The 547,196-nt window shown below is 39.6% G+C and overlaps 1 protein-coding gene, 1 long non-coding RNA gene and 1 pseudogene across 5 annotated transcripts; 2 read left to right on the top strand and 1 right to left on the bottom strand.

Moving 5' to 3' along the window:
- Positions 1-92,605: 92,605 nt before the first annotated feature.
- On the bottom strand, positions 92,606-535,131 carry SLC35F1 (solute carrier family 35 member F1). 4 transcript variants are annotated; one of them, XM_042987078.1, is made up of 8 exons: positions 534,940-535,131; positions 248,394-248,569; positions 170,831-170,958; positions 142,779-142,938; positions 135,812-135,968; positions 133,417-133,469; positions 125,558-125,712; positions 92,606-95,886 (listed from the first exon to the last, which is right to left on the bottom strand). In XM_042987078.1, exons 2-8 carry the CDS (start codon positions 248,563-248,565, stop codon positions 95,662-95,664), a joined length of 1,050 nt encoding a protein of 349 aa, XP_042843012.1. In that variant the 5' UTR covers positions 248,566-248,569; positions 534,940-535,131; the 3' UTR covers positions 92,606-95,661. The 4 variants fall into 4 exon arrangements, with proteins under 4 accessions (XP_042843012.1, XP_042843010.1, XP_042843011.1 ...); XM_042987076.1 differs by lacking the exon at positions 534,940-535,131 and adding an exon at positions 501,000-501,181; XM_042987077.1 differs by lacking the exon at positions 534,940-535,131 and adding an exon at positions 281,099-281,171.
- On the top strand, positions 169,363-172,783 carry LOC122238722. The gene is made up of 3 exons (XR_006217836.1): positions 169,363-169,423; positions 170,741-170,971; positions 172,607-172,783. It is a non-coding gene; the product is annotated as an uncharacterized LOC122238722 (long non-coding RNA).
- On the top strand, positions 511,548-512,058 carry LOC102955100 (annotated as a pseudogene).
- Positions 535,132-547,196: the final 12,065 nt, after the last annotated feature.

Below are 547,196 nucleotides of genomic sequence, written 5' to 3'. Positions count from 1 at the left end.
CTACTAGTGTATTGCAACACAATTTATCTTCTTACAGTTCTGGAGGTCATACATCCAAAATGGTTCTTACTGAGCTAACATTGAGGTGTTGACAGGGTTGACAGAATCTGTTTCTTTGGAGTGTTGTCTGTGTGTTTGTTTTTGGCTTTTAGAAGTTTACTTTCCTTGGCTTATGGCCCCATTCCTCTCTCTTCAAAGCCAGCAATGGCAGGCTAAACCCATCTCACCCTGCCATCTACTTGGTTCTCTCTGCCACCCTCTAAACCTTTTAAAAAAAAACCCTAAGATTAGATTTGGCCCTCCCAAATAATCCAGGATAATCTCCCGATTTTAGAGTCAGTTGGTTAACAATCTTTATTCTATTTGCGTCTTTAGTTCCTCTTTGCCATGTAATTTGACATGTAATTTCATAGGTTCCAGGGAATATGATATAGACATCTTCATGGAGGCTATTACTATTATATCTTCCACATCATTTCCTAAACAAATCATTAGTTAAATCTTTAAGAGTCTGTTTTTCCATTCTTTCACGTTTGTCTTGGGTACTTCCATATCTATTTCCCTTGCTCTGTTTAACTGAGACCCAAACTACCATAAAATAGATGTCAGATACTTGAGCTTTACAAAAAGTAAATTGAGCTTCCAAAGTCTCCTTTTAAGCTATATCATTAATGATTCAGGTATTTGCTTCACTCAAGAAAACACATGTAAGACCCGTGTTTTAACTTCTCAAAAAAAAAAAAAGAATTTTTATTTATTATTTTTTCAAGTATTCATTTTGGGAGAAACGGAGGGAGAGAGGGGCAGAGAGAGAAGGGCAGAGAGAATCCCAAGCAAGTCTACCCTGCACAGTCAGTGTAGAGCCCGACACAGGGCTCAATCCCACAAAAGCATAAGGTCATGACCTGAGCCGAAATCAAGAGTCTAATGCTTAACTGAATATGCCTCAGTCTGAATTTTTCTGATTCTTCCTCATGATTCGATTGAGGTCAAACATTTTTGTTAAAAATGCTACATGAATGATGTGTATTTTTCATCACATTTGGAGGTTCATGATGTAACATTATTGGCACTGCTAAATTAGATTATTTGGTTGTGCTGGGGCACCTGGGTGGCTCAGTCGGTTAAGCATCCGACTTCAGCTTAGGTCATGATCTCACAGTCCATGAGTTCGAGCTCTGATTCAGGCTCTGTGCTGACAGCTCAGAGCCTGGAGCCATCTTCAGATTCTGTGTCTCCCTTTCTCTCTGTCCCTCCCCTGCTCATGCTCTGTCTCTCTCTGTCTCAAAAATAAATAAAAACATTAAAAAAAATACTTGGTTGTGCTAAATAATCACCCTCAAATGGAGGACAGATGACAAGCTTTAGTCCATATAAGGTAGAGAGTTAGAACTGAGATCTTTACATGAAGCCAAAATCCCCCAAAGATCACATGTTCAATGAAAGAAGAGATGGAGGAAAATCTGACCTCTAGCAAAAGGAGATTAAAAGAAATTTGTTTTTAAGGATTTAGCTCCAGGTAAGGGGATAAAATATGTCTCCTAGAAAGTTTGCAGCCATAATCTTAACATTCATATAGATTGAGGTTTGAACTTTTTCTACATATGTAAGCCAAGTAATCCTAAAGCCAAAAGTTGACTTAAAGAGTTCTGGATTAATAGTTCCTTAGAATCCTGGACAAAATAAATCTTTCCTGTAGGGAAGCATTTTGAATCAGTCCCCACAGAATTCTCATGGATTTGTCTCTTGGAACATAAGCTCAAAATTCAAAATTATAAATGATAAAAACATAAATTCAGAACCAATAAATAACAGAGACCCTAAATGTTTCAGATAATGTAATTATCACATAAATAGAAAATGCTATGTGATTAAGTTTATACAAAGTTTAACCATGCAAAACTCATCTATGAGATAGTAGAAGACACACAATGTATGGAACCTGGATGGCTTAGTTGGTTAAGTGTCAAACTCTTGATTTCGGCTCAGGTCATGATCTCACAGTCATGAGATCAAGCCCCAAGTTGGACTGTGTGCTGGGACTGGAGCCAGCTTAAGATTCTCTCTCTCTCTCTCTCCCTCTCTCTCTCACTCTTGCTCTCGCTCTCGCTCTCTCTCGCTCTGTCTCTCCCTCATACATTCTTTCTCTCTCTCCCTTTCTGTCTCAAAAAGATATATATATATATATATATATATATTATATATATATATATATAATATATATGTAAATATAAATATATATATGTGTGTATATTTATTTATTCATTTATTTATTTATACATATACACACACACATATATAAAAGAACAGGCACAAGGGAACTTCTGGGTTTCTGGGAATTGTTCTATTTCTTGATCTGGATGATGTTTACACAGATGTGTTCACCTTGTGGAAATTCATCAAGAGGTACCCTTATAATTTGTATACTTTTCTGTATGTATAATTAAGTAAAAAATTTACAGTAAAAAAAGTAAGCAACTTTGGGAAAAACCAAATCGAATTTTTAGAAAGGAAAAATATAATTAAAAATTAAATGGAATAATTAAATAGCATATTAGAGACAGACAAAGAGGGAATTTGTAAACTGGAGTATAGTCGAGAAGAAATCATCCAGAAAAGGAAGTTGAAAAACATGAAAGATATAATGAGATGGTCTAATAAATTTAGAGTTTCAAAAAGAAAACATTGAGAAAATGGAGAATATGAAATATTTAAAGATCCTATTTACCTTAATTGGTAAACTTTCAGGATTGTGTATTACATTGATTTTTGTATATTGAACTATCCTTGCCTTTCAGGAACAAATCCTACTTGGTCATGGTGTATAATCCTTTTTTTTTTTTTTTTTTTTTTTTTTTTGTAGTAGTAGTAGTAGTAGTAGTTTTGCTATAATGACCCAGGAGTGGTTTTAGTTATCTATGTTTTCCCTGTTAGGTTTGATAAGGCTCTTTGAATCTGTGAGTTGATGTATTTCATTACATTTGGAAAATTCTCAGCTATTATTCCTTTACATATTATGTCTTTCTTGCTTTCTTCTCTCCATTTATGACTCTCAATTATATGATAAAAAATTATAAGATAAAAAATTATCTTCTTTTTTATCCCCCTGCCTCTTATGTTCTTTACTATTTTGTTTTTCTTCTTTCTGAATGTTCTGATGTACTTTTCAATTCACTATTTCTGCTTTTAACTGTTTTATCTATGAAATCCATCCATTGAGTTCTCAATATCAGGTAGTGTATTTTTCATTTGGTCCTTCCTTAGAATTTTCAGTTTTCTGCTAGCATTTTCTATTTTGCCATTTATTTTTTTGAACATATTGAGTATAAATATTTTAAAGCCCATCTTCAGTTGGTTTATTTATACCATCTATTGTTTGTCTTAATTTTGTAAAGTCTTATTTCTTCATATGTTTGATCATATTTTTATTGAGAGCTGAATATTTTATATAAAAGAATTATAGATGGGGGCGCCTGGGTAACTCAGTCAGTTAAGAGTCTGACTTCAGCTCAGGTCATGATCTGACGGTTTGTGAGTTTGAGCCCCATGTCGGGACCTGCACTGACAGTGCATAGTCTGCTTCAGATCCTCTGTCTCCCACTTTCTCTGCCCTTCCCCTGCTTGCACTCTTACTCTCTCTCAAAAAAAAAAAAAAAAAACATTAAAAAAAATTATAGACATAATTTGAGGCTCTTGAATAGTATTTCTTCAGACAAGATTTAAATTTGCTTCTAGAGGGCTGGGGGCACTAATCACCTTAATCAACTCAAGGATTCAGACGATTTAGAGCAAGAGTTGAGTCCCTGGGAGAGCCACTCTCCATCTGACTCACCTAGCAGAATCCCAACCCAAGGCCAAGGACACTTTACCAGGGCCTTGAAGTCTAAGAGTTTAAGTCTATGGTTTCCAATTTTTACCTCTCACCCAGGAATTGGTGAGTTATGACCCATAGACCAAATTTAGCTTACCAAATTTAGCTGGTTTTGTAAATAAAGTTTTATGGAACACCCTTATGCCTAGTCATTAACATATTGCCTAAGGCTAGCTCCGTGCAATAATGGCAAAGTTGAGTAGTTGTTAGAAACAAGTGGCCCCCAAAGCCAAAATTATTTATGGCTCTCTCTATAGGAAATTTCACTGACCCCTCTCCTAGGTCCATACGTGTGAGGAATGCTTTATCTAGCTTCTCTGCCTCTTAGCAATCTCTTGGAGAAATGGCAGGTAGCCCTGAAGGAAAAATAACCCCAAAAGCTAGGATAACCTCTCTTAGCTTCTTTCTTCTATTGTTTCATGGGCCTATAATTTTTTTTTTTTAATTTTTTTAATGTTCACTTCCGAGAGAGAGGGAGAAATAGAGTGCAAGCAGGGAAGGGGCAGAGAAAGAGGGAAACAAAATCCGAAGCAGGCTCCAGGCTCTGAGCTGTCAGCACAGAGTCCGACATAAGGTTTGAACTCACAAATGGTGAGATCGTGACCTGAGCTGATGTCAGACTCTTAACTGACTGAGCCGCCCAGGTGCCCCCCTACATTTTTTTTTATTTCATCATTAGCTCTCTGATATCTTCAAGTTGTTTGTTTGTTTGTTTTTTCAGCATTTCCTAATTGTTCACTGTGGGAGGGTTGATCTGAATTTCATGGTTTGCCAGGAAGCAGAAATCTTTTTTACTTGTAAGACATTTGTATGACCAGTTTTAAACAAATTCAGCCTGACAGTGGGTATTTCACCACCCCCTTTTGTTGGTTAAAGTATTGTTTTCCAGGAACATTGTCCTTTGTTACCTTTGATCTCTTCTAGTTGTTTGCTATAGTGATGTATGGTACAGTTCTTCTAGAGTTGGTCTTTATACTAATAAGAACTGCTATCACCACACAAAATGAATCCCTTTCTAGACTATTTTATAATATATTTACTTTGCTAAGTTTCTTTCCCCTTCTAATCAAGCCTTCATTTTTGCTTCTGGATAATTTGCAAAATGCCAGCCCTGATGAAGTTCTCAAAAACCTTCAATTATTACTATCTACTAAAGGAATTCTTAACCTGACATTCCGTGTTGTTTTTGTTTTGTTTTTCCTTATCCTATTTTTCAAGCTTTCCCCTCTTGCTGATCTGGTGTACATTTGTTGGTCAAAATAGACACTCAACTCTGCTCAAAAAATACCAAATTCAGTGCACCTGGGTGGCTCAGTCAGTTAAGCATTGGACTCTATTTTGGCTCAGGTCATGATCCCACAGTTGTGAGATCGAGCCCCACATCGGGCTCTGTGCTGAGCGTGGAGCCTGCTTAAGATTCCCAGTCTCTCTCCCTCTGTCCCTCTCCCTCTCTGTCTCTAAAACAATTTTTTTAAACAAATTATTTCCAGCCAACTTAATACTTCTTTTTTCTTGAGAATGAACTTCTTTCCATTTCTACTTTTCAAAATTCAACTCAGATGGAATTATGTCTTACCACATCTTTCTTATTATTGTGTGCCTCACAGTGGCAGGCACCTAGTGCACAATAAACATCAATCAATAAACATGTGTTTTACACTGGAAATAAGAGTTGGGTTCTAGAATATTTGCTTCAGATAATTTCTCTCTTGAAACATTTTGGTTACAGAAGCAAAGATAAACTTTTTTATTGGGAAGTACTGTCAGTATTTTATTTTTTCTACAAGTATTTGAATTATTAAAGTAACTGCAAAATTAATGAAGTTATTTGTAACATTAAAATAGCTAGATGACAATCATTAAATAAGGGCTGTCATCAGTTATGGTATCAACAGGTTTCTTAAAACTTGTAAACAGTTGGTAACAATTAAATAATTTGTATCTAGTATTTCCTATTTTAAATAACAAGGTAAACCATGTAACCAGTATCTAAAAATCCCAATATTTTATTTATTTATTATTATTTTTTAAATGTTTATTTTTGAGAAAGACGGAGCATGAATGGGAGAGGGCAGAAAGAGAGGGAGATACAGAATCCGAAGCAGGATCCAGGCTCTGAGCTGTCAGCACAGAGCCTGATGCATGGCTGGAACTCACAAACTGCAAGATCATGACCTGAGCCGAAGTTGGATGCTCAACCAACGGAGCCACCCAGGAGCACCTGAAAATCCTAATATTTTAAACATTTAGACCCCTTTTTAATTCTGTTCTTCTCAAGTCTCTGGGTAATTTTATGAAAGAATCATCAAGAATACATGTAAGTTAGTTAAGAATTCAGAGGATGATACATGAATAGTCTACTTGAAAGGGTATGGATTTTAAAACTTCCAGAGCTAGGCTAAATGTCCAATTCCCTAATGTGCATAAAATGGGATAATTATCAGTCCTTTCCATAAATGTTACCTTTGTGCAGTATTTAAATCTGTGGTGAAAAATCACTAAATTCTGTTGTATCTTGAATATTACCCTCAGGAGTTAAGTCATGCTGGCAAGGGGCAGACAGTATACAAAACAATAACTAAAAGTCAGGTACTCCTGGGGCAGAGCTGGAAAAGGTGCCTAGAATAAATATTGTAGTGGAGAATGAAGAGAGATGTAATGGAATGCTGACCAAGAAGAAGACACCAAGGATTGGTGAATGTTCAACTGGGATAGAAAGTGTCTTTATCCGACTTTTGAGTTCAGAATGAAAGTGATAGTACCTTTTATGTGCAGGCAGCAAAGAAAGTAGTGAAATGTGTAAGGATTTAAGACTCAGTGCTAGTATTTGCCCACCAGTGAGTCTAGACCAAGAGTAGACAATAAGTGTGCTGGAGAAGAAAGAATGAAATAAAATCCCTCTATAGTATTCAGGAAGGCCAAATTACTGATCGAAAGAATGTTCGCTTTCATTTGATGTGATCGAAGAGATATTGGGGGAATTGCTTACAACAAAACATCTGCCAATATTTCATAACCAGTGATTCACACTTCTGTGTTAGACATTTTATTCGTCAATTATATTTTAATAGGTTATGTTTTTAGAGCACTTACAGGTTTACAGGAAAATTGCACAGAAAACATACCTACTCTCCCTCCACCTGTATGCAGTTTCCCCTATTATTAACATCTTGCATTAGTATGGTACATTTCTTATAGTTGATTAACTAATACTGATACATTATTATTAACTAAAGTCCAGAGTGTACACAGGGCTCATCTTTGAACAGCTTTATGTGTTTTGACAAATACATGATGTCATGTATCTAACATTGTAGTATTTTATAAAATAGTTTGCCCTAAAAATCCTCTGTGCTCTATATATTCTTCCTTCCCTGCAAACCCCTGGCAACCACTGATTTTTTTTTTTTTTACTGTTTTTATTGTGTTGACTTTTCCAAAATGTTGGAATCATACTGTATATAACCTTTTCAGATTGGCTTCTGTCACTTAGCAATATGCATGTATGGTTCCTCTGTATCTTTTCATGGCTTGATAGATTATTTCTTCTTAGCATTGTCTATTCCATTGTATGGTTATATCACATTTTATCCATTCTCTTATTGAAGGACAATTGGTTGTTTCCAGGTTTTGGCAATTATGAATTAAGCTGCTGTAAACATTTCTGTGCAGGTATTTTGTGTGAACAAAAGTTTTCGACTCCATGGGATATATACCTAGGAGTGTAATTGCAGGATCATATGGTAAGACCATGTTTAGCTCTATAAAACACTGCCAATCTGTTTTCCAAAGTGACTTACCATTTTGCATTCCTACCTACTGCTCTACAACCTTGTCAGCATTGGTATTATCAATGTTTTGGATTTTAACCAGTCCAATAGGTATGGCATCTCATTATTTTAATTTGCATTTCCCTAATGATATATGATGTTGAGCATCTTTTCTTATGCTTATTTGCATCTGTATATCTTCTTTGATGGGTTATCTATTACAGATCTTTTGCCTATTTTTTAATTGGGTTGTTTGGTTTCTTATTGTTGAATTTTAAGAGTTCTTTGTATATCTTAGCTATAAGTCTTTTATCAGATGTATGTTTGGCAAACATTTTCTCCCAGTCTATGACTTATCTTTTCATTATCTTGACAGTGTCTTTCTCAAACAGAAGTTTTTAATTATAATGAAGTCTGACTTCTCAATTTTTCTTTGATGGATTATGTTTTTGGTGGGGTTATCTAAGAAGTCATTACCAAACCCAAGGTCATGTAGAGTTTTTTGTTGTCTTCTAGGAATTTTATAGTTTTGTGTTTTACATTTAGGTCTGCAACCCATTTGGGGTTAATTTTTGTGAAAGCTTTAAGGTCTGTATATAGATTCATTTTTTGCATGTGGATATCCCATGGTTCCAGCACCAATTTGCTAAAAGGACTGTCTTTCTCCATTAAAGTGCCTTTGCTGTTTGTCAGATATCAGTTGACTATGTGTGGATTGTGATTCTCCTTTAAAATAAAACTCGTGGGAAATAAAGCATGTTGAAAATTGTTAATATTTTAGCTTGAAAGAGATATTCAAAATCTCCTATTGACAGCAAAGACTGGGTTAGAGAATAATTGGCTGTTGAGGTAGCCATAAAGAGTTGGCAGAAATTGACAGCTAAAATATACCAGAGTCATATTCTCCAATGTATTCTTGATTTTGTTGGGGCCTGAGTGTGTGGGAGTGAGGAGATTACCTGCAGCCAGAATTTTGTTCTCCTTCCCCTATATAAAGGATTGGACTGGAGGGTATATTCCCTTCTCTGCTCCTTTGTTACTTACTCTCTGACATGCAAGTTGTGAAGTTATCATTCAAATATAGTAGCTACTGCATTTTCATCAAACAATTATTTTTAGAATTACATTGCTGTCAATCTTAGCTTTGATGTGGTAATTCACAAAGCAAGCCAAATTAATTCACATTTTCTATGGCTATATCCCAGTTTTTCCTTAGCCCTGGAGCAAAATTGGTAAGAAAACTTCCCAGCCAGAAGTCCTCAAAAATGAGGACACTATGGAAAAACAATGCCTTGAAGTGTCAGTCTATTCAGGAATTAATGCTTTCATACATGAGTATTATTCCAGAAATATGTAACAGGAATATATAAATTCACTTAAGTTTAATCAAATGGCTAGATTCAATTTTCAGTAAAAATTGAAGACTTCTTTTCAGTCTGAAAATGGTGGGGAATTGGTTTCATAAATCTGTTAATGGATAATTTTCAAAAAAAGTAACATAAGTCATACAAATATAAAATGAACATGCATCAAAGATTTTATGTAACTGATTAATGAAATGAGGGAAACAGAAAAGCTATTACAATGAATTCAAAAGAGAATCCAAAGAACAAACATATTTGTAAATCAGGAGTATTGAAATATGTTTGCAAAATGTTATTCCATCATGGGGAAGAGAAGTCAATTGAACCTTTTCTAGTCAGAATTTGTCGCATATTGGTAGACAAGAATTGTCAATAGAAAATTATTTTGCCTTGTTATTAGTTATCTACAACTTATAAGAGTTGTAAAATGGCTCCAACCCAAGAACAGGCTTAAGATAACCTAGAATGTACTCTAAACAATGCACAGTTTTCTGTTGAAGGTACTCAGTAATCGTTTTTGTTTATTCCAAATTTCTTTACAAAGTTTTCTGTGCTTCTTTTTTCTTTCAATTATAGGACATTTGTATCACTTCAAAGATTATTGAGGCTGTGGGTACAATCAACTTTAATAAATTCTTCCTGAACCCAATCTAGACAATGAGATGTTTGTTTCATCACTAGGCTACCTTAGGTAAAACAACAAAGGACTGAAACAGGGATAAATTTGTAAAACGCAGCCAGAAATATATTAAAGTATGTTTATTTAGAAAAAATATATTCACTTGGCTCTCTCTCTTCTCCTTCTCCTCCTTTTTGAGACATGTTTCCCTTATTTCTCTCTCCTGATTATTGCCTGTATAGTTTTTTATCATTTTATATTTTTTCATCATGATACGTGTACTCTTGAGTCCCCATCCCTCTATTAACCACATTCCCCCATGCACCTCCTCTCTGGTGACCATCAGTTTGTTCTCTATAATTAAGAGTCTGTTTCTTAGTTTGCCTCTCTCTCTTTTTCTTTCCTTTGCTCATTTGTTTTGTTTCTTAAGTTCCACTATGAGTGAAATCATGGTATTTGTCTTTCTCTGACTGACTTACTTTGCTTAGCATTATAATCTCAAGTTCCATCCGTGTTGTTGCAAATGGCACGATTTCATTCTTTTTATGGCTGAATAATATTCCACTGTGTGTGTGTGTATGTATGTGTGTGTGTGTGTGTGTGTATCTCACATCTTTTTAATCTATTCATCTATTAATGGGCTGCTTCCATATCTTAGCTATTGTAAATAATCCTGCAATAAACATAGAGGTACATATATCCCTTTGAATTAGTGGTTTTGTATTTTTTAGTAAATACTCAGTAGTGTGATTACTGAGTCATAGGATAGTTCTAGTTTTAATTTTTTAAGGAATCTCCATACTGTTTTCCACGGTGGCTATACCAGTTTGCATTCCCACCAAGAGTGCACAAGTGTTCCTTTTTCTCCACATCCTCACCAACACTTGTTGTTTCTTGTGTTTTTGATTTTAACCATTCTGCCAGAAGTGATGGGTTATCTCATTGTAGTTTTGATTTGTGTTTCCCTGATGATGAATGATGCTGAGCATCTTTTCATGTGTTTGTTGGCCATCTGTGTATCTTCTTTGGAGAAATGTCTGTTCATGTCTTCTGCCCATTCTTTTAATTGGATTATTTGGTTTTTGGGTATTGAGTTGTTATCAGCTTTTTATATATTTTGGATGCTAACCCTTTATTGGATATGTCACTTGCAAATATTTTCTCCCATTCAGTAGGTTGCTTTTAGCTTTGATGTTTATTTATTTTTGAGAGAGAGAGAGAGAGAGCATGAACAGGGGAGGGACAGAGCAGAGGGAGACACAGAATCTGAAACAGGCTCCAGGCTTAGAGTTGTCAGAACAGAACCTGACGCAGGGCCTGACCCATGAACTGTGAGAACATGACCTGAGCAGAAGTTGGACGCTTAATCAACTGAGCCATCCAGGAGCCCCTGCTTTTAGTTTATTGACTGTTTCCTTCACTGTTAAGAAACTTTTATTTTGATGTAGTCCCAATAGTTTATTTTTGCTTTCATTGCCCCTGCCTCATGAGACAAGTCTGGAAAAATACTGCTATGGCCGGTGTTGGAGAAATTACTGCCTGTGCTCTCTTCTAGGATTTTTATGGATTCAGGTCTCACATTTAGGTATTTAATACACTTTGAGTTTATTTTTGTATGTGGTAAAAGAAGATAGTTCAGTTTTATTCTTTTACATTTGGCTGTCCAGTTTTCCCAACATTATTTGTTGAAGAGACCATCTTTTTTCCATTGAATAGTCATTCCTCTTTGTTGAAGATTAATTGACCATATAATTGTGGGTTTATTTCTAGGTTTTCTATTCTATTCCATTGATCTATGTGTCTCTTCTTGACTATATAGTTTTGTAGCTTATAACCCACTTTTTTTCAGCTTATATAACTGATACTTAGGCAATGAGTATGTGAGAACTCTCAATACTTTGATGAGGCAATACTTTCTATTATTAATATATTAATTAGTATTTGTTGTTTCCTCTAGATCCTTTCTTCATACAGGTCTAAATGTTTAGAGAGGAACCTGCAGAAATGGGTCACTGATATCTCTCCCTTTTATTTTGGTTTAGGTACTGGGTTGTTTTTTTTTTTTAATGTTTATTTATTTTTGAGAGAGAGAGACAGAGAGAGACAGAGAACAAGCAGGGAAGGGGCTTAGAAAGAGACAGAATCTGAAGTGGGCTCCAGGCTCCAAGCTGACAGCACAGAGCCCAACGCAGGGCTCAAACTCACAAACCACGAGATCATGGCCTGAGCCAAAGTCGGACGCTTAACCGACTGAGCCACCCAGGTGCCCCTGGTTTAGGTACTGTTTAATGGATTTTTTTGTCCAATGCTTTAAATGGTACTCCGGTGAGTGCGTTTCAAAGGAATGAAGGCTTGTATCATATCAGCACCTATACTAGGAAGTCTCTTAAGGGCAAGTATAATCTTCCTAGAAACCATGGAAGAACTTCTTTTCTCTCTGGAGTAAGGGCTTTCATATAAACAGGAGCTACAGCTCCTGCCTTAGAACGTATCCAAGGAACGGACACCCAAACTTCTGCACAGCCTGCCCTCACTTAAAGAGCTTGCCCAGGCACGGCCTCCTCTTGGATCAGACGATCCATGGCACTCGGAGTCATCCTGACATTTGCACTTACTGTGCTGCCCTTGAGTCTCCTGAGTATTTTTCCTATGTAGCTGGATGTTCCAACTCACAGTCATAATGTTTACTGCAGTCGGCACACAGATAAAGTTTGCTAAGCTCTATTCAGAACATCATCAACAAACATCCATGCTCCTGACTACTGCGTAGAACTTGGCTGAGGGAATACTGCCTCCTCACCTTGCCTACCGTAAACACAAAGAAAAATACAACTAAGTCTATTTCACTAGCTTAGGGTACAAATATGATTATATTTTCCATATCAGTGGCTAAATTTTAGAAGAGTATAGCATCTTCCTTTTGGGCTCTCTTCTCCCTTTGGGTTGGTCTGGAATTGTGGAACGAATCTGAATTAGTTGAGAAAAGGTGAGTTCTGCCTTTGTACTAAGCAGGACACTGGCAGGTTGGCCGGGTGTGGAGGTGTTTGCAGCCACAGGCACGTTCTCTGCTAGGCCTTCAGTGTCACACACACCCACGTGCACAGTGTTGAGGTGGAGCCAAAGGCCATTTTCCCTGGTACTGCAGGTAAACAACTCTCTGGGGTCCGTGGTATCTTCTCTGACCAGCAGGCTCTGGTCTGAGCCATTCTGGCCCTTTCTATTCATGAGAAAATACCTTGGGATTTTAGCAAAGGGGTTTGGACTGGAGCGTTCCTTCTCTTCAGAAGTATACAAATTATCATGGCACTTCCCAGAGCTCCAAGGGGAGAGGGGGGACCTTTATTAAGCCACAAAAAGTAAAATGGTCCAGTTGTACCTTGTTCCCAGGCTGATGGGTATTTATTCAATTTTCTGAAATAAAAAGATGACTTACTGTCTTCCCCTTTAGCTAAAAAGAAGCAAACCTTTTTGAAAATTTCACCTCACTTCATTTCATACAAAGAGTAACCACACTTACTCAGTCGTCATCAAATCATTTATTTTACTTAAAAAAATGATTTTAAGTTCTCAAAAATAGTATGTGCTAATTGTAGAATCTTTGAAGAAAGATCATGTATTTTCAAAGTGAAAAAAGCCAGGTGACACCTGTCAGCCTGACTTCCAAAGCACTAGCAGGACGACATCTCTTAGTTTTCTATTTGGACTGAGCCCAAAGTGGGGGGAACACCCAACATCTTAAAGGTCCAAACTTGGAAGGAACCCCGCTCTAGTCTGCAGAGAGAAAATTAAATCCTTAGCGGCCCCCTGAGGGGAAGGGAGAGAACAGAGCAGCAAAAACTCAGGAAGCGCAAGGCTAATGCAATCATCAAATGGAGAGAAAAGTCATGATGCTTGCATTTAATAAATAACTGTGAAACTCCAGGTGGTAGAAATCTTTGATTGTGGCAAGCATCCTCATAAATTTCAATCTTCAAATGATTCTTCCTGGTAAGACTTCAGTGAACACGCGAAATTACGACCCATTTACCTTACCCATTTCTGTTTTGTGTGAAGAGAGGACTTGGTGATCACAGATAATATCTCTGCTTTCTGGGAACTCCAGGTTAAGACAAGCACTTACTATGTGCAGGGAAAAAAGACTACTGAAGTGTATCACCCAAAAGCTGATTTTATGACCTGCATTGGGAATGCAGAAACACAAACTGTAGCATTTGTTTATGTGCAGATCTTTTATTTTTTATATTTTTCTCCAATGGCATCTGCTGAAGGAAGAATTGAGGAAAAACAGTATTAGAATGGAACATTAAATAAGCTATATAGTATATAATTAGGGCATATGGAGCTATGTAACAAAGGAGAAATGGCAAACAAAGGTAGTGGTTTCATGGGATGGTAATCCTAGGAACTGTGGCCATAAGTTTTTCCCAGAATGTATTTTATTTCTCACCTTTAGTTTCAGTTGTAGATATTTCTTTCTGGATTCCCATGCCAAATCTCAACTCATCTTTCCTTAATAATCAATTAGTTTTTCTCTTAAAATGCCAACTGATACATGTTTGCATAAGGTTGTAACTTTCTTCACAGACATATCATCATCCTATCAGGATGTCTGATCATTGGAAGATGTTTTAGGAAAACTGAACACCCACTCAAAGTTAAATCTCAAAATTGAATGTCATTGTTACATATTTTCTGATACTTGGTGGTTTAGATTTCAGAATTCCTATGCTAATGGCATTATAAATTTTCCTTTAAACTGGGAAATTGACAAAGAAGCAACTGGTTTCATTACTGACGGCTTTGAAAATAGTTCAAGGGGAGATAGTTAACTTTCATTTTATTAGTCATTTCATTTTTTAATTTTTTAGGTTTATTTATTTATTTTGAGAGAGAGAGTGTATGTGCAGGAGGGACAGAGAAAGAGGGAGAGAGAGAGGACCCTAAGCAGGCTCCATGCTGTCATCACAGAGCCTGATGCAGGGATCCAACTTGCAAACCATGAGATCATGAACCTGAACCGAACCCAGTTCAGTGCCTGAACCCAGGCACTCCTATCTTATTTTATTTTATTTTATTTTATTTTATTTTATTTTATTTGAGAGTCAGACAGAGAGAGAGAGAGAGAGAGAGAGAGAGAGAGAGAGGATGAGCAGGGCAGAGGAGCAGAGGGAGAGAGAGAGTCTTAGGCAGGCTCCATGCTCGGCACGGAGCCTGACACGGGGCTCGATCCCACCACCCTGGGATCATCACCTGGACTGAAATAAATAGTCCGACACTTAACCAACTGAGCCACCCCAGCACCCCTTATTAGTCATTTTAAAGCACTCCATAATGAAGAGTAGATACCATTATTTTCGGTATTCCTGAAGAATCTCCCCAGCCTGCATGTCTGTTTTGATCTGAATGTTTTAAAAACACAGCATCCCACCTCCCCTGACTCACCATTTCCACCCCAACTTTGTCTTCTCAGACAAGAACCTCTTCTACATCCTCCTTGGCAAGTTTCTGCCTCAGTATGGTCAGTCATGTGGATCTCCATGTAAGTGCGTCTTTTCCCAGGTGCATCCACCTGGGGTCTATTTGTCACTATGAAAGAAAAGACCATGGAAATGCTTAACTGGGATGCTCTTGGTGGAAGCAGCCCCTGGTGACTACTCCAGATAATCCCCAGTGCCATCTAGTCATGCACTTAGTGAAGCACGTGAAAAGTCACAAGGCACAGCATAGGGAATATGGTCAATGATACAATAATTTTGTATGAAGACAGATGATAGCTACACTTACCGTGGTGAGCATTTTGTGATATATATAACTGCCAAAGCACTGTGTTGTACACCTGAAACTAATATAATATTGTATGGCAACTGTACTTCCATAAAAAATAAAAATAGGGGTGCCTGAGTGGATCAGTCGGTTAAGCGTCTGACTCTTAATTTTCGGCTCAGGTCATGATCTCATGGTTGTGGGATCAAGCCCCATGTGGGGCTCCGCACTGAGTGTGGAGCCTGCTTGGGATTCTCTCTCCTTTCTCTGCCCCTACCTTGCTCTCATGTACATGCTCTCTCTCTCAAATAAAAAATAAATAAATAAATAAATAAATAAATAAATAAATAAAAATAATGACAATTTAAAAAGAAAAAAGAAAAAAGGAAAGTCACAAGACAGGAGATATTTGTGCAACCAGACTTCCTTAATTTGTTCTCAGGCAAACGTGGCATTGATCTATCAAAAATGTGAATGGCTCATGTCTAGATAAAATAACCAGTGTTACTTTCTTTTCCCAGGCTGTACATTGGCTGGGTTTTGATGTGGGTTTTAAATTCTGGCTCTTGTCAAAAAAAAAAAAAAATTTTTTTTTAATCATCTTGCAAACAATGCTTCCACATTTCAGAAAATAGCAGAGGGCTCTACTTGGAAAGGGAATGATTCTAAAAGACTAAATTGTAGTTGCCACCACAATTTAGCAGGATTTCGTACTTAATACAATAAGTTTTGGCAAGAGTTTGGCTAGTTTCTTTCCTGCCCCTGGCTGTTATTTGCTCAGCCTGCTTTATTCTTAGCTGCATTTTCAAAGCAGAATCCCTGCTGGGTTTTGCATCACTCGGAAGGCAGGGGTCCTATTCTTTCAGCTTCTTGAACTGAACTGGAATCTGTGGTCTGGTACCAGGAAATGTGTTTTCTGCATTTTTTTTTCTTTCTGGGCAGTATAACAATGAATTGCAAATTAATGTTAAAGTCTTAGTTGATTTTTAATACCACATGAACAGTTCCTGTGGAAGCACTATAGCTTTGTGTAGAATTACTGGGGACTCATTGTTCCCCAAATGCCAGATTTTTGCACAATGCCAACTTCAGGGCAAACTTGATGAAAGGGACACATTTTTAGGGTTTGGGATGACTGGGGAATAGCTGTCTAATTTTCAACTGATAAGACTTGGAGACCCTTTAGGAAACTTCTGCTTATGGAATAGAGATTGCCTTGAAATTATTTCTGTTGCCCTAAATACTGTAAATTCTGGTGGTAACTTCATGTATCCACGAGTCATTTGAATCTTCTCTTTCAAAATGACCTCCACGTTTGCAGACGTATTACAATCAGACTTGGGTCCTGTCACTTAGTTTCCCCCGGGACAGGAGCTCTAGGAAAGTGCAGATCACTTGGCAGGACTACAACCTGCCTAGGTTTGTCACCCTGTCCTGCCTTTGTGCTCTGGACTATTGTTCTCCCCTGTGAAACACTCAAACCCTGTCTTTGCAGCTAATCCAAATCCTTTTCTGTCGTGAAGTCTTGTTAGGAGTCTTATTTCCACAGAAGAAGAAATCTGTCCCCTTTTCTTAGTAGGATAAGGGCTATGATGGGAAACTTTGCTCCTCTCCATCTTCTCCCCTCCCCCCCTGAGAGAAGGAGGGGGCAGTCTGGCTAGAACTTGACATCTGTTGAGTTTGAGCCAAATTGGCTGGTGGGAGAATAACTGGGCCCCAGAAACAAGATTCAGGCTCTACCCATTCATTTTCTTTCATTCCATCTGTTTGGCATTTCTTCTCTCCCCTTCACTTTGGATCCAGGGACAGGAGATGCTCCTCTGCTTTCTGTCCTCAAGCCATAAGCACATCTGGATGGGGTCAAGTTCCATGGCAGATGGTCCTTCTTTTTGTAGCATTCAGAATCTCTTCAAATGTCCTCCTGTCGCTTCAGGCAGTCCTGAGAGTGTGAGGATTCTTTTAACTGGATTCATAATATCACTAGAAAACCCACTTAAGCCCCAACTGATATGATGTATTCCAACCTAGCTTTTATCAGAGAGTCCTGCCTTGGAGTTTGTACAAGGCTTTCATAGATTCAAAAAAATGATACTTGTTTCCTATACGGCCAGTGATACTTGGGTTGCACAGTCTGTTGGCCAGATACTTAACGTCTTTGGCTTGATCCCTCTTTAGGATATCGTAGCTCCACTGGGCTTTCTTACTACTTTCAAATCAAAAGTCAGTATATACTCATAAAGGGTCCATGCTTCTTTCTTTATTGATAAAATATATTTTTCCTGACCATAGGAAGTACACTGTCATGTTCAGAGCTTGTAATTAATTCAGAGCCAAATTGAAGCAACATGGTAGCAATAATTCTAAATTCCTATGGTTAAGCCATTTCAGCTTACCTCCTTAAAACCTCATCTCCATCCTTGGTTCTGTAGTTCAAAGTAAAGTAAAGGAGGAACAGAATTCGGTCTTAGCACTGAAACTCAAAATTCCCAAATAGCAGCCCCAGCAACTATAACACCACCACTTTGATTATCATTTGCTCACATAAATACCATTTGTTTTATAGCTACACTCCTGGTTAGCCAATGAAATGCAAAAATAATTTTACTAAAACTTATTTTTCATACTTATACCTATCTTCAGAGGTTCTGATGGCCCTGGGACAAGTCTTACCAAGATGCAGTGGGGACCTTGTCCTCTAAGGCCCCTAAAGAAGTCAAGCCATCACTCTGGTCTGAGATCCCAGAAAGACTTTCTCTCAATTACAGGAGTGAATCTCTCTACACACAAGAACGTTTCCTCTAACCTAGTTTTAGGTTCTAGAAAAACCTATCCTGATTCCAAAATGAATCCTCTTCTCTCCAAACAAACTGGACCTGTGCCGTAAGTTACTAGGCAAAGCTGTAATTAATACTCCAGCACTGAAGCTTGTGAGGCTGAACCATTTTGTCACCAAAAACCATAAGGGCACCAGCTGCAGGAGGCACTCTAAAATTTTGGGCTCCCCATATGGATCTTTGCCCTCCAAATACTACTTCCTCTGTTTAGGTATAAGTTTTCCTTGCCCAAATTCCTATGTGGGTATTTAGTGCCTAGAATGCTAATCACACGGAGATGATACTTCTGGGTTCTTAACCGGTGAACACAGGCAAAAAGAAGTCAAATGCACCTTGCAGTAGGGTCAGCCTTGTTGGCTTGGCAGCCTCTGATAAACGATGTTAGATGGTGAAGCTAAGGCTTATGTGAAGGTGAAGGTCAGAATTTCCTCCTTTCTTCCCAGTCTGGGACGTGTTCTTTATCTGTAGGGAGAACTATTTCCACAGAGCACACATTTTCCCCAACCACCCGTACAGAGAATTATGACGTTAATAACCCAGTGGCCAGCAGAACAGAGAGAACCAGCTGAGAGACAGACTGGCATATTGTTGGCATTTCAATGCTATGCCTCATCCCCACCCTGGTCAGCTTTGTAAATACATGTCAGATTACTCTCTGTCTTGCTAAACAAATCTGTTTTTATTCCAATGAGGAAGAATGAATAAAGGGACAGAGAGAAGACCCAGAAGTATTCCCCTCCAGTTCTCCCTTATCTCTACAGAAACGTGAAGGGGAAGCAATGCCTCCCCTCCCACCGACAGCTTCCAACCACAATGAGGACACTGCACTTGTTTTGGACGAAAGCATTCTCGTTGGGTGTTGCTCTGGGAGATACAAGATATATTAGAAAAATGTTTATGAAACTTCAAAAGCTTAGCTTTTAGCTTTAAATTACTTTGTAAACAGCCAATAGATTAACATTTTTTCTTCTTTTTTTTTGCTTGTTATAAAACAGGATTGGGTATATCTCTTGCTTGGTTCCTTTGAGCCCCGAGACCTAGAAATGGGAAATCTGGTTTATACAGAAAGAACTCCAACTCTCAAGGTCAATCAGCATATTGATGAGCTAGAATTTCTTTATTTATTGAATCTGCTTATTCTGCCTCATATCAAACAGCGTTGTCCATATGCTTTTCTCACAAAGAAAGCTGCAGGGTATTGCATAAAACTGCTGAATCATCGCCATGGTCAGGCTGAACACAGTGTTCAGGAGACAGCTCTTCTCTCAACAAAGATTTCCTGAGAAATTTCTTACTATATGCCACCCAAGGCTTGCTGAAGTCCTGGGGATGTGATGAGAGATGTTGCCTTTTCCTTATCTTTCATGAACTTAAAGTATCAAGCAAATACAATATTTAGTCTTTTAAATACAATCTCATAAATTTACACAAAATTCTTGTTGATAGATACAATAAGATCCCTTTTATTTATTTTTTAATATGAAATTTATTGTCAAATTACTTTCCATACAACCTCCAGTGCTCATCCCAAAAGGTGCCCTCTTCAATACCCCTCACCCACCCAACCCTCCCTCCCATCCCCCATCAACCCTCAGTTTATTCTCGGTTTTTAAGAGTCTCTTATGGTTTGGCTCCCTCCCTAACTTTTTTGTTTTCTTTCCCCTCCCCCATGGGTTTCTGTTAAGTTTCTCAGGATCCACATAAGAGTGAAAACATATGGTATCTGTCTTTCCCTGTATGACTTATTTCACTTAGCATAACACTCTCCAGTTCCATCCACATTGCTACAAAAGACCATATTTCATTCTTTCTCATTGCCAAGTAGTATTCCATTGTGTATATAAACCACAATTTCTTTATCCATTCATCAGTTGATGGACATTTAAGCAATAAGACCCCTTTTAAAGAATGTCCTGTTGGTCTACAGATCTGGTCACAAGGTGGATCAAGTTGTAACCCCTTAGTGCATCTCTATCACTGTAACCCAAAAGTACCAACAGTGCTTTCCATACAAATATGTCGTATTTATTATATGGCATTTTACCAATCAGAGTTACTCCAAGATAAAATAAATACTTATTGGTCATACAAGAAGTCCAAAGGGCATCTATCTGGCTTCAAACAAATTCCAAATAGTGTCTGTAAGGCCCTGCTTCTGCCTACATACCATCACCTATGGGAAAGATCACAGCTCCTAATTCCAGCCAGCATCCATCAATTACATTTTAAGGAGAACTTGGTCCCAGCTCACCTCCTGTGTTCATGCCAGAACTAGTCATTCTAGCCAGTGCTCTGGAATATCATGTTTGGTCTGACCTAAGTCATGAGCCCACTGCTGAGGCCAGGGAGGGCTGAGGTCTTTGTACCCCCACCCTTTGGCCCAACTGCATAGAATAAAAAAGAGATAATTCCACAGAGAAAGGAATGATGGTACAAATGAATGGGGAAAGGGTGATAAATAACAAAAAATAAAAAGCATTTACAGCAATCAGGTCTCCAGATTGTCCTTTCAGATCTATTTACTTTTTTTTTTATTAACATTTATTTTTGAGAGACAGAGAGGGATAGAGCATGAGCAGGGGAGGGGCAGAGAGGGAGACACGGATGTGAAGCAGGCTCCAGGCTCTGAGCTGTCAGCACAGAACCCGACATGGGGCTCAAACTCACTGACTGCAAAATCATGACCTGAGCCGAAGTTGGACACTTAACCGAATGAACCATCCAGGCACCCCACAGATCTACTTATGTTTTGCAATAGCAAGACTCTTAGCTGTTAGGTAGTAGTGTGCTATGTAAATGTTTGAAAAAAACTGGAGATCTGGAGAGAAATAAAATGATGATTTGTAGCATATGCCAACCTTTTAGGTATAAATACTCCAACAAGGTCAATTTCAAGCTACCAAGCTCACATCAGCTCACAATGCTGTGTCACTATATAGTATTTCTACCACACAGTTGTGATACATGTCAATTACATGTTGAGAGCATCGATAATAGTTAACTGTAGTAAAACGATTAGGCAATGGTGAAGTTTGAGTGTTATATTTGGTTTTGATATATTTAATTGCAAGTTTATATCATATAATTGTTAATAATGGTCTTAATAACCCAGCTTGTATTGCCCAGCTCTTCTGCTTTCAAATCTATACTCACCAATCACTCCTCACCTTGTGTAATTTGTATATTTACCTGTCTGGACTCAAAAGGTCCCCATCAAGAACTTGATTATCCAAGTTCTACTTTTGGTAGGACAAATTGCCTCCCTCTCTTTTCTATTTTTATTTTATTTTAATTATCATTATCATTATTATTTTTTTAAGTAGACTCCATGCCCAACGTGGGGCTTGGACTCATGACCCTGAGACTTTGAGTCACATGCTCTACCGACTGAGCCAGCCAAGTGCCCCCTTCTTTTCAATTTTTAAATACAAAGTATAGAGTTGTGCTCTGAATTCATAACAACTCACTTTCTTTGGCTACCAGTTTAGCTACACCGAAATAGGAGAGAAAATTTGTTCATAATTTATCTTCTTCTAGATTAACTTAAAAAATCCATACCAAATGTATTCCCATGGTAGATCAAACACAAACCACATCACGTTAAATTAGTAATATATGGTTGTAGAGGAATGAAAAAATAATAAAGTCACATCACCAGTTAAAACCAAGAACTCAAATAGGTATGTCAATTAAATAAAAATCAAAGCACCTTGCTGCAGAATGACTCTTCAAAATTCAAAGAAAGATAATATGAAAGCTCAAAGACTTGTTAATAAGCAAATCCTATTCTACTTCCAGGGAGAAGGCCAGAACGAGGTCAGAAAGATGTCATTTCATGTTTGATCTACCTCCGAGATACTTGCTCTGCAATTATTGTGGCCCAAATGGATACATTGGAAGGACTCAGAGAACAACTGCAAGTAGTCAGGGAAAGAAGAGCTAATGTTGTCAAGTGAGTTGTTTATAACTAATGTGTGTTGGGATGAAGAGTATGCAGGGAAACCAAAGCGAGAATGAGAGTCTGTTCTAGAGAGAATTCTCATCTTTCCATTGCATCTGCACGAGTTGCAAGTTACACCAAATTATTTTTGTAGGCAAATTGGAAGCTTCTCCTTGTCAGTAACCAATTTCCTTAGGGAGAAAATTCATAAATCATCATCTTACTTTGGGAGTCAGTTGCTATTACCTGGAAGAAATGTTCATTAAGCAGCAGAATAACACTAAAGACAATGGAAATATTTCTCTTTAATTTTCACTGTGGTCATTCTTTTGACCGTGATGATAGACCCATGTTGAATCCAATTTCCCTACCAGTTGTGTGGGTTTGACTTTCCGTGATGTTCTGTTTATAGCTGCTGAGTGTGTTACTTGGAAAATGATGATGAAGTTACAAAGATAGCATAGTGACTTCACCCAAGACAGGAGGAAACAGAGGTGGCTCATGAATTACAAAATCCTTTTGAAGTACAGATGCCCTTTTAGAAGTAAAATGGCAACCCCACGAAACAAGTTGGCTCCCTTATCACAAGGGGACAGTTAGCTTGTTCAAATGAATTTGTCTGTTTCAATCTGATGGATTATAAATATTCCTCATCTCTGTACACTCGCTCAGTATGTACATAAAGTCCCCCTGGTTCATTAGGTCTTTATTCTGGGCTGTAAGAAATCAGTGGGAAATTAGGGTACTATGAAAAAGAAAAAAAATGACTTTCTGAGACCTAAAATGTATCCTTGTGCATCCCAGTGCATCCTTATTCAGAAGAATGTGTCTGGATGGAAGTTATTTTTTATTTCACAGTTCTGGGTTGTCTCAGCTATTCTACCAAAGTATGCAAGATGTTACTTCTGAAAACACTATGAGATTGAGGAAAGTGCCTCCTGCAAACTTTAGGTCGGGGCTTTACTCTCTGCTGAACTTGGCACTGGCCTTCATGGTCTCTGGGCATCAATTAGGTGCAGCCTAGACAAAGCAAGGCAAGAAGTGGGGCCATGTGAGAAGAGAGGACAGAGCTGTCATCTGATAGAGGAACTTCATGTCCTATGACTTCAAGGGCAAGGAAAAAGATCTAAAAGAGTGCAGGAAGTAAGGCCACATCAAGCTGTGTAAGAGAGAGCAAGAAGGTAACCCAAGGTGGATCCCTGGATTCAGTTTTGTAATCTTGTTTTCTGTTTTCATAGGTCATAGAGACCAATGGTCTAGTGAGCTTGTTTCCTTCTTTCTCCTTTCTTGCTCAGATTAGCCTGAGGCCAGTCTAGGGAGGAGTGTTATCAGGGACCCCTGGACCTCCAGGTCACAGGAATCAGGCAGTGAGCCCATGCACGTCAGGAGGCCATTTGTATAAGGATACCATCTGACTCTGTCTTAGAAATGACAGGAAGAAGGGGCGCCATATATAGAGGTTTTAGAATGGGTGAGCTTAGATGTGGCAGCTTACCATAGAGAGTAGTGAGCAGCTGTGTGTTGCCACCATGGGACTGGTGGTTTGTCTACAGCCAGGCAATAAATAGGAAACAGAAGTGCATACCTACCCACCAAGATTTTTTCTTCAGTTAATGCTGCAAGAATTTTTCTTCAGTTAATAAGGCAAACCCTTGACTACCGGCAGCAAAAAGGGCCAGGCTCTTGTGACCTAATGAAGTCCTTTCTCCACAGATGCTGAAGTTCACACAGATGTTCAGGTGGGTGTCCATGAGGAATGAGGGACATCAGGAACCACTTCCACTCACATCGGTTCATTAATAGATTCAAAAGAACCTCCTATATGTCAGGCACTGTTCAAGGCACCAGAAATATAGAAGTAAACAAAAAGGTAAAAATCTCTTCCCTTTGAGAGCTTCTATCTGGCAGGGGAAGAGAGACAATAAACAAAATAAATAAACCTAGTGTGAAGATAAGCAATTATAGGGATGCCTGGATGGCTCAGTCAACTGAGCCCCTGACTCTTGATTTCACCTCAGGTCATGATCTCACAGTTCATGAGTTCAAGCCCTGAGTCAGGCTGTGGGCTGACAGTGCAGAACCTGCTTGGGATTCTCTTTTTCCCTCTCTCTCTGCCCCTCTCCCATTCACTCTCTCTCTCTCAAAATAAACATTTAAAAAAAAATTTTTAACGTTTATTTATTTTTGAGACAGAGAGAGAGCATGAACGGGGGAGGGGCAGAGAGAGAGGGAGACACAGAATCCGAAGCAGGCTCCAGGCTCTGAGCCATCAGCCCAGAGTCCCACGCGGGGCTCAAACTCACGGACCGCGAGATGGTGACCTGAGCTGAAGTCGGACGCTCAACCGACTGAGCCACCCAGGCGCCCCAATAAACTTTTTTTTTTTTTAAAGATAAGCAATTATAATCATTTTGTTAAGGGATATGTGTACCTGTGGTAAAACCATAAAGTAGAGCAAGAGAATACTAAAAATCAAATTGCTGGTTTTGTAGTAAACTGAAGTGAAAGTGACCCTCAACCTGTCTGGAGATCACTCTCAGGTTCATCGGTCTGAGACCAGCCCTTTGTGATCTAGCCCAGCTCAGAAGCATTTCCGTTTTGTCTAGTGCTTAGAACATTATCAGCCCAGAGAAGGATTGTGGTTGCATTTTGGTAATTGAAAAATCTTCCTAGTTAGAGAATTTGTATATACAGGAATTGGGAATAGACTGTCTCCAAAATAGTCCAATGGTCCAGCCTCTGCCCTGGGTGCCCTGATAAAGCATCCTATTCCTGTGAACAAGACTCCTGCTTGGGTGCTCAGTGCAGGGGTAGGTGGCACGTCCCGGGCACTTTTGCTTTTGCCACCTGTGCTCTGAATCCTTGCTTGAAGTCTGCCAAGTGCTATATGAGGTCATTAGAACAAGTTTCCCCACAGACCAACAAGGTAAAGCTGACACTTTGATCATGGTACTTGCAGCCTGTCCTTGTTAGGAAAATCCATCAATCTGCTACTAGACTTCTTTTTAATATGATGATTTATTAGCTAGTTTTCTTTATTTTTATTTTGTACTAGACCACAGCTATTCAGAATTGGATTAATCATTTCTGGTTCATGATACTGTTAACATTGCTCCATGAATGGCCTCTTTTATTTACTTCTTTGTTGGTGGTTTCCTTTAATAATGTCATCAGTGAGCAGGACTACATTAAAAGGCTTCTATACGGCAAAAGAAATAATCAACAAAACAAAGTGGAAAGGCAATCTATGGGATGGGAGAAAGTATTTGCAAGCCACATATCTGAGAAGGGGTTACTATCCAAAATATATAAGGAACTCATACAACTCAAGAGCAAATAAAACCAATAATCCAATTTTAAAATGGGAAAGGACCTAAATAGACATTTTTGCAAAGAAGATATTCAAACAGCCAATAGGCACATGAAAAGGTGCTCGACGTCACTAATCATCAGGGAAATGAAGATCAAAACTACAATGAGGTATCACCTCACACCTGTCAGAATGGCGGTTATCAAAAGGACAAGAGATAACAAGTGCTGGCGAGAATGTGGAGAAAGAGGAATCTTTGTGCAGTGTTGGTGGGAATGTAAATTAGTGCAGCTACTATGGAGAACAGTACGGAGTTTCCTTAAAAAATTAAAAAAAGAACTACAGAACTACTATCTATGTATGATCTAGCAGTTCTGCTTCTGGGAATTTATCTGAAGGAAATGAAGACATTAACTTGAAGATGTATCTGCACCTCCATGTTCATTGCAGCAGTATTTACAATAGCCAAGACATGGAAACAGCATGAGTGTCCATTGGTGGATGAACGATAAAGGTGGGGTATATATATAATGGGATATTATTCAGGCATGAGACACAAATGCCATTTGTGACAACACAGATGGAACTTGAGGGCATTATGCTAAGTGAAATAAGCCAGACCGAGGAAGACAAATACTGTGTGATCTCACTTATGTGTGGAGTCAAAAAAAGAAAACAAATTCATAGAAACTGAGAGCAGACAGGTGGTTGCCAGGGGCAGGGAGTAGAGGGTGGGGGAAATGAGTAAAGGTGGTCAAAAGGTACAAACTTCCAGTTATAAAATAAATGAATCCTAGGGATGTAATATACAGCATGGTGACTGTAGTTAGCAATACTGTGTTATATGGAGAAAGGGGAACCCTCGTGCACTGTTGGTGGGAATGCAAACTGGTACAGACACTGTGGAAAACAGTATGGAGTTTCCTCAGAAGGTTAAAAGTAGAACTACCCTATGATCCAGGAATCATACTACTGGGTATTTACCCAAATACAAAAAAAAAAAAAAAAAAGAAAGAAAAAAGAAAAGAAAAGAACAGAAAAGAAAAGAAAGAAAAGAAAAGAACACTAATTCAAAAGGATACATGCACCCTGTGTTTATAGCAGCATTATTTACAATGGCCAAGATATGGAAGCAGCTCAAATGTCCATCTATATATAGATACAAAATAAACACATATGTATGTATATGTATATATGTGTGTTTACACACACACACACACACACACACACACACACAAAACCCCATACGCAATGAAATATTATTTAGCCATAAAAAAGAATAAAACGTTGCCATTTACAATGACTTGGATGGAGCTAGAGAATATAATGCTTAGTGAAATATGTCAGAGAAAAGACAAACACCGTATGATTTCACTCATATGTGGAACATAAGAAACAAAACAAATGAGCAAAGGGGAAAAAAAGAGAGAAAGAGAAACAGATTCTTAACTACAGAGAACAAACTGTGATTACCAGAGGCTTGGAAGGAGGGGATGGATTAAATAGGTGATGGGAATTAAGGAGTGCACTTGTTGTGATGAGCACTGGGTGATGTATGGAAGTGTTGAATCACTGTACTGTGCACCTAAAACTAATACAAACAATGTATTAAACAAAACAAAAACTTAAAACAAAAACTTAACTGGACTTAAAACAAAAACTTAAAAAAAAAAACTAATGCTATGTTGCATATATTTGCTAAGAGATTTGCTCTCTTAGTTGCTAAAAGAGTAAATATTAAAAGTTCTCATTACAAGAAAATAATTGTAACTATATGCAGGGATAGATGTTAACTAAACTTATCATGGTAATCGTTTTACTCTGTGTACATATCAAATCCCAATACTAGATGTTTTCTGAAAATTTTCATGTTAAATCTGGAACAATCCTATGAGTCATCCCTGTATTACAACTGAGAAAGCTGAGGCTCTTTTGCCCAAGATCAAACTAGTTTTTCTGAGAATAAAACCAAGAACTTTTTTTAAATGTTTATTTATTTTTGAGAGAGAGAGAACGTTAGCAGGATAGGGGCAGAGAGAGAGGGAGACACAGAATCTGAAGCAGGCTCCAGAATCTGATGCAGGGCTCGAACCCACAAACCACAAGATCATGACCTGAGCTGAAGTCGGATGCTTAACCAACTGAGTCACCCAGGTACCCCCAAACCAAGAACTTTTAAACTCCAAAATGCACTTCCCTCTGCTGTTCTACATGACACAAAGGTATAAATTACTGTGGGGGAATGCTGAAGAAAATCAAAGAATGTTATAAAGTAGTGTACTCCAATCCAATAATATGTTCATATCATTTAAAAATAAAGTTGTCTATAGGCAACAGGATTTTTTTTCTTTGAACAGTGAAGATTTAATTTTATAGACTGCTGCTGATGGTGATGGTTTGCTTCTGAAATTCTCCACATATCTTTTCACATACAACGCGAAATGTAGATGAACTTAGAGAATGGAAGAAGAGCTAAATTAGTCATTTAAATGTCAATTCTGTGAACGTCATTTTAATCAAAGTATTTGAAATCACCTTATGATTCTTCACAGCATCTTGTATAATTAGGAAGAGCTTTGAGCCATTACTATGGTGTTAGACAAATTTGTAATGTAATTTATAACTGAAATATCATCAATAAAAATACCAGACTATAAAATCATTGAGAAAGGTAACCTTCTAGCAAGTTGGCTTCTACAAGCAAATCTCCATAGAGATTTTATTTTTATCCCAGGCTTTATTTGATCTACTGGCAACCACAGGACTTTGAGTTAGGGCTGAAGACGTCATAAGAATAGGTTTTTTTCATGAGATGATTCTTCTCATCCTTGTACCAAATTCTCACGGACGGTTCTTCATCAGAGGTCTGGTGCTTGAGGTCACCAAGCTTTCAGAAAGAGCCCCAAAATGAAGCCAAATGTGTTGGAATGGAAAGCAAAGTATCTTCTTTCAGCATTCGCCGACTGCATTTCATATCTAAGCGCCAGTGTTTCCATGAGAAGAGCTCCTTTTCAAGGATAGGAGAAAGCAGCCATCCCACATCACCACTGAGTCCCTGCTTCAAGGAGAAATTAACGTTCGTTGGATCATTCGCATTCTATGGGGTGGACACTGTGGTATTTATCTTCTGCATGCTATTTCACTCATCCAGGGTGATTGCTCCTCTCTTAATAGCCAGGAAATCGAGGCTTAAAGCTGTTAAGTAACTTACACAGCTAGTTAGTGGAGCGGTCAAGATAGAACTGATTAAAGACTGGCCCCCCAAATCGAGGTTGCTTTCATAACATTATGCTGCCTCTCAGAGAAATTCACTGGCTAAGCAAGGAAAGATATTATGAACATAAGAATGACCTAATTCTTGTTCTACAATATGGTTCTAAAATGGGAATTTAAAGACGTCTATTCTAAAATTAAAGATATTCCTTCTGTACAGTTTGATAATCCTGATAAAAAATTTGTATTCCTCATTCTTTATTTGTCCAAGAAAAAACTCCTGGTTCTTCTCCCCCGTTTGGTTCTCATTCTCATTCTTGCCCAAGGGAAGAGGATGACCTTTGGGAGGTAGCTGAGAGCATCACATCTGGTGGCCCTCCCCGCAATAGCCTGGCGAATGTGACACAAACATGTCCCCATCTCAGGCCCTTGCCCTGTTGATCCTGTTACCCAGAACATACTTTCTGGAACATACTTTCTCTACACATCTGTTTATACCCAGATCCTTCACCTCCAAACCTTTGCTCAAATACTGCCTTTTCAGTGAGGGCTACCTGGACCATCCTATTCAAAATCACAATCTCTTCAACACCACCCCCAAATCTTACTATCCTCCGCCATTTTCTTTTCCAAAGCACTTGTGGTTTTCTAGCATATACAATTTATTTATTATAACTTTTGTTCATTGTATATCTCACCAACTAGAATATAAGCTCTTTGTGTGTTTAGTTCATTGATATATTCCACGTACCAGGGACATAATTGTGTCATGAATGAACAAATGAACGAATATGAGACTATACATTTCCATACTTTTTCTGTGTCCTTCCATCTCTGCTTGGAAAGCAATCAATTATTTACTGAGTTCTATGTTTTTTTTGTAAAGCCATGCTAAAAACAGCAAGGCCCAGGGAGAACACATAAACCTTCAGTTCTCTCCAAGCACTTTCCTTGGTACTATTGATGAATGGTGTACAAATATCTCCAGCTTTCCAGCCTGTAATACCTCTTTCCTTTCTTCCATACTATAGTGAAATCAGGAAAGATAGACAACTTTATGTGTTTCTGTTAAAAATGTTCAGCTGTGCCTTATATTTGGTGATGCTTGAATAGGCTAATGCCAGAAAAAGAAAAATAGGTCTAGAAAAGGCTTGGAGAAATGATCATCTGGTAGAGTCCTCTTTTTAGTCCTGAAGTTTTTTTCAAACCCACCCCCAAGGAAACAAGAGTTACATCTTCTCTCTCTCTCTCTTAGAGTTTTTGTTTATTTTTGTGTGTGAGAGAGAGAGAGAACGAGAAAGGGAGAGACAGAGACAGAAGATTCAAAGCAGACCCTTCCTGGGAGCAGAGCAGAGAGCCCAATGTAGGGCTCGAACTCATGAACTGTGAGGTCAAGACCTGAGCCAGAGTCAGACGCTTAACTGACTGAGCCACCCATGCACCCTGAGAGTCTCGTCTTCTTTTAAGGTTATCTAGACAAAGAAACTCTATGGTCCTCTTCAATAGCTCATGCCTATCCTCCTTTCACCTCTAATTTCTGACATCCATGTGCAAGTCGTTCTGTTTTCCAATTGAAAATCCTCATGCTGCATTTTAAATCTACTGGATTTGTTATTGTTCACAGACATAGAGGGTGCTGTTGATGCTTACCATTTGTGTATACCTACACTCACGATTCCGACTAAAACAACAACAGCCACCATCACAGAGCTGGCCTAATAACCCCAGTGCTCTCAGACGTATTGATTTTTCCTTTTTGTCTTCACATAGGTAAGATAGATGTTGCTAAAGTTCCTTCTTCCATTTTCCAGATGAAGAAACACAACTTTAGAGAGGTTAAATGATTCACCTCAAGGTACCCCTGCTATTGAAATGATGCACCACAACTCAAACTTTGTTGGCCTGACACCAAGTGCCGCGCTTCTGTTTGCTACAGCAGAGATTTCCAGCTGCCCACCCAAATCCATTCCTCCTCTTATCCACTCACTGTTCGAAGTGCTGAGGCTGTGACTAGCCAGGTATAGGTAGGACGTATGTCCCAGCCCTCCTTACAGTTGGTTATGGCCAATGCTACCAAGATGGTAGGGTATGGGCCACTTCCCCTGTGTGGTTCGTCATGCTCTTTCCCCTTTCCAGGACCCTGAGATGGTGACATCCAGAACAACCCTGGAATGCTAAAATAGTCATCAGCCTGCGTCCCTCAATCCCTGCCTTGGACTGTTACATGAAAAGACAAAAACAGAACAGAAACAAACAAAAAAATCTTGTTCTTCAAGTCACCGAATCTTTTGGGTGTATGTGTTGCTTCCGATTAGCTTTCCCTAATTTATACAACCCATTTGCCAGTTTGCTTAAACATTTCCAGTGCTGGGAAGTTTAGTACTTTTCAAGGTAGTAAAGGCTTTTTTTTAAATGTTGAGTCAAAATATTTATTCTTATTTCTTCTAATTTTTTTCCTTTGGAGTAACCAGAATTTCAGTACACTTCAGAATAAGCCTATAAAAAAAAAAAAAAAAAAAGAATAAGCCTATAAATATTTGACCATAGCTTAAGGGCAACCACATCATCTTTTCTTCAGAACTTGCATATAAGCAGTTGTGTTTTGTAAACACAAAACATCACTAAAACTAGAAGCTACCTTTCTCCTAAAATGTGCTATATTGTATGGCATTTAGGAGCCATGGAAGAAATTCTCCTCAGAGAATTTTGATTTAGTCCTCTCTCCAATTTAACCTTGATGTCCAACAGACTCAGGGAGAACTGATGAAATGGAGGTGTTTGGGGGTCACAGGGTCTAAGCTGACTTTATATTACAGATGCACCTTAAAGAAAAAGAAAGCAAGTAAGGTAAGGTGAGCACATGGCCCTGGGTGTTAATGTAGAAAATGGAAGCTTTAGGAAGATCTGTGAGAAGAGAAGGTGATGGGGGATTGAAAAGACAGCAAATGGTTGGAAAGCTTCCAAGAAAGCATTAAATGCCTTTCCTTGTCCTGTGCCTTCTTCGGTCCCACTAAGGGAGTCGACAGTCAGCAGGACCCTTTCTATAGGTGAGATCACTTTTCCCCTTTCAGTTTGCCAAAGACAACTTCTAGCCAGGACTTATCCACTTCTCGACAGTTAGGATATACCCACCTAAACATATTTGGCTACCTGTTCATTCTCTCCCAATTTTAAATACTTTGGATAAACACCATTTTTTAAAAAGTTTATTTATTTTGAGGGAGAGAGAGCACACAAGTTAGGGAAGGGCAGAGAGAGAGAGAATCCCAAGTAGGCTCCACACTGTCAGCGAGCTCAGTGTAGGGCTCAAACCCACAAACCATGACATCATGACCTGAGCCGAAATCAAGAGTCAGATGCTTAACCCACTGAACCACCCAGGTGCCCCTGGTTAAACACCTTTGATGTGACTGATACAAATGTGTCCCCTGAGTGGCCCAGTCAGGTCAGAGATGTCCTTGCTTGCCTGATTTCTATCACAAAAGGCTTGATGAAGCATAATGATGAGTTGAGTTCTTAAAACACACAATATTAAAATAGAGACTTGTCCTCAGGCATGAATGCTCATCCTAAATTGACAGGCAGGCAAGATCCACTAAAATGGCTCCAAAAAGCAGACATAATTTTTTATGTTGATACAGTGGTGATTTCAGCCAGTAAAAATGCCTGAACTGTCAATGCAAGCCATCTCTTTCTCATGGGAAAAGTTGGTGAGGGAACAGATAAGACAGCAGAGAGGCTGGACTGACAGACCTGCTGACCTCACCCACGACCATCAGCAGAATGTCTGAAGTTGAAACTATGGGACAAGGCTTACGGCTCTGTTGGCTGGGGTGACTGTCCTCTTGCCTGATTTCACCCATCTTCCATCCCCGTGTGCTTGTTTTGTTCATCTTGCCTTGATTCACTTTTCTTCTGACTATGTAGATCCTTGTCCAGATGCTCCAAAAAATCATCAGCAGAAAAGACCTAAGGTCTCTCTGTCCACCAGACCTGTCTCCCTCAAAGCGAGAATGCAGTTTCCTCTAATGGTCTCTCTTGCATTCATTAGTGACAGTAAAAGGGCATTTTGTGCCCTTTGTACTAGAAAGCATGCATGCGAATGCACACCCACCCACCCCCCCCGCCCCCCCCCCCCCACACACACGTGAGAGAAAAGCTAGAATAAGTTTCTCAACAAAAAGCCGGGGCTAAGCTACAACCAACCAGTTCTTTTACTCAAAAGGTCAGTAATCAAAAGCAAAAGGTTATCACTGGCCTCTGCTGTATCTGAAGTCATCTTAAAAGATGGTATCGACTTCCTTCCATGAACAGGGAATCCCACCCCGTCTTTCCCCTGCCCTGCCGCTGTGAGATCTGAAATGACCTATTGGTCTTCATTAGGGCACTAACAAGAGGTCAGGAGGCAGTAGAAGAATGCAGAATTGGATCCTCTTTCAGAAAACCACAGCTTGTCCCAAGTGTACCGGCCCGTTCCTTGTAAGGCACCACCACAGGTGTAGGAAAGCCTTCCCAGGTGTGGGAAACAAACCTCTCAGGATGCAGGTCTCTCTCCTTCGCTCCCTTTATAGTCACTCAGGCAATGGATTAGCATTGACTTCTGCATTCTCCTTCACATTCTCAACAACCAGTCCTCTCCCATTCTTAGTTTCTATTTTCTTTAAGTGTTTCATTTATTTTTGAGACCGAGAAAATGGGGGAGGGGCAGAGAGAGAGGGAGACAGAGAATCCCAAGCAGGCTCCCCACCATCAGCACAGAGCCCCATGTGGGGCTCGAACTCACAAACCGCAAGACCGTGACCTGAGCTGAAATCAAGAGTCAGATGCTTAACCGACTGAGCCACCCAGGCGCCCCTTAGTTTCTATTTTTTAGGCCTATGTAGAAAAGCTCCTTTAATTCACATTTAAACCCACTCTTGCCATCAAAAACTTCCCCCAATAGTACCTATGGCACGTGCTTTGAAAACTTCCTACTGACATCTCTCTATGGTCTCAAAAGAAAGTTCCCACTTGCCTTTTGTCCAATTTTTCCTTTCCTGAAAAAAGGAAGGTATGTAGCTGTGATTAAACGGGGTGGATGCGATAGCCTGAAATGGTGGGCCTTGAGTTTGACTGTCGGTTCTACCTATTCTGTTATTGTTTGAATAACCAAGTAAGTCATTTAACTTCCGAGAGGCTGCAATCTATATTAAAAGATCTTAAGAATGACACCCAGCCTTTAGGCTCAACTGCACATGTCCAGGGAGAAAGCTGTGGTGGTTATTGGGATGTGAAATAAGATGATGTAGGGGCAACTAGCTGACCCACAGAAGCACTCAATACGTTTATGAAATATTAAGGGACAGAAAAGGAAAATATGTCGTAGTGTCCATCCCTAGCTCCCCATAAGATTCTGAGATAATCTCTCATGGAGTCCTAGACTCATGACTCATCGGGTAGAACACCATCATTTACGAGAAGGGACATAAGCTCCTGAGAGGTTAACTGATTTGGTCATCAAATAGTTTGTGCAGAGGCTGGACATGTGCCTTGGGTTCCTGAGACCATGGCCAGCAGTCTTTGCCCCATGCTATCTCCTCGCTGACCAGAGAGGTTTTTTCTCTCCAGATTTATCTTTTCTCGACTCCAACTTTCTTTTTCATTGACTCTAGCACTTGAGTATCCCGATACTTTTTATGTTTCTGTGGCTTTTTGAAAGACCCAAACTTTTTTCTTTCTATACTTTCTGAAAGATATTTTAAAAAGAAACACATGTTTAAAAAGAAACAAAAGAAACGCATCATCTCAGCTTTCCTCTTTTTTAAGTGTTCACTCATGCTCCCACCAAGCACATATACAACTTGATCACCGAGAGATACATTCTCTTCGCGGGGGCTTGCTGTCCATAGCCCATGGGCCAAAAGGGTTTGCCACCTACTTTTGTAAGGAAAGTTTTATTAGGACACAGCTATGTTCATTTTTTGGTGTGCATTGTCTGTGGCTGCTTTCTGGTAACAGTGGAAGAGTCCAGTAGTTATGGCAGAGACCACGTGGCCCACAAAGCTTAAAATACTTTACCCTGTGGCCCTTTATAGAAAAAGTTTCCAAGCCCACACACTTAGCATCAGTTTCTGCTTCTGTCAAATTCCCTTTACAAATATCTTTCAGGAAACTATTTTCCACAAAAGCCTGGATTTATTTTCCCAAAACATTTTAATTAATTATTTATTAATTTTTAATTTTTTTCTTATTTTTGAGAGAGAGAAAGAGAGAGAGAGAGAGAGAGAGAGAGAGAGAGCACGAGTGGGGGAGGGGCAGAGGGAAAGGGAGGCAGAGAATCCGAAGCTGGCTCCAGGCTCCGAGCTGTCAGCACAGAGCCTGACGTGGGGCTCGAACTCACAAACCGTGAGATCATGACCTGAGCCAAAGTCAGATGCTTAACCGACTGAGCCACCCAGGCCCCCCAATTCCCAAAATATTTTTAAAGCATTTGATTACTTTTACTTGAATAAAAAGTATGCTATAAAATTTGAAAACTATGAAAAAGCACAAAGAAGAACACTGCAATCAACTGTAATCTTAGGAGGCAGAGATAGCTACTGCTCGTCCCTTAGTCATTGCCTGTGGCTTGGGGTCACAGCCAAAGGAGGGCCGGGCCATACCTGGGCATCAGAACCTCCTCAGAGTCTCGGGTAAACAATGTAGTTTGAAGCTGTGTTTCAAGGGAGAGGATGGAGATAGTGAATTATTCTGCATAACATGATGTAGAATTCTCAAAATTCTCCATCACATTAATTTTTCTTAATTTTAAGTTTTTTAAGCTCTTGGGAAGAGGATGCAAACGAACAAGAAAAGAGATAAGAAGGATGAGTAAGGAAATGGAGAGGCCCAGGGACTTTTAAGGAGACAGAGAAAGCTCATTTAGCTTTAAAGTTTGTATGAGTTAAATCAAAACCACACTCAGATACCACCTCACGCCAGTCAGAGTGGCCAAAATGAAGAAATCAGGAGACTATAGATGCTGGAGAGGATGTGGAGAAACAGGAACCCTCTTGCACTGTTGGTGGGAATGCAAATTGGTGCAGCCACTCTGGAAAGCAGTGTGGAGGTTCCTCAGAAAATTAAAAATAGACCTACCCTATGACCCAGCAATAGCACTGCTAGGAATTTATCCAAGGGATACAGGAGTACTGATGCATAGGGGCACCTGTACCCCAATGTTTATAGCGGCACTCTCAACAATAGCCAAATTATGGAAAGAGCCTAAATGTCCATCAACTGATGAATGGATAAAGAAATTGTGGTTTATATACACAATGGAATACTACGTGGCAATGAGAAAGAATGAAATATGGCCCTTTGTAGCAACATGGATGGAACTGGAGAGTGTGATGCTAAGTGAAATAAGCCATACAGAGAAAGACAGATACCATATGGTTTCACTCTTATGTGGATCCTGAGAAACATAACAGAAACCCATGGGGGAGGGGAAGGAAAAAAAAAAAAAAAAAAAGAGGTTAGAGTGGGAGAGAGCCAAAGCATAAGAGACTGTTAAAAACTGAGAACAAACTGAGGGTTGATGGGGGGTGGGAGGGAGGGCAGGGTGGGTGATGTGTATTGAGGAGGGCACCTTTTGGGATGAGCACTGGGTGTTGTATGGAAACCAATTTGACAGTAAATTTCATATATTAAAAAAAAAATAAAATAAAATAAAAAAAAAATAATAAAGTTTGTATGAGTTGGTCTGATATAAACTTGCCATCATTTCCTCCAAACTTTTAGTAAAGTTGCCTTCACATTCAAAGATGCTGGGTGAGTGGTTTGGGTGGCAACTCTCTCAAACTAATAGAAATCAGTGGCTAGTTTCACACGGTGTGGAGTAGGTTCCCCACATTCAGGGCAGCGACTCCACAAAACAGTCTAGCCAAGCAAGAGATCAGAAAAGGAGGTAACCATATTAACCTAATACCCTCAGAAATTCAGATCACTCTTGGCAAGGCCACTGGACTTCCCATAATTGTGGAGTCAGGACATTTGATTGGTTCATAAGGCACAGGAAACATCATATGTAGGATGTTTTTATAAATAGATGCTCATCCCCAGAATATATATGTACATGTGCATTCATGTATGTTACATATATGCATACATACACCTCAATATACATGGAGCCTTTGTACATGTACTCTCGTTTCTTTACACCCTCCCCCCAGAATAATGAAATGACTTAGAGTTCTAGCTCGTTATTTCTGGAAACCTGTGCAAGAGGGTAATGTTCCTTAGCTGTTTTCTGAAGGACAGGAAGTGGGAAGGAATCAACAGGACAGACTGATGACAAGCTATATTGATCACCCTCCCTACCCTAAAAGCCAGTAGCAGAAAGCCACCCTGGAAAAGTCTTTTCTTTCCCTGGAAAATCACCACAACATTATCATCATCCTCTGTACCCCTTTTAGGGCCTGCCATGCTCATTTGTGCACAGTGTATCTACATGTCTTGTATATAACGTAAGCCACACCACACACTTATGTCTTAGGGACAAATGCCTCAATCTGTCCATGAAAAATGGTCCCTGAGGAACATGGCTAGGGGAGAATATTCTCTTTTATAACCCTAGATTTTTCCTTTATCCCCTCAGTTCCACACCTACACCCACACCCACAAACACACACACACACACACACACACAGGTCACAAAGAACATAGTTTTAACATGATCCTTTACATTGCATTTGTTTAAATCTTGACCCTGTTCAAATTTGATAAAACATTTGCAGATGCTCCATGTTTCTGAAATATCTTAAGTACGAGCTTTCCTTTTATGACTCTCAAAGGCTGAGACTGGACAGTAATCTCCCATTTCCAGGCTGGTCTTAAATGACAGAGGAGTAGTTAGCCTTTCGTGGGATGGGATCTGAGAGATGTCCGTACCCGAGCTCTTTGCACAGGCTTGTGATCTATCAGTGCATTTCTACCAAATGAGATGAATTTCTTGAAGTTGAAGGATCATTCCCTGTTGAAGTCTCCTGGGAAGGAGAAGCTCAGGAAAAGCTCACTGTGCCCCTTTTTGAATTAAAGCTAGCTAGCGGCTCTCCAGCCTCTCAGGCAGAGGCAGAGTCCTTTCCCAGGGCGGGCCTGGTCTTCCGCTGCCCAGCCCCCGCAGCACCTGTCCCGGGGCTCGGGAACTGGAAAGAACCCACCAAGGGCCCCCTTTCAAGCCTGTGCCAGCTCCTGGCACTTGTCCCTCCCTCCCTGACAGCAGGGCCGTCTCCTCTGCCGCCAGGAGATTAACCACAGCTCAGCAGAGCACGTCGGCCCCCGCTCGGCACACACGTGTGTGTTTTTACTCATCCCGCCCATGTTCGTCCCCTCTTCCTTTATGAAGTAGCTGGGCAGCCCAGCTCATTGCACCTTCCGCACTCCACACCCACGATCTTCTCTTCATCCCAGCTATTAACAGCCACCTTCCCCTCCACAGCCTGGGCCTCAGCCACAGGGCGTTCTGTGGGTCCCAGGATATGCGTCCCTGCCCCCAGGCACATGTGCCTGTTTTCTTTGCCTGGGATGCCCAACCCACCTTTGTCTGTATGTAAACCTCTTACTCGACCCTTCAGGCTCTGCTAAAACACTATCTCTGGACTTCCTGGGCAGAGTTCCTTATTTCTGCTTCTGTGATGATGTTAGCACCTTGAACAAATTCTTGCAGCACTGGAGTATTGCAGTATTGGAGATTTTTGTTGTTGCTTATTTTCTGTCTCCTTCTCCAGACCTAGAAACCTACTACAAGGGCCATAATCATCTTTATGTCCCCCAGAACCTATAATAGCGCCTGGTACCTAATAAATAAGTACTCGTTGAATCGATAAAATATAATGGCTCCTAACACTCTATAATAAAGAAATGCTTTATTATACCCTTTATGGGTGATTACTAGCTATAATTAAGATCTTCACTTCAAAATTGAAGTTAGAAAACATCCAACCCAGAAGTTTCTCTAAACTCCATATTCCTAGGTCTGACTGTGCTAATATCACTCTTGAAGGTCTTCTAGAGTTTTCAAACAATATGCCCCAAACAGGGACATCCCTAAAATGTATCCTTCTCTGACTGTATACATCTCTAAAATGTATCCCTCAATCCTTATCTTTCTGGTTTTTCCTATTTCAATTTCCTAATGGCAATTGAATTCTTTCAGCTCTATATTTTAAGAAGCCGAATATTCTGGGGGGAGTTACCTGAGTCATCCTTTCTCTTACATTCACACACAGTGCATTAGCAAATCCTGTTGGCTCTTCCTTCAAAATGTCATTCATTCCACCGGCACCTTGGTGCAATCCACGGCGCTTGCTTATCTCTGTTGCAAAGCCTCCTGTGTTCCTGCTTCTACCCTTGTCAGCCTCTCACCTCTGCCTCATGGTCTATTTTCAACACCACAACTTGACTGGTCCTTTAAAACTGTAAGTCAGATCAAATCACTTCTCTGTGCAAAACTCTCCAATAGCCATTTGTTCCCAGTTTTCTCCCGGCATCTGAATAGTGCCTGGCAAATAACAGATAATAAACACTTGCTGAATGAATAAATTAATGTTTATATCTTAGTGTTAAAAACCAGAGGATGGGGCACCTGGGTGGCTCAGTCGGTTAAGTGTCTGAGTCTTGATTTTGGCTCAGGTCGTGATCTCACGGTTTGTGAAATGGAGCCCCGAGTGGGGCTCTGCGCTGAATGTGGAGTCTGCTTGGGATGCTCTCTCTCCTCTCTCACCCAAATAAATAAATAAATAAAATTAAAATTAAAAAAAAGATGTCAAGAAATGGCCACTTATAATACTATTGTTACCTAATAAGGCATATACTATGAATTTACTATATTTTTCATATAATCATATTTTCAGTATCACCAAAATGTTCCAGAAATATCTGAGTACTGAAGGTATTTTTTTTCTGTCTAGCAATAAATTGACTACAAAATAACATTCGGTTCTGGCCAGTCACACAGCAGGTCCCAGGGAGCTGGTTTCTTCAGCTTTGAAAGAAGGAAATTGAATTCAAAGATTTTCATAATCCCCTGCAATTTGAAATGTCTACGACCTTTTCATGAACGCACACTCTTTCCCTTTCTCAAAACATGCATGGACTTGTCCTTCCTGAATAGCCCTTCATATGATCTGGTTTTTAAAATGTACTCATTTCACAGAAGAACCCTGCAGAGGTGCTGGGAGATTTCAGGCCCCGCGGATAGGGCACCCCCGCAGACACAGAACGAACTTCCCAGCCAAATGGGGCAGAGGAGAGTGTGCATGAGCGGGGCCCTGAGGACAAAACCTTCTCTACTGCCAATCTGTGCCCTTTTTCTCTCTTGTGATCAGGGCCAGGGGGCTTAGTGAAGTGTCCTTGACTTTGGAAAGTAACGACAGGAACTGAATTTTCAAGTGCAGCTCGTTCACAGTTGTTTGAGAGATTGCGTTTGTTCACAAAGCTGTTTTCACGCTGAGGTTGTCTGCAATAATTTGTTCGGAGGTATATTTAGACAGGAAGCTAATATAAGATGAAGTCATCGGTGTGAACTCTCACAGGTTTTTAAGTGACGGGGTGGAAAGGGTGCTCACCCAGCCTTTGGGTAGAAAATTATGAAAACAAATCAACTATGAAAATCGTTTTTAAAAATCTTCACCTTTCAGGATTTTAAAATTAAATTGAATTCACTTTTCAAAATGTTTGTAGTGTAGGTTTCAGATACAATTCCTCATACTCTGCAATTATTTGTGTGTGACTTTTCAATTCATTATTTAAGAATGGGAAACTTGCCTGCTTATAAAATTTTAGACTTTAATCATTTCACCTCTCACTTATAAAGAGCAGACAGTAAATGGCATACAAAAAGCAAGGCGGTTCAACTTTCTCAGCCTCAGCCCGCCGCCAGCCTTCATCACGAATTGTTCGGAACAATTTTCCAACTCATTGACAACGTTCTCCAGTTTCTGCTGAATGATTTTGCAAATTGCTTCCATCATCCCTGCTCCCATGTTTCCCCAAACAATGTGCTTTCACGGAGTAAACACTCGCTACTTGCTTATGTTATGCCCTAATCCAAAGTGAGTAAAACTTGAGTGTGTACTAGAGTCTGTAAAGACCAGACCTAGATAGAATCACTTATAGGATTATCTTTAATTACTAATGTAATACATGATAACAGTTGTTAAAAATATAAAGAATTACAGAAATGTATAGTGTAAGTAATAAACTCTCTCCCTCTCCTCCTCATTCCCCCTAGGCTCCCACCTGGGGTAACTAAAGCCATCATTTCAGTATCTATTCACCAACACTTAACTAAATACACGTACTCATACACTAAACATAAGTACGAATTTCACTTCCTTCCTTTCCTCCTTTCTTCTGCTTTCCTTCCAAAAATTTGATCTTACTCTAGTCTTTATCTTGCCAATTCCCCCTTTTTTTTAACCCAATAATTACCTTAGAGATATTTCTAGATGCACATTTACAAGTTGGCCCCATCTTATTGCCTCTTGGTATTCCAAAGCACAAATACACTGTAATTTAAGTGTTCTCCTATTGTTGGCATTTAAGTGGTCACCAGTAATGTTGCAGATGTGGAAAGAAGTGGGGAAGAAAGCAGGGATGAGAAAAAAGGGCAATAAGAGCATCAATCTATGCCATTCTGTCATCTGCGACCTAGATGTCACAGCATTGTCAGGATCATGCTCAGTCAGGCCTTTGGTAATTGGGAGCTGACCTCAGGCCACTACACTTCAGATATTATGCTGGCAGGTGCACTTGCTGGCTGAAGGTCCCCACCTTGTGGGTGTTCAGAAGCTATGGCCTACTCAAGTGGGCAAAAGAGGCGATGGTGCCTCCGAACTCATTGTCCCCTGAAGAACATACAAAGCACCCTGTTTCTGACCCTGCCTAAAGTTCCATTTAGAAACTTGGGGTCAGTTTACTCCCCAGCTTCTCATTCTTGTCACTGATACAACCCCAAATGCAAGCCCCTCTGTCACCTAGTCTTTGTATTCTGCCTCTGATTTCATCCTTGCATGGCTGTCCTCCTACCCAGTCTGTCCGTGGCTCTTCTTGCACCCATACAAATTGCAGTCAGAGTCCTCTGCACCCTCCACTTCTTCACAGAGCAGCTCCTCCTGCTTTCTCTTTCCATCCCCATACCTGACTATGTGAAGACAGGAAGTGTCATTAATCTATAGTCCTTTCAGGGTCGCTATCCTTGTTCATCTTCACCGTCTTTGGGCTTGAGTCTGAAGATGGGATGAGGAAGAAGAGATCACAAGTGAGAGGAGAGTTGGCATTCCAAATAACATTTTTTTTTTTTGACAGAGAGATAGAGAGCAAGCAGGGTAGGGGCAGAGAGACAGGGAGACAGAATCCCAAGCAGGCTCCATGCTATCAGCACAGAGCCTAATGCAGGATTCAAACTCATGAACCCCGAGATCATGACCTGAGCTGAAATCAAGAGGCAGATGCTCAACTGACTGAGCCACCCGGGCGCCCCCAAATAACATTCTTATTCTTTTATATATGGGCCCCTATCATTGGGCTGTCCCATTGCCTTCTCTTCTTTGTCATTCTCATCTTCTAAACTCTCGGTCACTCCTCCAAATGTATGGAAAACTTTGGTTCCCGTGTTCATGATAACCGAAAGTCCCACCTTCATCCTGGGAGACTCCAGCCACAATATGGAGTCTCAGCGGAGACCCTGGTCTTATAGGCCCTTGACTTCTTCCACTTCAAAGAATATCATCTCCACTCACTCATTTCTGTCCTCCAAACCCATGCACACACTCCCACCAATCACAATTCCTCTCCTCTAATAGCTCCGTTCCCACATCTTACTCTCTGCCCAGCCCTCACTCCCTCATGCCCACCACACCTGCTCTGCAGCCTCATCCTGATTCTCATATTGAAGTCCTGAGCCCAGAGCCTCTGCTTCCTCATTTTCTTTTTCAGTCTGAAGAGTCTTTGTTCAGTTCATCCTTTACTTTCTATCCTACCTTCCTATCTTCTTCCTCAACCTGTGCTCAATCCATGTCAAAATGCCAGCTGCCTTCCTCCTGAACTGTTGTAGTATTCTTTTGAAGGGCCTCCCCACTTCTGGTTTTTGCTTTGCACGTTAACCTTAACCTAGTTCCCCAGGATGCCTCAAACACTCTCTTCCATGACAGGAAGACCTTTCTCTTTCCCTTTCTCCCATGTGATTGGAGACACTTTCTAGGTCACTGACATCCACCATCCAGTCGTCCTCTGTTTGTCTTCAGCCCAGCCTTTGGCCTTCTCCTCACTTTCATGGAGATTTAGAGCTGTCATCCTGGAACATCTTCATTTCCTAGGTCCGTGGTTACATTAGAGGATATTCCTAAATTCTTCTGTAATATTTTATGTTGAACACTGAAATTAAAATGGGACAAATTGATTTTGGGAGTTACAGTTGTCAAACAAAGTGGTGTTACACAAAAAATAGAAAACCTAGGAATATGAATAATAATTACAATACTCATATACTGCTTTTGTTATTTACAAAGGACTTTTTATCTGTTATCCTATTTGATCCTTTTGCTAGTTCTAGGAAGTAGCATTCTTTCCTTTTTATAGATGAAAAACTGAAGCACAGTGATATAACTGACTTCTGTTTGTTTATATATCTAGTTTAGGAGCAGAAGCTTCCTATTAGAGCACAAGATTCCTAAATATAAATCTTATGTTTTCTTTTATACCTTGTTGGCTTTTTGGAAAAATATATAAGTATACTCCAAAGAGAAAAGAAGACCAGCAAGGCTTGAATTAAAGCCTAAGGCTTTGTGACCCAGAAAACCCCTGTCCTTGGAAGTAATAGTCTAGGGACGTCATGATTTTCCACTATCCTTGAACCATCCTAAAGTTCAAGCAAGGGCATGGCTATCAAAATACCAGCTCTAATTTTAGAAAGGATGAGAAAGGGAACAGGCAGAGATGTGAAGTTTAATCAAAAGTGCTATCATTTAAGGATGTTAATAAGCCAGTTATCATGCTCCCAAGGGGTCTGGCACATTTGACCTCATTATCTGGGAAGCACATGATGTTGGATCCCAACTTCTGGTCACCAGGCAGATGACTCAGAGCCCCGGCTGCTGAAAGCCTGTTGGAAACAGAATTCCAGGATTCAATAAGAGCCAAGGAATTCATCCACACGCTCTCTAAATAGCATGTGATAACTACTTATATCAAACCAGAACAGCACCTGGGTTTTTTTTCCTGGCCCATTAAATTTAGGAGCACAGAGGATGGAGTAAATGACTTATCAAGAAAATATAACATTTATCCTGTTTTCAGAGTCTTTCTAAAGGTAACTTTAGAAAGCAGTCCATCCTGTTTTTAGGCTGAACCTTGTTACAAAAAGTCCAGGGTGGGAGTAAAGACAGTTTAATAGCCTAATTGAACTCTTGGGCCTTGGTCTGAACAATGGGATAGGCAATCATTTCCTTATGTCTGATATCAAAGACCAAGGTGACTCTTGGCCAGAGTGGTAGGAATCAATGCCTTAGGCAGCTTTTGTCAGAGACCTACTCAGTCCGAGGATTCGAGATGGCTTCCATCACAAATTCTTCACTGACAGGAGATTTAAACACAACGGTGCAGGAAAACCTCATTCTCAACAAACATGAACACTCTTTTGGATTGTTTTGGACATATATTACTAGTTCCAGAAATGTGGATCCAGGCTCAGAAAGTCTTGGAGTCTTCTTCAGCTCTGAGAAGGCTGAGAAGCTTCAGTCCAAACTGGAGAATACCATAAGAAAACTGGACTAACTTTTGATCATCCTGGTGGGTGGTTTCTGCATCAGGTTTTAGGTGGTCACTACCTTCTATGTTCCTGAGGATTTCTCTGGCTCTTTGGGAAACTGAGCCATTTCTCCAGAATGACTTCAGGAGTGCTTTAGGGCTGCTGGGGGTTGAGAGAGGCACAAAAGGGCCAGAATAGAATTGGACTCAGTGGATCTGAGGGAAATTGAGATGCTCGTAATGCTGGTACTCCCTTGGCTGTCCACTCTGGGTTGACTTGTGCCTTAGTCATTGAAGACCAAAGTTCTTGGACCCTTCCATCACTTAGCAGAAAGATGAATTCTCCCAAGAATGCTCGAAGCCATCCAAAGGCTTTAGGAGGTCGATTTTAAACAATGTTAGACTTACTTGACTAAACATTGTTGACTGGAGAAGTCTTTGAGCATTAGCCTTACTTCTCCGGGTCTTGACCAAGTAAAACTATTCATCTTGATGGGAAATAAATCCCCAAATGCCATTGCCATCAGCTGTATGTCTAAAAAAAGTGGCTATAGTGGTGAGAAAATCCATCCTCAGATTAGACCTTCCCTCTGAAAGCTCAGATATATGCATGATAAACGATGGGTTGCTTCATTTTCTCTGAGGGACAGCCTCTTGCATCTCTCTGAGAGCCTGAAATAGCCCCAGGCATGTGCCATTCTTTATCTGCTTAAGAGCAGGGGCCAAGAAACTCAATACAAAACAGAATCCAGGCCATCTTGCTTGGAATATTGGCTTCTAGTTTGCACTCGTCAAGAAAGCACATGGTGGAAAAGATTAAAGCAATAGTTGCTAAGGGAAGGGCACAGTGACTTCCCTCTGCCCTGGCAAAGTGGACAGTCAGGTCCTCTTTCTCCAAATGCCAGAGGGACAAAGGAGTAGGGCTTGGATAGGGAGGACTGGGAGATTGGCACTTGCTTCTGAGCTCTCTGGCTTATTGCACTTCACACTGTAACTATTTATTGATGTGTTTACCTATGGATGACCTCTAGGTATGTGACAGCCTAATAGTTTCACAGTGCAGTTTGAGGAGATTAAAAGTGGATTTTAAGGGGCATAATCACTCTGGAAAAGCCATTTGACAGGATTTTTTTCTTTTTTCTTCCTTTTTTTTTTTTTTTTTTTTTTTTTTTTTTTTAGAGACAGAACACAAGTGGGGGAAGGGCAGAGAGAGAGGGAGACACAGAATCCAAAGCAGGCTCCAGGCTCTGAGCTGTCAGCACAGAGCCCGACATGGGGCTCAAACTCATGAACTGTGAGATCATGACCTGGCCAAAGTTGGACACTTAACCGACTGAGCCACCCAGGTGCCCCTGGCAGTTTCTTAAAAATTTACACACACTTCTATCCTGTGACTCCCACATTCCACTCCTAAGTATATATCCAAGAATAAACACATATGTCCACTAAAATCCCTGTATAAGAATGTTTCTAGAAGTGGGGCTCCTGGGTGGCTCAGTCGGTTGAGCATCCGACTTTGGCACAGGTATTGATCTCACGGTTCATGAGTTCAAGCCCTGTGTCAGGATCTGTGCTGACATCTCAGAGCCTGGAACCTACTTCGTATTATGTGTCTCTCTCTCTGCTCCTCCTCTGCTTGCGCTCTTTCTCAAAAATAAATAAATATTAAAAAAAAAAAGAAAAAGAATGTTTCTAGAAGCTTTGTTATAGCCAAACCTAGAAAGAGCCTAGATGTCCTTCAATAGGAGAATGGGTAAGCAAATAGTGACAAATCCATCCCATGGAATACCACTCAGAAGCAGACAGAGATGCATTACTGGTACATGCAACAACATAGAGGAATCCCCAGAATATGTTGAGTAAGAGTTGGACGCAAAAAAGGGTGATTCCTGGGGTTTGTTTTTTGTTTTTGTTTTTTGTTTTTTTTTTTGAGAGAGAGTGAGCACATGAGCAGGGGAGAGAGGCAGAAGGAGAGAGAGAGAGAGAGAGAGAGAGAGAGAGAGAGAGAGAGAGAGAATTCTAAGCAGGCTCCATGCTCAGTGCAGAGCCTGACATAGGGCTCAATCTCACGACTGCGAGATCATGACCCAAGCCTAAATCAAGAATTAGACATTCAACTGACTGAGCCACGCAGGCACCCCAAGGATGATTCCATTTAAGTGAAATTCTAGGCAAAACAAACTGATGGTGATAAAATCAGATCAACACTTGTTTGGGGCAGGGGTGACTGGGAAGGGCAACAGAAGAACTCCCTGGCATGATGGAAATGTTCTTCATCTTCATATGGGGTGCCCAAACTGCTTCAATGGTACATTTAAGATATGAACCTTCCAGATCTTATACTAGTGTATTTCAGATCTACCTAGAGAAAAAGCAAATGTGACTCTAAAGATTGGAGGGAGATTGCTCCCAAAAGTTGCTTAGAATTGGCTGCTGCAAGAGTCAATATTTCTTTGAGAACATCAAAAGTCACACTTTAGATCCCAGAAAGGCACCTTACGATTCCAGGATTAATTCATCCCGCATTCTATAGATATATCCATTAGCTCTTGCTCTGTGTCAGGCACTGTTCCCGGCAAAAGAAGGGTCTTGCTCTAACGGAGCTAACATTCTAGTGGGAGGAGACAGGAAAGAAACAAGTAAACAAAAATAAGCTAAATTGGTTTTAGATAGCAAAAATTGTGACCAAAAAAACATAAGGTAGGGTGATGTGGAGAGTGGCTAGAATGGGGGAGGGCACATTTAGTCAGGGGGTGAAGAATGTCTCCATGAGGAGGTGATACTCTGAAGGATCAGGAGCCCATCACGCAAAGGTGGGGGGCAGAACATGGGGGATGGTGAACAGCAGAGTGACTCTAACGCCCCGTGAACAATTGGCCCGTTTGGTCCCAATTTCTACAAATCCTCGCCAACATTTTTGATCTTTTGTTTTGTTTTCGTTTCCTTTTGTTTTGTTTTCTTAGCCATCCTACCAGGTGTGAGGTCAACGTGTGTAAAGTTTCAGTTGCGCAAAGATAAGTTCTAGGGATCTGCTGTCAGTTCAGTGCCTGTAGTTGACAACACTGTGTTTTTGCACACTGAAAGTTTTGCTGAGGGTCTGTCTCAAATTAAATGTTCTTACCACACACATACACAAAGGGGGGGACAAGAGGAAACTTTTGCAGGTGGGATACGCTTATTACTTTGTGGTGATGGTTTCATAAGTGTGTGCTTATGTTCAAGTCCCTCCAATTGTATATATTAAATGGGTGCCATTTTTTGTATGTAAGTTGACCTCAGTGAAGTTTGTTGTTGTTGTTGTTGTTTTTTAATTCAGAAAGACAAAAAGAGAGAGAAAGGAAAGGAGAGAGAGAGAAAGAAAGAGGGACAGAGAGGGAAAGAAAGATAGTGAGGTGGGGGGGGGGATGAGAGGGAGAGAGAGAAGGAAGGAGGCAGAGAGAGAAAGGAAAGCAGAGGCTTTGAAAAAGGACTAATTTGGGTCCAAATTCAGTCTTTGCCATTTATTCCATTGTAGACCAGTTTGGGAAAATAATTTAAATTTCCTCGGTCCCAGTTTGCAGATCTACAAAATAAGGATAATTAGTACCTCACATAAGGGTATTGTATGGATTGTGATTAATACTTATTGAATTTTTAGAATTCGGTATACTTAATAATTGTTCAAAAGTGATGGTGTTATATATCATCAAACAGTAATAGTTTTATACTTAAAGGTATAGACATTTGGATACATAGTTTTTATATCTTGACTAAGCACAGCAAAATTTATAACTGATTCTTGGAGAAGTTCTCGCCTGAATGGTGAGCTTTCTGGAAGCAAGATGCTCCTTCGAGAGCTGAAGTCATTTTTTGGCACATTCCAATCTGAGGAAGAATGTTAGGTCTGCAAGGATGTTGCAAATGAGACCATTGGAGATTCTCTCTGGTCACCATCTATTTACTCTATCATGAAATGACCAGACTTCTTTTGACTTCTTGAAAGAAGCATCTTGAAAACCATTGCCAACTAATATCTATGTAACTACACGTATAACCAGATCTCACATCTTTGGGAAACATCAGCTGGCCTCAGGACATGATATGATACTTCACATGGGGCATTCAAAGGCTGGGCCAAAATCTCCAGGGATTTCCTGGATAACACTTTTCTAAATTTTTTTGAATGTTTATTTATTTTGAGAGAGAGAGAAAGAGTGAGCAGGGGAGGGGCAGAGAGAGAGGGAGGGGGAGAATCCCCACTAGGCTCTGGGCATCAGTGTGGAGCCCGTCATAGGGTTCAAACTCACAAACCATGAGATCACGACCTGAGCCGAAATCAAGAGTTAGACGTTTAGCTGATGGAGCCACCCAGGCTTCCCTGGGCAGCACTTTTCTGATTTCTCTTGGTTGAATGTGTTCCACTTCATGGAAAGACTGTTGTAGGTTTGATCAGGAAGACTGAGCTTTCATCAATGATTTTTCTGTGTGTTAATTAGAGGATAAGGCAAGGAATTTTGAAACCATTGATAGAATAGTTTCTAATTAAGTGGTGCACCATCTTTGTAAGGGAGTAGCCAGAATCCTGTGAAATAGTGCATTTCAGGAAAAGCTGCCAGAAGCTTTCCTGGACATCGTTTCCTTAACCTTCTCAAACTGTCAGTCTCAACAGTTCCCTCCAGGAGCCACACTCAACCTTGTCTCAAATCTCAATCTTTGCAGAGAGCTGGCTTAACACTTTCCCTTCGATATTCTCTTTATGAGTCACTATATTATGTGCACATCCTATGCTAGGAAAAACAGTGTCTAACCAAATATTTCATTCCATTTGCTTAACTAATACTTATTTTTATAAGTGTACTTTGTATAAATCCCTATAGGTACACTTTTTTTTCACTTTTATTTGTGCTTAAGACAGAGTCTTATCTCTTTTTCTGTGTGTAATGTTTGGGATAAGGAAGAAAAACTGGCACAGTTTCATTACTATTGGTGATGTAGTTATTATTCACTAAAGGCAAAGTGGAATGTAATTTATGAATCAAACCATAACTGACTTTGTGGTCTCAGACATCTGTAATTGTTCCAATGACTAATTTTTCTTCTCCAGCAACTTAGAGCAGGTTCAATGAATGCTAGAGAGGTTTACTAGCTGCTGAATATAAATGTGAGACTGTGGAGTTTAGTATCAGTGTAAAAATGAGTGACTGTATCATACTCCTTGTCTAGACAGAGAAAGGCTTCTGAGAGCAATCTCCTTTTCCTCATATTTCTTTGAGAGATCTGAAGGTAGATCTTTAGGATACAATGTCACATGAGAGGGCTGAGGCTGTGGTTCCCCTGGAAAGGAAATGGAAAAATACTTGCCTCTGAGACTTGAACACATTCCTTCCTTCCTTCCTTCCTTCCTTCCTTCCTTCCTTCCTTCCTCCCTTCACCCCTTCCTTCCTTCCTCCCTCCCTTCTTCCCCTTCCTTGCTTCCTTGCTTCCTTGCTTCCTTCCTCCTTCCCTCCCTTCTTCCCTTTCTTCCCTTCCTTCCTTCCTTCCTTCCTCCCTCCCTTCTTCCCCTTCCTTGCTTCCTTGCTTCCTTGCTTCCTTCCTCCTTCCCTCCCTTCTTCCCTTTCTTCCTTTCTTCCCTTCCTTCCTTCCTTCCTTCCTCCCTCCCTTCTTCCCCTTCCTTGCTTCCTTGCTTCCTTGCCTCCTTCCTCCTTCCCTCCCTTCTTCCCTTTCTTTCTTTCTTCCCTTCCTTCCTTCCTTCCTCCCTCCTTCCTTCTTCCCCTTCCTTCCTTCCTTCCTTCCTTCCTTCCTTCCTTCCTCCTTCCCTCCCTCCCTTTGCCCCTTCCTTCCTTCCTCCCTCCCTTCCTTCTCCTTTCTTCCTTCCTTCCTTCCTTCCTTCCTTCCTTCCTCCCTCCCTCCCTTCACTCCTTCCTTCCTTCCTTCCTTCCTCCCTCCCTTCTTCCCCTTCCTTCCTTCCTTCCTTCCCTCCTTCTTTTCCATCTCTGCCTCTCTCTTTTCTAGATCCTAATCAAAATAACTTTGGGAAAAAGCGCCCAACAAATATTAAGAGTGCAGTGAATAGCTTTTGAGCGATTATAGAGTGACAGTGTGTTCTTAGGCAAATGGAGACCTGGTCAGGAATGACACGCTGGTTTCAACTCGAATGCCAACTTCTTTTGGTTGATACAGTTCTGTGTTAAAAAGGTTTTAACATTGTGTCCAGACTTAGTAAGAAAGAGGACCTAAACCAATCCCCTCTTTCTTTTTTTTAAGTTTCTTTATTTTTGAGAGAGAGAGAGAGAGAGAGAAACAGAGCATGAACAGGGGAGGGGAAGAAAGAGAGGGAGACACAGAACCCGAAGCAGGCTCCAGGCTCTGAGCTGTTAGCACAGAGCCTGACTCTGTGCTTAAACTCACCAACCGCAAGATCTTGACCTGAGCCTAAGTCGGAGGCTTAACCGACTGAGCCACCCAGGCGCCCCCCAATCCCCGTTTTCTGAGAAGGTAAGAGGGAAGTTATGCCAAGGGAGGAGGATGCCATTGTGGAAGGAAGACCCAACACCGCTCTGGGAATTGCAATGAGGTGTAGTGGTTACTGCTGTGACAGCTGGAGCCAGATGCCAGGGCTCACATCCTGAGTAGATAGATCATTTCCTAGTTGTGACTTGGAACAAGTCGAGTTTTCTGTAATTCAGATGGTTAGCCTGTCTAGAGGTCTGTCACCATTTTTTTGATCGTTGCAGAGAAATCGCTTTTGGTTTCATTGATTTTCTCACTTGCTTTCCTCTTTGTAATTTCATTGATTTCTGCTCTAATTTTTATTATTTTTCTTCTCTGCTTGCTTTAGGTTATTTTTGCTCTTTCTTCTCTAGTTTCCTAAGGTGGGAGCTTAGATTATTGGTTTAAGATCTTTCTTCTAATATATGCATCCAATACTATAAATTTTCCTGTTTTTACTGCATCCCATTAACTGATAAGTTGGATTTTTTAGTTAAAAATGTGTTGTTTTTTTTTTTCATTTTGAGAGTTCTTTGACCTGTTTGTTATTTAGAGTTCTGTTGTTTAACATCCAAATACTTAGGAGTTTTCCTGATATCTTTCTGTTTTGATTTCTAGTTTACTTCCATTGTGGACTGAGAGCATACTTCACATGATTTCTATACTTTTAAATTTGTTAAGTATGCTGTGTGGTCCAGAGTGTGATCTATCTTGGTGAAAGTTCCATGTGAGCTTGAGAAGAGTGTGTTAGCTGCTTTGGGTGGATGAAGTAGTCTATAAAAGTCATTTAGATCCAGCTAATTGATGGTGTGGTTCAGTCCAACCATATCTTTACTGATTTTCTGACTGTTGGACCGCAATTATCGATAGAGGGCTGTTGAAGTCTCCGACTATAATAGTGGATTCTTTTATTCTCGTTGTAGTTCTGTCAGCTTCTGTCTCTTTTATTTTGACCCTCTGTTGTTAGGCACATTCACAGTAAGGATTGTTATGTTTTGAGAATTGGCCCCTTTGTCATTATATAATGCTTCTCTCTATCCCTCCTAATTTTTCTGGCTCTGAAATGTGCTTTGTCTGAAATTAATATAGCTACTTTCTTTTGATCAGTGTTAGCATGGCATATCTTTCTCCATCCCTTAACTTTTAATCTCTGTGTTTTCATATGGTAAAGTGGACTTCTTTCAGCATGGGAGCCTGCTTCCGATCCTCTGTCTCCCTCTGTCTCTGCCCCTGCTTGTTCTCTCTCTCTCACTCTCTCTCAAAAACAAATAAGCATTAAAAAAAAAAAAAAATTTGGTGGGGCGTCCGAGTGGCCTAGTTGGTTGAGCGTCCAACTTCAGCTCAGGTCATGATCTCACAGTTTGTGAGTTTGAGCCTCTGTGCTGGCAGCTCAGAGCCGGGAGCCTGCTTCGGATTCTGTCTCTCCCCTCTCTCTCTGCACCTTCCCCACTCACAGTCTGCCCCTCTCTGTCGCAAAAATAAATAAACATTAAAAAAAAAAAAGATTTGGGGCGTGTGGGTGGCTCAGTCAGTTAAGCGTCAGACTTCAGATTTCTGGTTTCTGCTCAGGTCAGGATCTCACAGTCGGGTGAGTTGGATCACTGCATCAGTCTCCACGCTGATAGTGCAAAACCTGCCTGGGATTCTCTCTCTGCACCGCCCCCCCCCCCCCCCGCCCCGCCCCATGCACTCTATCTCTCTCTAAATAAATAAAATCTAAAAAAACAAGAGTAAAAAAAAGATTTTATTTTACCTTCATTTATTCCTTTTCTAATGCTCCTTTTTTTATGTAGATCTGAGTTCTGACCTATATCATTTTCATTCCTCTGAAGAATTTTTACTTTTTTTACATTTCATACTAGGCAGGTCTACTGGCAACAAATTCCCTCAATTTTTGTTTGTCTGAGGCAATCTTTATTTCTTCATTTTTTTTTTAATGTTTATTTTTGAGAGAGAGAGAGAGAGAGAGGCAGAGAATTAGAAGGGGAGGGGCAGAGAGAGAAGGAGACACAGAATCCGAAGCAGGCTCCAGGCTCTGAGCTGTCAGCACAGAGCCCGATGCGGGGCTTGAACCCACGAACCGCGAGATCATGACCTGAGCCAAAGTCGGACGCTTAACTGACTGAGCTGCCCAGGTGCCCCTATTTATTCTTTAAGCATTTTTAATATTCACTCCACATTCTTCTTGCTGCATGGTTTCTCAAGATAAGTATGATACATCTCTTACTCTTATTCCTCTGTAAGTAAGGTGTTTTTATTCTCCGGCTTGTTCCAAAATTTTCTGTGTTGGATTTTTTGCAGTTTTAATTTTATTTTAATGATATTCTTAGGTGAGGTGTTGGGTTTTGTTTTGGGTTTTGTTTTGTTTTTTTTTTAATTCTCCTGCTTGATGTTCTCTGAGCTACCTGGATCTGTTTTGGTGTCAGTCACTAATCTTGGAAAACTCCGAGCCATTATTAATTTAAATAAATCTTCTGTTCTTTTTTCTTTCTTCTTCTGGTATTCCCATTACATGCACGTTATACATCTGTAATCATCCCATGACTCCTCAATATTTTGATCCCTTTTTCCCCCCATTTTTCTTCTTTTTTTTATCTTTGTTTTTCAATCTGGGAAATTTCTATGGACATATCTTCAAACTCACTGATTCATTTCTTTGTTATATGTACTCTACCGATAAGCCTGATGAAAGCATTTTTCATTTCTGTTACATTGGGTTTATTTTCTATTTTGTTTTATTGTGCAAAAAATATACATAACATGAAATTTACCATTTTAACCATTTTTAAGTGGGCACTTCAGTGACATAAGTATTTCACAAGGTTGTGTAATCATCACCACTATCAATTTCCAGAAATTGTTCATCATCCCAACAGAAACTCTGTAACCATTAAATAATAATTTTATTCTCCTTTCCTCTCAACCCCTAGTAGTCTCTATTCCATTTTCTGTCTGTTTGAATCTGAGTTCTAGGTATCTGATATAGTGGAATCATACAATTTTTGTTCTTTTGTGTTCAGACACAAAATCCCAGTAACTTTGGATTCTATCCTGGATACTGTGAATGCTATGTTGCTGAGACTCTGGATTCTATTATAGTCCTCTAAAGGATGTTGACAATTTTGTTCTAGCTGCTAATTTAGCTGATTGGACTTAAACTTCAAACTCAGCCTCTTGGAAGCCACTCCAGTCTTCATTCAGTCCTTTTATCCTTGGCTGGTTTGATTGCAGACCACCCTACCCATGCATCATGGTTCGGGGCTTAGCCAGAGATGTGGACAAAAGTTGGTACATAGAACTTGTGGCTCTTTCCTTCTGGGTCTCTACTTTCTGTCATTCTGTCCTCTCACATTGTAGTGGCTGTAGTTGCCATGAACTCTGTCCTCTATGATTGCTGGATTTGGGGGGGTGGGGGTGGGGGGTAGTTTTAGCTGTCCTGCATAGTGCTAACTTCAGTGTGACTGATCTGAGGCTAAATGCCATAAAATGGAAAAGTAACCCTTAAGTAAATGTCAGCTCTCCTCCAGAATCTATCTGCTTTTGTTATTTTCTAGAATCTTCAAGTAGTTATTTGTTCTATTTTGTCCAGGGGTATAGTTCTATGAGGGAGGGTCAGTCGGATAAGAGCTTACTTAGTGATTCCCTCATTACTTTGAATAGAGACATAATAAGAAATAGTATCTGAATTACTCCTTGGTTTACTGAATCTCCTTGAAGATGATAATCAACTACAGTGCTCATTGTATATGCAGATTACCATCCTCCCTGCATAGACATTTTGATTCAGCAGGTCTGAATTGGGAACTAGTAATCTGTTCTTAGTTCCTTAGGGGCTCCAGGTGATTCTAATCTTCAGGAAACTTTAGGCAAACACTCCATTAGGCTCTTGCTATCTCAACCTTCTCCCAAGGCATAATGAATCTTAATCCACATTTTTACAAGGCTCCTGGTGATTCATATCAACATTGAAGTTTGAGAAGCACTGGTTTAAGGTATTGTGATATTTTAATATAGAATATGAAATGGGTTTCCTTTCTATTATGCATTCAGTCATCAAATACTTTTAGTGATGAATAAAATTGACATTGATCCCGCCTTTATAGCCAAGAGCCAATAAATAAACAAGTGCATTTCACTATTATAGCTGCAAAATGCTATAAAGGAAACAGACATGGTGATGAGATCTAGGCCAGTCGTTCACAATCTTTCATACAAATTAGAATCACCTCAAAGGCTTTTAAAACATCTCAAATGCCAAGGCTACACTCCCAGGCAAATTAAATCAGAATCTTTGGGATGGGGCCCAGGTATCAATAGTTTAAAATGACCACAATGTACACATAGGGTTGGGAACTGATTATTCAGCTAATTGAAGATAGCTTAGAGGTCAAGAAAGGTGTCATTTAGTCTGAGACCTGAAGGATTAATAAGTATCCCAAAACTCCAGAGAATGACATTCCTGGGGGATGGGATCAGCATATACATCAATACTGAGGAAGGAATAATGTTGATGTATTTGGAGAACCAAAAGAGGCTAGTGTGGATCTAGTGTAATGAATAAGAATGAGAAAGATATAAGGCTGAGCGAGAGCCAGGCTGTAGGTCTGCCTCCATGCGATTCCATGGGTGTTTGGTACATTTGGGACTATCAGTTTTAGGTATGTTAAAAATTGTCACAAAGCGTTTTAGGAATCTTAAATTAATATCAATAGTTGCAATGTGTTAACTTTCATCTAAGGTTCCTCTACCTGGCCAAGGGAGACATTGTCTAAGCTGTGGTTTCTATATTTAGCTAGTTTCTTCTCCTATACTCTGTTTTTACTTAGTTAGAAAATCCTGACTTGTCACCGGGAGTGGCAACAAGGGTCTGAATGGTTCAGATAGATGCTTTGGGATATTCTGGTGGAACAGGGATAGAGAAATTATAGGATAATTGCCCAACAAAGATTACTTTTGAAGTTTCGTTAGACTCTACGTCAACAAGCCTTATCTGGGTTGTTTGATGTCCACACCCTATGCTGGTCTGGCAACTAGCCTTTCTCTCTTTGCAGATAACTCCCAGTGGTTAATAAGCAATTAATCAAAGTTCAGATTTTGTTACATCTATTCAAATCTACACAAATATATAACGGGCTGAAACTTTCACAATTTTTACTCTGTGAACTGCCTGCTATGCCTGCAGAGACACAGAATGTGGAATATTAAGAGACAGTGCCCCTCAGCACACAGAGAATCACCAGCACATCTGGGCCTTCAGCAGTCATTCACTTCCCCTTCCAACACCTCCTACATTAGATAGTCTGTGAATTCCGCAGGACTTCTCACTTCTGTTCCTGCAACTGACCATTGTGGCTGCTTCACATTATTCCACATTTTTCTTCTCTCATGCTGTAGTCTACCTTATTATTGTTGGGTCTATTTTTTTTACAAAATTATTTCCTGAGTAAATAGTATTAGTATTAAAACCATTTGGTCAGACAGCATGGATTTTAGTTCAAGATTCAAATCAAATTGCTGAATTTCTTTTGGTGAAGTTTTTGCAAATTTTCACATGCATCAGAGGTGTATGAGGCTCTATGTCATTCATTTGCAAATCGTTTGCCAAGTTAACAGAAGAAAGTGGCATTCATTTTGTTTTATTAATTTTTAATTCCTATGTTTTAGTAAGGTTATTCTTTTTTCATATACTTTTTGTACACCTGTACTTTTTTATTATCTTTGCCAATTTTTTTCTGTGGTATCTTTTAATTTATAAAAACTATTTTCTGCTGAAAATATCAAGGAGATGACACATGAGTTATGAATATTTTCTTTTTTTGCTATTATGTTTAACATTTTTGTGGCATTTTCAGCATATTAAATTTACAACAATTTTATATAGTAAGCTGTGTTACTCTTTCCCTTTATGGTTGCTTTATTTTTGTTTAATTAAAAAGGAAATATTCAGCTTTTCCCCCTAATTTTTTATGTTTTATATTTATCTTTTAATTTTGTCACAGAAGGAATCGATTCGTCTTATAGTGAAATGTTTTATACTTGTCTCCATATAGGACCTGTTCATACATGTAAAGTACATCTCTAGTAACTTATGTATAGTTATTATGAATGGTGTCTTTTTTCTGTGTGTGTGTGTGTGTGTGTGTGTGTGTGTGTGTGTATTTATTTAATTATTTAAATATTTAATTTTTACTGTTATAAAGAAAGGGAAGTTTTTTTTAATTTAGCTGTTTTACTGAACTCTTTAATTCAAATAGTTTTTGATAGACCTCAGATATAATAAGTAGCTACTCGTAATTTACAAACAATTATGATGTCATATCCTTATATCTAATAATTGTACCTCCCAGTGTGGAGCCCAATGTGGAGCTGGAACTCATGACCCTGAGTTCAAGACCTGAGCTGAGACCAAGAGTCAGAGGCTTAACCAACTGAGCCACCCAGGTGCCCCTCACTGTCATTTAAAATGTTGGCTGATGGGGCGCCTGGGTGGCTTGGTCGGTTAAGCGTCCGACTTCGGCTCAGGTCATGATCTCACGGTCCGTGAGTTCGAGCCCCGCATCGGGCTCTGTGCTGACGGCTCAGAGCCTGGAGCCTGCTTCCGATTCTGTGTCTCCCTCTCTCTCTGCCCCTCCCCCATTCATGCTCTGTCTCTCTCTGTCTCAAAAATAAATAAACGTTAAAAAAAAATTTAAAAAAAAATGTTGGCTGTTTATATCTTTTTATGTTGTTAAGATATTTTTATTGCTACTCATTAGGAGTTGTTTATTTATTTATTTATCAGTAATGAGTGTTGGTGTCTTTCTACAGACTTAATTATAATGCTTAAGATAGGGGCACCTGGGTGGCTCAGTCAGTTGAGTGTCCAACTTCAGCTCAGGTCATGATCTCATGGTCCGTGAGTTCAAGCCCCACGTCCAGGTCTGTGTTGACAGCTCAGAGCCTGGAACCTGCTTCAAATTCTGTGTCTCCCTCTCTCTCTGCTCCTTCCCTGCTCATGCTCTGTCTCTCTCTTTCAAAAATAAATAAACATTAAAAAAAGAAAGAAAAAAAAAGATTGCTTAAGATAAATTAATCAAACCAATTCTGCTTTACCTTATTTCACTTGTTGAAGTGATGAATTAATACATTTCTTAAACACTTATCCTCTCCCAGGTAAATACTACTTGATTTTAGGCTATATTTTTCAATATATTTTTGAATTTGTTTTCCTGGTAGTTTATTAAAGATATTCCTACACCTAGTTAAAAAATGTGAAGGATCACACCCTACAAAGAAAATTAGATCAATCCCAGGTTTTAGAATTCAGGATATGCTAATTATGTACTACATGCTGGGTACATTTTCATTGTTTTGTTTGCCTTATATCAGATATGGTGTAGGAATGAGTGAGTCTGTGAAAATTTGGAAGAAATTGTCTGTAAAATAACCATAGCATGGAGCTTTTGAGGCGTTATTCCTTGATTGCCTTTTCTCTCTTTCTTTGTCATTGATGAGTTCAAGTTTCCTATCTCCTGATTCACTATTGGTGGCTTACATATTCCATGAAATACTCACTTCATCAAGATATTAAAATGCGTAGCATTAGATTGTGCATGGTGTGCCCTTATAATTACAAATTGTCCACGCTGATTGTTTTACAGTCATTATCCTTTTTTTTTATGTTTATTTATTTGAGAGAGAGAGGAGAGAGAGAGAGAGAGAGAGAGAGAGAGCTGCACCTGTGCAAGGGAGGGGCAGAGAGAGAGAGGAGAGAGAGAGAGAACCCCAAGCAGGCTCCACACTGTTAATGTGGATTCCGACATGGGGCTAGAATTCACAAACTGTGAGATCATGACCTGAGCCAAAATCATGAGTTAGTCACTTAATCCACTGAGCCACCCAGGCACCCCAATAATCATTATCCTTTTTAGTTTCATTTGGGTGCTTTCTCTTTTGTAAGCAAAAGGAAAAAGATTTATTATATATTTCTCTATCTTGTTCTTAATTCAAGTCATATTTATTTGTCTACTATGTTATTTCTGATTTCAATTTTTATCACTCTCTGCATTTATCTTTATCTTTTTGTCCCAGCAAAGTTAATCACTGCCTTCTCCTGCTCTCTCCTCATTATTCTTCATTTCAGCAATTTTCCAGGATATTGTGGCTTGTGATTTTTTTTCTTAGAATATTTTTTCTAGTTAAAAGGATCCTCTAAGTATTTGCATTGAGATCACTTTAAATATGTAGATACCAAGAGCATGGCATGATTTTCACTTGTCCAAGTTTTCCTTTGTGTTCCTCGGGAATGTTTTTAAATTACCTTCTTAAAGATATTATACATAACCTCTTTACTCCTTTTTATCTTTTTTTAAATTCCCATTATCATGTTTATTACTATTGTAAATGAAGGTTTTTTTCACCCCATGATATCTCCTACTCAGTTCTCTTGTGTTAAAACCACTGATTTATTAGTCTTATCTATTAGTCTCTTAGTGAGTTTCCTTTTTATTTGCAAGTTGATACTTCTTTTAGGTTTTTTGGAGATATACTCACATCATCAGCCAATGTTGATTCTTTCCAACTTTTTTTATAACTATCCTTGATCTGCCCATCCATCTATCCATTTCTCCACCTACTCATCTACCATCTATATTTTTACCTAATTCCAGTATATCTCAACCTCCAGAACAATGTTAAATAACAGTGGTGATGTAGAGGTAACTTTCTCATCATTCCTGATGGTAATGGGAATGCTTCTAGTTTTTTCCCATTTAGCCTAATGATAGCTTGTGGATTGCGGTAGCCATATTTTAATTCGTGGGCATTTTAATGGGATGCTGGGGGGGTGGTGATTCAGTTATATTTCATTCAGTGTCAGTTTAATCCAGGCACCTGATAGACTTAAATGCATACAAGGGCTCTTCCCTTGATTTATAGACTGCCTTCGTTTCTGAGTACGATTTTAAAAAACATTCTTTTCAGGGGGAAGCAAAGGACATACAAGCAAAGTAGATATTCATAAAATACAAAATGTAAACTACTAGGCATAGGAAGAAGCTTTTTGTTTTATCTGTTATAAAGAAGGTCTCTTGGGATGTAGCCAGGTGAAGTTACTCAGGCTGATGGATAAGAAGTTAAATTACTGTTTTCATGTTTACGCTGCTTAATTAATAGCACTATCCAAAGCACATCAATTCTGGTGATCTGACCCATTTTGAGCAGACTATTAGAAAAATGATTGTTAATGACATATGCATTTATTTTAACTTGGAGTTCATGCTGTAGTCTTAAATCAATTCACAACTGGCAGCTACCTTGCTGTCTTTATCCTTGTGAATTTTGATCTTGCTATGGACTAAATGTTTTCCAAGACAGTCGAAGCAGAGGACATATTTTACAGTGTTGTGGAGATACATGTCATATTCTAGCTGGCCACTGCTTAGGAGCAGTCATTTCATATCTGAGAACATTCCCACTTGAGTACTGCCTCCGTAATGTGAGAATCCAGATCCTGTTTTCCTCAGTCTTTCTTGAACTAGGATGGCAGCCTGTGACCCAGCCTCTGCCAATGAACTCATTCACACGAGCCTTCTGTTTAAAGCAGCTAAGGTGTGGAATTGCCTCCCGTCAAGAAAGAGGCAGCAGCTTTTAGAGGCATCAGTGGCAGCGGTCCTACCAGTGGGGCTCTGCACCCAGGACTGTGACTACAATCAGTCTGCAGCTCCCATTCTCTCATCTCTCTAGGAATTCTGGAACATTACCTAATATCCTCTAAGACACTGTGTTTCTGCTCAAGCTCATTATGGTGGACTTTACAACCAAGAACCCTATTCAGCAGCTGGACCAGAAGGAGAAAGATCACTGAGATCACAGTCCATCAAAAGCATAGTGGGAAGCTGAATTTTAAGCACTGAATATTTTTGCCCGTTAGGTAGAAACTCTAGGAGCATGCCTGTCTATGTAATTCCTGAATAAGTAAAAAGAAACCTCAGTTGACTAGCTCTACTTTTGTTGGAACATCGTCTGTGATGTATATGATGTTTAGCTGATTTGTTTATGGTCATTAAATCTGCCCTTTTTTGGGGCACCTAGGCGACACAGCTTACAACTTAGAGCAGACTGTAGATTCCTAATGAGCTTTTAAATCTGGACCAGGATAAATTTTATAAATGCAGATAAACAAAGCTCATTTATTTAGAATTTGCTAAGTAAATACGCCTGCCTGCATGTTCCTGAAGTTTTACATCCTGAATATGCCTTTTATGCTTCTTCATTTTGCATGTGGCTGGGGAGAAGCATGTGACTATATTTATGATACAGCATACAGTTTCCAAAATATAACGCTCTTAGCATCTCCCTGAGGTTAGAACCCTTCCTTTATCTCCTCACTTTAAATAGGTCACACCAGTGATTTTCCAATTTATTTAGTGAGGTTTTGATATGAAAGTAGAGAGTAGATCAACTAGGATTAGAATTCCCAAAGGCTGACTACCTGTTGGAAGATAGAAATCTTCTTTGGTAGAATTTGTTACATAAAATGCTATCTGTAAAATGGTACATCTAACTATACCAAATTGCTTCTAACTTCAACGAGAGTAGACTGTGTATCAGTTTGGGGGGTGGGGGCATGTAGGGAAAAGGGACCAGACCTTTTCTCAGTAAGAAAGTATTAGCTCCATTTTGAGTAAAGAGTAGTTCCATTGAAGCTTAGTAAGGTGGGGTAATATTGCCAAGCTGAAAGGTTAGCCAGTGGCAGAAGCAGGTCTCAAACCCAGGTCTACCTGCCTGCAGTGCCCACACTCTTTTCTGGGGCCACCTTCTACCTCCCACCCCCTTCTAGCCCCCATCCCCAGGTTTCTGCTGCTGGGGCTTGCCATGTTGGTTCTGGGAAGGGCCATGCTGGCCTGGATATGGGCACTGCCTTCCCATGGCTACTGGTGGCTCATTTAAACCCACGGCATGCCAGCTGGGAGCAGGTTCAGCCCTCTGTCCTGCTAAATACAAATTTGGCTCATACATCTTTAGAGATTTCTCTGAATTTCAAGGAAACACATTTCTGTGGGATAGAGGTATCCCCAGAACAAGCGATTTAGAGAAATACATCCTCTGGGTTTTGAATAACCAGAAATGACAAGTTAAATTCTCTAATTCAATTTCTTCCTCAAATTTCTACTACAGGCTACCTCCTCCTAATTTTCTGAGCATTAGGAAAATGAAAAAGTGGTGGCTCAACCAGCATAGAAAGTGAGCTCTTAACACACAGCAAACCTTTTTTTTCCCTCCTTTTTAGTTAAATGAATTATTTCCCCCTTCTTTCCAGTTTTTAATTGTAATTTCTAATTGTAAGCAGGCAGAGATGCTGTAAAATTTTGACAAGAAACAGCACAGTTTCAAATGCATTGGACTCTGAAGTCCTGAGGACTCCAAATTAAATAGACTATCTTTTAAATTACTTAGTCAAATCACAAATCACTTAATCAAATCGCAGCCTAACAAAAAGTGGTTAGTAATGAGAACTGGGACTGTGTATCTGGGCGAATCAAGGCTATTATGTCTTTTTTTCCCCCAGAACTAAGCATTGCCAGACTTTTGAGTTAGTGGCTGAGCTATGCAACTATTTCTTCCATTTTCACCCTGCAGCAGATTTCAGGAGAGGCAGCCACCCTCTCTGAGGTCAGACAGGAGCCCTCTGTCACCCTGACTAAAGGATATTACCAAATCTTCCTTTATGTCTTTACAGCTTTGGACAGAGACCATTTCTGCTCACTTTTCAATCTAACTTTGCCCTTTGATGTCTGCGCTTTGCTATTTACCTTCTGCCTCCCTGGATAACCTGAGCCTCTCACCTCAGAGGTTCTATTTAGCAACCCCTGGATGCAAACAGTCCCAGCCCCTGTAAATTCTGCCTTCATGTGTGTGTAATCCCCTCTTCTCCTCCATCACTGCCTTCGTTCAGGCCTTTGTCATTTCTTACCTGGATGTCATAGAGCCCTCAAAATGCTCCTCTCCTTCCTCCTCTCTCTTTAACCCCTGCTCCTCACTGCTGCTGGGGTGTTCCTTCATGCCAGACCTCTGATGAAATGCCTTTAAAGGCAGTTTATAACTTTAAGGATAAAATGCAAATTCCTTAACGTGCCCCCCACCCAAGAAAAAGATCTTGCCCTGGCTCCTGCGTTCTCATGGGGGGCACCAGCCCTTGCACTTTGCTCACTCTTACCAGCCCCCCAGCCATGTCAGCGTGTTCCCTCTTGTTTCCATCACCTCCCCTCTCCCTGCCACCTGCCCAGCACACCCTTGGCTTGGCGGCCGCTCAGCTCAGCATCAGCTGCTCCGGAGGCCGTCGGGAGCCACATCCTTCTGCCCACCGAGCCCCTCCTCCGCGTCCCAGTCTGCCGTGACGCCACCTCTCCCTTTCGTATGACACACTTATCTCCACCCTCCTGGACCTTGAAGACCTAGGGGCCAGTGTCCTTCTCACCCTCGAACTCCAGAGGAAGCACACGGCCTGGCATGTAGTCAGTGCTGAATATATGTGTGAAGGCACGCTGACCGCAGGATGCTCAAAAGACTCCTTGCATTTGGGACTCTGCTCCCCTGCTCCTTAGCCTACAGATCCCCAGCATGGGCAGAGTTAGCCACTCCCATGGTCTCACTTACCAATGTGAAGAGAGGACTTAAAACTCCTCTCATGGGTCTTTCCCTTTCCTCTTGCTTTTCGTCCCAGGTGACACTGTCATTCAGACATTTCTAGCCTGTTGTCTATTTCAGGGATTTTATCATATCTTATGTTTGTATCTCCAGCGCCTAGCACAAGACTGGCTCATAGAAAATACTCCATCAGAGGTAAAGTACATTTTCATATCCCAGATGAAGAGACTAAGGTCCAGAGAGGCTACTCACTTACCCCCAGGGATAGCAGCAGCTGCTGGTGTGAACCCGTATATTCTGACCTCGGTCCTCTGCTCTGTCCCCTAGAGCACCCTGCACTGTTGGGTGTGTGATGTTTCATAATAGCAACATTCATCTCTGAGAGAAGATCTGGGAATTTTTCATGGTGGACACGAGCTGGATTTGTACAAAGATCAGCCTCCTTTGTCCTCCTTCCTTTCGGTTCTTTCTCCTGAAATTCCATCCTTGCAAACACTTTCCCAGAAAGCAAGCATGTATATTTTAGGTGCCCTCGCCTTATTGTTATGCTAGTTTGTAAAGTCTCTATCACTTCTAACTCAGCTTGGAGGGTGACTGTGTTAGTTGGGAGAGGCCAAGGTACTATGAAAACAGGCCCCACAAGTAATGGGTCAAACATAATAGAATTTCTTTTCACTCATGTGAGGTCGATGATAGATGTTCCAGATCAGTGGGGAGATAGTAAGGTGGCTTCTCCTTGTAGCCTCTTAGGCTGACATTTGGCTCTGCCAGCTTTAAAACACAGCTTCGAAGCTGGCCATCTTTATGATACCTCTTTATCTAAAAAGCTGGAGGGAGAAAAAATACACAAAGGAGATGTACAAGAGGCTTTATGGTCTAGGCCAGGAAGTAAGGTGACCAACTTGACCTGATTTTCCCTGAACTATACTGGTTTTAAAACAGAAAGGCCCATGTCTACAGAAACCCTCCTGTCCTAAACAAACTAGGGCAGCTGGTCACCCTCCACGGAAGTGGCACATCTAACTTCTACTGACATTCCAATGTCATCAGATGGTCATAGCAGACTGACTGCAGGGGATGCTGGAAACACAGTCCACCCATGTGCCCAGGAAGCAGGCTCACGGGTAGCTTTCTGCATTGACATTTAGTGAATGTTTCTTATAAACACTGAACCCAAGGGGCCTAAGAATTAGTTTATAAAAGGAAATAGACACCAGGGGAGTGGGAAAAGGACCCAGAATCTAGAGCAGGAAGTGAAACCTGAATAAAGCCTTTGTTGATGTTTACTAACCACTTGAGGAGCAGCCCCTGCATTTCCTACCACAACCTTACCCGGGGTTTTAGAGCGGGGATGTGTGTAACTCAAAAGAAATACACTCATCTTTCAAAATCTCTCCTCTTTTCACCACTTGTAGGTTATTGAGAATTCATTTGTGGTGGCAAAATAGAACAACCTCCACCGGACTACATCTGCATACAGCTTTCAGGAACACGCTCACTACATCCATTCTTGGAGACCCTTCTCGCGGGCAGGATCTGACTCATCGTATATTTAAATCCACCCCTTAGGAACCATAGCGTCATTTGCCATAAGCTTTCTATATCCTAGAAATCATGCTAAATGCTTTTACTTACATTATCTTATGTTATCATCATAGCAACACTAAGGGACTTTAATTTTTCCTCTATTACAGATGAGGAACCTGAAGCTGATAGAGGTTAATTGACTGCTACGTCACTACTTAGCTCTAGGTTGTAGAATTAGGATTTAAGCCCAGTTTGATCTCCCTCCAATGCCTGATTGCATATACTGCACTAGAGACTTCTAAGAAAGGATTCTATTATTAATTTTGGGATAAGCTAAAATCTGCCCCCAAGAAGACAATCTTTCTCTAGGGTGGGATGAAAGGATTGATTAGAAATGCATACTCCAATAATATGCGAGTTATAGAAGTCCCGTGTTACAATATATTGTCTTATTTCTAGGAATGCACTCATATTATCAAAATGTGCATGTTTAGATGTGTGAGTGGGGGGGGGGGTTGTTGAGGCCAGAATCGATCATTAAGGATTTATCGAGCCCTCATGCATATATTTAGATATATAGGCACTGAGGTGTGATGTCCTGATCCCCACTTTCTAGAACTCAGGTATTCATTTCCTCAGCTTCTGGGAGTGTTGCTCCTGACAGCTCTTTACTGAGTTCCTCTCTTGGACTTTCCTCAGCTAACAAGAGATTCCTTGTCCAAGGTCTTTGCCCCCTTCCTGAGGATACCCCATGCCCAATATGACTACTTGATGCAAGAGTACACATGCCCTGTCTCCTTGCCCTAATTTAAGACAATTCTCCGATGGTTAATTTTGTGTCAGCCTGATTGGGCCAAGGGAAGCCCAGGTCACTGGTTAAACATTATTTTTGGGTATGCCTTTGGGTGTTTCTGGAAGAGATTAGCATTTGAACTGGGGGACCAAGTAAAGCAGGTGGCCCTCCCAATGTGGGAGGGCATCATCCAGTCTGTTGAGGGCCTGAATAGAACAAAAGGGCAGAGAAAGGCTGAATCTGCCCTCTGCCTGCTGCTTGAGCAGAGACATCAGTCTTCTCCTGCCCTTGGTGTTAGTTTTCAGGCCTTCAGATCTGCACGTTGGCTCTCTGGTTCTCAGGCCTTCAAACTCTACCGTGCGCTTTCCTGGGTCTCCAGCTTGGAGGCAGTAGAGTGTGGAACCTCCCAGCTTCATAATTACATGAGCCAATACTTTACCTATATAATATCCTGTTGGTTCTGTTTCTCTAAAAAACCCTAATATACCTTGCAAGCTCCAGACTTCTGTGTAGGATTGGTTGAAGCCCTGTTGCACTGCAGATCAATTTCTCCCTCTGACCAGTTACACTTCCTTCATGCCTCTATAGGGGATGCCTCTTAGCAAACTCTGCCCAAATAAACTTTTCTATGCACCAAGCTCCATCTCAGAGTTATCTTCCTGAGAAACCCATGCGCAGCCTTCATAGTCTTCATAGTCTTTATGATAAAGACTAGCACCCAGAACCTTTCACACACCGTCCGCCACGCCCCCCCACGCAAAAGTATTCCTTACAGAAGCATAGATTATTCACAAAGGCACCGTTTGCTGCACCTCACTTTGCCGCTCCATCTGTAGTGGGACCATGGAGACAGGAAAATCTGGGGTCTGGTGTGTGCCTCCCTGAGAGTGAGTGTGTGAATCTGCATAACAGTGTTCATTTTGAATTTTCTCTTTTTGAAATATTAGTCCTATCTCTTCCCTCCTGCCTCCTTTAACATTTATTATTATGAGGTTAGTATAAACACAGACATAGAGTCAGAGACAGAGTGGAAATAGGCCAGCAAATACATGGTTAGGTAGGAGGAGGGCTGTACTCGAGCAGAGAAAGCCTCCTATAGATTGCATCTTCTGAATGGTTCCTGGTCTCACGCACCTCCCTCCTTCCATGTCATCTTCTCTTGCCTGTCCACCAGGCTTACCATATGAGTAATAAGTAGTCTATTCATTTGGGTGGGCTAACTACCATATCAGTTAGGCCTTAACGTATATATTGGCTTATACTTACTACAGGAGATCTCGGCTTCTTTCCTATCTCCTGTCTTATCCTTTCCAAACAAATGGCCATACTGTGGCCAGTGATCTGAATGTAAATCTGACCTGTTATGCTACGTGTTTAAGTCTCTGAGTGGTTGCCTCTGCTCCACAGATCACGCTTCCTTCCATAGGATGGAGTTTATCATTAGGAAACAGGGGCTGTGTTTGACAGGCCCCCTTGTTTCTGGGTGTGACCATGTGGTTAGCTTTCATCAGTGAAATGTTAGCAAAAATGGTGTAGGTCATCCCCAGGCCATGGATTTTAAGAAGTCAATGTTATGTGGATCCTGAGAAACTTAATAGAAGACCATGGGGGAGGGGAAGGGGAAAAAAAAGTTAGAGAAGGAGAGAGCCAAAACATAAAAGACTCTTAAAAACTGAGAATAAACTGAGGGTTGATGGGGGGGTGGGAGGGAGGGAGGGGAGGGTGGGTGATGGGCATTGAGGAGGGCACCTGTTGGGATGAGCACTGGGTGTCATATGGAAACCAATTTGACAATAAATTTCATATTAAAAAACAAAAAAAGAAGACAGCGGGGTTTGCCATGCTCTCTTCTCATCCCTTTAGGCTGGAAGCAAGCAAATCCCTAAGGTTGATGGAGCCAGAGGACAGAAGGAGCCTTAGTTCCTGAATCAGCATGTACAAGATAGCTGCCTCCTGACCAGAATCTTCCGCTTCAAACAATTATATGAGCAAGGAGTAATTTTCTGTTAAGTATAAGCCAATATATATATTAAGGCCTAACGGATATGGTAGTTAGCCCACCCAAATGAATAGACTACTGATTACTCATATGATAAAATTTAAACTCTGTAACATGGCTTATAGGGTCCTGTGTGATTTAGCTCCTTCTTGCTTCTTCAGCCTCATCATTGTGGTTAAGACTATAGACTCTGGAGTCTATCCACATGGGTGCATATTCTAGCTCCCTTGCTGGGGCCTTGAATAAGGTACTTAACTCCTCTGAGTCTTCATTTCCCCTGTGGAAGAAGGAGATCGCATTTGTCAAGAGTTCTGAAGAACCTGAGATTTCACTCTACTTGCAGGCCAGCTTGCCGCACTTTCATGGATGCGGGCAGAATACACGAGACTCTGTTCAGAGAAAAGGACTTTATCACTCACAGAACAGCAGATGGCATAAGCTTCATGTTGGTATTGCTTCCTCTTGTCCTCCAGGATCCCCCTGAAGATGGGGATGCCAGGCTGAGTAGATGCTGCCCACGCAGAGGGTCTGCATCATGGCCAGCAAATCCTGAGCTTGGGAATTCCAACTCTTTTTAAATGGGCTCTGAACAAATCTTCTTGAACTTGGCTCCAGCAGGAAACATTATCTTTATTAGAACAGACATGCATGATTTAGTGATCCGTCTCTGTCTTCCCAAGGAGAGATGTCTCCCAACCACATTATCTCCTCATTGGATCATGAAAAGGGCTATCAGTTACCGCCTATAATGGCTTATACCCATGCCTGGTATGAAAGAAAACCTCCTTAATGAGCTGTTGTAATCATGTCTCCCTGTTTTGCCTACTTTATGGGAACCATTCCGGGTTGCTAAAATTTGCTCCAACATGCTCTGCTTTCTTTTTCCTATGGGCCTTCAACTTGAACACGGTGTCTAGAATATTTGATCTCACTCCTCCCCCCATTCCTGCTTCTCCCTTACTTTTGGTCCCAGCCCATGAGTTTAGGTGCTCCTGCTCTGTGCTCACACAGTTCACTTGCTCTACAAGAATTCTTTCTCTTAGAACCCTTAGCAACCCTAAATGCTGATGTTGTTGATGTTTCTTAAGACTCGTCTGGAATGTAAGCTCTGGGAAGTTAGAGAAAATATGAAGTAGATGAAAGGAGCTCTGGCTAGCTTAAGGAACAGGGAGAATTTATCGGAAAGGTTTCTGGATTACCTTATGGAATCAAATTTGGAACTGATCAAGAGCATGGAGGGGCACCTGGGGGGCATAGCTGGGTAAGCGTCCAACTCTTGAATCCGGCTCAGGTCATGATCTCATGGTGGTGAGATCCAGTCCTGCACTGGGCTCCATGCTGGTTGTAGAGCTTGCTTGGGATTCTCTCTCTCCCTCTCTCTCTGTCCCTCCCCTACTTGCACACACATGTGTTCTCTCTCTCTCTCTCTCTCAAAAATAAATAAATAAATAAATAAAAAGGTTTAATAAAAAGAGCATGGGAAGGGAAGGAACAGTAAGCTCTGGAAACCTCAGAAGCAGGTGCCTAAAGATCTATTACTGGATTCAGATCTGATGATCCAAGATTTTAGGTGTATCTTTTCCAAATTTCACGGACGAGAAAGAGAATCTGAATTCAGATGGGTTAGGGGATCACCTGTATAAATGAGTTATGGTCAGTGAATGGAGTTATATAATATAGGCAATACTTTTGGGAACTATTCCCAACGTAGGGACAGCAAACTGAGTCAGTCACCGCCAAAGACTGTCTATCAATGTGTACTTTATTCCTGACTCCAGGCTTGCCTCCTCCAGTTTGCCCCCCTTTGCTGTAAGACTACTGTATTATTATCTCTTCCATACTCTGTTGTGTGATACAACAGAGGGACTCTGCAAACCCCATTCCTGCTCAGCTAGATGGATCGCTGTCGGGATCTGGCAACAGGGGCACTAGAAGAAGCATGCAAGGTTGGAGGCGGGAGAAGGGATTTGCTCCTTCCTGGCAGCTTCCTGTTTTTGTTAGTATGACTCCCCCACCTCACTTCTTCACCCAGCAGTGCCAATTCATTCCAGTAGCAACACTTGAGTCCAGTTTGCAGTCTTTCCAACACTCACATGCCCACTCAGAGACACTAGCAACAGCCAAGCAATGCGCCCTCTGGAGTGTGGAGCCCCGGCCACATGCACCCTCTCCTCCGAGCTTGGAGACACCAGCAACAGCTGAACAACACCTCTCCTCAGTGTTGGAGAGTCCAACACCAGAAGTTTCCTCCACAAAACTCAGAGATATCAGCGCTAAGTCAGACAGCGCCCCTGCAAACCTCCCCTCTGAGCCGGTAGACATCAGAACCAGCTGAGTACACTCTTTCCTCAAGGAGAGTTTCAGCTCTCAAGAGAGTTTCTGAGTTTCAGTTCCATGGGGTCCCTTCTCTAGGCTCCTTCTAAGGCTTTTCTTCTTCGCAACCCACTGTGCCCAAGCCTAGGGATAGTAGCTGCTTTCCTCAGCTCCTGCCCCTGTGATAATGTGTTTTTCTCCTCCTGCCTTTTCATTCATCTGGTCAATAATTCTTTACAGTGTATTGTCTTTACTGCATAACCGGTGTGATTTCTGTTTCCCGAGTATGCCCTGACTGATAGAAGGCGTGATTTTCCTAAAATAGGAATCAGATCATGTTACTCCTTTGCTTCAAATGTTTCAGTGGTTACACCAATGTTCATAGCAACACTATTCACAAAAGCCAAAAGGTAAAAACAAACGTCTTCAACTGATGAATTGGATAAACAAAATGTGGTATATCCGTCCATAATGGGATATTATTCAGTCTTAAAAAGGAATGAAATTCTGATACACGCTGCCACATAGATGAACTTGGACCACATTATGCTACGTGAAATAAGCCAGGCACAAAAGGACAAATATTGCATGAATCCACTTATATGAGGTACTTAAGAAGGCAGATTCATAGAGACAGAGTAGAATAGGGGTTCCTAGGGCCTATGGGGCTGGGGGAATAGGGAGGAGTCGTTTAGTGGGTAAAGAGTTTCTGTTTGAAATGATGAAAGAATTATCAAAAGTGGTGGTGGTGATGGTTGTACAACATTGTGAATGTACTCAATGCCACTGAATTCACTGAACTGTAAACTTAAAAATGGTTGAAGTAGTAAACTTTATGTTATGTACATTTTACTACAACGAAAAAAATCACCCCAAAGATGACTTCAGTGGCTCCCATTGACTAAATATTGGGTTAATGAGGAAAAAGATGCACTGAACTTCTCCTGAGCAATCTCCAGTTGTGGTGGCACCCTGGCTTGTGCATTTGGCCCTCATAATGGATGGGATGCCTACTTTCATCCTGGAGGCACTACACCATATTTGGATACCTACTGCTACCATACAGGGCTTTGTTGGTGGGCCTGGTTTTCTCCCTCCATTTGAGCAGTGTTTTTAGGACCTGCTGAGATAACCTTGCTCAATGACTTCCCACCTGGCAGGATATTAATGCAATTGTTTCTTTCTACATTGGCCTCCAACTGGACTTTGGCATAGACATGCTTAGGAACTCACTTTTTGATTCAAGATGGCCATCCACTTAGGGTTTCTCTTTTTGTCACGTTGTTGAAATTCTAAGTTTCTATGATCAAAAATCTCCTCAGCATGATATGCAGAAGCAGGAAACATGAGAACAGTGTAAGTGAAATACCTCCAGCCTAGTGCTTTGCTTGCCTTCTGAGAGTTACGTTTAACATAGAGGGTTTTGCACCACAGTGTAACCTGATACCTTCAATTGACAGAAGATAATAGGGTGATAATAGATAGATTCAGGCCCAGAAGATTTTTCCTCTATTATCAATTCAATTTCAGTGAAGGCAGTTTCAGTGGCAATCGTATTCCTCCCTCTCTTTCTCTATCAAGGAATGAGTATAATTTAGATAGTTTGCCTAAGAGTAAAATAATATCAACAAAGGTGAAACCAGCCTGATACTCTCATTTTCTTGGCAAGGCATATCAAGATACGCTAGTGAGCTGTCAGAGACTGTGAATCTAGCTAATCTCCCTCGTAGCTCCTTCTAATCTCTCTATTCAGCTCACAGTAGACCCATGTTCCCTGCTAATTCTATGTTAGGTTAATTGGATTGGCTGTATAATATTCAATTGAGATTATCTCCATAAAATTTATTTATAAATCTTTTTTCCTAAGTAGTGATGGAGTGAGATAGTACCCTTTTTTTGACTACGGTGGTTAATATCGCCCTAAAGAAGAAAATATGTTTAAGGCATTTGGATTTATTAAGGAAAGGAAAATATAGTCACAAAACAGAAAAAGAAGAGTGAGAGTGAGAGAGAGAGAGACTGAGGGAGGGAGAGGCAACATCTTTTACCTTATTTATTTATTTTAACATCTTTTAACTTCTAAAGTGAGGTTTGGGTTTTGGATGACCTGTGAGGAAACTACTTCCTGAATCTTTTTATCATAGATTCCTAGTCCCTCAAGACATGCTGAGTGGCAAGAATGACACTAAGCAGTGAGGAGTTCCATTTTCAACACCATCTCCATAGCCATTTCCAAACTCCTCTCACATTGCATTAAATGACCTGAAGAAGACAATTAAAGGGGTTCACACAGTGACTCTGGGGAGGAGTTGGCACATTATCCTCCAGCCTGGGGACGCAGTGGCAGGGACTGTGTGACAGTTCTGGTGTGGGAGGGAGCAACACGATTCCATGCAGCAGCCCTGTTGCAATACCTGGTGGAGATGAACCCAGACACTGAAGCCAGACTCCAGCTCCAGTGGGCAGCAAGGTCTTGGGCAAGCTACATAGTCTTCTTGAGTCTCTGTTTTCCTATCTATACAGTGGGGATAAAAAATACCTGCCTCATAGGATTATTTTGAGAATTAAGTGAGATAATACACAATTAGACTAGTGCCTATGATACATTATGCAATCAATAATTGTTAACTATTTTCACTGTCACTCTTCTCTCAAACTCAGAGTCGCAGGGGACTGGTGTTGGAGATGGCTACAAATAGTCTCATGAGAGAGGAAAAGGGAGTGAATGCTGGGGCCTTGAAGAGGAAGAAAGCACCATTGTTGCACCTTGGGATGGGTTTGCACTGGCCGTTTAAACTATGCAGAGCATGCTCACTTGCCAACTAATTTCTATCTCTAAACTCTCAAGGCAATGGAATCTAATGTTTAAAATGTGGTTAGAGCTGGTGTAGTTGGGCAGGGAAAGGCATCATTTTCACCCTATTTGTGTAGGTGTGGTGAGGGCATAGGGTAGAGCCTAATGGAACATACTTTGAAGCCAAAGTGTCTAACTTTATAACCACCTCCACCAAGTTCATTGGCAAGTTATAGAACATCTCTATGCAATAGTTTCCTCTTCTGAAAAACGGGGATAATAATAGTGTCTACCTTGTAGTTACTTGTTATGAGGATTAAGTGAATTAATAATTGAAAGCATTGCAAATATTTTTTGGACCATAGTGCTATATAAACATCTGTAGCTTAAAGATTTTGTAGTAGTTATCATTTCCACGCGAGTTTAACTCTATTATCTACCTGAAACCTCAGATCTTTGGAGGAATTTAGGGTGGAAACATTCACCAATGCAACAGTATTTCTACATTACTTTGAGTTTTGATTTCAGATACTAGAAATACGTACACAGTGCATGTACATGACTCACGGGTAAACATTTGACGTGTTTTGCAAAGAGGGAAATAGAGGAAAGGAAGAAAGAAGAGGCAACCCTGCCTATTGAAAATGAATCAGTTGGTTATAAAAAGCATAAAGCACTTTTAGGAGGCAGAAAAGGAGAAAATTTAGAAGAGGATCAATAGGAGGGAAGATGGGTCCCCTAGCTGGGCAAGGGAGCTATTTGGTAAAATGGCTTAAACCAGTTTTGGATGCTACAAGACAGAGCTGCTAATGAGGTGGTAGAGTACACAGCAAGGCATATGCTCGCCCCTTTCCCACCACTCCCTCCCATGATGCCTTTATATTTTTAGCCTGTGGGCTTGGAATGATGAATGCCCAAGTGGAAATAATGTTGGAAGGAGAATTTTCTTGGCTAAATGGCAGTAAGGGCTGCCAAGTATTTTCTAAGATGTAAACAAATCATCCACCTTCATCAGGGAAAGATTAACACATATTATTCCGGAGTCAGTGTGGGATTTTCACCTTCTGCAGTTTGCAGTTTGAATTCTCCCCCATCGTCATGAATTTTTACAACCTGATGTGCATTAAGCACTCCATTACTCTGGGAAATTATTGGTGTTCTAGCTGCTGGAATCAAATAATCAGGCACAAGTCAGGAAATAAAAATCTCCTACTCAATATAAACCAGTTATGAGTATAGTAGAAGTGCCACCGACTTGGGGTTTGGATTTTCTCTCGATTGTACCACCAACTGCTCTTCTGTGCGTCTCTACTTTTACAGTTATAAGAGTGTGGGATTAAATGATATTTAAGATTCCTTCCAGCTCTGAATGCTATGATCTTGTGCTCTGTGTGATTCTAGGCTTCTTCGGGAGGAAAGTAGCTCTGTCTTTATATTCATGATAAAAACCTTCCAGGGGCGCCTGGGTGGCTCAGTCGGTTAAGCGTCCGACTTCGGCTCAGGTCATGATCTCACGGTCCGTGGGTTCGAGCCCCGCGTCGGGCTCTGTGCTGACAGCTCAGAGCCTGGAGCCTGTTTCAGATTCTGTGTCTCCCTCTCTCTCTGCTCCTCCCCTGTTCATGCTCTGTCTCTCTCTCTCTCAAAAATAAATAAACGTTAAAAAAAAAAAATTAAAAAAAAAAAACCTTCCAGAATTTCAGCACTCTCTCCCACTTTTTGGAATGTCCTTTTCTCCCAGGGTCACACCGTGAGTACTTTTACCATACCTTCTAGAAGCTCATGGCTTTCCACTGGAGTGTATGGATTCTCCCTCCAACCAGACTTCATAAGCTTGTTATGTTCTAGAATGTACCCTCTTTGAAATACTGACTCCATTTCTCTTCTTAACTTCAGCTTCAACATAAATTCACCTTTTTTTGCAGCTCCCTTCCCCAGAGTCACATTCTTAGAGAGTTTTAAAAATTACACATTAAAAAATATTTCTCTTCTTGGATAAGATATCCGCCTTTTAATATGGGCTTACCCCAAAGGAATAGTAGGAAATTCAGTTAGCATGAATGATGGGGGGATACTTACACCAGAACCATTGGGAAGCCCAAAGCACACTTATAAGCAACCACCTACAAGAAAATCTATTTATATCTTCAGGAAGCTCAATTTAAGAAACAATATCAAATACCAGATATGTACATTTTATTATTGTAGGCCGTGGTGGAGAGTAAAGGTTCATCAGAAAGATAAATAAGACAGTTATTTCTTTTAAGAAGCTTAAGATTTAGTAGAACTACAGAGTATTTTTTTATCTTGACAGATAGCTTTAAAAATGTTTTATTGTGGTAAAATATACATAGCATAAAATGTATCATTTTAACCAGTTTCAAGTGCACAACTCTAGTAGCATTAAGCACTGTCACACTGTTGTGGTAATATTTTTATCTACAATAACTTATTTATTTATTGAGAACCATAGGTTTAAGTGTATATATAAGTAAGTTATAGTTTGCACCTTGGAGAACTTACCTTTTAGGTGTGACTTAGCTGAACATATAATTGGTCAAGAATTTTAAGGCAGTCTGCCTACCTTTCTTCTTTCCTTTTTTCCCTTTCTTCTCTTTTTCTCATCCTCTCATTTACACTCACTTCCTAAAATGATCTAAAGTGAATTGTAAAAATACATGCAATAGAACAGGCTGAAATAAATGAAAATTTGTCAGGATGCATAAGGATAGGAAAGTGAAGTCATATAGAGAAAGACAGATACCATACGTTTTCACTCTTATGCGGATCCTGAGAAACTTAACAGAAGACCACGGGGGAGGGGAAGGAAAAAAAAAAAAAGATTAGAGAGGGAGGGAGCCAAAACATAAGAGACTCTTTTTTTTTTTTTTTTTTTTTTTTAATTTTTGGGACAGAGAGAGACAGAGCATGAACGGGGGAGGGGCAGAGAGAGAGGGAGACAGAGAATCGCAAACAGGCTCCAGGCTCCGAGCCATCAGCCCAGAGCCTGACGCGGGGCTCGAACTCACAGACCGCGAGATCGTGACCTGGCTGAAGTCGGACGCTTAACCGACTGCGCCACCCAGGCGCCCCTTAAACTGAGAACTCTTTTTTAAACTCTTAAAAACTGAGAACAAACTGAGGGTTGATAGGGGGTGGGAGGGTGGGGAGGGTGGGTGATGGGTATTGAGGAGGGCACCTGTTGGGATGAGCACTGGGTGTTGTATGGAAACCAATTTGACAATAAATTTCATATTTTTAAAGAGTAAATAAATAAATAAATAAATGTAAAAAAGAAGGATAGGAAAGTGAGGTGGAGTCATGTGTGAGGTTAGTACATATGCCTTGGAATCCTGTAAACATGTTAGAGACAGGCTTCAAATTTTATTCTAACCCTCCCAGAGCCAGTTTAGCAGAGAAATTTGATCTATTACAGGATTTACAGTGTCCGGTCTGTGACATAAAACCAAAAACAGGTGCTCAAGAGCACACAGCTTTTCTTGATACTGAGATCAGAGAGAAAGTTCTGCTGTGAGTGTAATTGAGAGGATATGCATGGTTTAAGGAGCAACAGCCATCTGTACAGTCATACAATAATAAATCTTTACGAACTGTCTTTTATTAACAACCTTCGGTATATCCTAATGGCACTGCCTCAAAGATTAGTTCAGTAAAAATAGTGTAGTTCTAGCGCTCAGGTCTCTGCTAACCAGGCTGAATCCAGGGATAGATATTAGAGGGCGTGGGGTGAACTAAGGTGAACTACGATGTTGATGCGTGCAGTTGCTAAGGTGACTTCAGACAGCTGGGGCACCTGGGCACATCCCCAGATCGAATGCACGTAACCCAACAACTGCATCCGTTTCCTTTAATGTGCCTTACAAATGTTACTGCTGTCTATGTGTGTCTGTGACATGAGAAAAGCAAGGAAGTGTTGTTTAGGACTACTCTAGTTTGCGGTTGTGAAGTCCCATTACCTGCATCTAAGAGACTTCTCAGCTCTGTTTATGTAAGTGGGAAGGCCTCGTGGTGTGATGTGCTCTTCCCAAAGAGATATTAAGCATAAACTAAAAGGATAATCAGATTATATGGCTTTATAGCCGTATGTGTATTGTATAATATATAATATGTAGATAGCTTGATGGAAGTCTTTATCCAATCTATTTGTTCCAATTCTGAGTCTCAATATAGGTGCTATTTAAGTTCGAGATAGACAGAAATGACCAGGATCTCCACAGAACCCATGCAAATTAGCCCATCTGATATGATTTTTGGCTGTTGAGATTTTTGGTGTGGGGAAATCCCTTACTGTACGAGTCTTGGTGGGTGATAGGAACCATCGCAGAAGCCATGAGTTAGGGGAGCTCCATTCTTCCCGGCACATGACCTGGTTAAGCGTACATTCAAACTTTGAATCTAAGTATAATGGTATGCAGATGAATGGACTATGGGATTGGATTCTCAGTAGCTGTGGTCGTGGTGGAGCAGCATTGTCTGTAACTGATGACAGTGTCCAGTGGCAGCTGAGTTGAGTGACCAGAGAAGTGCTCAGCAATGACAGCAACAGCTGCTATTTGACTCTGTCTTTATTTTGGGTTTTTCCTCTTTTACGAGCCTAACTCTCTGCCTTCTTTATTGGGCTTCTGAGTTACCTAATACTTGTTTCCAATAATTCCTTTGTTGCTTAAGGTATCCAGGTTGTAATAAAGAATCTCGATGATACAGGCCACAACAGATTCCTCCTCATGGAACTAAAAACTGTGGAAAATATTACTTTAGTCTGGACCAATTTTTCCAGAAAGTGATACAGAGGTTAGCCACGATCCAGGAGTTTGTACCAAATTACCCATGCCTGTCATGCCTACGCATACTAGACAGGCCAGAGAAATCTAATCTTGTAATAGGGCAAGGAATGTTTGAGATAGAACATTTAGTTAGCCAGTAGGTCTTAAATTTATGGACCTTTAAAAAATTGGGTAGCCTAGGGGCAACTGGGTGGCTCAGTCGGTTGAGTATCTGACTTCGTCTCAGGTCATGATCTCACGGTTTGTGAGTTCGAACCCCACACTGAGCTTGCTGCTGTCAGCCTGTCAGCACAGAGCCTGCTTTGGATCCTCTGCCCCTTTTTTCTGCCCCTCCTCTGCTTGTGCTGTCTCAAAAATAAATAAATATTAAAAAAAAATAATAATAAATGAATAATTGGATAATTTCTACTTGTATGTAATTTGAGAGGCCCACATCTCTAGAGCTGATAGAGGCAGAAAAAAATGACCAAAATCAGAGTCCACATTGACAGTGGTCCTTGAACACTTTTTGGGGGACAGAAACTTGTCCTCCAAAAGATTATAATCAGCTTGGGCTTACTAATCAAGTAGAAAATCTTGGACTAGAGAACAAGCATCCTAATAATCTAATGGTGTTCAGGACATGTTACCCACAAAATATGGCACCTTGGCATAGTGGATATTTCAAGCTGAAGGAATTTGAGAAATGGCTTCTGTAGGAAGTGCTTTCTGATCATCCCCCCGAAGCAAGTCCTAAAACTCTCATGTAAGAGGTACCCTCTACCCATCATCAAATCTAGCATTAAAAAACACTCAGGTTGAAGGGCGCCTGGGTGGCTCAGTTGCTTAAGTGTTTGAGTCTTGATTTCAGCTCAGGTCATGATCTCACGGTTCATGAGTTCAAGCCCCACATCGGGCTCTGTGCTGATAGTGTGGATCCTGCTTGGTCTCTGTCTCCTCTCTCTCTCTCTGTCCCTCCCCTGCTCATGTTTCTCTCTCAAGTTAAATAAATAAACAAATATTAAAAAAACCCACCCAGGGGGTACCTGGGTGGCTCAGTTGGTTACGCACCCGACTTCAGCTCAGGTCATGATCTTGCGGTTCGTGAGCTCGAGCCCTGCATCAGGCTCTGTGCCGACAGCTCAGAGCCTAGAACCTGCTTCTGATTCTGTGTCTCCCTCTCTCTCTGACCTCCCCGCCTTGTGCTCTGTCTCTCTCTCAAAAATAAATAAAAACATTAAAAAAAAAAACCCACTCACGTTGAGCTTTTTTATTTCTTTATGAAGGCTTCTGTGTCATGTAAAATTTATATTAAATAAATTTGTATGTTTTTTCTATTGTTAATCTGTCTTTTGTTACAGAGGTCCCAGTCAAGAACTTAGATGGGTAAAGAAAAATCTATTTTCCCTCCCCTGCAAATCATATCGTCCAGCCAGTTGGCTTTAATTTGTGAAACTGAACAAGCAATCCTACCAAGTATAAACTTACACCTGAACTTCTAGGAACTTACATACCATACTTACAGATACGGCTGTGGCTGTGACTCCAAGTGAAGCCTCCATTTTCACATGGCCCTGTCCTTTGTCTTCTCTTCTGTCTCCTGTGAGGACATTTTTCATTGGATTTAGGGCCTGCCTGGGTAGCCTGGGATGGTCGTATCTCAAGGTCCTTCATTTAATGATGTCTGCAACGGCCCTTTTTACCAAATAGGTTCACATTCAGAGGTCCTGGGTAAATGTATCTTTTGGAGGGGCTCCTATTCTACCTACTATTACACCATCTGGTCCCACAGGCCCAGGCCTCCAAGTGAGCACAGGATGGTCTCTGTTGGCTGCCATGCTGACCTGAGAACAGACTCTCCTGCTGTTGGCTGTTTGGGTGCAATGGTGGCTGCCAGAGGCTGCTCTTTTCCCTCTCTCTACAGCCCTCACTGCTAGAGGGCCAGGCGGAGGCAGAGCCCTGGGAGTGAGTGGGTGGCTGGCTCATCCTGCTTTCATTCCCAGTGGAGGCTTTTGATTCTCAACTCCCTGCGTGGCAAAATAGAAGGGGAAGCTCCCATGTCTTTATTTTCTAAAGGCTCCCGTTCCTGTTTTATTTATAGCATTAAAAATAAACTTCTATTAGCTTTTTATTTGTAGGGTTGTTTATTTTAGAGGTTCTCTGCATTTATACACAGGAAGAAATTCTTTCAGTCACTCCAGCATTTTAGAATTTAATGCCAACCTGCCACTATTATTTTGCTTTTCATTATTTCTGAGACCAATCCCTTTTTGACTTTTAAGCATGGTGTTAGCTGGCTCTGTTTCTCCTCTATCCCCAGGTCGTATTTTTTCTTTATCTTGGAAGTAACTGTTGAAGAATGAGATTGACTGTAATAGACACTGACATTCATTTCTTTTCCAGAGGAAATTGCAGTATCTGTGTCCTAATATGCAACATGAAGTATTCCTTAAAGTATTCTCTCAAGAGGCAGAAGAGGATGAGGAAACGACAGAGAGCTCTTGACTGCATGCAGACCACCTGCCTGCATTTCCTGATATCTAGAAACCTTCAGGGGTAGGTTGAAGAAAGGAAAGGAATCAAAACTCCCATCATCCAACTTTGCTGCTTGCTAGGCTCTCCGGAAAAATATCTTGTGAGGAAAAGCTTAAAGTTCTTGACTAACATGAAATTTTTAGTGTGGTCTGTGAATTTTCACTCTTTCTGTGCCGTTCATATCCCATAGCTCAGATGACAGGAAGTTAAGCATCACTTTGATATTCTAAATTTGAAAATTCCCAAAGGATCCCAACATCAAAACATGGGGACATTATGAAGGGCATTTGAAATTATGAACGGTTTGCCCATTATTTATCTCCATGCATTCCTGGTTTTCATGACATTTATTGCTTTTCCTTTTATTCTGGAAGATGATTATCTCCTGGCCTGATGCCAGCATCTCTGGGGGTAAAACTGATGAGTCACACAGTAATGAAAATGTTTTTTAAAATTTGTATTTTTGAATTTTTATTAAATGTTTTGCAGGATCTTGTTTTCCATGTAAGGATGCGTTTATTTCATGATGAAAGTCAAGCTGACACTCCTCAACTGCTTTCCATCAGAACTGCTAGAGGGAATCATTTGGCTCACAGAACTAGGAAAATTCTGTTTCTTTGAGTTTTTTTTCCCCAGACTTTGTCACTTAGGGAAAAGATTCAGTCCCAGCCTATTGGATCTCAAACCTTCTATAGCAGGACAGTATAATCGATCTTTGGCATGAAAGAATATTTGTGTTTCAGACATTATGGTTTCCAGAAAGTATATTATACTGAATATCAAGAGGATCTGGAAAGAGCTATTAAATAAAGAAATTACATATCATGTTCAGGAGAAACCCTTATTATTTCAATTAAACTTTACATTTTTTATTTGAAAATAACTTGCAAGTTTGGCATTGACAGGATTCGGAACATGTTATCCCCAAATATGACACCTTGATCATTGAATATTTTAAACTGAAGAAGTTTGAGAAAATGTCAGAAGCAATAAGGTCTCTCTGACCTTCCCCTGCCCTTCTCCCTTGAAGCAGTTTGCAAGAACCTCTGGTGAAAAGTGCCCTCCCTGTAGGTGGATGAAAGGAACAACCCTATCTTTAACATGAGGGAGAAGAATCCAAATAAATAGGCCTTATTGAATTTCTCCAGCTTATTACATTTAGCATATACTCCCTTTGTCCTGTATTTCTCCATGATTATTCACTCTTCATCAAACCTGGCATAAAAACACTCAGGTTTAACCATTTTTGTGATTCTTCATTTCTTTAAAAAAAATTTTTTTTAATGTTTATTTATTTTTGAGAAACAGACAGAACACAAGTGGGGGAGGGGCAGAGAGAGAGGGAGACAGAATCCAAAGCAGGTTCCAGGCTCCGAGCTGTCAGCCCAGAACCCAACGCAGGGTTCAAACCCATGAACTGTGAGATCATGACCTGAGCTGAAGTCAGACGCTTAACTGACTGAGCCTTCCAGGTGCCCCATGATTCTTTATTTCTTTATGAAGTCTTCTGTGTCAAATAAAACTTATACTAAGTAAATTTGCATACTTTTCTCCTCTTAACCTGTCTTTGTCAGTTTAATTTTTAGATGCAGCCAGGGTCCCTTCCCTAAGAGAGTCGGGAAAAGGTTTTTCTTCCCCTACAATAGCAAGGGTTACTTCATGTTTTATTAAACCAAAGCTTAGAGTTGATTGCCACCAGGACCAAGATAAATAATTTTCTGATTTTCTCTTATTTTGGAGTCTAATTTTCTGGCTGAATAATTTATTTAAGAGACAGTGTTCATCATCATTGTTGTCTTAACTTCATATTTTTTACAGAAGAATTGTTATCCTTCCCCTAAAGATTGTTCTTTTTTTGCCCAGATTTGGATAAATGGCCATGAGTCTTAAGGTCCAAAGTTACTCACACCCCTCTATATATTTGTGAAAGGACTGAATATTTTCTAAAATGCGATTTCTCACTTAAAAAAAAATGCTTCCTGGTGATTATATGTCATGTTTTGTTTTTCAAAGATAAGTCAGAGGTACTAGGAACATAAATGCTATTCAAATTCTACCTCAAAGGGTCAGAGCCTGCTCAACAAATTCCTTTCTCCTTAATCTGGTCAGAGCCAGTTTCTGTTGCTTCAAGCAAAAACAGCTACCTAATCTTTCCAGCCTTACAGAGTTTATACTCTAACCATATTCTTTTTTTTTTTTAAGTTTATATTTTGAGAGAGGAGACAGAGCATGAGTGGGGGAGGGGCAGAGAGAGAGGGAGACACAGATTCTGAAGCAGGCTTCAGGCTCTGAGCTGTCAGCACAGAACCCGACACGAGGCTCAAACCCACGAACTCCGAGATCATGACCTGAGCTGAAGTTGGATGCTTAACTGACTGAGCCACCGACTGAGTTTATACTCTAGTGGAGAATATGGTAATGAAACAAATACATTAAGGGGTTATTTATTTATTTATTTAACGCTTATTTATTATTGAGAGACAGAGAGAGAGAGAGAGCATGAGCATGGGAGGGGCAGAGAGAGAGGGGGAGACACAGAATCCGAAGCAGGCTCCAGGCTCTGAGCTGTCAGCACAGAGCCTGATGTGGGGCTTGAACTCACAAACTGTGAGATCATGACTTGAGCTGAAGTTGGACGTTTAACTGACTGAGCACCCAGGCGTGCCAAGGGGTTATTTTAAATAGTGGGCAATGCCATGAAGAAACTAAATCAGGGCAATTGAAAAGAGTGAGCCTGGGGTAAGGCTAACCAAAGCAGGCCTTTTGGGGAGGTAGCATCTAAACTGAAACCAAATGAGATATACCAGCGCTGTGCTGCTTGAGGGGGCACACATCCTAGGCTGATGGCCATCTTCTACTCAGTCTGTGAGAAGAAGAGATGATACCTGTGTGGTCAATGAGTGAGGGGAGGGTAGAAAAAACAGTTGTAAATCTCAGTGGGATCCAGGTCCCATGGGTCTTGAGAACTATGATAAGGCATTTGAACTTTATTCTTTTTTTCTAAAGTTTATTTATTTTGAGAGAGAGACAGTGAGAGCAGGGGAGGGGCAGAGAGAGAGGGAGAGAGAGAGAGAATCTCAAGCAGGCTCTGTGTTGCCAGTGCAGAGCCAGACATGGGGCTTGAACTCACAAAACTGTGAGATCATGACCAGAGCTGAAACCAAGAGTTGGACGTTTAAACAACTGAGGCACCCAGGCACCCCAAATTTTATTTTAATATCTATGGAAAGAGACTTGGGTTTGTGCAGGGAAATGGCAGGGTGTAATGTACATTTTTAGATAGACCTCACTGTGCAGAGAATGGATTGTAGGGTGGTAGAAATGGGAGAGCACAAGGTGGCAGTTTCCATAGTTCAGGATAGGAAGGTAGCCTGGACCTGGGTGGCTGAAACACTGCACCAATAGTCAGACTTAGGACACAAGCCATAGGATAAGACTGACTGGTGAATTGGATATGGATGCTGATGGAGAGAACAAAATCGAGCATGAATCATCAGGTAGATGATGGTCCTCTGAAGTGAGATGGGGAGGCCTGGAGGAGAAGCAGATTTGGGGGGAATCACGAACTCTGTCTCAGACAAGTTAGGGTTTGAGAGGTCCAAGCAGTTGTCCAAGTGGAGATGGGCACACAGGGAGAGGTCTGGGCTGGAGACACAAGTGTGCCGACAGCATGAAGCAGTGTTTAAAGCAGCGATATTGAGTGTCGATTAAAGGACAAGCAAAGGAAGAGCAGAGCCATAGGGACCCCCAATGTTTATAGTTGTGGAAGAGAAGGAGGATCCAGTAAATGACACCAAAAAGCAGTGGCCTGCGAAGTTCCATGAACTTCAGGAGAAAGAAGTGTTTCATGAAGGAGAGCATGGTAGGTTGTGCCAAAGGCTGCTGCAAAGTTAAGCAGCATGCAGATAAAGCAATGAATGTAGATGTGACCTGTGTAAGATGTCTGTGTGGGGGAGGGTGCATGGCGGGAGACTCACTCCTTCAGCAGGCAGGACATTGCCCCGACTACATCTCTCTACTTCTGGAGCAAGTCGGTATTTCTTCTGTTGGCTGAGGGAACTGTTTCTTTCCTTCAGACCATCTGTTGCTGTGGGTACTGCACAAAGGAGAATCTGCTTGTCATTGCCCATGAAAAAAAGATGAGCTACGAGTGCAGTTGGCATTGGTTTCTTATGTTAACTCATTTAGTCATTACAATATAGCTGTTTCTCTCTTTGGATGCAAGAGTCACTTCATATCTCTCCCCCATGCTCATCACTCCATTTTTGTGGACAGGTCCTCAAAGCTTTGGTCAACTAAATCCTTTTCTGAGGTTATCATGAGACAGCTTGTCCAATAGTGTATTCTGATGTCTTTGGAGTCAGGCTCACCTGTTGAATCTTGGCCTCATAATCACTGGCGCATCGTATAAACATGGCCATTTTATAAAATCATTGTACAAACTTGGCCATTGTATAAAATCCATCCATGCCTCCATTACCACATTAAAATAATTAAGATACATTTTACACTCCACCCCATAGGATTGTTTTGAGGATTAAATGAGACAATTGCTACAATGCTCAGTGCTCAGCACACAGTACCATGAATGGTAGTGGTCGTAAATGTAGCTATATGGAAATCTGTGACAGATTCAAAGAAGATGCTTTGATTCCTCTAAAAACTTGAACGAGGATGCTCCAAGATAGGCAATGAATAAACAGGTATGTAAAGGGAGAGACTTGGAAGTCTGGCACTCGTTGCCGGGCTTCCTCCTCCCCTTGAAGATTTCACACTCATTACTGCAGCTCTAGGTCACCCTCCAAGGGCGGGGAAAGTCACCGTCCATTGTCAGTTGTCCATATCAGAGGACCGGAGCTTGATTTTATAAAGGGAGCAGCTGAAGATGCAAATGGTAAAGTCAGGTTTGGCTTGTTCCAAGGCTTCATTTGTCCACCGGAAAAGGGCATGCAGTGGAATCAAATCCTAACAATATCCATAGTTGCATTCGGGAAGGAGAAATGTAACTTGACTGTTTTGTTCTCAGCCATTTATCTCATTCTGAGCCACATGTGCCATGGGATGCTGGGCAAAACCAATGTCTTTAGTCTTGGGCCTTGGGCTTCCCAGGAAAATCTTGAAGACCTGAGTTCACAACTTTGCCGGAGATTGACAGGTGGAATAAGATGTTCAAGTGATGAACATGAAGGAAAACAAATCCCTTGAAGGTAAAAATAGACACAGCTACTAGATCAAGTTGCAAAGGAGTAGAGGTGGAAGAGATCTTTAGTTTCCTTCCCTGAAAATTGCCATTTAGTGTATATAACACAAATAGAACTCAATCCGTAAGCAAGTGACTGAGAGATGGTCTCAAATCCTCCTGATGAGGTAGGTTTTAGAACCTCCCACAGTGAGTCTGGATAGGAGCATTATCAGGAGTATCCACGGCGAATACAAGGTGCCCTGGATAATTTCAGCTAACTTGGATTCTCTCCTCACATCTTGACTTTCCCTCCACGTGGGCACATAACTTTGGCAGCACTTGTCTTACCACATTGTTGAGCATGTGAACTGAACAGAGTCTGTTGGAACTCCGGTCTACACCTGTCTATTTGCTGTAAGTGGACCAGTCAAGGGCAGAAGCTGGTTGGTGCAAAACATCTGACTGTAACCAAAACTTGTCTTTAGTTTGGTTTGGGGGCTTAATTTTAATGCCTTGTTTTAGATTTTCATCTCTAAAATTAAACTTTTACTTATTAGTCTGTTCCAAGGATAGAGCATATAAGAAAAAAGAAAAATTTTCGGTTTATTATAATCAGGGTAACAGTGAGTTGATTGCTATATTATCTCCACATTATTCTACCTGGTCAAAACTTCTTTTCAAGAATGTTTCTTTGGATGAATGGTAAAAAGGCGTAAAAAATATTTTTTTTTCAACTTTGGAAATAAAAACACAAGAGAAAGAAAAGGTAAATTAGCTAATAATCCCATTGAAAAAAAATCAATTTATTCTGCAGGATGGATGGCATGAACCAGCCCCACCCGCAGTAAGACATTTCACAGTGTTTAACTAATGTGGGAATCTTGAAGCATAGTGTTGACAGGTAAAGATGTTGGAAAATATAATGATTTTTAATTTTTTTAAAACCATGATTTGATTTTAAAGTAACTGTTATTTAGGACCCAGAGTGTTATAATAAATATGCAGTGTAATGTTAAAAAATCTAATTCTATTCTTTTTTTAAAACAAATGTGCATACAGCCTAGAGGCAATATCTGAGATATGATCATTCATGCTCAGTAAAGTTTTCTCCTCTTCTTTTTTTTTTTTTTTAATTTTTTTTTTTAACATTTATTTATCTTTGAGACAGAGAGAGAGCATGAACGGGGGAGGGGCAGAGAGAGAGGGAGACACAGAATTGGAAGCAGGCTCCAGGCTCTGAGCCATCAGCCCAGAGTCCGACGCGGGGCTCGAACTCATTGACCGTGAGATCGTGACCTGAGCTGAAGTCAGACGCTTAACCGACTGAGCCACCCAGGCGCCCCTCTCCTCTTCTTAAGTGGCTTTAAAAACAAAAGATCAAATATAGTTAAGTTATAAAGAAAAAAAATTTTTTTTCTGAAACACTCCAAGAGGCAGTTATCAAGAATGAACTAATGAAGTAAGGAAACCCCAAGCAGAGAAGATGGCAGCCATGTGGAGTGCTGCAGCTGGGTCAATCATCTCAGGAGGATTAGACAGAAATAATCTGATTCCAAAAAGCAGATGCTAGTATCTTCTCATTAGAAACAGGAATTATGCTATACCCTGTGGAAGATATTCTACTTTATCATGATAATGTAATTAACAACATTGCATACAAGTCTATTTCTTTACATTGCCAAGAATCAAGGGGCACCTGGCTGGCTCAGTCAGCAAAGCATGCAGCTCTTTTTTTTTTTTTTTTAATATAATTTATTGTCAAATTGGTTTCCATACAACACCCAGTGCTCATCCCAACAAATGCCCTCTTCCATGCCCATCACCCACTTTCCCCTCTCCCCCACCCCCCATCAATCCTTAGTTTGTTCTCAGTCCTTAAGAGTCTCTTATGGTTTGCCTCCCTCCCTCTCTGTAACTTCCCCCCCTTCTCCTACCCCATGGTCTTCTGTTAAGTTTCTCAAGATCCACATATGAGTGAAAACATGGTATCTGTCTTTCTATGCCTGACTTATTTCACTTAGCATAATACCCTCCAGTTCCATCCACGTTGCTGCAATTGGCAGGATTTCATTCTTCCTATTGCCAAGTAGTACTCCATTGAATATATAAACCACATCTTCTTTATCCATTTTTCAGTTGATGGACATTTAGGCTCTTTCCATAATTTGGCTATTGTTGAGAGTGCTGCTATAAACAGTGGGGTACAAGTGCTCCTATGCATCAGCACTCTGCATCCCTTGGGTAGATTCCTAGCAGTGCTATTGCTGGGTCATAGGGTAGACCTATTTTTAGTTTTTTGAGGAACCTCCATACTGTTTTCCAGAGCAGCTGTACCAGTTCTTGATCTCAGGGTTGTGAGTTTGGGCCCCATGCTGGGCATAGAAATTACTTAAAAAAAAAAAAAAAGAATCAAGAAAAGAAGACTGCATTACAAACAGAAGCCATACATTCAAGCAACCACAAGAGAAATGGTAGAAGGGTGCTTTCACCAAAAATCCCGGTAACCCAGGAGCTGGTGGCCCTATAGGACTCCCAGGGCTTTAAGAGACTGAGGTCACAGCATGAACATCTGTATGCATTCTTCAGACAAGGCAGGGGCAGCTTTTGCTTTTAAATTTTCAAAGCTCCAATATCATGATCTCTTGTTTGATGACTTATTTCCCCACATCCTTGTCTCACAAGGGTCACTTGACTGAGTGGCTTATGTGGCTCCAGTAGTCAGGAGGAATGGAGAAGCTCCTTCACAAATCTGGCCTTCATTCAAGGGCAGTGACTTGGTTCTCAAGGGCAGCAGCCTCACTAGTGATGCTAACCTGCCACAGGTCATCAAAGAATACAGGACTGACAGCTAGTGAGTGTCCTGAAGCAGTGAGCTCTCAACACTGGGACAGCGCTTGGAAGTAGACCATTGCAACTTTTAGTAGCTTGTCTGGTTTTGGGAGTCTCCTAGGCGATGTTCATCCCCAAAGGTCCTCTTGCACGTGTGTTTTGAGTAGGAGTAGCAGAGGAACTATTTCCCAGCTGCAAATTAACCACAGTTTAATCCATTTACCTTTGACAAATGCTCTTTCCTTTCTCTTCTCTTTGGGATTGCACTTACAGAGTTGGGTGGAAATAGGAATCCTCCTAAGGACGAAGCTGCCTGAGCCCTGAGTGGGAAGGATCGGCATTGGCTCTATGACTCTGGTTTCTGGTGATCTCAGAGCAGCCTCTTTAACTGGGGAATCATTCTGTATGGTGCTCTCCACAGAATTTTGCCCGTGGTGAGCAAAGCTACATGGCTTCTCCAGGCTAAAACATCTTTCTTCCAACTAGTCTATCCCCACACTTAGGTGCCATAAAATGACTTAACATTTTCAACAAGATGACTTTCTGTGTTCCTTCTAGGTCTCTGATTCTGTGTCTAAGCTTTCAACCAAAATGAAAATGAACTCCATTGCTGTTTGGAAGTCATGATTGTGAGTTGAAAAGTAAATGCCAAGTCAAGTCTCAGCCTTCAACTCTGACACCAAACTCCCCCACATTAAGTTGTCCTCTATTCCTGACAATTTTCCTTTTAATTAAAACGCAGCCTGATAGGCAGAATCTTGGGGCACATAAAGCGGTTACGTGATTCACTCAACCATTTGTATGCATGTGTGACCTATTTAGCTTTTAAAATCCTATTTAATGCCAAAAACTACATTAGAGAATTCAAACAAAAGCTCACAGGGAGTCCCATAATGAGACTGTTTTGATTATTCCAGTGATTAGCCCGTTGCCTCTCTCTTTGGTAATTTCATTTAGAAAAGTAGTCATTTTAAGAACAAGTAGATTTGCTTTATTGCTTTTCTAGTTTGCTGTGGAATTGGCAAGTGGCCAACCATCTGTGAAACTGCAATTATTACTATTACTTAAAATTTATCAAACCTCTTCAGGTGCTGAGGAAATAATTCTCCTTGTCTACAAAGGCAAGGCCAAGAAAGGCATGAACAAGACCCAGCCTTGCTAGAACATGACAAAAATAACATCTGTGGACACTGTTGGAGAACATGTTGGTGCCGAATGGCTGAAGCGTTCTGATCCAGTGCCACAAGGCATCTGTTCTTCAGGACCTGGGAATCTCTCTCTTCCTCCCACGAGGAGTGTGCATTCATTCATGCGTGCATTGACTTGTTGTTGAGCACTTCTCGAAACATACGGGTTTGTCAGCTTCCAATGTAATTTGCTTCTGAATAATTCCAGCAGTATAGCCTCCTTTAGCCCTCATGTGTTTCTTTCTTGCTCTTTTACTTTATCTATTTAGCGATAAAGAAGGTGTGAAGATGTTGGAGATGTTACCGTTGAACTCCTAGCCACCTCTCCACCAACCCCGATCCACGGATGTTTCCAAGGAGGAGGCCTGAACAGTCAGCTGGGGGCCTAGGCCAGTGCTGCCCTCCAAAAATGGGAATCCAGGAACAGCCTCACCATCCTGAGTAGGAGGTGGGCTTCACCCTGGTGTTTTACCTCAGACAGTGACATCTAGTGGCAAAAAGACATGGCCATCCACGATGCTGCCAGCTTCCCACAGTGAGGGACCTGCTGGTATTATCTCTTAAAGCCAGGGTGAGCACGCATTCAGGTCCGCCTGGGACACACTGGGTCCAATGCCTATTGTCCAGGCATAATTATTAATAGTGTCTGCTTTCACTCTTGAAAGCGTTAACAGATTGGATAATGAATTACACAGCCTACTTAACGCCTTATTGTAGCTCTCCCGTCTATTAGGTGACTTAACATATCACTTTGAGGTAATGAGTTCAGGAAGATTACTCCCCATTGTGTAAAGTAATATTTATCTTTATGTATCCTGAAATTATCCTTCAAGCATTATCGGATTGTCTCCAGCTCTAATGCTGAGGCCTGGCGAACAAGCTCATTTGATAGATTTTAGTCTTACCCACACCAGGCCTTTGTCTATCCAAATGGAAGCCCCTAATTTTAGTCTATTCCCAGAGACCTGCTCCCTCTGATCATTAGTTTTCCTTGTTAATCAGGCTGTAGTAGTGTTTGGACGCGACTTGTCTGGCTGTCTGAAAAGTGACACACAATGGCTTGTCCTTTCAGGCCCTGATGTAAGGCCATCTGGTAGGTGTGGGATTTCCCAGCTGTATTGTAATTTTTTTGAATTAAACATTTTTGACCACATAGAGAATAAAGGGCAGAGATACTGCCTAGGTGGCCCATAGCGATCCCTTTGTTTATTCTTGCAGAAAGAAAAAAAAAAAAAAAACAGAAAAAAAAAAAAAAAAGAAATCAAAGAAAAAGAAAGAAAGGAAGGAAAAAAGAAAGACCAGCGTGCATAATTAAGAAGCAATGTTATAAATTCAAAAACACTATTTGCAAGTAAAAAAAGAACTTCACTTTGCTGTTTTTTTATCCCGGGGCCAACCTGAAGGGGTACACATTTTAAGAGTTTGTAAAAAACGCCCCAGAATGGTGCATTTAAGTGGACCAGTGGTTTCTTCCTTTCCAAGAACAGGAATTTTACAGAAAAAAGTACTCATGTAGTAGAAAAGGGAACATTTTGTAATAGAAATCTTACTCTTGTATTTTCTATTTTGGGTAAAGAAGTTAGACTCCATTAAAAAAAAAAAAAAGATGTACAAGTACCTTCCCTGTGCAAGATGTTTTGCTAGGCCTGAAAATGGATCTGGTTTCAGATCCTGTTATTTTGATATTACAGTTGGTTTTCCTACGCAACATCGAGACAATATAATCTATTACAGCTCTCCTGCTGAATTGTACTTGTTTCTCTTTTTTCTTCATGCTAAATCATCCAAGTGCTGCCTTATCTTACCTTCGCAAGAACTTCCAAGCATTTAGAAAACCGAGTTCTTTCTCTTAAAAAAATTATAATTCACTGGGGAGACAGAGTATACATGTCGTATGCATTTATTATGTATACTCTTTGGACTCCAATGAATTGCTGGGCATTTGGACATAGGTTGGCTTGAAGTTTAAATGTATTTCATCTTCGGTGAAAAGCCTCCTAAATAAACAACACATTAGAGAAACATTTACATTTTTCAAGGAAAAAACTTTTTTAAAACTAAGTCACAATTTTGAAGCAAATTATTTGTGTTAAGTACAGACTGTTCTATTTATAATGGAAGATCATAATGGATCTCACTCAACAATACTTTACAAAGCAGGCGCCTGGGAGGCTCAGTTGGTTAAGTGTCTGACTTCAGCTCGGGTCATGATCTCACGGTTCGTGGATTTAAGCTCCACGTCGGGCTCTGAGCTGACAGCTCAGAGCCTAGAGCCTGCTTCGGATTCTGTGTCTCCCTCTCTCTCTGCCCCTCCCTGCTCGTGCTTTGTATGTCTGTCTCTCTCTCTCTCAAAAATAAATAAGCATTAAAAAAAAAAGAATACTTTAAAAGGATCAGTGTGCTGCTATTCCTATTCTTCTGAAAAATGGGTGTTTTTCTTTTAAAAATATTTTAAATATATAATTCATGTACACAGTCTTTGCAGCTCTTTAATTTTTGAGGTCTGATTGTGAACACACACAAGAACATGCGAATTTATAGACATCATCCTGAAGTACTTAAGGGGTTGCTGGTGGCTACAGTTAGTGGAGGAGGGACAATCACAGGATACTGTGTCAGCCCAGATCACAGGATACTGTGTCAGCCCAGAGGAGAGACACAAAGAGTTCTGCTTAACAAACGTGGTGTTCGTCTTTTAAGTCTGGCATTGTGCCAAGGGAAGCACACACAGAACTTTGTCCTTTATAAGAAACTGTTTCTTGGGGAAAATTGATATTGTTCTACATGTGTTTTAATGTGTTTAAACGTGGACTTGAAGACTGTAGCCCCCAGCACCTTCTTAAGTACTCAGATAAATAATTAATTTTGCAAATTACAAACGTGCTTACTGCGGCTTTTCAAAGCTCTGGCTCTGACACCAACTGAGCCCTTCCTAATTTGGAAATATTTTCTTTCTGGTGTTTCTTTTGACATGTGCCCTGCTGTCTACTTTCATGGCTATTTCCAGCATCCCAGGGGAGCTCCTTCCACGGTTGTCATAGTGCAGACAAACACTCAAGAAAACCAAGAACTCCGTGCTTTCATAAAGCATTTATTTTTATTTGAAAACATTATACAGGCATTACATTGCCACAGCCAGTCCATAGGGGAGCATGCAAATATCAAAAATGGAAAGTTTGTTCAACTGATCGGTGTAAATTTCCTTTTTGGTTCATATTTTCCATTTGCAGTGTCTGGATTAGTGTGCTTTGTTATGTGGCTTGACAATAGAATCCTACCCATGGGGTAAAATCTGTACTGGGAGCTAGCCGGGGACTACTAACTGGTTATAACTCAAAAACAAACCCAAAACAAACAATACTACACGCTTGTCAAAAGGTTAATAGCACGAGTTAGCAATATCTAAACTAAACATTGAAACATTTTCATGGGACACAGTGGTGCAAATGTTTCCATTGCTTGGTCTACCTGGTTGTGTGGTCCAGACTTTGGAGCTGTGGGAAGGTGTGACCAAGGCAAGCGCTGTCCTCAGTGCAAGTTTCCGGCGAGGAAGTGAGAACCAGCACTCACCACTAGCGCCAGCGGGGTAACGGGGAGCTGTGGTCTGCTTACCCAAGCCAATTCTATACAAGTTGCTAAAGTCTCCCTTGTGGAGGAGAGAGTGGCGGTGGGGTCAGAAAGCTGAGATTTTTGCTGGTGTCTACTGAGGTTATGGTATTTCGGAAACGAAAACAACTAGAGTTAATGTCCTACTCTCGCGTCCCGACGCACTCCGGAAGGACCGACCGGTGTTGTTACATTTGTTCTTGGCTATTTTCTTTTGTTTTCCGAAGGGCCCATCTGGAACTCCTGATCTCGGATGGTTCGACGTGTCATCAGCCTTTCTAAATGGGGACGAACCAACACGGTGAAGGACCCCAGTGACATGAAAGTCTTGTGCACAAGGACACTGGATGATAAAAGGGTATACAGTGAGTCCACCTTAACATTCACACTTGGTTTCCATACAATGGAGTCAATTGAAATATCCTAGAAAATAATCCAGATGGCTACTTTTAGCCATCCATTGGTTGCAAACCTTTCTGAAATTTAAATTTTTAAAAAATTCCCAGTCGACTGAGTTGACTTGGAATGTCTTCATCCACTTATTTCTCATAAGACTTTACTAAGTGTTTATGAATTAGTGTCATAAAAAATGAATAAAAAAGACTAAAACATTTGGCTTTAAAATAAATACTAAAAATGCAATAAGTCAAGCAAATTATGCCAACCAAAGGAATGTAAACACAAAAATCAAACCACAGTCTTCAAAGGTCTTCAGATCTGAATGGACAAAATATTCAGAGAAAGGTATTTAATTGGTTTAGAAGGTAGCAGAGAGCAGATATTGGCAAGTTGTTTTGACTTGATGTAGCTTTAACATTGATATTTTCTTCTCCGAAAATAAAACGTATTTCTGAGGGGGCTGAACAGAGATGGCCATAAAATCTGCATATCCGAGGAGATCATTCTTCTTCCCCATCTCCAAGGGCAGGACTACACCCCCGGGGGTTGAAGGCAGGCAGAGGAGCCGCCTGGCGCTGACTGCCAGCAGGGGGCGCGTTTGCCTGCCTAGTAGTTAGGCCTCGTGCAGGGTGTATTGGAAACCTGACTGCGCTGTAATCCGTCCTCCTTTACAGGGACCCCTCTGGTGTTTTGCTTTGTTTGCCTAAAATGTATTGGTTTGAATTGCCCAGTTTCATAAGCATTTATTTTCCTTTTACAAACCCTGTACCCCATCTTGGATCTTTTTGAATGGTATTGAAGCCAGCCAAACTTAAAGACTGTTTCACATACTGACACATAGGATCTATTCCAAATTGAAGAGGTCTGTAGTGTTTCTTGATTTTTTTGTGTGTTTGAAAAAAAGAGCTACTTTCAGGGCAACAAAATTAGACTAGTGACATATGCTTCAAAGCCTTATCAGGACCTTGCAATATTCTCTGTATCCCTAAGAATATGGCGTTGCTATATTCTGCTATTGAAGGGATGCCAAACACCACCCAATTGCCAAACTTTTTCATTCACGACATCTTTATCACTACTAAATGGTGAAATCAGTCAAGCTATTGTCAGAGACTGTTCCCCATCAGCACCTTGACCTTGTTGGGAGGCTACACAACCAGTGATATGCCACGATGAGGGTAATTTCCACGCTGGTGTATTTTAAAAGGTGTCTCACCCAATGAAGAGGGCAGAGGGCCATGGCTTTTTCCAATGCCTTGAACAATTTCCATATTATCACTCAAGAAATCTAGGAATTAAAGGTAAAATCAATACACTTTTCGAAGAGAGGATATAGGGAGGGACAGAAAGATTTAAAATACATAGATGTATATATATTACCCTAAACACATATGATATTATTTCTGGGGTTTCCTATAAGCCACAGGAATGAAACATTCCTCATCCAGTTATTACAGCGACTTTATCAGCAGAATCACGTGGCACAACAGAAAGGCAATGGCCTGGAGTAGTCAGAGAGTGAAATATAAAAAGGCTAAAGTGTTTGCTTTATATCTATTCCTAGAATAGAGAATTATATGGTCAGTTGCCCCTCCCCACAATGGTCACAGCACAAAATACTTATTGAGCAGGCAATCCAACAGGTAACAGAGGAAACCATTAGCCACCAGGTCCCTAGGATAAGGAAACTTCTCAGGGATGGAGCTCCTGTGGCATGCAGCACTCATATAGACTGTGCAAAAAAATAAAGTATGATTCTTAAAAAGTGACTTGCCATAGAAAAGTGGGATTTATGTTAACTACATGTGGGTCTGGCAATAGTTCTCATCAGGAGTACAAAACAGTCTCCTGAAAGTTAGTGTAATAACAGTAACAATAATAATACAAATAATAATAATACTTGCTTTTAATTCAAAAGTTTTCACAGTAATTAATGCAGGAGGGTTGTGGTCGGGATACACACTAGCTAGGCATCTCTCTAAGTCAGGTGGATGGGAGCCCGTATCTGCGGTGATCTTCAGCTCGTGCCTTTTATAGGCTTTCGGATTTGCTACCTTGCAGTCCACCTGTGTAAACCGCACCTAATAAATACCTTTCTCTATGTACAATACAGAGATGGAGGGCGAACACACGGCCGCTGAGTTGACCGCAGGGGGCAGGGAGGGCCGCATCCTAGGCCACGCGAACGTGGGGCTCCTCTTCGGTCTCCTGGCCCAGGCTGGTGTAGGTGACCGAAGGCTCCACCTGAGCTGTGGTTGGTAAGTCCACAACGGGTCCCGAGGGATTGCGGAACTGCTTGTACACTCGGGGGTCCTGGGCTATGTACGTGGAGGTGGAGGAGTAGAGCACCAGCCCGATGAGGATGGTGAAGAAGGACAGGAGATACAGTCCTGAAAACTAGGTAACACAACAGCAAAGTCACTGAGCAGTCAGAGCAGAACCATTTCCACATTAATGAGGCACAGAGGGAGGAGAGCAGAGCATTTCCTCCCAGAACAGGCAGCTTGATGAGTTGGCCAATGCTCTTGACGGAAAGTGAATGTTCTCGTCCTAAACTGGCTTGGTCTTATTGATTCTCCTTATCTTTTTTCTCGGCTCTGTGGTGAACACAGAGGAACACTTAGCTAATTGTCCTTAAAGTGCCAGTCTGAGTACCTGATGCGGGAGAGCTAGTTAAGCGTGAATTAAAATAAGTCAAGTTAAAAGCAACCCCCCAAACCCCAATAAACCTCAAACTCCAATATCACTCAACAAAGCGGTTGTTTCTGGCTTCATTAAACCCAGAAGAAATAGAGATATTCCATTTAAGGTTGTAATGAAGCCATAAATACCAAACCCCTCCCTGACACAACTGTATTGGGCACTCTTATTGTGCCTTAATCCAATTCAGACACTATTTGTCTTCCCTGTAGGAACTGTTATTAACTTTCGTAACTATCTTTGCAAGAATAGATTATCCTTGGATGGCAAGAAACCCTATAACATTCCATTCTTGCTCTACTAATCTGAAAACAACCAAGCAGAGCTGTTTATGTAGCATGGTGCTTCCTAAAGTATTTGCTTGACAATTCATAGAGATTTGAGAGAGAAAAAAGAAAACACTGGTTTATACAAGTGCCTGAAAATTTATATATGTTTTTGAAAAATTACAACTTCTGGGCCTCCTTGAGTAGTTACACTGGACGTAGTTGCTTGAATAATTACTGGGGAAGAGTAAGGTAACAATACAAGTGCTGCCATTTCTATTTCATTCATTCGTTCATTCATTCATGCGTTCGTTCAGCTAATAGTTTCTTGTATGGCCTTCTCTATCACGCATGGCACTACATGCTGGGGAAAGAGAAATGAAAACATATGGCTCAAGGACTTAATCGTCTCAGTGGAGACACAGAGGTACCGGTAGACAAAATACAATGCAGCTGTGAATGCCCAATCTTATTTTAGTCAAGAGCTATTGTTGCAGTCTTGACCACGGGCTGTATCCATGAGGCAACAGAAGGCCAATTTGACTGGGTTTCCTATTTTATTTTTAATGCTCACAGTCTAAAAGAACTAAAAACTGGTAAAAAGACAAAAATTAACTGGAAGCTCGTAGAAGAACAGGAAGAAGATCCAGAGAGTCTATAAAGTAAGTTGCAAGGCTATAATCCTTGAAAGACAGCTGCAGTGGAAAAGTCAGTCAGGAAAATGGCTCCTGGAAGACAGCCCCGAGGCTAAGAGCCCCTGCCACAGTGGTGGTTTTTCTGTTTTTCTTTTAACTCTTTCTCTTCCCTGCTACTGTTCCTCCTCAACTCTTCCCCTTCTCTGCCTCCTCCTCCTCCTTCTCTCTCCTTCCTTCCCTCTACCCCCCTCCTTCTCTCTCTCTTTAGCAACACCAAGGTAGCTAAGACTACAGACCATTTTCTTTTCCTTTTTAAAAATGTTTATTTATTTATTTTGAGAGAGAGTGCATGTGGGGGAGGGGCAGAGAAAGAGAGGGAGACACAGAATCCAAAGCAGGCTCCAGGCTCCGAGCTGTCAGTGCAGAGGCCGACATGGGGCTTGAACTCATGAACTGAAAGATCATGACCCGAGCCGAAGGCAGATGCTTAACCGACTGAGCCACCCAGGCGCCCTCAGACCATTTTCTGATTGTCTTTCTAGTTCATTCCTCACCCTATCTTTTTTTTTTTTAACAGCATTAATACTTTATTTATTTATGTATTTATTTAAATATATGAAATTTATTGTCAAATTGGTTTCCATACAACACCCAGTGCTCATCCCAACAGGTGCCCTCCTCAATGCCCATCACCCACCCTCCTGTCCCTCCCACCCCCCATCAAACCTCAGTTTATTCTCAGTTTTTAAGAGTCTCTTATAGTTTGGCTCTCTCCCTCTCTAACTTTTTTTTTCCCTTCCCCTCCCCCATGGTCTTCTGTTAAGGTTCTCAGGATCCACATAAGAGTGAAAACGTATGGTATCTGTCTTTCTCTGTATGACTTATCTCACTTAGCATCACACTCTCCAGTTCCATCCACGTTGCTACAAAGGGCCATATTTCATTCTTTCTCATTGCCACGTAGTACTCCATTGTGTATACAAACCACAATTTCTTTATCCATTCATCAGTTGATGGACATTTAGGCTTTTTCCACAATTTGGCTGTTGTTGAGAGTGCTGCTATAAACATTGGGGTACAAGTGCCCCTCTGCATCAGTACTCCTGTATCCCTTGCCTCACCCTGCCTTTTAATTCCTTTATTCTTCATATTCAAACCATATCATAATCCCTCCTCACATGGATTTATAGACTAGACTCAGCCTGTAGTAACAGCTTCACTTAATTAATTAGCTTGAACAATCAATTCCGTTTCTCCCAATGAAAAGAAATTTATTCTTTGATTCACAAATTTGTTGGCAAAATGAAATGGGAGGAAAAGAAGACCACTCAGGACTGTTTTAGGTGATCTCAGAAAACCTATTTACCCCTAAACTTGCTTCCTGAAATTCTACATTTGAGAGCTACAGTCTTTACCCCCAGCTCTGGCAAATGAAATCGGTTTGTTCCCAACTTTATAATCATTTCAAATATTTCGTTAATGACTTCCATTTTCAAGCTCCACTCACATGACCCTAGTCTCAAGTGAAGAGCCTTGCAGGTCTCAGGCCTGAGTCGGCCTCGGCTGTGGCAGACAGAGGCGGAGAGATTATCAAAGGGGCCTCTGAGGTTAGAACTGCTTTCTAATCACAAACTAGATTCCAATCCTAGCTCGGCTACTTTCTAGCTGTCATTTTGGAGAAGTATGTTAGCCTTCTCAGGTCCAAGTTTCCTTATCAGTAAAGTGGGGATAATAATTGTACAGCCATACAGAGTGGCTGTAAAGATTAAACTAGATAAAGCATATAAAGCACTTATCTGACACCTACCTCACAAGCATTCAGTTCCTGTTACCTTTGTTGTCATTATTACTGTTTTGTCATTATTGTTTATAGCATTATGTTATATTCAATGATCATATATGTAACACTCTTATGTAATCGATTAAATTGCCTTTCTCCCTTAACTGTGGGACTGTGTCTTCCTTGACCAGTGTCAAGTGCAGAGCCTGGAACAGGGTAGGCATCCACGAAGTGCTCTTTGCTCTTTGTTTTTATTTTGAGTGAGTGAATGAATTTAATTACGGTGAAGTGTCAGACTAAAGAAACAAACAAGAAAAAGTCAGCCTGTTCCAGTGGTGTACTTCACGTTTTTAACTTTGAATTTGATAATCCAATGTCTTCTTCTTTTTTTTTTTTGAGAGGGAGAGAGACAGCAGCATGAGCTGGGGAGAGGCAGAGAGAGAGAGAGAGACAAAATCCCAAGCAGGCTCTGCACTCTGTCAGCGCATGGAGTCTGACACGGAGCTCTATCTCACAAACTGTGAGATCAGGACCTGAGCCGAAATCAAGAGTCGGATGCTCAACCAGCTGATCCACCCAGGCGCCCCTCGAATGTCATTTCTCCTACATAGAATGGCAAGCAGAAACTTGTTGAAAGGGAAGTCATAGTATTGACTCTTAATCATTAACTCCAAAAGTCATCTTCAAATCTGGGGTCAGTCAGGGGAGAGCGATAAGACAACGATTTGGGAGGACAATGCAAGAGTCTGGGTAGAAGAGGGGGGCTGCTGATCAGTGGATTGGCACAAGAGGTCTCATAGACTCGTGGTGGAGAGGACTTGGCAATGTAGGGGAGGAACAGGAAAGATCTCATGCACGGTATCCTGCAAGAAGGATCTGAATTCCTCTCAACTTCTGGTTTCAGTTTCCCATAGTCTGACTTGATCGATATGGCGAATATTTAAAAATTCATCTTTGTAAAGCTAATGCCTTTGCCTTTGTAGGAATGAACACCCAAATCGTCCCTCTTCTGAACATGGAACCATCAAGTGGAATGATAAATCCATTCCACAGTGTTTTCCTGGGACGTAGCTTTAGAACTACAGCACATATTTTACTTCCAAAGCATTTCCACTTAATTCGTGCAGAATTCATCCTAAAATTGTTCAAAATATAGATAGCATGGGATTTTATATGACAGAGGCACCTTGGAAGTCACCCAAGAGTTTTTATTAATAGATGGTAGAGGAAGTCTTATTTAGCACACAAGCCCAAAATGAGACCAGAAAGACATGCATTATGATTAATCCGGATAAATACTGAATATTAGAGGGGCGCCTGGGTGGCGCAGTCGGTTAAGCGTCCGACTTCAGCCAGGTCACGATCTCGCGGTCTGTGAGTTCGAGCCCCGCGTCAGGCTCTGGGCTGATGGCTCGGAGCCTGGAGCCTGTTTCAGATTCTGTGTCTCCCTCTCTCTCTGCCCCTCCCCCGTTCATGCTCTGTCTCTCTCTGTCCCAAAAATAAATAAAAAACGTTGAAAAAAAAAATTAAAAAAAAAATACTGAATATTAGAAATAATGACAGAAAGGTTAAACGTAAGAAAAAAGTTCATTTTTTCTCTTTATAGATTGACAGAAGAAAGAAAATTGAATCAGGGTACCTAATAGGCCAATTCCCAGTTTTGGATACTGCACTTATCCTGAGAGAGCATTCTTTTAAAGAAACCAATCAGTCAAACAAAAATTCTGTATATTCTAGACTGCTTAACTCGTTTACTACAAAGAAGTACTCATGCCTAATTGCCTAGGCAAAGAGAACTAGGACCTCCCTGGGCACCGGAGGAGGCCCGAAAGCCATCTCCGAGTTACACAGAGGGAAAGTTTCAGGTGGAGGCTTGCTGTCCCCATTGAAGAGCACAGGCTGCTGTCTGAAGTGTCCTTCATGGTCCTCCCCCAGCCAACTGCAGCCCATCAGAAGACGCTTAAATGTTCTGTGCTGCGGACGCACTTCACGTGCATTTTATCCAACTTGGCGCTTTGAGAAGCTGAGAAAGGACAGGCCTGCATCAACATCATTGTGCTGCACACACTGTTTACTTTGCTGCTGTCTTTTTCCCATCCTGCTGGGTCTCTTTGCTAACAAGGGTCAGAAAGCACTCATGGTGCATCATGAGAATGCCTGCGTGTTGCTTAAAGCAATTTGACTGGGACACAAGCCATTGTCCAGAAGGGGTGGCTTGGAAGGCTGCTGGTAAAACTGTACAAAGTTCCTCAACCTCCAGCTAGGGATTAAACCTAGCTCCAGCCAGAAGGCATCTCAGTGTGATTACTATTTAGCTAATGGGACATTCAACACATCAGTTAAGGACAGAACAAATTTTTATTTTGGCCGTGGTATTAAACATCTAAGCAGAGTTTTAACAAACTAATGACTCTAATGAGTCTTAGGCCTCTACAAGTAGAGAACCACATGGTTTGAAAGCCATTTCAAGGCACATTTATAAATATGCCAACTAGAATAGGTGAGGAAGAGGGCAATTTTCAAGAGCATCTTTCCTTTTCTAGATTGACCAAAAAGATGGCCGGGTGAGCAGAGAAGAACATGGGCAATCCTCAGAGAGGCATAAGGTTTCAAGGATGAAGAGACTCTGGATTGAAGCTCTACTTTTACTGAGTTTATGTACCACCCTCTTCTATATGATGGGCCTGCCGCTTCCTTCTTTCCTGGGGAGTGTACTTATGGTGCATGCTTCTGTGTAATGTGGCTTCTCTAAGGTTCCTGATGCGGGGTTCTGGTCATTTTTGCTCAATGACTGCACCTGGACCCATAGATGATCAGAACTAATTTTTATTTAATAGATAATGCAAAGTTAAAAGATTCTTTTAGTTCTTACAGGGAGATGTATGGTGCTTCTAGCTCCAGGAGAAAACAAAGATTGAATGGAAAAAAAAGAAACTGTCACTTGTGATTTGTAGAAGAAAGACCTGGAAAAGAGTAGCTGGGGAGGTTTCCTAGGAAACTGGGGTACATGGAAATGAGATTTGGGTAAAGCTCCTGGAGTTATTTGACAAAAAAGGAGAGATTTAAATGTAGATCTGATTTAGATCTCACTTGGAGAGCTAAGGAACCTCAGAGAAATTCAACTGGAAGGAGGGAGAAAATAAGGTCAAATTAGAAAGAAAAGAGATACAGGTAAAGAAAATTTCTCACTAGCCAGGAGGAAAGGGGAATGCATATAACTGGAAACCCTAAAAAGTAGTAATTCTTTTCTATATTATCCACCCAGTATGTATTCTTTCTCTCTATGTCTCCCATTTTGTGTGTATGTGTGTGCACGCGTGTACACACACACACACACACACAAACACACACCTGTGAGCCATTACTGTTGACCTGATAGGACTTGCCTTCTGAACTTTGCTTGACAGAAGCTGAGTAGGTGAAAGACCACTATCCCTGAAGTCTTCTCATGTATGGTCGGTGAGCAAAGGACAACATTTTCAAACCCTCATGTGTTTCTAAGGCTATCCATAAAGTATGGAAGAAGGAAATACCAATATGTCAGGTCATGTCTTATCTTGAAGGCATTATTGCTAAAATTTAAATAGACCTGTTGTCTTGCCCAGCTGGATGCAAGTCTGCTGTTGAAAGAGGCATTCCATTTGGAAGCATGATAATGGTTAAGAGTTGAAAGTGGTTTCTGAACTGCATAAGGAAGCTGCTTACAAATGAATTCAAGGATATTTCTAAGTGTCCTTACACATGGCTTTTCACATATACAAAGGCTAACAAAAGATATGTGGCTACAATAATGATTTCCTTTCTAGTTCTTATTTAAGTTTATTCTCTTTTTTTTTTTAAAGTATATTTATTTATTTTGAGGGAGAGGGGAGGAGCAGAGAGAGGGAGACAGAGAATCCCAAGCAGGCTCCACACTCAGCATGGAGTCCAGTGCGGGCCTCAATGTCACGACCATGAGATTATGACCTGAGTCAAAATCAAGGGTCAGACACTTAACCGACTGAGCAACACAGGCACCCCCACGTTTATTCTTTTAAACAGATACAGATGTAATTAAACCTTTCCACATTTTTAACTCTTTAACAGAAAATACTTAGGAAGGTAGAGTCTGGGAATGTGCAAACTTAGCAGTTGCTTCAGAAGTCAATGCAACCATAGGTAACTAGAACAATAAAGGCCAGTGACTGGTCATTCCCAAGGTTAGACAGCACAGGCAGGGAAGTGTGAGGTTCCAAAGCTGTCGGGAAGAATTTCCATGCAGGGAGACGGCCTGGCAATTTCAGTGGCAAGTCATGCCTGGGAAAAATGAGACTTTTAGTTAAGTTTGTGAAAACTCTCCTGAATGATCTGCCATGCAGAACAGTATACTTCCCCCTGTAGTTCCATACCCTGTGATAGAAAATGCACATATAAAGTTAGACCAACTGGCACATCTAATCATGATTTCTAGGCTGAGAACAAATAAGCCAATTTTGTTCCCAACAGAAAACCAGATGATGCAGATTGGCGGTTCTAGGTTCCATACTAGTTTAAAGATTCGTCAGTCATAGGGGCACTTGTACCCCAATGTTTATAGCAGCAGTTTCAACAATAGCCAAATTATGGAAAGAGCCTAAAGGTCCATCAACAGATGAATGGATAAAGAAATTGTGGTTTATATACACAATGGAATACTATGTGGCAATGAGAAAGAATGAAATATGGCCTTTTGTAGCAACGTGGATGGAACTGGAGAGTGTGATGCTAAGTGAGATAAGTCATACAGAGAAAGACAGATACCATGTGTTTTCACTCTTAGGTGGATCCTAAGAACCTTAACAGAAGACCATGGGGGAGGGGAAGGGAAAAAAAAAAGTTAGAGAGGGAGAGAGCCAAACTATAAGAGACTCTTAAAAACTGAGAATAAACTGAGGTTTGATGCGGGGTGGGAGGGACAGGAGGGTGGGTGATGGGCATTGAGGAGGGCACCTGTTGGAATGAGCACTGGATGTTGTATGGAAACCAATTTGACAATAAATTTCATATTTTAAAAAAAAGATTCATCAGTGACTAAGCAATGCAAAATGCTAGTTAAGAGTGAATCACAATGAAATACAATGCTGCCATAGTAAAGTTTTTAAATCCAAATATTACGGGTTGAGAAAACTGGCTTTTATAACTAAAAGGGGCATCCAAGGTCTCTTGGTTTCCCACTTGATACGTAAATTGAAGGGTGGACCCTTTGGGCAACAACCAATCCGCTGAGAGTCCTGGGGTGGAGAAGCGAGAGAGGACAGCTCACCAAGGACAACTCATCTCTCAGCAGCTGTGTGTGTCTCAGCGGGTTGGGGATCACACCTGGAGCTTGGGAGTGCCATGGTGGGGAGCAGAAGCAGGGGAGGCTGGTCCTGGCTGGGCAGGCTGTAAGCCGTGGCCTGCTTGGGTTCCTGCAAGGAAAGGCTCTCCCCTGTTCCTGATTTATTGCTGCTGGGTCTGAGCCAGTTGCTATTCAGGGCAAGGCAACTAGACAGACTTGGCTCCACCAAAATGCCCACATAAACAAGTTGATGCTTGACCTCCTAATTTTGGCTCTGCACTGAACTAACAAGATCATTTTTATTAAGAGTATTGAAAAAACAAAAGTTTGTCTTCTGAGTTTACAGAACTGGAAATAAATTGCCTGGAGAGGACAGAGCTTTTTCAAATTCTTCAGACCTGCCTATTGTTGCTCTGTCTCCTGCTCTTGCCTCCTCTTATTCCTCCTCATTCTCTTTTTTCCTCATTCCTTTTCTTTTCTTTTTTCCAAGAAAAAAAAAGGGCTAAATCTCTTGCTAAATATTGCACGATTTCTTTCTTCTAAGTCATAAGTCATAGCATGGGAAAATACCAAATGTGGGCACGGCACACAATCTACTGACAAACGCTAAAATCGGTTGTTTCCAGAGACCAGCAGTACTGACCTCAATCCCTCCTTCCCCATTCTTTCTCCAAAGGAGATAGAAAATAACCCCAAATTCATGCTAATCTAATCAAGATGGAAAATAAATCAATGAGTACCTCAGTCAAAATACCAAATGGTCTCTCTATTTCAACAAACCAAGGAATTGCAAAGATTTACATACTTGGAGAACAACTTATCCTCCAGCCATCATGTTGCTAAGGAGAGAAGCAGCAAACAGGGCCCTGACACCGTCACAGGGCAAGGCTGTGCCCCGCACTGTGATCCCAGTTCAGTTTATGAGGCCTTCTGCTTGATTTGCAAAACCAATTCATCTGGCAGTATAATTTGTGCAGCCAATCACATCCAAGGCCAATAAGGGTTCTTTTACGGGCAAATATCTTCCCCTGTGAGTAATTTCACACATGAGTACAGCAACAGGGAGCTAAAAATGGATTTCTGACATTATCTTTTATATGACAAACAGACATTTTCACTTGGTTTGATGAACTGATAGAAATCCTCATTCATGCAGATTTCTAGTCTCGGCAGTCCAGCAAAAGAAGACCAGAATAGCCAAGCCAGAAGTGGAATAAAAGGGGCCTACTCTGTGGGAGTGTTTAATTATAGGCTCAGTTACAACAAAGGCCATTAGATGCCTCATTTATGTCACCTTTCTGTGCTTCCTTCTTCTTATCACTAGTCAAAAAGGGATTACATTTGTGTGTGAGGGACGCTGAGCAGTGGCCTTCACTCCCGCATTCCTTCGGACTCTTGCATCATCAGACATCTATTTTCCCTCCACACAACACAGGGGTGCACATGGGCTTGGAGTGATTTTACAGGAGACTGAAATTGAAAGCCAGTGAAACATATTGAGTTTATAGAAGTGGTAGTGTTGCAGCTCAACTTATGTCACAGAACTGTTCCGGTACAATGAATCTCGAGGCGGAAATAGGAGTGGCACCCTGTCCTATTTCCCCTAGTGATCCACTAGTAAAATTTTTGCTTCCTGTTACTGCACCGTTCTGCTCTGCTGATCTAAAAGTCTTAGTTCCAAAGGGAGGAATACTGCTACCAGGAGACACAACAATCATTCCACTGAATTGAAAGTGAAGACTGCCACCCAACTGCTTTGGGCTCTTCATGCTTCTCAGTTAACAAAGAAGGGAGTTCTCGTCGCTGTGCTGGCTGGGGTGATTGATCTGGGTTTCCAAGGGAAATTGGGCTGCTACTTCATGACGAAGGTAAGGAATAATATGTCTGGAATACACGAGCTCCCTAGGCATTCCTTAGTATCACCATGGCCTGTGATTACAGTCAATAGGAAACTTCAACCCAATCCAGGCACTAAAGGGCCCAGACCCTTCAGCAATGAAGTTGGATCACCCAACCCCAGCCTGTCCTGGCCCTCTTAGAGATAGAGACAGAGAAAGATACATAAGCACACACATGTCTTATTGGTTCTAGGTCTTTGGAGAACCCTAATGCAATTGACAAAAGGAAAATCTGGTTATACTAAAGGTCTTAATGCTGATGTAAACCTTTCATAACAATTTCTCTCCATGGCAAGTTTTAGAAATGGAATATTTAATGATATTTTCCGGGGAATATCAAGCAGGGCCTCACAGAATGAGCTCTGGTGAGAATGGTGAGGTTCGCATCTCTGTTTGCCACTTTCTTGCTCTGTGGTCTTGGACAAGTTCCTTAACTCTCCAGGCCTCTGATCACTCGTCTGTTAACTAAAGATAATAATACTTCCCACATGGGGCTGTTGTGAGCATTAAATGAAGTGTATGTGTGTGTGTATGAAACTTTTCATAATATGTATATTTCATAAATATATATATATTTTCACATATATGAAATTTTTGGTGCAGTGCTTGGCACATAGTAAATGTTCAATAAATGTCAGCTATTGTTAGCTTTACATCACAAAGAGTAAATGCTAAAGCACAGATAGATTTGAAAATTTCCTCAATAGTTCTTTCTGAAAAGGTCAGCATGAATCAAATTGAATTGCAAATGCATTTATGGAATTGGCAACAGCAATCAATCCATCTGGAGTGGAAGGTTTTTTGTCAATGCAAAGAATAAACCCTTGGTTTATAGGCTCAGTGTTTGAACTTATTTTCATGTTGAGCTCTCCTACAATGATGTGTAATTACATAAGTCACAGGAATCCTCATAAGTTTCTATTCTGCTTTACTGTATTAATTTGGAGCAACTACCCCCTGTCGGCACAAACCATCTTTGAGAATCCACAAGTATATGTAAGTTTAGCAATTCCTTTTGCTTCCTCGGTGTGGTAGGCTGAAAAGTGGCACCCATCCACATCCTAATGCCTGGAATCTTTGAATGTTAATTACTTCAGTTGAAAAAGGGTCGTTGCAGATATGATTAAGTTAAAGATTTTGAGGTGATAGATTATCCTGGGCTCTACAGACTGAATCATGTCCACTCCTCTAAATATGTATTTTGAAGCCATGGCCCCCAATGTGTCTTATATTTAGAAATGGGGCCTCTATGGAAGTATTTAAGGTTAAATGAGGTCATAAAGGTGAATTAGTGAATTAGTGTCCTTATGAGACACCAGAGAGCTCTCTCTCCCACCTCCCCCACCTCTACACATACACATGGAGAAATGGCCAAGTGAGGACATACTGAGAAGGTGGACGTCTACAAGCCAGGAAGAGAGCTTTCATCAGAAATTGAACCCTGCTGGGCCCTGGTCTTGGATTTCGAGGTTCCAGGTATGAGAAATAAATCCCTGCTGTTTAAGCTGCCCAGCTTGTGGTATTTTGTTATGGAGGCCTGAGCACACACTAACATAGCTAGGTTCAGGTGGGGCCTGAGTGCAATCATGTGTATCTTATGAGGGGAGGCAGAGGGAGAGATCAGACACACAGAGAAGAAGGATATGCGAAGACACAGCAGAGGGAGTTTGAAGATGCTCCCCTTAAAGACTGTAGTGATGTGTAGCCATAAGCCCAGGAATGAAGGCCGCCACAGCAGCTGGAAGAGGCAGCGAACAGATTCTCCCCCAAGAGACTCTGGATGGAGCATAACTGCTGAATTTTGGCCAGGTATATGGTACAGGCTGGACGGCCAGTTGGTACGAGCACACCCTGAATGCCCCTGTTAATCACTATCTTGAAAACGTAGAGATCTTGTCCTCCCTCTACATTCCCAGCAAGTGGAATGTAAAGGAGAATGTGTTGTTCAGTGTTCAAGGTCAGGTGCTTTGGAGGTGGCCAACCTGGAGCGTCCCTCCTGTAATGAGGAGTGACCAGGTGGCATACCTTGATGTTTTGGAAATGCTGGCCATGCGAGGAGGGAAAGGGCTACTGATAGTTGCTGGGTTAAGTTGCTGTGATACAAGCACTTGCTGCACGTAGATCCCAACAGCAGATGCTCCCTGGGCATAGGTTCCCCCAACAAACCTACCTCTTGATCACTGTCTCTGGGTCTTTCCTTTGGCCTCACTGGACCATCACCCACCCTAGGCTTAGAGTCTGCTGTGGTGCAGCTGCACACCCCTTGAAACAGATTTTGGTCTTCTGGTCCTCAGAACCGTGAGAGAATAAATTTCTGTTGTCTTAAGCCACCAAGTTTGTGGTAATCTGTTACAGCAGCCATATAGAACTAATAGACTCAGCAATGAATTATTCATTCAGTAACTTGGCTTACCTGTGAGCCGAGACCCTAGCTATCACTTCATTGTCCATCCAAATGGAGTTTCTACCATTTCATGAGCTGAGGATATAATGATAAATATGTTGGATATAACGCCATTCCTAGGTTCCAGTCTTTTGTGGGAGACGAGACTGAAAACATTAGAAGGAATTAATCTGTAATGTGATTTAGGAAACACTATGAAGGAAACCAACAGGTGACAGGTGACGTGAGAGTCTGGTGGAAGCTACTTAGATCATGAGGGAAGTGTTTTCTGCAGATGAGGCACTGAAGTTGAGACAGAAACAGCCATGGGAGGCCCTGGAGAAGAGCAAGTCCAGGCAGGGGGACATCAAGAGCAAGGGTCCCAAGGAGGAAAGGGCACAGTTCTATAACTAGAAGGATAGCCAATGTCGCTGATGTCTAACACTTAGTAGTAATTCATAGTTGAGTGCATTCTGTGTACCAGGTGCTGTTTAATGGGATTTACATTATTTGCCTTCCTAATAACTCATGAGGAAGCTATGATTATTTCCCCCTTTTAAAAATTTTTTCTTGGGGTGCCTGGGTGGCTCAGTCAATTAAGCTCCGACTTCAGCTCAGGTCATGATCTCACGGTTTGTGAGTTCGAGCCCCATGTCAGGCTCTGGGCTGACAGCTCGGAGCCTGGAACCTGCTTCGGAATCTGTGTCTCCTTCTCCCTCTGCCCCTCCCCAACTTGTGCTCTGTCTCTCTAGGTCTCTCAAAAAAGAAATAAATGTAAAAAAATTTTTTTTTCAATTTTTTCTTTAACATTTATTTATTTGAGACAGAGAGAGAGAAAGAACAAGCTCGGGAGAGGCAGAGAGAGAGGGAGACACAATCTGAAGCAGGCTCCAGGCTCTGAGCTGTCAGCACACAGCCCAACGGGGGGGGGGGGCGAACTCTCAAACCACGAGATCATGACCTGAGCCGAAGTCGGACATTTAACCCACTGAGCCACACAGGCGCCGCATTTCCCCCTTTTAAAGGGAAACACAATATGGTGCGCAAGTGCCAAGAGTGGAGGTTGGAGCCATAAAAGCATAGGCTACTCAGGAACAGTGTGTAGGCCCTTAGAGGTCAGCATGGCATTTAAATTTTGCTCAAAATGCAATGAGAAAGAAGGGTGTTCAGCAGAGGAGAGTACTATCTAATTGGTGTTTTAAAAGGATCACTCTGGGGGCGCCTGGGTGGCTTAGTCGGTTAAGTGTCCAACTTTTGATTTGGGCTCAGGTCATGATCTCACGGTTTGTGGGATGGAGCCCAGTGCTCCAGTGCAGCTCAGTGCAGTCCAGACTCTGCACTGACAGCGTGGAGCCTGCTTGGGATTCTCTTTCTCCCTCTCTCTTTGCCCTACCCCTCCGCTCGCATACGTGCACTCTCTCTCAAAATAAATAAATTAACTTAAAAAAAAAAATAAAAGGATCACTCTGGCTGCTGGTGGGTGATTAATTGTAGCGATGAATTAAGTGGAAGCAGGCCGACCAGGAGACTACTGCAACGGTCTGAATGAGAGATGCTGGCGTTTGAACTAAGATGATGGCAGTAGAAATAGAATACATTTTAGAGGAGGAGCAACAAAGAGAAATGAAGACTGAATCTCAGTTACTGAAGCTGACTATTCTGAGGGTATGTGATTGTTTTCTAAGCATTTCTCATGGTGCATTTCTTCCCGTATTTTCACACATCATCTCTTTAAACAGAGAGGAGGTACACTTAACATCTTCTATGGTACTAGCATAAACTATTTGTTGTTGTAGGTATAATTCCTGCCGGTGTTTAATCTATAAAGTTCTCCCATTTCTCCAGCGGTCTCCATTCTTGCAACCTGAGAAGTATTCTATGTGGAGAGAACCATATTTAGGAAAGCCCAATTAATAACAACACTGCTTAAGTATGGTAATCTTAGCAAACAAAGCTGCTGTCAACTTCCTCCAAAGTATTTTCATCTCATATCAGTTTTTAAAAACCAACCTTCAGAGAAGTACGGAGTACTGTGATGAACGTCTTGGAGCTGAGGGAGGTTCAATAGAGTGTTCAGGGCACCATCTTGTAGTGACAGCTGACATAGTGCCCAAGGCCTTGACCCTCCACCCAATTCTCTTCCCATCTCCCAATTGTTTCATTAACTGCATTGCAACATAATTCTTTTTGTTCTTCTATTCCTTACATTCACGCTTCTGAAAGCAATTCATATATTTATGCATGTGGGAAGGACTCAACTTTAATTCAACACATCTTGGAATAACCTTAATGGATTATTGATGAAGTTGGATGCTATTCTTTCTCAATTCACAGAAACAAACAATCACCAAGAAATATTATCACGGCTGTGTAGGGGGGGAACCTTTGACAAAATGAAAAATTAGCTTCTCCTACAACCATATTGGGATTCTTTATTTCTTTGTCTCACATGTACCTGGTAATGGCAGGAAAGACAGAAAAATAAAATAAATGGATGAGTAATTGATTGTAAATAATATCATGATGTGGCAGATGTCAAGAGGGAAATCACATTATGGTTTTAATAGTTAATAATTTTTTTCTAAATAAGTTTGGTACCTGATGAATAGCTTCCACCTTCTCTTAAGTAACCCTCAACACTCACTTTCTAATTCCAAAATATCACTAAGAAGTATTGGCATCACGCCCAGAATATTTGGTTATTCCATAATAAAATCTTACAACATCGTTATCGCTACATTTCCACAGTATGGTATAATCCTCAAAATCCATAATGTGCTATCACAAACGTGATAGACATTCAACAACAGTGTTAGTGTCTTATTCCCCTTTTAAATTAAATTTTGTACTTGTTATAAAAATCATTTCAAACAGAGAGGGAGGCAAACTGTAAGAGACTCTTAAATACAGAGAACAAACTGAGGGTTGATGCAAGGGGTCGGCGGGGCGTCGGGGAATGGGGGATGGGCACTGAGCAGGGCACTTGCTGGGATGAGCACTGGGATTTGTATGTAAGCGATGAATCACGGGAATCTACCCCCGGAGTCAAGAACACACTGTATACACTGTATGTTAGCTAACCTGACAATACATTATATATATATTTTTTTAAAAGACTAAAAAAATAAAATTATCTAATGTCTTAAGGCTTAAAAACATTTTGAACTTTGGGTTTGTTACTATTATATACACACATTTTAAAAAATCAGAATCGAGAGCTGTCTTCTAAATTTGATATCCATGAACTGATAGGACCATAACCATCCATGATGTCTCTGACTATAGTTTTGAGGGAGATGGGCAAAGTGAGATATCACCAAACTGTAAAGAGATTTGTCACTTGGAAATGACCGCCTTTATTGTCTAGCCTGTGTGTATAAGGGCCTCTTTTCTCTGGACATGTGATTCTGGGAAAGTTAACTCAATAATATTATTGTTATCTGATATTGCCGGTTCTTCTGAGGCACATTACATATATGAAACTTTTGGAATGAGCTTCATGTCTACAGATGCCTTTGCTTCATCTTTCTCTGTAAGTGATGACTTTAATATCCCTTCCCTTTCACATCTTCGCTCAGGGCCACAGGTTTGCACTGGCACCCCACTCATGCCTCTGTGCAAAATGCAAATAACAAACCAATAAACTGAAGACATTTCCCTGGACTGAATGCATGCTGTGGGTATCCCTGTAAGAAAACTAACAGATATGGCCTTAGATGCCACCAAGAACTGAAACAGAAGGCGCATGCACCGCTTAATGCTAAAACTAGGGAGAATTATTACAATTAGCCTTACAAGCAAGTCTGTACACTTGAAATGCAAAGAGATTTGTAACATTTTGTGTACAGCTTTCAGTAGCTTTATTAATGACACACCTTTCAGAGGAGATGGCCATTTCCTGGTGCTGAGGATTAGTGAAAAGTTTGCAAGGACAGTCATGGTTTACATCGGGTGTCAGTAAACCAACAAATCTGGCAGCTGCCTGGTTTTGTAAAGTTTTATTGGAAGGTAGCCATGTCCATGGCAGTTGAGTAGCTGTGACAGAGACCGCCTGGCCTCCAGAGCCCGAAATACGTATAATCTGATCTCTTACCACTTTGCTGACCTCTGTGCATGTAAACAACATAAATATAGATATGGCAATATAGTATGTGATAATGACTCAATTCACAATTTCGCTGTGGGATGACTTACGAATGTCTGAATGTTACATAAGATTCTTCCTATACAAAGAATACATTTCTCTGCAAATTTTCAATCCCCGCTGCGAGCTCCATTCTTCCACACCCCCACGATACTGTAATAGTTACTATGACACTGAACCAGTTTTCTAAGCTCCGTGTTACCTGAAGACGTTCTCTAAGCAATCCACCAATTCAATCAAAGAATGAATCAAAATAGTGGCTTGCTATCGTGGGATCTATTTTTTTCTTTATTTTTCGGCTGGTCGCATCCACTGGAGATGTAAGAGTCCATATCGATCAACAGCTTTTTTGCTTCTAATGTGAAAATTCCTAGATAATGTTCAGCCTAGAAAAGTGAGGTTTAACCTTTAATGTTTCTTGTAGAGATAAGCCTTGCACTGAATAAATAATTGCTGAACACATACTGCACCAGGTGCTGTGCTAGATGCTGTACCAAGGATCCAGCAGAAAGGGAACTCTGTCATCAGGAGCTTTGTACTTACTTCTCACTTAAGGTCAGTCCTTTTATCTAAAGGTAGACCTGGTTAGTATACAAAGGAAACACCAGTACAATCAATAACTGCTTTCTCTGTGAGACGGATCTCCACAGAGCAACTACACACAGCTACTCTTCTGCACACTAATGCCTGGGTTCCATGCAGCATCGAGAAGGAACTGGACGTAAAGCCACGCACCAAATTTACATTCAAGCTCAACTGAGTTACCTTCCTGAATATGAAGCTCCACAGAATGGTTTACAATGTATTTATTTTTAAAATAAAACCACAGCCCAAATCGATTTAAATGAGAAAGAGACTCGGCATGTGACTAAGTTAGTCCTTGGCAATGTAATGAGCGAAGAGTTTTGCTACGTGAAAACAATGAGGAAAACAGACACAAAGAAGTACTTCCCCTTTGTGTTCATGCTTGTCTATTAAAGCTGAGAATAAACCCCTTGAAACCTTCCGATCAGTGTCTGGTCGCACTTCTGGCGCATCTTGCAATGGCAGAGATTCGTATTTAGACCTCCTTTTTATTAGAGGGTATTGCTAGCTTTATGTATTTTCGGGATAGAAACAACTTTATCGTTTTATGATTATAAAAATAACGTATGCACATGGTTTCAGCAACTACGTAATTTATGCAACACTTGAAAATGTGCAGAACATAAAATACAAGCCCTCAGAAGTCTACCATCCTTAATAATGGCATTATTTACTGAGTGTTCACTGTGGCAGCCACTGCAGTGAGTGATTTACATTTCTATACTCATTTCTGTACTGGGAACTCTGATGCTGCCAGTTACACAGCATCCACTATTATCACCCCCATTTGCTGAAGGAGGAACTAGAGATGAAAGTATAGTAACTTTTGCACAAGGCTGTATAACTGGCTAGCGTCCGGGGTTCCTGTATAGAATTCAGGGGTGCTGTAAACCTAGACAAAGACCCTGCATGTTTATCTCCATTGACCTCTAACTGTCATTTAACATTTCTCCATTATAAACGTAAGCAATGAGCCGCACTGGTATCGGCAGTACCTTAGAATTTTTGCCAACAGAAATCACATATATTTTCATAGCACATGTCGACTGCTGCAGATCATTCCAGATCTGCACTCATCACTGCTTTGAAATGACAGTAGTTATTAGGCGTGCTTCTAGATCCCGTGATTTGTATATTACTATATCATCACATTTAAAAATATTTTGTTAACTTTATTTTAATATAATCAGCCTGCTTTGTAATGCCAAGTATTTTATTTTAGACATGTGAAAACGTTGTGAAAAGGATCCCTAAGCTTTACCAGACCAACAAAGGGGCCTATAGTATGAAAAAGTTAGGGACCCTTTGGTAGAGAGTGAGCTGAAATTAACACCCAGGTGGTCTGACTCTGGAGCCTGACATGCAACAACTTTGCCATTCTACCTGCCCTTGGCCTTGTGTTCACATTTTGGTGGATATACTTACTTTCAGATCTCTCTAATTTGGAAAGAATAGATTAAATGGCGATTAGGCAAACTCAGGGAAAAGTCAAGGAAACATTCTCAGGAACAGACACCCTTTCCTACTTCCTCATATTCTTAAGGAGGCAGGATGGGGAAGCCTTGGAATCTACCATTATCTGAGGCTCTGAGGAGAACTGGGCAGTGAGGGTGGTGGGGGTGGGGGAGGCAGTTCAAGGCCACCAAGGAACTGTACTCCTGGGAATGGGACAGGTCACTGACCAAGCTGACCTGCAAGTGTAAAGACACCAGAGACATTCTCAAACAAAAAGAACCCAGAGATCTGACACTTGTAGGCCCTTTTTTGAGAAACCCCCAAACTACTGAACAATAAAATCCAGTAACTCAAAAGACTGAAAAGGATTGGATATAGTTCTCAGTTTTTCAACAAAACAAAACAAAACTAAACAAATCTCAATAACTATAAAGTTCTGAGAAAAAGAAAATGTAACCTAGGAAAACTACCCTTTGAATATAAATAAATATAAGAAATGTCTTCAAGGAAGTAAAGACTTGGGAGATAATGTTCAAGTCCCTGTGAACACTTCCTGACAGACGCACTGCCAGCCCAATGGCACTTTTCCAGTGACTGTGAACTTTTTCTTTCTTCAAGGCACTTGACTAGCATCTGTTGTAAAGTATTTCCTAGAAATGGACAAATAGCACTGTGGACAGCCTGTACAACCGTACATAGCAGCCCTGCTTCCTAACAATAGCAGTAGTGATAAAATCTAAGACATAAAGCAAAAAAGAGAATGCAGAAAACAAGAGCCTGCGTTTCAGGGACTGGTGGTATATATAGGAAATGTAGTTAAGTATGGAAATATGGCTTAAAACCCATAAAGATTATGTTGATTAAAATGCACTGTTAAAATCATTGATAATATAAAAACAGTACAACAGAAGTCAGGAAATGAGGGAGGGACAGTATTATCTTTCATAGAAGGGAGTACATAAAAACTCTCAACACTTACAGAGTTGAAAACTAGTCTTGGTAGCTCCTGAAGATGTGTGGAGGGGTGGCTCTGCTTTAGCCTTTAGGTTTGAGCCAAGCTTTGTTCTTTATCTCAGCAAGCTGATGCCTTGCTTCTGTGAGCTTGGCTCGTTTATCTTCTAGACAATGGAAGATGGACACATACAGGTTGGATGACAAAATTAGGTGTCTGCGTATGTAGGAGGGGGCTGGACTGTGCACCTAGTGACAAGCACATCCCGTGCATTCTCCTGGGAGACAACTAGCTGGTTTTTCCTGGCTATGCTCCAGTGCAACCACAAGCCTTTCCATTTGAAACTTCTGCAACCTTTCTAGCTCATTCTGTTTTCCCTACAGCTTGTCCTGATAATGTGAGTTCAAAATATTTGTGATGTGTAGTTTATGAATAGACTTTTGTAAAAGGAATTCAGACTTCTGGCTACAGTTCTGGACCTGCCTCACAATCTATCCCAACTTGTCTAATCCTTCCACTATTTCTAGTAAATGGGAATTGCTAATGTGGCAGAGATTGGCTACTTCACTGAACCTATATTCTTTCCTTCCTGTATGAACAGCTTAGCTACATTTCCTAGCCTCCCTTGCGATTAGGTGTGGCCATGTGACTGAGTTCTGGCCAAAAGAATGAGCAAGAGGTTATGTATACTACTCTAGACACAGCCATAAAAGTCTCCAGGCTGTCTCAAGAGAAACTCTAAGAACCTAGCCCAGGGGCTGGCAAACTTTTTCTTAAAGGGCTAGATAGTAAATATTTTAGGCTTGTGGGTCACACAGTGTCTGTCACAACTACTCAAAGTTGTCATTGTAGGGTAAGAGCAGCCATGGTTAATATATAAAGAAATGGGCACGAGTGTGCTCCAGTAAAACTGTATTTATGAAAACAAGGGGCTGGCTTGCAGATCCTACTTTGTTAATCCCCGCCCTAGAGGATGGCAGAGCCACAACATGGAAGGAGTCTGGGTTTCTGAATGGCTACATGGGGAGCATTGCCTCCTGTCCGCAGAAGCTAGCAGCACTTCCCTAGTTAATCTAGGAAGATGGTGCTCTCAAAAGACTCTGTACTGAGCTTTCAGGCAGGGGGAAACCAAGTTCAAACATTCATTGCTCTATCACCTCCGTATTTCATGTGAAATACTTTGGGGCCTCAATGATGCCAATTTCTCCAATTCTTTACTCACCAGTGAGAGTTTAAAAAATATGAAAAGAGTCATAAAAGGTAAGCATTAATTTAAAACCTCCCATTTAGGGGCACCTGGGTGGCTCAGTCGGTTGAGCACCCCACTCTTAATTCCGGCTCAGGTCATGATCCGTGGGTGGTGGGATCGAGCCCCGTGTCGGGCTCTGTGCTGAGTGTGGTGCCTGCTTAAGGTTCTCTCTCTCTCTCTCTCTCTCTCTCTCTCTCTCTCTCTCCTTCTTCCCCTCTCCCCTGCTCAGACTCTTTCTCTCTAAAATTAAAAAAAATAATAAAAAAATCAAAATCTCCCATTTATAATTAGTATTATGCACTTAAAAATCATAGCCTTTGAAGATGCCGTACTTACCAAAGGAAATACAATAAGCTGCCTCTGAGGGTATTTTTATAAGATTGTGCACTATTGCTGTTATGCTCACTGGCTGCCACAGGCTGAGGCTGCCTGCCTTGGCTGCTCAAGGGCAGTTGCATTACTCAAATTGCTCACCGCCACAGAGGATCAACAGTTGCTTGGCTCTGGATCCTGATCCCCAGCTAATGAAAGATTCCACTGTTAATGCAACCTCTGCAAACTCTCTGGCATTGGCACTCAGATATTAAGGATGCTTGAGATTGTTGGTCTATTCAAGTTTCAGTGGTTTGGAATCTCAGCCTTTGCATTAATCCACTTGGTGATTTTTAGTGTTCTTGTCATCTTTATTTATAAATGAAAAGTTAAGCACCCAAACAGTGCCTGGCACATAGCAGGCATAGAATAAATAAATATTTGCTGAACGAAGTTCTTTGAGATTCAGTGTATAATCACATACTATTAAGTTATACCCACATCCGAGGTTACTAAACTTTTCTTGCCAAGTCTCTTATAACAACAACAACAACAGCAAGAACAACAAAACCAGTTAGAGAAACTGGCACATGTGGGATGAAATTTTTAGTGGCTGACAGAATGGGTCAGGGAGGATCATGGGACTCTACACCTGTCCTCACAGGATGTAATGTGGATTGCTAGAATAGGCAGTTGACAATGTAAGAAACTTTTATGATTACTTGTCAAAAACAACTCACAGCAATTACAAAAATCAGTCAGGTATAAAGATGAGGCTAAACAGGCAGAATGTTTTCTAATGAACACATACAGATGAAATTCTAAAAAATTCACATGAATCACATTACCCAGAATAGTTGAAGTAGCCTTCTTGGACAAGTGATTCTGAAATTACTCTCTCCCTTTTTTTTAGTAGTGTATATTTGGATGATAAAAACATTTTCCCTGATGTGTGAATATAAGTTTTATGGAGCCTTTGCTTTCCTAAAATGTTACTCTTCCAATAAGATCACCTGTGGTTTCAGGCTGCTCAGTGTGGGGAACCATATAGACCAGTGGCCAAGGGGGAGCGTTAAAAGGAATTTAGAGAGAATTTACAATGTTCATTTCTTCTCTATCAGTTTCATGTTTATTTTGATGCAGCTACAAAAAATAATCACTACTTATGCAATTACTCTCAACTTTATTACAGCTATTCTGTGGCAATATTAAACCTTGAAAAGGTAATCGCAAAATGTGTGAAGTAAGCCATTTTCTATTGTAAATGTCAAGCAAAAAGGAATATTCTGCATATTCAACACTGGCTGGTATCTTCCTGAAGAATGTTCAGCATATGATGGCATACTGTAAAAGAATTTATTGGCATTTTATTTTAATAGCACCTGAATGTTTTGTATTTACGGCTATCACCTAAAAATCCTATTGTAAGCAATGAAGGAATCAAGGAATCCAGCGGAAAATGACTGATACAATATTTTCTAAATTTGTATCATGAGACCCAGTTTTGCCTTTTCAAACAAGGAATAAGAGAAAACTCACAAAATGTTGTTAAAAGCTACACCTTGTTACAAAATCTTAAAATAAGTTGTATCCTAAAAGTGGAATGAGATAGGGATTACTAATTCCGAGACATACATTTAATCAGAGAAATGGTTGCCATTTATAAGCCATCTACTCCCTTCAAAAACTCCATAAGGCAGGTATCATCACCCTGAAGTTGGGAAAGGATAAATACCTGGTCCAAAGTAATTAAAGAGTAAAAAGAAGCCACACTTTAAGTCTAGGCTCCTTTGACTTGGCAGTCTGTGGTCTGCGAAACATACCGTGTTTCTGAATTCATTCTTCACCCAGGAGACGTTCAGTAGCCCTCCCGCCCTAATCCATTTTCTCCACACATGCCTGAGTGTTCTCTTTGTTAAAGTCACATAAGAGCAGGTAGCCAGAACGACTTTAAAAATCAGCTGGGAAATTCAACAGAGTGCAGTGTCTATCTAGGTGGAGAACGTGTCTTCTTCGACCAGATGCAGCTTCTAAAAGAGCACAGCCATTATGTCCGAGCAGGTCTGGCTTGGAACCAATGTACCCTCACTTATCTTGGTGTAATTACTAATAGTCCTCTTGTGGCAAGTGAAGTGATGGCCCCCAAATGTGTTTACATCCTGATCCCTGGAAGCTGTATGTTACTTTATGTGGTAAAAGGGACTCCCCAGATGTGATTAAATTAAGGATTATCTGGGCAGGCCCAATATGATCACACCAGGGTCAGATTTGAAGATGCTATACTGCTGCCCTTCCAGATAGAGTTTGGGGCCATGAGCCAAGGACTGCAGACCGCCTCTAGAGGGTGGGAAGGGCAAGGAAACAGATTCTCCCCTAGAGCCTCCAGAAGCCACACACTCTGTTAACAACTTTAGCCCCATGAGACTTCTGACCTCCAATGCTGTAAGATGATAAATCTGTGTTGGTTTAAGTCACTATGTGGTAATTTGTTAGAGCAGCCATAGAAATCTAATCCTTTCCATTTCAAAACTGTCCTGTCTGTACAATAAGTATAAGGGGATAGAATTCATAACTGATCAAGCTCTAACCCTGAAAAGCCAACACACCATCAAATTGTACATCTCTTTCTGGGTTTGGTGATGGGGGTCTCTGAGGCCCAATAAAGGTCATTTTCTGTACTTTCCATGGATTGCTATAGATTTAGTGTTCTGGATTCAATAATGTTGTCAGATAACAAAGAAGAGACACATATAACCACTTCTCAAAAGTCTTGTAAAATTAGGGTTTGCAAGAGCACTATACCATGCAGGTAGTCTAATTCAGAATTAGGTCATTTGCTTCCCTGGGACATGGGGCTTTATTGCCCAGTCAGCATGGCAGTCAGCACAAGAGGGGGAGAAGGTACAGACTGTGTACTGACGGGTGGGGAAGGGAATGAATTTCTTCCAAAGGTGGAAAGCAAGAAAAAGCAAATAATCAATGTTGGGCAGGAGTGGTTCATTTAATCATTTAGTTCTGCCTGGGTAAGCAACGTCTGTGAGCAAATAGCCCCCCGCCCCCTTGCAACTTGTAGATATTTATAACCAGACCAGAAGGTTAGAGTAAAGACATCATGATTAAGTGAGGGAATAAACTGTAAGTGCAGACTATAGTGAAACCAAGTGAGATCTTGGAAGGCACTGGTCAATCGCCAGTACTGAAGTGGGAGGCCCCTCCACATTGTCCCTCTCACAGTCGTGTCTGGCTTCCTCCAGTGAAAGTAACTCCCAAGCCAGTCCCTTCCACTTTCAGATGGCTAATTGCTAACAAGATTCTTTTTATTTAGCTATAATCTTATCATCTTCACCCTTTGGTCCTAGTTCCAATGGCTGCAGCCACATAAAGTCAGTCCGAAGTACTGGGCTCTCGATTCTGGCTGCATCAGAGGATCATCTAGGGAGCCTTCAAAAATCTAATACCCAGGCTGTACTGCAGACTCTATAAATCAGGATCAGTGGGAGGGGGGACCCAAGCATCAGTATTTTTAAAACTCTTTAGATGATTCCAATGTGCAGCCAAGGTTGAGGGTTACTGGCTTAAACTCTCTTCCCCACGACACTCTTTATAGAGTTAGAAGTCACCCTCACCTGAGCTGAATTTTCTCTTCCTTAGGCTGACTTTCATCCATCCCCTCAGAACAGGGGATTTGAGGCAACTGGCAATCATAACTGAGCAGCCCTGGAGAAGAGCACTGTTGGGGACCCTCAGGGAAGACTTGTGGCCTGGGGTCCATGGTGGGATTGACTTGGTTCCTTTCATGTTTTTAAAAGTATAACCAGATCGATAAATTGCACTTCATCAAAACTAAACTTTTTATGATTCTAGGTACACTAACAAGACAATGAAGAGACAACTACAGAGTGGGAGAAAATATTTACAAATCATGTATCTGACAAGTGTATATACTACCCAGCATATATAAAGAAATATTATAATCAATGATAAAAAACCAAATAACTCAATTAAACACACACACACACACACACACACACACAAATATGACCCATCACATGACATCACCATTTTTGAACTTCGCAAAATTTGCCAAGATTTTTGCATTAACCATAAATTGCTTACAATGATAAAAGTACCACCAATAAGCATTATTTAAAAATCAATTTTCTGAGATGGCCCATCCGGCTCTAGTGGGAAACCGACAAGCCATTCAGACCCACCCTTCTCCCTAGCTCTAGAAAGCCTCCCATCTGGGGAAACTCAAGGCGAATTTCAGAGGCAGGCAAGCTGGGCCAGGGGGAAAAAGTCCTGAATTTTCCAAACAATGTCTATTTGACTGCAAATTCAAGCACTGCTTGGGAGATTCTTTTAGAAAAGGGGAGAAGGAAAGGTTTTTATTTCTAGATTTAAATTGAGTATTCAACTTATTTCTTTGCAGATATTAAAGTCCATTCATAAAACAAGGAAAGAACAGTACAAGGCAGTATTTATTCAAGAACTCAGAGGTGTGGAGTCAACTGTAGGTACAATACAAGTGAAGGGAAGGAGGACTAGAGCATTGTCTGTGTTGTAATATTGGTTACCATAATAACAGGGCTTTGCAAATACTGCCTCTTTGCAGGGCTCCTGATTGGTCAATAGGATTCTCAAACTATTTTAAAGATCTCTGTTTCAAAAGAGAAATGAAACGGACCAATTATAAGATTTATTTTAAAATGATTTAAAAAAAGAAGAACACTGAAACATTCAATGTGAGCAAAAATTTAGTATACGCTCAGTCCCCAAATTATTTATATTAGCCCAAAAGAGGTATCACCCGAATTCAATAATTAAGGATTGTTAAATCAATGGTTCTCAATAAACATATGGAGACATTTTTGATTGCCACTATCAGGGGGACGCTATTGACATTGAGTGGGCAAAGACCAGAGACGCCATTAAACATCCTATAATGCACATGACACACCCCCTTAGCCCAGCAAAGAATCTCCTGGTCTAACATGTCAATAGTGCCATGGTCGAGACAACCTGGGTACCTAAAACTGTTACATGGGATACTATATATCCATTAAAAGAATCTTGTGAGTGATTCTCAACTCTGGTTGTGTATTAGGATAAGTGATGAATCCCCTGTAGAGCTTCGAAAAGGCCCCATTCCTGACCAAACAGTATCAGACTCTCTGGAGTGGGACCTGGGCATGACTATGTTTTATATTCTCTCCAAGTGATTGTAATGCATAGACAGAGTTGAGAACCACCCATTCAGACTCACATACATATTATGTATAGATATTGAATGACAAGGGGATATATACATGCTGAGTTTACATAAAGCATGTAACAAAGGAGTTTTTTATTAAATTTTATTTTATTTAATAAATTACATTTAATAAAAATGTAATTTATAAAATATTTTTCATATTAAATAAAAACGTATTTTATTGAAATACAAATGAACTATAAAGTACATATATACTATAAAAACATATATACTATAAAGTTGTATCAATTTGTAATTGCATTTATCTGTATTTTTTGACTTTCTCACAATGAACATGTATTCGTAATAAAAGACAATAGACCACTCTGGAAAACAGTTTGGCAGTATCTTATAAAATTAAACATGTTATGACCATATGCCTTGAACTAGGACTCTTGGCTGTTTATTGCAGAGCAATGAAAACTGTTCACATGAGAATCTGTATATGAATGTTCAGAGCGGCTTTATTTATAATAGCCCTAAATAGAAAAAAACCCAGATGTCCTTCACCGAGGGAATGGTTAAATAAATCATGGTACATCTATCTCATGGAAAAGTGCTCAGAAATAAAAAGGAATGGACTACTGACATATGAAACAATCTGGATGAATCTCTAGAGAATTATGCTGAGTGAAAAAAGTCAAACCCAAAAGGTTACTTACTGGTTAATTCCATTTACATACCATCCTTGAAGTGACAAATTTAGAGAAATGGAGAATAAACACAAAGTTTTGCAGCATTCTGAAGGGTGGGGGAGAAGCAAGTAGGCATGCTTGTGAAGGGTAACATGAGCACCCTTGTGGGGATGAAAATGTTCTGTATGCTGATGCATCAGTGTTAATATTCAGATATTGTGCTACAGCTTTGTAAGATGTTACCAATGGGGAAAACTAGGTGAAGGGGAAATGGGGATCTCTCTGTATTATTTCTAAAACTTCATGTGAATCTATTATTATCGCGAAAGTTTAATTAAAAAATTTTTAATGTTTATTTATTTATTTATTGAAAGAGAGAGAGATTTATTGAAAGAGAGAGAGAGAGAAAGAAAGAAAGAGAGACAGAGCATGAGTAGAGGAAGGGCAGAGAGAGAGGGAGACACAGGATCTGAAGCAGCTCCAGGATCTGAGCTGTCAGCACAGAACCTGACGCGGGGCTTGAACTCATAAACTGTGAGATCATGACCTGAGCTGAAGTTGGATGCTCAACTGACTGAGCCACCCAGGTGCCCTGGAAGCTTAATTTAAAAAAAAAAGACAATAGGGATCAATTTTAACCAGAGAAAACACCTATTGTGTTGAACCAATCGTGGGAAAGAAATGTATCTGTTAAACAGTAACAAAATATATGTACATGGTGAAACATTGCTTTGAGAAATAAAAACATCCACCACACCTCCAAATTGGTGAACACAAGAATTCAATTTTCAGATAACACAGCCTCCCTCTGATGGCATGATGAAGGCTTACTACATGGCTTCCTCTCCAGCAAACTTCCTCATCCCAAGTAAGAAGCAACACACATGCTGGGAGAGGAAGATAGAGTGCACTTGGGAAGGCACTAGCTGTGGATGCCTAACAGCAGAGGAGAGAAGAAGAATGGTGGCCACTGTGCTGAACAGGTAAGACCGTGGCTAGGTGGTCCCCAGGGCTCTGGAAAATAATTGGGTGTGGTGGAGGGGGCATCTCAGGAGAACTGCTCGTCCCAACACTGTGACTGGGAGAAATGGAGGAATATGCTGTGACTTTTACTTTTACCCCCATGAGGACCAGTGTGTGCTCAGGAAACAGAGATTGTACCTTCTAGACAAAACAAATTACAAACAATGTATAAAGGCTGTCATTTTTTTTGCCACCACACTGGGCACAGGGCTCCTTATAAAACAGGGATGCAGCCCTTTCCCTGTCTTCTGCCATGGCCATTTTCTCTACCTCTTGTCTTTCAGATCTGCTTCTGGTCCTCTCGGCTAACCTTGTTTGTAATCTTTTTTCCACCCGCGTCTGCCCTTCTTAGTCTGTTTCTTGGCTATGACTTTGGCTCATCCAGTAATATTTCTGATTATTCACTTCAGCTGCATTGTTAGCCAGTCTCCCTGGTGATAGGAGACTTTCAGGAACATGGCCATATGGGACGCTGGGGACCAGCGTCATCTCAAGATGGTCATCTCATACTCTTTCCAGCTCAGCCTTTCTTAGGGAACCTCCAAACATGGTTTGACCTGGTTGTAGATGCCCTGCCCACCAACATGGCCCATCAGTGGGCCACACCCATGTGCTAGCGATGTTAGCTGTAATATCACTGCTGAGGCGCTTGACTAGAAGCGGCCAGAGTATATTATCTCTTTCTTCTGCCTCTTCTTTTGTCTGCCCTAGTTTGGTCTTGTTTGTCTGGATATTTCATACTGGTCCTTTTGCACCCTGTTCAGAGTCCCCACTGACCCAATCAACTGTTAATGTCTGAAGTGAGTGCAGTGTTTAAAAGATAGAATCTGACTCCACTGAGCCATAATTGATTAGTCCTGTCTGCTGTGGGTGAGCAGGTTGGTCATCTGGGATTTGAAAAGACTGCCATGTTTGGACTGAATACTTTCTTCTTTACTTCGGGCTGATATACTAACTGCAAATGCTTCAAAAGATCTCTTTGCATTCATTTAGTCCAAGCCCTAATCTTTCAGTAAAGAAGCAATATTTCAAGTGCATTAGCATTTTCCACTCAAGCTTGCTATGAAAATATCTGCAAAACAGAAATTGCGGGAACTGTTATCTTTTCTCCAATGAGAACATACCCTGCCAGTGCCTTTGGTAGAATCCACTGTGTGGTTATAGTTTGGGAACTGTACAAATCTTACTAGCTTTAGGCTAGAAGAAGAGTAGCTTCTGGGTTGAACGGTGTCAGAAAAACTGTCCCGCATTTTCCAAAAGCCCTTCCCTCCATGGCAGTTTCTTATCTTTCACCATCAAGTGCCTGTGGTTACTGGTCTCTTGTGACAAAATGGTGCCTCTGGCTCCTGGTAGAAAGGTGAGTATCTGGGGGGTTAGCACACGAAGTTGCACTCCTGCTTCCCTACACAACACCGGGGCGTTCCACAGCAGGGCATTCCCACCTATATGGGTTATGTCCCACCAAGTGTTGTCTTCACAGAGGAGCACTGACTCTACTCACCTTGTAGTGGAAGAGAAACAATCCGCAGAACAGACTGTACAAATCTGCCGTGAGCAGGGAGAGGTTGACGGAAGTGGCACTGGTTTTCTTTATGACGACCGGCATGAAGCTATACAGACCGAACATGCAGGCGCTAAAGCCAACGTAGAGCAGTCCTGCGAGGAGAGGAAAGAGAGGGGATGTGACAGTCTCTTGGGGCCTCTGAGTACCCACAGTGCGTGGACCAAGGGGGCCGGTGCATACTACTGATCACTCACACAGGGTGTTTTTCTTCACCGTACGAACTGACTTTATTACTGGGTAACATATAGCTAAAACATAAAATAAAACGTAAAAAATCGTCGTGTGGAAAATGAACCTGCTGCTTCGCACCCCATAACTGATATTTTGCTTCTTCTGGGAAGGAGTGCCTCTTAGTGGCTAGCGTCGGAATGTGGGGTCAAGGCTTCTGAATTCTGTTTCCGATGGTGCTGTACTTAACGTTTCCTGTCTATGTCTTTTAAAACATTTTTTTTAATCTCTTTTTTGTTTGCAAAATTACTTGGTTCCTGTATCGCTCACAATGATGAAGTATATAGTCCTCAAAATGGAAGGGCTTACGTATCACAGAGAGGGGGACTAAGAGTACTGAACTGGAATCCTGTGTGACCTGGGGCAGACCACTTCATTCTCTGAGCACACCATGATCTGTGAATTTCTTCTAGATCTGTGAATCCTGCTCAGTCCTACTTCCCCATCACCCTTCCTAGCATACGGTGGGTTCTCACATATGGGCTCTGCTATTTTAGAAGTAGTTAGGTAAATGCTTCACTTCATTGTTTTTTAAAACAGAAAGATAAGGGGCGCCTGGTGTGGCTCAGTCAGTTAAACATTCAACTTCGGCTCAGGTCATGGTCTTGCGGTCTGTGAGTTCAAGCCCTGCGTCAGGCTCTGTGTTGACAGCTCAGAGCCTGGAGCCTGCTTTGGATTCTGTGTCTCCCTCTCTCCCTCTCCGCACCTCCCCCACTCACACTCTGTCTCTCTCTCCTTCTTTCTCAAAAATAAAATAAACATTAGAAAAGTTTTTTTAAAAAGAAAAAAAATAAAACAGAAAGATAAAAGAAAGTCCTTAAATGCTATATGGTCAGCCCCCCCCCATTCTCTAAAATTGTCTCTCATTATAACTAGATAAACACTTGTTAGTACTGATTCCATAACTACACGATTTTGTTGAGTCTGAATCAAGAGTTTATGGCTAAATCTAGAATTTGGTTCACCTTTTCCTAGATGGTGATACAATACAAATGTACAAAAATAATGCTCATTTCTCTACCCTGAAAGAATAAAGCATAGAATAAACACAAGTAATATAATTCAGTGGACCTTTGGGCATTTTGCTAAAATAAAAGTATCCGACCTGTCCAAAGGAATTCTTGATGAAGTGTTTGGTGAGGCCATGGGACAAATGCTTCATCTGAATTCTATGAATTCGGGAGGATTTTGTAGGTACTGGGCACCTAGTCCCTTTGCCTATGAAGACTGGTGATTCCTCTGAAGAGAAATTTGGTTTTCTTATATGAAAAGTATTTAAGGGCATAAATCATCATCCTATATATTTCTGATTCTCAGTTTAAAGAAAGCCACATCAAATCTATATAAAAAGATTATTTTGAACATTAAGTAAGCAAACTCAGTACAACAGCCCCCTCTAGTGTGGTGGAAATGCCCTAAGAGGACACTAGAATAACCACTTTCCTAGTTCAACAAAGTACACGTCCTCTTGCAGATATTCAGACATAGTAATACCAGATAGCTTTTGACTCACCATCAGAAGTTTCAATTCCCTAAAAACGGTCACTTTTCCTGTAATTGGGTTTCATGCTACTAATAATTCATCCTGCTTTAAACCAAGTTACTAAAAGTGCAATACGAAATAACCTATGATCAATACATGGAAAGACATAAATTATCTCAGCATTTCTTGAAGGAATCTGAGATTAAAAGACTGGGAACAAGATATATCCTTAAGTTAATCCACTAAAAATCCACTAAAAGTAGTCAAACTTGATCAGAACATAGTCCAGGCACCAGTCTTTTTTTTTTTTTTTTTTTTTTTTTTTTACCATCTCACTGATTTAGATTAAATATGATTGAATTAGAAAGTTCCAGAATCCTACCCTTCCATCACCTTACCTGGCACACTGTAGACTCTCACATGTGGGATCTGATGTTTTATATTCACTCAATTATTCAACCACGTATTCACTGACTACCTACTCTGCCTTTGGCTAGAAAAGTAGTGGAAAACAGAATAGGTGAGAAGTTTAGAGTTGCTTTGGTGCTAAGAAGGAAGAAAATGGTTCCTTATAGGTAATGGCAGGGGGCTTGCTTTAGGAAGGTTGACTGGCTGAGGCTTCTTTGTGCAAGTAACATTTACCTTGAATGCTCAAGGACTAAAAAGAGATGGCCATGGGAAGATCCAGGACAAGAACATTTCAGGTAGGGAGATCTGCAAATGAAGGACCCCAGTGACAGAGCCTGATGTGTTCCAGGAGCTGCCAGGGCCAGAACATTTGTGCAGGATGAACAGAATGGGGCAGAAGGAAGGAATGAGGGTGGAAAATTAGGCAAAGGATGGATTATGCACGGCCTTGTAGGTCTCAGAAAGAAATTGACATCCTATTCTAGTTGTTAATAGGAAGCCATTGAGGAGTTGGTAGCAGGTGGCCAACACCCGATCTACATCTTTAAAAGATAGCTCTGGCTGCTATGTAGAGAAGGGACTGGATGGAGAAAGCATGGCAGACTAGCAAGAAGTGCAGTGTCTTAATCCAGGCAGGAGATACTGGTCGCTTTGCTCAGGATGGCAGTGGAGATGAAGGGATGTGGCTGGGTGTGTAGGGAACTCGACAAGCCCTGGTGACAGACCGGATGTGGGTAGAGAGAAAGGAGGGCATCATGGATACCCACGGGTTCTCATGGGTTCTGGTTAATTTAGAAACTGGGTGAATTATGGCGCCATTTACCGAAATGAAGAGAACTGAGAGAGGGCACGTTTTCAGGGGAAATAAAAAACTCCGTTCTGAACACGTTAGTTTTAGATGCTGATGCATCATCCAAGAGCATCTGTCCAGTCGGGAGCTGGATGTATAATTGGCAGGCTCAGAGAAGAGAGGGCCATACAACTGGCAGAGCCAAGGAAAGTAGGAAAATACATACATACATACATACATACATACATAGCAGAGTTTTGCTCTACTCATCAGGCTGTGTCAGGGCACTTCAAGCTTAAACATTCTAAACCTATTTTTAAAAGCTGCATAAATTAAATTTAGGGATACAGGAATGGAATATATACACCATCACAGTTAACCACTTAGCTAGGTCAACCAATGTTTTCGTGTGCGAACATCCTGTTTTGTGAGCAAAGCATAGTCAGCCGAATGAACACATTATTAAGGTCGGAATGCAGGTGTGTTGTTCTCAGATGGACATTAGCTAGTTATTACGTGCTAGCAGTGCATCTGGAGACCCAACGTGCTGTCCATGCAGGGTTTTCAAACAATCAATCAATGTGATAAAAAAAAAAGATGAACTGATTAATCTTTTGATTGACAGCTACATACCGGCTGCAACAGCTACATTTATAGACAAGGTATGTGTATAACTATTTCTTATTTGAAATGCTTTCTCTCTCAAAAAAGACAGCATTTGGTAGCTCTTGTCCTCATGCATTAGAGATTTAAGTTAAAGAAGTTAGAATACTGCTATCAGCCAATACTGATTGCATGCTTGCTATATGCTACTTTAAATTTTTTTTTTTAACGTTTATTTATTTTTGAGACAGAGAGAGACAGAGCATGAATGGGGGAGGGTCAGAGGGAGGGAGACACAGAATCCGAAACAGGCTCCAGGCTCTGAGCTGTCAGCACAGAGCCCGACGCGGGGCTCGAACTCACGGGCTGTGAGATCATGACCTGAGCCGAAGTTGGCCGCTTAACCGACTGAGCCACCCAGGCGCCCCTCTATGTGCTACTTTATACACATTATTAGTATCTACAACTGTAGAACACCATTTCTATTGTTACCCTCTTTATAGGCAAGGAAATGGGCTAACAGAATGTATCAGTTCAGAAACACAGTCCATACGACTGGTTCAATAAAGGAAATTTAATTGGGGGCACAAGTCACAAAGGTGCTTGAATGGGTAATAGGGCACATAGGGATGATGAGGCACCCCGGAGGTTAGCAATAACAGTAAGTTATCCACACTCCTGGAGTTGGAGAGATCCAGGGAGGAGGCTATGCTGCTAGGGGTCAGAAGGTAGGAAAACCTAGCAAAGATATAATCACAGAGGGCACTCAGCCGTTTCTGGAGACCTGACCCCAAACAGCGAGAAACAGGGAGACACCCCTGGTTTCTTCCTTCCTTCCTTCCACCCTCCAGTCTCCTACTGCTTCCAGTTGGCCAAATCTAGTTGGAAACCACTTAATAAGACAGCCTGGAAAGTACAGTTTGCATGAATCATTATAGAGCAGAGTAAGGGTAAGAAACAGACAGATCTGTGAATAAACAGGAAAAACCAGCATACGGAGGTAGGGTAACTTGGCCTTGGGACACATGCTGTCTGACTTTAAATTCTGAGTACCTACCAGTAATCTATATTCTTTAATTATTATGAAGAGAAAATAGGGCTTTGATGGAGCATCCTATCTGATTCTAATAAGCATCTCAATGTATATACAATACATATATGATATATACATGGTGTACATGATATATGGTTAGATATGGTATGTTTAGATGTGATATACACATGTGTGCATGTGTGTGCGTGTGCTGTATACTTTTATCTCATTACCCGCCTGATGTTCTGATTCACTTTCCTTTGAATATACTAGATTTTTAACACATTATTTTTAATTCTCAAAGATGGCTTCTTAAAACATATGCATCAGGCTAAGTCTGGAAAGGGCATCAGGCAGGGAGGGCTTGCTCAAATAGTGCACATCAGTACCCACCCCTCAACCCCCAGCCCCCACAGGCAGCCATGAGACTTGTCGAGTGGCCTCACCTCCCCAGGCCCCTGACTCAACCTCAGTTAAAAGGGTGCGCTCTTAATTACCTTTAAAGTCCTTCCTGCTCTGTGGTCCCATTACTCCATCTTCAGGAAAAGGTCAAATCTTTGTTTTGGCCTCCAGAAGAAAACCAAAACCCAAACCAAAACAAGCATCACCCACAAGGGCAGTGAAGAAGCCCCCTGCACACCACAGACCTGAGCTGGCTGACCCACAGCACACTTTTTCTTTCCTTTAACGTTCGACTTTCACATCATCTTGTATTTGTTCACACATCCTTTAACACAATATGGCAAATGGGATAAAGGGAATGTTGAAGCCATTTATTAGATTTCTGACGGTGATTTGAACACACCTGCTCCATAGGACATTTGAGCTCTGTTAGGTCGTATATTTTACTGGAATTTACTGATTACATAACCAGACCCAGTCTTTCTGTTGAGTAGAGTGAAACAAAGAAATAAAACAAACAACAACAACTGTGGTCTTCTTGCTTTGAATTACTCTCTGTATCTTGCAAGTGTTATAAGAAAATAACAGAATCTGTTTTTTAAAAATGTTCTGAGTGCAGAAAATATAAAATACATTTATTATCCCACTTGCTCCATAGAAAAAACATGTCTTTACTTTGATAAAATGTCAACCATATGAGGTACCCAAGAGACGGCAAGAGGGAGATTGCTGATGTGGAGACGGGGGAGGAAGAGGAGTGCTTTGATAGATGGTGGGGAACGAAGACGGTCTTGGATTTCGGTCTCTTTAATAAGACGCTGTGAGCTTTCCACCAAACACAGTGATCAGAGCTTGGCACTCTTGGGTGACTTCCCAAGGAGTGCAGGGATGCTCTGGGAGGACCCTGACCCCCTGGCCTGATGTCTCCCTGCCTCTCCAGTCCCCAAGTTTCAGTGGTTGGTATGCCATCTCCTGGTTCCCCAGAAAGAAAGAGCAATGCAAGCCTACACCTCTTGCCATTGTCCCGCCACTTCCTTCTTGTCTATGTTTTGAAAGATGAGAGATGGCGGAACAGGTCCCATCTTCCTTGCTTGTCATTAACTCATTTAGTAAACATTTACACACCGAACCTTATGTGCCTAGAACTGAGCTAAACCAGCCAAACCCTGTAGTTGGTCAGGATGAGGAAATGAGGATTAAGGTAGCCCTCATGTAAAAAACATCTCAAACCCAACGTTATTAATGCTTTGGAAAGAAAAGGATGAATATTTGGTTCTCTTTCTTGACCATTTTAGCCTCATTTCCAATCAGGAATTAAACTGATGGCTGTATAATGTATTCCTTTTATACTGCCTTTCATCATCTTGGACTACAGGGGATTGACATTTTAATGGCAATAAGAGAGTTAAGAATAAAACTACCTTTTGATGACACATTTAACTAACACTGAATTATAACAGAACCTCAGTGGACATGCACATGCCATCCACATAATTAGGGGACAAATTATTTTTTATTATTGCTGTTACTATTAATATAAAATTAATTTATACCACTGCGTGGCAAGTGTTACCAAGCATGGGTCACATCTTGCTTCCTGGCTCTGAGAGTCACAAAAGCAAACGCATCTGTAACCTGCAGCCGGTTTCCTTGCCTGCCCCTCCTCTCCTCCCTGCACCCCCTCCTCTATTGATTTTCATTTAACTGTAGCAATCTAGAGCAAAACTCAAAAAAAAAAAAAAATAAATGGTAGGATTCTGTGACAGACACAAGGGCTGGTCAGCCCTTGAAGTCACTAGCTATAACCCCCAGGGAGGGTCACGCATAATTCTGTAGCTCCAGCGTGCTTTTAGAGGGAATTATGTCAGTAGCAAGCCAGCCTTGGACGCTTCTGGGTCGGGGGTAGGTAAAGTGGTGCAGGGAAGCTTATGGCTTTGTCCTTGTTTGTGGAAGCAGGGTTCCACTGAAGCTGTCAATCTCATCAGAGCTCTCATAAGCTGGAGGTGGCTCAAGCAGCCAGCTTCCATGGGCAATCTGGCTTCCCCTCCCGTTTCCATCCACAGTGCACACATTTTCCAAGCACCCCTGCAAGCCAAGCTCTGTGCTCACTGCGGCACCCCATGAGTCTTGGTATAGACACCGAGGGTTATCTAGGCAGAAGGTTTTAAATGTCATTCCTTTCTAGCGCTTGCTGTGTGATCATTATAGCAATCACCTAGGATGTTAAATCCTTGTCCTAAATTATTTTTAGAGAAAAGTGATTTTCGAAACAGGTGGAATCTGAGATGCCCTGGATGACTATTAATGGGCTCGAAGCTTATCTGGGATTTTCCACCAAGTCCATTTGGAGATCAATTAACCATTTCTTATGTGCAAAATGCTCCCTTCTGAAAAGGCTTTTATGGGCTCAAAATGCCCATTACATTGTTTTCTTTTATGCCTTTTTGTTCATTTTTCTTCCCTTTGCTGAAGTGCCACTTTTTAATGATCACATAAGTTTTGTGTTTCTTGGCTACAGAAAATTGCTACCATTTATGTCCCACCACTGCCTCCAGGCATTTTTTCTTTCTGGTTCGTCTTTAACCTAATAACATACTTGTGTGTCTACACTAATGGCATCTTGACGATGATAATGGGCAGAAGCTCAATTAGGAAACATCATGAATCATATGGTTCAGTCTCTTACTGGGTACAAGAATTCCTAAAATGACAAGGGATTTAACATTTTCTTTCGTTCTCTGCATTTTAAATCCTTTCATGGTTCATGCCCCACTACTGCCCACATCACTCTTCAAATATATCCCTCAGGGTTTACTAAAAACAGCATGTTAGGTGAGCAAACCCCTTACCTATTTGCCAGTCCCAGGGCACCTTTAACAGCTCCTTGTGCTCCATTATAGCTCTGCAGATTTAAAGAAAGTGGACCTGATGAGCAAGATTATAATGCAACTTACTTTTTTTTTTTTCATTTACCAGATTTATACAAGTCATGAAACAACCAACTGAATTTTAAAAATAATTTCGGGTAGGGGCACCTGGGTGGCTCAGTCGGTTAAGTGTCCAACTTCGGCTCAGGTCACGATCTCACGGTTCGTGAGTTCAAGCCCCGCGTCGGGCTCTGTGCTGACTGTTCAGAGCCTGGGGCCTGCTTCAGATTCTGTGTCCCCCCCCACCCCCCATCCCTCTCTGCCCTCCCCTGCTTGTGCTCTGTCTCTCTGTCTCTCAAAAATAAATAAACATTAAAAATAAATAAATAAATAAAAATAACTTCGGGCCAGGGATAGGCAAGTCTAATCTGGCAACCTGAGGTTTACCCGTGAAGGATCTTGCTAGGTACGGCCAGCACCAGAGGTGAGGGTGTGCAGTGGGCAAGGCAGAACTCTAGCCTTCCACTGGCTTTTTCACCAGATTGCCTGCAGCCTTGGTTTCTTCTTGCTTAGATGTTCTAAAACGTCAATGGTGAGGTATGGAAATTTATTGTGCTTGCGGCTATTATTATTATTATTTTTTTAAATCAGTTTTCTGAATGAGGATTCTCCAAGGCAGTGGTTCTCAAACTTAAAGGCACAAAAAAGCTGTCTGGGGAGCATGCTGAAACAGGTGCTCATGCTCCTTCCCTCAAGATTCAGATTCAGTAGGTCTGGGTGGGGCCCAGAGACGTGCATTTCTGACAAGTTCTCATGCGGTGCTGGTGCTGCCGGTCAGAGAAGCACACTTTGAGAACCGCTGCTCTCGAAGAGGACCAGGAGGTGAAGCTGGCATCATTCCACCAGCAGCATTACGTTGGTTTCAGCGTGCCCTCAATTTACTCCATTTGCCAAACACTCCCCTATGCCACTTCTGTTATTTTGGCAGCAGTGGCCCAAAGGGGCTCAGTTAGCTCGAATGGACTATAACTGAAGCAAATGAGTGTTAGGTGTCTGATTATATTTTTTGGCTTCGAGAATAATAATCCATAAAATGAGTCATCGATCTACAAAGTGCTGGTTATGAATAGTTGAACTAGGCAATTTCTTTTCCTCTCACAAAGCTGAAGTACCAAATTTAGGAGCTTTAAAATGCCATCTCACCTTCAAAATGAATCAAAAATAAATCGTTTTCGGAGACTCTCCTCACCTCAGTGCCTTGTTTGCTATGGAGGTTTCCTCCTGTATCTCAGCATACCAAAACTTGGAGGATCCTTGGAAATAGCTTATTTGCAAACCATGGTCAAGGTGATGCCAAAATATTTTCCATAAATAATTTGATACTGAATCAATACAATTACAAAGCACTTGCCTCATAGGAAGCGATTTGGTGAAATTACACTGGAGGCTGTTCCATATCATTCTTTACCCCTTACATGAAACTAAAACATATAGTCCTTATTGATGGAAAATTACACTTTGTTTGACCCTTATTCTCACAATTCTGAGGCACTAGTCAGGGATGACTTATATGCTCCAATGAAGGATTATTGCAAAATTGATGTTTTGGACTTTTTGATGCTTAGTGAATGTTTGTGTTATATCTTTATCTGTTTAAGGAAAGTAGAAACACTAAATTCCTAAGAGATGAATTTGAAATATGGTTCATTCAGGTAAATCCACAGGCAATAAAAGAAAACATTTATGAAAGGGCAAACTTCTACTGTATGTTTTTTTTATTAAAAAAATTTTTTTAATGTTTTATTTATTTTTGAGACAGAGAGACACAGAGCGTGAGCAGGGGAGGGGCAAAGAGAGAGTGAGACACAGAATCCGAAGCAGGCTCCAGGCTATGAGCTGTCAGCACACAGCCCAATGCGGGCCTCGAACTTACCAACCACGAGATCATGACCTGAGCCAAAGTTGGACGCTTAACCGACTGAGCCACCCAGGTGCCCCTATACTGTATGTTTTATAGTCACTAGTAAACAGATGTCCTTTTTGGAAGTACATCATATCATGGCATTTACACTTATTCTATTTCTTTATGTAAAAACCCACTAGCTGGTTTGGAGAAATCAATGTACTTCTAATGTTTTCTTGTAAATTCTGTACAAAGTCCACTAAGCGTTTTTCTAATAACTGACAACAAACTTCTTTAGTTTTGAAGAAGTTCACTAAGAAAGATACTGAATTTTCAGATTTCATGTAGGAGGTTAGTGAAAGGTTTCCAGTCTGGATTTTTATAAAATAAAGTGACCAACCATACCCTAATGAAAAGAATTAGAATAAGCCCTAAGGGTATCTACTATCTGAATTACTCATGATTTTTACTCACAATTGAATTCCACTGAAAAATGCCCCGAAGAGTCCAATCATTCCCAGAAATTCCACTCGGCTCAGGGTTCGGATGATGTATTCTTCCCAGACGTTAGAAATACCGTACAGTGTGGCCCCTCCTAGGACCAGAAGATCCCCTACCAGCTTATTTTCCCCTAGGAACCAAAACCACAAACACAGCTTCATTAACATTTTCTTCATGAGAATCTGGCACCAGCACATTGAGCTTCCTTTGTCTACTCCATTCTGATGTTTTTATCGAAGTCCGGTAACTTGCCAATTATGATTTAGTAAAGTTTGTTTATCTGTGCTGCAGATATGTTCTGTTATTAACAGGTTGCCTATGTCTGCCCAACCAGAAGTCTTCCCTAACCTAAAAAAAGGGACCAGCTGCTTCTAGACTGCAGTGTCTCTACAAAGCCCCATGTCTTCTGACTAGATATATGTCTAGGAATATATGCTAATATGTGCACATGTTATATTTGCTGCAGGGTGCTTTCTAACAGTTTGGCGAACGTGGTGTAGAACAAACAGAATCAGTCTGAATCTCCACTCTTTGCTATCCAGGGAGGGAAGCTATAATAGAAGTACTTCAGACTCTTTATTTTGACCATGGGCAAAATGTGTACTTGCTTAGAAAATGAGAGTGAAAGGGATCATGGGTTGAAATTTGCAACTCCCCTAAAGTAAGTAATGTAAGAATGAAAATACATGTGATTCATTCTTACATTAATTTTTTTTTCATGAAAATCAATTTGGGTTGGTTTGGGTTGGTCCAATTTTTAATAAATGCCTTACCCAGCTCTTTCCTATAATGAAGCAAATTCCACTCTAGGAAGTATGAAGCCAGGGAGGGAGAGTGGAAGTTAGCAGCCTATGTGGGCTTGTACCCAAGTAGTCTCCAGCTCTGTCCTGTACAGGTCCGTACATGGGAGCTTGGCAGGTATGTTGCTCGGGGGCACAAGAAATGCTGGAGGAGAAGGGTGCTCTCTCCAGCATAATTCTAGGGAAGGGGCTCACCTTAGAGTAGCTCTGGACTCCCAGATTAGCTGGAACAATCTAAAACTGGAGAACCAGATTCTCTGTGTTCAGTTGGGAGCACTGAGCATTCTCTAGGAAATGACTTCACATAAAAGAATCTGGGCTGGGCTTGGGGAAAGACCTCCTCCTTCCTGCCCCTGGGGTCACCTTGGGAGATTCTATATTTACAGCTGACCCTTGAACAATGCAGGGGGTTAGCAGTGCTGACCTCCAATGCAGTCAAAACTCTGCATATAAATTTTGACTCCCCAAAGACTTAAACTACTAATAGCCTACTGTTGACCAGAAATCTTACCAATAATACAAACAACACATATTTCGTATATGTATTATATACTATATTCTCTCAATAAAGTAAGCTAGAGAAAATAAAATGTTAAATGTACTGCATTTATTGAAAAAAATCCTTGTATAAGCAGACCCGTGTATTTCAAAAGTCTGCTGTCCAAGGGGCAACTGTACTTTAAAGGTGTCACTCTTTCGAAAGCTATTTCCCACTCCTGGTAAGGATTGGAAGGAGAGGAGGAGAGACCCTGAAAGGCAGGAGACCTTGCTGGCATCACCCTCCAGGGAATGGGCTGAGAATCTGGATCTGTGAGGGTGGGGTGCCCTCCCTGATTCATGGAGAACAGATGAGCCAAGAGTGCAAAGAGGTGTCAATGAACAACCAAAGCTCCAGAGAGGTCCTTGGGTGCATCTCACGGGGGCATTAAGGTTGCTTTGACAGAGAAGGTCATCTTCAGCAACCTGATTCATCTTTTTCATGTGTCGAGTAGAAAATAATGACAAAGCTTTTAATTTTAAGTAGTTCATTTGAGGAACAACCCATAAAATAAAAAAGTATCCATTACTAAAATTGTAAGGTTATAATGAATATAATTCAGTCACTTTTTACTCAGGAGCCATTTCAGAATCTTGTGATGACATGGGGGTCATTATTATGAATATCAATTATTGTTGTATTAGTGAAGTAAAGAAGTGCTGCTTAAACAGAATTTTCAGTTAATGAAATTATATGAATGGATTCAGGAAAGCTAAGTTATAATGAAATATTTTAATAGAAATTAGCAGAACATCAGTCTATCTTTTATAAGTCCTAAAAAGAGGCCATGCTGCATTACTGAATAGTCTCACTAATCTTTTTTAAACTCTACATTTGTACAGTTTTGGCCTATTCTGTTACCTGGCCTTTGACCATATGAAATCTATTCCCCAGTACTTTGAATTTTCACCAGGGCATGATGATTACTGTTAAGAATAATACAGTTTTATGTAAGTGCAAGTTCAGAAGTGCTTTCTAAATTATCAGTGATAAAAATTTAAATGTTATTTATTAAAATTTCATTTGTAAGTGTATTTATCAGTTTTCAAACCTTTGAAAATGGACGCATATACATATAGCATGTATGATAATTTGGCTGGTTAAATATAACTCAATTAACCAGGGCACGATTTTATTCAACTATATTATATAATGAAGTGTTTGATGTAAGTATAAGAAAGTTCTAGGACTAAGAGTATATATCTACAATTTGTATCTCATTCCCTGGAGATTACAACATATTACTCCATGTTTTATGCATTTTCAGTGCAATAGATACCTGATGCAGTGGAATCAATTTTTGTACAATGTTCATGGGGAACTAATACCCAGAAAATCTGTCATTTATGTATGCATGAAACCATGCTCAGTGATAATGTTTTGTACTGGACAAGCTATAGAATCTTTCAGCACATCAGTTTCCTTATTTCAGAATGAGGTTAGTTTGAGATTACAGCAAAGTAATGTACATAAAATAATTTAAAGAAAATGAATTGCTTCGTATATCATTGGGCACTGACTAACAGTTCACTAAATGGTGACTGAAAAGAATCAGTCATTCTCTTTGAAAAGCACCTGTCTCTATGGATTGGCCATTTCTCATTTTGGATCGCTTCTTGATTCTAATCAACACAGTCATAATTGCTTTGCAAGAATTGGTCTTCCTTATTAGATTTTTGTTTAAGCGTTGTTTGGGGGGACATTTGCGTCTGTGTGGCAGTGGAAGAGGAATAGGGAAGATGACTTAAGACTACTACTTACCATTATTTCAAGAAATAAATGGTGAATTACACTATTCTGGAGTGTTGAAAGACTATTAATGTGATTTATGAAAATGAACCCATCCCACTGAATATTTTTGAGTTGTAAATGTGATCAACTGCCTTGTTTTCCTGGGACTCTCTTGGTTTTCACACCAAATTCCTTCATCTCAGGAAACCCTTTCATTCTGGGGAATCTGGGACTGTCATTTATCACAATTAACTACAATAGAACAGCTATATATTTCTTATAAGGGTCACAAGGATAGAAAAATAAGTATTAAGTGGTGTAGCAGAAAGGATACTGGCTAGAATTCACATCTAGGCCGCACCATTTACTATTGGTGTGCACACGCTTCTGATCTCCCTTAGCCTTGATTTCTTCAGCTGCAAAAGGAAGAATAAGAAAGCTTTCTTTGCACAGTTAGGAGGATTAAATGAGATAATGCATGGGAAAGTGGCTGGCACCAAAAAAATTGTCACTGTCCCTTGATTGTGTTTAATTAGCGAGCTCCTTGAAAATATTTTCTCGGGGCGCCTGGGTGGCTCAGTCGGTTAAGCGGCCGACTTCAGCTCAGGTCATGATCTCGCGGTCCGTAAGTTCGAACCCGGCGTCAAGCTCTGTGCTGACAGCTCAGAGCCTGGAGCCTGTTTCAGATTCTGTATCTCCCTCTCTCTGGCCCTCCCCCATTCATGCTCTGTCTCTCTGTGTCAAAAATAAATAAACGTTAAAAAAAAAAAATTAAAAAAAAAAAAGAAAATATTTTCCCTTCCTTGAAATCACTCTAAAATTTGGGGTAATAATAAGAAAACAAAATGGTGTTATATGTATCTAACATCTTTAATAAATGAACTAAAAGATGCAATAAATGTATTATGGTAGAAAGATGATATTTTGAAGAGCAAGACATATATTTTGTAAAAGGGAGCTACTTTAATTGGGTTTTATCTTAATCTTAAGACTTTCTAACCTTCCCTTCCCACTTTGTGCAGTACACTGCCTGCCGCAAGGCCGAGCCTCCAATGCCACGGACTGGGGACACCTTCTCTCCACTTCCGTCTGCCGTGGGCAAACTTGCCGGCAAAGCTTCCTGAGAAGCACGGTTCCTGGCACATCATTGTGCGCCCTGACGGTTACAGTTCACATCTGGAGAGCCTGCTGCCATCTGAGAAGATTCCTTTAGCAAGGCTTAAATCAAAATGAGGGATTCCTGGGTAGCTGATGAAGAAACAGTCTAACAAGGGGATTCGAACAATTATTTTAATTATAATGAAGTGAAGTCAAGGTAACTTTGAACAGGCCATTATCATTGTGCTTGAGGAAAGAATTTTCAAAATCCCAAGCTACGGTGAACCACGGCTTTGGCAATACAAAAAGGATTGAGACAGACATTCTCTTTTCCTATGAAAAGCTCTCGATAGAGTGACGGCAATTTATATTGCGTTGAAGGCCCGATTGAAGTTCTGGTGAGTGACTCAAGTATTTTGGTAAAGTTTTGTCCCTGGCCAAGTAATAACATTGAATCAATTCTACCACAAAGGTGAAAACAAATGGGATACTTTGCATAATGATGCACACCAATTTTAAGATTATATTGTCCTTCAAACTAGTGTGTCTTTCTCTTCTTTCAAAATATTCTATATGGTGGCTTACATTGCTGCCTAATTTATTTTGTAAAATAAACCCTTGGATCCTATATTTGGGCTGCCCTTAGAACATCATATCATCTACTTGGGCACCATTACTTCAGCAGAGAAGGTACTCCAAGATGATAAATCTTAATTCTGTTAACATGAGCACTTCATATGTCACAAAAAGGACGGTGCTGTAAGTCTTCTACAGATGAAACCCACTCTAGTGTGTTTGAGTTACTCTGCACTGTTTTAAAAATCACTACTTTTGGGGCACCTGGATGGTTCAATCAGTTAAGCACCAGACTCTTGGTTTCAGTTCGAGTCATGATCTCACAGTTTTGTGAGTTCGAGCCCCACATTGGGCTCTGCACTGGCAGCATGGAGCCTACTTGGGATTCTCTCTCTCCCTCTCTCTGCCCCTCCCCTACTCATGCTGTCTCTGTCTCTTTCAAAATAAATAAATAACTTAATTTTTTTTTAAATAATAAAAAAATGGCTACTTTTGAAAGACCTTAAATGGACTTACTTTCTTTTCTTTAATACTATTACTCCTTTCCTAACACCTCATCTGGAATCAAGAGAACATTTTTTTTTTCCCCCAGGAGTAGTGAATATCTTCTGGTGAAATCAATTTAATTTAGTTTAACATTCTGGGCTTAAACATCCAGATTTATTAGGGCAATTGTCTTTCTTGACTAGGAAATGCAAGATGATGGCTGGGGGCCAATGGCTAAGGTTCAGCAAAGCAGAATTTTCATAAATAAGGGTACATGCTTCTGCTTAGTCTATGTTTACATCCTACAAGTAAAGCTGAGAAAATGAAATTAAATTATGACTTTGGAACAACTAACCACGTTGTTTCTGACAAACATACTCTGATTGGTTCAAAGAGATTATTCATATCAGGATCATGATGGTTATAGAGCATAAAACTGGTCCTTTCATAAAATATCTATTGATATCCCATGGAACCAGTGTTTCATAGAAGAGATTCTGGGAAAAGCTGGTATACATATTTTTAGCTTACCTGTTGAGATGGGATTGATTATGTTTGTGAGGGCCAAGGCTGTCTCTCTTTTGCTCTGTGTTGTATCTGTAGCTCCCAGAGATGTGGAAAAAGAAAGGAAGCCTGTCCCAGAGGTCAAGAGCCTGGGGTCCTAGACCCTGCTCTCTCAGCTCTGTGACCTTGGGAACTCACTTGGCTTCCCTGTACCTTGGTGTTCTTGTGTGTCATATATAAAGCTGCCGAACAAGGTCTGTTTCAGCTGTAATGTACTATAGTGCAACTTAAAAACATAAACTGTATTTATTTCAGGTACTTCCTACAATCTAGTCTCATTACAAGAAATGCCCCAATTTTGACTATCAATTAATTCCCTAGAAGACAGGGCAATTCCAAGAATTATAGAAACCTAAATACTTTCTATCCCATTCTTGATGTTAAAAAAGGAGGTTATTTTTCATGTCCCCTAAAACCTTATGTAGCATAAGAATTTTTGTACATTTTAAAGAACTGCAATGCTTTAAAAAGGGTTCTCTGGAAACCATCCTGGATCAGGGATCCCCATCAGATTCATAGCAATTTGATGAGTAAATCTTGAAGCTTTACCTTGCAGGTCTATAAGCTGTGATTGATAACCACAAATCCTCCCTCACCCCAAACAAATAAACAAAAAACCATGCACAATGAGACTAAATTTAGCTCTCCCCCATAAAAATATGAAGTATTCCTAATCTAGTCTTCAAACTTCAAATATCCACTCTTAACTTATAGGTCAACCTCCACCCAATGGTTTGAAAGCTCAGTCTTCCTCTGACTTGAGAAAGAAAGAGTTGGAGGGTGAGCTGTGGGGAAGGCTCCAGTGACCCACTGACACTATTTCTAACCAGCTGGTTTGGGCCAGCCAGCAATGGCCTGCAAAATATCCCCCATATAGGTCCTGACTCAACTTTAAATACCATCTGAATGTTTCTGAATACATGTAAAAAGGGCAGAATATCTGTATTTTGCTTCCTTCATTCACTCAAGAAACATGGATTAAGCACCTCCCATGTGTCATTGTTCGAGGTGTCGAGGAACAAACATGGGTAAGACACAGGCACTGAGAAGACCAGGTTCCTAGTTTCTACCCCACCATGAACATTCTGTGTCTTGCTTTGGCCTTACCCACATAAGCATGTAACATGGTGAACACCTAGAAACTCACCTGCTCCCTGATGCCTTCCCACAAGCACATCCGCTCCTGCCATGCAGCCCATTCCCAGGATGCAGACAAAGATGCCGAGGAAATGCACAGCCTTGTACCGGATCAGCAGGAAGAACCAGGAGAGCAAAATCACCACCGGGATCACAAAGCAGTCCAAGAGCTATAGGGAAGGAGGGAGGTAAACAACAAGAGGAGGTTCAGGGGGAAGCTTTCCACATAATAAAGAAAAATCACTTAGCCCTGTAGAAAGGCTATTTCCCCTGAACCTCGGTTTCTGTGTAGACCCAGAACTGCTTCGGTTAAAACAGACTCTGAAACAAGCACAAACTAGCTTTACTTAAACATCCTCCAAGCTTGGATGGAAAGGGGAGAAGGCCAATGGATAAGAAAGGTTGGTGGTGGAGAGTCGCCTGCCCTTACAGGGTCAGGGCAGCTCTGTCTCCCACCTTCCTCAGCGCCTGGACTCCACCAGAACCCCTTACTTGAGGGAGAGGACACTGAGCCATTTTAGATTGTTCCACTATTTTAAGAGTAAATCTGGGAATGGGAGGTAAAGGGGCAGAGGTCTTATCATGTTTTACAAATTAGTAGAATTTAGACAACGGTTGAACTTAATTTCTCCCAAAAACTATCTCCTCGCTACTTGTAAATTTGTTCTAAATACAAATATTACTCTCAAGTTTACAAAGACTTTAAAAAATACCATAGTAAAAAAAAGAGTAAAGAGAGTGAGAGAGGGAAGAGTAAAGAGAGTGAGAGAGGGAACGATAAACAGAGTGTAGAGAAAAAAAATCTTTGATTTCATTTCTTACGTATTTTGTGCTAATAACGAGATTCCATGTGACATGGAAACCTCAGGACTTGGTAGAGAGCTGGCCCCAATCTTGCAGCAAGTTAATGTGGTGCAATGAGAAGACCCTTGTGCCCGGAGTCAGGAGATTTCAGTTTGAGTCCCAGATCCTTACTTACAGTAGTGTGACCGTAGGCAAATCACAAGCTCAGGAAGCCTCAGTGTCCTGCCAGTATAATGAAGATAATAATCCACTGACTTCCCCCAAAGATCCCTGTGAAGCTCTGACATAATACACGAGAAAACATTTTGTTGAGCTACAAGGGCGTCAACGCTGGTCTATCACTGTGCTTCCCAACACGTGCTCTTGGCTCCACGGAACGGGTTGTTTCTCCTACACTCTGGTAAGATACAGTGACCTTTGGATAACCCATGTGAGGCAGGGTCTCCACTAGACAAACTGTATCTCATAGGACTTCAGACTCCATGTACTGAGCGAGAAATTGGTGATTCTGGCCCACTGCCGGGTACTGCTCCTCTGCTAGAATCCTAGACAAGTAACTCTACCACCCAGCAGTCAGACACAGGGCAGTGATCCCTATATGCCTCCGCTCTAACTGCCTGCATCCTGTTGGCCACCAAGTTCTGTCAATTCCATCTTCTAAACATCTCTCAAATCCATTCATGCCACCCTCTCCCATTTTTGCCACCTGGACTAAGCTTGTATCCTTTCTTACTCAGAATAAGCGCCTCCTTCCTGCTTCAGGGTCTTCAATCATGCATTCTCCTCCATCTGGAATGTCCCACTCAATTCCCGAACTCCCGCTTCATTGCCCTTCAGGCCTGCACTTACATACTGCCTTCTCAAGAGAGCGTCTCGGGTCCCCAGGCTAGGTCAGGACCATCGAAGCTTTCCTTATATCCTGTACTTTTCCTTTATAGTGTCAATTGCAATAATACTTAATGAGCACAGAATTATTGGCACAATGTCTAACTTCCCCACGTGTCCAGAGGTCTATGAAAGCAGGACTGCATTCTCATTAGTCAGACCCTGCTGTGTTCATGAGAAGTATCCAATGATAATGACTGCACAAGTGCATACGGTATTTTTAATGATCAATAATACCCAAAACTCATGAAAGGATGAAAAATCTTTGCGTGTTTGCAAAGCATCCCTGACCATCGGCATGACTTTTTGGCTCTGTAAAGCAGCCAGCACTCAGAATCCATTCTATCCCAAAAGATTTTGCGGTCTGGCAGCCCCTCAAGCTTCTCTGTGCAGCAGTTTCCTTTGCAACAAAAGCAATCAGAATTGTAAGCTGTACCTGGGGGTGCTGTGAGATAAGGTGATGGAGGGCCACGTGGATGCGATGGCTGGGGGCTGAGTCTAGAGGTCACCGCACTCCCAGAGGAACTCTGTATCAGGGTGGCGGCTGATAGGATTGCACTACAGCTGGAGTTGCTCAATGCACAGTTAATTAGCAAGTTAATGATCCTACTTGATATGGTAAAATGCTCTGAGGCAGTTTAGTACAACTGGCCTCAAATGCCATTTAAGTATATTAGGACATTTGAGTTTGCCAGTGAAAACTGTTCACTGGGTGTAAAACAGTTGGTGTTTTGTTTTAAAAATTAGAAATGATTGAATCGACAGTTGAAATATTTAGCTACATACTCTATAATTTGGATTTCACTGTCTAGCTGGAAGCCCTTGGTTAGTGGAGCTGAAGACCTCTATTCCTGAATTACTATTTAAAAATTTTTTTAATGTTTATTTACTTATTTTGAGTGAGAAAGGTAGAGAATGAGCAGGAAAGAGGGAGAGGGAGAGGGAGACAGAGAATCCCAAGCAGTCTCTGCAATGTCAGTGCAGAGCCTGATGCAGGGCTCGAACTCACAAACCGTGAGTTCATGACCTGAGTCAAAATCAAGAATCAGGTGCTTAACCAACAGAGCCACCCAGGCGCCTTTCATTCGTGAATTATTAAAGGCAAACCAGACCATCATTCAGTCTTTGGGGAGGACTGAGTGAGCCTTTTTGGTTCTCAATGTCATTAGAAACCCCACAGTACATAAGTCCTGGGGTATTGCCTCAACAGATTTAGTTGAAAAATCCTTATTTGTACATGTCACATGGTCCTATGCATGGAGAAGACATTTAAGAGGAAGGGGAAAAGATAACGAAAGGTACAATTTAAGCCACGGCTTCTAGAACATTCATCTAGGGAAGTTTAGTGCCCAGCATACAGTAGGGATCAACAATGGGTGGCTGAATGAATTAATGAATGGACAGACACTTGTTATCACTGACTGTCAGAAGGGACATTAGGGATAATTCAGGCTGCTGCTAGCATTTTGGGTGGGGCAGCATATTTTGTAGGATTGTCCCTTGCTCTCTGCAGGGCATTTAGTGTCACTGGGCACTGGCCACTAAAAAAATGTTCATGCACATTTACAAGTGCCCCTCAGTTTAGAATCATCTTGACCCCTCCACCCCTTTTATTTAAAAGCTGAAGACTCAGAGGTTTCAAGAGATGAAGTGATGTGCTCAAGGTCACTCAAACTATTGGTACCAGTGAGAGTTCTGTCTTTTTTTTTTTTAAACAGTATTTAAAAACTTTTTTTTAATGTTTATTTATTTTTGAGAGAGAGACACAGACAGATCATGAGCAGGGGAGAGGCAGAGAGAGAGGGAGACACAGAATCTGAAACAGGCTCCAGGCTCTGAGCTGTCAGCACAGAGCCCGACACGGGGCTTGAACTCACAAACTGTGAGATCATGACCTGAAGCCAAAGTCAGCCACTTAACCAACTGAGCCACCCAGGTGCCCCCACAAAACAATATTTTAATAAAGGTCAATGACACAAATTGTTACAGGTAGAGGTCTTATCACTGTGTGTGTAACTACAGAAACAAATAAACATTTGGGAGCTTCTATTAGTAAACAGGCTATTACTTTGCAGTGATTTTTGGCTCCAGCCTTTCCCCTGTGGTCATATAGCATGAACCATACTGACAAAATCATTTTCCAATAGTTTTCGGGTAGCTTAACTCCTCAGCGAAGTGGTTGTTGGAGTAATAAAAGAGAGAAGCATGATAATAGATCCTCGCTGCTAGAGATGGGGACTGTTAAAAAAGACAAAAACCCTTCGATTCTGTCATGAACCTTTAGTAGATTTACTTTCTTTGCATACATTTCTATATCCAAAAAGAAATGATAAAATATCAACACCAAAAAAAATGAACAAATGAATACTATTTCGTAATTATCTTTTCCCCCTTTTCTGTTTATTTTTTTTTTAAGTTTTTATTGAAATTCCAGTTAGTTAAGGTATAGTGTAATGTTAGATTCAGGTATACAATATAGTGATTCAACACTTCCTTACAACACCTGGTGCTCATCACAACAGGTTCACTCCTTAATCCCCATCACCTATTTAACCCATCCTGCAGCCCCCTCCCCTTTGGTCATCATCAGTTTGTTCTCTATAGTTAAGTCTGCTTCCGGGTTGGCCTCTCCCTTCTCTCTCTCTCTTTTGTTTCCCCTTTGCTCATTTGTTTCATTTCTTAAATTTCACGTATGAGTGAAATCATATAGTATTTGTATTTGTCTGATTGACCTCTTTCACTTAGCACTATATTTTCTAGCTCCTTCCGTGTCATTGCAAATGGCAAGATTGCATTCTTCCTATGCTCTGAAAGGTCTCAAAAAAATTAAGAATACGTTGGAAAGAAAAGTGCTCATTACAACCTTAGATTTACCTCTTTTTTCTCCTAAAGACTTAAATTAATTCTTCCATGTCACTAGTCTTTAGATGATATCTGCCAGAGAGGTGTCCAATACCAAATGACCTGATTTTATTGATGGTGGCACTGAGGCACACCATGCTTAATGGCCAGGGCACATTCTCTGAAGCCAAGGTGATGGCTCCAGGATTATTATGTGAACTTGGTAGCTTTTAATAACATTTAGAGTAGGTTGTATTAAGTTTATACTTACAGTTTGCAAAACACATTATTTTTACTTTATCTCTAAAACAGCACTTTAAGGGAGTTACGATTATACCTATTTTATGGGTAAGGACACTGAGCCTCCAATAATAAAGCAAGTTAGTGCCAGACTTGAAGCTAAAATACTAGTCCCTGGACTTCTAGTCTCCACAGAGTTCAAGTGCAGCTTCCAAAAGTTATTTAATAATAAAAGATGTCTGTATTGGTGGTGCTTCAGGATAACAGAAGTCGACATTAAATAACATTACTTTTTTTTTTTTTTAAGTAATTTGGAGAATCGCAGCTTCATTTAACTTTTTGCTCCTCTCTCTCCCTGTCTTTTTTAGCTTCAGCCAATCTCTTACCACTGGATCTTCCTCTGCAGTCTTCAATCGCATTTAGTTATGCTCTTTCCTAAACACACACACACACACACATATCCCAATCCCCTCATCTTACCAATACCCACTCAAGCTTTTCTCTTCCTTTCTGTGCTAACTCCATTTGCCAGCATTCCCCAGACCACCTTGATCTGGATTCAGATACACTCCATCTGGTTTTCATGTTCACTCATAAGTCCCTCCCCTCCTCCAACATGGTCACTCTTCTCTTACCGTATTTTCCTCCACCATCTATCTCACTCAGAACCTGGGATTTAGTAGATGCTGAATAATGTTCGCTGAATGAAACCTACTGAACTTTCTCTGGCCTTACTCTGTCTCTAATTCTACTGCTCCCACGATTTTCTCGCCTGTCATTCCACCGATGTTATTAAATTTATTTCTTGTACAAAATATGAATTTTGCCCCTTCAACTTTACTCAATGTGTACTGATGCCTGTATCTGTGAGTATATTTGGTTGATGTGTGTCTATGTCTCTATAATGTCTTTGTGAGTAAATTTAAGTGGTAGGACTCAGAGCCACTACATAACTGGACTAGTTGAGGCCGACTGGTACTTGGATGATCGTGATAATACATCTCTGACTTACACAGAAATGTACTACATAATCACCAGCATGGAATTATAAGGTTGTGATGGTTAAATGTAACTGTGTTACATGACTCTCAAGATCAATGCAAGGTGATTAAATAATGAAAATAATATAAATCCTCCCCTTGACATATCTCAGAACCATGCAAAGTCCAACAACCTCACTTGTGATATGACATCATAGTAGCCTGCCAATCATGTACCTATCCTTGGATTGCTGCATCCCCTCTCTCTCTCTCTCTCTCTCTCTCTCTCTCTCGTTCTCTCTCACCTTTATGCAGTTGTTACTGCTAATGAAACAACTAGACAAGATGTTTCCTACTGGCTGATGAAGAAATTCAGTTTTATTAGACCGAGTCCAGAAAAATGTGCTCAATTTTAACTTAGCTAATCTTTCTTAGGCAGATATACTGGAGGAAATGGCCATCAAGCCATGGACCCTGTCTCGGGGGTCCTTCTAGCAAGGGACAGTCCTTACCAATCCAGAAAGCAGACAGAAATGAAATACTTGGATGACAGTTTTTCCTCCTTTTCCTTTCCTATTAAGGCATAATAACCCCACCAAGTGGTAAAATCCCCTATTGGATTTTGAATTAGCTATTTCCTCTTTGGGGTGAAGGAAGAAGGAATGGAGAAAAAGGAGAGTTATCTTCCATTCTCTCAATGTTTGGAAGGGAATGGATATCCCCCTTGGCTTGGGTGGTTTCATGGGGAAAACAGGAGTCCCTCTACCTTCCTTCAATACCATGTTTGGTTTTGCAGATACATATACATGTACATGTACATATACATATACATATACATATACATATACATTCATGTAAAAGTTCATTTCTTGATTAAAGATCTACATATCATATTATCAGTCATAAAATCTTTAAATCTCTGGAAGGAGAAAAGCAGAATCTATAAGAATAAGACATTAACAATGGTCATCTTGAATAAGATAACTGAATCATCACAACGCACCACCCAAATTCTCTGTGGTTTCCAAATTTCCTCTCTTGAGCATATACTGCTTTCAAAATATATACAACAACACATGCTATGAGAGTGTAAAAAATCTACAAGAGTCAGATCAGTCTTTTTCAAGGGAAGCAGATGGTTTGTAAAAAAATTAAAACAAAACAAAAAACCGCTACCCAACTGCTCCCATTCCAGTAGAGCATAATGAGGAGGTGATCTCATCCCTCTTTTCTAATTGTCTGCCAAAAACAGACTCCTCCGCCGGCCTTCGGCTCCTCATTAGCGCTCCCCTCCGGCTATTCACAGGGAAAAAGCTCCCCTCACACGGCCCAGCTGTCAGAGGCTAAACCTGAGGCAACTAGTAGGTGATTCCAGGAAAAAGAACATTTCCCTACTTTCCCTTCCTCTGCTTCTAATTGGCAATTCTCCCGAGTTGCTAAAAGTGATATGTATTATAAATTCATCTCCGGTGAGTAAAACTGAAGCATTAACAGGGAAGGATCTTAAAAAAAGACAATCTTCAGTATCACAGACACAACAAAAGTCCTTCTCTGGCAGACAGTCCAGCTGAAGAGAGTGGAATATAATTTGGGAAATGTACATTCACATGCAATCAAGAACCATTGTAATTCAGGGGCCTGGACATGTACCCATGCTAGAGGCATTTGAAAATCCAATTGGAATATCTTTCATCAGGAACAGACTTTTCTGGTAGACACTCGCACTCCCTCTACCTCTCCAGATTTTTTTCCCTCTCAGAGTTATTCTTTCCCTGACACCTCCACCCCCACCAACCCTATACCTTAGGACTTAATGTTTTGATTTTATTGTCTTAAAATATTCATGGTGGATGGAGTCATGCTTCCATCATGTTGCCCAAGAGAGCCCGACTAATAAAATGTGTCATTGTGCTGATTGTATGACAGCCATTTTCCAGGAAATGTCCTATTTCTAGAACTTAAAAAAAAGATTTTCACCATACTTTTTCTTGCGTCTTCTGGTAAGGATTTAAACGTGTGAATTTTTTGTCTTCTTATGCCAGCCCATCAGAACTTCCTAGTTGTTAAAATATATTCACTTAGCTTTTTGGGCTTCAACTCTCAAAATAAAAAAAGAATGAAAGGAAAGAAAAGACACTATCATGCATTGAAAATCTGGGGCAAGTACCTTGAAATCTAGGTGACCACTGGAAGACAGATAATTAGGAGACACATACTCTCCAGCTCGGCTGCAAAGAAATCTGCCTCAGGTGACTGAAGAGCTGTCCCAGAAGACAAATTCCTTCTGGGTGAGCATCACTGGCACTTTCATCAGGTTTAAGAACAAGCTCTGATTATCAGTAAACTGGATTTTAGAAGTAGAAAGAAGGAATTCACACTTACTGAATGTCTACCATACAACAGGCAGAATGCTAGGCTCTTGCTCCTTCCACTTTACAGATGATAAAACAGAGTATTAAAGATAACAGGTAACTTACTTTAGGTCACACAGTGGTAAGTGTCAAAGCCAGAGGTGATCCCAGGTCTGCCGCCCTTCTTGTACAAAGTAAGTGTAAGCAGTCAAGGTCCAGGTGGGGTAGAGACTATATAGGATCCAGTTATAACAACATTGGTCTAGGCTGGGTCACTCTCAACTCAATCTAGCAGGCTTGTGTGCTCTTTCTACCTGTGAGAGCACTCTGGGAGAGTGAGCAGACTGTAAGGGTATTGAAAAAATAATCGCTGGTTGCCTGCATCTTTTATGTTAAATAAAGTGCAGGTTACAAGACAAAGTGTACGAAAATTAGAATTGTACCATCAGAGCGGAAACTGCTGCTTTGCCAATCGTTACAGCATAAAGCATGGTTATATTTTGCTGAAACATCTACTCATCAACATCCGCTCTGTGATATGATACCTCTTCCCAGGAAGACGATCACAGACCTATTAGAATGTTTTTTTTTTTTCTTTACATATCCAACATTTTTGTCAAAGGAAAAAAGGAGTTAGGATAGTTTGGTTTTAGCGATGGGTCTTTGATACTGTGTGACTATCTTGGGTGTTTTTGGAGAAGTGGTTGCCTTAAATCAGCCGAGTGCTACTAACTCGTATTTCTTATTTATCAAATTCATTGAACATAAGAACATTAACAACAACGTTACAGAAAGCACACATTTCAAAGCACATTTTGAAGGAAATGAAAGTTTTCTGATAAAATATTAATTCTACATTAATTTTGCATTACTTTTGATTCCTCTCAGCCTTAAAACAGCAGGGAGAAACAATTTCAAAAGCTACAGGAGAACATCTTATACTTTTTGGACTCTATTTCTAGGTTTAACTCATCTATTCCAGGCTTTATTAAAAAAAAAAAGACAAAATCAGATTTTCATCACCTTCTACTCGTCACTTATTTATTGATTCAACAGATGTTTATTGAATGCCCACTGCATGTTCAGCATTGCTACAGATGCTTGAGATACCACAGTGAACAAAACATTCGACATCTCTGTCCAAGCGGACAGATGCCAAGGGACACGCATTTCTTTCTTGAGGTTCACAGCCAGTGGTACTCTAGAACTTGCCTGGCCCTGAACCTTCTGTCCTCTGTTCTTTGGAACAGGACCTCCTGCTCCTCACAGAACCTTCCTTCCAGCACCTACCCCACGTCTCTCTTGATCCTTCCTCTCTGTTGGCTATTCTCCTTTGCCATATAGTGCTTTGAAATCTGTGCTGATTTCACCCTTGAGGCCCAGTTGCTCTGTAGCTATTTATTTTTCCATCTTCACAGCCAACTTCCTGAAAGATTCATCTACAGCCACTGCCTCTGGTATCTTGGCTCCATTTATTCCTCAAGATGCAGCAATACTGACACCTCTCTTCACCACGATCACCAAAGCTACACGTCACAGCCACTTTTGACTAAACCTTCTGCAGCATTTGGCATTACTGATGATTCTCCCACTGGATTCTCTCCTCTCTTGATTTTATCTGTCCTTTTTTTTTTTTTTTGTTCTCCTGCCTCTCTGGCCCTTCTGAGTTTTTTTTTTTTCTGGACTCATTTTGTTCTTTTTGTCCCTCAGAGTTGTCATGTCTGAGGGCTCAGCCCTTGGCACTCTCCTTTTCACATTCTATATATGCCAGTCTTTGGCTGTCACCCACCTCTTACTTCCTTCCCTGCCAAATGTCTTGCAAACAGTTGCATTCAGCCACTGCTTCCATCTCCCTCAACATCATTCAACCACTCAGTGCAATCTGGGTGCTGTTCCCCAAGCACCATCAAAATCTCTCAAAAATATACTCCCTGTTTTTGAACCCTACACAGACATTTTAGCACATACTTTGCTTAGTGCAGCATCTGACACTTCCTCCTGCTGATGGCCTTACCTGCCAAGCTCCCTGTCCATCACTTCATCTTTCTGAGACTCCTTAATGAGTTCCTGGTCTATGGGTTCCCAGATCGACTCCTGTTTCTCATATGTTGTGCTTTCAGGACTTTGCCATAGTGTGCCTTCTCATCTGACCACACTAACCCTGAGTGATGTCTGTTATGAAGGAGGTCTGCTATGGCTTTAAAAGTCATCTCGATGCTGATAACTTCCAAATCTACATCTCAAATCTGGACCCGTCTCTTAAGCTCCAGAGTCTGCTGATCTGCTGTGGATGTACCAAAAATACCTATAGCTCAGCATGGCTCAAACATAACTCATGTCTTTGTCTCCAAACTGTCCCTCTTCATATGTTCTTTCCTTGGTGAATGGGACCACTCGAGACTTAGTTGCTCAGGTCTCAAACCTGAACCCTGATATCTAGGGGCCACTCTTTCCCTCTTGAAACACTTCCTTGACTTGCTTCCAGGGTCTAACATACTTTTTAGTTCTCCTCTTGCCTCTCCTTAGCCTATTTTCCCTCCAGTCTCTGAGTGTTGGCATGTCCCAGGGCTCGGCTTTCAGTTTCTTTCTCTTCTCCATTTATACTCATCCCATTGGTGATGTAATCAAACCGTAACTTTCAGCACCATCTATGTGCAAATGATTCCAAATTAATAATCCCAGCTCTCACCTCTCCCCTGGACTCCAGATACACATCCCCAGCCACCTATACCAAGGTTTGCCTAGATGTCTAACAGGAAGCTCAAACCTATGTGGCCAAAGCAGAACCTTCATTTTCTGCTCCACATCTGCTCTTCTCCCATTTTCCTCATTTCACCGCATGGCACACCCCAGTGGCTCAGGCCAATAACTAAGGAATCATGCCTGACTTTTCTTTTTCTTTCAACCTTCCCCCACACAAATACTCAGGAAATCCTATTGGCTTTATCTTATAAATGTATCCGACAACCTCAAGCCACCTCCAGTTGGCGCCTGGCTTCAAGTCAACACATCTTTCAGTTAGCGGCCTCCTCACTGTCTAAACAATACCACTCTTGTCCCCATACAGTCAACTCTCCATGAGCAGCCAGAGCCATAGTGATCTAAAAATTCCAATTAGGTTGTATCAATCCCCTGCTCTATACATTTTAATGATTTTCCTTAGGACAAATCCAAGCTGCTTTTCTTGATCTCATGTAATAGCCTTATATAATATAATATATACTAGCCTTATGCTATCTAGCTCCTACCTCCTTCCTCAGTGTCATCTTTTGCTTCCAGTAACTTCATCCACTCTTTATGTGTCTTGAACATGCCATTCTCAGGGCCTTCACCCTTATGCTGTCCCTTTGCTTAGAACTCTCTTCCTCATATCTTTGCACATCTTACTCCCTCATGTTCTGATCGGAGAGAAAGAAACTCAAAACTAACTGTAACTTGGAAGGGAAACTTCATGAGGGTAAAAACATGATCTTCTTCATGCTATATGTCTAGAGCCATATAAAGATATACATAATACATGCTTGATAAACATTTGGTGAGCACATGGGTGAATAAAACATGGATTGATCTTTCCTCACTCACACATCAAATAAGTCACCAAGTTCTGTCTTCTTAGCCACCTAAATTTCTCTGGAACCTCTTTCCTTGCCTTATCCTGTCCGCCCCTTCCTTATCAGGCCATGCAAATAAACTTTCTAAACCACAAATTTTGTCATGTCATTACTACTCTAGAAACTCCCAGGAATAAGCCCAACCCCCTTTGTGACTTATAATGTGGTTTACAAGTCCCTTTGTGGTCTGTCACCAGCTGCCCCTTCATTCTCTTCTTTGACCATTCCCCCTTCAGACTGCATGCAGAAGCATTTGTAGTTCCTTCCTGTCATGGTCCTTCTCGATTCATAGTTCCTTCCCGCTGCTCCATCTGGTTGGAGTTCCTATGTCCACCTGTCTCACTACTTCTTGCCTGGCCTGCTCAGACTTACCTTTCAGAGCTCAGTTGAGACAACACTTCCTTCCGGAAGCCCTCTTTGGCTTCCTAAATCCAAATTAGGTGCCCCTTCAGGGACTCCCATTGATCTCTGTATTATCAAATTGTACTTAATTATGCTAAAGCACAACTACCTTCCATAAGGGAAGGAATTCTTTCTCCCTTGAACTGTTTTACTTCCTGAAGCTAGATGGTGCATGACATACAGAAGGACCCCTTAAATATTTTATTAATTCACTCAAAAGTATTTATGGAGTATCTACTAGGTGCCCGGCACTATTCTAGGAAATAAGAAATCTAAATAATAATAAATTCCCTGCCTTTACGGAGCTTGGAATCTTATGTAGGAAGTGGCAATCAAGTAAAATATATAGTATGCCAATGGTGATAGAAGCTATGGAGAAAACTAAAGCAGGGGAGAGGGGAGGGAGTGCTGAATGGGGCAGGAGATTGTGATTCTAAACATGGTGGTCAGGGAAAGACTCATTGAGAAGGTAACATCTGAGCAAAGTCCAGGGGTGTTTATCTCATTCTCTGGCAGATAGTAAATGCTGAATGATGAAAAACCTCTGCTTCTTTAAACCATCTGGGGAGATATGCTGTCACTGAGGTAACTGGTACTCCCTAAACCTGCATATTGAGATGATTTTGGCCAAAGGAGCTGAAGGTGAGTGCTCTGTGCAGTTGCTAGTTCCTGTCCTCATTCTCTGGCCCAGATGGTGTCACAACTCCTAACTGACCATAGAGCCTCCCTCTTGATGACTCTGAAAAATACTCAACTTTATTCTGTCTTTCTGTTCAAGGGATCTTGAATTGGAAATGGCCCCTGACCCAGAAGATACAAGCAAGAGGGAAGACAGGGAGAAGGGCAGAAATAATTCCTGCTGTTTTCTCAGAGACTGATGTTTTTATTTTTTTTAACGTGTATTTATTTTTGAGAGAGACAGAGAGAGAGAAAGAGAGAGAGACAGAGACAGAGACAGAGCATGAGTGGGGGAGGGGCAGAGAGAGAGAGGGAGGTACATAATCCGAAGCAGGCTGCAGGTCTGAGCTGTCAGCAAAGAGCTCAATGTGGGCTCGAACTCACAAACTGTAAGATCATGACCTGAGCTGAAGTTGGAGACTTAACTGACTGAGCCACCCATGTACCCCGAGGTTGGTGTTTTTAGAATTGTCATGGTCTGAGTCTTAAAAAGTCTCAGCAGCTTTAAGACTGTACCCTTCATTCTTAAAGCACCTCATAGACTTTTACTGATTTATGATTTCTTAACAAACACATCTATTCAAATGCATTGCCAAAGTAAGCAGGCTCTGCACGTTTTTTTTCTTTTTTAAAGCGCAAGTACACTCTTCTACTTGATGTATTTATTACAGGTGAATTTTGTGCAGTGATCAAGTCAAAGTGAGCACTTCTGTAAAGGCACCCAGTCAGTCGTGATGCAGGAGTGTTTTCCTGTGCATCTATCCCTGACAAGACAGCATCAAAATGCTCCTCCAAGGAGACACTGTAGGTGGCATTGGGAACCCTGGTAACTTAGTAACCACAGAGAGGGATTAGGTCCTTGGCAGGATCTCTTCTCAAAAAATGGAAACAATGACACAGACAGGCAAAAAAGCCTGCTCTTGCTCTGTGTGTTTCTGGTTCCTTTTGGAGACAGCCTTTAAAAGGTTAGTACCTTCAAATCTGCCTGGGGGTGGGGAGGAATTCAATACTGTCTCCAATGAATTAGTTTCCTGTTGCTGCTGTAACAAATGAGCACAAACTTAGTGGCTTCAAACAATATACATTCATTACCTTACCCTTCTGGAAGTGGGAAGTCCGAAAATAAAGGTGTTAACAGAGCTGTGTGCCTTCTGGAAGCTCTAGGAGAGAATCCCTTGCCTTGCCTTTCTCAGCTTCTAAGGCTACCTGCATTCCTTGCTTTGTGGCCCCTTCCTCTATCTTCAAAGCCAGGAGTGTAGCATCTTCAGATATCTCTCTCTTTGATCTCTGCTTCCACTGTCATATCTCCTGTCACCTTTGACTCTGGCTCCTCTTTTCAAAGGACTTTGTGGTTATACTGAGGTCACTCAGAAGACCTAGGATAATCTTGTCATTTCAGCTTCATTAATTTAATCACATCTGCAAGAGTCCCTTTGTCTAGTAAAGTACCGTATTACAGGGGTTAGATCTCTGACATCTTTGGAGGACCATTGTCCTGCCTATTACACCAGCTGTGTTCATGCATAATGAAAGGTGTGCCTTGAAAATAATGAGGATTTTTTTTAAGGGGAAAAAAAAAAAAACCCTGCCACTTATTGAACAGGGTGTGCAGGTGTTTACATATCTAATCTTCTTTAACACACTGGAATTCATTCAATCCGGACATGGTTGTCATTCAAGGTAGTCACTCTGGAAGGTCATGGGTGTATTTTAATGAAGTTTTCATTGCTCAAAAACATTCTGAACTTTCTGAAATCACCTCTGGAGCACTCACTGGAATATTCTTAATGGAAGCAGCCACTAATTCTTTGAGAGTAGGTTTTATTTTTTGGATAGAACACAAATGCTGGATTAAGCTAGATAATAGTTTGGGGAACCAAAGGAAGGATAAGTTATAAAGAAATTTGCATGATTTAAAATTGGCTCTGAAGATGTCAAAGAAATTCCACAGAATTTGAACAATGGTAGACACATCTAAGCAAATGTATAATAAAAAGCCCTTTGAGGAATATTAATTTGAAGGTATAAATTTGGTTATGTTTACCAAACCACTCTGTTTATATCTTACATAGTAAAATATCATTATTACCTCAAGGACATTTTTAGTTGAAAAGTAAAGGGAATTCTTATATAGAAAGATGCTTCTAATGATAAACCATTTGGAGTTTGCCTACTTTTAATTCTCATGTTACAGTGTCTAATTAGGGAAGTTATTTGTTACAAACTAGCTCTTTTCAAATCCATTATCCTTTCATATTGTGTTCCCTAATTAAATCCTTTATAGGGTATAGCATTGTGTTTTAAATGAGCCCAAACTAGATCAGTGGTATTACAAAAATCCTCAAATCTTATAACCAACACATAAAATCTCTTACTCTCTCTTTCATCTTATTAATAATCTTAGTGTTTCAATAAACCAGGGAAATAATTACCTGGAGAAAAGTATGAAAAATTATCAGTGACATTACTTATAGAATTTTGTTTGGGGAAAGGCAGGGAGGATGACTGGAAATAAAAACATGACTAAATTTCTATCAAATGATTTCTTATTTATAAAAATCCCTTAAAGGCCAAATGAACACATTGGGACAATGAGCATACTTTAATTGGCAAGATTTTAAAGCATGGCTAATCAGAAAACTCTGGCTTTTTAAAAAATTGAAATATAGCTGATAAACATTGTTATATTAGTTTCAAGTATTTGACCCGGTGATTCAACAATTCTATCCATAAAGCTCCCTCACCACAGTAAGCGTAGTCACCATACAGTGTTATTACACTATTACTTACTATATCCCCATTCTGTAATTTTCATCCTGTGACTTACTTATTTTATAACTGGAATTTTGTAACTCTTCATCCCCTTCACCAGTTTTGCCCGTAAACCAGTCCCCTCCCCTCTGGCAACCACCAGTTTGGTCCCTGTTCTCTGTATTTATGATTCTGGTTTTTTTTTTTTTTCATTTGTTTGTTCACTTATTTTATATTTCAGATTCCACATATAAGTGAAAGCATGTGGTACTTGTCTTTCTGTCCGACTTATTTCACTCAGCATAATACCCTTGAGGTCCATACACGAAACAAATGGCAAGGTCTCATTCTTTTTTACAGGTGAGTAATATTCCAGTGTGTGTGTGTGTGTGTGTGTGTGTGTGTGTGTGTGTACCACATCTCCTTTATCATTCACCTATTGATGGATACTTATATTGTTTCTATACCGTGGCTATTGCAAATAATGCTGCACTAAACAAAAGGGTGCATATATCTTTCAAATTAGTGTTTTTGTGTTCTTTGCGTAAATGCCCAGTAGTGAAATTGCCTACCATACTGGAACAGCCTGACTTTTGAAAATTTAATTAGTTTCTTTTGAGGCTTATAAGTCATAACTTTTGAAAGTACAGAAAAATTTGAGTTTTGAAATTTTATTTACTTGGTCATTAGAAGACCTGCTTTCAATACCATACTTTCTTTCTTTCCATCTTGTTTTCTCCTTGTCCTCTGTATTCCTGTCTTTTTCTCTTACACACACACACACACACACACACACACACAAACAAACACAATTTAGAGGTGCTCACTAAATCTATTTGCAATTCCTTTTTAAATGAGTGAAAACATTGATTAGAAGTGTCCATTTGGGGGCTCCTGGGTTAAGCGCCCGACTTTCGATCTCGGCTCAGGTCATGATCTCACGGTTCGTGGGATGGAGCCCCACATCAGGCTCTGCGTTGACAGCTCTGAGCCTGTTTGGGATTCTCTCTCCCTCTGTCTGTGCCCCTCCACCGCTTGTGCTCTCTCTCTCTCTCTCAAAATTAATAAGTAAAGCATTTTTAAAAAGTGTCCATTTACCCACAATTCCACCAATTCTCTTCTGTGGACAGCTTGCACTTTTGGGAGGTGTAAGGCGGGCAGTGGTTAACAGATTAATCTCTGTGTGTGAATATATTGAAGCCTTGGGGATATCCAAGGCTGAGCTTCCTATGTCTTCCCTTTTGCCCTATTCACTCTTATCCACCAAATAAGATAGGCATTTTGGCCATTAATTCTGAAAAGATGAATCTTGTTTGTGTGGTATAATATTGAACTATAAGAGTGTTTCACTTTTCACAAACTTAGTATATGGAAAGAATACCTATAGAAACAAATACAGTGACTATTCATAGTACAAAATGATTTTTCAATTTACAAGAAATACACTGTACATTTCCCAGTGTGTTAAAAATATAAATCATTTATACAAATTTATTTACAAAGAGTATTTCAGGAACATGTTCATTGCAAAAAAGGTGGTGCATCTGTACCACAGGAGAAAATTCTCTTGATTTTACATGTCAAGCAACGGTATCGCATGGCTTTAAGGTTTGTTTAGCCCCTAGTACTGTGAAAACATGATTCCAAGTAGGATATTACCATATTTGTTTGTACAGTTTCCCCTGAAGTTTTCACTCCCAAACAGAGTGGGTTGGAAGAATTTTGTTTGTACCTAGAAGCGATCTCATTCATCTTTATGAGGTTTCACTTCTATTGACTGGCAAATGGTCTTACATGAGGTAATACAGTAATCAATCAGTGGCAAAGCTAATTGAAATGTTGGTTTCCTAACCTCCTCTTTGTGTCTCAAGCAGTCTTTCACCTGGATCGCTTTGTACACAACTGTACATTTGTCATTGCTTTTCTTCAATTTGCTGCCCAAGAGTGAGAGTGCGGACTGGTTTTCTCAGATGGGGTTAATGGAAAGAATACACGAAGTGGAAACTATGTGAGTAAAAGGAGCTGGTTATTTATTGAGCAACTACCACATGTTGGAGGCATGGCTAAAGTGGTAGGTGTCCTAGCTTGGCGACTAACTGTCACAGGGATCTCAGACAAGTCTAAGAATGTTGGAAGACCAGTGAGAGTTCTGTCTGTGGAAAGGACAGAGGAACTTCACTGAGGAAGGTGTTAGAGGATCAGAAAAATATAATGTTATTGTTTGTTGCATTATTTTTGCCTGGGGCAGTGGGGAAACCAGGACCATTGAATGCAGTGTTATATTTGCATATATAGGACCACATCAGGAGGCAGGTTTTTAAATTCTTGTAAGTGGGAAAACTGATGCTCAGACAGAAAACAAACATATAAGGGCATCTCACTTATAACCTGTCTACCTGAGTCACTGGAGCTGACACTCACCAGGGAACCAAGCGGCCCCATTTTACTGTGGGTTTAGAGACTCTAAACCTGGGTTTAGAGACTCCACTGAATTGTCCCCTCCAGAAAGTCCTCTCTGTCACTGGTGGCTTCAGTCCCTCTCTGTAATCCGGTGGCATTTGTGTGTAGCTCCATTTCACTACTACTGCTCACACTGTAATTTGTCTAAACATCTGTCTTCCAGCAAAATACGATAATTTTTTGGGGGGGGGAAATTTAGTTTTCCCCCTTCAGTCATGCCCCATTTAAAACTGAGCCATGAAGAAAAAAGACAACAAGTCCTTTATTAGAACAGAGAGGTCATTCATCAGGTTTCAAACACCAAGCTGACTTTCCTGACTTCTTTAGCAAAGAAAGGTCTAGAGTCAGGTTCATGGACAGAGAAGAGATTCTAAATTCTGTAATTCTTCCTTGGAAGGAGGATTTGAAACAAAGAGTCCATGCTAAAGAGGAAGAGGATGGGAAGCTTGTGTCTCCCACCATGGACGATGGGAAGAGAAAAGGAAATTAACATAGGAGAAGTGAGTGTTGAGTCACGTGTGTCCAGAGGTGCCTCTCTTGGATTGAAGTCCCAGAGGGAGAAAAAATACTGGATAGTTAGAGAGGACACTGAAAGCAAAGCAATGGTTTCCTTTTGGGACAGCCACACCAACCTGAAGAGGCTGCAGGGAACAGAAGGTGAAGCGTTGTTAGCAGAGAGCACTCTAACTCCCAGAATCCTTTTCGGCTCCTGTTTTGCCAGAAGTCTTAGTGCTCTGCAAAGGGGTGAAGGCTGGCTTCCCTGGGGTTCCATATGGCAGGGACCATCAAGGCTGGAGACCAAATGCATTCACAGCCAGATACCTAGAGGCCCGCAGCGTCAACGGGGATCAGAGGGGCAGTCGGCAAGGAGACTGCTGGGGGACACAGTGAACAGCAGAGGCCAGCAGAATGCCAGGCACAGAGTGCGTATTCAATCCAGCATGTGTACACCCAACAACTGGGGGGCTGCCTTACGGTGGAAAGCAGCCAAAGGACCAACGAGGTCCCAGGTCACCAGGTCACACGACAGACCCACTCACACACCATCTCAGAAGCGAGTAGGGAAGAAGGGACTTCTGAGCGTTTGTCCAAAAGCAATTCAGCTATCCAAAGAAAAACTTTTAACTGCAAGAAATTAGTAGTTTTTATAATGAATCAGACCTTCCCCTGCACCCACTGCTATTTAGCCAGCTTGAGGGCATTGGGGGGGAAGGTTCACTGAAAAGATTAGATTGATTATAGGATATAAAGAAGGTGTAGATGCTTTGAACATCTAAGAATAGCATAAGTGAATCTGTATCGAGGCAATGCCTATAACACTTGAGCTTCTTCCAAAGCACAAGATACTCTTAAAAACTGAGAACAAAGTGAGGGTTGATGGGGGGTGGGAGGGAGGGGAGGGTGGGTGATGGGTATTGAAGAGGGCATCTTTTGGGATGAGCACTGGGTGTTGTATGGAAACCAATTTGACAATAAATTTCATATATTAAGACAAACAAACAAAGAAACAAAGAAACAAACAAACAAACAAAACATTTGAGCTTCTTGAGAGCTGGGACAGTTTTTTCATCCTCGTTATATCCCCAGAGCATAATAGAATAGTTAAGAGGTGTTTAGAGTTCCATATCTGAGAAATGCATGAATAAATAAACTTACTGATAATAAAACTACTAAAGGTCATTTGTGTTGTCTTGCCACATAACTCTCCTTTAGAAATTAATCCTTTCATTCCTTAACTTATGTATTCAAGTATTTCATACATTTTGACATCTATGTGTACATGATCTTATGCAGGAAACAAAGATGAATTGCATCTGCATTTATTCAAGCATCAGAAATGTATTCAGTGCTTATTGTGTACCAGGTACTCAGGTCCCACCTTCAAGATCCTTATAGACATGTGGCAGCGGGGGTGAGGAGAGGGGCGGGGGGAGAAATATGTAAAAAAACACAACTATCATAAAAAGTAGAAAATGGCAGTTACCATAAGAAAAGGGAAGCTGAAGAGACAAAGAGAGTGAAGACAGGATCCAATGTGTGTTTTCCTTTTCTGCAAGCAGGGCTGTTAGAGACTACAGTGGAAGCGAGGGAGACAGGTGCTCTCTTGTTTTCCAATGCCTTTGTGGCATCTGAGGGGCCAGCCCATGGAGCCCAAGTCAATGAAGTATAATATGAAAGCTGTCTTCTGTAGAAGGCAGTTCTACAAAACACGTTTATTTTTTTTTATTTTTTAATGTTTATTTTTGAGAGAGAGAGACACACACAAAGAGACAGAGCATGAGTGGGGAAGGGGCAGAGAGAGAGGGAGACACAGAATGCAAAGCAGGCTGCAGGCTCTGAGCTGTCAGCCCAGAGCCCAATGCAGGGCTCGAACTCACGAACCGCTAGATCTTGACCTGAGCTGAAGTCAGACGCTTAGCCGACTGAGCCACCCAGGAGCCCCTACAGAACACATTTAAAGACAGGTTTAGGGATGGGCATAGTCATGGAACTAAGGAGAGATTGAAGATAGTCCCTCTGGTGATGGGCAAAGGTCTATATTCTCTCTCAGGATAAAAGGCTGACAGGAAACCTGCAGTGCTCAATCAAATATTTAGATTTGAAGTGTTGCAAATTTATTTCTACAATCATGAGAATAAAAAGTCCAGATCTAAGAAACCTGAAAGACATTCAGAATATTGTATTCCCTTTAAGGTAAGAACTTTGTCTGCTTTTAAAGCTTTGCTTTTAAACGCACTTTAAAATATCTCCTGAATAGTCATAAACTGCCACAGTCTTGCACCAGGGACAGGTAAAAACAGCAAGGGGAAAGAAGGAAATACGGTCTTAAAAGCTGAGCTCATAATCGTAAACTCAAGCCCATGAAACTGTTTCTAATGTGCATAGGCGTGCTTTGTCTCTGGGCTCATCCACAGGGCGGAAATTCAAGTTGGCTACAAATAAGAAGTTTAGTGACTTTGTCTCATGTATCATAACTTCTGGACTATGGGACCCCAAGTATGTGACTCCTGGGGATGAGCGGTATCACTCTCCTGTCTCCACACTAAACAAGGCATACTTTCTTCATCGCACTGCCACGTCGTATCCTAACTGTTAACGCAGCTGCCCACTGCCCCACAGCAGGGCTGGAGTCTGGTCTGTAGTTGCACCCGGAACCTCTAGCCACAGCACAGGCATTTTTTAATCAATAAACACGTCGGTAGGGCAAGTCTATTCACACGACTTAAATTTTAGACATAGGGGCGCCTGGGTGGCTCAGTCGGTTAAGCATCCGACTTCGGCTCAGGTCACGATCTCCCGGTCTGCAAGTTCGAGCCCCGCGTCGGGCTCTGGGCTGATGGCTCAGAGCCTGGAGCCTGCTTCCGATTCTGTGTCTTTCTCTCTGCCCCTCCCCCGTTCATGCTGTGTCTCTCTCTGTCTCAAAAATAAATAAACGTTAAAAAAAAAATTAAAAAAAAATTAAAAAAAAAATTTTAGACATAACAAGGTACACACTACCCAGGCTTTCTTTGTATCTGATACAACTTACCTTAAGTCTCACAAAGGCCTGGGAGTGATGTAAAGCGATGAGACAAACTGCTACGTGTGGATGCGGTATCATGTTGTGTATGTTACACATGTGTTGTGGGTGTGCTGTAGCATGATGTGTGTGTTACGTGCCCATGCTGCATGCGTATGCCCTGTAGAATTAGTCTCAGGGTTGGACGTCGCGCTGTGCACGGGGGAGGCTGGCTTGCATTCTGTATCATCCTGTCCTAATGTGCCTGAATCAGAGGAGTGGAACAGAAGGCAGACAACCAGGGCTGGAGGTATTTCTTTCTCGTGCTTTGCTCCCGATGTCAACTGCTTGAAGAATGGAAAGGGCTCTGAAGTATGCACCGTGTGAAGGAGGGGATGTGTTAGAGGATAGACCCCTCAGCATGGCTACCAGCAAGAGTACCGTAAGTCGTTTCCAATGTGAGTTAATTTTAGTTACCAAATACCACATTTGAAGAGACCAGCTTTCTTCTTCTTTCACAGAAGCACTAGTTTCATCTGTTTGCATTTTAGTACTACGTGGCTGAAAAAAGATGAATAATCTTTAGGCGAGAAGTTGTAAAGCTGGTATTTCTACTGGAATGGTTCATATAGCACCGTTATAAAAATAGCATAGCTTTTAGAATTTATCCAAATGTCATTGCTAATCTTTCTCAAAGTCACAAGTACAATCTATTCATTCTCCACAAGTCAAGAGATGCGAACCCACAAATGTGTCTTTAGAATACAATCCTTATAAATCTCTTTCTTTTATAATAAAGGGAACAGCTGGATTTCTTCACTTCAGTGTCTCTCTTCCATCATCTTTTTCCTTAATATGTTATCTCTTTTGCATTGTTAACTTTCTTTAGCTTCCGACTATAAAGGCAAAGTTAAAGTTTTTTTTTTTTCCAAGAGACGTTCAACATTATTAGCCCCTAGGGAATTATAAATGAAAACCATGATGAAGTATCACCATGTACTTTTTGGAATGGCTAAAATGAAAAATCATGATGACACCGAGTGCTCATGAGGGTGCGAAGATGGAGACCGACTGATCTCTCCTACATTGCGGGAGGGGATGTAAAACGGACAACCACACTGCAAAGTTGTTTGCCGGTTTCTAAAACCAAACAGGCACTTTCCATATGATCCAGCAATTGCACTTTTGGGTATTTATCCCAGGGAAATGAAACCTTGTGTTAACACAAAAACTTGCAAGTGAATATTCATAGCACCTTTCTTTGTAAAAGCTCCAAATGGAAACAACCCAAATGGCTTTCAACAGGTGAATGGTTAAACAAACCCTGGTATATCTGGACCATGGAATACTACTCAGCAATAAAAAGGAATAATATATTGATACATGCAACAATCTGGATGCACTTAAAGACATTATGCTTAGTTGAAAAGGAAAACAATTTCAAAAGGTTAAATAGTGCATAATTCCATTTTACATAGCACCCTCCTGCCGACAAAATCATATAGATGGAGAACAGATTAATGGTTGCCTGATGACCAGGATGGCAGTGGTGGGTTGGGTAAAACTTCACAGGGATAGCACAAGGGAGTTCCTTTGTGGTAATTGGGCAGTTCTGTATTCTGTTTGTGGTAGTGTTTACACAAACTTACATGTGGGGCCAAATTGCACAGAACTACACACACACACACACACACACACACACACACACACACATACACACATGAAGGAAAACAGGTTGAAAACTGAACAAGGTCTGTAGTCTAGTTAACCGTATTGTACCAATATCAATATCCTGGTTTTGACATTATACTAAAGTCATATACCATGTCACCGTTAGGGAAAGCTGTGTGAATGGTGCAAAGAACTCTGTACTTTTGCAATTCCCTGTGAGTCTATAATCATTTCAAAAAAACATTTTTCCAGGGTGCCTGGGTGGCTCAGTCGGTTGAGCGTCTGACTTTCAGTTCAGGTCATGATCTCGCCGTTTGTGAGTTTGAGCCCCCATCAGGGTCTGTGCTGACAGCTCAGAGCCTGGAGTCTGCTTTGGATTCTGTGTCTCCCCTTCTCTCTGCCCATGCTCATGCTCTGTCTCTCAATAATAAATAAATGTTAAAAAAAATTGAAAAATGTGTATTTTTCCTCTCAAGTTTCATGTATCAGTTGTTTGTGACATTTAACCCTACGTTTGGTGAATGTACTGAAAGGGCAGGAGGAGAAAGCAAAGAGAGGCTCTTCATGTCTTTTTGCTTTATGTCTCTGTTTTTAAGAGAATCAGGAAACGAAAGTATTTGGTGCTCTGCCAACTATTAATGAAGGCTGTCTTGCTAAAACAGAAGTGCTTTGAAAAAAGGCTACTGGCTCACATCCTATCATTTCTTTCCTCAGAAACTCTCATGGCTCTCTGTTACCTATAAAATGAAGTCACACTCTTTATCCTGCCATTGAAGACCTCTCATAACATGGCCTCAACTTAGAGTTTCAGCTCTACATTCCTCTCATCCTCTATTCTATTTGAGAATCCACTGCTTCAATCTGTTTTCTACGCCAGAGCCCAAGTTTTCTTAAAAACTCACATTTGGATTCCCCTGGCACTTGGCCTAAAGACTCACACCCTTGACATGGACATCACGACTCATAGTCTGGCCCCTGCCTCCTTTTCCAGGCCATCTTGTACCACTCTTCATTCTCCGTGTCCAGCCACATGACCTTGTCCACAACTTCATCCTTGCCACAGCCCTTCCCACACAGGGCATTGAGCACATTGTCTTCTTTGCTTGGACCTCTTTCCACCCCTCCTGTAGATCTCAGCCCCACTATCAATTCTTTAGGAAAATTTTCCCCAACTCCCCAGTTGAGGTCAGGTTGTTTTGACAACCATTCTAATAGAACACTTTCCTTGAGAACATTTATCCCTCGTTATAACTATACATCCATTCCTTTGATTATCTGACCAAAGCCTGCCTTCTCCATCTGAGTGGAAGCTCCATGAGAATACAGAGGGTGTCTGTTTTTGCTCACAACTTTGTTCACCACTTAATACGATGTCTTGAACGTAGAAGTATTCAGTAATTATTTTTTAAGTGACTAGATGAATCAAACTGGAACAGCTGCTCTCCAATCATATTCATTGGGTTTCCTTCTCCCAAACTCTGTCATGCTCTTCACTCCAGGTGCAAAGCTATACCCACATTTTATCCTCTCTACACTTTATCCAATTTTATAGACTCACAGGAATGGATACTTCCTTGCCTTTGGAAATAAACATCATCTCTGACTCCTTTGGAAACTGTAGCACTTAGGCATCTGTTCTCTTGCCATACTTGGTGTTTTCAATAGACTTTGCCTCTTATCCCCTTTATCAATTCATTCGTTTCTGGAGGGCAAGGCTTATTCATTTCTCTTTATAGCACCTTCAATAAATAGCTAATTTCTCAGGTGGTTAATTAATATATTTTCCCTATTGCTTAATATGGGTAAAAGCTAAAGGTTTTATAAGCTTATTATAAGCTGAATTAATTTATGGCAAACTCAAAAAGAAAACGGGAGGTGGCCAATTTAAGCTGAAAGAAAGTTTCAAAACAATATATGTGTACACAGAAAAATCAAACAAATCTAACATTTTCTCATGCTTGGTGTAATTCTCAAGAATGAAGATCCCCCGAGTCATGTTCTGAACCCATCACCAAAGGTAGCAGGAGACAATACTATATATACAATAACATTCAGAAAAGTGGAGAGCTATTCAATGATTGTATATGCCTATGTTTCCTTATCCAATGGAAGAGAAAATTGTCCACAATAGTGATGTTCTTTCTGGGTTCTACATACAAACCCATCCAGTAATAAATGTGTGTGAATTCTGTGAGTGGCTGACAAAAATAAAAATTATAGAATCAAGGGAAAATTATTGATCTTTGTTAGTTCTACCAAGTAAACTAACTTACTAAACAGCAGTACAGACATGGTTCCCAGAACAAATGCCTTCTGTTCTGACCATTTATTGTTATTTAATAAGTTTATTTGTTGTAGGTGGCAAAAATAATTCTAGAATTGTTAGCTTCAACTTGCTTTTTTCTTTCTGCTATCTGTTGCTAACTAAATTACAATGAAGACCAACTGATATTTCAGTAGAATTATTATTTTTCTTTCTCTCTACAGAGTTAAGATAAACTTTTTCATAGAATGGAGCATTGAATAGGTGTTAAACAACTAATTTGAGAGAGGTGGCAGGATGGATTTGGATGGCGGTGTATGACATGGGTTGAACTAAACACCTGAAGACCAGGGAACCTGTTGTTAAGAATAAATTGTCACTGTTCACAAACAAAATGAAAAATTAAAAAGAAAATTTTGAAGGGGGAGCCTGGGTGGCTTAATTGGTTGAACATTCGACTCTTAATTTCATCTCAGGACATGATCTCAGGAGCCCTGCATCAGTCTGTGTGCTGAAAGCTGGGAGCCTGCTTGGGGGTCTCTCTCCTCCCCTCTCTCTGCCCCTACCCAGCTTGTGCACACACACACACACACACACACACACACACACACACACTCTCTCTCTCTCTCTCAAAATAAATAAACTTTAAAAAATTTTGGAAAAAGCTCCATAAGAAACCAGCAATTGGTTGTGACTTTTCAATGCTTGAAAGAAAAAAAAAAACCCAAAAAGTCAACTGTATTTTCAAAGGGTGAATTCTCCTCATACTCCCCGAGGCTCATTTCTAGTTTTTGACTCTGGGCTAATGGGTGCAGTTCTGCCACAAAGCTAACATTTGTCTCTTCGTTGTCCCACCACATCTGTATGGACATTCTGGAGGCCTCTACATTTAAGTAGAGAACTGCTGGGAATCTCTATGCCCCCAAATACTAGAAATAAGTGCAGGTGAATTAACTTCTTTGAACATTTATTGAGTACCTGGCATGTGCTGGGTTTTCTACTAGGTACCAGAAAGTCAAAGGTGAGCAAGAAATCACTCTTGCTGTGAAAAAAACCCTCACAGTTTGGTGGAGTAGGTAGGAATCATTCTTAGGTAAGGCATCATTCTTAGGTAATAAACACCATTCTTAGGTAAGACAGACTACAGACAGAGCTAGAAGACAAAGTGCCATGGGAGCACAAAAGAGAGATACCAGTTGTCGCTGTGGGGCTTGTCGAGGTGAGTGAGAGTTAAGCTGGGCGCAGAGGCTCTACAGCTGATTTCCAGCATCTGTCCACCTCTCCTCTCCCACAGTGGGATTGCTCCCACCCTGACTCCAGGAGTGAGTGCTGATTGATGAGCCAGTGATCCTCAAGTAGACACGGTACCTCTCTGCCAGAGGGCATTTGGAAATCCACAGGGACACTTTTGGTCGTTATAACGACTGAAAAAGATGCTATTGGCATTTGGTGGTCAAGGGTTAGGAATATTAAATGACCAATAAAGTAGGAAAGGGACCCAAATCATGAAAAATTGCCCCCCCTAAAATGCCAGTGGTACTCCTATTGAAAAACATGAGTCTAAGCCAATCAGAAAAATCTCATCCTGTATCGGGTTGGGGAGTCCAAGTTTAAGCCAATTAGGTCCCAGCATCTCCCTGTTATCATTGCGGTCCAATCAGAGCTCTGGACTTTCCTTCAATGTGTCTAGACAAGCATCCTTTCTGTCTCTCACTGGGCATGTGGGAAGAAGCCTGTAGCCCCATCTAAACCCATTCTAGATAGCTTCCCATTCAGTCCATATAATCTCAGTTTGTTTAGGGGGTTGGTTTGCTTGTTTGTGTCTTCATTTTTGTTACTGTTGTTTCTAAGCAAATTATTAGAGTGGCATGAATGTTGTTGTGGCATCAAGTCTAAGTAAACTGTTATGTGAATAATGTTTTGTTTTCATCCTGGAGCTTTGGAAGGACTACAGAATTCATAATATTGCCGTAAAAGGAGAAATGAGGGTGAAACAAAAATAGGCAAACTTATTATTTATGGTGTAATGAAGAATGTAAGTGGTGCCTGGTGCAAGTTGTGAAAACCCAAGTTAAACTTGCAATTGTGTGTATGCATGTGCATAAAAGAAAAAGAGAGGGAGGGAGGAAGGGAGGACACAGTGATTATCTTCATGAATAACGCTATTTAGGAATTTATGTCTTACTCTTTTACAAGAAATTCTGTCCCTTCAGGTTGCAAAACCTCCTCATTAAAGAAAGTTAAAAGAAAAAATTATCAAGCCCTGTGATTACTTAATCAAAGTCCATGGACATGTTCTAAATAGCTTAAAATAGCTCTTTTTATGCTTATTAATAACTCTCCTACTGACATAAGATTAGTTGCTCCTATTCATAGCTAGAAAATATTTTCCTACGTTGTCAATCCTTATGGTCTATTAAGAACAAAGAGGAAAAAGATATCCAATTACATTTGAATTGAGAAAAACTAATAAGACATAGAAATAAAGCTCAAGTTATTTTTTATACACCCAGTTTTCCTCTTGTAACACTTCTAGGGGAGTATTCAGATTCCCAGGTGACTCAGCTGAAAGGAAACTACATCTGGAAACAGAGGCAGCTGCGAAGAACAGAAGAGTCGCCAGTACCTGGATGCTGGTCAGAGTCGTGTACTGGTAGGCCTTGACCACCAGGTAATTTGCTTCCAGGTCGATGAGTCCCAGGATCATATACTTCCACCACCTTCGTCGTAAAATTGCCAGGAGGTTTTCTTCTCCTGTGTTATGAAGGTAAGAAGAAAGGGGTTAGGTTCTGAACACACGTTCTAAAGGTTCTAAACTGCCTATTTAGAAGGATTCTAAAATATTACCGTATGATGTATTTTTTACTGTTCCTTATCAAAAGTTTAATTAGACAAATGAGTTGTGTCCAAGACTGACGTGTTTTTATTGTACATTTTGGCCTTTCGGATTGGTTTCTATGCCAGAGGAAGCCTGGGCAGGATTTTAGATCACCATGCAAAGCATTTTCTCATGAGCGTTTCAAGGAAAACTCATTACATCACGTAAAAATAAAAGGAAAGGTGTGCCAGAAAGGCTGCATACACACACAGAGTCCAAATCATTCCAAACTTCAGTATTGTGGTAAAATAGAAAGAAATGAAATGAGGGCAGCTCAATGACAACGGCCTATGCTTGGCAGCTGATCTGCAGTTAGATTCCAAGACTCCATCCTGAGCGCTTGCTCAGCTTTGAACGTTACATGCTCTGAACATTATATTCTGGTGGGGTGTGGGTGATGGGAAACAAAGGAAGTAGGGGTCATTCTCAGATGGAAAAGAGCCATAGGATCATGGTCTGAATATTGCCCCAAACCCTCACCATCTTGCCTCTTAAGACTATAGCATCAGAACAGATTTGGAATCCCTTAGTTTTTCATCTGTATTTTTACATATTTCAGGCCTGAGATAAGCCTTATTTTTCAAGAGGAAATCATGATTGTTAATAATAATAGCTCTTTGGAGCCAACCTGTGAGGTCTTCCTAGAGGATGGTGAATATGTAGAAACCCTGAGTGAATGGTGACTGTATTCATTATGTATTGCTGCACAACCATTATCCTAAAACATTGATGCTTAAAAAAACAAGAATTTATTATCTGTTTTGTGGGTCAAGAATCTGGACACAGCTTAACTGAGTGCCTCTGATTCAAGATGTCTCAATTGCAGCCAAGTTGTCAGCCATGAATGTAGTCATATCTGAAGGGCTGACTGGAGAGGGATCTGCTTTTTTTTTTTTTTTTAATGTTTTTAATGTTTATTTATTTTTCAGAGAGACAGACAGAGTGAAAGTGGGGGTGGCAGAGAGAGAGAGAGAGAAAGAGAGAGAGAGAGATTGAGAGAGAGAGAGAGAGAGAGAGAGAGAGAGAGAATCGGAAGCAGGCTCTAGGCTCTGAGCTACAAGCACAGACCCTGACGCGGGGCTCAAACTGAGACTGTGAGATCATGACCTGAGCTGAAGTCGGATGGTTAACCAACTGAGCCACCCAGGTGCCCCGAGAGGGATCTGCTTCTAAGCTCAGTGAGAATGGCTGTTGGCAGGCCTCAGTCCTTTCTACAATGCGGGCGGGGGGGGGGGGGGGGGACCTGCAGTCTTTCTTATAGCCTATTACCATAAATGACACTTCTGCCCTATTTGATTCTTTAGAAGAGGGTAAGTTCAAGCCATATTCAAGGGAAAGAATTTTGTAAGGATGTGAATACCAAGAGGCAGAGATCATTGGAGGCCATCTCAGAGGTTGGCTACCCAGTGATACACACCTTCAGTACTATAGCTGTGCTTAAGCTGGTCCTCAAGAACCTCAACAGACCCCTGAGCCACTCTTAGAACTTTGAACTCCTAATTTCTACCATTGGTCTTATTCCAGTCACCACGATAGGAGGTGAAGACCTTTTCAACATTATGAAGACTCGTAAAACAAAGCTTTCCAGCTACATGGATAATGTCAGAGTGTGGGTTGTGTCTGGCTGGCAACAAGGAAGGAGAGGTCCCTGGACCTTTGGGAAGCTAACCCAGTTTTCAAGCCTTATTTCGGATGCTACACTTCTCATATCCTTTGCTCCAAACACACTAAAAATCTCTCTCAGTGAATTGCTAATTCTTGTTCATCCTACAAAGTTTAGTTATTCTCTCCCATTTTGTCTGATACCACTGCCCCCTGGGTAATGTGTACCCAGCTCTGAATAGTCTTTTCACATGATTGCAATTACTTAGAAATTGTCTCTTCACTAAACTAGGAATTTGGGGATGGTAAGACATCAATGTCTTACTCATACATGTATCCACAGCACTTAGCATACTGACATATACTAAGGATTAGCTAAGTGTTTTGGAATGAACAAATAATTGAACTGAAAAAAGTGTGAAGTGCTATCTCTCTGAATATGTCAAGAGCCAGCTCTAGAATATGAGTCACATTTCTTAGTGTTTTGCACTTAGATTCATAGCTGGTAGATGTGATCCCCAAGGTTATTTCCTCCCAGCCAGCTCATTTTGGCAATGCCCTCGCACAGCATTTCTGCCTTTCTTACTTGCCTACACATTTGATAAATCAACACACCTCTCAATTTATTTTGTAAATTAGTGATTCACAACTTCACTGAATATTCCCATCTTCTTGAGAGATTTTTAAAAATTTCAATGTCTGGGACCAGTCCCCCCAAATTCTGATGTAATTATCTTTGGGTGGGGCCAGAGCATTGAGCTGAGGATCAAATCTAAGACTTTCAAATGGTTGGTGTCCAATGGCAATGCTCAGGATGACCTCAGCTAGGAACTCCAAAGAGGTATAACCACAGACGATTGAAGACTCTTCATACCAAAGAAACATCTGAACATCTGGCCTAAAGTATGCTTTCCCTTGTCTTGTCTCTGGGCTTTTCCTTGTGCTGATTCCTCTGTTTGGACTATTCTTCCTCAGTCTCCAAATGAAGGATCAGCATAGACACCACCATCAGGAAGCCTTCCTTGATCTCTTAACTCAATCTTCCTAGGACTGGGTTTCCCTGTGATGTGCTTCTTTAATGTCTTTTGTTTATCCCACATATAATACTTATCTCACTGTAATGACCTGTTTTCTTGACTCTATTACCCATTAGATTATTAACAATTTGGAGAGCATGGCATTGCCTTGTCATCACTTTATTTCTAGGATCCAACAGTATATGGTGAGTGGTCAATAAATAATACAGAATGTATAAATAAATTTCATGTTTAATAATCTTAGCAATGCTAAATAGCATCGAAATTGAGGTACTTAAAATATATCTACTATAAACATTCATGTTCCAGACAATGAAAATTGTTTTTTAGTTAGAATGTAGACAATATCTGACACAATTAATTTGGTGACCATTTTACACATAATATACTATACATAGGACATCAAAAGGTTGATGGCATATTTAACTGCAAAGCTGCAATTCTATAGTCACAGGTCATTGTCCCAGTTAATTTACACAATGAGCAGAGAATTGCCAAACTCGGAGCATACCAGCCACATCTCAATGATGTAAGACTGAAAATCTGGGTCATGGTGCTGTTTGTTCTACCAATCAATAACATATTCAAAGTGTAATTCATTACATAGATTCAAAGGAATGATTAGTTGCCTTGCTGTTCCGCTGAAGAAGTCTGCAAAGCAAAACACTCTAAATAAATGTTCCATATTGTTTCATTTGAAGCACCAGAAAACATACAACACTTTTGCAGAGCAGAATTATCCAGGAAGGCAAGAGAGCACTTTTGCATTTTGGCTGAGCAAAAAATCCAGCCCTTGAAAGGACTGCTTAGGGATTTGTCTACATGGCTCTCATTAACACTGATGTACAATAGGTGATTAAAATTCTTTCTAGAATAATGAAAATGCATTCTTTACAGCCTTTGTGCCAAACCGCTCCCTAAATCTCATGAAATAGGGCCATCCATAAGAAAGAGAAGCACAAGTGGTGGTATGTTAATGTTTTGAAATTTTTCTTCTTCTTTTTTTTTTTTTTTTAATTAACTAGAAACAGTAATAAAATCCATGGGTGGAAACTTTAGAATTACAGTCTAGCATTTAAATGCATTCTGTTAATTATTATTTTTATTATCAATATGTTCAAATATAAATAAAAATATTAGAGGACAATATAATAAGGTAACCTCCAACCTGATTTTGCTACATTCGTTTCAGAAATTTGGGGATTCTTTTTGAGGAAGAAAAAGCTACAGATAAAACTGAAGCTCCTTTTTTGCTCTTGCCAAATTCCCTTCCTTTCCCTCCTTCTTTAAATCATTGCCTTGATATTATTGTGAATCCTTCATGTTTATGTTTTTGTTACACCTTTTCTAGGTATGTTTGTATCCAAAATACTTCATAGTTTAGAGTTTAAAGTTTTTAAACTTTATATGAAAGTTTATTGTATATACTGTACATGTAACATTCTTCTAGGGTTTTTAAATATTTCACATTGCTTTACAAATGTATCCCTGTTGTTTCATGTAGAGCTAATTTATTTTAAGCACTGTATATTATCATATTTTATGAATCTGTCACAGTTTATCTAGTCTCCCACCAATAACCTATCTAGGTTGTTTCCATTTTTTCTCTATTAGGAACAGTGCAACAAAGAGAGTTACTCTAATTTTAAGTAACAGCACTCCAGCAACAATAACTACTTCAATAATTAAGAACAGGGAAAGAAATTACTGGCAATCTTGATCATGTCATTCATATTTAATTTTACTAAGCACCAACAGCATGATCAGTCAAAAGTGTTTTTGAGTTTTTGTAACAAATAACTTCTAGGATACTTACTATGTACCAGGCAGTATCCACATGCCTTACAAATAACTAATTTACCTAATCCTCATAATAACCCCATAGAGTAGAGATGGCTATTAACTTTACGTGCAGATGACAAGATCAAGGCCTAGAGGAATTAAATAACTTGCCCCAAGGGACACACAGATAAGCCAGGATCTGGACTCATGACAATCAGGCACTGGGGTTCAAACTCATTAGCACTGTACAAATTTTGCCTCACTGATTTGTAACGGTGGCGTTGTCCTCAGGAGTCACACATTTCTCATTAAAGACTCTTTCATGACCTACCTGTCCCGACTCACTGCTGGGTGCCCCACTGCTAACTCCAGGAGGTGCCCATCACACTGAAGCCCATGTGCATGGCGCCCCCTGGAGTTGCCAGTACCAGTGATGCAGCTGTGTGTCTACCCCTGAAGCGGCTTAGGGATGAGGATGTGTCCCAATCACCATCAGGTCAGTATCAAGGATATGGTGTCTCCTTGCCTGATCTAAAGTCCATGACCGACTTGCCCTTCTAAAATATAAAATAAGGTCTAAAATAAATCCTGTAGCTTAGAGAAGTTTAATGACGAATTACTGTTTTATGCTGTGCTACTTGCTGAAGCCTCAGGCATAAAAACACTGGTCACACACGGGTGGGGCCAGGGTGGTGGTGGTTATTAATACATGCTGAATGAAGGAAGGGAAAACTTTTGTACAAAAACAGAAACATGGTTAACATTCATGGCAGTGCCTGGAAAACAGATCTCTGATTCATAATATTCATAGTATTCTTGTTCATCCCCAGTGGTAGTCTGAGTAAAGAGTAACAGCACTGTAAGACAGTACCAGAGGGAACAAGACAGCTGCATTATTCTTGGGACATTTTCATTAAGGGCTCTCACAGGTGGTGTGGTCTTTCATGGTGTTCTTATGCAAGAACAGAACCCAGCATGCTTTGCAGAGTCTACAGCAAACGCAAAGCCCCTACACAGGGGGCAAGGCCCTTACTTGAACCGGCACCTCCTTGGCTCACAATCTGAAGCCATAACACCATCTTTCAGGATTCCCAAGGGAAGTGTTTACGTATGGATCAGTGAACCTGAAAAATTTTAAATGACTGATGACGGAGGTTTTAATTACTCACCATTAAAAGCTGAAATTTATTAGAATGGAAAGCTTGAGACAATTTTCTTTAGTCAGGAAAGTGAACCAAATAAATGCACTTAGGAGGAAATAAAAATAGAAGTTGTTCACAAAAAGGATTGCAATCAATCATACCTTATAACATGAACCTGAGTATAGGGATGAAATACAAAAAAAAAAAAATAATGAAGATTAGATTTTGTTTTGTATTCCTTCACTCATGTTTACAATTAGAAACAGTGCGATTAGGACGAGAATAAAAGACAGAGTTGCGTCTTGGTCGGATCGTGTGGCATCTCAGACCTGGGGTTGGGCACAGACTGCCTTCTGCTATGTGGTCCTAAGTAACTTGGTAAATGGCTCTGAACCTTGATCCCTCTACTGCGAAAGGTAGTATGAGTAATGTGTGTAAGCTAACATCTAATGTAAGGTATGTGCACAGGACATAATAGCAAGGGGTAGGGTTCTGAAAGCCTTGTATCCTTCCAGCCACCCACTGCATCCAGCTCACCATGTGTGGTAGAACTGCCTAGAGGAAGCCCAGGAACATGAATCCTCACAATTATCACTTCGGGCCTCAGCCACCTACCCCTCTCTGTCCCTTACCCTAGGTCACATCGCAGCCAGCATACAACATTTATCCAAACTAGAGGCAAGCTGAGGCCTTGTCTTTGATGCCTCTCCCCCGGACCAGCCAGTGTTTTGATCCTTTGGATAGCACCACTTACCCTGAGAGTGGAGGCTGTGTGAACGTACAAGTTTTCTGCCATCTTGTGCCAGGCCCTTCTCTTGTTTACACATCCTCAGCTAAGCCCCACATAGTGATTTAGACAAGTTAGTCAGTGTAAGATCTTGTTATTAAGGCGAGAGCGCTGAATAGCACCTTAAAAATCTGCTCAGTCATCTGGCTGTTTTCCAGAAATGCCTAGTAAAACTTTGAAGAAAATACCTAAAAGCAGCTAAAGATGAATCATAATCCCATCAGGTTGTGGTAGCTGTTACTGTAAGTTGAATAGGAGAGAATAAAAGATAGATGTGTGGAAATGATCGCACACAGGATAGGTTGCTCAACAGTAAGTTTATTTTATTTCTTTCAAAGTTACATTTCTGGCATTGATAATTAAAATACAATATTCTAGCTCTAATTATGAACTCTATTACTTCTTCTGAGATAAAAGCGTTTACACATTGTAATATGAAAATAAAAGTCTCAACTTTTCAACATGTGTATCTCAGTGTATGTTACCATTTCTTACATGAACCAAATCACTCAAATCTTAGAAAACTTCCCTTTATGAATTTTTTAAGCTGTCATCTTTTATGAAGCTAAGATATATAATTTTATGGGGCACATTTATCCAAAGTATCCAAACTTCCTGTTATCTTGATGTGTCTTAGAAAATACAATTACTAATATTTTCTTCTTTGTACCAATATAAAAATCGGTATGAATTGATTGCCTAGCTTTTATCATCCAGATAGTTTAAACACATAGGAAGATAAATAAATAAAGAACTTTTCAGAGGCACCTGGATGGCTCAGTTCGTTGTTGAGCATCCAACTCTTGATTTCGGCTCAGGTCACGATCTCACAGTTCCGGTGTTTGAGCCCCATGTCGGGCTCTGTGCTGACAGTGTGGAGCCTGCTTGGGATTCTTTCTCTCTCCCTCTCTCTCTGCCTCCCCCCGCCCCCCACAAGAAAGAAAGAAAGAAATAAGGGAAGAGAAAGAAAGAAAGAAAGAAAGAAAGAAAGAAAGAAAGAAAGAAAAGAAAGAAAGAAACCTTAAAAGAAAGAACTTTTCAGGGGGCACCTGGGTGGCCCAGTCAGTTAAGCATCTGACTCTTGATTTCAGCTCAGGTCATGATCTTATGGTTCATGAGATCGAGCCCGTGTCAGCCTCCCTACTGACAGCGTGGAGCCTGCTCAAGATTCTGTCTCTCCCTCTCTCTCTGCCCCTCCCCAACTCACATGTGTGTGCTCACTCTCTCTCTCTCTCACGCTCTCTTTCTCAAAATAAGTAAATAAATTAAAAAAAAAAAAGAACTTTTCAAGATATCTAAAAACCCACATACAGGGGCACCCAGGTGGCTTAGTCGGTTGAGTGTCTGACTTCAGCTCAGGTCATGATCTCATGGCTTGTGGGTTTGAACCCCACATCAGGCTTTGCACTGACAGTGCAGAGCCTACCTCAGATCCTCTGTCTCTCTGCCCCTCCCCCGCTCATGCTCACTCTCTCTCAAAAATAAACATTACAAAATTAAAAAAAAATTTTAAAAACCTATAAAACAAATTGCATACCAGCTATTAAACTCTGTTGATCGATACCTGTGTGCTATGGGTTGCTCTACCTCTTAATGAAAACAGTGCATTAGACCTAAACAACTCCCACAGACAAATCCCACCCGGAATTCCTTTAAAACATGTATGCTGTTCAGCATGCATTTTATGTTCTTGGAAAAGAGCATCTTATGAAAGAATAAACCTGCATGAATGACTAAACACTGTCACTGTGAATAACTGAAAGAAGAATCTGAAAATCTGATAAATGTTAAGTGGCTGCATGGTCAAACACAACCAACATCTCTGCCCCATGTTTCTAGTTGTAATAGACACATTTATTCATATATATCATCTAACAATTAAAATTTAACCCATAAAAACCAAGCACATCTTTCTCCCCCAAACTCCTGTCCAGTTTATGCCTTTTCTTGAGCAACCACTCCTTGGCGGGGGGGGGGGGGGGGGGGGGGGGAGGACACATTTTAACTATGTTGTATCTTTAACGGTTGTCTATATGTGCAGGTTCTTGCCCTGAAAAGTCTCAGCAAGAGTTCCTCCCTTTTGATTTAGGTAGTGAGTCTATGAGGCTGGGCTGTTCCCTTAGGGTTGCTCGGCTCTTCAGCTCCAGGAGGCAGATTTATCAGAGAAGTCATCAAGAATGGTGCCCTTGGAAGTCATGTATATGGTGGCCATGCCTTCCCCTTGGTGGGGCAACATAAAGAGGGCACTGGAGTCATTCAGCAGTGGGCTTTAAGCCAGGCTCTTCCAGGCACTGGGCATATGATGTTGTTTTGCAACTTTGTCTCTGTAACCTCCATTTTCCTCATCTACACATTGGACGTACACACTGGACCTGCTTTCTTGAATATTAATTAGAACTAAATGAGATATTTGAAAAATGCTTGACATGCTGCCTGGCAAGTAGCTTTTGTTATTACTATCTTGATTGTTATCATAGCTGGTCTTTCCACATGCCCTACTTCCTACATAATGTAGTTGTATAGTAAAGAATTGAACCTTGCTCCAAAAGTGGTTTTGGGATTTGAAAAATCTGGGATTTGAACTCGGCTAACAATACGATTCAGGGTAGGGGCTGGCCATGCCAGAAAGACCAACAATGTGATTTGTGGGGCAGAATTTGGTCGCCCCCAGACTCTGGAGACTGAGATCAGCCACATGGGCAATCAGTCATGCCTACATAATGGAGCCCCAATAAAAACCCTGGACACAGAGGTTCTAGTGAGTTTCCCTGATTAGCAATAATTTGTCCATGCTGTCACACACTGGAGCTGGGAAAGTAACACATCCTGACTCCATAGAGAGAGGACAATGGAAGCTCTTGACTTGGTACTTCTGGATTCTGCTCTATGTGCTTCTTCCCTTGGTTGATTTTAATCTGTACCCTTTCCTTGCAGTAACTGTAATCATGACTCTAATAGCTTTCATTGAGTTCTGTGAGTCCTAGCAAATTACTGAACCCAGGCATGGTTTTGGGGAATACTTCCTGCCCTATCAACTTGCAGTTGGTGTCAGCAGAGAGGGTAGTCCTATGTGGACTCTAAACTTTCTCACTTGGCTTAAACTCTCACAGTTGATGTGGAGTAATGGTAGTGTTGGGGCTATGGCCCTAAATCTTTGCAGTCCTCAAATACAACTAAATTTGTTCCTCTCTTGCTCAAGAACTTGAGTACATTTTAGGTGTATCTCAGAATAACCAGACTCAGAATCCTCCAGGTCTGAATTCAAATTAAAACAAACAACTAGTCTCCTTTCCAGATGATGCTAAACAATGTATGTGATTATTTGTTATCTTTAAAAGGAGTGTAGGAATTTTGTGCTTTATATCTAAATTTTCTGTCATTATAAAGATATCACTTACAATGGGAAATACTGCTCACTAGCTTAAAATGGTTAATGATAGGTTGTCTGTGTGTGGGGGCAAATGCTTTGATTTGAAATTATTCAAAGCAGTCATAATAAAACTATGTGCTAATATAAATCTTTCTATTTTCCTGGGGGGAGCCTGCTGAGAGGAAAATGTATTTGTCCTTTTTAATGACAAGACTATTTTCCTTTTCTTCATCCCATTTTGTGAAAAGTGACCCTACTTGCCTTTTGGAGGCTTCCTGTAATTGGCTCTGATGCCTCTTGACATTAGCAGATGAATCTGTCAGTTTTATGAATTTTGTTTTGAACAAAGAGCTGTGTAGCAGCTAATGACACATGATGTAAGGGGAAGAGGCCAGCGCGGGCTTGCCTCTGGACTCTTGCTACTTGCCGAGCATATTCAAAAGACAACGTGACAGAAGGTGCCAGCCTGAACTCTTGAGGGCTGACCTTGAGCTCTGACATGAGAACATCTGTCATGATGGACAGATAGGTTAGACCCAACATGGGAAATTAGCAAGAGAAGTGTCCACAGGCCAGAAACGCTGGTAAAGCAGAAATCCGGTCATTCTCCTCTCCCCTGTCCACCCTCCCACCTCCAGCCCAAATGCCAAGCACAGATCTACCAAGGCCATTTCTGTTACCTGACATCTATTTTTCATTAAACACCATTTGTCAGGCACTGACACCATATATTCATTCTCTCATTTACTTGCCACCCTATACTCTAGGTTAAAAGCATGAAGTCAAAAAGACCTGTGTTAAGGTACGGACTCTGCTCCTGAACTGGCTGTGTCACCTTGAGAAAGTTTACTCATTCATAAAATGAGTCAGACACTACTTACTTGAAAATACGCTACATGGATTAAACGAGAAAATATATGTAAAGTGTCTGGCTTCCAGGAAATACTTAGTAAATGATAACTTTGTTATTAATAGCCTTATGAAGAAGGCATTTTTCAGAGCATGAAATTGGATTTAGAGTTAGGTGATTTGTCTAAGGTCTGTCCTGACTTTTTATTGGAAAGTATTCACTATTCTAAGAATGATGCTTTTTGTTTATATGGCACATTTCATAAAATAAACCAGAAATATCTTTATTTATATGATCTTTCTGAAATTAGTTTCAGTAGAAACAAGGCAGTATTTTCTAAGCAATGCAATATATATATATTGTTTATGTTTATGTTTATGTTTATGTTTATATTTATATTTATATATGTAGTCCCATCTTAAAATATTAAAGAATATATTTTGGGGGTTAAAAAGTTTCCACTATACTAACCTAGTGGCAAAGAACACTATGGTGCCCAGATAATCATCTTAAAATACCATTTTCCACCAAAAGAAATAATGGTTTTTGGAGAAGTGGTTAATGGCAGATTTGGGTCGGGAAATGTAATACAAGTCAAGCCTGGAACATCTTGTCATATAGAAGAGCAAGACAGAAATCAAACATTACTAGGGCTGTATCAAAAGGACACAGAGGCCAACTTGAAGGGTCTTTCATATGAAACTAACAACTGAAATGGATTGAAATGTATCAGATATGTTTAGATCCGTAAGTTCATAACAAATATGAAAGCAAGAGCAACAACAATTACCACCAAACACATTGAAAAAAAATCCTAATTGGTCACCATTAGAAGATATTAATAAACCAATTCATTTTGAAAACTGGTAAACAAAGGGAAAAAAATCAAGTTTTTGTCCCCTGGGATTCTTATATGAACTATACCACTAGGTAACTAAATAGTAGATGAGGGAGAGATTGGTCTTTATGGTAATATTCTAACCAATAAATTTAAAAAAATGAGAGAATTAGACTATCATATTTTGTACCCCATGATGAATTAATGGGTATTGGCCTTGAAGGTCAAGCTACTAACATTACAAAGGAAGAGACAATGAAGCATTATGTTTTATGTGCTTCCTGGTGGAAGAACCAAACACTACTTACACACACACACACACACACACACACACACACACACAGAACCTAAATCTGATCAAGTCTCTGGACTTAGCTACTAATTTAGAAAATTCAGAGGTCAGAGAAGTATGTTAAAAGTCACTAGAAAGATTCAATCAGCAAAATCCAGACTGTGAGATCTGCTATAGTCTGGCTACTCAGTTTGGTCTGTTGAATGGCAGCAGGAGTGATTAAGGGTCTTTCAGAAATGCAGACTCTCAGACCTTCCCCCCACCTATGGACTCAGAATCTGCATTTGAGTGCCAGCCAGTTTGTATACCCTATGGCTGGAGAAGCAGTGACTGTAGAAGACACATGCAGTTTCTTCAATAAATAAACTGTAGTAAAAACAAAAGAAGGAAATCTATAGGTTAAAAGAACCTAAGAAAAACATCAGCCATGTGCAATGTGCAGACTTTATTTGCATCCGGACTCAGACAAACTGTAAAAAATATATATCTATGAGACAATTGGAAATTTGAACACTGACAGGAATTAGAATTATTGTTAATTTAATTTTATTTTATTTTATTAAAATATTTTTATTTATTTTTCAGACAGAGAGAGACAGAGCATGAGCAGGGGAGGGGCAGAGAGAGAGGGAGACACAGCATCCGAAGCAGGCTCCAGGCTCTGAGCTGTCAGCACAGAGCCTGATGCGGGGCTCAAACTCACAGACTGTGAGATCATGACCTGAGCTGAAGTCGGACACTTAACTGACTGAGCCACCCAGGCGCCCCATAAATTATTGTTAATTTTAAATGTGATCAATGTTTACTTTTAAGCTCTTATCTTTTAGAAATACACACTGAAATAGCTGCAGATGAATTGACACAATGTCTGAGATTTGATTTAAAATAACACCAGGGAAAGTGGTGAGGATAAGGATAAGGATTTGAAATTTATTGAAGCTGATATTCTAGCACATGGGGGTTCATTATATTATTCTGTCTACTTTTGTGTATGTTTGAAAGTGTTCAGAATAAGAAAGTTACAAAAATAAGAGGTTCGGTTGTGAACAGGAAGTTTAGCTAATGGAGTATCCTTGGCCAGAACATGTGAATATCAAGTTATCTGTGCGTCTGTGGGCTTCTTTAAGTATTTTACTGCTGTAGTCACATTCCTCTGTCGGGTGTCCTTGGCTTGTAGGTGATATTATCCTCTTTAGCAGCCAGAGAATGCAGAAGTTTGAATTCTATTACTTCCGTGTCCTCCTTTCAGTCTTGGAGGTCGGGGAGGAATTCTTGGCAACTCTTCCAGCAGGGGTTTGACAAGCTCTTCAGAGCTAAGAACCTCTCTTACTCATTTCCCTGCATTCTGTTTGAGGAGGTGCCTTGCCCTTGTACGAATGGCCAAGATATTCCCTGCCCTGGAGGCTTCATTTACAGATAAAGCCTGTCTATGTTTGAACTCCAAAAGCCCTCATAGGAATCTTTTGTTGGTGTATACATGTAGCGTCTGTACCAACTCCTGACGCCTCTTAAAGCTGCTGATGGAGAAATCACTCCTCTCAAGGGCTGGTAGTGCTGTGTTCAGTTGAGTAGAAACCATTAAGGCAGAGCCGGCCAAGCGCAGTAAAATCTAACTCAATGATAAGAGATGGTGTGGTTTGAACTGTGACTGCCAAGAACCAGTAGAGGAGAAGATGGCAAATAATAAGCTAACGTCCATCCCAAGTGAGGCTTCCGGTGTTGGGTGGCAAACACATTTGGAGCCAGGGACATCGCACAGTTACTGCAGGCCACGGCGTAGGCATGTTCCAGAGTATGTTACCAGCCTTAACTACATACATAGGCCTAGAATAAGTCATTAAACAATGCTAAAATATTTAGGAAGGAAGAAAACAAAATAGCCAGTGATTCAGTTCTTTATAAGTTTGTATAAATGTTATTTCTTGATGCAATCAGATTTTTGCCATTTCCCCCTACTTTGTCTAGACCGGTTCTTACACTTGAGTATGCATTAGTATGACCTGGGGAGCTTTCCAGACTGCCAATCTCTGGGTTCTACCTCAGACATTGGCACTCAGCAGGTCTGGGCTGGGGCTCGGATCTGTATTTTACAAAGTCTCCCAGAGACTGCGATACTGCTTTGCGGCTGATTCTATTACATTCTGAAAATCCCAATTTAAACTAATAAATAAACTGGAATATTCCTCCATGGGGCATTTGTGACTTATTACTTCCTATCATTACAAAGAAAGAGACAACCAATTAGATGAGGCTGGTGACCTGAACCACCCGATAGGGTTGTCCTTAGTATAGGAATAAATTGATACCTGTTCTAAGTCTGTCAGAACCCAAGGGAAAGGCAGGGCTATTTCTGGATAAATGCACTATTATAAGTCTTGCCCCAAATCCTACCTTCTCAAAGAAACTTCCCCATTTTGACCCACATTGACTTTTCCTCTGAATTCTTATGGTCCTTATACATTTTCTATTGATTTGGGAACATACTCAACCTATCCTGTATTTCTTAAATGTTATGTGTGTTTTTCTTTTGTCCTGAAATAGTAGTAAACTTAGGGAAAGCAAAGCCTCTGTTTTGTAGTCCTTTTCTGCGACACTCTTATGAACATACATCACTGTCTGCTTAACAAATATTTATTTATCACAAACAAATCCTCAAACATACATAATATAGATGTAGTCCCTAGAGCCGAAGGTCTCTATTTTATCATCTTCTAATATATTGGCACATTATATTTTAGGGAGATTTTAACTTTCCTAAATTTTAGTCATTTATTTTTTGTATATCAACTATAGCACTAGTGATTCCGTTCATGTGTACCGCCAGTGTTAACAAAACCTAATGACCCAAGCTAAAACTCATAGAAATGTATACCCCCAAGAAAAAGGTCAATTTTACAATATAGCAGCTTAGGAAAAAAAAAAACACAACAAATACAAACCCTAATGACCCATGCTAAGTGTATTTCTTGAAAAGTGGATATGCATCGTTGGATAGGAGTCCATTGATAGAATACAAACCTCTGAGACACAGCAGATGGCCTGTCCTGTCAAGCAAGAGTTCACCCATACCTTCTCAAGACTAAAGAGAGGTGACTTCTTAGGAAACAAAATTGAACAGGATGTGTTCCAGAAATCAAGGGCTACATGGTAACTTTTATTTATTTATTTATTTATTTATTTATTTATTTATTTATTATTGAGAGAGAGGGGGCACAAGTGAGCAAGGGCGGAGACAAAGGGAGGAAGAGAGAGAATCCCATGGGGGACGAGAAAGAGAGAGAGAGAGAGAGAGAGAGAGAGAGAGAGAGAGAGAAATGGGGCTGACCCAAAGTGGGGCTCGGGCTCACCTGAAGTAAGACTCAAACTCACGAACTGTGAGATCATGACCTGAGCTGAAGTCAGATGCTTAACTAACTGAGCCACCCAGGCACCCTACATGGTAACTTTTAATATGATGTGCCATTTGTCTGTGGATTTCTTAGGAGATAGAGAAAAAGTAAGAGCTTAAAGGTGAATAAAAGAAAACTTTTTAGATTTCCAATTAGTAGTCAAGACAGGAGGTAAGATGTAGGCCTAGGCTAAGATTAGGATTCCTAATGCAAACCTGGAAAACAATTCAAATTATTCTCCAAAGCAGTCCCATCAACCTTTTTGCCCTCTTCTCTTCTTACATCTTAGATCTAATCCAAATACCAAACTTGTAGTACCCACCCACTCCCACCAAATCCAGTCTATTTTTAGATCTGACTTCAACTGAAATGGAGTGATCTTTTGTGAAGGTTATAGCTAAAGTCTGAAGGGTGCCTGAAGGTGGTTTATATTCACCTAGCTGAAATGAAGCTGCTAACCCCTTAATAGGAAATTTGAATGTGAACAGGCATAGCATGAAAGGACATTTAGAGTACTTCTTTTCCCTGGTGTTCTGGGTGCACCAGGCCTGTAAGCACACTCCCTCCATGCTCCTTGTTTACCTGTTTTCCTGAGAGGCCTCGTATCTCTCATTTCTTCCTCAATAACAGAAACTTAGACTCCTCTGATATAACTGAACCCAAATCCCAGGACCTGCATTCTACTTCAGAATAAAGATTGGGCCATCTGTCCCGTCTGTGGACCTGCTGTCTATACCACACCATCTGTCCTACAAGTTCCAACCAGGGCAGGAAAAACTGGACTTCTCTCTTAACATCTCAGTGTTGCCCCCAAGCATGTGGCTGGCCTTAGCAAGTAACCAGACAAATAAACAATGCTTCAAGAAAGAACATAAAGAGACATTTCCAGGAGAGGAAATTACTAAACTGACCTTGTGCTATCACACCAGTTTAAGTTAAGACACATAGTGATGCCAATCTTGTATTTTTGAAACTGAGGTTGGGAGAGAAAGAAGCAAAAGGGTGCAATTTCAGCAAGAAATTGATGAAGTGATTTCCCCCCCCATGATTGTTTGATTGTTAGTGTGTGTGTGTGTGTGTGTGTGTGTGTATGTGAAGTATACACAACATTTACCATTTTAACATTTTTTAAGCCTATAGTTCAGTGGCATCAAGTACATTCATATTGTTTTTTTTTACACTCACGAAATCTAAATACATTTTATTTCCACATTAATCTATATTTGATTAGTGGTAGTAACTTAACTTTCCCTCCCAATGATGGATCAAGGCATTAGAGGTTGGGCATCAGTTTATCCTAAATAACCATTCTAAGAACTTTAATTTTTCACTGAAGCCAGATCAGATTCATATACATAGATAGATAGATAGATAGATAGATAGATAGATGCATACATACATACATACACACACACAATTTAACATTGCGTTTGAGTTTCCAGATGAGTTTTATTTTTTTATTTAAAAAAAATTTTTTTTAAGTTTATTTATTTTTGAGACAGAGACAGAGCATGAACAGGGGAGGGTCAGAGAGAGAGGGAGACACAGAATCGGAAGCAGGCTCCAGGCTCTGAGCCATCAGCCCAGAGCCCGACGCGGGGCTCGAACCCACGGACCACGAGACCGTGACCCGAGCCGAAGTCAGATGCCTAACCGACTGAGCCACCCAGGCGCCCCTCCAGATGAGTTTTAATTCAAAATTCAAGACAAAACTAGGATCAGAAATGTGGGTCATTGGTGAGTAGACAGTGTAAGGAGGAGAGAAAAAAAAACAAAACAAAGGAAGGAAAATCACCCATCCTTGGTCAGAAAATATTACCTAAATCCACTGAAAACAAAGAACAAATTGCATGGTTTCACAAGATCTGAGACATTCAAAACTAGTTAGAGACAAATAAATTTCTACTTCCATATTTCAGAAAGATTTCATTATTTTCCTTCTGCACATTTCTCCCCGTTATTAATGTAGTTTCATTTCCTTTGTTTAAAGTACATTCACATTCTTGTGCAGCCATCACCACTATGCATCTCCAGAACTTTTTCATCATATCCCATTCTGAAATCTGTTAAACAATAACTCCCCATAACCTTCTTCTCCAGCCACCCATAGCCATTGTTCTACTTCTTGCCTCTGTGAATTTACTCTAGGCTCTTCGTATAAGTAGAATCACATGTTTGTCTATTATGTTTTCTTATTTCACCTAGCATAATGTATTCAAAGTTCATCTATGTTGTAGCATGTATTTGAATTTCATTCCTCTTTAAAGCTGAGTAATATGCCACTGTGTATACACCACATTCTGTTTATCCATTCATATGTTGACGGACTGTTGGACTGTTTCCACCTTTTGGCTATTGTGAATAATGCTGCTATGAATGCTGGTGTACAAGTATCTGTTCAGGTTTCTACTTTCAATTATTTGGGGTATATGCACAGAAGTGGAATTGAGGTAAGGATCTTTTATAAATTCCGAGAGCCATAGGTGAGGTTATATAATGAATAAAGTTACTATGGGGAACTTTTCTTTTTTTCCCTTGTTTTAGTCCTTCTTGGGAGTCATCCACATTGGCTCTTTCAAATCACTGGATCTTCAGGTCAGTTAGATGATCACTCAATTGGAATAATTTTGGAATCTAACTCAATTTAAGTCCACTCTGTGGGAATGGGGGTGAGTATGGGGGTGGGACTTAGACATTATTAAGTTCATACTCGCTGGAGAACCCGGCCAGCTTCTGCTTTTTGGACTGAAGTGTTACTTCATATACACACTCATTTCACTCTCTGTAAAATGTGGTACTTTCACAACCCTGTGAACCTCTAAAATCATGACTATAATAAATAGCTACTCTATGTTCAGATTTGGAGCTCTTCAAATAAAGACAATAAGGTAATAATTCCTATGCAATAAATATATTATTGAAAGTTGATGAATAACCTTCATCAATTCTTATGATATGTACTTTATTAGAAATAAATTGCTGTAGAGGTCTCTGGCACAATTAATGTAAACCATTTCCTGACTTTTGCTCTTCTACGTTAAACTAATTAAAAATCCTCTGTTCACTTTCTCCAACTGTTTTTTTTTTTTTTTTTTGCAGGAGAGGGAAGGGGACTAACCTTTTTTGTTAGGTTCAACTTTTTAGTAGTAGGAAAGATAAAATATGAATGCTAAAGACTGTGGGGATCTAGAATAAAAACCTGCATACCAAATAGCCAAAATCTATAGGATTCCTGAAATGAAAAATGTTCATATTTCTATGAAAAAGCCACCATCTATCAAATAAATTTTCACTTTTAAATGATAACGAAATTCCTTTGACAGGTAAGTGAGGAACTGAGTTCTCATTTCTAATTCAGAATATACCATATTCACACTGCTTGTATAATCAAGCTTTGCTTCTACCTCTGATGGTTATATACAATTGTCTGAAATCCTACAGCTGCCTTCACTGGGAGAGTCACCAAATATAAGCTAGAAAGTTGGAAAAATCTCTATTAGGATAAACAGTTTATTTGGCATTTAAAAATATCAACTACATCTCACAAGAATTGTGTATATTAGGCAAACAAATCAAGACGCCTCACCTCTGTCAGTCCATCATATCTTCATTTTTGCCATCTCCATTTTTCCCATTATGGGGGAGGCTTGTCAGCCTAATTCCTACAGTGACAAGAATTCACACTAAAATACTCATGAGTCCCTCTACCTTCCTGGTCCACCATTGTCTCGGTGTCTCTGTTGCCTAGCAACAAGACCATCTTATCTATGCAGGCAAATAACCTTTAATATATATTAGTTGAAAGCACTTCTTGGTCTTTTATTTTGGAAAACTTTCAAAAATACCCTTTTCTCACATGCATTTTAAATTGCGTTTTTTTTTTTTTGAGATATAAGACTGCAAGGGAAAATCCACTGTGCAGTTTTCAGATCTCTTCTGTTTCATCTACCTCAATACCTTACCGTCTGCCAAATATAGAAATCCCCAAGGAACAGAACATGTCTGAATGCCAAGGCACACCGTGGCTGACAGCTTTTTTTCCCCCAGTTTTGCAGTGACTCCTACCCCAAATTCCACTTCGCCTGAGCCAAGGCTAGAGAGCAGACCCCCAAAGGGAGGCTAGGTTTCGCTGCCTCCTGATACCAGGGAGAATAGTATAACCAAGCTCTCTGGAGAAACGTCTTTGGACATACTGTTCACCAGAATAGCGAGGCAGTGCCTGCCAATTATCAGTAGATCACTTTTAAGAAAAGAGAGGGAGAAGAAGCAAAAACTAATGAGCAAAAGTCATACATTCATAAAAAGGACTATGTATATCATTGATTCTGTGTGTTCCCCCCCTTATGTTTCTGTCCCCTTTTCTCTCTCTTTCCCCCTCTCTCTCTCTCTTTCTTACCCACACACACATACACACACACACACACACACACACACACACACAGTGCCTTCTATTTTTTCTCTCTTTGCAGTTACCAGGAGTTTTTCCACACTGAACTTGGCTGTTCAAAAGAGGGCATACAGAGGAGAGAGCGCTAAAGCAGGTCAAGAGCCACCGTATTAGTTGAGAAGAGGAATCCAGTACAATGAATGTTGAACCATTCTTTAAAGGCAATGCTCTTGTAAGCCTCTTGCCTCCACTTTTACCCTTTGAGTTAGTAAGCTGTATACATTGGATTCAAATTCCTTTTCATGGCCTAGAGGATCCATGCACATAGGATACATTTAATATTCAATTCAGAATTTCAATCAACACACATTTACTTAGCTTTTACTAAGGTAGAGAGACCTTACTGGCCAGTCTGCCTTGTAAGTAGTCTTCAAATTCCTAGACTCACCTAGAGCCCATATCGATTCTCTTTTCTTTCACTGATGATTTTGTCTTTTCCAATTCTCTTTGTGAAAAATACAGGGTGTGTTTTGGATTTTTGCCCTTTCTTCCCAAACTGATACACCATTCCTTTCCTAATGGGGGCAGAGGTGTGATCCTTCAACTTCTGACAGACAGCTTTCTGCCTTACCATTCATCCTTCACCTACCTTTCTGGAACACTGCTGGCATCTACAATAATTTGCGTGTTCTACCCATTGTCCGGGTTCTATCAGCCTAAATCTCCTGTGGCAGCTACAACAGAGAGATGCCCCAGTTGATGCTTTTCCATTGGATCACCAGCCCACATCTTGACTTAATTCATCCACTTGGACCACAGAGCTGGGCACTGAGCTACCATGAAGCTCCTCAGCTACATGTCTCCAGGTATGCTTGACCTAACTTCCCGCAGAACAGCACTCTTCAGGTAAAGAAGTCTTTGTCTTATACTGGTATTCCTTGCTTTACCTAATGGATGTGTTGCCCAAAAAACTGGATGTAAAGAAATCTTTCCTAGATAACCATCACATTTCATATGCTTACAGAAGAGGCCTACAAACGAATCATTTTTAAAAATGGGAATGATTCCTTTTTAAAGTGTCAATCACACCCTAATTTAATCTTTTGTACGTGGTGATTTTGTTATGTTTTCATAGACGGGAAGCCCACCCACGTGTCATTTCATGACAACTGGCATAATCTCATGTTACAAGCCTATTGAAGATGTTTCCACACTGAGGCATGCCTGAGCCCACACACACTGTTTTCTAAAAAGGACTTTTAAATTCTAAAGCTACAAGAGCCTTGAGGGTAGGACCATGTTTTATATACCTTTGTTATTTCCTATTGTACCAATCATAGTGTTTTATACAGCAAGCAAGTAATATATATTTGTTGAAAACTAAATGAATAGATCAAGCATCGTGTGTCTTAGTAGTGGACTTGAGAAAATTTTAGGTTTGAAAAACACAGAAAAAATAGTTGGCTACACCAACGCAGCTACAATAGAGAAGTGGTAATTTTTAACATTTTCTGAAATATCTTCAAGCCATTTTTAAGAATAAAGTGAAATAAAAAATAAAACACTCCACATAAAGTTGAAGTCTTTGCTTTGCTTCACACCAAATACTACTTCCCCAATCCTCAGGAGGAATGAAAGACAATTTGTGAATTGCCTCACAATCCATTTTTGCTTTAATACACATGGATACACCTATGTACGCATGTCTATAAATAACATGTTTTTGTAAGAGTTTTATAAAATTGATAATACCAGTGTCATACTCTAGCTACTCTCTCTATTACTTTGCAACTAGCTTTCTCACTCCTCATGGTGTTTGTGAGCCATCCATGTTACACACAAATAAATATGGTCATTAAAAAAAAGTCTGCTGAACAGCATGCAACATTTTATTTATCCATTCCCCCTATTCTTGCACAGATAGGGTATTGCCAGTTTTTGCTATGAAAAACAATGCTGCAATAAACACGTTTCTGTGTCTGGACAGGTCTCCAAACTTACTGGTTTGTAGAATATGTATATTTTTTTACATTCCCTAGACCACAGACAAATATACTCTTCAAAATGTTGGTACCAGTTCACACTCCATTAGCAGCGTCAGTTGTCTTTCTCCCCATCCTTGACAACACAAGCTGCACCTATCCTGCATGCTTACTTCACAACAGACAAGGAGGATACTCTCTCTTCAGTTTTATGTCTTGTGATCAAGACAACAAAATGCAACAGTCCTTAAATCAGTCCTAGTACAGGGCCAACAATTATAACATGCTGTAGACTTGTTGATTTTCATACGGTGGATTCTAATTAAGAGGTAAGGGAGATAAAGGGTTGAGAGCTGAGAAGTGATGCCTTGATCAGAACTGGAGTGCATCCTGATGTGTGGCTGAATTTAAAACATATGTCCAGATGCATTGGACTTGCCTTAACTTGTATTATTATAATAATGTGGTGGAATATCCCACCTTTAAGTGTCTTCTTGACTATTCATGGTTTTAACTTTTTATAAGCAAAATTCAGGTTAGATATGAATTACTTCCTAATATAAATGGTGTTTGAACACGAGATTTCCCAAGGTTACTTATAGTATCTACTTCTATAAGAAAGCTGGATTAATTACTGTCTTCAATGCTTCAGACTAGTGCTGTTGGGAGGGTGTGAATGATTGCTAGCTACATGATGATTTGTGTCAAGATTTTTATAATTGAAAGCAACAGACCCCAGCTGTTGTTGCGAGTAGAAAAGGCGATTGTTGGAAGCCTGGAGAACCAGGTTTTTAAAAAGTCCTTTAAGGAACCAGGACTTCTGGTGCAAACAGTCTTTTTAATATTCCACTGCTGGAGCAAATCAAGATGAACTGGGTTAACAGTTTGCCTCATTCCATTTAAGATTTGAAACCTGGAAGAAGAACAAACACTGGCCTAGGTTGGATCACATGCCCAGCTCTTGATCAGAGGAAGAAGGGGCATTTTGAATCAAGTTACACAGAAAATGGATACAGAGGAAAAAGAACTTATTTCCCTGAAGAAAATAAGGGATAATCTGGCTAACATGGAGGACAGTGGATACTGACTGGCATGGAATGACTATCTACTACATGTGGGTTGAACAAATACATATATTTAATGTCTACCATATGCCAGGAACAGTCAACACCACAAACCTGGCCACCATGCTCCAAAGGGCTTGCACAAAGCTTGAGCCTACAATTTAAGTAGTTTTGTGTGTTTCTAACAAATTGATTACCCACCCTTCCAACATAGTCAACTGCCCCCGAAGTATCCAACAGGGTGTGTTGTAAACAAGTAGACCTATTTTTTTTCAAAATTGAACTCAATTATCCCTTGCCCTGCAAATGCCTTCTTCCTATTACACTCCCAATTCTTGCTAATGGTGCCAGCAAAGTTTCTTTTTTTTTTTTTTTTAATGTTTTATTTATTCTTGAGGGAAAGAGAGACAGAGCATGAGCGGGGATGGGGCACAGAGAGAGGGAGACACAGAATCTGAAGCAGTCTCCAGGCTCTGAGCTGTCAGCACAGAGCCCGATGCGGGGATCGAACTCACCGACCGCAAGATCATGACCTGAGGCAAAGCTGGATGCTCAACCGACTGAGCCACCCAGGCGTCCCACAAAGTTTCAGAACCATCATTGACTCTTCCCTCTTTCATGGTTTGTCAATTTTGAATCCCTGCTCATCCTCTCTCTTTACTTTCTCTTCTCTAACAACTACCTCTACAACCATCCCGTGTTGACTCCAGTCAAGTTTTTCACTGCTTCTCACCTAAACTGTTGTGCTGGTCTCCAGCTAGTCTGATGGCTGATCTCTCCATCTCCCATTCTGAGCCACTTGGCTCCTGTACATTTTCTAGTGCTAGATTACTTTTCCTGAATACATTGTCTGAGAAAGGAGAAGGGTGATGAATTAAGGAAAGAGAGTTATTTGATGTTGGGACTGAATCTCGTATGTCTATTGTCATCTACTTTCTTGGCTGTTCAACATCCATCCATCCTTACGTACTCTCTTTGCTTCTTTATAATTATAGAAATGCTTGCATCTAAACAAAATTCATTCACTCTCCCCTCACAAAGGGAAACCACTAAATGTCTCATCTAGTTATCAGGTTAAAGTTTTCTTTAAAGTCCAATGCTGAAATTCCTGCTGCCAGTGTTAAACTTGGAATATACTTTTAGATCTGGGTCAAATATTCCTGAGTAATGAGTAGTCCTTTCAGTGGAATTGAGATTCATAGCTCTTAAAGGTCTGGCAACCTTTCTGTGAATGATAAGCTTTATCCACTCCCAGCACACTGACTTATGCAATGAGGAAGAGAGAGAAAACTACACTAAAATTCTCATTTGAGAAAGCAGAGAACTTTCTGCCCTGGTAGTAATCTACTTTTGTTCACCAATGTAGTTCACTGCATTTCTGGTTTAAGAAGGTTTCTACTTTCCTTTGTCCTCTGTAGCCCTGCTTCTTCTCCTGGGGAGAATGTTCCTTGTCCATTTTGCCAAGCGGCCACAGTGGGATGGGTGTACTGGGAAGGATTCTTCTGTGGCCTATGCCTCTTGAGTAATCCACTTCTTGGGATTAGTGATTCTTGGATAATTAGACCATTAAGAACTAGGGCAGCATGAAATAGTTGGTCTTTTTGTTAAGGCACTGCAAATGGAATGTGGCACTTCCAATTTTTTCTGTTAGGTTTTGTCTTGTGTCCTCTCATGACATAGCTCAAGGCTCAAAGTCCCAGGAGAGAATGTCCCATGGGCTTCATTTTGGTCAAGGATCCACCTCTTGAATGAGAACTGGGGCCCCCTGAGGGCCACCTGGCCTGGATAGTGGATGGTGTAGGTTCCCTGACGAAATCTGGGCTTCTGTTGGAAATAGGGTGAATGGATGCTGGCTGACTAAAAACCATGTCCACCCCAAAAAGTTTTGCTATATATACAGTTCTGTTTCCTTTCTATAATCTGTGGATGGCTCCATATTAAACTTATTGTGAGAAAATAAACAGTTAATGCCTTTACCCGAGAAATCTAATTATTTAGTTAATGCATCAACTACGTTCTCAAACTTCTTTTCACTTAGCTGCACACAATTCTGGCTAAGGTCAGACAAGGAATTTATTATAACAATGACCTGTTAACACCACTTACTCTCCTCGTCCTGCAGGGAGAAGCAACATGAAAATCCTAAAATACTGCAGTCAGCATGACATGATCCTGGCATTACTTCAAAAGGCTCCATATGTTCCTCATTGTTGTTCTTCGACTGATCATGCATTCTTTAAGAACTGACATTTAGTAATGATTTATAGTATCACCTGCCTTTTGGGGATCACATTTATTCATTTAGCAAATGTTTATTGAGTGCCTAGTAAGACTGTGCTACACTCAGGGTTTATAGTAGGCACACAATAATTATTTGATAAATTAATGAGTACACTGTGGGCAGTGTGAAATGAATTAGACTTAGGTTTTGCACACCAAGACCTTATGTACTGGGAAGAAATATATGAAATACCAACATGCCTAGATGTAATATAAGGTAGAGAGTAAGAAAGACCAAAAAAGGCAACAGAAGTTCAGAAGAAAAAGGGTGTGAGTGGGTGTGTGTTCGTTTCTACCATAACAAAATTTCTGAGTGGGGTGTGTGTTTGCTACCATAACAAAGTACCACTGCCTGGGTGGCTTAACTAACAGGGATTCATTTTCTCACAGTTCTGGAGGCCAAAGTCCGAGATCAAGGTATCAGCAGGGATGTTTTCTCCCAAGGCCTCTCTAATTGGCTTGTAATGGCTGTATTCTCCTTGTGTTTTCACGTGGTCTTTTCCCCGTGTCCTAATCTCTTCTTATCATAGGGACACCAGTAAAGTTGAATTAGCACCCATCCATATGACCTTATTTTACCTTAAATTGGGTCTTTAAAGGCTCTCCTTCAAATACAGTCACTTTCTGGGGTATTGGAGATTAGGATTTCAACATATGAAAGGGAAGGGTGTCAAATTCAATCCATAGCAGGGGGATAGGGATGGATTCATGAAAGACGGCAGCACTTGGCGCTCTACTCAGAAGCAGGAATGGAATAATAAGCATGTAACTTTATACTTGCCAAAATGTTTGAGTTAGGATTGGACACATAACCTAAACAGAACCAAAGAGATGCACTTGGTCACTTGAGTGACCAGGAGGAAGCATTGTTCTTCCACTAAATGCCTGACCCTGAAAGTTTGAAGGCTGGAATCTGAAACAGAGGTAGATTTCTTATAATCACAAGTAGAGAAAAAAAAAATCTCTTTAGAGCATGGGTCATACTCTGGGGAAGCCAGAGTGAAGAAATGTAGAAATGGAAAATTGGATCTTGATGCCTAATTTGAACCAGGTCAAGCTTTGAGAAACCAGCACTACCCTTCAGCTTCTCCAGTCTCTCTCTCTTTCTTTCTTTTATAGATGTCATTTTGTATTTGTTGTTTTGTTTTGCTTAAAGGCAACTTAGAATTTGATTTTTTTTGGTCACTTGTCACCATGAGAGTTTCTACTGCTAAGTACTCCAAACAAGACTTTCCACAAATCAGGTGGAAACATCTTAACAGGAAAAAATGTCTTCAAAAGGCATTAGAAAATGAGGGCTATGAGCATTTGAATATATCCATGGATGATTTTTAATTGTTGAAAATTGTTGAAGGATAATAGTAATAATCATAATTACGTCTGATTTTAATTATAAGGAGAACTAATAACTCAGGCAGGAAACTATAAGCCTGCCATTTTCTCCCATTTTCAGCCAACCTCTTCGAGGTGCAAGAGCACATATTTGCATAATTGGGTTCCTTTTGTTCTTTTACTTGTTCCAGCCAAGTGTCTTAGAATATAGCTGTTCCTGTTTCCACTGATATGTAAAATAAACTTAAGTTAGTACTACAGCAGTTTATTGAAATTGTCATTGCTATTGCATAGTTTAGCAAAGGGAAGACAGAACCTCTGAAAAGGCAGAATCAGAAATCACTTCTGTTCCTTTTTGTCATATGGATTACACTGGAGGGTATAATCGAAAAGTCTGGGAAAGTTAGCAAAATGTTTAATATCATAAAATATTTGTGAAATCTAGAATAGTACATTGCTGGATATTCACGGGACCAGGGACACTATGCGTTTATAAATCTATAAGATTATTTAAGGTAATTTTATTACTCTGTTGGCCAGGGGTCAGTGTTTTGTTTTGTTTTGCTTCGTTTTGTTTTATATCAAGACTTCTAAAATGCCCTGGTTTCCAAAGGGAAGGGGGATGGGTTCTGGTTCCTAAAATAATATTATTATTTAATACACTTGGTTTTCAAAATTCTGAGCATATAAACACTTCATTGCCCAGAGGTAAATTTCAATACATCTACTTGTTAGAATATTTAATAGCTTTTCTTTATTTTTTAAAAAAATCTTTAATGTTTATTTTTGAGAAAGAGAGACAGTGTGGGCAGGGGTGGAGGCAAAGAGAGAGGGAGACACAGAATCCAAAGCCCTGAGCAGTCCAGGCCCTGAGCTGTCAGCACAGAGCCCGCCCCACATGGGGCTCGAATCCATGAACCCTGAGATCACGACCTGAGCCCAATTCTGACGCTTAACTGACTGAGCCATCCAGGCACACCTAGAATATTTATTTATTTATTTATTTATTTGTTTCTAGTGTTTATTTATTTTTGAGACAGAGAGAGGCAGAGCATGAGCAGGGAAGAGGCAGAGAGAGAGGGAGACACAGAATGTGAAGCAGGCTCCAGGCTCTGAGCTGTCAGCACAGAGCCCGACGTGGGGCTTGAACTCACAAACTGTGAGATCATGACCTGAGCTGAAGTCGGAAGCCCAACCGACTGAGTCACCCAGGCGCCCCACACCTAGAATATTTAATAGGTTTTAAAAAGTACTTGTAGAAAAATTTTGTAAAACAACGTAAAAATACCTATGATGGAATATTAAGTGTGCAAAAATCAGGTGCGAAAATTGTAAACACACTACGACTTCAATTATCTAAAATAAAAGCACAAACACTTAGGTATTGAAAGCCTCTAAAAATGACATCAAAATATTAACAGAGGTGCTTGAGACTGAGAGATGGCACAATGGGTATTTTTTCCTTCTTGTTACATGTATTTTCCAATTTTTCTTTAATAAGCATAAATTGCTTTCATAATTAAAAAGCATTTATAATTACATAAAAGTCAATGCAGGCTAAATATTAAAAGGGTTATTTTAAAATAAATTTTTCTTCACAAGTTTGAACTCCCAGAATCTAACAAAGATTTATAAAGAAATCAGAGAATGATTTAATCCACAACACCAAACAATAAATGTCTTGGTCAAAGGAAATTGCAAAGTCATTTGTCGTTATTTTATGAGCATTGCTCACATTCTGTGGTAGGATCTCATTTCATTACCAGGTGCTTCTGAATTAGAGAGATAAAATTACTTCCCAGGGTCACATATGAGTGGAACATAAAGCACTGGAGATCTCATCACAGCCCAGCTAAGCGGAAGATACTGGCAGGTCATATAGGATGTGATTTATCGTGTGTGTGAAACTCCCTCTCTTGATGCTTTCATTTTTTTCGTCTACAAAATCCGCTGCACTGGGCCTTCCAGCTTTTTACTCAGGACAGAAATCATCACGATGACTCCAAAAGGGATGATTTGCTCTCATCCTTTAAACTTAGTAGAGTCTATTCGTGCTGGGTGGCTAACTCTATTAAATATTTAAATGTTAATGGTATTTGTGCCTAACAATGGGGAAAATTTTTTTATTTCCAATCAAGGGAATTCCTGGTGGTGATAAGCAGGTAGTTTAGATGCAAGGGACAAGGAAGGTTTGTCAGGAGAAATACCTCCCTGTCCCTGAAATCAAATTAGGTCTCCAATTTGGAAAAACAAAGCAGCTTCAGTTTTTCCTGGGTGCCTAGGAAGATCTTCTGGCATTGTCTCTCAGTTTTCATTACTCTTACGCTGACCCTCACAAGTTTCTCCCCATCCAGGGACCAACATCCAAGCCCAAGTTTCTTCCACACTTATGCCCACTGCTTTGTTCTGTGTAGCCTTTGAGTAATAATCTGTGTCCAGAGAAACATAGCCTTTGTGGTTTGTTGGTCATGTATCACAGCTGCTCAGAATGCCAGGAAAGGACTCTAAGTTATATTCTATAGATCATACCTCCTTGTAACTTATTACATAGAAATATTTTAAAGGAATTGTTTCTTAAAATCAATCAACTAACCAGTCAAGCAAACTCTGACTCATACACTAATCCTAAGCAACTGACTTATTGTAAATGTGCCTTTTTACTCTAACATATAATTTAGGAATTTTTATTTTGGTTAATCGATCCAATCATTCCTTTCTTATAAAAGGGAGCAAATGCTTCCTAAGTTCCCTTCTGAGGTCTGGACTTAAATTTTATGCTCACATGTTCCTCCTTACTTTAACAACACACTTTTGCCTAGGTTTATCCTTAATGCAAACATAGAGTCAAGTATTTTTCTCAATTTACCTGTTGGTTTTACTTAAATAAAAAGCAAAAATGGAAGAAGGCCAGGAAAATAAATGCGTGCAAATGCTGTGTGATCCTGCCAGTTCACAGTACAGTTAGTTTAATTTGGCTCCTGGTCCCCTGTGAAGAACAGAGGATATCTGGTTTGTTCATAAGACAGTCTCTTGTGACGCAAAAGGTACCATGTCCCCCTCTCAAGCGGCACAATTGCATAGCTGATCACGAGATTCTCAAAACTTTTTGGATTTTTTTTTCTGTTGTAAAAACACGTATCTGAAGTTAGAGTAGTCACATCATTCTTACGTGGGATACAGGAATCCAGAAATGTTTTCTATGACTTTGAGTAGAATAATATATTCATTATTGTATACAATATACTCATTCGTTGTTTATGAACAATGAGAATTCATAGCTTCACAATTTGATTTCATGTCAAAAGGTCTGCTGGTGGCTCTACCCTAACCCACGTGCTGAGGAGATGCCTTCTGGGGATGAGCCACAGGTAGCAGAAGTGAGGTGAGAGAACATGGCCCCTAAGTACTCTTGCCAAAACTGGCCTCTGGTCCAACAGGTTTCTAAAGATAGCATGTTGACAGGAAGGCTAATAAGATGAAAGACAGGCCATCAAACAGAGAGAAAAGGAAGCAAAGGGTTTGGGGAGTCTTTTTATTGTGGTAAAACACACATAACATAATATCGACCATTGCAACCATTTATCAGTATACAATTCATCATTCATTAAATGGCATTAAATATATTCACAATGTTGTGGATATAACCATCACCACTATCTATACTCAAAACTTTATCATCATCCCCTACATAAACTCTGTACCTATTAAACAGTAACTCCTCATTCTCCCCTCCCCCACAAGCCCCTGGCAACTTCTACTTGTTGTCTCTATGAATTTGCCTATTTTAGGTACCTGATAATGTAAGTGGAATCATACAATATTTGTCTTTTTGTGTCTGGCTTATTTCATTTAGCATAATGTCTTCAAGGTTCATCCATGTTTTGGCATATATCAAAATTTAATTTTTTTCACTGAATAATATTTCACTCTATGCATATACCACATTTTGTTTATCCATTCATCTGTTGATGGACACTTGAGTGGTCCCACCTTTGGTTATCGTGAACGATGCTATTATGAACAATGGTATACAAATACCTATTTGAATTCCTGCTTTTAATTCTCTTGGATATATACCTAGGAGTGGAATTGCTGAGTCATGTGGTAATTCTATGTTTAACTTCTTGAGGAATTGCTAAATATTTCCCACAGTGGCTGCACCATTTTACGTTCCCACGAGCAGTGTATGAGGGTTCCAATGTATCCATACTCTCACGGCACTTTGTTTTTTGTTGTTGTTTTAGTGTAGTCATCCTAGTAGGTGTAAAGTGGTAACTTACTGTGGTCTTGATTTGCATTTCCATAATGACTAATGAGTTTAATCTTTTCATGTGCTTATTGGCTATTTGTATATTTTCTTTAGAAAAATGTCTATTCAAGTCCTTTGCCCATCTTTGAATTGGTTTTTTTTTGTTGTTGTTGTTGTGGGTGGCGGCTTCTTAAAATGCTGCTTTACCTCCAGTTAACGTCACAGGCACCTTCCTCTGCACTTCCTATGCACTTTTTTGTCTGACCAGAAGCCGCCCTTCAGCTCATACCCTCCTTACGAACTCCTTTTGCATGTAGAGAACCACACAGGAGAACAGAAGCGCTTCGGCCAACATTCAGACATGTGACTAGGCCTCGGAGCTGCCCTCCCACAGGTGTTCTTTCTTTGTGGAAGATGGGGAATGCAAGTAAAAGTGTATCATGAAAGAAGGGGAACATCTTCTGTGGCTCCCTGGATGTCACAGAAGCCAAAGAAACTCTGACAAAAGGAGCACAGGTGAGAGACTAGCCCCCTGTCAAGCTCCTCTCTATTGGGGCACCCCAGTGCGGCTTTCTGCCACCCTTTCTGTCTGCCTCATACTGTTCATGAGATCCCTTGCTCTTTGGACCCTATTGCCTTTTGTCCTTGGTTCTCAAGGAGCCTCAATTCAGCTGGTCAGTGGCTGATTTAATGAAAGGATTCTTCTAACTCTGTATTTTGAAAGTAGACAAAGGACTTTGTAGTAGATTGTCGTATGTTGTTTCAATAATGGCCCCCAAAGAATCATGCACTCCTATGCACATCCTTACATAGTCCCTTCAACATCAGCTTTTGGGGGGACCTGGGTGGCTCAGTTGGTTAAGCGTCCAACTTCAGCTCAGGTCGTGATCTCGTGGTTTGTGAGTTCGAGCCCCATGTCAGGCTCTCTGCTATCAGAAGAGAACACGCTTCAGATCCTCTGTCTCCCTCTCTCCCAGCCCCTCCCCTGCTCATTCATGTTCTCTCTCTCAAAAATAAATAAACTTATAAAAAGAAACATTAGCTCTTGACTGGTCAGGGGATTTGCTTTGGCCAATGGGTCATTAGCAAATATGACACAAGTAAAAGTTTAAACAATGTTTGTGCATTGTCATTTGCACTCTTTTGTCTGTGTTTGGAACCTTGAATTTACAATATGAATAAGCCCAAGTCAGCCCATTGGAGAAACCATAGAGGAGAAGAGAAGTGCTTCAGCCAACATTCAGACATGTGACTAGGCCTATGCTAGACTGTCCAGATCCTGTGGAGGCTTAAGATATCTGCAGCCACAGCATCAAGCACAAGTGTGCCCTTCCCAAGTCACTAACCCACAGAATCACAAGCAAATAGCACATTGTTTTCTTTTGAGGTAGTTTCTTATTCAGGAATAGATACATGATACAGGCTTGTACCCACAATATGTAAAGCACCACAAATCAATAAGAAATGGACAAAACCCAATAGAAAGATGGACAAAAGGCTTGAATAGGCATTTCACAAAAGAAGATACCCATACAACCAATAAACATATGAAAAAGAGCTCATCATCATTATGCATCAGAGGAAAGTCTCTGTCCACCTGACAGATTCTATAGCTTCATGACTATCTATGCAGTAGTTAAGTCACCTCTGAGAGCACATCTAGACTCAAGTCTAAAAGTTCCTGAATAACTTAGAAAATGAAAACAGAAATTTTCTAGCAGTTAAAAATTGAGAATATGCTACATTTGTCCAACCATTATCACACAGAAGAGTGACTTTTTCAAGAGGCAGGAGGCTTCACATGATCTGGCCCCTGCCTACCTCTGCATCATCATAATGTTCCCCAGGTTCCCTGGCTTACAATGCCTCAGTAACACAGGTCTGTTCCTCAAGTGCACCTGGCCCCCTCCCCAGTGTCTACTGTTCCCTTTGCTGAGTTCTTCCCTGCCTGTCCCCATTACTCTCTCCCTGATACCTTGGGTTTCATCTTAAGTGTCTCTTCCTCAATGACATCTCCTCTGACCGTCCTGTATATGGTAGACCCTCTGTCCCATTGTTACTCTCTACTTTGTCTCCTAGTTTATTTCCTTTATGGTGTTTATTACTATTAGCAATTATTTTGCTGACTTGTCTTTCTCACTGGCATATGTTCCTCCATGAAGGCAGGGACCTTGTCAATCCTGGGGGCTACTATATGGCCCCAACACTTGCACTGTTCAAGGCTTTTCCTGTTGCATAAATGCCTATTTGCTACCTAAATAAATGAAGAAATGAAGGGCTCTAAATTAATTGGATGGAATCAGCATGTTCTCCCATAGTATGGTTTCCATAGCACAATTTGAATTACACAGGTATTCAGTTAGGAGTACCAGAGAGTTTGCAGTTATTTCTTTTCTAACATCTCTCTGTGAACAGGCTTGCCTAGGAGTCTTGGCAGGAAACAGACATAGCCCTCCCAATAGTATGGTTCCCTCCCCTTCACAGAGCAAGGCTTTACTCCAATGATTTCAGATGTTCGTTGAATGCTAACAGAGTCTTCAGAAGGGGATGGTTAGACTAAAGCATCGAGGGGTTTTGAGGGGCCCTTCTGAAAAGTGGGAGAGTGGAATGAAGGAAAGAGACTTGGGCAATCCACATACAGCAGAGGTTGTGCGGGTCCTCAGTTTGTGAGATACTGCCTTGACTTCCAGAGAGGCAGCTCTGAGGTGGGGCATCGTGTGCATTTGGCTTCATTCATTCAGATGACCTTTGACAGCAGAGTCCTAACACACAGGAGGGCACTGCTCAAAGGAGCTGTGCTTTTCTCTAGATAACCACTGCTCTCAGAGCCTCAAACAACAGTTGGCTCCTGCATAAATAGGGTGGAAGGGTATGTGGAGACATGGCAAGCTCGGGAGTGAACAGCAGTGAACACGAAAACTCAAAACCCTGTCGGGAGATCTTGGCCACTGTGTGGGAGCAGCTGGGCCGCCTTTTGTTGAACGCGGTTTGCCAGAAATCAATTAGCCGCAGGTGGGAACAATGGTCTCTCTTTCTTCAAGGAAGTGAGTTCAGAGCTTTTACTTTATTGGGTTCCTATGCACAATTTGTAATAGAAACATAAATCCTTAGGGCCTCTGCATTTTCTCTAGAACTCAACATTCAGGTCCCAGCTCAAATGCCATCTTCTTGGAAAGGACTTCCCTGATGACCCAACTTAAAGGAGCCAACTAAACTCCTCTTCGAACTTATTTTCCCATTTTGCCTTTCATGCTTTATTGCTTTAAGACCAACCTTGAAAATAATTTAAACCTCATTCCATTCATTTTATCTTCAGATGGTGAAAGACACTGGGATAGATTCTAACTCAAGGATTAAAAAAAAAAATTGACATTTGTTCAAAGAAGCCCACATGAGGAAGGTCAAGTTGCCATGAAAGTGTTAGCAAGCATTTGAATAAGAAAAAAACAAAACAAGAAATAAACAAAAGCAGTTGCCCTAGTGTCCATTGCTTTGTGGGGAAAAGGGAGAATCACTTATCATAATTTCTGCACTTACTGCCAAGTCCCCAATTCCTTCAATTGCGCAGAAACAAGAAATGGTGGAGTTCAGTAAATAAGGGCAATTGTGTTACCCTTTCACAGGCTACAGGTGTTTAGACCTGTGTCCTAACCATTAAAGAGCCAAGCGAAGGGGAGGAATGTGGGAAAGAAAAGCTTTGCCAGGGCAAATGGCACCAAGGTTCTAGCCATGTGCACAGTGAACAGAATTCCTGTGCTCAGTATTTCCCAATCTTTAATCTCAAAATTAAAAAAGGATCCACAGACTGCTTTACTTTTTTTTAACGTTTATTAATTTTTGAGACAGAGACAGAGCATGAACAGGGGAGGGTCAGAGAGAGAGGGAGACACAGAATCTGAAACAGGCTCCAGGCTCTGAGCTGTCAGCACAGAGCCCGACGTGGGGCTCGAACTCATGGACCACCAGATCGTGACCTGAGCCGAAGTCGGACGCTTAACCGACGGAGCCACCCAGGCGCCCCTCCATGGACTGCTTTAAACTAACACCAAAGATGCCCAGAAGCCCTAGGGAGAAATTAAAATTGATGCAGAAAATAGATCATATCTAGCAAGCCTAAGGGCTTTATTGCTACTCCATAGCTCCTATTGTCCAAAGGACTTTCAAACAGAAAAGGCAAGGTATGGTTCCAGAATGCTACAAAAGAGATGCTAGGTGAGAAAGAGAAGGAAGTCTGAACAGACATATTTTAGGAGGCATTTTAAATCCAGTCGCCGTCACAAATTGAAACACTTATAAAAGTATAACTTTTGGAGATGATGTGGGGACTTGGTGCTCACCTACACTGTGAGACCCGTGAATGGTATAATCCTTCTGGAGGGCAATTTGACACAATGTATCCAACATCTTAAAACGTTAGTAATTCTCCTCCCCACCAATCACAAAACTGTGTGCTTTTTGACCCGGTCATTATATTTCTAGCAATTTATTCTACATTTAAAAATTTAGTAGTCAGGATGTTCTAGCAATTTATTCTACATTTAAGAATTTAGTAGTCAGGATGTTCACAATACAATTTATTATCTGAATCTGACCTGACAATGGGATTGTAAGGAAAAATTTTGAATGATTCAAAAATTTACCAGGTGTCCTGACTAGCCAGCTATCTCTGCCATTATTTGTGTTTGCATACAACTCTGTATAGAAGTGCACTTGTAGAAAATGGATCATCATGCAAATAATTCCTGTCCGTAGAAATATATATTGTGTCTGGGGGAATGCAACTGATTATTTCACTGTGGATATTGGCCAGCGTTGCATCCATTTGTAAACGTATTTCAGTATACTGTGTACTCAAAATGTGAGATAATTTGAGGTCTTTTTGAACTAGTTGTAATATTTTATAGGTTCCTCATGAATTAATGAGATAAATAAAATCTTTGACGTGTCCATTTAAAATTTGTATGGGAATCATAGTTTTATACTGTTTAAAATGTATCCTTTAATATGGCAATAGGTTAAATAAATTACAGTAAATTCATACAACGAAATGCCTTAAAAGTTGTTGCTACGAGGGGTGCCTGGGTGGCTCCGTCAGTTAAGTGACCAACTCTTGATTTCTCCTCAGGTCACGATCTCAAGCATTTCTGGGGTTTAAGCGTCATGTCAGGCTCAGCACGCTGACTGTATGTGGAACCTGCTTGAGATCCTCTCTCTCTCTCCCTCTCTGCCCCTCCCCTGCTGGCGTGCTCGCTCTCTCAAAATAACTACATAAATAAACTTAAAAAAGTTGTTGCTATGAGAGAATATGTATTGATGTAGAACAAGACAAGTTGCAGAACTATACGCACAGTATGAGTTCACCTTTTATAAAAATGTAAATATAAATGTATATATGTACATGTATGTATATGTGAATGCATATCCGTATATATGGATAGATGGCATTCAGGGCACACTACCCCTAAATATGGCAACTTGTGAAGTATATGTATATTTCAGCTCTGGAATGATACACATCAAGGTAATAACAGGGTTTATCTTTGGGGCTGGAACGATAAGTATTTAATTCTTTTATGTGCTGACATGTATTTTCTCATTTTTCAAAATAAATTACACCTACATGAAGAAAGTGTATTTTAAAAAAATGCAGTGGACTAGCAAGAACATTTTTATCTCGTACTAATTTACTTTCAGAATTAAAAACTCAATCCCTCATATAAATTAGGTCAGGACAGTCCTGTTTTCTGTGTGTTGTCTCCACAAGAATAATGGGATCCCCTTACATTCTCAAAGCTGTCCCAGTTTGAAAGAAAAAAAATGACAGTCATTTTACTTGTGTGCTATAAAATCACAAGATTTGAAACAGATCATGCCTCAGTGCAAGGAGTAAGCAGTATGAAGAGAAACTAGACTACCTGTGAGCGATTTCATAATTCACCTGCTTCAGAATCTGAATTTCATCGAATCCAGAAAAATATTCTTGCAAAAAACAAAGGACGCTTGCCTTCACAGACTGCACAACTGAATTCCAAGCTGATGTAATTGTCTGCGTGAATGGGGAAAATGATTACAGCATTTCTTGCCGCTTACATTTACCACAGGGCTAAAAGTCCTCAAGTCAGTTGAATACGGGGAAGTGTTTCCGAGGAAGAATATCTATAAGAATTGCTTATTAAAAGCAAATAAGAGGAAATTTTCTTCCCTCTGTAAATTTTACACAACTGCAAACAACTTACAGATTTTAAGATAAAGAAGAGGCTTCAGATTTAAAGCAGCATTTATCTTGTCTGCAAGTTTATTAGAGTGATGCCTTTACAAATCCTCTGCCAGCCCCATCCGAGGCTCTCCCAGTGGGGAACCAGCCGTTTCAGAAAGTGAGCTTTTCAAATGTAAAGTAGGCGTTTTTTTTTTTCCCCCTGCCTTCTTCTCTCTGAAAGCAGACAACTTAACGTCTTAAAAATTCAACCCTGAATTGTTACAAGGGCATTTCTAAGGGCTGGGTACAGTTTGGGCCTCAGGCCATGGTCTTTATTCAGGCCAAAGCCTCAGGAGATTGATTTTTATAAGCTCAGAATTCTATATTTTCCCGAATCCTCTTTCACCCTATTAATATAATACCAGGATCAGATAGGGAATCTTTGACTTAATCCCAGAGATAGTGGAGTTGGTCTGATCCTCTGTACTTTCTAAGCTCAACGTGGGAAAATAACTTCATAATAAGGTAAAACCTCCTTGCATTCATGTATTTTGCTGTAAAGGCAGCACAAAGGCTCACTGATTTTTTAAAAGACCAAGATCCTAACACTCTTAGTTTCTCCTATCACTTAGTTTGCAGACACTTGGAGAGGCAAAGATCTACCTTAGTTTACCTAATTGGAAGGGAAAAAAAAAAGAAAGAAAGGAAAGACAGGGAAGAAAAGTAAAGAAAGGAAAAGAAAAAAAATAGGGGAGAAAAAAGAGGGCAAGTAGCTGATTCAATTACTAGGCAAAATAACTAAGGCATGCTTTTTTCTCCTACCTGCTATTGAGTTACCAATGCTCTGACAAATTTAAGGGATTTCAACCAGAAGTATAGTTTTTCCTGCACTCTGATTTTCTTTGGCTGGATTTTAGTAAATGAAGACAGGTTGAAAGACAGTGGAAACATAATAAATGGAAAAGGAATTTTCTGGGACTGGGAAGTGTCATCCCCGGGAGAGATTTAATCACTTTGAGAGTCAGCAGGTGTCCACCGTAGGGCATCTCCCCCTGAACCCGTGAGTCTGTGTCAAGTTCTAAGTGATACTGTAGCATTATTGCGTAAGTTGAGGAGAGTCACACATAATGAAGCAATCAGATCCAGTATCAAATTCTTTGTTCGGATCTGACCGTTCAACGTCTTGACAGAATGTGAGGTAAATACATTACGTTGTGGTCCCGGTGGATCTGGGCGATAGGAATTTATGCTGTTATTCTTGAAACAACTCTGTCTCTGGCAAGAGCCAGAGGCAGTGTTCATGAGTAGGTGTCCTCCCTGTGTGGAGCTGGCAAATGATTTATATGCCAAGAGGGAGAAGAGTGTCTCTCTTGTCTGGAACAAAGACTATTTTTAACTCTCTCAGTTGAGAAAATTCTGTTTTCTGGCTCGGGCACCTTTTAGATTAATATGCTTCCTAAAATTGAGAGGACTCATCAGGATCTTGTACTTCGAATGGGCTGTGGGCTTTGTTCACACATCTCTCTTCAGAGAGCTGTTTCATCTACAGCCTCTGGAGAAGTCCCTCAGCCACCCACATGGATACCTGGGGGAAACCTGACATAGGGCTGTCAAGGAAAAAACCCCAAAACAGAACCAAGTGCATACTCTGTTATCACTGAAGAAAGGCTTTGTGACCAAAAGATGAAATAGTGCAGACAAAATTCAACTTCTTTTTGTTATTTCTTTTATACGCTCAGAAAACTGTCTTCATGAGTTGGTTATAGTCATCAGGCCTCTTTTTTTCCCCCCCTTATCTAGGGAAAGGGATTTGGCATTAATTGGAACACTTGACAGTCTCAGCAAAGATGGTGAGGGGGAAAGAAATGGTAACAAAAACATGTCTCAGAATGTGAGTGCTCCATTTGACAGAAAAGCATTTTCAGCCATGTCATTTTGAGAAAGGGGACAGAAGAGAGGTAACATTCACGTGTCTGCCTTGTGCAGGGTGTTGGTACATAAATTATCTCATTTAACAGATTTTGCTCGGTGACAGAGAGTGTGGGCAGTGAACAAATCCCAACTTGTACACATCAGGAAAAAATGCGATCTTTCCAAAAGGCAGCTGGTTGAGATGGAAGGAGAGGGACAGCTGGACAGAAATAATGGGATTGATATGGGAAAAAGGGGATGTCTGGAGGGAAATGGTAGTCTATAGAAAATATCTGCCCATGCCAGCTTTAGAAGATAGCCCAAAGCCCTGGGAAGCTGGCTTTGGTTCAAGTTGTCTAGGAAACTTATCATAAGCCCTTAGCAGTTCACCAGACAGGAAAAGTTGTACCTTTATTTAGTTTGTGGGGAGAGTTCCCCGAGTTCATCAAGTCCCCTGGGCTAGATCACCGTGGCCTCATTTAGGCAATGTGGGCTGCCCGTCTCAATCACCTTTCTACCCCTAACACCTTGCTTGGTACCTTGCCAATAAAAGCAACTCATCAAATGCTTATTGAATTAATGCCACGAATAGTTAAAATATTTATTTTTCATTTGAAAACTGGGCAGACTCTTTCACAGTAAATGTAGTTAATATGAAGTACTTATATTTTCTTAGGAATAGTTAAAAAAGAGAAGACCGGAAACTGGGAAGAAGGGAAAAGAGTGACGTAGATGGTACAAAAGGAACAGATGATTTTGCAAAACAGCTTGGGGCACTGGGTAAGATAAAGGAAGCTGAAGCAAAGTATATTTTGATGCCCTGGAACTGTACTGCTGAGAGTTATCTGGGTTTCAAATAAGAGTGGCCGCTGCCCTTTTATTTCCATACACATATACTGAGTGCCTTTTTCTGTATTGGGCTTGGTAGCACGATGGAATAAGAATTCTTTCTCCTCTCGCAGAGCTCAGATTCTAGATGAGGAGAGTAACAGAGACAGCCAGGGCATTTGGTGGTGGTGGTGGTGGTGTGGATGTCTAGAAAGCAATTCTGGGTCTGGATAGGGTGACTCAGGGAGGCCAAGAAGGCCACGTGACTATATCCTCTGTCTTACGTCCTCTGACATGAGACCACTGAGGATAGAACTTATGCCAACTGACATTATATCCTGCAGGTAAGTGGCAGAATAAAGTTGTCATGTGGGCACATCAAATCTTTTTTTTTTTTTTTTTGAGGAGGAATAAAGTAGAGTTGAATACAGATTAAATGTTATGGATTTTGGGGGGAGGTGGGAGACAGGATTTGAATCTCTTCATTCTAGACATATATATGTGTGGAGTCCTAATACATGCCAGACATGATGTTTGTTGTAATGAACAGAAGAGAGCCAATCTTTGACATCATAGAACTTAAATCATACAAACTCAGAGGAGGGCTCACACACTCAAATGCCTACTGAATAAGAAGCAGATGGATTGTGACCAGCTGGAGGGTGCCCGTCTTACCTCGGGCGGGGGGGGTACAGTTCACTTCTTGGGATTGAAACCAGTAACCAAAGGGTTAATGGGACTCATAGGCCAGCTGCAGACTAATAAGTGTAGCTGAAACTTCTTCCCCAGACCTCTTTTCGTTTGCCTTTAAATTTCCCTGACTCTCCTCCTTCAGGGAGGCAGATTTGAGGCTTGCTCCCTCATCTCATTTGGCTGCCTCTTGAATAAACCCTTTCCTTGCTGCACACTCAGTGTCTCAGTGATTGGCTTTGCTGCATGTTGGGCAGATAAATATGAATTCAATTACAGATTTGGGGAGCCAGCCAGGAGCTCTTTGCCCATGGTTCATCCATGCCAGCTGGTAATGGGAATCCTGTGACAAGTCCAAGCAACCGCCTAGGTTCTTTGTCTCAGGGACTGTCCTCAGGGCCCCACTCTGACAGGATGCCATCAACCTTTAGTGCTTAATTTAACCTTTTTGGCAAGGAAATGGGTTTGGGTTTGGACAGATGTCTCTTGGTGAGTGCTTCATGTGTAATGGCATGTTGGGAGCTTATTTCTTCCTTCCATTTGCTCTGGCTTTCTTAGATTTCTTCCTCCCATTGGGTTGCCTCCAAAAAAGGAAGTTTTGCTCTCTTAGCCTCCTTTTCTGGCTTAATTAAGAAAAGTTTGGCTGGAGGAGGGGGTGTCTAGGTGGCTCAGTCGGTTAAGCGTCTGACTTAGGCTTAGGTCATGATCTCGTGATGTGTGAGTTCGAGACCCGTGTTGGGCTCTGTGCTGACAGCTCGGGGCCTGGAGCCTGCTTCAGATTCTGTCTCACTCTCTCTCTGCCCCTCCCCACGCTTGCACTCTGTCTCTCTCTCTCTCTCTCAAATATAAATAAACATTTAAAAAATTAAAAAAAAAATTAAAAAAGTAAAAAGGTTGGCTAGGAAGCTGTTTAGTTCAGTTGGTAAAGCTCTGACTTTTAGGGAGGAACTAGAAACTAGGAAGATGTTAGTTTCCGTTGGTGAAGCCTGAACCTTGGGGGAGGTGAACCAACCCTACAGGTGGTACTTCGGGCTTCATTTAGTTTATTTGTTGCTACAGATTTTGAATAAAACCAACTGTGTTCTATGGGAAAATGGGAAATGATAATTTAATTCTCACATGCATTTTGTCTGTATTCTCCAAAATTGGGCCATGTTTAGTTACTAACCTAAGAAAAGGAAAAAAAATGATTTTTTTTTTTTTTTTTTTGTAATACTACTTGGCCACAGTACTCATTAGACTCTGGAGAAAAATAACTAACAAATCCATACATCATAATACCATCTTAAAATTAGATTTGTTTTATAAAAGGGAGATATTTGGAAATTGAGCCTTTAATATCCTTTCCACAAATATTAGTAAAGCAAAGGCTTTAAGATTTTGTTTGCTTCTTGTTTGTATATTTCTATATGTGTGTCCATGTATGTTGTAATTGTGAGATATTTTCTCCACCTCTGGGTGGTATTGTTAACATTAATTTGTAAAAGTTCTATTTAGTTGGTTTAAAGGCAAACACTTCTAAGAAGTGGGCATTCTAAAATTCAGAAAAATGGAAACTAATCCAAGTGGTTTCCAAGTTCATGTGATCTGGTCTATATTAAAACTAATTTAGGGTTGTTGCTTTAATTAAAGTGAGTATCTTTAGAGTTGCTAGCATTGGATGTAGAACTCTTGTTCTGCCTCTATTTACGAAAAGTCAGGTAAGTTTATGTTCTCCATTGAAAAATTTGTCAGAAAAGAATAAACCCTATGGCATTTGTCTTTCAACCACCACTTTTGCCTTTGTATTTATGAGTCTGTTTCTACTTTGTTTTGTTTGTCCATTTGTTTTGTTTTTTTGGGAAAAAATTAGGAATAATTCTAATAAGTGTAATTAAGACTACTGGAAACAACTCACTATGCAAGGAAAGTGAGACTAATTCTTTAAAGAGGAAAAACAGGACAAAATCTAAGTGTAAAAAGGAAAGTTGTAGAACATTGAGGAGGGAATCTTTGGAAAGGAATTTTGTGCATCGTCTGGACTAAGATTATGAAGATTGCTATGTAAAGAAGCTTATTAGGGAGTGATCACCACTTGGGAAAAACAAGGGAGACTAAGAGAGAGAGATTAGGCAGAAGCTGAGCAGTGATACAGTAGCAACAGAAGCCTTGGCTGATTCTCCAAGGAGTTCCAAAGGTTAGATTTCCCTTCAAAACCATCCTAAATTGTGGCTAAAGGGCTGGACTTTTACACCCTCATATTGAATAGTCATTTGATGTGACCACCTGTGAAGAGGGCACAACCTGGGCAAGGGCGCTGTCTTCAGTCAAGGCAATCCATGATGGCATGTGAGAGATGAGAGCTGTTGGCAGAATCCTTATAGCTAAGAGCCTTTCTTTCCTGATGGGGATTCTGGTCAGCACATCACAGAATCACCACAAGAACTCAGATCCAGGCAGTGCCCTGTATGTCTTTGTCTCAATAAGTATATGGCAGGGAGGAAAAAGGGAAGAACCACATAATTTTTAAAAAATTTCACCTTGCTGGAATGAATGAGTTTTAATATCAGAAGTACACCAGTATAAGACTGGAATTTGATTTTTCTATCTGTAATCCTGTTTATGTGCTTAAAATCTTGAGATATTTCTGACAAACTTCCCCAAAGTCAACTTATAAACAAAGTCTTTTTGAGTAACCAGGCTTATTTGCTTGGTATGTCAAATTATATGGGAAGCACTGTCAAATAAGTCATGATAGAATCTTCTTAGGTTATATTTTATGAGTAAGTGCTATAACTATTCCAGAAATTATATAAAATTCCTAAGTCTTTGATATGTATAATGTCATCATTTGTAATTCTGATTATTGAAATGTATGTATGTCATAGGGTTTCCTTGTCAATTGCATTGTAATGACCAATATGTCTCATACCTTTAAGATCATCAAATTAAGAATTTTCCGAACTAATGGGAAAACTATATTCAAACGGAACAAAAATCAGTAACATGAAACTGAATGAACTGAGGAAGATGATTATAATTTTTTATGACTCGTGTTTGAAACACTCCTTGTTCTCCAATGTTTGCCCTTCTATAAGAAGAAAATGTTTTCTCTTTATTTATGACTTAAATATTCCCTTGTAAGCAAATATGAAACATTTATCTTTATGTCCCTACCTGACCCATCCAGAATTCAGAAACTCTCAGTGAGTATCCTGAGATGTATTTATTTGCATGAGTTCAATAAGAATCTGTTCTTCTTATGGCAGGACACAAGTGGAAACATTTTTTTTACCATGGCTTTGACTGCAAGGTCCTATTTGAGGTTGACATGCACAGAATCAGATACGACCAGACAACCTTGAGGAACTAAGGTTGACTTTATGGACCCAATGAAGCTCCTTGGGAAAATCGGCCTGGTACTTTGCTTACAGGGTTCCCAGTGGCCTTACCAGGTAAGCAAAGAAAGTTCCTTCCTGGCAAGTGCAGGTACCTCAGAAGATTCTGGGGACCTTAACGAGCGAGGAATTTACCCAAATCTTTAGGTTTGTAGGTGAAGCCCGATGGAAAGTATTTGACTTCGCTCTTAGCCTTGAGGCTGTTAAAAGTTCAACCTCCAATTTCTTATGAAAAGTTCCAGCAAAGCAGATTTAAAAAAAAGGGGGGAGGGGAGCACCTGGGTGGCTTAGTCGGTTAAGCTTCCAACTTTGGCTCAGTTCATGATCTTGAGGTTCGTGAGCTCAAGCCCCACGTCGGGCTCTCTGCTGACAGCTAGGAGCCTGGAGCCTGCTTTGGATTCTGTGTCTCCCTCCCTTGCTTGCACTCTGTCTCTGTCTCAAAAATAAATAAACATTAAAAAAATTTAAAAAACGAGAACAACCTAAATCACCAATCACTATTCTTGCTGCACTTCTATAAATAATTAGGTCAAGTTTGTTAAACTGGACTTATTTTATAAATGAATTAGTATTAATTTGCCTATATTTGGTGGAAATGAGGGTGATTTTAGAGAGATTATGTTTCTGTAACCCCTTCTGTGGATGTTAGATTCTAGCTCTGATCAACTGTCTTTGAGTATTTGTTGTTCATTTATAAAACTGGGCTGGGTCCTGAATTCTTTTGATTTCCTCCAATACCTGGCTATGAGTCCCCAGAATAAAGTTTCTAATTTTCTCCCATTCTCTTGACTTGAAATCATTGAGAACTAAAATTGTTCTTTTTTTCCCCCCCAAAGCCCTGTAAACTGAAGCTGGAGAACTTGAGGTAAATTTCAGAGAAAATTGCCAAAATAGCTCACTTTTACCTGTTGTCATATGGGCCACTCAGAAAGATCACCAGAACAAGTTTATTCCAGCTGTCCTGATTTGATGGACCTGCCACTGGAAAACCCAGACATTGAGCTATTCATGGATGGGAGCAGTTTTATGGATCGAGGACAATGAACTGCCAGATGCAGTGGTGACCCATCAGCTATTGTCTACCGCTGAGGGCACAAGAAATCACACTGTTTGCCCAGGGAAACAGTTTGGGACCCTCAATACAAACACTCCAATACAAAGACTCATAATGGCTTTAAAACTAGACATAAAGAAGAGCTAAAGAAAGGAGATTTGGAAACCATGATGGCACTAAAGCTGGCTGGAAATATAATGAACAAGAAATAATCCTAATCCCAGAATATCTTTTGGAAAAAATAGTCATATTCACCAAAGCACCAATTATGGGTAAGATACCACTCCCCAGTGGATCCAGAAATATACTGTTGGTCCCAATCTTCAGAGAACTATTTAAAAGATAGTCCAGAGTGCCTGGGTGGCTCAGTTCGTTGAACATCAGACATCAGCTCAGGTCACAATCTCACGGTTTATAAATTCAAGCCCTGCATTGGGCTCTGTGTTGACATCTCAGAGTCTGGAACCTGCTTCAGATTCTGTGTCTCCCCCTCTTTCTCTCTGCTCCTCCCCCCGCTCACTCTCTGTCTCTTTCTCTCTCTCAAAAATTAATAAATATAAAAAAACTTTTTAAAAAACAGAGTCCAAAAAATGTGGTAATTGTGCTAAAACAATCCTAAGACTGGGCACACACCAGTACTCAAAGATACACAAATTGGAGACAGCAAACCTAGTGAAGCCTGGCAGATAGACTTTACCATGATGCCAGAATATTTGCTAGTATTTGTAGATACATTTACAAGTTAGACTGAAACTTTTCCATGCCATGCAGAGAAGGCCTTGTAGTTGTCAAAAAATTTTCAAGCAACCAACTGAACTTGGGAAAAGGCCTCGCCAGTTGCCTTGCTCTGGGTAAGAATGTAAACTAGAAGTAGACTTGGTCTAAGTCTCTATAAATATTATAAGGAAGACCCTTTCTACACTCTTTTCAAGACTTAGGAGCTCCTGATGGGGCTTACATTAGAGATTTGGATACTACTGGGTGCGTTTGACCTTTGGGAAACACTCTGTTATATAAGTTTGCTTCCTACAAGTTGATGTACCCTACAAATGTGCCCCTTTTACCGCCTGCATCCTGGGGACTTGGTGTTATTAAAGATCTAGAAAAGCAAGCACCCAGAGGACCAACTCCAACCTCACTGGATAGGACCTTAAGAGGTATTACTGATCACCAATTCTTCAGCAACACTAAAGGGAATTGAGCCATGGATTCACCATGCTCAAATTAAGCTGGTTCCACAGGAGTCCACAGATTCCCTCCACCTTGCTGCAAGGAGAAAATCAGAAAGAATAGAACCCTGCACAGACCAGCAAGCTTCAGATGGACTTGAAACTACTATTTAGGAGAGTTGGTCCAAAGAAATCAATCAATAAGTAACTAATAACCTGTGACCTCTATAAATATTTCCCTTGGAAATATGAATATTTAACTGGCTTTTGATATTTAAGACCTTGAACAAAAGGCCTTAGACTTTTTGGCCAGAGTAGTTTTAAATAATACAATTGCTTTAGATTATATTATAGCAGGACAAAGAGATGTTTGTGTAGTAGGTAATTCATCATACTGCACGTATATTACAAAATAAAACAACAAGCTACTTGGTTACAGCAAGGCTCCCCTAAGGCCCTAGACTCAAGACTGTTTTTCAGGATTCCCTGAGGAATTAGGTCAGTCTTACTAGGATTAAAAAATGTTGTATGAGAACTATTAACTAAAGTTCAAAAATTTTGGCGATGCAGAATGTTGAGTTTCAATGTGGAACTAGAGACTATTTCCAGATGAGTGTAGAAAGGTTCATTCCTCTAACCCTGATTCTTGCCCATTTCAGCAGAAGTGACTAGAGTGGGCATCATCCCAATTCCCTCAGGAATGAGGAATGATTAAAAGATAGTGGGGAATGGAACTGCTAACCAAGGGGTTAACAGGACTACTGAGCACAGCTGCAGCTTTATATCCAGACTTCTTTCCACTTGCCTTTACATGTCTCTCCTTCAGGGAGGCGGATCTGATCTGAGGCTTGTTCTCCCATTTCCTCATTGGGCTGCTTCTTGAGTAAATCCTTTCCTTGCTGCATATTGGATGTCTCAGAGACAGGCTTTTCTGTGCCAAGGGCAGACAAACTTGGGGTAGCATATGGGATGGCTGCTATCAGCCAGGCCAACCTCCTGCCAAGTCGGATTTTTCTTTTTTTTCTTTTCTTTTCTTTTCTTTTCTTTTCTTTTCTTTTCTTTTCTTTTCTTCCCTTTTGTCTTCTATTCTTTCTCTCTTTCTTTCTTTTTTTCCTTCCTTCCTTCATTCTTTTTAAAATTTTTAATATTTATTTTTGAGAGAGACAGAGAGACAGAGAGAGACACACACAGAATCTGAAGCAGGCTCTAGGCTCTGAGCTGTCAGCACAGGGCCCAATGTGGGGTTTGAACTCAAGAACAGTGAGATCATGACCTGGGCAGAAGTCGGATGCTTAACTGACTGAGCCACCCAGGTGCCTCCTTTTTTTTCTTTTTCTTTTTTAAAAAAATTTTAATGTTTATTTATTTTTGAGAGAGAGAGAGAGAGAGAGAGAGAGAGAGAGAGAGAGAGAGAGAGAAACAGAGTGTGAGCAGGGGAGGAGCCCAGAAAGAGGCAGTCCAGATATGATTTTCAATAGGAGTTGAAATACCACACTTTTACATGAACTGTTCTCACTTTTTAAAATGTCCCCAACTGACTCAAATTTTTATAAACGTTGTGTGGGCCAAACACAATACCATCTATAGTCCAGATTTGGACTTAGTATGCCAGTTTGTCATTTCTGTGTTAAACAATTCTAGTGAATCATTTGTAAAAAGAAGAATCAGGGTACTTACTACCTGAAGCCATAAAGGTAGTCAAAGAATGCTTCCCTGAAGCATCTAAATCAAAGTTACTACATGGGGGTACCTGGATGGCTCAGTTGGTTAAGCACCCCACTTCGGCTCAGGTCATGACCTCCTGGTATGTGGGTTTGAGCCCCATATCGGGCTTTCTGCTGTCAGCACAGAGCTTGCTTCAGATCCTCTATCCCCCTCTCTCTCTGCCCCTCTCCTGTGCTCTCTGTCTCTCAAAAATAAATAAATATTAAAAAAAAGTTACTATAAGAAGCACTTGCTTACATTATTTGATTTTCATTTCCTGTTGGCTTTTATGGCTAGCTACTATTTTGAAATTCTTTATTCTCTCCCTGTTATCTTTTCCTATTCCTTCCACTTCTGCTATTTTATTGCCTTGGTGGGGGAACAGTGGCAGGGCCAGTACAGAATTAGCTTGCAAGTCTTTCTGGCTTTTATTTACCCAAAGCTTAAAACTTTAACAGGAGTACTTAACAGAAGAGGTATAAGGAAGAAGGATTTTTTTTTGGTTTTTGTTAGTATATGCAGAGCCTTGGATAACCCATGTGAAAAAGTAGCACTTGTTTCCTGCCCCAAGCAAGAAAGAAATTCCTCCCAGGCTGGGAAGAGGTAGGAGAAGGAAAGAAACAACAATGGACTTCAGAGCAGCGAAGATTCTGGCTCTGCTTCTTGCTAATGCCATCACTGTGCATTCAGGCAGGAGAGTCTGTAAGCAACTGAAAGAATATAACTGTACCCCAAACATGGCATCAGAAGCTGCTGAGAGCTAATGGCCAAGCAAGAGCCATGCAGACAGGTAATTCAATGGAAATGCCTTCTCCTGGTCATCCATGACTGTGACCATAGAACCTCTGTGCCACCTCTGACCCTGGAAGAGATCTTAGAGCCATGGCATAGCCCTAAATGTAGGGGAGAACCCCAAGTACAATCGGTGTGATGTTTTTTTCCTCCTCACCAATGGTAGTTAATGTTAAAACAGACTGAGTCACAGAAAATATGAAGATGTATTACTTCCTCCAAATCGGAGGATGTGGATTAAAATTCAAACCCACAACAGGCTTTAGTTATAGACAGCACATGTGAAAGTGTCCATGCTTTCATATAATGTCCTTTAGAAATGCCCCCCTTTTTCAAAAATATGGATTAGGAAACATTATTTTGTTACTAATTCAATCTCCTGACCCTGAGAGACTCCAAAAACAATTTCTGCTGTACACCTTTCTAGAAATTCAAGTGCAGAACACTCTTTCCATTGGAGGACTAATGAGGAGAAGCAGGAAGAGTGGAGTTTGTTCATTTGTTCTACTCAGAGCACAGTCTCTGTGTGCTGATGAGAGATGGCCTTTAGCCATGTTATTGCCCTTTAACAGAGTATCGGGGAGTGAGTCTATGCTGTGATAAAGCCTGGGAAACCCCTCGTATTACATTTCCAGAAATTCTGATCTGTGTGTTAGAGTCAGGTATCCCATCATCTAGAAACCCTTTTGAGAGTCTTGCTCTTAATAATTATTCCAGGACATGGGACATAATGTGGTTCAGTCTTAGGCAAGCTGGGATGTATGGTCATACTAAACTTACTATGGGGCAATCCTCTCACGGTATGTTACACTGTGGTTTGTTCTCTGCATTGTCAGGAAAGCATCACATCCTAGAAAACTGCTAGAAATTGCTGATTTCTAAATAACCCAGAGGAACTGGAACCAATAACTAAGCTGAGCCACATGCTGGTCCACTAGCAAATGAAAGCTCAAAGAATAGAGAATACTTTTACCTCTTGCTTGAAAGAAGGACTTCAAATAAATTATTTTTGAAAACCCATAAAAGAAAAGAAACACAAGAATATGAAGAGAATAAAGATAGATTTATGGCAATTTGCAAAATGCTTCTGTTGATAATTAATCCAGAGTCCTTTGTAGACATTAGGCCTACTGCACCCTCTTCCAGGAGAGCATCTCTAGGTAGGTTGGCTCTTCTTGAGTTACCTAGGCAGGGATTCTAGGTAATGAGACCTTATCAGAAAGAACATGCTTGGATTCCAAGGATACGTTTTGAAATGAGTGTTTCTTGATGGTCACTATTGAGCACTGCTATCCACTCTTAGTGTTGTTATTTCACGGGATCTATCCAATTTTTCTCTAAAAAGCAATTTCTTCTTCCATGCATGTCTTAACACCATGAAAAATTTTGCTCTGACACTGTCACCCTCTGTCATCAATAATGGCTCTCAACTATCCAGGTGGAATTCACCTCTCAACTTAACTTCAGAGGGGAATTTTAGCTTAAACTGTGACCACAAAATTCACAAACACATGTCATCCAATCATTCGCTGTCATGGGTTTCAAAGGCACCTCGTAAGCTTTAGAAAATAAAGATCTTCACCGCTGGTGGTATTTCAAGACATCTGGTGTTCCCATGATGGATTGCAGCAATCTCAGCCAGGCAGTTTCTCTTACTTTGAAATAGATTTTGAGAAAGGTGTTTAAAGTTTTAGAGTCAGACCAAAGAGAAATCCTTCCAGGGCAAAAGCATTTCCAAAGAACCAAACCAAAACAATAAGAGGCTTTAGTTGATTCATTTGAACAAATAATCATGAGAATTACCTAAGCTTCACTATAAGGGTCTTTAAGAATTAAATGCGATCAGGAAAAAGTACCACCAAGGTGATTTTACTCTATAGGGCTTTGAAAATTCTATACGAGTATAATTTTGTTACAAATATTTTTGTGCATAGTGCATATTATCTATATGTAAACAAGTCTCATTTCATAACAAGAAATAATATAGAATGCCTACATCCATTTACTTCTTAAATTTTTTCTTAATGTTTATTTATTTTTGAGACAGAGAGAGACAGAGCATGAATGGGGGAGGGCCAGAGAGAAGGAGACACAGAATCGGAAGCAGGCTCCAGGATCTGAGCCATCAGCACAGGGCCCCACGCAGGGCTTGAACTCATGGACTGAGAGATCATGACCTAGGCCAGAGTCAGACGCCTAACCAACTGAGCCACCCAGGCGCCCCTACATCCATTTACTTCTTAATTGCTTACAAAATGGTTCTTAATGCTTGGGTTTATTAATGTCTTGGGTTTATTCTGTACTGTATTGAATTTCGTAAGGCCAAATAAAGAATAAGAAAGATGATAATAAAGGACAAGTATAGAATATAATGAAATAGAAAGGAAAGACATAGGAAGTATCATCCAAGTCAAAAGTTGTTTCTTTAGGAAAATAAAATTAGCAAGCATACATTACAATAGTTCTTGATCTATCCATTATTGAGTCACCTTAAAACCTCCCACTTTGATGGATCAATTTTTATGTTATCTAATTTGAGTCTATATTACAAGGTGTTGGAGTGCCTGGGTGGCTCAGTCGGTTGAGCGTCTTACTTTGGCTCAGGTCATGATCTCACGGCTCGTGGATTTGAGCCCTGCATTGAACAGCCCAAGCTCTGCTGACAGCTCTAAGCATGGAGCCTGCTTTGGATTCTGTGTCTCTCTGCTCCCCGGCCACTCACGCTCTGTCTCTTTCTCTCTCTCAAAAATAAACATTAGAAAAATTTATGTTACAAAGTGTTTACATGCTTAAGATTGTTTAACTTTTTGATAAACTAAACCTTTAATCAATAGGTGGTAGGCTTTCTCATCACTAAGTAATATTTTGTCTTAAAGTTTTTATCAAATATATTTTATCAAATATAGCCACAGCTCTTTTCATTTAGTGGCTTTCCAGTTTATTTTTCCACTCTTTGCTTTCAAGATTAAAAAAACAATCTTTCCATTTTTAGGTGTATCTTTTATAATCATCATACAGCTAGAATTTTAAAAAATTCATTGTGATGACTGTCGTTTTAAAGTGGCAAGGTTTGTGTATTTACAGATTGTGATTTCTGATAAATCTCTACTGATTTTTGCCATTATTTTTCGACTTACTTGTCTCATATATTGTTTCTTCTCCTTGCTGTATTTCCCTTTTCTTGAATTTATTGACTTTCACTCCCTCATTTCACTGTCTTCCCTCTAACAGCTTTTAAATTATGTGTTCTATTTCTATTCTTTCAGTGGTTACTTAAGAAATGTTACATCCTAGGGGCACCTGGGTGGCTCAGTTAGTTAAGCATCCAACTTCAGCTCAGATCATGATCACACGGTTCTGAATTCTAGCCCTACATGGGGCTCACTGTTGTCGGCATGGAGCCTGCTTCATATCCTTGGTCTGCCTCTCTTTCTGCCCCTCCCCTGCTCTCTCTCTCTCTCTCTCTCTCTCTCGATTTTGCACAGTGAATATTTGCATAGACATGGCTTCGTGTGCACCATTTTATTTATTCACCATTATTTCTTCTATCTTAGACCTTTGTAAAATCATATTCATTTTCCTGAAGTATATCCTTTGTCATACTGAAAGTTGGTTAGTAGTAAACTCTATCTGTGAGAAAATATCTTTAGTATACCCTCTTTTTTTAAAGGACTGCTTTATTGTATATGTAATTACAGGTTTTATTTTCTCTGAACAGTTGAAAGGCACACTTAATTTTCTGTGTTTCATTGTCGCTCATCTAATTGTTATTCTTTTGTGGATAGTCCTTATTTCCTCTTTTGTTATGTTTAAGACCTTGTCTTTTCTTTGGTATTCTGCAGCTTTATTATGATGTGTCTAGATGTGGTTTTGTTTTTATTACCTTGCTTTGCTTTCACTGGATTTTCAGGACCTAGGGATTTGGTTCTTTCATTAACTCTGGAAACTCTTTTGCCATATTATCTCTTTGGTGCCTCTCTCCCTTTCTGCCCATAATAATCTTCTAGAATTCAAGTTCATGTTGCACATTCTCCACTCTCCATGTCCATTTAAATCTGTTTCATGTTTTTATCCTGTGCTGCATCCTGCATAAGTTTTTAAGAATTAACTTTCATTTTGCTTATTATTTCTTATGAAGATTGGCTCTTTTGTTTAACCTTTATACTAACTTTCTAATTTCAATTATTATATTTTTCATTTCTAGAAATCTTATTTGGTTCTTTTTTTTTTTTTTAGACCTACCTAATCAAATTCTGATAATCTTTTTCCTTTGTCATACAATGAAAACCCTCTCTTATTTCTTAAACATATTACACATATTTACTTTAAATTCTTTACCTGGAAATTCTAGTATTTGGAATCTTTACAGGTTTGTTTCTGTAGTTTATTGTTATGCTGGCTGTTACTCATAGTGATTTGTTTTCTTAGTTTGCTTAACTTAAAAATATATATATTAGCTCATATTCCTTAGAACATTCTCTATAGCAGTTTATGAGATGAGATCTTAAAGTGCATTCCTTCAGAGAATCTGTAATTGTCTATGCCAGGCACCTACAGAAACTATTAACCTGAGACTACTTAAAATTACCTTTTAGAGTCAGTGTTTTTGAATTCTTGGAGATAATATGACATCTGGCCCCAAATATGCATGCATGTGGACTTGTGGACAGAAATATCAGGAGAGAATTTACTTCTATTTATTCTGCTCCAACCAGATCAAAGCTCAGACAGGCACGTATCTCCACCTCTTTTTTTTTTTTTTTTGAAAGAGAGACAGAGTTGGGGAGAGGGGCAGAAGGGCAGAGAGAATCATAAGAAGGCTCCACACTCAGCCTGGAGCCCTATCCCCACAACCCTGGGATCATGACCTGAGCTGAAATCAAGAGCCCACTACTCAACCAACTGAGCCACCCAGGCGCACCTCCACCTCTTCTTTTAATGAGACAGATTTCATCCTAGTTTTTCAGCTGAGAGGGTTTCCCTTTGAAAGTCCTGGATTTATTCTAGGTCTCTGATCATACAGCTTATACTTGTGTTCCAGTCCTTTCCTGAATGCCACACTGGTGACCTGTTAAAACCAGTACTCTAAAACTAGATTCTAAACTATCTGTTATATACTTGGGGATAACTAACACCAGTATGAATAGGTCCATCCAGATGATATTGTGGCCTACAATTCCTATCTGGCTTCCACAAATTCCCGTAAGTTTCCTGTAAAGTCAGTTATGCTTAAAAAAGACTTTTAAAAAATACTTTATCCCATAATCTTAGGAGTGCCGTACTGGGAAAGGTATTCTCAAAAATATATACTCTATTCATATTTATAAATGAAAAAAATTAGAAATCCTAATATGACATTCTGAAAAGTATTCATTGTTTGGATTCCAGCAACATGAAATGATACTGCCTTGGCAAAATATATTAAATAAAGAACTGAAGGTAGAAGACTAATTTATTTACAAGATATAGAATTCTTGAAATCAACCCATTCAACAATTTCAATAATAAAACTACTTCTCACTCCAAAAAGGCTTAGAAGACAGGCTCTGTGGTTAGGGTCCTGATCACCAGATCCATGTTTAGAGGGGAAGCATGGTCACATCCCTGTCCCATCAGCTTTTGAGATAAGCCTGGCTGCAGCCAGCTTCTCTTTAGTCTCCAGGTATGGGATATAGTAAACATAGATTTAACCAAGAAGGAAAATTAATTTGATCTCTAAGATGACTCAATTCAGTCATGTATATTTTGCATTAAAAAATCATTAAAATTTTTAGTAATGTGGACATTATTATGGCCACTCATAAAAATATTCTTAAGGAGAGTGTTCAAAACTATATAGTTGTTACCTAAGTTTAGTTTTAAGAGACTAAGTTATAGAACCAACATGGCTGGATCTGATTATATTTCAATCACAGACCCAGGCTTTTAGATCACAAATCTATTCAAAGAGGTACTGAAAAAATCCTGGGAACAAGATAAGAGAGTTACCTTTGGGATAATCTTATATCTTATATCTGTGTTGTGATTGTCTGGATCTCCTTATAGGTATATTTCCTTATAGCTCCTTCTTGACCATGGTTAGGATAGGTCTTCACTGAGGCTTTGTGTAGGGTATTTTCTCTTTATCTAGGGTACAATGGAATAAAAACGGAATCTGGGCTTTCTTTATGATTCTCTTTAAATTGCCTGTGATTCCCCCCTTTAAAAACAAACGATAGGAAATAAGTATCACAAGAAAGATTTATCTAAATTTTATCTACAATTACCTAAAATGAAAAAGTCACTTTTAACGTTAAAAAATAACTTCAGTAAAACATGTTTGTAAATAAAATGGTCAGCTGAATTGAACTACAAAAGTGGAAAAACATGAAAACTTTTTTAAAAAAAAGTAACTACAGAAACACAAGGTCCCAAGCTGAACATATCCTCCCACACATGGGCAAACAACTGGCCACTAAAAACAAGGTGCTCTGACAAGAGAGGTTTAGAGAAAGAAGAGAGGTGGGACATTCTAGGTGGAAAATGAGGGAAAGGGAGGGGCCAGGAGAGTTGACATCTCCAGAGAAGGATCAAAATCCAAATCACCTCTTAGGAGGTATTGATATTTAGTAGTATAGATATCTAAGGGACCTGAACAAAAAGGATGAGAAACAGTGATGGGGATCTCATTAGCTGTAGTTCTCAGCTTTCAGGGATACTTGAGTTACAAGGTGGGGAAAGTTACCATTGTACCAGAAGAATATCCACCCCTCACAAAAGCGAGCATGAGATCATTGTAAGGCTAGGAAAGTTACTGTTGTACCAGAAGAATATCCACCCCTCACAAAAGCAAGCCTGAAATAATTCAACACCCACCTGCCCCACTACTGTCACAAAAGGATGTTTAACATTGTGATACTGGAAGCTAAGGAGTCAAGAGGAATGGAGAATGGCTTTATGAGCATCACTCAACCTAGATGTTTTCTTCCTGCCAAAGGCCAATGTAATCTATGTACCCACTAGCCCTTCATGTGACAGTAATGAAAAGCCACTACTAAGAAGGTAGAGAACTTTTTCCAGAATGCATGGTAAGACACTTAAGAGACTTGGAACCTATAGTAGTAGCAAATTGAAAAGATCATTACCGGGGCGCCTGGGTGGCGCAGTCGGTTAAGCGTCCGACTTCAGCCAGGTCACGATCTCGCGGTCCGTGAGTTCGAGCCCCGCGTCAGGCTCTGGGCTGATGGCTCGGAGCCTGGAGCCTGTTTCCGATTCTGTGTCTCCCTCTCTCTCTGCCCCTCCCCCATTCATGCTCTGTCTCTCTCTGTCCCAAAAATAAATAAAAAACGTTGAAAAAAAAAATTTAAAAAAAAAAAAAAAAAAAAAAAAGAAAAGATCATTACCTAGAACACTGGAACTATAATTGGGGAAGATTCTGCTTAAAGTATTAGTATTCATTATTTAAAAAAGAGACTAAGAATTCTTTGTAATTTGTGACTAATTTGTCACAGACCAAAGAGAAGAGGAGCTTAAGGACAATAAAGAGAAAGGAAGACACTGGACCAGCCTAGAACAAAGATCACTCTCTCTCCAAAGTTCTGGCATTTTCCCTTTTAAAGTCAAGAGGAAATTCTTTTTTTTTTTTTTTTAAATTTTTACTTTAGTTTAAAAAAATTTTTTTAAATGTTTATTTTTGAGAGAGAGACAGAGCATGAGTGGGGGAAGAGCAGAGAGAGAGGGAGACACAGAATCTGAAGCAGGCTCCAGGCTCTGAGCTGTCCGCACAGAGTCCGACGCAGGGCTCAAACACACAAACCGTGAGATCATGATCTGAGCAGAAATCAAGAGTCAGATGTTTAACTGACTGAGCCACTCAGGTGCTGCAGGAAAATTCTTAAAGAAATGGACCCCATTCCTTTCATTCTAAGTTTTCACAATGAAACATACAACTATTCCATGCTCCAACTGTAAGGGGAGGACGTGGATGGGCTTATCTCCCAGACTTTCTTAATCATTCCAGTAAGTTCTGATTTCATAGAAGAAATATGACAAAATAAAATTCATCTCAGGTAGGCACAAAGATAGGGAAGCTTGCTCAGAAAAGATGAACTTTTGTCAGTTACACTATATTTAAGAGTATCTAATTTAGAGTTTCACATTTTTAGGGAGTATGGAGAGATCAAAGAGAGTCTGAAGGTATGCAGTGAAAGCTATGATAAGCATAGAAAATAGGGCTTATGAAGAAAGCTTTAAAAGTATCCAGCAGTCCTTAATCAGAGATGGAAAGGTTTCGGTGATTTAATAGGACTTAAGGTGACTTTGAGGATACAAAAGATAATTAGAAAGAAGTAAGTTTATAATACAGGGGAAGAAATTCTGGTCAGATATCAGAAAAAATAACTTTAACAAGTTAAAAGTTATGGAATTAACTGCTTGGGAAAATGTCTGCCTATAATAAAGATATAGGAGTATGTAAGAAAATCAATCAATTACTTTTTAAATTTGGGATTTTTGAAGTTCAAATGAGCTGTGAGTGCAAAAAAAACCCAGATGAAATGCAAGATTAAGCTTTATAAATAAGAATGTAATATTTAGAAAGAAGAAGTGATCTTTCTCCTCCCACTCTGAAAAGCAGAGAAGTAGATACGTGTCTCTCAAAAGGACATGCACTAAATAGAAGAGTTTGAGAGGGGAGTAATCAGAATGGAGAAGGGACGAGTTTTGAGGGACTGGAGATGTTTAGCCTAGAGGAAAAAAAGTGTGTATGAGGTTTGTTTCAAGTATTTCAATGACTGTCTTATAGAGAGGAATTTAATATTCTATGGTCTCATAAAATTGATTTAGGATACTGGGTAACAAAAAAGGAAATGGATTTTGGTTTATTACAAGAAAGAAATTTAACGATCAGGGCAGCCCAAGATGGGATGCATTTCTCTGAAATACAGAGTTCAAAATACTGAAGCACACTCTGAGTTCCTGGCCTGGATATTCTAGAAGTGGAGTCTTTACAATTAGAGTAGGTAACCCTTAAAGTCTCCACCAACAATTTTTTTTTCTTGTCAGTCTTACTATAAACAAACAAACACAAATTATCTTTCTTCTTTGGCTCTATCTGAAATTGGATTAGCCAACCATGAACCATACAGTGACTACAGATACTTTCTCAAGGGTTGCTGAAGTGCTTGGTCAAAAGAAACCACCTCTCCTGATCTTTAGGTATGACTTCTCACCTTCTGCTCCAACATGCTGTTGTGAATACACCCTGGAAAATGGTGATTTAAAAATTGCCAACCAGGGGCTCAGTTGGTCAAGCGTCGAACTTCGGTTCAAGTCGTTATCTTGCAGTCTGTGGGTTCGAGCCTTGCATCAGGGCTCTGTGCTGACATGGCAGAGCCTGGAGCTTGCTTCAGATTCTGTGTCTCCCCCTCTCTCTCTGCCCCTCCCCTGCTCGTGCTCGGTCTCTCCAAAATGAATACACATTAAAAAAAAATTGCCAACCATATTTGTTGATAATATACATGTGTATGCCTATGACAATAATGGTGTTTGTGAAACTGAGGCTTCTTCATGTAACTAAGCTTAAAGATATCTGAGTAATGACATGTAGAGTTACAGAGTATCAGATATCTTTGGTGGCGGGAAACCACATAAAACTCTATGCTTTCTTTGATAACCTAAACAATTATCTCAATGCCATTATGGTAAATTGATTAGAAAATTCCACTCTTTCCAATGACTTTCTTTAAGTTAGAAAGAAAGAGAATATACTGAATTTGCACAAAGTATTGAATTTCTTATTTTTATTCCCAGTGAGGATTCACCATAACAGAGAAAGCCTGAGAAGAATTCTTGATAACTTTTCACATTTCAAATCTAAGAAATGAGATCAAGTGAAGTGGGCCATGTTGAGCTACTCAATGGAGCTTATCTCCAATTTTTAATTTACAGATTTGACTCTGTAGCAGGTAGAAAATGGCATATTTGATTTTACCTTCTCTACTTGTTAGTGATTAAAATTTTTTTACCATTCATTATTTTTACAATAAAAATAAATTGGGATGCCTGGATGGCTCAGTCAGTTAAGCGATCGACTCATGGTTTTGGCTCAGGTCATGATCTCACGGTTTGTGAGTTTGAGCCCCACTTTGAACTCTGTGCTCGCAGTGTGGTGCCTGCTTGGGATTTTCTCTCTCCCTCTCTCTCTGCCCCTCCCCTGCTAGCACTCTCTCTCTCTCTCTAAAGAAATAAACATTAAAAAAACTTTTTTAAATATATAAAATATAAAAATGAAACACTGAAAGGCTGGCATTGCCATAAATATATGACAACACATAACAAATACAACTGGCAGGGTTGACCCTGGTGGGAAGCCATCTTCCCATTTATGTGGCTCTGGTTCATCTCTTATCTCTGCTTCTTACTAGGGATAAGCTTTTTATTTGCCTCCACTTTCATTTATTTATTTCACTTACTTTAATGTTTATTTATTTTTGAGAGAGAGAGAGAGAGAGTGAGTGGGGAGGGGCAGAGAGAGAGAGAGACAGAAGATCTGAAGCATGTTCTGCACTGACAGCAGAGAGCCCAATGCCGGGCTCAAACTCACAAACCTAACCGTGAGATCATGACCTGAACCGAAGTTGGACACTGAACCAACACTGAGCCACCCAGGTGTCCCTATTTATTTATTTTTTAAAATGTTTATTTGCTTTGAGAGAGAGAGACAGAGAGAGAGAGAGACAGAGAGAGAATGTATTCGAGCAAGGGAGGGGCAGAAAGAGAGAAGGAAAGAATTACAAGCAGGCTCCACACTGTCAGTGCAAAGCCCTACACAGGGCTTGATCCCACAAACCATGAGATCATGACCTGAGCTGAAATCAAGAGTCAGACACTTAACTGACTGAGCCACCCAGGCACCCCTGCCTCCATTTTTAAAGGATACTTTCCTTGTTTGTAGACTTACATGATGACAGGTGTCTCTTTTCTTTCTTTAAGTGCTTTAAAAATATTGTACATTACCTTCCTGCCCCTACCATTTCTGGTGAGAAGTGTTTTTCCCTCAGTGTAATGTATCTTTTCTTTCTTTTGCTGCTTTCAAGATTTTCTCTTTGTGTTTGGTTTTTAGCAGTTTGAACATGATATAACCTAGGTGTAGTTTTCTTTGCATTTATTCTGCTTGGGATTTCCTGAGTTTACTGGATTTATCAGATGCCTTTCAACAAATTTGAAAGTTCTTAACTATTATCTCTTCAAATATTTATTCTGCCTCATTGTCTCTCTCCTCTTGTTCTGGAAGTTCAATAACATGCTGGATAATTTCATATAGCCCCAGATATTCTATTCTGTTTTTCTTCTCTCTCTCTCTCTTTTTTTGCCACTCAGTTTTTTTCTGTGCTTCAATTGGATACTTTGTACTGGCCTATCTTCAAATTCACAGATTGCTTCCTCTGCTAAATCCTACATTTTGATACTGTTTTTTTCCCTCGAATTCCTATTTAACTATTTTAAGAAGTTTCCTGGTCTTTGATGAAATTTCCCATTTCTTCACATGTGTTGCTAGCCTCTTCCACTGGAACTTAAGATTTTGATCATAGTGATTATTTAAAGTTCTCATCTGATAATTATAACATCTATGGTATTGTTAGGTCTGCTTCTCTTGATTATTTTCTCTCTTGACTGTGTGTCACATTTTCTTGCTTCTTCACCTGTCTAGTAATTTTTATTGTACCTGGATATTTTGTATAAAATAGCAGCAGATACTTAAAGGAAAAATTTTTACTTTCAAAAACAGAATATCCTTTTTCTGTGTCAGGCTGCTTGACTGGAGGACTAAAGCAATCTGATCGTTGGGACTGGGGTTTCTTACGGCTTTAGTTTGACTTAGTTCAGTACTGACTTAAAATATTTTGAAAGCAGGATCAGTACTTACTCTTCTTCAGGACTTGAGGTCTGAGTATTGGTGAGATTCTGGCGATCTCTTTGCACTTTATCCCTAGGTACCAATTTTCTGAACCATGAAAAATATACCTTTACTTTACAATTCAGTTGACTACTGTTGGGTTTCTGGGGGATTCTCTTTGCTCTCGTGTCCTGTAGTAAGCTTTTTACACTATTGAAATCTCTCCCTGCCTGGAATGTCTCAGAAGTATTTCCCTCAACTCTCTTGCCATGCCTCGAGTCCTTGGCAGCTGAAAGTCTGAACTGCTTCTGGCTCATTTCTCTCAGATCTCCTGTACTGCCCTTTTCCACCTTCAAAACATGGGTGTCACGCACTTGAGAAGGCTCCACACACATCAGGAGAAGCTCCTTTAGTTTTTCTGTGCCACTTCTCAGTCTCTGGTATACATGCCTAGCACTAGGCAAAGACCTATGGAACACAGTTTGTACGTATATATAAAACTGCTCTGTGGTTGGGATACTTTAGAATATAGTCTGCCACACCAGCTCATGTGAGTGCATTAAAACTTAAAGTTTTTGCTGTTTTTTCCTTACCTCTCTTTTTGTGGATTCTTTCTCTTCTCGCTCTGCCAGGGATGAGATAAACTGAATCTTTTCTCTCTTACAAAGGGAATTTTCTGGAATTTCACACATTTGGATTTCTTTGCTTCCTTAGCTTTATACGTTTTTGTTGTTGGAGTGAGGGTGATGGTCTTTTGTGTCTAGTTATATCCTAAACAGGAGCCACTAGGGGTGCCTGGGTGGCTCAGTCAGTTAAGCATCCAACTTCGGCTCAGGTCATGATCTTGCAGTTCATGGGTTCAAGCCCATGAACCGTTGAGCTCTGTGCTGACAGCTCAGGACCTGGAGCCTGCTTTGGATTCTCTGTCTCCCTCTCTTTCTGCCCCTCCCCCTGCTCATGCTCTATCTCTATCTCTCAAAAATAAACAATGTTAAAAAAAATTTTTAAACAGAAGCCACTATATAATTTTTGATAAGTTAATTAATCTCTCTGAGCCTCAGTTTCTTCATATATAAAATGACCTATACAATGGTTGTAAGGCTTAAGTATGTTGTAGTTATACTGTATATTTTCATTTCCTTCCTTTTTTTCCTTTGGGGTGGTACTTGAAATGGTGCATAGTGTATTCATAAAATCAAACAAACTCACTGTACACTATTTCTTTCTTCCTTATTGAATTGTGCTCTTCCCTTTATCAATCATCATCCAAGTTGAAAGGGCTGACTTTGCACCTACTGTTTAAAAAAACCTAACTCATCCTGAACTATATTAGTTTCACTCAGAGCTAGGGCTTAAGTATAATAGCTGACCTTAAAAGAGCCACATAAATTGAGTATGTCTCTCAACTATCAACCAGATTAACATTTTAATGACATCATCTCTGAGCACATAAAATGATCAATATATATTAATAAACAATTTTTATTGGATATTTATCCTCATTTATTCAGCCAGGAAATCTGAGTCATATGGATATTAAGCTGACTTGTTTAAGGAAGAAACATAATCACAGTAGAGACCATCCTTCAGTGTAATTTTACTGTCCTGATTCCCATACCAGTCATCTTAACCACATTGCTAATTTACGCTGATTTGGGATTCCTGGAACCTACTTCCATGTCACGTTCATTATTTTTTGAAAAAGAGATATGAATGACGTATAGGTACTAGGCTCACATTTTTTTGGATTAAATATTAATAAAAAATGTATAAGAGAAAAGAAAACCATATGTAAATAACATAGCCATAGAAATAGCCAGATATATTTGGCTAATGGGCATAATTCTACAATGACATTGGCTAAAATCTCTCTATTTCTCTCCAGTTCATTCTTACCAGGCATATCTACACCAGTAAACCTCCCCTGGGATTCAAAATCCAAATGTTGGATTTTGCCCAAACACCCAAAGGTTATCCGTCTGATTTCTAAGCAAAAAGAATCTTTTTTTTTTTTTTTTTTTTTTTTTGAATGGAGATTCTGATTAAACCCTAGCTAAACTGACTCATGTGCTTCGGTTTACATGATGCCCTAAAGGATTAACACTGATGTCATTTATACGATAACAAGCTGTGTTTACAGCAATAAAGAAAGCTAGGCTTAGGTAGTATTAATAGCCCTACTAATTACACTACTATAAAAGGTTTATGGATGATATAAATTTCTATATTATTACTCCAAGTCTCTGGCAGTGGCATTCTTCCAGAGGAACGTATCACAGGGCTCATTTGTTTTCCTATCTTTGCACTAATTCACAAGGAGATGAAAACAAGAGACTGAGTGAAAGAAAGAAGGAAAGGAGCCCACCAGGACTTAGTCTTACACCAAGAATAGACTATGAAAGCAATCATTATCATTTCTTGTTTTTATTTTAGGATTCAAATGCTATTTCTTCTTGCCAATAAACATGCAAAAGGATGCTCATGTCACTGGTAATTAACAAAATGAAATTTAAAACAATGAGATATTTTTCACCTTTTGTCAATCTGGACAAAAATATTAATGATAATATTCAGTGTTGGTAAATGAGTAAGGAAATATACTCTCAAATACTGTTAGTAGGCTTTTGAACTGGTAATAATTTCTGGATAGGAGAGATTTAGTGATATTTATCAATATTTAAAATGCCCTTAACTCAGCATTTAGATTTTTAGCAATCTAAGCTACAAAATACTCTCACAGGTATTTAAATTATATTTACAAGGATGTTTCTTATACAATAGAAGGAATAATTCAAAATTGGCAATACTCTATATGACTGCTAATTGTATCATCAGTACTATTACAATAACTAAAAACTGTAAGGTAAATGTACATGTATGGAGATGGGAAATTTTCCAGGATATATTATTAAGTGAAAAAAGCAACTTTCATAACAACATATATAGTTCCTAGCATTTACATTAAAACACATTATAACTACATATTTGATTGCATATGCATAGAAAACTGTCATGAAAATGAACAACAAAATTTTAACAGAGACTTCCACTGAAGAAGAGAAGGATTTATTTGGTGAGTGGGAAACATTATCCCTTAAAAAATATATTTAGGTCTGTCTTTGCAATGTTTATATTTACATAAACGTGTATTATTTATATTCATGTATTACTTGGGTAATTTAAAAAATAAATATAAATTTTACAATGGTTATAACATTGTCACCTCAAATATTGTCTCAGAGTCTCTTGGCTTTTCATGGTTTCCTCCTAGTATTTAGCAGTTTTTATAAAGTAGACATCTACCTTCGAAGCAGTCCAATGAAGATCTTTGATCAGAAGATTCATTATTAAAGAGGTCTTTCAATGTATGTTAACTCAACCAAATTGAATTGTTTTAACTGAAGTTCTATATTAAGGGTCGAATGGAAATCTTTGAGTTTAGCAATAATGCTGTATACAGAGTACAGTATCTACCAAAGTTATTTTTTATAAAACCAGTACCTAAAATATTAAGTTTATTTTATTTTTTTACATTTGGATCAATGTCCCCACTCTTAAATCCAAGGCAACTTAGCTTGCACTTTTAAGACATACTGCTCAGAGAACAAAAATTAGAATATTACATCTTTGGCCTCTTTTCCTCAAGTAGACAGGCTAATTAGAAAGTAAGAATAACAACATTCTAGTATCTTGATTTTGAGTTTCTCGATCCTTATTAAAAGACCTCATTTTGGTTATATGAATGAAGCCGGGAAGTATGTGTTGATTTCAATGGGTATGAGAAAAATCACTTTTTATTAACCGATTCCTTCCCCCAACTATTTTTTAAAAATCCTGAATTCAACATAAATCAAAAGTAAAGAAGGATTTGCATAATTATCCAAAGTCTGATTGACCAGTGCACTTTAACTTAGAGCAAATAAAGCTTTAAAAGACAGTGTAGTGATGAAATTGTGACAGGTGTCAGTACAGCACAGGAGTGGTCATAGCAGTCCAGGCAAGAGGTGATGGATGGCTTGGCTTAGACATGCTAGAGCAAATGGGGATAGAAAGAGGCCATCGGTAAGGGTCTCACATAGTATCTGGTACACAGTGGGCTCAATAAATATTTGTGAAATTTAACTGAAGACAACTTTGTATTAGTCAATATATCCCACAACCAAATGTAACTTTAACTCCAGAGATGATGGGAGTTTTCTACATTAGTTTGTTAGGGGTGTTTAAACTTTACTCATGGGAGCTGCATGGACACACAGGGAATACTCATGGCTGGAGATATGCTCCCTCAGGGGAGATACCCTTCTCTGGTTTTCAGGTCACACCGTGAATAAATAGATTATATCAGGCATTGTGGTACATGATTAGTAGGAGGCAAAAACGATCTCTTCAAAGGAATCATAATAATTGCTGCATTTAGTTAGATATGTATCTGTGCTACTTTCTGCAAACAAATTGGGACTATCAGAAATTGTGCCTATTGTGAGACTAGTTATGAAAGGCAACATTAATTTACTCCTCCAGAATACTATCAAATGGTGACCTACCCTGAATGAGATGTGATCTTAGTGGAACATGCTGTACAGTAAGAAAATGAGAAAATGGTCAAAAGCAAGAAGTTGACACTTTGGTTTCCCTTCTTGCTGCTCCACAGCTGTTAATGGTCCCAATGAGTGGTTGGCAGTCCTTCTCCTCAGTCAGGTACTGAAATAAAGCTTGTGAACTTTGATATTCTTTACTGTGCTACTGTTTTTCACTTTATAACATTAAATTATTAAAGTTTCTAACATTTTACAGGGGTTCCTGAAACTTGGGAAGAGCTTAAGTTCATACACCAGCAAGCATTGAGGTACATCCCCAAATGACCAGAAAGGTAAGGGGCTCCTTAAAGGTATTGCCAAAAAAATAAAGAAAAGGACTGTTTGTCATTACAGAAAGGGGTCACTTAAGCCAGGCAAATTGATGGAGACCAGCGAGCCATATATAGCTGCCTGTAAGAGGATAGGAGACCTTTGAGAGTCTTGGAAGTCACTAATAATCATGAAATTAGCCAACTGCCCTAGCTCAAAGAAGTTTAGCAGGCTAGAAGTCACCACAGCTAAGTCTAAACAAAGGACACGGATGATATCTGTGTCTTACTCTCCTGGGGTGACAATGTATGTGGGGGTGTGTATAAGGACTAGAGGAACAACTATGGCTCTTTTAATGCAAAGTCAGGATCCCAGAACACAGGTGTGAGCCTACACACCAACAGAATGCCACAACACAGCAATGTATTGACTGTAACTGCTTGTAATGAATTCTTCTGCTGTGAATAATTGGGAAGGGGGTACTGGCGGCTGATGGAGAAAACAGTCATGAAAATAGATGACAGAGGAGAAGTAAATTCCTTTACAATGAAGATTTGGTGGAGATGAAGGAAAATGAGACCTTCAGATCTGGCCTCTTGCAATTACAGGGACTCTTTACTAGTCACTCTCCTCCTCTTGCCTATGAGCTTAGAAGGAATGGGAGAAGGGAGAGTTGGGCATCCTTCACATCTGGGAGTACAGTGCCTAACAGAACGAGGCCCTCCAAAAGCATTTGCTGAATAAATGAATGGAATAATAGATGAATGAATACGTGAGGGAAGAAATACGTGACTGAGGAAGATACATGAAATTACATTTAGATAAGAGACATATGAGCAAGATGTACTCAGTTCAGAGCCTTCTAGAAGGTTCTGTATGAAATAAACATGGGCACAATAAAACTCAGTAGGCTGGGAAGCAGTTGCATCCTTGGCTTGTGCATATGGGGCTGACTCCTTTCGTTAAGAGACACCCCGAGTATAGGAACACACTTTCCTGTTAGGTATTTAAATTACTCAACATATCCGATGCCAAAACAACAGAAACCAAGAGTTGAGATTTATTAAGTTTCCATATAGTAAATAACTTACAATTTTTAACAGTGCAGAGACTTCCACATTTATGTCACTTACATAAGATCTGCCCACACGTTTCTCTGTTAGAAAGAAGTTACCAAGTTCCTTAACTTTATTTTTAGAAGTTGAGTTCTTTGTTTGCTTCTGAATGATCTAACTTAGTTTCTTTTAGCCTGACAAAAGTTTAAAATCAATAGCTTGCTTAAAGCTGTGCTATAATGGCCCTGAGTTTAACACAGCCCAGCTGGAAATTTCGACCTCAGTGAATGACATTCACTAAGCCAAAAGTTGAAATGTGCTTGTAGGTACAGAACCAGATGCTTTGAATTTGGTGAGACCCCAGTAGTCCATTGAGTTTGTCTGTGGCATGCTCTTCCTGCTGAAAGATGGGTGAGTGAGAGCTCCATGATCTTGACAGCATGGCTTTCCCCTCTTCTCAGCTAGAAGATGACATACTGGTGGCCATTTCACTGGCTATGTAGCCCCCAAAGCTTTGTGCTCTCTGGGGGCATTTTGCAGCTCTTTTTCATCTTGGATTATTTTTATTTTTTCCTCTCCCCACCCTGATTTTATTTTTCAACTTTAAAATAGGACAAATGTTCTGACCCTGTCAAAAATGGAAGCAAGATTCCTTTTAATGAGCTCATCCGAGGACAATTCTTGTGTGTGTGGTAGTTTATTAGTAAGGCTAATCTCTGCTTATAGATTTCATACTATGGCTTCCACTGAAATATCCTTAAAAGGGATGTACTGCTCACTGCTCATTCCAAATAACTGATGGAGATTTGGGATTCTGATTATAAAATAATGATCCAGCTCTCCCTCTGGGAATGCATCTTAGGAATCCCTACTATTGTAATGATAGGTCTTCTAAAGCACCTATGGCCACTGCCTAAGAATGGATTCCTTGCTGGAAATTATCTTGGACAGAAATGCCATCCCTTCATGGTTTTGGACAAACCACATTTCTCTGTCCTTAACTTCTCCAGCTGGCGTATGCCTTGGTCAGCAGGCCAAATAGGAATGTGATCTTCTCAGCTGCTTTGGCTCTGCTTTGCTTTCCATATGCATATTCAGTTGGTTGCAGTTCACAGATGCACTGTGTGTGTGTTGTGGAAGAAAAACATTCACAAAAAAAGGTAATCAAACTTAGTTTACAACATACTGATCTTAATTGGTGTCCTTGTGCTTCTGAGCCTTTTCTTGAGCAAAGGATAGTAAGTTGGAGTCGGAATTTGCAGGCATGGCTTAAAATGAATCTGGATCTTCTCTGTAACATCTAAATTTGTAGTGACAGTTTTATCTTAGTAAAGTGAATGGGAATGTTTTTCTTCCCTTTTGTGTATCAGTTATGATTATGGGAGAAGGAAAAAGCTGGGTGAAGAGAGGAAATGGGAGAAGAGAGAGGAAACATACATATCAACAAGAGGAAAAGAAAGGGTGGGAAATAATTTTGTGTTGAGATTTCATTGTTAAAATCAAAGCTCTAGAGCAAAGTACTCATTCATTTCTAGGGATAAGCATGGATCTAGGGAGTTGTTCTTTCAATTCTTCCTTTGGCAGCCCTCCCTTCCCCCTTTGTGATCTCTCATAGTTAGGGTGCAGTTATGCCGGAAAGTAGAAAGGTGGTGCTGGGTCCCATTGGACAGATTCTGGATGCTCACTGTTGCCCTTGGCTTGACTTTCTCAGGCAAAAGACCCCCACTCTACACACTGGGACAGGGGGACTTGGGCTAGTGCATTTCAGAATGAGTCGTGCGCCAGTGAAATAATTCTATCAGTGAGTCCCCTTACTCACATTGGCCACCGCAGTGGTGAGGAAACATCTGAAGTGTCTCTTGTTTTTGATCCTTCTATGAATCATACCAGTGCCTACTGCGACATCCAGTGACAAAAGAAGAACACAACTGCGGCAATGTGGCTAATGAATTTCAGGGTCCTCGTGATGGAATTTATCGAAATTAAGGGTTACATGTGTAAAATCCAACTTGCTAAGGAGGAGAATCAATATTTATTAAGTCAATATAATGCCAATGATGGCAGATCATATGTATTCAATGCTTCTATAAGCCTGATCCTGTGCTAGAAATTTTCCACACATCTCCTCATTTAGTCCACAGGAAACCCGTCAGGTGGTTGCTCTTATTACCCTGACATATAAACTGAAGAAAAACAACACAGAAAAGTTATGGAAACTTACTAGGATGATGCAGTGACTCTTACATCTGGACTGAACTGAGAAACAGAAAAAGTCTAGACCCTAATTGTTTAAAATTATATTTTAATTTAGTGGACTTAAGTAGTAATTCCTAAATATGATTCTTACAGATGGACATTTTCTTATGACTAATTAGTTCAAGGTAAAAGAGAGTAATATGCTACTTTATAGAACGAAGTGTGAAATGGTAAAACAAAATGGTCAGACACGTAAATTTTGATCATCTTTTCTTTTATCTGCAAGTCATTTCCTTTATGTTTCTCCTCCTATAAGTCACTGAAGGGGCACAGTCACTCCAACTTGCAGTCAGAACCCACCATTTGCAAACACCACATTTAAATTTGGTGAGTTGCATGATCTTCTTTCTGGTCCTCCAAAATCTCAGAAATGGAAGCCAGTGAAACCAGATACTCCAGAAATGCACAGACAGGGAATTCTGATCTAAAGTAACCACACTGCAAATCTAATCCTGAGAAGGAAAAAAAAAAAAGGTTTGCTTCATTTTTCCGCCTCACAAATCTCATGTAGCAGACTGCAGTAGGGTCTGCAAGATGGCTAACTGCTGAGTCTTTGATTTAATGAAAACTTAGGGAAAGCAATTCAACTCACTGCAGGGACTGCTTTGTTCTTCCATTATGATTCTTTTTTAATGAGAAAGATGATTGTAAGGATAAACTCTATTCCTCTGAATTCTTACACTAATTACATACAAAGCACTATTTTGGCAGAAGGGGACTTATCTCCTTCAGGCAATACAGTTATCATCTTGTAACCACCCTTCAGTCTCCCACATGAACACTGGAGCTTCGTGCCAGGAATGAGTGTTGCTCTATGCCAGCTCTCAGCATGGATAGGTGACTGCTTAAAGATTTCCAGAATTAACAGTCAACGTGGACTCCAGATAAGACAGAGAGACAATCCCTCCCTCCAAGCTTATGGGCTGTTTGGAATGAAAGAATCAGAAGCGCATCCCTTAAACGAAGTATTTGGCATGGGGAGTGAGGGAGGGTTTGATGTATAGAGTGTGTGTGTGCATGCGTGTACATTTATAAGATGATACATTAAGAGGAGAAGCAGTGTTGCACACTCATGTCATTTTCCTTTCATCTAAAAGTCATTTAAGTGATACTGAAAGTTCTGTGCAAGGTCTCACTCTATTTGAGATTCATCACTTGAGCACAAACAGGACATGCTCTGTTGGGTACTCTTAACTTTGATTAAGACTGTGGAAGACTTGATTTGGTGCAGATTCACCCTGTAAGCGCTGCATATGTATGCAGTGTGTGTATTTTTGCTTTGTTTAGTGGGTTATGAGCTTGATAAATAACAGTTCATGTCACATGAGCAAGGTCCTTGGAGCAGGGGTTTTTTTTCCCCCCTTTTGGAAACGATACTCATTCTTATAGTCTAAAAGCATGCCCTATGAAGTGAGAAGTTTTAATGCTGACCTCCTAATATCCACAAGTGATTGAAGGAATAGCTACTATAGTTTCCCTATTGGAAACTCTGGGCCTAACGAGACATTATTTTCTCATGGTAACCATGGAGGGATAGTGAAGAGTCAATTAATTCTTTTTCATTCATTTTGTTTGGCCTTCGGTCAGGTGTATTAAAGTATAATTTACCTGTGGTAAAATCGATTTAAGTGCATAGCTTGAAGAGTTTTAACAAATGTATATAGTCCTGTAATCTCTACAACAATCAACATCTACAGAACATTTCCATTACCCGGAAAGTTCCCTTGTGCCCCTTTGCAGTCAGTCTCCCCTCCCACTCTGAGGCTTTGGCAACCACATATCTATTTCCTCACTTTATAGTTTTGCCTTTTCCAGAACATCACATTATTACCCAGTATTTAATTACACAGTACCAGAGTTTTCATGTCTGCCTTCCTGAACTTATCATAATGCTTTTAAGGTTAATCCATATCATTGCATGTGTCGGTAGCTTATTCCTTGTCATGGCTGAGTGGTACTCCATTGTATGAATTTACCACAATTTGTTTATCCTTTCACAAGCTGGTGAGCATTTGGGTTGTTTACAGTTTTTGGCCATTATGAATAAAGCTGCAATGGACATTTGTATATAGTTCTCTGTGTGCACATCATGTTCTTATTTCTCTTGGGACAGTGTGATTGATGGGTCATATTTAAGTGTATATTTAACTTCATAAGAAACTGCCAAGCCATTTTGCAAAGTGGTGGTATCATTATGCATTCCCAGCAGCAGTCTATGAGAGTTTCAGTTGCTCTTGCTAGAACCAGATTCTAGCTTTCTGTTGTGATTTTCTCTAATAATTTCCCAGCATGGTTTGTGTATATTCCCTTCTTCTTCCCTCCCTCCCCTGTTCCCACCTTTTCTTCTCTCTTCCCCAACAACATAATCATAATTCCTATCTACCAAAGATTCATCTGAGCACCTCAGTTCCTAAAGTACAACCTTTCTATACTATGGGGACTAGAACACTCCAATCATACTTAAGTAAAAATAAATGCAACCTGATAAGGAATAGGAATGGAGGTCTGCCAGGTAATTTCCCACACGGGAGAATTTTTAAGAGGCCAATGAATATTACCTCAACAGTCGTAGGTAAGTGACGGTAGTATTTGCCCCCACAACTTCCAAGGGAGTTATAATTCAGTATTTACACTTGCCAAGTGTTTTCTTATACTGCCAACTCACTCCTTCTCCTCACTGACCCAAAGTCCAACCCAAAGTCCTTCTCAGTGATATAGTAAAGGTTATCCAGAGAATTGGAAACTGAGCTATGTGTGAGCATAACTTGAGCTTTTGCTCTGAGGAAAATCCTGGATCCTGCTTTAACTTTTTTCACTGCTCTGGCCCATGTTGTCGACCTCCTATGGTGTGGGTCAAAGAACATTCCAGTAAAGGCAAGGGGCAAAAATTCACAGAGGCACAGCAGTATTAACAGAATTAGGGAAATGAGATCCACAGGGGACTCTAAGATCTGATAGACTGTGAAATGCCAGATACTTATTTCCAAGACATCATTGTGGCTCTGTGAGAAGTCTATATTATTTTGTATGAAGTCCTACATTTCCTCTAATTACAGAGATATTTTTAATCTTGCAACATTGGTAATTAAGAATTTAGCCTATGTAATTGTATGTAAGGAGTGCAGTGTTTCTGAAAAGAACATATATGAAGCCTGTCTGGTGTGGGAAAAGGTAACAATTACTTACTGATTAATGTTTCCCCAGCCACCACCAAAAGGAGAAATGCTTTTTTTGGCACAAATTCCGAGAAGCATCTTCATTTAAAATGCTGAGGGCTATGGGACTGGACCATTGGGCCATGAATTGCATCTAGCTGTTATGTGTAGACAAAGCTGTCATTTTTATGTATTTCTTTCATCTGTCTTGCATTACTTGAGTGCCCTGGGTAGGAAAAAGGAGATGGTGGGTAGGATGGGCAGGGAGAGAGCAAGTGCTTGAAAGACCTGAACAGAGTTCATTTTTCAGCCTCCCCACTTAAAAGTGAAATTTGAACTAGGATTTCTATCTTCTGGAATTTAATGTCCAAAATGGGTATATTTTTCATAAAAAGTATGGCATGTGTTTACTTTTCAGTATTCTTTCTTTAGAAAAAGTCAAAAGGATTACACATGGTGATGTTTTGATGAGTGCTCTGTTAGTACATTAAAGACCTGTCTCTTTTTCACACTAACATAAAAAAAATATATCAATGATTCAATAGGTACTTTAATGTCTATGTTTCAAGAATTTTCTGAAAAGCAAAATACATGCACAACCCATCATATTGCTTTTAGCTGGAAGCTTGTCTTTTATTCAAAATTGGAAGAGCTTATAAAAATATCTTTCAATGAAAAAGCAGAACTTATAAAATGAGTCACCAGGAATATATCTAATGACAATCTATGGTGGCCACATTTCTTTTCTTTCCAAGGTCTGTATATGAAATGAAGCAGATACTTCTCTTTCTATTTGTGCTTTCATTACTGATACCCATTTTTTTTTCATCACCATGCCTTAAGGAGGAAAACATGGATTGAAAGTGTTCCCCCCCCCCCCTTAAGTGTCCTGCCTTGGCCCCACAATTCTTTCCTACCCCATCACAGAGTAAACTGTGAATGAAAAAATAAAGAGGAATTAGAGAGATAGGAACTGAGGAAAATTGGCAGAAGAAGAAAAGAAGGAAATTATTGACTGTTTAAAAACTGTTGTTTACATTCACTCAGAAGTTAAAAATTGCCAAAAGAGAAACCATAGGTATCTATTATTTAAGAGCTGCTGAAAGTACTTCTGGGAAGCAGCAGGATTCTTAAGATAATTGGTAAGAGAACTTTATGGGTAGAAAGTCTAATAACATATTTTTTTTTCCTTGATATCCTATCCTCACCTTTGTTTTTAAAAGCCTGTCACATTTCTTGCTTCTACAACATAAATGTGAGAATGGCTGGGCTTTAGTTAGACCCCATCCTGTTCTTCTTTCTTCTTTCTTCTTGTTCATAGTTTTTGCTTTTTGTGTTTCTCTGCTTCCTGATTTCAGCTAGCATTGCATGGAATTTTAAGAAAAAAAGTAGACATGAGGAAGAGTCTTCTTTTGAGAATTTCCCAGGCAAACCCATCAGTTTCTGGGAGGTTCACTACACTTTCCTAGTTATATTCCTGTGAGATATTGGTCTCTGCTCTCAGTTCCTGGCACAGAGCTCCAAAAACCCTTGTGATTTCCTAATAAGAGTACTTAGGAGCATCTTTTGTTCTAATATTTGGTCTTTGACCTTGGTTCCTGTCATAGAGTTCCCAAATCCCTTGGGATTTCCAGGGTGATAGCCATATCTTTTGTTCTAATGAGGTTACTCTTCCTAGGCTCCAGGATAGGGACTGGTTACCACAAAGTCCAAGCCATGATTAGAAGTTTGGATTTTTCAGCCCCATCTCTCCATTCTCCAGAGAGTGAGAGGGGCTGGAAATGGAGTTAATGATCAATCATGCCTACATAATGATCTCCATAAAAATGTCTAACATAGAGGATTCAGAGACCTTCGGGGTTGATGAATAAATACATGGTGATATGGAAAGAGTGGCCTATGCAGACAGGCATGGAAGCTCCGTGCCCCCTCCCACGTACTTTGTGCAACTCATCTATTTTATCTGGATGTTCATGTATATCATTCATCATATTCTTTTATAATATACTGATAAACAGTAATGAACTGTTTTCCTGAGTCCTGTGAGCCACTCTACTAAATTAATCAAACTCAATAAGGAAGCTGTAGGAACCTCTGATTTACAGTCCATTAGTCAGAAGCAGAGGCTACAACCCAGACTTGCAATTAGCATCTGAGGTGAGAGGGGCAGTCATGTGAGGCCGAGCTCTTAACTTATGGGATTTGACACTATCTCCAGGTAGACAGTGTCAGAACCTGGCTGACTGTAGGACACCCAGCTGATGTCACAGAACTGCTTGGTATGAAAAACACCAGGCATTCAGTGACAAAAGTGTGTTAAGTGTGGTGATAGTGTGAGGGTAAAGGGAAGACACAGGAAGAGAACTGAGTTTTTCTTTACAATTCATGACGCCCAACTAGGTACACACAGCATGAGTTTGGATTTCAGGCATCACTTCAATGAGGACATTTCAATTGCCTGAATAACTTCTCTAAAGTGGTTACTCTTAACCACTTTATTTACTTTAGCTCATTTTTATTATATATATAAATATAAATAAATATTATACATATTTATTATAGCTAAATTCTCAAACTTGCTGCTGCGTCAATGCAACTACTTGTTTGAAGTACATTTTTTTTCTATAAAGTGGTATTACTGAAGCTCTTTGCTATAAACAGCAAAAACTTTATGAATGTTGGAAACATCTGTAATAACAACCTAGTACCAGTCAAGGAAAGGGTCAGACATAAAACTTGTTCAACAAGACAAAGTTTTTAAGGACGGAGTCACACTTTTTTGGGAACCAATTTAATAATCAAGGACAAGTTCAAAACTCCAGCCTGAACCAGAGTTATATTGGAATTTCTACTGGAACCTGTTGCTTCAGAGTCTTTGGTCACTGGTTCAGTGAGCATCTGATAAAGAGAACTCAGTTTAACTTTGAAGTCAAATTTCCACAAGGCTTTTGCCATAATACCAACCTGAAGGCTCTTGAAGGGCTTCTTGCATTTATCACATTGTAATCACATGAGACGATCATAACTTTTTAGAAGATGTATGGTTAAAATGATAAGGAAATATTTGTTTAAAAATACATTCCCGATGGGGTGCATGGGTAGCTCAGTCGGCTGAATGTCCGACTTCAGCTTAGGTCATGATCTCACAGTTCATGAGTTCCAGCCCTGGGCTTGCTGCTGTCAGCCTATCAGCACAGAGCCCACTTCAGATCCTCTCTCTGCTTCTCGCTCTGCCCCTCCCAAGCTTATGTTGTGTCTCAAAAAATAAATAAATAAATAAATAATTATATATATATATATACATATATATATGTATGTATATATATATATGTACACATATATATACACACACATATATATATACACACATACATATATACATATATATACATATATATATATGTATATATATATATATATATATATATATATATATATATACATATATACATTCCCGAGACTAACTTCTTGCAGTTTTGTGGCCTAAGGTGTGTCAAATTAAATGGTGGCCCAGTCAGGTTAGGTGACGTCTGTGCCGGGAGAATTGGAAAGACAGTAATTTTGCTCAGTCCTAATCTGCACCCTTGTGGGAGGATCGGTCAGAGAGCACCAGGAAAGGAAAAGAAATTGTGGTTGTGAGAGCAGCTCCCTTGCACACACCAGACTTTCCATCCTTTCCCCCTCTTTGCTCTGTTGTTCATTCCCTCTCAAATCTTGAGGTGCCCAAAGGAAAGAGATTATTATGTCTCTAGAACATAGAATGGAATCAGCCTATACAAAATTAATGTAATTACTATGTTGGTTTCCAGATGTTAGCTTAATGCCAGACTATTAAAACTTTTAAAGATGAAGATTAAAACAAACATCGTGAGTAAACACCCAAATAAAGCCATGTCAGTGAATCTAGTGATAATCTGAGGCAATGGCAGAAATCTCTAGATAGGGTATCTGAGACATTGCTTCTGGACATCACTGACTGGGATAAACAAAATTCACTCAGGCTCTCTTCAGTCTTCTCTCCAAAGAGCTTCCGAATTCTTTGTCCTAGTCCTTGGCCTCTTGCCAGTTGTGTCTCTCCCCACCCCACCCCCATTCCCCACCACCATCTACCCTCCCCACCCAAAGCTGAGACCGCATTTTCTTGACTTCGCTGTTGTGCCTCACTAGACCTTGCACCAGTGCTATTTTCTTATTCAGGGTTTTGAATTTCAAGCAAAAACCCTCCATTTGTTCAAAAGTATCTTTTCTTCCTCCAGCCTCCCCTAGATCCCACATGGGGTTCAGGGAGTCCAGGAAGCACGTGACCTGGCCTAGCATGAGCCTTACAGCTCCTAGTTCTACAGCCTGGAGCAGGTTCTGGACACAGGGGCACCGTTTCCTAATTTACAAAATTTTGGATAATAATACCTATTTCTTTGGATTGAAGAAATAAAGGAGATAATAAAGGAGATACATAGTGTTTGGCACATTATGGAGTCTTGATAGAAGGTACTGCTATAAACTTTAGGTCTTTTGCTACATTTAGTTTTCTACGCTTCCCTGTTTGTACCTATGACAGTGAAATTTTCTCTCTGTTTCTTAGATTGGCTTGGTTTACTTTTTTCCTCACCACTTCCCTATGATTTTTGTGGGTTTTCTTGTTTGCATTTGTAGTGTTCAAACTGTTAGCTTCCATATATCACCCTGAGGAAATAGAAGTCAGACTCAATGTCTATAGCTTCTGTAGCCTGAGGTTTTAGTTGAAATATTATTTTTTTTAAAAAAAATTTTAATGTTTATTTATTCTTGAGAGAGAGAGACAAGGACAGAGTGTGAATGGGGGAGGGGGAGAGTGAGACACAGAATCTGAAGCAGGCTCCAGGCTCCGAGCTGTCAGCACAGAGCCTGACGTAGGGTTCAAACTCACAAACTGTGACATCACGACCTGAGCCGAAGTCAGATGCTTATTCTTAGATTAATGTCTACAGATATTAAATTAAAAAACAAACAAACACCGATAATGCAATTTTTTGATAAGTTTCAAATGAATTCCAATACTTTAAACAACTCCAAAGTTAAACTGGAATTCAGTCCCAACTGAATAAAATCTAGAATTGGCCACATAGTTATAATTAAACAATATTATTCTGGATGGCCATTTAAATAAGGAAGTGTAAAAATGAAATACTCTTACAGTTCTTATAAAAGTTTCAAAAAAGTATGACTATTAGAATTGATGCATATAGCTATTCCTATATCCTTATTTATTATTAAGATATAAAATTATCTTCAAACATGTTAATGGTTATTTTTCAATGCATATTTCACATTCAACAGCTTCTAGGGGTGAATTGTTGGCTATCTCCATGCCAAAGGAATAAAAAAGAGTGTTTACACCAGATTCAATGGTATAATCATAAGGATCTGAATTACTCTCCCCAGAGATACACCCCCAAAGATTTCAACTGCAATTGCCAAATAAAAAGTTTTTCTTGCATTGATTCTTGGAGGACTTGTTTTCTTGCTTTAGCTATTTGAAGTTTAGACAGAACATCTCATTTGACCAATTGTGGTAGTTTTCTTTCCTTTCTTTTCTCTTTTATTATTACTAGAGTTGTTTGTGTTTACTATTTTTATCTTTCTTGTGACACTTTCCCAAAGAACATACATTTGTCTGTAATTCCCTTGGATTTCTGAGGACTAGCATTACTGAGGACAGCTGCATCAGGCCTTTCCATGGTCCAGGGGTATAAGGGATGTTAACAGAAATTCAAATAGTGAGCAATTGTACATTTTGCCTATACATGCGTTTCCTATTTCCTGCTGAATTCACATAATTTATGCTTCTTTGTGATTTATTTATTCATTTTGTTTGCTTTATTACTGCAAAATAGAAAAGCAAGAGTTGAGGTTTTGAATTGTGTTATGATGCTGTAAGTGACAAAAAGTTAATTTAGTCATGGCTCATCATTCTTCTAGATGTCTATAAAAAAGGAACCCAGCTATATTCCAAGCTACATATGGGTTTTTGCATGCTTACCTTGTCTGACGGCTAGTGTGGTGGTATAGACCAAGAAGAGAAGGATGTAATTGAGGAAACTCTGGAAGACTGGTGTATTGGCATGGAAATCTTCTGACAGGTACTTGCTGGTCAAGCCAATTCCACAAATAAGAAGGGATAACACCTGGCCCAGAGCCACAGAGATTAACATCTCCCTGGAAAAAATATAGGAAACAGTGAAGATCAGCAGGAAGTCCACTGAAACAATAACAGTTAAAATTTATTGAGTACTTGTGCCATTCACTAGGCTAGGTGCAATACATAGTATTTGTTTTCACCCATCACAGCAACCCTATGAGCAGGGTGCAATTATTAGTGAGGTTTTAAAGAGGAAAAAAAAAAACAGAGTTTACAGGAGTTAAGGAATTTGTTCACTGTCATGTAACGAGGAAGTGGCAAAGCTGGGATTTGGGACCAAATCTCTCCAAGTGATCCTGGCTTCTAGCCACAGGACTCTGGAGCCTTGGAGGAAATTAACATCGTCGGTGATGCCCACCATAGCACTAAGTGTTCAGAAACCCGACAGAACACTTGCACGCTGACAAAGAGGCACCATACTGTAACCTTATCTTCAGGTTCTCATACCAGTAATGAAAGATTCTTTTGTTTATAGATTGAAATCTGGGATCCAGGAACACTTAGGGGAAGGGGCTGTACGAACCCCAGAAAATCCAGGAGGACCATCTCCTCTCCATTCCCAGATTTTGGATCTTACTTTGCTCTAGTAAAGACTGATAAGCATTAGTCTTCACTCTCCTCTACACAAGATACTATTGCTTGCATGTTAAAAAAGTTATTCATGAAGCAAATTTACTGAGGTGATATAATAAAACATTTCAAATTCTGTGAATATTTTCTGTGGCTTTTAAATAGGCATTGAACAGCACTGTAGTAAGGACTAGGGGCAAGAGTCAAGGGGTTCACTATGCATAGAAATAAAGTGCCCATATGGGCTTTATGATCACATAAATCTACAGGATCCGACACAGGAAGAGCCCCTGGAAATATAAAGGAGGCTTCTGCCTTCCCCAAAAGTCTCATCTGACTTTCCTGGTTTATTTATAGAAACAGCAATGTAAAATAAGCAAAGAATATTATTTCTAAACATAAAAAAAATTAGTCAGAGGATACGTGATGTTACATATTTCCTCCCCCGTGGCAGATGTGAATCCATCTTTCTGGAAGCGGCACAGAGTCCTGGACAGATACCTTAGTGGTGTCTTGCTTAAAACAAGAAAAAAGAATGGGGTGCCGGAATGGTTCAGTCGGTTAAGAATCCAACTCTTGGGGCTCCTGGGTGGCTCAGTCAGTTAAGCGTCCGACTTAGGCTCAGGTCACGATCTCGCGGTCTGTAAGTTCGAGCCCCGCATCGGGCTCTGGGCTGATGGCTGGGAGCCTGGAGCCTGCTTCCAATTCTGTGTCTCCCTCTGTCTCTGCCCCTCCCCCGTTCATGCTCTGTCTCTCTCTGTCTCAAAAATAAATAAACGTTAAAAAAAAAAAAAAAAAAGAATCCAACTCTTGATTTCGGCTCAGGTCATGATCCAAGGGTCATGGAATTGAGCCCTGCATCAGGCTCAATGCTGAGCATGAAGCCTGCTTGAGATTGTTTCTCCCTCTGTCCCCCCTCCTTCTCTCTCTCTCTATATTAATAAAATAAAAGAGTAAATATTTAAAAAAATAAGAAAAAAAAGAAAGAAAGGAAAAAGAAAAAAGAAAAAGGCATCTATCACATTTTGGTCATTCCATTTGTTTCAATGAGGAGGAAAACTGGAGCAAGGCATGAGGGCCCGTAGAAAAGGCTTTCCTGAGGATAACCTGTAACATACTGGTAGAGGCTTCTCCTTGGTTGCCCTGTTTCCAGGTATTGGGCCTGACCCCTGAACTCAATCTTTATAAAGGGATCAAAGAGATATTTTTACACGTATATTCTACAATGTCAGTCTGCTGCTTAGAATCCTACAATGGTACCCTATAAAATGCAGTGATCTATAAGGCTTATGATACATGATCCAGAAACATAGCTGCCAACATTTCCTCTCGTCCGTCTGCATTCATGCTCCTCCTCCCAAAGGGAGATGGGATCTACTTCTCCTTTTCTAGAAGCAGAGCTCCTCTTGTGACTTATTTTGACCAACAGGATGTAGGGGTAAGGATGTCATGTGACTTCCAGACTAATCCAGAAGAAGCTCCACAGCTTCTACATTTCACTCTCTGCAGATACAGCTTACATGTAAAGAACCTAGGTTGCTGAATATTAGGTCACCATGTGTAAAGAAAAAGAGAAATCCAGCCAGCCAATGTCACCCCAGCTGAAGCACCAGACATGTAAGTGAGGCTCCTGGATCCTCCTGCCCCATTGGAGCTGTACCAGCCTGTGCCATGTGGAGCAGAGATGAGCCATCCCCAGAGACTGTTCCCCAATTGGAGAACTGTGAGAAATAATCAATGGCTATCGTTTTACGGCATAATATTTGTGGTGGTTCATTATGGAACATCAGGTAACTGAAAACAAGGCCCTACGTGCCTTCCCTCCACTCTTAATACCTCTGGAGCTTTACTTCCCGCTTTCATTTCCCCATGAAGCCAGAGCTCCAGTCCGACTTACACCTCAACAATAAGTCACAGTCTTCTTTGCTGGCATTCCTTTGCATGTGTTATTATTTCTAGAATGTTTTTCCTGCCTTTATCAGTCTGACTCCTATTCATCTTTTAAGATTTGGCTCATATGTTACCCCCTTTAAGAAGTCTTACCTGGGTTGCTTCTCCTTCATTTCTATATCTTGTATTATAATTACTGATTTTACCCCCTGTTTCCCTCTGCCAGGCAGTGAAGTCTATATAATGTTCTTTATTTACTGTACCTATTGCTGGACAATACCATTTAGAAGAAGTAGTGAATGAAGAATTCAAAGACGGGGCAGAGGCAGGTCTAGGCAACACTGAACAGTTTTGCCGAATTGAAAGCATGATAAAAAAGAAAGGCAGAGGTAAAGAGAAGTACCAGAATTAATTCAAAAGTTTTTAAGCCAGCCTAACAGAGAAGTGTGATACCCACTAACAAAAATCACGATAAGGAGTTGGTTTGAGTGGAAAGATAACAAAAAAACTTTGGTATATTGAATCTGAGCTGCCAGATGAGCTTCCAAATGATCCAGCAGTATTTGCAACAAGAGATAAGAGTTGGATAGGGAGGACAACCAGGAGATGAATATGCAGAAGTTATACACCTAAAAGTGATGGATGGCTCAAGTACTAGAAACGGATGATATTGCCAAGGAAGAGAGAATAAGAAGTCTAGGAAAAATCCTTGGGGAATCCCCACATTGGGGTTAAGGGAAAAGAAGAGGCACATCATTGGAGTCACAAGTGGTTAGAAGGTTAAGGGGAAGACAAGGAAAGCTCTTGCTGTCAGGGAAAGCAAGGGAACAGAGACTTTCATGGAGACGGTAGTTGTAATACTGAATGTTGCTTAGAGGACAGAATGTGTACTGGGAGAAGATAATTTGTAGTCACTGCTAGCCTTTGAAAGACCAGTTTTTGCAGAGTGGAGAGTAGCAGAGCAATACTGGTATTATGGAAACCAAGGAAACAGAATTCCACAGAGGGAAGAGTTAGCTGTGACTAAAGGGACAGGAAGTCCTAAGATATAAAAGTGCTGACTTTGAAGAATTTTGGAGAATTCAAAGAATTCTTTGAAGAAGTCTGATCTAGTCACCACAAAACACAATAATTATGATGAGAGCTAAAATAATAATGTATAAAATGATTTACAATTTAATTTAGAGTGGATTCATGATTATCCTCTCATGAGGTCACTCTTGATTATTTGCATAATAACTTACATCCTGAAGTGGAAAAGAAATAGGGAGAGTTACAACTAATTGGTTGCTCCCAATGCTGAGTATGTCGACCAGAAAAGAGTGGGTATGGAGTATGTCTCCTTGAGAAAATAAGGTTAAAAATGGCCACAACATGGGAATTCCTACAGCTGCTTAAATTATAACCATCGTATTCAAAACTTTGGCAATATCCTGTGCCTTTCTTGAACAAAATCAAGCCACCAAAAATAACTGATTACTTATGTAACGGAATCAAATTTTAGTTTTCTGATGTATATGTACCTGTATACTATAAAACAGCCTTCTACATGTCAGGCACTATGTACTCAAAGATGAGTAAGACATAGTCCTTGTCATTGGCAAACTACTAACCAAGACTTTGGAGCTGAGTTCCCACATAACTTACTACAAAATGAGGCTAGTTACGGTGAAATAACAATAATAATTCATATTTAATAAGTTCTCAGCCTGTGCCAAGTCCTGGGCTTTACCTTTATATATACTATCTTATTTAATCCTTATAGTAACCTTATAAGGCAGGTACTACTTTTTGTATTTATTTCTTATAGAAATGTGCTGTCACTGGGCACATTCTGAAAGCTTATGGTGCAATGAATCCATTTGCTAGATATTAATTTACTTTTTATAGTTTTTAAAATACAGTATTGATTACACACTAGCATTTGAATTAATAACCCTTTAAATTAAAAGGAACGGAAACAGTAGACCCTTAATACAGAATAACTTTTCTAACAGAAAACCTGTTTTCTAAATATTTTGTACCTATCTGTCCACTGCATATGTAATTATACATTCACAGTATATATTTCCATTAATTTATACTTTATAAATATATCAACATAAATATGTAGATATTTAGAGTTTTATAGATACACACACATATACCATAAATCAAATTAATAAATATTATCTCAAAAAGCATTGTTTATTATCTAATAAATGCCAGATATTATGCTACACACAGAATAGTATGATGTATAAGCATGTGTCCAGATCTTAAGGAACTCAGTTTCAAGTAGAAATAGGGCTGGCTACATAATTGCAGGCCCTAGTAAAAAATGAAAATGGGGGTCCTTTGTTCTAAAAGCAGGGAAATATGTGATTATAAGCACTTGCAAAGATCTCTCCCTATCAACTTGTCTTTTTTTTTTCTCATTACTTTTTTGACCCCTTTCCCTCCTTTCTCTCAACCCCCAATCCCCGCAGCTCTGACAATGACCAATATGTTTTCTTTATCTATGTGCTTGTTTTTTTTAATAGATAAAAAAATTCCACATATGAGAGATCATACAGTATTTGCCTTTCTCTGTCTGACTTATTTCATTTAGCATAATGCCCTTAAGATCCATCTATGTTGTCGCAAATGGCAAGAATTCATCTTTTTCATGGCTAAATAATACGGTCCACACCACAATGCACACACCACAACTTCTGTAACCACCCATCCATTGATGGCTTATGGTTGTTTCCATATCTTGGCTATTGTACACAACACTGCAATGAACACGAACATGGACATAAGGGTGCAGAAATCTTTTCTAATTAGTGTTTTTATTTTCTTCAGATAAATACCTGAAAGTGGAATTGCTAGATTATATGGTAGTTTTATTTTTATTTTGTGGGGGGAACTTCCTTAACTGGTTTCCACAGTGGCTGCACCAATTTACGTTCCAACCAATAGTGCACAAAGGTTTCCTTTTCGCCACATCTTTGCCAACACTTATGTCTTGTCTTTTTAAAACAATAACCATTCTAACAGGCATGAGGTGATACCTCATTGTGGTTTTGATTTGCATTTCCTTGATAATTAATGATGCTGAATATCTTTTCATGTACCTGTTGGCCATCTTCATGTCTTTGAAAAAATGTCTATTTTGATCCTCTGTCCAGTTTTAAATTGGATTGTTTGTATTTTTGACATTGAGTTTTATGAGTTCTTTATATATTTTGGATATTAGCCCCTTATCAGATAGATGATTTGCAAATATTTTCTACCATTCTGTAGGCTGTTTTTCATTTTGTTTGTAGTTTTCTTTCCTGTGCAGAAGCTTTTTAGTATGATGTAGTCTCACTTCTTTTTGTGTTTATTGCTTCTGCTTTTGGTGTCAGATTGAAATAAACCATCACCAAAATCTGTGTCAAGGAGCTTACTTCTTATGTTTTCTTCTAGGAGGTTTATGGTTTTGGGTCTTATGTTCAAGTCCTTAATGGATTTTGAGTTAATTTTTGTGTATAAGATAGTGGTCAAGTTTCGTTCTTTTGTCCAGTCTTTCCCCATTGTATATTCTTGTCTCGTTTATTGTAAATTAGTTGACCATATATGTGTTGGTTTATTTCTGGGCTTTCTATTCTGTTCCACTGATCTATGTGTCTGTTTTTATGCCAACACCATACTGTATTAATCACTAAAGCTTTGTAATGAAGTTTGAAATCAGGACGCATGATGCCTCTAGCTTTGTTCTTTCTCAAGATTGCTTTGGTTATTGGGTTTTTTTTAATTGTTTTTTTTGTGGTTCCATACAAATTTTAGAATTATTTGTTTTATTTCTTTGAAAAATGTCATTGAAATTTTGATAGAGAATGCACTGAATCTGTATATTGTCTTGAATAGTATGAACATTTTAACAATATTGACTCTTTCGATCTATGAGCACAAAATAATCTTTCCTTTTATTTGTGTCTTCTTCAATTTTATTAATGTCTCATAGTTTTCAGTAGAGGTCTTTCATCTCCTTGGTTAAATTTATTCTAGGTATTTTATTGTTTTCGATGCAATTGTAAATGGGATTTTTAAAATTTCTCTTTGTGATAGTTTACTATTAGCACAAAGAAATGCAACAGATTTTTGTGTATTGATTTTGTAGCCTGCAACTTTACTGAATTCATTTATTAGTTGTAACAGTTTTTGATGTAGTTTTTAGTGTTTTCTATATATAATATCATGTCATCTGCAAATAGTGACAATTTTACTTCTTTTCTTATTCAGATGCCTTTTATTTCTTTTGCTTGCCTAATTACTCTGGCCAGGACTTCCCATATTGTGTTTAATAAAAGTGGCAAGAGTAGGCATCCTCGTCTTAGGGGATAAGCTTTTAGCTTTTCACTGTCGAGTAGGGCTTGCCACATATGGCTTTTATTATGTGGAGTTATGTTCCCTCTACAGCCACTTTGTTGAGAGTTTTTATCATAAAAGAGTGCTAAATTTTGTCTAATGCTTTTCCTGTATCTATTAATATGATCATATGAGTTTTCTCCGTCATTTGTTAATGTGTTGTATCGCACTGATTTGCAGGTGTTGAGCCATCCCTGCATCTCTGGAATAAATCCCACTTGATCATGGTGTGTAATCCTTTTAATGTACTGTTGAATTTGGTTTTCTAACATTTTGTTGAGGATTTCTGCATCTATGTTCATCAGAGATATTGGCCTGTAATTTTTTTTTTCTTCCGACATCCTTGTATGGTTTGGTATGAGGGTAATACTGGCATCATAAAATGAGTTTGGAAGAGTTCCCTCCTATTTTTTGGAAGAGCTTGAGCAAGGACTGGTTTAATTCTTCTTTGAATGTTTGACTGCATTTACCAGTGACGCCATCTGGTTCTGGACTTTAGTTTGTCGGGAAGTTTTTGATTACTGATTCAATGTTCTTAGTAGTAATTAGTCTGTTTAGATTTTATATTTCATCATGATTCAATCTTAGTAGGTTGTATGTTTCTAGGAATTTATCCAATTTTCTAGTTTGTCCAATTTGTTGGCAGATAATTGCTCATAGCAATCTCTTATGATCCTTTGTATTTCTGTGGGATCAGCTGTAAAATCTCTTTCATGTCTAATTTTATTTAAGTTCTCTGTCCTTTTTTCTTCATAAGTGTAACTAAAGGTTTGTCAATCTTGTTTATCTTCTCAAAGAACAAGCTCTTAGTTCACTGATTTTCCCCATTGCCTTTTTGGTCTTTATTTCATTTATTTCTGCTCTAATCTTTATTTCCTTCCTTTCCTTCCTTTATTTCCCTCAAGCTTTGTTTATTCTTTTTCTAGTTCTTGAGGTATAAAGTTAAGTTGTTTATTTGAAACATTTCTTTTTTGAAGGTTTTTCTGAAATGTCTTTCAAAAGGTTTTTTGAGATAGGCACTTATTGCCACGAACTTCCTTCTTAGAGCAGCTTTTGCTACATCCCACAAATTTTGATATGTATATTTCTGTTTTCATTTGCTTCAAGGTATTTTTTTTTACTTTTTCTATGTCTTCATTGACCTGTTGGTTGTTCAGTAGCATCTTGTTTAATCACTACATATTTGTGAATTTTCCACTTTTCTTCATATAAAAACTTTCTACTATTGGGGTCAGGAAAGATGTTTGATGTGATTTCAATCTTCTTAAATTTATTAAGACTTGTTTTGTGGCCTAACATATGATCTATCCTAGAAAATGCTCTTTTCTTTTTTTTTTTCTGTTTATTTTGAGAAAGAGAGCACGAGAGTGAGGGAGAGGTAGAGAGAGGGAGAGAGAGAGTCCCAAGCAGGCTCCATGCTCAGCACAAAGCCTGATGTGGGATTTGATTCCACGACTGTGAGATCATGACCTGAGCCAATACTGAGAGTTGTATGCTTAACCAACTAAGCCACCCAGGTGTCCTATTCTCTTTTTTTAAATGTTTATTTTCTTATTTTGAGAGAAAGCATGAGTTGGGGAGGGGCAGAGAGAGAAGGGGAGAGACAGAATCCCAAGCAGGCTCTGGTGCTGTCAGCGAAGAACCCTACTCGGGACTCGATCTTATGAAACTGAGATCATGACATGAGCCGAAATCAAGAGTCAGATGCTTAACCAACTGAGCGACCCAGGCCCCTTATCCTAAAAAATATTCTAATTGTACTGGAGAATAATGTGTATTCTGTCCCTTTGGGATGGAATATTCCATATATATAACTGTTAAGTCCATCCGATCTAATGTGTTACTTAAGGTGAATGTTTTCTTATTGATTTTGTCTCCGGATGATCTATCCATTGATATAAGTGGGGTATTAAAATCCCCTATTATCCTACTGGTGTTTGTTTCTCCCTTTAGGTCTATTAGTATTTGTTTTGTATATTTAGGTGCTTCTATGTTGGGTGCATAAATATTTACAAATGCTATATCCTCTTGTTGGATTGACCACCTTATTATTATGTAATGCCCATCTTTGGGTCTTATAGTCTTTGGTTTAAACTCCATTTTGCCTGACATAAGCACATCTACTCCAGGTCTCTTGTGATTTCTATCTGCATGGAATATCTTTTTTTGTCTCTTCATTATCAGTCTGTGTGTGACCTTATATCTAAACTGAGTCTCTTATAGGCAACATAAAGATGGGTCTTATTTTTTTTTTAACCAATCAGCCACCCAGTGTCTTTTGAATAAAAAATTTAGTCTATTTACACTTAAAGTAGTTATTGATAGGTGTGTACTTATTGCCATTTTGTTAATTGCTCATTGGTTGTCTTCACAGTTCTTCTCTGTTTCTTTCTTTGTCCCTGCTCTCTTCCTTTATGGTTTGATGACTTTCTGTAGTGGTATGCTTATGGTCCTTTCTCTTTACCTTTTGTATGTTTACTATAGGTTTTTGCTTTGCTGTTATCATTAGGCTTACATAAAACTGCTTATGACAGATATTACTATTTCACAGATAATTAAATTTTTCTAGATAAGTAAATTGATGCTTAGAGGGGTTAAGCAAACAGCCCAAGATCACAGAGCTAGCATGGGGAAATGGGGAAGAGTCTGGATGGAAACCAGGTTATTTGACTCAAATTCCCAACATATTAATTACTATGCTATACCACCCTAGGCTGCCAAAAAAAAAAAAAAAAAAAAGAAAAAAAAAAGAAAAAAAAAAAGAAAAAAAAGTGGTTTCCCTCACAAAGGCAGAGTGCACAGTGCTAGAAACCTAAGTTGCTAGGTTCCAGGAATATTCTGAGTAAGGTGAAGATGAAAAAGCCAGCCAGAATGACTAATGAAAACTCTTCCACTAAGACCTCTATAATGTGTGCCTTTCAACAGGAGGTCAACACAGACTTACGCTTGTTTCTTCAGCCAAACAAAGCAGCAAATCTCCAGTGATTGGTTTTTGCTTTTAATTAGTGACCATGTCATTTAGCTGCTCTGGTATGATTTGATACAGAATGCAAATTATTGTTTTATCGGTCATGCTAATAAACGTGACTTGTAAAAACAGGAAGGAATGGAAGGAGCCTTTCACTATGAGTTCTTTCCCAGCCACAGAAAGCTAAATACTATAGCTAGTGTAGTCTACACATCTGTTACCAGAGTCACCAAAGCAAAATAAGTAAATAAATAAAAATATAAAGAAATCTAGATGTTGACCTAGATAATAAACTCTGTTAATTCCATCTCCACACCCTTGCCATTTTCATTTCATCAAATTCTCTTGTGCTGTCTTTAACCACCGGACAAATCCTTTTGGTGATTTGTTTCACAGAATGTTCTCCTTACCACTCTCTCTGTTTTAGGATCTTTTCAGTTTATTTATCATCGCCTTATCCCTCTGAACTATACTTTTTCCCATAGGTAACCACCACAGTAGATCTGTAGTCCCTTCACCTAACTCTTCATAATCTTAAGACCTATCTTCCCCAGAAAGTCTCCGTTTGGTTACTCCCTGCTCCCTGAAGCTGAGTTAAGTGCCCTCATCTATATGCTCCTATCTCTATTTTACTCACCATATAGTGTAACTCATAAGCTCCTGAAAAGAAGGGAATGTATTGCATTCACTTCTATGTTCCTGGTGCCTTGAGCATTGCTGGGTGGAAAGGAAATAGATGCTCAATAAACACAGAATGAATAAACATGTTTATGAGAGAACAAATATTTGTAAAGAAAAAGGGCAAAATCCTAGAAGATTTGAAAGATCACTGCTAATCTTGTCTTGAAAAACTATTAGTTTTGAAAGACAAAGCAAACCTTGTTTTTACTGTATTCCATTTTCCAGTTAGACACTGAGATTAACAAGCGATTTCTTGTTGCCTTTCTGAACAAGCCTGGTAAGGTGCTATCTTGCAAAAATGATGCTAAATATGGTGCTGAGTGGAATTCTGCACAGGGAACTGTTGGTTATTCATGCAATATATAGAATAACACACCAGATGCATCCTAACATAGGAAACACAGGTCTTATAATTTTAGTAGCAGAAATTGAGAGGAGACTATTATACACATTTTCATCTTCTTTGTTTATGCATTTAAAAGGACATCCTATCCACTTTAAATTCAGAATGACTAGACAATGAAAAATGCATGAGTCTCAGGAAAAATAGTGCTGCTGGAAGCTGAATACCTATTATAATACAGCTTATATTCATAAAGACTGACATAACCATTACCACAAGCACTTTATTCTGTTAAAGAAATAGACTTTAGAACCCTGTGAATAAACTTATTACAAATTAGGTATTCAAAATAATAAGATTTAAAATAAAACATGAATTGAATCTTGTTTTCTTCCCTCAGTTATAAGAATACATTCTTTTAAAAGGGTATGAAGATTTTCAACATAGTGTTATATAACCATATTGCTTTGTAATCCTTTGGCATGAGAGTGAAATAATTATGTTATCATTTTAAATCAGAGCACATCAACCTTTCTGTAGAGACATCTTCATCTGATAGCTATTCTCACGCAAGCCATGTTAGATTTGGGTCAACATATGAATTCAGATGTGCATACATAAAGAACACTTAGGTAAACTCCCCTGACTACAAACAATTCCACTTGAACATGGGAGAAACGTGTGTTCTACCATGTTCTGTGAAAAGATTCATGTTTTCAGAAGTTAGGACATTGGCTTCCTCAAGTTCTTTGCTGAAAGATTTTATCACATTTAAGTGTTAATTAGACATATGTAAGATCATTAGGCAAGAAGCAAAAGCACCTACCTACAGGTTTAACATTAATTGGAGTGTCTTTCCTTCAGATTCTATATTCGTGGAGTTTAATCTGTTCTCTGGTTCTGGGGTAGCAGGTTTTGGTTTGGGTTTGTTTTGGTTTTTAGAGGAAACCAAGTAAGCCACAAAAGCCCTCCTAAACAATATTTCAGTGAGTCTATGAGGCACTAAGTGTAGGAGACATTGGAAACTCTAGTATGAGAGGATGAGTCACAATTGTGCATGTAAATTACACATTGCATTATCTAGAGAAGTGGCACAGAAGAGTAAAAAGGCACCAGAGAGGGATTTACAAGCTCCTGGCTTTTGGCTCCCACTAATTAAGCTCCATAATCTTGGACATCTTCTACTTTGGGTTTTGGTTCCTTCACACAAAGTAAGTATATTGTAATTGGTGAGTGTTTAGACACCTCTTATGCTCTGCCTTCAAATCCTCTTGGTCTTACCATCTCTAAGGTCTCTGGTCACATACTCTAACTCCAGTGGTGGCTTCACCAACACTACATAGACTACAACCAACAATACATGGAAACAGCCCAGGGGCCCAATGCCACATGCCCATTCTGTATACCTTGTGCCTTCTACCTTGGGGATTCCACATCGATGCTGAGGACCAGACCTTGTGGGGATCTGCTTGGTGCTCACTCATCAGCAACTGGGAAATACGGGGAAATTATTGCAGTTGACCAGTAGGAAACTATAGCAGACAGATAAATTCTTCCTTCTTTCTCCTTCAGGCAGACTGTCCTGAAAAGCAGTCACTTCTACATGTTCTCTGAAGAGATCCTTCCTCACAAGATGCTCTGTAGGGTGCTCTGTGCCCTTGTATGATCTCTCCCTCCATCCCTTTCTCATGCCTGCTCCCTATCTTTAAAAACAGTAGCAGCATATAAGTCTTTGCTTTCTGGGTAAATCAGGCTAAGATAATTAGCTTTAAATTTCCTTCTATTCCATAATTCTGACTTACTTTTAGAAGATGCTGGTGTATAGTCATCAACTCTTTTTTTTTTTTTAATGTTTATTTATTTTTGAGAGAGAGACAGACAGAGCGTGAGCAAGGGAGAGGCAGAGTGAGAGGGAGACACAGAACGCAAAGCAGGCTCCAGTCTCTGAGCTGTCAGCTCAAATTCACAAATCATGAGATCATGACCTGAACCGAAGCCGGACGCTCAACCAACTGAGCCACCCAGGCACCCGTACAGTTATCAACTCTTGAAATTAGTGTCTTCGATCTTAAAGTCCATTCCTTTTGTGTATTTGATTAAACTCTTCTGTAGCTGAGTTACCAGCAATGTTTGCTCATTGATTATGTGCAAACTCTGTGAGTTACAGGATCAGCCACTGAGAAATAGATCAGTCAGTAACATTTGCCAAGACATGCTAAGTTCAGGTTATGAGAAAGGAATGTTTGGCCCCTGCCTCCAAGAAACTTACATAGACATGGAACATAAAAACAAAACTATACAGATAGAGAACATAAAAATACGCAAAAACTCAAGTAGGTTTATATAAAATTACTTGAAGTTATTGGGATCATTCTAATCTTAAAATTAGACAAAGCAAATCTGGAAGGGTTTCATGGAGAGCATAGTTTTGAGCCTTTCATTTCTTTGTTTGATTTAAATAATGGAAGAGATGTAATTTGTTATTGAGAAACTGGCATGCCATTCCAGGAAAGAGAATGTTGTGCTGTCTCAGAAGCAGAGACTGACATGGAAATTTGGGTCACAAGTGAGAATCATAATAGCAGAGATGGATAAAAATGGGTAAGCAGCAGCAGAACCTACAGCATGGGATAGAGTTTTAATTCAGCAGGAATTGTTCTTTAGAATTTCTGAGTAAGAGGGGTGCCTGGGTGGCTCAGTTGGTTAAGCATTTGACTTCAGCTCAGGTCATGATCTCACGGTTCGTGGGTTCGAGCCCCACGTCCGGCTCTTGGCTGACAGCTCAGAGCCTGGAGCCTGCTTCGGATTCCGTGTTTCCCTCTCTCTCTCTGCCCCTTCCCCACTCAAGCTCTGTTTCTCTGTCTCTCAAAAATAAATACGTGTTAAAAAAAAAAAAAAAAAGAATTTCTGACCAAGAGAAATAAGCTCCTGCCACAATGTCTCTAAATTTCTCTGCTCATTCAATTAGTCAGAACCAAATCCTGCTTTTATTATGGAGAAAAGTTTCTAAAAGATGCAATAAGAACCAAATCTCTTTGTGTAAGTGTTGACACCCTGAAACTCCATTAACTTCATGATACATCCACCTCTGACCTAGGCACACACCCGACTTTCATCCTAACATTGCAAACCGAAAGTCTCGCAATACTTGCTTCTTCAAGTCATCAGCATGGCTTTCTATGTATCTTTCAAAAATATTTGGTGACAGAAGAATGTTTTAGTCTGTTGTCACTTGTTTTTCTTGTGATTTTAGCTATCTTTACAGTGATAGGAAGAATTTCCCCAGTAGTATAAGGATTTTGATCATTTATTTACTAATAAGCATGAAATACCAATTGAGGTTAATTAAACAATTATTATTACATTTAATAGAATTTTTAAGAGTAATGGATTGAGGACTTTAACATAACCCTCTACCAAATCTGCAAAAGTTACATTAATGTTATGGTTGTTTAGTTTTTACTTGCTTGCTAAGATTGTGTCAGGTAATACCTTAAGGCACAATGTACACTTAGAGAGAAGCCCATCTTTAATAAATGTACAAGCAGATTCATATTTGAGATTATCTTATTGACATTACGAATTTTAATTGGTATTTTGTTTCATATGATTAGATTTCACTGTGTTTGTGTTTTATTTTGCAATGTAGCTGATGAAGAAGGGTCAGATTAAGAATAAGAGAAGTTTCAGGGAGCCTGGGTGGCTCAGTCAGCTGGCTCAGTCACCCGACTCTCGATTTCAGCTCAGGTCATGATCTCACGGTTAGTGAGATCGAGCCCCGTGTCGGGCTCGGTGCTGACACGGAACCTACTTGGGAACCTCTCTCTCTCCCTCCCTCTGCCCCTCCCCCTGCTCACGCTGTCTCTCTCAAAACAAATAAAAATTTAAAAAAAAGAATAAGAGAAGTTTCAACTGAGTAAATTTTTCTTGTTATTTATTTCCACCACACTTGGGTATTATCTTTGACTCTGGGGTTTTGTGCAGGAATCTTTTAAAACAACAATCTTCTTCGTGAAATTTAGTTAGTGATATAATCACTGGATCCTTGACTAGACCCACATTAACTGAGTGAAGTCGGGGGGGCTACCATGAAACCCCTCCGAAAGCAGAACATCCACTCCTCAGCCAAAGAATCTCATATACCTCAAAACAGTTGACTGTCTAAAGCAGCATCACCAAAAACCACATATTACTTAATTCCTTCTATACGAAATGTCCAGAATAGGCAAATCTACAGAGACAGGAAGTAGAGAGTTGTTTGCTTAGGGTTGGGAAGATGGGAAGATAGGGAGGTTTTACCAAAAGAGTACTGGGTTTCTTCTTGAGGTGGTGAAATGTTCTAAAATTGACTGTGGTGTTAGTTGGAAATATCTGTATACTAAATACTGATATACCAAAACCACTGAATTGTACACTTCAAATAAGTAGATGGCATAGTATGTGAATTACATCTCAAAAAAGCTGTTATTAAAAAGAAAGAAAGAGAGGGAAGAGAAGAGGAGGAAAATAGAAAAGCAAAAAAGATAAGGAAAAGAAAAATAAAATTATTCAGCAGGTAAAAAAAAAGTTCAACCATTTCGTCTACAAAGTAAGTGCACCGGGGGCAATTTATATATTAAAAATTATTCAAGCTTAATTACTTACTTATTTTTTTCCATGTATAAAGTAAAGTTTTTTTTCTTTTAAATATAACATGATAATAAAGTTTTCTTCCTGGATCCCAGGGAATCATTTCGTATTCTCCCTTAAGATGTGTACTCTCACTTTTATCGACTTAAAGGGTAAGTTTTTAATCATTAGCGTGGAAAGTAAGAACCTTTGTCATCTTCCTCCAGAGAATCATCATGGTGTCATGAAAAGAAAACATGTCTGGAAAGTGGATCCTGCTCTGCCACTAGTCACTGAGACTCATTTTGTTCATCTATAAAATGGGGATAATAATACATACCTCACAGGGCTATCATAAAAACTAAATGAGATTTTTCATGTAACTGTCTCTCTACTACAGTATCTGGCTCATGGTAATGCTCAGAATAATAGCTCTTAGTACCTTTTGGTACATTTTAGAAGTATCGTACACTTATTGACTACTTAAATCTGTAAGATTGCATTATGATACATTTAGAAAACACTAGAGAAACTATTGCTAGCATGCATCTCAGATTTATTTTCACAAGTTCTAACTAACACTTTTACTCCCAAATTTTGAAAGTTTAAAGGATTCTTGAACTTTAGAAATTGGGGAAGGAAAACAAAAAATAAATGAGGAATATTAAAGAGTCTTACGTGACATGCCTATCAAGAAATGAACAGATCTGATTTTTAATAGGCATTTTGACTTGACCTTCTCACACTTGCTAACATCTTGGAGAACAGAAAAGCGATGATGATATTTTTAGGCTGACTGTGTTACTGGTTTTTTTTCTTTATGCATTTTTTAATGACTTTGACATTTTTCATTACAAAATGCTTTTAACCTTGCATTTTTAATTATGTTAGTGAAGGCTGACACCAAATGGCAAACATTTAACTTTAAAACCTACTGAATAAATAAAAACAAAGAAAGTACACAAGTAGACTGGTGACTCACTTTCTTTTAAAATAAAGACTCATGTCAAATTCCATTATTTTGTCACATATTTACCAAATTTGTATGCATGCACTAGAGTGAATTTGAAGTAGAGCAAATTGGGAAAATTAGATTCCACTAAGTGCTGAACTTCTCTGCACACAATTAAAACCTGCTTGAAAAATGTATAATCAACTGAGATCATCAATTATGCTTTTACTTGGAAGAATGTACAGGGAACTCAGGATAAAAAGGTAGGGAAGCCAGGCCTCATTTTAGAAGACAAATATATCTGGCTTTTGCTTTCAATCATAAAAGGATTCTCTGAGCAGAAGCTAGCTGACATTTTTCTTCATCATTCTTTGCATTAAAGATGACTCCAATTGCCCCTTTACAAGGATCTGACATAAAGTCTCAGTACCTATGACAGACTGCCTTGAGAAACAACTCAAAATTATACCACGATCCAATTTTTGCATCATGAACTAGACAAAATTTACTCTAGAGGAAAAAGTTTTCTGTAAGAATCAAAATTGGATATTTACCATAATTATTACAATGACTGAAAAGAAAATCAACCTGTTGAAATTTCTACTGTTAGGAATGATTTCTTTTTAATTTTTTTTAATGTTTATTTATTTTTGAGAGGGACAGAGACAGAATGTGAGTGGGTTAGGGGCAGAGAGAGAGGGAGACACAGAATCCGAAGCAGGCTCCAGGCTCTGAGCCATCAGCCCAGAGCCCGACGTGGGGCTGGAACTCAAGAGCTGTGAGATCATGACCAGAGCCAAAGTCGGATGCTCAACCGACTGAGCCACCCAGGCACCCCTAGGAATGTTTCTAACAGAAAAACAAAATCTATTATTGTCACTTTCACTTCAGGGTTACAGGGAAAGGCAATTAGAAGGAAGGGATGTTTTACTTATTTTTTTAACGTTTATTTTTGAGACAGAGAGAGACAGAGCATGAACGGGGGAGGGGCAGAGAGAGAGGGAGATACAGAAAGGGAAGCAGGCTCCAGGCTCCGAGCCATCAGCCCAGGGCCCGACGCGGGGCTCGAACTCACGGACCGTGAGATCGTGACCTGAGCTGAAGTCGGACGCTTAACCGTTTGAGCCACCCAGGTGCCCCAGGCAGGGATGTTTTAAAGTGGGGAAATCCCAAAAGGTTCTCAGCTGCCTTTAAGATGGAAAAGACCAGAAAGGCGTATGGGAGAGAGAGCTCCTGACACAGGGCAATCTAAGGAGGATTTTTATTTTTATTATTTTTTCAAATGTTCATTTATTTCTGTTGAGAGAGAGACAGAGAGAGCAAGCAGGAGAGGGGCAGAGAAAGAGGGAGACAGAGAATCCCAAGCAAGCTCTGCACTGTCAGCACAGAGTTCCACAAGGGGTTCAAACTCAGGAACCCTGAGATCATGACCTGAGCCGATCAGAGATCGAAATTAAGAGTTGGACACTTAACCAACTGAGCCATCCAGGTGCCCTCAGAGGAGGATTTTTAAAGACTGAGTGGAGAATGAGGGCTGGTAAAGAAAAAAACAAAACTAAATTGATGAATTTGTTAAAAGACAGCTCGGGTTGCTTCCTGAGGTACAAAATGTTCCAACTCTTTAAGAGCTACTAAGACTGAGCATTGTGGTAAAAACATCAGGCCAACCAAAAATATCAGGCGGGTTACAAACCAAAGGTGTCATAGAGAGTTTTACTCTGAAAATGAGCGTTCTCATTAAATTCGCATTCTATGTAAAAGAGACGAACAGTACAAGTGGAGCCGCTGCCGAAGCTACGACTGAGGACCAATGTCTAGACCTCAAGTTGTGGGGACCTACTGACACTTTCTTTAAGAAGGAAGAAAAAAGTAATGAAGGGTTGCTTTAGGAAACATAAATTGTACGCTCATCATTCTACTTGAGCAAATTTGTGAAATAATCTGTTAACATAACAAGGTGTTCTGATAGACCCAGTTTGATGCGACGCCATCTCCACAGTGAGAAGGGCTGAAGCCCAGGGCCTTCTTAAGTTTCCCCAGGGCCTCAGTCCAGTGTGCCGTGTTACAGCCACCCTTTCACAAGGTGGACTGCGGGCAAAGCAGTCACTTATTAGTCACCAATGGAAACCACTTACAAACCACCTTTCCTTCCTTTTCTTTTATGTCAAGACTTGGGTAAATCCAAGTCATTTCAGAGGTTTGACACATTTCATCTAGCTCACCTGCTGACCTATTAAGGGCTTCCGTGGTGTTTCCAAACTGTCCAAAACACAGAGGGCATCCAGGGAGTACGTGGCAAAGTACCAAAAAAGAGAACGTTAAGATTTTGTCTTTCAAATTGAAAAAAGAAGAAAGGTCTCATTCAATGTTTTAAAGTTTCACCAAAGGGGCGTCTGGGTGGCTCAGTCAGTTGAGCGTCTGACTTCAGCTCAGGACATGATCTTGTGGTTCATGAGTTAGAGCCCCACAATGGGCTCACTGCTGTCAGCACAGAGCCTGTTTCGGATCCTCTGCCCTCTGCCCCTTCTCTCAAAAATAAATAAAATATTCAAAAAAAAAAAAAAAAAACCCTCCACCAAAGGGGAAATTAATAAAACTTCAAGAGCTGAAAAATCAACATTCCACTCTAACTCTAACAGTATTTTTTGCTAAAGGTATATCTTCTATCTACCAGCCCCCTCCGTTGTACGTAAGTTGTTGGAACTATCTAATGCTCAGTGCAGTGACATAGTCTGGTGACTGAGAACAATGCTAAGGCATCATGACAGTTTTAGCACATTGGTAAACCAAGGCAGATATTTATTTGAATATTTAGCATTTGACTTTATTAGTGATCATTGTTACTATTAGGTAACAGTTATTGTTTACTATATGTCAAAAGTTGGGCTAAGTGCTTTCCATGTATTAATCTCACCTTCTAGTTGTGAATACTTCAGCTATAAGCAATTTGAGATCAAGAAAACATAGAGAAAAGACACTTGATGTCTGTCTTTGTTTCTTAAATCACAGAAGTATCTAGCCTTGGAGGGTTTCTGATGTGTTAAGCTGATCATGGCCACCAGCAATGTAAAGACAGTCCTATGGCTCTCCTTCTGGAAAATGAACTATTAAGTCAGCGTCCTTCCATAGTGCTTATGTAGTACTCATGTGATAATAGACCCCTTCAGATTGTGTTACTGAGACCAACTGCATCCCAGTGTGGCGTATCTATTCCTTAACAACAACCACAAAACAATTTCCAGACATGTTAGTGTTTTGAAATATCCTTAAAGAACAGAGTTTAGGGGCGCCTAGGTGGCGCAGTTGGTTAAGCGTCCGACTTCAGCCAGGTCACGATCTCGCGGTCCGTGAGTTCGAGCCCCGCGTCAGGCTCTGGGCTGATGGTTCAGAGCCTGGAGCCTCCTTCCGATTCTGTGTCTCCCTCTCTCTCTGCCCCTCCCCCGTTCATGCTCTGTCTCTCTCTGTCCCAAAAATAAATAAAAAACGTTGAAAAAAAAAATTAAAAAAAAAAAAAAGAACAGAGTTTCAAACTCCGTCCTTGGTTTTCTTGGCACTCTAAAGTTTTGTATGTTTATTTTTCCAGCTTTATTGAGGTATTATTGACAAGCAAAAATTACAAATAGTTAGGTTGTCCAATGTGATTCCTTAAAGGTATACACTGTGATGATTTACATACATAAACATTGTGAAATGATTACCACAATCAAGTTAATTAACAGATCCATCACCTCACACAGTTACCACTTTTTGGTGTGTGTGGTGAGAACACTTAAGATCTATTCTCTTAGTGAATTTCAAGTATATAGTACAGTATTAACAATGATCACCATGCTCTACGTTAGATCCCCAGAACTGATTCATCTTGTAACTGAAAGTTACTGCTCTTTGACTGTTCATCTCCTCTACCCTCCAGCCCTAGGCAACCACTGTTCTACTCTCAGGTTCTATGGGTTCAACTTTTTTAGATCAAAGGGCAAAATCATTTTATCTTTTTATGGCTTCATAATATTCCGTTGTGTATAAACACACACAACGCATCTTCTTTAACCATCCACCCACTGATGGGACACTTAGGTTGTGTCCATATTGTGGCTACTGTGAATAATTGCAATTAAAAAAGGAAAAAGGCCTCATTCAAAGGCCTCAATGAACATGAGAATGCAGATACCTCATCAAGATACTTATTTTATTTCCTTTGGATATATATACCCAGAAGTGGGATTGCTGAATCGTGTGGTAGCTCTGTTTTTCATTTTTTGAGAAATCTTCACACTCCGTTACATTCCCATCAATGGTGTACAAGGGTTCCCTTTTCTTCACATCCTTGATGACAGTTGCTACTTCTCGTCTTTTTGATGACAGACATCCTAATAGGTGTGAGGCTACATCTCATTGTGCTTTTGATATGCATTTCCCTGGTGATTAGTCAGGTCAAGCACCTTTCCATACACCTTTTGGCCATCTATATGTTTACTTTGAAAAAATACCTATTCAGGTCCTTTGCTCATTTAAAAAAAGATCACATATTTTTACTATTGAGTTGTAGGAGTGCACTATATATTTTGGATATATGGTTTGCAAATATTTCCTCCTATTCTGTAGATTGCCTTTTCATTTTGTTGTTTGCTTTGCTACACAGAAACTGTTTAGTTTGATGCAATCCCACTTGTTTATTTTTGCTTTTGTCACCTATGCTTTCGAATTGACAACTTAAAGTTTTAATAGTGACCGTGAAGGTGATTTGAATAGAGTCTGAATATCATTTCTTTTCCTGTATTGATCCATTTGTGTGTGTGTGTGTGTGTGTGTGTGTGTGTGTGTGTGTGTCTGATGGGAAACAAGTGAAGGGCCAAAAGATACCTTTTTATGGAAGTACAGGTAAACTGATACCTGAAGTCCCTGTCTCACCAGCAAACACTGCCAAAGAGATTAAATTCAAGTGAGTTGTACGTGGTAAGCATAATAACGTACATGTTTTGTTTCCCTTAGTGCTCCTGAGGACCAATTAGTTTATGCATGAAGTGGATTATTTTGAATAGAATACTGCAGGACCAAATAATTCCATTGCATCTTCAAAGTAAAAATTGAAAATAAAATGAATCAAGGTACAGCATGTAATATGATGTATGCATTCTGCTGAATTTAATTGAGTTCTAATTAAATTCCTTGGAGCAAGATAAATTAGATTATTTTTCAAGCACATTTTAGAACTTCATCTAATGAAGTTTTATGAGTGAAAAAGGCAGAATGGGTTTTGTTCGATGACTTGGTTGCTGATATCTTCTCTTGGAGTGAATAAGAGGTCAGACAGACCTTGGGTCATTTCTTCCTTGAGTGAGACAGGTATTACATTAACTTCAGAAAGACTGGCTAAAATGAGCCTAAGATTTTCTTTACATTGATACAAAAATAATTTATTAAGACATTTAGTTATGTGGCTTTCCCTTTGTATTTTTTTTCTTTCAGGTTTTGAGTTCTAGAGCATCAGAAGAGTTTTTATTAAGAAGAAAAACAGAAGGCTAAAACAAATATTCCTTTTGTTTCTGATTCCGTGGAGAGGATTAGGTTAGGAGTAGGAAAGTCAGGTATCAGCTAGAGGGAGGAGGGCACAGAAGTATCAGCTTGAGGGAAGATTTCTCAAGACTAGGGCAGGTTCTACAAGTGAGAGAGATAGAGACCCAACCCCTCATGCCACTCTAGGGAGGAGAAGATTGCAGACATCAAGGTGGAATGCTTTGGTAGACCACTTAGGTAAGCTGTACGCCAGGAACCAGGGCTCCTAGCTTGTATGGATTTCTGTGCCCAAGGATGGCATAAAAACCAGTAAAGCTTCTGGACTCCAAGGGACAGTGGAGGTTTGAAAAATATGTATACTGGTAGTCCAGTGTGTTTTGATATGCATAAGACCCCGAGTCATTTATTTGGTCCAAAAGGAATGGGTGGGGCTAGAAGAAGTGGCATGGAAGGGTCTGGGGTAAATTGGGAGCGGGGAAAGGGACCCCCTCCCCAAATGGCTGAGAATTACCTCTGAGTCCAAGCCAAGACAACATGAAAGCAGATTTAAGTTGTTTTGTGAAAATTTGGAACAGAAGGTATCTCTTCCACTCTTGAAAAAGTTCACTTCCATTTTGTTAGCTAAGAAGTCATTCATGAGTAAAGCATCTTGCCTCCCCTCAGATCTCCTCTTTTTCCACTCCTTTGGAAAATGCTTGGAATTTTTTTACAGCAAAGATTATAGTTTCTTTGACTTTGGGGGAGGGTGGGGAGTGAGGTCTGAAGGGATGGGGTATGGGCAAAAAAGAAAGGTTTATAAAGTTAAAGGGCACTGACGTGGTGAAGGATAAATGAAATAGACAAGATATCACATGTAACAATATCTAGAAAAACAGAGCTACTCATATGACAATTGCTAATTTTTCTACAACAATGACATATAAAATCAAAGGGAACTAGGTTAAGAAACTGCCAAGGTTACCCAGCTATGAATGAATTGATACTACCTAGTCCACATTCCAGTTCCACAGCCAATCTGAGGAAGGGTGAGAAATGAGGCCCTTTGAAGAGCAGAATATGACGGCTGCTGTGATACATATTTCATAAAATGTTTTCTTATGAAGTGTTCTCTTCTGCGCATTCCCAGTGCTGCCTGAGATATATCTGTGAGAGACATTAAGAGGCCCCAGTTATCTCACTAACTCACCCTTTCATGTTTGGCATAGAAACTTTTGGTTCAGTTGATAACCCCAGAATACATCAGCAAGCATTTTCCCATTTCATATTTATGGAAATATTCATTGCAAGTGTATGTCTGGAAGTGGAGCAAGACTCCCGAACTGCTTTGGGAACTTTTAAGAACAAAAAAGGAGAGGTGGGAGCGGATGGGTTAATGAGGAAGAAATGAGGCTCCACAGTCTACTAGTATAAAAATTCCTTCAGGATATAAATACTGTGATTCAAGTCTAATAAAATTAGAAACTAAAAGAAAAAAATGTTTTATTCCCACCAAGGCATGCGTGTTAGTACAGAGACCAAAAAATTCCAAATAAAGGCTCTTAAAAAAACCAGAAGGTACTTTTTAATCAGTTATGTTAAACGTTTCAGCGCTATGGGGACAATTCTATGTCTACATCCTCAAAGATGGAGCAGATACAGGGAGAACAGTGTGTGTAATGTGTTAATTAACTATAGACTGCAGGCAAGGCAATGGTAGGCAAACATCTGAATTCTTTACAATTATTCTAAGGTAAATGTAGACCATTGCTAACACCAAGAGAACTATTTTAAAAAATGCTAATTAATAGTACAGCATGGCCAGCTAAGGGCAGGCAATGAGAAAAGATACTGCATACTCACTGTGGAGCATAATGGGGAAAGCACTGTAAGACAGTCTTTTGGGGTGCCTGGGTGGCTCAGTCAGGTAAGCAACTGACTCCTGGTCTCAGCTCAGGTCATGATCTCACGGTTCATGAGTTCGAGCCCCATGTTGACACCACGCTGGCAGTGCGGTACCTGCTTTGGATTCTCTCTCTTTCTCTGTCCCTCCCCCACTTACTCTCTCCCTCTCTCTCTCTCTCTCTCTCTCTCTCTCTCTCTCTCCCCCCCCCCCCTCTTTCCCTCTCTCAGAATAAATGAAGAAACATTAAAAAAAAAAAAAAAGACAGACTGTCTTCCCATGGTAGTGCTTGTTTGCCAATACCAACCCCCAAAGTCACATGATGTCAATAACCTAAAAGTCTCTGATCCCCTGTGTCCTAGTCTTTCCTAAAGCCCATTGCATGCAGTGAGAACCCAGGCAATACAGCTTTTTACAGGATCTCTGGCAGAAGTGAATATCTGACTTCTGGGCCTATGAGGAAGATGTGATTGAAGGTCCTCCCATCCCCCAATTATGTGAAACAGGTGGTCAACACCTGGTGCTCTTTTCCCTCTGCAGAAATGTTTCGAGCAGAATTGGTGAGAGAACTATGTTGGAGTTAATATGAATTTTGTACAGTGTATTTAGTTGTAGTGAGTGTCAGAAATCACCCAAATAGGCTGTTCAAGCTCCAACCCCCTTTCACTCCCACAGACAGCAGAGGTCTTCAGAATGTTTAGAAGCCAGCAGGTGTTAAATCTGTGTGCATGCAGAGACAGATGCTTAAACCCAACTGGACTGTGGAGCACGTGGGGGGTTCAGTGGGCCTACAGAAAATGAAGGGCCTGGGCAGGGACCTACACAACAATGGGCACAATGGCAGGTAACCTCCATCCCCATGCTTCCAAAGGTAGCGATTTCACGATGCTTCAATCCTTCCCTTTATTTCAGATGCACCTTTTTGTTAAACAACATAAATAATGTTTCTGCTGTAGAGACATAACATAGAGTTCAAGTGGCACTGAAAGTTTTTGAATGGCATTTTAGAGAGAATGCTCTGATTGACAAAGGATTTATAACCTGAAGAATAATTCTGAAGGACAGGAGGGTTATGAATTTCTTAATTTATTAGCATGTTAGTTATTAAGAGCCATATTTGAATTTTGATATTGTTGCGTTTTAATGACTCTTTGGTACACTTGGGTCCCAAGTAGACTTATACACGAAAGATGAAGGTGTGTGGCAGGAAGCTTTCAAAATGCCTAGTGTGGTCCACAGCTATTCCAGAAATACACATCATAATAAAGAGGGGGGTCGTTTACTCATAAGCCCACAGAGAGGTGATGTTCTTGTTCTCAATCTCTACCTAACTGACCTTCTTCATCTACTGATTTAGCCTTGGTATAACCCTTGTTAAGAAGAAGGCGTTCCAGTTTTATCCTTCACTTTGGCAGACAGAACAGAAAGTCAACATTCAAATTTTAACCCCTGGTTTGACAATATGAAAGATAAAACTCAAAAAAGAAAAAGGAGGAGGAGGAGGAGGAAGGGGAGCAGGAGGAGGAAGAAGAGAAGGAAGAGGAAGAGAGGTAGAGGAACAAGATCCTGATGTTCAAACTTCCTCTGCTTTATGGAGGGAAGTGACTAGCAGGTCTCTAAATCCATATAGTTCACTTGTGAAACTCTACCCAGGTGTCAAGGGATCTTCTTTCACCAGTCATTAGATTTTTCTAGTCCCTCGCTCCACACCCCAGGAGAGGTCTGCTTCACAGTGTCACACAATGAAAGCAGAGACAAACAAAGAGTGGATGTTGCTGCCACATCAGGTCACCTCTGTCTAGGTCTCCGCCTTATATTCACCTTGGGATTCTATTTATTAAACTCTGCCTCATGTATGGCATCATTCTGGGACTTGGCACTATTTACTGACCCACTTTCATCAACTACCTGCCACTGTGAGCAGCTCTTTTGTGGACCAACATATTTCTACTGGCTCTCGGGCCCCCAGAATGCTGAATCAGAGCTGGAGGCAGTCAACACCATTTCTAACTCCCTGTCTCCAACTGGACTTGACAGATGATAAAGCAAACATCCCAAAGGCAGAGAAGACACCTTCATAGTAAGTAATGAGATCACAGACTATAGGATGCAACCCAACTGCTTTCTTCTCTGAAACGAGACCTTGACCTTGTCTAACACTGTGTTTTTCTCCAAGGACCAGCACTCACCTTAAGCATTACACTTCTGAATACAGTATCAGGGCCAGTCCTGCACAGGCACTATTTTCTTTTTCTGGTGATGCTGTAATCTATTCCTTTTACCAATATATCTTTATTAACTTCCGATTTCATAAGGATCTGAACTTTCAAAATTGGGTTGTGGTTCATCTTCCAGAAAGGAGGTAGATAGATGGAAACACTTACATGAAGATTGTGTTGATGGTCTCAGAGACATTAGGGGAGAAAGATAACAAGATGCAAGGAAAGGATGGGCCTGAATTAATCAAGAAGGCTCAGAAAAAAAAAAACAAAAAACAAAACAAAACAGAACAGAACAAAACAAGAAGGTTCACTGTGGACAGAAAGGCCAATACTTCCAAAAAGCAGAGCACTAAATCGTTCAAGCTGACTATGCCATGCAGCCACTGGGCATCTAGTGAGTGCTACAAGTGTTACAAGGCCCTAGGTACAGAGACTGTGACAAGGGAGGTCGAAGCAGATGTATAAGTTTACCTCTAGAAGTTAAGCAGTCCATCATGAAATTGAAAAATCCATTAATTTTCATATTTAAAAAGTCTATAAGCAACAAGAATAATAATAAAATAGTGTCCTGGATCTCTGCATCACAAAAAGGAAAAGAGAAAAAAAATCACAACTATTTTTCCTTGAGAATTAGAGTCTGTTTTCTATAAATTTAACTCCAAAATGGAAATCAAGAGAAAATGTTCTTCCCTCTGGTAATTCTGCACACTGAAATATTTCTTTGCAGTGAAAATTGGCCTATTTTATTCTATTAATATGATTAACCTTTCTATAAACTAGTTCTAGGTGGAAATTCATTTTTTTTCTAGCCAGAAATGTTGCCATTTATGCATCTAAAAACTAGTTTTAGTGGAAATAAATGACATATTTTTTAGAACCTAAAAATAGTTCTGCTAAAAATTCTGAAAAAAAAAAAGAAAAGAAAAAAACCTAAATCAAGGCAACAGTGTTCTGCTCATTCACAGCACTAGAAATGTGTGCTTTTGCGGCTAGGTTTCATTCTTTATTCTTCCTTTTCATTCATCTTTTTTTTCTTGCCACCAGCAAGGTCCCGCCTGAAAACTCTATGGACCAGATCCTTCTCTTGAAACCAGGGCAAATCACAGATTATTAATTCTAGGAGAGCATCATTTCAAGTGTAATGCAAAGATCTCTTATTCAGATAAATCACATAACTCCTGGATCTGCCTTTTCCAGAGATTCAGATCTGTTCCAGTTATATTTCTTACTCAGATGCAACATCCAGGGAAGGATATGGAGTTATAGGTCAACCTCTTTCTTCCCTCCACTGGAAGAACCACATTCAAGAACCTCCACTGGAAGAACCCCATAGCCCCTTCTTGGCCCTTTTTTTCTATCTCCATGCCCTCCTCTGGAAGGAGTGTGGGCTCCTGTGCTATCTTTACCACTTAAAAAAATCCTGATAGCTTTACAGATAGTGCAAGGAGATGGTGAGGTAATATCTCACCTCCTCTGCATTTCAGAAGATGGTAAAGGTAGTGGGGCAAAACTCGGTTAAAAAAATGGCGATAATAGTGGGACTAGATAATTTAGTGGAAGATATATCTGAGGACAGAACCTTCTAGTTACTGCCCAAATCACACCCTATGGGCAAATATCTTGGGGAGACCAAGAAGACGTGTCACAAATAAAAGAACAAATGGTCTCTACTCAATCATTCTTCACTGAGAAAAATAAGTCATTTTGGAATTTCAGTTCTTATCATGTAGTGACAATAATAAAACTCATCAGTATAATTAACATTTATTAAGCACTTACTGTATGCCAGACACTCCAAGGCTTTATATGGATTAATCCTACAACAACCCCATGACCTAAGTCTTTTCATTATCTCCATTTGACAGATGACAAAACAGAGGCGCAACATGGTTAAGTAACTTGCCCATGATCGCACAGCTAGCAAGTGATAGAAATGTAATTCATGCTCAACCTAATTCCACTGTGTGAATTCTCAACCACAAACTATATGGCCGTTGTCAGACAACCAAACACATGTTATACTGCTTTATTTTCATCACTACTTTCATTCTTCTTCATTTTATTTTTCGTATCTTTTCCCCCCACTAAGTCTTCACTGTTATAATTTTTACATCACTCCAATCCAAAGGCTATGAAATGATGTGATATGGCCTGGGCAGGCTGGGGAAGAAGAAACAAGGTGTGATCTTTCCTTAAAGACCTGGATCTATCTGCTTGTGTTTCTTGAAATAACAATTCCGGGGGGTGCCTGGGTGGCTCAGTCAGTTACGCATCTGACTTTGGCTAAGGTCATGATCTCACAGTTTGTGAGTTCGAGCCCTGCATCGGGCTCTGTGCTGACAGCTCAGAGCCTGGAGCCTGTGTCCGATTCTGTGTGTGTCTCTCTCTCTGCCCCTCCCCTACTTGCATTCTGTCTCTCTCTCTCTCTCTCTCTCTTTCTCTCTCTCTCTTAAAAAAAAATTTACAAAGATAAAAAAAAAAGAAAACAACTTGTGAAAAGTAAGGTTCATCTTTTGAGTTATTTACTAAATCTATATATCCATTTCTTGAGGTCCTTACGAAACAGTAGTATAAAGGATGGATTATATATCTGACACTCAGGGAGTTTACAGAGTTCTCTTAACAAAACACTTAATCATATTTATGTGGTGTTCCTTATTTCTAGAAAAGTTCAAGAAAAAAACCAAACATTGATCTTTTAGCAAGAAGAGGAAATAATTCATCAGTAGGGTGACAAACATTACTTAAATCAGTATATATTTATATATTTACTTATGTGTATTGTGTAAATATTATAATATAGCATATAATAGTATAACAATATAATGTAATAGAAAATAATATAATAAATATAATATAGGGTAAATTTACCTGTCTTTGAATGCCAGATGTAAAATTTAGAGTTACTAAATCAGTATGCAAAACTTCCTTCAACTTATTAAAGTAGAAAAGGTGAGAACACCCATGTTTAAAAGATGGGGCACATCTCCTGCATTATTACTGACAGCAGCATCTATAAAGATACAAAAATATTCATACTCTTTGACACTTCCAGTAATCTCTTATCTGAGAATTTATTATAAGGAAGTCATCCAAAAGATGGAAAAACTAGACTTGCATCATGATTATTACTCATAATGACAAAAACTTGGAAATGACCTAAATGTTATTATAACTTAATGGTTCATTAAGTTACAGTGCATCAACTTGAGTGAATAGTAGGCAGCAATTTCCTATCATTGCCAAAAGATAGAGATATGAAATGCTTAAAATATAATGCCAAGTGAAAAACACTATAATAAAAATTGCTTCTGTGCTTTGACCATAATCGCATAAAATTACTTTATGCATACTGACGGGTTTTTTCCTTTTGTTTTCTTTCAGTGTATGTTACAACTTGGATAGATCCATAAAAAAATTCTTTTGAATCAATTCTCCTCTATTAAGTTAATCACTGAGTAACTTGAAATTGCAGGAAATATTTTTTTTAAGTTTATTTATTTAGAGAGAGAGGCAGTGTGAGTGGGGGAGGGGCAGAGAGAGAGGGAGACAGAGAATCCCAAGCAGGCTGCAGGCTCTGAGCTGTCAGCACAGAGCCCGACGCGGGGCTCCAACTCACGAACCATGAGATCATGACCCCAGCTGAAATCAAGAGTCGGGCACTTAACCGACTGAGCTACCCTGGTGCCCCACAGGAAATAATATTCTTGATTAAAAAAAAATTGTGTGTCTTTGGGGAAGGTGTAGTATTGGAAAAACCAGTATATATACTGACTCTTCCCAGCCTTGGACTTAAGCAAGATAGTGACATTTCCCATTCGTGGTGTGAGGACAATGTTTGCTACTTTTCCATGCCACATATTTTATGAAGATTAATCAGAAGGTTGTAAAGTTATCTGAAGTAACTGCCTGAAAAAATTCCTAGCTATAGAAGACATAAAATATTTATAAAATCTTAACATACTTTTCCCTTTCCTTTATTGGCTTTGGTTCTGTTACTTTCCCTTAAATGATTTATGATATCTAAGCCCTTTATTGTAATCTATCTCAAATCCCTTCTGACTGTAGTGCAGTATAAACAGGTAAGAGATAATCATAGTGCTTCATGCATAACAAGTAGTGGCCATTCTCTGCACACAAAAATGCAGATAAAATTGGGGGGAAAAAGTTGCTGCCTTAAGCTTAGTGTATGTTTTTCCACATTTCTGAACATTTGGCATCGTGTAATATGATTGGCCAAGTGTTGTGTATTTCAGGTAACCTACCCAAAAAACTCACACCTTGTTAAATCACAGCTCCTTTAGAAAGACAGAGCATTTCTATAGTAAACCAAACTCTCCTGGCTTCTGAGAAGGAAACCATCTTTATTTTGCAGATGAAGAAACTGAAGCACACATACCCTAAGAAGTCTGTCTAGAGTAATAACAGGAACCAAAATTTATTGCAATCATACTAGGTAACAGACATCTCATAGCACTTTACCAGTACTAAGTGATTTAATCTTCACAACCTCCCACTGAGAAACAGGCTGCTGTCCAATTCCAGGTTACAGATGAGGAAACCGTCAAAGAAAGGTTACTACTCTGCCCCAGGCTTCAAACTAAGAAAAAAATATCTCAAATTTCTTGTAACACAACGCTTCAAACGTTTTAGAATTACAAAGTGCTTTGTAAATAAACTATAGTACACGTAGGGGGATGGAGAGTTTGTAAGGTTAATGGCGATACATCTGAAGCAACAGGCAACCTAGCAAAAAGAAAAATGTTTGAAACTTACCAGTGTGCTTACATTCAGTGAAGAAATTCCTAAAACATCAAAAGGCTTTTCCATCTATTAAATTCTGTCCCAAAATACGGAGTATAGGGGCGCCTGGGTGGCTCAGTCGGTTAAGCGCCCGACTTCGGCTCAGGTCATGATCTCATGGTTTCTGAGTTCGAGCCCCGCGTCGGGCTCTGTACTGACAGCTCGGAGCCTGGAGCTTGCTTCGGATTCTGTGTCTCTCCATCTCTTGGCCCCTCCCCTATTCATGCTCTGTGTCTCTCTGTCTCTCAATAATAAATAAACGTTAAAAAATTAAAAAAAACACAGAGTATAGGATCCTATGTTTACATCATATGTAAATTATCTCTTAAATATGTGAAGGTTGGTCCTTTGGCATCACTGACTTAGTATTCATCATATTTACCATCTAAATTAAGGTAGGGACTTTTATTTCATATCCCTGATTCTTCGCCATCTCTCACATTCCAGGCCAAATGCATTTGCAACAAGTCCTGTTGATATGATTTCCAACACATCTATAAAATCCATCCCTTCTTCCTACCACCACTGCCTACCTCGTAGTCCAAGCCACCATCTCCTGTCCTCTAGACTTCCGTGCTGCCCCTGTGCTCCCTGCTCCCATAATTGCCAACCCTCTTCAGTCTACCCTTGATAAGTCAGCTAAAAGAACCTTTGGAAATGCAAATCACAGCACTTAACAACTTGGTTTAAAAAGCCTTTGATGCTCTGCCGCCTCCTTCTTTCTCACTCCACTCCACTCTCTGCTCCTAGACAATTCCTTCTGCACCTGAGCCTTCTTGCCTTCCTCTTATTTCCACTGCTCCGTTGCTCTCCCCTCACTCTATGTATACCAACCCGACCAGCACCTCCTTAGGGAAGCCACTTGTTATCTCTCCACCTAATTTAAGACACTGCTATTCTCTTCACCGCTCCCACTGACTTCCTCTAAAGCACGAACCACAATCCACAATTATTTGATTCATTCATTTGGTAATTTAACACGTGTCTTCCCAGTTAGACTGTCAGCTTCATGAAGGAAGGGCTGGGCATCTCCTGTGTACTGTTGGAGTTTGCCTGCCCAGCACCTTGCTTCTCACATGGGGGACTCTTAATAAATAGTAGAAGAATGGATCATTAACAATTTTGTGAAATATAAGAAAGGGAGCAATGAATGTGTTGAGTAGCACTGCTTAATTATTTATTTCCATGAAACACCCCAAGCTAACCACTGACATTTCAGGAAAAAAAAAAAGTAGTCTAATGAAGCACTTATTATGCAGCAGCTCTTTTCTAAATGTTTTACATGGATTAATTCATCTAATCCTAACAAGACTCTTGGGAGAGGCTATTTGTATCCTTCTTCTACAGGTGAGACATCAAGTCCAGAAAAGTCAGTAGTCGCTTTTAGTGAGGGGAGCTTCGGGGCTGTCATCTTTGAAGCCTTAACCACTAACTATTCTGCCCTTCGTGGTAAAACTCCAATTGTATGTAGTCTGAATTTATTTTCCTAAATTTTCTGATCCAGTATAATTTCTAAGTCAGTCTTTCCACAGCCAAATGCTAGCAGAAATGTCGAATGCCCTAGGAATTAAGCCAAACAAGTGGGCAAAAAGAATAGAGATTATCCATGGGCAGTAGCCCAAAAGCCGCTCCAGGCCATGGACCTGCCAATCCTCCTCCACCACTGGTGTGGCTGGCTGAAAGCGGATGTAATGATATTAATGAGGTCACATATTAAATATGCCTTTTTTCCAAAATCTCACCAAAATCACAGATGTCCTGTGGCTTGGCTTGCTCCATCTCTGGGGCATTGACAAACCCCTCATCTTAGAAACATTAAAAACAGCAGAGCGAGTTTGAGATTCTAGTTATGAGGCTGTCCACCCACTGGGTATCTGGAAAAGTTCTCATATTTTACGAATGCTAATAAAAGGGAGTAACTCTGGGGGCATTGGGTGGCCCAGTAGGTTGAGCGTCTGACTCTTGATTTCTGCTCAGGTCATGATCTCATCATTCGTGGGATGGAGCCCCACATCAGGTTCCACGCTGACATCACAGAGCCTGCTTGGGATTCTCTCTCTCTCTCTCTCTCTCTCTGTCTCTCTCTCTCTCTCTCTCTCTCTCTCTCTCTGTCTCTCTCTCTCTCTCTCCCTCTCTTCCCCTCCCTCCTCTACTCATGTGCATGCTTTCTCTCTCTCTCAAAATAAATAAATAAACTTAAAAATGTATTTAAAAGGGAGGAACTCTGGAGGAACAGGTTATGAGGCTTAACTTGTACTGCTCAAGTTAAGTTCACCAGAACTCAGGATATGCTCACAAATAAACAAAATCAATCAGAGTCTACTTCTTGCTCCACCCCAAAGCTCAAGGTCAAAATTTGCTTATTTTTACCTTTCAGAAAAATGACAATGAATAACCATAAATCTTATGTAAATATACTACATCTAGAGTAAGTATGTGACAAAAGCAGAAATTCATTTTTTAAAGTGTTTCAATTATACACATATATGCACACACATACACACACACACATATATATACGTATATATATACATATATGTACACACATATATATATACACACATATATACGTATATATACACATATATATGTGTACATATATATACACACACACATATATATACATACATATACATATATACATATACATATATACATATACATATATATATACACATATATATACACATATATATACACATATATATATATATGACAACTTTTCCCAAATAATGGTTTAAAGTTAAGACAGCACAGAGGGAGAGTGACATGTTACTCCCTATAACAATAGATTCTAGCTAGTAGTTTTAAATTAGGAACCAGAAATAAAACCTGAGTGCTGAATTCTGAGAACACCATTTTCTTCTTTTTCTGTAAATAAATGTGTTCTGAATTGCTGTCTCAGCACACATACACGCATACCTGCAAGCACCTACATATCCATCTGTTTATCCAAAGACACATAAATTTGTGCAAATTATTGCTTATCCAGTCAAGATTCTGGGATATGGGAATAAATATGAGAAGCTGAGCGGCATGGCATTTCTTTTGTCCACGGTTCCTGGTTGATCAAGTTTTGCTTCATTCATCCTGCTGTCATCTATTTTGCACATCGTGAGGAATAATGAGTTGTAGAAAAATTAGGTCAGATGCCTTAAAGAGTAGTATTTATTAATTGTAACTGTCAGTCATTTTTATAGTTTAGGTTTTTAGTGATACCTTGAGAATATATGGAATTTCTTGATGAGTTCCTGAGACTAGATTTGATTACATGCACTTACTTGGGTCCTACCCAAGAGGAAGGGAGCAAAGGGTTTGTAAATACATGAGGCTTTCATTAGGTTTAGAACTTTCAAGTGGTTATGACAGGTGACAGGTCAGGACACATGCCACCCAAAGAAGGACAAGTCAGCCTGGGCCAGGGCTCAGTAACAACATAAAGACCTGAGACCTCAGCCAGGAGGAAGCCAGTGGAGGGTTCTGTCCTTCCTTCCAGTGTGAGTACAGGTTGTTAACATTTTACTTCTCTCCTCTCTAGGGAGAGATTGGGATGGTAGGTCCAATACCAGCGGGGACTCTTGGACCCTCAGCTTGGAGACTGCAGTTCAGAAAAAGAGAATGATTACCCCATTTAAAAGTAAAGGCTTCCACGGGGCGCCTGGGTGGCTCGGTTGGTTAAGCGTCCGACTTTGGCTCAGGTCATGATCTCACGGTCCGTGGGTTTGAGCCCCGCGTCGGGCTCTGTGCTGACAGCTCAGAGCCTGGAGCCTGTTTCGAATTCTGTGTCTCCCTCTCTCTGTGACCCTCCCCCGTTCATGCTCTGTCTCTCTCTGTCTCAAAAATAAATAAACGTTAAAAAATAAATAAAAAATAAATAAAAAGTAAAGGCTTCCAGAACTGACATTTTGGCCCAGGGTTTCCAAAAACTCTCACTACAAGAGTAAAAGTGGACTTTGGTTCAAGCAAATTGTTGCAGAGAATGGTGGGATGTCTTGACAATGATAGGCACTCACTGCAGTCTACAATATGTCAATTCAGAAATGTTTCTATTTTAAGCCTGGGAGTCTTACTCTTTTCAGGGAAGACCAGGGGTTTCAGAGATCCACTGAGTCCAAAATTGGCACTTTCAAAGCATTAACAAGGAGAACGGGGAAGCACAGAAGGGCATCACCTCTCAAAGTGCACATAGGCAATTTCTTTCCTTGTCATTTATTAAATACCTCATCTGTTTGTTTAGAACCCATCTCCATAGTAAACTGTAGAAAAAAATCTGTTATTTGGTACTGAATTTCTAAGCATGGCCTTATAACACCAACCAAATATTTTACCTTTGATTATCAGTTCTACCTAAAAATAGTCAAGTGTTGGGAGTAAAAGCAAAGTGTAAGCTTTGGGTTAAATTTGCCTATTAATTCAGGCAAAAGTGAAATTGTTTTACTTTATATCTTCTGGGTAATTGCTTCAACTCTCCACTTTAATTGAACCTGGAGACACGGCCAGAGAAGTGTTTCTCTCAGGATTTTATCTTCAGTTTGTAGATAGGTATTTATTACACAACATAAATGGGACATAAAGCAAGCTTTTAAAAAAAGGCCTTTTGAGAATAATCCTAATCAAACTACCAATTACCCATCATCTCATCACTGAAAGTGAAAGATGATCTTTTTTCTAGCCATTAGATGAGTTTGCTGCTGCCAGCTCGCTGTCTAATTTCCTCTCTTCTGTTGAGGTCTTTTTCTAACTTCCTGCTTTTAGCCCATAGCCTAGACTCCTACTAGTTGATAAATGTTCCAAAATTTTCAGTGCTCTTCCCCTCATGCCCTATTCATTTCTGAGCCTCGGTTAAGTGTTGGGTATTTTATTTTAAAGCTAGCTCTTAATTATTTGGATGCCAATTAGCCAGGGTCTGGAATTAACTTGACTCTGCTCTCTGTTCCTTTTCTGCTCCCTGCCTTTTGGCCACAGCACCGCTTGTTAGTTCCTTCATGAGGGAATGAAGTGCAGGAGTAGGGTAGGGATAAAAGCCTGGAGACTCAAATACGTTCACTTTGTTATTTGTTGGCAGCTCTGGTTAAAAGTTTGGCAAGGCAGTGTATTAAAAGCACACAATAATAGTAAACTTTCTTCATCATGTTTATCTCATTTATTCAAGCTCTCCCCGATTCCCATTGCTGGTGTTAAACTGAAAGCTGCCAGAATTGTACTTGGTACCTTATATTATGGCAGGAAAAAATTTAAGTTTCTGACCTGGCAAAAGCTTGTTTAATGAGCAGCTTTGCTTGGTACAGAATCCTTTCAGATCAGCAAGCACAGGGCAATCAGCCATTGGAAATTCAAGCTACCACACTGTCAAAAGCTCAGGACAGCCAAGCTGCAATGGTTTTAGCTAACAATGGCATTTATGTTTTTGTTGCATTTCAATTTTTTTCTTAATAAAGTGAAAGAAGAGAAATGAAGGAATTGAGGTAAAGACACTCTTGTATTGCACATACAAAAATGCCATGCTGAAGCCTCCAACTACAATAAATTATTACATCATTATTTCATATCAGTTGAGATACAAAAATAAAATATCACTGGGTCTTGAACTGCATTGTAAAAATAAAGGTAGAGTCATTTCATCAGCTTCCCATTTTGAGGGTAATTTCAGTTTTTTGAGAAAATGTAACTTTGAAATGGGGAAATTTCTTACAGGCTTTGATGGTAACATTTGATTCTGAAAGGCTAGGACAGCTATTCAAATAGTATATGGAGAACTTATTATGAAATCCTCAACTGCACTGTTATTAAATCATCTAGTAATTTTTATTTTATTGGTTTCTTAAATATTTGGGAATTATTTTTTCTTTTACATATACTACAGTGTCACAATGTGTCTGGGGGTCTTCTCCCCAACTGAGAAAGACAAAAGAGAAAAAACATGAGAGATCATATAAAAGATAAATTTAGATAAGAAGAAGAAATTCATAACTTTGAGGGGAATGTTAAGCATCAGAATGCATCTCTAAGGGAATGGTAGGGCTGTCTTTGAAGAGAAAATAATTTCTCATTTACACGGATAACTTAAATGTGATTCTATGAGATGAGAGGGTGGTTGGTTGAAATGATCCTTAAGGAAGTGGTTTATTTGCACATTGCAGAAAACTATAGCCAGATATCACTGGATTCAAATCTTTGTTCTGCAACTGACTAGTGCTGTCACCTTGAGCAATACACAGAACATTCACAGGTTTCAATTTTCTCAACTTTAAAATGAGAAGCAAACCATAAGAGACTCTTAAATACAGAGAACAAATGGATTGCTGGAGGGGAGGTGGGGGGGATGGGCTAAATGGGTGATGGGCATGAAGGAAAGTACTTGTTGGGATGAGCACTGGGTGTTATAAGTAAGTGACGAATCACTAAATTCTATTCCTGAAACAATTATTACACTATATGTTAACTAACCTGAATTTAAATAAAATTAAAAAATAAAACACTAAAAAATAAAAAATAAAAAAAATTGAAATACTTAAAAAAAAGTAAAATGATGATCATGAAAATGTACAACTATTTTGTGAAGGTTAAACTGGGTCAATATAAACAAATCCTTACCAAGGTAACTATATCATAATATGTTTTCAGAGGTAATAGTTATTTTTATTAAAGTCCCTATCAACTTTCTGAAAATAGAGTAGTGCCACAGATTCTAATTTGTACCTCTGGAGAGCAACTCTTGAATGCCTAATAAAATAAAGCAGTGAACATCTCCACACTAATGCTTATGATGATAAGCCAGAAAATAGACACAAGAAACAGCTGCTGAAGCAAATCAAAATTTTTTCCTAATTCTTGATTTTGACAGCTCACAGTATTAAACTTCTTTTGATTGTTATTAATTTAAACTATTTTTAATTGGTCCTTTGTCTACTTTCAAAAACCTTTGAGATCACTTAAAATAAAAATTAGGCAAAAAAAATATATCTATTGCATATTTCTGATAGAACTGTTAAACATTTAAATTCAAAGAGTTTGAAGGGTAGCAGTTAGAAAGAAAAGAAAGAAAACATTAGTATGCCAGGAATTAGTAATAGCCGCTGAGTTTACTATGATTGAGGATTAAGTTTAATATTGAGCGTCCTGGCAGCCAAGGCAAAGAATTCCTTTTTATCATTTAATTCTTAGAACCTTAATGGAATGAATTCTGTCAGAGCCACTTCAGTGTGGAAACTTGCAAGAGGTTATTGCTTTCACGGGGCTTCAACTCACCCATCACCCTCTAAATTAATTTTAATGTACAATTTTAATGTATTCTTAATGTACAACGAATTAAGGGTTTGAGCCTTTAGTTATCATTATTTTTGAATTATCTTGAGAAAATATGGAAATTATTTGTAAGCAGAAAACGCAACCCAATGAACTCATGTTCACAAGAACTATGCAAAGAAAAGGGTTGGTAAGCTATAAGGACAATATGGCCAAATTTTTCCCTCCTAAGTTTACCTCCATAGATATAAAGGGAATTCCCTACTTTCAGGGTATTTTAAGCATCAACATGCATCTGTATGGGAATGAGGGAGCTATCTTCAATACAAAATAAGTTCTTGATTACTCTTTGAATTAGTTAAATGTGATTCTGAGTGATGAGTTGGTGGTTAGCCAAAATGATTCTTAAAGAGGTGGTATTTTGCAAAATCTACAGAAGCCAAGCAGATTATCATGAATTACTCTGATACCTCAGGCTGCATTAGCCTGGTCTCAGCTAACACTATTTTGTAGCAACACTGCTTGAAACCAGACATAAAAGATTTAGAAGAAAGTTTTTCTCTGTGTATAGTTCCTTGGATTCCTGAGAATTTCTAAGTAGCTCATCAAACTGTACCAATTGCCGATTCCATGCCAAGCACTGTGCCTTGTGGGAAACCATCTGTATGTTTATTATAAGTGTCAAATTAGCCCAGAAGAAATGAGAAGATACCCTTGAACTGGGGGTTCATCTGACCCAACCTAAACTGAGAGACCAGTCTTTTGTTTGTACTGTGACTAGAAGCTGTGATATTTTTATGCTATTTGTCTTTCTGGTTTCCATTTCAAAGACTATCCTTTTCAGTATGTAACCTTATTATTTTCCCAAAGACTTTCACCATGTTTGACTTCCTAATTCATTTTATCTCGTCTTTCCATCTGTTGTATACTCAATTTATGAATCTCAGTAGTGCAAAATGTAAGTTATTTATTTAATTTGAACTGGATACCTACAAAAGGTAAGCCACGGTGGTCTGAATGTCCCTCAAAAAATGCGGGCCTATTAATTCATCTTGTAAAAAGGAGCATAATATTGGATATTTCCCAGACACTTTAGGTAAGCTGCCAGGATTATTGAGCTTACATTGAGTAATTCTTAAGGGTACCTAACATATACACAATGATGCTGAATAAGTATGTGGTAATGACTAAAATTATGTATTAGACAGCATTATTGTAGGTTAGCCAATAATGTATAAATCTTTTTGCTCTCTAAAATAAGAAAATATTGTTATTGCTGAATTATTTTACATCGTCTCGTATATAAGCATCGTCTTTTAAATCTTTAAAAAGGCAGAATACTTATGCTGCATTTCTTTTATTCTAACATAAGACTTAATGACCGCTGAGAAATAGTTACCTTATTTTAAACCCTCTGCACTTTGAAATCTATCGCCACGTAGCTTTGTTAATAAACCGCAGTCCAATAGAGTCTCAAAGTTACCTTAGGCTATCTTAGAGGACCTTCCCTCAAAAAAAAAGAAGAGTTTATTGTCTCTTAGCTCAAGAAGAATCCATGTCTGAACACTGTAGCAAAAATGCAAAGCATATCTATCCCTAGAAGCTGCCATTTTCATCACAGCGCCCTTCATTTGCATCTTGCCATGAGATCAATAAATCACTGGTGTGAAGTACACAGCAGCACAGCATTCAGCCGTACTGGGAAAAGAGGCTCATTAGCTCCCAGCTCTGCCCCTTCCTGAAATGAATTCCGCTCTGTTTACCTACCAGATTCGTTACTTCCTCCACATAAGAAGGCATTCATGAGAACTCAAAGCCTCCTGGATTCTTTCAAAAATCTGTTTTGAAGACACCATTTAAAAATGAGCAAAAAATTTGAACAGACACCTCCCAGGATATATGAGTGGCTAAGAAGCATGTGAAAAGATGCTGTACACTGCTACTCACAAGAGAGATGCGAATTAAAACCACAATGAAATACCACCACGCCCTCACTAGAATGGCTAAAGTTCAAATGACTGATGACACCAAGTGCTGATGAGGATTCAGAGCAACTGGAATTCTAGTATGTTGCTGGTGGAAATTCAAAATGGTACAGCCAAGTTGGAAAATGTCATAAACATACATTTCCTGAGTGAACCAACAACTCGCATTTCTAAATATTTATCCGATAGGAAATGAAAACACCTGTTGCACAAATATGTATATGTGTATGTTCATTGCAGCATTATTCATAATAGCAAGAAACTGGGAGCAACTTTTATCTCTCTCAACTGGTGAATAAATAAGCAAATTGTGCTATATCCATACCATAAAACAATGCTCAGCAATAAAAATTTATGAGATATTAATACATGCAACAACATAGATGGATGTCAAAAACATGCTATATATGAAGGAAGCCAAACACAAAAGAGAATGCACTGTGTGACTCAGTTTATATAAAACTCTAGGAAAAGACAAAACTATTCTGACAGAAGGCAGATCAATGGTTGCTTCAGTTTGGAGAATGTGGAAGAGGATTTTCTGCAAAGGGCATGAGGAATCTTTAGGACAATGGAAATATTCTGTATCTTTATTTTGATGATGGTTGCACGATTATATACAATTACCAAAATTTATCAGACTGTACACTTAACATCGATGAGTTCATTGTCTGTGAATAAAACTTCAATGAAAATTTTTATTCTGGACTGCTCTTTTGATTCATTCTACTTATTATAAAGTGATAAAACTTACTCCAAATTATTGGCCCTTGTTACCCAGAAAATCAACTCTGATAATCTCAAAAGCCTTCTCATTCCACAACTGCTCTCATAAAACAAGACATCCCCTTTCTTTCTACTTCTGTTTTCAGAATTCAGTTGCTGCAAATGTCCACATGCTGTTTTTTCCTCTCTTTGTCATAGGTCATAAGCGAGAAGCACTGTACCACCAGAAAAGGAAACACAAAAATGTATATTCCTTCACTTAGGAAAACATAGTAAAAATTCCTGACAAGACTCTGTTTTGAAAATGTTTGCATTGATAAAGGTAATAATATTTAGAATCAAATGTATGCAAATAGGGTTGTTGGTACAGCAGGTGAAAATTACTAGCCTCTCACTTATCTGCTGCAGGTCTGAGAATGACCATCTTATTTCAGTAAAAAGGAAGAGTGAAACCTACAAGAGGCCTCAGATAGCAGAACCAGAGTCATTTTTGGAAGTTACACAGTTTGTATACATGCAGAAATAAACCTGAAATCTACAACCTTTTGGAATTAAAATGAGCTGCCTTGTGAAATAGTGAGCCTCCCTTCACTACAGATAATAAAGCAGAGGTTGAATAAACATTTGTGCAAATGTCATAGATGTTATCTCAGCATCAGCCATGAGGTGAGACAGTGTGATCTCTGAGGTCTCACTTGATGCTGAGATTCTATGATTCAATTAAACCATTAATGACCTTCTCCTCTGCAGTTTTACCAAAGTCATGGGTTAAAAATCTAGATTGCAAAAAAAAAAAAAAAAATCTAGATGCACAGGGAATGAGCTAATGGTCACAGACCGCTTACTTGAGCAAGTTTGAGATGCTGGCTATGAAGAACAGGAAGAAAATAAGAAAACAGCAGTATATACCATAAGGTCTCAAAAGGGTCTAATGAACACCCCCTCCCCTTTTAAGAACATGATATTCAACGGCAATGGGAAGGAAGCAAACTGAAAAGTGAACACTGAAATGATAGAGAGAGGAAATGAGAGGATATAAGTGTAGGTCCCCGTACATGAAGTAAAGTCACTGGATGGTTTCTACCTTTTCTGTAAAGTGGGAGGCAAAGGCTTTTGAAAAGAAGGAAGAGAAGAGAACACTGATGGTTTAAAGAAACATACAGTGAGGCCCCTGGGTGGCTTAGTCGGTTGAGCGTCTGCCTCTTGATTTTGGTTCAGGTCACGCTCTCATGGTTCGTGAGTTTGAGCCCTTGTGTGGGGTTCCATGCTGACAGCGGGGAGCCTGCTTGGGATTCTCTCTCTCCCTCTCTCTCTCTCTCCCCCTCCCTCCCTCTCTCTCTCTCTCTCAAAATAAGTAAATAAATAAATAAATAAATAAATAAATAAATAAATAAATATTAAAAAAAAAAAAGAAACACACAATGGAGAATGGACGAATGACAGGATGTTTGAGCAGATCCAAGTGTCAATATAATTAAAGAGCTTAGATGGGTTACTCACATGTTTTACATCTCCCCTGGCAGCTCAGATAAAAAGAAAAGCAGACAGGGCGCCTGGGTGGCTCAGTCGGTTAAGCGTCCGACTTCAGCTCAGGTCACGATCTCACGGTTCATGAGTTCGAGCCCCGCATCGGGCTCTGGGCTGATGGCTCGGAGCCTGGAGCCTGCTTCCGATTCTGTGTCTCCCTCTCTCTCTGCCCCTCCCCCGTTCATGCTCTGTCTCTCTCTGTCTCAAAAATAAATAAACGTTAAAAAAAATTAAAAAAAAAAAAAAAGAAAAGCAGACAGCAGGCGCTCTAGGGTTGAGAGTAACGTTTAGTACATTCTTAGCTAAAGATCAAGGAAGAGAGAATTCCAGCAGTAGAAAAGAACAGCATTAATGTAGTAAACTCTGAACCCAGTGAAGCTAAAAGGTTTAATGATGTGGATAGAGGAGAAGATGCTTAGAAGTCTTGGTAAAAAAGGAGAATGGGAATCATCTCAACAATAACCAACATCTGATGGCATTTTACCAAGGCTTTTTACAGACATGATTTTATTTCATTGCTGTAACAACTTCGTGAAGCATCATTATCTCCTAATTTTAAGATTAGGAAACTGAGGCTTAAGTACAATGATAGACAGATATTCATGGCGTCACAAGGCTCATATTGTGAGGCTGGGATGCAAACCAGGTCTTCTAACAGCAAACAATCCTTCTTTTCTTTTGAACTCTGTGTGCAGAGCCCAATGTAAGGGACAGAGTGGGACAAGGAAGCAGCAAGCTTCCACGACAAGATGGTCATGCTCCCCACCATGTCGTCAGCACCCAGCAGTATTAACAAGCATATAGCAGGGACTCAGTAAATACAATTAGAAGTGAACTGAGAACTACCACAAGCCCAATACGGAAAACCATTCTGTGAAACACCTTGAAAATCACAGGAAAATAAATGAATTAACCATCTTAAGTCACTGTTCTTTTATAATATATAAACCATCACACTCAGGTTTTTGACCTCCACGTTCTTCAATCTTTTTATTGCATTTTTTTTATCACACTGTTTGACACACCTTGAAATTTCTCTTTTCTCTTTTTTGTTTTTAAAATAGTCTTCAGGGGCACCTGGGTGGCTCAGTCAGTTAAGTGTTTGACTTTGGCTCAGGTCATGATCTCACAGTTCGTGAGTTAGAGCCCAGCATCAAGCTCTGTGCTGACAGCTCAGAGAGTGGAGCCTGCTTCAGATTCTATGTCTCCCTCTCTCTGCCCTGCCCCTGCTCACACTGTCTCTCTCTCTCTCTTTCTCCAAAATAAATAAACATTAAAAATTTTTAATAAAAAAATAAAATTAAAAAATTAAAAAAGTAGTCTTCAGAGCTATAACTTTATAATAAAGTAACAAGATAGAAAGAATTAATATAATAATATATTTATCTTTTTCACTTAGCATGAGATAGATACTAAAGCACTATTTAAATAATATAAATTGTCAAGCCCCTTTCATTTGGAAAGGGGCTTATTCTATGGATCTTAGATAGTGGTAAATATGGCTTGAATTAAATTACAGTTATAGGCATTATATTTAAGCAATACATCTTTAATGTCCCCAGAAGAAAGATTTTATTTCTAGAAATACCTTCAAGATTTTCACTTGCTGCAAAGTTGTAAAATGTTGACCACTCTTGTATTCATTTTATAATCCAGTGGTCATCAAACTGGGTTATGCGTACCCACAGAAACTTTACAAAAGTTTGCAAGCGTGGTCAGTTTGAAGACATCAGTTGCAGATCACCAGCTTTCCACTATGTACACTTTCTTTTCCTAACTGGATCTGCCTGCGAATTGATAGTGGACAGTCATGCCGTTGCTCCTTTCCCCTCTCTTTTGCAATCTCCTTTCTCCCACTTTACAGAAGAAATGCATGCCTCTCGCCCATTCTGCATTTCAGTATGGTGGTAGAGAGAGTCTTGGGTTATAAAGAGTACTTGAGGACACTACACAAAGGGACGGTTTGAACTACTGTGTTCCAAGTGTTCCTTTATCAAAGTACCAAGTCTGTCTCTCAGTTGCATATTTGAATTATCTCTGGGAGGAAGTGAACATTCCCATGCTTCCTTCCAACCATTCAACATTAGATCTTCAAATTTAAAAAAAAAAGTGGAGGTAAGTTGATGTTTTATATTTTCTTTTCACTCAGACCTGAATAAGAAACACTTTACCTTTTAACATTTTTAATATTAACAGTTTTATTAACCTTGGCCAGATATTTAGCGGATACAAGAAATCCATATTCACTTTCTACCTGGGTAGAAGTTGGCTTGCTGTCATTTTGTCAATTTTTTGTTCATTTATAAGACTTACATGAAGGCAGCAGAGTGATACTGTGATAGGGAAATGTGTGAGAAGAAAATTTCAGAGATAAAATCAAATTACTTGACTGGGGTCAGGTTCAAAGCAACACCTGGTGTGGTGCAAAGAGCACCCTGCTGGCCAGTTTCAATGTCTGTAAAACGCACCAGCCACTTTAAAATTCTGATAGTGAAGCCTCAAAGAAACCACTGATGTTAAATGCTGTGTGAACTGTAAAACACTATGAATACAAGCAGTTTTATTCGAGATAAATAGAGAATACAGTATAATCATTAAAACCTCCATTTCATCCTTGATTCCTCTTATCACCTTATCTTTTCTCCTGGTTGGTACTATTGTTTTCGTTCTACTTCCATTTGTCAACCAACAAGGGCTTAGGACACACCTGCTATCTGGTCAGTGCACCTTCCTTCTTTCTAGCAGCTTTAGGACCCTGTCCACCTCTACAAATCTTCTTTTTATCTCCTGTCTCTGCTGATAGGTGATGGCTAGCTTTGACACACCAAGCATGAATCATTCTTCCTGGGGCACTGTGACAAGCACATCAGTGTGGAATTATGGATAAAGTTGCACCTGACAGACTCAGCTGGAAGTGCTACAAGGTTTGAAATAAAGCTGTGTCTCCGAACACAATAGATAATGATCTTGATGGAAATGCTGAAGGTCAAGGCTAGCTTCTTTAATTGCACATACACTGTAATTCCATTTCACAGAAGCAATGATATCTTAGACACTGCTTCTCTGATCAGTCATTTTACTCTTTCGTGGTTAAAAATGTAATTTCTTATAATGGCACCCACAGTGTGCTGCAATTATACAGAAATGCACTTCCAGTTATAATCCATCGCTTGATTAGAAGACATCAGCAAACCACCTCCCAGAAAAAGTAGCACATTGTAAATACTATTAGTTCTTGTCTTCTATCAATGCAGAACTGTGCTGGCAATAAAATCAGCTGATTGATGTTCAGCATTATCTGAGGCAAGAGCTGAGAGAGTTCCTAAAACAGAACAGTGACTTAAAAGTCAACTAATAACTCAATGCATCTGTTTGGGAAGAACAGTCTGGATATCAAATTAGAAATATCTCAAACAAACCCCTTCTGTGCCCAGTGGCTTCTACATATACCCTACATTAGATTTGCATGGTTATTAAGTGCAGCAGATTATGTTGTCTCTTAATCTACTCTCCTTTTCAAAAATGTAATGATTTGTTTGCATTTAATGAAGATACTAGATATGTTAAATAAACTGTCCCCACCACCACTGTCCAGGATTCCGATTCAAAATAACAGGACTGCCCTTTCCAAACTCAGATCATGCCAAAATTGGATGAAAATAAAAGGCTATAAGAGGAAGACTTCAACTGGTTGTTGTAGTGGAGGGAATGAGATCTTGAAATACAGGAAGAAAATTGAAGAGACCAAACATGTTTGGAATGAAGCCGAAGAACACAAGTATAATCAATGCAAAATATAAAAAACTAGGGAGAAAATAACAATAATTCACTTAGGCCTAAAATATTCCAAGAACATGGACTAAATGCATGAAGCAAACAGAAACATAATCGTGATAATATAATGTTTATAAAGAAAGAAGGTAAGGTGTAGTAGTTAAGGATTTGGGCTCTGGAATTCAACGCTGCCAAGGTCCAGCCCCACCTTTTCCACTTAAGAGGCTTGGTTAAGTTCTGCAGCTGACTCTCTGAGAAATGGTTTCCCCATGGGTATAATGGAGGTAAGACTAGTATCTATCTCTTATGAAAACTAAATGGTATACTGCAGACAGAAGGCCTTGATTTAAGTTAGCTAATACTAGTATTTTTGCTTCATTGTTTGTAGTGTTATGTATTACACTATGCTGAGTAAAGACAAGTAGACAAGTCATTGACCAATGTTGATGTATCATTTAAAAGATGACACTGGCACTAAAATACATGAACAGCTATAGCATAGAAGAGAGACAACATACTTTTTAAATAAGTGAAATTGTACAGCATTATTAAATGGTATTGGATAACTAATTCTTAATTCTGGGCTCTTGAAGAACTTGAGAAGGAAAGAACTCTATGAAGAACTTGAGAAGGAAAGCCAGAAACATAGTTAATTATCTCACGGGAAAGGCGGTATCCTGGGTTCAGTCTTTTAACATCTACTGGCCCACATAAGAATGGGCCTTTGGCCTGGAGTACTTCCTTACCAAGCAATGAAGAGTCCACACAGCCTGTACCCAGCTTATCACCTTGTGTGGGAATATCTTTACTTATTTCCAGCTCAGTGGCTACTCTTTTTTTCACTGCTTAAAGCATGTGCGTCACATAGCACCCTACTGTTATACCTGTCCTCCACAAGGAGAAGATAGGGTTTCTTCCACTGTGGAACTAAAGGGGAGTATGTAGGCCAACTGCCCTGTGTTGGCCACAGGGCAAGACCCACTGGCCATGGGGGGCTGATGCCCACTACTGAAGCTGACCTTGCTCTGTCCCTTCTCTATAAAGTACTATTCCATCCAGTACTTGACTTATGTTTTCCATAGTGATTACAATACAAAGACTAAATGAGCAGAAGTATCTAGAGTCCTCTCCTGGGATTACTAACTAGTACACAATACTCTATTCCCTTGGTGCCAGGTATTCTTCTCTACACTAATAGACTTGAAAATAGAACCTAGGAAAAAAGTTAAAGAAATGAAACGATAGCTAGAAAAGATAATACTGAGAGGTTACTATAACTTTCTTTGCAGTGAACTCTGCTCTCTCCAACATTAACATACCTATGCCAGCTTTCTTTCTAAGTTTATTTATTATTTATTTTGAGAGGGAGAGAGAGGGAGAAGTAGAGAGAGAGGGAGATAGAGAATCCCAAGCAGGCTCTGTGCTGTCAGCATGGAAACTGACGCAGGGCTCAGCATCATGAACCATGAGATCATGACCTGCATGTGCTAAAATCAAGAGTCAGACTGAGCCACCCACGTGCCTCGATGCCAACTTTCTTTTGATTAGTGTCACCATGGTATATCTTTCTCCATTCCTTTACTTTTAATATATCTGTGTCTTTTTTTTTAAAGAAGTTTTTTACTGACTATATAGTTGGGTCTTATTTTTCTGTTCATTCTGAAAGGCTCCTCTTTTAATTGGTGCATCTAAAACACTCACATTTAAAGTGAAAATTGATAGGGCACCTGGGTGGCTCAGTCTTAAGCATCTGACTTCGGCTCAGATCATGTTCTTGAGCCCCATATCAAGCTCTGTGCTGACAGTGCAAAGCCTGTTTCAGATTCTCTGTCTCCTGCTCTCTCTGCCCCTCCCTCCGTGCCCTGTCTCTCAAAAATAAACATTAAAAAAAAGTGAAAATTGATATAGCTGTATTAGTATCAATAATCAATAATATTCATAACTGTTTTCTATCTGTTGCCTTTGTTCTTTTCCTCCTTTTTTGCCTGTTTTTTTTTTCTTTTGCTTTCTCTGACTCTAACTGAACATTTTATGGATTCTATTTTTTCTCTTGCCTTGCAAGTTATATTTATATATTTATATCAGTTATATTTCTTTAAAACATTTTAAAACATTTTTTAGTGGTTTCTTTACAGTTTGCAATATACATTTATCACTAATCCAAGTTCACTGCCAAATACCACTATACTGCTTCATGGGCTTTACAGGTACCTTATAAGAGAGTATTCCCAATTCCTATCTCCTCTACCTTATAACATTGTTGTTATTCATTTCACTTATTCATAAAGCTCTAATCACCTAATATATTTTTGCATTATTATTTTGAACAAACTGTTATGTGTTAGATCAGTTAAGAATGAGAAAAATAAAATGTTATTTTTACTTTCACGTAGTCCTTCTCTAATGCTCTTACTTTATGTGGATCTATATTTCTGACCTATATTTAATTTTCTGTATCTTGTAGAACTTCCTTTAACGTTTCATGTAAGGAAGATCTAGTGGAAACAAACTCCCTCAGTTTTTGCTTGATAAGGTCTTCCTTTCTCCTTCACTATTAAAGGATAATTTCACTGGATATAAACTCTAGTTTGGTGGCATTTACTTTTTCTTTCAACACTTTTAAATATTTCACTCCACTCTTTTCTTACAGTCATAGTTTCTAAAAAGAACTGTGATATAATTCTTATCTTTGCCCCTTTATAGGTAAAGTGTCTCCCCCCTTCTCCTGTGGCTTCTCCCAAGATTTTCTCTGTCTTTGATTTTCTACATTTTGAATATGATATGCCTAGGTGTAGATTTTTTTTTTCATATTTATTCTGCTTGGTGTTCTTCATACTTCCTTGATCTGTAGTTTAGTGTCTGTCATTAATTTTGGAAAATTCTCAGCCATTATTATTTCAAATATTTATTCTGTTGCCTTTTCTTTCTTCTCCTTCTAGTATTCATATTAAGTTTATGTTACACCTTTTGTAACTGTCCTGCAGTCCTTGGATATTCTGTTCTCTCTTTTTCATTCTTTTTTTTCTTCCTCTTTGCATTTCAGTTTTGGAAGTTTCTCCTGACATATCTTCAAGCTCACTTACTTTCTTCATGGTCATTTCCAGACCACTAATAAGCCCATCGAAGGCATTCTTCATGTATATCATAGGGCTCTTGTTTTCTAATACTTCCTTTTGATCCCTTCTTAGTTTCCTTTTCTCTGCTTACATTACCTACTTATTCTTACATATTGTCCAGTTCCTCCATTAGATTCCTTAGTGTATTAATCCTAGTTATTTTAAATTCCCAGTCTGATAATTTCAAAATCTCTCCTTTGTCTAAATCTAGTGATGATGCTTGCTTTGTTTATTCATACGGTGGTTTGTAGGTTGTTTTTGTTTTGCATTTTTGCATATCCTGATTTTTTTTGTTGAAAGCTAGACATAAGGCAACAGATTAAAAAAAGCACCTGAAGTAGAGAGGACTTCAGTGTGAAGTTTTATGTATATCTGGCTAGGAGTTAGACTGTGTTTACCATTTGTCCTTGCTATAGTGTCAGAGGCTAAAATTTCCTCCTATGTTCTTGTTTTTATCTCCTCTGTTGTGCTTGGGTGTCTCTATAGATTCCATAAAGAGGGTTTAAGACTTGCAGTTCTGGCTTTAATCCCCTGTTATACAGTAGCCCTATTGGTTTGCTTTCCAGTATATCCCCAGTAACTAACCTAGTTTCTCACAGAGAAGAGGCCCTTAATAATGATGTGCTGAATGAAAGACTAAAAATAAAGGTAAATGCTAGATATAAAGAAGGGTTTTCTTTTCTTTTTGTTTTTTGAGAGAGAGCATGCATGAGTGGGGGGAAAGAGGGAGGGGGAGAGAAAGAATATTAAACAGGCCCCATGCCCAGTGGGAAGCCTGACTCCAGGCTCAACCTCATGAACATGAGATCATGACCTGAGACAAAATCAAGAGTCAGACACTTAACCAACTTAGCCACCCAGGTGCCCCATAAAGAAGGGATTTCTGAAAGCTATAAATGGCCTGGGCTGGGTCACTAATCCAGGTTGTGGAATCTCCCTTCCCATATGCCTTTAAAGCAACCATGGTTTTAGAATGTGTAGTATGGTTTCTGAGTTGTCCTGTCAGAAGGTGAAAGATGGATCTACCAGTTTCTCAATGTTCCTCACAGATTCTTTTCCTGACTTTTGTTCATTTCTCCCTAGGATATCTTGCCCATCAGTATACTTCCTCATATGGACTAAGGAAGGTTTACATTGTTACATGTCAACAGAAATTTAGTTTTTTATGCCTCTGAATTATTGTCTTCATTCATTCAACAAATGTTTGCTGAATATCACCTCTGTGTGGGTTGCTGGTGTTCTGTTTGCCAATATACTACAGGTCTTTCTACCTTACATGATTTATTCTTACTGTAAGACAAGTTAACTCAGAAAAACTCTTTCTACAACACACTCCTCCCAGAATATTTAGGTCAATTTTAACACCTGCCTCCAAGCAGTAAAGATTCATATGTTCTCCAAAGTTCTAACATTCTAACTGCTAGATGTTGAAAACTCTGATAAAAGTTTCATATCCAACTGTGGGTTTGATTGTAAACATTGTTTACTCAGAATTTAGTGCTTTCTTTTTTAGGTAATGAGCAGGGAAAGTTGATGTATGGGTCTTAAACAGAAGACTATTGTACCTCTAGCATTGGAAAGAATAAATACAAGGAAAACCCCATAGAAGTAACAGTCAATTCCTTTGGGATTTGAAACTTAGTATTCTGCAGTCTTTCCACGTCCAGCCAACATGACTGTGGTCAATAACCTGACATAGTCACAAACCTTTGGACATTCACATTTCTTTATATGTTCCATATCTGTTTATATCACTCATTTCTATTATGAGTAGGTGAATCCCTTAAATCCAATTACTTCAAATATTCAGATTTTATCATAAGGCTTTGCCTTACTGTTTCTTCTCTGAATCTCATCTTTCCTCTACTATGATTCCCTGTAATGAGGAAGCTGTTCTTACATGCGAAGCTCCATTTTAAATTAATCTGGTCCTTTGATAGTCTTCTTCATTAACTTTCAGCATGTTTTCTAAGTTTCTCTGACTTGAAGCTATTATAATTTATCCAGTAGGAATGCCTTCAAAGAACCATAGTCATAGAGGACTTTAGAATGATTCAAAACAAAGAAAAGCAATAAGTATTGCAATTTAATCTTACGAGAAGTTTAATTTTTCCAGTGTGAGAAAATAATATACCCATAAAATGTCACTGCAACATAAGAAGCTAAACTCATTTCTCCATCTACTGCTTGATAAAAAAAGGGAAAAAAAACCTTAATAGATAGTAGCTGATTAATCATTTTCAGCATGGGAAAAACACAGTATAAATGGGCTCCAAAACAATTCCCCAGCCCATGCTCTAGTAATAACACAGTGCAGCAACAGAAAAGGTATTTTAGGGAAAGACTGCTCTTGAGAAAAGATTTTCAAGTAATTTCATTTCCTTCAATCATACATCCAAGGTATTTTTATACATGTACATTAAAAAGTATCTGCAAGCAAAGACCTCCTAGCACTTTTAGCATTTTTGAGGGTCCTCCACTTCTTAAAGACTTTTCTGAATTTCTCCCACCACAGGGTATTATGTATATACAGGCAGACTGTCCCAGGGCCTAAGATAGTGATAAATCACCATTTAAAAAGTCCACAGTGACTCTTTCAGATTCTTAAAGGAATTTACCCCGAAGCAGCTTAGTCACTGGCATCAATATGATGACTGACAATCAAGTCTTGATCACGATGAAAGCTCGCTTCATACTTTAATTACAAAAAAACTATGGAACCAGTAAACTGATATCAGGCTCCAGAGGGATATTGGACTGGCCTGGCAAAACAATGAATTCTTTGTTATTTGGCAGCAGCAGACTTTTTAATGAATCAAATATTTGAGTTGCATACAATTACAATTACAATTCCATGCACACCAAACATGGGCTATCAATCTCCAAATAATTATGTGGATTGTGCACTAAAATTTTATACTCTCATTCTTTCTGAATCATTCAGAAAGCATTTTAACCCATCACAGCACCTCAGGGTAGGATCTGAAGCTCTCATTATGCCAGAACAGTGTGGGAACTGGGGCCCTTCCACTGATAAAACTCCAGGCAGGGTAGAATTTGCTGTATTTTGAGGGAATGCTTAGAGATTTGCTGGATTCCGAAAAGTATCTATAAACTTTTCCCTGATCTCTGATCCCCTGATCCCCATCCATATTACTGTCTCCATTGATGAATACTGACAATTCTGATCACACACACACACACACACACACTTTGCCCCTGCATATAGGTGTGTATGTCTAACTTACACATGAGTCCCAAAATGACCAAGATTATTTTGAAAACTTTCATATGTGGAAAAATTTGTCTAGTCTCCATTCCATTCTTCTTCAATCTAGGATCCATCTAAAATATTGCCCCAAGGAAAAAGACAGACTCCAACACTTGATAGGCCATGCGTTCATTTTTCAGGCTTTCTTGGGCAATGAAGAAAATCTTTCCCGATAAATGAGTTATCGTAAAATCTGTCGGCACTTCATCTGAGGGGCAAACATTGTTTTTGTTAAGGCAAAACAATATTTCCATGTGTTTTCCAATTTTCTCCTCAGGTGGTGCTGAGCACCCACGCAACCCAAATGACAATGGAAGGGAAGGGTTTGGAAGTTGAGAGCACAGGGTGGAGGATGAGGATGAGGAACAGAAAACAGAGCAGGAATGGGGGGAGTTGCTGGAAAGCAGGCAGTGGGGTTTTGTGCTTGTTTATTTTTGTTTTGTTTTTCCTTTCAGAAGGCACAAATTTAAACAGCTTTAAATATTTATAGGAAAGATCTGGTTTTTTGGTACATCCGTACTTTCATTTAATAAACACTTCTTGAACATCTACTATGTGTCAGACATTGTTCTAAGCACTACAGAACAGCAGCAAACAAGACAGGCTGGATTCCATCCTTTCTGAGTTTGCCATCTACTTAGGGAAAATGGAAATAAACAATAAGCAAATAAGATTAATATTAGTTGGTGATAAATGCTATGAAGAAAATGATAAAAGTGGTGTTATTTATGTAGAATAGTTAGAAAACACCTTTCTGAGGAGGTGGCATTTCAGTTCTAAAGAAAGTACAGAGACAGTATACAAGCCTTATGTAGAAGGGTCATTCTTAGTCTTAAGGAGAGTTTGCTCTTCTATTGTATAGGGGGGTGGGGGGGGGGGAGAATGGGTATTAAATTATAGGTTTTCAGGCTTAATAATATTAGTATTTGTTAACACTTAGTTGCAGGCCTGATATTCCAATGGCTACTATTTTGCCTATGAAGTACAAGCAGGCAGAGACAGAGGGGTGATTGGGATTTGAGGCTGGGGTTTGGGAGAATGAGCTGAATAGAAAAAAGTAAGAGGGTTGTCGGCTAGTGTTAAGGATACCTTCAAGGTTAGTGTGACTTCTTTATCAGTACGCCACTGGTCAGAAATAGGCATAAATTAAGCATAAAGGTGTGTTCTTCTAGGGTTCATATTTTATCTGATGGGTGTGATGAAAATGCAGAGAAGGAAGGAAGTTAGTTAGGGCTATTGGCAAGAATCCCATTAGGAAACAGTCCTTGGAATCTAAGGATGTTATTAAAAGATGCTCGGGGGATGAGTAAAGAGGTCAATGGAAGGAGAGGGGCAGCATTAGTTAATGGCACGTCCAAAAGAGAAGGATTGGGTCATAACTGGCTGCAATAAAACAAACAGAGTAACAGGTCTACTGTGTCATCCTGAGGAATAACAGACGCGAAATGATATTCAACTACTCTTTGAGAAGACTATAAGAAAAGCGGTGTCCTGAGGAGAACACCAAGTGGAATATAGGAAGGCTTTGAGAGCAAGCTATGGAAAGAAGGCTATGAAGGAACAGTTCTGGAAGGCACAACAGAAGGAGTCAAGAAGAGGAGAAGCAAGGAGGTCGATGTCTAGGACAAAAATGCTTAGAACATCATGGCTATGGTAGAGACTAGCAGGGCTGGAGTATTCTGTAGGCTTTAGATAGGGAGGAGAGAACAGGTAGATTCAGCCTTAAGGATCTTTTTAACTTGGAAGGGCACTAGGCTAAATGACTGAAATCATTAGGAGCTGGGTGACATGGGTCCAAAGCTTTGAAGCTCCTGCCTTCAGTTCAGTATCTACACTGAGAGTTTTTAGAATAATATATTCTGTTTATTTATTTATTTATTTATTTATTCATTTATTTATTTATCTATCTATTTAAAAAATACTATAAGGGTTTACATGATCTCTCCCTTTATACTTATTTGGTCATGACACAACTTCTATAGTGGCTGAACCAGAAAAATCAATCACAACCATCATAAATAATATTACTCAAGGGGCGCCTGGGTGGTGCAGTCGGTTAAGCGTCCGACTTCAGCCAGGTCACGATCTCGCGGTCTGTGAGTTCGAGCCCCGTGTCAGGCTCTGGGCTGATGGCTCGGAGCCTGGAGCCTGTTTCCGATTCTGTGTCTCCCTCTCTCTCTGCCCCTCCCCCATTCATGCTCTGTCTCTCTCTGTCCCAAAAATAAATAAAAAACGTTGAAAAAAAAATTAAAAAAAAAAAACAAATAATATTACTCAAGCTTACAAAATTCTCCACAAGTAAATAAAGAAAAGTAGCTAACATTTATTGAGCATTTACTATGTGTCAGGCACTGTGCTTCGTGCATCATCTAAAGCTCAAAAGAACCTTGTAAGCGCAACATTATTATTTACATTTCATGGATGCTGTAACTAAGAATTAAGGAGGTTCAATAGTTTGCTCAGGACCTTACAGTCAATAAATGATAAATTTGGCCCTGGTCAGTCTTATTCTAGAGTGCAATGCTATATGGTCTCTGGACCAGGCTAGACACACAATCCAATTTCTAAACAAACCACTGTAGTATTTAAATACTTTAAAAGTGTGGGGAGAAAAAAGGAAGGAAGTGATGAGTTTCAGGACACTGCAGAATAGAACACCTTGGCATATAGAATACTTTAAGCTCAAGGAATTTGAGAAAACAGCAAAAGCAGGAAAGTCACTCTGATCTCCCCTGCCCTTCTCCGCTGAAACAGTAAAAACAAAAACAAAAACAACAAAACATTATGTGAGAGGTGCCCTCCCTATGCCCAGAGAAAAGGAGCGGCCATAGCTCTGAAGACAAAGGGACTCTGGGCAGAATCCAAACCAACCGGTCTCACCAAATTTCCTCCAGTTTACTAGGCTTACTGCAGACTCTGTGCCCTATCCTATTCCTCCGTGATAGTCCAGGCTTCAGCAGACTCAACATAAAACACTCAGATTTAACTGTTACTTCATTTCCTTTGAAGGCTCCTGTGTCGTGTAGAACTTAAATAAATGTGAAGCCTTTCTTCTATTATTCTGAATTTGTAAAAGAAGAGACTCAACCAGTTCCCACATAAGGAAAGAAGGAAGGAAGGAAGGAAGGAAGGAAGGAAGGAAGGAAGGGGAAAAACCTGAAGTGATTCTGAACGGTACGCATGCTATTTAAATGCTCCGTGGCCAGCTCTCTGACAGAACATGCGGTATTTCGGTAGGTTTACGTTTTCAGTGTAAGTTCACTAGGAGGCATCTGCTGATAAAACATAGTAATCTGAGACTTTTTTTAGGTAGCATATTATTGTCAAAAATAACTGCTGGCAGAACTGAACCGTGGCAAACGGAAATGTTAAATCAAAAACCATTTCAAGGCTGTCGAAACAATCGTCTGGGTCTGGACAAGCTGCACTCATAGACAAAGCAAGCTCACACCCACTAGGCTATGACCTGCACCTTCAAAGGTCCACTTTCTCCTACAAAGACAGGAGAGGGTAGAGAGGTGGTCACTCACAGCTCCAGACAAGCTGTTTCCCCTTGCAGAGACGGCTGGCATTTTCACGGATGAGCAAACACACATTTGGGTTCATTCAGCACCACGTGGTGGCCCCACTGCCATTTCTGGGACAGCATGTTCCACAAGTAGATGGAATGCACCCCCTCAGGCTTCCGGGGCTGAGCACAGAGAGCAGTGGCTTGGGTGGGCACAACCACCCACTCCACATACCGACAGAAATCGGCCTTTTACTGAAGCAGGTGTCAGGGCAGAACAGCCAAATGGCACTAGTAATAATAAATGAACACTAATAAATGAATGTACTCAGCTGGACCTTATGATCCCCAAAGCAGGAGGTCACTAATTTGACAGCTCATGAGATAAATTAAGCATTAGGATAGTGTGATTTATAATAAGAAATATATTTGGTCTTCATCCATGGCTCCCAGTACATAGCTCCTAAAACCTTTATAATTTCCTAAGGGACAAGAGCTATAGCGTCTGCTTTTGTTCCCAGCTCCTGAAATCGCTTCAGATCCATAAAGGTGAAATGAATATTTTTTGTTATGCAAGACTAGCCCCTTTCAACCATACCTGAGTTTGTGTTCATGAATGTCTACTGAAGGCCTATACAGATGAAGGCTGGTTGCCAGAGGAGCCAACCAACTGATTAGAGGGCTGGGATTTTCAGTCTCACCCTCTCCCTACGTCCTTGAAATCTGGGGAGAGGAGAGGGATTGGAAGCTGAATCAATCACCAGTGGTCAATGAGTTAATCAATTATGCCTGTGTAATGAAGCCTCCATAAAACCCAAAAGAACAGGGTTTGGAGAGCTTCAGGGCTGCTGAACATGCCAGGGAGCTGGGTGGAATGGTGTACCCAGAGAGGCATGGAAGTTCTGAGCTCCTTCCCCTATACCTTGCTCTACTTCTCTTCCATCTGGGTGTTCATCTGTAGCCTTGATTAGGTCTTTTCATAATAAACTGGTAAACACTAGTGTTTCCTTGAGTTCTGAGAGCCATTCTAGCAAATAATTCAACACAAGAAGGGGGTTGTGGGAATCCTGATGTATAGCCGGTAAGCAAGATGTAGAGGGGACAATCTAGCATCTGACGTGGAGACTGTTATGGGATGGAGCCCTTCACTTACGGCACCTGATGCTAACTCCAGGCAGACAGTGTCACAACTGAGTTGAATTGTAGGACACCCAGCTGGCATTACAGAATTGCTTGATGTGTGGAAAACCTTTCCATCGGATATCAGAAGTGCGGTAGAAGTGAATAAAGGAAAATACAGGGTTTTTCCAAGATAGGCAACAACTTCATACATTTTTTTAACATTTATTTATTATCAAGAGACAGGGAGACAGAGCATGAGTATGAGAGGGACAGAGAGAGGGGGAGACACAGAATCTGAAGCAGGTTCCAGGCTCTTAGCTGTCAGAACAGAGCCCGATGCAGGGCTTGAACTCACAAACTGTGAGATCACGACCTGAGCCGAAGTTGGACACTTAACCGACTGAGCCACCCAGGCTTTTCTTTTTTTTGACGTCAAGATAGGCAACAACTTTTTTTTTTTTTCAATATATGAAATTTATTGTCAAATTGGTTTCCATACAACACCCAGTGCTCATCCCAAAAGGTGCCCTCCTCAATACCCATCACCCACCCTCCCCTCCCTCCCACCCCCATCAACCCTCAGTTTGTTCTCAGTTTTTAAGAGTCTCTTATGCTTTGGCTCTCTCCAACAGGCAACAACTTTTAAAGTCAATGATAATTATTTTCATGCTTCAATTTTGCATTAGAAATATATTTACTTGATAGTCAATACATTCTTCTTGGGAGGGGCCTGTACTGGGTTTGGGGGAACTATAGATATGTTCACTTATTTAATCTTCAAAACAACCTTAATAGATCTATAATCACACCAGTTTTACAAATGGGTAAATGGAGTTTCAGAAAGGTAAAACAAACCAAACAAAAACACTTGCCCCAGACTATTAAGTACAAAGGAAAAGTATTGAGTACAAATCTAGGTCTGGGCAGATACAGAAGTCCACTTCCTTTCCATTCCTGCGGCTACCTGGCATCCTGTCTGGCTGTGTTAAATGGGAGCTTCTTTTATAGCTTTCCTTCTGGATTGAGACCCATGCCTCCTAGGGAAACATCCTCCTTCCTGCCAAACAGTGGATTTGCCTCTGGCTGATGGGGACAGACCTCCAAAAGGAGAATTCAGAGAGAACAGGAGGAATTAAGCCTCAAAGCCCATGGATGAGCTCTTGAGGTACAGCAGTGGCTGCTTTCTTTACATAGGAAGCAGGTGACTTCAGGGCAAAGACTGCTGTACCATGATCAAAGTGTCATTCAGCATCCATGGACATTTTTAATTCCTCATCACCCAGACTGTCACATTATACACAAAGCTGTTGTTGCATCTGAATATTAACCCATTCTTTTTTTCTTTAGGAAGGAAGGAAGGAAGGAAGGAAGGAAGGAAGGAAGGAAGGAAGGAAGGATAGAAGGTAGGGAGAAAGAAGGAAGAAAGAAAAAGGAAAAGAGCTTGCTTTAAATTGTTATTGTGCACCAGTTTATGTTGTTTAAACAAGCAGTGAAGGGCCAAGGGCAGGCTGCCCCCAAATAGGCCACTTTGGCCTAAAGACTATTTTGAATTAAAAAGCAGTCAATCGGGGCACCTGGGTGGCTCAGTCAGTTAAGTGTCTGACTTAAGCTCAGGTCATGATCTCATGGTTTGTGAGTTCGAGCCCCATATTGGGCTCTCTATTGACAGCACAGACCCTGCTCCAGATCCTTTTCTTCCTCTCTCTGCTGCTCCCCTGCTTGCTCTCCCGCACGCATTCTCTCCCTCTCTCTCTCTCAAAAATAAACATTTTTTAAAAAGCAATCAAAACCCAGCAGATTCAGGAAAAGCTCTTTACCTCCCGCTCAACTGCCTGACAGAATTTAGATAAAGAGCCTATTCCAGGAAGAGAGCTATCACCATAGATATCTACATTATGATATGAACTAAGTATGGTAAACAGGGAGGAATCTAGCAAGGCCTGTTTGATAGAAGTCCTCTACCTCCCATTGTTTCTGAGTGGCCCAGCAGTTGTTTACCAAACATTTACTTTTTCATAGCCTGTGAATTTCATTCCTTTCTTTTGAAGTTCCAGGCCCCTAACCCCTTCTCCTTGGTTCAGAATGACATATATACTTCATTTTGCCTGACTGTCTTCGGAATTTCCACATCTGTGTGAATTCCCTGTACCTACAAAATTAAATTTAACTTTCTCCTGTTAATCTGTCTCATGTCAATTTGATTCTTAGCCCAGCTAGGAGGATCTTGAAGGGCAGGGGAAATTCTCCCTTCCCAACAGTAGCACCGGACCTAAAGAGAAGAGCACAGCAGTTTAAAAGCTGCCATAGCGATCATAAAGCCTCAGTCCCTCTCAGACTTCCAGGTAGTGAACGAAGAGTAAAGTGGGCATGCCAATGAGAAGGCAAAAACCAATCAATCTGGCAAACATCAAAGATACTCAGATGCATACGGGCAAGTGAAATTAAGCAGTCCTTCACCTTCCTCTCCCTCCTGCTGCAAATCCTGGTTTTACTCAGATTTGAGGGACTTCAGTTTCAGAGAAAAGAGGGCTTGGATACAATAGGAAATCCCATGTTTTGAGTGAGTTATAAACACAAGTCTGCAATGTTCCTTTTTTTTTTTTTTTATAACAGCCAGCCCTTTAAAATAAAAGTCTCCATCCATGCATAACACGCTTCCTTCAAAGCTCACCCTAGCCTTTATACCTCCTTGCTATTTTCTCATTTGCTTGCTCTTATTTGGAGAGACATACATTAATGGCATACAAGCAGATTTTATGGAAGATTGCTTCTTCTGATGTTTTACTCTCCCCTCCCCCATCGGCCCCTCATTATTTTTCATTCTAGAAGTCCCTTGGAATTAGAACCGCGCTCTCTCTATTATTTGCAAGTTCTTCAGTACAGTCTTTAGTTCCTAGATATCCATTCTTTTCAAAGGCAGACTTGGTTAACTCAAGCATTTTCTCATTTACATGTGAACCAACCCCAATTCACCAGCACTGTAATTTACATGTTGAGTGCATAAAAGCTTCACAACTGCAGAGTCCTGTGGCCTTCAATTCACACAGCAGATACTCACTCCCTTGCTATGGAGCTTGTGTTTGGTTTCTCTGCCAGTGAGTTCATTGCAAATTGCTGTGTTGTGCGCACCAGCAGCCTCCACCACTTAGAGCTCTCTAGCTTCTTCCTAATTTAGACACTCTCTATAGTGTCATCTTTCCTGATTTAGTGCCTGATGATTTGAAGAAATTCTAGGAGAAAATTCTTCCCCTTTCTGTAACAGTGCGACTACTGCCTCGTACAGAAATAGTGCTGCTGACCTAAAAGATGTCATAAAATTCATGCTCAAGCAGGCATCCCTATTCTAACACCCTCCTCTGGCTGTGTTTTGTGTAATAAAGAACTTAACTGGCCTTTGTCCCCAGTTCCTGGGAGGTAACCTCTAAACCCTTGGAATTTCCTGAATGAATGGAGTATTTTTGTTATTCATGGTGGGTCCCTGGACCACACCTGATACATTATGCTAATGAGGTGACTCAGACAGGGGGGTGGCCACACCAGAAAGACCTAGCATGTGATTAGAGAGGGTTGAGGCTTTGAGCCACTTGATATCAGCCCTACCTCCAGAGAAGGGAGGGAGACTGGAGATTGAGTTCAATCATGAGGCAAAGGATTGATTTGATCCATAGTACCTATATAAAGAAACACCAACAAAAACTCTGGACACTGAAGTTTGGGTGAGCTGCCCTGGCTGGCAATACTCTGGGTAATTTCTCTACTTTGATATGGAGAGGATAACACATCCCTGAGGATGATGGAAGCTTCACATCTGAAACCCTCCTAGACCTCTCCCTCAGTGCCTTTTCTTTCAGCTCACTCTAATCTGTATGCTTTTGTTATAATAAAACAGTAATTGTTCAGTGGGGCATTTTCCTGAGTTCTGTGAATTATTCTAGTGAATTATTGAAACTAAGGGATTCCATAAGGACTCCCAAATTTATAGTCCGCTAGTCTGAAGTGAAGTGAGCCCTGGAGACCCCTTCTCTCACCCAGGCTGATAATGTGAAGTGAGAGCAGTCTTGTGGAGGGCTGTGCCCCTGACCTTGAGTTTGGCCAGCTCTGAGCAGCTGTCTCAGTGGTCTCTTTGGTTTAAAACTTAGGAACCATGCTGTTAAGGAGCATGAAAGGCCCCTCCCTGTCTTATTAGACAAAACAGTCTAATATAAGTTAAAAGCAGGTCCAGGTTTTGGCACCTGACAGCCTTGATCCAAATCCTGCCTCTGTTACTTGCAGCTTGCATGACCTTGGGCAAGTTGTTTAAACTCTCAGTGCTTCAGATTCTGCATTCATAAAAGGAGTATAATAACAGCAATATCTATCACACTGGGTTGTTGTGAGGATAAATATGTTAGACATGCAAAATGCTCTTAAGTGCTCACAAATGTTACTTATCATATGCAAACTAATGCATTGTTTTTTTTCTATTGAAATTAACCAAGAAGCAGATAATACCAATATATTTTATAGTTTATTTACTATAGTATCAAATCACAGGTTCTAGCCATTTAACCAAAGGCTGTCTTATTGCTTGCTAGAGGACTAAGTACGAATTCAACTCCAATCCACTGATGTGTGACTATGAGCCACAGCCACTCATAGAGCATCTTCTCCTAATGCAGGATATACAAGGTGGGAATCTGCAGGTGCAGATGGCACTGGCAGTCTTAATTCATGGCTGACCTCAGGTGTGTCCTTGGACACTGGGCTATTTTCAGCCTAGGGGTCTCTCCCTTCAGCTCCCTTGGTAGTCAATTCTATTTACATGAGAGACTGTGTGGCAGAGCATTTCAGGCTCCGAGGGTCAGCTGTAACCGCTAAGTAAAGGGGTTCTGTTAGGGAGTGAGGGGAAAGAGAGAGAGAGAAAAGCGCATGTCCTCCTCTCCTTGGTTATATACCTTCCCTATTTGACACGTGTAGCATCTAAATCAGGAATTCTCAAAGCAAAGTTCCCCAACTAGCAGTATCAGACCTCTGGAGTCAGAAACTCTAGGGGCGGAGTCCAAAAAACTATTTTAACAAGACTTCCCAGTGATTCTATTGCTCAAGTTTGAGACCCACCTTTCTCAATGATTTTGCCATAATATGTGGGGTTGCCCTCAGATCAGAAAGTCTTTATCTGTCCTTGTGGCACTACCACTCTCACCACCAACCTGCTAAAATCCTCTCTCTAACCTTTGGGGATACAGTTCTGTGCCATGAACATACTTCCCTCTGAACTTTCCTTCATCCAACTTCCCTAACAGAGGTACATTTCCTGATGCTGTTTTCTCCCTTTGACTCGTGGTCCATCTCAAGCTATCATTCAACATTCAAAGACAGTCTTAAAGGCTGCACAAAGCAGGAACCCTACAGAAAAAGCCAAACCCAGTGGTGAGAAAATGCAGGGAACCAGGGAGGGACACACTGAACAGGGACAAGGAACTTTCCCCTTCTTCTACTCTTCACATGTGTTATTAATAAAATAAAATATAAAAATAAATACATTAAGTCTTATTTCTCCCACATCAACAATACTCTTTGTCTTGATTAGTACAAATAAAATTTCACCTCTAATCATTTTATCCAAGGGCATTTTATTAGCACATTAGTCATCAAATAAGGAATATATTAGAGAGGATACAGGCAATGGGGACATCCAACGTGGAGCTGAAAACCAGTGAAGAATGCTGTCTGGCTACAAAGAGAAGAGTGTAGAGAAAGAAACAAGGCAGGAGTCAAAGAAGCAAGAAGTCATCAGAGGTATAAAGAAAGGGAAGCCAATAGGAGAACAGTGAGGCTTGCAGTGGGGTACTGTAACTATCATCACTCCCAGGGCACAATGCACGAGGCTTACTGGCTTGAGGAACTGGGCTGCCTTGGGAAATATGGGACAGTGAATATCAATCACACTGGCACTAGCTTCAGGTGACCTTGATTCTGATCCTAGATCTCTCCACTACTTACTGGTTTATATGTTCTTGTTGAAGTCATCGAGACATTCTGCACTTAGGTTTTCTTAATTCAGGAGGAGGGTAATAGCCTCACAAGGTTATTATGAAGATCAAAAGTAAGCATGCATATGAAAATGTTTTACAGTCAGTCTCCCATACAATTGTGAAGTTAGTAATAACATCATTGTGAAGTAATAACCTAAAGCGCATGAACATGGAGATCTCTGACTGATTTGTGTGTTGTATCCCCAGCACCCAGAACTGTGCTGGCACATAATAGACACTCAAACATTTATTGAAGAATCAAAGTATTCTTGTTATTATTTAAAAGGATTGGTGTCAGTGTGGATTTTCCATTCATGCTATGTTAGAGCACAGCACACAGAAGATATATAGCTATAGTTGTCTTATTTTTAGAAAGGGGATACGTGATACTTGGAAATAAACCCATTTATAAATAGATGCAAAACGATTAAGGAATACCTAAACCACACCTACTCACTTAGCAAGACTGAAAACTTCATTCTAGAATAATTACTAGGTAACTGGTAATTGTCTTGGATATTATTACCGATTTAGACTCTATGCTGTTTTTAATAGATTAGTGTACTTTGTTTTATTGGTACGAAGAATGAGTGCTGTGGCATTATCAGCTGTGGCGGCTGGTGTTGGCAGCAAAATAATTCTCTAAATGAGATCTGTGATTTGAATACACTCTCCTGTATAAAGCAATCTTCACAGAAAAATATCACTCTGTCAGAGTCAGCTCTGGCTGTGCACTCAAACATCCCATTGTGATAGCTGACATTTAGACCAAAATGGCTTCCATTGCCCTCCGGGTCCAACAAGAAAGGAGACAGAGATAAATGCACACTCCCAAGACATAAGTAACTGGAAACCTCCTGAAAGAGAAGAAAAACAAGGCCTTTAATACTCTGGCTCAGGAAACTGGAAATGGGGCTGAAATGTTTAAAAGGAAAAGGCAAACTCTCCTCGCCTAGGCCCCCTTTCTCCCCTTAGAAGCAGGCCTTCTTTCCTTCCTTCAACAACACTTGTGAAGCTGTACTGAAGGTAGCACAGTGTGGCCTGGGCATAGCATAAAAAGAAAAGTAGAAAGGTATGAAGCCAAAAAGGGATATGGGGGTCCATTGAGGGAGGATGGTGTAAGTTAGCTTCAGAGTGTGGCCTTCTTCTGGGGCAACTGGAACCAGCTGTGTGCATTTTTGAGAGGGGAGTGATAATTTTGACTTTTAGAAAGATCCTCTGGGCTGCAGTGAGAAAACATTGAAAGATTAAAGAAGGGAAAAGAAGCCAGTAAGAACAAAGAACGAAAGATTTCTGATATCCTGAATTGAGGTAGAAAAGATGAAGAAGAGGGGACAGATCCTACAAATGCCAAAGAGGCAAAACTGATAGCATTTCATTAGCAATACTGCGTGTGGAATAAAAGTGAAAGGAGTATTCCACTTGAGCCAAGGCATTGTGAAAAAAGAGCAGATTTGTACATAGTATAGGAGAGAGTGATACCATGAATAATAGAATATGCTTCCCTTCATGGTTCTGCATTTTCCAGTAATGTTACCTCATGTCTACAGTTAGACATTGAATGAATAAATGTGTGAAGAGGAAGGAGAGTGGTGTATCTTCCTTAGCTCATTGAAAATTTCTCAATAGCAAAGTCCTAGAATGAAGAGAACAAGAGATGAAGTGTGATCCCCAGCAGTCAAACCTTAGGATTTTGAAAAATAATGAAGGCACATCTATTGTGCATTTAAAGGAGATTTTACAACAATGCCTGAGTGACCAGGGGCTGCTCAGTATGTAGCTGGTCAAAACTGAATGCCCAATCACTTTGGAAAGTCGGCCAAGAGAACTGATTATTTATTTATAGCCTAGCCTTTTCCAAAAAAGATCTGAGGTAGTTAAAAGAGGCAGTATGTCTACAAAGATTTGTTTCACTAGAGGTTTCATTCTTTACAACTCACATTCACTGCATTCTGCTATGCCTTAACTAAAGGAACCATGTGGATTCAGCCATAGGGTGCAAATTTTTAGGCCAAGTTGTACCAAGGCTTACCTAAAAATATCTGTGACCGTATTTCTCACATGTATCAGTATTTCATTATTTTCATTAATTCAACATTTGCCAAATGCAAATTCAGTCCTGAATCTGCAACTTGCTTGGTTAAAGGGGAAAAAAGTTTGAAATTGTGACAGAGAAAGTTCAGAGAAACAGGATTTAGCAGCAATATTCCAATATTGTGTTGATTCAATTCCTTCCTTTTCCCTACTTCTGAGAGAGTCCGGAGCCACTCAAGACCATGCATCTCCTATAGTGCACATTCTCACATTACTTCTATCAGTAAATTGTAAATTGGAAATATAGGTCTAGGGTCTGGTACTCAGTTAGTAATAATGAAGCTAAGACAAAAGAGCCATCTCAATCCTAACAAGAAACACTTAACTATGTGTAATGATCTTCTGGTCTACAACCTCATCCCACCACTCCAGGTGTTTCTACTCCCTCTCTACTTTCCTAAGAACCAAGATGGTTACTTCTATCTTTTTTTTTTTTATCTTTATTTATTTATTTCAGAGAGAGAGAGACAGAGAGAGAGAGAGAGGACAGAGAGAATCCCAAACAGGCTCCATACTGTCAGCGCAGAGCCTGATGCAGGGCTCAATCACATGAACCATAAGATCATGACCTGAACAAAAATCAAGAATCAGACACTTAACCAACTGAGCCCCCCTGGCACCCCCTTCTACTTCTTCTTGAGCCCCAGAATACCCTCAGAGTTATGTCCAATTTGGTCAGAGACCCCCATAATGCTCCTTTCCCACATATATGAACGTTTCAGGGCTCACTGAAGGCCATATCCATAACCCGCACAGAATGTATTAGCCACAAATCACCAAAGCTCTTCACCCAATGACAAACAGGCTAAAGGAGACTACAGGCAAGTTTTTTAAAGCAAAAAACAAACAAACAAACAAACAAACAAAAAACCATTGAATATGTTGTCTAATTTGACACAATTCTCCCTTTGGGTAGGAACCACCGTCTCCATTTTGCACATAAAGAACATGAGACTCTGGAAATTTAATAATGTGCTCAAGGTTATACAGCTACCCTCTACCTCCCTGCCGACTCCATCCTTCGCCTAGCACCATGCTCTTTCCACCGAGATATTCAGTGCTGGTGCTGGTTCTGCAGAAGAGCATAAACTCAGATTAATGACTACAGACCTCTTGAGAGCATTAAGTACTGCCCAGTAATCTGACCTTATTGCCCTGGAAAATCCGCTTTCTCTCTTTCCTTGAACTTTCAACACGATTTCTGTTGCCTTCCTCGCTCTGAGCTAATGACCTTTGCTTCCTATTTCACTGAATAAAATGAAGGCACTTTTGTGAGATCTACATCTTCTACTTATTGCATACTCATACCCACTTTATCTGGTCCCATATACTCCATCTTCCCTTAATGTGCCAGTGGAACACCATTACATTCTCTGATCGATGGCCAGCCTTCCATGGGTTTTACCTACTAAAGGATTTTCCCTCTTGATCATTATCAACAGCATAAAATCATGCTACAACTGTCACCCTGAAAACAAAAGTGGGACAGAAGTTCATCCCTTCCCGCCTATGACCTGTTGCCCTCAAGTCCTCTACAGGAAAACTTCAAAGACTTGTCTATGTTCCCTGCATCTACTTCAGACCTTTGTGGCTCTTTTCGATGCTCTCCACTGAAAGTGCTGTTTTTAAGCTACGACCTTTGTCTTGTCCAATAGGATGGTCAAGGGGTGCCTGGGTGGCTCAGTTGGCTAAGCATCTGACTTTGGCTCAGGTCATGATCTCATAGTTCATGAGTTCAAGCCCTGTGTTGGGCTCTGTGCTGATAGCCCAGAGCTTGCAGTCTGCTTCGGATTCTGTGTCTCCCTCTTTCTCTGCCCCTCCTCCACTCATACTCTCTCTCTCTCTCTCTCTCTCAAAAATAAATAATAAAACATTAAAAAAATTCCAAGTCTAAATAAAGTCTAGATCCCTCTTCCATCTCCATTAAACCTATCCTCATTTATCGTAAGACCCACTACCTTCATCCAGCTAGAATTAATTCACCCAACTGCTTAGAACAAGAAATTAACGGTCATCCTATCATTTTTTCTTTCTTTCTTTCTCTTTTCCTCATCCCCAAATCCAATCCCTAGTCCTATCAGATCCTCCTTCAAACTCTATCCCACTTCTAACCACTTCTGACCAACATTTTCACTTCCATCTAATCCAAGCCCACCATCTTTTGTCTGGACAACCACAATAGCCTCCTGTTTAGACTTCCTCCTTCTGTTTACGCTCCCCACAACAGTTAGAGGGATGTTTATAGAAATATTAATCCAATCAATCCTATTCTTGTCTAAAACTCTGACTTTCCGCAGAATTAAACCCAATTCCTTTTCAACAGTTGATCTGGATTTTGCAAGTCTTTCTTACCTTATTTCCTACTATTCTCCTCCTCACTCACCAGACTCCAGCCCTGTCTGCCTTCTTCTCACCATTCAACTATGCCAAACCCATTCTCACGTCAAGGCTTTATAATGTGCTGTTTCTTCTGTCCATGCAGAAGTTTCCCCTAAGGAATTTATATTGTTGGATTCTTCTTTTACAACAATGGCTCCTATACTGTTGTAGTATCTGCTCAAAAGTCATCTCTTTGGAGAGAGCTTTCCTAATATTTCAATTTTTCTATTTTTCTTTTAATTTTAGAGAGAGAGAGGGCACAAGCTGGGGAGAGGAGCAGAAGGAGACTGAGAGAATCTTAAGCAAGCTCCACATTCAGCGCAAAGCCCAACAAAGTGCTCAATCCCACAACCCTGGATTCATGACCTAAACAGAAATCAAGAGTTAGATGCTCAACCAACTGAGCCACCCAAGAGCCACCCTCCTGATACTTCAATTGAAAGTAGCATCTCCCTACTTCTGCTTTATTTTCAGCATAGCTCTTACTGTTATGTGAATTTATGTATGTTCTTTATCTACTAATTTCTTATCTATTTCCTTTCATTGTGATATAAGCTCAATGAGGGGAGGAACTCTGTCCCATCCACCACTGCATCCCCATGATGGATACAATGTAGGCACTCAAAATCCATTTTTAAAAATTTTCTTTAATGTTTGTTTATTTTTGAGACAGAGAGAGACAGAGTGCAAGTGGGGGAGGGGCAGAGAAAAAGGGAGACACAGAATCTGAAATAGTCTCCAGGATCTGAGCTGTCAGCACAGAACCCGATGTAGGGCTTGAACCTACAAATTGCGAGATCATGACCTGAGTCAAAGTTGGATGCTCAACCAACTGAGTCATCCAGGTGCCCCCAAAATCCATTTCATATGAGTAGACGACAATACCAGGAGATCTGACTTGGAGTATCCTGGCCAGGGTCACCATGAGTTTCCATTAATGCCAAATGCTTCCATAATTTATTTATACCCCACTTTGGGGTTAAAATATGCTAGCAGTTGCCCTAGAGAGATGCATTCCCTGCCAGAGCTTTAATGATTATCTTAATATCTTTGAGTTTTAAACACCCACTCTTCCTCTCACATCAGAGTTAGTTCATACTGCTCAAAGGCATGCAGAATCTAGACAGATTTTAAGGCATTCCAACTGATCAATCTGTTTTCAAGACATTACCAGCTGCTGTTTTAATCATTTATGGGACCATTACAGTTTTTCGGCTTCAAGTCAAGAATTAAAGCATTGTTTTTTGTTTTGTGAAATTGGCTTACAGGAAAAGGACTTTCCTTCCAATTTTGCAAAGTCAAATTGCAGGCTAATGGTTATTTTGGGGAGAGCTGTTAACAGAACACTCTGTAATCCACATATGCCCCCAGGATCTAAATCCATGGTAGAAGAGAGGTCTTTTACTAGCAATAATGGCATGAAAACAGATCCACAAGTCTTCCAAGTGTCTATCTTTGAGCCAGCTCTACTGCAAAAATATGTTAGGGTGCAGCTTGTGGCCTCTTATGTGTGTTGTTGGTTTTGTTTTTTTAGCTTGGAGAATCTGCATTAGTTTACTATTAGCTGTCACTGTCACCCTCTCTTCTTTTTATTTTTATTTTTATTTTTAACATTTATTCATTTTTGAGAGACTCAGAGAGAGACAGAGCATGAATAGGGGAGGGGCAGAGAGATAGGGAGACACAGAATCTGAAGCAGGCTCCAGGCTCTGAGCTGTCTGCAGAGCCAGACGTGGGGCTCGAACTCATGGACGGAACTCATGGACCGTGAGATCATGACCTGAGCCAAAGTCAGAAGCTTAACCAACTGAGCCACCCAGGTGCCCACCACCCTCTCTTCTTGAGTTGTGCATCTTGCACAGAGAATATCACAAAAATGAGCAGAAGGAAACAGAAATTAATGATAGTGTTTTATGGCAGGAAAGGACTTTGGAAGTGATGAATACCTATTTCCTTTGGCAAATGGACTGATAGATGTTGAATGACTTGTCTATCTCTTTTGTTTCTTCTAGGCTTTGGGCACACAGAAGTATCAGACTCCTCATGGCTAGTTTATGGGACTCCAAAAATGTATAAAGTAGAAAATCTTTAAGAAACACCTATAATGAGACTTCTAAAAACAGAGGTTATTACATTTCTCTCTGTCATTCTGGTCTTCACCTTCAGTCTTCCCCATCTTAGGAAATGGCAGCAATAATCACTGAATGCTCAGGCCACAGTTCTGGGGTCTCCTCTGAGTGCCCCCTCTTTTCATACCTATGTAACAAATCCATCAACAAGTCAGTCAGTTCTTGCCTTGACCTTGTCCTAGACATCGTCGTTTCTTTCTTGCCTTTATACAAAAGCTTGTTATATGATTTCTCTGCTTCCATTCTAGTCCCCCAACTGTGTGGTATGTAGTAGGTTCATCTCTCTCTCATCCTCAGGGCTGCTGCTAGTCCATAGGGTATCTTATATAAATCACAAAAAAAGGTACCCTTTCTGGGTAGATGCAATCCTACAGATACCAAGTATAGTAAGTGCACAATAACTTTATGCTAATTAGAAAAAATACATACATAAATAAAAAATACACACATCAGCATGCCAGCGTGCATGGCATGGCATGATCAGACTGGGTTTAGCCCAATCACCCCTTTGGCTGGATGCCCTTGTTCAAAGTACATTCTGCACTAGCAAACGTAGTAGTTTTGCCCACCGACCAACATTATTCTCTTTCAAGACATTCTTTTTATTTCCAAGATAAGCTTTATTGTAGATAATGTTTATTAAATATCCCAATATGAAATATTCCAATATGAAAAAAATGCATGAATGAGTATTTAACATCCACTCTGTGGATGAGAGGCACAGTGGGGAAAAAAAAAAGTTGAGAGATAAACTAAGAGGAAAGCTACCTGGTTGTTGGACTCAGCATTTTGGATTTGTTCCCAAGAAACTACTTCTGTGGCCATAGGCTAATGGCAACCCTATGCAGCTGATGGGAGTAACCCTGTGGGTAATCTTGAATTATCTGTTTACTGCACGGGTGTCAGGGATGGAAACATTTACAAGCCATTGCCCTTGTTCACCAAGGGACTACATTTTAATATAAGAGACTAGAATAATGTATAAAGGATACTCCATCATAAATAATAAATGTGAAACTTGTGCTAGGAACAAACAGTGCTTTGGGAGTTCAGAAGGCGAGATCACCATGAAAAATTTATGAAAAGATACACCCTTTAATTAGACTAAATACTTCAAGTAACCATTAAAAGTAACTATTAAGATAATCCAATGATTATACTCACCATATCAATAATCTGTCACATACTACCTTTAAGAATATATGTAACTATAAAGTGTAATTTAAATATTTATTGCTTTGAATACCATTCCAAATCTCTGCTAAGTTTCAAACCAATTTAGTATTTGTTGACTGGTTGCTGAGTACAAACCAAATGCTTGGGGCTTTAGGGTGAATAAAGATGAACATGATAACCGAAAGTTTCCACAAGGTCTTTGCTATCATATATGAGCAAGAAGGGCTACATACAAATAACATTAACACAATGGAAATAATAAATAACTATAAATATTATCATATAGGCAAAGGACTATGGCAGCACAAACCAGGAAGACAGGGTGGTATTTGGGTTGTGCTTGATGGATGGGTAGGATTTTGAAAGAAGGAATTAGGGCAAAGGCATAGAAGACGTGTATTCAGTCTGCTTTGTAGGAAGTTAGGAAGAGGAGAGTCAAATGAATTCCGTCCTGGATCACTGGGCTAAGCCTAGCCAAGAGCAGATCATCAAAGATGATCCTGACTGTTCGCTGGCATTGCATCTCTAAAAGACAGGCAACAACAACAACCCACAAACTTAATGTGGACCTAATTCAACTGTTGGTAGCAGCTGCTGAAGTGTAAAGGGGCCTACTATGGGCTCAATTTTGTCCCCCAAGAGTTAACATGTTAAAGTCCTAACCCCCAGTAACTCAGAATATGTATTTGGAGATAGTGTCTTTAAAGAGGAAATTAAGTTAAAATGAAGTCATTTGGGTAGCAGCAACTCCAATCTATCTGGTGTTCTCATAAGAAGATGAAATTTGCATACATATAGAGACAGAGGAAAGACCATGTGAACATATAGGAAGATGACCATCTACAAGCCAAGAAGATTAGCCTCAGAAGAAATCAACCCTGCTGACACCTTGATCTCAGACTTCTATACTCCAGAACCATGAGAAACTAAAATCCTGTTGTTTAAGCCCCGCCCCCTCCACCAGTCTGTAGAGTATTGTTGTGGCAGCCTAAGCAAATTAATACAGGGCCCTAGCATCTCAGAGTTCTCTGGGGCCGGGGGGGGGGGGGGTGGGAAGGGAGGAGGAAAAAGGGGGAATGTAGTTGAACATGTAGACAAGACTTTACAAATAGGCTTTCATACATAGCAGAAAGCTCAGAATAGAACATGATACATGTTCCAAGGCAATATAATTCTGAGTGAGATTGATACGGAAGAGGAGGCCACAGGAGCTGCATGGGCAGGCTTCCTGATGAGCCTGTCTTTTAAAGGACATGCACAAAATATGGAGAGAAAGAGACACCATCAAGGGAAAGTATCTAACAGATGCAAACAAGTCAGAAACCTCAGGAAGATTAAAAAGCATGATGGACTCAGGCTTCTAAAAATTAAGTGAGAAAATAATGAGAGCTTCCTAAATTAGAGCTGATGCCCAAAGACCAGGGGAGGCCAGGACCTGGGCTGGGCAGATGCTCTAATGTTTCCAAACAATAGTTGCAAGCAGAACTTTCTATTCCTCTTCTGCTTTAGTCTTTGCCAGTGAGAAGGAGATTCTGAATGAAGAGACAGGAATGAGGCTTGGTAAGAAGAAATTGACATGCAAGGGAAGTCAAGGATGATAAAAGAGCACATGGCTGCTCTAAGTGAGTTCAAGTATCCTGACCTCAATAAATCACATCTCAAGGTAACTGCAGAACTTGCAAATGAGTGGCAGAACTGCTGACGCCAATCTCTGAGGAAGCACAGAAAATGGAAGAAGTAGACATTCAGGAGATGGGCATATGCTGGCCTGATTTTTACCAAAAGGAAGAAAGAAATATCTACACACTGTAAAATGGTTTGGAAGTAATCTCAGGAAAAAATTCTCAAATGGGTGAATTATGAGCATTTAAAAAGAAGGGGAAATTCGACTATTAGAAGTCAGCATAGACAAGGTATGGGAAAAATAAGGAACTGCAGAATTTCAGGATTGGAAGGGCCTGTCAGGTAATTCAGCCCCAAAATCCATCAAGTGCTTAAATTTCCACAAGTTTGTGATCCAACTTACATCTGAACACCTCCAGTGGTTACAAACTCGTTACTTTTTAAGGCAGCTTATTCATGTAATCATATTGGTCATAATCACAGTAATCCATCTAGGGCAAGTTGTAAGATCAGTGTATTAGTATTCAGCATGGTATATGTTGAAGATAAGATAGAGAACTATAGGTTGAATGCACACTTAAATTTGTAACTAGTTGAAATAGCCTTCACACAAAGAACTCATCGCTTCGTGAGAGTTTTTTAATTTGATCAGGAAGGTCCCAAGGAATTTGGTCCAAACTGGAACAGGCTGGCCCTAAATCTGTCAGAACCAGCTGGCGGCCTTGAAAGTAGGCCACTTTAGCAACAGCCTTGTAGAGGAATCGCCTAGACCAGAGGAGGCCTCTTACAATAGGGAACCAATTCCTTGGGACCTCTTGGATATGGGCCCAAACTCTAGGATAGTCCTGGTGGCTCCTGAGTAGAAAGGCTGGAATATGTAGGGAGCAATGGCAGTAAGGATCTCGTTATCTGGGTTCTGACTTGCCCAGTCTCTGCTCCATTCGCGGACCCCATCTCTTGGGCTGCCCACAATTGGGAGGGAGGCCAAATAAAGATGTTTAATCAGCGGTTCCTAGTTAATGTAATACTGGCTGAGAGCGAGGAAAAGCATAAATTCCCAAGGCTGTTTGTTAGTCTGTTTGTTTTCCTAGAACTGTAATTTCAACTTATATTTTCTTTTTATGATTATTCTTATCATCTCCTCTTACACACCACCAGGTTAGGATAGGCTGCTGTTCCATGGAATGTTATGAAAAATGACACATAAGATGGAAACATTAGGCAGACACCCATAAAATTAGGGGTAGAGGTAATGAGACCTTGAAGCCTCTTGAAGACAAGGTCTTCAAGGGTCTATGGGGTCGTTCAGTGTAAATAGTGACTGCTGGAGGAAGGATAAGTTGTCCCATTTCCCATCCCCCCGCACCCTACTCAACTCCAACTCCTGCCCTAAATCTTTTAATAATCTGCCAATCCTTTAAGTGACTTCTGCATTTGGTTGTCCTCATTACCTGATCCAGGAGCAGGATCACCTATCTTAAAAGCCCATATATTTGCATGAGTATTAGTGTTTGAATGTCACTTGAAACGCATCACATACTGCACTTCTTAGCAGTTGTTTTTATACCTGCCTCATATCCCCCACTAGAAGTTGTTACAGACTGAATGTGTCCTCCCACAAACTTATATATTGAAGCTTTAACCCCCGATGTAATGGTATTAGGAAGTGGGGCCTTTGGAAGGTAGACTTAGATGAGGTCCTGAGGACGGGCCTCCCAAGATGATATTAATGGCCTTACCAGAGCTCTCTTTCTCCAACAGATGAGGATACAGCAAGAAGGCCGTTGTCCATAAACTGGAAAGAGAGCTCTCACCAGAACCCAACCAGATGGGTATCCTGATCTTGGACTTTCTAGCCTTTAGAATTATGATAAAATAAATTTCTGTTGTCTAAGTCAGCCAGTTTATGGTACTTTGTTATAGCAGCCCAAACTGACTAATACAGAAAGTAAAGCATTCACAATCAAATATTGTGTTTAAATTATTCTGTTTCACTTTTGACACACAAGCAAAGTGGGGATGAGAGAAATTCAGAGAATAGCCTTGTATTGTTGAGAATCTTTTCGAAACGTTTGTGAATGTTTACGTGTAAAACTAGAGCTAAATAACAATCCGAATCTATTACATATTTTAAAGTATCTATTCCAGGTTAATATGGAAAACAGATTAGGGGAGTGTGTGTCATTTATATGACTGGACTCTTTCACTTAATTTATGAATTTTAAATTTCTTCTTCCTCTTCCTTCTTCCTCTCCCATTTCCTCCTCCTCCTCCTCCCCTTATTCTTCTTTTCCTTATTAAGTCATGGGTTGGAGAAACAGGAGGAGAGGAAAAGGGTCTGAAATTAAGAATTTGGGCTTTGAGGCCAGACAAAACTTGGTTGGAATCCTCCTTCCAGGACATACTAGCTGTGTGACCTTGGGCAAGTTAGCCAAGCCTTCTAAGACTCAGCTTCTTCATCTACAAAATGGGGAAATCAAAGCAGTTATCACATCTGGCTGTTGTGAGAATTAAGCAAAATACACATAAAAAGGGTTTAGAATAGTATTATCACACAGCTAGTCCTCAAAAAATGTTATCATTATGTGTTCATGTGTGGAGAGAGAGCCAATGTCCACAGCTCAAAATTCCACTCAAATGGCCTCAGTGTAAATGGTGAAATCTTGAGAACAGCAGAGAGGGTTTGCATTTATGAAGCTGAGAAAGATGTCTTTCATAATGTAAAGTGGCAAAAATGAATGCCTTTTTTTTTAGTGTTTATTTTTGAAGGAGGGAGAGACAGAGTGTGAGGGGGGAGGGACAGAGAGACAGGGAGACACAGAATCCAAAACAGGCTCTAGGCTCCAAGCTGTCAGCACAGAGCCCGATGTGGGGCTCGAACCCATAAGCCATGAGATCATGACCTGAGCCGAAGTCAGATGCTTAACTAAGACACCCAGGCGCCCCACAAATTCCTTTAAAGATTCTAATTAACTAATTAATTAACATAACTAAATTGCAAATTATTGTTTGTCTATATCCAGAAGCCAAATATACTGCCAAGTACCAATCAAGATCAACCACAGAACATTTTTTAAGGGCACATCATACAGCAGAGAACCAGGTACTAAATTATTTTTTGACCTTGACTGCATAATAGTGACATAAGAGCATCACTGGATTTAGCAAAAGGAATTCCGTTATTTGCTTTTGATATCTGAGAGGAATGTAATGCTTTTTGAATTACGTTATTTTTTACCTTAACATTTCCTCATGATTTTTTTCTAACAAGCATCACTACACAGGTTTTAGAAAGCTATAGGCAGTTCAAGTTCAAGGTCATATTTTCAATACAGGAACACATCTGAATACAAATATATTGGGAAAGCAAAGTCCTTATTACTTTACCACTTAGGTCGGCCCACTTATCTTGGAAAGGTTCATAAAATGCCTGTTGAATATCTGTCCACACATTTGTTTACTTCATCAATTCAGTTTGAACATAGCCAGTGAAGAAACTTATTTTCCTTGCCCTAGAAGTGTCTGATGTGTGGCTCCCCACAGATTATAAAGCTTAATGAATACCAGAGTTTTGGACAGACAAAGCAAAATCATTCAATTTGTGTTTTGGAGGACAGTTGTTGCTTTTGGCTGTCTAGCCGTTCTTTCCTTTCCCCTCTTTGGGGAATTACTCTACTCTACCATCAGTGGTCCTAGGAGATATGCTGGTATCCCCAACGTCAAAGGGGGATGTGTGTCACATAGGCTGATCACTCAGAGTCCTTTTCCCCCCAGACCATTTAACAAATACAGGGATAGGCAGGTGATTCAGGCAAAGGCCAATCAGAGCCTTCCTTGAGATTTGGTCTATGGATACTGTAAGAGAGAGGGACTCCTTCCTTTTGGATTACTTAAGGGAATAATTTTGGGACTATCAGTAGCCATTTTTTTTCTTGCCATTTGAAAAGTGTTTGCTTAAGAATGAAGCTGACACAAAGATTAAAGCAGAGCTGAAAGACAAAGAGACAGCTCTTCCTTTTTTTTTTTTTTTTTTTTTTTTTTTGTTTCTGGATCCAGCTGTACCTGAAGTCCAATTTTTCATCTCTCTTTTATGTGGAAAAAAAAATTCTTTTTTGCTCTTTAGAGTTGAGTTTCTGTTAAGTATAACTAAAATTGTTTAAGGAACAATTGTTTAAGGAAAGGATACAATTGTTTAAGAAAAGGAAAGACATGATGGTTTTATCTTATAATCAGTGTTACTTTAATTTCCTAAATTCTCATCTTCTGTCAGGGATAAACACCAGGCCATTTGTTTCTATTCTTTTTTTAAAATTCCTCCCCAAGCCCTTAAAATGTCAATTACTTCTATCACTAGCCACCAGCATCTTTTTTTTTTCTTTTTTGTTTTTAAATGTTTATTTATTTGTGAGAGAGAGAGAGAGAGCCGGGGAGGAGCAGAGAGAGACAGAAATACAGAATCTGAAGCAGGCTCCAGGCTCCCAGCTGTCAGCACAGAGCCCGACGCAGGGCTCGAACTCACAAACCCCGAGATCATGACCTGAGCCGAAGTCGAATGCTTAACCGACTGAGCCACCCAGGGGTCCCTGCCAGCATCTTATAACAAAGACAGACACACAGTTTAAATCAGTACATCTCCTTTTGGCATCTTTAAAACTAGGCTTTGTTCTCATCTGTACAGAATGGTTTAGATCAGTGGTACCTGGTATCTGTATGTGAATTAGAATTACCTATTCCATTTTTTTTAAATGTCTGTTTATTTTTAAGAGAGAAAGAGCACAAGCAGGGGAGGAGCAGAGAGAAGGGGAGACGCAGAATCCGAAGGAGGCTCCAGGATCTGAACTGTCAGCACAGAGCCCAACGTGGGGCCTGAAATCACGAGCCATGGGCTCATGACCTGGGCCAAAGTGGTAGACTCAACTGACTGAGCCACCCAGGCACCCCTTCCATTTTTAAGAAAATTACAATTGCCTAAGATCCAAATCTCAATAAGCTGTCACTAAATTTCAGAGGTTGAGACCCAAAAATGTATTTTTAAAAAGATTTGTGTTTCATATATGTATCCCTGGTTTAGGAATCACCTGTAACTATTCTAGGCAGGTACCTTCTTTAAAGAAGAGGAATGGATTAGGTCAACTAGGTCCTAAATCTGCTTAATGAGCAATATCATGGAAAGGTCTTTAAAAACAAAGATACTTGAAGACAAATTCTTGGGGATTTTGATTTAATGGGTCTTTTAGAAATTTTAATGGCTCCTCAGGTGATGCTAATGGCCATTCAGGTTTAAGAACTACTGGATTTAATGAGGGGCCAAGTCACCCTCAGTGAATCTATGTTCATAGCCATTTTGCAGACACAGAGCAAAGAGCCCTTGGAGGGATAAACACAGGCTGAGGATTCATGAGATCTGGAAGGCTTGGTACTGACCAGAATTTATCTGCACAATGACATATACAAGTCCTGCATGGACACATCAGATGGACAGAATGGGCCAAGTCATACCATCCACAAAACAAAAACAGACCAGGTCATTTTAAAGGAAACATAAACTGACAGCCAGTAAAAGTTTACAACTACAGGTATCATCATTCTGGTCTTTTCTCATGTGCATTTGTATTTGTATGTGTGTGCAAGTACTGCTCCAGCGTCTCTACAAAGTATGTCTTAAATATAAAGTGTTATTTACAGGAGGAATTTGTCCATCTATTACTGAAAAGTTCAGTGAGCACCCCCTAGACCAAATGGAAGTAAACGAGGGTAAAAGAGAGGATTGAAGGGAAGCTTTCATCTGAAGCTCTGAGATTCTAAAATCAGCCACAAAGTAGAGGTGGAGCAGAGGACCTTGGCTCACCAGATTCTCAGGTTTGGGGAAGGGATCTTCTTTGAAAGGAAACCAACAGGCACCAAAAAAAGGTCAAATGGGCTGGGAGTTACTATTCCCAGGAAGACACTGGCAAAACAAGTAGAATAGTACCGATGTGCTATTAGGAACACTGCTGATTTCTTAATTTGCATTTTCTGTCATTGACTGTTACCAGCTTTTTCTGCCTTACTCTTAGGCTGAAGGTGGTAGATATACTGCACAGGACAGTTCACTGTTTCCCTATAAGGTATTGATGCATTTTAGCTCCGTAGCCACTGGGAACCCAAGCACATCAGTAAGGACTCCCACTGTCTTCCCAGTCACTAATTCAATCAATCTAGAAGAGCCCCTGCATATGCTATAAGCACTTCATTTCATATCAAACCTGGCTTAGCCTCTAATAGCTCAATTAAGGTCACAGCAAAGCCATTAGAAATCAATAATCATATAAAATAGCAGTCTGAACTTCTGCAGTTCTTTTTACCACAGTGCCAATTTGTCATTCTTCAACTTTTCATATTATTTTAAAACATGTATATTAAAGCTTTCCCTAGGGTGTGTTATGATCTGACAATTCTCACCATATCTGGAAACAGACCCTACATGCATATGTTAAGAAGAAGGCATTTAAAGCTCCTTCCAGAACTCTACAAGCCAAATGTGATCCCACTCGCCTTACATAGCAGTGTGACTTCATCAAAACCAAGAGCTGAGGTTGTAGGACATATGAGCAGAGCAAAGAAGAGAAGCTGACTAGAAATTGGAAGAATGAATGGTGTTGCTAACGTAATGGTGATAGTTTTGAAACCTCTCACTGACATATTTTTTCCTATCCTGGCATTCCCCCATTTCTTTAACTGATGGCACTTACTACTTCAAGATTTGATGGATACCATCTAGGAAGAACGAAACCAGAGCTCAACTTTGAGTTTCAAGCTAAATCTTTTCAGGTGCAGAGCAAGACAATAGTTTTGAAAGCCTGGCTTTGTTGAAAATAAGAGGCTTTCTAAAGTCCAAAAGAGTTGTTTTATATACTAAAAAGCAAATTTAGGAGATGAGCCTGCTTTACTATTAGCTTTAACATAGAAGGCAAGAGGATACGGCATGGGGAAAGTTCTTGACCACATGAAGGAGAAGTAGAAAGTCCTGTGGCTGGTGCACAAGACAATGGAAAGAATGTGGAGGTCAAGGGATCTGATGTACACATGCTGGCTCACCCTCACTCAGGGCTGAAACCCCAAACCACAGGGGTGAGAGGGAATCAGTGGGCAGGGGAAGATGTTCCTGTGTCCAGGGAATGGTCCAGCAACATTTAAGGCCCCACATTCAGCCAGCACCAGGGCAGGACAAGAAAAAAAGAAGGAGGAAAATGTCTAGGCAAACAGACTTGAGGATAGACTCACACACCTCAGTATGGAATAAGAGGCCGAAAGGTCTCAGATCTCCAGTGGATACAAAAAATCTCTAAGATGAAAAGTGGATCCCTCTCCAGCAATTCCCACTGTGAATTGTGAAGGGTGCCCACTCTGAGGGAAATGCCCTGAAGAACTGAAAGCAAGGACTCAACTCTGATACCCACGTTCATGGCAGCATTATTCGTAATAGCTAAAAGATAGAAGCCACCCAAGTGTTCATCAACAAATGAGGTGATAAATAAAATGCAGTATACATATGCATACAGTGGAATAACATTCAGTCATAAAAAGCAGTGAAATTCTTTTTTTTAATGTTCATTTATCTATTTTGAGAGGGAGAAAGAGGGTGTGTGTCTGTGAGCGTGTACAAGTGGGGGAGGGGCAGAAAGAGAGGGAGACAAAATCCCAAGCAGGCTCCATGCTGTCAGCACAGAGCTCAACGATTCATGAGATCTCACAATTTGTGAGATCAAGACCTGAGCTAGGGCCACCTGGGTGGCTCAGCCGGTTAAGCGGCCGACTTCGGCTCAGGTCACGATCTCATAGTTCATGAGTTCGAGCCCCAAATCAGGATCTGTACTGTCAGCTCAGAGCCTGGAGCCTGCTTCAGATTCTGTGTCTCCCTCTCTCTCTACTCCTCCCCCACTTATCCTCTGTCTCTCTGTCTCTCTGTATCTCAAAAAATAAATAAACATTAAAAAAAAAAAAAAAGACCTGAGCTGAAATCAAGAGTCCAATGCTTAACCGACGGAGCCTAAAAAGCAGTGAAATTCTGACACATACTACAACATGGATGAACCTTAAAGACATTATGCTAAGTGAAATAAGTCAGTCATGAAGGGACAAATATTATATGACCTCACTTATATGAGTTACCTGGTATAAGCAAATACATATAGACGGAAAGCAGGATAGAGGTTATCAGGAGCTGGTAGAAGGGGGGAGAATGGGGAGTTATCATTTAATAGGTACAGAACTGATGTTTGGGATGACGATAAAATTCTGGTAATGAATAGTGGTGATACTTGCACACTTTGTGAATGTATTTAATGCCATTACACACTCAAATGATTAAAATATAAGTTGTGTGACTGAGATACCACCTCATGCTGGTTAGAGTGACTAAAATGAACAAATCCAGCAGACTATAGATGTTAAAGAGGAAGTGGAGAAACGGGAACCCTCTCGCACTGTTGGTGGGAATGCAAACTGGTGCAGCCGCTCTGGAAAAAAGTGTGGAGGTTCCTCAAAAAACTAAAAATAGATCTACCCTATGACCCAGGAATAGCACTGCCAGGAATTTACCCAAGGGATACAGGAGTACTGATGCATAAGGGCACATGTACCCCAACGTTTACAGCAGCACTTTCAACAATAGCCAAATGATGGAAAGAGCCTAAATGTCCATCAACTGAAAAGTGGATAAAGAAGATGTGGTTTATATATATAATGGAATACTACTTGACAATGAGAAAGAATGAAATCCTGCCATTTGCAGCAACGTGGATGGAACGTGAGGGTATTATGCTAAGTGAAATAAGTCAGGCAGAGAAAGACAGATACCATATGTTTTCACTCATACGTGAATCTTGAGAAACTTAACAGAAGACCGGGGGGAGGGGAAAGGGAGGAAAAAAAGTTACAGAGAGGGAGGCAAACCATAAGAGACTCTTAAATACTGAGAACAAACTGAGGGTTGATGGGGAGTGGGGGAGAGGGGAAAGTGGGTGATGGGCATTGAGGAGGCCACCTGTTGGGATGAGCACTGGGTGTTGTATGGAAACCAATTTGACAATAAATTATATTTAATAATAATTATATATATATATAATTATTATTAAATATAATTTATTGTCATATATATATATATATATATATATATATATATATATATATAAATTGTGTGTTATGTATATCTCACCACAGTAAAATATTTTAAGTGAACCTTTAGGACAAGTAGACTACATAGTGTTCAAAGGGACATGTGGTTAGGACAATGGACTTCAGCAGTGGGAGCCCACAACGCATACCAAAAACCCAGCCCTGAGCAGCTGTGGCTCAGGATGCCCAGGGTTCAGGCTGGCTGAGGGACACTTCCACAGAGGCCAGGGAAGTCTCAAAAGACAGCATAAGGGCCAGAGGGGCATCAGATGTGTCCCTAGCAAGATGCACCAACACTGAAAGGACACAAAAGCTTCCTTTTGCACTGTGACACTATCTTGGGGTGAAGCAATGGTACAGACCCTCTGAGAAGGAAAAAAACCTCCTAATAGGAGATTGCACTCAGACTTGATTAATTACCCCCAAGTGATAAAGTTTTAACTGGGATTATATTACTGTAATCCACCACCCTGGGAACAAAGAATCAAGGGGGCAGGATGAGATCAGTTGTATAAAGTTTTTACTTTATTTATTTGCTTTTTATTTATTTTTTTTTATTTTTCTGCAAGCTCCAGCCTCCTATGAAACTGGTGTGTGATGACTTTGGTCCTCAGTCTGACATAGTGATACGGTACGTATTCCTAATTCTCTCTCTTATAGTTTCCAGTGCACATATTCTTTTAAAGATTTTTACAATACTACACACTATGAACAAAATAGGTGAATTTGTTCTTGCTTCTGAACTGCTGCACCAAAACTGTACCTTTCTTCTTTTTATTAATGGCCTACGACATTTCCCAGCTCTTTTTTCTTTCACTACCTCAACTTGAGCCATCTCTACCATGGGGACATAGTTTTTGCCTTACATTTTTTCTATACACTTTGGATAGAAATAAAGAAAGAATGAACTTAGAGTATTTCTCTCATCCATAAGTTTAAAAAGTAATTTTAAAAATACTCCACCAACTGTGTCATGCCTTTGAGATGACATTAGTGAAATGAGAAACCATTAAAAGCAAAAACAAACAAAACAGGTTCCATTGCTTTAGTCTGTGCAGGACATCAATTAAAGAGAGACATTTTCACATTTTTTATATTCCCAAGAGGCAGAACTTAAATTGACTACCAATGGCAAGCTTAACCCTCTACTGAGAAAACTTAGTGAGCTAGAAAATTAAAACACAGTCAGACTAGGTGAAAAATGGCCTACGTAATACATTTATGGTTGGATGTGAAGGTCTTTAGACTCTGATTTCTTGCTGTTTCAGAGTTTTCTGGGAATTCTCTCCCCCTGCCACTAAATGTAGTTAATTTACTTCTCAGTCTGATGATTCTGCCTGTCATAGGAACCTCCAGGAGTGGCTGTGCACTCTGTGTTGCATTCCATATGCTGCCAAAGCTTTGAAATAAAACGATCTTAAATCCTCAATCTGCTACCCAGCATTTTGATTATATATTTCCGTCTTGAAGTTGAATACAGATTATCACTTCCCATGTTTATTATGAGAGCAAACTAAAGTTCCCAAAAGTCTTATCAGGTCAATTAGACAAAAGTGTATCTTTAAAAAAAAAAAAAAACATTTGATAGAATTTTATCTGCTCCATTTCTAGTAGTGACCCTAAAAGTTTCAATTTAGAGTCTCAAAGGCATTTCCCTGTCCCTCTTTTTTTCAAATGTTTATTTATTTACTTGAGAGAGAGAGAGAGCGGGAGACGGGCAGAGAGAGAGGGAGAGAGAGAATCCCAATCAGTCTCCGTGCTGTCAGTGCAGAACCTGACATGAGGCTTGATCCCAGGAACCATGAGATCATGACCTGAGCCGAAATCAAGACTACTTGGATGCTTAACTGACTGATCCAGCCAGGCACCCCTCCCTGTCCCTCTTATAAGACTAGTTAAACACTTATATCTTTTTTTTTTCTACTTGGTGAGGTGATATACTGCGAAACTTTGACATGACAACAGAATTCAAGAATTACACACAGATCTTCTACTGCTTGTGTATGTTACTGTCTACCATAAGCCTCAGCCTACCCACAGTGTCTCTATATAGCTTTCCCTGAGTGCACTTGACTGGGCTGGGCTCTCTCCTGGCCCTGCATACATTGCACTGGATGCTTTGGGGTGTTTATCTTGTTGATATTGCTGTCTGCTTATAATGAAGAACAAGTCAATACTTGATTTACAAACAGTCAAAACTAGAAGATGTTAGTTCTCCAAAGATTAATCCATCAGTTCAATAACATTTCAATTTTGATTTAAAAAAAAAAAAAAAAAAAAATATATATATATATATATATATATATATATATATATATATATATATATATTTATAGAATTCCGGAAAAGTAGTATAGGTGGGAGAAGGAAAGGAGGCTTGAAAAATCATTCTAAATCAAACTTAAAAAATAATTGCACAAAAATAGGCAAACAGCTTTCAAGAAAGAGAAAAGAAGAGTTGGTCCCATCTATAATGAATATGGTAAAGCTTGTCAGCCTATTATAACTAAGACAGTATAATGGGGGTGAAAGAATCAACGCTACCTGTAGGAAGAGTTTGTATGAGTGTATGTAATACCTTACCACATAATAAAGACATTATTTTAAATTCATGGTGAGAATATGAATCATTGAGCAACGATGGGCTAAATAAAGCTCCCACCTCACGCCTTCCATTAATGGTAAGTTCTTAATGCACTAAATATTTCAGTGTAAAAATTAAGCATAAAAATACTGTAAGAAAATACAGAAAACTACTTATATAATTTGGGAGTGGGAACGGTTTTCTAAGCATAACACAAAAAGTCAATCCTGTAGAGAAGAAATCATAAACTCAAGGAAGTACAGGGGCCATAACAGATAACATAAATGAGCAATTATCAAACTAGATCAACGAATTCTGTTTTTCTGGTCCCCAAAGAATCACAGTAAGTTTTTGGTAGTGAAGGTGACACTTAGCCTTAGTGCTGAAGAAATCATAGGAAGGGGTGGGCACTGTTTGGAGCTGGTGGGCACATTCTCCATCCACAGAGGCAGCAGTGTGTGGAACAGAGGCCCAGGGTTACCATGTCTTCCGCATTTTTAAGAAAAACCAAATTTTAATTGTTTGCTTTAAAAAAATATTGTGTGAGACAAAGAAAAACATCTTATTTGACTCATGAGTCACTGGTTTGCTATGAAATAAAATATTGATATATTTGACAATATAAACATTATATTCTCTTGCACATAAAGTCGTAAGCATGTAGGTATAAATGTGTATTTTTAAGTCTATATGCATTAAGAACCACAATCAGTTCCAAATACCAACCGGGTTGTTTCCAAAAATCAAGTGAGAACAGATCAAAAATATTGCATTTGTGTAACTCAAAGACCAATATGCAAGCACAAATACAAATGCAGTTTTAAATATTATATTAGTCAGAGTTTTACTGCTGTTTGTGCATCTAATTACAATATTTGTCATCTTAATCTTTGCATTAGGCTTCCAGTGCATCTTGGTTTGCAGTTATAAAATGTTTCTAGAAGAAAAAAAACTGGATGTGTGATCACGAAATCTGATAAACTACTTAGTAATGCTAAAAAGATGCCAATATAAAATTAATAACAGGTTTTCTTTTAGAAATAACACTAGTTTCCATTTATCATGCAGATTTAAGTTCTTATTGCATTGCTATTAATATACTGTGACAATTAATGCAAAACCACTGAAGAAACTAAAAATCTTCTAAAGTATAATTAGAAGTGAGAAATGTTCTGAGTCCCAAGGTTTTCATTTTCTGACCATTTATATTCTGACCAACATAAACAGGATCCTGATGCAGGTTCAGGAATTCAATTGACTAATTAAACCAAACTTTTGAAGATGCAAAATTCTCACTAAACAAGCACCATGTTCTAAAACAGAGCATGGCCTCATTGTCATTCATTAAGACGGCACACAAGGAGAAAGGGCTGTGTGAACCATGTGTTGGAAAGGAAAGCTTTCATACTTAGCAAAGTTGAAGCCTATAGCCCCCCAAACAAATATCTACTTCTTAAATCTATATGTCTCAGAGTAACTGGATAGTTACCAAATCACTACCCTGTACGATGCCGAATCACCAGAACCTCAGACTCACAATTCAATCCTGAAGATACTGGACTGAGAATAACAGAATGCTGGATGATCCTTACCATCAATGACGATGAATAATACTAGGTTAAGTCTAGCTTATGATGTGCTTCTGAAGAGGTCACACACAAGAAGAGACTTTTACAGAAAGGCTCTAACAGTCAGGCTACACAAGAGAAATTCCGTCAACTCTCTGTGCTGGGAACACAACAGCAATGCACTGCACAACCCAAATTATCCCACTTCTTTCCTACAGGTTGTAAGGGATCCTGTGCAAGCTTAAGATAATTGTCGTGAATTTGAAAGAAGCATTCCTGGGGCGCCTGGGTGGCTCAGTCGGTTAAACCTGATTTCGGGTCAGGTCACGATCTCACAGTTCATGGGTTCGAGCCCTGCGTTGGGCTCTGGGCTGACAGCACAGAGCACAGAGCACAGAGCCCGGAGCCTGCTTCGGATTCTGTGTCTCCCTCTCTCCCTGCCCCTCCCCCACTCATGCTTTGTCTCTCTCTGCCTCTCAAAAATAAAGGAACGTAGTAATAAAAAAAAATTTTGAAAGAAGCATTCCTGCCTTGCATTTACATAAGGCTGTACACATTTCAGGAACAGAAAGTATATACTTGCAGGCTGCAATAGTGGCAGGACTAGAACCCAAGTTTCCCAACTTAGGGCACAATGCTCCTTCTACCCTGCAGGGCATAATTATAAAAACATGCTACAATAAATGAAAAAAAAAAAACATACTCTATGTAGAAAAGCTAAGTAATTGGATTTATATAGTCAGCAGGAAATAGTTTTGAATTTTGACAAGCTTTTTTTTCCTGGATTTGCTGACATCAGAACAATAAAAAAAAAATAGTCCATATTTCTTTCCTTAAATTTTAATATGATACATTATTTTTGTGTCATTTATATTATAAATCAATTTAAAATGTGTGGATCAATTTAACAAACAAAAGACTAATTTGCCTTATGTTAGATAAATCAGTAGGTAGTAAATGGCATTTTAAAAATACAACATGAAGCTACAAGTAAAAATATATATTACGCATGATTTAAATAATAATGGCAGGAAATTCTTTTCAAATATTGACACTGAAAATAACACTGACAACTCATTGTTCAAGCATGTGAGTTTCACATATGAACCTCATTTTGGTTCTAGGTTATGTAACTAAATATGTTGGAACTTATACTGTTATTTCTAAATATATGGATAGCATTTTTTTGTTGTGCTTTGCAATTCCAAGGTAAGGGGGATGGCTACTTTAATAATAACACATAACAGTGAATAATTATTAAGTGCTCACTATATGCCAAGCACAATACTACGCACTTTGCAAGCATTATCATATTTAATCGTCATTACCATCCTAAGAAGTGGTTATTTTAAGTACACCTGATTTAAAGATGAGCAACTGAACTTCGGTGAATTTCAACACTTTCCAAAGGTCATTTAGTTAAGACCAGCAGAACAAAAATGCACATTTAGGCTATCCAACTCCAAAGCCAGATCTCTTAAAATCTGGGTTGTATTTTAGTCTTTTCCATAGAGGATAAAACACAGAGGTGCAATTCAGTGTCTCTATTTTGTGTCTCCCTCCTCCCTGAGCCACTGTTTATCAATGTGCTTTTCACACCTCAGGTCAGTGGTTCACAAATGCTAGTTGCAAAATTCCTCCTGAGAACCTTATTTAAATCAGAGTCCAAGACTTTGCATTAAATATGAAGGCTTGACGGAGAAGCATCCATCTTTCCTCCTTCCAGAGGCCTCACTTAAATGACAGTAAAGGAATTTAAAATGTATAAAGTCATAACTGAGCAAGCAGGAGAGGGACCATCAGTGGACAAGGAATATGAGCAAATTTCTGGAAGAGAGAAAATGCATGGAGGAGTAGTTACTATTACAACAGGTTAGAGGAAGTGTTTAGCATGCAGAAGATATGGAACCTCCGTTTTGCCCCTCCTCCATATAAAGAATGTCTAATAGCTATGCATTTACCCGTCCCAAGCAATATTTCTTCTGAAGAAAAAGTGAATAGCCAGAGAGCAGGGAAGGAGACTATAATCTAAGATTCTGGGTTTTTAATGAAATAGTCAACTCTTAACTCAAACACTTCAAATAAAAACCTTGCAACCAACACACTCAGTCTACGTAAACAAAGCTCACAATTAGCTTTCTAATGCCTTTTCCTAAATATATATGGACAATCAAAGGAGGACTCCAGTGTTAGAACACAGTAAAGGAAAAACTATTTTGGAGGAAAGACAATAAGAGAATTAAATAGCAATAAGTAAGAAAAAGAAATTCTCTAATCTGTACACTCGAGAGAGTTTTGAGAAAATACTATGACCATAAAGGGAACAAATAACAAGAAAGTGGGCTTGGAAATTAAACATAAATATCTATGTATTCCCAATTAAAAAAAAAAATTAAGGAGACAGTCAACAAAATCTCTTAAAATAAAAAGATAAAGATATGTAAAATGCAAGAGATAGTATACAAGTCATAAAGAATCAGGTCAAGCATCTGAAAGACAGAATGCCAGAAATAGGTATAAGAGAAAATGGAGAGGAAGAAATTAACAAAGAAACAATATAGAAAAATTTCCCCGGGCAAAACAGTATGAGCCTCCAAGTTGAAATGCCCCATGAGTGAAGTAAGGGTCCAAAGCAAGTGACATCCCTACGAAATTCCAGAATCCCAGTCAAAAGAGAAAATACAAGACACTTTCTTGGGGAGAGGAGGTGGAGGTTTCCAAAATGGAATGAGAATTGGGTAGCATCAGATTCCTTAACAACATCAGATGCTTAAAAGGTAATGGAGAATCCCTTAAATATTATTAAGAAAAATTATTCTTACCATGTAATACTATCTAGAGCCAAACTCATCAACTTGAAGGTGAAATAAAGAGATATTTCAGCCATGGAAGGAGTTCTGGAAATTAATCTTCTTCCTGAGAATGTGCTCCCAGGAGAAAAAGAGTAAACCATAGAAGGGGAAGAGAAAGGTGTAAGATCCAAAATTCCTGGGATGATGCTGTGCAGCAGAGACTAGAAAGGAACAACCCTGACTGGGGCTAAAAGATGGTGGGATCTAGTAAAGGAAAAAGCACTCGAAAAATATCTAATATGATGAAGCCTTCGAAAAATGATAAGGATACAATCATGGGAAAATAGAGCAGGAAATAAAGAAGCCTAATTAGAAACTTCAGGAAAGTCAAAGGCTGTACAGGAAAGGAAATGTTACCCTATCGTTATTTACACAAGATTGCTATTTTGAATACACTATTGCTACTTTGTAAGCAGTAATGATCAATTAAAAAAAAAAAGAGTAATATTACCATACTGTGAGGTTGGAAGATGGAAGATGGGTTAGTGTTAAAAAATTCTAAGTCCTCATCCATCATAATGAGAAGTATGGAGATAATGCCTAAAATTTTTTAAAAAAGGAAATAGTAGGAAAGGCATATTATTCAGAGAAATTGAGGTAACTGCCAGAAGCAGCAGCCACAACAGTTTAAAACAGATGACGTGGAAAGTGGGACTGGGTGGTGTGGGGGGGTGGGGGAGGAAGGAGGAATGCGGTGCAATAGGAAGGAATTAGAAAATCTTGATACTCGGGGCGCCTGGGTGGCTCAGTCGGTTAAGTGGCCGACTTCGGCTCAGGTCATGATCTCGCGGTCTGTGAGTTCAGGCCCCGCATCGGGCTCTGTGCTGACAGCTCAGAGCCTGGAGCCTGTTTAAAATTCTGTGTCTCCCTCTCTCTCTGACCCTCCCCTGTTCATGCTGTCTCTCCCTGTCTCAAAAATAAATAAACGTTAAAAAAAATTGTTTAAAATAAATAAATAAATAAATAAATAAATAAATAAATAGATAAAATCTTGATACTCTTCAATTTTGAAAATATATATATGCATGTGTTTAAGCATGGATGTGTATGTGCATACTTCTTTTGATGAGACTGGTATAGTTGCTGTGTTTAACTCCTATCCAAGAGTGTTGAACTGACTGTCATTGCTTAAAGTAGACTTCAGCTTTTTGATGCAAGATTCATGTTCTCATACCAATTGTGCCATAGAAGAAACATAAATGTCAATTGGAAATAAAACTCGTTGACAAGATTTAGTGCAGGTTGCTGTTTCTCTGAAATCTAAGTCCTAACCCCTAACTGAAGAGAGAAAAGAGAAGCAGTTTGCCTTTTTAACCTGGTCTTAGATTTCCTTCACTTTTACTGCATAATATATTACACATCAATTACGTTATCTTTAATTAAATGAACATTTATGCACAAATTATCTCATTTTCTGTGAGAAGCTAAGTCCTGGGAATCTCTGATCTTTCAGAGAAAAGACAGAGTTCACTTTTAAGTGCTTTACATTGGATAAACTATACTTCCTCAATCGTTGAGAACTGGTAAATAAGTATAATTATTCCTGCTGCAAAAAAAAAAAAAAGTTTAATAGCTAGATATTAGCTAGAGAAACCAACAGTGAGGCTTGCTAATCATTGCTATGACAATCTTCTGCTTTATTTTTATATGTGTCTCATAATACTGTCAAAGCTGAGTGGCAAGCTGGAGCTTTGAGAAAATAACTCTTACCAGCCTAGGAGATTTTAGTAGAAAGGAAATGTTAATGGAAAGCATCTTCTCTCTTTGGGCCTAGATACATTCCAGGGGGAAGGAGGCTGGCAAAAACCAAAAAACAAAACAAAACAAAAAAAAACAAACAAAAACAAAAAACAAAAAACAAAACAAAAAACAAACCAAAAAAATTCCTTACTGAATAAGATATCTGATTCTCCTCTCTTCCCCCATCTCATATTCATTCTCCTGATGAAAAGAGACAAAAAGCTTCCTTGTTGTCCTTGGTCATCCTCAAGATGGGTTCTGAACATGATGTGGAAGTTTTAGATTTGATCTGTCCAGCAATGAGAACCTAATGATACCTTGACATGATAGGGAAATTGTCAGAAACAGAACAAGTGGGATCAAAGGAAGAGTTGTACATTATGCCGTTATGCATATATAATTGTATAATTAATATTGCATAATACCCACAAGTATTAAATGGCATCTAGTATACATGATAAACGACCACACATAAGTGCTTCATGTTCACGGACTTGAAATCATGGCTAACCTTGTTAGAGGGAAACCGCTTTATATCATCCTTTATCCTCTTTAACTCTCTCAATTTGACATAGGGAGTCAAAATTGCTTCTTGAATAGTTAAGAAATTTTAGTCATGCCCATACTTTCATAACTTTGCTATATATTACACATCTATTGTTAACTGAGTATTTTTCTTTTAATTTATTTACTTTTAAACTTAAATACTCGAGGCCTTGTCCTAAGAGAAAAAGAATGAAATTGGTTTTCTATTTAGTGATATGTGTATCATTCCTTTGTAAACTCTACAGTATGGTAAAAGAGCAACCATTGCAATTAATGCCTGAGAATCTGCATTTTAAGTAAATAACCTAGTTGCTTTTTATACCACCAAATTTTAGGGACTACTGCCTTAGGTCAGTTTTCACCGTGGACTTGAACTGTATTCGTTGGCCTTTATATGAGTCTTCCTCTTGCTGAAAAACAAATTACTACCCATTTAGTTACTTAACACAATATGCATATATTATATCACCATTTCTGTGGGTCAAGGGCCCAGACATGCCTCAGTTCGCTGGCTTCTCTATTCAGGGTCTCTCAAGGATGCAATTAAGATATTGGCTGAGCTGCATTCTCCTGTGAAGCCTCAATGACGGAGGATCTATTTCCAAGCTCCTTTAGGTTGCTGCCAGGATTCATCTCCTTGTGATGTGTGACTGAGGATACTGGCTTTTCACCGACCAGAGGGACCGGAGGCTGGAGCTTGCCTTCAGGTTCCAGAGGTCACCTGCAATTCTCTGCCACTTGCTTTTCAAGCAGCGATAAAAAGAGGAAAATTTCTTTCTTCTTTGGATGTTCTATTGACATCAAATAATGGAGATTTTCTTTCTGAAGATGTTTTGAACTGATATTTCAATTGAGTTTCATAGTAGTTAAATGACTTAAGTATTGAAAATAAGCAACCTCCCAATGTTATAAAAATATTATCTGCAAAGTCTGTGACCCTCTGTATGAGACTCAAAGGGATGTTTGTTAAAAGTGCACCTTCTGGGGCATCTGAATGGCTCTGTTGGTTAAGCATCCAACTCTTGATTTCAGCTCAGGTCATGATCTCATGGTCATGAGATCAAGCCCCGCATCAGGCTCTGTGCTGAGAGTGGGGCCTGCTTAGGATTCTTTCTCTCCCTCTCTCTCCCTTTCCCCCTCTCTAAATAAATAAATAAATAAATAAATAATTAATTAATTTATAAATAAATAAATAGAAATGCACTTTCTGGAACTCTACCCCTCAGATTTCTTATTCAGTAGATCTTCATTTTTAGCAAGCACCTAACCTGAAGATCATGATTTGGTAACCACTACTCTAAAAGATGTAATAAAAAATAAATGTATGTAGGTTTAAGTGTCTTATTTTAGATTGCAAACTAACTCTGAACAGAGTTATAAAATAACATGCAAAAGGAAAAAAAACTTTCAATTATACTAGTGATCATTTATCTACTTACAAAATTATGCAAAAATGAATGGTTCAAATTAACAGTATAATTTTACAAATCTAAGACATTCCATGATGATAAATTATCACCCTAATATTTATGAAATTAATCTGAGCTGTAACAATAGAATTCCACTGAATTTAATTAGCTGAAAAATTTCAACCAGTTTTATGTAAATCTTCCAATAAGGAACCAGTTCAATCTTTTTTTGCTCAATACCAGTATTTTAATTTTTACAGTTTTTATTTCCTATTTAGAGTCCATTTTTGATGTGAGCCTGGCCTGAGTGAGGCAATACAATGCAATATAAATCTGTCATCCACCAAAAATCAGCAAAGGAGAAAAAGTCTCTAAAATCATGTTAAAAATTAATCTAGCCCTGTTTATCTTTGAATATCTCACAGCTTTTATGAAAGGCAGATTATAGATTATTGGGATATAAACCCATAATTCTTGTTCTTAACTGTATTGTACTACAATATCCAAAAACAGGGGGCTCCTGAGTTAGCTCAGTCGATTAAGTACCTGACTCTTTACCTCACGGTTTGTTGAGTTCAAGCCCTGCATTGGGATCCGTGCTGACAGTGCAGAGCCTGCTTGGGATTCTCTCTTTCCCCTCTCTTTTTGCCCTCTCCCCTACTAATGCATTCTCTCTCTCTCTCTCTCTCTTTCTCTCTCAAAATAAACAAACATTTAAAAAAATCCCCAAAAGCAGGATTTTTTTTTCTTTTTTTTTTTTTTTTTTTTTTTTTTTGCTCTGCCTCCCTGGGAAGGAGTGATGACATTTAGGAAGCGCAGCACTAACCTAGAAGCTGGTGGCACAGGATTTCACTCCTATCTCTTTGTATCTCATTATCAACCTCTAAAAGAGGACCATGCAATAATTGAGGCTTTTTTCCCCACAGTAAAGCCAATTAATTCATATAATATGGTGACCTTCCTCACCACCTCCATCCTAGATTATCTAGATTAGCTGTGTGATTGTTCCCTAATACATCAATCAGTGGTATAACCTTTCATTGGTTTCCTGGGCTTTGGGTAATTCAATTCAGCACATCTCTATCAAGTAGCCAAAAAAGTACAAGGCACTAAGGGGGATGAAAATATATACAAGACAGCAGCCCTTATCAGTCAGAAAGAGAGAAAAGGCATGACAACAGATAACCAATATGCACATGGCATAATGTAGAAAGTGACACATTCCTTGGAGTTGTTACAAAGTTCAGAATACAAATTCAGTTTGAGTTTATTGTTTATTATTCCAAGGAAGTAAGATCCGAAATTTCTAGGCACCCCGGATGTTTGTCAGAATCCAAGGAGATCTGGGACTTGCTAAGAGAAGTACTGACTATGCCCTTGCTCATCGGCCAAAGTCCAGCTTGGTCACTCACATGTGACTTTCGGATGTCTGCCAGTCACCTGCACCATAGGCCAGGGCTGTTCAGCAGTCGGCTACCAAATACATGAGAACCCTGGACAATTCTAGAGAGTATTTCAAGGTGCGATGGCAATGGTTTGTGTGACATGGTTTGAACTTGGGATTTACTACCTGTGTCAGGCTGTGATGCCAAAATAATCTCCAATTCTGTAAGAGCTACTGAATTAAAATGATTGAAACTTGCAAAGAAGCTGATGAGTTTGCTTTCTTCAGTCTAAGCAGACGCTTTCTTTACATGATTTAATCATACCACTTCTGTGTATTTAGCCTGCCTTTAATGCAATTTTTTAAAAAATTGATACTAAATTTTCAATAACATTATTCCCAAATCACCCCAACTTTCTTTTCAGGCATCTGTTTAAAACAACATCTGATTTCAGAGTAGAGACAAAAATACTGGAAGCACCAAACCACAGTTTCCTGTCTTGGATGAAATTTTAAAAGCATATGGTTACATGCATTGCTTACTCACAACAGCCCGTCCTCAGTGATTACTGAGGAAAAAGAAGAAAGGCTTTGCTGTTACATCAGCAGTATACGAAGCTTTGATTTGGGGGATGGGATGGGCTTGGGGGTGATGGAGGATGGCTTCTGACACGTTTCTGAATTTCAGAAACAATCAGCCTTTTATTTTACAGTGAATAATCAAAAAGTATATCAATAAAGATAGACAGAAAAAATACATACACATTACCTAATTTCATTTAGAGACATTTTACCTGTCGGTCAGGTTCTTGACCCAGAGAGGAGTCCTGAGATACATCAGACTGGGGTAAGGATAGTAGCATATATAGAAAGTAAAGAAATAAAATCTTTTCGTTAATTACGATTTTTTTCTCCTTTATTTTCAAAATTTCCTATAATGGAGCAATAAATCTGACTTCATTGAAAATTTATAGTGAAAAACATTTAGAATATTTCATGGATCTGATGACAAATTAAATGCGAAAATTTAGGGAAAGTATAAGACAAAAGAAGAAATTTATGGTAAGCTTTACCCAAAAAGGGATTCTGTTTCCTTCTCCCTGATTATAGACTGTAGCTCTCCAATCTCTTAGTGACCACATGACCTTATGACATTAAAATTTAGCTGCTTTTTTTCTATAATAGAAATAAGGATGCAGAAGAATCATACGACATATAATACCCTCACAATCTATGTATGAGGAGATAAATAAAATGTCTTAGAAAACAAATCTCCATGCTCCATTAATGAAAGTACCAAATAATACTGATGTAGTGAAACTTTAGTAGTTGGTGGTTTTCTTTTTCCTTGTTATCCAATTATTTGAACATCATGAGCAATCAGTTTTGTCCTTAATTAAAATCAGAACATCTTTTCTATGATTATTTTATAGGTGATGTTTCTCTTTCAGTATCTTATTAGGTATTTTCACTTACAACTATTGTGATTCATTTTAAAAGCATATATTTTCACCTTTAAAATATATGTTTTTATTTTCAAATATCTCATTCTGATTTTCTTATTAGAAGAGTAAAAAAATATCTAGGGGTGCCTGGGTGGCTCAGTCAGTTAAGCATCTAACTCTTGATTTCAGCTCAGGTCATGATCTCATTGTTGTGAGATCCAGCCCTGCATTGGGCTCCACCATGAGCATCGAGTCTGCTTAAGATTCTCTCTCTCCCCCTCCTTCGGCCCTTCTCCCATTCTCTCTCTCTCTCTCTCTCTCTCTCTCTCTCGCAAAAGAAAAAATAATGAAAGAAAAGAAAAGAGGGGTGCCTAGGTGGCTCAGTTGGTTAAGCATCCGACTTCGGCTCAGGTCATGATCTCACAGTTCGAGGTTCGAGCCCCGTGTCAGGCTCTGTGCTGAAAGCTCGGAGCCTGGAGCCTGCTTCAGATTCTGTGTCTCCTTCTCTCTCTCTGCCCCTCCCCCTCCCCTACTTATGTGTGCGTGCTCTCTTTCTCGCTCTCTCTCTCTCTCTCTCAAAAACAAACATTAAAAAAATTTTTTTTGAGGAAAAAAGAGAAAAATATCTCCTTTAAGAGTTCAAGGGCTCTACTCCTATTATTTTTTAAAAAGTACACTTTGCTCAGCTTAATGCAGTCAATTTAATATTCTGCTAGGGCAGTAACATGATATCTATAACATATATATCTATATATAATAGGACTTATGACCATCACTATGTATCCAGTTTTTTAATACCAGCATTCATTTGGAGCTATCAAGTAACTTTTCTTTAGTTCATTCTTGATTTTGAATTCAGAAAAAGAAGCAAAACCCATCAAGAAAAAGCAATTTTAGAGGGATAGGAATTGGGGCCAAACAGGTTGTATAATCTATTTCCTCCAAAAATAACCAACAGAAGGCCTGGCAGCCTGTCTTAGTTATCAGCGGCTTCCCTTCATTAAATCTAATTGCTGTGCGGAGGCCATTTCAATTGATGCATGTAGAAAGCAATTTCAAGTCCATGATGGTGGCCTCCAGCCTCTCTGGGGAGTAGATGGTCCATTCTGCTCCTTTTTATGTTCTTAGTATGGAAGGCAGTTGAGATTACTAACAACTGTCCAATCTGTGACTGTCAGTTGGCCTGAATTTGTCCATAGGTTTATCAAGAGGATAATTTGGAATTGTGAGACACAAATGATTTTAGTAGAAAAAGAGACAAGGAAAATGAATGAATGAACGAACGAACAAATGACCCAAGGAACAAACAAATGATTGAGTGAGCAGCAGACCTCTGGTGCCTGAGCTTGGGTTTAAGGACCACACTATATGGTTTTAACCCTGGGTCAACTTCTTATTCTCTGTGCAACCATGGAGAAGCTACTTAATTTAGTGTCCATAGCTGTAAAATGCAGAAAAGAGTAGCACCTGTCTTGCTGTGAGGATTAAGTGTGTTAATACATGTTAGCTATTGTCTCGGATTTAATACATATCTTCAATTCAAGCTGGCAAAATGATAAGAATTGTATTTTATTTCAAAAAAAGTTAGTCTCATTCATTCATTCATCCATCCACTTCATATTGTCTGATTTTATTTTGATCTTCTTTTGCTTATGAATGTGACCAAATCTTGAGTGAGCCAAATGCTCAAGGCTTCTGAATGTTTTAAGGTAAATCTAGACAATAACTAACACTAACCATCGTAAAATAGCAAGCAAAATAGGAGAGTGGGCATCGTTTCTGCAGTGTGTAAAGGGATAATTTTAAAATCATTTTTAAAAATATATTATCCGGGGCACCTGGGTGGCTCAGTCAGTTAAGTGTCTGACTCTTGATTTCAGCTTAGGTTATGATCTCACAGTTCGTAGGATGAAGCCCCACATCAGGCTCTGTGCAGATGGCATGGCTGATGGCATGGAGCCTCCCTGGGATTCTGTCTCCTTCTCTCTGCCTCTTTCCTGCTTGCTCTCTCTCTCTCTCAAAATAAATAAAAATAAGCTTTATATATAAAGCTTTATATACGTGTATATATATACACGTATATTATATATATACACACGTATATATATATGTGTGTGTGTGTATATATATATATACACACACGTGTATATATATATGTATATGTGTATATATATGACATGTGTATATATACGTGCGTATATATATATATATATATGTATATATATATACATATATATATATATACACACGTATATATATGGAGAGAGAGAGAGAGAGAGAGAGCGCCTATCTAGCCTATCTGGGTGGCTCAGTTGGTTAAGCATCCAACTCTTGATTTTGGCTCAGGTCATGATCTCACAGTTTTGGGATCAAGCCCATCATTGGGCTCTGTGCTGGGTGTGGGTCTTGCTTAAGATTCCCTCTTCCTCTTTCTTTGCCCCTCCTCCCTGGCTCGTGCTCTCTCTCTCTCTCTTTCAATAAATAAAAACAAAAATACATTATCATTGTATCTTTCAAAAGAAAACTATAACATCAGAAGTAGACTCTGTTTTTTTCACTTGGATATATTCAGTACAAATGAAAATATTGTATGTGATCAAACTCTTTTAGTCAATGCCTATCTAGATGTATACTGTGACAAAGCATAATACTTTGTACAATGAAGTGTTCTAATAATAGTTATCACTGATCAAGCGTCTACTATGTGGCAGGCACTTTATATTTGCCATCTTATTAATCCTCACAATAACCCAATAGTATAGATATTATTCCCTGTTTATAGACACAGAGAGATTAAATCATAGAGATACTAAGGATCATGTGCAAGCTCAAGTCTAGTGATGAAGTACCTGTTCTTTCTTATTTGTTGTGTGGCTCTTATCTTCACAGTTTAAGGTATTTCCCTCTAACCAGATATCATTATCTAGTCTTACATAATTATATCCTTACTTCCCCCTTGAAGAATGTCAGGTATAACAATGTTTATTTTTTAACATGCAGCTCTAAAGCCTTATTTTATATTTTATATATTGCATTTTATAAACCATATAGGAACACAATATAGTGTTTTCTTCTCCCACCTCTCTAAGCATATGATTATATTGGTAGTACATTTTTCACTTAGTGGTCTTTGTGATTGCTTATTAAGGCTGTTTACAAATGCTGGGTCTCTTGTTCTGGGTATGGGGTAGAATTTTGGAATCATATGCTTGCTCAAAAGCAGTGAGGCCATAAGTGGAAATAATGATTTTAATACTAGCACATGAATCTCCATGCTCTTTTTTCCCTGCCTCACCAATTATGAAATCATGGGTAGGGATGGTCCCTCCACAGCTGGGTTTCTGAGTAACTATGATGCTGACTTTGCAACGGACATGCTGAGTGAGCAAAATACAAACTTCGTTATTGTAAGCCACTGAGATTTTAGAGTTGGTTGTTAACACAACATAACCTAGTTTGTATGACTGATAGAGCATCTTAAAATCTAATCAATATGGCATTTACCTTAAGATCCCAATTTAACATTATAAAGGTCAGCTTGAAGACAATAAAGAAAAGAAACTTTACTATTTATAGCATTTTATAACAATTTGCAAGGTGATAGCCCATAAAATTAGACTTCACCTTCCTTAAACTGTATTCTTTAGCCATATTCCCTTCTGTGCTACCAAGGCATGAACTAAATGGGTAAGGGTGGGAAGTTCTAGCTGACATAATACAGAAGTCATTCTCCTAAATGGACTCAGTGTACTAAATAACAGATTTGGTATTTATTTTTTGTTATAAGAGAATCCACGGTCGACAAAAGTACTTGCTAAGGTGCATTCTCTGTTCTGTCACAGTGAATATGAGAGATAATTCAAATGTGTGGAATGCATTTTCACTGGGCTCAATGATTTCATATTATGGTGTATGCCTTCTCACGTTCTGAATAACTAATTAAATTATTCTTATAACTATGAATTGCAATAAAATCATCTCACTGAGGTTAATTCTGTGACATTCTTTTATTATAAGAAGAATATTTTTAAAGCCCCCACAAACAATTTCAGTAGAAATGAAATACTGTTATACCTTGAGAAGGTTATGAATAGCTTTTGGTATTGACAGCACATTTCTCCAGATTCTATGTTCTGAAGTTGAGATTTTCATTATATTTTCATTGCACTGAAATAAATTAAAGCTGATCTTATTATAGAAAAAGAATTGCATTCTATTTTAAGAACGATTCTCCCAATTCCAGCTTATTGTAATATCAGAGGCCGATAGAAAAAGAGCAAAGTAAAGATTTATTGGACATAAAAATATGATTATTGAGACAAATAGCACTTTTAATAAGTTGATTATTTCAAGCTACTTAGGGATCCCACAATAGGAATATCCACTTACCAACTGTGAAGTTGCTTTGGAAAGTCTAATAACTAATTCTCTAAGTACTTTCACTTTTATTTATATATTCCCCACCTCGTTCTATAAAAATCTCAAGGTGATCTGAAGGAATGTGTACAGATCAATGGTATTTAAAAAAGAAATGAGGAACTCGGGTCCATGAAATACAAATGTCTGGAAATAAGAGATCAGGTAAGTCTGTAAGTTAGAACAATAATTTCCAATGTGCACAAACCCTATATAATAAAAATAAACCAATTCCTTGGGTCTATGGTTTATGGAGTGTCTTTGGAGACACCAGGCTAAGTTATTGCAGAAAATAGGTACCTGAAAATAGGTATTGCAGGTCTAGGTACCTGATCCTAGACCTCTAAACTTTTTAGATTCTTTACCACACTAGTAAAAAAAAAAATTGGAAATGGACCCCTAGTACATCTATGTATCTATTCGTGCATTCATGCATTATACGTGTCTAAATCTGTGCCAACATACTATATACATTAAAAATACATGAAAAAGATAACATAAAATAATCAAAGTTGTAACATATTGTTCCTATGTCCCCAGGGAATCATTTTCCCCATTCCACTCCCACCAGTTGTGACAGGAAAACACACTGATGCTTCCCTGCATTTCCTGCTGATAAAGAATCTCTTCCTTCACCCTCCCCAAGCATCACTTCCTGCCTTTGACTCTAAGGCTTCCACACATCTGGCAGAGAACCTTGTCTTCCACAAGTTGCCAGCCTCTAAACAAAAGAAATCCAAACCTCAAATGTCTCTACCTACTTCAGTATCTAGTTGTCTCCATTTCTCAAAGATTTTCCTGTGAAGAATCATTAACTTGTTCTACCACCAACACAAGATTAGTAGACACAACAACCAGACCTCACCCACTCTTGATTTTTCCCAGAACCTTTGGACCCAGAATTTTTCCAGTATTTTACTTCCACCATAGCAACCTCTCACAGCATTTCAAAACCTTATTTGACAAAATACGGAAGTCAAAGATTAAGGCAATAGCTTTTTGGCAGGTTAATCTCATATCAAATTAGGAAGGGAAATTGTTTTTCTTTTTACTACACTTTCTTAGATGGTTCATCTACATTATGTCTTTAACTTTCTGCTATAGAACTCATGTGTAAAAACCCCACAGTGTTCAATGTTATCCTTAGAATTCCATTGCATTGTCCCCTCCTGCTCAAGACCATCAAGGTCGCTGCTGCCCTCAGAAGTATCCTCTGAGATTGGACCAACTGTGTATCTGTCCAGGTAGGCCCTCAGGCCCAATGAATAATTTCACTATTAAAGCCCATATTAAGGCATTTGAATAGAAAGTTGTAAACATCTCTAGCATGACATTGGTACAACAGTGCAGTAAACACTAATCAAACTAATTCAGTGCTTAATTTCATTTGCCCCTGCTAAATGGCTCATGTGATGTGGCAACCTTAAAGGCAGCCTTCTCATAGACTCTGGAGTTTAAATTTACATGAGGCAGAGGTAATCACTCCCAAATGCAATTATCTCATTACCACCAAATCTATATGTGGAGAACTAAATTAGGACCAGCACACTTTTCACCTTTAATTTCTTACTATCCTTGTTTGCTTGTTCTTTTTAAACAGCTATTACTGACAAGGTAAAAAGAATATATTCAGTGCTGTCAAACCACATGGCCCTAATAAGCAAAACAAGGACAAATCATTTGTTTTTGTTTTCAGTTTTCCCAAATGCAATGTGGTACATTATAAAGACCAATTCTCTACTACCCCAGGGCATTAATTATCAAGATAGTGATTATCAAGCTCAAGGAAATTCCCATAAAAAGTCTCCGTGTAAATACAAACCATTTTGCTCTCCTACACTTGAATACACACACTCTTCTTAGGTTCACTGAGCTAGAATACAAGGTATCAACTTCACCATTTATTATGATGGAGTTGGCTGTGGTTGTTTTGTCTGCCTGAGAGTGCAACCAGATTTGAGTTGCAAAACTAGCCTTTGTCAGCCCTTTATAGATTGATTTTGTGTTGGCTGAATATTCATAGATTCAAAGCGCTATCCAGAATATGAAAGAGGACTGCCTTCCTCTGGGAACTTGTGATCAATTGAGCTAAAATATCAAAATGTCTTCTTTTATGTTGCCTTAATCTGAGATATTAAGCAGATGTTTATGAGGCTGGCATTGCTTTTGAGATGTATATCAATCTGTCCACAGAGTCAGGATTTACTTCTTAGAAGAAATGGTATCAATTTTTAGAGAAAATAGGGGAATGATGCTATAGTTAGAAGGATATGAAGTTAACAAAATTATTTTTAAAGAATGACATAAAAACTAAAACTATATATTTACATTATATCTTAAGCCAAGGGCATTTTAATAATAAAAAAACTAAAGATAATTGTATATGCTAAAGATAAAAGATGTAATATTGATACTACCTAACATCGTCTGAATTGATAGAAAATCCTTAATATCTTGCTGCCCAACCAAAAGTCAACCCCAGGTGCCCTCTTGAAAGGGTCCTTAAGTCAACACCGAGGAATTTTCTCCAGTCTCCACCTGCCACTGAATGTTCCAGCTACTCTTGTCCTAGTTTGGTAAATGGAAAATCTGTGTATTCCCCACCCAGGGAATCACCCAGGTTCCACCCTCCAGATCAGCACTTCAGTTATACCAGCTTGGTGGGCTTTGCCCTGGACTGGTTTCCTGATCTCCTGTCTCCTCACTTTGCAGATTTTATGGAATATGGGAGATATGTCCCCTCCTTATTCCCACTCGTGCATTGTCTAAGCTCCTTCCCACTTGGAAAGAGACCTCAGGCATAAAGGAAAAAGCCTTGAATAACCGAGGACCCAGCTACACACCCAGGGCATTAGGACTAACTTTGAGATCTTTAATGTCAAGGATAATCCCAGAGACTAGACTGATGGGGAAGAGCAGCGCCACCACAGAGAAAAAGCCATACAATTCTTTCTCTGGAAGCCACAGAAGTGGCTCTTAATAGGGTATGTCTTTGGCCCTGACTTCTGACTATGAACCAGAGTTCAATCTGTCATGGATGCAAAGGCAAACTTGACCCTTGCTTGGGACCATCCTTCAGCCTACCTGGTTTGGTCATGGGTGCGAGTCAATGACCAAGGAACTGCGTTCTCTAGAGGCCTTCTTGTCCGAGCATTATTTAGCTCAAGCCTCGCCCATAACTAACTTCTAATTTTTCTTGTGCATCTCATTTCAACCACACCCTCACAACCTATAGTTCTGGCTCAGCCATCTGATATTCCAATGCTTTACCATCCAGACTAAAAGCAATGTTTCCAGGAATAACTCACTGAAGATATTTCCCAGCACTTTTACAAGACAACCAAGCATTATTATGATTCATGTTGTGATTTCCATATAACTTGAAAAAATCAAAATAATTGATAATTTTAATAAGTCCCTTCCTAAAATAAAAAATTCCTCTTTCTTTGAGTATACACAGGATGCCATTAACAACGACTTTTGGAGACATCTACTATCAGAGAGGCTTTTCTTTCAAATACTGACTATATTCTCAAAACCAAGTACCTTAAATCGAAATCTGTCTAAATTAAAAAAAAAAGTTACCAAGAATGAAAAACAATGCTTGTATTGTAAATATTTAATCAATGAAGCCATTGATAACCCAAGCAGGACTACATTAAGCTGCTTCATGACTCCTTGTTTAAATATGACATCCTCAAGAATGCTTCCACCCATTCAAAATTTAAAGTAGAATCTAACGACAAATCTTCAAACATGGATAAGGTAACACCTACTACTATCCTAAACTAGATGTCAATATCTAAACATCCTTGCAATACCCAGATATATTCATCCATTGAAAAGAATGGAAGATTGACTCATAGACTCAACCCAGCAGCGGGCTTCTCTCACACAGTTGGGAAAATGGAGCTTGCTGGGATGTCAAATCTGCCACCCATCAGCTCTAACAGAATAAGGTGAATTAGTTCAGAGAGGGAATGAGGTGACAAGTAATGTGAAATACCAGAGGTAGGCGGGGGAACATATCCTGCAAATCCATACCACGTTTAGTGCCAAAATAGCATTATAGAGAATGCAAGACTGTAAAAAATGATGTCCTTTCTCTAAGCTCATGTTGTAATTGTGCCAAGAACAAGGAATTATATTCCTAGATAAAAAGGAACTTTTATAAGTTATCTCGAAGCACAACATTTCAACCATGCAGTCAAAAAACATTCTTTAAGGATTCTGAAATTGCAGTATGATATGTGACTAAAACAGTATCCTTTTTATTTCCATTCATACAATGGACAGACATTTTATAGGAGAAAACTCTATTACCATGCCATCTTACCCTAGCCAAATGAATTCTGTTCCCAGGGCTCCCTTTCTCTGAATGCCTCATTGTCTATAAAGTGCTTCTTCTGCCCAAAAAGCTTTGCTCATTGCTAACCAACTGCAAAAAGTTATGATTCCTGCAAGAAAGAAATCAAGACTCCAAAACAGCAATCAATGAAAGGCAGTTAAGTCTCCAGAGATAAGAAAGGACAAATATTCAACAAACATATAGAAAAATTTTCATCCGTACTAATTATCAAAGAAATGTACATTAAAACAATCATAAAGTACTATTCAGTAATATATTAAGTTAGAATAAGTAATGAAAATTCTCGATGCAATTGATGGCTATAACATAATAACACAGAAATAAATTGCTAATAATGATGTATTAACTAGATTCTATTCTTTTGGAATGTAATACAGTAATATATATATATCCAGAAACATAAAAGTGATCTTGCTCTTTAACCCAGGAATTATAGAAAGTATCCTAAAAAACTCTCAAGTATAAATATAATATGTGCATGAAGATGCTTAGTAAATAAATGCCTATAATATGAAAAATAAAGACACTAAAAATATGGGAACATTTAAGTAAATGCTGATGTTTTGGTTCAATAGCATATCATGCAGTCATTAAAAATTACAAATATGAACACTATAAGAACAATATGAAGGGTGCCTGTATGGCTCAGTTGGTTAAGCGCCAACTCTTGATTTTGGCTCAGGTCATGATCTCATGGTTCGTGAGACTGAGCCCAATGTTGGCCTCTGTGCTAATAGTGTGGAGCCTGCTTGGGATTCTCTCTCTTTCTCCCCCTTCCCCTTCTCTGTCTCTCTCTTAAAATAAATAAACAAACTTAAAAACATGAAAATCTTACTCTACAGTATTGGGTGAAAATAAATATTAAGTTATATGCTCATTATGATTATAATTGATGAAACATACATGTTGATAGGAACAAAAAAAAAGAAATATTTTTTAATGTAGTATATGTTAGGATAATAGGATTAGGGAGGATTTACTTAATGACTTTAAGTATTAATACTGCCATAATACTATTTTTGTAACTTAAAATAAGGTTTTTAGAGATACCAAAGATTTTTTTTCTCCTCTCCAGATATTTGAGTTACTGTCTTAAATCCCACGGCTGTATTTTATTCATCTCTGTGCCATTCTGAGCCATGGCTCAGCTCCCTATAGCATGATTACATGCCCTCAGTTTTAGACAATAATATAGATTTCTTACCCCTCTTCAATCTCGTCATGTCTAAGAAGTAGCAAAGTAATGCATTCTCTCTTAGGAATGGCAGAGAGCAGTGGAATTTCATAAACTGCATTGCCAGTTCTTTAAAAATCTAATATTAGCAATATTTCAACTTGTTTTGAGTCCTTAAATGAAATTTTCTTTGGGTAAGATTCCTTACCCGGTCAATTTCCTTTGCAAAATGCAGTTTCTTCACAATATCGACACAAATCCTTTATGTGGCCTGATCAATCTAGAATGCTATAGCAAAGTTAATGGTAATTATTTTTGTACACTATTGATTCACACAAGGTGCTTTGAGAGAAGGGCAGTCTTTGAATATAACAGAGTTTATGGAAAACACTACCTTATTTAAATGTTCTCCTCATGACATAATAGGGAAAGAATCTCTGCATTTTCCAGAAAAGACATTCACAGATATTCTGTGTTAATCCAACATTAACTATTTTCTCACAAAATTTAATTTCTTATTCCATGATGAGAATAACTATATATTTAAGTCTACAATTTTTAGTTTTCTTCACAACTAAATAGCTTTTTTCCCTAAATTAGAAAAATAACATATAAGAATTATAATATCTGATTGATAATGACAAACCTTCTTCTTAAACTTTATTTTTGCTTTTCTCACTGGTTAGATATGAAAGTGATTTTAAAAGGTGATAACATCTGATAATGCTAGGTAATACCACATATTAAAATTCTCTACTGGTTTCCATTTTATGTTTTATGTTTTTAAGGCTTCTTTTAAATTGACTTTTTCAAGGACTTCCTATCTATAACTTACTTTGGCTCAGAGCACCCCTATGCAATGGTAACTATGTACCGCATGGATGTATACCTCAGGTAGTGAAACAGAGTCTTAAGAGTAGTAAAAGTTCAGACTCAGATTTTGCTTAATTTCCTTAGGCTCCTATTAGCATTTAGAGAATTCTGTTTCACGTCTTTTAAATTAAATTGTTTTAATTCTTTTGGTAGCTTGAGATTATGGGTGAACAATATCTCAGGGAGATAAAGTTACTTTTTGTGTAATGGGTTGTTTATAGGTAATGTTTTGTTACCAAATAGCTTTAGGTAAAGGGGGGTGGGGATGAAAGGAGTGGGCTGCAGGTTGTCGTTGTCATTTCTGACCATCATATGTAGAGTAGAAAAGGCATTCTCTGCTAGACAAATGGTCCAAGGGGATGTGAGATGACAGAAGGCAGGATGTATCTCCCGGAGTTATAAAGTATGGCCAACTGTAGACAAGCCTGGTAGTGATGGGATCCCCATAAGACTAGGAAGATGGTTTGAACCAAATCATGGCAAAGCAGTAACGTTAGGGCTTGGTCCTGAAAAGGAAGGACACTGACGCCACGCAGTTCTTGGTCATCACTACTCTGATTCTCCCTGGCACCATGATAATCATCAAGATTATTTTCACACAGAAAACGTTCCTCAGCAAGACAAGCCATCAACATCCAAAGTCAGCTTGCCAAACAGGCTCTAGCATCCTTCCTGCACACTGAACTTCATTATTCTGGCTCTTACTGAGATCCTCCCTCTGTACTCCCATTGCACTTTGACCTTTCAACCGTAACTCTGGGTTCTTAACAATATTTGCCTTGCATTCCCCCCCTCTTTTTCATTTATGATGTGGTTCGTCACCAATACTGTGAATTGAAAGGGAAAAAGTATTAAGTATTTTACATTTTTTATAACACCCCCCCTCCAGGAATGCACAGTGATGGCTATACAGTGGATGCATGACAAATTTTACTTTTTAATAATTTATTTTCCTTCTAACCGTAGCAGTTGAAAATTTCTCTTATTTATCTTCAAACACACACACACACACACACACGCATCACACTCGTTACATGTGCAACTAGAAATTTACTCAATTATTCAGTGAAGTACTGAGACATAGTCAAGTACAAAACTGTCAACGGGGCTGGCTCCACAATTGGTACTTGGTAAGAATTGATGCATATTAAATAGATGAACAAAAGGAAATACACTTGAAGCCTCTTTTTTGGAAAACTAAGTTACATGTTACTAAGAGAAACTGATTTAGAATGATAATTAAATAGGTACAATTTTTAAATAGGCAATACTTTACAAATGTGACAAACTAGGTAACTAAGAAACTGATTTAGGGGTAAATTTTCTTACCTTAGAATGCACAAATTAATGTTAAAAAGTCCTTTAATGAAACATGTACAATTTCCTATAACTTTATTTGGTAGTAGAAGGGAAAAATCTTCTAGCTGTCAATATACTCATCTTTACAGTTGGTTATATGCTGAGGGACACCTATCTCACAGAGGTTTTATCAGTTCAAGGTGTTTTCTCTACCCTGCAGCTTCCAGCAGTCCCCTACTCATTGTATTCTCTCTCAGTGTCTCTCTAGTCAAGGTCAACAAGGAATGATAGACACCATACTCTGCCTACAGTATCCTTACTTTAATCACTACCTACTCTTCTGAGAATGAGAGCTAAGCTCTCAAACAGTCTCTAACAAAACCTGTCTGGGTCTGTCTCCATCTTCTTCTTCAGCTTCTGTTCCCCTTGCCCCTCTCCAACAGAGGGGTTGGTTGAACAGAGGGTTCAACAGAGAATTTCTTTCAGTTCCTCAAGCCTTACTGCTTACCTCTTTCCAGTCCTTTAAATATGTTGTTCCTCCTGTCCAAAACACTCTTCCTCCCCTTTCTTCCTCTGCCTGGATAATCCCTGTTCTTCTTCAGCTATCCTTTCAAGAATTCTTCCCTGGTCCTGTACCTCTCGCTAACAGCCAGAGTTAGCTGTCCTTCTCTTTGGCCTTCATTGTCTCTGGACTTTGACCACTGCACTTAATGCACTGTTGTAATACAACTGCTAGCTTTTTGCTTTGTTTTGTTTTGCTTGTCTTAATCCCTCCACGAGGTCATGAATTCCTTGAGGACAAGTACCATCGTGTTTGTTGCTATTACTTCTGGTACCAGTTGCAAATTTTGATTATTAGAATTGTCCACAGATACGGCCTTTGAAGTAAGTAAGCTCCTATCATTGCAAAGATGGATGTTACACGTGGAAAACACGATGTGTATTTGCTAATAAAGTTAGGGAAAAAAGAAACATTTATTTTCAAAGAGGCACAACTTAGTCTTTGAAGAAATGCTTTATGAAGTTGGCTCAGCCAACTTTAATTTTTATCCAGCATAAAGCCAACTATAAAAAGTTCATATCTACTAAAAATTGCTCAAGTGCTTCAAATAAAACCTAGAAATACTTAGTAATTGTAGTAACCCCCGAGGGCTCAAAGCCTATACAGAGAACACTACATTTATGCGATGAACGCACTAGATTTTATGTCTACAAACATAATTCTCCTTTGAATTTGGAGAGGATATTATAAATTCTTTGTACCTAACATTTGTAAAGATAAGAACAATAGAAGAAAAACTGCCATATCCCACCTTGACATGTCTACAATAGAACTACCCTTCAGTCTGAATTGATTGGATAGCAAGACAGCAGAGAGTTTCAGTAACTAAAATAGAACATTTTTTTTTCAAAGCTCCTTGTCTTCCTCTGTTCCGCTGGAAAAAAAAAAATGTGTGTAATAATTATTGGAATCTCTGACAGTGTATCTTTTCCTGGATTTTTTTTTCAAAGCTGCCTTAGGGAAATACTCTCAAGTCTCTAGACTTAGTTTAATAAATGACTTTTCCCTAGGTCCCAGTTGCTCTCACATGAATGAAATCCCTTGAAACTAAAAATGATATCAGGGAAAAAGTGTTGTTCAGTGTCTAAAATTTTATTTTGGAAACCATTACATTAAAGAACCAGAAATACAAAGGACCCGAACCTTTAGTTTAGTTTTAGGTGGGACAAAGCCAGCTTTGGGAGGATTTGGGTTTGTCTTTCCCCATACATTTTAGGTTTAGATACAGTCAGTGAAAGTCAGGGCAATGAGCTAGAATGGCTCAGAGCCAGCCACCTAGATTTAGATCCTTAAGCCCACCAATTAATGGCTCTTGGGCCGTGGACAAGTCACAGCCTCTGTGTGTTTCAGTGTCCTCCTATACAAAATGTGGGTCATAATGGCAATCACCTCCTTCGTGTGCCTTTGAGAAATAAAAATCAAGCAAAACACCTAGCATCATATTTGGCCCAGTGATCAATGGACCAAATGTGGCCCACAAACATCTTTTATTTGATCTTTTCAGATTTATAAGAAATTGATTTAGTTGCCAATTTGAAAATTGGGAAGGTTACCATAAAAAGTGAGACTTCTGGCTTCTTGAAAAAGCAAGAGGGTAGGTAGCGGATACAGTTAGCTGGTGTCCACCCACATCCCCACTGTACCTCCCTCCATAGGGACCTTATGAACCCAAAACGCCCTACCTCAAATAATTGCCTTTCCTAGCTACCTTCACCAGCTTCCTAGGCCCATAGAAGTGTGAATCTGGGGCGTGCTCTAAAAAGTCCCTTGGGAGGCTCTCAAAGGTGATTCGGCCTCAGTTGCCCACACTCATGAATGAATCTCTCTTAAAAAAAAATAGACTCTATTAGAGAACAATTTAAGGTTCAGAGCAAAATTGAGCAGAAGGCACATACAGTTCCCTCAACCCCATGCCCCCACATATGCATAGTCCCCCAATTATTGACACTCCCCACCACAGTGGTACATTTGTTATCATTGGTGACTCTACACTGACACGTTATCACCACCCAAAGTCCACAGTTTACATTAGGGTTCACTCTCAATGTTGTACACTCTATGTATGGGTTTGGACAAATTTATAACAACATCTATCTACCATCATAGTATCTCACAGAGAAGTTTCACTGCCCTAAAAATCTTGTGTTAATACACCATTCACTTTCATCTATGGCTTTCATCCCTTTGGTCTCACTTCCCCTTTCCTTCAGCATGCTTCCTGGGACCCACTCCCAAATAAATTGCCTATATACCCAAATTCTAATCTCAGAATTGGCTTTTGGACAGATCATTGGCTCCTCCCCTGGGGTCAGCAATGTCTGGAGCTAAATATATGCATCTCTCCAACTCCCCATGGAACCTACCACTCAAATCACATCTGCACAAGCACTTTCCCTTGATTCACTGTGTCCATTCAAATGACATGTGGGACTTCTGAATTTACAATCCAAGAGCAACCCTCTTAATTTTATGAAGGAAGCCACTGAGCACAAATAGAAGCAATGACATGGCCAATTAGATAGAACTTTAACCTGGGCCAGAGCCCAAACTTTAAGGCTCCTACTCTTGGACTCTAAGATGCCTGATTTCCCCTGAGGTAGATGCCGCCTATCGCAAGATTTCCTTAGGCTGATGCCCCCACCTATTTTCTTATCTTCATCCATTCCAGTGTCCTCCTCTTCACTTGGATTTCAAGTGGATCAAGCTTGGGAGACAGTATTAACTAGCTAAGTAAGACACAAGCAAGAAGGAGTTGTCTATTAAGCACACACAGACATGTTTCCACCACTTACATTCCCAGAGGAGTTGCTGCTGATTAGAAGCAGAAGAAAAGAGAAGGGTCAGCTGGCCAGCCCCTGAGGCAGGCAGTGAGAGAGCAAATGAAGTTCTCAAAACCCAGAGGAGAAGAGTGGAAAGAAAACATATAGAAATTCTTTGCAATGAGATTAGAAAACAAAACTATTCCTTTCCTATCTCAAAAATCTATCTTTACCTATATTTTCTTATTTAATTCTCACAACTTTGAGATTGGCTGCTATTACCCCCAATTTTCAGATAAAAAAAAACTGAAGGTAGAGAGGCTTAGTTCTGCAGCTACATTCACACAACTGTGAGGTGTCATACCTGAAATCCAAACCAAGCTGTTCAACTTCACAGCCCATGCCCAAATCTCTCTGCTACTCTTTGAAAAGACACTTCGTAATAAGTACTAACATTACGAACCTCACATTTGAAGCATCATTTAATTAATATCTTATTTCCAGAAAGTCAGGAGGGACAGTAATGTATAAAGAAGACTAATTAATAGAGCGGATATTGGCTCCATGGTACCTTGAACCTTTGGCCACTATCACAGCTTTATTGGTGACATGCCATGGTCATTACTGAATTTTGAGTAGGGTCAGATCCGAGACAAGCCAAATTTTACTTTGTAATGAACAGTATATGAAAAGGTATTAAGTCAGTCTAGTGTTAAAGATGTCAGATTTTGCTTACAAAGTCTATTCACTTTCCAAAAGGACAAGTGTCTGTAGATACCTACACTACTTTAGGAAAGAATTCACAGATTCTTTTAAATGCCTGTGCACTGTAAATATCTAGCTTCAAGTGATTGAAGTACTTTATAATATAGCAGATTTATAACCATATGGTTGAGTCACGACTCCATGAAAAAGATACTCTGCCTGTCCACCTACCTTCTTTATCAGTTAACTGGTCTCAGAGTCAACCCCTGAGATATCCAGTATCTGGGAAAAGGAACAAATGATGACAATATCAAGATAAGGAGAAAAGCTAACCAAGTCACGTAAGAATACTCTAGTATCCTTCTCCCATTCACCCAGTAAAAGTCTTAGTATAATAAAACCATCCACATCATCCAAAAGCATGTATCTAAGCTGCACTTAGACACAGTCCCTTCTACCCTCCTTCTAGAAGCTCACAATCTTACACACTCACAAGCAGGAAATACCCAGTAAATTCCAAAGACATGGGAGTCAACTGGGAGGGCTTTTCTGTGTGTTATTGGGTAGGGAAGGAGGAATGTAAGAGGCAACTTCTGAAATTAAGACAAATAGCTGTGGGAAGTAAATACCCAAAAGTGAATTTCTGGACTTCAAAGCTTCTATATCAATTCAGTTCATGAAACATCCATCAAGAGCTTCTTATATGCTGGGCTCCGTGCTGTGCCCTTGAGACACCCCTCCCCACAAATGACATATATCTAGTGAACTTGATCTTAGACTTCCTTAACTGAGACAACTGACAAATTGTTATGTTCATAGCTAGCAGCCCAGGAACACTTTCTTGTTTTTCCTTTCCGGTAGCAAAGCATGTCTTACTTCAAAATCTCTCCACTACAAGTAATAGAGCCTTTGATTGAAGACACAATCCCAGAATGTGAAATTTCACTAAGTCTGACATCAGAGTCAATCATTTAAAAGTAAATTTGTCTAACAAGGAGGTCTTCCCTGACAGTTCATATTTGCCTTTGAAAAAAATGGCACAATAAAATAATTTAGAATCATTTCCTTGAAAAATTCTCTTCATATATACCGATATGCAAGAGCTAGCCTTGAGGTATTTGTTTAAAACAGATTTATGTTACTATGTGACATAATTGTACAAAAATTATCACATGAAGCGTGTTCATAAACTTCCTTTCCTTGATAGTGTCTAATACCTTCTCCTTCCTAAATTAGAAGGATTACATCTTGTGGAGAGACATCAATTCTGCTACGTGATAAAGTGCTAAAAAAGAAAATGCAGAGATTGAGGAGTAAAAGGTGTGTAACTGGATCAGGGAGGAGAACAGTGTAAGATGTGAGAACAGGAGGAGAAAGGGGATTTTATGAATGCAACTGTGGGCTGTGTATTTTTCACCCAAACAATTCAAAAAGGGGCGCCTGGGTGGCTCAGTTGGTTAAGTGTCTGACTTTGGCTCAGGTCACGATCTCGCAGTTTGTGAATTCGAGTCTCGCGTCGGGCTCTGTGCTGACAGCTCAGAGCCTGAAGCCTGTTTCAGATTCTGTGTCTCCTCCTCTCTCTGCCCCTCCCATGCTCATGCTCTGTCTCTCAATAATAAATAAACATTAAGAAATTAAAAAAAAAAAACAATTCAAAGGGTCTAGATAATTCTGAATTCTTTTGGCTATTAATTGGTCATGGGTTTGGCTATTCAACAGTGCCCCTGGGAGGCTGAACCAGGTGCATCCAAACATGATGAGGGTGGAGAGAAATGCAAATGCTGCCGGACCTCCAGACAGAGCCTCTCAGCTGCTGGGTGACTCAAAGAATACCTCCCCACATCCAAAGGAAAAAGCCCTGGAGAAGGATTTCAAACTAGCATAATGGATGGAAATTGTTCAGAGAAACAGAGCAAAATGAAGAAGAGAAAAGAATTGCTTAAGATCAGGTGGTAGGAAAGGGCACAAGGTTGAGGAGAGAATGACCTGGACAGAGGCTCTAGTGCAGAAGAGGTTCATAACAAATAGATAAGCAGTCCATATTGCTGCGAATGACAGGCAAAGTGAGGACCCACATTAGCCACGTGTGCCTGAAGCTTCAAGACTGAACTGAAGGGGCACTTGCTTTGTGGCTGCCAAGTGCTTTTCTTTCATATCCCGGCAGGCGGGCACTGGCCTGCACCCTGCGGGGGGCATCCTGGCATCAGTCAGTGCAAGCCAGTTCACCACACTTGGGTCAATCAAGAGATCCACTGACAGTCCTCTTTGCCCTTCTCCATCAGCAATCACCACGGACTTGTCAAAACCAAGGGGAACAGGTCACATCCTGTACAGACAATAGAGAAAATCAAATTCCCCTAAAAAGCCTGATGTAAAAGCAATTCTGAAAGCAATGGCGGAGGGAAAAACAATTTTTTTCTTCCTGTAGACCTGAGCAAAGGACTTTAGGATTTTTCTTCACACTGCCTACCTGGCAAAGTTAACAAAGGTCAGAAAGTTAAATTTTCTAAAAATATATAGGTGTACAATATATTTTATGTTCTTTTAGAATAGAAATAAGACAGTGTGAGAGAATATGTCTAATACCCTCAATTCCAGATTTATATAGAAATACCCAATAAAGGGGTACATGGGTGGCTCAGTAGCTTAAGCATCTGACTCTTGATCTCGGCCCAGGTCACGATCTCATCGTTTATGTGATCAAGCCCCACGTTGAGCTCTGACCCGATAGCGCAGAGCCTACTCGGGATTCTCTCTCCCTCTCTGTGCCCCTCCCCCGCTCACACTCACACACACACACGCTCTCTCTCTCTCTCAAAATAAATAAATAAACATCAAAAAATAGCCAATAAAATATGAGAACATGGGAAAATCTATATTCGTTCACTCATCTGTTAAATATTTACTGAAGTTTTACTATGTACCAATCACAGCTCTATATACCAGGTAAACAGCTGAAAATAAGGCATGGCCCCTCCCTCCTTTTTCTTCCTGAAATCCTGAAGAGGTACCACACACGTGCCACAAAGTGCCATCACCTTCTGCTACATGAACTGCAAAAAGAGTCCATTTAAGGAAAATATAAAGGCCTATTCCAAATTCTCCTCTGTGAAAGAGTTGTTGGTAAGACTCACCCACTCTTCCTAAATCAAGGGTGAAGGTGAACACATGTAGAAAACCTGGTTGGCACTTACCCGGTGAACTTAGTTAACATTCTGTTAGTGCACGGAGGCCCAACAGAATGGTTAAGCAACTGGTAAAAAAGAATCGTCAGTGTTACAATTCTATTGTTTTATACTTTAATATATATTTATTGAGCATCTGTTAGGAACAGATCATGTGTATACTGTTAAGGAGCACTTGGAAAAGTGAAATGCATGTGTCTGTTCTCTTATGGCCAACATTCTACCTAGTGAGATAGAGAAGTCATCCTTATGAAACAGAATACTAGGGGCACCTGGGTGGCTCAGTCAGTTAAGTGTCCAACTGTGGCTCAGGTCATGATCTACGGTTTGTTGGGTTCAAGCCCATGTCAGGCTCTGGGCTGACAGCTCAGAGCCTGGAGTCTGCTTCACATTCTGTGTTCTCCTTCTCTCTCTGCTTCTCCCCTGCTCTCGTGCCCTCTCTCTCTCTGTCTCTCTCTCTCTCCCTCAAGAACAAATAAACATTGAAAAATAAATAAATAAAATAGAATAGAATACTAACCACACAGGAATACAGCAGCAGCTGCCAAGTACCAATTCGGTTGTAAACTCAATAAGGGAAATAGGTATCTTGGGTGTAACTTTCAGTATAACCTATTGAAAATGGAACTGATTATCTCTCCTTTAACCATGCTCCTCCTCTTGTGTTTACTATTTTAGTTAATGGCGGCAGCTTTCACCCAAGCCAGCTCTTCAAAAGCGCTGCTTTTCCCATTTGTTCCCCATCCAATAGGTCACCAACATTGATAGTTTCTAAGCAAAACTATCCCTTAAATCCAGCCCCTGCTATTCATTCACTCTGTCATTGACTAAATTCAAGTCTTCATTATCATTCATAATATCAACAGAACAATATGACCTCCCATCTTCTTTCTATCCCCATCTAAGGTCATCCTCCATATTGTCACCAAGTAATATTCTACACTTCTTTTCCTTGTTGTCCATCAAGTCCAAACTCTTTGGCAAGGCATGGGAGGCTGTGTACAACCTCCTGTAACTTAATGCCCAGGCAGTTGATAATCATCTTGGATCCTCCACCATTACTCAGACTCACAATGCTTACCCATGTCTTCATGTCTTTGCATATTCAGACACAAGGTGTGAACTAGCCATCCTCAACTTCCCCACACAGCAAACTCCTATTTATCCTTTGAAACTCTATTCATGTAGAGGTAGTTATTTCTTCTGTGCTCCTACCCAAATGCTTCATTTTTCACTGGGTATAGTATTCATCGTGCTTAATCATAATTATCTGTTCTTACAGCCATCTTCTTCACCAAATAGTGGGCTTTGAAGAGACAGAAAGACAATGTCTTACTTATCTTTGTATTCTGAGGGCATAGCACAGTGCCTGGTACATAGTGAGTACTCAATGAAAGAATGAATGGATGATGGATAGAAAAGAAAAAAAATACATCCTATTAGAGCAGTCAAGAAAGACCTCAGGGACAATACTGGATTTGAGCTTCAGAAATGAGATAAGAGTTGGATGAGAAGAAGAAATGAGGCAGAGAGTTTCCATGTGGGGATAACTATGTGATCAAGAGCTGACACTTTAAGGAAAACTGATTTAAAAAAAAAAAAGAAAGGCGGAAGATCTGTTTGGCTGGAGCAAATGACCATCAATAAAATCTGAAGACCTTGTCACAGCTGATCAGGTACCAATTACTCATGTGTGACTACTTCTCTAACTCCCTGATTTCCCAATACATGACTCCACTTTATCCACTCCGCCTTAGTTCTGTCTCTCTCAAACACCAAGCTCTTTTCTGCCTTGAAGGCTTTTCCATTGCTGATCGCTTTGTGTGCAAGATCCTGGAAGGGCAGTCAGTTAATGTTAAGGTAAAATACAATCTGTTGAAAGAGGTCTTTCTTTGTGCCACTCTCGATGGGCTTTAGGCTCATCCTCTTTATCAGAACACCTGCTTTATTACTTCATACTGGTCACCACTCTTAGAAATTTTTATTTATTTATTTATTTATTTATTTACTTGATTTTTGTTGAAATTAATTCAGTTACTTCCACTACTATAACCATCATCAAGTTTTGCAGATTCTAGACTAATGGTACCATTCATTGTGGGTTTTTAAAATTTATTTACTTATGATTCTAATATTCTTATAAAAGCACAAAGTGGGGGCACCTGACTATGTCAGTCGGTGGACCATGCAACTCTTGATCTCAGGGTTGTGGGTTCAAGCCCCACATTGGATGCAGAGATTACTCCAAAAAATAAAATTTTTATTAAAAGAAAAGCACAGAGCATACTCATTTAAGGCCTTTCCATGTTTTTATAACACCAGAAAAAGTCAGAACAACAACTTAATCCAACTTGTATTTATGCCCCTGAACCAAAATAAATGGAATTTAACATAGACCTAGTTGGTTAAATTTAGTAAAAACAAATATTTATACTCACAATGGTTTAGATTCCTTCTATCACATAATTCTGTCTAATTTTTAGATTTTGGGCTTGTGGAAATGCACCTACATCCACACTCAGGATATAGAGGCAAAGACTTCTGTCAGGCCGATATATGATGGACTATTTGGAAGATGGACTCAGTTAATTTAGGCCATCCATTTCACTTTGGGGCAAAATATGTAAAATGATGAGCTTAGATCGATAACTTTTAATGTTCTTCAGCCCCAAATTTCTAAGATTCGATCCTTTGCCAATGCATTTGACTACAAAAACATTATCGATTATAATGAGAAAAAATATTTCAATGCTTCTAGAACTATGCTTGGTACTCATACTACTCTATCACTGTTTTGTAAAAGTAACTTTCTTCTTTATTAATAAAAGTATATGGATAATTTTCAGATCCACTATGGCAATGTAATTTCTTTACAATTAATCCCTCCACATTGATAATGCCTATGAACTCTGGAAAAGCAGTAACAGCAACAACCCAACCTGAGAACTCTGAAAAGTAAACAAGAGAAGAAAGACTAGGAAGAGCAGTCAAAACTTGGAGAACCAATTAGCATGGAGATTAGCTTCCCAGGTATATTTTTCTTTTGCAACTTTGCCCTGAGGGTGGACCCCAGGCACAGAGCAGCCCCACAGTGTAGGAGGCTAAAACTCTAATAGAAACTTTGCCACCTTTCTAGTTAGAGATACAAGGAAAGGAGCCCCTGTGGTGAAAGAGTGGGGAAGGAATCCCAGAGAGTAAAAAAAGACAGAGAAGGAAACCCCTAATCCTGTGTAAGATCACACAGGTTCAGACCGAAAGCAGCATAGTGAAGGCTTAGAGAACTGAATTGAGATTTGAACCACTGCTAACAGAAAACAAGATAGAAGAAATCAAGTTGATTGCCTACTGAAACCAAAACAGCCTTCAGAGGACTGTAACAGAACCCACAGTCTCTACAAGTTAATATTCACAATGTATATGGTACAATTAATAATTACTTGATGTACAAAGAAGGAGGAATATGTAACCCAGTCTGAAGAGAAAAGGCAATCAACAGAAGCCAATCTCATATACTATATCAAAGACACTAAAAGAGGTACTATAATTCTGCTACATGAAGAAAAGAAAAATACACTTGAAATCAATGAAAACATAAAAATCTCGCAGAAAAATAAAAACTATGAAAATAATCAACTGGATTTTTTTTATTTAAAAATATAATATCTGAATTTTTTTTTAAATTGCTGATAGGCTTAACAGCAGAGGAAAAAGGCAGACAACTTGAAAATAGATCAATGGAAATTATCTAGTGTGAAGAACAGAGAGAAAGTGAAATGGAAAAAAAGGCATGAACAAAGTCTAGAGACATTTGAGTCAATATAAAAGATCTAAGATATTTTTAATTGGAAAAATAGAGGGGAGTGATATTCAGACAGAAAAAATGGCTGAAGACATCTCAAATTAAGTAAAAGATATAGACTTACACAGAGATTCATGAAATTCATTGGACAAACAGAATAAATTAAAAGGATACTATGCTTAAATGCATCATAATCAAGCTGCTGAAAACTAAAAATAAAGAAAAAGTCTTGAAATGTTCTAGAGAAAAATGACACATTGAATAAATGTTTCAATATTTATGGGATAAATATTTCAATATTTATGGAATATTCCCATAAGAATTCCCATCAGAAACTATGGAGGTCAGAAGACAGTAGAACAACATCTTTAAATGCTGAAATAGAAAAGCTGTCAGGCCTTGTAGCAACGTGGATGGAACTGGAGAGTGTGATGCTAAGTGAAATAAGCCATACCGAGAAAGACAGATACCATATGTTTTCACTCTTATGTGGATCCTGAGAAACTTAACAGAAACCCATGGAGGAGGGGAAGGAAAAAAAAAAAAAAAAGGTTAGAGTGGGAGAGAGCCAAAGCATAAGAGACTGTTAAAAACTGAGAACAAACTGAGGGTTGATGGGGGGTGGGAGGGAGGGGAGGGTGGGTGATGGGTATTGAGGAGGGCACCTTTTGGGATGAGCACTGGGTGTTGTATGGAAACCAATTTGACAATAAATTTCATATATTGAAAAAAAAAATAAAGTAAGGCTTAATAATAGACAAATAGTCCTGGGATGTAGTATGGAAGGTAATAAATATAGTTAACAATTAAAAAAAAAAAAAAAAAAGAAAAGCTGTCAGGCCAAAATTCTATATACAACAAGTGTATCACTCAGGAATAAAGGCAAAAGAAAAAAAAAAAACTTTCTAGAAAAGCCTAAGGAATCTTAAAAAAAATCTTTTACAACTAATAAGTTCAGCAAAGTTGTAGGATGTATCAATATACAACAATTTTTTTTCTAATTTTTTTTAATGTTTATTAATTTTTGAGAGACAGCCCACGTGTGGGAGGGGCAGAGAGAGAGAAGGAGATACAGAATCCAGAACAGGCTCCAGACGCTGACCTGTCAGCACACAGCCTAATGCAGGGCTTGAACTTGGGAACAGTGAGATCATGACCTAGGACAAAGTCGGACGCTCAACTGACTGAGCCACCTACACGTCCCCAATTTTTTTTTCCATACACTAAAAAGAATAATCCAAAACTAAAATTAAGAAAACAATTCCATTTACAACAGATTCAAAAGAATAAAATATTTAGGACCAATTTAACAAAAGAAAATATATGTAGACTGAAAACTACAAAGCATTTTTGAAAGAAATTAAAGAAGATCTAAATAAATGTAAAGATATCCCATGTTCTTTGATTGTAAGACTTAGTAATGTTAAACACAGTAGTCCCAAAATTGGTGTACAGATTCAAATAATCTTGATCAAAATAAAGACATTTTCAGATAAGGGAAAATTTTTTAAAAATTGTCTTGAATCTTGCTTTACAAGAAAATGCTAAAGAAAGTTATTCAGGCTGAAAGAAATAATATTAGAGAGAAATTTGGTTCTTTAACAATAAAGAATAAATATCAGAAATGGGAAATATCTATGAACATATAAAAGACTACGGATTTCCCCATTTAAATTCATTAAAATGATCTAACTGCTTTAAGTAAAATATGTAACACTTTCCAGTAGGCTTTCAATGTATGTAGATAGAATACTTATAGCAACCATAATATGGAAAAGTAGCAGAAGGGCATGGTGATGGAATCTATATGGCTGAAATATTTCTCTATTTTACCTGAAGTGGTACAATATTAACTCTAAGTAGACTTAAAAAGAAATTAAAAGACATATAACCAAAAGCCAATAAGTAATTGAAAATAAAATACCAAAGCATATTCAAATAACCCAAAAGAAGGCAGGAAAGGAAGAATAAAGGGACAAAAATGCAGGGGAACACACAAAGAAAAATAATAAAAGGGAAAGCAATATCCAAAAAGTGTCAGATTATGTTCAGTGCTAATGATCTAAACTCTCCAATTAAAAGGCAGGGATTGACAGAGTGGATAAAAAGCAAGACTCAACTATATACTCCTAAAAGAGACATACTTTAAATATCAGAACCATAAAGGTTGAAAGAAAATGGATGGAAAAATATGTAATATTTAAAGATTAATTATATGAAGGCTGAAGGTGCTATATTAATACCAGATAAAATAGACTTCAAGACAAAATATATTACCAGACATAAAGAGAGATGTTTCATAATGATGTAAGTAGAATTCATCAGGAAACGGCAATTATAAATATGTATGTACTTGATAACAGAGCTTCGCAATACAGGACACAAAAATTAACAATTCAAATGAGAATCAAGTCACTCCAAAATCATAGGTAGAGGTCTTATCACTCCTTTCCCAGCAACTGATAGAACAAACAGACAAAAAAAGATCAGTGAAGACAAAAGGTCTAAACAACACTATCAGCCAACTTGATCTAAGTGATGTTTATAGAATACTACATTCTACAATAGCAGAGTATACTCTTTTTTTTCAAGTGCATATATGCCTTTACCAATATAGACCATAGATTGGGGCTTAAAACAAGTCTTAAGGAATTTGAAAGGATAAAAATCATACAAAATATGTTCTCAGACCACAACCAAATTGAATGGAAATCAGTATTATTATGGTACCTCAGAAAACCTCAAATATCTAAAAATTAAACCACATTTCTAAATGATGGATAAACATCACAAGGGAGATCACAGAATATTTTTTAATTATTTAAATTTTTTTAAACATCTATTTATTTTTGAAAGACACAGCAAGACAGAGTACGAATGGGGAGTTGGGGGGGGTGGTGCACACAGAATCCAAAGCAGACTCTAGGCTCCGAGCTGTCAGCACAGAGCCCGACGTGGGGCTTGAACTCAGGACCACGAGATTATGACCTGAGCCAAAGTCAGACACCCAACCAACTGAGCCACCCAGGTGCTCTGAGATCACAGAATATTTTTAATTAAATGACAACAAAAAACCACAATGTATCAAAATTTGTGGGATACAGGTAAAGTTGTGCTTTTAGGAAAACTTACATGCTTATATCAGAAAAGAAGAAAAAACAAAATAAATAACCTAAGATTCTACCTTAAGAAGCTAGAAAAACAACAGTAAAGAAAATTCAAACGAAGAAAACAACAAAGGTAACAGCAGAAATGCATGGAACAGAAAATAGGGAAACAATAGAGAAAATTAACAAAGCCAAGAGTCGGTTCTCTGAAAAGATCAACAAAATTGACAAATTTCTAGCTACACTAAATAAGAAAAAGGAGAAAGAACAGAAAGCACCAATGGGAAAGACATGTCAACACAGATCTTACAGACATTATAAGATGATAAGAGAATACTAAGAACAATTTTATGCCAACCAATTTTACAACTCAGATGAAATGGACAGATTTCTCGAAAGTTACACTTCAGCAAAACAGACACAATAAGAAACAAACTGAATGTCCTTGAATCTATTAAAGACATTGAATTCCTTATCAAAAATTGTTCCCCAAAGAAAATTTCAGGCCCAAGTGGTTTTACCAACAAATTTTAAGCAATATTCAGGGAAGAAATAATGCCAATCTTACACAAACTCTTCCGAAATTAGAAGATTCAAAGAGGTATTGATCAACTCTTTTTAAAAGGTCAGTATATCCCACGACAAAATCTGAGTAAGAAGATCATAAATTATATCTTAATGAAGTTGTAAAATTTAAAAAAAAGTGGAGTCCTATTACTATGTACCCTTGTGACAATTCTTGAACCATACACAAATGACTCTTGCTACAGAAAGGCCTCGAAGGATCTGATTATAATACAGCCTCAGGTGAAACATATAGTATTAACATACTCTCTGGATAATTTTCTAACCATTTTGTTCTGTAGCAGAAAAACTACAGCCCACAGGTCAAATATAGCTCAGGCCTGTCTTTGTATTGCCTGCAGGCTAAGGAACAGTTTTTACATTTCAAAAATGTTGTTAAAAAAAGAAGTAACGGCGTTTATATGTGGCCTGCAAATCCTAAAATATTTACTCTTTGACTTTTACACAGAAAGTTTGCTATCCTTGGTAGAGTAAGAGGTTTATGGCGATAAATAATTTTATTATTCCACTCTCTGGAGGAGTGGGTACGAAAAATGCTCAGAGACCAGGACACCTGCTAGTCCTCCTGTTCTCTTTCCCTCACTTAGCACCTACTGATCATTCACTCATTCATTCAATAGGTATGTAGGTGAGTCTTAATATATATAAGTCACTTTACCATTATATCTGCACTATAATGATGTACAAGATAGGCAAACCAGTCCTCGGTGAGCCTATAGGTTCTACAGAAGAGGTCTCAATGTTTACTCCATGAATTACTCAATGTTTCCAGCATGGTTTTACCAGGGCCATGCAGGTAACAATGATTAGGTAAGCCTGGCCTGCCTTCCCCCATCTGTTTGCTGCTGGGACTTACTTTGCATTCTTCACTGGATGTCATGCTTCTCTGGACCTGAGGTGTCTCACCATTATAATATAGAGATAATAATAAATTTTGCAATAAAAGATGAAAAAATTAATATGAATGTGTAGGATGCAAATATAAGACTTTGCAGCAGCCTCGTATCTTCCTCAGTTGGATGTTTCAAAATTGTTAATCCTTCCCTCAAACTGAAACTCCTTCTTAAATCTCATATTTTAAATAAAACAAACACAGCTGAACATTAGGGAAAGATAATGCCTAGGAGGTTTTGTTAATGCATCCAAAAATAACTGCCTATTTTAAAGTCAATGTAAAAATATCCAAATCCAAAAGATATGCAGCTTAATGTGTTAAAAAGCATTAGCTAACATTTACTTAGCCACTGATAATTATTTGCGTTCTAAACCCAGAGGATATAAGAAAGATTGTCGAAAGGAGTTGAGGGCAGCATTAATACCAGTAGAAAATACAATGTTATTCAACAAAATGCAACTGAGGATATTTTCTGTATAAAGTGGTTGGAATCAATTATTTATTTCATCAAAGAAAAACTATTGGTGGGGGGAAGACCCAATAGAGGGAATATGTACATGAGAGTGCTGAATAAGATAATAATGTTTATAAGGCAACACGGTAACCAAAATAATCAGAGTGACTTGAATTACAGGAAAGATGTCACCAAAGAGAAAAGAGAAAGAAGACTAATATGGCACATCACATGCATGCCCCAGTTCCCAGGAGAAGTGGACACATTTGAAAAAGGTGAGACAAGCCAAACAGGAATGATTGTAAGACTCAAGAACTTAATTGAAGGGAAAGGATTTACAAGTACCTAAAACACAAATCGAAGGAATCAAGGTCAAGAAACTGAGTTGGCTCATGGAAGGTATTTAATAAGTAAAGACCTTTAAAGTCAATAGTTTTTCTATGTTATAGGAGAGCATTGGACAAATTACAGCCCTGGGAAAAGAAGCAGACTGAATAATATCAAATAGCTTTAAAAAAAAAAAATTCCAACACAACCTTCCTACTAATCATCTTTATTACACTGGGATCACTTGTAACAGTTAAATCAGCCTGGGAGAGAAACAACCCACACTGCATATAAATTGTTTAAGGTTTGATTCCTATTATTATGTCCAGAGCCAAAGAGGGGAAGAGAAAAGAAAGACGGCAGGAGGGACAGAAAGGGTAGAGATGTTTCCAACTGAGGCATCTATTCTCGAACATTCCATTTCCTTAAGAACAGAGATTGTGATACCCTCATGTCTCCACCCCCAAACACAGTGTCTGACATATAGAGATGATTAATGACAGGATTTGAAATAAATACAATGATTAAATTAATGAAAAACGGACAAACTTACACTTTGCTCTGGTCATTACAGCTGTAAACTGATCCTGTTGTCACCCCGCATTCTGTCCTCTTTCATTTTTTCCCTGTTAAAAATTCAATGACTGTATGGGGCACCTAGGTGGCTCAGTCAGTTAAGCGTCCGACTTCTGCTAGGGTCATGATCTCACAGTTGTGAGTTGCATCGGGCTCTGGGCTGACAGCTTGGAGCCTGCTTCAGATTCTGTGTCTCCTCTCTGCCTCTCCCCGACTCATGCTCTGTCTCTGTCTCTCAAAAATAAATAAATATTAAAAAAATTGTTTTAAATTCAATAATTGTAGAAATCAGACCTTAAAATGTGAATAAAACCTTTTGCTCAGATGGATTACAAAGATGAATACAGAAAGAAAGAAAATGTTTCTGGGTTTATTGGGCTAAAGTAAGCATCAAATTTTGATACATTGTGAAAGTTTACACACACAAACACACTCAAATACTTCCTCTCAAATAACTATCTAGATAAGAACTCCAACCATGCTTTATTTACATTTATAAGATTTTAGTGTATTCATTCATCATGTGCCCATTTGAAGCAGTCTCAGACTAGCCAATTGCTATAATAATTCTTTGCTCCAGCAGAATCTCCCAGCAAGTCCATCTAAACAACTGGGAACGTGGAACCCCTTCTACCTGGGAGCTATGTGAATCCTTCGCTAAAAGCAATGAGCTGTGTCAATTAGCTAACATTATAGTAGACCTCATACCTGGCCTAGAAAATAATATTTTATGTGGAAATAACTTCTAGTTTAAGATACATGTTTACTTAAAAATTACTACTAAGCTTTAGATGCAAGGGAAAAAGAAATCAAGCTTTGAAAGAAAGAAAGAAAGAAAGAAAGAAAGAAAGAAAGAAAGAAAGAAAGAAAGAAAGAAAGAAAGAAGGAAAAGAAAGAAAGAAAGAAAGAAAGAAAGAAAGAAAGAAAGAAAGAAAGAGAAAGAAAAGAAAAGAAAAGAAAAGAAAAGAAAAGAAAAGAAAAGAAAAGAAAAGAAAAGAAAAAAGAATTGTTGACTGTCAACAGGTGAATTCTGAATCACACCCACCTCAAAAACGTACTGTTTACTTCTCATTTCACTCTATTTAAAAATAAATCTCACATTGATTGTAACAAATGTACCACTCTGGGCTAATAATGGGCACAGTCATGAGTGTGTGGGGCCAGGGGGTATACAGGAACTCTCCGTACTTTCTGCTCAGTTTTGTAGTGAACCTAAAAGTGCTCTAAGAAATAGAGTAAGAATGTAAGTAAATAAATAAATAAATAAATAAATAAATAAATAAATAAATAAATTCTAAGGGCTTGAATATTTTACATGCTATCATGAAAAAAAATTAAGGCCTACTTAGAGAATGTTCATTTTTCTAGAGTGAGATGGCAAATGACACTTTGTTATTAAAGATAACAGACTGTTTCTTTCTTTTTTTTTTTTAACAGACTGTTTCTTAAAATACAGATATGAAGAAAGCCTGAAATGGAGAACAGCTATGTATCACCAGGGCTCTCGAATTTTATAAATCCTGCAAAAATCTCAGGCAACTAGGTTGATTGTTTGGTGTGTAACCCATAAAGACAGGGGATGGCTGTTTTTTCCATTCCCTCCTCTCTACTCCCAGAGATCTTCACATTCAGCAGTGCCTCAGCAAATCTCTCCTGTTTTGGACGTCCTTAGCCAAACTGTGACATGCTTTACTTGGCTTCTACTTGTTTCTCCAAAGCTGCAAAAATGATGCTCTGCTTTTCCAGAATGGGTCAGAGCGGAAAGCTTTCTGGCCAAGGCTCTTCCTGTGGCAATGACCCACTGGCCAAAATCATAAGCAGCAGCAGTGGAAGATGGCGGCCTGCTGAGGCTGATGGGAAACACAAAACCAGAAACCCACTCTAGACCACCCAGTCCCAGCTACTGCACACTGCCAAGGCACTGCCAGAAAGGATCCCAGACACGCACCTCTCACCACATCTCCTTGCTCTGTGGGCATGTGAGACTGATGTAGCCTCTCCACCTTTGCACTGGGAAAGTGAGCCCCCCAGAGGGAAGCATGGTTTTGCTTCCTCGCCTCTTTCTAATGTATAGTACGTCATCTTCGCCTGAACACCCTTAAAATTGACCTCTGAACACATTTATCCCCTTTCTTTACTTAACTTTTATCCATAATACATCACACTTAATGTATACTATAAACTTACCTATGTTCTCTCTTCCCTCACTAGAAGGGAAGAAAGGGAGAGGGATACCAGGCCCAGTATGCAGGAAAAGGTGCCTATTATAGTTCACTTCTTTAGAGCTCAGTAATCCACATTATCAGCATGTGGAGGCTGTCAAGTATTATAAAAAAGAAGGGTTTCAAACTTTTTCAGTAAGGAGGTGTTTTAAATTTGTTTAACTTTTATAAACATAATATTTAATCTTGTAACATTTATTAATAGTTGTCAGAACGTACAAGCTGGGGAACACTGCTATGAGATAGTGTCCCTGTTTCCTTTCTCCTGTATTCTTTTTCCTTCATCCCCATTATTCTTCAAGGTCATCAAGTGGTAAACAAATATAATTGTCTTTTGTGGATCCTTATTCTGCCTGATCACTACCCTGTATATCTAAGCACTTCCTGAAGCATCTCCACCTGTTTACCTACCCTACCACCTGTTCTACTCCCTCTGATAGTTCTCTAAACACTCTGTCTCTGTTTCTCTCAGTTGTTTCTTCTCTGTCCCTTAATTTTTAACTGTATGCACCTCCTGAAGTCAAATTCTTGCCTTATTTTTCTTCTTTCACTTTTCCTCGCCTTAGAGAGATTGATCATATATTTTCAAGTTTCTCTTCTGTAATGATCCTCAAAACTAACTGAAACCCCAGATAATATTTCCAAAGATCAACTTAGATAGGGTCAATTGCTTGCTACCATTTCCAAAAGAACACACCTTTTAAAAAGCCACATCCTCATCGTCTTAAACTGTATTTTCATCCCATACTCTCTTACTTCTGCCAGTAGACACACCATTTTCCCTGTCCATAAGACTTTTAATGTTGGACTTTATCCTTCATGTCTGCTTCTTTTTTTTTTTCTCTACATCCTCCCCCCCCACCCTCATTTAGTGTTCTCATCCTCTCCACATTCTCTCAGATGATTACTTTGTTCTTTAGGCCCCTTCCCATCCCTATCCTTCTTTTCTTCCACCTGTGGAATACAAAAACAACACTATCCACCCCCCGCCTCAGTGCGGCAGCTCTGCTACCAAGCATTCATCCTTCCTAATTTGTCTTGTGTATCCAAGCCAGATTTCCAAAGTAGAAGCTTCACCGCCTCATCTACCTGCTTACTCCACTGTGTTAATCATTTCTATTTCCTGGAATCTGTTTTCCACAGATTCCATGCCATCTGTCCATTGACTTATTTTCACTAATCTCACTACACTCTTTCCAGAGTTTCCCAGTCTTTTGGAAAAGACTGAAAATAAAAAAATCGGAACAGTTTTACAAAGAAAGTCTCACTGATGTTGAATACAGCAGGGAAGAAGAAACAGGGGAAACAGAGGCATTTATCTTTTAAGGAGTTTTATCTCCCAGTCAATATATTACAGTCAAACTTTATTATATGCATTAATAGAATAGAGCCAGCCACTGTATATAAGAAAATTACCTTTGCATATAAAATCTGGGAATTCAAAACAAAATTTAAATAAAACCATAACTTTGCACCACATTAAATAAATGGACCACAAAACTAAATGTAAATCCTAAACCTAAAAATAAAACTCCTGGAAGAAAGCCTAAGAGAAAATCTCTCCAATACACTTGGGTTGGGCAAAGAATTCTTAGAAAAGACACAGAGTATGAACCACAAAAGAAAACATATAAATTGGACTTGACCAAATCAAAAAACTTTTGCTCCTTGAAAGACATTGTTAAGAGAATGAAAAGACAAGCCACAAATGGGGAAGAAAAAAAATCGCAAAACACATATGTGATAAAAAGCTCGCATCTAGAATATATGAAAAACTCACAATCCAATCAATAAGGAGACAAATAGCCCAATTTTAATTAAACAAAAAAGACAGGAGGGCAAAATATTCAACAGTCACTTTGCCAAAGAGGAGATATAGATGGTTAATAAGCAAATGCAAAGAGGTTTAATGTCATCAAGGTGTTAGAGAAAAGCCAAGTAAAACTACAACCAGATAGCATTACACACTTACAAAAAGGGTGAAAATTAAAGACTGACCATACCGAGAGCACCTGGTGAAATGTGGAGGAACTAGAACTCTCACACACCAAAGGGGACAGCCACTGTAAAAAAACAGTTTGGCAATTTCTTATCAACTTAAACAAACACTGACCATATGACACAGCAATGCCACTTCTAAGTATTTGCCGCAGACGAAAGAAAACATGTCCAAGCAAAGGCCTGCCGGTGAATGTTTGTAGCAGCCTTCACACAACTGCCAGAAGCTGGAAACAACACAGATGCCCATCAACTGGTGAATGGGTAAACAATACAAAGAATACTTCCATGATAAAAAGCAATAAACTGCTGATACAGGCATCAATGAGGATGAATCTCAAAGCGTTAGGCCAAAACAAGCCAGACATGGAAAGCGACATACTGTATGATTCTATGTATATCCTATTTATTTCATTCTAGAAAAAGCAAAGACAGAAATCAAATCAGTAGTTGCCAAGGGCTGGTGGTAGGAAAAGTGATTGACTATAGAAGGGCACCAGAAAACTTTGTGGAGTGATCAAATGTACTATATCTCCCAAATATGGTGATGGTTACACAACTGGATTCGTTTGTCAAAACTCATTAAGTTTCATACCTAAAAAGGGTGAATTTTATAAGTTATACGTCAATAAACCTGACCTTAAAGCAATCAACACTTAAAAAAAAAACAGAAAAGAGAAGGCGAATATTTTATTTTCCTTATCCCAACCTCCTTGTTAACTTCTGTCTCCAACCATTTCATACTGATAATAATTTCTCAGTATCAGCTTAATGACATTTTAAAATCTTGCAAATAATAAAAACAAAGCCAAGGCTGAGCCTGAAAGTTTCCTGTCACAAACAAAATAGGAGTAAAAATTAACACTGCAAAATTTCAACAACTCTGAGATTCACATAGAGGTTATTAACAAAACAAGGAATTGAGCAGGGCCACCAAGAATGATGTCGACATTCTTATTAATACACCTTAAAGTCAGAATGACTTTTTTCCTTCAAAAATAAATCATAAGCTAAAATTGAACTTCATCTATAAAAGAAGTGTAGCCACCCACTTAAACGAAATATACTATCTATAAATCCACACTGAAATGAGCTGTTCCAGTCAAACTGGAGCTACTTGCCTGGCCCCAGAGTGGCCTTTATTTTCCGCCTCCACGTCCTGCTCACTGTGTTCTGTGCATAGGTCATGCCGTCCTGTGCATCTCATCACATCTGAAATCGGAATCTTTTTTGTCCTCCAAGGTCCATCTCATACACTAGAAAGTTCAAGATCGTTTCAAACAACCTCAGGACTGGAAGTGTGCTCTGCCTTTCATGAACTGCCATTGCCCGTTATCTGCATCTCTTACACTTCCTAAATTCCTGTACTGTATTACGTGGGCATTGACATACTTCACCTACTGGATTGTAAACCAATGGAGGCTGGAGCCTGTGCGTGAGTCATCCTCATACCTCCCACAGCATCAAGCAAAGTGCCTTGAAGAAACAGGTACCCGATGTATTGAATGACTGAATTTAATATTCAGTCATATTTAGGTGCTTTCATAGAAAATTTGGTACAATCATAGAAAATGGTCCATTTGAAAATTTTACTGACCTCTATTTTATTTCAAGGTAATAGACTCACTCTAAATATAAGATATATTCTGGCATCTTTTAAAAGTGTATCATACTTGTTTGAAAGCCATTAGATAAAATATACACACATTCAACTGAAATTCCCAAAGGCCAAAGCTAAAATACTTGGGGCAACAAAATAAATAAAATGGTATGGATTATAACCAAAAATATAAAACAAATATCCATGAATCCATACTGACACAATTATATGATTGAATAAATAAATAAATGGAAGCGAACAGACAATCTCCCATGCAGGGGAATTCCAAGTAATTTATGTAGATACTCCATCCTTGAGGAGGTAGAACATAACTCCCACTTTTAAGTGTGATGGCACATAGTGACCTCCTTCCAAAGAGCACTGCATAGAAATGAAAGAGGGAGAAATCTGACATCACATCAGCCAATGGATCAAGATTAAGATCAACAATGACAAGTCCTATCAATAGTACATACCCTTGATATAATGTGATGAGAATGGTACATTTCCTCCTCCAGACAGAAACCCCAGCCTAAACATAAGAAAAACATCAGACAAATCAAAGTAAAAAACCTACAAAATACCTGACCGATGCTCGTCAAACTGTCAAGGTCATCAAAAATAAGTATTAAAGTCTAAGACACTGCCCTAAGCAAGAGGAGCCTAAGGAGACATAACAACGACAATGAATACGCTATCCTGGACAGGACTCTGAAACGGAAAACAGACACTAAGGAAAACCAAGGAAATCTCAATGAAGGACAGAGTGTAGTTAACAAGGATGTAGAATGATTGATCCATTCATTGTAACTTACTAATGTAGGATGTCAACAATCAGGGAATCTGGGTGTGGAGCAAATAGGAACCCAGTACCATTTTTGCCATTTCTCTATAAAGCTAAAGCTGACTGAAATTAGAAGTTTATTTTTTTAAACACACAAATTTCAAACGTTAAAAAGTTATCCTGAAACAAGAAATGTTTCTAGGCAATAAAGAGTTAAGCTGTATCACAGGAGATTCGCCCTAGAGAGAAACACATCCCTGGACATATTTTAGCTCAGGGTAAGAGTTGCAGATGAAGTTTCCAAATACAAATAAAGTTAGTAGTTTTAACATTTATTCTAAGACTGTTATTTTTAAATGCATAATTTTAAAATAAATGCTTCGTTGTTGCATATGATTTCCTTTACCTTAAGTTCACAAAGAAGTAATGTAACTTTTTATTGAAAGCCACTGAAAAATGTATGACTTCATAGAAGTTCACCCTGTGGTCAGCATTATTGAAAACAAATTCCACTTGTGATGATTGATTTCCCACTTGAGATGACTGGTTTATCTTTTCTCTTTCCCCATTCCAAATAAAGGGACACTATATTTGTCAATTAGAAAAAAAACAATGCTTATGTTCTTAATTTTCACAACTCTCCTTCCAAAATAAATTGGAAACAGATTTGATGCTGGTTAGATCTTAGGCATTTTCCATTGCTAAAATTTAAGTTTTTTTTCTTTTTATCTTAATGGGCTTCCTTAAATAAATTATATCTGCATTTGAGATAGTGTAGTCCAAAGAACATGGAGAGGGTTGTTTTTTGTTTGGCTGGTTGCTTTTTTAGGAAGGAAGACAGCGGAGCGGGCTCAGCTGCTGTGCGAGTGGCACTTACTCTGGGGCCTCTCCAGTCGTCTCCTCACTGACTGATCTGGAGCAAATGATGGCTCTGGGCCTCAGATTTCTCATTTATAAAATGAAAAGATTATAACTCACAATCACTTATCTCTAAACTCATTCTAGCCATAAAAAAAAAAAAACTCCTAAAGTCTGAGTATTAATTTCACAATTTGCCTTTCAAATAGGTATGGATGAGCATGATTCCCTAGTAACCCCACAGCCCCTCAAGTGCAGACTTTGAAATTCATGGAAATAGGGATGGGAGTTGATATCTGTCAAATAGAAATTGTGATGCAGAAGATATAACTCACTGGGGCCAGCACACCTAACTCAACTTTGATTTCAAAATTAGTTTCCTGCTGCCTTGATTCTAGGAAGAGTCTTCCAAAATGAGAGAGTAGCCTCTCCAAAGCACAGTGAAGCCAGAAATCAGACAGATTCAAAGAGAAGGAAAAGGATGAAAGAGAAAGCTTCATATATTTGAAAGAAAACAGGATTTTAGGAGAACTGGACTTAAAACGGTAACTTTAATATTAATATTGCTTGAGAACTCACCAAAGCTGTCATAGACCAGACACTGTGATAGAGGACTTGAGACCACAGAGATCAGCTTTTCCATTTAAACAGGCACAGATGAATAGTGAGGGTCAGCCCTTAAATATATCATGTCACCAAATTCCTTCTATGCCCACCACTTCCCTAGCATCCATCACTTTTATTACCTTAGCTATTTATGTGTTTGACAAAAGAAGAGGAAGAAAAGAGATGTTCGAAGAGAAATACCCAAATTTTTACTCAGTGATTGTATTCTCCTCAGTCTCTAGATAGCCTCTAGATTCTCATCGCCAGGCCAGCTTCGTGAGGATGTGACATGTGCAGTCACACAGGGCTACCCACTCAGAAGGGTCCCCAGGTTGGCTTATGGCTTTCTTATCACCATGCGAACTTCATAATTTTTGAACGAGGAGCTCCACATTCTCATTTTGCATTGCGTCCAGCAAATTATGTAGCTGGTTCTGACCATTGCTTTTAAGAAAGCTCATTTTGATCTTCAGAAATTTCTACCTTCACTTCTTTTCCTCACATTGACCAAAGACATTTAACCAATCACCTACTGATTGTCATGACTGAGCCACAGATTTCTTTATAGGAATATGCCTATCTAAAAATGACTGAGCATTACTAGAAAAAATTGTCCAACCTGGTAGCCTCAAGCCACCCACATCCACATTTTCCATTCTCTGCCCAACACTGTCCATAATCCCATATTTTCCGGTCCTCTGCCCCTGCATTCCCAACAACAGCTGTTTCTCCAGTTTCCTTAAAACCCTATTATTCTTCCTTCTCATCCTCAGGTGAGACCTTTGCCTGTTTCTTCATGGATGTGCTCCAGGCTTCTCAGACTCGACATTACCCAAAAAGCAAACCTCACCTTCCCACTCAAGCCTGCTCCTCATACAGTGTTCCCTGTTTCAAGTGACAGTCATCACCGTCCTTTCACTGTCCAAACAAGATACTTAGTCCTCATCCTTGACCTTCCTCCACACCAAGTCCATTTCCAGGTGTTTCCATCCTAATATTTCTTTGAATCTGTTCATGTTTGTCCATCCCTTTTGCCATTGCCTTAATTAACACACCCATAATGATTCTCTGGGTTAACCACAATGACATCCTAATTGGTCCCCATGTTTCCCGTCTAAATCTTCTTCCTGATCATCAAACGCATTTTCATGTTGTAGTCATAAACATTTTATTGAAAAATCTGATCATGTTCTATAATACGTGGAAAACAAAAATGCCACAAATTCTTCCCACTCCTATATGTATGCCTTTTTGCAATGTAGTTTTGCCAATCCTTCCCTCCCCTCAAGAGTGGAATCTACTCCTTTTCCCCCTCAGTTCTGGGCCTGTCAACCAACAGGCCTTGCTTTGACCAACACAATGTGGCAGATACTGTGGCGGTTCTGAACTCAGCCCCCAGAGCCCATGGGGTGTGCAGATTTCTGATGTTACTCAGGATATCCTGTGCTGGCTGCTGGAGAAATTCCCTTCTTTGTGCTAGATGGAAGGTTTTACCTCTCACCAATTCTAAAATGGTTCTCCCTTTTCAGCATCCCATCTACAGCATCCTGAAGTAGGACACTATGAGTTATCTTTGACCCTTTCCTCCACATTATCCTCCATATTCGATTTCTCTAAAATCCAATCACTGCTTGTTTCAAAAGCAAATCTCAGATTTTTCCTTCTGCCTCAATCTCCAATGCCACCCCTCCCCTGAGTCTAGGTCTGTAACTAAATTACAGCAGCAATTCCTCAGCTAGTCTCCAGATTCTACCCTCGTGCCCACCAAACATTTTAAGTGGAGCACTCAGACTCATTTTCTTAACAAGCCTCCTGTTATTTCTCACACACACACACACAAGTCTATAATAATTACCTAGTTCCCACTTCATGAAGATAATACTTTCTATTTCACTTTCAAGAGCTCCCTATAATTCCTCCCCACAAGTCTATCCCAATTTATTTCTTAGTCTAGGTATCTGCCACTTTTTGAAAGTATGGATTATGCCACTTTGCTTTGAGGAAGACCTATGTTAGTATCTATTTTCACTAACCTAAAAGATATCCACTGAAGACTTTTGCTTTTATGAAAAGAGGTGAAGCATCTGCGCTTTATCCTACTTTGTTTTGTGCATCCTTTAGCAAGTAGTGTCCTAAGGTATCAGAAAAGCCTAAGACAGGTTATTTTGGGGGGTCTGGGAATACTCAAAAAGTTTTCCATATAAATCAATGACAATTGCTTCTCCACTTTTTGTCTTTTCATCTAGGAAAGCCTTCACAGGAATGCTCTACTTTCAAACAGTGGGGGAAACCTGTGGCATCCTTTTGTGTACAGCCCCTTCAACCATACCAGTCCAATTTTCGTAGCTACACAGAAAGTGCTCAATCATATCCCCCTGCCCTCTGTCACTTGTGGACACGCATTCATGTATGTTTTTCTCTCTACTAATCCATTCTTCTGGAGCCAACTCGAGTTCTACGTCAGTAACTCCTACACCCTAAATTAGAGACATGATGCTAATCCTCACTCTGCCCAAAGTAGTTGTTTACAACCAAATGAACGACTTCAGTTTCCGCATCTGTACTCTGAGGGGCACATTTGAAAATTCAGTAATTCTTTCAAAACTCTAATCCAGATCCACCCTTTTCTCTTTGGGCTTAACCTCCTCCACCCTGGTCAGACACAAATATTCTCAGTGTTTTCTTTGTGACCATTTTCCTTTACTTTCCTCCATCTGGTGTATTGTTGGGAGTTGGGCACCAAGTCATATCTTGCTCAGGGAACCCTACAGCACTTGGCACATAACTGGCAATCAGAAGAGTCCAACTTGCAAACTAGTGACTAGAAGCAGATACCACACAGACCGTGCAACGTATAGGAGGCAATCGGTGTTCAGTTTTAGTTCAACATAGTCATAGTAGCATCATATGTCCTAATAATGATGTCTCTCAGAAAGGGAGCAAAAATGGAGATGGTACAAGGGCTCGTTAGTTTAAAAGACAAAGAAATACCATGTCTGTTTTCATTGAATCTTCAAATGTGCCAGAGGCCAGTCTCGGATATTGTTTCAAATGCTGTGACATTTGTCTAACAGTTTTAAAAACACCCTCCATTGAAAAATTCAAAATACATTATGGTGAGTTGGATCCATCGTGATAAAGGGTACAATATAAACAGGATAAGTGTTTTCTTCAAATGCTTCTTCACTGAAGGCAAATAGCAACCAAATCGAACAATTTCACCACCATCCAACTATTACATAAAGATACACCTACATTTTCCCCACTAGTATTGCCCAAGGGGTTCAATCTGAAATAAGGGAGTTAAAATGGATGAGGATAGAGTCACTTAGGATAATATATTATCCTGTGCATTACAGAACATGAATTGAGGACTATGGAGCTATTAGAAAGACATACAGAAGAGTAATTTGTGCCTAAAAACAATATTAAATTTTCAAAAGTTTCTCTCCCTTCTCCCTCTTCTCCAGTCCCTAATATATGCATAAGAATGCTTCAACAGAGGTGCCTGGGTGGCTCAGTAGGTTAAGCGCCCGACTTCGGCTCAGGTCGCGATCTCGCGGTCCGTGAGTTCGAGCCCCGTGTCGGGCTCCGTGCTGACAGCTCAGAGCCTGGAGCCTGTTTCAGATTCTGTGTCTCCCTCTCTCTCTGACCCTCCCCCGTTCATGCTCTGTCTCTCTCTGTCTCAAAAATAAATAAACGTTAAAAAAAATTTAAAAAAAAAGAATGCTTCAACACACACACGGTGCTAACCATCTTCTGATGATACTAACTGAATACAACTATTCAGAGTAAAAACAAATCTAACTTGTTTCAACTATCAATTTCTATAGTAATACCTTTATTCATACTTATACAGAAGACGTATTCAAATGGTCACACCACAAACGTGTTCCATTATTTGGCACTGAAAATATCAGCTAAGGATTTATTTACTTAGTATATAAAAAACATATGTACATATGGGTAAAATGATGTATTGACAATGTAAAATACCAAATGCACCATTTTTTTTCTTTTTTTTTTTAAATGTTTATTTATTTTTGACAGAGAGAGAGAGATAGAGCATGAGCGGAGGAGGGGCAGAGAGAGAGGGAGACACAGAATTGGAAGCAGGCTCCAGGCTCCGAGCTGCCAGCACAGAGCCCGACATGGGGCTCGAACCCACAGACTGTGAGATCATGACCTGAGCCAAAGTCGGCCGCTTAACCTACTGAGCCACCCAGGCGCCCCCAGATGCACCATTTATTTCAATATATTTACTCTAATATCAAAACTATATTTGTTCAAATCCAATGCGGGGAAGTACTAAAACTGGACCAGTGTCACCTTACGGAAACCATGTTATAAATCTGTACATGCAAAAGATCAAAACCATTGTCGTTCAGGGTAAGAGAAAAGATACATGGAGGCAGCACCTCCATTGGTTTTGTTTGACCTGACACATTCAACTTAAAGGCTGAAATTGTTTTAAATGATTTTATGTCTTTTGTGACAGTCCTCGTCAAGCGCTATTGTTACAAAGCAAATTGGAGGGGCGCCTGGGTGGCTCAGTCGGTTAAGCGGCCGACTTCGGCTCAGGTCACGATCTCACGATCCGTGAGTTCGAGCCCCGCGTCGGGCTCTGTGCTGACAGCTCAGAGCCTGGAGCCCGTTTCAGATTCTGTGTCTCCCTCTCTCTCTGCCCCTCCCCTGTTCATGCTCTGTCTCTCTCTGTCTCAAAAATAAATAAACGTTAAAAAAAAAAAATTAAAAAAACAAAGCAAATTGGAATTCTCTGTCATGGCGTGTGAATTGGAATGTCCTCAAAACTGCCCAAGTTGAGAAGGAGTCAGTAAAGGTCATTCAAACTAGGATGTGTGTAGCATAGCCTGACAATACAGATCTGGACACCATGCAGCCGCCACCGGTCCCATCAGCCACACATCACCAGCTAGCTCCATGGAGTCAGTAAGAGAGCGTGAAATTTTTTGGAGGAGATTTTGCTACACAGTGATGCTCATTATCATTATTCTTATTACAAGAAACAGTCAAAGGTCCCTGTAAAATCATATGTCTAGATCTCAAAGCATAAAACCCTTAGTTTTCATAGAAAGCCATGTTTAAAATATGTCTTTTTAAAAAAGTTTGGCATTAACAACAACAACAGCAACAACAACTACTATAACAACGAAAGATGTGTGTAATTTGCCAATCTACAAAGTGCTCTAGTCAGACACAAAAGAATCAATACATATGAAAGACTCATTTAATCTCATAAGAACCCTGTAAGGTAAAAACTATTATGCCCATTTTCAAATGATAAAGAGAAGCTCAGAAAAATTGAAGGATTTATGCAGCTGGTAAATGATAGAGATAAAGTCTGTCCTTTGATTACAAGTCTAATACTCCTTCCACTTAAAGAATCTAGATTCTGATGATAACTACTTATGAGGCACCATATGAACTGCCACTATGGCACTTGGGCTAATGCTGGAGGACTTTAAAAGCAAAGTGTAAAATAATGATAAGGCCCATTGACTTCTTTATGCATTTTTAAAAACTGATCTTACATCAAGTTGCCATTAACTACTCTCCAAGAAGGGCTCACTACAGTCCAGTCCCTCTCTTATTACGATGATCTTAGAAAACAAAATGAAAAGGGAACTTAACTTCAAGCACTTTATTTAATGAGCTGAGCTTACATAAGTGTGCAGAAATAATACCCTGGAGCTATTTTATACAAGAGCCACAAAAGATCTACCACAGATGAGTGACAGAAACATAATTAGTACAAGCTCATGCAGTTGCCAAGTTGCTATTATTTAGAAGAGCACTCTCTACTTCAACTTGAGCTTTTGCTACCCACTGAATATCACAGTCACCAGAAACTGAAGAATGGTAGCTCAAGAACAGATGAACCCGCTATGCATTCCAGGGGAGCACTGCTAAGAGGTCCATAATGAGAAACCACATTCCTACCCTGGGTTGTCTTTGACTTTGCAATGTGACACATACGCCAGAAAAAAAGGACGAAAGAGTAGAATTGTTCCTTTCTTGGGAAATTTAACATCAAGACAAAGGCACCCAGTCAAGTATGGACTTGCTTGCCCTTTGTCCACACCCTAGATCACATCCTGTTTGCAGTTTCGCACCAGGGCCAGGGAAGGCCCCAGGGACTCATCCCACTATGGCCACTGGATGTAGTCTATGCCCATGTGAGACAACATTCTGAATCCTAACAATTTATGTCAGTTCTAGATTGAACCAAACTAAGCAAGACATTGAGCCTATTTTCTCTCTCCTAGATGGGCTCTTGAAGCTATTGTAACTTTTCCAGAAATATTCCAAGGAAGGAAAGACTGGGGGGAGGGAGGGAAGGTATTCCATAGATCCCATTTTAGGTTTAACATAGGCACGAGAAGAACAAGTCAGCAGCAATCTCAGTATCTTGAGCCAGCTCCCATTGAAAACACACTTGCAATTTCACCACAAGAGTGCTTTTGCAATTTCACCACAAGAGTGCTTTTGGGGTTGAGGGACTTTTTTTGTTATTAATAATGATAGTGGTAGAAATTTTGAGGTAGAGAATTGTGGAGAGGGAGCAGGGACAATTTGAAGCCTTTTCTTTTGAAAATATTCATTAGAAGGCATGCCTTTTAACCTTGAAAGCACTATTGTAAGTCTTAAAAAAAAAAGTATGTCTCGGATGAGAACCCAGGACACCAGCAAAGAATCCAATGCTGATTAATTCAAGCACTAAGCAAATATTAACCACCAGACATGGTGCAGGCATTGATTCCACCAGTTACTGTCATACAATGGCTTGGAACCAATGTCATTCTATAAAAACAGAAGTTCTTGAACAAAGAATATTTGCAGTTTAACCCTAAAATGTTGGTTTAAGAAACGAATTCTATTCAATTTAAAAGGAACAGGACATAAATTATGCTACTTTGCCCTCCCACCTTTTCTGATAAAGATGGACAAAATAATGTTTTCAAATGTACAAAGGGCCTACAGAATTCAGATTCCTTAGCCTTTCCTTAAATTAGTATTTCTGTGGGAAATAATATTATATAATGAATGACTTTTTTTCTTGTATTCAGTATGAAACTGTAAATGTTAGACATGCCATTTACCCCAAGGATTGAAATAACACAAAAGAGGCATGAGTGGTAATGGTAGCTATAAAAACACTCACTCAAAGCACAGGGGACTGGATGCCTGATGCCCTGAGGCTGACTTAGAAACATCCCAAGAGAGAAAATATGAATGCTGGGGTTACAGAAGGACTCCTACAAAATACAGAAGGACTCCTACAAAATACAAATACTCCACGACTAATGTGTGGGAAACAGCAAGGGCAGAACAAGAGTGTCACACAGCAGAACTCACTGAACAGGAAACTAGAGAATGGGTGCATGTTTCAGAAGTCAGATCTCAAAAAGCACGTGTGACCATTTTTGTAGTAGTTTCCTTGAAAAAAGCATCTTCGGGGCATCAGATTAGTTTTGTAAATCATCTTTCAACAAAGTATGTACAGACTTATTTAGCTGGATTTCCTAGCTGTTCAGGACTCCCTGAGAGCCTGTGGCTATATCTGAAAACCCCTGTTATATGCTAAAATGTATTAGTACAGTCCTTGCCCGTAAGGAGTTTTTAGTCTAATAAAGATGTGTGGGAGTGGGGTGATGGCATCTTAAAGGAATTCAGAGGTGGGATGTGATTATTTCCTACTGAGGAAACCAGGACTTTTCATTTAGGTGGACCCCTGGGAACTGAGGTTGGATATAAATAAAAGACTGGAATTTAGGAAAGATAGAGCATTAAGAACACAAGCTCAGCTGGTGTGAATGGGTGAAAAGAAGGGAGAGTTGAAAGTGGAAAGTCAGCCTGTGGATCAACCAAAACACGGAAAGCCTCCAGTTTTAGTGCTGGAATTTCTAGGCAACTGTCTGTCCTACGACCTGCTCTTTAAGCCAGTCTGATCTACCTAATTATCTATACCCGCCAGCCATACAGACGAGCCTCAGAGGGAGGCTAGTGTGTCTAAGGCACCCAAGATGCCCTCTAGCTTGTCCTTAGTCCATTTTTATTTTGTCTGAGGGTCTGAACACTTGCTCTGTGACATGTAGCTACATGTCCATACTGCTTCCTTCAAATTCAGCATCTCTCTGACTCTTCCTTATAGGAACACAGCAGCTCCTTCAGCTTTCAGTTGACCTCAACTTCTGCTCCCACAGCCTCCATAGCCTCAGCCTCAAGAGAAATCCAATGCTGCTTCCTGTTCTGACCACACCCACCCAAAAAGATATCTAATGACAACTGGGTTTTAAGGAGATTCTATGAGAAGTGACAAGTGTGAGTCTGGGTTTCAAAATGTGAATGTCGTGATTATTCCCAGTATACAGTTTCTGTGTTTATCAATTCTTATTTTCAAAACATTACCATGGTTAGTACATCCTAATATCCTGTAGATTTCCTGTACCTTTAGGGCCCGCCATTTCTCACAGGCCATTAAGAGCCCAACATAAGGTGTATACCAATGAAATCCAAACTACTCCAGCCCATAAAGACATACCTTCCCATGAATCCTGATAGCCCTCAAGCTGTAGTGCATGTTTTGAGATCTTCATAATTGTAGGTAATATATACTGAGTGTACACTTTGTTCTGGTGTGTTATATACAATGCTTTGTTTTATCTTGATTATGTACCTACAAGGTATGTATCTACTTCACAAGTGAGGAAAATGAAGCTAAGAGATCAACTAACTTATCTAAGATAATTTAGCTAGCAAATATTGATTCAAACCTAAGTCTGAGCCAAAAGCTGTCATTTTTACCCACTTTGGAGCAAAAGCAGTCTTAGATTATTCTATAGTATTTTGTTGTCCTATAAGTCTAGACCGTAAATTCCTATTGTTCTAAGTTGGTATGATACCCAGTACAGCGTTAGGTGTATTGTAGGGGCTTAAAGAACTAATTGTGCACATAATATATGGTGTGACAGAAAATATGGAAATAGAGAAAGCAACTAATGTCATTTAATTTCACTTTGATCCACAAGCAGTTGGACACATTTGCATAGAGCCAATACAGTAAGGTATGACTACAGGAGAGTAAAACGATAGAATCAGTCTCTTCGGTGAGAAAAACAGCAATCAAAGTGGTTCTAAGACATCACAAGAATCAAAACTGATTCCATGAGAGTTTCTCATTTCAACTGGCAACCCTGAACCTGGTTTCCTGGTTGTATTTCTCCTAGGCATTAGCACAGCCTCATAGAAGATGTGGTGTGGCAGATACTGAAAAGGGGAAACGTACTTTCTTATCTACAGACATATCCACCCCAGAAAATAATTACACAATCTTACTTTTTAAACATCTTGACGTTAGATTGATTTGACTGAATTGAAAATACTGTGGTCTCCCTTTACTCGGGATAAGGGAAATAGGTCTCCTCTTAGGGAAATTCAGCCCAAAAAGAAATTATGACATCTTACCCCATCTGACCTTGTAATGCATACACTGCAGACCAGTGTTTAAAGGCCTGCTGCCCAATCTCTAAAGCTCCCCCAAGAATGTCATATACACAGAAAGCTGGCACCTGGATGAGCTTCAAAGTCCCCACATGGGCCCTGGGGTGAGCTCATCACATCAGGCTAAAAATCACCCTTTGTTCACAGTGTCACGTCTTGGCTTAGTAGAAGACGGTTTCTTCACAATCACATCCATTCATGAGGAGAGAGCACTGGGGTCCACACTGAACAGCTCTTCATTGAGCCGCAGAAAACAGGGAAATAACTGCCATGCTTTCCCAGTGATGTTATTAATATTTAAGTGCTGTTCTGGTGGGGGTGGGGGCCATTAAGAACTCAATTCTAAGAAGGGTCTGACCTATTTTCATGATTAACGTGGCACTAATGAACTAGCTGCTCAAAAATTTAAAAAAAAAAAAAAAAAAAAAGACTCACATCCATCCAAATTCTAAGTAATCACCAGAGAAGGCTGGTTTGGCAAAAGATGCTACTTACAAAACTTGTGGCTTCTGCTGTGAATAACATAAAAGATTTTATGTCTAAGGAGAGCGCTGAACAGTTTGGAATAGTAGTACACTCATTTCCATTCTGGCAGTTGAGCATGTTATTAATGAATGATGATATTAAGTAATAACACCTGTAAAGTGGCACCTACCTCTGAATTCAGAGTTCTCGCTGATTCTCACCATTCTCCTGGAATTACAGAAAGCAAATGAAGTGAAGCACGGTCTCGCTTCAGGGAGGTTAAGTGATTTGCCAGGAACCACTTAGCAAGTTAGCAAGTATAAATAAGGACAGAAGCAGCAGGATCCTTCAATAACACTGGGCCTACATACCCCGCATGGCATCTCAGCTAAGGTTTCCGCCATCAGGAAAAATCTGGAAAAGGTGGGACAACAGTTTGCTAATCCTTCCTGCTGTGGTCGCCATGAAGACACTCACAGTCACATATCCAGAGGGTCTTTTCTTCCATTTACTTTGTTTTTTCTTCTCCCAGTTATTCTCCCTGCACGCTGTCTCCTGTGAGAGCTTCAAGTTCAGGAGGGAGATCAATGAAATGACAGTTCCTAAGTTTATGAAAATGTAAAACGTCTCACTAAATAAATGAATAACCACATGTTTCCTCATCTTTTTTTGTTCTTTTTCTTTTGCCCCTGCTTCTTTTTCCTCTCCATCTTGATCACTAATGGTATAAGTAATAGGATAGCACTTGTAATAATATTGAGACATAAAAAAAAAAAAAAGATTTTCTTCTTAACCCTTTCCTTCCAGGTTTCTTTCTTTTTTAAAATTTTTTTTAACATTTATTCATTTTTGAGAGGGCGGGGAAGGGCAGAGAGAGGGGGAGGCACAGAAGCCAAAGCAGGCTCCAGGCTCTGAGCTGTCAGCAAAGCCCGATGCAGGGCTCCAACTCACAAACCGCAACATCACGACCTGAGCCGAAGTTGGACGCTCAACAGACTGAGCCACCCAGCGCCCCCTTTTTATTGATTTTTTTCAGATTTCCTTCTTTTTCTTAAAAGTCCATGCATGCTACAACTGTGTTGTTAGCATTACAAATATTAACCCCGTTTTAAAAAACCTTATGATATGTAAAAAGTGTTCATTCTGAAAATGCAAAGTAATTTTTTTTCTTTCTTTTTCTGATAAGCTTATAAAAAGCAGAGACAAATAAATATACCCGATGTCTCTTGTCCCTTGGCTCAGGGCTTTTGCCTATACCCAGGTTCCTCAAACATGGCACTATTGACATTTTGGGCCAGATAATTCTATGTTGTGCGGGCTGTTCTGTGCATTGTCAGATGTTTGCAGCATCCCTGAACTCTACCCACGAGATGCCAATAGCAATCCCTCCCCTCTGAGTTGTAATAACCAGAAATGTCTCCAGGCATTGCCAAATGTACCCTGGGGGGCCCACATCAGCCCAAATCGAGAACTTCCCTAGGTCCTACTAGTCATCTGTGTATTCACCTGCCTTGAGGAAGGAAGGAAGGAAGGAAGGAAGGAAGGAAGGAAGGAAGGAAGGAAGGAAGTTATTTTGAGTTTTGTGCATGTCATTCTCAAGGCAGGGATGAAGATGGGGGTCAGTGAGGTGAGAGATTTTTTTTTTTAATAACTTCTGCTCACCTCACATTGGTCTTCAGAGAATTGCTGTGAACACCACAAGATGGGTGAAAGGATTTTGAGTTTCTGGGAGGAAAAATAAAACCCAAAAAACAATAATAAAAGCACTGAAGAGTAACATGTTTTATACAACACGAGGGGACTGAACCTAACAGAACTATATGTATTTTCTAACTTTTGTATGTGTTAACAAGCCAACATTTTTAGCATTTACTTATTGATATGGCCTAATAAAATGGTAAAAAAAAATTATTACAAGTAAGAGTTCATTCTTGAAATATTATAAACCACTTTTATTTTCCCTTGTCTTTATCACAAGGATATATTAGTCAGCTCTAGGAATGTAGTCAAGAGCATTTCACAAACAGCTAATTAATCCTTGCAGTGTGTGAATATTGAAGGAATCATTATCATCTCTTACTGAAGAGGCAGATGTAAAAACAAGGGCATTGTTGTTCTAAAATAATACCAACTAATAAGAGGCTCTTAAGCAGAAGATTTATACCAAAATATTAGTAATCCCTGATTTACAGGTAGGTCCAGGATACAGAGACCTTCTCGAAACACAGAGAAAAATTTGCCACGTTAGATTCTGGAATTAGAATATTTCTTCTATGTGCAATCTAAATTTAGTTAAGAAGGATTTTCTTTTTAGACAATTACCACCCATCAAAAGTGTATCTTATTTTTAAAAGAACCCCAAATAAGAGCATAAGTGTCACATATGTATGTGGTTTTGTAACAACACTCCGGACGGTCTTAAGGGTTAACTTACTTCAAGATCCTTGCTTGCTGACTTAAGACCGTTATGTGTAAAAGAACTAATTTGCTTTCTTTGAGATTTGCAGACCACTGGCCTTGGGGAATGAAGGACCAGAATGTTCCCTGGCCACAGAGGCCAGCAAGTCTCTGTTTGAAGCCCCCTCGGCTTTCTGATTAGCCCTAGCGAAATATTTTTCTTTTATAAGGTCACACAAATCACTTTACTGACCTCCCTTTGCACATCTGTAGGCCTTGCCATCCTTTTCAGAAAAGAAGAAATTTTTCAGAGTTTTCAGAGTACTCTTGCACAGCCTGTGGGTACCAAGGAACCAGACCTTGCAAACCCCCATAGGCACGAAGGAACTAGAACTTGCACAACCTCCAAGCACTGAGATCAACTCTGCAACTGACATTGAGTCTGCATGTAATCAAGAAATGTCACAGACCACTGCACTACCTTCACTGATTAAGCCTCTTTAAAAACCCCTGGGTCAGGTAGAAACCTCAGAGTTGGCCTTTGGACAAGAGTCTGCCTTCTCCCCAGGTGGCCGGCCACCCGAACAAAGCTCATATTCCTTTCTGGTCAAAACTCATCTCTTGAGTGTTGGCTGATGGGCACCCAAACTTGGATTTGGGGAACACTGTCTTCGGGGGTCAAACGTAAAATATGCAGTCATTAAGTTTCCAAATGCTCACTCCCCTAGCATGCAAATTTCCTTCTAAATAAAACAACAACATTCCTTCATCTGGCAGCGGGATGCCACAGACCAGGAAAAATTTACCCTTGGGTAGACGTAGGTAGAACACAAATCTAAGAGGAAATATCTGAGAATATGGTTGAACCAATTTGGACTACAAATCTTTAGAGAAACTGAGAATAAAATCTATACTTAGGAACTGAGGTTGTTATTTTGAAAGTAGTGTTACTGAGTGAATAATTATAAGCACGCTAGAAAATGGCAATGAAGAAAGAATAGAGGATATTAAAGTATTTTATGGAACTGTAGTCAAAAGACAATTGGACTTGGAAGAGTCAAATTGCTGCCTTGCCTCTAATTAGCTCTGTGAACCTGGGCAAAATTGTCTAATCGCATTAGTGCAGGGCCCAGGAATGCAAAAGAAGAGCAGATCAGTGATTTCACTATTCTTCATACCTATTTCATTTTCCTCTGAGTTTTCCTTGGATTTAAAAATAGGGAGATGGAATTTCATTCCTTATGTGACGCTTCCCATTCCCTAACCTCAAGTATCCTTAATTCGTCGATACACTTTCATTTGGCCATCTGTAAAATAAGCAAAATGTCTCAGTCTAGAGAATTAAGGAACACAAGGATCTTTAGGTTCTCTCCAGCCTGTCTAATGTCCCTATCCCTCACCCTTGAGGACAGGAGCTAGATCTGTCCTGTTCTCTGCTGCATGCCAAGCATCAGCACAGTGCCTGGCACATGACAGGCACTCAAAATATTTGCAGAGTAAAGAAATAACTGTATGCATCAAATCCAACACCATTTATCTTTCACTTGATTCGCTGGTTGTCAGCTGACTCCACATACAGGAAATGATAAATGGCACTCAGGGCAGCACAGAGTGCTATGACAGCACATATTTTTTAGGGCTATCGGGAGTTTAAGTTCTCCAATGTGGCATGTTCAATAATTATAATACTGCCATCTGAAATTCTTCATATAGGTCTTTAGTTTTTACTAACAGAAACGAAAACATGAGCAGAAGAGCCAGATTCCAAGGAAAAGTGCAAAGAAAGCAACTCCAGAGGGAATTTGGACAGTGGAAGGAAAATATTAAAGACTGTTATTCCCCACAGCAATAGACAGACTCTTCAAACTGAGGCTGCTACCATCTGCAGTTGTCACTGGCCATCTGCTTAGGTCTAATCTGGTCTATCGCTAGCATTGACTAGAAGTTTAAATTCTCCTCTAAGTAAATTCCAGAAAAGGTTCCCTTACCCTTTCCTGAATTGTGAGCTAAGTTTTCATCCTTGGACTATTTCGGCAAAAGCATTAAAATGCTCCCCATATAGGGGCGCCTGGTTGGCTCAGTCGGTTAAGTGGCCGACTTCAGCTCAGGTCACGATCTCGCGGTCCGTTGAGTTCAAGCCCCGCGTCGGGCTCTGGGCTGATGCCTCAGAGCCTGGAGCCTGCTTCCGATTCTGTGTCTCCCTCTCTCTCTGCCCCTCCCCCATTCATGCTCTGTCTCTGTCTCAAAAATAAATAAAACGTTAAAAAAAATTAAAAAAAATAAAATAAAATAAAATAAAATGCTCCCCATATAAGGTCAGGCCTATGGCCCAGCTGGCAACCATCACCTGCGAGTGCCAAACAAGGAAGGTGGCCACATACTGTGCCTCTTGTAGTAAACCTCCTCATGGTCCAACCTCTGCTTTGTTTTTCAATATCAAACCTGCAATTAACTTAAATATTGACATCAACATATTGATGCCACACATGGGTGTGGTAGGGAGAATTCTAAGATGCCCCCTCAAATTCCAGCTCCCCGATGTGGACGCACTGCATAATCCCTCCCCTGGAGTGCAGGCGGAACCTGTGAATATAAGATAGTCATGCCCTCATTAGGGTGCAGTGATCAGAAGGATCAGGAGCAGGTCAGAAGGGATCCAGAGCCAGAGAGATGCACTCCTGCCATCCTAAAAAAAAGAAACCATCTATGTTGTGAAAAGACCTGTGGAGACCACAGAGGTTGGACCAGGTCTCCTGTCGCTGAGAGCAGCCTCTGGCCAACAACTCGCAAGATACAACGGGGATATCAATCTTAAAACCACAGGGAACTGAATGCCCCAACGTGAGCTGAAAACAGGACTCTCAGCTCCACTTGAGAATTGCAGCCTGACCTAGGGAAACCCTGAGCAGAGAACCCAGTGAAGCCCTATCTGGACTCCTGACCCACAGAAATGTGAGATAATAAATGGGTGCTGTTTTAAGTTACTACGTTCGTGGTCATTTGTTACAAATCCACAGCAATCTAACACAAAGGGGAAAAAGCCATGAGCATATGATGATGTCATGTGAATGGGCAGAGTGCTGGAGAAGATAAATTCAGTATATATAATGAAAAAAGATGGGCTCCAGGCTCCAGTGGTTGAAGTGTCCTTTAATACACAGAGCTACACTTGGGATGGGAACACAGCCATCAAATAATGAATAGAGCTACTATGAAGTAGCTCATGGGAATTATACACCCATGAGTATTATACCGAGGCTCTCCACTGCCTAGCATGTCCAGCATGTAGCAGGTGGTCAATAAACAGTATTGTTGAGTTAATAAATATTGAATAAATAAGTTAATTTATTATTGAATAAAATGTTTTCTTAAGAATTAGGAAAATAATGAACATAGTTATTTGATGACTCAGCATACACTTAACAAATCTGTAGTGCCTTGTAAGTTCCTACCATGTACCATAACAGAGTGGTTGAAGAACTGTTCATTTCAGGAGCTACCTCTCGGAGTGAATTCAGGGGGCTGAGGATCGAAGAATATTTGCTTTTTATTATGTACACTTCACATCCTTGGAAATTTTTGCAATAAGTATTGAATTTTTAATAATAAAAGATACACTCTAACAATTAAAAAAAGTTCCATCTGAGAGCATGACTAGAATCAGATACCTTTAAAATTTTCAAACTGCAAGCAGAAAACCTTTTCATTGCAACGCTCAGCATTTTGCCAGACATTTATAGTAATGTTGAGCAAACTGCTCAGTTGGGATGGCACATCCTTTTGAGGGCCTCTTTTGCTAGTTGTTGTAGGGATGCAAAGAAGCAATATCCTCAAAACAGACGAAAAAAAAAAAAAAACGAAGTAAGAAGAATTATAATTTATCGGGTCTATTATGTGCCATGCATTGTGCTAAGTGCTTGATGGATTATCTTACAAATTTTCCCCTCAAGGAGTTTGAAATGTATTTGAAGAAATCAAATATAATTACAAAATAATAACTCAATAATAATTAACACATCTAGGTAGCACGTCTGTGCCAAGACGTGCTGGAGTGTGTGTGGCAGAGGCAGCAAATGAAATGGAGAGGAAGAAACGATCCCTAGGGAGGGGGGCACAGAGAAAGGTTGGTGGCAGAGCTGGGAGGAGCACGAGAAGCCAATCTGGCTGGATCAGAGGGTGTGTATCAGGGAGAAGGGCAGTCCAGTTGAGGATGGATGACTGGCTGGTTGGTGCTTCTTCATGGGCTCGGTGGACCAAGTGAAGATGTTTTTAGCTCATTCCCATCCAAGTCAATATTTATTTATTGTATTTGGAGGAAAACCATGAGTTACAGAAACCTGCTAAAGGCTTCTGAACCTAAAGTGATTTAAGTAAATTAACTGTCAATGGGTAGGTATATCGAACACACTGGAGGAGAGGAGAATAGGGAGGCAGGGGCAGCATTCAGGAGGCCCTGGCAGTGATCCCATATTGGGAAGATGAGCCAAAAACAAGGCAAAATAGTAAGACGAGGGAAAGTCTAGAGACACCACGAAGGACAGATTAAAAGGAGAGTTATAACATGGTTTGGAGAACAGGACAGGGAGATAAAAAGTAAAGAAGACGCTGTGGTTTTAAATCTGTGTGACTGGAGGAAAGTGGTTTCATTGACAGAGAGAGGGAAGATGCCCTTCAGCAACTTCCATGATTTCTACAACATCAGCCAAATTCCTAAGTGTCCCACTGGAGGCTTCCTAAGGCCTGCTTTCTCTCTGCTGCATAACATCGTGCACATGGTGAGCAGGCAGGCACATATTGGGACCGTGCTCTGGACACAGCAGGCTGTTCCATTCTTCCATGCCTTTCCTCTCCTTCTCTGTCTCACTGTGTTCTAGGCATACTTCACATGTCTGTCTGTCCTCTCCTCTGGAAGTCCTTCTCAGACCCACCTAAGTGATGACACTTCTCTTGTCACACTCCAACACCTGTGAATGAATACCTCTGCCACAACATCCATCGAATTGTTCAAGTTGTTACTTGTTATGTGTTTGTCTATTTCTCCATCCTAGACTGTGAGCTCCCTGAGAGCAAGGGCTGTATTTTACTTGCTTTTATATGCTCAGCAACTATAACTATTCCTGATACATAGCAGACACTCAATATAAATTGTTGGATTTTGAGTTTAATTTATCTGAAATTTGGGTGATGGTAAGACAGACTCTAGTATGATTAGAACTTTGTGTTCCAAACAAATGGTTAGCATACTTCACAAGGATTTAAGTTTCAGACATTAAGCAAGATATTCACAATTGAATGAAGCACTTTGAATCACTGCTAAAACTCTCTGTGATAAAATAGAAAGTCTGGATGCTAAATGGAACCCCAAAAGTTTCTGCTGATATTATCTCTATAGCAGCATTTAGAAGCGTTACTCAATTTCAAGATTTGAAATGAACAACTTCATTTCAAATAAGAACTTCAACCTAAGGTCAGGAACAAGACAGGGATGTCCACTCTCGGCCACTGTTATTCAACATAGTACTCGAAGTCTTAGCCTCTACAATCAGACAACACAAAGAAATAAAAGGCATCCAAACTGGCCAGGAGGAGGTCAAAATTTCACTCTTCGCAGATGACATGATACTCTCTATGGAAAACCCATAAGATTCCACCACAAAACTGCTAGAATTGATTCATGAATTCAGCAAAGTTGCAGGATATAAAATCAACGCACAGAAATCGGTTGCATTCCTATAAACCAACAATGAAGCAACAGAAAGAGCAATCAAGGAATCGATCCCATTTACAGTTGCACCAAAAAACATAAAATACCTAGGATTAAACCTAACCAAAGAGGTAAAAAAAATCTATACACTGATAACTATAGAAAGCTTATGAAAGAAATTGAAGAAGACACAAAAAAATGGAAAAAGATTCCATGCTCCTGGATAGGAAGAACAAATATTGTTAAAATGTTGACACGAACCAAAGCAATCTACATATTAAATGCAATCCCTATCAAAATAACACCAGCATTCTTCACAGAGCTAGAAAAAATAATCCTAAAATTTGTATGGAGCCAGAAAAGACCCCAAATAGCCAAAGCAATCTTGAAAAGGAAAACCAAAGCAGGAGGCATCACAATCCCAGACTTCAAGCTATACTACAAAGCTGTAATCATCAAGACAGTATGGTACTGGCACAAGAACAGACACTCAGATCAATGGAACAGAATAGAGAACCCAGAAATGGGCCCACAAACGCATGGCCAACTAATCTTTGACAAAGCAGAAAAGAATATCCAATGGAATAAAGACAGTCTCTTCAGAAAGTGGTTCTGGGAAAACTGGACAGCAACATGCAGAAGAATGAACCTGGACCACTTTCTTACACCATACACAAAAATAAACTCAAAATGGATGAAAGACCTCAGGAAGAGGTAAGACAGAAAGCCATCAAAATCCTTGAGGAGAAAGCAGGCAAAAAGCTCTTTGATCTTGCCCACAGCAATTTCTTACTCAACATGTCTCGGGAGGCAAGGGAAACAAAAGCAAGAATGAACTATTAGGACCTCATCAAAATAAAAAGCTTCTGCACAGAGAAGGAAACAATCAGCAAAACTAAAAGGCAACCGACAGAATGGGAGAAGATATCTGCAAATGACATCCCAGATAAAGAGTTAGTATCCAAAATCTATAAAGAACTTACCAAACTCAACACCCAATAAACAAATAATCCAGTGAAGAAATGGACAAAAGACGTGAATAGACACTTCTCCAAAGACATCCAGGTGGCCAACCGACACATGAAAAAATGCTCCACATCACTCATCATCAGGGAAATACAAATCAAAACCACAATGAGATACCACCTTACACCTGTCAGAACGGCTAACATTAACAACTCAGGCAACAACAGATGTTGGCCAGGATGCGGAGAAAGAGGATCTCTTTTGCACTGCTGGTGGCAATGCAAGCTGGTGCAGCCACTCTGGAAAACAGTATGCAGGTTCCTCAAAAAGCTAAAAATAGAACTACCCTACGACCCAGCAATTGCACTACTAGGCATTTATCCAAGGGATACAGGTGTGCCGTTTCGAAGGAACACATGCACCTCATGTTTATAGCAGTACTATCAACAATAGCCAAAGTTTGGAAAGAGCCCAAATGTCCACCGATGGATGAATGGATAAAGAAGATGTGGTATATATATACAATGGAGTATTCCTTGGCAATCAAAAAGAATGAAATCTTTCCATTTGCAACTATGTGGATGGAACTGGAGGGTATTATGCTAAGCAAAATCAGTCAGTGAGAGAAAGACAAAAATCATATGACTTCACTCATATGAGGACTTTAAGAGACAAAACAGATGAACATAAGGGAAGGAAAACAAAAATAACATAAAAACAGGAAGGGGGACAAAACAGAAGAGACTCATAAATATGGAGAACAAACTGAGGGTTACTGGAGGGGTTGTGGGAGGGGGGATGGGCTAAATGGGTAAGGGGCATTAAGGAATCTACTTCCTAAAATCATTCTTGCACTATATACTAATTTGGATGTAAATTAAAAAAAATAAAAAAGTAAAAAAAAACAAGTAAAAAAAAACTTCAAAATAACGCTCTCCCTACACCTAAATTATCCTGTGCAATCACCATCTTTGAGAAAAAAATGAATGCTTCACAGAAATATAACAAAAAAGAAGGTGGCCTTCTGTACATATATCCAGATTGCCTACTGTGTTTGCAAAGTACAGGACTTGCACACAAAGCTGTAAATAATAATAATAATAATAATAATAATAATAATAGACAACTTGGTAACATATTTTTAAGTTACTTGCAAAGTACAGGACTTGCATAAAGCTGTAAACAATAAAAAAATAATTATAATAACTTGGTAACTTATATTTTTAAGTTACTTTCACATGCATTCTTTCTTTGAAGCTGACAATATCTCTGTGAGGTAGCCAAGATGTCGTTATCCTCGTGTTATGAACGATGTTGTGGTCCTCCACTCCTGCCTCATCTCCTTTGTGGGAATAGTGACCGTTTTTCTCACTTTTGCCTGCCAGGTAGGACATTTTCTGGGACCTGAAGCTTTATACAACTTTTAAGAAAAGGAATGTAAAATCATGAATATAAAGTTAGGGATGAAGCATAACTTTTGGGCTTTACATGTATTAATTCATTCAATCATCACAGTAACACAGCACTATGATTACCATTTTACAGATGAGAAAACTGAGTCATTGAGATTTTTCTCCTCCATGACTCTGTCTCAACGTGTGAACAGAAGGCCGAAATAAAGAGAAGCACACCACTGCCCAGACCTCTAACCAGGGCAGCACTACATGAAGGACACCCATTCTAATGGATGAAACTCGTCCAGAGACCACAGCCTGTAGGCTGCCAGGACAGCCAGGCCCAGAACCAACCAGAACCTCCTACACCTGGGCCTGTGCATTCCAGGACATTATCATGATGCTACAGTTAACTAAGTCTGTGGAATCTCAGAAATAATCTTTTCATTATTTTGGGGGGTTTTCATTATTCTGGGTTTATTGGAAGGGCCATCTGAATCTCCTCAGACAGGGCTAAGCATACGCGCGCGCACACACACACACACACACACACACACACACACACGGGCACTCATCCCACAGCAAAGGAAATTCTGATGTGGCAGAGTCTTGAAAGATCATACACGCATCCTAATCTATTTTACACTGAGATTCAACTGATAACCTTATAACTGAACCTCACTGAAGTTCACACGTGGTTGTAGGTCCTAAACGAAGTAGTGTGCAGTGTGTGTGCTGGTGGACCTATTGGGCATAATCTGAATACTGTGTGCAGAGACATCAACAGCGATGAAGACTGGCTTCACGGCTATGGCGTGAAGAGATAAAGCAGGGAGGGAGGGGAGGGGTGGGTGATGGGTATTGAGGAGGGCACCTTTTGGGATGAGCACTGGGTGTTGTATGGAAACCAATTTGACAATAAACTTCATACATTGAAAAAAGAAAAGAGATAAAGCAACCTCCAAAAAGCACACACAACTGGAAAATCAAAAACCGATCTAAAAGTAGCACGTTTAGAGTTGTAAGAATGACTGCCAAATTTGTTTGAAGTTCTCAAAAATAATTTTGAGGGTCTTACTTCTGATACTACTTTTTTCTTCTCTCTTACGACTTTTCTTCCAGACAGTTTGGAAATTCTCACATCATGAGAAAAGGTAATTTTTTGAATACGTCGAGACAATGTCTCTCATACCAAGTAATCACCTGAGACAGGATCAAAAAAGATCTGGAAAAGCCATTATTTAAACTGGGAAAAAAGAAATTTTTCTTCAGCACCATCGTGCAAATGTTCACTCTTGCACAACTCTAATGCCTTTGGGTTTTAAAAATCTGTGCTAAAATCACTGCAGAATCTTAACACTGAAATATTTTCTTTCAACTTTTCATTTAAAAAATACAAATGTAGAGTTTTCATATTTTTAACTGGGGATTTCAGAAAACGTCACTTTGAAAAGATAATTATTTGCTATATGCTAGCCTTTATAATGTTCCCTCAGCCATGGAGGATACTTATTTCTCCAAATATGGAACATGGCATTAAGGATTCCCCCACACTGATGTTTTATTTCCTTTAAAATTTATTCAACAATGGCATCTCCTTTTGTGAAAAATGAAAATTATACATACACATTCTTTCTATATAATACAATCCATCCAGTCTATCAAAACATCCCAATAAAATGTATTTGCTCATTTCTTAAGGAGAACTTAAATATGTTTCTCTTTGGTATATGTGGAAAATGTAAATCATCATCCATCTATTGCTTCATTCATTCAGTAAATACTTAGCACTTCTATTTGCCAATGCACTGGGTGTATAAGACACTATCCTTGCCTTCGCTGAACTTAAATTTGAGTGAAATTCCCAAAGGCCCTCACTGGTATTTAGCAGAACACTTGGATATATTTGTCCAATTTTCTTCCTTCTGGGAAATATGTTGGAAATGTTTCCTAAAGTTCATAATAAACATTGGGGGTGGAAAATGGCAGAAGCAAGATTTGTCTTTTATGAAAGAAGAAATAACTATTAAAGCTATCCACTGGTAAAAATGACTACCTTGCAAAAACGGCAAACTGCGACATTGTTAGTATTCTAGTAGTGAGAAGAAACTCAAGCTGGATGAGTCTGGAAAGCTGGAAATAGTGCCTAGCAGACTCCCACATTAAGTGAAATGTCAGGGGTGCTAAATTCAAAGGATGCTAATTCAAAGTGCTACTTCAAAGAGTGTGATGTTATCAAATCTGACTTACAGACTAGACTACTGAGATGCCAAATATACCAATGACAAGGCATTAGTATTCTCACTCCATAATAACGTTTTAAGTTGTATTAATTGGTTCCCCTGAAAAACTGATAGAAAACAAGGAGTGTAAATATCTGATGCAGAAATTATTCAAGAAGGTGCATACATGTTCTCAGCCATCTTAGTTTTTTGGAGAGTCCGAAACATTCTGATGAAGTTTAACTTTACCAAATTAGTTAATCACATCACCAAATATCTGATCAGCGTACATGGGTGGCTCAGTCGGTTAAGCATCTAACTTTGGCTCAGGTCATGATCTCACAATTCCTGAGTTCGAGCCCTGTGTTGGGCTCTGTGCTGACAGCTGAGAAATAGCCTGCTTCAGATTGTGTCTCCTTCTCTCTCTGTCCCTCCCCTGCTCATGCTCTATCTCTCTCTCAAAAATAAATATTAAAAAACTAAAAAAAACCATATCCAATCAATCAACAATATTTTATATGACTTGTTTTTCACAGATGCAACGCAGTAGCTTTGGCGATTCCAGTGCCAACATTATTAGCTGCAAGGCTTTGAGCAAGTTCCCAACCTTCTCTGAACTTCACTTTCCTCACCCATAAAATCGGGCTACATAGTACCCATCTCATAGCATTGTGGTAAGGATCTGAATAGTCAGAAAGAGCTCTTTTGAGGAGGTCTTTGGAAGCTGTGGAAGGCAAAACAGCTCCACAAATATGTCCACATCCTAATCCCTGGAACCTGTGAATATGTTGCATTCCATGGCAAGAGGGACTATCTAAATGAAATTAAGGTTACCAATCTTAAAAATGGGAAAGTACCCTGCAATGTCCAGGTGGAATCAATCTAACCACATGAGTCCTTAACAGAACTTTCTCTGACTAGAATGAGAGAGAGAGGTAGCAGAAGAGAGGGTCAGAGAGATTGAAAGTGTTAAGGTTCCGAGAGATGCAAGATTTCTGGTTTGAAGATGGAAGCAGGGAATGTGCCAAGAGAGGCAGGTGCCCTTTGAGAACTGAGAAAGGCTCTCAGCTTGCGGTCAGAAAGGAAACTGGGACCTCAGTCTTACAACCACAGGAACTGAACTCTGCCAACAATCTGAATGAGTACAGCACCCTCAGACAAGAGGTCAGGCTGGCTGACACCTTAATTTCTGCCTCATGAAACCCAGTGCAGAGAAACCAGCCACATATACTCAGACTTCTGACCCACAGAAGTGTGGAAGAACATCTGTGTTGTTTTTAAGCCATTAAATTTGTGGTAATTTGTTACAGCAGCAATAAAAAATGAATACATTATACACTTGAAATTAATATAATATTATATGTCAAATATGCCTCAATTTAATAAAAAAACTAATACATTTACATTTGGACTCATCCTGGGACTGTAAGTTCCTGCCCATTGTACCACCATTATTTACAACAAATATGGATTGAGGAGTGTGTTATGGATAAATGTAAAATACATGTCAGTTAAGAAAACAAGAAAGCTATTTGAAGCTGAACAAGTTAAGGACACTGTCAGAAGGGACACTGCTCAGATTGCTAGACTTTTCCTCAAGCTCTGATATAAATTATGCAATAATTACAAAAAGTTAAAGCTGAATTGATTATCAGGAAAATTATAAAGAAAAGTTCTCAAAGGATTAGTCCAGAATCTTTTGTTGTACTTGAATTACACTGAAGGATGTAAAACAACTTCTTCTTCGTTCACTATCTCCGTATTACCAGCATACAGTACCTGCTTAATAAAAATCTATTAACTGGACAAGTGAAAGCATATTTACGGTGACTGCAAATAGAGAACTATTATTATGCTTTGCATTGAACTAGTACTTCTGTAACAGCATCTGTTTAAGGGATTGCTCTGATTTCAAAAATTTCAAACTTGTTTTGGCTAAGTTTATGCAGACCGTGTGGTCCCCAGTAAACATTACCATAGTAATGTTTTCAGGAGTAAAGGGATAAAGAAGGAAGATGATGCTGATGAGCTCCAGAACTAAATCACATTGGCTGCGCTCCAACTCTGGCCAGGCATCTGCGAGGGCAAAGAGAGCATGTTTCTATGGATTGGCTCATCAGGCTAATGGGCTGTTGGCACTTCTCTCCCAGGACAGTTGAAACTCCTGAGACAGACTGAGCAGGAAGAGAGAGCTCGCAGATCCCTTGTGATAAACAGGGTCCTCGGCTTTCTTTGCATGAATGGCTGCATTATGTGCAGATGTTCAGTGCACTTCCACAAGCTTTTATGGATGAATAAGTGGTATCATTATGATGTGATTTGACCAGAAATGAAGCATGGCCCACTGCCATCTGCAAAAATCCTATCTTTCTGGTATAGATTGTAGAGGGATGAAGCTAATGAAACTAAAATACTCCAGAAATACGGATGACTCCTGGAAAGACTATCAATTACTCTCAAAATAAGAAACTGAATTTCTCTCTGCACCATTCTAGTTTTGAAAATCTTTCACTTCTGACTGTGTCTTCTTTGCATTAAAACAACAACAACTTTAAGCCATTCCATGAAAAAAAAAATCTGTCTCACAGGAAAATAAGTGGAGCTAAATAGGAAATATCTCCCAACAGCTACAAAAGTCAGCAATTTCTGTCAGTCAGAAAGGCATATGATGTGCAAAGTCAGCATATTCCCTACTTTGACTCCTCTGTGACCAGGTCTTCACACATCTCCAGCTGAGGAGACAGAAGATAGATTTTGTATTCCTCACATGATAGTTGGGGGAGGATGAGAGGCGGTGAGGGACCTAAATGCAAAGAAAAGGAAATGAAGAGGGGAAGTTAAGGGAGTGGTTGGATTGTTCACACCTGCCTAATGTGCAGGAGAAGATTTCAGAATACTAAGACAAGGAATGATGACCCATTGGGTCTCCTATCTCCCAAAGTTAAGAACTGAACACTTCAAATACAATGATGTCAAATCACTGGTAGATGGAAATAGACAATACCTTGTGCAAAACATTAGTCAGAAGATGTACAAGAAGTTAAAAAGAAGAAAAAAGGGGGAAAAAATTAAGCCTAGAAAAAATCTACTTGGATATAGCTCTCAGGGTGGGGAAGGGCTTTCTAAGTAATGAACAAATTCAGAAGATCATACTGATACATTTAGCTATATTAGATTAAATGTTCCTATATTAAATATGCCATAAAATTAAAAGGCAAAGAAAAGAGAGACAAAATATTCCCAAGAAATACTTTTTAAAGTTTGGTATCCTTAATATAAAGACAGCACTTACAAAAATTTTCATACCATGAGATAAAAATGTTCAATGAACATGAGCAGAAATTTTTAAATGGCTAGTAAGCACATGCAAAAATTTATTCTGCTACTAACCAAAAAAGTATAAAATAAAAGAAGATACTATTTTTTTCTATCAAATGGGAAAAGTTGTTTATTATTCCTTTTAAAAATAAAACCACTCTGGACTGTTAAAGATACCAAGAGACAGACTTGCTGTCTGTAAACTGAACTAACTAACACTAATAAAAATCAGAAATGGAGTGAAAGATGTATGCTGCAAGCTGTTTATAGAACTTTATTTAAGCATATGAAACCAGGAACACTCAGAGACTGGTTAAATATAGCCATGGCTCTGACACTGAAAGTGCCTTCAGAGATTTCTTAGTGGTATGAGAACAGCCTTATGATGTATTAAGTGAAAACTCAGAATTAAAAAAAAAAGCTACATGTTCAGTACCCAAATTTAATTATAAAATTTGCTTTTATCTAAGTAAGAAAATTCTAGAAAAATATACATCAAAATAAAAAGAAGGATTATCTTTGGGTTACAGGAGGGAGGCGTAGCAATGTGGCTCAGGCACCAGCAAAGCAAAAGCAACAATTTTTTTTTTCTGAAAGAACTTCATGATTAAAAAAGAAAAAGCAATGAATTAGTCATCATGAGAAAAATCAGAACATGTTTGGACTTCTTTATATTTACTGTGCAGTTTCGTAGTATTTTCATTTCGAAATACAAACATGGGTTGAAGGGATTATATCCTTCTATTCTTTGCTTAATCTCTTGATTTGCTCTGAATGCCTTGATCTGGTCCTAGTTACAAATGATTTTTATTTTCTAATTTATATTTTCCTACACTTTCAATAATTTCTACAATTAGAATGTCCGCTCAATTCTCTGATTAGACAAAACATTAATTGAATCACCGAAACATTCACTGATAACTTTATACCCAATTTTTTTTATATTTGGAAGATAATATCGTTAGTTCCCACAAGTTAGGCAAATCTCGCCAAGTCCTGGTTATTTTTGAAGACTTACAGCAGAACCAGCAGCAGACTGGGTGAATGGGACTGACACTCCAACTGCAGCTAATACAGAGGCACAGCTACCCCAGCGTGGGCTAGCCTTCCTCTCCCCCCAACCCCACGCAGCACTCTCCTATTAATGTCGCTAAATTCCAACAGTTCATTTTGAGACCGCGCAAGCGGGGGGAAGGGGCAGATAGAGGGGGACAGAAGATCCAAAGCAAGTTCTGCTCTGACAGGCTGACAGCAGCAAGCCTGATGTGGGGCTCAAACTCACAAACTGTGAGATCAGGACCTGAGCATGACCTCAACCGGCACCCCGAGAACAGGTTTTTAAAGGGCAAAAGTCATCTCTTCATCTTCTCTTATCTGCTCTCTGATGCCTCGCAGGGCTCAGCACGCAGTAGGTACTTGCTCACAGATTAATTTTAAGAACCAGTGAGCTAATATACGTGCAATCCCTCCAAATGGGATATAAACACAAGCAAGTCATAGCTGATGGGTTGCCTTGAGCTGCACTACTTCCTACACCAAAATGTCCTATTTCTTTTGTGAATTTTAAATTATTAAAATAATATACTTGTTCATTTATCTAGTGACTTGTGCTCAAAATTTACCACTGAATAAACTAAAGAAGACATTCCACCCTAGGGGAGAAAAGAAGCATATGGCTCAAACTCAGCCCAAGTGTGAGATTCTTGTAAGACTATTCAACACTTCCCAGTGGCCTCCAGAATAATCCAGAAGTTCCTTAGAATATACATTTAGCTACATTCTACTTCAGGATTCAGAATTCTAGTCCTTCACTAAATATCAGTAGGAGTATCTGGGATATAGAGTCTCACCTAATGGCTTTTTAAAAATGTTTTCAAATAATTCAAGTGCCCTTAAAACGGAAGCTATCCACTTAACCATTTCTAACCAAAGGAAATGGTCACTGTCAGCTGCCACTCTGAATCAGATGTTCAGGCAGAAAGAAAGTTCTGAATTTAAGAGCATCACTGTCACAATTATACCCTAAATTGGGCTCAACTCTGCTACCAACAAAACAAAACAAAACAAAACAAAGCTAAATAAAACAAACAAACAAAAAACCCACCACTACAAGTAGAACAAAGCATCTTGCAAAATGGAAAAAATCGTTGTCATTTGTGAGGCCAAATGCACTTGATATTTCCAATGAAAGCACTGTAAGAAAATCAAGTTGGAAGCTTTGTTCTAGTCGTCTTTGTTGTTTTTTTCCTTATAAAGCATACAATGCCATTAATATTTATTGCTTTACTTTATTCTACCTATAAACCACTACAAACCTGTATCCGTATTCACTGAGGAAATGAATTAAATCCAACACTAAGCTTAGTAATTATTCCCAGTTTTAGGATACCTAACTTTAAATACTGTATTTATGAGGGATTTTTTTTAAGTTTGTTTATTTTCAGAGAGAGAGAGAAAGAGAGAGAGAGAGCACGTGCATGCCCATGAGCAGGGAAGGGGTAGTGAGAGAGAGAGAGAGAGAGAGAGAGAGAGAATCCCAAGCAGGCTCCGTGCTGTCAGCATAGAGCCCAAAGTGGGGCTCAAACTCACGAACCTCAAGATCATGACCTGAACTGAAACCAAAAGTCGGACACTGAACCAACTAAACCATCTAGGGGCCGAAGGGCTCTTTTTTTTTTTTTTTTTTTTTAATTAACAAAAAACCGCATCATTTGTAAGGTCAGAAATTACAATCCAATTTTCATTTTTTAAACCCCTTCGGTGATTCAAGAGGGCCTCAGAATGTCCCAAAATTAAATGCCTGCGATTAAATCTCCTCAAAATAAAAACTACATGTGACAATCAGACCAAAACTTATTTTGAGGAGGAGGCCTTTCTCCTCAGGCCACTTTACATGCAGAAGAATCCCAAATGATCTGACAGGCTACAAGTGGAAAAGCACGTTCCTCACTGCTGACAATCTTTCAGAAAGCACAGTGCATGGTTTGACAGCACAGAGAAGGTCTCCCATTTGGGGACAGAAAAAGGAATAAAACATGTTCAGCTAAAAATGGTACAAGGATGCTGTTCCCGTAATTGTTCTAGCTAGAGAGGGAGACCTGTTATTTACCACAGTGCAATGCTGGAGTTGCTGGGAGGGGGCGGAAGGGGTGGGTCCCTGAATGCAGTGACCCCTCCAGAGATGACCTGTGAGAGGGCACCAGCCAAGAATCAGCTGGGACTTTAGTCCACATCAGCTACTTGGATACTAAAAACTCCCTTGCTACCCCTCTTGCTATGGAGGTCATAATAACTGCCTTGAAATATGGCACCTCCAAAAACTCATAAAACAGGACGGACTTTTTCGTTGTGGTAAAATATATGCAACATAAAATTTACCATCTTTAACCATTTTAAAGTGAACAATTCCGTGTCATTAAGTACATTCATGTTGCTGTGCAGCCATCACCAATATCCATCTCCAGAAATTTTTCATCATCCCAAACTGAACCTGTAGCCACTAAACAGCAACTACTCATCTCCTCCTTTTCTCGGCCCTGAATAGGACTTTGATAATAAATATTAAGAAACCAACTTTGTATACCCGAAACTAATACAACACTGTATATTAATTCTACTGGAATTAAAATTTTAAAAAAAGAAGAAAGAAACCAACTTTATTCAACACTATGAAGTAACAGTACTTCTCTCCTCCCAGGGAAACCTTTTGTGCTGGCACATTTCCCTGTAGCATAAAAGAAATCAGAGTTACAGTGCAGCTGGTCAATATTAATGATAGCTACATCTCTGATGTTCAAATAATATCACTGAGACAACTTTCACACCAAGGGCTTGTCTCCAGAGAAGGCTCAGTTGAGGCGCTGGGGCTGAGAACTCTGTTCATTTAACTCTGCACAGTCGCAAATAGAGCTGGGATATTTGAGAGTGTCACTATATTCTAATTAGGTTTCTCTACTGGTTTTCTCTTAAGAGAGGTTTTCTGTGGCTCTGAGAAATCCTTACACTTCTGGTACGTACTAAATTAAGAAATAGGGAATGGAGTATGATGTTCTGTCAGTCTAGACAGTCTTGCTGCTCTGGGACAGATATGAAATGATGACAAACAGAAAACCCACCAACTTGCCTCCCACCTGGGGATAAAATAATACTGTGGCTCTGATTGATTCACACACAAGATACTCATTATTCTTCACCTTGGTTGTGTATTTAATAAACATTGCTAGAGCATTTGCTATGTCCTGCACTCTGCTAGGGGCTGGGAACTCTGCAGTGATCAATCAACCTCTGGCTTTGCAGTGATCAAGCTCTGGGGGAGTGATGGGTGTCTGCCTGAGTGTTCTCCTCTCTATGGAGCTGGGCATCCTGATCTTTCCTTTCTGAATGTCCCCCCTACTGCTGGGCTCTGACTGTACCACCCCGAGCTTCAAGCTTCCTGAAAGAACAGCGATTTTTTCCAGCTTTAGAATGTATACTGCTTGGACTGCAAAATTTTAAATTTGGTATTGCCAATGAAAATTTTCAGTTATTTAAAAGAATTAAAATAATGTGTTTTAGAAAAATATCCTGGCAGAAAATGATTAATCACAAGCTTAATCTGAATGTCTGGGAGAGGACAGTACTTAACTATGCAAGGGGCTTATATGTGCAGCAATAATTACTGTAGTATTAATTTGTTTTTGTTCTTCCTGGATCCATACCCTCTCTCCTCTACCCCTCCCACTCTATTTTTAAGCAGGCTTTGTGATGCCTTGCTTGAGAAGCCGGAAAGTGGAATAAGCTCGAATTCAAAGCTCTGGTAAAATCCTAAATCCATGCAAACAGATTCGCTGGGTGTGCTGGATTGGGCTGGAAGAAGACAGAACACCTCCTGTAGATACAGAAAATCCAAAAGAATCTACATTCAAACAGAATTAATGAGTGAATATATCAAAGTTACTGTAGATTGAAATACAAAATAATGAGTTTTATTTCTATACTAGCAGCAAATAAAAATAAAGTTTTAACAAAAATACCATTTATAATAATACTGAAGCCCATTAAATATCTACAAATAAATCTAATGAGATATATCCAAGACTCTACTGCTAAAAATTACATAACTTTATTGAAAATAATTTTTAAAAGACCAAATCAATTGGAAGACTCAATGTTGTAAACACATCAGTTTTTCAAAATTGAGTTGCAAATTCAAAGCAATCCCAATCAAAGCCCCACTAGAATTCTTGGTGGGAACTGAAAGCCTGATTCTAAAATTGTTATGCAAATGAATAGCCAAAACAATCCTGAAGGAGGAGGAGAATGAGGAAAAGAAGGAAGTGGAAGAAGAAAGCTGAAAGACATTACTCGATAGCAAACTTGCTATAAAACTGCAATGCTTAAGACAATATGGACACAAGTGGAAACAGATGAATGCACAGGACCCTGAAACAGACTCATATATATAAATGGCTCCCTGATTTATGACAATGGTGTTTTGCAGAACAGGAAGAAACTGAAACTGAGAAAGCAGCTAGGTGTGGGGCACAGGCTTGCTCCTAAAAGGACTTTTAGGAATAAGAAACATCACTTCAGACCCAGACATTCATCTGAATGCCCTTACCCCGTGCTCCTTAGTACCCTGTATATTTTTAAGTCTCTATACCTACCTAAATGTGAAAATCAACTCTTTATGTGTCTCCAGCCCAAGCACACAACGTGTTGCCTGTCACATAGTAGGCAAGGAACTGAACTAAGCATGAGAGGTCCAACACAGGCTGCTGGAAATCATCTCCAATAGTAGGATCTGCCGTGATTGTCAAGAACAAAAGCTCTTTAGAAGTAGTAGAGAGCAATGGCGCCTCAGAAATATGTGACCCTTTTTGTCATCTTTAAAAAGGGGGGTAAATACAGAGATTCCTCATCTTTCAAAACTCGCCAGGGTGGCAGGGATAGACTAACAATTTCCCACTAGTGAAGTTGGAAGATCACACATGCTATGCAGAGTTGGGGTCAGCCATGCAGAGGTAGATTGCCCTCAGAAGCCTAGTGGTAGACGTGACCAGGAACAGAGCTTGGATACAGGCCAATCAGTGAGCTTTTCCAACATTCAGCTTCAAACAGCCCAATATCCCAGGGGACCTGAGCACTTGTAGAAAATAAACAGAACATATAAAAACATACACAAATATAATCTCAGTAATATATCTGAATAATATATCTGGGTAATAAATCTCACAAATATAATAAATAAGTAGTCCATTCATTTTTGGTCTGTCATGGGCAACTGGGGAAAGTAGTAGATACATTTCTGAAACTCCACCCAGTCTCCCACTTCTTTTCCTGAAAATTCTCCTCAACCCAAGAATGGATCCTAATGGTCATGTTTAAACTATGAGACCTATATCCCTGGCCCCAGTGGATTGGCCCCACGGGCCAAGCTAAGTTAAACAGATTCTGTCTCCTAGGAATTGGAACTGGGACTTTAGTTCGTCTCTGGTGGCTGTAAAAAGGCCATATTCCAAAATGTGAAAGGAGAAGCAGAAAAGACTGGTCTGCAGAAAGAGAAAACAAAAGCAGACACTAGGAAGAAACGGAAACAAGAGACCATATGGCCTGACAGAGTGAGAATGAGACCAAAACACAGCCACCTGCCTTCAAACATTTCCAGCCCTGCCTAGTCCTTTGTGATGTCCCTTCACACTAACTGTCTTTGGATTCTACAAGATAGCCCTGGATCATATCCATGTGCGCAATACATTTCCCCTTTTCATTCAAGCTAGTGATATTTCTGCAACTGCTCCTTGCAAACAAAGGAAACCTAACTTTAAGAAGATGCCCAATATAAGTACATGCACATTGGCTTTAATTTTCCTACAAATTTAAAGGTACGTTAAGAAAAAAAATTGAAGCGATTTTATGAACCATTGTCTTTCTTCACTAATTGAAAGCCTTGAAAGTCAAAAGGAAGTGAGCCAATGGAGAGAGGCACTATTCAGTTTCTTTGAAGATATTTTGACATATGGAGCATATGGCTAAAGAGTATGTACACAGAGACATTTATGCCACTCAAATACAGGTATTCAAGGGCCTCAGATGTTCCTTTGCACTGTTTAGTGAACATCTTGAAGTATTCCAATTTGAAATGTATAATATAATGAGTTTTTAATTGTTGCATTTTTCTAGGTGACAACTCTGCACACCAGTTGAATTATAAATTCAGATTGTGTTTCTCAAGCTCTTTCTCCCTCCATGTGCCCATTTCAAGTGAATTGTGCTTTGTCTAATGTCTGTTTTTAGCTAATCCCTATCATCAAAAATAGAGAAACCCAAATGATTACAATCATGGCTCAATGTAAAAAGCTCAAGTCACAGTCACCATATTTAAAGCACTACTTTTACTCTCATGGTGTCCTCCTCCTGTGGTTCAGCTGCTCTTTTGGTTCTGGCCCATACTCACATCAGTTTGTGGGCTCAGCACTTACTCTGGGAAGTTCATCAGATACAGATCTAGACCACAGGGAGAAAACACATTATGTTTTTATTCTGACATATATTCTACCAAAGCCTCAATCAACTGCAGAGTTTGACGGATTGCTCATTCAATTAAGGGAAAGATTTATCAAATTGTGATCTGTGTTATGCTCAGCTTTACTGTGCCTTAACTTCCAAGTGTGCATTCCTTGACCTCAATTTAATGGAGATAGAATGATGAAGCACTGCAGAGACAGCAACGTGGTTGTACAAAAGGACTGAGTTGTTAGCCGACAGTGGAGGCAATTTAGTGTATGACAAAGAGTAGCCCTTCCACATGAGAAAAACATGGGTCCCTCTCTCAGCTCTATCATCCCCTAGCTGTTTCACTGTGGTCACCTCACATCCTTGTAAGCCTTAGTTTACTCATCTGTAGAAAGGGAATAATAAAGGCACATACTGAGCAGTATTGTTATATGGATTAACTGACATATGTAGAGTAAGTGGTATAGAGGTTGGCGAAGTTTTTCTCTACAAGACCAGATGGTAAATATTTTAGGGTTTGCAGGTGAGACAGTGTTTCCAGCAACTACTCAGTTCTGCTGTTGTAGCCAGAAAGCAGCCTCAGACGATACACAAATAAATGGGCGTGGTTATGCTCTAAAACTTCACTTCTGGACACTAAAATTTGAACTTCACATCATTTTCAGATGCCATGAAACATTATTTTTATTTTTTCAACCATTTAAAAATGTAAAAATGATTCTTAGCTTGCAACCTGTACAAAAATAGGCAGCAAACCTGCCCACAGCAAACCCTGAAAAATATCATCAGTATTGCCAATAACAATAACCGAAAACAGAAGAGGGATAATGTTACTGTCAAATAGGTAAAGAGATGCTTTTTGATTAAATGTGTTACTTTTTCCCTATAGTTGAAACTGTAGTTGGAGGGCAGATTAGAACAAGATGTTTGGATGGTGCCCATGAGATGACAGAATACACAACTTCGAGGGTTCAAGAAGGAGCAGAGAGGCCCAGTCTTCCCACTGCAGCTTCCACTGTTGGCTAGTCCAATTGCATATGGCAGCCTAGACTTCCAAGTTTAGCTGGACCTACATAGCTAACATTCAGGATGTCAGACCAGTCACGACAAAAATAAGGGATCTATATGGATTTTAATTAAACATAGAGAGAAACAACCTATTCTATTTCACTTTTTCATCTATACAATAAATGGGTTTTACTGCTTTATCTTTAAAGACCTTTCTAGTTGGGGTGCCTGGGTGGCTCAGTTGGTTAAGCATCAACTTCGGCTCAGGTCATGATCTCACAGTTCGTGAGTTTGAGCCCCATGTCGGGCTCTGGGCTGACAGCTCAGAGCCTGGAGCCTGCCTTGGATTCTGTGTCCCTCTCTCTCACTGCCCCTCCTCCTTCTCTCTCTCAAAAATAAACATTAAAAATTAAAAGAAAAATTAAGACCTTTCTAGTTCACTAGAGGGGTCAGAAACCTAAAAGTTTTATGGGCCACAAAAAAGTTCCTTTCCTATCTAAAGGCATGACGTGGATTTACGACTGCTTCTGAATTTTTTAAGACAGGTGAACCAAGTAACCAATTGAAACTTAAAGAAAACCACTTTTATAAGAGTTGTTCCATGTTGGATGACCACAGCTCATATTTGCAATTAACAACTGACAATTTTTCACCCAGAAAAGACCAAGCACCAGCTACCTATCCAAAATCATGTGCTTGGGGTTGGTTTTCAAGGTCTTAGACTCATGTCTCATCACTCCATTGCTGACTGCCCTTTGAGACCAAGGGAATACAATTACAAGTCTGCCGACAGCTAAGGGTAAAATTATTATTTCTTTCTTTGGAACAAGATCCTCAGTCCAATCTCTCCAGTTTAATGAGCGGAGTCAAGAAAAGTAGGTAGATGGAGAAGAGGTGAAATTTAAATGCCACCACCTCAATAAGGTATTAGTCAGTGAGTAATGCCAGATAATTGAGATCATATAGTTGGGATCCTGAAGAAGTAGAAAAGTTAATGAATATATTTCCAGAGTGTCTCTCAGGTAATATCCCAAAGTCAGGATGTTTACTTTGCTGATTTTTTTTAAAGGAGTGATGATGTATAGAAAACTTGGAGGAAAAAAAAAACTATGGGTTTTTATTTCGGCCCATATTCATTCTCTTTGAGCGTTAGTACCCCAAGCCCTAGACCATACCTCCATTGCTCCCTTATGGGAAGTTCATGTTGGTAGCATTCATATAATCCTACCAGCTGGAAGCACTTTACGATCCGGAGAAACCTATTCACAAGTCAGCAACGTGGAGGTTCCCTTTGTCCATCCACACATGAATTCTGCTCCAATTAAATGTCAACTCATCATCCCACATTATTCACCACAGCTAATGTTTTGGGTGCTGTTGTCAAGAAAAACTGAAATAGTTTCTGCCCTTCTTATCTTTATAATATTTATGTGTAGGAGAGTGAAGGCCAAAAAGAAAGACTCTGTCATTGTCTAAAATCATAGGAGCTTTTATTTCTTGAAGATGAAGGTTTCGATGCTAATCCAAATCCTCATTAAATATTGACTTCTTGGTCTCCTTTCCTACATTTTGCATTTCAGTAACTTTCAAAGATACTTGTCATCTCAGAAGAAAAAGCTAGTAAGAAATATATGTCAGAAATACTCCGTGTAAAGTTAGAATCAAAATAACTTCCTTATATCTGATTTTTAAGAGACAGATGATTTCCACATAAAAAGATATCAGAAAAGGCTAATTCATTTAGAAGGAAAAACAGAAAACTTACATAAATATATAGTAAATATAAGTCTGAAAAAATACATTTAGGGATTGCACTAGTTCACCAGATCAAGTATGAATTGGTTATCTTGTTGTATCTTTAAAAGCATAAGCATAAAGCTGTGGCCCTGAAAAGTGTGGATAATGCAATGCATAACTTGTCAGACGCATGCCAGTATCCTTTAGACCCATCAGGCAGCAGAGACACCAGAAAGTTCTACCTGCCCTAAAAATTATTTCTTTGCAAAAAAGGAAAAACAAACAAACAAAAAAATCAAAGTAAAACTAATACTGACAACCACTCTACATGTTGAAGTTATAAGAGAGCACTATAGGTGGTAGTTTGTATAGGCATACACAGACATTTATCCAACCACCGTCATATTCTCGAGCAAAGTTCAGGAAATTCAAAGTTCAAAGTAGATTATTAAAATAAAACATGAGCCATTAACCATACTCCTCCTCAGGTAGCCTGTTTTCCTTTTCATCACTGCTAAGTAAAACTAGTAGCCCACCCATTTCAGCCCCCCTACATAGACCCAGAAGTCTGCTGGTGATGCCTGGGAATGGACCATATGGAGGCATCTGAACAGCTTAATGCCAATGTTCCAATAAGAATTGTAAACTGATTAGTTCCCTCATGACCTTTGACTCTAGCTGTCGACTTCCAGCCCTCTCACACGTCTCCTCCCTCACATCCCCCTTCATGTACCATTACCACCCCAGATGGGAACCCGCCAGTCAGCCTTTCCTGCCGTCTTTCTCTTATTCTCCTCCCCACCTTTAGTGTTCAAGGGATTCTGATTTCAGTTTTATACGTTTCATTCTCCCTGGCAGGTGTCTTCTGGTACCACAGCTCCAACCATCACTTGTGTTTGTTTGACCATACCTATATCTACAGCAAGTCATAGCTGACGGGTTGCCTTGAGCTGCACTATTTCCTATACCAAAATGTCCTATTTCTTTTGTGAATTTTGAATTATTAAAGTAATATACTTCTCTCCTGCACTCCAGATTGGTATTTCCAATATCTCCATCTGGATGTTTCCACTGTTAACCCAACATGGCCAAATATAATGAATACACTTCTTTCCCCTTCTCCCAAACCTCCTTCTCATCCTCAGTTTCCGATCTTGTTTGATGGCAACTCAAAACATCTGGCTACACTGAACTAAAGGATCTCCTCCTCTTCCTCTCAACGAAAGCTGTCTCAAATTTACCTCTCCCTCTCCTTTCCCACTGCCACTGCCTCTATGGTGTGCTTTTATCATAGCCAAAACTAGTCTTCCCACATTCTGAGCTTTGTTTCCATAATTCAGAACTGACGATGTCCCTTTATCACTGTCTTGTTGCCTCAACCATCTAGGCTTTCCTGTTGCCATGGGATAACTCTAAACACCTCATCTGCTCCTGTATCTTCATTAACATCCCTCCTGCTACCTTGGATGCTCTCTAGGACTGCTGAAATCCCTACTTCCATCAATGTTTAACTCAAATGTCACCAACTTTGAAAAACCAAATGGTATCCATGCATCATTAAGTTATTCTTTTACACTGACTCTTGTACTTACTTGATACTCTGTAAATATTTCTAGTCAGCCTTTACTACAATGTACTCTGATTGTTTTTCTTCATGTGTATCTCCTTTATAAACCCTGAGGTCCCTAAAGCTAGAGGGAAAACAACCAACACAGTGCGGGGCAGAGAATGTACTCAACAATTGTCTGATCAGTCAATGAATGAAAACAGAAACTCCTTTCTGTTCCACTTTTCCTTTCTCCTGAATTTCATTTGTGATATTCCTAGAAAATGTAATATCCTCCACTGAGATGTACATAATTGTTGAATTAGTAGGACACCTCAACATATACAACATTAGAACCAAATATTCAACACAGTTCTTGTAATTTACAAGGTCATTAGAGTCTCAAGAAATGGGAATAAACAGACACTCCTAATTATTAGTCTTTCCTAATATTTAAGGTGCCTGCAACCCCCATCATCTTCCATATTTCTTTAATGTTGCATCTCCAAGAATCCCAGACTTAGCAGGGGGCTAAGCACAGCTGACCACCTGCACCTCGGTGGTGAGGTTTAGTCATGCAGGTTCCTGAAGCTTTCCTCACAGGTTGTTTTAAAATCAACAAAGATGGTGATAGTGCGTTATAGAGAGACACTGCCTTGCCACTGCAATTGCACGTGTGAGGCTTGGACAAATGTGCAAGGCAACTGGCCCCATAGCTGCTGTGTGCACGCGCAAACAGAAACCCATCGGGAAAGTGAAAAAGACTCTGAAGCCCCAATGTCAGCACAGGGATAGAAAAAGTTTCAGAGCTGTGCTAACAGCAACTTGGTACCACTGTGAAGGAAAAAAGTCCTAAGAAGTAATTTTTGCTGCCAGAGCTAAGAGAAACATGAATCAAATGTTCCTGCCGAGATGTACGAAAAGCTCCATCATCCCATCATGCTGGGAAACAAAAGGTTCCAATGCTGGAAACCACATCAGCTGGATCCACTGGATACAAGTTAAAGGACCACAAAATGATGATCACGCAGCACGTGCCCGCGGAAACAGAACTGGATGCTCTTATGTTCTACCACAGACCCTTGTATGTGACCTTGCATGAAGAGCCTAAGAGAAGAAAAGAAATAATAATAGAATTTTAATGCCTCTGTGCTTCAAAAAGAGTAATTTAAGCCAGATTTTCTCTTTTTGGTGTAAAGGCAGGACACAGCAGGATCGGGAACACACCAGTATGCTGATTGCTAGAGAACAAGCTGTGTTAGTGAAAGAAAAAGGGCTATTAATAGTTTCTAGATGCAGATAGGTGAAATGAACACATCTGAAATCGACTCCTGTTAGAAAGAAGGAAAGCACTGAAGGAAAAACCATTCCTTAAGTTGCATCTGCTGCTATCTGCTTTGCACACCCAATAAAATCTTCTTAACAGTTTTCAAGGGACCAGAAACTAACACCTGCCTCATAAGGAAATCTTCTAATAGGGTAATGGAGGGTTGTGCCTTGTATGGGCTGTACAGTGAAGAGCTTAGCAACCTGAGTCTTGGTTCCACTGACAGCTTTTGGAATTGGAAACGGCTGAAGCCCTTTGACAAGGGAAGTGATGCTAAGGCAGGAGTGAGTTTCAGGCACGAGTGAGTGGGGCTTCTTCTGCTCTCAGGTGGCTTTCCATCTAGCCCAACCACAACAGCCTCAACTAATGTATAAGTGAGTCAGACAATAACACAAAGTAAACTGGAAAAAAATGTGTGCAATTATGTAGAAGAATTAATAACACCAGGTGCTCAGGGAAGAGGTCAAGCCAAGCCGGGATGGGGACCTGATTGAGAGGAGTTCAAACAGGAGGTGTGGTGAGTGGGGCAGAGTTCCAGCTGACCCCAGAAAGAGAGTTAAGAGGAGCTATGAAATGAGCCACAGGATGAGGGCAGGATTGCCAGATAAAATACAGGGCACCCATTTTATCCATTTTGGAGAGTAAGTATATCCTAAATATTGCATGGAACATACTTATACTGAAAAACAATAGTCTTTGTTTGTCTGAAATTCAAATGTAACAGGGCATCTTATATTTTGTTTGCTAAACCTGGAAACCCTAAAGGAGGGAAATGAAGCCTTAGTGGGAAACAGGGCCTTAACTGAGAGAATTAGAATGGACAACCAGATTCATAACATCCAAATGAAGTGGGTTCCTAGAGGAGAGAAGAGTATTACGTTGTCATAGGAGAAGAACTCTCCTAAAAGCATGGACGCGGGCTGTCTTGCCAGGTTGCCACAGGTTCTACCCAAGGAGAGACGACTGAGGTCTGAACAGAGCTGGGAGACAAAGGAAAGTGGCTGGGAACAGAATCCTGGGAGGGGAGAAGTTCAGATTGTTGTCAGGGCTTGCTGCTCATGGTGATGAGGATGGAAGGGGCGACTAGTCCAGCCTGAAGAGAAACCCTAAGTAACGTGGGAAATCAAAGCTGAATTCCGTGACATACCCAACATATGGTCATCTGGCAAGACTGGTTCTCTTGGCAAATTGGAGGGAAGGACAGACAGACAGAGAGTGAGAGAGGAATGGACTCATTTTCCATCGGCGCATTTCTTGGAAATAGAACCAAAGAGGATTAGATCCTTATGTCTGTTATCTGCTACTTCTAAAGCATGAGAAAATGAGGCACCTCTTTAATGCTTGGAGAAGAGACGATAAGCCCAATAGAACAAAAAATCAAAGTTCAGTCTAAGTAAGTACACCTAAAGAGATAAGACAATTAATTTACTCTAAAAAAGTAAAAAAAAATACTAGGTCATTCATTTATTCATTCACTCAACAAACACCTCCAAGCACTTACTATGTTCCAGGCACTGTGCATCAGTAAACAACAAAAATATTAGAGTCGAGTAACATCACTAAAGCTACAGGTGACTCAACACCTTTAGAAGATGTAACCAACACTTTACAGAGAAGCTATGAAATTTAAAAGTACCTTGATTTTCCGGGCTTCAAGCTGTATTACAAAGCTGTAGTCATCAAGACAGTATGGTACTGGCACAAAAAGAGACACTTCAATCAATAGAACAGAATAGAGAACCCAGAAATGGACTCACAAATGTATGGATACCTAACCTTCAACAAAGCAGGAAAGAATATACAATGGGTCTGTTCAGCAAATGGTGCTGGGAAAACTGGACCACAACATGCAGAAGAATGAAAATGGACCACTTTCTTACACCATACACAAAAATAAATTCAAAATAGATGAAAGACCTAAATGTGAGGCAGGAAACCATCAAAATCCTACAGGAGAAAACAGGCAGCAACCTCTTTGACCTGGGTCATAGCAACTTCTTACTAGACATGTCTCCAGAGGCAAGGGAAACAAAAGCAAAAATGAACTACTGGGACCTCTTCAAGATAAAAAGCTTCTGCATGGCAAGGGAAACAATCAGCAAAACTAAAAGGCAACTGATGGAATGGCAGAAGATATTTTCAAATGACATATGAGATAAAAGGTAGTATCCAAAATCTATAAAGAACTTACCAAACTCAACACCCAAATAAACAAATAATCCAGTGAAGAAATGGGCAGAAGACATGAACAGACACCAAAGAAGACATCCAGATGGCTAACAGACAGAAAAAAAGATGCTCAACATCCCTCATCATTGGGGAAATACAAATCAAAACCACAATGAGATACCACCTCACACCTGCCAAAAATGGCTAAAATTAACAACTCAGGAAACAATAGATGTTGAACTCTTTTGCACTATTGGTGGGAATGCAAACTGGTGCAGCCACTCTGGAAAACAGTATGGAGGTTCCTCAAAAAATAAAAATAGAACTACCCTATGACCCAGCAATTGCATTACTAGGTATTTATCTGAAGGATACAAAAATGCTGATTCAAAGGGGCACATGCACCCCAATGGTTATAGCAATGCTATCAACAAGAGCCAAATTATGGAAAGAGACTAAATGTCCATCAACTGATGAATGGATAAAGAAGCTGTAGTATACACACACACACACACACACACACACACACACACACACACACACTGGAATATTACTCAGCAATCAAAAAAAATGAAATCTTGCCATTTGCAACAATGTGGGTGGAACTACAGTGTATTATGCTAAGCGAAGAAAGTCAGTCAAAAAGATAAATATCATATGATTTCACTCATATGTGGAACTCAAGAAACAAAACAGATGGGGGGCTCCTGGGTGGCCCAGTTGGTTGAACGTCTAACTTCGGCTCAGGTCATGATCTCATGGTTTGTAGGTTTGAGCCCACGTTGGGCTCTGTGCTGACAGCTCAGAGCCTGGATCCTGTTTCAGAGTCTATGTCTCCGTTTCTCCACCCCTCCCACACGTGCTCTCTCTCTCTCTCTCAAAAATAAATACACATTTAAAAAAATTTTTTTAACTAAAAAAAAAAAAGGAAAACAGATGAACCTAGGGGAAAGGAAGGAAAAATAAGATAAAAATAAGGAGGGAAGCAAACCATAAGAGACTCTTAAATACAGAGAATAAACTGAGGGTTGCTGGAGGGAAACTGGGTGGGGGAGATGGGCTAAATGGGTGATAGGCATTATGGAGGGCACTTGTTGGGATGAGCACTGGGTGGGATATGTAAGTGATGAATCACTAAATTCTACTCCTGAAACCAATACTACACTATATGTTAACTAACTCGGATTTAGATCAATAAAAGAAACAAAAATAATTTTTCAAAAAGCACCTTGATTGCAATCATTCATATAATGCAAGAAAAATGGGGAAGACTGTAGTAAATGCCTACCAGAAGACTATAGTGTAATATGGAGCAAAATCTTTCTAAAATTCAGGTAAAATTAACATAATTCCCAAATTAACATAACATTAGGTGTTATTTTTCCTTCTCAATATTTATTATTTCAACTGCTTATTTCTCCTGTAAATCTTTTACTAAATGAAGCTAAAATATAATTCAGAGCCTCTGAAAACCTGTCCCTATCATAAGAAAATATTTTAATAAAGAATTATCTGAATATTCTACACATTAAAAGAAAAATCAGTGACAGACACCACACAAGTATTCAAAAGATTTACATAGATAAAACCTGTAAAACTGCTCCTGTGTGTGTGTGTGTGTGTGTGTGTGTGTGCGCGCGCGCGTATAGCCATAAGCAATTCAAAGTACAAACTAGAGAGTACTCCAAATATAGCAGATGAAGATAAGAGAATCTTATATACCATGTAGAAAAATGGACAAAAGACATGAAAAGATAATTCCCAGGAAAAAAAAAGAAAAATGCTAATGAAAACAGAAAACAGTTAACTTCTCTAGCTTGACAAGGAAATCCTAATTAGATCAACAATTAGCTAACATTTTCACCTATCAAATTAGCTATTATTTTTTAATTAAATATTCAACATTAATGAGGGTAGTTTGTGAACATCAGGTACTCTCCTATTGTAGAAATTGGTAAAAAACCTTTCTAGAAAATAATGTAGCAGTATATGTCAAAGACCTTAAAAATGATCATATTCTTCTACCTAGGAATTACATTTGTAGGAATCTGTAAGATTCCTACAGGAATCATCAGATATATTATCAAAGATTTATTTATGAATAAAAACATCACACTATTATTCTTGGTAAAAAAAAATAAAGCATATAAATTTTTATTAATAGGATAATTACAATGGAATACTTGACAGTCATTAAAAGTGCGTCTAAAACAATTTAAATGATCCTTGAAAATAACTTATACAACATTAAGTTTTTCAAAGTAGCACACAAAACTAAATTTATATATCTATACATAGTATTATCACACTTTTATATACATAAAAAGAGTAGAAGGAAATAAACCAAAATATCAACTATGATTAATCATGTTATGAGATTATGAGTAATTCTTGTTTCCTTTTAAATTTTTTCTTATATTTTCTGAGGTTTCTACAATAAATATGTACTTCTTTGGCAATCAGGGGAATAACGAGAACTAGCTTTAGGTAAAAAACTTTGTTTTACTATAACAAGGAAAGCAGAAATATGGATTAATCCAAGGATATGAACAATGCTTGGACCCATACACCCTGGTATTTATTAAATACTTGTATTTATAGGTTTATATTTATTGATTGCTGTAAGTCCTGATGCTCTTTTATTTATTGTCATGTCAACAATCCAATTAAAAATTAACAAGAATTAAACTGAACAAAAAAACAGAATCTTTACTCCCTAAATCAATTTTCCCCTCAAAACTGGGTTTGCCATCTATCTGACAAGTATGCGATATGTCGCATTTTTTTCAACCTAAGATTTGTAAAATTTCAAATTATTCTGCTAAAAGAAAAGGAAACCAATTAGCAGTTTTCTTGTGGCCAAGGTTTCTCCAATTTGACCATAAGAGATTTAAGGAAATTTATTCCGATACCACTTTAGGCATGAATACAAATTAGCGCCCTCTTGTGAGCATGGGATGAAATTTAAAAAAATATATATTTGGAGCTGAAAAAGATTTCAGTATATTATTTACCATGGGAGAAAACACACAATTGTGCTTACTAGACAGATACCACACTTCTCAGAGTAAAATCCCAGAATTCCCGATTATTTAGGCTTTCAACATACAATGCATTTGTATAGAAAAGTGCCTGACATTCAACAGAGAGTTAGCTTGTCTTAAAATTCATGAGAAGCAACTGGAATGTTCTGTACTGTTGCCACTGCTTGTGAGGATAATCACACAGCAGCACATGAGAATCTCTTTTGGGGCAAATACACTCAATTGTGCTCACATGTAAGAATTTCCCAAGAAGGAGTCAAGCCCTTCTGAAGTGAGAGAAGATAGTCGCTTTTGTAAATTCTTAATTTAAAGAGCAATAAATCATTGCTCTAAAAATAAACATGTTAAAAACAATTTATTAGGCTGGAACACAATCAAATTAGAGACCACTTAGCCTAGGGGCTATGACATGCTCAGCACAGAACAAAGCATCTGTAGGACAGAATACATTCCCCTTTACATTGAAATGATACCATGTACTAGAAAAGAGAACATTTCCCATCACTCTAATCTGGGAATTATTTATTGCAGTCTTACTAAAGAACTATCACATCTGGCTGACAGACTGAGATACGCAATTAGTTCTATCACATCAAAGGGGAAGATCATATTAAAATGAAAAGAATTTCTCAAGACTCTAAATCCTGTACCTGTACTTCAACAACACCGCCAGACTTTTCCTGGGATGCTACCTGCCAATCCCAGATCAAAGCTTAACTGACATTCCCAATCAGAGGGCTCTAAATTCAAGAAAGGCACTTATAATGTAGTTAACACTAATCAAACTTTCTGGTTTTGTCAAGTAACCTCAGCGTGTGGACTGGGGCTTTTGGGAGTCCCTACGATCCTTTCAGGAGGTCCACCCGGTCAAACGTATTTTCAGAATCACACTAAAACGTTATTTGCCTTTTTCATTCTCAGTCTCTTAAAAGTACCCAGCCCAAATGTTGCAACAGAATGATGCAGAAGCAGGTATGTGAATCTACCTGTCTTCTATTAAGCCAGACATGAAAGAGATTTGTAAGCATGTCAGGTAACACCACTGTACTCACCGAATTTTTGTTTCTTTTGGAAGCTACAGCTATTTTCCATAAAAATATGCTATTTATACCAACCCACAATGGGCTTATTTTTGTTATTTCGGACAATACATAAATATTATTAATTTCTAATATGATAAATATGATACAGTACACATAAGCAAAAGCTCTTTGGGTCCTCAATAATTTTAAAAAGTATAAAGTCTTAGACCAAAATTCTTGAGAACAGCTGTCAAAGACCTTTGTTTTGCTTCAGCATTAAAAAGTTATATTAATGTTGAACATCTTTTTGGATTTTCACAATCAAAGCTACAGAGTTGAAAGTCATTTTTGTTTGACTTTATGCTACTCAGAATCCAAATTAAATTTCACCTACTGCAGAACTAAGGAATAAGAAATTTTCAAATATCACGCATGCATCCGTTCAGTACAAATTTACTGAGTACCTATGTTTTTGGTGTTCTGAGGCCAATTCCAATGTGCAGTAGGGGTTGGGGGGAGTCCCCACACATAACAACTAAGGAATACTCTGACACCAGCAGGGTGTCCAATAATTCAACTCAATTCTGACACTAACCTACCTAGAGACAGCATCAGATTCCACAGGTTAAGGGCTCAGTGCTACAAGACTGCCCTCCACCATACACATGCACACACTTCAGACATCAGTCACAAGTTCAGGTTATTATCTATTCTTCTGACCGGCTGGCTATAAATCAGAGAGGTTTCTACGATCTCGTCCTTGGGTTTGCTTAATTTGCTAGAGCAGCTCACAGAACTCAGAGAAACATTTTTCTTACTAGATTACTGGTTTGTTATAAAAGGATATAAGTCAGGAACAGCCCAATGGAACAGCTGCATAGGGCAAGATATGGGGAAAGATACAGAGCTTCCAGCTCTCGGAGTGTCACTCTCGCTGACTGCCCACACATTCACCAAAGCAAAGCTCTCCAAACCCATCTTTTGAGGTTTTCATGGAGCCTTCCATAAAAGGCATGATTGATTAACTCATTAGCCATGACTGATTAACTCACTAGCCACTGGTGATTGAACCCAACCTCCAGCCCCTCTCACCTTCCCCATTGTTGGGGTGGGAGACTGAAAGTTCCAGCCCTCTAACCACATGGTGACTAACCTTAGGTGTGTTCAAAAGTCACTTCATTAACATTACAAGAGACACCTTTATCACTTTCTTCACTTAGGAAATTCCAGGGTTTTTAGGAGCTCTGTGTCAGATATTTAATTTATAATATTTCTAATTATAAATCCCAGTATCACAATGTATCATGTGCAAATACAACTATGTTTGGTAAATTGCTAGTCTGGGTGAATGAAATGATATCCTAACAGCCTGAAAAAAAAATATGTGGCTGCTTCTAAATAGTAAGACTTAACATTCATTAAGTACATGCATGTGCTAGACACAGTTCTAAGAGCTTATTGGCATAACTAACTTACTCCTAATAAGGGCTCTATGTATTATTATTATTCCTATTTTTACAGATGAGGAAACTGGGATGTGGAGAGATTAAGCACTTTGTTCAAGGTTCTAGATCTGATAGTGACAGAGCCAGGATTTAAACTAGCAGAATCGGTGCACATAACCTCCACGGTATAACTGGAACATCCAGCAAGGTCTTACAACTGGATATACAAACCAGCTGCACATGACAGAGTAAAATCCAAAGCGACATCAAGATTTGCTGGAGTCAGTTTATCTTATTAGAGCCGGAAGAAATCATCACTTCAAGTTTACCATTTATTCCTGGATTTCGTAGATTGATTGAAACTTTTGGTCATCCTTAACTTGTTCACATTTATAAACGTTGTGAAGAAATGGCCACTAATCCTAAACCATAGTTTCTATAAAACAAGTCTTGACTTTGAAATGTGGAGAGAGGCCAGACAATATACCATCAGCAAACCATCTCTGAATAAAATAATGTCTGCACATTCAGTGATATCCAATGTTAGATACTTACATACATACATCCATCAGCTGTTATGAACTGAATTGTGTCTTTCCCCACCCCCAAAGTTCACATGTTAAAGTCTTAACCCTCAGGACACCTGAGAATCTAACTGTATTTGGAGATAGGTCTTTTAAAGAGGTAAGTCAAGTTAAATGATGTCATATGCGAGGTGGCCCTAACCCAGTATGACCTTACAAAAAGAGAGACAACAAGGATGTACACGCATAAAGAAAAGACCCTGTGAAGACATTCCCAGGAGGCAGCCATCTGCAAACCAAGAAGATATCAAACCTGCCAGAACCTTGGTCTTGAACTTCTAGCCTCCAGAACTACAAGAAAATAAATTTCTGTTATTTAAGCCACCCAGTCTGTGGTATTTTGTTATGGCTGCCCTGGCAGACTAATACATCAGCCTATCTCTTTCACATTACTGCATTTTGTTTTAATTCCACAGTTTTGACATCCATCATAACATGTGTAAATTTAGGAAATCATGACATCTGGATATTTGTATGAGAAGAAAACCCGAAGTGTCCCTAATTCCACACTGAGGATCTAGGTATAGGTGGTCCTGCCGTGGATGCCAGCTAGAATTATAGGCTGTGGTCAAGCTCTCTTGTCCTCAAGCTGTTGACAAGGAAAACCTAGAGGAAAAAAAGACTGACCTACAAAACACTACTGAAAAAGTTCATACACAAATTTAAGGTCATACATGTCTGTTATACTCTAGACTGTTATAAGAGGGTGGTGTCGCGAAAGAAGGTACTTTATGACCTGTTGTGAAGGGCAATGAGGCTATACCTGGCACCTCAAAGAGCTGTCACGTGCTAGTTCCTTCCATCATTACAGTCAGGAGACCTCCTGACAGAAACAGCATTTTAGAGATAGGGCATCATACAGGTTCAACTTTAGACACTGGAGTTAGCAGAGTCACTAGAAAGACAGAAGACGTTGTCCAATATACTACTCATTCAATCCACTGCTTACACTAACTTCAGCTTCAAAGAGTAAGCATACGGCACAAAATTCAGACAGAATCACTAAAGATTCATGAACTTGCTAAACATGTAAAGTGTCCTTACAAGGTAAAAAAAAAAAAAAAAAAAAAAAAAAAAAGACACTGATTTGAAGCCGTGAAGCCTGATTATCCTTTTAACTGTTAGAATACCAATTAGCTCAACTTTTCTGTGAAGCAATTTAGCAATCAGTATCCAAAGTCCTAAAAATGTCTCTTTTGGCAGGAGTTTCACGTCCAGGAATCTATCCTAAAAGAATGATCAGGATTGCCTACAGATTTATGCATACAATATTAACAGTTACATGCATTGTGAAAATGAGAAAAATATACCAAAAAGTTAGAAATGTTTTCCTCTGAGTCTTGAAATTGAAGATGATTTAATTTTTATACTTTTTGTTATAGTTCAAAAGTTCCACAAAGGCTATATATTACTTTCATGAATCAGCAAAAAGAAAAAGATATAAATGTTTTCTTTTTTACAAGATTAACCATGTCGCTGGAATTCTGATCACAAACAGGGCAAATTTTCTGGGTATCTTCATGTCTCAGTTTGTCCTTTCACAAAATAAGGACATAAAGAATACGGTTTTGTTTAAACAAAGTTATTTCGTCCTACAGGTGAAAATTTTGAACTATATTACAGAGAAATTTATTGTGAAAGTATGAACATGTTTTATAATGAAAGTACCTGTTTCTCACTTCAGAAAGACTGTCTTTCTCTGTTTGTGTCAGCTGAAATACATCCATCTGACGCTAAGAGACTCATGAAAGAGATACTCTTGTACTGAAATTATGAAATCACGTTTAGTCAATAAAAAACATTCCTGGACTACACAGGCTTCTCCATATAAAAGGCTTCTCACCTAATCCCTCTCTGGAGGAAAATGGGTAGTTGGTGGGCTTATACTCATTGTACAACAGAATGAAGGGAAAAAGAGATGAATAGACAAGCAGGCATCAGTGTTGCCAGAATAAATTGTCTGTGAGCAGAGTTATTTCCCCAAACAGTTGTTCTCAAACTTCTATGTGCATCAGAGCCATCTGGAGAGCCCTCTACAAATTCAGGCCTTTGAATGTCGCCATACAGAATCAGAATCTCAGGAGACCAGGAATAGTAGGTTTAGCGAGTGTTTAGATGTTTCTGATCAAGTAGACTGTGGGCCACATTTTTCAAAAGTCTTTTAGAAAGGCAAATATTAGATTTCTGGTTTACCACTGCCAATCCAAATCTCACTAGATTTACAAAAGTAAGCAATATGTACTTCACTAGTTATTTTGTTACATAATTTTCCTTAAGGTAGTTGAAATGAAATATTTGCAGTTTTGGCATCCCCCAAATCTTCTTTCCAGCATGTTTTTACTGCTCTCCAATTTCTTTTCTATCCCTCACTGTTACTTTTGGATTAACCCAAAAGTGATCTTAATGATGACACTCTTTTCACTTAAATTTACCTAAAATTTTATGATTCCCAGTACTACCAAATAATATAATGTATTTTCAGACAAATAATGGATAAAATTCAGCCCTACTACAAAAGACTATTCTTAGGGAGAAAGCCAACATCAGCTAATTGGGAGAGACTTCTTATTTTTACGAATTAAAACAAGGTCCTCATTTTCCTTAGGAAAATAGGAATATGATTTAGAGGAGGCATGAAAGAGTGAACGGGTCCTGTCGGAAGTACATGCACACACAAATGCATTTCTGTTGTACTCTAAGCAAACAAGAAAGGTCCACTAGGGTGGAGAACCCAAGTGCAATTCAAACAAACACATGATATTGAATGACTGCCAAAATGTATGTTAATCTCTCTGCCAGTTATTTCAGAAAAGAAATAAAATAGTACTCTGGGAGGATATTTAGCATCTTCCTTCTTTATAATATTTCATTATTTCTCTTACACACATGCACATACGCACATACACATACACATCCATTTGTCTATCATGATAACTAAGAATTTAAAGAATGAAAAATAAAAGGTTTTGAAATACAAATATTGATTTTAAAATTTTGTTCATATTGGGTTGAAAGGGCTCCTCTCAACTACCCTTAGCTCTTTTCTTTGCATGAGCTTAAGGCAACTAAACTTTCGGTACCAGCATCCATCCAGGAGCAGATTTATTGAGCTAACTTTCATTACTGTACTCATCGCATAAGATTGCCTGGCTCATCTTTCTGCTCTCAGTGTCTTGTTTATTTAAATGAACATTAACAGTCATTAACACTCAGAAATTCCTGAAAACCCATCAATTAGTTTGGGAGACAAGAGTAAACAGTGGCATAATGTGTTGATTTGTCAAATTCAACAAACATTATCTTGAGGTGTTAAGAGTCCCCCATAAAAGCCAAAGCAATAGCTAAATAAACCATAAAATGGATGAGAAGTGTCAGTAGAAATAATCTACTAACTTCCAAGTTATTGATAGACAATAACAGTAGCATTTATGGTGATTATTTAAATTCATAACACAGTCTCTTCAGTGGAGTTTTGATTGCACCATCCTGCTTATTCCTGTAGAATGCTTTGTAGAAATACACTCTAGGTTTTCTTCTGTGGTCTCAAAATAGATTTTTTATATTTTCAATTATTTCTGACACTTTCCATCCCTTTTTCCAGTTCTTTTCCTATGTTTCATAGCTTTTCCTCCCATTTGCTTCAGCTCGTTCTGCCATGTGCTCTAGTGATTTCTTATCTTGTACATTTCATATGTTCAGCTATTTGGATGATGTGAGCAAAGTGAAATCCTCAAAAATATTCAGCATTAACTATTTGTATTTCCAATGAATAAAATTTTAAGTGGGCTTCCTCCTGTCTTCTCAGAATCTAAAACATCTCCAAGCTGAAACAAACCAGAAATATTAATTTTCTAAAGAGAAGCATCAGTGACACCTGGGGCCTAGGGTGAGAAACCACCTCACCCTACTGTTATGGGCTGGATTGTGTCTCCTCAGAATTCCTGTGTTGAAGTCCTAACTCCTAATACCTCAGAATGTCACTGTGTTTGGAGATAGGACCTATAAAGAGGTAATTGAATTAAAGTGAGGTCATTGGGGTAGGCTGTAATCCAATATGGTTGGTGAGGAAATCTGGAAGAAGAAACCCAACCTGCTGACACCTGATCTCAGAGTTCCATCCTCCAGAATTTAAGAAAATAAATTTTTATTATTTAAGCCACCCAGTCTATGGGATTTCATTATGGCAGCCGTAGCAAACTACTATACCTACACACCATCTAAACCCCAACTGTGGGAAGGGAATAATAGGAGGCTGGAGCTGAGTGCAGACAGCAGGGTTCATGGTGGAGGATCCCACGGGGGGGGTGGGGGGGGCAACAGGGACGGGGAAGGCTGCTTCTCTATTAGAAGTAGGAAGGCTGGGCTGCCTGGGTGGCTCAGGCATCTGACTTCAGCTCAGGTCATGATCTCATGGTTTGTGAGTTTGAGCCCGTGTTAGGCTCTGCACTGGCAGTTTGGAACCTGCTTGGGATTCTCTCTCTCTCTCTCTCTCTCTCTCTGCTCCTCTCCTGTGTGTGTGCACATGCTCCTTCTCAAAATAAATAAATTAAAAACAAAATACAAACCAGGAGATGCATTCAAAAAGATGGTTATATCCAAGACTGGAAACCAATATTTGGTTCCCCAGTTGGATTTCTGCTCTGGCAAGCAGCCTTGCCTATTTCTGCCTATCTGAGCAGAGTTTATGAGAACAGGAGAGAGATGGCAAAGGCTTGTACGGGGGCTTACAGTTTGCTCCCAGCATCTGGCGCAACGAGACCTTGTGAACTGTCTGTGGGTTGTGTGACCTTCATTGGAGGCTGCCTGTCTTGCATCATATTGCTGGCACCCCAGCACAGAGGCTGTGGGGTAAGCAGCTGGTGACTGGAGTGAGTGGGGAGAAGCTGGTCAAGCCAGAGCCTAAACTTGCAGGGAAACAAGGGGACAACTCCAGTGGCTTGTGACTATCAGCCCATCAAGCCAAAGAAAGAGCAAAAGTGGGGACATGGGCCCCACTCGGCTACATGATAAAACATCACCCTCTCTCCCTATCGCCTCCTTGCACTCGACACTGGAGGAGCTCACCTAGAAGACAGAAGAACAGGTGTGTAAATAGGAGATGAGGGCCCAACCCTCCTCACCTCCAAGCTTGTTAGGGCACAAGCGGAGAGTGAACTGGAGGAGAGGAAGTTCTGAATCAGAATCATGTTTTAATATCCTTCTTTTCCCTCTAAAATGTTAGGTAGTACACATAATTATTTTAAGATGTAAAATAAGGTAAGATTAATTTTATCCTTAGAATGTTTGTTTTAAATCATAGCATTTTTGCAATATTTGATATTCTAAGGCCAGGGTTAGAATCACAGACTCCCTAAAACCACAAGGACCTCCTAAAAGTGATATGCAACCAAAAACAATGAAAACAGTTATTATTTGCTAACTATTTGCCACTTTTCAGAATTTAGGGTGTTAAGAGCTTTGCATACATTGTCTCGTTAATCTTTACCACAACCCTAGGAGGTAAATTCTGTTATGCTCATTTTACAGATCAGCAGTGATATCATTTCGTTAATAAACCAATTATTAAATATTCAGAAGTTGTGCAAGACTCTGAGCCACAACCCTTGATACCTTCTATAGCCTTAGTGGAAGTAGTTATGCCACAGAAATTGGCAAAAGCTACAAGTCAGAGGTTTTCCCTCTTTCCATCCTCCCCTCCACCCATGCCCCAGAGCCAATTTATCAGCATAACACAGCAGAGGAAACTGAGGCTCTGAGAGTTTAAGATATTGTCCAGATCACATTGCCAGGAAACGGTGGAGCCCAGTTTTGAGCCCAGGTGTCTCGGGGGCCCCAGCACAGGCTCTCTCATGCTTGTGCCCGCCACGTATACATCAGTGCTTTCCAGAATGATGAAAAGTGGGCAGAGCCGCCGAATACAGTTAAAGAGTGCCCCGGCTAATCTGCATTTGTCAAAATTTCCTTACATTATCCTCTGAAGACCCTTTCTTTGATCACTCAGGAACGCCCAATGTGGAACAGCTAATGGGAGCTGGCAGGCCCTCAGGGAAGTCCAGGCCTGTCGGTGGGAGAGGAGTGGTGGGCGTTAACATCTTCCTTGCTTTGTTGCCCTTTTCATCTGAGCTTTGTTTGCAGAGAAAGAGAGCAGCATCTGCTCTCCCAGCCAGCAGATGATTATACGATACCCCACGGTTTTGTATCAAAGACGAGTGAATCTTAAAACCTTTTGTGTGTTTGTGTGTGTGATGGTGTTCAAGGTCCTGCATTTTTAAAAAGCAAGGAGGGGGTCATTTCAAAATATTAACATGCTGAAAGATCTACAGAAACAATGGGGACTTTTAGTAAGTAAAGAAAAAAATAAATAATTCTCATTGTTTTACAAAAACATTACACCTGGGCTCCGTTTTTCTGTATTGAAATGCTGGGGAATATTTCATGAGCTGTGCGGCTTCCTCACCCATACACAGGGGCGAAGAATGGAGATCGGTAGATGGGATGGGAAAGTGAGGCCCCTGCCTGTCTTACCTCTCGTCCATGGCTACATGCTGGCCTGGCAATGGATTAATCCTGAACTCTAAAGAAATATATATCAAGGACCTCAAACCTCTATATGGAAACTGAGTGATTCAGTCCATAATATAAGTGTCAGTAAACATCCAGATGTTAGAAACATAACCACAGCATCCTCGATAGTATCATCAGACACAGGTCCTCACACACCTGAGTAACAGCCACTACAGGCATTTATTTCATTTGCAAGTTGTGTTCTGCCATCACTGCCTTATCTTACACTGGCCGAGATCTTCCTTCACATATATTTACCTATAATCTGTAAGACTAGGTATTACAAGTGAGGCATAAATGTAAAGAAGGGCTATTGATTTAGTTGCGTCGAATAAGAATTAAAGCAAATGAGATATGTCCAGTACTGGAAAGAACTTGCTCATTTTACAGTAGATTACTGGGAAAGATTAAATTTGTGTTTATTATGCTGTATACCCGACACGAGACTTTAAACTAGTATTTAGATTAAAAAGACCCATAGTGGAATCAAGAAAAGGGACACTGGTGTCCCTCAGGAAACACGGTATCTGTGCCTCGTGTTGACTGAATACAAAGGGCAACAGAGAGGAGGAGCAGTGGGGAATGAAGAGGTCTGACACAGACAAGGATTGAGAAGCCCTGGAAATCACTTCCCTTCTAGATGGGACCAAACCCCAGAGCTTGAGGCTGGGCTCTCTTCTATTAATCAATCCTTTGTCCAGATGGCCTGAGTGTCAGCGGGGAAGGAAGAGATCACTAGTTTTCCATTTGGTTTTATTAAATGTTCTCATCCTGTGGAGATGACCAGAGTCTTGGTGTCCTGCCTGCAAGTGTCCCAGCTCTCTGAATAGCTTCAGTGATAAAGCAGAGTAAAAGCATTGTCAGAATAATTGAATCTGCCAGACATTCTTTAGTTATCCATTCATCGAGATTCAGTTGTCTCATTTCCAAGTTTTTCATGAAGTTCTTTATAGGATTTTCCATTATAAATGAGCAGCCACCCAAGTACTTAGGAAAGAAAAAAAAAAAGAAGAAGAAAAAAAAACCACACTAAACCTAAAGGAAATTTGCAATTCACAGTCCTAAGAGAAATGAAACACATTCCAATTATCCTTTTAATTCCCTTTCCATTTGTTTTGTTTTGTTTTGTTTTTTCTCATGTGTAGACCGTAAGCAGATGTTGTAACGCTGTATTAGATTTAGGTGGTACCAAGTTAGGCAAAGAAGAGTGACCGGAAGCAGAGTGTCACATGACCCACATCTTTCCCCTCCTGAGCCCTTAAGCAGATCTAAGGTGTGAAGAATCTGGTACTCAAAGGAATGCAAGTTTCATACATCTATGGAGAGGTAAAAAACAAATAATACCACCTTTCCTAAAATAAGCTCTAAAACACCCCATCAGGCCTCATATTCTCCCCCATATTTCCTCTGCCACCTAACTTTTGTCTCCTAAATGTCTGTACTACTAATCTGTCCCTTCCCCACCAAGCATCAGCTGTCACACAACTTTTCTTCCCTACAAAGATACTTCACACCCATCTGCTTTCCTTGGAGATACTGCAGGGGGATTGCTTTCCTGCCCCTCTCCCTTTTCTATGTGAGCTCCACAACATCAGGACAAATCTACTTCATGAAACTTTAGCTGCATCACACTGGGAGTCAGAAAGCAGATATTATCACATGTCTTGTTTCACCATGAAATACATTATAACTCACTAAATTATAATTTTCCCACTGATCCTTCAAAGTAACCTATACTTTGAAGGTGATGATGGGCCTATACTGTACATAATCTAGTCTGAAAACTAGCATGTCCAGTGGCTATATTAGGATGTTAGGTAATGGAGGTGACAATTTGGGATGTACATATTTGTACAAATAAGGACACTGAAAAATAGTATCTTTAAGAGAACACAGTGTCTTATGAACTGCCTAAACTGTACTCAAGGTAGCAACATGTCTACTCAAGGTAGACACCTAGGAGTGCATGACAGAAAGAGAGAAGCAGGGGCGCCTGGGTGGCTCAGTCGGTTAAGCGTCCGACTTCGGCTCAGGTCACGATCTCGCGGTCTGTGAGTTCGAGCCCCGCGTCGGGCTCTGGGCTGATGGCTCAGAGCCTGGAGCCTGCTTCCGATTCTGTGTCTCCCTCTCTCTCTGCCCCTCCCCCGTTCATGCTCTGTCTCTCTCTGTCTCAAAAATAATAAAATAAACATTAAAAAAAATTTTAAAAAAAAGAAAAAAGAAAGAGAGAAGCAAATGGTTACTAATGGTTGTCCTTCCGTCTACACTGTCAGTTTCTCGAAGGCAGAGGGCATGCCTATCTTGTCTGCCTTGTATCCCCAGTACCCTCCTCGGTGCCTTGCACACCACAGGGGCTCAGTTAATTTTCCACTGGACTGAACTAAATTATCCTTGAAAGACAATAAGATTATACTAGAAAGCATCTGGATTCAGAGTCAGAAATTCCTGGGTTTGAATGCTGCCCAGTCAATCATTAGCTATATAGAGCCTCAAGCAAATCACTCACAACTTCAGCTTTATGCGTCAAAAATAACGATGATAACATGTCACTCGGGTCCATGAGGATATTAACTGAGGCAGCTCTGAGAAAGTGTTTAACACACAGTAGGTGATCAAAAAAATCATTTCAATTTATGATTATTTATTCAATTCTGTATGTCAGGTATTGTATGCGCTTTGAATATATTCTAATAATATCTCTTAAGAACCTCTTGTTTGTCTCAGCATTATTTTTCAACAATACATAGAAAAGAGAAATTTCAAATGTTATCCTACTAGTTCTGTTTTTATTCCATGTATTATTTAGCCAAAGAGTTTGTTTACTGGAGTCCTATTTTTAGATCTATGAATTTATGTAGAAATGTTTCACTTATTTTTCCTACATCTCAGGTATGGCAAGGTATATCTATTTTCAGAAACTAGAATTGTTTTCTCCCCTCAGATATGACACACTAGGACCTAGAAGGAAAACCCTTTGCTGTAGAACCACCCTAAGCATTGGGGAAATTTGCCTCCACTCCAAAGTCAGGTTTAGTTACTGAAATGTCAAAAGGTCCTTGTTACATGGAAGTCCCCTATATAAGTCCAGTACCTGGAGAACAGCTTTGGCATAGGGTGCTCAAAAGAGCAGGGCACTCAACTCCCAAACACAGCCCTATTAAAGAACTGTGAGGCTGCCTTGTCTCCCACCACCACCCCTTGTAATTCCCCCTCCTGCACAGAATACATCACTGCACCCATCTCCACAACTTAGAATGTCAAGAAACACCGAACATCATCAGTGTGTACCATGTGCCACACTGAGATGTTTCACCTACATTATTTAGATCAGCTCAATAAACCTCAGAAAAGCCCTATGAATATCCCTATTTTACAGATGAAGCAACAAACGCCTAGAGTTCAAGTGATTTCGCTAGGATCATGCAACAAATAAAGAAATTGGGTTTTGAACCAGTCTGCCTCTCAAGTCCATGCGCTAATTCTGCTAAACTACGTCTCCAGCATAAGAGTGACAAGTTAGTCAGGGATCAGAAATTCTAGAAATGTCGAGCTCTACCAAACAAATGCATATTTTACCAGAGTCTCTCACTGACACACTCTTTGTCACTAGAAACTGCCTAAAAATGAGAGAAAAACTGTTCATTTAAATGGCATAAAAAGATACATTTTAACAGCCAATAACAAAAATTCACAACCCTATATAAATCTTCTTCTATATGTAATCTTCTATATAAATATTCTTAAAAAATAATGGATGATACAACTGAACTATTTTTCAGATGCTTTTACCAAAGCTCACATCTAAACTTCAAGCTACTTCAGATGCTGGTAGAACCTATTTTGAAAATTCTAATACATACGAAGTACCATTGCAATGCTTTCCACTTCGATGCTCTCTTTTTTTGTGTTAATTCTTGTGGCTTTCCCCAAAGCAGAGTTCCAGTGCTTATAGTGCTAGCCTCACTAACCTATAAAACCTGAATGTAACAAAGGTATTTCTATCAGACGTGTAGAATGACCATAAAAGAAGTTAGATTCAAGAAATACTAAAATATTCACAAGGGCATCTGGGTCATGCTTTCTTTTGATAAGTGTTCATTTTTACCTAGAAATATGTCTGGAGAAGATGGGAGGAGAGACGATGAACACCACGCCGAGGCAAAGTCATAAATCACTTAGGGTATCTGTGTCACGAGGAGAGCTGCTCACTGCACATACCTCGAAAGAAAAACCTCCCTAACCAGGGCCAACAAGAAAGGCATTTCTGCGCCCTTAGAATACTGTTCCATAGACAGAAGTGGGCAGGTTCCTCACTCACCTTCTTTTCTTTTTCAGCTTTCATTTTCATGGTAAGAGTTATAACAAATGCCTGGCCCTGAAGTTAGATATTTGCTTAAAGAAAATACCGACAACATGTGCACTAAGAAGAATGGTGCTTCCCTGCCTCCTCAAGACCTACTGCATTCTTATCCTCTGCTCAAATCCTAACCTGTCAACAGGGCCCTCGATGACGACTGGCAAGTCCTGAAATTTTCCAAAGAGAAAATTAAAAGCTTTACTCGTAGACGCTTTAAAATGGCCTCTGCAATGCCTCCGATTACTCAGCAGCTGGTTCAGATGGCAGAGTTGGACAGTAGCCCGTTAATGAGGCCTGGATGCACTCACACAAAGAAATAGTCATGCTTTCAACCTCGAGTTTTATCAATGAACTGACTAGATTCCAAGCACTGTCCCTCCGTTGCCTAGTAAAGGAGCGCTCATTGAAGGTTTAATCACAGTTTGCCATCCACAGTGAAGGGGACAGAATCTTTCACTGCACAAAGCAGCCCAACAGCACATCAAAAGTCAGTACTATCGTCCTGCTGTTCTCTCTGGCTGGGCGAGGCAAAAGGACCAGTGCCCGATCATCTTCTGGAAAAGCCTGATGCCCACAGTGCCCCCCCCCCATTCCTATATGGAGGGGCAGTGCACTCACGCCAATCACTCACTGGAGACAAAGAGCTTGAGGTGCTCTATTCTGCCTGTCAGGGAGATACCAGGTTGTGAACTGAAGAACGAACATCTGTGAACTGCCCCAAGGCGTCTACACAGATGCAAGAAGGACACATAATGGTGGGCCATGGAAGCAGAGACTACATTCAACTGGGGCTGGAGGCTCGTGCGTACCTCCCTCAAGTGTCCCAGCGCTGCTCTCCCCACAGACCAGACTGTCGTTAGTGGTTTAAGCCAGCACTGTCTTGATCCCTCACACCATGTCCCTTAATGACTATTGTTGCACTGGCAGATGAACCCTCATGGCTATAAATCACCTACACGTCTGTTTCCTGGTCCTTAATTCTGTGCTACCATTTCTGCTTTTTATTACTTTAGACCACCCTGAAGCAGGGCTGGGTGCCTGCACTTGACTTCAGGTATGCAACTTTCAGTTAAGCAAAGTAACAAAGGTGGTAACTGAGTCAGCACAGGCATGCATGACAGAAAGTGGTTAACACTAGATCAGGGTTCCATTGAGCCGAGACCTCACAGTTACACCTGTTCTCTCATCCTCTCTATCCCTGATTAATCTTTTTCCTTTACTTTGGGTCTCAGGTGAGGTGGGGAGATGAGAAAAGTTCTTGGAACAGCTTTGGAAACTTAGAAGTCTTGTCCATAATTGTTGCCCACGGAGCATCAAGATTCCCCTCAAGATTCAAAGAAGCAATAAAGAACATGAAGCTAGATACAATACAATCCTGCACCCCAAAAAGTTTCACAGGGTTCCCACCATGTGCAAGGCTCCTACCAGATATCAACTGCTCTAGGTTTGATAACCATTAGCTGGGACAGTCCCGATTGCAAAACGCAGTCATTTCTCAGACCATCTGTCACACTGTGCAAGTTCCAAGTATAGCTTTGGAAATACAGTCTCCAGTTTGGGGAAGGAATCGTATTACAAAATGAAGTGTAAGCGGTAACTTTGTTTGCTATTCCTAAAAGGTGCTTCTTCCGGCAGTAGCAATTTAAAAAAATCACTTAAAAATCAGGAGGTATGAGTCCTGAGATAGAAAACAGCACAGGGATTCTACAATAGATTAAGCGGCATAAATGTCATGTTCAGATGTTAGTCAACTTAATGCTAAAAAACGTATTAGCTAGAAGACAGAATTTTCTCATGATAAACTTTAAAGATGAAGCATGAGCCCCTAGGTGTTTGGAATAGCCCAAGAATGGATTGTGAAGCTTAATTTAATATGAAGACTAATGGACAGTTCAAAATAAATTATAGATGAGGTAATATTTTCAAAGAATTTACAATACAATAAAATATGCTCAACATTCCAAATTTTATACTGAGTATCTATTAATAGTCAATGAGTAGGAAAACCTTAGGGTCATCACCGTATTTCTCACATATTTAACCATATGCATAGATGAGAAAACTGAGGCACAGAAAGACAGCCTGTGGTAAGGTGCTGCTGAATGCAAAGCTGAATGCAAAGTCTGTATCCTGTATACTCAGGTGTCAGGATGCAGCAGAACATCCATCCAGCCAAGAGAATGATTCCTACCTGTCATCTCCACCCCTACTTCACTTGTCATCTCCTGACTCTGCCACTCTAGGTCAAACAACATTTTGGTGTCTCCGTGAAGCCCCTTGCCTTCTTGGTCATCGTTATTACCATGGTTGTTCTACTGGCTCCTTCACTACACCATTTTCATAATCTGTGACCAAGTTAAAGCCATTACAACCCATTAAGACTATTGCAGAGGGGCGCCTGGGTGGCTCAGTTGATTAAGCGTCCGACTTCGGCTCAGGTCACGATCTCACGGTTTGTGGGTTCGAGCCCTGCGTCAGGCTCTGTGCTGACAGCTCAGAGCCTGGAGCCTGCTTTGGATTCCGTGTCCCTCTCTTGCTCTGCCCCTCCCCCGTGCATGCTCTGTCTCTCTCTCTCTCTCTCTCTCTCTCTCTCTCTCTAAGAATAAACATTAAAAATAACAAAAGATTATTGTAGAGCATCAAGCTGCTTTGAAAAAATCAGTTAACTTATATTTTCTTGAGCTGTTGCAATCTTCTTCATAATTGCTTATATAACATAAGGCTATAGGTCCTGTTCATCTACTGAGGCCTAGGGAGTAAAACTGGCAGGATGATCGTATGTCCTGGCTGATACCTGATGCTCCAGCATCCCACTCAGTTAGCGTTTCCTTTCTTTCTCAAAATGATCCCAGGTTTAACAACAAATTAGCTGCTTTATGCCACTTGAGCATGGCAAGTTACCCACCCACTCCAACACCTTCATCTAGAGTCCAATTGGAGATGTGATTCTCTACACCCCCACCAAACTGGATGAGGTCCCAGGACTACATAAAAACTCAAATATTCATGTATAAGATTCAAATGCACCTACAAATGCTGGCCTCCTTAGCTTGCTCTTTTAGCCCCCTGGATGACCCTTAAATCAAAAGCAGCAACAACTTATATATTTGAGGAGACTTTCTTGATGCCTCTACAAAAAGGATTTTCTTATGGTTTGGTAAATGGGTTTGTACACAGGAATTTCAAGGATGCTCTACCAGTGGAGATATGTGCATCTATCAGAATGAACTATGCAAGAGTTACACTAATATGTCTTTTGTGCATACATACATGCGTATAAATAAATACATATATAGGCATGTATGTATATAAATATGTTCTAGAAAAATAAATTCAACAAAAATTAAAGCACATGTCTTCCAGTAATAAAATACCAAATGGCAAGGTTGTTGTGTGATAGTTATATGAGATTATATAACTCATATAAGAGTTGTATGAGATTTCCACATCCATCCACAAAAAAGTAAAAGCAAAAACTTTCCATTTGCCTTTGAGCTATAGAATGGAAGAGATTTTTAGTTCCAATCTATCCCATCTTCTGACGTATACAGCTCAAACTCCTGAGAGGAAGGGATACCAGTGAAAGATATAAAATAGCACTTCTATTGACAGATAAAGGCAGAATAACAGTAACAATAAAAATAAATAATGAAAACTACTCCGTACTATGATTTAGTACAAATCCCCAAAACAAATAAATACTTCGATGAGTAGCTTTACAAACTCCATCCACCAGAGCCCTGTGAACGTGGGCCACCTTGGGGTACGACTGGGTCTCCATCAGACCCATTTCTCCCCTGCTCAACCGGAGCAGCTGTACCTATATCTGGTTCCTATGTGAAGGCTGAGTAAGATTTTTCTTGAAAACCTGAAACTAGATGACCTCCGTAAGAAAAATAACCAATCTTCAAAAGTTTCCCCCCAAATTAGCTTTTCCTTCAGTTCTGTTAGGCTAACGATTATAACCACAGGACCATTATTGACAGGCAAGATAAAATTTTTTCTGTTTCTAAGGATGATTAAACCAAACACCAAATCAATCCTCTCCTGGTAAAGTTTTTGATTTGTCTTTTGGGGTGTTTCTTTCTCTCCTTTGTAATTAAGAAGAACCAGGCTCTGGTTTGATGAGCACCGCAGGGGAAAGAGATATTGATGGGGGCTGCAGACACCCTCCAATGTACTGCATCAAAGACAGTCAAACACATTCACAGACACTGGCCAAGACAAGAGGGACAGAAAGAGATTCATCAACCCAAGTTAATGTCAGGTTATTTTTATAAAGTGGGGGGTGGAAATCTGCTTAAATATTTTATTCCATTGACTTGTACTTCATTAGCATTTCTGAAAGAAGTGAACCCATCCTTCAGTGTTGAGGGGAAAAAAACAAGCTGTGGAGTGAACATGTAGAGGAAAAGAACAGCAGCCCAACTGAACAACTCTCCAAAGGAAGAGCTGATTGAACACTGCAGGGAAAAACAAACTTCAGCATTAACCTTCTCAACAACATCCACCATCTCCCCGCCCATAGGACTCAGACGCATACCATCTCTTTTCCCTCACCACCCCCCACAAACACATACCCCATACACACACACACAGGAGTATGAGCAAAGGACTCAATCCATCCATCGGAATGCAGATCACACCACAGAAGCTATTGTTCTGTTAAAAAAAAAAAAAAAAAAAAAAAAAAAAAAAAAAGCCCGAGAGAGATTCATTCATTAAAGCTGCAGCAGATGGCCCTCTGCAGAAGGGCGCAGCGTGAGGCGGGCCACCGGCTGGCAAACGCGGCACAGGCAATGTTCACTCCCAGCTGCACTTCAAGGTTCCTTTCAGAAGCTCTGCATTCCACCGGCAGACACTTTGCAGGGAATCCCTTGGACTTAACGGACAACTTTAGGCACAGTCCATTGGCCATCGGGATGGAATCCCTTTCCATCTCCCTTGGCCTTGTCTTCCACCCACCCTCCTTGGACCACCGTCATTCTTTGGCAAGGGGTAGGCTCCTGGCAAAAAGCACATTAGTGTGGGGTCCTTGAGCACTGGCCTGGGTTTGAACAGGGGTCTTTTCCCAGTCTCTTATTGCTAGCGTATTCCTTGACCTACACAGCACAAAAAAGCAGACGTGTTAACTTTTCTTTCAAAGAAGACAGAAATTTTTTAAAAAGAGAAATTAGATCATGCCTCCCACTTGTAGAAATGTTTTCTTTTACTTTTTTCTTTGGTTATTTTTCGGTTTCCTTTGTTATTTGACACTGTGTCCTCTACACATTCCTAATTTTCCCCAGGTCATTTAATTCCACTAAATTCACTAAATGTCATTTTGCTCATTTTGCTTGGTAAAATAAAACCACACTGTTAAATTTCTAGTAAATGAGGTCTGTTTTTCTATCTCGAGAACAGTTTTATGTCTAGATTGCTATCAAGACATGTAATATGAAGAAAATTCTTCACTCATTCTAATATGACTCTCTTTTTCTGTTGAATTTTTTCCCGGAAAAAAAAAAAAAAAGCAGATTAAGTCCTTCCTTCTGGGAACTGAATTTCATCCTTAAATCTTTAAACTTTTCTAGCCTTGCTCCAAAGCTCCCTCGGTTCTTTCTGGAAACGTTCTGGGCTCTGAACAAACCCTACAAAACATCTTTTTCATAGATCACATTCAAGCCATTGAAATAAATTCCTTATGAAGAGAAATGTTCTTGTTCAGGTCTAAGAATAGAACATCCAGACATAAGTGAATAAAAAAATAATTCATTCAGTTGTGCACGTCTTTGATTTTTATTTTAGTTTAGACATATTTAAGAATGTATTCTTAGACTATAAGTTAAAGAATTTTTAAAAATGCTTTCTCTTTCTTAGGAATGACTTAGACTATTTAAAAGTCCCTTATTTACCAACACTGATGTCTCAACACCTGTTTCCTTCTGTGCCTTAATTGTAATTTAGGGATTATAATTCCAATACTGCACATTTTCAAATTAAAGGCTTTGAGCATGTTCATTGCTAATGTTTAATATTCACTTAAATTTTTAAATTATATCAGATGAATTCCCTATATCCACCATCTTAGTTTTATCATGGAAGAGCTCTATTTTTACTTGAATTTATGGCTCTATGTGCCAGGAATGTTTGAAATAAATTAGTTCCCAGAGTCATGCACATCAGTCTTTGAGTGACTCCACTGGAGAAGGAGCCAGCCCCCTTGAAAGGAAAGACCTTTAGATGTCAAGGATCTTCCACGGCATCTGGCACAGAGTACTCAATAAATGGTGCTCAGTATATGTTTCTTGGACAAAACTAGCAAAGCCAATAGTCCTTAATGTTAAGAAATGGAGAAACAACAAAACATTAACCAAGAGCTTTGCCTTCAGAGTCCAGCTGATGAAGGTTCAAGCCTCTTGGCAGTATGAGCTCTGGGATAGGACTACCTCAGCAAGCATTGAAAGCCATGCCTCTGGCAGATGTGTGGCCCCCAATTACTATGTTAGAGTCCAGCTCCTTGCTGGGCAACAATGTGAAACAGCTTGAAGAATACCTCTCTACTCGCTCATTACAGAAGATGAACAATCTCGGCAGAAACAACACTCAGGGGGAAAAAATGGGTTGTGTGAAATCAAGAATTGGTTGGAAAGCTGTGAATGGGAGACTGTAATACAGAAGAAAAAACCATGGCAAGAGAATTACTGAAAAAGTGTGAGACTTTGCCCAAGGAGGGGGACCCAGTCCTACTAAAAGAGAAACATTTCATTCCGCAGGGCAGTAAAGAGGATGCATTATCAAGTGCAAGGACTTCAATTATCCCCCAGAGAGAGATATGGTGACTACAAGTAAACAGTGTAAATCCATGGCTAACGAGGAGGTGCACCACTTTCCTGGACATATGCCACCCGCACTACCTTTCACAACTCACTCAGTAGAAACCTATAGCGACAGGTTAAGAAACTGAAAGCCTCAAGGACACAAGTGAACAGATGACATTTTTCAAACCTTGTCCAACCTGAAGGTGATAATTACATAAGGGAAATGAGTATATGAGGTGAGAACAATAGGTTCCATGGATTCTGTTAAAGGAAGAAATTTTTTTTCTGAGCTTGTGGTTCACAATACCAGGATCACGGGCTCCTGGAAAGGGTCAGATGGCATCTCACATAAACCAAGACAAAAGCCTTGCCAACCTAATAAAGAGACTTCAAATTCAATTTTGTGGAAAGAGGAAAAAGAAATAATCAGAAAAAATCTAAGGCCCTTGTCATATCTGGTATGATGGAGGACAAATAGGTGTGCCATGGAGAAGAATAAACAATAAACCATAATGGAGGAGGTTCCTAACAACTCCAAGAAGAAAACGATGAGGAATAGTGTTAGTACTGGCCAACTAATACTTTTAGCATCAGATGCACACATTTAACTCTACTACTTACTAGCTGTGTGACCGTGAGAAATCACTCAATCTCTCTATACCTTAAGACATCTGCAAAAATGGTGTTAATACTACATCACCCCCAGAGAGTTATAAGAATTCTGTAGGTAAATACACAAAAAGCATTAAGCACAGCGCCAAGCAAAGGGCATAAAACAGCCCACGTAACCCAACTCCTGTTAACTCTTCTGACTTTACCCCCTTATGCCTTCTCAAACCTGCACCTCTTCTTTCATACTATTTTGCCCACACATATACTGCTTTCAATGCTTAGAATATCTTTTGCCTTGTGTGCTGGAGCACTCACTGATCACTCAAGGCTAAGTTTGAGTATTACCTCTTCCAAGAAGCTCGCTTCAACTCTTGCCAGGAAGTTGGTTGCTCTCTCCCTTAAGTTCCCTTAACAAATCTCTCCTCCATACTCCTCTCTACTATAGCACACATCACATTACACTATAATTGCCCATTTGCACTAGAATGAAAACTCTTCCAGGAGGGAGAGCTAACTTATTTGGGAAATACTTGTATCCCCAATGTCAAGTGCAAAGCTTGATATGCAATTGATTCTGAATAATGTTTGCTAAGTAGAGGAATATAAGCCATGAAGACAAGTCTAGACCCTCCAGCAGAACCCAGTATGTTCTTACCCTCAAGCATCAGAAATAAAGTATGTCACTGAGAATCAAACCAGAGAAAAAGTTTAATGAATCCTTCTCAGAAGTATATGAAAACAATTTAGAAGGCAACAGACCCAACTCCCAAATAATGTAAAAGACTGGGTGCTGTTTACCTAGTGTCCAAGATATTATCTTTTAAAACCTAAATTATCTTTCAATACCAGGTCAAATCCAAAGTAATCAGAATTGTGCATCCCCAAGCCAAGGCTGAGGAAAAAAAAAAAAGAGTGTCCTTGCTTCTTCATCCCCAACCTACATGCAGACTTAGTTCTGCTACTTAACCCAGTTAGGATTTGTCTTAGTTGAAGCCCTGTCATTATAAACATTTTCCTGGTTTGTCCCCCACATCACCGGCCACTTTATCTCAGATTCCTTTACTGCCATCTATTTCATAATTACAAGAAATGCTGAAAAAAATAAATCTACTAATATATGATGTTTATTTATACCTCAAAAATAACTCCTTCTTATCCTTTTGTTAGTTCCTCCTTCCCTGTGAGCTCATAATGCACCAGTGACCCAGGGCTTAGTCCTTGGTCCTCTTTACTCCTTCATCTATAGCACTTCCTTAGAGGTTCTATGCAGTTCCACAGTTTTAAATAGCAACTATTTGATGACTCCCAAATGTATATGCTCAGCCAGACCTTGCTCCAGATTCCTATATCCCAATGCCCACTCAACAGCCGACATGAACACATAACATACATTCTAAATACAACCCTGGACTGCCGATCTTTGCCTCACCCCTGCTCACTCACTACACCCTCCCCATCATAGTTGACTGCAACCGCAACTTCTCAGCTTCTCAGGCCAAGAGCCTCGACATCATCGTAGCTCCTCTCCTTCTCTCACAACCCACACCCAATCGGTCCAGAAACCTATGGCTCTACCTTCAAAATACATCCAGAATCCTACCGCCTTTTATCATCTACATTCCTGCCATCATCTTGCACCTGGATTACTGATGTCACCTTTTAAATGGTCTCCTTAATTCTATTCTTGCCCACCTATAATTGTCTATTCTCAACACAGCAGCTAGAGTTATCTTTTGCAAGATAAACTCTTATAAATCAGATCACACCTCCCCTTTGCTAAAAATCCCCAAACAGCTCTTATTTCACTTAGCATAAGAGCCGAAGTCCCTAAAACGATCTGCAGTGCTCTCCTCCCATGATGTCTTTTCATCTCTAGAATGTCTTTTCCTATCGCTTTCCCATCCTCTCCAGCCTCCTTTGTCTCCTGCTATTTCTTGAGTGGAATCCCAGGCACCAATAGCTTCAGAATTTGCACTTATTATTCTCTCTGTCTGGAAAGCTCTTCCCCAGATCCAAATAGCTGTTCCCTCATCTCTGCCAGATCTTTCCAAAAGTCATCTTCTCAACCAGGTCTTCCCTGACCACCTTACCTAAATTTCATCCATGCTTCAGATCACCCCTCCACTTTAAGGTTTTCCCAAATTTCATAAAAGCAGAAGACTTCTATCTACTTTGTTTACTGGTGTTTCCCCAAAACCTAAAAATTGTGTTTGGTACAGAGTAGGCAATAAATAAATAACTAAATTATAAATAAGTCAGTAAATCAATCACTCAACCAATAAACCAATCAACCAACCAACCAACCAACCAACCAGGTAGATCAACAGCTTTCCTACTTTCCAGACCAGATTGTTAAAAATAAAAACAAATGGTACTACTCTATAACTGCTTAAAAATGTCTGCAATGGTTGAAATTCAATATCATGTAACCTAAATAATCTTAGTGCACAATAGGTCAATATCTTTCTAAGGATATACGTCCTTACTTCTCTGATAATGCCACAAAGTACAACATTTCCATTTAGCTACTAACACTTTTCCTCTAGGTCAAATCACTCAAAAGAACTTACATGAAGGTTGGAAAGACCATGCTACAGTCACCTTAAGAAGATACACTATATGGTCTTTCATACGTATAACAGAAAACTTAGCTTACAGTGGGAAAGTAATGGTGAACTGAAGAAGACAGGACTGGATGTCATGGACCCGAGTTCTTACCCAAGCTTTATCCCTTAGGAGCTCGGTGTGGAGAGGCATCAATCTCCCAAAACCCCACTGACCCATATTTAAATTAAGAAGCCCAATATCAGCCCTTCTACCACCTTAGAGCTGTGGTGAGAATTATATTTGAGTGGCAGTTTGCAGACTGCCTCCATAATCATCATTTTATTTGTATTTGCGTCATGTTATTAAAAGAATAATTAAAAATTTTTTAAATCTACGTTTGTGGATTAGATGCCCACACACTTAAACTTATTTTCTCTGTTCTATCCTCAACCTTTGACAAAAAAGGCCTGGAAATGAGTCAGGGCTTGGAAGTTAGGTGTGAGGAGAATGGAGGGAAATGGATGTTACAGAGGAAATCATTCAGTTCATTTTCCTTTTATTATTTTTTCCAGGAAAGTCTAGTCAGAATAATGGAGCACAAAGAAAGAGTAAGACTTTTGGCTCTTCAGTTCTAAACTAAGGACACAAACTGCAATTCCTTTTAAAACTTTTTGCAACTTGTGGAAAACACTCATCATTTTAACAACTCCTATTTTTTCTTAAGACCTTGGTCTCTCTCCTTGTCGTGTTTCTGTCCTGAGCTCTTCTGAGATCTATCTTTATTTTTTTTAAGTATATGTATTTATTTGGAGAGAGACAGAGAGAGAGAGAGAGAAGAGGAGGGAAAGAGAGAGAGAATCCCAAGCAGGCTCCACACTGTCAGTGCAGAGCCCGACGCAGGGCTCAATCTCATGAATTGTGAGACCATGACCTGAGCCGAAATCCAGAGTCAGATGTTTAACCAGTGGAGCCATCCAGACGCCCCCTGAGATCTATCTTTAAAAGTTCATTCTGAAGAACCATAATATTGAGCAACTTACGCTTTTTCCAAAATTAAAAATCTTTACAATGTAAAAGGAAAGTTTTGTTACTATCCAGAAGAGAAGCATTTTCCATTATAATCCTGCTGTGAAGACACACAGCCAGTCGAATAAACATGGCATATGGATGGTGAAAAGACAGACTCTCGTTAAGCCTGCAGTACTAGAAGCTTGTCTTTACTTGTAGGTTTAAAAAGTTGAGAATGAGGAGAAGAATGCTGCCTCTAACTGTTAAGAAGGGATCATCTTAAACACTTGCAACACTCTCTAAAATAATCATCATTTTATTTTTCAGAAAAACTGAGTATTTTAAACTGTGTGTGTGTGTGTGTGCACGTGTGTGTGTGCGTGTGTGTATGAGTTAGTCTCCCTAACTAAGTCTCCTTATATCTCCTCACAAATAAGTCTACCTCATAAAATGGGGTAGTAAATACTTCTTACCTTGCAGGATGTGTATGACGATCAAGTGATATAGCAAATTTGTGACTATATGCGAAAAAATTTTTCAATAACAAAGAAAGGTACCCTCTGCTGTAGCAGACCTTTCCACACAGGACCAGCCCTGTCTATACACCACTTAAGGAGAAGAGGTAGGGTACTGTAACTGAGAAGGACAGCATTATGGAGAGACTGCCCAATGACGTATGGAGGGGAACAGCTCTGGCCCTCAGAACTCCAGCAGCTTTTCCAAGTGCCCTACCACGAAGGATTTCCCAGCTCTGCCTTCCAAACTGCAAATCTGTTATACTTTGTCAAAGATACATCCAGCTACATTTCTGCAAGAATCCAGACCATTGAGGAGTATAGTAAAAGCACTCTGATTTGACAGCAGTTTAACTCAAACCAAGAGTAAGAATGGCTTCTGACAGAAATAAGAATCACATCTCAAAAACTGCTTACAAATTACTCTTTAAAACTGGAATCCTGTAAAGTTTAGTTAAATGTGCCTTGTTTGTATGCAGGCATTCTCTCCCTAGAACAGATGCATCCATAAAGATGGCAGTAAAGTAAGTCAAAACAAATCAACAAATACTTATCATGTGCTTACATCCAGAATATATTCTCACAGTGTGTGTGTTTATGTGCGGGGATGTTGGGAGAGAAGGATCTCACAAAACAAAGTTAAAAACTCTTTTCAGAAAATAAAAAGTAATAACTAGTTTGTCAGTTTATTAAATTTACTCAGAGGGACTCAGTTGGTTGAGCATCCAACTTTGGCCCAAGTCATGATCTCACAGTTCGTGGGTTCGAGCCCCCACATCGGGCTTTGTCCTGAAAGCTCGGAGCCTGGAGCCTGCTTCAGATTCTGTGTCTCCCTCTCTCTGCCCCTGCCCCACTTGTGTGCTCTCTCGCTCTCTTTCTCTCTCTCTCTCAATAATAAATTAGCAAAAAAAAAATTAAATTTACTCAGTATTTTTTCACTACATTTTGAACTTTTCATCTATTCATAGCATTTTCCAACTGCAAAATGACTCTGAATTTCTGAGCCCAACAACAGAATTTATGCTAAGTTTGGCAATGAAGATACCTGCCCTCACAACTTTGCCCTCAGAGATGACTTTTGTCCCTTCCTTCACCCAGATCCTTTACCTTTTACTTTCTTTTTCTTTTTTTAAAAATTAATGTTTGTTTTTGAGAGAGAGAGAGAGAGAGAGAGCGTGAAGAGAGGAGGGGCAGAGGGGGAGGGGGGAGACACAGAATCCTAAGCAGCCTCCAGGCTTCGAGCTGTTGGCACAGAGCCCGATGTGGGGCTTGAACTCACAAACCGTGAGATCATGACCTGAGCTTGAAGTCAGATGCTTAACCGGCTGAGCCACCCAAGTGCCCCTACCTTTTTCATACTAATGGCCTTTGACCTGTCAATAATGTGTACAGATAACACATTGGAAGCAAAATGATAACAAATAGAAGAACTAGACTAAGTTCAATTATAGAAAGAATTCCCCATAACTGTTCATGTTTTGTTTTTGAATAGCAAGCAAAATATAGAACAACAGACTATCAAATATAATTGCAGAAAATTATCTTGTGATGGCCATTTATTCTCCTTTTCAAAAATAAACAACGAGGCATCCATTTTTGGTGCATTTCTCACACCTGCAAAGCTAGACTTCACATTTCCGTGAAGAGACTGGACCTGTGGATGGTGAAGGACTATCTCATGGAGGCCTCGTGGTCAGAGTTCGTGCTTCCATAACTGATGTTTATAAAGTTTGGAATACGATCTTTATTTCAGCTTTGCATGTATCAGACCACATGACAGAGAGGCAAAAGGAAAATAGCTAAAGGCAGACGTGATAACAAAAAGAGATGCAAAGCTACAGGGACTCCCAACACCGTTCACACCAAGGACTTGACACCAACTAAGATTCAAGAACATATTCAGACCTACAAACAGAAATTTTTATTTTGTTTGGTCAGACTACTGGTCTGACTACTACTAGTCTTCATGCACACTGCAACAATGGAATGAAAAGAGTTCCCCTTGATGGAACATTTTAAATAGAGCCAACTCTTTTGGCAAGGATTTAGGCAATTTCCATTATAAGATGATTTCAGTTATCTCTGATCTGCTATTGATGTATGCTTAAACCCATAAAGAACTTTACACAGAATTTCACACGGACATCAATGTCCATAGTCTTAACAAGTGGCATTAATTCACTCTGTTCAATTTTCCCTGACATTAAATTTCTCAGTTTGTTTTTTTTTCTTTTTTTTTTTTTAGTCCAGTGAAAGTTAAGAGCAGGGAGTGTTAACAGCACTTCTGATAACATGTATTTTGCTCACGCAGAGGAGATAATTGTGTCATTTGCCTAGATTCCAATTTATAAAGCTCGGCCTTCATTGGAGCCCTTACCAAATTAATATGTTAGAAAAACTACAGCCACTTTTTTTTGAGGTATAACTGGCATAAAACATTATATTAGTTTCAGGGTACAAAATAAAACTACTTTGAAACTGGTTCAAAAAATGTGTTTTTGGTGATCTCCACAGATCTAGCTTCAACATGAAATATCAATCAGCCGTAATGATCTACCAAACAATTTGGTTACAGATACATGTATCAAAGTCAAATGGAATTTGAAATAAAGCATCGTGCATTTTAGAAATCCACTAACAGGATCTGCAAGACTCAATCCAAATGGATCAATAACAAGATCAGTGTGCATTTGACAGAAAAGTTGTCTCAAAGACACTTGACTATTGATTGCGTTAGAATTAAAAGAATTGAGACTGGCACGGTATTTTGATAAAAGATAAATTGTGGACTAAGAGAAATTGATATAATTTTCTCATGGATTGGCTAAGAAAGAAATGAAAACTATCAGATTTTTATTTGTTTCTAAATGAATGCATTACTGGTAAAAATAAGTAACATAAAAGAAAATTTACAATAGCTAAAACAGCACATGTCATCTGGCTAATGACAGTGATAACTACTCACCTGATCTTAGAAAATCAGATTTAGTAGATGTAACTGACACAAAACTGGCAAAACTGGAAAATCATTAATGGAAGAATTAAATCTTCCTGGTATAATTTCAATCATGCCAGTATTTGACCAAGAAGTTTGGTTTCATAAAATGACAACTTCAATGACAGAGGCTATAATTACTGACATGTTCGTATATGCCAGAAAGCTGAACAAATATTAAGTCATTGTCTTAAAAATTATACAAAATACAAGTGATCCAATTAACTTAATTTCAGTAAAATAAAAATAGACTAAAAAATGGAATGGGCTGGGGTGCCTGGGTGGCTCAGTTGGTTAAGCATCTGACTCTTGATATTGGCTTAGGTTGTGATCTCACGGTCTTGAGATCGAGCCCTGTGCTGGGCTCCGTGCTGAGCATGGAGTCCACTTGGGATTCTCCCTCTCTCTCTCTCTCTCTCTCTGTTCCTCCCTTGCTCATTTGCATGCATGTGTCTGCACATGTGTCCTCTCTCTCAAAATAAATAAATAAACATTTTTTAAAAATGGAATGAACTCTTCTGTGTAGAATGGAGGCTACTTCTAGAAAAGACTAAAATTAATCGATGTCTTAAAAAATTTAAATTCACAGGGGCGCCTGGGTGGCTCAGTTGGTTGAGCGTCCGACTTCGGCTCAGGTCGTGATCTCGCTGTCTGTGAGTTCAAGCCCCGCATTGGGCTCTGTGCTGATGGCTCAGAGCCTGGAGCCTGCTTCGGATTCTGTGTCTCCCTCTCTCTCTGACCCTCCCCCACTCATGCTCTGTCTCTCTCTCTCTCTCTCTCTCTCTGTCAAAAATAAATAAAACATTAAAAAAATTTTTTTTTTTAATTTAAATTCACAAACATGAAGTCATGAACATACTCAGTATCAAAACATTCTGGGGGCACCTGGGTAGCTCAGTTGGTTGAGCGGCGGACTTCAGCTCAGGTCATGATCTCACGGTCTGTGGGTTCAAGCCCCGCATCGGACTCTGTGCTGACAGCTCAGAGCCTGGACCCTGCTTCAGATTCTGTCTCCCTCTTTTGGCCCTCCCCCACTTATGTTCTGTCTCTCTCTCTTAAAAATAAATCAACATTAAAAAAAATTTTTTTAAAAACACCATTCTGTATCAAACTGGCTTTGATCTCTTGACTACACACACAAAAAAATTATTATCCTTTTACCCTGTTCCTGGACATTTATAATATCCAAGCTCATGGTGTTTACATAATTCATATTATATATTCATATTCTGTAACAACAATAGAATTTGGTCCAAATCCCATAATGAGAGCAAGGACTTTGTTGTCAGTGAGGCTTAAGTTCAACCTCTCACCACAGCACTCACTAGCTGTGTAATCTTAAATAACTCAGGCACTTTGGCAAGTAGCAATGTCTACAAAAAGCAATGATACCTCAAAGTCTTGTTGAGAGGATGAAATGATAATTGTTACATAATACACACACATTGACATTTATGCCATTCAATTCTTCTTCATGGTAATGCTTATGATCTTGAGTGAGGTGTGCCTTGAGTAGGTATTCAAATGTAAGGTAACTATTACATGAATCATGATATGATGATGAAGAAAATCTGCTAAGCCAATTCCTGGAGGATCAATAATAACTACTGAGTCATGTTAATTTTATAAGTGTTTTCAGATATGAATGCGGGATCTCAGATTTTTTTTTAAAGTCTATTTTCATTCAGAAAAGCCTGAAGTAAACAAGAAATAGGAGGAAATATATATGGTTGCTTAAAGATAAGCTCAAATCTTCAGTGGGAACTGAACAACTCCATGGAATAAGTTTGCTTCTGAATTGGAAGCTAATCTATTGCATTATTTCCAAAGGCAAATAGAATATTGTATGAAAGAAAAGAATGAAAGTCACTTGCTTAAATGTAAGTAGGCATTTCACAACCAGATGAGTTGCCCTTGACATCTCTATGATTCTTGCTTTACTTGAAAGGTCATTATTATGATAGTTGTTATTGGTTTTGTTATTCTTATTTGATTGGGTTAGACTAAAGATTTTCATCAAAGATGTTACCCTTATTCTACAGACCTTCTTGCCTTGATCATAGAAATGGAAGAATGAAACAGTTAGGTCTTTACCTTGAACGTAAACAATGAGGTGAGACGAATTTGCTTCTAAATGTTCCAAAATAGCAGAAAGTCTTTCCAATACGTTTTCTCATTTGAAGCATAAAAACCTAAAAATAATTGATTCTAAGTACTGATTTTCTCAAGAGGCACTGATGGGGAAGTGTTGAGGAAAACACTCACTTTAAATATGGAATTTATAAATCAGAAAGATAGGTCTAGATTCTCAAAAACAAATACAAACAGCATAACCAACATGTGGTCATTAGATCTTAAAATACTGAAGGAAGTACCAGGGATCAAATTTGATGCTTTGCCTTCAGGTAAGTGGGTACCATATGGGCACAAATGCAAGGTGCCATTATTTTATTTCTAAGAGGAGTTTCAGATACTGAGATATAATCTAAAAAAAAACATACAAAGGCAATAAATAGAGACAGTCTTAGTATAGATGAAATGTCCCAGATGACCCGCAGAGATAAAAGAAAACCATCCTCCACCAATACGTCAAAAGAAAGTGCCTCGTGCTTCTCCTTATGGTTAATAAAAAGTCTGTATTACTTTTTTTTTTGTCTCACTGGGTGTTCAGAAAATAGATTTATAAGAGATCAAAAGCAACAAGCCTAGGAAATAGCTATTTACCCTTATGTATTTCTCTCCCTCTACTGTGCTCATTTTCAAATGAGGAATGGTTTCCCTGCATACTTCCTCTATGCCAATGCCCACCATCATACTTGGCTAAACTGCCATGGCTAATTACCAGAGGGGCTCTTTAATCAGCAGAGAACAGGGGAAAAGCAGACTTAAAAGAGCATCCACTGTGTGCTCCCGGCCTGAAGACAACTGAGATGCTGCATGATTGTTCATCTTAGCTCATTCTCCCTTTCATGGTGGGCTGGACCATGGGCTATGGGACCTGAGGACAGGTGTCTGAGGTCTCTCGGCCCCTCTGCCCCACCAAAGCAATATTCATCAGTGACCTGTTCTCACCTGACTTGCTTGGTCTTGCTTCCCTGGGGTAAATTAAAAGGGAAATTCTCCTAATTTAAAGGTAGAAAAGGATACTACTGGAAGTCTTAGTCTCAACAATCAGACAACAAAAAGAAATAAAAGGCATCCAGATTAGCAAAGAAGAAGTTAACCTTTCACTATTTGCAGATGACATGACACTCTATGTAGAAAACCCGAAAGGCTCCACCAAAAAATTGCCAGAACTAATACATGAATTCAGCAAAGTTTCAGGATTTAAAATCAATGTGCAGAAATCTATTACATTTTTATACACTATAGCAAAGCATCAGAAAAAGAAATTAAGGAATCCACCCTGTTTACAATTGCACCAAAAATAATAAGATACCTAGGAATAAACATAACTAAAGAGGTAAAAGATCTATATTCTGAAAACTACAGAAAGCTTATGATAGAAAGTGAAGAGGACACAAAGAAATGGAAAGCATTCCATGCTCATGGATTGGAAAAACAAACATTATTAAAATGTCTATACTACTCAAAACAAACTACACATTTAATGCAATCCCTACCAAAAATACCACCAACATTTTTTCACAGACCTAGAACAAATAATACTAAAATTTGTATGGAACCACAAAAATCCCAAATAGCCAAAGCAATCCTGAAAGAGAAAAACAAAACTGGAGGCATCACGATTCTGGATTTCAAGCTATGTTATTAAGCTGTAGTCTTCAAGACAGTATGGAACTGGTACAAAAACATACACATAGATCAGTGGAACAGAATAGACAACCCAGAAGTGGACCCACAACTATATGGTCAACTAATCTTCAGCAAAGGATGAAAGAATATCCAATGGAAAAAAGACAGTCTTTTCAACAAATGATGCTGGGAATACTGGCTAGTGACATGTAGAAGAATGAAATTGGACCACTTTCTTACACTATACACAAAAATAAATTCAAAATGGATGGAAGACCTAAATGTGAGACAGGAAACCATCAAAATCTTAGAGGAGAACATAGGCAACAACCTCTTTGACATCGTCCAGAGCAACTTCTTACAAGACATGTCACTGAAGGCAAGAAAAACAAAAGCAAACATGAACTATTGGGGATTCATCAAAATAAAAAGCTTCTTCATAGCAAAGGAAGCAATCAACAAAACTAAAAGGCAGGCTACAGAATGAGAGAAGATATTTGCAAATGACATATCTGATTAAGGGTAGTATCCAAAATCTACAAAGAACTTATCAAACTCAAAACTCAAAAAAAACATATAACCCGGTTAAGAAATGGGCAGAAGACATGAATAGACACTTTTCCAAAGAAAACATCCAGATGGGTAACAGACACATGAAAAGATGCTCAGGGAGCCTGGGTGGCTCCATTGGTTAAGCATCCAACTCTTGGTTTCGGCTCAGGCCATAGTCTCATGGATTCATGAGATCAAGCCCTGCATTGGGATTCTCTCTTTCTCTCTCTCTCTCTCGCTCTCTCTCTCTCTCTCTCTCCCCCCCCCCACTCACATGCATCTTTCACTCTCTCTTTCAAAATAAATAAAATAAACACTTAAAAAAAAAGAAAAGATGCTCAACATCTTTTAGTCATCTTGTCAGAATGGCTAAAATTAACAACACAAGAAACAACAGATGTTTGTGAGGATGCAGAGAAAGGGAAACCCTCTTGCACTGTTAGTGGGAATGCAAACTGGTACATCCACTCTGGAAAACAGTGTGGAGGTTCCTTGAGAAACTAAAAATAGAACTACCAGCAAATGCACTATTAGGTGTTTACCCAAAGAATACGAAAATACAGATTTGAAGGGATACAAGTTTACAACAACATTATCAACAATAGCCAAACTATGGAAAGAGCCCAAATGTCCATTGACTGATCAATAGATAAAGAAGATGTGGTGTGTGTGTGTAATGGAATATTACTCAGCCATCAAAAAGAATGAAATCTTGCCATTTTGCAATGATGTGGATAGAGCTAGAATGAATTATCCTACGCGAAATAAGTCAGTGAGAGAAAGACCATACCATTTCACTCATATGTGGAATTTAAGAAACAAAATAGATGAACATATGGGAAGCAGGGGGAAGAGAACAGAAGGAAACAAACCACAATAGACTCTTCAGGATAGAGAACAAACTATGGGTTGCTGGAGGGAGCAAGGAGATGCGCTAGATGGGTGATGGACATTAAGGACACTTGTTGGGATGAGCACTGGGTATTGTATGTAAGTGATGAATCACTGAATTCTACTCCTAAAACCAATATTGCACTATACATTAATTAACTAAAAATTGAATTTTTTTAAAAAAAGAAAGAAAACAAAAACAAAATAAAATAAAAATAGAAAAGGAAGGTGATGTGAATATAAGTACAACCTTTCAGTTCCTTAATAAATCACCTCCTCCCTACTTCTTTTACTCTTCCAGGAACTCCACAGCAGGGTATCTGTTATACTTCCGGGTTTATTCACTTTAGATCCATTTTAATGGCACTTCTCAGGAAACTTACTCAGATGAAAGTCCTTTGGATTCCAACTGGCTCCGAAATTTTTGAGTAACTCTCAGTGAGTGTCAGAAAATGTTGAAGATTAATTGGGCATTGTAGATCAAGTTCCAGGATGTCCACAGAATCTTAGCGGACCATAATGTTCTGTGTAACTACAAAAATACAAGAGGGAGAGCTTGTGGGGAAAAGAAATAAATGCAGAAATTAACATGTGCAGTACTTGGCTGGGCTGAAGTGAGACTCAGATCTGTCTGGGAAGTAAAGCTAACTGACACTTGTTCTCAAAAGTATCCATTTGCATCCACTCATTTACATTAGGGTTGAAAGTCCTTGGGGGCGGTGGGGTGGGACACACGTGAATCATATCTCCATTTAGAGCTCAGGCCTACACAGGGATGTCTGGCAGAACTTAAGGAGCAAAAGGAAAGGACGCCAGGGTACAGAGAGGACAGTGGGGACTGCCCACAAAATAAAATCCACATTCAGGGCAAAAGTTGTCTAACATAGGAAAGGCAAAGGGTCTGAAGGTTGAGAGGAGAGGCAAGTTTGAGTGCCGCATTCAGTAAGCTGGTCCTTAAATCCATTCAGACAAAGCTACCTGGTGATAAGTACAAACCCCAGGCAGGAAAATAATTTATATGTGACCTGGCAAAGCCATTGCACTAAACTCAGCCACAGTTTGGGCCCAAGATCCCTTGTTCTGGGATCTTCAAGAGGAGGAAACATCTTCCTTCCCACTTCCCAAGATTTGGCCAAGCTATCTGAGCAAGTAGAAGCTTGTCAGAAGCCAAAATGACAGTAGGAATCTGCTCCTCCAGCTGGGGGAGTGCCAGTCAGGGGAGGAGGGTAGACTGAGGGGCAAGAGGCTCCGTGCAGAAGGGACAAGGAAGCCAGAGGCAGGGGAGTCCTGACTGACTGTGAGACATGTGAGGCAACTCTCCAAGGTTTAGTGCAAGAGACTGCAGCTTCTGTTGGAACAAGGTGAGACTCAGAACAGTGAGATTTAGTTATTAATGTAAACAGGACGTAGTGTGGTAGTATGCACCAAATCAAGAAAGTTGATTTTTTTGCTAGTCCTGTGAAACAAACAATCCAACTTCATTTCAGTGAGACTTATTTCTGAGTGATGTTTCTCAGATGACTTAGACGAACAGATTAGCAACTAGTATTTGGCAGAGACAGAAACCTTTGGATTTCAATAAATCACCTCCTCCCTAACTCCACACACACACACACACACACACACACACACACACACACACAAAACAACAACCTAAAGAGATAACGGAGTCATGGAACACAGGTTTGTTTTTAGGCTTATTGCCCAAGGCCTGACTTCTATAGGTTTGTATTTAATTTTTATCTTTATGTGATAGATAGATAATAATAATAAGTCTCTAAAAATGGTTCAGTGACTCACAGAGAAGAAATTTTGTCCCCAAAGCATGTGTGGGATCTAACTCTTCTCTTCCAATCAGGAAGAGAGGGTAAGAAGAGGAGAGGCTATAGCATGAGGCCCTGTTCAGGCCATGTTCTCAGGGAACCTTCCTAAATTTGAGTTCACGCTGAATTTGAACAGCTCAAAGTGGAAAAGTTAGAAGTTGAGATCTTCTTGCTTTTACCCAATGTACTCACCATCTCTATAGATGAAAGCTGCAGGATTTTTCCAACTTAAATCCAATCATTAAGTCCTCTAAGTTTTTGCAATACAGATGTTCGGAGAATTTCTGAGCTCTTCTGAGCTAGAGGCTTGCTATGTACAGTATTTCTTGATTTATTATCTTATCATTCAAATGAAAAACCCTGAGGAGAGCAGAATTATTTTCTTTAAATAAATGTTTGATTGCTATGCCTTAAATTGGAAAGGAATTTTTTAATGGTCGATAATGACACTAAATTGATCATTAATTTGTTTTTAGAAAGGTGAACTTTTAAACAGTTATTCATTCTAACATGAAGAAGAATCCAAGAACAGAAGGCTGTAGCATATGCCTAAATGTTTATCACACAGTTCCTCCAATGTACATCCAATTTCTCATGATGCATTGCATATATTCCTGATTTTTATGTGCACAAGCACATACACTGTGAGCTAATAATTAGGACTGTGGAACAGGTGCCAATCTTCCATAAGAGTGTAATGCATTGATGAACTTAAAGCCAGAAAGCTAATAGGTCAGATCCAGCTCCAATACATATTTGAGACCTACTTGGAAACTGAAGTTAGGGAACTTGTTTCCTCACCCTCAGAAATGAAAACGACAGCCACTGCCTTATAAGACCTCTGTGAGGGGCGCCTGGGTGGCTCAGCCAGCTGAGCATACAACTCTTGATTTTGGCTCAGGTCATGATCTCAGCGTTCATGAGATCGAGCCCCTGCTTGGGATTCTGTGTCTTTCTCTCTCTCTCTGCCCCTCCTCCACTCGCTTGCTGGCTCTCAAAAATAAAGAAATAAACATTAAAAAAAAAAAGAATCTGTGAGAATTAAATAAGATAATGAACCAAAAAATGCCTGGCATCACTGTTATGATAAAAATATATTAGAATACAGAAGGTACTCATATAAAAATATATTTAGTAAAGTATTTTTAAACAATTATGAAGATAAAAATATCCATACAACAATGAATACAACAGTAACAATTACAAATTAGAATCTATTGATGTGTTCTTATAGATTCCCACATAAGCCATCAATAAAAAAAATTCCGTACAATCATTCCTTGAAATCCAGAATCGAAACATTTTCATCTGGAACATCTGAAAAATACAAATTTTCTTTTAAAAACAACTGTTATTTTTTTTTAAATAAAACAGTATGGATTTCGATCAAAATGACAGACTAAGCCTTTATGCCTATCTACTCCCACCTCAATTTCCTAAAAATACCAGAAAATCTGATTTTAAAAAGAATGAATTCACAACAGTGCTGGAAAATAAGAACGAGTGGAATTGATGGGCAGAAATTTTGAGACTTTCCAGAAATGAAAGACTGACAGAATCATACTGATAGGAAAAACCACAACCCTGACCACATGGAGGAGAAATCAGTTGCAAAGGTTAGAGCAACTCTAGGGCACTCAAAACTCGGGGATGACAGACAAAGTAGCAGGAAAGAATCCTGAGGAAAGTGCCTCGGTCATTGGCTGGTAAGCAGTTCAGCTGACCCCACTCTCCCACCTTTCACGACCCCACCACCAGCAGCGGTAGCAGCAGCATCTATCCCTGGGCCTGTGAGGTTAGTGGACTGGAGAGGGACTTGGATTGTCAGTGCCCAAAAAGAATACAGAATCCCCACAACCAGATAAGGAGCATTTGAACCCCACACCTGGCAGCATATCCCAGATCTCCCCCTCTGACAACGAAGGCAGATTCTGGTAAACAGAAACATTATTTACAGTAAGTAAGCAAGGAATCTCAAATATAAAAATGAACACACACAAGAATTACCAAATGCTTTCAGAAAACCAACCCCATAAGAGAAGGCACCAAAATGAATAAAGAAAACCACAAACATCTAAAGAAACGACTTAACAGAATAAAGAGAAGGTGACTTTGAAATAAGTATAGTTGACCCTCACACTTGTGGATCCCATGTTTGTGAATATGCCTATTTGACAAAATTTATTTGTAATCCCCAAGTCAACACTCGTGGTGCTTCCAAAGTCAATCACAGACATATACAGAGAGGTGAAATTTTTGAGTCCCCTGATGTGCACATTCCAACTAGGTGAAAACAAGGCAACACTCTATTTTTGTGTTTCAGCTCTCATACTGTAGACAAGTGTCTTTTTGTGGTGTATTGAGTGCCATGTTTTTCACATTTTTGTGCTTTTTGTTGGTTATTTCTCTATTTAAAATGGCCCCCAAGTATAGCACTGAAGTGCTGTCTAGTGTTTCTAAGTACCAAAAGGCTGTGACATGCTTTAGAGAGAAAATACATGTGTTCAATAAACTTCATTAAGGCATGAGTTATAGTATTGTTGGCTGTAAGTTAAATGTTTATGATTCAATAGTATATATTAAATAAGGGCTCATAAACAAGAACATCCATAAAAGAAAGTTACTTATTGGTGAGTTGATGGAAACATGACCAGGAGCTCACAGGCACCTAATCCTGCATTTCCCTTAGGAACAACAATGGTTCAATATTCACTAATTCAGTACTTGCTAATTTACTAATTCATGATGACTTTATAGAACATAACTAGTATGAATAATGAAAATAGGCTGTAGAGTAGATATCCTCATATGAATAAGATAGGCTATTGCACCTCAAAATAATATTATACTGTCTAAAAAATAATTTGACATTCTTGGGGGGAAAATGTATATAAAAATTAAAAATCAATAAATATACTTAATGGCAAAATGGACACTACTGTTAGAATAAATTAGCAAGTGAGATCAAGCCAAAAATGCCCCACAGACACTGCAAAGAGACACACATACCAAAAAAAAAAAAAAAAAAAAAAAAAAGCAAAGTAGGTGAGAGAAGTTTAGGACTAGACAGAGGTATAAAGTTTTAACATCTACCTAGTAGAAATTTCAAGACCAAAGAAGATAGAGAACAGAAAAGATTTCTCAAAATGAAAGAAAGATCTGTCTTCAAATTGCCACCGCCTATCAAGTGCTCAGCAGAATGAATTTTTGTGTCCACCTGTGGACACAATGTGATAAAATTTCAATACCAAGGATAAAGAGAGGTTCCGAAAAGCTTCCAGAGAGAAAACCAGGTTTCCTGAAAAGGAACAAGGCTCATTTTAAGTTGAGAATTCTCAAAGGCAACATTATATGCTAAAAGAAAATGGAACAGTATCTTCAAAGTTCTGATGGAAAACAAATTTAAGTATAAAACCTGGCCTCAGCCAGACCAGCATTCAAGGGGAAAAAAGACATTTTTTTAATGCAAGGATTTTGAAAGTTGATCACTTATCTATCCATTCCAAAAGAACTATTAAAGTACTTCAGCAAAACAAAAAAATAAATACATTAGGAAGACATGGGGCACAACTTGATCATTACTGACTAAGTAATAGCTTCCAAATAATTATTTAGACACACATCTAAGTTTGACAGACTTCTTTGATCACCACTTATATTTAAGTGGTGAATGTAAAAGGCCCAATGAGGAGGAAGGGGGAGATAAACTTTGAGAAACAGAAGAAGACCAAATTAAAAACAAAGTCCCACAATGGGATATTTCATGGAATCTACTAGCCAGTGTGACCCCTGGGAAATAAACATTGCCTTCCTCTGGGAAGAGTGCTTTGAAATCCCAGACTTAATAGGTTCAAGAAGGAGACGAAAAAGGGTGCCTGGGTGGCTTAGTCGGTTAAGCGTCAGACTTCAGCTCAGGTCATGATCTCACCATCAGTGAGTTCGGGGCCCCACATCAGGCTCTGTGCTGCCTGGAGCCTGTTTCAGATTCTGTGTCTCCCTCTCTCTCTGCCCCTCCCCCGCTCACACTCTGTCTCTCTGTCTCTGAAAAATGAATAAACCTTAAAAAAAAAAAAAAAGAAAAGAAAGAAGGAGACTAGAAAGAAAAAAAAATCAAAGGAGATTTAAAGAGAGAAACTATATTATCCCATTTGGCTAAAAGTCATAATCCTAAATAAGTGATTTTTCCAAAGTCAGCAATTAGGAATGCCATTTGGAATTCATGACTGCCAATTTTGCGATCAACTCTCCCCACCTCTATTAACTTCAATATTGCTAACACAGAAACAGTTATGATCCTGTCCTGAACTGAAATAGATGGTCAGTACACCTCACTGAAGGACTGGTGTGACACAAAATAGGTCGAGTCGAGAAAAGAAACACAGAGTAGAGCCATTCACCAGATGAGAAACACATTAAAAATTAAATTCATGCACTCTACAAAGCTTGCTTCCCCAGTGTTGTGTACATTTACACTAGGTCACAGACACCACTATTTTCATTTGAGATTAGTCAGAAAGTTCTGCTACTTTATTGAGCACGTACCTACTCTATTACCTGTTTTAAGAGGAGTTTAACAAACACACGGTTTTCTAAGTTGCATAGACGCCCAGCCTCCCAGACCGCCTGGGCAGTAGGTCTCCCATCAAGTCCTCTCAGAATCCTAAAGCTCTGATGAGATACTTCAGGGTTTCCACCAACAGCGATGTGCTTTCTCCCGATAATGAAGGCTTAATACATCTGAAGGACTCGGTCATCGCTCCTAAAGGTTAAGCATAAGGCTGTTCCTGGGGAAGTTTCATACAGGACAAAAAGAAGAATTTACTGTCTAAGACACTTGAAAAGTATTAAGTACAGAAAGAAAAAGGGTTTTCTAATAAAAAGAGACCTGGGTTCAAATCTCAACTATGGTATTGTCCACATGAGTTTGAAGAACTTATGTAACTCCTCTGAACCTCAGTTTCCTCACTTGGTAACTGATGACCTGCCCTAGCCTGGTGTATAGACTAAAGTAAATGAACGTTATCCAGCACTTGGTAGATGTTCATAAATTGTTGGTTCCTGTAACTCAATCACAGTATATCCACTAGTGACATGGTTAATAGAAAATTTTGAGGAGTGAGGGAGAGGTCACAATGGCTTGGTTAACTTTGCAGTGATGCACTGTATACTGAAACTATTTGGACATTATTCAGCTGAGAGGATAGATCCCTCCCATAAGAGATAAATATTTGCACAGATGACATAAAATCTAATTCTGTTGGCTTTGATCTGACACACTACAATTACTATAACTGATCTTGAATTTTTCTCCCTTTCTATGGCTCCAGTTGCGGTACTCTGTCTTACCATGTCTCATGGCTACAAGTCCTAACATTGACTAAAATACTGAAAAAATTAGAACTCTCTTCTGGTATTCAGACTTGTTTAATGCAAGGGGTACTAAAGGAGGTAAAAAGTAAGCTATAATATTTGCCAGAGAGTAAACTCTGTTCAATGGAATAGAATGGTAAGTTTCCTTGGCATAGAATTTGCGTACAAATTATTTGACAATGGCTAAGTGAGTTTTCATGCCAGCAGGCTCTGTGGGCTACACTGTGACATTAACTCTGTTTCTTATTGTTGAGTCAGACATGAAAAAATTTCATATCTTGAAATTTGTTTTATTCAACAAAATCAGAAAAAAATCATTTTCATTTATTTTTTCCAAGAATTGTTTTCATCTAAATGAAACTACTAAATATAATGCTTTATCTTGCTCTCATGTTTGATATTTCTATCCTAACCAAATATTGTACCAAAATTATAACTTTCATAACTAAGAAATGAGTTCTACCGAAAACAACTTGGCATTTATTGAGACTAAAATTCACTTTATAAATGACTTTTTTTTAAGTAAGCTCCACGCCCAACGTGGGGCTCAAACTCATGACCCTGAGATGAAGAGTCACATGCTCTACTGACTGAGCCAGCCAGGAGCCCTTTATATAACTTTTAAAAATACCTTCCATAAATGGGAGAAGATATTTGCAAATGACATATCAGATAAAGGGTTAGTATCCAAAATCTATATAGAACTTACCAAACTCAACACCCGAAAAACAAATAATCCAGTGAAGAAATGGGCAGAAGACATGAATAGACACTTTTCCAAAGAAGACATCCAGATGGCCAATAAACACATGAAAAGATGTTCAACGTCACTCATCATCAGGGAAATACAAATCAAAACCACAGTGAGATACCACCTCACACCAGAGTGGCTAAAATTAACAACTCAGGAAAAAAGGGTGTTGGTGAGGATGTGGAGAAATGGGAACCCTCTTGCACTGTCGGTGGGAATGCAAGCTGGTGCAGCCACTCTGGAAAACAGTGTGGAGGTTCCTCAAAAAATTAAAAATAGAACTACCCTAGTAGTGCAATAGCACTACTAGGAATTTATCCAAAGGATACAGAAGTACTGATTCATAGGGGCACATGTACCCCAACGTTTACAGCAGCACTTTCAACAATAGCCAAATTAAGGAAAGAGCCCAAATGTCCATCAATTGATTAATGGATAAAGAAGATGTGGTTATATATACAATGGAATACTACTCGGCAATGAGAAAAGAATGAAATCCTGCCATTTACAACAACGTGGATGGAACTGGAGGGTATTATGCTAAGTGAAATAAGTCAGTCAGAGAAAGACAGATATCATGTTTTTACACATATGTGGAACTTGATAAACTTAACAGAGGACAATGGGGGAAAGAAATGGTTTCAAACTGAGAGGGAGGCAAACCATAAGAGACTCTTAAATGCGGAGAACAATCTGAGGGTTGATGGGCGGTGGGGTGGGGGTGGGGCCTGAGTGGGGGAAGGGTGCTGGGAAGGCACGTGTTGGGATGAGCACTGGGTGTTGTATGTGAGCGATGAATCACAGTAATCTACCAATCTACACTGTATGTTAGCTAACTTGACAATAAATTATATTAAAAAAAAATACCTTCCATAAAGTGAGGTAAACCTACACATGAAGTATTGAGGTTTCCCTTTATGACTATTAATCTATTTTTTAAGTGTATCTTTTTTTTTTAATTTTTTTTAACGTTTTATTTATTTTTGAGACAGACAGAGACAGAGCATGAATGGGGGAGGGGCAGAGAGAGAGGGAGACACAGAATCGGAAGCAGGCTCCAGGCTCTGAGCCATCAGCCCAGAGCCCGATGCGGGGCTCGAACTCACGGACCGCGAGATCGTGACCTGAGCTGAAATCGGACGCTTAACCGACTGAGCCACCCAGGCGCCCCTTAAGTGTATCTTTAATAGTTATCAGATATTCCTTAATCAAAGTTTCTCTTCCCAATATTGTCACAGAATATCTTAATAGGATTCTTTGAATCATCCAAGTCAAAAATACCTCCACCATATTCACTTGTTTCCATTGGCCTTTCTATAAAAAATCCTTTCAGTCAGGAATGGCTCTGTACACCTGCCACACCAAATTGCACCAACACCTCTGAAGGAAGACTGTCTCTAAAAGGATTGGAAGCTACGGGTTTCAACCTACAAGAAGCAAGGTGAAAAGGCAAACCCTATCCTATGAGCAGATGGCACTGCTCATCATAGTTGAAATTTTGGAAATCACCCTTTAGCTGCTCACTCTCCTTTGAGCCCTTTTCCTGTAGTTAAAGAATGTTCCTCCACAATGCCTTGCTCTGTCTCAGCAGGCCCCCGCTCAACAGTCAACCTTTAAAGTAATTTCCACTTCTGTTATCCATATTGAATAGAAGTCAGTGGCAAATTCCACTTCAATGTGAAAGAAGACCTAGGTCAAGACAAGCAGAAAAACATCAGCCAAAGGAGTGAGCACTGAGCTCTGAGTTCTCACGAGGTCCTAGAAAGTGCACAGGCGATTTAGAATCTGAAAGCAGAATATTCATAAAGTCATGGACCCCGCCATGCCCGTGTGTATTTTGCAATTTGTTATCACAAGAGCCCTCTCTGTCAGCTAGAGTGACTGCCTTCCTGCTCTGCAACCTTCTGGCACCCGCCAATGGAAGGGAAGGGCCAGGCCATCAGAGCACAAAAGCAGCTTTCTCTATCCCTCTTTCCATGAAAGAAAAAAGAGGAAAACATCCTTTTTTTTTTTTCTGAAATTCCTCATAAACTGAGGTGCCCAGGGGGCTGTTCTAACTAGTGTTCTGAGTAATTTACATGGATTTATATTCTCCACTATTCTTTTTAGGAGGTGATTAATTACCATGGCAACCACTATATCACAAGACATCTATGCTTACTCAGAAATATTGTGAGTGTGATATACCTTCTTTTAAAAAAAATACATGTTTAAAAGAAGATGAGAGGCCCTTAAGTATTATGTTTTAAAGATAATTTGCTACTCTAAACAATATAATTTGGAGTGCTTCATAGGGCTTGCTTTTGTTGAAAGGGAGAAAAATGAGAAGAAAAGAAGTCTAAATACTGACTATAGTATGCACGGAGAAATGACCTCAGACATAAATACACAAGGTTTATAAGTCCTAACAGTGTATCATGTCCATGGGGCCTTATGAGGCGTGGCGAGTGGAAGGAGAGAAGGATTGACTATCATTATAAGTGCTCTATTCCCATCTGTGACATATCTAAATAATGCATCATATTCATTTCACAAGGATCAGGTGAAGTCTATGCAATTCCTAGTTATGAAGCACAAAAGGCAGAAATCAAACAAGTTCTAAGCTTGTCCTTAGAGCTTGAGTGAAATCATCAGAAATTGGTTTTGTTACCACAAGCTTTCTGAGCAGCACCTTCTGAGAAGCCCAGCAGGGAGGCTACAGAGAATAAGTGCAGAGGATGATGGGCCATGGGAAAACTACTGGCTTGCCCAGCCCAGGAATCTGGATCACATACATTCAGAAGGGCCTTCTCAAGTTCTCATTTCCAACTGCCTCCAGAGGAAAACGCAGACCGAACATCAAGTTACTCCAGTTTCTGAAAGTCCCAATGATATTCATTTCCCCAAAACTTCATATAATCCTTGAAAAGACACAGTTCACAGCACTAAGTTATACCACAAAATGAGTTTTTAGAAATGAAGGATTTGAATATCTTGGTCTTGCGAGAAGAAAATCCTCAATCTGTCTGAGATTTGGTTCATTTAGCATTTTTCATCTTGGATTTGGGTACAGAAAGTTAATTTTTTGGGGTAGAGACCACAAGAGGCTTTTAAAAGGTGTTCTTTTTTGACATATTTGTAGGTAGTATGGAGGTTAAGATAACAGACTCTAAAGCCAACTGAATTCAAATCTTAGCTTGGCTACTTGCTCTGTTATCTTAAACTTTTCTTTTCTTTGGTTTCCTTCACTGTGAAACAGTGAAGATAATAATAGCTGAAAAAAATTGAAACTGCATTAGGCAGCAATAGTAAAAAACAATAAGGGTATTTGCCCACCTTGATCTGGAGACACCTCTTTATCCATAGTTTCTCAGAAACCAATAGCAACAATTAAGCAGATAATTCACCCTTAGGACTCACTCCATCTACCTGCAAGGTGAAAAACCCTTTGGGTGACTCAGACCCATTCTGGGCACAAAGATAATTAAATGATGTGCCAGGCAGTGACTGAATCATACAAGGGTAAACCTGAAAGGCCTAAAGCCAGTAGTCGACCATTAACTTAGAAATGGGCCACATTCACCGTGAAAATAGATCTGGCAATTTGAGGAGGAGTGTCCTTGGGCATCACCAAACAAACCAGCTGCAGCTTTCCCATGCTAAATTTCTGAGACTGGGACTCGTAGACAACAACCATCTGTACACTAGTCTTCTTTGATTGTGCGTTTGTTTTTGTTACAGCTTTATTTGTGCAAACCCTAGTACTGTTCTTAATAGAAGAGGAAGAGAAAGCTATGATTTGAAAGATACTTCTTTGTTTTGCAACGCAAGCAAGAATAGACTTAAACTCTGATGTGACAGAGGCACCACCACGAGCATAACAAATCAAATGCTTGCAGGCTCAAACAAGGCCTGGTGACCTCCTAGCATCAAAAACAACCAAATAACGATAGTTCTGTTAGCTAACTTTTACTGAATACTAACCATGGACCAAGTGCTTACGATAGATCCTCATAAGATCTCTGTGCAGTCAATACTATCATAATCTCTATTTGATAGATGGGGTATGGAGGTTTGCAAAAAGACAGGGTAAAGGATTCAAATGCAGGCAGTCTGACCTAGACCACTGCCCTTGACCACTGTTCTGTGCTATGCTCCTTTAAAAACTTACCCCAGAAAACTCCAAGTGCAGCACACAAGGGATTATTTTACTTCATAATGACTCAGATTCATTCACTTGCTCAGAAGTACTTACTGAGTGCTCACTGTGACAGAAATATGTGCCAGGAGCTGTAGTGAGTTACTAAAAGAAATAAGATTGGGCCCTGCCCCCTAATCATCCACAATCGAAGAAAGATCAGATTGGAATACAAACAACCATATTTCAAGGTAGTCTGTGATTTTCAGTTAGAAAGGATGAAGGGACATGAGCATTAGGTTGCACCATTACATTCCCAAAGCCTTTGATGTTTGGGTATCTACTCAGAAGCTAATTTAGGATTAAAGCTTAGAAAAGAAGTTTGCTTGGGTCCTGTGCTTCAGATCACAGAAAAAAAAAATTAAAACTTCTATATTTCAATTCTATATAGGTTAGAGCTGGCTTTCCTTTCAAATAAGCCAAGGCACTAAAAACAGTGTTCCCACAAAAATGGCTTCAAGGAACTTCTATCACTGGGTAACATAAAACTGTCACACACAGTCCAGTCCAAGGAGGGTCTGGGGAGAGTTTCCTTTCCGAGGAAATGTCCACGAGGAACTGTCAGTGGCGGGAGGTTTCAGTACGGCAGTGCCCTCCCTCATTCCACTGGTTCTAGTGTGGCCTTCCATCACGATGCCTTCCAACCAAGAGTCAGAGCAGGCAGTCCCAACTACAGAGCTGCATGTTTTGGACCTAGGAACTAGACCAGGAATAAGTACATAACCCAAGCCAGGCCAAAGTCATTTTCTGGAATTACTATAAGGCTATAAAAAAGCAAAGTTCCTATCTACTGTGCTTGCCGAGTCAGAAGATGTAAATCCTGCCTTCCTCATGGTGAAGGCCTCTCTATAGAATAAAACTAAAGGGAATTAAAAAGAGCCAAGTGATGGAGCAAAAGGCAGAGTCCTGACCACATCCTTTCAGCCCCTGGATCCAGCTGTGCCTAAAGCTAGTCACCGTTGCCTTCCCCAACACATGAGACAATAAACTGCATCCCAGCTTGAGTTAGGTTTCTGTCACCAGGAGGAAACAGAGTGGTATCAATTAATATCTGCTGTACACAATGCCACATAATAGCACAGGCTTCAGAACCAAGCTCCAGCAACGTTACTCAGGGTCTATGTGACTTAAAGCAATTCGCAACCTTTCCGACTCAATAGCTTCATCTTTAAAATGGAGATGGGGGTGCCAGCGTGGCTCATTCAGGTAAGGGTCCGACTTCGGCTCAGGTCATGCAGTTCATGAGTTTGAGCCCACGTCAGGCTCTGTGTTGACAGCTCAGAGCCTGGAACCTGCTTCGGATTCTGTGACTCCCTCTCATTGCCCCTCCCCTGCTTGCACTCTGTCTCTTTATCTCAAAAATAAATAAACATTAAAAATTTTAAATTAAAATAAAATAAAATAAAACAAAATACAGATGAAGGGGTGCCTAGGTGGCTTGGTCAGTTAAGCGTCTGACTTCAGCTCAGATCATGATCTCACAAGTTCATAGTTTCGAGCCCTGCATCAGGCTCTGTACTGACAGCTCAGAGCCTGGAGCCTGCTTCAGATTCTGTCTCTGTCTCTGTCTCTGTCTCTGTCTCTGTCTCTGTCTCTCTCTCTCTCTCTGCCCCTCCCCCACTTGTGTTCTGTTTCTCTCTCTGTCTCAAAAATAAACAAACATTTTAAAAAAATAAAAAACAAAATAAAATGGAGATGAAGGTTTCAGAGGATTGAACAGGATAAGAGATGTAAGGCACCTGGCATGTGACTGATACACGGCAATGCCAAGACACCTGAGGGCTACAAACATCACTATCACCATCATCATCACCACCACTGTGACATAACTGTGTAAAATTAACTTTTACATGTCAGCTCAGCTAGGTTATCGTGCCCAGTTATTTGGTCAAGCACCATTCTGGATGCTGCTATCAATGTATTTATAGATGTGATTGATATTTACAATCAGTTGACTTTAAGTTGATTACCCTTAATAATAAGGGTGGGTCTCACACTTTAGACCTAAAGACACCTTCAGATTGAAAGTAAGGGCATGGAGAACCATCTATCATGCTAATGGTCACCGAAAGAAAGCCAGAGTAGCTATACCTACAGCAGACACTCTAGATTTTAAAATAAAGACTGCAACAAGAGATGAAAAAGGGCATTATATCATAATTAAAGGGTCTATCCATCAAGCAGATCTAACAATTGTAAACATTTATGCCCCCAACATGAAACACCTAAATATATAAATCAATTAATTACAAACATAAATAAACTCATTGATAATATTACCAAAATAGTAGGGGACTTCAACACCCCACTTACAACAATGGACAGATTATCTAAACAGAAAATTAACATGGAAACAATGGCTCTGAATGACACACTGGACCAGATGGACTTAACAGATAATATTCAAAACACTTCATCCTAAAGCAAAGGAATACACATTCTTCTCAAGTGCACATGGAACATTCTCCAGAATAGATCACATACAAATACAAATCAGCCCTCAAGAAGTTCAGAAAGACCAAGATCATACCGTGCATATTTTTAGACCACAACACTATGAAACTCGAAATCAACCACAAGAAAAAAATTGGAAAAACAATGAATACTTGGAGATTAAAGAACATCCTGCTAAAGAATGAATGGGTTAACCAAGAAATTAAAGAGGAATTTAAAAAGTACATGGAAGGCAATGAAAATGATAACACTAAAGCCCAAAACCTCTGGGATGCAGCAAAGGCGGTCATAAGAGGAAAGCATATAGTAATCCAGGCCTTTCTAAAGAAGGAAGAAAGGTCTGAGATATACAACCTAACCTTACATCTTTTTTTTTATGAAATTTATTGTCAAATTGGTTTCCATACAACACCCAGTGCTCATCGCAAAAGGTGCCCTCATCAATACCCATCACCCACCCTTCCCTCCCTCCCACCCCCCCATCAACCCTCAGTTTGTTCTCAGTTTTTAAGAGTCTCTTATGCTTTGGCTCTCTCCCACTCTAACCTCCTTTTTTTTTTCCTTCCCCTCCCCCATAGGTTTCTGTTAAGTTTCTCAGGATCCACATAAGAGTGAAAACATATGATATCTGTCTTTCTCTGTATGGCTTATTTCACTTAGCATCACACTCTCCAGTTCCATCCACGTTGCTACAAAGGGCCATATTTCATTCTTTCTCATTGCCACGTAGTACTCCATTGTGTATATAAACCACAATTTCTTTATCCATTCATCAGTTGATGGACATTTAGGCTCTTTCCATAATTTGGCTATTGTTGAGAGTGCTGCTATAAACATTGGGGTACAAGTGCTCCTATGCATCAGTACTCCTGTATCCCTTGGGTAAATTCCTAGCAGTGCTATTGCTGGGTCATAGGGTAGGTCTATTTTTAATTTTCTGAGGAACCTCCACACTGTTTTCCAGAGTGGCTGCACCAATTTGCATTCCCACCAACAGTGCAAGAGGGTTCCCGTTTCTCCACATCCTCTCCAGCATCTGTAGTCTCCTGAATTGTTCATTTTGGCCACTCTGACTGGTGTGAGGTGATATCTGAGTGTGGTTTTGATTTGTATTTCCCTGCCCTTACATCTTAAAGCGTTGGAAAAAGAACAGCAAATAAAATCCAAAACCAGCAGAAGACAGGAAATAATAAAGATTACAGCAGAAATCAATGCTATTGAAAAAAAAAAAAACAGTAGAACAGGTCAATGAAACCAGGAGCCGGTTCTTTGAAAAATTAACAAAATTGATAAACCTCTAGCTAGTCTGATCAAGAAGAAAAAGGAAAGGACTCAAATAAATAAAATCAAGAATAAAAGAGAAGAGATCACAACCAACACTGCAGAAATACAAACAATAATAAGAGAATATTATCAGCAATTATATGGCAATAAATTGGGCAATCTGGAAGAGATAAGCAAATTCCTAGAAACATATAACCTACCAAAACTGAAACAGAAAGACATAGAAAATTTGAACAGATGCATAATCAGTAAAGAAACTGAATTAGTAATAAAAAAGAAAACCCAAAAAATAAGAGTCCAGGGACAGATGGCGTTCCAAGGGAATTCTACCTAACATTCAAAGAAGAGTTAACACCTATTCTTTTGAAGCTGTTCCAAAAAATAGAAATGGAAGGAAAACTTCTAAACTCATTCTACGAGGCCAGAATTACCTTTATTCCAAAACCAGACAAAGACACCACTAAAAAGGAGAACTACAGACCAATTTCCCTGATAAACATGGATGCAAAAATTCTCAACAAGATACTAGCCGACTGGATCCAACAGTACATTAAAAGAAATATTCACCATGATCAAGTGGGATTTATACCTGGGATGCAGGGCTGGTTCAATATCTGCAAATCGATGTGATACATCACATTAATATAAGAAAGGACAAGAATCACATGATCCTCTCAATAGATACAGAGAAAGCATTTGATAAAATATAGCATCTTTTCTTGAAAAAAAAAAACCCTCAAGAAAGTAGGGATAGAAGGATCATACCTCAAGATCATAAAAGCCATGAAAGACCCGCCACTAATATCATTCTCAATGGAGAAAAACTGAGCTTTCCCCCTAAGGTCAGGAACACGACAGGGATGTCCACTCTCAACACTGTTATTCAATATAGTATTGGAAGTCCTAGCCTCAACAATCAGACAACACAAAGAAATTAAAGACATCCAAATTGGCAAGGAAGAAGTAAAATATTCACTCTTTGCAGATGACATGATACTCTCTATAGGGAAAACCCGAAAGATTCCACAAAAAACCAAAAACCAAACAAAAACCCTGCTAGAACTGATCCATGAATTCAGCAAAGTAGTAGGATATAAAATCAATGCACAGAAACTGGTTGCATTTCTATGAATAATGAAACAACAGAAAGAGAAATCAAGGAATCGATCCCATTTACAATTGCACCAAAAACCATAAAATACCTAGGACTAAGACTGACCAAAGAGGTGAAAACTATAGAAAACTCACGATAGAAACTGAAGAAGACACACAAAAAAATGGAAAAATATTCCATGCTCATGGATTGGAAAAATAAATATTGTTCAAAATGTTGACACTACCCAAAGCAATCTATATATTTAATTCAATCCCTATCAAAATAACACCAGCATTCTTCACAGAGCTAGAACAAGCAATTCTAAAATTCGCATGGAACCAGAAAAGATCCTGAATAGCCAAAGCAATCCTTAAAAAGAAAAACAAAGTTGGAGGCATCACAATTCCGGACTTCAAGATATATTCCAAAGCTGTAATCATCAAGACAGTATGGTACTGGCACAAAAACAGACAGATAGATCAATGGAACAGAACAGAGAACCCAGAAATGGACCCAGAAACATATGGCCAACTAATCTTTGACAAAGCAGGAAAGAGTACCCAATGGAAAAAAAGAATCTCTTCAGCAAATAGTGTTGGGAAAACTGGATAGCGACATGCAGCAGAATGAACCTGGACCGCTTTCTTACACTATACACAAAAATAGACTCAAAATGGATGAAAGACCTAAATGTAAGACAGGAAGCCATCAAAATCCTCAAAGAGAAAGCAGGCAAAAACCTCTTTGACCTCGGCTGCAGCAACTTCTTACTCAACATGTCTCCAGAAGCAAGGGAAACAAAAGCAAAAATGAACTACTGGGACCCCATCAAAATAAAAAGCTTCTGCATGGTGAAGGAAACAATCAGCAAAACTAAAGGGCAACCAACAGAATGGGAGAAGATATCTGCAAATGACATATCAGATAAAGAGTTAGTATCCAAAATCTATACAAAACTTATCAAACTCAATACGCAAAAAAACAATCCAGTGAAGAAATGGACAAAAGACATGAATAGACACTTTTCCAAAGAAGATATCCAGGTGGCTAACAGGCACATGAAAAGATGCTCAACATCACTCATCATCAGGAAAATACAAATCAAAACCATAATGAGATACCACCTCACACCTCTCAGAATGACTAAAGTTAACAACTCAGGCAACTGACAGATGTTGGCGAGGATGCGGAGAAAGAGGGACCCTTTTGCACTGCTGGTGGGAATGCAAACCAGCGCAGCCATTCTGAAAACAGTATGGAGGTTCCTCAAAAAATTAAAAATAGAACTACCATATGACCCAGCAATTGCACTACTAGGTATTTATCCAAAGGATACAGGTGTGCTGTTTCAAAGGGGCACATACACCCCTATGTTTATAGCAGCGCTATTGACAATAGCCAAAGTATGGAAAGAGTCCAAATGCCCATTGACAGATGAATGGATAAAGAAGATATGGTATATATATACACAATGTAGTATTACTCGGTAATCAAAAAGAATGAAATCTTGCCATCTGCAACAACGTGGATGGAACTAGAGCATATTATGCTAAGTGAAATTAGTCGGTCAGAGAAAGACAAATACCATATGACTTCACTCATAGGTGGAATTTAAGATACAAAACAAATGAACATAAGGGAAGGGAAGCAAAAATAATATAAAAACGGAGCGGGGGAGGCAACATAACAGACTCTTAAATAGGGAGACCAAATTGAGGGCTGCTGGAGGGGTTGTGGGTGGGGGGATGGGCTAAATGGGCAAGAGGCATTAAGGAAGACACCTGCTGGGATGAGCACTGGGTATCATGTAGGGAATGAATCACTGGATTCTACTCCTGAAATCATTATTGCGGTATATGCTAACTAACTTGGATGTAAACTTAATAATTAATTAATTAATTAATTAAAAAAATAACAAGGGTGGGTCTCATCTAATCAACTGAAGGCTTTAAGAGCCAAAACTGAGATTTCTTGGAAAAATAATTTTGCCTAAAGACTGTAACAGATATCTGTCTGAATTTCCAGCCTGCTGTACTGCCCTAGAGATTTTGGACTTGCCTGCCCCTACAATTGCATGAGCTGATTTTTTAAAATACATTTTCCCTGTCTCTCTCTCTCTCTCTCTCTCTCTCTCTGTCTCTCTGTCTCTCTCTATATATATATGTGCCTATATATATGCACAGCACACACACATACATACACATATATACGTATTTATTTTTACATAAACATATATATAATATATATGCATATATGTACGAAACATAGATATTTATTTATATTTATAATATATAGAAATGTATTAAAATACTTTTTATTATATATCTTCTATCTTATATATTTATATTTGATTGACTTTCACAACTGTTCTCCAAGAAGCAAGACATTTCTAGGCTGTCTTCATCCAAGACCTAAGTATGGCATCTCACAGTGGAACATATGCACATAGAGCAAACTACTATTTGTGGCTTACACTGTATCAGTCTCTGGCACAAATCTCATGTGTGATTAGAAATTTATCATAGGAGAGAACTGTTCTGGAGGCCCAGTTCTCATCTCAGAACTGTGTGAAGCATTAAGTTGTTGTATTTTTTCGCCCACTGATTTGGAGGGGATTTGTTTTTAACCAATGCACAAAGAAAACTGATTGGCCCTTTCCTGAGTAATAAGTATTGACATCTTAAATTATAATCCAAGGCTCTGGGTACAGAAATTGATCCAGACTAAGAAAGCCGAAAGCAACGCATTATCTCCAGTGATGCAAAGAAACCTCCTCCATGTTCAGCACAGAGCACCGTCTACCTGCCATCCTTCCTCCACCCACGCTCTCTGAATGGCATTTCCATCTCCTCTCTTATTTACTGCCCATTTACTATGGAGCCAGGTTCCATGCAAAGCACTTCATATATTTTTTCTTGATTATTCTTTCCCACAATCCCCTTTTCTACTCAGTAAACACTCATAAAGCAGCATGTTTCTGGAATGAAAAGGATGAAAGTAACATATTTTGGATGAAATGGAAGTAGAAGGAAACCCTGCCAAATGCCTCTTAAAAGCTGCAACACCTGCTGACTAAAAATAGCTGCCTACATTGCCCAAGGAAAGAATCCATTCTTTTCTTTCAAACTCTGGCTTGAGAAATCTATCTGCATGAATCAGTTCATCAGCCATTGATTAGCTTCTCTAATTAGTTTCTCTATTAATTGCAAGAGAAATACAAGGCCGCTTTGTAGGTGGCAAATGAAGGGAACCCAACCCAGCGTGCACCTATGCCTTAGGCAGAAATTCTGACCCCAGAACTCAAAGCTTGGCAGAAGCGTGTGCATCTCCTCATATTCATTCATTCAACAAATATTTGTTGAATACAGTATCTCCTATATGACAGCTGCTCTACATGATTTAAAAAACAAACAAAAGCCCCTGCCCTAAAACAAATACACCTGTTTCCTGCTTTCATCCAGGGCTTCAAAGTATGTCTCTGAAGAAGGCTGTCACTGCAGGGAAGCCACAGGTTCTGGAAGCCCTTGCTCCCAGCATCTCTCAGGTCCAGGCCTCCTCCTCTCCCTGCCTTGTGAGCTCAACATCCTTTCTCTCCTCTTCTCCTTAGCCAAAATGAAGCACACCTTCTATTGTCATTTTTGTCGTGATTTCTATTTTTTGCCTTCCAAGAGCAAGTATTACTGGAAATTTCCTGCCTGTACAATAAATACAAGTCCTGCTCCCAAAGAAAGTATGATGTTCGTGTTACTCTCAACTCCCAAACTAACTCTTCTTCTGCTTCTGTTCTTACCCCTCTTCTTACATATTTATCAGGCTGCGTATGAATAATTATAATGGCTAACATGTTTCAGGCATGGCACCAAGAACTATAAATATATTATCTTATTTAATTCTCCACAATGACCCACTGAGGTAGGTGTTTTTGTAACTGCACAGTTGATGAAACCAAAACTCAGAGAGTTCAGGTAACTTGCCTAAGGTCGTGCCACTGTTACACCAAAGAAAATCAAACACTGACCACCATAAACCCAATTCATCTTTCTCTTAAGTAGCAATTATAATCAAGACCCATGGCTTCAGGAAGGAGAAATTAGGAATGCATCACACCTTGCCATTTCTCCTCTGCATCTGTCTCCTGGCTGGGCTCCTTGTAACCATCTAGCTGCACTCAACTCACTGTTTATACTACAGGAAGCCAGAGCTTGTGAAAACGTAAATTGGCCATGGCATTCTTCTGCTTAGAGCCTCAATACTATTCAGTGTTCTTAAGATAAAGCACACACACTGAACAAGCTTCCAAAGCCCTACCTGATCTGACCCCCGCCTACTCTGCCAGCCTCTAACATCTCCCTCCCTCACACAGGGAGCCACAGCCACCTGAACCGCTTCCATTCCCCAGAATGCACCATGCATCCACCCCCACAGTCTTCTGATGTGTTTCCTTTGTCTAAAACACATTCCCTGCCACTCATGCTCACACAGACACACACAGACACACACAGACACACAGACACACACACACACACACACACACACATACACACACTCCTCTCCTTATTCTAGCTAAGTTGTCCTCACCCTCCAGTTGCCAGGTTAGCTGTCACATGCTCAGATGCCATCTCCAATCCCTCATATCAGGCATTCCATGGTTCCCCACTATTCTGTGAGATCTTTCCTACACTTGGTGCCTCACACCAGCCAGGCACAAAGCAAGCTCAAAATAAATGATCCCACAAATGAACAAATGGATGATGTGGTGGGAGAGTCTATCATCCAGTACTCCAATCTCCTCAATGTATTTGTCTCATCCAGACCAGTTCAGATTATCAAAGGTGCCTGGTGTGGATATCCATGACATCTACCAGGCACAGGAGCCCATTCTTTCTACTCTCTGTGCAAACGCACCCTGGAAAACTAACCCTCCGCACCACACACTGGGGCAAACTGCCTCTGCACTTCCTTGGCGCATGTGTCCATACTGAAAGAGATGAAAAGGCCCTGGCTGTTCTTCATATAAAGTTGTCAGTTTAAGGGCAAAGTGAGAGAAATGTATATCAGTTAAGGAAGCCCTCAACTGCAAGTAAAGCAAATTTCAACTTAACCTGGCCTAAGCAGTTAGAATATTTATTATGCCATATAATGGAAGTCCAGTGCTAGAGCAAACTCTGAGCGTGTGGCACGTCAGTCAGTCAGTTGCTCAATACTATCTTCAAGGATCCAGGAACTTTTCCTGTCTCTACTATGTTGTCCTCAGCATCAGTGACATCTGAAGGCTGGTTTCCTTTATGGTCATAAGGTGGCTGACAGTAACAGCCGGTGGTAAAACAGATGTTTCCTTGATCAAATCCAACAGAGAAAGAGAAATCTCTCCCCCTCACCATCAAATGTAAGTACTTCCTTTCAATATGATTGAGCCAACCTGGGACCTATGCCTGCCCGAAGACTGACGACAATATGCCAGCTCCTGAGTCCAGAAGAATGCCAAGAACTAATTGGCTTATCAGAACCATCTGGGGCAAAAATGGATGCACTAGTGATGGAACCAACAAGAGACTACAGAGGACAAAATATGCAATACCAAGGACAGAAGCAAAAGACTACACTTATTTCCACGTAACACAACTATATTTCTCTTTCTATTTGCAATGGCTCCCGAAGATGTCACATGTAAATACTCCATATTCCTTTTGGATGTGTGGTTGTATTTCTTCTTGCTGACACTAGCTTCTCTTCAAGTTAATCATCTTCTTCTGCCAACACGCTTATGTTGAGTCAGCATTTAACAGTTAGAGGTTTATTGCTTACAGCAGCTAGAGAAACTGCTTCACTCAACCCTGCACAGAGGCAATACAAACGGTATCAAAAATGTAAGCCAAACGACTTCATTACTCTTCTTTATGTACGCAGATCTTCGATAATGTCATAAAGCAGAAGTTTCATCACCCCGTAGTGGATAAAACATCCCATCTTAGTGATGCAACAAAGGCTGGAAAGAGGAAAAGAAAGGCTGTTACAGGTAGTAACCTTCCAGCCCTGTATTGCTCTCCAGTGTGTCACATTTGTGTGTTCTGGGGCAGAAATTTAAAAGCCAACTTAGATAACTGACACTTTTAGAAAAAATACTACACTAATTTCCATTCTATTCCAGGGCAGATAACTTATCGAGTTATCCTGAGTCCCCCCTTGCAGGGTTTGTCTAAATACACTGAGGTAACAAATAATTCTTTGGTTGGAACTCTAATCTAGCACACAAGATATTTAACTTAACTATGTGGGCTCTTTGCCCCAAGGACACAGCACATATGAACCACTCTTGAAATGGCTGGACTGTCATTTTATTCTGAGGTATCAGCAGACGAAGAAGAAAGGCTATATATATATATATATATATATACCCATATATATATTTAAATATACATATACATATATTTTCTAATATATTATATATTGTTATATATAATACACACATATAAATATATAGCTATATATATACATGTATATGTATATGTATATACATGTAAATATATGTGTGTGTGTGTGTGTGTGTATATATATATATATATATATATTATATAGCTTTAAAATAAACTTTAAACTTTAAACTTTAAACTTTATATAGCTTTAAAAATAAACTTCATTTGATTTGTCACAAGGTTTTAGGTTTTATTGTCAAGTATAATCATGCACCAAAAGAGTTGTACTGAGATTTAGTGACCATGGATTTCAAATGACTTGTCAAAATTCTCATAGCTGTTGCATAGATACATTCTCATATCTCATAGATACATGCATTTATTGACCAGTATGCCTCTGAAAATCTGGGAAAGTGATGTTTGATCTCACCGATGGAGAGCCCTGGACGTATTCCAAAGGCAGCAAAGTTGATCTCCTCCAACCAAAAATACTTATAGCTCTCTAGTGGTACAACTTCCCACACTATAAAAACCCAACCAGACCTTCTCTCATGTCCCATGTCCCATGTTCCAAAGACGCCTTCAAGCAATGTTCCCACCCTTCCTTGTGACTGATTTCAGCTCTTAAGGGAAAAGCAGTCTAACTGATTGACTAAAATAATAACTGATTAACTAGATTAAAATATGCTTGAGAGCAGAGACCTAACCTTATGTGTTTGCATCTCCGAACCACACTTAGGACTTTGTTTTCCTTGCAGCAGACATGCAAAGGATATAAATCTAATCTTGTTTAATTTTCCCAGGGTGATGTATTTGAAGAAGAAATTTATCTCAAATTAATTTCTGACTGGTAGAAATTGCTTAGGAAAATATTTAGGACCAGGCATAAGAAATGTCATTCTCCTATCTCCTGGCTTACTTTGAGCTAGGACTTCTAACTACCATATAACCCTCTTACCATTCCTTCCTCAGACCACTGAAAATAGACCATTAATTCATCAAACAATTATCAACATATATTAAATTCAAGGAGTATGTGGAACACAGAGCAGAAAGCACTAAACCAGCCAGGCATGGGCTCTACTACTCTCATGTAGTTTTCTTGGTAATCGGTTCCTTCTTCCCCATTTTTTCACCAGGCTTTATACCAGCCGGTAATGATAATAATAATAAAATAAGTTTGAGTAGGACTTTCTCTATGTCAGATGCTGTTCTAAGTGCACTAGATAGATAGATGGATAGATAGATAGATAGACAGATAGATAGATAGATAGATAGATAGACAGATAGCTGTATATATCTACGTATATAGATATAAAATCTTTTAGTCCTCAACACAACCTGTGAGCAGAAAAGAAACTGAGGTCTCTGAGATCAGAGCGCTAAGATACTGAAATAAGCAAGTAGCCCTCTTCTCAATTTCTGCTGTCTATAACAAGCTTTAAGTGACTTCTGTTTTCATTTCTACAACTGATTATCCCAACGGAAATTTCTGGCAGATGGAATTGAAAATTTTAGGGAAACAGTGGGTAGATAGACACATGTGTTGAGTTTTAAAGTATGAGTAGGACTTAGGCAGGGCACCTCAGTATTTTCATAACTCTGGAGCCACTCAAATTATCTCTCTATACTTTTTTATATCCCCTACTTCTCCATAGATCAATTTGAAAAAAACTAAAACTAAAATTCATTGAGTATCTACTCTGTGCCAGGCACTACCACATACATTATTTGAGAAACTAAAAATTAGAGAACATAAAATAATACCTCTCTTGAAAAGGCTTCTAGCAGGTCATTTGCCCCTTCATTCAACAAATATTTATTGAGCACTTAACTTTATGCCAGGTTCTATGTAAGATGTTGGGTAGAGAACACCCTCGTAGATTTAACCGCTGGGAGGGTCAGACACATAAAGAATGTAGACCGTAAATGATATAAAATAGCCTGTAACTGGAATGAGGCATCTAACCCAGACTTGGGGGTTGGGGAGTGGATGTCAAGGTCTTCAGATGCATAGGCGCCTTTGTGTTTTGGTTGAAGAATAGTTATGTCTCATAAACAAGCTTCTATGTCACAGCCTTTTTTTTTTTTAATAGAAAGAGAAAGAGCACAAGTAGGAGAGGGGCAGAGGGAGAGAGAATCCCAACCAAGCAGGCTTCACACTCAGTGCAGAGCCCACTGCTCTTTGCACTCAGAGCTCGATCCCATGACCCTGGGAACCCTGGGAACATGACCTGAGCCGAAATCAAGAATCGGATGTTCAACCGACTGAGCCACCCAGGTGCCCCTCTCTTTAGATTGTAGTGTATAGCTAGCCTATAGCTCTGCCTAGTAGTGCCTCAAAACTGAGGATCAGGTTTTTATGATTCCATTCATCGCTTTACTTTATTCATTTCCTAAGATCAAAACAGCTCCAGAGAGAAAGTTAGTAATTCACCAAAATGGAGATTTTGACATGGAATGAGGGTGACTTTGATTCATTAATATGTCATACATCTTCTGTGGCTTTTTTCCTTTGTTCACTTGCTAACATTTCCCTCAGAGGGGCCAGGAATCAACATTCTATGCCTCATGAAGCCAATTACTTTAATGGTTAAAATAGCAGAGCAATATTAGAAATACAAGGCCAATTCTCTGCAAGGCTTCCCTTCCACCCTGTATCCGTTTTCTTATGTGTTTCACTTTAAAAATCCTTTGTGTCAGGGCGCCTGGGGGGCTCAGTTGGCTAAGCCTCTGATTTCACTCAGATCTTCATCTCACAGTTAGGTTCATGAGTTCGAGCCCTGCATTGGGCTCTGCACTGACAGCATTGAGACTGCTTCGGATCCTGTCTCCCTCTCTCCCCCCCTACCCACGTTGCGCGCACTCTCTCTCTTTCTCTCTCTCTCTTTCTCTCTGTCTCTCAAAAATAAACATTAAAAAAAAACTTTAAAAATCCTTTGCTCCTTGTATGTCTTATCTTTCCCAACCACCATTTGGAAGAGTTTGTGGGAGAGTCTATCAACCTGTGGAAATTCCTTTTTTAGAAAAAGAGTGCACTACACATTCCGGCCCTTTACCTGCTTCTCCAGCTGCAACCAAAAAGGAAGAGAACCTTCAGGTTCCTAACGCCAATGAACTGCTTTGCAATTGTGACAGAGGGAAACAGGCGATGACAATCCGATAAAAAAAAAAAAAAATTGTTGCTGTATCTCAATAGCCAAACAAACTGCAGCCCTGGGGCACCAGCCCATACTGCATACGTTCCCATTTGCATACTTTGCATAACCACCATTTTCTTTAACAAACTGATATCCAAAATGAGCGATCTGATATTCATTGCTATAAATGCTTGAAACAGTGCTTTTCTTCTGTCATCGTTGAAGGCAGACTCTCAGGTTGCAATTAATTTGGGGGCTAGGGAAGTAATAATTATGGTCTCTTTGAATTGGACACAAATGAGTTCATTTATCAGCATTTGAGTTGCAAATGACTGATCTTCCAAATCCAGTGCAAGCAAGCACCTCATTGTCTATAATACTTGATAGGATCAAGAGCACCAAGCTTTCACTAGGGAAGGTCAATCCAAGATGCATGTATCCCATTAGGAGCAGGAAATTAACGGGAAGCGTCAAGGAAAGAAGGATTTTTTTTTAAAGGACAAGAAGAAGGAAGAGGACAAGGAGGAGGAGGAGGAGAAGGTAAATTTTTGCCTCAAAAACACAAATCACACAAACTGTTAGAATCAGAGTAGGGAAAAAAAAGGTAAAATTTTAAAGTCAAGTCACTAGACTCATTATCACCTGGAGCTGAAGTGTAATAAAACCATCTATGACTCAGGGAAATGTGGGGTAGGTGGGGAAGAATCCTTATGGGGTGGCTGTTCTATAGGTACATTCACACTTTCAGATATAGCTAGTTCATAGGTAATTCCACACTGAATGTTTTTATTTTCTTAGATGATACCAATTCAGTATGGTTCCAAAATAAAAATAAAACATGTTAAAAATAAAACATTCTTCTTGAACCAACTCTAAGCCAAAAAAAGTATGGTGAGGAAATCTAAGAGCTGTTTTCAAATAAGGAAGACAAATGGAAAACTATCATCTACCAATCAGTTGTGTGTGTGTGTGTGTGTGTGTGTGTGCGTGTGTGCGTGCGTGTCAGAAAAAAAAAAACAGAGCAAAACAGACAGACAGATGGATAGACAAAGATTGATTACAAATAATATCTAACATACATTATTTGGTAAATAATATATATACTGTACTATATTAAATATTTATATATCCCAGAAAGATTCAAAAAGGAAAAGTAGCAAAGATAACAGGGTCAAGATACCACGGATTGATCATCTTCATTTCATTGGTCTGTCTTATCTGGGGACTCATATTTCCAGAGACAACAACCCTAGACATCATGATGAAATCTAGAGGCAGCCTTAGGGGGTGACTCCACCAGTAGATGGGGTCAGTACAAGTAAACACACAATCTTTATAAATACTGTGTTCTTGCTATGCAAAGTCAGCTTCAAGACAAGTTCCCTGACCCTGCTTCCAACCCCTCCCCACTAGCAACTCTGGAGCCATCACCGAATGAAGTAACAAGACCATGAATTTCATTCCAGCACTCATTGGGTGATGGTGGTAGTTTTTGTTTGGTTGGTTTTGTAATGTTTCAGACTTACTCGTAACTAGCTACAAACTACCTTGACTATTTTCTTTTTTTTTTTTCTTTTTTTTTTTTTTTTAACGTTTACTTATTTTTGAGACAGAGAGAGACAGAGAACGAGCAGGGGAGGAGCAGAAAGAGAGGGAGACACAGAATCTGAAACAGGTTCCAGGCTCTGAGCGGTCAGCACAGAGCCCGACGCGGGGCTCGAACTCACGGACCGCGAGATCATGACATGAGCCGAAGTCGGACGCTTAACGGACTGAGCCACCCAGGCGCCCCACCTTGACTATTTTCAAGGACAGATCACCTCCTGTTGACTGGCTTGAGTGCCATTCACCAAGCTTGGCAGTACTGGAGGGACAACAGTTAATTTTGTGAAGCTGTAAATATCCTTCCTAGCTCTCTGGGACTGCACACACCCTCTCCAGAACAGATCTCCCCACCCTTCCTCTGTCCTCCCACACACACCTCCCCCCACCTCACAGCCGCCGTGTTTTCAAGCAGTCGAGGGACCCTGGGATTTTCCAAGGCCCCTCACCACCCACAGGCGCTCAGAGCAGTCTGTAAGGCTATCTGTTGAGGAAAGGGCCCTCTCTGAGAGCACAGTGTTTCTTCTGCCCGCAGCAGGATACAGATAGGGACAGAGACTCCAGCCATCCCCAGGAACCCAGTGTCACAAAGAGCTCCTCTGATCCGGCTGGCATCTGGGCTTCCCCTCATTAGCACATTAAAGCTGCTCTGTCCTTTCCCTCTGAGCCGCTCTGTCTGTCCCACTGCCGGCCTCTATGGAGCCTTTTAGGCCCACGCTCATTTTGAAACCTCCCCAGTTCAAGAGGCACTAACCCTTCCCGAAAGCCTGTCAAACTCCGTCACAAACCACAGGTACCTTCGAAGCACTACTGCTGGGAGGGGAGCAATCAGGCAGCAGCACGTACACCTTCTGCCAAATTAGTCTTCCCAAGGAGAGGCTTTCTGGGGAAAAAATCAAAACCAGGGGCGCCTGGGTGGCTCAGTCGGTTAAGCACCCGACTCTCGATTTCCGCTCAGGTCATGATCTGTTGGTTCACGAGTTCGAGCCCCACATCAGGCTCTGTGCTGACAGCTCAGAGTCTAGAGCCTGCTTTAAATTCTGTGTCTTCCTCTCTCTCTGCCCCTCCCCCCCTACTTGTTCTCCCTCTCTCTCCCCCACCCCACAAAAAAATAAATATTTAAAAAACAAAAAACAAAATTAATGGTATCTAGCTTTCAAAACTGGAGTACATTGAAGCAAACAGACTCCTGCCTTGTTCACAGATGAGCGAGTTCCCCCTCAGATTCTGATTGACAAGGCTGACAAAACGACCAGGCCAGCGCAGGGCCTGCACCCAAGTCCTCTGTGGGCTGAGTCAGCATTTATCACAGGCCTGAAGACAGCGCAAAGCCCCAAAACCCGGCTCTCCTTTGAATTTTGTGACCAGGATAACAATTGCATTGTGTTTGGCAGCTGTCCAAGCCCGCACCCAGATGTCATTTCAGTTAAAAATCCCCAAAATGCAATGGGAAATGAAAGGCTAGGATTATTTTAACTGGTTTACAAACGAGAAAATTGAGGCACCCAAAACTTCAGTCAGTTGCCTGCGAGAACATATCAATCACATTCTGAAGGGGACACCATCACACCAATGGCCCAGACACAAAATCTTTAAGTGACTTTCAATTCCCTCTGCTGTCTCTCACACACTATTCTCAAATGTCATGAGGACCCAAATCCTACAGAGCTCCCCCAAAACATGCCCCATACCAATATCCTGACTTCTTCATAGCTGAGTTCACTGATGGTTCTTGCTTGCCAGGTCACTCAGGCCCACACCTGTTTCTGAGTTAGCCCTTTCTAAGGCAACATCTTTCTGCCCATCACACCCCCTCCACCCCATCCCTACCACAAATGTCAAATAAACTCACAGCACTGTCCTTCAATCCTGTTATATTTCTTTTGTATATTTCCTTTCTGACTCTTCAAAATGACTGTTTCCCGGTTTCCTCTGCACAAATGTCCTACACCCTGTCCCCAGCACCCAGCTCCTTCATCCTCAACCAATATCCTTGCCTCAGAGCTCTCAGAGAGAGAGAGAGAGAGAAGCCACCAGCCAGGAACTTTTAGTCCCACCACCAAATCTACCAAATCACCTTCATTTACACCCACAGGCTGTGGCTCCCCTCTTGTATCATGGAGAACGTCTGGCTCTTCTCAAAGGCCAACCTTTCCCCCTTCCTTTGGATCCAACCCTCTAAGCCTTCTCAAGGCTTTTCCCTCCTTCCATTATCCCATTCCTTCCCACAGACGCAATTTTTCCCCTTTCCACTAGATCATTCCCATCAGCACACAGACCTTTTGCATTATCTCTTCCATTCAAAGATTCTCCTCCCCTTGCTCCTCATTAGGGCAAAATGTCTCACAAGTCATGTTTTGAAGCCCCCATCTCACATTCCCTGTCCAGCCATTCCATCCAGGCTCCCAGCTGCACCACCACTCTGAACCTGTGCCTTTCATGGCCCCCAAGGTTCTCACGTCACCAGGCCATGTCTCTGCCCTTCCCTTAATACTTCAACACAGTGCACTGCTTATTTCCTCCTTCTCAAAACAAGTCCTTCCCTTGGCTTCTGAACCATACTCTCTTGTTTTCCCTCCTACTTCAGACCCCAGTTCCTGAGCTGGGACCTCCTCCTCTGTTCGACCCACACGTTGATGCACTGCCCAGATTGACCTTGGGACCCCTGTTGTCCTCTGTCTACACTGTGTCTCCAGATGATCTCCTCTAGGACCACCCCAGTGACTCCCACATCAAATCCCCAGCCCTTGATTTCTCCCAAGAATCCTAGACTCCAGCAGTCCTTGAACATTTCCACTAGACATTTCTAACTGAACTCGCCACAGTAAATTCCCAACTTTCTCCCCACAAACATGTTCCTCTCCTTGCCTTTGCCATCTTAGACAATAGCACCTTCATTCACCCAATTTCTCAAGGCCCCAACACTAGAATTTTTTTTTTTATTCTTTACCCTCAGCAGCCTCATCAAATCACTCACCAGTCCCATGGACTCCGTCTCCTCATGCAAATCACTCCAAAACACAATCGTTTCTCTTTACCTGCATTGCTACCCTCCAGTCCAAGCCTCCAACATCTCTTCCTTCCAGTAACCACTTATCTCTCCCACAATCCATTCCCCAGCAGCAACTAGAATGGTCTTTTCAAAACTCTACCAGATTACTCCTTTGCTGAATACCTTCCAGTTGCTTCACAGCCCACTTAGAATAAAACCCAAGCTCGTCTCCCGGCCTGTGAGGTCCTAAAAGATCTTACACCTCCCTTCCTTGTGAGCTCCTCTCCTCCCCTGCTCACTTCCATCTTGCACTTCAGTCTCCCTCTTTTTTAGTACCTTATGCCTGCTTGTCTCATCTTACCATCTCCGTCTGGAGCACCCTTCCTCCTGACCCTCAGTTGGCCAGTTCCTCCTGGTCATGCCAATCCTAGCTTCAACGTCACCAGGGAGAAACAGGCCCGTTCTGACCCCTCAAATGAAAGTAGCACCCACTGCCTCTCTGTCACATCACCCCACTTGAATTCTCTGCATGGTATTTAGCACAATTAGACATCTTTCTTAGTATCGTTCATTGCCTGTACTAACTTGAATGCTGTCACCATGAAAATGAAGGTATTTTAGGTCTTGTTCCTTGCAGTATTCCCAATATCCAGATGATGCCTCTTACCTGGTTCAGTAATTCTTTGTTGAATGGCTAAATAGCTCCTAGTCTGAGCTCCTCAGAGCTCGAAGTGAAGCCATACCAGTGGTTCTGCCACTTATGCTGAGCTGTGATGTAACCCTGACCCTCCCTTCTGCCATTCAGACCTAGAATGTGCTCTCTTTAACTTCAGCATCCCTGAAAGGTAGCACTCTCCACTCATAAACCCATTCCACAGAATCTCTTTTCACTTCTAAAAGCTACTCTGCTTAACATTTAAGGTGGGAGCCTCAACCCAGGCTGTTGGGTTGAGTCCTTGATACTTAATGTAGCTCTTATCAGACCTAATCAACTGCCTCCATATCACCAGCTGGGACATACAGATTTCCAAGGCCATGACGAGCACCAGCCTAATGCTACCATTAATACCTGATTAGATGCACTTCCAGAGTCATTCCAGACTCACTGTTGAATCCAGACTCACTGTTGATCCCTCTTGGATCAACTGGTCCCCACCCAGTATCCAAGGGACCAGTTGATATTGGATATCAATACTGGATATTGGATATTGGGTGGGGACCAGTACCTCTCAGACTATCTACTGTAAGATATCAATTGCTTCTTTCAATTCATTGCAGGCAATACTTTTGTAAAATGCAATTTAAAAAGCCAACTACTAGAAAAATAAAATGGCAAAAAACAAAAACTTACCAAAATACATGACCCCGTTTTTAATATTAGAAGGAAAGGCATAAAAGTTCTGTCAGATTGCTATAGATATTTCTAAATGCTTACTCTTGATTTCTGTTCATATCACATTCTGGTTTGTGCAGTTTCTGAATCAGCACAGGTCCCGTGACCACACTTTGAGTAGCTGGCTGCTGGCCTCCTGGCTGTATGTCTCTTCTGCCCTGGTGAACATATCTCTTCTTTGAGGCAACTTTCAAATAACCGTTCATGAAACAAGTATTAAATGCCCACAATGGTGTAGGCACTGTTGAGTGCTTTCTCCAAAATAATCTAATCCTCTTCTTCCTGATCTTGGTCCAGATTCTGTCCAAATCATAGCACTTCCTTCTCCCCATCCCCATCCCATTTAGACTCCTTTCTCCTCTCCCCTATATGGCTATAGTAGCCCCTAACTTGTCCCACACACCCCAGTCCTTCCTCTCTCCATCTGTCCTACAGATATGGTTCAGAATATCATGTTTAAGCACATCTCTGATCATATCCTTTCTCTGCTCAATAACCTGCAATAGTAATAACCCACAGAATGAAGTCTTAATTCCTTATCAAAGCACCCAAGGGTGTCCATTATCTGACTCCAGCCTATAATTCTAACCTTACTTCACTCCACTGCCTTTTTTACCTCCACATAATATTGTCAAACTGGACACTTAATCCTCTTCTGATCTTTCCCCATATTTGGTTTCATCCTTTCTACCATCCCCCTTCTTACACAAGTTCCTTTCCATATATATTATATAATATATATAATAATATATATATATAACTTATTGTCAAATTGGTTTCCATACAACACCCAGTGCTCATCCCAACAGGTGCCCTCTTCAATGCCCATCACCCACTTTCCCCTCTCCCCCACAGCCATCAACCCTCAGTTTGTTCTCAGTATTTAAGAGTCTCTTATGGTTTGCCTCCCTCCCTCTCTGTAACCTTTTTTCCCCTTTCCCTCCCCCATGGTCTTCTGATAAGTGAAATAAGTCAGGCAGAGAAAGATGTTTTCACTAATATGTGGATCCACATGTTCCTTTCCTACCCATGTGCTATGGATTAGAACATTTATGTCCCCACAAAGTTCATGAATTGAAGCCCTAATTCCCAATGTGACGATATTTGGAGGTGGGATCTTCAGAAGGTAATTAGATTCAGATGAGGTCACAAGGGTGGAGCCCCCATAATTGAGTTATTAGTAGCCTTATAAAAAGAGATGGGAGAAAGATCTCTCTGTTGCTGTACCGATTAAAGATACGAGAAGATGGCTGTCTGCAAGTCAAGAAGGCCCCACCAGACACCAAATCTGCTGGTACTCTGATCTCAGACTTCCCAGCCTCCAGAACTGTAAGAAGTAAATGTCTGTTGTTTAAGCCACCTAGTCTACAGTATCTCCTTAAAGCAGTCCTCAGTAAGACGTTATCTCTCAATGCCAAGAGAAAATGCCATCCCTGAACCTTCCTGCCCTGTCTGCAGTCTAGTGTGGTGTCTCTTTCCTCTGTAGTCTTATAAAAGCACCTAGCTATGTAAGTACAAAATTGGTTTCCCTGCCTATAAAAGGATGATAATAAGCACTTTTGTTATAAGAATAACACATGATATAAAGTTTATAATATAAAATGTTTACTTTATAATGTAAAATGTAAGAATTGGGTCCACTGTCTAAATGCTAATTTTAACTCAAACTCTGCATCAAATTATATAATAAAGCATGCTGTCTTTCCACCAACTCATCCTCATGCTATTGTCATATTCTAAGCTTCTCTTACCTGCAATGCATGAATATGTGTCCAAGCTCCCTCAAAGCTGTATATGCACTTGTCAGAATGTTAACACTGCCAGAAAACTCTATTTTCTTGATTTATGTGGCAATGACCTTTGATAGGCTCACTTGCAATGACAGGATGCGTTTCAAATCTGTTCTCCTTTTTCTCCTAACATTCTGAATGGCTATGTCTCCTTTTTTCTTTAAGTCCTAAGTGAAACAAATTGTACTGTGTTCATCAAGAAAGATCTACCCTCTGGACTCTGTGTACACTTCAAGTAATTTTATTATGGGTTCAGTCTTCCCCTTGAGTAGTTTGCCTACAGGTGAAACAGCTAACTTATGGGGCTTTTTTGTACACCTCTGTTAGATCAGCTTGAAAATCTAATCATTTTGAGAGGTGATGTATGTTATCGTTATTTCTACTTTACTTAAATTGTTCCCTTGGTAAATTATATTGAAAGGGTAATAACAGTCAGAAACTCTACCAACAGCACTCAAGAGTCCTCTTTAGCCTATACTTGTCTAGTTCACTACATTGATCCTGAAGTGCCCAACATATAGGAAGAACTCAATAAATATTCATTGAATGAATGAGTGAATGAATGAATGAATGAGAAACTAGTAAAAAATTTCTCTTATACAATGGATCAGTACTTTTTCTATCTCAAAGTCAAGAATAATTGGGAATTGTAGCCCTGTCATTCTAAATCTGGACATAATTAGATTGATTTGTTTTTTAAAATCCTTAACTTGTTTTTTTCAGTCATAGTAGGTTTCCCTAATGAATTTGTTTAAAATGGAAGGAATTAGTGGAACATAACAACAGAACTTGCAAAATTGTATTTAAGGTATTTTTTTTAACCATCAGAGAGTCACACACATAAAGTTTCTTAAGAGAAAGTTTAGAATTAAATCCAATAGAAAACAATATTTAAAAAATTTTAATAATAGTATTCGTAAACAAATTACATTCATGTTGCCACTGACTGAAGCCTGACATTTTTCTAAGAAAACACTTTCTAAGGTGTATTTACTTTTATTGTTTTCCTTGGCATTTCCTATGAAATTTCTTCTTAACTACTGCACATTCAAGTAGTCCCTGTATAAGGTCAAAATGACAGAATGAGAAGTGTAATATGGAATGCATACTGAGCAACTTATTTATAGGAATCCAGTATCTAGACATTTGGAAGCATACAATTAGACATTACGCATAAAAACTCAGGTTACAGATTATAATGATTCACTCTCAGTAGCAAAACACATGCCACATTATCCAGTTAGAATAATGTTTTGTCACGTAGATGTCCTCCAGAAAAGGGGTCAGCACACAATAAGTGATTAAGAACAAATAAACATAGAAAACAATCAACTGAGTATAAAAGCAACCAATGGAATGAGAGAAAATATTTGTAAACCATATATCTAATAAGGGGTTAATATCCAGAATATACAAAGAACTCCTACAATTCAACAACTTAAAAACTCCAAACAATTCAATTTAAAAATGAGCAAAGGCTGTAAATAGACATTTCTCCAAAGAAGACATGCAAATGGCCAACAAGCATATGAAAAACTGTTCAATATCACTAATCATTAGGGAAACGCAAATCAAAACCACAGCGAGATGCCACTTCACACCCATTAGGATGACCACAATAAAAAAATAAATAAATAAAATAAAATAAACCACCAAAAGTAACAAGTGTTGGCAAGGATGTGGAGAAATTGGAACTCTTATACATTGTGAGTGAAGATGTAAAATGGTGCCACTGCTATGAAAAACAGTATAGAGTTTCCTCCAAAAAATAAAAATGGAATCACCATATGATCCAGCAATCCCACTTCTGGGTACATATCCCAAAAAATTGAACGAGGCATCTTGAAGATATATTTTCACATTCGTGTTCATTGAAGCTTTATTCACAATTGTCAAGGGATGGAAGAAGCAACCTAAATGTCCATCAACAGACAAATAGATAAAGAAAATGTGGTATATACATACAACGGAATGTTAGCCTAAAAAAGGTAGGAAATCCTCGTATGATACAACATGGGTGAACCTTGAGGACATTACGCTAAGTGAACTAAGCCAGTCATAAAAAGGCAAATACTGCATGATTTCATTTATATGAGGTATCCAAAACAGTCAAACTCTTAGAAACAAAAGGTAGAATAGTGGTTGCCAGGGTCAGCGCAGAAGAAGAAACGGGGAGTTGTTTAATGGATTCAGGTTCAGTTTTGCAAGCTGATAAAATTCTAGACATGGGTTGCATGACAATGTGCATACAAATAACACTACTATACTGTACACTTAGAAGTGGTTAAGAGGGTAAATTTTATGTCATGTGCCTTGGCCATTAAAAACAAAGAATAAATGAATGTATACTTGTATGTGTTCATGCCACAGTCAAGAAATATGCCAAATATTTGTGAGGTATTTTTCCATGTGACTACTGGAGTTTAATTTCCTAAGCATACTTTTTTTTAGAAACATAATCAAGAATTAATGGGTTTGAAAATGTACAGTGAATGCTCATTGGCCTGAGCTCAAATGAGTGAGAAAGCTAAACCAAAACCGTGTGGTGGTATTCTCACATTCTGCATTCTACTTTTACAAGAAATAGCAGTTAAATAATAAATTAGCTCTTGCATTAAGTAACTTTAGAACTATATGGGCAGCCAACTCATTTTCCTATATCATCTACACAGACATCAGGGTACAATGAAAACAGGCTTCTATTATGATGGCCCTGAAACACTGCAGGATCTTGAGATGGTACTCAAAGGAAAATTACACAAAGATACGTCCATTTTCTTACACATCAATTACTTGGAAATGTATCATCTCTATCCCAAGTAAACCAAATATTCCTTCATTATAAACATTCATTTCTCCAAGCCCTGTGTATAAAAAATAAGTACACAGGATGATCTTTTATTTTCATAATTTTGTCCTTTAGTTAAAAATAAATGCATCCTGGGGCGCCTGGACAGCTCAGTCAGTTAAACATCTGACTCTTGATTTCAGCTCATGAATGATCTCATGGTTCTTGGGATCAAGCTCAGCATAGAGCCTGCTTGGGATTCTCTCTCTCCCTCTCTCCCTGCCCCCCACCTCTCTCTCTCTCTCTCGCAGAAATAAATAAGTAAACTGAAAAACATAAATGCATCCTTTGACATCCTTTCTTTCAGTAAGACTACTGATCTCCGAAATGTCTGTTTTTAATCACACCACCCAGTTCCATTTGGAATAATCGTGTATAAAATTATCCTCATTACATGTTGGTCTTCCCCTTTCATTTTGACATCTGTTAGAAGAAGTAGCTTGAGGAAGAGCTTCACTATTCAATTTTTCAACAAGAGCCTTCCAACTTAATAAAAAAGGATCATCTAAATTATAATATCTGTCTTCCTCAACTGTACCTAATACGTGGTTCAAGCATAACTCTGTTCCTTGGCAGTCATTCTTTTGGTTCACTGTGTTCTGTCCACCTTATATAAGGAGTCAGAAATGCTATATACACATATTGTTCCATTTTATATGGTAACTTCCCACGTGGACTTGGTTTTACTTAGGCTTTCTACCAATTCTCTTATACATCCTCTTTAACGATTCTTGGTTTTCAACTCAAAAATTTTTTTAGAAATTTTGAAATTAGTAGTACAAATCAAAATGTAAGTTGGAAATCAGTTAGTTCCAAATCAAATAAATGGATGACCCAGCATCACACTAGTGGATCCATTCTAATGATTAAACATGCCCACTACAAGACCCAAAAAGGCAGAAACCCTTTAATAACTTGAGACAAGGCAATGAATCTCTTATGGGGAAGAAAGTGGGTCAAAACTAGAAATTCACAGTTATTTTCGTTAAGATTTGAAAATAATATTCAACTGGGAAATATAAATAAAACCACACACATGAAAACACAAAACAAGCTATTACTCATTTTTCACAAACATTTCATTAAGTAATCATTTTAGAGGAGAAAATCTTCAGATACTATATAGACGAGTACCCATTCCTTTATCTTTCTTAGAAACTACCAGTATCAGCAGTTTTTGTGTGAGGGTCACCAACCATTACCCTTGAAGTGTTTTTTTTTTCTTTTTTGTCATATCTTGCTCGCTCGTGACAGAGTAATAAATACTATTCTGTGCTAAGAAATAAATGAGGAAGAGTAAGCCTTATTTTTTCCTTGCTGGAACCAACACATTATTTTAAATCTTTGGGAATTAAAGAAGCAACAGTTGGGGCGCCTGGGTGGCTCAGTCGGTTAAGCGTCGGACTTCAGCTCAGGTCACGATCTCGCGGTCCGTGAGTTCGAGCCCCGCGTCAGGCTCTGGGCTGATGGCTCAGAGCCTGGAGCCTGCTTCCGATTCTGTGTCTCCCTCTCTCTCTGCCCCTCCCCCGTTCATGCTCTGTCTCTCTCTGTCTCAAAAATAAATAAACGTTAAAAAAAATTTTTTTTTTAAATAAAAAATAAAAAAAGAAGCAACAGTTATCTCCACATAAGAATCACCTTGGATTTCTTGCATCCCACGGCCAAAACAATTTTGAACGCTATGGGGAGAAGAATGTGACACATCCCATTAACCGGTTAAAAAAAAATTATCTATCACCTCCTCTCTCACCAAAATCTTGGTACTACTGGATTCTAATCTAACTGCTTTACAGAAAGTGAGTGATCAGTGAGATGCCCCAACTGTCGCATACAAAATGCGGCAATCCAATTCTACAAGCCCATAAAGAAAGGGGAAAGAATGAGTAACTATACTGAGGAAAGTCATAGGATATAGTATAATGTCAGGCAGATTTCATTAAGGTAACACTACATTTTCATTTTATGTTTCTTGAGAGCAAGTACCTTTACTTCATTATTAATCAGTACTTTTCCCTTTACCTATCCCTCGGTAGATATAGATAGCATATGTGTTTGTATTTCTTCCTCTGAGTTGGCAGGTAGTTATTGTTATAGACTGCCACCGGTGGCAGGCAAATCACCAGGTTTACACTGCTCATAGTCTAACATTCCCCATCTCACTGCACCATCCTCAGTCTGTCAGTACTGCCCCTTTGGCCCAATCGGATGCTAGGGGCTAAGTTAACAGTGGTGCAATGTCCCATTCCGTCACTGAAGAGACTCCTGGCCAGCTCACAGCAATAGGATGCTGCCAACCATATATCTGCATGCCAAAAGTTGAAGGGATATTTTTTTTTATATTGGCTCCAAACATCCAGATTTGCTACCTCACTTTCTGCTAGCAGCTAAGTTGCTGCATGCCAGAAGTAAATGAAAAAAAAAAAAAGCAACTGAAACCCAGAGGACAGTAAGTTGACAGGGCAATAGAGGTGAAGGATACAGAAGTATCAAGGAAAAAGGAAGAGCAAAAGAAGGAGAAGAAAAAGAAGGGGAAAAATGATTTTAAGTTTTGAGAAAATGAACAAAGATGCTTGTGATATGGTCCCAGTGGGCCAGTCTGATAGCCATTACTGACTGATTCAACATACTTGGAGGGTTCAAACCAAAGGGGAGCCACACCTGAGTGCTGGCATAAGATCTTTAAAATTCCACTTTCCTCCCACATTGTTACTCTTAGAGCCCAGTCACTCAGCCACTACCACTGCTGTCTCCTGTTGACATAATCATGGTACAGAAGCCAAGCTCATCAGCATGCTAATGAAATTATTCCACCGAGATTTTTACATTTAATCTGATTTTTTTTCAGTCTCCATACCAGATGCTCCTTCTCAAAAGAAATATTTTCTTCTTGTCTCTTTATGGATAAGGAAAGACCATGAGCTCAATACAAAATATGATGTTGGAAATTCTGAAGAGTTCTGAAAGACAATTAAATGTTTGAGTTGAAGCAGAAAGGCTATAACCCTGGAGTCCCATTCACAGATGTACCTGCAATGATATATCACTGACCCAACCTTCCAGTCTAAATTCTTCCTCTATAAATCAGGAATCGTTCAACTCATGTCATACAGATCACCGACAGCTTAGTAAAACACATAGCTCTACTCATGGTATACGACTTCACTCTATTTGCTTGTGATGCTCCCACTGACCCACCTCAGACCACAAAATGAATTCGTGTAGAGCTTTAAACTCGCGCAAGTGTTTTCTCTTCGGTATTATCTCAAGACAAGGGAGGTAAGACACGTATTATAAAATACATTTTACACATGCAGAAACCGAGACCCAGGGAGATGCGCAGCTCTGCCCCTGAGCCAGGTGGCTGGTTACTGGCTGCGAAATGGTGACAACCACGTCTCCTCAGTGATCTTTTTATTCTGGACTCTAAGATTCATTGAATATCAAGAAATAACTTGCACGGAATCAATAATAACTTATAATCAAGCAAAGATAAATGAATGATTGCATCAGCTTTTGCCAGAGTGATGAGGGATATTAATATTTAATAGATTCCGCTTAAAATAAAGATCCAATGCCTGGGCATTTACAATTCAAAAAAAAAAACCCACAGGTATTCATGAAGAATAGGAAACCTACATAATATGTACTCAGCCAGCATCTTCTTGCTTTATTCTATTCACTGTCTTTTGAATGTGATATTTTGGAAGCTGTTATCCTAAGCTACAACTCGAAGGAAAGTAAAGGCGGGACTTTCTATTACCAACTCTTGTCTCACTTCAGAGTGAATTTCTTCTTGTTTGCTAATAAATGGAAACATACTGAAGTGCCCACAAGTAAGCCAATATATACGTTAAGTAAGCCAATATATACCCCGTTCACAAGGGACTCAAATGGTTTGGGACTTGTTACACCTGAATTAAACCCTACTCCTAAAATAAGGAGAGCTTTCAAGCTTTAATTTCTGTACATATTTGGTGCCCCCACTAGAGCTTTAAGCCCCATAAAGGTCTACGTGAACTCCCCATAGCTCTATGGGGAGTCTCGGCTACCCGAAACAGTGCCACACGGAAACCTGTATGAACAGCGCGACCTTAAGAGTTACCCATGCAGATGCCTCAAAAAAGCACACACGCACTCAAATAAAAACACACAAAACAAATTCTCTGATTTTTTTAAGTGTCAGTTCTTCAACCATTTCAAGTTACTTAAGTAGAAAAAGTCCCCTTCACATCACAGTTGAGTCAGGACGCCGGGGGCCCCATCTTCACGTCAACGCGGTTCTCAACCTAAAACGCCTCGTCCTTGATCCCTCCACTGCGCAGATTCCAGCACTGGAGGCGCCGGCGATAGGCGCTCGCCTCCTCTGGCTTTCGCCCGCTTTAGAATAACCCGGCTCCTCCAGCTCCCACCCTTCTCGCAACATTTTTGCACTTTGCGTGGGTCTGATCCAGGCCTCTAGCCTCGGGTTCCCTGGTCCCAGCTTGGAGGAGTCGGAGCGGCAACGGGAGAAGTGGGTCCCCCGCCTGCCCGCTCCGGCTGTTGCCGCGACCCCTCCCCCCTCCCCCCTCCCCGCCCCGTGGAGGTCGGAGACGTCCTGCCGGGGCGGGCGACAGCGCGAGGCCGGCGACTTCCTCGCCTTCCCCGCAGCCCCGCGCCTTCCCGCCTCCGTCCGGGCCACCCTCGGTTCCCTCTTGTCCCCTGGGTGCAAAGCTGGGGTTCAGTGAGCAAGAGGAGTGAGCGACACGCGTGTGCGAGGGTGTGAGCGCAGACACACAGCAGCCAAGCAGCAAACCCCGCCTCTCCCCGAACTCCCGCCTCGGACCAGCCGGCAGCCCGGGCGCCCCGGGGCTCCCGGCTCTGGGACAAAGCTGCCAAGGCCTCCCCGCAGGAGCGGGGCGCGTCGTCGCCAGCTCTCCTCAGCCTCCCTCGGCCGCGACTCAGTCCCAAGGGGCCGCCGGGGGTCCGGGGGAGACCCGGGGCCGGGCTCCCGCAGCCCTCGCCCCGCGCCCCCGCCGCCGCTCACCTGTTCAGCACTTTGCGGATCCTCTGGCGCACGCCAGCCCGGGAGGAGGCGGACAGGCTGCCGCCGCCACCGCCGCCGCCGCTGCCCTCGGCCGGCAGGTTCTCGATGGTGGTCACCACATGGTTCGGCGGGGCTGGCGGCGGCGGCTGCAGCTGCTGCTGCGGCGGCTCGGGGGGGATCATCGCGGCAGAGGCGGCGGCGCGGCGGCGATCAGAACGCAGCCGGGCGCATCGTGCGCCGGCTCCGGGCCCGGGAACGCGCAGAGGACCTGGCCGGGCGGCCGCGGCCCGGGGAGGCGGCGCTGCCTGCGAAGCGGCGAAGCGGGGAGGCACCCGCGGCTACGGCCGCCGCCGCCCAGCCCGCCACTCACTCCTCTCCAGTCCCGGTGCGCGCCCCCTCGCTCCGCCGCCGCCGCCGCCTCCCGGCCCGGCTCTTCCCGAGCCGCGTCCCCAAGTCCTGGCACGCCCCGCGAAGTGGCCGGGAAGGGGGTCGCGCGCCGCCGCCGAGCTGCCCGTCGGCTCAGGAGACCTCCACGGAGAGAGCGGATGGGGGTCCGGGCTTCGCCTTCTCTCCCGGCGCCCAGGTCGTCTCTGGGCGAGCGGCAGCAGTAGTGCTAGCGCCGCCTCAGCCTGTCCCCCGCTCGCTCGGAAAGCTGCCGTCTGTGTCTCACGGAGTGAAAGACCGAGAGTGAACCCGGAGAGCCGGGCGGGGGCGCCGCGGCGGCGGTGGCGGCTGCGGCGGCGAAGGGGGGCCGGGGCGGGGACACGCGCGCTCCATCTTCGCCAGAGGGCGCTCGGGAGGCGCCTCACTGCCCCGACCCTCCTCACCCGGGTCCACCCGAGCCCCGCGCTCCGGGTTGCGATGATTGTTTTCTTTTGTTTTCTTTTGTTTTATTTATTTATTTATTTATTTATTTATTTATTTATTTATTTAATTTATTGTTCACGTGAGGCTGGGGATAGATCTTCCCTCTTCACTTGGCGGGATCTCCCGCCTCCTGCCGCGACACCGCAGAATCTTAGTACCACCCTTCCGGGACAGCGCCAGGACCCGAAGACAAGGTGCTGGCCCCGAAATAAACACCAAAACTCAAGTATCCTAACGATTACACCAACACTCACCATAATGGGCCTGGAGGAAATTGGAGGAGACACAACTTCGCACAAAGAATTCATTCTGGGAACTGGAAAAAGCTCGTCAGACCAACTCAACGTCTCCGTTTTGTAGCGCTGCGAAGGGAACGTGGGCAGATTCCAGTTCCAATTGTGCCTCTAAAACTTGTTAGCAGAGATTCCCTATGCAATTTGTGTACTTACATTCTGAGACACATTCTCCTTTGTGCAACGAGGCTAAGCGTATCTTTCTCCCTGAGGGGTAAGAGTTAAATAAGCCAAACCACCCAGCAGGGGGCCCTGATGGATTCTTCAGTGGGGCTCTGACCAGAGGATCTCCACTCCCAAAAAGGAAAACCCCTGAGAATCTGACCCAGAAACCTTAGCCCTAAACAAGACCGTATTTCTCCCAAAGGAAACTGATTTCCTGCCTCAGGCATCTCTTATACCGATTGCTCCAGATTCCAGTTAATAACTGACTCTCTTAAGAGAGTTGTATTTTCCCATTTTCCTTTATCTACATTGCCTGGATAGGGATCCTGCTGTGAACAATGATAGGAATTTTTGAATTTTTTCCATTTTAGTGCAGCATGTGGACTTATTTGCCCTGAACATCTTTGAAAGGTAAGGATTTTACAGAAAGGCATGCTAATACCACTACCAAATCCAAACGCACAAATAAAAAATACTGGTGATTTGCCACAGAGAATGGAACTAGGGAAAAAACATTCGAGAAAGGAATTGACCGTGTCTGATTAACAAAAAGGAGAGGGGAGGATGAAAAGATGAGATTCATTATTTGGTTAAGAAGTTGGCATCCCTTTGGGATGCCTGGGTGGCTCAGTTGGTTGAGCTTCCTACTCTTGGTTTCTGCTCAGGTCATATTCTCCCATTTGGTGGCCTCGAGCCCTGCCAGGGGTTCTTCAGTGGAGGGTGGAGCCTGCTTGAGATTCTCTCCCTCTATCTCTGCCCCTCTCCTGCTGGTGCTCTCTCTCTTTCTCTCCCTCTCTCAAAATAAAAATAAATAAACATTCTTTTTACGTTGCCATCCCTTTAACAATATCAGGAGCCCTTTGTTTAATAATCAAAACTTTGAGGAAATATCTATTCAAAAAACTCTTTATATTTCAATTTATGTAAAACCAGGTTACTATCTGAAATATCCCTGAGGTCTTTTTAATACAAAAATTAACCCAGATCAGAGCATTTTCCCTTTTATAATTAACATACTGTCCTGTTCTTCCTCAACAACTTTCGACTCTCAGATTTTTCCACCTCAGATTTGGAGAAGACACTCTGAAGAAATGTTACCAACAGAACCAAAGCTTGTAACCTCACAGGCATTAACATTCTAATAGTTCACAATGAATTTGCCCTTGGAGGACCCACCAAATGTAGGACCATATCTCACTTCAGCTCACCCTGGAAGCAAATCACGGTTAAGAATCTCTCTATTAAAACAACATTTGTGATCATTTCAGATGTCTGCCTTGAATGACTGGTTGCTTCAGTGCCCTCTTCCTTCACATTCACTTTCTTTACATTCACTTTACATTCACTTTACATTCACTTTTGAATGTTTTTGGCACCTCCCAATTCAGTGCTATGCCTACACTTCAGTGTCTGCATTTGTGTCTGCTCACTTCTCCAGAGGGACTGCTGAACCCAAGTTATCTAAATCTCCACTGAGTCAGGAAGGGAGAAAGCCAGGATGGGAAAAGAACAAGATGAGAGATGTAAAATTTCAACCCTACTATTAAGACCCAAAGCAGGTCTTGCATTCTTCCTTATTGTAAAGGGGATACAGCATCAGATCCGTTCTTACCTCCAATTCTGTGCTTCAGCCTCGTCTCCTAAAAAGTAGCTAAATAGGGGCGCCTGGGTGGCTCAGTCGGTTAAGCGGCCGACTTCGGCTCAGGTCATGATCTCGCGGTCTGTGAGCCCGAGCCCTGCGTCGGGCTCTGTGCTGACAGCTCAGAGCCGGGAGCCTATTTCAGATTCTGTGTCTCCCTCTCTCTGACCCTCCCCTGTTCATGCTCTGTCTCTCCCTGTCTCAAAAATAAATAAAACGTTAAAAAAATTTTTTTTTAAGTAGCTAAATAGTATTTGAGAGATAAAGAAACGGGTTTTAAAAGGGCACATGTCATAGTGGTGAGTCCCACCTGGATTTAAAACAAAAGAGATGAGGGGAAGGCCTATTTCCCTTTTCTCTGCTGCCTCCTTGGCCTTCAGATCCATCCTCCAGGGGCCCCTGGGTGGCTCAGTAGGTTGAATGTCTGACTCTTGATTTCAGCTCAGGTCTCATGGTTCATGGAATCAAGCCCCACGTTGGGTTCTGCGTGGACAGCGAGGAGCCTACGTGCGATTCTTGCTCTTCCTTTCTCTCTGCCCCTTCCTGCTGGCACTCTCTCTGTCTGTCCCTCTCCCTCAAAATAAAAATAAAGAAACATTTAAAAAAAAAAAATCCATCCTGCATGAGCTCTGAACAAAGGCAAAAGGGATGAAGGCAATGGGTTGTGGACCAGTATATAGTTTTTTAGTTGTGGCACGTGATTCCAGGACCACAGTTACTGCTCAGTTTACCTCTCTTTGACTAGGTATGGTTAGTGGTGCCATACTATGGCAAAGTTTCCATTCTGCTCTTACTATTACATCATCTGATTTTCACTTGACCCAGTGCTAGCTCTGTTGAATTCCTTTAGGAAGCAGAAGTTGACTCTCAGCTACACCTTTTTTTTTTTTTTAATGGTGCTCATTTTGAAGGCATTTCCACTCATATGGGATGGGAAAAGAGTAGTATTTGGCCTGTGTTTCAGCCCTTAGAGTCACCAGGCATTTTGACTCATCTGTTTAGCACAGACTGCACCTGTGTGTTGTACTTGGATAAAAGCTTCACAGTCATGCTCCAGAAGTGACTGATGATCCTGTCCAAATTGCTGACCAGTTGCCTGGAATTGCTGGTGCTACTCCAAACGCCCAGTGGCCCGCCCGCTCTCCCTGTGCCATTCTCTTACTCTTTTTCTTTCTCTCCTAAGTCTTGTTGAATCTTGTCAACACACACTACTAAACACATGGCACCTAGAATGATAGAACTTCAGAGTTTTGATTCACATAATTCAACTCACAGAGGAGAGAAGAAAGCAAAGCTGGTGGGAAACTTACAGAGATGGGAAGGTAGAATGGGTGGGTCTTTAAATGTATATCCGGGCAATGGATAAAAATAATTGGGAGATCACATTGGCAGAACTTCAGTGAGCCTCCTCATCATTTAAAGGCAGTCTGTAGATGGTATTAGTGGATAGGAAAAATATGCACAGGGCAGGGAGACGGGCAGTAGACAACGGGTTTTTTCAAAGACTGTTCACACATTTTACATGCCTCTTCTGTTTATTTAGCTAATTTTTTTTCTTTTGTGCTTTGGAAACGTATTTCTTTGGGGGAAACTCTAAATACTGTTCATAGGCTTATAATTGACCTTTCCTGACAAGAGACATGAAACACTGGAGAAGGACATTAGTGTTACTGGTTGTGGATAAGTGCGAGTTTTCCAGGGTCAGACTACATTATGATAGGTCAAAAATGTCTAAGTATTGTCTTCCAAGTGTTCTATTTCCAAAAGCATCATATTGTGTATCTCTGACATGGTGACATGATGAGTCCCTGACCACAGAAAACTTGCCATATTCAGTAAGGGCACTGATGTAGGAGTTCCAATTTCCTCATGATTATTTTAATATCTCAAGATATTAGCCAAAAAACACATGAATGATTTCTGTCTTAGTCTGTTTAGGTTGCTGTAATAAAATGCCACCGACTTAAACAGCAAACATTTATTTCTCTGTTCTGGAGGCTAGGAAGTCCAAGATCAAGACACCAGCAGACCCAGTGTCTGATGAGAACCTTCTTCCTGGTGTGCAAATGGCCATCCTCACATGATGGAGAAAGATCATTTCTCTCTTGTCTCTTCTTATAAGGGTACCAATACGATTCATGAAGGCTTTACCCTCATTACCTAATTAATTCCCAAAGACCCAACTCCAAATACTATGACATTGGTGATTAGGGTTTCAACATATAAACTGGTGGGGGAGGGGAGGGGGACACAAACATTCATTTCATAGCAATACCCCAGAAACACTTATTATTTTCAATACAGATATCAATTATCTCTGAATAGGGCAGCAAAATCCTCATATAAACCTCATTTACAATTTTTAACTAATGACATCAATACCTTCTCCCCTCTAGACATTTTAATTCACAAAAGTATTAATGCAAAAGTTTTGGTAAAATTGTAGTGACTCTCATGTGGAATTTATATACTGACTTGTCAGTGACTAGGTGGGGAGAGACTATGTTATAGTAGAAAATGGAGTCAAAGAAATCTCAGTTCTAAATCCAGCTCTATTGACTGGGTTAGTTTTAGTCAATTGTTAAAATATTCTGAGCATCAGTTTTCTAATCAATGAAAATGGGGATAATAATGTCTACAGGACACACACAGACTAGCAATAACGTATATAAAGAATCTGGCATAAAAGGTATTTTAAAAAAAATCATTGGTCTGCTCATTTCTTCATTGGATTATTTGCTTTTTGGGTATTGAGTTTGGTGCGTTCTTTATAGATTTTGGATACTAACCCTTTATCCGATGTGTCATTTGCAAATATCTTTTCCCATCCCATCAGTTGCCTTTTAGTTTTGTTGATTATTTCTTTTGCTGTGCAGAAGCTTTTTATCTTCACGAGGTCCCAATAGTTCATTTTTGCTTTTAATTCCCTTGCTTTTGGAGATGTGTCAAGCAAGAAATTGCTGCAGCTGAGGTCAAAGAGGTTGTTGCCTGCTTTCTCCTCTATGGTTTTTTGAAGACATCCAGATGGCCAACAGACACATGAAAAGATGCTCAACATCACTCATCATCAGAGAAATACAAATCAAAACCACACTGAGATACCACCTCACACTGGTCAGAGTGGCTAAAATTAACAACTCAGGAAAAACAGGTGTTGGTGAGGATGTAGACAAAAGGGAACCCTTTTGCACTGTTGGTGGGAATGCAAATTGGTGCAGCCACTCTGGAAAGCAGTGTGGAGGTTCCTCAAAAAATTAAAAATAAAACTATCCTACGACCCAGCAATAGCACTACTAGGAATTTGTCCAAAGGATACAAGAGTACTGATTCATAAGGTCCCATGTACCCCAATGTTTATTGCAGTGTTTCAACAATAGCCAAATTATGGAAAGAGCCTAAATGCCCAGGAACTGATGAATGGATAAAGAAGATGTGGTTTATATATACAATGGAATACTATTTGGCAATGAGAAGGAATGAAATCCTGCCAATTGTAGCAACGTGGATGGAACTGGAGGGTATTATGGTAAATGAAATAAGTCAGTCAGAGACAGATACCATATGTTTTCACTCATATGTGGATCTTGAGAAACTTAATAAAAGACCATGGGGGAAGGAAAGGGGGAAAAATAGTTACAAACAGAGAGGGAGGGAGGCAAAACATAAGAGTCTCTAAAATACAGAGAACAATCTGAGGTTGATGGGAGGGATAGGGGAGAGGGGAAAATGGGTGATGGGCAATGAGGAGGACACTTGTTGGGATGAGCACCGGGTGTTGTATGTAGGTGATGAACCACCAGAATCTACCCCAGAAACCAAGAGCATACTTTACACACTGTATGTTAGCCAATTTGACAATAAATTATATTTAAAAAAACAATAATAATAGATCCAGACTTGGATATGATGGGATGGGCAATATTAGAATGGTCCCCATAAACAATTCTAAAAGCTGTATTAAATATTAAGTAGCCAACGTAAGGCCGTGATCCTTTAGAAACAAGAAACACGTAAGAAACGAAACACATTAGCACATTAGATGAGCCCCATATTCATCTCAGCTTTTCCAACCACCATTCAGAAAAATAATGCCTAATCAGAGAGTGATGGTCTCACAGGGTAGAAGAGACAAGATACCAGAGTTTAGAGCTGCAAAGACCACTGCAATTTCTGGTGAGGATTCTAGAAAGGAGAGACCTAGGAAAATGAGCCTAAAATCTCTGTGTGAAAATTGCACTGAGAGCCAACTCCTAAGAATTACATATGCAAGGCAAGACTTTGGGAGGCCCAGCAAAGAAAGGTGGGGAGCTGGACAGAGATTTCAGAGGCAGCACAGGTTGGAAAGGATAGAGGTTGGTATTTAGACCCAGTGATTATAGACCGTATCTGATGAGCTCCCAGACTTTGGGTCACCACTCAAAAAAATGGCCATACCCTAAGTATAAGGACCATGTCACAGTAGTAAGAACTTCTAGTAAGAACTTAGAAGTCTAAGGACAATGATAGACCTTATCTAAGAGAGCTAAAACCAAACCTCAACACGACAGAGGTGATGATTGCCTTCCAGATTAAAATTTAATGTTCTTTCGAGAAAGATGCCATCATCCAAAATCTCTATTGCCTATACTCACAACATTCAGTAAGTAATTAAAAATTACTACAGATTGGGGCACCTGGGTGGTTCAGTCGGTTAAGCTGTTGACTTTGGCTCAGGTCATGATCTCGCGATCCGTGAGTTCGAGCCCCGTGTCGGGCTCTGTGCTGACAGCTCAGAGCCTGGAGCCTGTTTCGGATTCTGTGTCTCCCCCTCTCTCCGACCCTCCCCCATTCATGCTCTGTCTCTCTCTGTCTCAAAAATAAATAAACATTAAAAAAAATTTTTTTTAAATTACTACAGATAAAAATAAGCAGAAAAAAGTTACTAATAATCTATAGCAGGGGTTAAAAGACTAAGTAGTAGATATGATAGGCTTTGTAGGTAATTCGTTCATTCTCTTTTGCAACTACTCTGCTGTTGCAATGTGAATGCAGCCATTGACAGTAGATAAATGAATGAATATGGTTGTGTTTCAATAAAACTTTACATATACATGAACACTGAAATGTAAGTTTGATATAATTTTCACATATCAAGCAATATTCCTTTTTGTTTTGTTTTGTTTTTAAGCCAGTTAAAAATGTAAAAATCTCTTCTAGGCTTGGGGGATGTATAAAAACAGACCAATATTGGTCATAAACATAGATGTGAAAATCCTTAACAAAATATTAGCAAACCAACTCCAACAATATATAAAAACGATCTTATACCATGACCAAGTGGGATTTATCCTAGGACTGCAAGGCTGATTTCACACCCAAAAATCAATTAATGTCATACAGCACATTAATCAAACAAAGAACAAAATTTCATGAGCATTTGACAAAATTCAACTATTCATTCATGATAAAATCTTTCAAACACCTGGTCATAGAAGGGAATTTCCTGAATCTGAAAGAACATCTAAAAAACAACTATAGTGAAAATTATATTTAATATTTAAAGACTGAACGCCCCCCAAGTTCGGGAATAAGCCAAAAATATCTGTTCTCACTACTTCTACTCAGTGAAGTAGAACCTATCTAGCCAATTCAATCAGCAAGAAAAATAAATAAAAGGCATCCAGATAGGAAAGAACAAAATAAACCTATCTCTATTCACAGATGCATGATCCTACATATAGAATATCTTAAGGAATCTACCAAACAAAAAGTGAAAAACAAAAAACCACTATTTAAACTAACACACAAATATAGCAAGGTTGCAAAATATCAAATTGATATACACAAATTAAATGTATTTCTACACACTAGTCATGAACAATCTGAAAATGAAATTAAGAAATAATTCCATTTATAATTGTATCAAAAAGAATAAAGTACTTAGGGAATAAATATAACAAGAGTAGTACATGATGTATACATGAAAAATGATAAAGGATTACTGAAATAAATTGAAAAAGATCTACTGAAATGGAAAGCCATCCCATGTTCACGAATCAGAGGATATAATATTGTTTAGATGGCAATATTCCTCAAATTGATCTACAAGTTCAATATAATCCCTATAAAAATCCTTCCAGCCTTTTTTTTTTTTTTTACAAAAACTGACAAGGTGATCTTCAAATTTATATGGAAATGGAAAATGCCTTGGATAGCCAAGACAATTTTGAAGAAAAAAGTTGGAGGAATTTTACTTACCACTTTCAAACTTACTATCAAACTGCAGTTATCAAGACAGTATGATACTGGCTTAAGGATAGACACAGAGATCAATGGAGCAGAACTGAGAGCCCAGAAGTAAATTCTTATATTTATGGTCATTTGAGTGATTTGCCCAGAAAACTCATTGAGAGAAGTATTTTCTATAAATGGTATGGGACAGTTGGATATCCATATGCAAAAGATGAACTTAGACTTTTGCCTCACACCATACACAAAAATTAACTCAAAGTGCATGACATATGTAAATGTAAGATCTAAAACAATAGAACTTTTATATGAACACACAGCATAAAATCTTTGAGACCTTGAATTAAGCAAATTTTTTTGATATGACACTAGAAGCAAGGTCCATAAACAAACAAAATTGAAATGAACTTCATCAAAATTCAAAACTGTGTGCTTGAAAAGACATTATTAAGAAATGGAAATACAAGCAACAGATCAGGGGGAAAATATTTATTAAATACATATCTGATGAAGGATATATAGATATGTAGGATCCAGAATATATAAAGAATTCTTACAATTCAATAAGAAGCAAGCAAACCATTCAAAAATAGGCAAAAGATTTGAATAAACATTTCATCAGAGAGGATGTATGAATGGCTAATGAGCATGTAAAAAGATGCTTAATATCATTAGTCATTAGGGGAATATAAATTAAAACCACAATGTGATATCATTTCGCACCCACAAGGCTATATAATAAAAAAGGCAGATGGTTGCTAAGTTGACAAACTGTATACAACAGGAACACTGATACATTGTTGCTGGGAATATAAAATGGTGAACCACTTTGGAAAACAGTTTGGCAGTTTCTTAAAAAGTTAAACATAAAGTTACCCTATGACCCAGAAGTCCCACTTCTAGGTATCTACCCTAGAGAGATGAACACATATATCCACACAGAGACTTGCGTATAAATGTTTGTAGAATCTTTATTGATAATAACCAAAAACTGGGGGGGGGAGACTAAAAGTTAATCAACTAGTCAATGGATAGACAACAATGTGGTCTAGTCATACAATAAAATATTACTCAACAGTAAGAAGTTACAAACTACAGATACATGTGGAGATGGATGAGCCTCAAACACATTATGCTAAGTGAAGGAAGGCAGACACAAAGGACCACATAATAAATGATTCCACTTATAGGAAATGTTCAGAACAAGAAAATCTATGGATATAGAAAGTAGATCAGTGGTTGCCTGGGACAAAGGTGGAAACGAGGATTAACAGCAAATAGTAGGCTGTTCTCCCAAGAAGGCGGCTCCTCCAAGGCAAGTAATTAAACATTGGGAGCCAGCTTTCCTGAGGGAGGATGCCGGGGCAGCGGCTACAGGGTGAGGTGGTAGCCTTCCACTACCAGTCCAAAATGCTTTAAAATGTCTCTCTTCTAGTTGAAATCCCAACCATGCATAAACTTACAGTACATTTCAGATGTGGAAATAATGACCGAACAGAAACCCATCCTCCACTAGCTGCACTCAATGTTAGTAAGCTTGCCAGCAAAGCATGGACAGAGAAGGAGGAGAAGCTGAGCCAGGCTTATGCAATCAGTGCTGTTGTCTCCCTAGAGGGCCAGCAGCTCTTCCAGACCGTACACAAGACCTTTAAAGACTGTAAATGGCAAGAAAAAAACCTCATAGTCATGGAAGAAGTTGTTAACACACAGACCATACCAAGTGGAAAACTGTAAAAGCAAAGAGAAGCGTGCACTGAGCCATGTATGCAAAATGGTTTAAAAACACTTTAGAGACACTGAAAGTCAAAAGATACTGCCGCGGTCACAAGCCCAGCAATCACAGAAGGAGACTGCCCTGTTATCCTGAGTCCACACACATGGAGGACTCTTCCAGCATCCAGCCAATGAGGCAATGGTGGTGGCTTCCCGGAGGAAGGCCAAGAGAGGGGAGGGATCCTATATTTCCTATTGATTCTTGTTAACAAAGGGTCAGCATTTTCAAATATTAGACTTGAACAATACACATAACAAAAAAAAGCAAAAGAATAATTTAAAATTTGAAAAAAAAAACCCAGTAAATAGTAAATAAACAGTGCATAATAAAACTGATTTTAATAAAACAATCATCATTGTTGCACAATTAGATACATTTACTAAAAATCATAGAGTTGTAGGCACGATATGGTTGGGTTTTATGATATGCAAAATATGCCTTTAATAAAGTTGAAAAACATCACTTATATCCTCAGAAAGTACGAGAAGATTTTGAAGACTTCAAATAGGATCAGAATGACACACATACAAAAAAGTAAAATTCAGAGAACAAAATAAACTTTTCAGAAATTAAAATGTTTGAAGGAGGAATGAAGAACACAATAGGTGGTTTGCAAGATAAATCTAATGAATTCACCAAGAAATTAAAAAAAATAGTGGAAAAAAGAGAAAAATGGTAAGAAAATCAGAAAGTCAGTTAAGGAAGTCAGCATTTGAAAAATAGGTGTTCCTCATAAGGGGACAGAGAAATGGGAGGAAATTTCAATGAAATAATGCAATGATTTCTCAAGACCTGAAAAACATGAGTTAATAGTCCAAAAAGACTAAGCATAATAGACTACACCAAGTACTTTATTGTGAAAGTCCAATAATTTGGGGCCAAAGAATTTAAGCTTCCAGAGAAGGAAAACAAAAAACAGAATGATTTGAGTCTTCTTAATAGCAACAATGGAAATTAGAAGCCAGTGGAGCAGTCTTAAGAATTCTGAAGGAAAATTATTTTCATTCTTCGATTTTATATCCAGCCAAATTGTCAATCTACTATGAGTATAGGTAAAGATATGTTCAGACTTAGAAGGTCTCAGAATATTTACCTCCCATGCACCTTTTATCAGGAAGCTACTTGACGTATTCCACCAAAATTAGAGTCTAAATGAAGAAGAAGAAATAGGAACAAAGAGATCCAGCACAGAAGAGAAGCAAAGGGAATACCTGTGACAATGATGGGTGATCTCAAAACTACAGGTGTGCACAAGTCATTGAGGACAAACAGCCCATGTTGGAAGACACCAAAAGACTCTGGGAGAGTGTATCTTCAAGATGAAATAGATAAAACAAACAAACAGCAAACAAATATAATGCATCTTACCCTCTCAAGAGTAAATTTAGACAACTGCTAGAAAATCTGTAATTGAATTTAACAAGTACGAAGAAATTTTCACAAAATGACAATATATACTTCAGCAAACAAACAAACAAACAAAAAAAACAGTTGTTCAGACAGGAGATGAAAAGTTCTGAAATGTGTTTGCTGAGCTATAACAACGCATACGCCGAATTTTGATCTAGATAAATTTACAACTATATTTGATTGATGAGAGAATTAAATGGTATATATGTATATTTGGGACCAGAAAAAAAGAAAGCTAAACCCACAGCTTCCATTGTGAGAATCCATAAAAGAATCAGCTAAGAGAGTGGAAACTGATTGCCTATGGTGAAAGGGGAAATGGTGGAGAAGGAGGAGGAGCACTACTGTTTCACTTAACAAACCTTATAGATTCAACTCTTTCAACCATACGCAGGTATAAATTTGACAAAAAATAAATACTTTTTTTCTTTCAAAAAGGAAGGAAAATATAGAAGTGCAACCCTGACATATTTTTTCTCCATTGAGTTCTTGGTGTTGTTAAGACACTTTCCTGAGCAGATTGCCAGTAAGGCAGAAGACTAGGGATCACTACAAGAGCTGCAACCATTTCTTACCATGAACTAACAAATAAATTGTCATAGGAAATCTACAAGAAGATTCATTAATTCGCTAATTGTGCTTCCGTTCTCTAGAGAGATCTATCATGTCCTCATTGATAAACTCTCAATTTCCCAACAGATGAATTCAGCCACAATTCAACAAACACTTTCTCATCATTTAAGTTGACATAAAGCAGTAGAATATGAACAAACAGTGAGACATCAGTTTTTAGTTAACATATTTTGACATCAAAATGGGGAGAGAAGGAAGATAGTGAATACATTTTTTTTTCACTTTGCAAATCAGAAGTTAAACATGGTTGAGTTTATTCATTCAACTGGATATAGTAGATTTTCCTTTCTCCTTTAAGGTTCTGTAAGTCAATGGGTTATTTAAAGTCAATGGGAATAAGTTGTCTCATATAGGGTATCTTTCAACATTGAATTGTCAAATATTGAAAAGGCAAATAGTCTACCTCCATCCCAGTAACAACTTCTCTTCTATTTCTAAATTCTATTTTTTAAAGCATTTTTACTTATTCTTCCTGAAAAACGTATGAAAATATGGTTATGATATTTTTGTTTACCTAGAAACCCAAGTGAGCTCCTAATTTTGTACCTAATGCCAGTTTCTTCTTTTGTGACTCAGACATGAACGTGACACATTCTCTGTTTGTTAATAAGTTTCATAAAGGCCAAAAACCTTACTGAAAGCCAATTTTTTCCATGGTAAACTCAGAGCTGAACTTTGCAAGGTCATAAGAACATGTAAGCCTTAGCTACTTGTGTATTGATTCAGTCCTAAAATAATGTTTCTGTCACTCAGCACTGAGGTTTATACAATTCAGAAATAACAATAAATAGCATCAAAGTTCTATTTAAAACCAATATAAGAGCCACAATTTCTGACAGGATCTCAAAATAAGAATATTATCGAGCCTTAGAAGCCAGCCAGCACACTTGCATCAGTACTAAGTCTTGAGAACAACTAATCCTACCACATTTGTTAAAACATATCCAACTGCTAGGAACTGAAAACCTCGACTCAAATTGGCATACACAATAGGAAACTTAATTGCTTCATATAAAGAGAAGTCAAGGGGTTGGGCAGGAGCCAGAATTAGTTAATAGTGTCTCAAAGATATCATCATAGACCTAAATTCTTTCCATCTTTCTCTATAAGCCTCGATGCGTTGGTTCTGCCCTCAGCTTGGCTCCCCTCGGGGGCTGCCAGAATATTGCATTTCTGGGTGTGATATCCATATACACCAACATTCAGAAGAAGAAAGGAGCCATGTCTTCCTTTGCAGAAACCCATGAGCAGATTTTTCTTACTCATTGGCCATGATTGTGTCAAATACCAGTCCTGGATTTTTGAGGCAAGAAGAGTGACATGACCATGATTGGCTAACACTCAACATCTGGAATTAAAGATTGTTTAGGAGTCAACCACAAAGACTACTAATTTTAACTCCCAGGCTCCTTCTGTTATTCTACTCTTTGACCTCCCAACCAAACTTTTTCAGTGTGTTCTCAAAAAAAAAACCCAATTATATCATCTTTCTCAGTTTCTTGGAAACTTATATTGTCTCTTTTCTCTTCTCTCTCCTCCTGTACATAAAACTTCTTCCTTGTCCCAAAGAGAGTCAAATATACTCAAGTCTCTCCTTCTTAAAAAAAAAAAAAAAAAGATGCCTTCTCTACCTCCTAAGTCACCCTCTCATTTCTCATAATCTCCTCAAAGCCAAAATGTTGAACTTGCTAATTCATTAGCCCAGTTTTCTCATTTCTCCTTCACTCTTTAGTCAATCTGGCTTTTGTGCAATAACTTCACACAAAAGTCCCACTGAGATTGTCAACAATCTCCTTGTTATAATGGAGCTTTTGTTCCTCACCTTAGCCTTTGACAATATTAACTAATCATTTCCTTGTAAAACATATTTTCCCAGTGAATCCCATCATGACCCACATGCTCCTGGTTTTCTTCTAACCTTGTGATATCTCCTGGTCTCCTCTATTAGCTTGTTCTCCTATACCCAGCCATCAAGTGTAAGAATTTCTCAAGTCTCAGTCTTTATACCCCTTCCTTGTCACCCTATTTTCCTGAGATAAGTTCACCATGCCCATGATTTTACTTATCTCTATATGTCAATGGCTGCCTAAAAGAAATACCTTGCCTTATCTCTTAGCAACAAAGCAACCATGAACTGGAAACAAAGAAAAGACCTCAGTGGCCCCATAGTTTTTAATCGAATATGGCAACCTCATCAAGACCAAGTCCATCATGTTTCACATCTGATTATTTGTTACCTTCAAAATCCCAAGTCTCCTAAATCATCAAACATCACCCAGATATAAGGATAGCTACACATATATCCTTTAATCTGAGATAATGTTCCACCTTTCCCAAACCCTTCACTTTTTCTCTCTGCCTTCTAGAACTCATGGTATATTATTGAAAATTACTCTTTTCATCCTCATCATCTCCACAGTTTTGCTCTAGTTGAAATCTGAAATATCTCCTGATGATTCCTCTTCCCTTGCAGCCCTTTTTTAGTGGATGCTGCTTTTTCTCTTACATCCTGCTCACCTTTGGTCCCAAAAGTAGGATAGGGAGCCTCTTGCTTCCTGTTGCTTTCATAACATTTCTCCTCCACTTCTAAAAAAACACGTATTTTTTTTTAGGACATCTAAAAAAAAGGACTCAGGACATCACACTTGACAACTTGCTATCCCCTCTTATTACTGCCATCTACTGATCTGCTGCCAACCCCCTCATTAATTGATCATATTAGTGTCTAACTCACTGTTTCTCATTCTACCTATTCCTATGACCACTTTCATTTAAATAGTCAAATAAAGGAACCACCCAATGCCTTGATAGCTTTGTTCCTTAGTTTCAAGGATCTTTTCTTCAACTCTTCCTTCACTCCCATCGTCCTTATCTTCACAAAAAGCTGAGTGCCTTCTGAAATATATATATCAAACCATCTTATTTTCTTACCATCACTTCTACCATCTCTACTTCCTCTCATGCTCATCAGTTACCTGCTTACTTCACAGAGAAAACAGAAGCCACTGGAAAGAACTTCCTCAGCTTCCCACAACCAAATTACAAATGTATCTCTTTTGTTCCTTCTTGCCTTTCATAATGAATGAGGTATCCCTCACCCTTCCTATGCCTACTTTCTTCACCTATGTGCTGAGTCCTGTGGCCTCTTGCTTTTTCAGGAACTTGATTAAGGAAGTACCACTGCCTCTCCTGTATTTTATCTTCTCCCCTCTATTGTCTCATTATAAGCATTTAGGCATGTTCAAATCTTTCTCTTCTGAAAAAAGAAAAAAAAAAAACAATGCTACCTCTGACTTTATGTCAGAGGAATCAATGCTTCTAGTTAAAGGCATTTTCTCTCCTTTACAGTGAAGCTTCTGACAATGTTGTCTACACTTGCTGTCTCCTTCTCCTAACCTCCCCCCACTCATCAATCTTATGCAGCCAGGTTTCTGCCCACACCTGCTCCCACTCACCACTCCATAGAAATTGCTTTTTCCAAAGTTACCAAGGGCTTCCTAGTTGCTAAATCCTACAAACACTTCTCAGTCTTTATTTTGTTGACCCTTTTATAATGTATAAAACATATAACACAGATGACTGTCTTGAAAATTTCTTCCTTTGGTTTTTGTACTCTTGGGTTTTTTACTCTAACTGTTCCTTCTCTACTTCTTTTGCAACGACCTTTTTCTCTGTGTGTCCCTTAGTTGTGATCCTTGAGGTTCTGTCCCGAATGCTTCTCTTTTGCTTCACAACTTCTCCATGGGAAATCTCATCTATTTCTATGGCTTACATTATCATCTACAGTCCCACAAACATCTCAAACCCCAAACGCTAAAACTGAACCCAGTGTTTTTCTCCTGAAGTGACTTCGTTGGTAATCCAATGAATGGCTGTGATATTGTGATTTATAAGCGTGAAAATGAATAAAGGCAACCTCATTTAAAATAGAGTCCAGAAGCCCTTGAAGGGGAGCTCTCATGCATATACCACTCATCTCAGCCTATAAAACCAGCAGTAAGGAGGAGGAAGATGATTTTTACTTTGACATTGGGAGGACACTTTTCACACAGAAATTTATCTCCTGCTCCTAAAAAAAAAGATCCCTCCTTGTCCCAGCAACAACACACTGATCGCCACTTGCAGCCAGTAAGAAACGGCCACAACCTCAGACTCTTCTTCTTCAATGATCTTTTGTTCGGAACAACCCTCCCTAGTTTCCTCCTAAAACTAACCTTCTCTTCAGATTTGCTTATGGTTTTGGTTTTGCCATAGCTTGAATATCCCAAATGGCAATTCTCTGCTATTCCCTAATAAACCCATGTTTTGCTAGTAAAAACATTTTACTTTTAAGGTTGATGTAAGAACTATTTCTCATATATTTGATCCTTGTCCATGGTTCTTGGCTCCCAGCTCCTAAACCCCTTGGAATTTCCTAAGTGATGATAGCAATAAAGATGTCTTTTGTTATATGGATGAGGTGACTTTTGAACCACACCTAAAGATGGAGGCTGGTTCCCGGAAGAAACAGCCTGGTGATGAGAGGGTTAGAACTTTCAGTCCCACCCCCCTGACCTCTGGGGAGAAGATAGAGGCTCGAGATTGAGTTCAATTATTAATGATCACTAATGATCAATCATGCCCATGTAATGAAGTCCCCATAAAACCCAAAAGAATGGGTTTGGAGAGCTTCTGGGTGGATGAATAAGTGGAGGTGATGGGGAGTAGTTTACCTGGAGGGCATGGAAGCTCCATGCCCTTTCCCTGTACTTTGCCCTAGGCATCTCTCCCATCTGGTTGCTCCTACATTATATCCTTTTATAACAAACCAGTAATCTAGTAAGTAAAATGTTTCCCTGAGTTCTCTGAGCTGCTCTAGCAAATTAAGTGAACACAAAGAGAGGGTTGTGGGAACCTCTGATTTATAGCCAGTCAGAAGTACAAATAACAATCTGGACTTTGTGACTGGCATCTAAAGTCCAAGGAGAGAGTCGTGGTAACCTCCAATCTGTAGTCTGTCAGCCAGAGGCACGGTAATAGCCTGTGATTTATGACTGGCTGTTGAAGTTGTGTGTGTTTTGCCGGGGGCAGGGGTGGTGGGGGGCGGTCGTGGTGGGGGGCGGTCTTGTAAGACTGAACTCTTAACCTGTGGAATCTGATGCTATCTCCAGGTTGACAGTATCAGAATTTAGCTGAATTCTTGGGAACCCTACTGCTGTCTGAAATTGCCTGGTGGTATATGGGGAAGCCCCCCTCTTCACGTATGTTAAAATTGGGTCCAGGAACCATTTTAATGGCCCCATTTCTCTCCCACCTTCAACATCTCATTCAGGCACCTGAATGCTTCCTGAATCCATTCACTCCATACCCCACTGCCTCGTCCCTACTACACAGCCTGTCTCTTCAATGGGATGAAGCCACAGCCTCTGAACTGAACCCAACACACATCCTCTTTCACTTCTGGGATTCTTGCACAATACTCTCTTCATGGAAACTTTCCTACACCCCTCTCTCCCTAGATGTTACTTATCTTTTAAAAATGAACCTTAGGAAACTTCACCCACAACTTCTCCCACTGAGACACCTGGCTCCTTGAATAACATTATATGTGACCCAAGTGCTCAAGCAAAGCCTGAGAGATGCCCACACGGCACTTCTAACTCACCCTGTGGTCACCCATTCTTGCAGTGCTATCTCCTTTTTTTTTTTTTTTACATGAATTTATTTTTGAGAGACAGAGAGAGGCAGAGCACAAGTCAGGGAGGGGCAGAGAGAGAATGAGACACAGAATCCGAAGCAGGCTCCAAGCTCTGAGCTGTCAGCACAGAGCCTGACACAGGGCTCGAACTCACAAACCATGAGATCCTGACCTGAGCCGAAGTCAGGCGCTTAACCAACTGAGCCACCCAGGTGCCCCAACAGTGCTATCTCCTAAAATCCCCTCCTGCCCTTCCCGGTTCCATAATATCCTTAAGCCTTGCCCTGGCTCTTTTACATCACAGTATGATCATTACAATGGTCTTTGATTGGGTTTCTATTCCAGTCTGGCCCTCCTCCAGTGCACCCCTCACCAAGCTGCCAGAGTCCCCTGCCCAAAACACGAACCTAACTTGTCACTTCCCTGCTATGAACTCATCAATGGCTCCACTGGCAATCAGGCCAAAATCAAATCCATTAGCTTAATGGAAGACCCATTCATATTCTGGCCATTTGTCAACCCCTTTTAGGCTTCATTTCCTTCCTTTCCCCAGTGTAAGTACCCTCTGCACAGCCACAAAGAATGCTCAGTTCCCTACTGTGAGGAGTTGTTTCATGCCTATGGGCCTTCCCATATGCCACTCTGAATATTCTTTTCTTTCCTGGTCCAGCTGATGCCTACTTACTGTTTAAAAACTACCTCAGGAGTCACTTCCTCCAGGAAGCCTTCCCTGACCCCGTAGCCCAGTTAGATGCCTTCATAAAATCACAGCACTCTGCATGTGCACCAAACAGAGCATCATTTTCTTATGTGGTTCTCTGTAGACTGTAAGCTTCATGTCTTGTTCAGCTTGTATCCTACCACTTAAGACAGAGCCCAGCATATAATAAGTGTTTGTCAAATGATTAACTGACGGTGAAGAAATGGACTTAAGAATTTATCCCACACATTGTCAAAATCAGACATTGTTTAAAAGAGTGTAACTGGAACAAGGTCTTACCTACTAGACTTCATTTAAGGTTGGAGGGGAAAAGCTAACGTGAAAGGAAATCTCTTCTGAACAAATATATTGCCTATCTAAGCTAGAAAACACTATAAGAAAGGGTCAAGGGTTGGGGCATCTGGGTGGCTCAGTTGGTTGAGCGTCCGACTTCAGCTCAGGTCATGACCTCGCTCGTGGGTTTGAGTCCCGCGTAGGGCAGAGCCTGGAGCCTGCTTTGGAGTCTGTGTCTTCCTCTCTCTTTGCCCTTCCCTGCTCATGCTCTCTCTCTCTCTCTCTCAAAATAAATAAACATTAAAAAAACATTTTTTAAAGAGAAGAAAAGGCCAAGGACTTTCTAGAAAATAATGAAGTAAACTTTTTATTCAGGCAGAAACTGTTTCTATAAATACAGGCTATCTTGCATACTTTTACTGTCCTAGACATAAGTAAATGACTCATTCACATTAGAAGGCTTACAGAAAATTTACTGTATTCAGGTATTCTAGATACATATCTTATTATCTGACCTCAATAGCAAAGAGGCATGTAATGGTGTATTTGTAATACAGCTATCCAAACAAAACAAAAAGAAAGGTTAAGCAATGGTGAAAGAAATCAGTATAGACAAAGTTTATAATTGAAACTGAAACCAAAAAGATGCCTTTTTTCCCCCTGAAATATAGCAGGGCATTTTATCTGGCATTATTTGAATAAATTAAATTCTCAGTCTAAAAACTCCTTGGTAGCAGAGGTGTGAATTATTTTCATAAAATCATTTGTTTTAACTTCGCAAAGCTACAAAGCTTTTCCTCCCAGCTTTAAAATCCATATGTGTCTCCTTTTGGCTAATACTAAATGTAACTCGCCATTCTGTGCATTTATTAACCTGGTGTGGCCAAATGTTAGTAAATGCACTGAATGTGAGTGGAAAGGGGCCCAGGTGCTTAATTTGGCTTCACATAATCAAGTTTAATTTAAAAGCTGAGTTTGTCCCTTAACAAATAGTTCATAAACACTGGCTATGTGCCAGACACTGTGATTGCACTAAGGTACAAAGATGATTATGACAACGTGTCTCCTTTCAAGGGATTCTCAATCCCAGTGCATGAAACAGATCCACATATAACCAACTAAACCATCAAATGCTAAGCACTACGCTGGAAGGGTGAATAGTGTGCCATGACGTTAAGAAGGCAGGTGAGGGGCGCCTGGGTGGCTCAGTCGGTTGAGCGTCCGACTTCAGCTCAGGTCACGATCTCACGGTCCGTGAGTTCAAGCCCCACGTCCGGCTCTGGGCTGATGGCTCGGAGCCTGGAGCCTGCTTCCGATTCTGTGTCTCCCTCTCTCTCTGCCCCTCCCCCGTTCATGCTCTGTCTCTCTCTGTCTCAAAGATGGATAAACGTTAAAAAAAAAAAAAAAAAAAAAGAAGGCAGGTGAGTTTCACGTTGTGAAAGAGTCAAGGAAGAAGAGGTGGCATGGATGGTTTCTCCGAAGATTGGCTCTGGCCTCCGTGGCTGTGCAGAATTTCCCCTGATGGAGAATGACAGGCCCAGAACAGAAGGGCAGAAATCAACAAAGGCCTGATGGAGAAGTGCTCAGCCCGTTTGCAAATGATGAGCAGTGGGCTGAAACTCAGAGCATGTGTAGGAAGTGGCAGGGAGTGGAGTCGATACTGAAAGTTTATTTAACAACTGCATTTCCCAGAGTTCAGCCATTTTTAAAATAAATTAATAAGTTTTACCATATCTGCACACCACCTGTATTATTATTTACTCGATATTGTTTTAAATGACTCTCTTTGTAAAACGTGAATGTCTACTTTAGCTTCATGTGAAGCAATAATATCCATGAAATTACACATTTGAGGTACTAATCACATTTTCCCAGTAGTCATTAAAATAAAAATAAGTAATAAAGTTATGTAAATGCTTAGTATCATATCACCTAAAATTGTCTTTTATGCCACTAGGGGCACATGCTCCACACTTTGGGAAATACCTCTTTGCATTAATAAGTAATATGAAAAGGAACAGCTTTCACAAACTATTAGTTTTATTTTCCAAGTATAGGGGAGAAACAGGAAAACAATGCTTCTATGAAAAGATTGTCCAATAAAGCAATTTTGAAATTCCTGCTGGAAGCAAGTAGGTAATTGTTTTAAAATGCTGAGAAACAAGTGATAAGAGAGAAAGTTAATTGAGTGAGGTGAGAGCAGGAAGTACTCACATGATTGTACAGAGGAAAAAGCTCTGTTGAGGCAAGAATTCAGTAGGAAGAACCAACTGAGATGTAACCTGAAACTGATTAGTTTTTTTATTTGTTTGGTTGGGTTTTCATTTGTTTGTTTTGTTTTTTGTTTTTTGTTTGTTTGTTTGTTGAGAGAGAGAGAAAGAAAGAGAACAGAGCGGGGGAGAGAGGCAGAGGGAGAGAATCCCAAGCAAGCCCCACACTCAGCCCGGAGCCCAGTGTGGGGCTCAGTCTCATCACCATGAGTTCATAACCTGAGCCGAAATCAAGAGTTAGACGCTCAACCAACTAAGCTACTCAGGTGCTCCGGTTTCTTTTCTGACCAGACTCTAGAGCCGCACTGTCCAACATGGCAGGCACTAGCTACATGTGGCTATTTAAATGTAACTGTAAATTAAATTAAATTAAATTAATTAAATTTTAATTACTCAGTCACACTAGCCACATTTCAAATGATCAACAGCCATGTGGGCCTTGTGGTTATGGTATTGGACAGAGCAGATACAGGACATATCCATCATTGCAGAAAATTTCACAGGACTATGCTGTACTAGACAAATACCAGACTATGGCTGGAACTTACACTGCCAAACTATAGGGCCTCAAGGGGAAGATTCTGCAAACTGAAAACACAGAACTAGATACATTTTCTGCCCAGGGGAATTAGAAGACGAGGCCTCGGGTAGGAGGAGAAGCACAGCTTTCCACAATCAGGAATAGGCTACTTACTGCTCTGACAGGAACTCTGGATGCCTAACTCAAGCATGATTAGTAACATAAAATGCTAAGTAATCAAAGAAATTCCAAATTCCCTTATGTTATCATACAGATTCCCTGTTGTAGTTGTTTGGAATAAAAATAACAAAAAGAAAAGGAAAAGTTATGCCCATAAGTTAAAATTCCAGCTACTGAAGTCTATGCTTCTAGAACTCCCAGTCTCTATTGAGTGTCAACTATGTCCCTGGCCCGGGCTATCTCCCCAGCAGACAGACTTTTCTTACCCATCATCACACTTTAAGAGTTTTTCCCGGGGCACCTGGGTGACTCAGTCAGTTAAGCGTCCAACTTCAGCTCAGGTCATAATCTCACAGTTCATAGGTTCAAGCCCCATGTTGGGCTCATGTGCTGACAGCTCAGAGCCTGGAGTCTGCTTTGGATTCTGTGTCTCCCTCTCTCTTTGCCCCTCCCCCACTCACACTTCGTCAACCTCTCTCTCAAAAATAAATAAACATTTTAAAAAACTTAAAAAAAATTTTTTTTTCCATACAGGGGTACCTGGGTGGCACAGTCGGTTAAGTGTCCAACTCTTGATCTCAGTTCAGGTCATAAGCTCAGAGTTCACGCACTTGAGCCACACATTGGGCTCTGCACTGATGGTGTAGAGCCTGCTTGGTATTCTTTCTCTCCTTCTCTCTGCCCCTCCCCTTCTTGTGGACTCTCTCTCTCTCTCTTTCTCTCTCTCTCTCTCAAAATAAGTATGTAAACTTTAAAAATTTTAAAAAGAAAAGAATTTTTCCCATACATCTACATCTTCTGATTTTTCCTTTTTAGCTTCCAGAATGTAATTGTATGTCATTGTTGTTCTAATTACTATAACCATGTAATCTCCTCTTCTGAACCTGCATTTTCCTGTCAGTACAAATGGAATAATAATATCTGCAGTGAAGAATGAATTAAATAATGAAAACATTAATTTGAAAAGACATATGCACCCTTATTTTTATTAGTGCATTATTTAAAATAGCCAAGATATGAAAACAACCCAAGTGTCTATTAACAGATGAATAGATAAAGAAGATGTGGGATATATCCACAATGGGACATTACTCAGTCCTAAAAAAGAATGAACTCTTGCCATTCGTGACAACCTAGATGGAACTAGAGTATTTTGTAAGTGAAATATGTCAGACAGAGAAGGACAATTACCATATGATTCCACTCGTATGTGGAATCTAAAAAACAAAACAAATGAACAAACAAACAGAATGGAAACAGAGTCATAAATACCAAGAATACACTGTGGTAGTTGCCAGAGGGAAGGAGGGTGGGGGGGAAGGGCAAAATAGGTGAAGGGGATTAAAAGGTACAAACTTCCAGTTATAAACTAAATAAGTCATGGAGATGAAAAGTACAGCATTGGCCATACAGACAACAATATTGTATATAGCGACAGATGGTAACTATACTTATTGTGGTAATCATTTGGTAAGGTTTTTGGATATTGACTTACGGTGCTATAACCTGAAACGAATATGATGTTGTATATCAACTGTACTTCAACAATAAATTTTAAAATAAATAAATAAGTAAATTAAATGAGACAGCACACAGGAAGTGCTTACTACAAACAGAAAATGCTGATAAAAACGTGTAATACCTATAGTAACTACTTCCCCATTGGCATGATGGATTTCTAAAGGCTTACAGAGCCTGTAGAGCTGAGATTCAGTGTCCCCATCTGTGAGCCTGCCACCTGACACATAACAACCATAGCCTTACCAGTAATCAATCAACCAACAACCATCAAGTATCTCCTCTGTGCAAGACACAGAGTATATAAGTGGTCTCCAGGCTTCTTACAAATTATAGGGCATGACTCCCACATTCAAAGAACTTAATTCCAGATGAATTAGAAGAACTTCAAGAGCATTCATCAGTGAGGAAAATAAAAGTTGTGACTGCCATCAATAAGGCTTCAGATAAACTCTGAAAGTCATGCCAGGGCCACCAGCATCATTGGAAACAATGGTCCAACAGTGAACAGAGGACCTCAAAGCAAGAAGCATATTTTGACAACTTACCACTGAGCCCTTCTTGAGGACTGGAAGGATTTATAATGGAGATGAGGGGACCAGGGGTTCAACAGTGGCAATCATAAAAGCTCAAAGTTTGAAAATATGCCTCCAAATTAGAGAATCACATTATTGAAACAGGAAGTGTGTGAATGGAAGTATTAGTTTGATCAGACGTGAGTTTATGCACCATATTTGGACAAACTAAAAAATACCTGAAATATAACTTGTATATAAATAAACATTAAGCCTTTTAGTTTAAGTTCTAACATGATCTCTCTAAACTTCTCCTAAAATATTTTTGTAACAAACCCCAAAAGGATGTATACATTTCCAAGGCTGCAACCTAAAAATGATACTCAGCTGATCTGCAGAATTTGAGAGGAATTTCCTCTAAATGTACAACAGATAAAACTAAGCACACAGAACAACTGTATGATACTCACATGACAATGAGGAACGAGACATTACTACTCCTCACTCTTTAATCACTGGGTCAGAAAAACCTCAGTCAGAAAACTGGGCAACTTGCCATATGAATGATGTTTTTTGAGAAGTCAGAGTCCCTTCTTTACCTCCCTCTCCCTCAGAATCTCTTTCTACTGTCATAGAGATGGCTACACCCAGAAAACAATCAGGCACAAAGAGAGAAGGAGTGATAAATGTGAAGGCTTGGTCTCAGAAAGTTTTAGGTAAGGGAGTCAGGAAGAGCTGATAACAGCATTCATGGGGAGGGAAGTTTTTGTGCATGTGATTTACTCAGAAAGCTAGAAAGCAAGGTTACGAGACCTCATTTCAGTTCAACAGAACTGCACTAGAAGAAAGTCTGCTAAACATTTGAAATGGGGTCATGTATCAGGTATTATCCGACTGTATCTCTGAGAAGGGCTTTTACCTAGTGCCCAAGGGCAGAGTTGAGCAGAGGGTAACTGACAAACTCTATCTGTTGGCAAATACTGGGTTTGGATTGAATTTTCCCTCTCAGAAGATAATTTTTTTTTAAAAGCAATTCAATTCTATATCCATCAGGATTATTAACTTCAAGCAACAGAAACCAAATCTAACTATCCCAGCCAAAAGAAAAAGGAGGAAGAGGAAGAGGAAGAGAAGAAAGAGAGAAAAGGAGAGTAGGGGGGCTTTTTCATTCATTCATTCACTCATTCATTCATTCAACAAGTCTTGATTGAATCCCTACTAGTGTCAGAGGCTGTAATATATCCATCACCTATCGTATGGACGTGTGTTTCTAACTAGACCTACCCAGACTTCAGGCAATATACTGCTGAGGAAGCTGATAGATAATTCTGTGGGTATGGCACAAAGTTTCTGAAAGACGTATTCACATGGCAGAAATGAAAAGAAGAGAATGGGGGCACTTAACTGGCTCAGTCGGTAGAGCATGTGACTCTTGATCTCAGGGTTGTAAGTTCAAGCCACACACTGGGTGTACAGACTACTTAAAAATAATTAAAAAAAAATTAACCGAGTGCCTGGGTGGCTCAGCTGGTTAAGTGTCCGCCTCTTGATTCCGGCTCAGGTCATGATCTCACGGTTCATGAGATGGGGCCCCACATCCAGCTCTGCTCTGACAGCACAGAGCCTGCTTGGGATTCTCTCTTCCTCTCTCTCTCTCTCTCTGCCTCTTCCCCACTCACTCACTTTCATTCCCTCTCTCTTTCAAAATAAAGAAATAAACATTTAAGAAAATAAAAATAAAAAATAATTTAAAATTTTCTTAAAAAGAAGAGAAGCGCATGTTCTAATGGAACATCTCAGACTTTGTTCTCAGACCTAAGAATGGTTAGCAGACTTCAGTGCTTTTTTTCACCTTGAACTGCAGAGAAAGTCATCTTTAAAGTTCTAAATGTTTTCCTGTTTCCACGGTCATTCCCTGAGGGTATGCCAAAGTCTCGGTACAATCAGATAGGAAACAGGAACTACGAAGAGTGCAGGCACAGCAGATTTGGTCCCCGTGCTGGTTCCCCGGACAGGGAGCAGCATCCAGTGGAGTGTCAACAAGTGACTCGGAGCAGGGTGACCAGTGGCCCCATGGTGAAGCTGGGAGCTACGGGGCCTGTACACAACACAGAGGACGAACTGTCGGGTGGAAAATTTAGGAGGAACTGAGGACAACTTCTTCCTTTCTCGACACACACTAGACCCAGGGTTTTTCTTCAGCGGCACTTCTGACATTTTGATGGGACATTTCTCCCTTTTATAAGGCTGCCCCACACTCTGCAGGGTCTTTAGCATCCTGTTACTGCCCACTAAATACTCACAATGGGGCAAATATCTCACTCCCGCCCACCACTTACTTCACAAAAGATTTCTGGAAAATCTACTTTCTTCCCTGCGGGGTTTCACCAGCATCAAAGAGCGTGATCCTCTTGTCAAAGTGTCAAGCCTCTTCCCGTGTCACCATTGTTTCCTTGTCAAGAGCACCTAGAAAACCCAAATAGGCCAATTGCCAATGTGTCACCATTTTTCAAATAACTCGGTTACTTTTTAAGAGGGAAAAGCCAAATCTTTTCCAGTGGATTTCTCCCCAGTGCTACCTGCCTGTTTGTTTACAAGATAAAAGAGCATCCTAGTTGTTAGCTGTACCGTCTCATGAGGTCAGTAAGGAGACGCGCGGAGGATGGTTAGCAGAATGGGTTAGGGTGGACGTGTTTAGTGAAAGGGCCGTGAGGAGGATAAACAGTGGCTTGTTTGTTTCTCCAGTTATTCGACTGTTACATCTTATCTAATGCCATACACACACACACGCGCACGCACACACTCACTCACCCCACATTCTATTCTCCAGACCAGAAGTACCTAGGAAATTCTGCTTTTAGAACTTCCAGAAAGAAAATGAGTGAAAGAAACAGGTAGACCTCTAATGCTATAGAACCGCCACTCCATTATGTTGCGCTAGTTTTCTTTTTCTCAGAAAGAGTAATGAAACATGTTCCCACTGTCCTCTTGAAAAGGCTTTTGTTCAGCGAAGCACAATTGGGAATTATAGGATAAATCAAAGGGTCAGACGGTGACCTCTTTCCTTAGAGAAAACACATGTTCATGACAGAACCCGAAGAAGGCGAAGGGTGAAGAAGAACAATGAAAATACTTTGCTCCTTTCTTTTAAAGAACATTACAGTTTGCGTCTGCAGAACAACATTAAAGCAGATGCCTGAGCGAGGCTCTGGGTAGAGCAGACACGATGTCCTGTGCACCACGATGCTGCTGCGGGCATGGCCGCAGGTACCGGCCACAGACCCACTGCAGGGGAAACGCGCAGGAAGTGATCTGCTCACCATGGTGGCTGCTGTGGGGATGGATGCTATTTTCTAATGAACTGCCGTGAACGTTTCTGAAAGCAGGAGAGAGAAAAACAAAATGTAAAAGAGCGTACTGTTAGAACAGACGGCGGTTGTACAGCCTAAGGGATTCATCTGTCCGGTCACGATGTGAATGTAAAGAACGGGTAAGTTCCTGCAGGAATTAAGCAGAGATGTTGGCTCTCTCTTTGCGATTTTAGGCCCATGGCCCTAAACTGCCTGGGTCCCAAAGTAAAGGAAATAATCTAAACTACTGGGATTTCGTGACACCCATGAGGTAATTTGGGCCATTAATTCATCAAATGTGCACACAGTTCTTGGGCCTCCAAATTGTTTCTCAGTGATTACTGCATAAGCGTCTTTGGGACAACTAACATAAATTAATACTTTAATTTATATCTCATTCTCTTTTCATAGAAAAGATGAAAAAGCTTATAGTGAATGACAACTAATAATCTTGGACTTGAGATCTCTCTCTTCCACAATTATAGAAGTCTTTCCCAGAATGAGAACATCATGCTCAATAGCAACTTCCCTTAATATTTGCCAGACTATGCGGATGAGTAAAAATTTTTAGCTGCATAAATACTGACATTCAATGGACTCTGTCATCTCCAGCTAACATTAATCAGACTTTGATATTCAGTCGTAACGAATGAAGAAAAATCCTCCGGTTGTACATTACATTTTGGTTCTTAGGATTAAGTCAATTGAAATACAGCTCCAGTGACTATATTTTAATAAATATTTTAAAAGGTTTAATAATTTTCCATAAAACAAGCAAGGACACTGTTAATTTCAGACTTACTTTTGAGAAACCCACAAGTACGTACCAAAGCTCCATTACACATGATATTTGCTACCAAAAAAAAAAAAAAAAAAATGGAGAATTTAGGCTTAAAAAGTCACTTTTGCGGTTTACCCAAGCATCACTGATCCTTGAATTTTAATCAGCTTTACAGATCATTAACGTCAAGGTCAGATTAAAGAAAGAAATCTAGTTAAGCGATGCTCACATTATAGCAGTGGATTATTTAGAATTCATTTTTGATAGGGTCGTTTCTTCTGTTTAAAAATAATATGAGTACTGAAGTGTCAGTTGTGTTTTATATCTGATACCTATCTGGTATCAATAGAGAAGTTTAGTTAGAGGTCAAGAGGAAGTTATTCTGTTTGTTTGTTTGTTTGTTTTGTCTTTACTTGTTTCTCAGCAAAAAATTATAAACTTATAGTGTTTAACTGACTTATTTCATACAACTTGTCCTATCAATAAAGACTTTTAATTTGGGGAGTATTTGGTTTTCTTAGTATTAGCACTTTTTAAATGCAATGAGACAGTCATAAATAGGCAATCAACAGTTACAAAGACTCTGCAATAAGGAAGAATTGATGAAGCACGATGAAGAGGGAGAGCTTTTTAACCATGAAACAAATATTTACTCCCATTTTGGTACGCCCCACATCAGCCTCTTCCTTGCTAAGAGAAAGTTCAGAATTTTACCTATATCTCTAAATCTAGACATTTTATTTTTGTTTGTTTTAACTTAAATTTTAGTTAAAATACAGCACAATATTGGTTTCAGGAGCAGAATTCAGTGATTCATCAAGAACATACAACACCCAGTGCTCATCACAAGTGCCCTCCTTAATGCCCATCACCCATCTAGCCTATCTCCCACCTCCCTCCCTCCATCTACAGATTCGAAGGGGTACATGCACCCCAATATTTATAGCAGCATTATCAGCAATAGTCAAACTATGGAGAGAGCCCAAATGTCCATCGACTGATAAATGGATAAAGAAGATGTGGTGTGTGTGTGTGTGTGTGTGTGTGTGTGTGTATAATGGGACATTACTCAACCATCAAAAAGAATGAAATCTTGCCATTTGTAATGACATGGATGGAGCTAGAATGTACTATGCTAAATGAAATGTCAATCAGAGAAGCACAAATACCATAAGATTTCACTCATATGTGAAATTTAAGAAGCAAAACAGATGAACATATGGAAAGGGGGGTAAAAAGAAAAGAGAGGGAAACAAACCACAGGAGATTCCTAACAACAATCTAGACATTTTAAATCTAATCATTTAAAATACCTTTAAAGGGGTGCCTGGGTGGCTCAGATGGTTAAGCACCAGACTTCAACTCAGGTCACGATCTCACGGTTTGTGGGTTTGAGCCCTGCTTTGGGCTCTGTGCTGACAGCTCAGAGCCTGTAGCCTGCTTCAGAGTCTGTGTCTCTGTCTCTCTCTGCCACTCCCCTGCTCACTCTCTCTCTCTCTCTCTCAAAAATAATAAACATTTAAAAAAAATTTATAAATATAAAATACCTTTAAAATGAAGGGCTATAAGTATTGTCTATATAGACTCCAACAAATTGAGGAGTCTGTATATGGCTAATATTTGAGTTCTAGAGGAACTCTCCCATTTTAGGGTTATTTGTGTTTCCCAAGCACCGTTCTGTTCCGTAATTAGGCTTGCAAATTAAATCTACTGCAGATTGTCCTAGAATGAAAGGGAATCCATTCTCAGTCTATTGTGATTTTCTGCCCTCCCCTATCAGTTATACAGCAACATTTCAAGGAAAGTTAATCACAGTATAGAATTCTGGAAGTTTTTAGAAATGAGTTAGTTTCTGGAAAGAAAAATTCATATATGAAGAGGCTTAAAATTTTGTGAAACTATTGCAGTTACCACAGGAGCAAGAAAGTAAAGTGGGAAGCTTAGAGATGAGAGTGCAGTCTGGCCCTACGTTTCTATGTGATTTGGGGTCACATAAATTTTCTAGTGTTTGTTTCCTTAGCTATAGACAGAATTTCTGTTCAACAGAGCAGATGAAGCCAATGTGAAAATACACACACACACACACACGCACACACACGAAAATATTAGATACAGTACAACATCAGATATTTCTTCTTATCCTTACTAAAGTTTCAAATAAGAAAACAATACCCATCGGTAACCGAAACTATGAAGAAACTTAAGATTGAAGCACTAACAAAAGAAAAATAACCCTGGGGAGTATCAGACATGAGGTGGGGGTAGAATCTAGTGCCTGAGAGACTATGATGGGTGAGGCTGCAAATGTGTGTTCAGTGAGATATTGGGAATGGAGCACTCTGCTTGAAGATAGGAGACAGAAAGAGTCCAGTCCAGGAAACAGAGAGAACACCTGTGCTTACTGGCCCAAGAATACACCATGGAAAGCAGGCTGGCAGCCCTGGATGAAGAATGGAAAAAGAGTTGCCTTCAATGAACTGAAACTGAAAGCCATGCCTGGATATTAGGTTCAATTTGTCATCACCTGAGTGAAGTTACAACCACAAATTTAGAGATTAAAACTCAGCATAGACATAGTTATATACAGTTATATACTCCCTAACTCTGTCCACTGAGAGGGCTAGGGTACCCCAACAGCAGTGAACATACCTAGTGGCCAGTCTTACTTTCTAAAGGCCATTCTCTAATAAAAAGAAACAGGTTCCTTGAGGAATAGCTAGTCCTAGGGTTGGAGCAGGGAAAATACAAGATGAGTTTGGAGCATCTTGAAGTGCCAGAAGGTCAGGAAGTAGTCATACAGGAATTTTTAAAAATCCTCTTACATGCTATTTACAAAAAGACAAGACACATCTATAACTTTTTGACCTAGAATTAGAATTATTTACCACAATAAAAAAAATTAAAGGAGACAACATTTGGTGATATTCATTGATGCAAAAAAGCACTTGATAAAACCCACACGCATCTGTGATTTAAATAAAAATTAAGAATAGAACGATTTTGTGTTAATCCAGCAAAGGGTATCTACCACAGAGTAAATCTTATATCTAATTGTGAAAATGCAAAAGCATTCTTTTTTAATTATTTTTTCAAAAGCATTCTTTTTAAATTCAAAAACAAAACAAGAATTCCCACAGTCACCACTGAAATTCAATATTGTATTCAAGGTCCTAGATAGAATAAGATTAAAAAAATGATAAAGTATCAAGAAATGAATTTAATAAATTATAGATAAGGGTTTTATGGAAAAAATTGTAAAATTTTACTGAGGGATATTAAAGAAGATCTGAAAAAAATGGAAAGCTATAGCATGTTTGTGGAAGGAAAAATCAGTATTTAAAAGAACTCTGTCCTGTCAGATTTAGTCTATATAAATGCAATCCCAAAGTCCATATATTTTGTCAGACCTCTATAAGCCTTTCCTAATGGAATAGCCAAGAGTTCCCAAAGTAATTTTGAAGTACAAAAAAAGGGGGACTACTTTGTCAGCTATGAAGATTTAATGTGGTAATACCCATTCAAACTGTATAGTATTGGCACAGATAGGTTCAAATAGGTCAGTGGAACAGAACAGAGAACCCAGAAATATATTCACACATCTGATCTTATCTGACAGGACATTGCAAGTTCACAAGGAAAATATGGGCTTATATGCAAAGTAAGAGGTGTTGGGATGAAGGCTATCCATCTGATAAAGGAAGTATTTTAGATTTCCTTCTCATGTCATTTAGAAAAATGAAATCCAGATGAATTAAAGACCTAAATGGGAATAAAACTTGAAACATTTTAGAACAAATTATGGGAGCATGTCTACATGACCTTACAAGAGAGAAGGAATTCTTAGAAAAGCACTAAAGTCATAAATCATAAAGAAAAATGACTAATAAACTTAATTATATCAAAATTTAAAAAAAAATTTTTAACGTTTATTTATTTGTGAGACAGAGAGAGACAGAGCATGAACAGGGGAGGGTCAGAGAGAGAAGGAGACACAGAATCGGAAATAGGCTCCAGGGTCTGAGCTGTCAGCACAGAGCCCGACGCGGGGCTCGAACCCATGGACCGCGAGATCATGACCTGAGCCGAAGTCGGACGCTCAACCGACTGAGCCACCCAGGCGCCCCATCAAAATTTAAAACTTCAAGGCAAGCCTCAGAATGAGAGAAAATGTTTGCGATACATACATGCAATAAAACAAAGATTATTAACTTAAGTATACACAAGATTCTTAAAATCAACAGAAGAAAAACGACAAACCAAAATGAAAATGGGTAAAGGATATGAAAGGGAATTCCTCCTGAGATAAACATTTCAAATGCTTCACCTCCTTGCAGTCAGAGAGATACAAGTTAAAGCAATTCAATGCTATCTGACCCCCCCCCCAATCAAATTGGCAAAAATTCCATCCCAGTATTGAGATGATGTGGGAATATGGGAATGTTCACAAACTCCTGGAGAGGGGATAAATTGGCACAACCACTTTGACTATTTAACAATTTCTATCATTGAAAATGTTCACTTCAAACATTCCAAATTATTTTGGTATCTGTTCTCCTTCACTGATACCAAAGAAGACCTGCATAAATGTCTTTTGCAATATTAGAAACAAAGTTGAAACAAGCTAAAATGCCAGTAATAAGGGAACAAACAAAAGGCCATATATTCATACACTGACTATAATAAAGTCAACTAACAAACCAGATGCAGGCATGTCCACCTAAAATTTTTAGCAGGGAGTACAGGAGAGCAACCTGAACAACTATTAGATTTTGTTCCTGAAAAAGGAAAAACAAAAACAAACTCAGGGCGCCTGGGTAGCTCAGTTGGTTAAGCATCCAACTTCAGCTCAGGTCATGATCTCACGGTTCATGAGTTCCAGCCCCATCTTAGGCTCTGTGCTGACAGCTCGAACCTGGAGGCTGCTTTGGATTCTGTGACTCCCTCAGTCTTTGTCTCTGTCTCTCTCTCTCAAAAATAAATAAATATTAAAAAACAAAACAAAAAAACCTCTGGGCAACCGTGTGGAAGAGTCACTGGAACAGAAAGCAACTAAGACAGGGAGATATTAAAACAATATAGAACAACAACAACATGAATAAAAACCAAACGGCAACTGCAGAACTCACCTGTGACAATGACCAGCTGTCCTTGGGCCTCAGGACATGAAAGCATTAGTGCCACCATCTCCTCTGTGCAACCATGTAATTCCCATAGAGGAACCAAGCCAACATATCATCACGGGACAGAGGACTGAACTGAGGGATACATTTGCCAAAATTAACAGCCTCAAAGAAAAGTTCCAGCAGAGTGCGTTTGGGTTGCAAACTGATTCCGTCTGTCTTAGGGGAAGGATTCATAGATTCCTTGGGTTGCAGAGGAGCTCAATGTAAGAAATGGATACAGAGTAGCAACCAGCCTAACTGCCGGAAAACAAAGAGGCTTTTGGCACCGAAGGAAGGCAGCAAGCAAAAGAAAAATTATCGCTAATACCTGATTTTATTCTGGTGAATATTTCTCGCACCACTTTTTCTGTCCCTTGCCTTTGAGTAAATTTCACCATCCTGGAATTTTTAGCTTATGGCAGTCTCTAATTCATCTACATAGTACTTACACCCTGTCTGGAGTCAACCTGTTTCTTGATGTTAACATCTGTCTTTCGTCAGTCACAGAAGTTCAGGAAAAGCTTGTCTGTCTTGTTCACTTCAGCACTCAGAAAAGCAACTGAGATAATAAATAGTGAATAAATCTTCGTTGAATAGATTAATGCATTCTTTAGGACGGATGTGTGTTTTTAGATGAGCAATAGCTGATTCTTAATGATAAATGACTCTGATGAACTATTTTGACAATTAACCCAAGATAATTAAACTAAGAGTAAGGTTTAGAACAGATTTATGAAAAAATTATTTAATCCTCCTTTATAGCATTGGCTCTGAGCCCCTGATCTCCATGCATATCCTTATTATCATAACATAAGGTAAAATTTTAATCATTTTTACCCATTTTCCATAATCTAAAACTCATTGAAATGTCATTATTTCACCACGTATATATACATCTTTGAAACAACATGTTTTGTCTCCTCTCTCAACTAAACGGAGATAGTAATACCTGTTTTTTGCTTTATGGAGATCAGAGATATTAACATCTGTTCCTTTCTTCATAGAAATGTGAAAATTGATTTTGAGAAAGAATTCTATGTTTTTCTTTAATTGTCTTGGAGTCAGATGCTATTTAAAAATCTAAGATCCTGCTTAGATTTTATATCTTATTTTCTTTTATCACTAATGCCTACGAGGAAATGGATTATTCATTTAAAAAGATAATCTCCACTTTATTTCTGGTGTGAGACTTTGGCAACTTAAGCATCTCCAAACAATAAACTCTATTCAGGACCCAGCTGATTGATTTCTTTCCTTGATAAGTGGCAAAGGGATGCTTAGTCCATAAACATAAAAGTAGTAGCTTTACAAGTGTTTTAGCTTTGGAAAGCACATGCTTGGGACTTCATCCAGATAAGAGAAAAGATTAACTCACTTTACTCACTTCTTGGCATACAGAGAAAGGCTGGTCCACCCGCCAGCCTTCCAGTTAAATGCTGTTGTCATGGTACCTTCCAATAGGTAAGGTTAAGCACAACTTCTCTTTGACTGGGCCACAGTATTCTTTTTTTTTTTTTAATTTTTTTAATGTTTGTTTATTTTTGAAGGAGAGAGAGACAGAGTGTGAGCAGGGGAGGGGCAGAAGAGAGGGAGACACAGAATCAGAAACAGGCTCCAGGCTCTGAGCTGTCAAGCACAGAGTCTGACGCGGGGCTTGAACTCACGAGCTGTGAGATCATGACCTGAGCCAAAGTCAGATCCTTAACTGACTGAGCCACCCAGGTGCCCCTGGCCTACAGTATTCTTTAAAGCCCTTGGAATATTCAGCAGAGGTGTAGTATTTACCTAAACCCAAGAGGCTCTGGGGTGGTTGAGTATTTAATTCAATCAACTTACCCACTTATTAAGTCTTATAGGAGCCAAGGGGCTGCATGTTCCTGCCCTCAGCCCCTTATCTTTTGTAAAGGAGAAAAATAAATCCCATTAAGTCCAGCGGCCACAGTTCTTCTTGCTTAACCTCCAATTGCCTAAGAACGTGCCATACACAAAGTGGCCATATAATTTATTCTCCAAACCAGGACATTTGTGTGAGTCAAAGGGAATCCTAGTAGGCAGGGTCACAAGAACAAATAAAAACCAGTAATGCCTGAACAAGCCAGAATGCATGGTGGGCGGTCAACCTAGCATGACATGGGGTTTTGACAGTAACGAGGACAATGATAATGCTCTTAGAGGAAAAAGTGCCCAATGTGTTTCCGAATTTGGCATCTGTTACTAACTAACCCTGTGTCTCTGAAGCTGCTGCTTATATTCATTGTGTCTCACACTCCTCAGGTTTAGCTTTACTTAAGAAAAATTTTCAGCCTGAGGCAGCAAAATGCCATCCTCAGACACAGGCCCAAGGGACTGTTTCTGTTACTTATTTATTTTCTGGTGAATGCTTTGGCACCAGCGTTCAATTTCATTCGCTAGAGCAACTTGTAAATAAAACACCATCTGAGAACGTCAAGCCTTTTCTATTTCTGTTTTTTGAAATTCATCTATTTCGAGAAATCTATCTGTAACCACCAAATTTTCAGTCTATTTGTTAGCAACCTTTTGCGCTGGTGTTGACGTGGCGTTCACGATGAACCATGACTTTGCCTGAGCTACCAATTGCACACGACTGCTGGCTGCCAGCATTGAGGAAAGACGAATCCAAGTCCTTGCTGAGTCTTGGTGCTCCCTTACAAAAGAAGCTTGCCCCATCTTCAATATTTCTGCTTGGTCAGAAACTTTTCTCAGATAGGCTTTGCAGTTAAAAAAACATAAAATGTAATGTCAAAATTACATGGTTACACTCTTATCTAGCAGTGCAATGATTATTTAATATCTTACACCATGATCTCACGCACTCAGCTCGGGTCTTGAGCTGTGGAGTCATGAATCTCTATCCTGCCAGAATTTGCATCTCCATTATCACATTTTTGTTCTGTCACCACAATGTCTCAGGTTGCCTGTCTGGTAAAATGAGACTTCAACGACATTGTTATTCTCTAATTTTAATAAAGCGAAGCGTTGAGACTATCATTCAGAGGGAAATTCTGACGAAGGAAGCACATTAAAATTTTAACTACCAGAAACAGAAATGCAGATCAAAACCAAAATGCATCACTTCTGAATTCCTGGAGTTTTTAAAAGATTTGCCCAACTCTTCTGCTCCCCTTTTACTTTGGAGACAGGATCTCAGATCATCCGCAGCAAATAAAAAGCTGGGTGAATATTTAGGGGCACATCTCAGAGCACTACAGTTCTGAGCATATTGTTCACTGGCTGGGTGAGTTCCTTCAGCGGGGAACAAAGAGCATATACATAAAGCTGGGGAGAGTTCTAACTCTAAGGCACTGTCAGGGAGGAAGAACCATGTCCAAATTCCATAGACAGCTCAGCTCATCAAATAAGTTTTGCAGGTCAAGTACTCTGCTAAGGACTTTACATACGTTATCTCTGATTATAGTCACAATCATATGAATGAGGCATCATTCCTATCCCTATTTTAAAGATCAAAAAACTAAGTTTCCTCTAGAAAGGAGTGAAGCCAGCATCAGACAAGTAGCAGTTTTGCTCTAGAGTCTATACCCTCTGTACTCTTGTGTGTTACCCACATGACTAAACCCTTACAGTGGGAACAAATGTAATATGATTTGGAAGAAATGGTAAATAACATGAATACTGGGAAAAGACTTGAAGTAATAGTCTAGTCAGGGAGAAAAATGATCGAGGCAGCAGAAACTATAAGAAAATAGATTTTGTTTGGTTTAGGATATGATGAGGATGGCTCTATTGATTTTTCAAAAAGTTATGCTGGAAAAGATTTTTATTTACTCATTTATTGAATCAGCAAATATTTATTGAGTATCTTCCATGTGCTGAAGACTATTATATGTGCTGAAGATAGAGTGAAAAGTCCCTCCTCTCAAAGAACTTAAATTCTAGAGAAGAAGACAGATAACATACAAGTCAGTAAATAAAAATACAATTTCAGGTAATAATTGTCAAGAACTGTAAAGGGTTGGGGATCATATCCTACTTGCAAGTTAGTAAATTAGCTTGCCACAGTTTCATGGAGAAAGAAGACCTCAAGTTTTATATCCAGCAAAAATATCCTTAGTAAATGAAGGCAAAATAAAAATGTGTTCAGATGACAAAAAAGGGGGGGAAATTTCATCAGCAGGAGACCAGCACTAAAGAAAATACCAAAGGAATTCTGGAGGCAGAATAAAAAATGTGATCCCAGTTCTATGAGGGCAGGGCCATGAAAATGCGGGAAGAAATAAAGAGCAATAAAAGAAAGAAAGAAAGAAAGAAAGAAAGAAAGAAAGAAAGAAAGAAAGAAAGGATAAATCAAAATTAATATTAACTATGAAAGATAATAATGCCTTCTGAAATTTAAAATATGTGTGCAAGTAAATACACTGCAACAATAGCACAAAAGACAGGGGAGGGGGATGGTAAATGAATTCTTAGTCTAGGTCTTCTAAGAAGCAGACTGGATTAGCCATGCAAAAGTTTTGTGCAGTTGAGGCCTATAAAGGAAAGTAAGGAGGGAACTGGGGAAGGTCAAGAGAGCTGTCAGGTCAAACTGTAAATTCCATGTCCTTTTCTTTTTTTTTAATTTTTTTTTTTTTAACGTTTATTTTATTTTTGAGACAGAGAGAGACAGAGCATGAACGGGGGAGGGTCAGAGAGAGGGAGACACAGAATCCGAAACAGGCTCCAGGCTCCGAGCTGTCAGCACAGAGCCCGACGCGGGGCTTGAGCTCATGGACTGTGAGATCATGACCTGAGCCGAAGTCGGCTGCTCAACCAACTGAGCCACCCAGGCGCCCCTCCATGTCCTTTTCAAGTGCACATGGAACACTTATCAAGACTGACTACATGTCAGGGGCACCTGGATGGTTCGATCAGTGAAGCATGTGACTCTTACTCTCTGGTTTGTAAGTTCAAGCCCCATATTGGGCAGAGAGATTACTTAAAAAATAAAAATCTTTAAAATTAAAAAAAAAATGACTACAGGTCATAAAACACATCAAATAATTGAAATCGTTCAAAATATGGATTATAGACATAGTGTAATTAAGCTAGAAATCTATAACTAAAATAATCTCCCAAATCAGGGTTTGGAAATTAAGCAATGCACTTCTGAGTAATGCATGCTCAAAAACATCATATTGGAAATAAAATATTTATAATTGAATGATAATGAAATATCACAGATCAAAATTTGTGGATATCAGCTAAAGCTTAGAAGGAAACCTATAGCTTAATATATTTATTAGATAAAAAGTTAAAGTTAAAACATCAATGGTTTATTTTTTTATAAATTTTTTTAACGTTTTTATTTATTTTTGAGACAGAGAGAGACAGAGCATGAACGGGGGAGGGGCAGAGAGAGGGAGGGAGACACAGAATCGGAAGCAGGCTCCAGGCTCTGAGCCATCAGCCCAGAGCCCGACACGGGGCTTGAACTCACGGACGGTGAGATCGTGACCTGAGCTGAAGTCGGACGCTTAACCGACTGAGCCACCCAGGCGCCCCCAAAAATCAATGGTTTAAATAGTTACCCCCCAAAATTAGAAAACAACAACAATAACAACAGTATAGTGAACCCAAAGAAAATAGAAAAGAAATAATAGAGGTAAGAGCAGAAATGAGTGAAATAGAGAAAGAACTACAAAGTAGAGAAAATTACTGGGACCAATCAACAAAAAATGTAATTAATGACTTCTCAGATAATAATTTAAGTCCTCTTTCAATTTGATTGAATGCAAACCATGAAAGAAACAAAGGAATTGCTATCTAGTCATTGAAGTCATTTACCTTCTTAATCTCAACACTAATATTTTGAAATATCCCTCTGTTTGGCACCATGGGGATTTTTGGTAAGATTATGAGACAATTGGGATGAAAACCTTCTTTTATAAATGAAAAATGATAGTTATGAAGGAGGAGGTAGGAGAGAAGTATCAACCCCCTGTCACATGGGCTTTCACACTCATACTCACTCAGGCACATCCATTTTGGTACATATTATACAAGGAAGTTAAGGAACACAAATGCATGTACTTAGAGCTTTCTATGCCAGCACACCTCCTGGATTTGCCTACTCCCAGGGGCATACACATCCTAGTTTGTTTTAAATGAATTGGTTATTTTTCAGGATCTGAATCCCTTTAGAAACTGATGGGCACTCTGAGCCATCTCCCACAGAATACTACACACACATGCATACCCAAAACTCTTCATGCAGCTTTAGGGAATTCACAGACTGCCCTGAATCCCATGCATGGATTCTCAATTTAGAAATCCTGGCCAACCTATGCAATAGCATAGAAGGACCCAGAGCGTATTTTGCTAAGTAGAATGAATAAGACTGAGAAAGACAAATGCCGCATGATTTCACTCTTATGTGGAATCTGAAATGAGCAAACAAAGAGCAGAATCAGACCTATAAACACAGAGAACAAACTGATGGCTGCCAGAGAAGAGGGGAGTGGGGGATGGGCAACATGGGTGAAGGGGAGTGGGAGATACAGGCTTCCAGTTACAGAAGGAATAAATCACAGGAATAAAAGGTACAGCATAAGGAATATAGGCAATGATATATTACATATTACATATTACATATTACATGTATGAAATGATAACAGTTGTAATCGTGTTGTACCGTGACAGATGGTAGCTATACTTGTCGTGAACATAGCATAATGTATAAATTTGTTAAACCACTACTCTGTACACCTGAAACTAATGTAACATTGTGTGTCAACTCTACTCAAATGAAAAAATAATAATAATAAATTTAAAAATTAAACTAATTTTAATTTATTACAATTTCAGCTCGGGTCATGATCTCATGGTTTGTGAGACTGAGCCCCGCATCAAGCTCTGCACTGAAAGCACAAGCAGAGCCTGGTTGGGATTCTCTCTCTCCCTCTCTCTCTGCCCCTCCCATGCTCATGCTGTCTGGTCTCTCTCTCTTTCTCTCTCTCAAAATAAATAAATAAACATCAAAATATTTCTTTTAATAAAAAATTAAATTAAAAAAAAAAAAGAAAGCTTGGCCGTATCCAACAACCCAATTTAGAGGTGAGGGATTCAGACATAGAGAAGGTAAGTGACTAGAAATAACATAAGGAAGGTATCTGGGAGAACATATGTGGAGCCCCTGCCCACGAAGTCATTTTTAAAAGGACTCCTCTCCTCTTTCCCTTCTCAAAATCATAGATCTAGTCTGTTTCAGATGTAGGATGAGAATTTGGATCTCCTAAATTTCTGTTAAATAACACGTATTTTTAAAAGTAAGGTGGTTTATTTCATTTACCTAAACGAGTCAAATGTCTATGCTTGTAACTATAGTTTCCATTTGTTTGTCATTCTGGCATAACACTTAAAAAATCTTTCCCTATGAGTCTGAAATATTGAAACTTTCATGCTAATAGAAAATCCTTGATGCTGAATTTGAAACAAATGTTTGTTGAGTCAGAAAAAAAATTTTTATTTTGACAAGGTGTTTAAAAATTAATTATTATTTCTAAGGTCTCAGAACTGCTCCCGCAACCCCGAAGCACTCCCAGACTGGGATCACAGAACCCATAAACAAACAACGGTGACAGTTCAGCTCAAGGGCCACACGGTTTGAGAACAGAACTCAGGTAAACAGTCATTTTTCTTTTCAGCTGCTGAGAAAAGAAGAATATAATTTTTCATTCCACCCTCAGGACTAGATTCCAACTGTTAAGACGATTCCCAGGAATTAAAATGAAAACACCACGGGCTCAAAAATGAATCACAGGTAATCACTAGGTGCCTCAAGCTTTGTGTTTTCTTTTTCCGTTGTATACAGGCCTGAGTTTCTGTCTTCATCAAGTTAACAGTTTGCTCATTTAGATCTGCTATGCAGAACACCAACTTCATGTCCCTGGAGCAATGAAGTAAGAAAGTGGAAAGAGGTGTCCATTACATTACAAGCCCTGAATATGATATTAACGTGCTATCTGTGGTGCATATTTCACATATTAAGATGTTCTTCAAATCTTGAAATATATTGTTAAATACTCCATTAGAAATTGCTTCTATGTTTTTTCAGTGTTCTCAACAGGTTGAGTGTGGGGAAGGGGGTGATTTTGCCCTGCAGAGAACATGTGGCAATTTCTGGAGACATTTTTGATGGTCAGAACTTGGGAAGGTGTGTGCATTCTCTAGTGTGTAGAGGCCAACGATGATGCTAAACATGTTACAATACCCAAGACAGGCCCCATAACAAAGGATCGTCCAGCTCAGAATGTCATTATGCTGAGGTTAAGCGAGCCAAGTGCAGGCTTACATGTGTTAATCTGTATTTATGTTTCTGACAATTATACATTACCTGTAGGTTTATATCAGTTTATTCAAAATAAACAACAATGTTTTAAAAATCAGTTTACTTCATTTAGGGGGCTCCTGGGTGGCTTGGTCGGTTAAGCGTCCGACTTCGGCTCAGGTCATGATCTCACGGTCCGTGAGTTCGAGCCCCGCGTCGGGCTCTGTGCTGACAGCTCAGAGCCTGGAGCCTGTTTCGGATTCTGTGTCTCCCTCTCTCTCTGCTCCTCCCGTGTTCATGCTCTGTCTCTCTCTGTCTCACAAATAAATAAACGTTAAAAAAAATTTTTTTTTAAATAAAAATCAGTTTACTTCATTTAGAAACATCATACCAAAACTATCACTGAAAGTAAATGCATTATTACTAATGTTTTCATGTTTATCAGTATTCTGGGTGGGATTAGAAACCTGTTCAAGGATATAAGAAAGGGCATGTAGAAAAAAGGAACAAAATAAAATTTCATCTTTATACTTTATGGATATAGAACACAATTATTGTAAAACACATTTGAAGTATTAATAATTTCCACTTCTTGATGCTTTAATTATATATTCCATTTTGTAATGTCACTGTTTTTTGCTGGCCAATGAAATATTTTTTAAATAAACAAAAAATCAAAGATATATCTTTAACAGGTACCCATTTATGATGTTTCCCCACCTCTGTCCTTAACCAAAAATAAGTTTCCACAGCATTTTAACTGAAGATCCAAAAAATGGCACCCTAGCAAATGTGGTGCTACCATAAATGATCAAATCTTTGGTTGTTTCTGAAAGTAACTGCAAGACAACAGAAAACCCTTTGTGTGGTTGACAATTAAAGTTCTTTTACTTTTTTTTTAATTTTTTTTTAACGTTTATTTAATTTTGAGACAGAGAGAGACAGAGCATGAACGGGGGAGGGACAGAGAGAGAGGGAGACACAGAATTGGAAGCAGGCTCCAGGCTCTGAGCCATCAGCCCAGAGTCCAACGCGGGGCTCGAACTCATGGACCGCGAGATCGTGACCTGAGCCGAAGTCGGACGCTTAACCGACTGAGCCACCCAGGCGCCCCAAAAAGTTCTTCTAGAAATATTATGTAGCTGAGGCACCTGGGTGGCTCTGTCAGTTAAGCTACTGACTCCTGATTTTGGCTCAGGTCATGATCTCACATTTCGTGAATTCAAGCCCCACATTGGGTTCCATGCTGAAAGTGCAGAGCCTGCTTGAGATTCTCTCTCTCCCTCTCTCTCTGTGCCTGCCCACCCCTGCTCACACACTCTCTCTCTCTCTAAACAGATAAATAAAATTAAAAAAAAAAGAAATATCATGTAGTTTATAACTATCTTGGGATGTCCAAGTACTGGGTTTGGATACACACAGCCAGAAGATTGCAGACAGGAGAAAAGCTGAAAGACACCATTGGACAAAGCACAAGTGCATTGCCCCCCATCACTCTATACCTGTGACCCCAGGTCAGAAACCTCATTACAGCAACCCAGAAGAACTAGGTACATCTACCCTCAGTCATGCTGGGAGGTACACCTGTGCATAGCCACCACCCATGTTGCACAATGCTAACCCTAACCCAAGTGTAGGTGGGTCAGCTTGGGGGAAGCTAGATTTCCCGAAGCACCAGGGTTGGTAGGGAATGTGAAAATACAGATTTTAGCTTTATAGACTTCATGGTTCTAGAAGTCAAGATAAAAAGAATTAGAATGGGAACTGAGCCAAATTATAGTATCTGCCATAGTCACCAAATTATTTTAAGGCACATTAGCATTTTAAAACATTTATTTTATAGCAGTCTAATTTGGTTCTAAAGCTATTCACAGTCCTGTTTGTTTACTTGGGGTTTTTTTGGTGGGGGGGAGGGAGTGGGGGAGAGGCTGCCGCTCTGCATGTTTGTGTTCTTTCTCCAGATGGGTTCTTTTTTAAAATATGAAGCTTAATTGCCATATCATTTATTTATTGTATCAATAAACATTTATTGAATGCCTACTATGAACAAGCATTATTCCATTCTGCACATTCAGCTGTGAATTTAAAAGGACAAAAATCCTGTCCTCATGGAATTCACATTCCAGTGAGAGCTCAGTAAGTCGAGTAGCATTAGGGTCAGCTACATATAACAAAAACAAAATTAAACTAAACCAAATTACAGGAACAAGACAGCAGTTTGTCTCTTACATAAAAGAAGGCTGAAAATGAGAAAGATTGCAAAAATAGCCCAATTCTTCCCTCTTCTATATCATCCTCTTTGTTATGTAGCCTGCAGTTCCTCTCACTAAAGAGGTGGAATCCATTCCTTGAATCTGAGCTGGCCTTGTGGCTTGCTTTGGCCAACGGAAGGAGGCAGAAGTGCTGGTGTTCCAGTTCCATGCCTAAGCCTTAAGGAGTTCTTCGTGTTTCCACTTGATCTTTTGTGCCTCTGCCTTTCATGAGAAGGATGTGCCCAACTGCTGTGCTGGAGGATGAAAGACACATGGAGCAGAGCTGAGTTATACCAACTGTCCCATTTGAACCCAGCCTAGACCAGGCTCAGTTGACCTCTGGAAGCAGGAGAGATCAGATCAGCTGAACTCCACAGATGCATGAGAAATAAGTGTTTTTGTACCTTGCTCAGGCTTTGTGAATATTTTTTACTTAGCATTCTTGTGGCAATAGAGAAACGATATAGGAACAAGGCAGTCGGGCAAGCATGAAACCTTAGAAGTGTTAGGGACCCAAGCTCCTTATATTTTGCAGCTTTGAACCTCAATTTGTGGCTTCTGTTTCATCATCCAATATTGCTGCTGAGCTATGACATCCAAATATACACATCCCAGAGAGTGGGAAACCAACAAGGGATGACAAAGGAGAAAAATGCTCTTTTTAAGAAGACCTCTTGGAAATTAATTATAGTCGCATCCAGCTGTAAGGAACGAGAATCAGAAAAGATGTAGTCTTTATCCTATTGCCTGTTCCTAGATGAAAACTGGGGGTTCTATCACCAAGGAAGAAGGCTAGATTCTGAGGGACAACTGGTAAACCACATGTGCCAATAAAACATACTGAGAGAAAGAAGGTTACCTATTTCCCCACCTCTGTTCTCATGTAGGGCTCTTACCAAATGAAAGGAGGTTTCTAAACTTAAAATACATTATTTTCTGGATGGACTGTACAATTATAATACTCAATAATTAAAGAAATAAATTCAAAATGGAATTTTTTCCTATGGCATTTTACTGCTTATGCAATTTTGCTTTTTGCCAAAGGGATAAAGACTTGTCTTCAGTAATAGTTCCAACAGTGTCCAATTGTCTAAATAATTCAGCTAGTGTTAGCAAGTGTTACAACGAAGCAGAATTTGTTTTTATCGTTAAGTGGTCATCAAGCAAAACAGGAGAAGCCATCTGGGCTGAAAGGCTAGCTTTCAAAAGACATTTTGGGGTGTGGCAACAGGACTAAAAGCAAAGGAGTAATCACTTCTGCACTTACTGAACCACATTTCATTCCCACACTGTAGAATTCATCTGGCAATATATATTTAACTATATTTTTGAGTACGAAATTCAAACATAGTAAGAAAATATGTACCAATAATTTAAACTATGCATCAATAATTGAAACTATAACAAAATATAATTTCCCTATTCTTGGGTTCTTAATTCCAAATCAAATCTTTTTAAAATTTTTTTAATGTTTATTTATTTTTGAGAGAGAGAACGACAGAGCACTAGCAGGGGAGGAGCAGAGAGAGAGAGGGAGACGCAGAATCCTAAGCAGGCTCCAGGCTCTGAGCTGTCATCACAGAGCCTGACGCAGGGTTTGAACCCACGAACTTCAAGCTCATGACCTTAGCTGAAGTTGGGCACTTAACAGAGTGAGCCACCCAGGTGCCCCTCCAAAATCAAATCTT

This window comes from Panthera tigris, chromosome B2, assembly GCF_018350195.1.
Source record: "Panthera tigris isolate Pti1 chromosome B2, P.tigris_Pti1_mat1.1, whole genome shotgun sequence".
Taxonomy (NCBI): domain Eukaryota; kingdom Metazoa; phylum Chordata; class Mammalia; order Carnivora; family Felidae; genus Panthera; species Panthera tigris.
Note: the sequence above shows the minus strand (reverse complement) of the source record. Positions and strands in the feature narration are given on the sequence as shown.

Bases quoted from the DNA above. Each gene is read 5' to 3' on its own strand.
- SLC35F1 (XM_042987076.1), bottom strand. From the start codon at position 501,181: ATGATCCCCCCCGAGCCGCCGCAGCAGCAGCTGCAGCCGCCGCCGCCA. The intron at 133,470-135,811 runs GTGAGTAAAAAT...TTAAATCTGCAG, and splicing joins TTTTTCAGTGGAATTCAATT to AGCTATAATGGAGCACAAGG. The intron at 125,713-133,416 runs GTAAGGGGTTTG...CTCTCCTCGCAG, and splicing joins GCCCTGGGACTGGCAAATAG to GACTGCTCTACGTTGGCTTT.